General features: G+C 36.7%; 1 protein-coding gene, 3 long non-coding RNA genes and 1 other non-coding gene across 12 annotated transcripts, besides 15 other annotated features; 1 reads left to right on the top strand and 4 right to left on the bottom strand.

Annotated features, from left to right (window-relative positions):
- Nucleotides 21,598-37,424, bottom strand: LOC105374515 (uncharacterized). The gene is made up of 2 exons (XR_925451.1): nt 37,356-37,424; nt 21,598-22,027 (listed from the first exon to the last, which is right to left on the bottom strand). It is a non-coding gene; the product is annotated as an uncharacterized LOC105374515 (long non-coding RNA).
- Nucleotides 21,671-21,846: a silencer, noted in NCBI's record as "fragment chr4:20675647-20675822 (GRCh37/hg19 assembly coordinates)". NCBI's record gives its function as "represses an EF-1alpha promoter that drives an FKBP-Casp9 reporter gene in an ReSE screen in K562 erythroleukemia cells {active_cell/tissue: K562}" and the evidence as "EXISTENCE:reporter gene assay evidence [ECO:0000049][PMID:32094911]".
- Nucleotides 61,717-62,216: an enhancer, noted in NCBI's record as "H3K27ac hESC enhancer chr4:20635277-20635776 (GRCh37/hg19 assembly coordinates)". NCBI's record gives its function as "activates a minimal SCP1, AML or CMV promoter by ChIP-STARR-seq in primed H9 embryonic stem cells {active_cell/tissue: H9 hESC(primed)}" and the evidence as "EXISTENCE:reporter gene assay evidence [ECO:0000049][PMID:30033119]".
- Nucleotides 62,217-62,718: an enhancer, noted in NCBI's record as "H3K27ac hESC enhancer chr4:20634775-20635276 (GRCh37/hg19 assembly coordinates)". NCBI's record gives its function as "activates a minimal SCP1, AML or CMV promoter by ChIP-STARR-seq in primed H9 embryonic stem cells {active_cell/tissue: H9 hESC(primed)}" and the evidence as "EXISTENCE:reporter gene assay evidence [ECO:0000049][PMID:30033119]".
- Nucleotides 65,556-66,262: an enhancer, noted in NCBI's record as "OCT4-NANOG hESC enhancer chr4:20631231-20631937 (GRCh37/hg19 assembly coordinates)". NCBI's record gives its function as "activates a minimal SCP1, AML or CMV promoter by ChIP-STARR-seq in naive H9 embryonic stem cells {active_cell/tissue: H9 hESC(naive)}" and the evidence as "EXISTENCE:reporter gene assay evidence [ECO:0000049][PMID:30033119]".
- Nucleotides 66,067-66,166: an enhancer, noted in NCBI's record as "active region_21364". NCBI's record gives its function as "activates an Ori minimal core promoter by ATAC-STARR-seq in GM12878 lymphoblastoid cells {active_cell/tissue: GM12878}" and the evidence as "EXISTENCE:reporter gene assay evidence [ECO:0000049][PMID:35858748]".
- On the bottom strand, nt 75,309-443,965 carry SLIT2 (slit guidance ligand 2). Of its 8 annotated transcripts, none has more exons than XM_005248211.3 (38): nt 441,876-443,965; nt 439,127-439,198; nt 437,931-438,002; nt 426,989-427,060; nt 228,047-228,118; nt 215,083-215,154; nt 209,599-209,670; nt 206,888-207,051; nt 205,056-205,067; nt 203,971-204,109; nt 185,304-185,375; nt 184,733-184,804; nt 176,417-176,488; nt 171,967-172,110; nt 171,693-171,856; nt 170,698-170,721; nt 166,771-166,921; nt 163,812-163,886; nt 162,155-162,298; nt 156,286-156,429; nt 154,251-154,417; nt 153,244-153,376; nt 149,771-149,839; nt 147,311-147,382; nt 146,742-146,813; nt 144,972-145,043; nt 141,902-142,065; nt 128,484-128,608; nt 128,255-128,352; nt 126,866-127,005; nt 106,133-106,226; nt 100,036-100,173; nt 99,215-99,455; nt 97,475-97,605; nt 85,703-85,857; nt 78,672-78,960; nt 78,220-78,431; nt 75,309-77,102 (listed from the first exon to the last, which is right to left on the bottom strand). In XM_005248211.3, exons 1-38 carry the CDS (start codon nt 442,052-442,054, stop codon nt 76,861-76,863), a joined length of 4,602 nt encoding a protein of 1,533 aa, XP_005248268.1. In that variant the 5' UTR covers nt 442,055-443,965; the 3' UTR covers nt 75,309-76,860. The 8 variants fall into 8 exon arrangements, with proteins under 8 accessions (XP_005248268.1, XP_011512211.1, XP_006714049.1 ...); XM_011513909.3 differs by lacking the exon at nt 441,876-443,965 and adding an exon at nt 441,492-441,637; XM_006713986.3 differs by lacking the exon at nt 147,311-147,382.
- Nucleotides 78,803-79,303: an enhancer, noted in NCBI's record as "H3K4me1 hESC enhancer chr4:20618190-20618690 (GRCh37/hg19 assembly coordinates)". NCBI's record gives its function as "activates a minimal SCP1, AML or CMV promoter by ChIP-STARR-seq in naive and primed H9 embryonic stem cells {active_cell/tissue: H9 hESC(naive and primed)}" and the evidence as "EXISTENCE:reporter gene assay evidence [ECO:0000049][PMID:30033119]".
- Nucleotides 106,018-106,620: an enhancer, noted in NCBI's record as "NANOG hESC enhancer chr4:20590873-20591475 (GRCh37/hg19 assembly coordinates)". NCBI's record gives its function as "activates a minimal SCP1, AML or CMV promoter by ChIP-STARR-seq in naive H9 embryonic stem cells {active_cell/tissue: H9 hESC(naive)}" and the evidence as "EXISTENCE:reporter gene assay evidence [ECO:0000049][PMID:30033119]".
- On the bottom strand, nt 167,486-167,595 carry MIR218-1 (microRNA 218-1). Its single transcript, NR_029631.1, has one exon. It is a non-coding gene; the product is annotated as a microRNA 218-1 (primary transcript).
- Nucleotides 171,693-171,880: a silencer, noted in NCBI's record as "fragment chr4:20525613-20525800 (GRCh37/hg19 assembly coordinates)". NCBI's record gives its function as "represses an EF-1alpha promoter that drives an FKBP-Casp9 reporter gene in an ReSE screen in phorbol 12-myristate 13-acetate-treated (for megakaryocytic differentiation) K562 erythroleukemia cells {active_cell/tissue: K562(+PMA)}" and the evidence as "EXISTENCE:reporter gene assay evidence [ECO:0000049][PMID:32094911]".
- Nucleotides 255,370-255,664: a silencer, noted in NCBI's record as "tiled region #13128; HepG2 Repressive non-DNase unmatched - State 24:Quies, and K562 Repressive DNase matched - State 9:DNaseU". NCBI's record gives its function as "represses a minimal TATA promoter and a strong SV40 promoter by Sharpr-MPRA in HepG2 and K562 cells {active_cell/tissue: HepG2 | K562}" and the evidence as "EXISTENCE:reporter gene assay evidence [ECO:0000049][PMID:27701403]".
- Nucleotides 276,696-276,745: an enhancer, noted in NCBI's record as "active region_21363". NCBI's record gives its function as "activates an Ori minimal core promoter by ATAC-STARR-seq in GM12878 lymphoblastoid cells {active_cell/tissue: GM12878}" and the evidence as "EXISTENCE:reporter gene assay evidence [ECO:0000049][PMID:35858748]".
- Nucleotides 276,866-276,935: an enhancer, noted in NCBI's record as "active region_21362". NCBI's record gives its function as "activates an Ori minimal core promoter by ATAC-STARR-seq in GM12878 lymphoblastoid cells {active_cell/tissue: GM12878}" and the evidence as "EXISTENCE:reporter gene assay evidence [ECO:0000049][PMID:35858748]".
- On the bottom strand, nt 301,014-303,681 carry SLIT2-IT1 (SLIT2 intronic transcript 1). The gene is made up of 4 exons (NR_037876.2): nt 303,607-303,681; nt 302,417-302,520; nt 302,211-302,304; nt 301,014-301,341 (listed from the first exon to the last, which is right to left on the bottom strand). It is a non-coding gene; the product is annotated as an SLIT2 intronic transcript 1 (long non-coding RNA).
- Nucleotides 343,786-344,331: an enhancer, noted in NCBI's record as "NANOG hESC enhancer chr4:20353162-20353707 (GRCh37/hg19 assembly coordinates)". NCBI's record gives its function as "activates a minimal SCP1, AML or CMV promoter by ChIP-STARR-seq in naive H9 embryonic stem cells {active_cell/tissue: H9 hESC(naive)}" and the evidence as "EXISTENCE:reporter gene assay evidence [ECO:0000049][PMID:30033119]".
- Nucleotides 412,331-412,948: an enhancer, noted in NCBI's record as "NANOG hESC enhancer chr4:20284545-20285162 (GRCh37/hg19 assembly coordinates)". NCBI's record gives its function as "activates a minimal SCP1, AML or CMV promoter by ChIP-STARR-seq in naive and primed H9 embryonic stem cells {active_cell/tissue: H9 hESC(naive and primed)}" and the evidence as "EXISTENCE:reporter gene assay evidence [ECO:0000049][PMID:30033119]".
- Nucleotides 441,252-442,050: an enhancer, noted in NCBI's record as "H3K4me1 hESC enhancer chr4:20255443-20256241 (GRCh37/hg19 assembly coordinates)". NCBI's record gives its function as "activates a minimal SCP1, AML or CMV promoter by ChIP-STARR-seq in naive H9 embryonic stem cells {active_cell/tissue: H9 hESC(naive)}" and the evidence as "EXISTENCE:reporter gene assay evidence [ECO:0000049][PMID:30033119]".
- Nucleotides 442,051-442,849: an enhancer, noted in NCBI's record as "H3K27ac-H3K4me1 hESC enhancer chr4:20254644-20255442 (GRCh37/hg19 assembly coordinates)". NCBI's record gives its function as "activates a minimal SCP1, AML or CMV promoter by ChIP-STARR-seq in naive H9 embryonic stem cells {active_cell/tissue: H9 hESC(naive)}" and the evidence as "EXISTENCE:reporter gene assay evidence [ECO:0000049][PMID:30033119]".
- On the top strand, nt 482,912-489,871 carry LOC105374514 (uncharacterized). Its single transcript, XR_925450.2, has 3 exons — nt 482,912-483,083; nt 488,609-488,661; nt 489,609-489,871. It is a non-coding gene; the product is annotated as an uncharacterized LOC105374514 (long non-coding RNA).
- Nucleotides 489,872-543,816: the final 53,945 nt, after the last annotated feature.

The raw sequence follows: 543,816 nt of genomic DNA, 5'->3' as shown, positions 1-543,816 counted from the left end.
AGGAAATGTTGTTTTTACGAAATATTTTATGACATTAGTTTATAATCTATTTTAGAATATTTTATAGAATTGATGCCAACTTTATTGAAGTACAATTGATAAATAAAAATTGTAAATATTTAAGGTGTATGGCCAGGTGCGGTGGCTCACGCCTGTAATCTCAGCACTTTGGGAGGCTGAAGTGGGCGGATCACAAGGACAGGAGATCGAGACCATCCTGGCCAACATGGTGAAACCCCGTCTCTACTAAAAATACAAAAATTAGCTGGGTGTGGTGGTGCGTACCTGTAATCCCAGCTACTTGGGAGGCTGAGGCATGAGAATCACTTGAACTCAGGAGGTGGAGGTTGCAGTGAGCTGACATCGCACCGCTGCACTCCAGCCTGGTGACAGAGAGATACTCCATCTCAAAAAAAAAAAAAAAAAAAAAATCAAGGTGTACAACATGAGGTTTTGCTATACATACATTGTAAAGTGATGACTGCAATCAGGTGAATTAATATATCCACATATATATTCACTATATGGATATATTAATGGTAACTATATGAGGTTACCATTTTGTGAATATATATTAATTATATAATATATATTATTATATGTAATATATAATTAATTATTTATATATATCCACAAAATGGTAACCTCACATAGATACCATTTATTGGTAACCTCACATAGTTACCATTTTGTGTGTATAATGAGAACATTTAAGATCTACTCTTTTACCAAATTTCAAGCGTACAATGCAGCATTGTCAACTAGAGTACTATGCTGTACAATATATCTCCAGGACTTATCCCTCCAGCCTAAATGAAACTTTGTAACCTTTAACCCAGATCTCTTTATTTTCCTCATCCCCCAACTGTAGATTTTTTAAAAATTCTGAGGTGTTAAGTCAGAATAAGATACTGTTTAATGAGTATTTTATTCCACTTAGCTCAGTATAACCAATTAAATTGACAGTTAGAGGTAGATAAGAAAGACATGGCATTTCTCCTATGTCCATTAAAAAGCAAAACATCAAACATTGTTCAATCAGTTCCTTAAATGTTAAGTAATTAATTTCTGTTCTGCTGATCTCAGGCTACTGAGTCTTCTATCACTAAGTCATTTGCCAAAGGGCCAAAAAATAAAATAAAATAAAAATGAAAGCCTTGATTTGACAAGTCTCCACGGTAATGTCAAGTTATAGTGAAAAACCTGTTCAAGTTTCCTTCTCTGTAAATTGATAGTTAAGAGTACCTGGTACAGTCCTTTGCTGAGGAAAATGGTTTGGTTGTTCTGAAGATTCTCTTTCTAGAAGGCTTAAATTTCTGAACTGTAGCTTGCAGGGAGACCTCTGCATCATTGCTACTCGCAATTTTCTTCTCGGGTCAGCATTGTGATCACCACCTGGGAGTTTGTAAGAAAGGCAGAATCTCAGGTCTCACCTCAGGTCCACTGAATCCAAATTTGCATTCTACCAAGATTCACCAGAGGAGGAAATGTGCTTTACAGTTTAAGAAGTGCTGATTTAAACGTGTGAGGGAGAATTTGTGATGATAGTGAATGATTACCGTTAAATTATTATAGAAACCATAATATCAGAATGAAGGGGAATGTCATCTATTAAGGCATAACATAATAATTTGAGAGAGATTAAGTCAAAGATTGCACTGAGAGTAAGAACATATTGTGAGCATGAATTCTGTTTATGGATTGAATTGTGCCACCCCCAAGTTGATATGAAGTCCTAACCCCATGTACTTCAGAGTGTATTGTTAAGTTGGAAATAGGGTCATCATTGATGTAATTAGTTAAGCTAAGATGAGGTAATATTGGAGTAGGATGGGATCCCTATTCAATATAACTTGTGTCTTCATAAAAAGGGAAAATGTGGACACATTTAGGCACACAGTGGGGAGGCCGTGTGCAGCTAACACCATGTGAGATCGGTTGATACAGCAGAAGCCAAGGAACACCAAATATTGCCAACAAGCCACCAGACACTAAGAGAGTGACATGGAACAGATTTCTCATCCTCAAAAGGAACCAAGCCTGCCAACTCCTTCATATCAGACTTCTGGTCTCCAGAATTGTAAGACAATACATTTTTATTGTATAAGCCACCCAGTTTGTGGTACTTTATTATAGCAGTCCTAGCAAACTAATACAAGTCTTGAAAAATTTTCAGGGCCTTTTAATCCATTACATAATGTATGTTATGATTGTATTTTCTTGAAAAGTTACATTAAACCTAGAAATAATTTCTTTTGAGTAAAACATCAGTTAGTTGACAAGTATGTCAGACTTTGAACATATGATCTTGGTTTTTTTGTTGCTGTTGTTGTTTGTTTGTTTTTGAGGCAGAGTCTCGCTCTGTCACCCAGGCTGTCATGCAGTGGAACAATCTTGGCTCACTGCAAGCTCCGCCTCCTGGGTTCACGCCATTCTCCTGCTTCTGCCTCCGGAGCAGCTGGGACTACAGGCGCCTGCCACCATGCCTGACTAATTTTTTGTATCTTTAGTAGAGACGGGGTTTCACTGTGTTAGCCAGGATGGTCTCGATCTCCTGACCTCGTGATCCACCGGCCTCGGCCTCCCAAAGTGCTGGGATTACAGGTGTGAGCCTTAAGCAGACTTCCATGCAATCTGAGAGTCATACAATTGCTGAAACATGTTTATATTGAGAACATTCTGAAATTATATGTGTATAATTAATCCCATGGGGTGCTGAGATTCCCTTTTTGTTTCATTAATTCTCATATTATGGGAGTCATAAAAAAAACAACTCTCACTATGGTATTGAGTAGCTGGAAATCTGGAGCCGCTGCTTTTTTTTTTTTTTTCCTAGCATTCTTCCTACTCACATGAGGGAGCAAATCTTTGCCATCACCCAGAAATGTTGAGAAAACACCTCAAATAGTTTATACATAAAAGACACACTAAAAGTTTCATTATTCTAAACCGGGGGTGTGGACTTGTGGACTTGTCAAAGAAAATCTTTAAAATATTGTTAAAAGAGCAAAATTTATAAGAATATGAAATATAACAAAGCATTGCAGGTTTGATTCAGAGTAATATATGTAAAAATCAACATAACAACAAGAATTATTAAAAACTCTAAACTTTGCAAAAGTGAGCCTTTTGTTAAAATAGATTTAAGATAATGAAAAAAATGTTCAAAATATAACAGGCTTTCAAGTGAGAATATAAGAATTTTATTATCCAGGAAAAACACAGAATAATTTTTGCTATTTCTTCTTCAAAGCAGACTGTATATTCAAAGTGCACAGTTAAGTACCCAGTAAATGATTGTTGGATTAGCTAATTAATAGTTTCATTGGGAAAGACAATAAAAGTATTGCTGTCTTAACTATGGGATCATTTCTTGAAGCTAGTTGAGCAGAAGGCAGTTTTGGCCTTTCTGTGGAGAAAATTGAAATAATGTCCTGGGACCATGTTGTGTTCGTTTTCTGTGACTGCTTTAACAAATTATCATACTTAATGGCTTAATACAATGCAGATTTATTATTTTACAGTTCTGGAGGCCCAACTTGGGTCCATAGGGCTAAAACCAAGGTGTTGGTAGCACTGCATTTCTATCTAGGAGCTCAAAGAGGCTCGTTCAAGTTGCTGGCAGAATTCACTTTCACCTGCTTGTGATTCTGCCATTCCCCCTTCTTGTTAGCTGTAAGCTGAAGGCCTTTCTCAAATTCCAGAGGACACCATATTCCTCATTCACTTCTGAAGACTCATGTGATTAGATTAGGCCCATCTGGATAATCCAGGGTAGACTTTCCATTTCAAAGACTTCAGCATTAATTGCATTTGCAAAATCCTTTTTGCCATACAAAGTAACATATAGCTGCGGACTAGGGTGCTAACACCTTTGAGGGACTGTTTTTCTGCCTACCACACATGGACAACACAGACATTGGACTAATGATGGCTTTATCTCTTCCTGTGTTAAGTGAAGAAGTTGAAATAATGATTTCACTAAGGAAAATAGTTTTATGGTTAACATCAGAGCAAATCTTCAGTGGAGTTAGTGCCTAGGAAGGGGCATTAAGGGGCTTCTGAGAATCTGGATGTTGGTTACAAGAATGTGTCTCCATTGTAAAAATACAACAGCTGAACATACATGATTTGGGGACTTTTCTGTAGGTATACATGTTTTGTTAAAGAGTTTATTTTTAGGGGGCCAGATGCAGTGGCTCATGCCTGTGATCCTAGCACTTTGGGAGGCCGAGGCAGGCAGATCACAAGGTCAGGAGACGGAGACCATCCTGGCTAACACGGTGAAACCTTGTCTCTACTAAAAAAAAAAAATACAAAAATAAGCTGGGCATGGGGGCGCGTGCCTGTAATCCCAGCTAATCAGGAGGCTGAGGCAGGAGCATCGCTTGAACCAGGGAGTCGGAGGTTGCAGTGAGCCAAGATCGCACCACTGCACTCCAACCTGGTGACAGAGCAGGACTCAGTCTCAAAAAACAAAAGTTTATTTTTAAAAACCAAAGGAATCACTCAAAATATTATCTTCATTGATATGTGGTTTATGCACAGGGTTGGTGTTATTAAAAAATATAGTATATGGAACTTTAAACAGTTAATTTCAAAAATTTAAAGTAATCAAATTTTTCTAAAATTTAATTCTATTTCAGATTTTGATATTTGAGTAATTAGTGAGTGATCAAATAACATGATAGATAAATTTAAATAGTTTTTTTTAGAATAAGAAATTTATAAAGACAACTTGCGTTTGTTTTTAAAGAATATAATTCTTTCTAGTCAAGAAACCAACATAAACCATCTGGGCATACCAAGGTAAATTAAAGGAGAAACACAAAATCACTTCCGCCTCCCAGACATTCACCAGAGCTAGTCACATGCCCCAATCTAACTGCAAGAGGTGTCAGAAGTGGATATTCGGTGAGCTGATTGGGCCAGAATTGGGCACACAATTCATTCCCAGCAACCCAGTCAGATTTTTACTTGATTAATTTGAACCAAGAGACATAGATTTGTGTCCAGTAAGAACATTAATGAGTGTCAGTTTGTGTGAGCTCCTGTCAATAGGGCTTTGTGCCAAGTGCATGCTGTTAAGGAGGAGAAAGTGATCCTGCAGAATAAGGAAGAGCATGGAGTAGAATAAAAGAGTAGAGGAAAAACAGGAAAAATGGATGATTATGAAGTTTATGTGAGGCTAATTCTATGATAATCATCTGAGTCTTTGAAATAAACATTTTTCATTTCATCAATATGCAAATATAGCCAGTTGCCTACATATGTTCTCCTTTTCTTCCTTATTAACAGAAACCCAATTTGTTCAGGGCAGTGACTTAGCTATGAAACACAATAAAATATATACATACATATTAAAAGTAAAAATAAAAAACATACTTCCCATTGTCGTTAGTGTGACACAGGTCTGGCCACATGATCTATCACAAATGAGTGTATGCTGCAGATTTATGAAAAAGTGCTTTTTTTTTCTTATAATGCAAGTGCTATACTTTCTTGTGGCTTCATTCCTTATCCATTTTAGAATGCGCGAGTAAATGTGGACAAAAAACACAAAAGCCATATGCTAATGACGATGCAAGAGGAACCTGGGGCACTTGGACTTCATGTCGCTGTCAAACCACTTCTAAACTGCACTTCTCTTCCTGACTTCTTGTTATGTGAAAGAAATAAGTTAATTAAATTTCAGTCATTTATTTTCCAGTAACTCAATCCATAGGTTTGAACCTAACTCAATCCATAGGTTCAGTTCTAGAGAAGAGAATCTTCTATAAAGGCAAGCTTGAAATGCATACTTTTTCTTTTTTAAATTATGGTAAGAAAACACAAACACATAACATAAAATTTACCAAATGAGATCCATTTTGAAGTATACAGTCCAGTAGTGTTAAATATTTTCTCATTGTTGTGCAACGAAACTTTTTCATGTGTTGTTATTTGAAGATGGGATCTTAGGAGATAATTGAGATTAGGTTATGAGGGTGAGGCTTCCATGATGGGATTAGTGCTTTTATACAAAAAGATACTAGAGTTTGTGTGTGTGTGCTCTCTCGTTCTCTCTCTCTCTCTCTCTCTCTCTCTCTCTGCTAAGTGAGGACACAATAGGAAGGTAGCCTTCTATAAGCCAGGAAGAGACCCCCTTACCAAGATTTGGTCATGCTAGCCCCCTGATCTTAGACTTCCAGCCTCCAGAACTGTGAGAATGTGAATTTCTGGTGTGTAAGCCACCCAGTCAATGTTATTTTGGTAGGGCTCACTAAGACAGGCAATAAAGGAAATAATTTTCATGTCCATCAGAGGGAGAATAATTGGATAATTATTAAGCATTACACATCTATTAAAAAGAATAAATGAGAGATGAATGTATTGGTTTCATTGATGTCCACGATCTGTTTTAAGAGAGAAAAAAAGGGCCCGTTGCAGTGGCTCACGCCTGTAATCCCAGCACTTTGGGAGGCCGAGGCAGGTGGATTAAGAGGTCAGGAGATCGAGACCATCCTGGCTAACACAGTGAAACCCTGTCTCTACTAAAAATACAAAAAATTAGCTGGGCATGGTGGTGGGCGCCTGTAGTCCCAGCTACTCAGGAGGCTGAGGCAGGAGAATGGCGTGAACCTGGGAGGCAGAGCTTGCAGTGAGCCCAGATTGCGCCACTGCACTCCAGCCTGGGCGACAGAGCAAGACTCTGTCTCAAAAAAATAATAAATAAATAAATAAATAAATAAATAAATAAATAAATAAGAGAGAAAAAAAGGAAGTTGTAGAGTGATGCATATGGATTGGACTTCTATTTGTAAATCAAATTAAAACTAAACTAAAATAGATGTATATTTTTATATATAAACATACAAATATAGACATATCTATTTACCTAAGTATCCATGTGTCTGCCCCTATCCATCCCCACTTGTCTATCTATGAATGCATCTAACCTATCTAGTGCTACCTAGGAGTCTAGAGAAATGTTTAAAACAGCGCTTTCTTCTGAAGAGTGTAATAGACAGCAGGGGAAAGATTAATTTTATTCTTTCTATACTTCTGCATTGTTTTAATTTTTAACACAAACATGAAGTTTTGTATTCAGATAGAAGAATTTTAATTAGTTTTTTATGGTGGGGTTTTAAAGCACTTTACTATGTAGCTTAAGTTTTAAAATACTCAAGAGGTTGATCAGAGATATTTTCCATTTGAGTATTTCTTATCTTATCCTATCCCATATGGTAAAAAGGAATTCTCTTATAACTGAGTATGCCATTGTAAGTCCTAATTACAGAAAGCCTGTAACTATTTGGAAATTTATAAAGTTAATTGTATGGTTTCTCAAAGCCAGTTATTATAAAGGGAAAGATGAAGAAAACATATCATCCAAATAAATTACTTGATATGTTCTAAAACAATGTGTATTAAAAATAATATTTACCTTCCATACTTCATCTCTTAGAGTTGAAAGATATACTCAGGGGCCAAATAGCAGAGATCCCTTATTTCAAAGTTCAGACAAATGAAGCCCAGAAAGTATCCACAATTTGCCCACAATCTACAATGAATTGATAAGAAAAATTAAGACAGCAGTTGAAAAACTAATGATTAGAAAACTAATATGGAAAACTCTAAAGAAAACGTGTTTCATCTACTTGTTACATACAGTAAACCACCCTAGAACTTAGTGGCTTAAAGCAATGGCGATTTATTACTTTTCATGATCCATGGGTCAGGAATTTGGGCTGAGCTTGCTATGTGGTTTCTTTCCACACAGCGTTGGCTAGGGATTTTCACTTGGCTGCATCTAGCTGAAAGCTACTTGTCTTAGTGCCCTTCCATGCTTCACATGATGAGCTTGGGTTTCCTTACAGCATGGTGATCTAAGGGTAGTCCAGCCTCCTTCCAAGAAGGAATGTTCCAAGAGGATGAGCACCAATGTCTTAAAGCCCTTCACAAGCTCTTCTTTTGCCATGTTTGCTAATGCCACACTGGTCAGAGCAAGTCATGGGGCAAGACAGATGACTGTCAAACACAGTTTATAAAAAAGAAGGCATAAATGGGTATAATTTTATGTTAGCCTTTAAGCAACAAGGAATCATAATTTAAAGGAACAAATGTGTCTACCCTGGATTTTTTTTTTTTTTTAGCATAGGAGTTGGCAAACATTGGCACTAGGTCCAGGAGACCAAAATGTCACTGTGGTCTACCAGTTGGTATAGGGGCTTATGAAGGTCAGGTGATCAATGGAGTTTTAGCTCAGATCTATCCCACAGTGGCTCCAGTGAGTCCCTGAACCCATGCTGTGATTATTTCCCCATTTCTGGGATGCATAATTTAAATAGACATTCTCAGAAACTGGCAGAATTTTCACATTCATTCCCTGGCCTGTGAAGTGAGGGCAAAAAAAGTAGTAGAAAAGGCCAAGGGAAAACCACTAGAACAATCTTTACCTAGGAAAATAATAGGTCAAAAGCAGCATCACATGCCTAGAAGGGTATCAGTGATAAATGCCAACAACAAGCACTTAAATTATATGGAAGTGGTAACTGCCATCCCATTTCCACTCAACTCACCTATTTGACCAGTGTAGAAAATTGATAAAACTGGGAGAAGCACAGTGGATTTTCATAAAGCTAAACTAGGTGGTGACTTCAGTCACAGCTACTGTACCAGGTGTGGTTTCATTGCTTGGGAAAATTAACACATTCCCTGGTACCTGGTATGCAACTATTGATCTGGCAAATGCTTTTATGCTCAATACCCATTTGTGAAGACTAGGTGAAGCAGTTTGCTTTCATCTGACAAAGCCAGCAACACACCTTTACTGTCCCACTTCAGGGGTGTATCAGCTCTCCTGCCATACATCATAATTTAATTGATGGAGAGTCAGATAGTCTTTTCCTTCCATAACGAGTTACACTGGTTATTTGCACTGATGATATTATGATGATTGGACCTAATGAGCAAGAAGTAACAACTACTCTATATTTATTGAGAAGACATTTACATGTCAGAATGTGGAAAATAAATCTGACCAGAATTGAAGTACCTCCACCGCAGTCAAATTTCTAGGGATCCAGTGGTGTAGGGCATGTTGAGATAGGTGAAGACACATTGCATCTGTCCTCTCTTACAACCAAAAAAAGAGATACAACACCTAGTAGGCCTCTTTGGATGTTGGAGAAAACATACTTGACACTTGGGTGCGTTATCATAGCCCATTTACCGAGAGACCCTAAAAGCTACTAGTTTTGAGTGGGGCCCAGAGCAAGAGAAGGCTCTACAACAGCTCCAGACTGCTGTCCAAGCTGCTGTACCACTTGGGTCATATGATCAAGTACCTCTGATGGTGTTTGAAGTGTCAGTGGTAAAGAGAGGTGCTGTTTAGAACCTCTGACATAAAGCAATCATTTTATTCAGGTGAATGATAAAGCACATTTTGAAACTTTTCAAAAATTCTCCCAAATCTTTCATTTCACACTTTGTACATTTCACCTGGTGTGATGGTTAATTTTATGTGTCAACTTGGCTGGGCCATGGTGCCTAGATACTTGGTTAATCATTATTCTGGATGTTTTTGTGAGGCTGCTTTGGTGTGGGACTTACATTTACATCAGTAGACTTTGAGTAAAGCAGATTGCCCTCCATAAGGTGGGTAATCTTCACCCAGTCAGTTGAAGGCTGAATAGAACAAACGAATGACCTTCCCTGAAGCAAGAGAGAAATCTGCTGCTGACAGCGTTCAGACTTGAACTGCAGCATTGGCTCTGAGGCTCTGCTCTGCAAATTTTGGACATGGCACCCTCCATAAACACGAGCCAATTTCTTAAATATCTCTCTCATACACACACACACATACACACACACACACCCACACACACACACACAATTGGTTCTGTTTCTCTAGAGAATAGTACACTTGATTTCTCCGTATTTGGGGTAAATTCTAGTTGTCCAGTAGGGCAGCCTTGAATAGCAATATCAAAACTCTGTAAAAAGGTTAATCTGTGTTCCCAAACTCTAACTTTCAATGCTAGAATCTCTAAAATACTTGTTTTCTGCTAAGAGGCATTGGCTGACTTTGGTCTTTGGCCCCCACGTTGGTTTAAAGAAAGAGATTAGTGCTGGGAATAAGATAGCTCCAAACAGCACAATGAAGGTAAATTAACGAGTTGGCTCCTTCAGTGATATCTATAATTTTCTGATTAAGGTCTAAGCTAGGGTAAAACCTTCCTCATTAGCTGTCTTCCCTGGGAAGATAACCCAATACTTGTCAATTCTTGCTTTCATTTTTTGCTCCACATGAACTACCTTACCTGTCTTATTGTTGAGATGTGAGTAATGGAGTTAAAATAAACTTAATTTTAATGTGTTTATTATCTGTTCAGATTCTTATTCAAAAATTTAAAAGAATTAAGACCTTTAAAATGTGCAAATATGCTCCAATATTTATTTTTCCACTATTTTAGAAGAAAAAGATCCAAAAACTTTGGTTGAATTTTAAGTTTTTAGCCACTAGATGGCAGTGGATAACTATCTCTTATTTTGCTTTCCCGCATTCAACTCTCAGCTAATGTTTTCTATTGTCAGCTGGCAAATAGAAAAGAGGAAATATATAAAGGCTATTTACTGGAGATGTTGAACAAGATAGAGATTTTATTAATGGAGTGTTGAACACATTTTGTAATTCAACTGCTAGCAAAATTATTTTCTTTATTGTTATATATTTGTACGATTAAAAGGAGAAAATAGGATCAGCATTGAAACGTACAAAAACATGGTCAGGCTAAATGCAATCAGCATTGACTGGAAATGCTTATCTTGACCAAATGCTAAGCAGAGGAGAATGACTACAGCCTAATACATCTGCTGAGCTGCTTTGAAACGTTTTTGACCACATGTAAGAGACCCTCTGCATTTTCATGACACCCACACCCAGGAGCACTACTAGAAGGGCTTGTGGATGTCAAGAGAGGTTGTTTCTGCTGGAGTCTTTTACCTCAAACTAAAGAAAAAGGAATCCCTCGAAGAAAATGTGCTTGGAGACTCAGGATTTAAACTTTATCACTGGTTGTCTCTTTGTATTATATTTAACATTAGATTTTCCCAACCTATGTAGAACATTCAGTGTGTGGTCTATGATGGTCTTTTGGGGATGGACTGACTGCAAAGTAGAGCTATGGCTAGGAATCATGTCCATGGGTAATATTATGCAGCCATTTAAAAAATATATTTACAGAGGCAAAAGTCTGAGCTTAGAATTCTTAGGATCTTTAATACATGGAGAAAATCTGGGGAATAATAATAACGAAGCAATTCAAAGAACAGTGTAGGCATTTCTCCCTAAAAACCTAGAGAAGGAAGTATGAAAAACCACTAATGTTGACCAAAGTATTCATAGGCCTTAAAAACATTTATTTTAAGCAACAAGGGAAGAAAATATTACTGTTTAATAGAGTGCCACTTCAGAAGGAAAGGGGCAAAATACTTGGTTAACAGCACATGACTTGTACTAGCATCCGTATTCTTGGAGATAGGCTAAGGAAGGCCACCATTAACAGCCAAAGTTAGTGTCATAGCCCTAGTCACAGCAGCCTCCACCCCCTTCACCTTCTGCAGGAGCAGAAGGCAGGAATCCATGCTCGGGCTATCTAAGGAGCCAAACCTTCAAAGTGTGTTGGGAGACTAAAATCCCCCAGCCTATACCCTTATCTTATTCTTATTTATGAACAAGCATCCCTTAGCCTTCTTTATCTTCAGTGTGTTGCACTCATGTTCCCCCATCACATAACAAGGAGGAAAATAAGTGAATACATATTGGATGCTATTTTCCGGATGCCAAGTCTCTCTCCAGGTAGTAATGAGGAAGGAGTTTTATAGAACATTTAGCAATAGCACCCTGGGAGTCTGAAAGAGTTAATTTCTCTCTTTATACAATTTCTACCAAAGGATTCCTTCTGGGAGGAAATCTATTTAATTTTGTTCATAAAAGAGATAAAGCTGGGGACTAAAGTGGGGTAGGAGGAGACGTGCATCGCTAATATCTTTAAAAACAGAGAAGAATAGGATTCAAAAGACCTCAAGAAATTAAAAAAAAAAACCTTTTTAAAATAGTGATATGCACCAGATGGCACACACAGGAATCGATATTCTAAGTCCTTTAGGGACAAGGTTTAATTCTTTTAGGTCTCATGTAGCATCTGATGCAGAGCTCTGCACTTAGTGGGCACCTAGTTAATATTTATTAAAATCAGATTGAATGTCGAACAAGTACACACACACACACATACACACACACACACACATACACACACTAGCAATCAGAATTACCCAAGCTGAAAAAGTCACTAATGCTACAAGCATTATATCAAAGGTATCATTTCACTCATTCACTTAATACACATTTTGTGATAAGATAAATAATATCCCCCACACCATGAAGGAGTTCACGGTGTGGGGAATGATTCTCCTGAAGCACTTTCATGCACAGAGCAAAATGACCCAGACATTCTCCCAATCAGGGTGGGGTAGGCTTGAAGGGCCTCCTATATAAAAGAGTAGCCTCCCAGCACTGGTTATGAAGCTCTGTTTCTCAGTCTCAACCCTCCCTTTCACACTCTACTTTGTAATGCTGGTCCTGGGTCTCTGTAGACAGCATTTCCCCTATGCTGCTGACTCCCTAATAAACTCTGCCAATAGGGTGCTGGAAGCAGACTGGGAGGTAGGTGAGCTTCTGAGAACATTTTCTTCCTTTTTGTTGGCTTGCTGGTCCTGCTGGTGTCAGGCCAGCTCAGCAGGTGGTTACGGTAAACAGATGTGTTCCAAACTTTCTGCAGCAGTCTTAGCGTGTTCCTCAGAGATACCATCCCCAGTTGGTCAGCCACCCAGCTGCTCCAGGACTTTTAACTTCAGTTCCATAGCCGCAAACAATGGCAGGCAGGGCCATCTCCACCTCCTCAGTGGTCTGTATCCCAGTGCCACCAGAATCTTTACTAAGTTTCTAGGCTCTAACAACTTGATCCTGTTGCCTTTGTACCCCCAGCCCTGGGAGGGAGTGGCAGCAACTTTCTGAAGCTACTATCTCTGTATTATCTCTGCATTCTCTTTTCACTTTTGCAGCCTTTGTGTTCCTCCTATACCTTGTTAACCCATTCCCTCTGTAACATTCTACTCCTAAAATTGCTGGGTGTTTTCCTAACCAGACCCTGAGGAATACCCTCCCTCATGAGCCTTTCTCTTTTTCTCGCACTACTTCTCATCTTAGCATCTGCGAACACTAGGTACTTTAGATGCCTTCTTATTCAAGTCCCCCACACTCCATTTGAATATAAGCTCCATGAGAACATAAAATTTGTGTTTTCTTTCTTGTTGAATACCCAGACTTCAGAACAGTTTCTTCTATTAGGTATGCCTTCAATATGTATCTGTCAAAAGAACAAATGAATGAATGAATGGGTGTAGAATGAACAAATGAAATAAATGGTTTTTTTTTTTTTTTTAGATGGAGTCTTGCTGTGTCACCAGGCTGGAGTGCAGTGGCATGATCTCGGCTCACTGCAATCTCCACCTCCCGGGTGGAGCGATTCTCCTACCTCAGCCTCCCGAGTAGCTGGGACTACAGGCGCACACCACCACACTCGGCTAATTTTTGTACTTTTAGTAGAGACAGGGTTTCACCATGTTGGCCAGAATGGTCTTGATCTCTTGACCTCGTGATCCGCCCACCTCAGCCTCCCAAATTGCTGGGATTACAGGTGGGAGCCACCGCGCTCGGCTGGCTCTGGTTATTTCTACGGCTTTATGCTTCCGCTCTCCGCTGTCCTATCCCATGTCCATTCTTGGCACTCTGTTACTCTCTCTAAACTAAATTCAGCTTCTATAGGTACCTTCTAGGCTAGCTGGCACTGGATAAGACTATCGAAATTGGATACTTTAGGTTAGTGGTTCTCAACTGTTATCCCCGGCAATGTCTGGAGACCACTTTCATCGTCACGACTAGGAGGCAAATGTCCCTCTGGCATCTATTTTGCAGGGAGGCTGCAAAATGTCCATCCATGTGCAGAACAGCCCCCCATGACCAGGAATCATCCAGTCCAAAATGTCAACCATGCCGCTGTTGCTATTAAGAAACCCTGATTTCGATGTTAACTGTTTAGAAACAAGAGATTCCTCAGATGATACTTTTAGGCATCTTTTGGTCCTGTTAATTTATTTCTCTGGCTATATAAGGCCAAGTATCCTTGATGAAGAAAGATACAACTGTTTTTGTCATGGCCAAGGACCCAGATGTTTTTCAACAAAATGATATTTGAAATGCTGAGAACAGAATATCCGGAGGACTGGCTAAATATTTGGCTCTTTGGCTGGACTTTTGTAGAGTTATACAGACAGAGTCTGTGATTAAAAGTCAGAGAGCAATATGATAGCCAGAGGGCCAGGGGAGGGGTGAGGGCAGGCAGTGGGTTGTATATGATGTTGCATAAGAAATGTTTAAAAGAACAGAGTGTCTTCTTTCTATTGATCCAAATCCCCTAATAATAATTATAAGAACCAGCTGTTTTTCTCCCAAATAATCCAAAGAATAGCCATTAACTGGAGACACAGAGTTTAAAAATGACATAAATCACTTGGGTATTTACATTTTGAAGGTCATTGTGGATGAGCCAGGTGATCTCCTCCTGGACTTCAATTATCAAAATATATTTTCCTAAAAAATTGACCTGCTTGGGTAATTGCTATTCTGATGAACTCCAACCCTAAGCTTCCTCTTCTACGCCCACATTTCCTTGAACAAGTTCATTCTATCATCTTAGCTACCAAAATATCCACAAGGTATATTTTTCTTCTCAGTGTATGGCAGCAATCCCATCTAATACATCAAGTGGAATACAAAGTACTATACAACTGTTATAAATTTTTCTGGCACAATTCCCAGAGTCACTACTCAGTGTCATCTTCTTTCCAAACTATACTTACTAACTTTTTTAGTAAACACATTTGAGCTTTCACCCATATTCATCATCTTTAAATTATAACTCCTCTAATCAAATAATTAAAGATGGTCATTAAAAGAACATTTAGTTGGTTTCACATACTTGCTGCTAAAATTGCAGTTGTTTAAAGACATTAAAGATAGTGTGTCCCAGAGGATACCTGTGAAGTTTGCCAGATAACACGGAGATGTCCAGCTAAATTTAAATATCAGATAAACCACATGGTTTTAAGCAAAAGTATCTCTCATGCAATATATGGGAAAGCTTTGTACTTGAAAACTTGTGGTTTATCTGAAATTCAAGTTTAACTGAATGTCCTATATTTTTATTTGCTAAATCTGACAACCTAGTGCTCGTCTGTCAAGGTTTACATCTTTGCAAACTCTTTTAATACAGGATTTCTTTTAAATAATATTAGCAAGAATATTTTCTTTGTGATTCATGGACTGTTCTTCTCTAATGAAGAGATACTCACAAAATAATTAGAATCTCTAGGAATATTTACCTCACTGAAAATAAAGCAGTCATGAACTCTGGTTTCAAATTATCAACCCAGAATATCCTGAAAACAAGTTCCATGATCTTGACCATTTGCAAAGTGCATAGTTGCTGTTTCCTTTAGACTCTAATGCAACTAAAACTGAGTTCCCCTCTCTCCACTTAATCACAGGTCCCAGAGGAAAACCCAATGATTCCCCTTTTGGTTGATGATCAGTGGACATGGCATGTGAAGAAATAACTCCTTAGCCATGTCACATATGGTCATCGAACCAGGCTTGGCTCAGCTGATCTGATTACCTGAGTTTTCTCCTGATTAATTCTGAATGACACAGAAAAATCAATCATGAGGACAGCCAAAATAATCATCTAGTCAGATGATTCAGTTATATAAACTTGACCTTAACCTCTGCCTCTCAACCTATGTTCATTTCAAAGAGATTTTAGCAGATATGTGGGTAGGGGGAAGTAATAGTAGTAATGTTTTCCTCAAAATCTACTGTCTAACAAGTCAGTAATTTAAGCGATTCCATTAAATGTAATTAACTAGCTTTAGGAATTCTTTTGTTTTTCCTCTTTTCTTTATACTAAAGAACACACATTATAAAATCTTAATCATATAAAACATCTACTCTGAATTGAATACCAGACACTAAGTAATTCAGCCCCAACCTCACAACTGGAAACACTTAGACACATTTTTTTCCTAACACTATACTGATACCTTTGTTCGTGAAAAATATATACTATTAAAAAATACAGATGTTTTGCCTTCCTATATTTCAGGGCACTATGACAGAAGTCTCTTTTCTCCTATGTGAAAATTATGTATTTTCTCCTTAATGAAGTGCAAGTGCCTTCTTACTTTAAAATTCCAAAGACAAAATTCTTAAATATGACCTATTCACTAACTCATGACACAGTGGATACAAGCCTACTGTAATACACATTGTTTTTAGACATGAGGTTGTAGACACTAAAATGAGGGTAGAAAAGGAGGAAGCACAGTTATACAGACAGTGAGCAATAAGTGTGCCAATAACATAGTAAAGAAGCTTAAAAGTAGAAGATTTGAATAACATTAACAAATCAAAGAATTTTCCTGGGAGTACTACATGGTTTAATTTTTTTTTTTTTTTTTTTTTTTTTCTGAGATGGATTCTCACTCTGTCACCCAGGCTGGAATGCAGTAGCACGATCTCGGCTCACTGCAACCTCCACCTCCCAAGTTCAGGCAATTCTCCAGCCTCAGCCTCCCAAGTAGCTGGGACTACAGGTGCACCCCACTGCATCTGGCTAATTTTTGTATTTTTAGTAGAGACGGGGTTTCACCATGTTGGCCAGGCTGGTCTCAAACTCCTGACTTCAGGTGATCTGCCCACCTTGGCTTCCCAAAGTGCTGGGATTACAGGTGTGAGCCACCACCCTCGGCCGATGGTGTAATTTTTGAAGGACAAATATGAGTTTGTCACCTGAACCAAAAGAACAGGAACATTCCCAGCACACACTTAAAAAAGCAAACAACCTCCCTCCTCCAATCAGCACACATGTTATGACTGTATGAAACAAATGATGTATTTGGAAGCCCCAAGCATTTTTGAGGGTTTGAACACCAAGTATAAAGCAAAGAGTAGGAATGAGGCTAGGGAAGTGGGAAATACCTTACTGCTTCCTTTTGAAGTACTGCAGGATCAACTAAGAAAATCAGAGCAGGGGCTGAGCTGGCAAAGTGAGCAGATTGGCTCAATGGAGCTTAAGAAATATTAGTCGTGAACTGTTGTGCAAGTGAAGGGAGAATGAGAAGTCCCTACAGAGGGGAACTCAGAAGCCAGGGCACTGAAGAGGAATCGGTGACTTTGACAGTGAGAGGGAGTTTGCCTTGGGATATTTGGACACAAATCATTCATTCAGCCAACACACAACATTTCGTTCAGCCAAACTGCAGGCATTGCCAATGTGATAGTACTAAGCAATGGGGACTTTAAGAGGTAATGAGGCCGCTAGGGCTCCTCCCTTGTGAATGGTATTAAGTCCCCTATAGAGGAAGCTTCACACAGTTCACTCACTTGCCCTTCTGCCATGTGAACACACAGCGTTCCTCCCCTCTGGAGGAGCTGCCCTCATGAGACAATTGAACCTGCCAGTGCCTCGATCTTGGACTTCTCAGCCTCCAGAACTGTAAACAATAAATTTGTGTTCTTTATGCATTACCCAGTCATTGGTATTTAGTTATAGCAGCACAAACAAAGATACGCTGGTTGTTCAAAATGAAAGAAAATTAAAATCTTATGCTTCCTTTTCTGCTATGTTTCCTATTTCTGCTTTAACAAATTATCACAAACGTGTGGCTTAAAACAACACACATTCATTATTTTACTGTTCTGGGGGTCAGTAGCGTGAAATGTTTCTCACTGGGCTGCAATCAAGGCGTCGGCAGGGCTGCATTCCTTTCTGGAGGTTCTCAGGAAAAATCCATTTTCCTTCCTTTTGCAGCTACTAGAGGCTGCTCACTTTCCTTGGCTTGTGGCTGTCCTGTCATCATCAAAGGCAGTAATGGTCAGTAGAACCTTTCTCATATCACATCCCTCCAAAGGGAAAGTCCTGCCTCTCTCTTCCACTTTTAAGGATTCCTGTGATTACACTGGGCCCACCTGGATAATCCAGGCTCATCTTTTCACTTCAAGGACAGGTGATTAGCAAACTTAATTCCACCTGAAACCTTAATTCCCTCCTGCCAGGTAGCACATTCCACAGGTTCCAGGGATTAGAGCATAATTGAGAAGGAGGTATTATTTGGCCTACCATACTGGTTTTAGAAATGCATGTTCTAGTACCCAAGACCCTGGTAGAGTGCACCATCCACAGAAGCCACGTGAATCTTACAAGATAGCGTTGAAGAGAGGAAAATCTTTGTTCCATCCACTGGCTTGTGGCACGGGACAGAATGGGAGACTGGAACTATTCAAGTTAAAATGAAGTTAAAGCTGAGCAGTGCTACTTTGCAAATTTACTGGAATAAAGAAGCAGGCTTTTTGCTTGATCTAGCTTATATCCTGTTAGAAACAAAATAGCCAGGCAAAACTACAGGAGAAAATGTATCATTAAATAGAATAAAAGACCAGGAAAGTTTGATCTTTTCCAGGTGGGATAAACAGTTAACTCTCAGTAGACAATGTTTTCCTGTTGCTAGGCTGACTAGCGGTGGTGGCTGAGCTGTTTATCTTTAAGAAAACATACCTACCTATATCTTTTAACTTGACAACTACAATATAATCTGTCTGGGGGTTGTTCATCATTTAAGAAAGGGTGAAAAAAGTCCTCTCCCAGAAAGTGTTCAAATCCGTGAGCTGAAATGATGATAACATCATGAGAGGCATCATAATTTATCTGTAGCATGTAAATCACTGCGGCTCCCCTCTGAGGATGCTCGCTAAAATGATGAATAGCTCTGCGCGCTGTGAGAGCGACCCTGAGGAATTCACCAGCCAGACTTTGACAGGAGAGCTGCCTCCCAGTCTCTTCCGGATGGGAAGAAGCAATGACTTAACAGGTTTGAAAATTCAGTTTTTTAATCACTTGTTAAAATATTTAGTTTGACTTTATCCATAAAGGCACAGTCTGGCAAGAGTTGAACAATGACCCTAAGAAACCAATCAAGATCCAACCTGGTCTGGGTGATGCTGGCCTGCCAGACATTTTTTTTTTTTTTTTTGTTCCCCCACTGGATGTATTCAGCTGTGTCTCAACTTGCTCTTTGCCAGTAAAACTAGTCTTAGAGCCAAACATTTCCTGCATTTTCTAACACAAGAGGTCCCTCAAGTGTCTGCATACCCTTGCAGCCTCCTGCATAAAATAGAAGTGAGAATGTTAGAGAAAAGGAAATGTCATTTTATGGGTTTTATTTTAGAAAATCTAACATTTATCGTAAAAGATCAATAGATAACATTCTGTTGAAGTTTTCACTGTAGTGCCCTGTGGAGGTGTGGATGATCGAATTCTTTTTAGTTTTAGCAATTGTTATGGGCTGAATGTGTCCACCCCCTAAATTCATATGTCGAAGCCCTACCCGCCAATGGGATGGTATTGGGAGGTGGAGACTTTGGGAGGTGATTAGGTTTAGATTAGATCATGAGGGTGTGACTTGCATGATAGGATTTGTGCCCTTATAAGATAACGAAGACAGAGGTATCTCCTTCTTTCTCTCGTCTCCCTCTCTCCTTCTTCTCTCCCTCTTGTCCACTGTCCCTCTCTTCTCTCCCTCTCTCCCTCCTCTTTCTCCTCTCACTCCTCTCTCCCTCTCTCCCTATCTCTCCATATGCCCAAGCATTGAAAAAGCCATGTGAGCTGGAAGTGAGAAGGTGGTTATTTACAAACCAGGAATCTGGCCTCCACCAGGAACCAAATCTGCCAGCATTTTGATCTTGGACTTTGAGCCTCCAAAACTGTGAGCAATAAATATCTGTTGTTAATCTACCTAGTCTGTGGTATTTTTTATAGTAGCCTGAGCTGACTAAGAAAGTAATTTAAGGGTAAGAAATATTTTATTAAATTTTATATTGCCTGTAGCATCCATCATAGTACTTCAAATACAGAGAAAACTCAGTGTGATATTATTAAAAATAATGAGAGTAGAGATTATAAGAAACATGGTTGGAGTGCTTACTCTGTGTCAGGTACAATGTGAAGCACATTGTATATTTTAGTTCATTTAATTCTCACAGAAGCCACATGTGATAGGTATTATCTATCCATATTATAGCTAAGGAAGTTAAAGTGTGGAGAAGTTGACCTGTCCAAAGTCTCCCAGCTAGGAAGTGGCAGAGCTGTGATATAACTCCTGGTGCATCTAATTACAGAGTGAGACTCTTAATCTGCATGATCCTAACTGCATTAGTTTACCAAGGTTTCCATAACAAATTATTAGAAACACGGGACTTAAAACAAGATAAATTCATTTTTCACAGCTTTTGAGGCTAGAATCGAGGTGTCAGCAGGACCATGCTCCATCTGGAGGCTCTAGGGAAGAATCCTTCCTTGAGTCTTCCTAACTCTTGGGGGCTCCCAGCATCTCTTGGCACTCCTGAGCTTTGCTCAAATCTCTTCCTCCATCTTCACATGGCCTTCTGACCTGTGTCTCTTTATGTATCCTCTCTTCTTTTTTTCCCCCCCAATAATATCATTCATTGGATTTAGAGCCCACTATAGTCCATTATGACCTCATCTTAACTACTTAAGTTTGCAAAGCCTTTTTTTTCCAAATAAGGTCACTTTCTGAGATTCACTTGAATGAGTTTGGTGGAGGGCACACTATTCAGCCCACTACATGAACCATTTCACCTCATTTTCTTCCATTTTTACTGTATTTGTGTCTCCCTAAAATTTATATGTTGAAATCTTAACCCCCAGTGTGATGATAATAGGGGGTGGGGCTTTTGGAGGATGATTAGGACATGGAAGTAGAGCCCTCATGAATGAGATTAATGCTCTTATTTAAAAGGACTAGAAAATTCTCACCCCTTTTACCATGCAGATGCAGCAAGAAGGCACCATCTATGAGCCAGAGAGCAGGCCCTCATCAGACATGAAGTCTTCCTTGATCTTGGACTTCCCAGCGTCTAGAACAGTCAGAAATAAATGTCTGTTGTTTACAAGCTACCCAGTTTATGGTGTTATGTTATAGCAGCCCAAACAGACTAAGATAAGCCTCTCATCTGAGCATCCTTCTTTCCTGACAGAATTATTTCTTGCTGGGCTGGACATGGTGGCTCATGCCTGTAATCCCAGCACTTTGGGAGGCTGAGGCAGGTGGATCACTTGAGGTCAGGAGTTTGAGACCAGCTTGGCCAACAGGGAGGAACCCCATCTCCACTAAAAATACAAAAATTAGCCAAGTGTGGTGGCACACACCTGTAGTCCCAGCCAGCAGGAGAATCTCTTGAATCCAGGAGACGGAGGTTACAGTGAGCTGAGATGGCACCACTGCACTCCAGCCTGGGTGACTCCATCTCAAAAGAAAAAAAAAATTATTTCTTGCGGGACTTCCTTTGCCCATTTACTATTACCCCTGTTAAAAATGTTCCTTCTGCTGATCCACACAAACAGCAGCTTTAAACCTGACTCTATCATGAAATGTTTTATTTCTTGTCCATGTCATTTTCTTGGTACAGAATCAAAAGTTGCGTCTAAAGACTTATGTTTGTGATATTTTATGTCTGTGGAACCCTTGCATTACTGTTTAGGATTTGAAGTCTCCACCCCTGGCTTGTTTGCTACTTTGGATCTGGATCTGTTGAGCTTTACTCTTTGGTGTCCATCCTGTTCTTAGCATGGCATCCAACAGAGCCAATGGAGTTCTTGTGCAGTGACTGTTCATGGGATGGCCGCATAGAGAAATGAGTGGAGGGTACTTGTGACCCCTTGTCAATAGTATCCCATCTTCGAGTTGCCTTTATATCAATGAAAAGGAATGTGGCATGGACACTGGATTTAGCACAGCTTGTAAAAGGCACTGCAAAATTCTGCATACCCTTCCTTGGCAGGTTCTAAAACTGTAAAAGAGAAGATACTGTATTAGTCTGGATTCTCTAGAGGGAAAGAACTAATAAAATATATACATACATATATATATGATAGGATATATATATACACTAATATATATACTAATAGGATATATATATATATGTATATATATATATGAGTATATTAAGTATTAACTCACAGGATCACAAGGTCACACCATATGCCGTCTGCAAGCTGAGGAGCAAGGAGAGCCAGTCTGAGTCCCAAAACTGAAGAACTTGGAGTCCAATGTTCAAGGGCAGGAAGCATCCAGCACAGGAGAAAGATGTAGGCTGGAAGGCTAGGCCAGTCTAGTCTTTTCACGTTTTTCTGCCTGCTTTATATTATAGCCATGCTGGCAGCTGATTAGATGGTGCCCACCCAGTTTAAGGGTGGGTCTGCCTTTCCCAGCCCACTGACTCAAATGTTAATCTCCTTTGGCAACATCCTCAGAGACACACCCAGAATCAATACTTTGTACCCTTCAATCCAATCAAGTTCAGTATTAACCATCACAGATACAGACTGTCATAGTGAAATCCACAGTCCAAATGTTCCAGCTTGGGTAACAGAGGAACAAGAGCCAAGTGAGAAGGAAAGGGGTCCTAGAAGCTATGTGGTAACCTTATTCATATATTTACCTGACTAAAATCTAAAAATAGCCCTTCCTTAGCTGACACCCCACCCACAGACAACTGTTGAGAACTTGTAACACTGATCTTTAAGATTCACACAGAAGAACAGGGTCACTTTTATTAAGACAAAACACATAGCTCTCTGTAGTTTTTAGCAAAGCAGGACAAGTTTGGTGTGGCTGTTGAAGAAGCAAGGTGGGCCTTTTGCTTTGGGGATTCATAGCTCTCTTCCCGTACAAGAAGCCTGCTCTTTGTAGAAAATGCCAGACTCTACATCAACACAGCTACAGTCCACAGTTTTATCTGAGCACAAATGAAGAAGGCTGGTGTTTCCAACAGAGTGTTCACTAAATTCTAAGGGATATAAAAAGGCAAAACTGGAGGAAAAAAGAGAGAAAAGGACAAGAGAAAAGAAGAAAAGGGAAAAGTGTGAGGTGTATATAAGTCTCTAAAATTACAGTGCCCTGGAAGATGACAGAGTGGTGGGTGTTAGCATGGGCTTTGGTGTCAGCCTTGCCAGGCTGAGGGACCCACCCTGGTCATCACCTCACCCACATCTTGCCCACTTTGGACTGGGGCCCTTGGCAGCCATGTTGCCTGGCTTCCCTTCTCCCAGCTCCTTTCTGCCTACTTACTGCCTTTTTTTTTTTTCCTGCTTTCTGAGTGTTAAGTACCTAGATTGTCATTTCTTCCAACAAGATAAAAAATCCACATGCTCATTCATTTAGTAACCCGAGCCCTTTCTTTGTGTTCTTAACTCTAGGAATGTCATCTTGAGTTGACTGGCAGGACAGTGGCTCTGACTAGATAATCATGGTAATGTATGTCCTCATTCAGATATGTCTGTCTTTCTACCTTCATTGTTTCATGTAACTCTCCTGAATAAAGCTTGTTACTTGTTCCTGGGAACATAAAGCTGAAAAAGACAAATTCAAGATCTCAAAGTATTTACAGTGTAGGATGCAGAGAGTTAGTAACTATAGAGAGCGGTGCTAAGTGTTAGGGAGGAGAGACACATCAGATATTCAGATAGCAAAAAAAGACTCGTCTAAATTATTCGGGTGCTGTGGGGTTATAGACGGCTTCTAAAAGGATGTAAAATTCTCACTATGTTTCACACATAGAAAAAACAATATTATTTCAGCAGGAAATGTACTCGATTACCACTCCCCCCAAAAAAACCGCACAAACATAATTCTTTGATAACTGCATTGTTTGTGTCTTACACCCAGCAAGTTGGAAATGTAAGGGCATTTCTTAAGCACCTGCCTTCCTGGGTCATTCCTCTGGGAAATTAGACATAGCCTAAGGGTATGCATTAGCTTTTCTCAGGGCTGCCATAACAAAGGACCACAGACTGGGTGGCTTAGCAACAGAAACTTACTTTCTTTTTTTTTTTTCATTTTAAATATAATTTAATTGTAAGATTCCACAACTTAATTTTTAATAACGTCTGTGTTAACAATTGACTATAAAGTTCTGAAAAATTTAACAATTACCTTTCAGAAGTTGATGAGAGTCAGCTCTGACACATTACTACACAAAATCCTAGTATAGTGACTTAAACACAACACATTTCCTTTGTTTTGTGTGACAGGAAGTTCAGGGATGAGCATCTGAGGGCTGGTGGCTCATCAGGAACCAAGACTCTTTTCTTCTGCTCTGATGTCCCAAGCACAATATCACCACCGATCCCACAGAAATACAAACTACCATCAGAGATTACTACACACACCTCTATGCAAATAAACTAGAAAATCTAGAAGAAATGGATAAATTCCTCGACACATACACTCTCCCAAGACTAAACCAGGAAGAAGTTGAATCTCTGAATAGACCAATAACAAGAGCTGAAATTGTGGCAATAATCAATAGCTTACCAACCAAAAAGAGTCCAGGACCAGATGGATTCACAGCCGAATTCTAACAGAGGTACAAGGAGGAACTGGTACCATTCCTTCTGAAACTATTCCAATCAATAGAAAAAGAGGGAATCCTCCCTAACTCATTTTATGAGGCCAGCATCATCCTGATACCAAAGCCGGGCAGAGACACAACCAAAAAAGAGAATTTTAGACCAATATCCTTGATGAACATTGATGCAAAAATCCTCAATAAAATACTGGCAAACCGAATCCAGAAGCACATCAAAAAGCTTATCCACCATGATCAAGTGGGCTTCATCCCTGGGATGCGAGGCTGGTTCAATATACACAAATCAATAAATGTAATCCAGCATATAAACAGAACCAAAGACAAAAACCACATGATTATCTCAATAGATGCAGAAAAGGCCTTTGACAAAATTCAACAATGCTTCATGCTAAAAACTCTCAATAGATTAGGTATTGATGGGACGTATCTCAAAATAATAAGAGCTATCTATGACAAACCCACAGCCAATATCATACTGAATGGGCAAAAACTGGAAGCATTCCCTTTGAAAACTGGCACAAGACAGGGATGCCCTCTCTCACCACTCCTATTCAACATAGTGTTGGAAGTTCTGGCCAGGGCAATTAGGCAGGAGAAGGAAATAAAGGGTATTCAATTAGGAAAAGAGGAAGTCAAATTGTCCCTGTTTGCAGATGACATGATTGTATATCTAGAAAACCCCATTGTCTCAGCCCAAAATCTCCTTAAGCTGATAAGCAACTTCAGCAAAGTCTCAGGATACAAAATCAATGTACAAAAATCACAAGCATTCTTATACACCAATAACAGACAAACAGAGAGCCAAATCATGAGTGAACTCCCATTCACAATTGCTTCAAAGAGAATAAAATACCTAGGAATCCACCATACAAGGGACATGAAGGACCTCAAGGAGAACTACAAACCACTGCTCAATGAAATAAAAGAGGATACAAACAAATGGAAGAACATTCCATGCTCATGGGTAGGAAGAATCAATATCGTGAAAATGGCCATACTGCCCAAGGTAATTTATAGATTCAATGCCATCCCCATCAAGCTACCAATGACTTTCTTCACAGAATTGGAAAAAACTGCTTTCAAGTTCATATGGAACCAAAAAAGAGGCCGCGTCGCCAAGTCAATCCTAAGCCAAAAGAACAAAGCTGGAGGCATCACGCTACCTGACTTACCAAACTATACTATAAGGCTACAGTAACCAAAACAGCATGGTACTGGTACCAAAACAGAGATATAGATCAATGGAACAGAACAGAGCCCTCAGAAATAATGCCACGTATCTACAACTATCTGATCTTTGACAAACCTGAGAAAAACAAGCAATGGGGAAAGGACTCCCTATTTAATAAATGGTGCTGGGAAAACTGGCTAGCCATATGGAGAAAGCTGAAACTGGATCCCTTCCTTACACCTTATACAAAAATCAATTCAAGATGGATTGAAGACTTAAACGTTAGACCTAAAACCATAAAAACCCTAGAAGAAAACCTAGGCATTACCATTCAGGACATAGGCATGGGCAAGGACTTCATGTCTAAAACACCAAAAGCAATGGCAACAAAAGACAAAATTGACAAATGGGATCTAATTAAACTAAAGAGCTTCTGCACAGCAAAAGAAACTACCATCAGAGTGAACAGGCAACCTACAAAATGGGAGAAAATTTTCACAACCTACTCATCTGACAAAGGGCTAATATCCAGAATCTACAATGAACTCAAACAAATTTACAAGAAAAAAACAAACAACCCCATCAAAAAGTGGGGGAAGGACATGAACAGACACCTCTCAAAATAAGACATTTATGCAGCCAAAAGACCCATGAAAAAATGCTCACTATCACTGGCCATCAGAGAAATGCAAATCAAAACCACAATGAGATACCATCTCACACCAGTTAGAATGGCAATCATTAAAAAGTCAGGAAACAACAGGTGCTGGAGAGGATGTGGAGAAATAGGAACACTTTTACACTGTTGGTGGGACTGTAAACTAGTTCAACCATTGTGGAAGTCAGTGTGGTGATTCCTCAGGGATCTAGAACTAGAAATACCATTTGACCCAGCCATCCCATTACTGGGTATATACCCAAAGACTATAAATCATGCTGCTATAAAGACACATGCACACGTATGTTTATTGCGGCACTATTCACAATAGCAACGACTTGGAACCAACCCAAATGTCCAACAATGATAGACTGGATTAAGAAAATGTGACACATATACACCATGGAATACTATGCAGCCATAAAAAATGATGAGTTCATGTCCTTTGTAGGGACATGGATGAAATTGGAAATCATCATTCTCAGTAAACTATCTCAAGAACAAAAAACCAAACACCGCATATTCTCACTCATAGGTGGGAACTGAACAATGAGAACATATGGACACAGGAAGGGGAACATCACATTCTGGGGACTGTTGTGGGGTGGGGGGAGGGGTGAGGGATAGCATTGGGAGATATACCTCATGCTAGATGATGAGGTAGTGGGTGCAGCGCACCAGCATGGCACATGTATACATATGTAACTAACCTGCACATTGTGCACATGTACCCTAAAACTTAAAGTATAATACTAAAAAAAAAAAATAAATAAATTAAAAAAAGACAAAAAAGGTCCACAAGCCAACAAATGAGGGTGGCTTCTAGAGCTGGAAAAGGCAAGGAACCAGATTCTCCCCTAAGGCCTCCAGAGGGAGTCCATTCCTCCTAACAAAGCACTTCCTGTCTCCAGAACAGTAAGATAACAAATGTGCATTGTTTTTAGCCGCTGTTGTTTTGCTTTAAGTTTTGTGAAAATTCAGTACGGCAGCAATAGGAAACGAATACAGTGTCTTTTACCAAATAAACACACTTCACCCTTTTCCTGCTCCCTTGTTGCTCCATGGCATGCAGACATGGAGTGGATGGCAGCCACCTCGCAATCTGGAAGCCATTTGAAGGAGGATGAAACTTACTTTCTCAAAGTTCTGGAGGCTAGAAGTCTAAGATCAAGGTTTCAGCAGGGTCGATATCTTCTGAGGCTTCTCTCCTTGGCTTGTAGATGGTTGTCTCCTCTCTGCCTTCACAGGGTCTTCCTTCTGTACCAGTTTGTGTCCAAATTTTCTCTTCTTCTAAGGATGCCAGTTGTAATGAAGTAGGACCACTCTAGGGACCTCATCCTAACTTAATTACCTCTTTAAAGCCTTCCCTGTAATTGCAGTCACATTCTGAGGAACTTGGGATTGGTGCTTCAACCCATGAATTTTTGGTGGACACAATTAGGCCCATCACAGGATGATGGAGGTGTGTACTTCAGAGCCAGACCAACACGATTTCAAATCCAAGCTCAAGTTGTGATCTGAAGGGATCTTTATGGTCTCTGGCCTCAGTTCTGTCTATTAGGAAGTAAGATTAATGAGAATTTGCGAGGGATGTGCTACACTTAGCACTAGCTAGTGCCTGATAAATTGCAGCAACTTGATAAACGGTAACAGTTATTCCATTGCTAATGCTCAGTGTCACCAATGATAGTTGATGATGCTTCTCTGGGCAGCAGATCCTCTCTTACTATTACTTCTTCCTTCTGTGCTACGTTTTTAATCCCTGGAGCCTTTTGATAGACACGTTTGCCCAGCAGATTCCTCTGGCTCTTATCAGGACAGTTTGGAACAATGAAACATTTTCTAGCCTCCCTTTTGTCTCAGGTCCAGGCACTGATCCTGCACTGTGACAACATTTTCTTGACCCTTACTGGAAATAAGAAAAAAAAAAGATAAAGAGAAAATTGTGGTCTTCGCCTTCCAGTAATGTAATGGAGTCTTTTTCCTTGGGGTTTGGCAGAAAGAGGCACTGGTGGCAGCATGACAGGGTCATGCCCTCCTGCTCATGGTTGCTGTTCCACTTGAGGCCCCCCTAAACATAGATGAGGGCCATGGGGAGCCCACAATACAACCTGTCATCAGGAAGCCCTGGGAAACACAAATTGTGTTTTGGAATAAAACAAACAAACACCAGCATTTGAATACCCTCACGCCCAAGGTCATTTGTGTCACCCACTTGGCCTGCGGGACCCCAGGGAAACATAAAACCAGTGAGCAGCCCTTTGATCTCACACCTTCTTTGGACCATTTTAATCAATTAACCATGAAGTCCCTCCACTTCGCTTATGCAGACCTCTATATAAAATGACTTTGGTCTGGCTGACACGTTACTGCATCCGAGATCAAAGACTGTAGCAAATGCCAAATTCAGCCAGGATAATTCTGAGCCTTTTTTCCCAGCCCACTCCTCTCCCAGCTCTTAGAAGCACTTTTCTTGCAAGGTCAGAAAGGGGAGATTTTGAATGCTGATGGACAAAAAAACGAGCTTCGTGAGGATGTGAGGAGACCATCAGTACAAGAGGCGAGGTGGTGGCTAGCAGAGGAGGCTGGGATGCACTCAGCTAAAACAAAGTACATTTTAAAAGTTAATAATGCCCATAGAAGAAAAAAATGAAAAATGCTTTCTGAAGTAATTTGAAGAGTGGCCTCCTGTTTAGTTATGAGATTTAGATCTCTGGAAGCAGGCACTGAATCCCCTGGACTCAGGATTGCAGCCTAACCTAATCACCCGCTATTAGTGATATATGGCACCGTCATTCTCGGGAATAAAACTCCTTCCCATGTGTGTGTGCATTAGTGAGCAAGTGTGGGGGTGGAACTGTGCTTCCCACCATTTTACCACAAAGGGAAAGTTGAGAATGATCATTTGTGGTGACCCTACTGTGTCTTGGGCTAGTGCTAGGAATTTTATGTATTATCTAAATGTCTGTCATCACAATAACTCTGGGGAAGGCAGAATATATTATCTTCATTTCTCAGATGATGAGCCCAAATCTGAGAGCAGTTCACAGGCTTACTGGTGGTCAGACACTGACCTCCAAACCCCACCTCTTTAATAATACCTACTTGTCATCACACACTTGTGTAATCTTTCACCTGTGGGCTTCATCTTGTGAAATATTTGGTCCACCATACCCCCTGAAATAATTTATTTTCTTGATTTCAAGTACAGACATCTATAACTGTTGATCAGAGCTCTCGGTCAGCATGAGCTAACCAGTGTCAGGATACTCAGCTCATAAATTGCCAGTCAAAAGCAAAGGAAGTGCAGACTCACCACAGGAAAATAAGTTACACCTACCTGAAAGATGGAAAATATTAATAATTATAATTCTTGATTAAGCACCTTTTATGGACCACTCATGGCTGTGGGCACCTTGCTCATATTATCATTAATCTTTCCTATGGTCCTGTGACACAGACATCCCTATCCCCACTTTATATATATGATGGATAAAGAAGAAGGAGAAAGACTTAGTGTTTCTCAGCTAGTAACTGGGATTTGAATTTCTAGTTCCTTTCATACAACTTCTTAATCTTTATTAATTATCTTCTTAGAATCCCAGAGTTTGAGAATACAGACTATGAAGGCTTAAATGTAGGAGGTGCTATTACTACTTTGAAGAAAATGTGATACTCTTAAAAGGCTCTTCCAACATTTGAACATTTCTGCAGGGTAGAGAGATCTCACTGAGCTACTGTGGTGTGGCCCTTGGCTGGATGTGAATGACCAGTGGATTCCCAACCTGAGAAGCTTCGTGAAGCCAGCACCAAAGCAGTTAGTGAACCATTAAGTTGAATTCTTATTTCATATGAAAGTATCTCCTAATGCTGGTTCCAATAGGAAAACAACAACAACAACAAGAATTTAGAAGCTTTAAAAAATAAGTGACTCTATATACTGTCAAACTCAGAAAAATAAAAATTATGAAAGAGCAAAGTAAAATAAACTTTCAATTCAGTTCCAAGAAAAGTCAAGAAGCTGGAAACATATCCAGAGTCCACATGTGCAGAGCTGAGCCACAATCATTATACAAAGCAAAGTGGAAAGTTTGGGGTGAGCTTTGGAAAGGAAGAGAGCCTGGTTCTGTGGCTTGGAGATTGTGGTCCAGAGAGCTGGGTATGGAAAGAGCCCCCTACATCATGTCATTCTTAACAGCACATGTGGTAGGGACCAGGGTTAGAAGCACTGAGTGAACTAGGAAAAGCAGATGTCTGTGTGGTCAGGGGGCAACTTAGTTGGTCAAGAATTCTGAAAAATAAGAAGGTAGTTTTGGCTTATGATCCAGTAGGAAACCAGCGAAGGGAGGTGTTTCCGATATAGGAACCAAACCATGGGATGAGGATGCTCTCACTGCTCTGGTTGGGTTTGGAATCTCTCTTTTGAGGAGACAGCAGCATCTTGAACCAAAAAGAAATTCATCTTCAGCTTAAGTGCTGCACATAGGAAATGGGACAGAACCATCAATAATAGCTAATAGCTATTGAGTGTTTAATAAGTGCTGATTCTAATCACTGGATATAGTTGAAGCCATTATACCCTCATAGTAACCCTGTGACGTGAACACTGTAGATGAGGAAACTGAGACACTAAGACTGGCAAATTGACCTGCCTAAGGTCACATGATAGACATATGCTAGAGTTGAGGTTTGACAGTCAGGCCCTGGACATCAGAGGTAGTTCACTAAGCCACTGTATTTCAGTGACTTCCACTGCATATTAGAGCCCTAATGCAGTCACACAGCTGCTGTTCAATCTACATTCTTTTCAGTAGGTTAGGGAATTTTACTCCAGGGTGAGGAAGACAATTGGGTATTTCCTTATCATTGTGTTTAATTTTTGCTTAATGTGAATATACTTCTCAAAAACATAAAAATTAGGGATTGGAGCACAGTTCTGATATAATGACTATGTGATTGCCTTAAATGAATTATATTAACCAAATTTCGCTGAACTTAGATTTCTCTGGGAAGGAGCTGCCCCACAGATGAATAAACTGGAGACTCAGACACTGAGACAAAGCAGCTGATTCCTTAAGGTTAGCTCTAAAGGTGAGGTGAGTACCTACCTGGGCAGCTACTAGGCATCAAGCACCCAGATTAGGGCATTACCCACATCAATATCAAGGTCACCCACCCCCTGAGGAAAAGAGAACTGGGATGGCATCACCATTCAAACATGGGTCTATTTTATTCTCATATGGGTACCTTTTCCACGTATCATAGTATCACACAAAGGCAAAAGAAAATTTAAAAATGGAAACTTCGTAGGCTCTGGTCAGAGCACATGACCTTAGTATCCTGTTCTTCAATTCTCACTGAAAGTTCAACTGTGACAAAAAAGGAATTCAATATTCATGGATGATAAACTAAAGCAGAGGTCTCTCAAAGTTAAATTTTGTTTATTGTGGTAAAATATACATAATATAAAATTTAACATTTTAACTATTTTAAGTGTGTAATCCAGTGGCATTAAATATATTTAGATTGTTGTACAACCATCACTTCCATCCATCTCCAGAACTTTTTCATCTTCCCCAGTGAGTCTATGTATCCATTACATAACTCCCCATTTCTGCCTTCTACCAGCTCCTGGTAACCACTACTCTATTTTTTGTCTCTATGAATTTGACTCTTCTGGGTACCTCATATAAGTAGAATTATACAATACTTGATCTTTTGGGTCTGAATTATTCATGTAGCATAGTGTCTTCAAAGTTCATCTATGTTAAAGCAGGTATGAGAAATTCTTTCCTTTTTGAGGCTGATAGTATTCCATTGTATGTTGTATATACATCTCGCTTTTCTATTCATCTGTATATGGACTTGGGTTCCTTCCACCTTTTGGCTATTCCTGTTTTCTGATATAAGTTAAATAAATATTGTAGTATATTTTATTTTTATGGATATACTTATTTTTAAATTGATTTTATGTATGTTGACTAGGAAAATACATACATTTGGGAACCAAGTAAAAACACAAAAGTATGAAATAAAAATAAATATTGCTGAAAGTTGTAAATATTGTCTCCCCTTTTTTCCTGGATTATTTTGCACATATCTTGGGGTGTTTGATTCCCTTCTTGGGGGACACAGGCACCAAGGATGTGTTCATTCATTCCTGTGGATCTTTGAATGTTATTCTTTGGTCAAGTTAAATAATCAGAGAGCTGGTTATTTGGCCTTCATTTTGTTGACCCTTATAGAACTGAACTTTTTTCAAATTTTATTTTGGTTGTATGTCGCTGAAGGAAATTACAACAAGAGACAGTTCTAGAAAATTTGTTACTCATTTGAGGTTACTTTGGTTGAGAATGTGACTCACTTCCTAAACCATTGTCTCTTTTATAAAATTTCTCTCAAGTTTCAGTGTCAGGAAATTCTGGGTTTCTCTGGACACCTGATATGTTTTCATTTTCTGTATGTGAGCTATGATCACATTATCCACTTTTGGGGCCATTCCATTGCTCAGAATTTAATGTATCAGCTTCCTTACCATTTTTTCAAGACCTTAAGACAGCTGTGCATTAAATACTCTGATTTTCTCTTGTTGGTCAAACCTCATTTCATTTTACTCTTATTTATCTCATTAGACAAATCACATTAAGAGAGCTACTATTCATTGAGCTTGTACTATGTACCAGGCATATTTTGGGGGACTTTGCATGTATTACTTATTTCTAACAATTACATTCTAAGACACATACTATTTTCTAAATTTTAGTGATGAGGAAAACCAGATATGTTTGACTCCAAAGCTAGTGTTTGCTATCCGCTTATTATCATAGATGTCATTTGGTAACCCACTTCTACCACAGGTGCAGTTTAGAAACCAAGCCTTATAAATCAATGAATCAAGGAGGATAAATCTAACAATTCCCAAATTCTAGACTCTATGTGCATAAACAGTGTCTCATGGACTATAGAAACAAACAAACAAAAAAATCATTTTAAATCCCTCCTCTGACATTCCTAGACCAGCCACCAGGACAATTCCAAACAAGGCAAAGACTAGCTACCTATTTCCAAACTCATTTCCTGTATCTCCCAGGAAACAGCTAAATTTCCTTTCCCAGCTTCCCTTGCTGCAGGTGTGGCCATGTGACTGAGTTCTAGCTAATTAGATGTCCCATAAAGCCCTCCCTGGACATACTCTGTGCTTCCTCTTCTTCCTCCAGGGAGACACACATTGTCACCAAAATCTATAGAGAATGATGGAGCCACAGGGTAGAAGGAGCCCGGGTCTTGGCTTCTCACTGGCTTTGAAATCCATGTGTTACCACAAAGGGGTCCCAATCCAGACCCCAAGAGAAAGTTCTTGGATTTCACACAGGAAAGAATTCAGGGTAAGTTCACTGAGTAAAGTGAAAACAAGTTTAGTTATTGTATATCTAGAAAACCCCATTGTCTCAGCCCAAAATCTCCTTAAGCTGATAAGCAACTTCAGCAAAGTCTCAGGATACAAAATCAATGTACAAAAATCACAAGCATTCTTATACACCAATAACAGACAAACAGAGAGCCAAGTCATGAGGGAACTCCCATTCACAATTGCTTCAAAGAAAATAAAATGCTTAGGAATCCAACTTACAAGGGATGTGAAGGATCTCTTCAAGGAGAACTACAAACCACTGCTCAATGAAATAAAAGATGATACAAACAAATGGAAGAACATTCCATGCTCATGGGTAGGAAGAATCAATATCGTGAAAATGGCCATACTGCCCAAGGTAATTTACAGATTCAATGCCATCCCCATCAAGCTACCAATGACTTTCTTCACAGAATTGGAAAAAACTACTTTAAAGTTCATATGGAACAAAAAAAGAGCCCGCATCGCCAAGTCAATCCTAAGCCAAAAGAACAAAGCTGGAGGCATCACACTACCTGACTTACCAAACTATACTATAAGGCTACAGTAACCAAAACAGCATGGTACTGGTACCAAAACAGAGATATAGATCAATGGAACAGAACAGAGCCCTCAGAAATAACGCCGCATATCTACAACTATCTGATCTTTGACAAACCTGAGAAAAACAAGCAATGGGGAAAGGATTCCCTATTTAATAAATGGTGCTGGGAAAACTGGCTAGCCATATGGAGAAAGCTGAAACTGGATCCCTTCCTTACACCTTATACAAAAATCAATTCAAGATGGATTAAAGACTTAAACGTTAGACCTAAAACCATAAAAACCCTAGAAGAAAACCTAGGCATTACCATTCAGGACATAGGCATGGGCAAGGACTTCATGTCTAAAACACCAAAAGCAATGGCAACAAAAGCCAAAATTGACAAATGGGATCTAATTAAACTAAAGAGCTTCTGCACAGCAAAAGAAACTACCATCAGAGTGAACAGGCAACCTACAAAATGGGAGAAAATTTTCGCAATCTACTCATCTGACAAAGGGCTAATATCCAGAATCTACAATGAACTCAAATTTACAAGAAAAAAAACAAACAACCCCATCAAAAAGTGGGCAAAGGATATGAACAGACAATTCTCAAAAGAAGACATTTATGGAGCCAAAAGACACATGAAAAAATGGTCATCATCACTGGCCATCAGAGAAACGCAAGTCAAAACCACAATGAGATACCATCTCACACCAGTTAGAATGGCAATCATTAAAAAGTCAGGAAACAACAGGTGCTGGAGAGGATGTGGAGAAATAGGAACACTTTTACACTGTTGGTGGGACTGTAAACTAGTTCAACCATTGTGGAAGTCAGTTTGGTGATTCCTCAGGGATCTAGAACTAGAAATACCATTTGACCCAGCCATCCCATTACTGGGTATATACCCAAAGGACTATAAATCATGCTGCTATAAAGACACATGCACACGTATGTTTATCGCGGCAGTATTCACAATAGCAAAGACTTGGAACCAACTCAAATGTCCAACAATGATAGACTGGATTAAGAAAATGTGGCACATATACACCATGGATATACACATATATACATGCATATACACATATATGATATACACATGCATATACACATATATGCAGCCATAAAAAATGATGAGTCCATGTCCTTTGTAGGGACATGGATGAAATTGGAAATCATCATTCTCAGTAAACTATCGCAAGGACAAAAAACCAAACACCACATGTTCTCACTCATAGATGGGAATTGAACAATGAGAACACATGGACACAGGAAAGGGAACATCACACTCTGGGGACTGTTGTGGGGTGGGGGGAGGGGGGAGAGATAGCATTAGGAGATATACCTAATGCTAAATGACGAGTTAATGGGTACAGCACACCAGCATGGCACATGTATACATATGTAACTAACCTGCACATTGTGCGCATGTACCCTAAAACTTAAAGTATAATAATAATTAAAAAAAAAAGAAAAAAGAAGTAATAAAAAAAAAGAGAAGAAACAAAAGAATAGCTACTCCATACAGAGCAACCCTGAGGGCTGCTGGTTGGCTATTTTTATTGTTATTTCCTGATTATATGCTAAACAAGTTTTGGATTATTCATGAGTTTTTTCAGAAAGGGGTGAGGATTCCCCTCTCTTAACTGAGGGTTCCTCCCCTTTTTAGACCATATACTTCTGGGCATTGCCATGGCATTCGTCAACTGTCATGGCTCCTGGTGGGAGTGCCTTTTAGCATGCTAATGCATTATAATTGGCATATAGTTAGCAGTGAGGACAACCACAGGTCACTTTCATTGCCATCTTGGTTTTGGCAGGTTTCAGCTGGCTCCTTCACCGCATCCTGTTTTATCAGTGGGGTCCTTGTGACCTGTATCTTGTCCTGACCTCTGACCTCATCCTGTGCCTAAGAATGCCTAAACCTCCTGAAAATGCAGCCCAGCAGATTTCAGACTCCTTGTACATAGCCCCTGTTCAAGATGAAGTGGCTGACTCTGGTTCTAATGCCTTTGACACACGCTGATGAAGAACACCCTTTTTTGTTGTTGCTGTTTTACCTGAGTAGGAAACTGAGTTCTATTTTGGAAAGCCTCTGAGATGTGGAGTTTTTTTTTTTATTATTATTATGGTGGCTAATTTCCTTTTCTATAAATTAGAGATTCAGTATTTATTCCACAGGGTTATTGTGAAGATTAAGTGAGACAATGTATGTAAATATGGTGTCTGGGATCTAGTAGGTGTTCCATTAGTTATTGTAATTATTGTGATGATTTTTATGTAACTCAAGTATCCTCATGTTGTACAGCTTTCTGAGTAGCCCTCTGTCTTTCAGGAAATCTAGTCTCCTCCCAGGATTCCTGAGTATCTGTAGGGGAATCTGCATTTGAATTTTCTTATAAATTGTCCTTCCCACATTTCTTCCTGATTACCTTGGGTCACATCCTTACTTCACTTCCTAATGCTTTAGCCTTCCTTAGTTTGCCTTATCCTACACTTTATTCAGAAAGGCAGTGCTAACATAAAGCTGATACTGTGTATCACTGAAGACTTTAGAATTGGGTAAGGGAATAGATCACAACTCAGAAAACTTTCAGATGGTTGTTGGACTTCATTTCTCTGAACATTTCTTAGCCAGGTTCCATCTCACAGGTTTTCTTTGGGTCATGTCTGTCTTTAGAACTTGGTCTACAGTATTATTCAAATCAGAGTCCTCTGCCTTACAGTTTCTTCCCAAGGTCAAGGCCCTTAAAACGCTATGCCTGACCTCTGGAGAAAAAAAAAATAGAAGTATCTTAACAATCACAAATCTCTAAGCACAGAAAAATCCACCCTAACCAGAAAAACTACTATCTCTGTCTGCCCTCCCAGCCTTTTCACATGATTAAATATCACATTCTAGTTTGCGGTATTTGAATTAGGGTTTCCTCATCAAAAGGCAAGGCTACCACAAAGTGAGAGAATAGACCCCTGACTTACATGTTCATGACAGGAGGATTTACCAAAGCGATCCCTTCCGGAAAAAGGGGAAGAAAAACTTGGCTTCCAATTTTAGAGTGACAAGCAAATACCCTATAGTTCTAGAATCTTCCTTTTGTCCTTGTGTCTACCTGCCTTCTATTCTTCCAATTCTCCAGTTCTTTTTGCCTTAGAACTTTAACACAAGCTATCAGCCTAAAAAAATCTGTCATTAGGTTGCAAATATGACTCTTTGTCATTCAGTACAAATGCTGCCTTCCTAGAGAAACCATGGCAACACCATTCTTGCTAAGTAAACACAAATCTCCCCAACCTGCCCAGACTTTATGCACCCTGAACATTTTTACCAGCTTGTTTTCTATAGTACCTACCATTATCTAGAGCAGCACTGTCCAGTGGAATTTTCTGTAATTATGGAACTGCTCTTAATCTGCACCAATATGAAAGCTATAAGCCACACATGGCTAGGGAGCACTTGAAATGTGCTGGCTTTTTTATGGGTCCTGTCATTAACCCACATGAATGGAATCTTAAAAATTTTTTTTTGTTTTATTTCAATAGTTTTTGGGAACAGGTGATTTTTGCTTACTTGGATAATTTCTTTAGTGGTGCTTTCTGAGATTTTGGTGTACCCATCAACCAAGCAGTTTACACTGTACCCAGTGTATAGTCTTTCATCCCTCAATCCCTTTCCACTCTTCCCTCTGAGTCCCAAAGTGCATTGTGTCATTCTTATGCCTTTGCATCCTCATAGCTTATCTCCCACTTATACATGAGAACACACGATATTTGGTTTTCCATTCGTGAGTTACTTCACTTCGAATAATGGTCTCCGACTCCATCCAGGTTGTGGCAAATGCTATTATTTTGTTTCTTTTTATGGATGAGTAGTATTCCATGCTGTATATAAACCAAATTTTCTTTATGTGCTCCTTGGTTGATGGGCATTTTGGCTGGTTCCATATTTTTGCTATTGCGAACTGTGCCACTATAAACATATGTGTGCAAGTGTACTTTTATATAATGACTTATTTTTCTTCTGGGTACATACCCAGTAGTGAGATTGCTGGATCAAATGTTAGTTCTACTTTTAGTTCTTTAAGGAATCTCCATGTTTTCCATAGTGGTCATACTAGTTTACATTCCCATCAGCAGTGTAAAACTGTCCCCTTTTTACCATATCCACACCAACATCTATTTTTTTTTATTTTTAAATTACGGCCTTCTTGCAGGAGTAAGGTGGTATCCCATTGTGGTATTAATTTCCATTTCCCTGATAATTAGTGATGTTGAGCATTTTTTCATATGTTTGTTGGTCATTTGTATATCTTCTTTTGAGAATTTTCTATTCATGTCCTTTGCCTACATTTTGATGGGATTATTTTATTTTTCTTGCAGATTTGAATTCCTTGTAGATTCTGGATATTATTCCTTTGTTGAATGCATGGTTTGCAAATATTTTCTCCCATTCTTTGGGTTGTCTGTTTGCTGATTATTTCTGTTGCTGTGAAGAAGCTTTTTAGTTTAATTAGGTCCCATCTACTTATTTTTGTTTTTGTTTCATTTGCTTTTAGGTTCTTGGTTATGAACTCTTTGCCTAAGCCAATGCCTAGAAGAGTTCTTCCATTGGTATCTTCTAGAATTTTTAGGGCTTTAAGTCTTAGCTTTAAGTCTTTTATCCACATTGAGTTGATTTTTATATATGGTGAGAGATGAGGATCCAGTTTCATTCTTCTACATGTGGCTTGTCAATTATCCCAGCACCATTTGATGAATAAGGTGTCCTTTCCCCAATTTATGTTTTTGTTTGCTTTGTCAAAGATCTGTTGGCTGTAAGTATTTGGGTTTATTTCTGCATTCTCTATTCTGTTCGATTAGTATATATGCCTATTTTATACCAGTACCATGCTGTTTTGGTAACTATACCCTTGTAGTACAGTGGGAAGTCAGGTAATGTGATGCCTCCAGATTTGTTCTTTTTGCTTGCCTTGGCTATGTAGGCTCCTTTTTGGTTCCATGTGAATTTTAGGATTGTTTTATCTAGTTCTGTGAGGAATGATGATAGTACTCTGATTTGAATTGCATTGAATCTGTAGATTGCTTTTGGCAGTATGGTCATTTTCACAATATTGATTATACCCATCCATAAACATGAAATATATTTCCATTTGTTTGTGTCATCAATGATTTCTTTCAGCAGTGTTTTGTAGTTTTCCTTGTAGAGATCTTTCACTTCCTTGGTTAGGTATATTCCTAAGATTTTGTTTTGTTTTGTTTTTGTTTGTTTGTTTTGACAGCTATTGTAAAAGAGATTGAGCTCTTGATTTGATTCTCCGTTTGGTCACTGTTGGTGTACAGTAGTGCTACTAATTTTTTTTCCAGTGCTCTACAGGTTCAGAGGAACTTCTCTAGCACACTAATTTTTGTACATTGATTTTTGTATCCTGAAACGTTGCTGAATTCATCTATCAGATCTAGAAGCTTTTGGGGATTCATTTTTAGGGTTTTCTAGGTATACGATCATATAATCAGCAAACAGTGACAGTTTTACTTCCTCTGTACCGATTTGGATGCCCTTTATTTCTTTCACTTCTCCGATTGCTCTGTCTAGGACTTCCAGTACTATGTTGAATAGAAGTGGTGAAAGTGGGCATCCTTGTCTTGTTCCAGTTCTCAGGGAGAATGCCTTCAACTTTTCCCCTGTATTAGTCTATTTTCACACTGCTATAAAGAACTAGCTGAGACTGGGTAATTTATAAAGGAAAGAGGTTTAATTGACTCACAGTTCCTCATGGCTGGGGATGCCTCAGGAAACTTACAATCATGGCAGAAGGTGAAGGAGAAGCAAGGCACATCTTACAGAAGAGCAGGAGAGAGACAGGATGAAGGAAAAAGTGCCACTTTCAAACCATCAGATCTCCTGGGAACTTACTTGTTATCATGAGAACAGCATGGGGGAAATCACCTCCATGATCCACTCACCTCCCACTAGGTCCCTCCCTCAATACATGGGAATTACAATTCAAGATGAGATTTGGGTGGGGACACAGAGCCAAACCATATCATCCCCATTTAGTATAATGTTGGCTGTGGTTTGTCATAGATGGCTTGTATCACCTTGAGGTATGTCCCTTCTATTGCCAATTTTGCTGAGGATTTTATTTACAAAGGGATGCTGGATTTTGTCCAGTGTTTGTTTTTTCTATGTCTATTGAGATGATCATATGATATTTGTTTCTAATTCTGTTTATGTGATGTATCACATGTATTGACTTGTGAATGATAAGTCATTTCTGCATCCCTAGTGTGAAACATACTTCATCATGGTGTATTATCTTTTTAATGTGCTGTTGGATTCAGTTAGTATTTTGTTGAGGATTTTTGTATCTATATTCTTCAGGAATATTGGTCTATAGTTTTCTTTTTTTTGTTATGTCCTTTCCTGGTTTTGGTATTAGGGTGATACTGGTTTTATAGAATTATTTAGAGAAGATTTTCTCTTTTTCTGTTTTTTGGAATACTTTCAGTAGTATTGGTACCAATTCTTCTTTGAACGCCTGATAGAATTCAGCTGCGATTCCATCTGGTCCTGGACTTTTTTTATTGGCATTTTTTTTATTACTGTTTCAATCTTGCTACTTGTTATTGGTCTGTTCAGAGTTTCTATTTCTTCCTGATTTAATCTAAGAGGGTTGTAATTTCCAGGAATTTATCAATCTCCTGTAGATTTTCTAGTTTTTGCACATAAAAGGTGTTCATAATAGCCTTGAATAATCTTTTGTATTTCTGTGGTATCAGTTGTAATATCTCCTATTTTCTTTCTAAGTGAGTTTTTTCGGGTTTTCTCTCTTCTTTTCTTGGTTAATCTCATTAATGGTCTATTAATTTTGTTTATCTTTTCAAAGAATCAGCTTTTTATTTCATTTACCTTTGTATTTCCTTGTTTCAATTTCATTTAATTCTGCTCTAATCTTGAGTATTTCTTGTCTTCTGCTGGATTTGTTCTGTTTCTCTTGTTCCTTGAGGTGTGACCTTAGATTTTCTATTTGTGCCCTTTCAGACTTTTTTATGTCTTTTCTCTTAGCACTGCTTTTGCTGTATTGCAGAGGTTTTGATAAGTTGTGTAACTATTATTGTTCAGTTCAAAGAATTTTTAAATTTCCATCTTGATTTCATTGTTGACTCAAAGATCATTCAAGAGCAGATTATTCAATTTCCATGTATTTATATAGTTTGAAGGTTCCTTTTAGAGTTAATTTTTAGTTTTATTCCACTGTAGTCTGAGAGGATACTTGATATAATTTTGATTTTCTTCACTGTATTGAGACTTGTTTCATAGCCTATCATATGGTGTATCTTGGAGAATTTTTCATGTGCTGATTAAAAGAATGTATATTCTGCAGTTGTTTGATAGAATGTTCTATAAATATGTGCTAAGACTATTTGTTCTATAGTTCAAGTCCATTGTTTCTTTGTTGACTTTCTGTCTTGACAACCTATCTGGTGCTGTCAGTGGAGCACTGAAGTCCCCCTCTATTACTGTGTTGCCGTCTGTCTCATTTCTTAGGTCTAGTAGTGATGGTTTTATAAATTTGGGAGCTCCAGTGTTAGGTGCACATATATTTATGATTGTAATATTTTTCTGTAAGTCTAATCCTTTTATCATTATATAATGTCCCACCTTGTCTCTTTTTAACTGTTTTCACTTTAAAGTCTGTTTTGTCTGATATAAGAATAGCTACACCTGCTTGCTTTTGATTTCCATTTGTATGAAATATATTTTTTTCCACCCCTTTACCTTAAGTTTATGTGAGTCCTCATGTGTTAGGTGAGTCTCTTGAAGACAGCAGTTACTTGGTTGGTGGATTTTTATTCATTTTGCCATTTTGTATCTTTTAAGTGGAGCATTTAGGCCATTTACATTCAATGTTAGTATTGAGATGTGAGGTACTGTTTTATTCATTATGCTAGTTGTTGCCTTAATACCCTGCTTTTCTTATTGTGTTATTGATATGATCTTTCTCTCTGTGTTCCCACATAAATCTCATGCTGAATTCTAATCTCCACATGTTAAGGGAGGGGCCAGGTGGGAGGTGATTGAATCATGAGAGCAGACTTCCACCTTGCTGTCCTTATGATGGTGAGTGAGCTCTCATGAGATCTGGTTGTTTGAAAGTGTGTAGCATTTCCCCCTTTGCTCTCTCTCCCACTCCAGCATGGTAAGATGTGCTTGCTTCCCCTTTACCTTCTGCCATGATTATAAGTTTCCTGAGACCTCCCAGCCACGTTTTCTGTACAGCCTGTGGAACAATGAGTCGATTAAACCTCTTTCCTTTATAAATTACCCAGTCTCAGGCAGTTTTTTATAGCAGCGTGAGAATGAACAAATACAGAAATTGGTACAAGGAGTGGGCATTGCTGTACAGACACCTGAAAATTTGGAAGCAACTCTGAAACTGGGTAATGGGCAGAGGTTGTAACAGTTTTGAGAACTCAGAAGAATATAGGAAGTTGAGGAAAATGTTTTGGAACTTCATAGAGACTTGTTGAATGGTTTTGACCAAAATGCTGAGTGATACGGACAATGAATTCCAGGCTTAAGTGGTCTCAGACAGAGATAAGGAAATTATTGGGAACTGGAGCAAAGGTCACTTTTGCTATGCTTAAGCAAAGAAGACTGGTGACATTCTGCACATGCTCTAGGGATCTGTGGAACTTTGAACTTGAGAGAGATGATTTAGGGTATCTGGTAGAAGAAATTTATAAGAAGTAAAGTGTTCAAGATGTGACCCAGCTGCTTCTAAAAGCCTATGCTAGTTTGCATAAGCAAAGAGAACTTATAAAAGGGAAGCAAAAGTTGGTTGTTTAAAAGTATGTAGCACTTCCCCCTTCACTCCCTCTCCTGCTCTAACATGGTAACATACGCTTGCTTGCAAAGTAAAAGTTTGGAAAATGTACAGCCTGTTCATGTGTTCAAAAACAAAAACCCATGTTCTAAGGAGAAATTCAAGACAGCTGCATAAATTTTCATAAGTAAAGAGGAACCAAATGTTAATAGCAAAGGCAATGGGAAGAATGTCCCCAGGGCATTTCAGAGGCTTTTGTAGCAGCCCCTCCCATCACAGGCCCAGATATCTAGGAGAGAGAAATGGTTTCATGGTTTCTATTTGTTCTAGTCTATTTTTAAAACTTTCCAGTGCATTTTGTAGTTCTCTAAGTGTGTCTTTTATTTCCAGCAGTTGTAATTGTTTTTTCTTTATGATATCTCTCTCCCTGGAGAATTTTTTATTCATACCCTGTATTGTTTTTTAAATTTCTGTAAGTTGGTTTTCACCTTTCTCTAGCATCTCCTTGAGTAGTTCAATAATCCACCTTCTGAATTCTTTACCTGGCAATTAAGAGATTTCCTCATGGTTTGAATTCATTGCTGGGGAACCAGTGTAATCTTTTGGTGGTGTTTTACAACCCTGTTTTGTCGTATTATCGGAATTACTTTTCTGGTTCCTTCTCATTTGGGTAGACTATTTCAGTGGAAAGGTCTGGAACTCAAGGCCTGCTGTTCAGATTCTTTTGTCCCATGGGGTGATCCCTCGATGTGGTGCTCTCCTCCCTTCTCATAGGGATGGGGCTTTTTGAGAGCTGGATTTCAGTGATTGTTATTACTCTTCTGGATCTAGACACCCAATGGGGATACCAGGTTCTGGGCTGGTGCTGTGGAATGTCTACAAAACGTCCTGTGATGTAATTTGTCTTCAGGTCTCCCAGCCACGGATGCCAGCACCTGCTCTGGTGGAGGTGGCAGGGGAGTGAAGTAGACTCAATGAGAGTCCTTGGTTGTAGATATGTTTTCTCAAATGTTGGTTATATGTTGGACACACTCAGAACCTCTGGTTAGCTGGGATGTTGCAGGTAGTAGAATTAGTTGTTGTTTTCTCCTTCCTGGGATCAGGATTGTTCCATCCTGAGTTGCTGTAATGGCCTGAGTTGGTTGGCTGCCAATCAGGAGGTGGCACTTTCAAGAGAGCACCAGTTGCAGTAGTAGTAGGGGGATCTAAGCTTTCTCTAAGTTGCCCAGGGTAAGTATTTTGGTTTCCCAGGTGATGAGCAGGGCCATAAATCTCCCAAGACTTTCTGTCTTTTGTGTTTGGCTACCAGGTTATGTAATGAAATACCATCAGGTTGGGGCAGGGTTAGGCGGGTCTGGGCTCAGACTTACCCTGAGTGGGGCTTGCTGCAGCCGCTGTGGGGGTTTGGGGGTGGTTCTCAGGCCAACAGGGTTATGTTTCAGAGGGAATTATGGCTGTGTCTCTGTTTTATATCGTTCACCAGCAAAGTGTGGGATAGCCAGTAGTGACAGCCCTCACCCAACTCCCATGCAGTTGGTGAGATCAGTTTCACTCCCACAGCACTCCTGCCCCCTACTCAGACCTTGCCCCAGGCTAGGAGCTTCCCCATTGAGAAAGCAAGGAAGGCCTTGGGGCCTCACCCCTTTCCATCAGTCCACACTGTCAGTGGCAGCTCCTGCACTTGAATCTGCAGCAGTTCCTTTTTGATCCCCTGGGTTCTGCTCAAGAAAATTTGTGCCTTGTCAGTTGGAAGCTATAAATGAAATATTTGTTATATGTCTATTTTATACTTGTATGGGAGACTTGCATTTACCTTTCTTCAGAATTATACTGTAGCAGTAATGAGGGGTTTACAATAATGGGTGAATAAATATGTAAAATTTCTGTGAGAGAGACACCAACAGTCTAAGTTGGCACTGAGTTATAGCCTCTGTAGCCACACAGCTGGTGTTTCCATGGTACATGGGAGGGCTACAGGAAATACTGCTTGACTGGATGAACAATGGATGAGTGAGTGAGAGAGTGAGTGAAACAAGGGGATGGTATAGGTAAGACTTGAAGAATTCCACCTGATATGGTTTGGCTGTGTCTTCACCCAAATCTCATCTTGAATTGTAATTCCCATAATCCCCACGTGTCATGGAAGGGACTAGTGGGAGGTTATTGAATCATGGGGGTGGTTACCCTCATGCTGTTCTCATGATAGTGAGTGAGTTCTCACAAGATCTGATGGTTTTATAAGGGGCTTTTCCCCCTTTTGCTTGGACCCTCTTCTTCCTGCTGCCACGTGAAGAAGGACGTGTTTGTTTCCCCTTCCACCATGATTGTAAGTTTCCTGAGGCCTTCCCAGCTCTGCGAAACTGTGAGTCAATTAAACCTTTTTCTTGTGTAAATTCCCCAGCCCCAGACAGTTCTTTATATCAACCTGAGAACAAACTGATATACCTTCCATTTTGGTTTGCTGTCAGAGCCCTTTAAATCATGGAGTAGGCTCACTGGTTAAAACTGCAGCCCTCCCCAGGCACGGCATTTCATCTTCAGCTGCTATGCATTGATAGGAGATGCAAAGATGGAACTACAGTTTTGTGGCACCTTGAAAGGGTGGAAGTGGAGAGGACTATGCTCCTTCCTAGACTGCCAAAAATTGCTGAAGAGGGACACTTGCAGGGATCTCAGTCCTCTAACAGTTGGTGGTGAAGACTCCAAGACACATCATCTGAACTCACCAGGTATGTTTTATATTCCTCCGTGGAAACACATGTTACCCTTAAATCTAGACCTTTACAGCAAATGCTTACAACATACTGAAATCAACACAGTCAACAATAGAGCCTTGAAGTGAATGAATTCTAAGTATCACATTATCTAATTGAGTTAGCAGTTGAATAGGCATGAAGTGGTCATTATTACTCTTGAATTTCTGTGAATAGAAGATTCCTCTACAAGTGACGGCTCTATAAAGGGACATAGAAGAAGAAAATAGTAAGGCTTCTGTATTAATCTGTTCTTGCATTGCTATACAGAAATACCCAAGATGGGGTAATTTATTTAAAAGAGTTTAATTGGCTCACAGTTTCATAGGCTGTACAGAAGCCATAATGCTGGCACCTGCTCAGCTTCTCAGGAGGCCTTAGGAAACTTACAACCATGATGGAAGGCAAAAAGTAAGCCAGCACTTCATGTGGCTGGAATAGGAGCAAGAGAGGGGGATGGAAAGGCATTGCATACTTTTAAACAACCAGATTTCATGTTGACTCACTCACTTTCAAAAGAAGAGCACCAAGAGGATGATGCTAAACCATTCATGAAGGACTACCCCATTATTGAGTACTAATAAGTAAGCAGCAACAAGGAAGGGGTCTCAGGTGGGGGGAACAATTCTTCCAAGAGACAGCTAATCATAGAAAAGCCGCTAGCACAACTGCCTCACTTCACACATAGCCCCAGCAGCACGACCTCATTCTGCATGTAGAATGACCCTGTAAAACTTCTCTCCAGCCCCTGCCTCTTTGTAGACAGCACTTCTCTGCTTTGCTTCCTGTGGCATGCTTGCAATGTATCTTTGTACTTTCCCTCTAATAAATCTGCCTTTCTTTACCTATGACTGTCTTGGTAAATTCTTTCACTACCCCCAATGCCAGCCCCATCTAATCGCACCCATGACATTTTGGTGGCCCATCCGGGGAGTGCCTAGAAGTGCTCAGGGACTGATCAGTGAGTGATTGGGGACTGTCTTCCCTTACTCTCTCCCTTTTCTCCAACTCTAACCCCTCAGTAGACAGCATCCAAGCCCAGAGGCAATTAAAGGTCCCCAGCTGGGGCCACTGCTTGGGGACCAGAAGCTTCTAGAGGAAAGATGTCTGACCACTGTTACCCAATTGGGTGAGAGTTCAGAGTTTGCTTTCCTTTTCAGTCTTCTGTCAGACAAATTTTAGTATCCCTCTGGTAATTTAGCATCACCTGCCAGGGCCACTCCCTGGTGTAGCCTGAAGGTCAGGGAGTGAACAGGTTTGGCTGCCTTGCTGGAAGGGCAGAGGCTGTCTCCTATCCTTTCCGATCAAAAGTCCCCAATCCCTACATGTAGTATGATTGGTAGTGGAAGCTTAACCAGGGTGAACCTACACATGTTTTAGGGAAATCAGACCCCTTCTTTCTCACTCGAAGTTCTCCTGTGATGCCCACTGGACCTCCCAGTCCAGAAATCTTAAGCCAAATGATTTCAAACAGCATAAGGATGGTGAGTCTTTCCTCAACTCTTTCCCCTTGTAGCTGGATTGAGCACCAGCATAACTTGTACCTGGGCTGGCTCCCCAGCATAATTTGCACCTAGACTAACCTGGAGTAGCTCATCCAGGATTCATTCAGCATAAAGCCCTAGTGCCATCTTCCCAATAGGTAAGATGCACCTTTTGAAAGTGCATCTCAGAGTCCCTCTGCAGATGTGAGTTGAACCGTTTCCCCTCAGCAGGACACCCCAAGAGAAATTGCAGTTTGTGTCCCCAGTAGATGTTTTCTTCCTGGTCCCACCATGAGAAAAAGCTCATTCATCCCTCAGACTCACCCCTGGGCTGCATTTTAAAGCATTGGGATATATTTAACCCTCAGACTCTCAAAAAGAAACAGTGAATTTTCTTGTGTAATGCAGCATGGTCCCTGTGCAAAAAATCCCATTAGCCTCCTCAGTCTTTTATAACTGAGAGAAGAGTAAGGAGGACAGGGCTAAGGATAAAGAAAAATGCAGGGACAAGAGGCATGCTCAACTGTTGGCTGCTTTACAAACCCCCATCCCCCTCTAGATTTCTCTAAGAACACTCTTCCAGGTACCTGCCATTTGTGCAGAAGGTTAGGCCACTGGAAGGCAAACTGCCCCAATGGGATAAATGGGAAAAAGCCCTACAAAGCTTGCTCCCTCTGCCAGAAGTTTGGCCACTGAAAATGGAACTGCCCTGAGGACCAGGGCCCCTGGGACAGAGTCCCAACCCCTGATGGCCTTGAGCTGAAGGGGCTCTCTGCTCTGGCTGGCTTGCAAATCAGACATCATCATCAATAAGGCAAAGCAAAGAGCAATTCTGGAGGTGTCAAGTAAAATTATAAATTTCCCTTTTGGGTGCAAGAGCTGCCTGCTCTATACTAATCTCAGAGCAACTGTCCTTCAACTCCTGTGGGGTAATGGGGGTAAATGGCACACCCTAACTCCAAAAGAAAAAATCACACTTGTTTATATTACTTAAGGGACCTATTACCATTCTCCTATCAGCTCTAAGTAATGTCTAATTGGGGTATTTAGACAATATTAGGGACTGGTAGGAGAATGGTAATTGGAGTATATTTTCACCTGTTTGGTGCTAAATGTACTTTCCAAGATGGGTGGCTACTCAATATTTACCCAACCTCTAAATTCATCTTTCCCTCTAATAGCCCTATTTCTCCCAGGAAAGCTACCTAAATCTTTAACCAGTAGCTTTAGCCGAAACAGTCCTACCCCAGGGATTTAAAAATAGCCCACACTTAATCAGACAAGCACAAGAAGCTTGAGTAACTCAATCAACTTCACAGCCTCAGCTACAGCAGGGCTGGGATTTGAACCCTGGCTGTGTGACTTCTAACCTGCTCCACAATACCATTTATCACCAAGAAAATAATCTTCTGATTACACTTTTTCCAAATATTTTGACTCCTACTGTTAAAGAAAGTTTTATTCAATGATTTGCGAAAGCACATTTAAAAAGACTATTCAGGGCTCTTATGATAGGTATAGGGACCACTGCAATGGGGTCTTGCAGTAGGGGAGGGAGATTGTGCTCAACTCCAAATACAGCATGGACATATGGGAACGTATAGCAGGGAGCAGGGTGTAGGCCAGTGGATGGAAAATTACTAAGAAACATCAGGGGTAATTGTGATTCTGACTGAACTGACCTAACACAATTCTTGCTGAAGATAGGCCACAGTCATGGTGATCAGACATCACCTGCAGGATGGTGGAGAATGAGGAACCTAATCAAATATTGAGGATGATCAGATATATATCCAGGGCAGGGGGTTCTTGCTAAACTCACTTAGTGGAGTTCTTTGCTGAAACTGGATTTTACAAGGAAGTATACAAATATGCCTAGCAGAAGGTTCAGGAGCCTGACTAAAGTTTGACCAAGCAAAGGCTACATTTGCCAAAAATTCCAAACTATTGCAATAGGGGACAAGATTTTTGTAATAGAGTAGAGAGGCTGAACTTTACTCTGAATACAACAGGGACTATTGGAGATTTATAGCCAACATACAGCATGATGAAGTGGATGGAATATTACTTATGGGAACTTTGTTGGGTATTAAAGATGAAGGTAAGAGAAACTTGATTAAAAATCAAATGTGAAAAGGGAAGAAGAGCTTGATAGGTTATCAAGGGTGGGGGGATTTTCAATAAACTGGCTTAGAATTTTTTGCTAAAATGCACTCAGCACACCAAGGACCAGACCTAGTCAAGAAGAGTGCACCAAGGAGTCTGACTAAAGTTCAGTCAAGGAAAGAATCCTTGCCATGGCCACTGCCATAAAGTCGGCCATGGTAAGTCCTAAAGTGGCCCTGGACTCACCTTGGTTCTCTGTACCTGAGAGTGAAAGTTTTCTCCTTTTTCACATCCCTTGCTTCTGGAAGCTGAGAAGTCTGGAGTGATCACTTCCTTTGGCAGCTGTTCCATTTGTCCCTGGGCTGGTTCAAGGCCAGGAAGAAGAGGATTAGAGAAAGGGGAGTTGGAGCTGAGGATGGTTAATGGTGTCTGGAGAGAGAGCAGGATTAGCTGGGAATCTACCCACGTGGTGTACATTTTTTTTTTTCTGGAAAAAACATATCCTTAGTTCTGAATATCAGGGAATTCACAAAGTTGAGAACTGGCTTCATGCCCCAGGATATCTCCTTAATAAAAATACAGAGTCTGTGAAGTGATCCTGCAGAAACTTCCTCCAAATAAACTCTGATTTTGTTTGCATGCATATTTATATAAAGTCATCACCCAGGAGAGAAAACTGCTACCGTTGTGTAAGTCTAGAAACGTTGACTGTATGGATAATGGTAAAAATTGGTACCCTGGCCTTGTTTCGGGACCATTACTGTGACTTTAAAAATTCAAGATATATTACTTCCCCCCCAGTAAAGACAGCCTGAGCATAGACAAAAAGTCTCTGGGTGATTAATGATTAGACTCTCTGAAGAGTGGAGGCATAGAGGAGACAGACAAATGGAATTGAAATGTTGCATGTTACTTTACATTCCCTCAGATGACTCAGACACTCCCTGCACCTTTGTCATTTATTCTATCTTTTAAAAAGTCAGTTCCATTTTCAAGTATCCCAGAGTTCAGTGAGAATCTTGATTGAAGGAGGTCTTCTTTTCTTTCTTTTTTCCTAATGATGATTGCCTTGAGATTAATGCTCTAATATTTTCATGAGTCTCTGTTTCAACAGTAAAATATGGATGCTAAGAGTTATCCTGTAAGAATGCTGTAAGAGTGAATAAAATAACGTAGGTGAACTTTCTCATGCGGGGACTAACACAAAGTAGACCCTCAAAACTGTAGGCATTATTGTCATCATTCTGTGGGATGAACATTGACATTTTGGACTATTCAGAATCCAGTTTCTGTAATTCTTATAGCAAAACCTCTAATTTTCTTTGGAGTTCCATTCCTCCCCCACTCTGACTTTAAGTTGTTCAGATACCATTGAGAAGATCAGACCTTAGCAAACAGTAATAATAACAATTAATTATTTAACAGAACTTTACCAGATGCCAGACATTGTTCTAAGCACTTTTCCTGGATTATCTCATTTGTACACTACCTATAAAGAAGTGTACTGGAGAGGGTAGGAAAGGTGCTGTCACAGAGGAACCCCAAATATTATGATGTAGAGGGCACCGAAGCTTATGTCTCTCTCTTATAATGGTTCTGATGCCAGTGGTCCAGGTCAGCTGTGACAGCTGTGCTCTATGTGCTGTTCAGACACCCAGCTCCTTTTGTCTGAGTCTCTCAGCCGCTTCCAGGACATCATCCTCCACATTTGGAGCTTGATAGCTGCCATGGGTGTGTTTTAGTCGTGCAGACAGGGACAGAGGACATGGAGAAGATATGCCCAACATCTTAATTCCCAGACCTGAAAGAGGCCCGCACTCCTCCCATTGCATTCCACTGGCCAGAACTTATTCACACAGACACACCTAACACAAAGGGAGGCTGGAAAAGTGTAGTCTAGCTGAGCACAAGTTTCTTCTATGGGTGAAGTGGAGAACAGATTTCACCAGGCACTGGGAGTTACAAGTATTAGAGGAAATATAGGTAATATAGGTAAGTAATTATTCACTATTTTACAGCATGGGGAAATAGGCTTAGATAGATTAAATCACCATAAGGGAATCTGTCAGTGCCTGATCTACAGGCCTAATCCTACCAGAAAGTTCCTGTATACACCAATTTCTGGGAGTCTCTGCCTAAGAGAGATTTCCAATCATAGGGCAAGATTGGCCAGCTTGTGGGGGCTAATGAGCAAGCCCTAACCAATGAAGGGCATGAGTTAGTGGATAAATTACCAAAGACTTTTTCTCTCTCTGTGGCACAGTTCTAAGATGTGTTCCACAAAGTCACAGGTCCTTCCATGGGAATTACCCCCAAGTGCACCTAGAAATAACTTGCTCATTAATATACCATCTATTATCTTTCTAAGCTCCCTCTCACTTCTCCATTCTCTCATAGGCTTCATGGGATCACCTCCTAAATGAACTGCTTGCATCTAAATCCGTCTTAGGTTCTGTGTTTGGTCACTGAAACTAATTAAGTTACAGTTAGTAAATAGAGGAACCAGAATCTGAACTTGGCTGGCAGCATCCAGACTTGCCTCTTAATCATGGGGCACAATTTCCCTAAGTCCTCAGAGTGAGACGTGTACCTCACTTATTTTATCTGCTGATAGTGGACACAATGCCTGATACACCAAGTCAGGGAAAGGAAGGATGGATGGTTCAGCCTGGAATGTGGGCTTCCTGAGCTACAGGCATGGGGCTAATTATTTCACATGCCTTAATTTATTTAATCCTTCTCCCAACCCACAAGCTGTCAGTTTACGTAATCATATTTGTATCTCCAGAACAAAGCACAGTGCTTGGCACAGAGTACATCCTCAGCAAATGAGTGTTGAATGACTAAATTGAATAAACTAATGATTCATATGAAGCAGAGGTTACTGTTAATTTTTTTCAGATAAAGAAATTTAAGCTCAGAGAAATCAATGCCATTTCAAGAAAAAAGCTAAAAATAAAGCAAGTAGAGCCATGAAATGTGATGTCTACAGAGTGTTGGTTTTAATCTTGACACTATCCTGAGTTGCACATATAATAATACCTTAGTTTTATCATTAAACCATAGTATGAGAGAGACTGCAAGCATCTATTTTTAGAGAAAGGATTGAGGATCAGAAAGTCTAAATATTAACACAGAGAAGATCACTCAACTAATAGGAAACATACTTCAATTTGAAAACAGCTGTTTGTCTCCAACTTTTATGTGCTTTCCACTATAATACACAATCATAACTAATAACAGCAAACATATGAGTACTAATTATTATTATCCCTTGCCTCCTCCCACTCTCCCCCCGATGACCCCAAAGTCCATTGTATCATTCTTATTAAAAGCATCATACTTTTGATCCATTCTGGAAAATTCTTAACCATTATCTCTTTTAATATTTGCTCTAATTCCATCTATCTTTTTTCCTGGAAACTTTAATAGATGTACATTAGACTTTCTCATCCTTTCATCAATTTATTGTCACCTCTTCTTGTAAGAAATATTTCTCTTTGTTTATTTCATTATTATTATTTTTAATTTTTTTTAAAGATACAGGATCTTGCTATAATACCCAGGCTGGCCTCAAATTTCTGGCCTTAAGGTGTCCTCCCACTTTGACCGTCCAAAGCACTGGGATTATAGGCATGAGCCACCATACATGGCCTCTATTGCATTAATAATTTCTTCAAATCTATTTTCTGGTTCCTAAATTTTCTTTTCAGTTGTATCTATATGCTCTTTAACTCATAGATGCTTAAGTCCAACCATTATATTTTTCATATTTCTCTCATTCTTTTTTTAAACCTACTTGGTCTTGTTCCTGGCTCATATTTTAATTTTTTCTTATTTCCTTAAATATTTAAATATACTTTTTGATATTTTATATCTGATAAATTCCTGTTGATCTTACTTACGCTGGCTTATTTCCTTCAGTGTTTTATATTCTATAACTATGGATTTTTAGCCAATATTTCAATTTCTAGTATTCATCCTCCAGAGAGTATTTGCGTTTGCTTCTGCCAGGTCCCCTGAGGGCTATCAACCTTGGATCACTTTGATTTATTGAGAGGTAATGTAAATTTAAATCTCAAACCCACACAAAGGAGAACCTATGGTTACAGATTTTTCCAGCTTCCTCTTTGGTTTTGGTCCGTGGTAATTTCCTCCACTTTCTTACATACTTGACTATGACTTTAAAAGGGGAACTGTCTTATTTTTCTATTATATCCGGGTATTTTTTGACAAAAGGGATTTAAAAGATATATTTTCTAAAGAATCCTAAAACTCATATGGAACCAAAAAAGAGCCCACATAGCCAAAGCAATACTAAGCAAAAAGAACAAATCTGGAGGCATCATATTTCCTGACTTCAAGCTATACTACAATGCTATAGTTACGAAAACAGCATGGTACTGGTATAAAAATAGTCATGTAGACCAACTGAACAGAATAGAGAATCCAGAAATAAATCCAAATATTTACAGCCAACTGATCATTGACAAAACATACAAAAATGTAGATTGGGGAAATGACACCCTATTCAATAAATGGTGCTGGGAAAACTGGCAAGCTACATGTAGAAGAATGAGGGGTCCTCATCTCTCACCTAATACAAAAATCAACTCGAGATGGATCAAAGACTTAAACCTAAGACCTAAAACTATAAAAATTCGGGAAGATAACATTGCAAAAACTCTTCTAGACATTGGCCTAGGCAGAGTTCATGATCAAGAACCCAAAGTAAATGCAACAAAAACAAAAATAAATAGATGGGACCTAATTAAGCTAAAAAGCTTCTACATAGCAACAGAAATAATCAGCAGAGTAAGCAGACAACCCATAGAATGGAGGGAAATATTTGCAAACTATGCATTTGACAAAGGACCAATATCCAGAATCTACAAGGAACTCAAACAACTCAGCAAGAAAAAAATAAATAATCCCATCAAAAAGCAGGGAAAGGACATGAATAAACAATTCTCAAAAGAAGATATACAAACAGCCAACAAGCATGTGAAAAAAATTTCAACATCACTAATTATCAGGGAAATGCAAATTAAAACCACAGTGAGATGCCACCCTATTCCTGCAAGAATAGCAATAATTAAAAAGTCAAAAAATAAAAGATGTTGACATAGATATGGTGAAAAGGGAACACATTTACACTGTTGGTGGGAATGTAAAATAGTACAACAATTATGGAAAACAGTATGGAGATTCCGTGAAGAACTAAAAATAGAACTACCATTTGATCCAGCAATCCCACTATTGGGTATCTACCCAATGGAAAATAAGAGATTATATGAAAAAGACACATGCACATGCACGTTTGTAGCAGTACAAATGCAAACATATGGAACCAACTTAAGTGTCCATCAACTAATGAGTGGATAAAGAAAATGTGGTATATATACACCATGGAATACTACTCATCCATAAAAAGGAATGAAATAATGTCTTTTGCAGCAATTTGGATGGAGCTGGAGCCATTATTCTAAGTGAGGCAACTCAGGAATGGAAAACCAAATGTTATATGTTCTCATTTATAAGTGCGAGTTAAGATATGAGGATGCAAAGGCATAATAATAATAATATAATGGACTTTGGGAACAGGGCAGAGAGGAAGGTTGGGGTGGAGGTGAAGGATTAAACACTGCATATTGGGTACAATGTATACTGCTTGGGTGATGATCCACCAAGATGTCAGAAAGCACCACTAAAGAACTTATCCATGTAACCAAAAACTACCTGTTTCCCCAAAACTATTGAAATAAAAATATTTTTTTTTCTGAAATACTTCTGGAAATGATAGATATGAAGTTCATGTTTGCTGTATTAATTTTCCACTCTTTCATAAAGGCACTGGATGTATTCTGCAACTCCTTCAGACTGAATTTCTAGGCTCCAACTTGGCAGCAGTGGCCAGATGTGTGGGTAAGAACTTGAGGGAGGGTAAGGTCAATAGAAAGCCAACAGCTCTCTTATTTGTCAGTTAATTTTGCTTGGGAAATGTGGCTAACAATTCCCTAGAAGTACCACCTGGGGTGTGCCCACCTGTTTTGTGTTTGGCATCCCCAGGTGAAGAGCTTTTATGTTAGCCTTGAGTGGGTATCTGTCTTCTCCAAGTTGTCATTCCCAACCCCAGCTACCTATGACCTGCTCTTCTTCTCAGTACCACAACAGAATAATGACTTGGATTTTCTTTTTCCCATAATTTCTGCCCGACTAAATGCCACCTTCTCCAGAAATCCTCTTTTAATTCCCTTTGATCCAACTGATTATATCACTCCCTTTTCTCTGCTACTGCTAATTATGTTACTTACACCTATCACACTATGCCATTATTAATTTCCTAAGTACCTGCCTCTCTTCTCAAAGTAGCAATTACTTAATGACTTGTATCCAGTGTATTCATTTATGTTTATTTAATTCCTAGGAAGGGTCCTTGAGATTTTTTTATTAATTAATGAATTCATTAAGCATTAATTTATTCAATTAATGTTTACAGAGCACCAGCCCTTTACAAGATATCATGATATCCCAGAGCTACAGCAGTAAGAAGATGCAGTGGCAGGAAATTTCCATTGAATTGAATTATTTTCCTTCTTCTTTTTTATTTATTTATTTAAATTGTCATTCTAGCATATTTTTCTTCTTTTTTTAAAATTTTTCTAGTCTTCCATAGCTCCCTGTTGCAGTTATGGTACTTACCATTTTATGGGACATTTACTTCATTGAATGCCCAAGTCTCCACCGTGATTGTTTGTTCTTCCAGGACAGAGCACAATAGCTTATTTATTTTGGCTCTCAATTATCTAGCATAGGGGTTGGTAAACTATGGCTTCTGGGCCAAATTTAGCTTGCTGCCTATTTTTATATGGCCTATGAGCTAAGAATGGTTTTCACATCCTTAAATGCTTGAAAGAAATCAAAAGAGTAATAATTTATGATACATGACAATGAAAATTATATATGAAATATAAATTTCATGGGTATCACCAGCGGAGCCTGCAGAACAGCAAAAATTGCTGCCTTTTCCTTCCTCTGGAAGCTTTGTCCCAGGGGGTCACCTGCCAGATGCCAGTGAGAGGTCTCCTGTATGAGGTGTCTGTCGGCCCCTTATGGGAGGTTTCTCCCAGTCAGGAAAAACCGGGGTTGGGGACCCGCTTGAGGAGGCAGCCTGTCCCTTATCAGAGCTTAGGATAGGAGGCAATTAGAGTTAGATTATGTCATGTGGGTGGAGGCTTCCTGATGGGATTATTGGCCTTATAATAAAAGGAACAGATATTTCCCCACCACTCAACTTTCCCCCAATCCAAGTGTAAGTGCCAAGCAAAGACCATGAGTCATAGTCAGTTCAGACTGCTATAACAAAGTGCCATAGACTGGGTGGTTTATGAACAATGGAAATTTATTTCTATAATTTTAGAAGCTAGAAGTCTGAGATCAGGGTACCAGCATAGTATGGTTCTAGTGATGCCTCACAGGTTAAAGACTGCCAGTTTCTTACACCTCACATGGTGGAAAGGAGGCAAGTCTGTAATCCCAGCACTTTGGGAGGCCAAGGCAGGAGGATTGCTTGAGGCCAGGAGTTGCAGACCAGCCTGGGCAACACAGCAAGATTCTGCCTCCATAAAAATTAAAAATAAAATAAATAAAAGGGCACTAATCCCATTCATGAGAACTCTACCCTCATGACCTAATCACCTCCAAAACATCCCACCTTCTATTTTGGGGGTTATAATTCCAACATATAAACTTTGAGGGGGCATAAACATTTACCCCATAACACCATGTGAGGATGTAGTGAGAAGGTACCATCTGCAAGTCAGGAGAGCCCCCATCAGAAACCAAATCAGGTAGCACCTTGACCCAGAACTTTCCAGATTCCATGCCTGTGAGAATAAATTTCTATTGTTTAAGTTACCCGGTCTATTTTTTTTTTTTTAATAGTAGCCCAAAGTAACTAAGACACTGGGTAATTTTTTTCTGGGTCTTTTAAAAATGGAAAGTCCCGAGCCATAGGAGGCCTTTAGGGTATCAATGTTAAGACCTCTTGGGAAAGATGAAGCTCTGTTCTCCAGTACAGGGGTGATAATAATCTCTTTTTATGTTTGAGAGGCTGAGAGCAGAGACTGCAGGATCTTGAAGGAAGAGCACAAAAGGGAAAGAAAGGGGTTCAGGTTCTGTAAGACAGCAGGCTGGGCTCCTGGCTGAGGAATGCATGTAAGGACAGCTGTGAAGGAACTTTCTGGAAGTTTCTAGAACACTAGCCACATGGGGCTCAGGCAGCAATGATGGTCTTGTGAAAGGAAAATAAACTTTGGATCCCCAAAATCACTAAGCTAAAGGAAAAAGTCGAGCTGGGAACTGCTTAGGGCAAACCTGCCTCCCATTCTATTCAAACTCACCCCTCTGTTCACTGAGATGAATGCACATCTGATTGCCTCCCATTTGTCTCCCATCTACCTGTGATGTGGAAACCCCCTCCCGCTTCGAGTTGTCCTACCTTTCTGGACCAAACCAATGTTCATATTACATGTTAATTGATGTCTCATGTTTCCCTAAAATATAAAACCAAGCTGTGCTCTGACCACCTTGGGCACATGTCATCAGGACCTCCTGAGGCTGTGTCACAGGCCCGTATCCTCAGCCGTGGCAAAATAAAATTTCTAAAATAACTGAGACTTGTCTCAGATATTTGGGGTTCACATTTCAGCAACCATGAAGGGATTCTGAGTGCAGGTGCCCCTGACCTTTGACAAATCTATCTGGAGATTTGGTACCAGCATGAGCTAACTTTATGGCTCAAACCAATAGGACAATTTGTTGAGGTCTGGGAGTATCCCCTTCAGAGAATCCCTGATCTCCCCAAATGTAGTTGAGATCTAAAGTTGATTTTGCTGTACAACTTCCTTTTTCTTTAGAGTTTTACTTGCTTCCAACAAGCAAGACAAGATTTCCTGCTTCTATGACGATGGAAGGCAGGTAACTCCTTTCTGGAGTTTGAGCTCGCTCCCAACAGGGGAGATGAGTTTGAGTGTTTTTTCCTGCTTCTAGGATGGCAGAGAACAGTCTTCAGCCTGAGACCCATTTGAAGGTAAGTTAAGAACCAGCTGGTCTTAATTTCTCCTTACCATTAGAGCACTCAATGTAATATTGTTGGAATTTTTTGTTGTTGTTGTTTGTTCTGTTCTTTCTCTCATCTGATTTGACCAACTCGACCTGACTTGGTCAAATCTGAGTGAGAATTCCAAATTATGGGTAACAAAGCATCTCTAATTTGGATAGCTGCAAAAGAGGAAAAAACAAAGAAACAAAAAACATGTGCTTGGTTTCTGTGTTTGCTTCCTGTCTTAAAAAAAACCACAAATGTTCTTTTATTTACTTTTCTTCCACCTCGTACTTTCTTCCCCCTTTGCCATCTGTAGTACCAAAAAATCTAGAGAAAGCTTCAAATGACTTGAACCACCCCCCCTCTTTTTTTTTTTGAGACAGAGTATCACTCTGTCCCCCAGGCTGGAGTGCAGTGGCATGATCTCGGCTCACTGCAAGCTCTGCCTCCCGGGTTCATGCCACTCTCCTACCTCAGCCTCCCGAGTAGCTGGGACTACAGGCACCGGCCACCAAGCCCGGCTACTTTTCTATATTTTTAGTAGAGACGGGGTTTCACTAAAACCAGGATGGTCTCGATCTCCTGACCTCGTGATCTGCCCGTCTTGGCCTCCCAAAGTCCTGGGATTACAGGTGTGAGCCACCGCGCCCAGCTGAACCCCTTTAAAGAGTTCAGAACAAAGGTGTCACTCGCCCCTCTGCGGGTGTTCTATTTTCTTTGTTGAGTTTCAAGAGCCATAGGCAGCTCTGTTTTCCTCTATTGCATGACCTGACCCCTTTGGCTTTGGAGGTACCAGAGATGACCTTGTACTGTGACAGGATTTGACGTTGGTGTGTATAATGGCAGACAAGAGCTACAAAGCTAGGGGTGGCTGAGCACAGTTTACAGAAAGTGGTCTTGGCTGTTGTTTACTTTCTCCTAGGAAGTTGTTTTTTAAGGATCCTAATTCTAGTTCAGAGATGCATTCTAAAGGATCTTCTCTATTGTCTTTTCTCCCAAAATTAATCTTGATTCAGCTTGTCTGTGCGCATTTGCTCGAGGAACTGAACTGTTGTTTTCATAGATAAATGAGAGACTGAGCTTTCTCGGCTCCAAAGAAAAAGGGCATTTTGCTCCTCCCAGACAAAAGGCACCCCTGGGTGACTGAGGACCTGGTGGGAGTGTCTGCGGGTTTGACTCCCAATAATGTGCAGTGGCCCAACAGGAAAATCCCAAAAATTAAAAAAAAATGGCTCATTCAGTGTCAGGCCTCTGAGCCCAAGCTAAGCCATCATATCCCCTGTGACCTGCACGTACACATCCAGATGGCCGGTTCCTGCCTTAACTAATGACATTCCACCACAAAAGAAATGAAAATGGCCTGTTCCTGCCTTAACTGATGACATTATCTTGTGAAATTCCTTCTCCTGGCTCATCCTGGCTCAAAAGCTCCCCTACTGAGCACCTTGTGACCCCCACCCCTGCCTGCCAGAGAACAACCCGGCTTTGACTGTAATTTTCCTTTACCTATCCAAATCTTATAAAACGGCCCCACCCCTATCTCCCTTCGCTGACTCTCTTTTCAGACTCAGCCCGCCTGCACCCAGGTGATTAAAAGCTTTATTGCTCACACAAAGCCTGTTTGATGGTCTCTTCACATGGATGTGTATGAAATTTGGTGCCGTGACTCGGATCGGGGGACCTCCCTTCAGAGATCAATCCCCTTTCCTCCTGCTCTTTGCTCCGTGAAAAAGATCCACCTACGACCTCGGGTCCTCAGACCCACCAGCCCAAGGAACATCTCACCAATTTTAAATTGAGTAAGCGGCCTCTTCTTACTCTCTTCTCCAACCTCTCTCACTATCCCTCAGCCACTTTCTCCTTTCAATCTTGGTGCCACCCTTCAATCTCTCCCTTCTCTTAATTTCAATTCCTTTCATTTTCTGGTAGAGACAAAGGAGACACATTTTATCTGTGGACCCAAAACTCCGGCGCTAGTCACGGACTCGGGAAGGTAGCCTTCCCTTGGTGTTTAATCATTGCAGGGACGCCTCTCTGATTATTCACCCACGTTTCAGAGGTGTCTGACCATGCAGCGACGCCTGCCTTGGTCTTTCACCCTTAGCGGCAAGTCCCGCTTTTCTGGGGGAGGGGCAGGATCCCTGACCCCTTCTCTCCCTGTCTCTACCCCTTTTCTACTTTTCTGGGGGGCAAGAACCCCCTGATCCCTTATTTCCACACCGACCCCTTATCTCTGTGCCCCGATCCCTTATTTCCATGTCCTGACCCCTTATCTCTGCACCCCGATCCCTTATTTCCACATCCACTCCCAGATCCCTTATTTCTGTGCCCCGACCTCTTATCTCTGCACCCCAACCCCTTATTTCTGCATCCTGACCCCTTTCCCGCTTTTCTGGATGGTAAGAACCCCCGAACCCCTTCCCTCCATGTCTCTACTCCCCCTTTTCTTTAGACTTGCCTCCTTCACTATAGGCAACCTTCCACTTTCCATTCCTCCTTCTTCTCCCTTAGCCTGTGTTCTTAAGAACTTAAAACCTCTTCAACTCTCACCTGACCTAAAACCTAAATGCCTTATTTTCTTCTGCAATGCCAGTTGACCCCAATACAAACTCGACAGTGGTTCCAAACAGCCAGAAAATGGCACTTTCATTTTTTCCATCCTACAAGATCTAGATAACTCTTGTTGTAAAATGGGCAAATGGTCTGAGGTGCCTGATGTCCAGGCACTCTTTTACACATCAGTCCCTTCCTAGTCTCTGTTCCCAATGCAACTCATCCCAAATCTTCCTTCTTTCCCTCCCGCCTGTCCCCTCAATCCCAACCCCAAGCGTCGCTGAGTCTTTCTAATCTTCCTTTTCTACAGACCCATCTGACATCTCCCCTCCCAATTCTTCCTCAGCCTCCCCTCCTCCACCCTATAATCCTTTTATCACCTCCCCTCTTCACACCCGGTCTGGCTTACAGTTTCTTTCCTCAACTAGCTCTCCCCCACCTGCCCAGCAATTTCCTCTTAAAAAGGTGGCTGGAGCTAAAGGCATAGTCAAGGTTAATGCTTCTTTTTCTTTATTTGACCTCTCCCAGATCAGTTAGCGTTTAGGCTCTTTTTCATCAAACAGGAAAAACCCAGCCCAGTTCATGGCTCATTTGGCAGCAACCCTGAGACGCTTTACAGCCCTAGACCCTAAAAAGTCAAAAGGCCGTCTTGTTCTCAATATACATTTTATTACCCAATCCACTCCCGACTTTAAATAAAGCTCCAAAAATTAAATTCCGGCCCTCAAACCCCACAACAGGATTTAATTAACCTCGCCTTCAAGGTGTACAATAATAGAAAAAAGTTGCAATTCCTTGCCTCCACTGTGAGACAAACCCCAGCCACATCTCCAGCACACAAGAACTTCCAAACGCCTGAACCGCAGCAGCCAGGTGTTCCTCCAGAACCTCCTCCCACAGGAGCTTGCTACAAGTGCTGGAAATCTGGCTACTGGGCAAAGGAATGCCTGCAGCCCAGGATTCTTCCTAAGCCACATTCCATCTGTGTGGGACCCCCCCTGAAAATCTGACTGTTCAACTTACCTGGCAGCCACTCCAAGAGCTCCTGGGACTCTGGCCCAAGGCTCTCTGACTGACTCCTTCCCAGATCTTCTCAGCTTAACGGCTGAAGACTGACACTGCCTGATCGCCTCGGAAGCCCCCTAAACCATCACGGATGCCGAGTTTCAGGTAACTCTCACAGTGGAAGGTAAGTCCATCCCCTTCTTAATCAATACGAAAGCTATCCACTCCACATTACCTTCTTTTCAAGGGCCTGTTTCCCTTGCCTCCGTAACTGTTGTGGGTATTGATGGCCAGGCTTCTAAACCTCTTAAAACTCCCCAACTCTGGTGCCAACTTAGACAATACTCTTTTAAGCACTCCTTTTTAGTTATCCCCACCTGCCCAGTTCCTTTATTAGGCTGAGACACTTTAACTAAATTATCTGCTTCCCTGATTATTCCTGGGCTACAGCCACACCTCATTGCCGCCTTTTCCCCCATTCAAAGCCTCCTTCATATCCTCCCCTTGTATCTCCCCATCTTAACCCACAAGTATAAGACACCTCTACTCCCTCCTTAGCGACCGATCATGCACCCCTTACCATCCCATTAAAACCTAATTACGCTTACCTTGCTCAATGCCAATATCCCATCCCATAGCACACTTTAAAAGGATTAAAGTCTGTTATCACTCACCTGTTACAGTATGGCCTTTTAAAGCCTATAAACTCTCCTTACAATTCCCCCATTTTACCCGTCCTAAAACCAGACAAGACTTACAGGTTAGTTCAGGATCTGCACCTTATCAACCAAATTGTTTTGCCTATCCACCCCGTGGTGCCAAACCCATATACTCTCCTATCCTCAATACCTCCCTCTACAACCCATTCTTCTGTTCTGGATCTCAAACATTGCTTTCTTTACCATTCCTTTGCACCCTTCATCCCAGCCTCTCTTCGCTTTCACTTGGACTGACCCTGACACCCATTAGGCTCAGCAAATTACCTGGGCTGTACTGCCGCAAGGCTTCACAGACAGCCCCCATTACTTCAGTCAAGCTCAAATTTCATCCTCACCTGTTACCTTTCTCTGCATAATTCTCGTAAAAACACACGTGCTGTCCCTGCCAATTGTGTCCGACTAATCTCCCAAACCTCAATCCCTTACAAAACAACAACTCCTTTCCTTCCTAGGCATGGTTAGCGCGGTCAGAATTCTTACAAAAGAGCCGGGACCGCACCCTGTAGCGTTTCTGTCCAAACAACTTGACCTTACTGTTTCAGCCTAGCCCTCATGTCTGCGTGCAGCAGCTGCCGCTGCTTTAATACTTTTAGAGGCCCTAAAAATCACAAACTATGCTCAACTCACTCTCTACATTTCTCATAACTTCCAAAATCTATTTTCTTCCTCATACCTGACACATATACTTTCTGCTCCCCCGCTCCTTCAGCCATACTCTTTGTTGAGTCTCCCACAATTACCATTGTTCCTGGCATGGACTTCGATCTGGCCTCCCACATTATTCTGGATACCACACCTGACCCTCATGACTGTATCTCTCTGATCCACCTGACATTCACCCCATTTCCCCATATTTCCTTCTTTCCTGTTCCTCACCCTGATCACATTTAGTTTATTCATGGCAGTTCTGCCAGGCCTAATCGCCACTCACCAGCAAAGGCAGGCTATGCTAGAGTATCTTCCACATCTATCACTGAGTCTATCGCTCTGCCCCCCCTCCACTACCTCTCAGCAAGCCAAACTAGTTGCCTTAACTCAAGCCCTCACTCTTGCAAAAGGACTACACATCAATATTTATAGTGACTCTAAATATGCCTTTCATATTCTGCACCACCATGCTGTTATATAGGCTGAAAGAGGTTTCCTAACTATGCAATGGTCCTCCATTATTAATGCCTCTTTAATAAAAACTCTGCTCAAGGCCGCTTTAGTTCCAAAGGAAGCTGGAGTCATTCACTGCAAAGGCCATCAAAAGGCGTCAGATCCCATTGCTCTAGACAACGCTTATGCTGATAAGATGGCTAGACAAGCAGCTAGCTTTCCAACTTCTGTATGTCACGCCAGTTTTTCTCCTTCACATCAGTCACTCCCACCTACTCCCCTGCTGAAACTTCCACCTATCAATCTCTTCCCACACAAGGCAAATGGTTCTTAGACCAAAGAAAATATCTCCTTCCAGCCTCACAGTCCCATTCTATTCTGTCATCATTTCATAACCTCTTCCACATAGGTTACAAGCCACTAGCCCGTCTCTTAGAACCTCTCATTTCCTTTCCATCCTGGAAATCTATCTTGAAGGAGATCACTTCTCAGTGTTCCATTTGCTATTCTACTACCCCTCAGGGATTGTTCAGGCCTCCTCCCTTTCTTACACATCAAGCTCGGGGATTTGCCCCAGCCCAGGACTGGCAAATTGACTTTATTCACATGCCCCGAGTCAGAAAACTAAAATATCTCTTAGTCTGGGTAGGCACTTCCACTGGATGGGTAGAGGCCTCTCCTACAGGGTCTAAGAAGGCCACTGCAGTCATTTCTTCCCTACTGTCAGACATAATTCCTCTGTTTGGCCTTCCCACCTCTATACAGTCCGATAGCAGACCGGCCTTTATTACTCAAATCAGCCAAGCATTTTTTCAGGCTCTTGGTATTCAGTGAAACCTTTATATCCCTTACGGTCCTCAGTCTTCAGGAAAGGTAGAATGGACAAATGGTTTTTTAAAAACACACCTCAACAAGCTCGGCCACCAACTTAAAAAGGACTGGACAATACTTTTAGAACTTTCCCTTCTCAGAATTCAGGCCTGTCCTTGGAATGCTACAGGGTACAGCCCATTTGAGCTCCTGTATGGACGCTCCTTTTTATTAAGCCCCAGTCTCATTCCAGACACCAGACCAACTTGGACTGTGCCCCAAAAATCTTGTCATCCTATCTTCTGTCTAGTCGTACTCCTATTCACCATTCTCAACTACTCATACATGCCCTGCTCTTGTTTACACTGCTGGTTTACACTGTTTCTCCAAGCCATCACAGCTGATATCTCCTGGTGCTATCCTCAAACTGCCACTCTTAACTCTTGAAGTAAATAAATAATCTTTGCTGGCAGGACTATGCTGAATCTCCTTAGGCACTCTCTAATTAGATGTCCTGGGTCCTCCCAATTCTTAGATCTTTAATACCTGTTTTTCTCCTCTCTTATTCCGTTTAGTTTTTCAATTCATACAAAACCGTATCCAGGCCATCACCAATAATTCTAAATGACAAATGTTTCTTCTAACAACCCCACAATATCACCCCTTACCACAAAATCTTCCTTCAGCTTAATCTCTCCCACTCTAAGTTCCCACGCCACCCCTAATCCCACTCGAAGCAGCCCTGAGAAACATCGCCCATTATCTCTCCATATCATCCCCCAAAATTTTCGCTGCCCCAACACTTTACCACTATTTCATTTTATTTTTCTTGTTAATATAAGAAGACAGGAATGTCAGGCCTCTGAGCCCAAGCTAAGCCATCATATCCCCTGTGACCTGCATGTACACATCAAGATGGCCGGTTCCTGCCTTAACTGATGACTTTCCACCACAAAAGAAATGAAAATGGCCTGTTCCTGCCTTAACTGATGACATTGTCTTGTGAAATTCCTTCTCCTGGCTCATTCTGGCTCAAAAGCTCCCCTACTGAGCACCTTGTGACCTCCATCCCTGCCCACCAGAGAACAACCGCCCTTTGACTGTAATTTTCCTTTACTTACTCAAATCTTATAAAACAGCCCCACCCCATCTCCCTTTGCTGACTCTCTTTTCGGACTTAGCCCGCCTATACCCAGGTGATTAAAAGCTTTATTGCTCACACAAAGCCTGTTTGGTGGTCTCTTCACATGGACGTACATGAAATCCAGGAAATGCATATAAGGGCTGATCACTCAGCGTTTTAATCCCTCTCAGAGGTTATAGACCTCTGGAGAGAGAAACTGAAACATGTAAGAGAGTGGAAACAACTCAGTGGTGACATGCTGAGGAGTCCTGCCCAAAAGCAGCACATATCAATCCACCACACTTAAACCCCAGGCCACAGCTCAGTTCCTCCTTTAAAAAAAAAAAAAAAAAGTGGGAAACAACCTAAGAATAAGGAAAAAAAAAAAAAGGAGAATGACCCTCTTTCAATGACTCTGTAAGTTTTATGGCACCTCTACTTGCCAGAGTTTAATGTAAAATAGAAGCAATATGGTCTTTGTGCACATTTACATTAAGGAAAAAGAGCCCTAAGGTCGACCTGCAGACTGTGGAGTTCCTAAGTTCCCTTTTTCTCTAGTTTCTTTTCTGTCTGTTTCAAATCAGCTGTTATTTTTCTACTAAGATAAAAACCACTGTTTGGGTCCAGCAGGGTCTTTTTTTGAAAGCCAGTGAATTTATATTTATCTCATGCCTAAAGTTCTGAAGTAAAAACTATAGGATCTTTCTCTATGTGTGTGTGTGTATGTGTGTGTGTGTGTGTGTGTGTGTGTGTGTGTGTGTGTGTATGTTTAAAAGGCCTTTATAATTTCTATAATTTTATGTTTAATTGGCAATTAAATTCATTTTAATTTCCCTCCAGCACAACAGACTTTTTCTTTCTGTACCTTATGATGTAAATTTTGCTATTTGATTTTCACCTGAGTTGTTTCCTTTAATATGCAAGTTTAGGTTATTTAGCTGACAACTGCCTAGGGTAATGAAGCATGTTATCAAGAATTTGAAAGTCTAAGGAAAAACAAGAAGGTCTTTGTGAATCCATAAGATGTACTTCTATCAACATACCTAATACATCTATGTATTTATGTGTTCTGTACACAATATTTCACTACTGAAAATATATAAAAGAGCTCTAATTCATTGGCTTAAGAAAATAAAAGTGCTTGAATCAAATACCTCATCAGGGAAAAAGAAAAGACTAGTCAAATGCTTTTTCTAGTTTACATAACAAGTAAAATATTGAATAAATAAGCTAGCTTTAAATTATTGGTAAAGTAATATTAGAAATGTCTTAAGAATTGCCAGGATACATTTTTGTTTGCATTTATTGATCAAGAAATTTTATATTTATCACTGCCAAATACTATAAGGTGTTAAAATTTGGCATGTTACAAAACTATAAACCCAGTCCAAAACAGAATGATCCTTGCTTATGTAATTTTAAATAAATAAGACATTAATAATGGTTTAATGAAAATAGCTACATCTTGAATTTAGTAAGATTACCATAATTTCTAATCTTTTGGCTTTAGGCAGTCTAGTCCACAGGGAAATAAGGTTTGTTTTGGGAACGAACTGTTACAATTTTTGTTTCAAATCTAAACTATAAACTAAGTTTCTCTCTACCTGATTTCTCCAAAATTTGGAAACTATTTGTGAGAATTCTTAACTTAGGGCAATACAGTTATTAAGAATAAGAATCTGTTTTCATTTGCAACAGTACACAATCGGACAAGCTGGTTATTTCCAAGGCTTTGACTGGAATGGTGTGCTTTCCTTTAAGGAATGAAACTTGACTTATGGAACCAATAAAGCTCCTTTGGGAAAACTGGCCTCATATCTTGTCTGCACAGTCCCAGTACAGGGTTCCTGACCTGTGATAAGTAAAGAATGTAACTTTCTGACAGGCCCAGGAGCCCCCAAGTTTATCTTGGCACCTCAAGATAAGAGGAATTCACCCAACTCATAGGTATTTGATGGTACAAACCCATGGCTCAGCTCAGCTTTTAAAAAGTCCTGTCTGAGATTCCTTCTATGGAACAAAGTTCCATCAAAGCCAATTTTTAAAAGCCTATATAATAAAAATAATTATTCTTGCTACACTGTAGACAAATAATTAGGCCAAGTATAATAAAGCAAATTAGTCCTACCATGATTTGTCTTGAGTGAAAATGGGAAATTAGAGAGAGAAAAATTATGTTTCAAAAACTATAGTACACCTGTTGTCAGATTCTAGTCTTGCCTAATGTTTTTCAATTTTTATTATTTTATACAGTTGGGACCAAATTCTAATTTTTCTTGACTATAAGTCTTTAAAATCATGTTTTCAATTTTTTCCTTCTTTTTCTCTCTCAATTTTCCTAATTTGGAGTCACTGAAAAGTAACCTGTGCTTTCTTAAAGCTGTGTGAACTGAAGCTGGACAACTTAAACTTCAGAAGAAAATAACAGCAACCTATTTACATACATAATTCCCTTTCATACTTGCCTACTGATGTGTGGATTTCAGTGTAATGCGGCCTATATCAATTTTCCAGGGTGGTTCTTCTGTTTGTTGTTTTTCTCCCTTTCTCCCCATATTTTCTCTTCATAGGACATGAGACAGCCTGCTAAAAATGATCTTTCCTAGTAACTTGGGACCTACTTGTCTAGGAGTACACTATCCTAGCCATGAAAAGTCAGACAAAACCTGAGATCAGAGACTCATCTTCTTCTAAAATGTTTTCTCCAAATATTTTAAAAAAGAAAAAGGGGGGAAATATGAAAGGACAATAAATCTCGGGGCCCCCAAATCACCAAGCTACAGGGAAAAGTCTTGCTGGGAACTGTTTAAGGCAAACCTGCTTCCCATTCTATTCAAAGTCACCCCTCTGTGCATTGAGATAAATACATATCTGATTGCCTCTTTTGCAGAGGCTAATCAGAAACTCAAAAGAATGCAATCATTTGTCTCTTATCTACCTATGACCTGGAAGCCCCCCTTTCCACTTCGAGTTGTCCTGCCTTTCTGGGCTCAACCAATGTTCATATTACATATGTTGATTGATGTCTCATGTCTCCCCAAAATGTATAAAACCCAGCTGTTCTCTGACCTCCCTGGGCACACCTCCTGAGGCTGTGTCACAGGGGTGTGTCCTCAACCTTGGCAAAATAAACTTTCTAAAATAACTGAGCATGTCTCAGATATTCAGGGCTCACAGTCTCATCCAAAGAGGCTGCCACCTGGTCATCACATTTTATTTTAGAAATGTTACCATTAAGTCCCCAAATTCCCTGTGAGGTATAAGTTTGCTGCGTTCTGAATCTCAGAGGGACAGCTAATTTCTTCACTGCAGTCTCCTGCTCTCTATGTAACTCAGAGACAGGTGGATTCCAGGTGTGTTCCCTCGGACACTGATGCTGCGTACATGAGGTTTATGAGGGAGTGCTCTAAAGGTTACCATCTGTGGATGGAAGGAAAAGAAGCAGGCTTGGGCAGAAGGAAAAGTTGTGCTGTGATGCTGTGTTAAAGAAGGTTTCAGCTCATCCCACGAGGACCTGTGAACTGGGATAGCCCTTCATTAATGTCCTGAACTAGGGAGAGGGGTCAGATCTTTATATCCCTGCATCAGACTGCCCTAGGAAAGGTGTATGATATTGGGCAAGACGTTGGGCAAGATTTTACTTCAGCCAGGTAATTCCACAGTTGGCCGAGAGCTGAGGACTGTCCACTGGGAGAGGCCCCAGAAGCTGGCAGGATAAGTCCTTTGGTCCTGATGTTTTCCTGGCAGATATATCACAGTGTCCATAGAAGACTGTCTAGGGCATGCTAGTGTCTCCTGAGAAATGGGGTGGATACACACTTCTATTACATTGTAATGTAAAAGAAGTAAGACCTAACCTGGGGTGAGAAAAGGAACCTGGAAAGGTAACTCCCCCAGTGTTCTTAGGCCAAAGATGTTTTTCCCATTATGGACCCACTGGTCAGGTGCCATACTGAAACTGGTTTTCTGTGTACTGACATTCTGCTTTTAAAAGGAATAGAATTCAAGTGAAGGAGATGAGAGTACTACACAAAGCTGTAACTATTACCCTTTTAGATTTGGAAATCAGTCAATTCTTTGAGTGACTTAATTTTTTTCCTTTATTTCTACATTATTCCACATTCCTATGTGTATGTGTGTGTGTCTCTGCATGTTTGTGTATGTGTATACATCAGGGTCTAGAGGATCAGCCCTAGGTTTGACTCCGCTGCGCTGCCTGGGTCTCGTGCCTCCTGGGTGTGCTCAGTTGGGAAAGAGCAGGATGTGAATTGCTATACTGCACTTCCTCATTCTCAAACTGTCTTTTCTATTGGTACAATTGTGTGTCAATTTTCTAAAATATGGAAGCATTTACAAGAAAAGGGAAAAAAGGAAAACAAGTTTAAATGAGGAAACAGAGATATAATGATTTCTACTTCCTTTACTGAACTGTTAGACCAGCAGGTGCTTTTTTGCCAAATGATAAGTGATTTATTTCCCAATCAAACAGGGTATTGTACGTGTCATTCAGAAATGTGTTCCTGCTCATTCAGAGCTCTGAAAAAGAGTTGACAAACATCAGAGGAGAATTGTGGCTAACGCAGAAATAATAGGAAGAAAAAAATCAATGTAGAGATGTAATTGAAGGTAAGATGTAATTGAAAGTGGTAGAGGTAATTGAATGGTAATATTGTGAGCAGAGAGCAAGCAGGATCAAGCAAGTGCAAGATTAGGCAATTCAAAGATGTTCATCTTTCTCCTTTCTGAGATAACACAGGCCCCTGAGATTATGGTTAAGGGACATTATCAAACATGCTCATTCAAATAGAAATTCCTCTATAGCTTTTTTTTTTTTTATCTTTGTCTCTTTTTTCCTTACAAAGAATATCTGTGAGCTGGATTGAGTCCAAGAATGTGACTTTGCAGCTGATATAACTGGACTACGGCATGTTTGGTCCTGTCCTTGTGACTATCTTAGCAATGGAATTCAATTGCTCCAGGTCAGCCCACTCAATCAAGGCATATCTGACCAGAAAAATGACCAAAAATACTGAAGCAACCATGTACATTCCCATCCCTCCGTTTTCATTTTTTGGAAGCAAATTTCACTAAAAAGCACTATTTATTTTCCTTTACCCAGTGGGAGATATTTAAAAAATGCATTTTTATTGGGAAAGTGAGTGCTATTCATGGGCATTTTTTCAAACCAAAATAACTCCCCTTGAGAAATACTTACTCCTCCAGCATTATCTCACGGGGTTGTTGATAGAGTTTGCCTTTCAATTCCAGTGAAATCAATATTGCATTATGGCTGGAGTCAGGAGACCTGGATTGTGCGACCTTGGGCAAGTCACTTAATCTCTCTGCAACCATCTATGTGAAAAAAACAATGAAAATAATTCTAGCCACTTCAAGAAGGGAGAGTTAGATTAATCATAGCAGATTTTCTAGACAATCGTCTCTGTGGCTGTTTCTTACACTCCCTGTTTTCTTGTGTGTGCTTTTTAATTTTTGATTCTCTTTTGAATCTAAATTCAGCTGGCCACTTATTGACACAATGACAAAGCTAATTCCCAATGCCGATGGTGATGCCTCTGCTCAGCTGAATTTAATATCTCTGGACAAAGCCCTTGAAATGCTGTATCCCCTTTGTGAGGGGAAGAGGAGGAAGGCAATGGAGAACTCCATTTGGTAAAGAATTCTTGCATATACATTGCTCTCTTCACTCTGAGTGATTTTGTGACTTCTTACTCTCAGGCATCCTGTTTCCTCAACCTCACTGTATCTGGCTTCTGCTTTTTACATCCACTGATCAACAAGCTTATGTAAGGGATGACTTAGGTTGGTCTTGCTCTTCCAGCCTGGTTCTCAGGATGGTCCCCAGAGTATACCTCAAGTGCTTGCCCCACTTCTTTACAAGCTGTTACTATAGGTGATAAACCAATACTTATTGATTCATTGAATGACAACCCTGTGACCTCACCAACTTTTCCAGCTGCCATTCCCTCTTCTTCTTTTGTTATCAGACTTATTAAGAGAACAGTCTATTATTCCTTACCCACGACTAGCCAGTGACTACCTCATTGCTTTCTTTCTTTCTTCCCCTTTCTTTCTCTCTATTCTGGGACTGCTTCATTCCAGAAATGGATCATCTAAAGTGGGGTTAGTTTTCTGGTTAAGTTCATTCTGTTGTGTTTCTAATTTAGCTTGCCCGTTTTCTTAGCTTCAACTACCACCTGTATGTGGATGAATCTCATATCCACAAGGTGGCCATTCCAGCCCAGAAATTGCTTTCCAATATCCCTCCCTAGCATTTGTCAATCTAAGAGCACATACTGAAGGCCGATTTGAGACCACTATGTGAGTAATCTGGAATACCAAACTAAAGAGTTTGGATTTTATCTTACAGTGGGAGTTAGAGATATGTTTTCAAATAATCTAGAGGAATACATTGTTTTCACTCAACAGAGCAGAGGGTGGGTTGGAGGTCAGAAGGCTAGGGTTTCCCAGCCCAATGCAGTCACCATGATGTCACTAAAACTCAGATTTTAATTGACACCTAATGAACAGATATTTTCTGCTACGTTTCCAGTTGATTCATTTCCCAAGTCTCTGGTCTTGGTATGAACAGGGCAGGAAAAATGCACATGAGATTCAAAGCATGCATTGGCCAGCGGTTGTTTTTTTTCAATCCAGCTTTATCAGCCCTCAGTTCATGAATATTCACTACTATTCTTAATTTTCAGTGCTACTTCAAGTATTTCTATTTTCCATATCCTCAGAGATATTTCATTTGGAAGTTTAGAGGAGCTACATTAGGCACAGCCAAATAGCTGCTATTTTAAAATGGAAATCCCTTCTTGTTGATGTTTTGAGACCTCACTGCAAACAGATGCTCAGAAGAAAAATATGGACTATATGGTGAATTAAGAAATCCTGAAAATGGTCACTGTTGTGTTACACACAAGAAGCAATTGTATACCTCACAGCAGCCACACTAAGTTCTTTTGTTTCCTTGACCACATGAGTTATTTTCCTCCTCTGGCCTACACACAGGCTGCTCTCTCTGCGTGAACTCCCAACCCCTATCCTTACACAAGCTTCCATCTGCCTCCATCCTAGACTCTATTTGATCCTTCATGACTTGGTTTAAATGTCACTTCCTCAGAGAGGCATTCCCAAACCTCCTTACACTTATTTGATTGGATTCCTCTGCTATTCTTTCTTCTAATATCACATAACTTCCTTCAGGATGCTTATCACAATCTGGAATTATGTATCAGTGTGACCATTTGTATAATATCTATTATCCACTTCAACTTCAACCCCAACTGCATAGAGTGTAAGCTCTAAAATGGCTGAAGTGATGTCTGTTTCATGTGAAACTGTATATCAAAAGTTTAGTGTAGCTTCTTGCACATGATAGGAGATAGGAAATATAGATGTGTTGTTAACTGATTTTTGAATACATAGGAATAAAAATGAAGATAAGTATGTAAAACTTTGTATGAAGCTTCCTATCCTTGTATAGCTTCCTTTCTTGTGAATGTTATTTTTGAAATAATGGTCACTCCATGAGGTAGATGACACCATAAAGCTTGAGGTCTTTAAGGACTGAATCAATTTCAACAGTCTTTTGATCATTTCTCCAGAAAGAATTGCTGCTGACAAAGCAAATCACCCAAAAAAGAAAACTCTCAGAGCAATTTAAAAATAGGGGTTCATCTATATTGCTTAGAAATAATTTCAGAAAATCTGTAGTGAAAACAAATTCCAAAGATGACTGAGATGGTTGTTATTCAATGAACACATTTTAAATCAAACACATGTCAGACCCCTATGGCATTTCCTGATGGTGCCTCATTCATGTGAGAATTTAAATTAAAATACATTAGAGATGTTTAGCCACTTTATCATTTCATATTACAATGCACATTATTCCATGTATAGCTTTGATTCTAAAATGCATGATTTTTTTTTTGTTTTTAATGCATAGAGTTCTGTTGGATATGCTCTGGAATAGTTTCCTATTTAAAGTAATCCTATTGGCAAGACCTTCTAAGTAAGGAACCTTTTATAATATGAATAATTACCCTAAATTTATCTTGTTTGTTAGTAATTACTTGGCTATTGGATTTATTTTTAAAGGGTGCATGCACAGGAGACAGTGACATCTCAAGGCAAACAATCCCCTAAGAAACTTGCTAATTCAGCTCATATCTCAGACAGCCGTCATTTTATTTTGTGTCTTTATAAGCAGGAAGGAGAAAAAACACAGTCTGGAAGCTATGAAGGTTTCACTTTTGTTTTCCTTAAAAAATGAAATAGCAAATGTAAAGTCTCTAGTCTGGATTACTTAAAACTACATAATCAAGAAGGAAAAATTATTGGGCTGTGGAATAAGGCTCCAAGGCTTGAAAGTCCCCAAGTAGAGGTAGTAGTTACTAAGCTGTTGCCCTAATTACAGACAATGTGGTCTGGAACACCTGACTGAGGTGGATCCAGCTCCTCTGTTTATGAGCCCTGTATGCATGTATAAAGCAGAAAGTGCAATAATCTCATGGTTTTATATACATTAATGAGATATTTCATAGAAAACCCTGAGCATAGTACCTGGCATATAAGAAGCACTCAAAAAACAGTGGCTATATGGATAATACATGTCTGTAAACACAAATCTAAATCACGTCATCGTCACAGATGTTTCTTTGTTTAATGAATGATTTAAACCCCTTGGAAAAAAGAAGTAATCAATGGGAATAAATAATTTACAATAGCTATACAATTGTCTCTATAATTACAATTTAGACATTTTAAACAAGAATGAATAAATAGTTGGATGTCTGTGTCTGTGAGAGAGACCGAGTGTGTATGTGTGTGTGTGTGTGCATGGTTTTTTGTTTGTTTGTTTGTTTACAGGGAAACAAAGACAAAATCTTATCATGGTTGATGAGGATTATTCCTCCCAGACAATGTTGTTTCTCTGTCCTGGATAGTACACCTTCATGTTACCAACCCTGGCCTAAGAGTGGCTGTCTTTTATTGTTTTCTACCTGGTTCTATTGGGGAGGGAGAAACAAAGAAGAACAAAAACAAAAACATTTCATCTTAGATAGACTTCATCTTACAATTTTTTTGAAAAAAATAATTGAATATCTTTTTTCAGGCAAATAGTATGTTTTTATATCCATCTCTCTTATGTGGCCATTCCAATATCAGTCCCCAGAAATAACGATGTGTGAATCTCAAACCAATTTTTTGGCAACAAAAAGGTATAGGTTTTCTTCCTTATTCTTTCTGTATCATTTTGATTAAAAAATTCTTAAGGAGTGGCCTATTGTGCAATTTCTAAGAACACCACCAAGCTGTTAATGAAGTAAATATCTGTTTAATTTACAAACATCAGCAGTGTAACCGATATTAATCTGGAGAAAGACAAAGCACACTGAATTATACATGTACATCTAATTTTCTTTGTAAAAAAAGAAGTTTTCAGGAAGAAACATCTGCATCTTTACAGGGCACCCTGGGATTTTAATGAGGGAAGAGCACAGTTCACTATAAACCATTATCAATTCTACATTGTAATTTAGCAGCAAACATGTTAACATGGGAGCATTAAGATAATAAAGGAGTTTTATTGTTTGAGGGAAAGAAAAGTCACAGTTCTTGATATGACAGTCTTTTTATCCCCACCTCACCCCCACAAAAGGGCAAAAAAGGTCAAGGACATATTAATTTGCAAAAGGTCTACTTTCTAGTGTTGATTGCTACACACCATTTCGTTTCTGTGAGGACATGTTGCAGAGGGGCCACTTCTTTCTGTACAATGACCATCTCACATACAGATTTCTGTTTTCCTCTCTCGGACTTTGCATACTCTCTGCAGGTGTCCTGAATGAGGCCAGTAGGTCATTGACATCAGTGATCAGATGTCAAGGTCAACAAACAGACCAATACATATGTATCCCAAGATAAAACCCTATGTTAGTACTATTGCCAAAAAAAAAAAAAAAAAAATCCTGATTTTTAAGTTTGAAAAATGTACAAAAATATCAGGATAATTATAAATTAATATATATTAAAGCATCAAGGAACAGTAAAAGGATGGCCTAAAATGTTAAGTACAATGTACTTTGATACAATAAATATTTCTCATGGAAACTGAATACTGTATAGGGCTGTTTAGAACTCATAGAAACAAAAAATCATATTATTACTAATTTATTTATCAATAATCTATTGGTTCTTTATCATCTCCTTTATCATTTATATTACAAAAAAATTAATACTGGAAAATGGTAAAGACTTTTGTGTGCTGCTTCTGCTGACATGCTGACATTTAAAAGGAAGATAAAATTTATTTTAGCACTTTCATTTCCTCTCGTAAATGGAACCCAGATCCTCAGGACACTTTATATTTTGCATGAAATATTTCTCATCCATTTGTTCTATCTGTGAATTCTGGAGTTCCATTCTCTTGCCTTGCATCCTCATTCACACGCATGTGCTTGGTATGTCCTAGTGAACTTGGTTGATGTGAAGGAGGGTACACAGGTTTTATGCTCTGGGCAATTTCACAGCAGTGCACAGTAGCTCCTCTGTCCCTCGTGCATGTGCTTCTGCTTGTCTTCAGCATGTTACAAAGATGGACCCGAGTTGCAATGGTTCCCATCGCTGTTCTAATGTCTCCAGGTATATCTTTCTTCATACTTCTCCAGCATAGGGGAAGCTTTAGTTCAAGCATTTCTTTTTTTTTTTTTCCAAATGCAGAAAAAAAGTCTTTATTCTCATAATAAAAATAAGTCTGTTCTGTATTTTACAATATATTTCAAATATTTCCACTATGAAGCATTCATTAGTCCCACACGGTCAAGAAGTATACAACCTTTTCCAAAGACAGAGCTGCCGGGAGTGTGTTTAGGACACACACCTCGTACAGCCGCACTTCACCACTTTCTCAACCTCGTCCACAAAGGAGGAGCCGTCAGTGCATTCGAAAGAGTATTTCCGCCGCTTGCTCCTCAGCGGTCCACAGCACTGCCCTCCTGCACACCCACCTCTGCACTCTAATCGGGACACCTTCTTGGTTGTTTGGCAAGCAGCATAGCCCTGCTGCTTTTGGTAATAATCTCTTATCCTTTCCCCTCGACAAGAGATTTCTAGAAAAGAACAAAAAGCACAAGCATTTTAAGAACAGTCACTGTAAGTCATGCAGAGTGACTGTGAATCCACAACTTAATTCAGAAGCCTTTGCTTCCCCTTTGTAACTTGCTTTACATATTATTAGCTGGTGGCACGGCCTCCTATTCTTTGAAAAATACTTCTTTTTAGTCTCTATTTTCAGCAAAGTGAATGCTATTATGTAGAGTATAAATACAATGCTATTGCAGTGACAAGAAAATTGGATTCCTAAATATTTTCTTTCATTGCAAAAAAGGAAAAAAAGTACACATCTTCTGTTTTTACACTACTAACAGCTGGTTTTGTTTACCACAGGGAGCAGTTTCAGAGAGTATGCCATTTTATTTATTAGACCTGGAGTTTAATATTATCCAATCTGTTACTTAATACAAGTAACATTCCATTAACTTCATAAATTACCCCAGTATGAAGTATGTAGTTCAAAAAAGAGACATCTGCTAAAAGCTTCCATGGGCACGTTCCTCTTGTCTCGTCCCTTGGACACACAAAACAAAATCCGTGCCAGCTGGAGGCCAGGCGAGCTCTGATCACGCAGACAAAGGAGAAGGAGGAAGGTGAACTAAGAAGTCAGCCTGTTTCCGTTCCTCTCACCCACATGATTTGCTGTGATAAATCAGTCGATTCTAAGGCCAAAGGTCATTTTGTACTAAAACTAGAGCAGAATTAAGAGGACCATCTTCTCTGTGCCAGAAGATGAATTAATAATATATACGGATGAGAACAGCCGGTAAAGGTAAGACAGGAGTAAAGTAAATGTGCTTCTCCATCAGGTAAAAAGGAGCATTTCTTTTACAACAAATCAACTTGTGAGAAGCATCTGAAGGCTGTATACAATCTTGCGGTGGAGGTTTAAGGTCATTTCACAGCTGGTGCCTTCAAAATACTTGAAAATAAATCAATAGCAGCAACTGCAAGTAGTGAGAAGACCTAGTATTCTCTCCTGTCACTCCCCTCTCTCTGTCTCTGTTGCTCCTGTTTTTTTTTTTTTTTTCACTTTTTCTCCCTCTCTTTTCAAAGACATGGGACCCCTCTTGCTTTGCCAAGAGAATGAGGTGCCCAGTGGGGCTGGCTTACCTCGATCACAGCTGTCCCCCGTGTATCCACTGCTGCATTCACAGTAGGGCTGCCCCAGACCTGAAAGCCTGCACTTCCCATGCTTGCACTTGATCGCCTGGCATGGGTTAAACAGATCCTCCTCTTCATCACAGAGGACACCTCCATGGCCCTCCAAGCACTTACAGCTGTAGGAGAACGCATTGATGGGCAAGCAGGTGCCATGTACGCATCTACAGGGAGGAGGAACACAGGAGTGGGAATGCATTCAGAAGAGGAGGTAAGAATGAACGGAGGTGATATAAGAATGGAGGATGATTGAGAAAATATGAGGGACAGAGTGCTAATGCCTAACGAACCTCCCCTCCCCTCCCCTCCCTTCCCGTCCCCTCCCCTTCTTCTTTCCTTCCTTCCTTTGGTTTGGCTTTGAGGCTTTCAGGTGTGTGCTCAACTCCCAAGCAGCAGGAACTTACTTATTTCCAAGGCAAGGGTCATTGGTCCGTTGGTCACAGAGGGGCCCCATCCATCCTTCCTGGCACTCGCAGGTGAAGCCTGCCTGGCTGCTGGGCTGGCATGTGCCATGGGCACACACCTTCTTGTGGCATGGCTCACAGCCAGGCAAAATGCCTGTTTGCATCGGCACCTTCTGGAAGTCCTGCAGCTCACTGTTGATGTAAAGGTTCCGGATGCAGCCGTGGAAGCTGGTTCCGTTCTGCCCAGGGGCCTGGCGCAGAGATGCCACGTTACTCTTCCCTGGCATGCCTGGGGAGGAACACCAGGTCAGAGGTCAGGCTCTCTGGGGATTTCTGAGCCATTTGCTACTCAGAAATACTGATGCTTGGGACCTCACTGCCAACCTATTATGGCAGGATATTTGGGCAGGGTGGTAGGGAAGTGAAGTGGAGAAGAGATGTAGAGATGTGTGTTTTTGTTTTGTTCTGTATTGGAAGATGCTCCAGGAAATTCTAATCCACAACTAGAATAAAATACCTAGTTGATTGGTGGTTAATCTTTAAAATTTGCTTCAAAGAAAACTTTACATGTACACAAATATATAAAACCTAGAGGCAGAGCTACTGTCCTTAAAGGCAAGACTGGGGGAAGGGAATGTTCCCTCTCTGTTTGTCCTCCACCCTCCACCTCCAGGCACACACTCCTGGAAGTCTGGAGCTCCATAAAGCTCAGTTTATGGTGCTCTAATTCTACCCCTTATCTTAAAGACAAGGGGCTAGGGCTCAGAAAGCCCTGGTGACATGCTCAAGGTGACCCAGTGAGTTCAGGTTAGAGTTAGGCTGATGAGAAGAACTCCTCTATCTCTGGAGTCAGGGTTAGGTCCACCAGGTTTCAGGGGCTGACAGCTGGGGTTCACAGTGACCATTCACCCCAGCCCTCCCACATTCGAAGTTAGCAACTAATTCAGCTCACTCCTGGCAACGTCCCTAAGCTTGGTCAATGATGTCAATGCCTAAAAACTCACTCCTGATTCTTTTCAGGACAGCACCTCATTCACATCATTTTTTCTTTCTTGCTAATTAAGAGTGAAGACTTCATAGTCCAAGAAATCAGAAATAAAAATGAAATCCCTTCAAAAACAGAGTATTTGCAATCTTTGTATATATACATTCCACTAGTGACAGTTATCTGGTAACACTCATTTTGGCAAAACGGAAGAATCTTTCCATGGCCTAAGCCAGACCCTTAGTCCGTGGAAGGCATCCTGCAGAAGGCACCCATCCAGGGAAGGGGGGAGGGTGCTGGAAGCTTTCAGAGTGCTGGCTATACCACCACATCCCCACAACCCCGTAATTATGCTTTAGCTGTGCCTAAACTCTGGACTACTGGCTGGAAGTTCTAGGCTGAGGAAGACCCAGTTTCTCACTCTTCAGGGGGTCTGTTGGTTCTAAAGACCAAGAACTGTAGCACACTCTGGGTCTGAACTTATGCCACCTTCTCCTTTCCCATTCATAGGAAATGACTCATCCATTGGCATTCAAAGCAGGCATCAGTCAGACAGCTAGGTGTACGAAACCACTAGGTTATACGGTAAGGATTTCTGGTTCTGCGTGCACTTGGAGCAGTTATTTCTTCTCTCTGGGGCTTAGTATTGTCATCTATACACCATGAGCATATGGACCAGAGAAGTTGTCCTAAGTTTGTCATACATAAGAACCAACAGCAGTGCATGCTCAAAGGCAGCTTTACAGGCTCCTCTCTCCCCTCCTTCTGAGGTTCTGATCCTGTAGGAACAGGAGAGGTGCAGAAATCTAAATATCTACATGCAGCTCAGGTGATTTGGGTAGTCCATGGTTACACTCTGACAGGTATTGAATGAAGTCTCTTGGCTGTGAAGTTCTGTGAGTACAGGCCTTTAGTCTATGTCCATCTCGCTGTGGGTTGCTTTCTAGAGCAGGGTCAAAAGGATGAAACTTACCATTTCCAGGAAAGGACTGGTGACAGAAAATTCCTTGCCCTGGGGTAAGTTTTTCTAATTTAACCATATCCATCCATCATAAGGACTTTAATGACCACATATTTATGGTCCTTTTTTCAGTGGTTAAAAATGAACTTCTTCCAAAACTATTTTTAATAGCTCATTTTGATATAGGCACAACACACATATGTGCACATGTCAAGAATAAATACAGATTGGCAAAGTTCCACAGCACAGAGAAACAATTAGTAAATCTGTTCCTTTTTGTTCCAAAGCTAACAATTAGAAAAAGCCCAGCTTTGACTAGAGTAATTTGTAAATGAAAATGTTTAGACATCATACGTATATTTGAGTTTCAATAGGCTATCATAAAATCAGGAATTATTCTGAGTCAATCTTTTCACGTGCTAGGTCTTCATTGACAAACAGAAGTAGATACATGAATTTTTTTTTTTTTTTTTTGAGACGGAGTTTCACTCTTGTCGCCCAGGCTGGAGTGCCATGAACGCAGCCTTGGCTCACTGCAACCCCCGCCTCCTGGGTTCAAGCGATTCTCCTGCTTCAGCCTCCCGAGAAGCTGGGATTACAGGCATGCACCACCACGCCTGGCTTATTTTGTAATTTTAGTAGAGACCAGGTTTCTCCATATTGGTCAGGCTGGTCTCCAACTCCCGACCTCAGGTGATCCACCCGCCTCAGCCTCCCAAAGTGCTGGGATTACAGGTATGAGCCACCACGCCTGGCCAGATCCATGATTTTTTTTAAGCCTTTCCTCTATGCTATTGGCCTAGTTGGAAATCATTCAATCAATCAGCCAATCAATCAATCAACCAACAGATAACTTAGCAAACAGCTTTTAGCCTTATTTCTACAGGCCTCAAAATGGCAATAAAGAGACCAAGTATCAAGCCTAGGTCCTCTGTCCCGTGGCAGGACAAGGAGGACATTTGTTGCATATACATGGATTTCCATGCATGGGGCTTATTTTTTGATTTTCTTCCCCATTAGGTAATAAGGGTTCAGTTGGACTACAGACAGAAAAACATGAAAACTAAATTATTTTGTGTCGGCCGAGCGCAGTGGCTCATGCATGTAATCCCAGCACTTTGGGAGGCCGAGGTGGGTGGATCACATGAGGTCAGGAGTTTGAGACCAGCCTGCCAAACATGATGAAACCCCGTCTCTACTAAAAGTATAAAAAATTAGCTGGGCGTGGTAGCAGGCGCCTGTAATCCCAGCTACTTGGGAGGCTGAGGCAGGAGAATCACTTGAACTCGGGAGGTGGAGGTTGCAGTGAGCCAAAATCGTGCCATTGCGCTCCAGCCTGGGCAACAAGAGCGAAACTCCATCTCAGAAAAACAAAAAAAATTGTGTCAAGTAAAGCACATATCATGGGTAGTTGATAACCCAAGGGTAGGTTAAGCTGCCTCTCCATATACTCACCAAGGGGCTGCCTCTCCCCAGATGCTGAGGCAACACCTTCAGGCAGTCCTCCTTGGGCAGCATCCCTGGTTTTTTTTGTTTTTTGTTTTGTTTTTTAACTTTTATCTTAAGTTCAGGGGTATATGAGGGTTACACTCCCCACCAACAGTGTATTATGTGTTACCGTATAACAAACCGGGTAAACTCATGTCACGAGGGGTTTGTTGTACGGACTATTTCAGCACCCAGGAATTAAGCTTAATGTCCATTAGTGATTTTTCCTGGTCCTCTCCCTCCTCCCACCCTCCGCCCTCTGCTAGGCCCCAGTGTGTGTTGTTCCCCTCTCTGTGTCCATGTGTTCTCATCATTTGGCTCCCACTTATAGGTGAGAAACATGCAGTATGTGTTTTTCTGTTCCTGTGTTAGTTTGCTAAGGATAATGGCCTCCAGCTCCATCCATGTTCCTGCCAAGGGCATCAGCTCAATTCTTTTTTTGTGGCTGCATGGTATTTCATGGTTTATATGTACCACATTTTCTTTATCCAGTCTAGAATTGATGGGCATTTAGGTTGATTCCATGTCTTTGCCATTATGAATGGTGCTACAATGAACATATGCATGCCTGTGTCTTTATGATAGAATGATTGAGATTCCTTTGACTATATGCTCAGTCATGGGATTGCTGGGTTGAATGGTAGCTCTATTTTTAGGTCTTTAGGAATCGCCACACTGTTTTCCACAATGGCTGAATTAATTTACATTTCTGCCAACAGTATATAAGTGTTCCTTTTTCTCCACAACCTTGCCAGCAGCTGTTATTTTTTGACTTTTTAATAATAGCCATTCTCACTGGTGTGAGATGGTATCTCACTGTAGACATAATTTTTTTTTTTTTTTTTTGGAGATGGAGTCTCCCATTGTCGCCCAGGCTGGAGTGCAGTGGTGCGATCTCGGCTCACTGCAAGCTCCACCTACTGGGTTCATGCCATTCTCCTGCCTCAGTCTCCCAAGTAGCTGGGACCAAAGGTGCCCGCCACCATGCCCGGCTAATTTTTTGTAGTTTTTAGTAGAGACGGGGTTTCACCGTGTTAACCAGGATGGTCTCAATCTCCTGACCTCGTGATCCACCCGCCTTGGCCTCCCAAAGTGCTGGGATTACGGACGTGAGCCACCGCGCCCAGCTGTAGTCACTATTTTTAAAGAGAACTTAGTTACCTTGCTCTCCTTTTCTCCCTCTGCTTCTCATGCCTTTGCCATACAGCATTCAAGGCTGTGGTCTTACAGGTTCCTTGTGGTTTGAAAATCTGAGTCACCCTTGAGACTGCACTCTAAGCGGGGAGAAAGTGGGCCCATGGTGATCTCTGGCAGTGGGACTGGGATGAAAGTGGTTTCCTTGAGGCCTGGGTGGACAGAGGTGTTGTTTGAATTTTTCCAGGCCCTCTACCTTCAGAAGGATAAATACTTTTCATTTTGAAATTTAAAACTTTTTTTCCTCTTTTTTTTTTTTGGCGGGGGGCGGGGGAATGTTCTGACTTAAACAGTCTCATCCTGTATTCTTTTTTTTTTTTTTTTTCTTGAGATAGTGTCTGGCTCTGTTTCCCAGGCTGTACTGCAATGGTGCAATTATGTTTCACTGCAGCCTCAACCTCCTGGGCTCACATGATCCTCCCTCCTCAGCCTCCCAAAGTGCTGAGATTATGGGTGTGAGCCACCATGCCCAGCCCCCTGTATTTTTAAAATTGGTTTTATACTATATTCTAAAGGGGCTTCGAAAGATTTAATGAAGTGGATTCTAATGAAAACATAATAAAATCAAGTGAACGAAAAGTCCATAAATAAACAACAAAAGGCCACAGCACTTAGATTTGTTCCCTTTCTGCTTTATGTGAAGAAGTGAATGGCAATGCAGGTGGCTTTGGAGTCAGCCAGATCTGGACTTAAATGAGGTGTCTACTACATAATAGCTTTGTGTACTTGGACAAGTTATATAAAATCCTTGAGATTGCTCTTCAGGGACTACAAAACAGAGAAAATCATACCTATTTCCTAAGATCTCTGCACATTAAGGCTATAAAAGGAGCACTGTGTTGGGCACATAGCATGTGCTCAATAAATATAATTTATTTTCTCTCAAATCACAGGTATGCTTGTGACTTGGCTTCACCCATCCAAAAGCAACCCTGTAAACTGGAGTGCTGGCAAGAATGGAAGATTTGGTTTTTAATGAGACTCTCTGCTGTGATTCCCATGAAGCAATCAGATAAGTCAACTTGCTGAGTAGACTCACTATGCAATACTTTATTTATAATGCATTATAGTTACTTGAAGATGCCTCTGCATTCTTGACTTTTTAGGGAGTAGAATGGACATTTCTTCTTCAACTTTATATCCTTTATGTATCCATTTACTTAGTTCCTAGTATGTGGTAAGTACTCAATAAATATTTACAGAATTGAACCAAAGACTTCCAACTGTTTCTAAAACAATCCAACTCTGTCAAAATGTTAAGACTGTCTACTACTGAAATTATTAAAACAGAAATGTCCTAGGCTTAGAGGCACTGAAAAGAAGGCTTTGAGTGGTTGAGATAATGGTGTAGCATAGGTTATTATTTTTCAGAAAATGATGTGAAACTCATGAAAATATCTGTCATGGTGATGAAATTGTACACTAACCTGTTCAAAGCTTTTACTTATTTATCTGTAAAATAAGTTAATCAGTCAATTCAAATAAATTCAATGTAATTTAATCCAATGCTTCTCAATTCAGCATTAACTGCTTTCTGGCTCCTTTACCAGAATTTTGAAACTCTATGCCTCCAGTTTATATTTGTTCCTCCAAATAGAGGCAAGATTGGGACCTCTCTCCTTTGCGGGTCCTCTCCGATGGGCTCCTACAGAACTTTGCTTATATCTCTGTCCCTCATTTATTCACTCATCTGCCTTCTTTTCACTTAAAAATAAAGCCCAGGGTCTTCACTCTATGATTTCAAGTCCTAACCTACCTTTCCAACCCTCTCTCTTGTTCATTCACCTTAAGGTCTTAGTGGAACAGAACTATTTATTGTTATTCTAATACAATTTGTACATTTAATTTGTTCATTCATTCATTCATTCAGTCAGTCATTGGATTACAGTGATACTTATCCTATCATCCAGATGAATTAGCAACTGGTAGTGCAGAAGCTCCAGCATGGTAACATTTGACTGAGCTGATAGGGTTTGCCTCCTTAAGGGAGCTGGGGTGGGGTCATCTACTTTCCAGTTTGCATTAAGCTTGTTTTATCATTTTCTTGATTGTATGATTTAATCTCTAACCAACTTTCCTTTTCCATAGACCAGATCAAATATAAGATTAAATTATATAATGTATAAATCACCTAGCATATGTGATTGACACAAAAGAAATATTAATTAATGTCTTTCTCTACCCAGATGACACATTTGTTAGAAAGAGAGATGGGATAATAAAATGATCCCTTAACACCCACCTAGAGATCTTTCTGTTCTGTCTTTGCCATCCATCTTTCAATGATTGATCACTATTGGTCAATGACAAATCCTGATATATTAGGCATTAACAAACTTCAGAATTCGTCCATAATGAGAATCACAGGGTTTCAGGACCACCTGAATTTGGAAGACAGCTTACCTCCTACATAGAGTGGAGAGTCAAAATTCAGAGTGGACTGCTTTGACAAGTTAGTGATGATTTTGGGGTTCCCACCATCCACGGACAAAGAGAGACTCTGATCCAAGGCAAGTAGTTCCACAATGTGGAAGTTTCCATCATTGATTGTCTCCACACTACAACGGAAAAAAAAATGGCTGATTCTTCCATTTTCTTTTCATTAAAGCAAGGTAGTTAAATTACAAACTTTGATAAGTGCTCCTTGGGAAAAGAGATGGCAATCTAACACTAATGAAGATAAAGACGAGTAGTTGAATTTTTTTTCAAAAATAGGCATTTTCAAGGAGATGTGATTGATTTCAGTTTCTCAGGAACTGAATACAAAATAAGTTTGTTCTTTTATGACAAGAAGTAGAAATAACTACATTTCATCATCATCCAGCCACATTCTCTCAATATGTAACAATTTCAAAGGATAATTTATACATTTGCTTTTAACTTCCATAAAAGGTCCATTTACCAAGATACTATTACTTCAAATTGTACGAAAAGACAAGGAAACTAGGCCTGTGCCAAAAACACCCTAACACATCGACCTTAGGCAACTGCTGGCTTCTGCTCTTAAAAAAAACTGTAGATTAGGACTTACCAGAATCAAACACACACACAAATGCAAGGAGAAACAACTTGGTGGGATCTCAGTACTTTTTGAAATTTGTTAATAATATCCTCTTACTTTCTGTGCATTTTCATCAACTGATATTGCTGTGAAGAAGTTATCTATGCTCAGTGGAGACATGGGAATAACAGATTAAATAAAATGCTTAACATAGTGATATCTAGGAAATATTGCAATGACAGTGGCTGTCTGGATTCTTTTCTATAATTTTCAAGGGCCAGGTCTAACAATTATTACTGTCACCTTCTAAAAACCTTGGAAGGGCTTATAGAAATTGATGAAGTGAATAAAGACAAAAAGATGAAGAAAGGTAAATGGAAAATGAGGATTAAAAAATAAGATGAAGTTGAGTGCAATTAGTAAATATGTTTTACATGGTTTTAAAGTGTAGTTGCATATCTAACTCTGGTGTTACAGCAGGCAAAAAAGCAAACCAGACCAATGAAACAGGACCAAAGAAGAAATAGGACCAATACACGGTGCAGTGTTAAGAACGTACTTACCTTTCCCTATACAGGAAAAACATGGCATAATGGAAGTTGAGATCAAAAAGTTAATGGTGATTATTAAAGATCTAACATGCTGGGATACTGGGAAGACTGAAAAAGGCTCCAACATGGAAACATGGGAGCATGTGATAGATTATTCCTAAATGTGAATACTTAATACTCTGTATACAAGATGACTGCTTAAATTTCTAGGCACTGATATTTAAATTTGTAAAATGGCAAAGTCTAGGGAATGATAGAAAAATGCATTAACATATTTCTGCATGGTTCTCACCACTGGAGTCTAATCATCTTCCGTTGTATGCTGACAGGTAATAAAACGTTTTTTTGATTTGAGAACAAGAGAAATCACTCTGCAGAATTGTGAAAACACTTGACATTCTTTCTGTTTAGGTGGTTAGAAGAGTCCACGTGTACAGGAATCTTTGATAGCCTGTCTCAGGAAACAACTTTATAAAACTAAATGTTAGATATGTCAATCAATATTTTTGCCTTTTACACATTTAATTATCCTAACACTTAACATCAATACAATTGGCAGAGGAAAAAATAGACCAGAAAATTATTTTATAAGTATAGTTGCACACCATTAGTGGTTTTAAATATGACTCTCTTCTAAGAGGGTATGCCAAGTAGTAACATTGGCTAATGGTTAAGCATATAGACTCTGTAGTCAGATAATCCTGGATTCGAATCGTGGTCCTGCATTTATTAAGTGTTTGTTTTAGATAAGTTACTTTATTACTAATATATTTCAGTTTTCTCTTCAGTAAATGCTAATAAATATTTCTGCCTTCCATGGTTAATTTGAGGACTATGTAAAATGACTGAAAGATACCCAGCATAGCAAAAATTAATGTTAGATATTAGTATCACCATCACTATCATATCGGTCCCCCACCCAACCACGATCATCATGATACAAATAATTCAATACCATTTCTGAATCTTTTTTAGTAAAGAATTTAGCTTTATTTTAAATATTGATTGTAAGATAATGTTAAAGGCTGGCAGAAATATAACAACTTCTTTGGGGGCACATCTTGTTCAAGTTACTAAAAGTTTTAAAGTAAAACATTAAAATAAAGACAGACATGGAGAGAGTAGAAGTGAATTCCTTTTTACTTTGAGGTTATACACAGCTTTCCAAGTAGTTTTATATGGATGTCCTATCAACATCAACCTTAATAAATCTTAATAATGAGGCCCCCCATTTCTCTTTAAAATTGCAAAGAAAAGACCCATATATTACCAAGGAATGGATTCTTGGTCACATATTGGTCTTAGTCAATTCAGTCATGTCATCATCAATGATGGTGTTTGATGCAGTACAATTGTGTGGTTTAAGTTAACACACTTTACAGTTTTAAACACCCTAATGCAGTGTGTCAGATGGGAACTTGGAGGTAGGTAGTTTCATCATCAACTCACTTTGCTTATTGCTCCTTTATTCCCTCCTCTGTTCCTTTTTACTCTTTTTTGGAGTACATGTCTTAAACTCTTGCTAATTGTAAGCTAATTTAAAATATCATCCATGTATTATTTATTTCTGAAAATATGTGGTAAGTAAATACAAGAGAGATGTATTAGGAATAACATATATCAATTGTTTTTAGCAATACTCCTAGATGATATCTATAGATAATCATTACACTTCAAGCATGTTTAAGACAAGACCTCTGAAAATTCATTTCATAAAACATAGTTGGAAGTTTCAGTGGCAGTATCGTCAAGGATAATGCTGAGAGATAAATCTTGCTCAGCTTGTCCTAGCTCTCATTAGACATGTCATCTTTGGTTAGTGTGACCTTAGGTGATTTTTCTTCCTTTTAAGAGAAGTGCAAATAGGAAGAGCAAAGGATTATATATCACATACTAAGGGCCAGGTACTAAGAACTTTACAAGTATTACCTCATGTAAGCTTCACAACAAGAGGTGAGCACTGAGGACATCCAAGGTGACACATCTAGTTAGTGGCTAAACAGTTCTGAAGCCAGGTTGTCCAGCTCAAGTGTATGTGCTCTTAATTATTATGCACTACTTTTACAATCAAAAACCTGAGGAATACCTATTCCTAGACAAATGGCGTGTGTTTTCACCACTAACAAGCTTTTAATACATGATTTCTGTCCCAAATAGCCTGGGAATAAAGTTCTATAGTAAATTACCTTGTATGATAGCAAAACTTGATTCATTTACTAAAAAACACTGAATTGTTAATAAAAGTAATGATCTTACAATAAGAGTTTGAAGAATGCATATAAATTATATGGATTTAAAAACTGAGTTTGGATTTTATTTTCCCAATTATGAGTGAGATTATGAGTGAGATAGACTGACTATACTTTTCTCTCCCTAAAAGCTTTAAATGTCTAATCTGATCACACCAGAACTTCCACAAGACTTATCATTGAGATTAATTCCATTTATATCTCCCTGGAATTAAATGAAGCCTCATCTTGACCTCTTAACAGGTAAGTACAGTAAAGTTCATGATTTTAGATTCCTTTTTTTTTTTTGAGACAGAGTCTCGCTCTGTCAGCCAGGCTGGAGTACGGTGACATAATTACGGCTCACTGCAGCCTCAGCCTCCTGGACTCAAGTGATCCTGCTGCCTCAGCTTCCTAAGTAGCTAGGACCACAGCTGCATGCCACCATGCCCAGCTACTTCTTAAATTTTTCTGTAGAGATAGGGTATTGCCATGTTTCCCAGGCTGGTCTCAAGTGATCTTCCTGGCTTGGCCTCCCAAAGTGCTGAGATTACAGATGTAAACCACCATGACTGGCCAATTTGGTTTTTAAGATAGTATTTTACACATGGGACCTAAAGAGAATTTTTCAGAGTTAATAACATTCTAACTTGGTATTTCTTGCTGTCTTTTCTAGCATGAGATAAACTGGAGGATGTCCAGGAATCCTTTGTCTACACATTCGTTTAAAATTAAAGCAGTGGGCCAGGCGTGGTGGCTCACGCCTGTAATCCTAGCACTTTGGGAGGCCAAGATGGGCGGATTGCTTGAGCTCAGGAGTTTGAGACCAGCCTGGGCAATATGGTGAAACCCTGTCTCTACTAAAATACAAACAAAATCATCTGGGCGTGGTGGCGGGTGCCTGTAATCCTAGCTATGTGGGAGGCTGAGGCATGAGGATTGCTTGAACCCGGGAGGCAGAGGTTGCAGTGAGCCGAGACCGTGCCACTGCAGTCCAGCCTGGGCAACAAAGTGAAACTCTGTCTCAAAAAATAAAATAAAATAAAATAAAATAAAATAAAATAAAATAAAATAAAATATAAAATAAAATAAAAGCAGTGATCGACACATCAGTTGCTACATAGTAAGACTGCCTGAGCTAGAAAGCCATAATCCACTTTTCAGTCTATAGCAGCTGTCTCCTACATACCCACATGTAATGCATGGCATCCTTTTGGGTTCTGATAAGTATTGATAAACTCTCTTTCACCACTCCCTAGGGAACAATATATTTTATGATTCACAAAAACTACAAGCGAACCACTTAACTTTGGGCCTTTCCACTGGGAATTTGAATTGCATTTATTACTGTTACTATAAGGTTTAGTTTTACTACGCTCACCTATTTCCTGAGATTTGTTTTCTTGAGTTTATATACTGGAAGTGGATACATGAAAACAAAGCAGTTCCCCAACTGTTTGTGGTCTGCTACAGAAAAATAATTCAGAAACTTGGGGCTTAAAAGAGGGGCTTTAAAATGTCTCTGATTTTCTTTCTCTATTTTGCATACACACAACACACTAACAATGATAAACATAATGTATTTCTGTAGTTTAATAAAAGACTGTTTTTCCTTATGTGAGCTTCAACTTCTTGCCTTAAAATTTTAAAGTATCTGGGCTGGGTGCGGTGGCTCACGCCTGTAATTCCAGCACTTTGGGAGGCCAAGGTGGGTGGATCTCGATGTCAGGAGTTCGAGTCTAGCCTGGCCAAGATGGCGAAACCCCGTCTCTAGTAAAAAAACAAAAATTAGCTGGGCATGGTAGTGCATGCCTGTAATCCCAGCTACTCTGGAGGCTGAGGCAGGAGAATCGCTTGAACCCGGGAGGTGGAGGTTGCAGTGAGGCGAGATTGTGCCACTGCCCTCTAGCCTGGGCGACAGAGCAATACTCCATCTAAAAAAAAAAAAAAAATTAAAGTATCTGGTGACATATTCCACGCTTTGGAATAGGAACTGGAACCCAAACTCAACTGGTCATCTCATTTTGGTGTTTCTGGCCTGATGATACTTCACCTGTGAAGTGGGAGTGATACTAAAAGTATTCTTGCCTATCTCTTTAGTCAAAAGGAATGGGAAGCCAAATGAGATTAAAGATATCTATGTAGGCTGGGCGCAGTGGCTCACGCCTGTAATCCCAGCACTTTGGGAGGCTGAAGTGGACGGATCACAAGGTCAGGAAATGGAGACCATCCTGGCTAACATGGTGAAACCCCATCTCTATTAAAAATACAAAAAAAGCTAGGCGTAGGGGTGAGCGCCTGTAGTCCCAGCTACTCAGGAGGCTGAGGCAGGAGGATGGCATGAACCCGGGTGGCAGAGCTTGCAGTGAGCCGAGATCGCGCCACTGCACTCCAGCCTGGGCGACAGAGCAAGACTCTGTCTCCAAAAAGAAAAGATATCTAAATATACCTGTAAGAATTTTTCAAAAGAAAGCTTTAGAAAATAGTTGTTCAAGTAATATTTTAATCAGTACTTTTAAAACAGATTAACATGAATAAAATTCACTAAACTAGAAAGGCTTCTCTAAACTTGAACATACTGTACAGTGAGATGTCAGGCTATAAAATTCCCACTTGGGTATTTATTCTTCAGTATCCAGATATTTGAGCAGGAAGAGTATCCATGAATCATCAGCATTACTCAATATCGTGAGCCGACTCTGTGCCAAGCACGATGTTAGGTGCTTTACATTCATTCAATTCTCATAACCAAACATGAAAAGCAGAGCTAATTGCATTTACTGAGATAAGGAAAATAAAGCACAAAGAAATGAAGCAATCTGCCCAAGGTTATAAGCTAGTAAACAGGGGGAACTTTCCATATGGCATATCAAGAATGGCTGAATAAACATCTTGAAAACAAGAATACCATATAGATTCTGTCTACTCTCTGTCTCCCCAATGAGACTGAACTTCTCAGATACAAAGATAATCTTTGTTGAGTTTCTTTTGTATTTTTGTTGAAATGTAAGCCTGTAAATTGCACAACCCAGAGTGTATGTAGCCAACCAAATGTAACAGTAGGTGACAGAAAGTCCCCTGAATTTGAGCAGGTTGCCTAAATATGAAAAACTGTACACTAGTAAGGTGGTCCATCTGATTTTCTTATTTTTAAACAGTAGCTAGCTGTGTTTCCAAAGAAACTGCCTGGTTTGGAAAATGACATTAATTTGAATCTAAAAAAAGAAGCATATATTTTTCAATAATAACTTTTGTTAAAAAAAGTTTATGTTTTTCTAGATGAAAAGAAACTCACTTTGAAAGAGCAGATTATTAGCCTACTTGAGAATAAAAATTTAATACTCCAGCCCTGTCTGAGGACCTACTGCTTAAATTTAGGCTGCCATTCATTTTTCCATTCATTCATGGCACTATTACTGATATGGTTTGGCTCATCTTGAATTGTAGTTCCCATAATTCCCCGTGTTATGGGAGGGACCCAGTGGGAGATAATCGAATTATGGGGGCGGTTTTCCCCATACTGTTATCATGGTAGCGAATGAGTCTCACGAGATGTGATGGTTTTACTGGAGTTTTCCCCTTTCGCTTAGTTCTCAATTCTCTCTTGTCTGCCACCATGTAAGACATTCCTTTCGCCTTCTGCTATGATTGTGAGGCCTCCCTAGCCATGTGGAACTGTGAGTCAATTAAACCTCTTTTTCTTTATAAATTACCCAGTCTCAGGTATGCCTTTATCAGCAGTGTGAAAACAGGCTAATACAATTACTAAGTCCCTCTTTATGCTATTCTCTAAGTGCTGTAAATATTAGGCCCGTGCGCCATATTCCAAATCCATTCCCTTATTAGGCAGCTCATTTCATCTATGTTGCTGGTTAGAGTCCTTTAGGCAGTAGGTTGCTGGCAAATGTTTAACAACTGGTACTGTTAAAAAAAAAACAAGAACAAAAACCTGGATTTGTAGGCTTTGCTGATTTTTGTGGTGCGAATATTCCCAATATGGCTGATTTCAATGTGAGCATCAAGCATGATGTTGTAGAACTTGGATATGAGAAGACATGCAGACAATCAGCTCTCAAAGTACATATTCCTTTTACGCAAGGGGTTCTCAAAGTGTAGTCCCTGGAGTACAAGATCTCCTGGAAACTTGTTAAAAATGCAAATTTTCGGGTCTAGCTAAGAGCTTCAGAATCAGAAACTAGGGGTGGTGCCCAACGCCTGTATTTTAACATGTTTTTCAGGTGATTCCAATGCAGACTTTTGGAAACAACCATTCTACACTACTGCCTGTATGCTTGGTGCTGTTAACAGCAGGCATGTCTACAAGAAGCCATGATCTTCTATCCAGATGTAACAGATAAGATGAGAAAATATGCATACTACTTTATTTCTACGCTAAAAGAATAATTACTACATCTTGAGTTTTCTTAAACACACTTCAAGCTATGTTAACTACTGTCTTTTAACTTTTAACATAGTTGGCTGTGTTTTCAAAGAGGCTGTCTGGTTTGGAAAATGACATTAATTTGAATTTAAAGAAAGAAGCACATATTTTTCATTAACTTTTGTAAAAAATGTTTCCCCTTATCTAGATTAAAAGAAAGTCTTTTTGAAGGGCAGCAAATTACCAGTCTAGAGATAATTTCATAAAATAATTGTCTTCATACTGATTTATGTGAAACAATAGTTGACATATAAAATAAATTTTAACCAAAAATACCCTATAGAATTAATAAGTGTATTATTACTTTCCCCTCATTTTATTAGGTTTCATTTTGCTAAAATAAAATCAATTTTCTTCAATGTGGAGAATTAAGCAGGCAATTGAAATGATGCACCTGAGGTATAAAATTATTTCCAAGTGCAAGGCCCAATAATATATTAAATAATGCAAAATTTGGAAAACAATGTTTTACCAAAGTAAATTTTATATAACATAGAATTATGGCAATAAAACTGAACTTAAGTGGAAACAAATCAAAATTTGAAAATGTACTTCACCCAGACAAAATATTTATTAGCAACTAATGGGACAGCTGATTGCAACACTGTTATTGATAGATTTTACTACAGGGATGGAGAAGTACTATCTTTCATCAAAGATTTTACACTGTAGTAAAGGCCTGGCCCAGGACAGAGGTTGCCTTGCTTGGCATTTTCTGGCATTTGAAAAAAGGCCAAAAAATTAGCCGTATCAGAGCTAAGAGTTATGTAAAACTGCAAATTGAAGGTAAAGGAAAGGAGAGGATTAAGAGTAGATCCATTGCACCTGTCATGCCTTTCAATGAAAGAAGGAATGCAATGGGAACACAGGTTTGGGTGAAGCAAATGAAATAAATTCAGTTTTGGACATCCTGAATTTGTGATACCAGTAGCCATCATTGTTTATGGTTTACCTAGCATTGTTGCAAATATTTTACATTTATCATGTCGTACAATTCTTACCGTAATCTCACAAAAAGGACACTATTATTTGTTATCCCCATTTGCCAGATGAGGCCCAGGGAGCTGAAGCAATCTGTCCAAGACACACAGTTAGTTGATAACAGAGCTGGACTTGAATCAAGCCAGACTATCTCTAGAACAGCAGCTTTTTCTATTATTTCAATTTTATTTTTGAGTGGTAATGACATTGAAATGGCTCAAAAATCAAATGGATATAAAATGGTATTCATGCAGAAGTCTTGTTTCTATTTCTTTGTGTCTAGTTTTTCTTTGTGCAAATACATGAAAATGTAAGTGCTTATATTTATCTCCTTTGAACTTGTTCTTCCTTACATTTCCTTCCTGTCTTCCTTCTTTTTTCTTCATTGCTTCCTTTCTTTCTTCCTTTTTTCTTATATTATTTTCTCAATATAAAAATAATATTCTATATTTAATATGTTAATAAAATGTATTATACATATCTACATATCTGAATTCTTGGTAATTGTTGCCTCTTTTATTAAAAAATAAGGTCATAGCTTTTCTGGATTGGAAAATCAAGAAAATTTTTTTGGTCATAAGCCAAAAGGCAATAATTAAATTAAAGCTGTATTTGCTCTAGGCCTCACATTTTGTATCTCTATTAGATGATCCACCACCAGAAACATGGGCTTGCAGCTTCTAATAAAGAATATGAAATGGACGGATCACGAGGTTGGAGATCGAGTCCATCCTGGCTAACACGGTGAAACCACGTCTTTACTAAAAATACAAAAAAGATTAGCCAGGCATAGTGGTGGGTGCCCGTAGTCCCAGCTACTTGGGAGGCCGAGGCAGGAGAATGGCATGAACCCAGGAGGCGGAGCTTGCAGTGAGCCAAGATCGCACCACTGCACTCCAGCCTGGGTGACTGAGTGAGACTCTGTCTCCAAAAAAAAAAAAAAAAAAAAAAAAAATGCAACATAATAGTCCCTTTATAAATGTCACAAGATACACTCCATCCTTTGTTAGGTGAAATGGCAATGAACATAAACTCAAACAAACTCGTTATGGTAGGTCCTTGTTTGGATATAATCACTTGGGTTTCTACAAAGTATTTAGAAATATTTTGCCATATGTGATATGAATGCTAGCTTTAATAAGCCAAACCAAAAACCTTTACTATGGCTTCTGAGAGTTCTGTGCTGCACCATTACATAAAATAAATTAAAAAAAAATTAAAAAAAATGAACCACAAATTTCTGAAATCTTTTTATGGGCTGAAACACATTGAGGCAAGAAAATTTAAGGCCTCGTAATATCTAAAATCTTGGCACTAATTCATCACCATTTGGAGATAAAATAAGTATTGTATTCAACTTGGAAACCAATAATTATGTGTTTGTTTCCATGCTCCAAATATTCACAAGTGGTGGATATCAAATTCCATTCATGGCTACAAGTGGCTTGTACTTTCCCAGAACTATTATGAAGCATCAAATAAGATGTGCAGACTTTTAAAGCACATTGATACATATGAGAATATCAATAACATGCAGGCCAGTGTCTCCACTTTATGTCATAATCAATGCCTATTCTTTTGTTGCCAAGTGTGTCTGACCTACAGATATGTTTTGTTCATTATATATAGTATTAAAAATGCACACTGATATCTAAAGGAGAGAAAATTTATATTAAAAAAACCCCAGATTTCTGCCTTTTTCCTGAAAAGTCAAGAGTTTGGAAAAACCTAAGTCCATATTTTCTCCACGAAGAACTGAGTAGATGAAATCCTGTTTTGACAAATATTTACTATTGGTTCATTCCAGTCACAACCACTTCTTTTATATTGCCAACATCAAGGCTATTTATAATAAAATAATACTTATGTAAAAATTTAGATCTTTTACAGAATAAAAGGGTGAGAGCATATTATTTTCTTGCACTTGACCTCTTTAATCATTTATGTTACTTATCTGGAAAAATTGACTACTTAGGAGTTTGTGATCCCTTCTCTAAAGGGTGAATTTCTACATGTGAAAAAATTAAATAGCTAAATTGTCTGCAGGATGTTAGGGAATTGGTGTTGGGTTCCAACAGAGGGGCTCTGATAGTTAGTCTTATGCAATAAGGACTAAAAATTATACCCCACGAATACCACCCATTTCACGTCTCCAGTATATTATTAATATCATTAATCATTAGAAAACTTCCAAAATGGATGGTCAAGATTCCCTAAGACAACATTGTATGAATCCATTTGCTTATTCTGCGTAAGTTCCAAATGAGCAGGGGCTTTGTTCCTTAAAGCTCAGGACAGGTCTGGCACATAGTAAGTGCTCAATAAACCTCTGAGGTATGAATGGCAACCTGAAGTTACTCACAGTGCTGGATATCTTCATTTGATTCTCTGGAGCTCCCTTCCAACTTTCTTTACCCAGCTCTGAGCCCCAGGAAGCTCATGTGCAAGCTACATTACTAGAGTCTATAGATTCCTTCTTTCCCGGCATGCAGTGTGGCCCGTGGGGAACACAGACAGGAGATTGTTGGGAGGAAAGAGAGTGAGGTTGTGTATTTCAAAAGCTGGTTGTTTCCTTGAGAACTTACTGCAAACGTCTATTAAAGGTCGAGGCTTCTGGCAGGCAAGCCTCTCTACAAAGCCTTTACAGAGCATGAGTTTCCATAACTGCTCCCTCCTCTTGATCCTTCAGGCATATGGGTAGCAACACCTCCCTGCATCCCTTGTTTCCAGCCCCAGGTTACTATACTATCCCAGTCACCTCTTTGTGCATAGCAGTCCCCTTACAAATCCCTCCTCACACTCTCCAGTTTGAGTATGCCCTCTGTTCCTGCCAGGTTTTTCACTAATACCCTCATCCTAAAACCTGCTGGGGCCAACTTAGTCTCTCTCCTCTCCATAATAAAATGATAGAGGAGAAGCAGTTCTTCATTAAGCAATTTTTTTCACCTTTACCCGTAACTGAGAGATCTTCACCTGTAAATGGCAGAAGCTGGATGAGAGCCGGTGTCATAGCTGGCACGAACACGCCCCCGATAGAGTTCTACCGCGATATGGTCTTTGTCACCCTTATACAGGAGGATTCCGCTGTCTTCATCTGTGGCAATCTAGTAGAAAGTAACCCTGGCATTACTAGGATGTGTACGCAACCAAACGTATTTGATCAGAAAGAGACTGCTAAGTGAGGTGAACAGGTTTTACTATGGTTTATGTTTTCCTGATGGCTATGAGAAAACGATGCTGAAATTATTCCTTGAAAGGTGACTTGTTCTTAAATTGCTTTGTTGCAAATAAATCCATGAAGAAACTTAAAAAGAACAATAAGAAATCCTCAAGTAAACATGTTGGATGTGCTTAGAACTTTCTTTGCTGCAGATTTTCGCTAAACTGCTCCTTTTGCTCCCGTTATAAGCTTTATTTATAGCATCTGTGAAAAATGACTACATTGTCAAAGATGGATTTTTATATCTCATATTTAAAAACAACAAATTCTTCACAGTTATGCCATGTGTAGGGGGAAATCTTTGTTTTTATCCTGCTCTTTGGCCCATTTTGGCTTTTAAAGGATTAATTAGCTAAGTTAAGACTTAAGCCCCAACATCACTGTGTGGTTCTCATAACAATTTGGTGGGGCAAACACTGGAAGGTAGAGAATCATGCCTTCCAGGATTCTCTTCTTCCTGACTTCAAAAGGATCCCCTGTCCCTCACTAGAGTATCAGGGTAAACCAAAAAAGGGGTGGTGTCTACATGAAACTGGCTAAAGTCATTTGAATTAAAAATATATTAAATGATTTTGCTTATCAGATAAAACAAATATGTAGACATAATTTGCCCCATGTACACTATATTTATTATCTTTAATCTAGTGCAGCTTCTTCCATAGGGATCTGAATGACTTGCTTAAAGGTATACAGTGAGTTGGTGGAAAGACTTAAAATTTGAGTTTGTTAATTTCATGTCAATTCTTCAAAGTTCTGGGTGAAGAGTTAAAAGGTGCTGGTTGGCTGAGCGCAGTGGCTCACGCCTGTAATCCCAGCACTTTGGGAGGCCGAAGTGGGTAGATCACATGAGGTTAGGAGTTCGAGACCATCCTGGCCAACATGGTGAAACCCTGTCTCTATCAAAAATACAAAAAAATTAGCCAGACATAGTGGCACATGCTTGTCGTCCCAGCTACTCGGGAGGCTGAGGCAGGAGAATCGCTTGAGCCTGGGAGACAGAGGTTGTAGTGAGCTGAGATCACGCCACTGAACTCCAGCCTGGGCGACAGAGCAAGACTCTGTCTCAAAAAAAAAAAAAAACAACAAAACAAAAAAAAAGGTGCTGGTGGTTGAATCCAGGTGTTCTTTCTCGCCTGCACCCTTCCTAGCTGCAGATTTCCTAAGAAAAGCCTCCCCCATGCAGAGGCTGAACTGCAGAGCCATAAAAGCAAATGAATCAAATGTTTTTGTCTGAGCACAAAACAAAGAGACATATTTTTTTTTTTACTGTCTGCTTATCAAGTAATGAATAAAAATATTTGTTTTTCATTTTGTCTTGAAAATACAAATGTTGAAGAGAAAAATTACTAACGCTGTCCACACAAGGAGCATTTTCTGTTTTTAACTGTCTATTTAAGACATACTATCAATCATTCAGAAGCTACCACAAATGTTTATTCTCTGAAGCTGAATTTTAAGATCCGATCATCTCTCCATAGAGAGAGATCTCTTACCTGAAGTGTTATGTTCGTCTGAGGCCGAACCTTGGCTGAAGGAATCTGAAGATAAGACTCTTTGTTTATAAAATTCACACTAACCAATTTTTCACACTTTTCTCCCTGATAGCCAGGCAAACACTGACATATTGGCTCATTTATTCTGACGATACACTGAGCTCCATTCTGACAATCAAAATTATCACAGGGGCTGGTACGAGGGAGGACCATGGGTGGAGAAAACTCACAGAACAAGCCACTGAAGAATAAGGAGAAAAAAAAATTAGTTAATACGATTTTACTTAATTGCCAATCTGAATTGAGAGCTGTATAACATAACTGTATATTATATATGTGCACTTCCTTGTTTTTCCAGTTTTCAAGTATTCTTAACTATTAAACAAAATCATCACTGTGCTGTACAACAGATATTCCAAACTTACTCATCCTGTCTAAATGACATTTTGTACCCTTTGACCAACATCTCCCCAAACACCATCCCTCTGTCCTCCTCTTTGGTAACCCTCATTCTACTCTTTGCTTCTGTAAGTTCTACGTTTTTTGTCTTAAAATTTTTTTATTTTAATTTTTGTGGGTACCTAGTAAGTGTATATATTTATGGGGTAAATGAGGTATTTTGATACAGGCATGTAATGCATAATAATCACATCATGTTAAATGGGGTATCCATCCCCTCAAGTATTTATCCTTGTGTTACAAACAATCCAGTTATACTCTTTTAGTTATTTTAAAATGTACGATTACACTATTACTGACTATAGTCACCCTGTTGTGCTAGGTCTTATTGAACACTAGGTCTTATTCATTTCTGCTTTTACCTGTAACCTTCGGGGCATATGCACGTATAGCCGTTCACTGCATCTGTGCAGTGGGCTCCGTTTTTACACTTGTTGTCTTGGCAGTCGTCAAAATCGATGTCGCAGTGTTCACCTACGTACCCTGGTGTGCAGTCACATCTGTTGGAACAAGCAGGTAATGGTTTCAAACCCAACTGAGCCAAAATAAGTAAACAATGCATTTTATCTAGACACAATGGCACCATCTTTAAAATACTTATTTAGAATAGGCTCATAGAGCCCCCACATTAATGGATACCTAGAAAATCGAACTGTTCTGCAGTATGTTCCATGTTCTATCACTGTGATCTACCAGAGAAATAGTGATTTTATCTCCTTGATAGTGAACATCCACAGCCCAAATAAGAACAGGGTAATTGTAGCAGGGTCACTCCCTCCCACCCACTCTCCTCCCTCTTCCTTCCTTTCTTTTTCCCCATTTTGTTTGCTTACAGTGCCCTATATTTTCAGTTTGGCCTAATCCATTTGATCATTGAGATTATAAAAGTGCTATGTTGTAAAATTTACTGGAAATATTAAACATATTTAAAAAAAGATTAACATTTTTAATTTTACAATAGAGACTAGATACATCAGAACAAGGTATTATTTTAAGAAAAGCAAATATATTAATATTAAATACCCTAATTCACAATGAATCCAGATACTCATTATAGAAGAACGGGACTGACATAATGGGTTAGGATAGAAGAACTGATAGAAAATTCACGGGGCCAATCCCACGGACAGTTTTCAGCCTGTTCACCATGGTGGTAAAGGGTCTTGGCTGCATTGATGGTGAGGAACCAGGAGTAATAATACAGCTGACATTCACTGAGCACTTCCTCTGGCCCTGCTCTAACCATGTGGCTTCTATGGATTCACTGAATCCTCTCCACAGTCCTGTGATATTCGTGGTATTACTTTGCCCACTCTACAGGTGAGGAGACTAAGGAACAAAGAGGTGAAGTACTTTGCCCCCAAACACTCAACTTCTAAGTGCCACAGCCAGGAATCAAACTCAAGCAATCTAACAAGAAAGCTTGTATTTCTAACCACTGCACTATGCTGTTGAATAATTAATTCCACAGGCTCCCTTTAAACCTGTACTTCTCTAGTGCTGACCACTGGGATCTCTAGTTATGATACCAAGGATGCAGGATTTTATAGCTGCATGAAGAAAGGCAGTGTGGCACGTGCAGCAGTTTTCAAACTGCACTGTGGACCTATAGGGGACCATAGAATCCCTACAGGTATGGCCATCTATGAGGAGGGGTCTTCTGGAAGCCTCCCTCTACCCTCCACCTTTTCCTCAACACTCTCCTGTTGTGATTTATTAGGCTTACACATTGGCTTCCAAGAGTGTTTTTGATTTGAGTTTAAGAGAGGGTTCACTGACTTTATATATATATATACACACACATACACATACATATATACATACATATACACATAACTGCAAAGCCTGAATTCTGCAGAGCTAGGTCATAGTTTTCTCATATATACACACACATATATATATATACACACATATACATACACACATACATATGCGTGTATGTATATGTATATGTATATACACATGTACATACATATACATATATACACACATACATACATATGTATATACACACATGTACATACATATATACACACATACATATGTATGTGTGTATATATGTATATATATGCACATGTGTATATATATGTGTATATATGAGAAAAGTATAACTTAGCTCTGCAGAATTCAGGCTTTGCAGAATATGTACATATGTACATATATACACATATATACACACATACATATGTATGTGTGTGTATATGTATGTACATGTGTATATACATATACATACACACATATGTATTGTGTATGTAGCAGTGTATGTATATATGTGTATATATATGTGTGTATATATGAGAAAACTATAACTTAGCTCTGCAGAATTCAGGCTTTGCAGAATTCAGGTTTTACAGAACTGTGTTTGTACCCCGGCTTCATTCTTAATTGTATGTTATCAACTTTATTTTATTCTAGATTTACTGAGGTATAATTGAAAAATAAAATCTTTATATTTTAAAGATGTACATGGTAATGTTTTATACATACATACATTGTGAAATAATTACCACAGTCAAGCTAATTAACATATCCATCACCTCCCATAGTTACCCTTTTCCTTTTGTGGTGAAAATATTTCAGATCTGCTCTCTGAGCAAATTTCAAGTATATAATACAGTATGAACTATAGTGACCATGCTGTGATATTAGATCTCTAGAACTTATTATTCATCTTGTAACTGAAAATTTGTGCCACTGACCAACATCTTCCCATTTTCCCCACCCCAATTCCTGGTAACCACTCTTGTACTCTCTTTTTCTATAAGTTTGACTTTTTAAAATTCCACATATAGGTGAGATCATCCGGTATTTGTCTTACTATGTCTGGCCTATTTCACTTAGCATAAAGTATATATAATACTGACTAAATTACTTAATCTCTGTAAGTGTTATTTTCCTCATCTTTAACACGTATATAATTCCACCTCACAGGTTTATTTAAAGATTAAACGCATCCATCTGTAAATTAATTAGTATAGTTTTTATATATAATGCACGTTCTATAAATGGCTGGTTTTTAAAATAATTCTCTATATAGTCTTTATAATTCTATAAAAGCTTTTATGGTTTAGTCTGTATTAATTATCCACTTTTCTATTTCAAAGCTATTAGGATTTGAAGTAAGGATAATTAAAAACACCCAAGTGAATGTGGCATTACTGAATGCCTAAGGTTTTGTCTGAAAATGCTAAATCAGGATTTGAGAGTTGCTGGAGAGCGGAAGAATTAAAACAAATGGGAGTATATAGCCTCTAAGAGTAGCAAACAGACTTTCAGCTCTGCATGTATGAATTAAGAAATAAAATGAGCTCACTGCATAAGCATGCTTGCTTTGCAGCCAGTTGGTTTTAATGCTAAATCATAGCAAAGCAAAGTAAACAACAAGTCTGAAGTTAAATAGACTCTAAGTGGCCATATACATTCTCAAAGAGATGGACAAGGCCCGAGAAGAGAACTTCCATCAATGTTAATGTGAGCAGAGCTGTTGAAGTGCCAAGCATTAAAAAAAAGAAGAAATGCTTTGAAACACTCTGAATTATTTATCTGAAAAAAGAAATCAAAGTGAAAGATAAGAGAACAACACATCCACCATAGCGGCTGTCTAAGAGCTATTTTATATTCCCTTCTCTCCAAATACTATTTTTCAAGACCATTAGAGCTTGGAGTTACATTATGTCCAACATTTTTGTCTTTCTTTTGCTCCTCAGACTGAGTTTCAAAACAGAAAGAAAAATTTAAATAAGAATTCCTGAGTTTGTATTATCAATAAAACCTATCACATTCCTTCAACTCTATTATCTGACAAGGAGAGAGGAAGAAGCAAAGAATATAAAATACACTGTTTAGAAGCCCAAAGCTGGCTATGTAAGATGCAGGTTTGAAAATACTGCTTATGGCATATCATAGTCTAAAAATATCTCAAAGCAATTTGGGAGATTTATGAGGTATATAATAAAGCAATAAAAGTAAAACCAGCTCTGTTAGCTTAGTAATAAGAAAATGAAGTTGAAGTAGCATAGCATAACTTGTCTAAACAACATTTGTCAGTAGAGATTTTCTTTAGCAGCTTCACAGAATTTGATTTTTACGTCTATTTTCTTTCCACAGCTACCTTTCCCACAATGTCGGGAGTAACAGCACACACACTGACCTAACCGTTTTCTGCTAAACTACCTACATACAGCTATGAAACGAGCTTACAAACTATAATGGAAAACAGTGGGTTTCCAAATGAGTTAGTCCATAATGCAGCAAAATGCACTTTTAAGAGTGTCTAATTTATTTGATGGCGAGAGGAGATATTTAATTAAGGATTAGTCTTTTTGCAGACAAACTCACTTTCTAATAGTTTCAGTTAAGTCTTACTAATACTTTATCTTATACTTACAATACACAAAGTACTGTGACATCTGTTCAGCAGATGAGCAGTTCTGGAAAACTTTCCTTACTAGCTAATTTCTCTAAGAAATGATATTTATTATGTAAGTGATGTGTTTTCAATTTGCCAAATTAAATTGTGAGCGCATCATTGATATGAAGACTAAAAACAACTTACCTACAGTGTTTGGTTGAATAAAATATAATGTAAAGTTTTGTATAAAGTGAAAATGGAATAACACTGGGTTTTTGCCTAGGGTTGTAAACTAAAATATAATGCAAAATAGAATCAAATTTATTCTTTCCTTTTTCAAAAAGACATTGTAGGGAATTAGCAGGTGCTACAACTGTACCTACATATTCTACATTTTTGGATTTTAAACCAAATTAAAGCAAAAGCACATTGTCAAAAGAAAGCTTGAGAATAAATATTTAATTTAGATTGATATTTGAAAAGCAGTGGGGATCTGGCGATTCTGACCCCACTCTCCCACCCGACTTAAAATATCTGATGATCTGTTCGGTAAGTACAAATATCTTAGCAATCCAGCTCAAATTCCATCTTCTCTTATAAAATTCATCCCGACCTGTGTAATTGTTAATTCCCTGAATTCTATGGCAATTGAGCTTGGGTCATTTCTCTAAGAAGATGAATTAAGTGAAGGTGAATAGCTATAAAGGACTACAAAATCATAAGATGGTATTATTACCATGTGCTGTGGCCATGGCAGGCACTCAATAAATATTGCTTGAAGGAACAGATAATGCTATTTGCTAGCTGTCTGATGAAAGCACAGCTCAACCCCTGTACCCGACTGTGTAATTCCTAAGAATCCAGCCTATTTGCTACACAATACCAACTGTAATGTTAATAAACTATAAAATTTCTTATAGGTAACACATAGTAGAAAAATCACCCAACTGGTAAGTATAAATCCTAGCTCTAGCTCTGCCAATAAATAACCTTAAGATCTCTGGACAGTCAACTAACCTCTCCGGGCCATGGTTTCCTCATGTTTAAATGAAGACTAGATGATCTCTAAACTACTGCCAGCTCTAAAAAGAGAAGTTGCTGTTGAAAGACCCTTAAAATATTACAGGATGGTGGCAAAGAAATCACGTAATTTCATAGCAAACATATTTCAGGAATATTGCTGGGGAGGAAAAAGGAAGTGTTTTTTGAAGTTCTGTGTTCACTTAAGGGAGTACACTTAGCGGGATTATAATGCTTTGTCACCCCATGCAAAAAATATTTAAGTTGGAAGAGACACTATCAATAACTACAGTGATCATCACAGGCATAGCCTGGGACTCCCTGGGGCAGCCTGAGATATATGGTCACTCTATCTTTCTCACCTTGGATAGTCCAATCATTGTTTCAGACCGTAACATCTTCAATTACATTAAAGTCAAATTCTCTATTTTACCACAGACTTACCTTCAGACAATGAAGCACATAGAAGACATTACAAATGTCACCGGTTGGGCCTTCAAATAAATTTAAGTAAGCATTTTCAAAGGCTGCTCATTGCCTTAGGTGACTTCACAAAAAAAATCATGGATGAAAAGGAAACACTTTTTCATTTTTCTTTAGTGTACTAAACAAAAAGTCTGGGGCTGGGCGCGGTGGCTCACGCCTGTAATCCCAGCACTTTGGGAGGCCGAGGTGGGCGGATCATGATGTCAGGAGATCGAGACCATCCTGGCTAACACGGTGAAACCCCGTCTCTACTAAAAATACAAAAAATTAGCCAGGCGTGGTGGCGGGCGCCTGTAGTCCCAGCTACTTGGGAGGCTGAGGCAGGAGAATGGCGTGAACCTGGGAGGAGGAGGTTGTAGTGAGCCGAGATCGTGCCACTGCACTCCAGCTGGGCAACAGGGCCAGACTCCATCTCAAAAAAAAAAAAAAAAAAAAAAAAGTCCATATTGTATATCGACATTTAAAAAATGTCACTGATACTAGTGAATAGGTCCCTTTAATCCTGAGCAGAGGTGTGAAGCTAAGGATGAAGGAGGAGAAGGGCTCCTAAAATAATGGGTCCCCTACCCTGACTGTGAGCAAAAAGGTAGCTTTTGACTTACTTGAATCCCTTTGGAGTTAGGATGCACTTTGAATCGTGCTGGCAGGGGTTCAGGTCCTGGGCACAGAAGTCCAGCTTCTCCTCACACAACTCACCTGCAACAGGGCAAACAGTGTTAGCTCATAGAAAAAGGTCAACAGGCTTCCTGCCAGCAGACTGTGTCATTGTCATGGGTCTTAGAGGTTAGGGCAGCTTGTGATTTAAAACAAAACAAAGCAAAAAACCCAAAACAAAAGCCACAAGGCATGGAACCAGGTGGTCCATTATCCAATTCTGAGTCTGCTGCTAAGTAGTGTTGTGATTTTGGACAACAGGACTATTGTGATCTGTGACTAATATGAGCACCCTCAGAATATACTATGGGAATTAGGAAAAGGAAATCTGAATGCTTTTCAATGGCGTTGTTTATTTTGGATTTTTTTTCTTGATATATAGCATAGACCCAAAGGATGAATAAATTGGTAATGATTATTCACAAACTGAACCCACTCAGGTCACCAGCACCCACATCTAGAAACACACCATGTACCAGCACCCCAGAAGCCTTCCCCCCGGTCCCTGCAAAGAGGATCACTATCATGACAAGACCATAGGCTAGCTGTGACTGTTTTTGAGCTTGACATAAATGAAATCATTCCATATGTACCCTTTTATGCCTGGCTTATTCTATAGTTTTATGTTTGAAAAAAATATTCTCAAATCTTCATAGTCTCTGGTCTTAAAAGTCTATAAGAAAAACACTTGGTTTCCTTCTTGTGGATCATTGCCGCAGCTCAACAGAAAACTTCTTAGAGCCACATCCTCTGACATATAAAGAAAAAAGTAAAAGGAGACTCAATACAGAGACAGGGAACATATATTTTTTCCATGAAAGTCAGCTAACTCATGAAATAGAACTTCTATCAACAAATGAGAGCTGAAGGCATAACCACGCAGATTCTAGGTACTCTTTGTTGAATCACATGACTGATAATTTCTTTAGAAAATTTCTTCTGATAAAAATAACATGGTTATTATTTCACATACATTAGACCAAATGTAATTTTCATTTAGAAGACTTTCCCAATTGTGGCATAAAGTATTAAGGTGACTGGAAAGGTATTCATATACATAATATATATTAACTTACATAATACATTTTAAGTTATTTTTACCTTTTCTACTTTACTCCTACTTTTGAATTGTTTTATATGCAATAAATGGACAAATAAAGTGACACATCTATAGGCAGCTGTTCATTTCCAGGAAACTACTAAAACTGTCATTTGTAACAGCATCGGTTAAAATTTCAGGCTTGTGCACCTTGTAACAGCACCCCTTTGTTACAAGATGATCCTTTTAAAATAATACACTGCTAGTTGGTAGAAATCATTGCTTGACAACTAAATGTGGCATATTATTTAGACTTCAAGAGTCTTTTCCCGTGATGCAAATTAATAAATGTATTCATCTAGTTATTACATCAATCTGGTGTATGATATTAGTTTTTATCTGTCTCTTAAAAAGAACTAATTGCACAGTAAGTCTCATATATTGCTTCTATAAGTTTTCTGGGATACAAAAGATTTTTAGCAACATATGCATGATGAACTATTTTTAAACAGGTTTTATTTAAAGGCTTGTGATTTCAAATAGTATTACTCTAAGTTGGATACCTTGATGAAATGCATTCATCATATTTTATCAGCCTACTATGATGAAATCACTTTCAGTTTCTAACCAAATCTATCTGATGGAGATATAGGCTGTTTATAGTAGTATCTATCCAAGACAGTTTGTAAAAACTGATAGTAAAGAAGGACCATTTGAGATACATAATAAATGTCATTTTATGTACTTTTCACTTTATGCCTAAATAAGAAACTGTTTTAAAATTATAATAAAGGGAAATGTTTTATTCTTTATTTACTCTGATACAATCCAACCCAATTCATCCAATCTAAGTCACAGTCCATAAGGATTTACTACGTGATGTTGTGCTAGAGGCTGGAGCTACAAGGATGAATGTAATGGACTCTGCTCCTAATCAGTTCTTAATCTACCAGCAGAGAAAGTCTTGAGCTAGGGAAAGAACAGAGACAGAGAATTTCATCTCTAAAAAAATAAAACTGAGAGTTGACCCTTGTCTAAAAGGAATTACTCCACAGACTTGATAATGTAAAGGAGTGAACAAGGACAAAGTTCCAAGAAACTGTTAGCTAACCAGATTGTTAAATCTCTAATCAACAGCTTTAAGATTAAGCATGCCAACTTGAACATAAAAAACTACATCAATGTCAAGTATTCCTTACCTCTCCAAGAGTAGCAAAATAGCAATAATCATTACTGAGATTGTATATGGTACTTCTTTGTGACCATTACATAGCTATACACCTGACCTTAGTAAGATAGGTTGACAACGTCAAAAATGATTTGATTTTTGGCCAGGCATGGTGGCTCATGCCTGTAATCCCCGAACTTAGGAGGCTGAGGAGGGCGGATTGCCTGAGGTCAGGAGTTCGAGACCAGCTTGGCCAACATGGTGAAACCCTGTCTCTACTAAAAATACAAAAATTAGCTGGGTGTGGTGGCGGGGGCCTGTAATCCCAGCTACTCGGGAGGCTGAGGCAGGAGAATCGCTTGAACCCAGGAGGCGGAGGTTGCCATGAGCCGAGATTGTGCCACTGCACTCCGGTCTGGGTGACAAGAGCAGTCAAAAAAAAAAAAAGATTTGATTTTCTTTATTATCACCGAACATTATAATGCTAACAAATATTACAAAAACATTTTCTGCATCCAATTACTGCCTAACTTGCTTTAAAGACCAATCTTCCACCCGACATTCATATCACCTGGGTCTGTTTACTATTTCCTGAATTTATTTCAACTCCATGCCAGGGCTAATGGTTTCTCCTTTTGCTTTAATAACAACCTTTCACAATTCTGTTGTCACTTTTCTCATCCATTATATGTTCCCTTCTTTATGGAATCATGCCAGATCTTTTCAACTATTTCTTCTCTATCTCTAATTTTATATTGTGTTTGACTATGCCTATCTTATGACATATACATGGTATATATTTGTTTATGTACTTAATGAGCATTTATATCATGCTTACTACTGTATGCTAAACAGTTTTAAACACTGTATAAATATGCAGTCACTTAATATTCATTACAAGCATATAAGGTAAGGTTTTAGGGTTGCACTGTTATGTGTGCATTTTATATTACTGGTGTTTATCTGACTCTCTTTTCTCGACTGTAAAATCACTAAGAGTAGAATTCTTGCCACATTTGCTTTTGTGTTTTTTCCAGAGTGTGGTATGCTGACATACTCAAATAATAGTCATTAAAAGGAGGAATCATGCTTTTTAAGGCAAGAGCTCTATCTTGTTGACCTGTAATCAACTCAGATTTCATTCTAGCCTTTAGAGATTAGTGTAATTTTTTGCTTAATTACTCACTCATGATTAGTAATAACATAGCTTATGCTATTCTCTTTAAACATTACTGTGAATTTTCCCTGACTAAATATTAACATGAATGTTTTCATTGGACTGTTTCTTTAATTTTCCTTAATTATATTGGATTCTGCTATACTTGAGGGAAGGACCGCTTTCAAAAGAGTGCAACAGTGGCGAGATTCAGGAGCTCAATATAAGAAGGGAAACTTAGCAAGCTCCTTAGATGAATACTGGCCTGCATGTCTACTTCTCAACCAGTAAGAGGAAATTAGACAGCTAAAAGCTGCACTGGTTTTCCAGGAAGAATAGAGATAAAATGACTAACATTAGTCAGCTAATGTATTTTTAGTTACCAATATTGAAAAGTTCCCCCAAACCTCATAGTATTGTGAGGACATGATGCCATTTTTACTTGGTTTTTATTTTAAGTGTAGTCAGAGCTAGTACTGAGTTAGTGGAAAAATAATAAAAAATAGGGGAATTGAGTTTGCTTTTGTGATGGCTCAGGTCCTGAGATAATATTATCAATGGCTGCCTCCCTTTCAGAGATGATAAAGTGTGAGGTGACAGAAAGGAAAACTGGAAATATTCTTTATTCGACTATACAGAGTTAGTGTTGTAAATGATTACCCTATAAGCAGGTCTTAATACGTTTAAACTGACATCAAGAAAGATAAGTCAATCCATTGGAGTGGTTTGGGGCAATGTGGTTGAATATAGGTTAAATGTTGGTGTCTATGAGCCTCTCAAGAGATAGGAGCCTAGGCAAGCCTTGACTCCATGATCTGGCTTCAACCCATTCCTCTAAATCCCAGGAAATCCTATTTATTTATTTTCAGCCATGGGCCCTTAAAATTTCCCAATAGTGTGGAACACAGTCATTGCCTGGCATTTGTGATTTCACTTTTGATCAGATGAGCAAATTAATTTTCCTTATGATTCTAGTTTTCATCTCTTGTTGATAAGAGGTTGAAGCATTCTGAGTGTACGTATATATGTTGGTTGTGTATGTTTTGGCGAGAAAACAAAGAGTGGTCCATCAAGGGGTCTATGGTTACCTCTTCAGGATAAGAGAGGTTAGTAAATGATCTACTGTAACTGGTAATAAATATTGCTGGTAACCAATATCTGCGAATGCCAGAACTTTCTTAAGAAAAAGTGCTACATGTTGTAAACAGAGGAATCTTTTTGACATAGAGGTTGTTTTTTTTTGTTGTTTTTTGTTTTTTGTTTTTTTTGAGATAGAGTCTTGCTCTGTCAGTCAGGCTGGAGTGCAGTGTCGTGATCTTGGCTCACTGTAACCTCTGCCTCCCAGGCTCAAGTGATTCTCCTGCCTCAGCCTCCTGAGTAGCTGGGATTACAGGCACATGCCACCATGCCCAGCTAATTTTTGTATTTTAAGTAGAGACGGGGTTTCACCATGTTGGGCATGCTGGTCTCAAACTCCTGACCTCAACTGATCCTCCCACCTTGGCCTCCCAAAGTGCTGGGATTACAGGTATAGAGTTTTATCTGTTTCTTAGATCACCTCTTCCTGATTTTGTCTGTCGGTTATATATGGGACACAACAGGACAAGAAATGACCAAGTTCTACAGTAACACTATTACAACTTGTGAAAGAGCATGCCAAAAGTGATACCCACTCTTCTAAATGGGAATGATTTTTCAGACTCACTCTTGAAGGGGAGATAAAATGCTACTTACTGAATATCTGTGAATGTGTTTCTTCTGAAAAATTTCATGGAGTGGTAATGTGCCCATTCATTCTTGCTTGTACAACCGTCCTGGTTTATACCCGTTGTCCCAACGTAATTGTCAATAGTGTGCCTGGGCACTCACATAACTACCCTGATTTGGATGATAAATGTTATGGGTCACCTTCTAGGTGGAACAGTAAAAAGCTGGATCATCAGAGTTGATAATACTCTGGAGTGAAGAGTGAATCAGCATAAAGAGACCTCAGGAAGTAACTGTTCTTATTGGGGAAAATGACATTTGGTTAGTTGTATTATTGTCTAGGATGGCCTTCTACGGTTGTATGCAATATACGAGAGTTGACTGGTTGCAGAACTATTTTATTGTTCTCAGCCTCAGTTCTTCATCAGTAAACTGAGGCTCTGGAATTAGAGATGTGTAAGGTTAACTGTGGCTCTAAAAAAATCCCTTTTTTTCAATAAAAAGGAAAATGCTTCTGAAGATATGGATCATGCAGACAGCAAGTTACCAGAGGGAGTATCACACTTAGCTGTACAAAATAACATTACTTCATTCAGCGGTAAAAATAAAGTGCCAGCATATGTTCAGAGCCCCCTGTGGTACTGATATTGTGAGTATTATTGCACTGAGGAAGAAACCTCAATGCACTTTGATGGTTTTTATGAGAAATAATACCTGGAGTTTGGCCTTACCTTCTGCTTCATTTTAGATCTATGAACCTAACTTTTTTATTTTTATTTTATTTTTATTATTATTATTATTATTTTTGTGATGGAGTCTCATTCTGTCGCCCAGGCTGGAGTGCAGTGGCATGATCTTGGCTCACTGCAACCTCTGCCTCCTGGGTTCAAACGATTCTCCTGTCTCAGCCTCCCCAGTAGCTGGGACTACAGGTGCGCACCACCATGCCCAGCTAAATTTTGTACTTTTAGTAGAGATGAGGTGTCACCATGTTGGCCAGGATGGTCTCATCTCTTGACCCTGTGATCCACCCACCTCAGCCTCCCAAAGTCTTGGGATTACAGGCGTGAGCCACTGTGCCCGGCCTGAACCTAACTGTTTTTAATGCTCCTTCCTTGTTTAACACAAAGGGGCCCTTCCTATTGCCTTCATTTCTACTTCCTTCCTAGTATCTTGTTATCTTTGTGTTTAAATTTGTTACCATACTTACTGAAATAGTTTTAGAACTATTCTACAAAGCTCTTCCCTGATACTTACAGAATGATCTGCCTATAGCTTTTTCAAATAATTAAAACAGCAAATCAGATTTTTAACATCACCATATATTTTGAGTCCCAACTATGAATGGGGACCTCTACCAATGCTAGAAGTATAATGGTAAACAACAACAACAACAACAACAAACTATTCCTATTTCCACAGAGTTTATGTATGAGAGGAGGAGGAGAAAGATATTAATTCAGTAATTTCCCAAGTAAAGTAGTCCCCCTTTATCGGCAGTTTTGTTTTCTGTGGTTTCAGTTCCCCACTGTTAACAGCGGCCAAAACATATTAAATGGAAAATTCCAGAAATAAACAATTCGTAAGTCTTGAATTGCATGAGTTCTGAGTAGCTTGGTGAAATCTTGTTCCATTCTGCTCCATCACACCCAGCACGTAAATTATCTCTATCCAGGGTATCTGGCTGAAGAAGCCTCCTGCCCATCAGTCACTTATGAGCCATCTCAGTTATCAAATCTGTTGTCGTGGTATCACAGTCATCCTGTTCAAGGAAACCTTATTTTACTTAATAATGGCCCCAAAGTGCAAGAGTAGTGATGTTGGTAATTTGGACAAGCCCAAGAGAAACTGTCAAGTGCTTCCTTTAAGTGAAAAGGTAAAAGTTCTTAACTTAATAAGGAAAGAGAGAAAAATTGTACACTGAGGATGCTAAGATCTACCGCAAAAATGAATCTCCTATCTCTGCAAAGTTGTGAACAAGGGAAAAAGAAATTCATACTAGTTTTGCTGTCATACCTCAAACTGCAAAAGTTACAGCCACCATGCATGCTAAGGGCTTACTTGGGATGAAGAGGGATTCAGTGTGTGGGTTGAAAGACATGAACAGAAACATGTTCTGATTGATAGCAACTGGCTTCAGTACTATTTGTGGTTTCAGGCATCTACTGAGGGTCTTGGAACGTATCACCCGCAGATAACGAGGGGACTACTATATGCATAAAATTGCCTCTGTGCTGAATGCTAAGCAGGAACATTTTATGGGGCCCTAGAAAGGGACTGTTTCCTCTGAAGAAGGACAGGAGAGATTCTTCTGAAGAGGTGAGACTCAGAGGCAAGGGTGAAGTGGAGAATGAAGAGCTCTGACAGAGGCTTCTGCAGGAGGCAGCATGAAGAACAGGAGCCCTAAGAGATGGGGAGTGAGCCCGGGAAAACATGGTGCCAGAGGAGCCCCAGAGGCTGGCTGGGCCACAGGGTCGAAGGTCTTCATTCTATGAATAATAGGCTCCCACTGAAAGGTTTTGAGTCGGGGCATGGCCAGATGACATCTGCACTTTGAAAAGAGCACTCTGGCTGGGCACAGTGGCTCACGCCTGTAATCCCAGCACTTTGGGAGGCCAAGGCGAGCAGATCACCTGAGGTCAGGAGTTTGAGACAAGCCTGGCCAAGATGGTGAAACCCCGTCTCTACTAAAAATACAAAAATTAGCCAGGTGTGGTAGTGGGTGCCTATAATCCCAGCTCTTTGGAAGGCTGAGACAGGAGAATTGCTTGAACCCGGGAGGTGGAGGTTGCAGTGAGCAGAGATTGCACCACTGCACTACTCTAGCCTGGGCAATGAAGAGCGAAATTCTGGAAAGAAAGAAAGAGAGAGAAAGAGAGAACTCTGTCTCCAGTGGAGGATGGCAGATTGCATAAGTGGGGATACAAGTGCACATGAGAGGTGACCACTTGTACAGGGTAGGGGTGGGGTGGAGATATACATGGCCCAAAGCAGTGTTTAGGAAGCAAAACAGATGGGACTTTGTGATGGACTGAATAAGCATGGGGGAAAGAGAGAAAGGGAGTTGTCTAGAATGTCTATGATTTGGGTACCTATATTGGGAATTACCTTTTGGTGACATGGAGAACAGTGGAAGAAGACCAGGTTTTCTGGTGCAAACAGAGTTTAAAATACAGTGATGTGGTGTTGAGGATTCAATTGTGCCCCTCAAAACAAAATATGTGTGAGTCCTCTAGTACCCCAGGTTGTGACCTTATTTTGAGATAGAGTTTTTACTGAGGAAATCAAGTTAAAATAAAGTCATTAGGATAGGCCCTAATCCAATATGGCTTGTGTTATCAAAAAGGGAAACCTGGATACCAAGAAAGACAGGCATAGAGGGAAGATGATATGAAAAACAGGGAGAAGCCAACTAGACAGGCCTGGAAGAGACATTTCCCTCACAATCCTTGGCAGGAATCAACACCTTGATTTCAGACCTCTAGCCTCCAGAACTGTAAGACAATAAAACTCTGTTGTTTAAGCCTCCAGTTTGCAGTAATTTGTTATGGCAGCCCTAGCAAAACAATACAGGTAGTAAATTCCAAATCACTGGAAGTTTACAGCGGGGAATAAAACTTTCAACTTATGCCACTATTTCTTCCTTTTTCTTTTTCTTTTTTTCATTTTTACGTCTCTTTCCTCTCATTTTATTTCATGTAGCTGTCCTCTCCTTTGTCTCAAGTTTTCTTTTAGGACTATAAGCTTCTCCAACAGTCAGTCTGTAATAAGCGGTGCACAAAGGAGAAGGAGTGCTCCATGACAAGGCTCCCCGTGCTTCAAGAGAGTCAAGATGTAAGTGGAGCACAGTAGTGTAGATTAGCTCTACATTTGCTGCTGTGGCCAGATGTCTCTCTGCAAAGCACTGTGAGTTGTGCTTGACTTGGACCAATCATCACTTACTCCTCTGTTGGAGGGGAGCTGGTGTTAGCAGTTAGGGCTTGCAGGACAGGCTATCCACCAAATAATAACAACAATTCTCCTCTTCAAGGTCTTAAAGACAGCAAAGGCAAGAGAATCATAGACTACTGTGTCTTGAAGAAGAGAAAGTGAGTCGAATGCCTGTGCCATCAGCTTTATGGTAAGTTTGCAGATGATCTTGAACTTTAACAGCTGCAATTATTAACTACTTATGTGCATACACACACACACACACACACACACACGTATAATATATATATATACTATCATTAAGTATAAAAATAATCCTGAAAGTGTTTTATTACTTTACATTATATCAACCGGGCACAGTGGCTCATGCCTGTAATCCTAGCACTACAGGAGGCCGAGGTGCGTGGATCACCTGAGGTCAACATGGTGAAACCCTGTCTCTACTGAAAATACAAAAAATAACTGGGTATGGTGGTGCGCATCTGTAATCCCAGCTACTTGGGAGGCTGAGGCAAGAGAATCGCTTGAACCTGAGAGGCGGAGGTTGCAGTGAGCTGAGATCATGCCACTGCACTCCAGCCTAGGCCAGACACGGTCTCAAATATATATATATATATATAATATATACATAATATATAATATATACATAATATATATTATATATAATAATATATTATATATGATATATTACATATTAAATATATATATAATATATATTATTTGGAGAATATTTGAGTTGATTTACATTTCCTGTACATACTGTCAAATTTCTTAAATGTACTTTTTCTTTAAAAAATACTGCTTTAACTCATTAAGCATTGTTGAAATTTCTTAACTATAGTAATTTTTTGACAAATGAATGAATAATGAAGATAGTATATGGTCCATGAGAGTTAACAATAAATGTTTCCCGAAATGAGTAAGAATAGTTTAAAAATAAATTTACTGATTATATAATTAGTTTACATGTACTCTCTCAGAGTGAGGTTTTTTTATTTCGCCAACAAAAGCTGCTTTAGTGTAATTTTCATTACACATCTTGGGAGAAATTTTTTGTGCTAGATCTAGCAAATGATTGAAGGATGAGTATGACAAAGCTTTACCCTGGAGAAGTTCCTATATGGAAAATTTAGAGAAATAAGATCAACATCTAATTTCCTACTGTCCGTTAAGTTTCCTTAATGACTGACATATGTGTAGCATCCCGGCCTAGAAACTGGGCTGAATGAAATTTTTATTTTTAATTATTATTAAAAACTATATTATACAGTTCCGAAATACATTATTACCCCAAAGAGATTTGTTCTCTTTGCTAAATAAGCTGTGTTAATTACAGACAGGAAAGTTTTGAAGAATTGTTGGCTGGGCTATTTTTTTTTTTTTTCCCTAGACGGAGTCTTGTTCTGTCACCCAGGCTAAAGTGCAGTGGTGCAATCTCAGCTCAGTGTAACCTCCGCCTCCTGGGTTTGAGTAATCTCCTGCCTCAGCCTCCTGAGTAGCTGGGATTACAGGCACGCACCACCACGCCCAGCTGATTTTTTTTTTTGTATTTTCAGTAGAGACAAGGTTTCACCATATTGGCAAGGCTGGTCTCAAACTCCTGACCTCGTGATCCACCTGCCTCGGCCTCCCAAAGTGCCAGGATTATAGGCATGAGCTACTGTGCCCACCTTGGCTGGACTATTAATTGCTTTCTATCTACCAAGAAATCTGGGCAATGGGATGTCTCATCTAGGCTTATTTAGTCCTCAAAGCCTGCTTATCAAAAAGGTGGAAGCCTGCTTATCAAAAAAGTGGGTCATTTTGTCCCCAGATTAAGATTTCTGAAATTTTCCAACTCAAATCACTGTTAAAAATATTAATTTGTTTTACACTAAATGGATGTTGAGTATCTCTCTTTAATTTTCCCCAAAGTTAGCTTTTTAAATTCAAATTGGGCATGTCTACAACAAAATAATTTTAGATAGCAGTACATGGTGTTGCTGGCACACGTAACTCTTGCTACTGTTGCTACCTTCTGCTAATGTAACTAGATTAGCTTCTTCTCTCTTTGAAATAGATAAAAATCTGAGTCCATTCTGGATATCATAGATGTACGAAAGAGGTGGCGAGGGTACTGGAGCTGATACTGCAGCCCATTTTTATTCCTACTGTAACTTGTAACAAACTGTTTTTTATAAGAAATAATTATTAATATTGATAATAATGAAGGAGAAATTTAGGATGGCAATCTGAATAACTGGACCAGAATTCTAGTGTTAAATGTAATCAGTCAAACTCAAGAAAGATTTGAATAAATGTACTAATTTTATTCTCTTTGAATTAACTCAGCAAGGGAAGATATCAAAATAAGCAACCTAATAGATAAAAAATATGATTTAGTTTCTTAAAAGTACACTACTTGAGGGCATGGGATACCTTTATATTTATATTTTTGTATTTCTCCATTCCCATTGCATTCGCTAGTAAAGTGGCACAAACTAGTGCTGGATAAAAAAATAGGAAAGATAGCACTTATTTGATTGCTTCTTGCAGGCAAATGCTTTTTAAATGTTAATGGAGACCCAGATCACATAAAGAACAATGTAAGGAAGCAAAGAGAGAATTAAAAAACTGATAGCAGATTTGTGTTCTGAGATGTGAGCCCGAGGTGTGCCCTTGCAGGCTGGATGAGATGGGTAGACTGTTCATTTCCAGATTTCCCTACTGTATTTTTATGCCTAACAATTACCATTCCAATGGAGGATGGAGACTATGAGCTCCATTATCAAGAAATTGCACTTGTCAGCACTTAAGTGGAATGTTTGAGGAAGGTTAAGATGAATGGACCTGAATGTTTATCATTACCAAATTTTATAAATTCGATCCAATTCTGATTTTAAAAAGTATACATTTCCCATTTGTTCTTTATTTATAGAAACAGAAACATTCTCTCTACTCCTACAGACCATGCAGTGTGGCAGAGAGACTGATGATCTATAGCACAGGGTGGATATAGCTGATGAGATTATGGGAGTCATCACAGGGCAGCTTCATTAAGTTGGACCTGAAAGAAAAGTATGTATATTTTCTCCTCTTTTGCTAAACCAGGCAGGCCCTATTTGTTACATACTCAAGGTTATAATCCCAGGCACCACAACACAGTAACACAGGCAGATGCCCAGTAAGATACATTAGCCATTAACAGATGTGATCTTTGTGTGCAATAGGTGCAAAATGGGACACGTACATAATCGGAATGCTGCCATAGAGAAACCCTGTGAGATAAAAGTTTATCATAATTCAAAATAGGAAGGTTCAAGAAAATATGCTATAAATGTAGGTGTTAAGACATTTCAAAGAAGGAAAATCAGTTTTCGGTTCCTATTTTTGTTTTCTAAGTGGTATGAAATGAGTTGCTTGACTCTGTCAGGGAGATTGGTCGGTGTCCATATTCAGAAGGAGTGTTTTTCTTTACTTACAAACTAGTAAAGTAGCTATATTATATTATTAATGTTCTTGGAATGTGAGAAGTGATGGTTATGTACTGAGAAATATTTGAACTGATCTGATCTTGCAGTAAAGAATCAAAGCCAAAGAGTTTTTGCTCAGTAGATCAGGGTAATGTCTTATGGATTTTTGTATCACTTTCAATACTTAGCATGGTGTCCTGCATAATATATTTTCTCAATAAGCATCTGGTATATTTTTAAATGAAAAAAAAAAAACTTACCTCTCCAAATAAACAAACAGAAAATGAAGTGTTTTTCAGCATTTCCTTATTGGAACACTGAGGCTAAATAATATAGCCAATTCCAGCAGCTACTGAAACTTCAGAAAATATTTAACTCAGTTTTCAAAATAAATAAATTCAAATTAGATTGAATAAGACTTGCTTAGGCTAAATTGTTGTTCTGGGCTCAATGGGCACTGCCTATTAACTAAAGAGCAAACAAGATCTTTAAAACTTTTTTTTGAGATTAAAGTGCATTTAAGAAAGTTTTGAAAGGTTGGAGGATGAATACAAACCACATAGTATCATTAGGCTGCCAAAGTATTCTCTCTAGTAAAAACAGATGGCAACTTAACGTTTCCCTTATTTGAGGCTCACAAGTGTGTCCGCAACTATAACGACCTTGATATAAAGACCTTACACATCTCGAAGCAGAATTAAAAACAGAAGTCACTGTTACTAAGAGATCATGAAAATCTAAAAATATACACAAAATCTACAAATCCAACTCAGCCAAATCCAAGAGCTCTTCAGCATTGTGTATTTCTTTATGTTTCAAAGTAGTGTATGGGGGCAAAGAGAACCAAAGACCTATCCCTAAATAAAATCTTTCTATACGAAGTGAGCATACAAAGTACAATTAAAAACAATAATAATAAAGACAGACAATACTGAACAATATGGGGAGAGAAATTTCCATTCTATACATAATTTACCTTAGGTAATTTTCTTTATAAAAAATTGAATAAAGAATTCCCATAAGAATTCTTCTGCCATGAGGAATGGCATCAAATATATCTGAACCATGTCACTGTAGTGATGATGGCTGGAATTAAATGATGCAAAATTTAAACCTGTCTTACAGGGCAGCCTTCGATATTTCCAGAGTATAGACATTTACCAATTCAAAGTGTTTTCCGATACATAGTTACATGTTACTCTCAAATGTCTATGTGAATTATATGACAGATATCATTATTCCTCTTTCACAGAAGAAAAATAAAAGACTGGGAGGTGTCCCAGAGTTTATAAATATTCGTGCCAGGAAGAGAAACCCGAACTTTTCCCCTTACCTACACAAACTAACCACCTGCCTTATGGGATAAAAGGTAGCCTAGTTCTCGGGGGGAATTTATTCATTAATTGTACAGGCATTCATTCGGTGCTTTTTTCCTATCTAGATAAAATAGACGGCTTGGCTGCACTTGAATTTTGTGGGTACAGCTTTCCTTACATAAGGACAATTGTGCACAGCGAGCTGAAGAGACAGCAGGAGAGCAGAAGGAAAGCTTGTTTGGCATAAATCATGAATGAGAAATAAGCTATTGTGAGATAGAAAAGAAGCCGTGCCTGGAAGGAGGCAGCAAGGCAGAAGGGACAGGCTCCAGCAGAGGCCCCCACCTCAAAGTGCATGCTTTGGGGCCAATGAGACATGGGTTTGCATCTGGGCCTCTACTTACAAGGTGCATATCCTTGAATAAGTGGTTTATCGTTGTTTCATAGAAGTTTTTTCCCACCTTTGTGTTGTTCACATAAACTGCAGAGTTCTTTTAAATTAACAATGTATCGACTAATGATATACATTCTTTTTATTTAAGACAATTCCCCCAGGTGCTAGAAAAAAATGGAAATTCTATTTCCAATTAAGTTTTGAATTGAAAATATAGAGAATGATTTGACTGCTTTTAAAAGCAAATTCAGTCAGCAGCAAATTCTTGGAAATAAAAGGGAGCTTTTATAAACATAAGCATGAAATTTAGTCAACACATGAAACCACATGGCGATTTAAAACACTTGTACTGCCAAGATTGTTTCTAAGAGTATACACAACAATTTAAGGACATATTCCTGTGATGGAATAATTGCTATTATGTTTCTGAGATAGACTCAGACCTTAGACATCCCTGACCCAGGCCACCAATTGCTTAGTACTTGTAAAGAGAAAAGAAGCCATTTGACCCAGGAAGGTATTAGATGCATTAATCCACAGAGAATAGCACATGTTATACTGTTACATTCTAAAATATGAAACCATTTGTTTTCAACTTAACTCTGCACACTGTAAGAGTAAGTCAGCAAACACAGTAAATCATCCAAACAATGCAACAGAGGAAATGAAGCCCATAGCAAGAGAAGACAGAGAGACCTGCTATATAATAACCTTTGTTTTTTTTTTTTTTTTTTTTTGAAAGCGAGTCTCACTCTCTTGCCCAGGCTGCAGTGCACTGGCACAATCTCGGCTCACTGCAACCTCTGCCTCCTAGGTTCAAGCGATTCTCCTGCTTCAGCCTCCCAAGTGGCTGGGACTACAAGCTTGTGCCGCAACGCCCTGCTCATTTTTGTATTTTTAGTAGAGACAGGGTTTCACCATGTTGCCCAGGCTGGTCTCAAACTCCTGGGCTCAAAGGATCCACCTGCCTCGGCCTCCCAAAATGCTGGGATTGCAGGCGTAAGCCACTGTGCCCAGTCTATAACTTCCTTATTATCCTCATAATCCAACTGCAAATGCTTCAGATACAACTGGAGCTATCAAGACAAGCACACGTTGTGTTCCTTTTAGGACACTGTGCCAGCATTTGGTACTTGAAGACTTTTGGTAAGCTGAATAATTAAAAATCCAATGTAATTAGTTAAAACTCTGAGTCTTTAAGATAACATTTCATAAATATTCCATGATGATTTCCCAGACATGGCTATCACTCTAATAATTCTATGACTCAGGCCAGGTGTGGTGGCTCACACCTGTAATCCCAGCACTTGGGGAGATTGAGGCGGGTGAATCATGAGGTCAGGAGATCGAGACCATCCTGGCTAACACAGTGAAATCCCGTCTCTACTAAAAATACAAAAAATTAGCCAAGCATGGCGGCGGACACCTGTAGTCCCAGCTACTTGGGAGGCTGAGGCAGGAGAATGGCGTGAACCTGGGAGGTGGAGCTTGCAGTGAGCCGAGATTGCGCCACTGCACTCCAGCCTGGGTGACAGAGTGAGACTCCATCTCAATAAATAAATAAATAAATAAATAAATAAATAAAATAATTCTATGACTCACGTTCTTGGGCCCTGATGTATTTTGGGAGCCTGGTGGCCCATATTGACGCCAATAATTAAATATGGCATTTTTATGCTTAAACATACTACCTAGTAGTCACGGTATCCTATAACACAAATTTATAAGTCAACTTCTTGGGCTTTATAATATTTATTTCATAAAGTGTTTCAATAAATGTATACACCTTCAAATATTTTTCATGTTACATGTTACTAAAGATATTTGCTTAAAGTTATGGGAACAGTCTTACTTAAAAATTTTTCTATCTACAGCCTTATCTACAGTACTAAATAACCTATGTTTTTCATTCCAAAAATAATATGTTTGTGATATATTTAAAAAGTGAAAGAATATAGACAAGTAGAAAATTAAAAAAATTTATATTAGTCCCTTATTCTAGCCACCCCTTCTTCCCACTCAAAAAGTTTCTATTCATTGTCTTCTAACAATAGATAAATTGCATTTCAGAGGCCCATTTTATACTGTTTGTCATAGCGATGCATAGATTAAACATCTGAATGACTGATTTGGCATATTGTTTTCAGATTTTATATTTTGTCAACATTCCTTTTTACTGTGTACCCGCAGTGAAATCTATGTAACTTTACAAGAAAGAGGGAGACTAAAATGAAAATCATAATAGACTTAAAAGGCAACTAACCTTTTTCCACCTCATTCAGATTAGCAGCTGGCAGCGACAAAGACAGAAGAGACAAAAGACTTTTTACATTGCAATACAACAGCAGAGCACAGGAAGCCAATGCGCAGCGTTCACAACAGAGAAGCAGGGGTGGGCGAGCAAGCTGAAGCAAGGCTTGGATTTCTTACCTACAGCCGGGCCACACGCACAAACATGGAGAAAATGAGGCAAAAGGTAAATGCCATCACAGGGAGCTAGAGGTCTGCGTCTAAACCAGGTGATGGAACAACCAGCAGTTTTACTGTTTAAGATGGACACTGAATGGCTTGTGCATGGGCGTCAGAGATTCGGAAAACAAAGAGAAAATGGGTACACAATGGAAAATTTAAAGTGGTCTGAATATTTTCCACAAAATGTGTTCTAAGGCTTTACACACCCAATCTGCATGGAGATGTTCACTTTATGGAATTTAAGTAATCCCATTAAGTGAAAGAAGGGCTTAAAATGTGATCAACTGTGTCATACTTGTATGTGGTCCTGTAAGAATAAAAGTTAATTAAGACACACAGTCTTGATACAGCAGATCCAGGGTTCTGACTGTTGGGAAATATACAAAAGCACATTTTTGAATTAAACACCTAAGTTAACACTACAGCCTAAAAAAAGTGTCCATTTTTTAAAAAAACAGGGGTGCCACATTTATAGTTTTTATTTGCATAGGTGTTAGGTTTATGTTATTTCAGGAATTCCTTGGAAATTTAGCTCCAAGAAATGTCTTGTCTTTAGAAAGAAGATGATCATGATTTTAAAAAAATAACCAAACAAAAAATCAAAATCAACAAAATTCTCTCAAGCTACAATTAAAACCTTAAATTTAATTTTAAAATTATTTGTTTAACAATTCTGAAGTCCTACTTTCTTAATAGTATAGGGATGTTAATTTAGATTCATAGTGAATTCAACTTTTCAAAAGTTAATCTTACCTAAAATATACTAGTAATCGGCAGTCATGCATTACACAACTGGAAGCACAGATGATAACTGGAGTATATGGAGAATGGTTTTGGTGACTAGGGTGGTGAAGTTACAGCAATATTTAAATAACAGAAAAACAGTACTTGTCCTTACAATTCATGCTGTCAATCCCTGGAGCAGGAAAGAGCAGAGAATTTTCTCCTCTAACAAATCAGTAACTACTTACTGTGATATTTTGGTCACATAGGGCTTAAACAATGTTTAATAAATTCCCCATTGGTGGCTCATTTTATTTTAAATATTTCTAGTCACGTTTTGTAGTCTGTTCATCACATCATAACTTCTCTGTCAGATTGCTCTCAGATCTCTGAATTTGTTTCCATTGACATAATGTCCGTTCTGACTCTTGACATAGGTGTCAAATACAAAAACTGTCACCATAATAATTTACAAGCTTTTTTTCTGTAAGTCATTATTTGTTCTTATTAAACAGAGTTCACTTCTCATTGTATGCTTTCGGGATATAGAATAAAAAATTTTCAAAGGAAAAATCAACTTGTTACTAGGATGATTTTTAAACACTGACAACACTATTATATTCCCTGAGCATAGCAGGGCTTCTGCTCCCAGATCTCATGCTCATTAATCAGATTCCAAACTCAAATTTAAAACCATATAATCACATTATAAGAAAATTCCTCCTTAACTGCAGACTTGGATGAAGTAGGATATAAAACTCTAGAGCCTCATTCATACTTCCCCATAATTAAAGGTCACTTATGTGTCAATGATTTCAAAATCCGCAGATGGTTGTTAGAAATTTTGTAAATGAGCTCATTTCATGTGTGCACAAAAATACTACAATTAATAGATGAGTTATACATTTGCCCCATTTAGATACCTTCTCTCATGCCAAATTGTCAAACTCTTCATGGCCCACAAGACCCATTCCAAAGATAAAATGGTCATATCTTCATGTTCTGTACGCCATGCACTTTCTGTTTAGTATTTTTGTTGATTCTTTGCCCAAATTAAGGCAAACTGACATTTGCAATAGTTATAAGTAAAAAGACTAAAACAGTCCCAGTTCTTGTGGAGAGCCAAATGGCTCTTGACAGATACTCATGGCAAGTTCCCAGATGACAGCTTTTATAGATGTCACATTTTGGCTAAAAAATGGTTTGGCTAAGCTTTAGGTATTTATGATATGTTTCAAAGAAAGAGATCTGACATAGTTGGGGAAGTGAGGCTTCATAACACTTCTCCAAGGAAACTGCTCTGAACTGACACTTAGAATAGGAGAAAACATGTGTTCAAGAGGAGCAGGTGTAGGGAGGGAGCTGGGGAAATGAAGGGTGAGCAGGTGAGACAAAGACTCAAAAGAAATGGATAAGAATAAGGAATAGCAAATCTAAAGTCAAAGCAGGAGGACTCCTCCAAACCAACTCAAGAGTCCTCAACCACCTTCTAGAAATTTTATTGTCAAAAAGACACATAAGAACCTGATTGCAGTTGTGCTCCAAAGCCTAGGTTTTCATCAGGAAATATATATATATATATATATATATATATATACATATATATATATATATATTCCTGGTTCTGTGCATTGGTTAGGCAAAGCTTGCTTGAAATGCTTGGGTCCAATTTGTCTGGTGCAGTGACAGTGGCTTGGTTTAAGGAGGCCTCCAAAATTAACTGGGTTCTTAAGCCCTGTCTATAATGATCAGGAAAATGATGGAAAAGAGAATTATTCTATCCTAAGAAGGTACCAGGTAGCAGATTTTAGTGCAAACATCGGGCTTCTTGGAGAAGTCTAAATTAGCCCATCCAATGAAGTTAAATTCTTAGGCAGCTCAAAGGGCTCCAAGTCAAGTTTCTGAGGTGTGATAATATTGGTAATATTAGTGTGAAAATCAAAGCTACATAACATTTACATTCTTTCCAGATACTCTAGAAAGGTGCATGTTGAATATACTTGCTATTCTTTGTTTATGTAAAATATCAAATAATGCTAAAATTCCACCCACTAAGCAGTCGAAGGGCCATAGACAACTACTAGAAGACTTGGTAATACAGCACGTTCAAATTTCTACTGGAAACTTAATATGCTATTACTGCTTTACATGACATTGGGTGCTTTATTGGTGCCAAAAAAATAAAAATTAAAAATAAGACCCTAGAAAAGGCAGCCTTCAGAGTCACTCAAACAGATCTGGGTTGCCAAAACCGAGCCTCATTATTCTACCTAGCATTTTCCCATCAAGAAAGGTACCTAGTAAAGTTCAGTTTGGGTATTCCATAAAAGCTTCCGTTTTAATAATTTTCCAACAAATCCCTGGGAAAATTTAATTATACAGATGTATGTTCATCTTTCATGTTATGAGATGTTAACTCCAGTCACCTGCATTGTAATTTCATCCTTTGATTTTCTCGCTATGTATTAAATTATATGAAAACAGACATAGTAAATGAAATGCACCCAGAAAATGAAAACGGCAACTTTGAGTAGAGTGATCAAAATTACTTCTCCATTTTTTTTCTTACAAATAAAATGTACAACTTTCTTGTTTTTCCTTTGTCAATGTTAAGTAATTTATTAAAGGAAAAAGAGCATATCTATGAAGTTTCTAATTCGGAGCCACAAAAAATAAAAATAAAAAATCAATTCTGACAAAACAGACAAGTCATAAACTTGATGTTGACTTTAGAGCAAATTGGTTTGAATAGGGAGGAAGTTTAGCAATTAATACTCTAATGAGATGTGTCATCCAAAGAAACAAAAGTGTTAGAAAAAAGGTGATAGTCTTATAAGACTATCCAAAGTGCTCAATATCTTCCTGACTTTTATTTTGAGGGACATGGGTTACTAGAGGCAAATACTCACTAGCGAAGACACAAGTATGAAGACAAATGATCTCAAAAGCTTAATTATGTTTTGGCTATTAAATAAATGTCCTCTTTACACACAGGTACTGGGGATTGGTTTGCACAGGGAAAATGGTTTGCACAAAAATGCCATTTAATTGTGGGACTAAAAGCTTTAGCAAAATAGCTTCTTTTATTACTGGATAGCATGGCTTTATAATAGATGCGTATGTTTGAACAGAGATTCCTGGGTCTTTTATTTGGTTAGCTGAAACTATCTTTAAGTCCTTATGTTATTTACATTACATCTGATTTTCAAGACACCTACCATTTATCAAATAAAAAAAGATTTACTAAACATATATAACATAGTTCCAATGATGCTTTCAAACAGATATACTGATGGAAGGCAAAATATTTCCTATTATTTGTACCTGTATACTCAGGTGGGCAAAGGCATGTGTAGTTATTAATGCCATCGACACATGTAGAATTATTTTCACAGTCATTATCTTCACAATCATCAACGTTGACTTCACAATTTTCTCCTTCAAATCCATCAGCACAAATACACCTGAATGCCAGAGGAGAAAAGGCAAAAAACATCTTTTTGTTGCATTTTAAAGTCATGTGGTCTAAATATTGAAAAAAGCATAATTACACTCATCAACCATAGAGCTTTTAACTACCAGAAATTGATTTTTTAAAATGCTTTTAACTGACATGTTGTAAACATCAATTTAAGGTAATATCCACCAAAGCAGAAACCCTTCAAAAAATAAAATTTATGCCGGTTGCAAGAAGGCAAATGGTTCCATGGTCTTAAAAGTCAACAAACCCACTGTATTTGCAGGTCTAAAACACAAGCAGTTTTATTCCACAGCCCTAGATATCTTAATCTTGAGTTGTGCTCTAATAAAATAATTCAGGCTTCTTTGCTCATAAATGAAGAGGAACTGGTTCTGATCTTTAAAATTGCAATATCTACTAACATACTTATAATGTCCTTGATGTTTTGAAAAAAAAAATCCGAAAACAAAATTTTGTCTTCCTTGCAATTACAAAATGTGAATGTTCTCTTTGTCTTAAATACAATCCTTCCTCTGGCATAAAACTATCTTGAGTATGTATCGAATAATTTTTGAGTAAAGTCTAGATGAATAAGAGAGAACTTCATAATAGAATGCAGCAGTGAAGTCTATTTCTTCTAAAAAGTGAAATTCTAACAAGTTTTAGTAGTATATTAGCATTCTTATGTGACATTATTAGTGTCATTTAATAAAGAGCTCCAGTTCATAATTCATGAAGTACATCTGAAGTAATTGTACCATATGATTAAATAACTCCAGATTAAAATCGTTCACAGCAAGTCTGTCTACTTACATTGTGTCTTGGAAATAAATCGTTAATTTTCTGTTTCAGTGGGACCTATATCTTGTCATTACACACTGTCTGTTAAAGCAATAAGCAAAACAACAGATGAATATATGACTAGCAGTAGGGGACTAGTTGGCTATTAATTAGTATAATGGAGCCAATATTAATACTTTGTCTTGCCCTAATCTGACCTGATTAACCATAATGTGCACATGTGTATGTTTGTAAATTAGTTTTGGTTTTGTAGCATCCTGTGCTGAGAATGCTGTAGTGTCTCCATTTATTTTTTATATTGCAATATCTACGAGAGGGACCAATACATATTGCCATTTCTCTCAAATTCTTTGAAAAATACTGTCCTTTGATTTGAAAAGGAAAATGTATGTTGGCTTAGTTATCTTTGCTCCAATACTTCAGACACAGATGGTCATAGACTAATGACCTACCAGAATCCATCTTCTTCTCCTTCCTTTAAGTGGCAAGTTCCTCCATGTTTACATGGGTTACTGATGCAGGCATGAATTGGGACATCACAGTCCTGCCCCTGGAGAAGAAGGGGCAAGTATAGTCGAGTGAAGTAGTTCTTGGCACATACAGAAAGCACAGTAGAATAATAAAGGCACACCAAGAAAAGTTATGCTCTCAAACTGTGACTCTTAAAGTGCTTTTACTTACCTTGAAACCATATGGACAGGTGCATCGGTAAAAGTCAACTGGATCACTATTACATGTGCCATCATTTTTACACGGATTTGATAGGCAGGGGTTACACTTAGCTAGAATATTGACATCCACAGGACCTGAAAATTAATTCAAAAATATAAGCAACTGACGCTCTTCCAGTTTACTTTTAATTACTTGTATGCCTTAATGTAATGGTAAATTTCATATAAAATTATTATTGGTCACATATCTATATGTGTCTCTCATCCATGACAAGCCAGAAATCAGCATCCTCCGATGATGTTCAAGAATGCAACAGGAGGCCTTCTCAATTGGATGTACTGTGAGCCTCTCTGAAGTCAGTGTGGGACTCTGAGTTGGTATCTGATGTTAATGGTGCCAGTGTCACAGAGTCCCCTCATGGGCTGACTAGTTTATGTGGATGTGTTTCTTGGTCATTGTCTGTACTTTAACCTCCTCCTGCTTCATGGACATGCCTATTGTCAGTCCCAGAGAAGACTACGTGTGTGGGTGTGGTGTGGGGTGAGCAAATTTTAGAAATAAGTAGAAATTTAACACTGTAATTAAATACACAATACAATGCACCTGCCCAGGTAACATTGACTCAGTAGTACGACTTTCATATAGGAGATACAAAACAGTGCCACTTTATGCATATAGAAATAAACCAAAAGTGTAACCTTCATTATCATCTCCCTCATTTCCTTTTGATTCGGTTTATTTGTTGGTTCATTTGCACAATATGTGATGGGTGATGTTTCTGTATCTTCCTCTCCAAAAAGAAAACATCTTTGAAACGATCTTTACTTGCAAAATCATGTTTTGGGAGACATCTTTAAAAGACTTCAAGAGCTGTAAGGTCTCGATTAAATGCATATTTAGCCACAGCCATTTTCCTTTGTTCACAAATACTTATTGGACAAATGACTAACAATGTGGAAATTGTACTGTCCTCAATAAAAGTATGTTCCACCTATGATACTTTGTGCATTCTGTGTGAGAGCTCACCACAAGGCCTTTTGGCAAATGTGTCTGAAAAGGACACTGACATCTTTATACATAAAACACATACATTTCTTACTGTCAACATTAATTATATTTCACTCTGTAGTATTTCTCTGTAGTTCTTTATCTTCACTGGAACAAGCAGCAATAATTCTAATTGAACATTTTATCACAAGCAATTTCTAGCAAAGTTATGTGGATAATTACAGAGCAGCTCTGCACCCCCACCGTTACTGCTCTAACCTTCTAAGGTGCCTTCACCAAAAAGCTATATAACTTCTACTCACATAAACTACCTGCATCAAATTATTCTACAGATTACAGCCCACGCTTGCGTTGTTGATCTACTGAAAGAAACTCATGTATGTAAGAGAACATGAATAAATATGGTGGCCACAGAGATTCATTGTATCTCTTCATATCCTTTACCCTGGGAAATACTAGCACATATTCAAGTAACAGTATTGAATTAAAATCCATGAAAATGATAGTGTCCTGTAGTGTTTAGCTTTCCTATCGATTAAAAAACTCTTGAAATGTATCCACATAGAAATTGTTTTTTGTTTGTTTGTTTTTAACCATTAGGAGAAAATTAACTGTTCCTAGGATGACCGTATTAAGGGAAAGAGGTGGTGCTTACTTCTTCTAGTGATGCCTCAGTCACTAGGAGAGACTGTGCCAGTGCTAATGTCCCTTACATTTTGTCTTGGTAACTACAATAACTAAAGGAGTCTCTATATCAAATTACAGCTGGGAAACTGCTGGCATTAATTCTGAAGTAAAGTAAGCTCCATAGAAATTTAATTTCTCTCCGCCCTCCCCAATTTATTTATCAATTAAGGGCAAAAAACTTAGCTGTTCAGCACACTGCAGAAATGAATGGTGACAGTGAAAGCAGTTAGTTAAATTAGCATAATACCTAACAATAAATGGTTTTGAGTTTGCTAAAGTTATATATGAGTCAGCAAGAGGAAAGAAAATAGCTCATTGCTAGCAGATCCCTTAATAGTTTACAGGAAAGAACCTAACTCAGAACAAAGGCGTAGGATGGAACGGTGAAGAACGTATGCCAGCAAAACAGCAAGTCAGCAAATGCAACGACTATAAGCATTTATCTGGCCACATCCCACGGCCTCGAGAAAAAATGTCTTTTGGCCTGTTACTGTGCTTTCAACCTTGTAAGGCTGTGGTTTAAATAAAAGGAGTTTGGGGTTGGCAGTTTGTAAGTTCATCCTGTGGAATGTGACATGTTCCAAAAATTATGTTTGAGTAATTAGATGAGAAATTAAAGAGATTGTCTTAGGGAAGAAAATGGAATACACTTTGAAGAATTTAATCGAGTATACTGGCAGCATCATTGCCTGGCTGAAGTAGTTCATGTTCATTTTACCACGTAGTGGGGATTTATTTAATAAATGTCCACCGGACCATATCTGATTAATAATCACTATCTAATTTCTTTGCATTTTATTCCAGACCAAATTTGGTTTTCCACAGCGATAATTATGCTGAATTATTTTCATATCTGGAATTTGTTATGGGAGATTGTTGCCTCCTCATATATGTTCAGTTTAGCTAAAAAAAAAAAATCAAGATAACAAGCATTCTCATACACTCAGGACTCTTTTAACAATTTCTTAAACCTGCTGAACTGATTGTGGCATAGGGTTTGGGAATATAGCAAAATACTGAGTTCCAACTTCTTCAGGTTGGTAAAGCTCATGACTACCAACTTTACCAAAATGGTAAAGTTAGCTATCATTCTATTTGCTTCTTGTTTTTCATATCTTTTAAAACCCAGTTATTCAACAATCATTTCTTATTTCTAGCACTTGAGTTTGAGTGAAGGGTAATACAAAAGATGTTTGTAAGTCAAACAAATTCCACATAGCAGCCTCCTCTCATATCTCTAAAGGTCTAAATATGATATAATTTCTTTTCCTATTTTATGTAGCTTGTAATTCTCCTTAACCAAAAATCCTTTTCAGAATGTGATTTTTACATCTACCTGGTTTATCTAAATCCACTTGTTTCTATAGTCTAATCTCTTGAAATAATATTCTTTGCATCTGGCTCTCCTCCCATTCATCTCCCTGTCCATATTTTGCCCTTCTAAGTCCATCTTCTGTCTTCTGTTTGCATTCAACTTGTGATTCATTTTCTATCCACTACACTTTCTCAGAGCACCTCTCCTGAAATCTTCTTAATCAAGGAGAATGACAACTTTAATCTGTTTATACAATAAGGAGATAATATCAGAGCTAAAAAGAGATGCCAAATAAAGTCATAAAATGAGGGAAGAAGCACACCTCTCCACGAGCAAGCCAACACTTGGCAGAATTTTCCACACTTGATCAGTCCTAGGTGAAAAGATGTCCATAATATGTAGCAATCTTGGGCATAGGATCTGAAATCCACCAACCCAAGTTAAACCCAGATTTACTACTTAAGTGTGTGGTATTAGGATAATGGCAGCCATTCCAATAGGTTGTTTTAAGATGTCAATGAATGTCAAGGAGGGAACCTAGTGAGATCAAATACAAAATTACGGCAAGTACTGACACTCTTTCTTAGACTTCCAGAGAGTTGGAATAGGTAGGAGGAACAAAAAGTGTTTTATTTAAAAGGAGAAAAGCAGTCATTTTCTTGTTTGTCCAAATTTCAACACAGACAAAGGCAAATTAGATCTTGCTGTTTATCTATTCATCACAGTCTCCCTGAGAGCCTTCTATATATGCTAGGAGCTGCTCAAATTTGGGGAAACTACAGGGACTATTAGGAAACCCATGGGAAATAGAAGTGGGCACCGGGTACAACACTGAGAGTTAATGACTTTAAGCTGTTAGGGAAAGCAACTGTGATTTACAAATTAGGTGTGGACAAGCACCAGAAATAATAGTACACCTTTAAGAAACAGAAGAGGTTCTCTTTGTTCTTTCATTGCTGCTTGGTAAAGAACTGCAATCTTTAAGCTTTTCTCCTTTCTAAAGCTAACTGGTTCCAAGAAATGTTAACATATTATTAACAAATTAGCTTTCATGAGATGTGTGCCACGGAGGGGAAAGGAAACGTAGCTTCAGGGATAAAGATCTTTACTAACATCACTAAAATGAAGGAGAACAGTCGAGGTGAACTGGATTGATTTAAGATTTGGTTTTGATTAAGAGAGCACTATAGCATTAGCTATATGGGTGGAGGTGTGGTTAGCTTAATAATTCAAAGAGAAAATGAGAAGAAAGTTTGGTTAACAATCTGTCTCTGTCAGTTACTTTAATCTTTAATGGAAGAACTGTTGGACCTCGATTCCATTAAAGCCTGTAGGCAGACTAGCTTACTTGACTAAAATCACTAGTTACGCACCTGACACCACTATTGCTACCCAGTGAGTACTGTATCTCATTTTGATTTATTACCAAAAGCTCCAGACAAAAACTTCTAGCTATATTCTAGAATCTGCCTTCATTCTGGCATCCCTTGGAAACATGGGTCAAATAACAAAATCCTCTAGCACTGCCCTTCTATCAAGCCAGAGGTACATCAAAGGCAACTCAGGAAAACATCCTGGGGATATTTGATGTTGGGTATAATTAACTAAAAGAAGGTTTTTATTTAAAACCAATGCTTTTACGCTCCACTTGCAATTACATTATGGCATTTCTCAAGTTTTATTAATAATACCAAATGCATATTTGTTAACAACATTCCATCATTAATTTATCAAATATTTACTGAGCATCTACATTGTGCCAGGGACTAGGCCAGATTTTCAGAGACCAAAGACAAGTGAAATGCCTGAATTTCTGAAAAAACTTACAGTTTAGCAGGAGAGACATACATGTATCAATTAGAGAGTGGATGTGGGGAATGAGAATGCATGTCTTAGAATATGTGTTTCAAGTTTCTGCAAGCCATCAAGGGAGAAGAATCCACTAAGTGAATGGAAATATGAATGTGAAGTTCTTAAGAAAAGCCATGGCTAGAAATTTAAAGGCATGGATTGAAATCTACTGAGAATTTGATAGGGCTAAAGATAGAATGCTACATGTCTACATGAAAAAGTGGGTGAAAAAATAAAAGGAATGAGGAAGCCAAGAGATTGTAGAGGAAGGAGAAGTGGCCACCAATGTCGAAGATGTAAAGACAGCAAATAAAGATAAGTAAAAAGAAGCCACTAAATTGGCAAGATAGAAGATACTGGTGTTCTAGTTTCAGTGGAGGGGTGGAGATGATCTCCAGATGACAGAGGTTAAAATCCTGTAAATTTGCATTGTAAAAATCGTTAGCTAAAAACACAAAGGCTAAATTACTACACCTTTTGGATTACCAGGCTTGGCCATTCGCAACACCTACATGTGACTTTGGGCCACTAAATGAACTTCCTGAGCCAAAATTACATGGAAAGGGCAATAATTATTTTATAAAATCTTTGCATTGGAGAGAATATGGATGTAAAACATATAAGAACAGAGCATTAATTGCTAGTTCTCTTTACCTATTAAAATAAATATCTGTTAAGTTTTTCCCAGTGTTTTAAGTTTTAAAAAGTATAATAAAAGAGCCCCCCCTTTTTTAAATGGTACGTTTAGCATACTACCATATCCAAACCTGAATGTTCTCTTTAGCCAATAAGCAAATCAAAACCTCCAAAATCTAAGGTAATTTCCAAGATACAACTATGTACTAGTAATACTAAATCTGAAAATGTAAAAAAGATTTGACCAAGTTCTAAATAATGCTTCAAAACTGATCTAACTGATCAGTTTTGAATAATTATTATTCTAAATAATGCTTCAAAACTGATCTAAATAATGCTTCAAAACTGAATTTTTCATTGCTTTAGGTTGGGCTCAATTATTTAATCACCTTCATGCTTAATTCAACGACTAACGACAATATCAATAATTTTAAGACACAGAACAAAAGCTCCCACTCAAGCCTATCAAAAACTCGTCCAAAATGGAAAACATCAACTTGCTAAGAAAAACAATAATATTACAATGTTATTGCTGAGAATTGTGAAGTTTTTCACAGGAATTCCAGAATCTAGAGGATTCCTAACATATAAAATTAGAGGAAGAGATCAACCACAGCATGCTAAATGTTGATTATCATGGGTTATGCCAATGTTTCAGGTTTCTTTGATCCTTCAGCTGGCCTTTACAAATGAAGTAATGAGGTACATTCAGCATCGTATCCTGGCCTTTCTTTTGAGCTCATGGCTACCAGACCCCTCCCCTTTTGGGCCTCCTCCCCTCTTTGTGTTATACTCCATTTGATTCAAAAGAAGAATTTCCTGTTGGCCTCTTGGACCTGACAGTATCAGTTACAATTCCATAGTCATCTGGTATAGATATATTATTAGCATCTTACACATATTTCTATCACCAGACTTCCATACCATTTTTTAGAATTATCTATTTAAAAGTATCTATCAGTAGAGTATCAGGTCCATGAGGACAGAGGTTTTACTCTGAATTGTTTATTGTTGTATTCTTATCACCTAGACACAGTGCCTTGAACATTGTACGAACTTGAATAATATTTGTTTAATTAATGAATAAACATATCATTCATCTCCATGAGTCTGTTCACTCTTCAGCACATGTAAGTCATCTCCATTAGATTGTTCACTCATTAGCATATGTAATTATTTAATAAATGTCTTTCAAATAAAAAAATAATTTAGTTGCCTCCATAGCTAAAACTTCCTGAACCAAGAGAAATAAAGGGAATATTAGAAATTAACAATGTTCCACTTTCCACACTGACTTTCTCAATGACTATCTGGAGAGGACAAAAACTGTTTTATTGCAGACTGCTTAATCACTCTAACGTCATCTTATATTTAAAAGATGAGGTCAGGACATTTGGGTTATAAAGACAAGTCATGGCCATCTGCTTCCCACTCAGGGATGCTCTATCTGGGTATTAATTAAATATGATCTGATAATCAATTTCTTCCTGTTCATTTATTTCTGTTATGCATCAAAATGATGAGAGTTTACCATAAAGAAAACACTTTTGTCTTTATTAAAATAGTTAATGACTCAAAATAACAGCATGGCATCCTTTAGCAGAAAAAAACATTTAAATTGTATTTAAATATAGCTATGTAAACATGCATTCAATTAAAAATATTTGTCTTCCTGCTATATTTTGAAATTATACATTGACAAACCTTAATATTGAGAGTTTGTACTTACATAATTTTCATGAATAAAATAAAAATACATTAGACTGGCATAACTAGAGGGAAAGTTAAGTTAAAATATGTAAACCTCAATTATAAAACATTTAAAGAAACATGACTTTGCTGCTTTAAAACTCAAAAAGCATATATGCTTAATAGTATAGTACTCAGTGGATTTCCTTGAATGAATTATTTTAATTAATAGATTAAAATACTTGGCCTTCTACCAATCCATTTTTACAAGTAAATATTTCTAGTAAAGCTTTTGAGGGTAGTTCAGAATTTTCATTTTCTAAGTATGTTTCAATAATAGGGTGGCAATCTTATTTACACTGAAAATTTATTTTGAAAATACTTTTATTAAAAACTTTAAAATAAACTTAAGCAGTAAGCTTTGGAATCAGAGTCAAGGTTCAAATTCTGACTCCAGTCGGCAGCTGAGTGATTTTTAAAAATTGCTTAATAACTCTAAAATACAATATTTTCATATCTCAAATGGGGAAATGATAGTTTTCACTATAAGAATGGCGGAAAGATTAAAAGAGATAAAAATCTATGTAAAGTACTCAGCATTAGGTAAACTATTCAATAGAACTTAGCTATTATTGTTATTATTATTTGTAGTGGTAGTAGTATTGGCAACTATCCAGTCTAAACTGTCATAAACCTTGAACTAGCAGAGTCTTCATTAATAGGACAATGAAACTTCAAAATAGCTTGACAAATGCTGAGACAAATGCTGGCAAAGGGCACTGTAAGTTTCAGTGCCTATCACTCTAAAATTCAGTTACAGAAAAACTGAGTAAACTCTTAAGTCTTCTAAACGCAACTGCAACTATATTGATTGAGTCTTGAATGTCTACTCTGCTTGCCAACTGGCTTACACGCATGCTGTTTGCTATTTAAGGTATACTTTGAAATACGTGCAATCTATTGATCTTATAGTTTAGTGAATATTAAACTGAACTTCCACAGTTGAAATGATAAATTTAGGCTTTACATCATCTGACAATTAACAAGTTTTAGCTCAACTGTTTTTGGTGGCCCTGGAACAGGTCCAGAAGTTTCCTACGTGCAAGCTCTGCTCCCACAGTTATGCCCACCTGTAGCATTATCCTCACACTTGTCTGCTTGTCCACTTATGTCATTACATCTTTCACAGCCCTCCTTCTTTTACACAAATTATCCCTCTGAGTTCTTGTAGCAACTACACTATCCACTATGGTAGCCACTAGACATGCATGTATATTTCAGTTTAAAGGTAAATAAAATAAAATAACAATTATTTTTCTCAATTGCATTAGCCATATTGTAAGTGCTCTATAATCCTATGTAACTAGTGGCTACCACATTGAATAGTGCAGATTTGGAACATTTCTATTACTATAGAAAGTTGTATTGGGCAGTGCTGAAAAGTGCTAATTTTCCCTGAAACATATTTCCATTCATGCTACATTAAGTATATGAGATTCTATAGTCATTAAATGTAAAAAAAGCTCAAGTTAGTCAGATAAATACTGAGTTACACAAAGATGTACGTAGGTATGAATGTATGTACAGGCAGACCTTGGAGATATTGTGGGTTTGGTTCCAGACTACCGCAATAAAGTGAATATTGCAATAAAGACAGTCAAACAAATTTTTTGGTTTGCCAGTGCATATAAAAGTTATTTTTAACTATACTATTATATGTTAAATGTGTCTTAAAATGCAATACCTTAATTATAAAATATTTTATTGCTAAAAAATGTGAATGATCATCTGAGCCTTCAGTTAGTTGTAATCTTTCTGCTAGCCAAGGTTGTCTCCTTGGAGTTAGTGGCTGGTGAGACTGATCAGGGTAATGGTTGCTGAAGGTTGGGGTGGCTGTAGCAATTTCTTAAAATAAGACAACAATGAATTTTGCTGCCTCAATTGACTCTTCCTTTCACCAGATATTTCTCTGTAGTATGTGATGCTGTTTGATAGCCTTTTATCCACAGTAGAACATTTTTTCAAAATTGGAGTCAATCCTCTCAAACTCTGCCATTGTGTTATCAACTAAGTTTATATAATATTCTAAATCCTTTGTGGCTATTTCAACAATGTTCACAGCATCTTCACCAGGAGTGGACTTCATCTCAATAAACCACTTTGTTTGCTCATCCGTAAGAAGCATCTCCTTATTCATTGAAGTTTTATCATGAGACTGCAGCAATTCAGTCACATCTTCAGGCTCCACTTCTAATTCTAATCTCTTGCTATTTCTACCACATGTGTAGTTACCTACTCTATTGAAGTTTTCAACTCTTCAAAGTCATCTATGCAGATTGGAATCAACTTCTTCCAAACTCCTGTTAATATGGATATTTTGCTCTCCTCCCATGAATCACAAATGTTCTTAATGTCATCTAGAATGGTGAATCTTTTCCAGAAGGATTTCAATTTACTATGCCCAAATCCATCAGAAGAACCACTATGTACAGCTGCTGTAGCCTTATAAAATGTATTTCTGAAATAAGACTTGAAAATCAAAATTATTCCTTTATCCATGGGCTGCAGAATGGATATTGCATCAGCAGGCATATAAACATCATTCTCCTTGTGTATTTCCATCAGAGCTCTTGGGTGACTAGGTGCACTGTGAAGAAGCAGTAATATTATGAAACAAATCATTCTGAGCAACAAGTCTCAAGAATGGGCTTAAATTATTCAGGAAACCATGCTGTAAACAGGTGTACTCTCATCTAGGCTCTGTTGTTCCATTTATAGAGCATAAGCAGAGTAGATTTACCGTAATTATCAAGGGCTCTAGGATTTTCGGAATGGTAAATGAGCATTGGCTTCAACTTCTTAGCCCCTAACAAGACAGTCAGCCTGTCCTCTGAAACTTTGAAGCCAGGCACTGACTTCTCTTTAGCTATGAAAATCCTAGATGACATCTGCTTCCAATAAAGTCTGTTTCATCTACATTGAAAATCTGTTGTTTAACAGTGTCACCACCTTCATCAATTATCTTAGATCTTCTGGGTAACTTGCTGTAGCTTCTACATCAGTACTTGGAGCTTCACCTTGCACTTTCATGTGACAGAGAAGGCTTGTTTCCTTAAACCTCAAGAATCAACCTCTGCTAGCTTCCAACTTTTCTTCTACAGCTTCCTCACTTCTCTGAGCCTTCATAAAAATAAAGAGAGTTGGGGCCTTGCTTTAGGTTAGGGTTTTGTTTAAAGGAATTTTGTGGCTGGTTTGGTCTTCCATTTGGATCACTAACACTTTCTCCATATCAGCAATAAGGCTGTTTCATTTTCTTATCATTGGTCTGTTTGCTGGAATAACACTTTTAATTTCCTTCAAGAACTTTTGCTTTGTATTCACAACTTGGCTAACTGTTTGGCACAAGAGGCTTAGCTTTGGGTCTCTCTCGGCTTTCAACGTGGCCTTCCTTGCTACATTTTTGTTGTTGTTGTTGTTGTTAATAATTTCTAGCTTTTGATTTAATGTGAGAGATATGAGACTCTTTCTTTCACTTGAACACTTAGAGACCACTGTAGTGTTATGTCTGGCCTAATTTCAGTATTGTTGGGTCTCAGAGAATTGGGATTCCCAAGGTGAAAGAGAGAGAGAGAGACAGGGGACTTATCTTGGACTTCCAAGAGCATTTCACAAATTAGTGTAAACTGTGATGCTCTAAGAGTGGAGTACAAATATGCAACTTTTTTCAGATTTGTGTTATAATTTTTTTTCAAGAAATACCTGTAGGGAATTATAAACTTTAAGAAATACAGATAAGCATTAGCATTATTGAAAATAAAGTATGAGTATCGCTGGGCACAGAAAGGTGTAACAGAATCAGTTTGCAGTTTGTCAACTTCCCCATGAAATTTGCCTGATAATGTGCTGAGTAGAAGGTTTTATGCCAGTTTCACCTTCCTTTCCTCCCCTTTGACAATCATCTCTCTCTCACTTTACAAAATAATGATATACTTCTCAGCCCACCAGAAACTTATCACAGGACACTGTCCCAATAAAGATCTAGGATCGTAAAGGAAAGATTATTGCAAAAATTCTTGCAATCAATGCACATAATCCCAGAGAGGCACTGCAATAAAATTTCACTTTCAACTTTAAATAAAATAAAATATTGATAAATAATTATGTAGTTTCAATCAGTGATGCACTAATATTAACAGCAATAATTCAATTCAAAGAAGATGTAAAAACTTACAGCCTTTTGGTGGCAGGAAATTTTAAAATTTCAATTGTATACATAGTTTTTGGAGCAAAAAAATGACACAATTTTCTGGGGTATTGAAAATAGGAATTCAAGGAGAAAATACAGTTTAAGAAAAAAACAATGCAATATATTAAGGGGGATCTTGTTTTTTTCCTTTTATAAAATTAGCTCTGATATTTAGATTCCACCAGATACATTTAAAAAAAATCTCAGATGAGTTTTGTTTTAAAATGTCAATATTTACAATGTGGTGCAAATTACCTTTTGCAAACATTTACCACCATGAAATAGATTAGAGGCCAAATTAAAAACGTTGAGGGTATGTATAGGATTTGAAAATTACTTTTTTATTAATAAACCATGAAGTGTCCTACATCACCTTTTTTTGGTGTTTTGAAATGTTATAACAATACAATCAGCAGCTAACATATTGAATGTTTCTGTGTTTGAGGCAGTCTTTTATCTATATTATCTAATCTTAACAAAATCCTTTCAGACTGTAACCATCACCACCTTTGCTTACAATGAGGAAACCGAGGCACAGACTAGTAAAGTAATTAAACTACAGTTAACTCTTACCAAAAAGTGAAGCTGGAATTTGGCTCCAGCCAGGCTGGGCTTCAGAGCTCACACTGCAACCCACCGCACAGCATTACCTACTTAAGTACGTTTTTCCTCCATAAATATTCAAATGTTGAAAGCTTATCTTTTTAGTTAGGTTTTCAAATCATGGAAGGCAAGGCCATACCATGAAGTTCTCTATGCTCCATAACACCTAGGATTGAGTTTTGCACATAAAACATGCTTAATCAATATTTTCTGATTAGACATTTAACATTTTCAAGAATTTCTCTCCTCCATCTAATAATGATGAGTGACCTTCTTAAAATACACACAATCTGGCCAGGCGTGGTGGCTCACACCTGTAATCCCAGCACTTTGGGAGGCCAAGGGGGTGTGGATCATGAGGTCAGGAGTTCAAGACCAGCCTGGCCAACATGGTGAAACCCCGTCTCTACTAAAAATACAAAAATTAGCTGGGTATGTTGGCACATGCCTGTAATCCCAGCTACTCGGGAGGCTGAGGCAGGAGAATTGCTTGAGCCGGGACCCGGGAGGTGGAGGTTGCAGTGAGCTGAGATCGTGCCACTGCACTCCAGCCTGGGCTACAGAGGGAAACTCTGTCTCAAACAAACAAAAAAAAAACAAAACAAAAGCCCCCCCAAAACCCCACAATCTAAGAATAATAGTAAACTTTATCCCACTTTTTATAAGGAACCTAAATCCATATAGTTGACTACCATCAGTGGAAATATTTACACAATAACTTTAGTAGTCGTTATCTCCAGGTATGCTGACTAATGGTTAATTTTATTTCTTCTTGCAGAAAATAAATTGTTTCTTATTATTCATATTTTTCTATTTAGGGGCATGTATTATTCTTGTAATAAAAAGGAAAATAATATTTGTTATTCTGACAATATTTAGATTCACAAATACATCAAACAAAGGGAAAAGAAAGGGATACAAACAAGCAAGAAACAAGAACATCAACACAGGAAGGCTGCAGCACATAAGGCGAGTCAGAAGGTTTGGGCTGAACACTGGGGAGGGCCTGTTTCTCCTTACCTGGTATGAGGAAGCCACAGGGCCCTGGCAGCCCTAGGAGCAGGGCACATGTTCAGACAGGGCAAAAGCAAAACATTTGACTTGTTAGAGGCTATGAAAGGAATTTCCAGAAATTGTGAACTCTACGTTTTTTGATACACTTTCAAGAAAACTTGGTCATTACCAATGGACTATTTCTGAGATTTATTTGAAAAGCCTAATTCTTTACTTGGGCACCTCAGGTAACTGCTCTGTCTTGTCCAAGCATGGGCTGAAAAAATAATCATTTACTGGGCATTTCAACCATACCTTTGGATTGACAATTGGTTGTCTTTTTCTTTTTTACTTAATATAGTAATTCTTAAAAGAAATACAAATGATTAAAAACCATACCTTGACAGGTAAATTTTTTGGAGGGAGTTGTGAGTAAAAGTTTATCTGCCATTTCTCCAGGACCAGCACAACGAGCAATTCCAGGCTCCTTATATTCCGACTTCACCCAGTCGGATAACCACTGCATGTTACAATCACAGTAAAGAGGGTTGGCTCCAATTGCTCTGGAAAAACAACACCACAGAAGCACACACACATACACACACACACATACACACACACACACACACACAAGTATGGAAGTATTGTTATTTCCTAAGGGCAAAAGAATTCAAAGTGATGCTCAGCAGAAAATCCCCATAGATTTATTGAGGATAACAATTTAGCAAAAAAATAGAGACACTGGGGATTCCCCATTTTCCTGAATGATGTGCACTGGGATTTAGTGAGTTGTCACTGGTGTCAACACTCATGTTGCTTTAGAAGGTCTCCTAATATTTTCAGAGACGTGTTTATATTGAGTGTAAACACACCGAGTGCATTACTATTTCATTCACCAATTATTTACTGATGACTTAAGTCACAATGCAAGGTTCTGAGGACCCAAATATAAATAATGCATTATTCTTACCTCCAAAGAACCCCTGCTGCAGAGGAGATTAGCATTAGCATTGGGATATACTCACAGATGCAAAGAAGTTTCATTAGAAGTGATGTAGGAGAAGTATTTACAAGATGATGGTGAACAAACAGATTAACTTTTCTGGGAGGCTGGTGGTTAAGAAAGTCTAAGCTGTGTAGGATAGTTAGAGTTAAGTAGAAAGAAAGGTTGGGAATAATGATACAGATAAAGGACAGGTAAGTACAAAGAAAGAACATAAAATACTGAAGATGTCTAGAGCTAGCTCACCAGAGCTGAGCTGGACCTGCACTGGGTGCTGTCTGTCACTTTTCAAGATCGTTCATTTTACGGTTGTTCATTAGAAGTAGTGACAGGAAAGTAATCAAGGTAATAGCTAACATTTATTGCACTATTACTATATGCAGGAGCTGGGATAAGCCATTTATAAGAATTACTTCATTTTATCCTAAATAGTAACTTTATAAGGTCCATTTAATTAATAATTGACTTTACAGATTAAGAAACTGAGACCTGGACTCATAACCTTATAAAGGTTGGATTGAAGCCGTAGATGCATACAATGGCATTTAAAAACTGCTTACTTCTGATTTACAATTAGCTTCTAACTAGTAATCCTACTAGGTCTACCGTCAGGATAGTTATCTTATTTTTTTTAGGTAGCCCCTGAAATATATGTGTAGAATCATAATACTCGATACTGTGGAAGTTTTAATGCCCCGTTTAAGAATCAGAATGTAGTGAATGTTACCTGCATATGTATGTCAGATTCAAACCCTTCCAAATTAAAAATGAGCAAAATGATGTTTTTTAGTCATTTGATCTCATCTCTATCAACATTTAAGTCCTTGATGTGACAGGGGAGGAAGTGGGAAAAGTGAAAAAGCAGAGCTCTTTATGATCTAGGGGGTAAAAGACAAGGCACAAACAAACCTGCACGTTGTGCACATGTACACTAGAACTTAAAGTATAATAAAATATAAAATATAAAATTTCTTTATATATATAAAGAAAAAAAAAAAAAGAAATGCAAGGCAGAGCAGGGCACAGAACAAGGAAGACTCTACTTGCTCTCACTGTTGCGGGAGGAGGCTGGTAACATGAAGGGAAGTTCCGCTCAGCTCAAGCAGCACCTTTCCTGTGAAGCCTTTTCTGATGCCTGACCATAACACTAGCAGAACGGCTACCTCCTCATTCAGCCTGCATTCTCTGCCTGAGGGCACCACAGCCCTGCATCTCTGAGCTAGTAGCTTCCTTCATATTGCAGCTCATGCACGTGGCAGCCATGGAGTTTGTAAAGGAGTGACTTAGAGGTAGGTTCTTGGCTCAAACACGAAAATGTAAAGGCTCTGCCTTCCTGGACCTAGTAGTTTAGTGGAAGGAATATTAATAGGCACCAGTCTGATAGACTGATGTACAAAACATCAATTGATAACACAGACTCTATAAGGCAAATGCAGACATAATGTGATTGAACATTGGATCTTCAATTCAATTCAAAGAAGATGTAAAAGCGTAGACTTTTGGGTGGCAAATTTTAAAATTCCAATCATATGTATATTTTTGGAGTGAAAAATGATTATTCCTTTCTCAATTTTGTAAAATCGTATCTTCTTGGAGTTTGTGGGTTTTCGAGAGAAGTGCAAAACCAGGAGAGGATATGGCAGGCAATCTCTTCTAGGAAACTGGGGCACAACTGACATTGCTGTTTAGGCATAGTTAAATAGATAGTTGCCACCAAGCACCCAACTCAGCATCAGCCAAGGAGGCTTTGGATCCTAAGGCTGCTGGCTGAACTTCCTTCTAGGTTTGCCATGATCTTAACATTACACCTAGTAATAATAAAATCATGGAATTTGACCCAAATGAGTTTTTTGGACCACACTTATCACATATTTTCAAATGGTTATACTGTACTTCCAAAAACTATGGAGGTACAAACAAGTTGTGATCAGAGAAAACATAAAGGAAAAGCCATTTCACCCAATCTAAGTATTTGGCTGTGTCTTACTTCCAAACTATAGTCTCGAACCATGTTGAATTTATTTTTGTGTGGTGCCACAGTTGATGCTGAATAAGTAAATCCACTTTGAGCAAATCAGGAGAGGCTTCATAGAGAAGGTGATACTTGAGATGTGACTTAGAAAAGCAGGGTTAGGATAGATAATTAAAAGGGAGCTGATGTTCTAGAATCAGATAATAATGAGAGAAAAAGCATAGGCTAGTAAAGTTGGAGAGCCATATTTGTAGAAGAGACATGTTTAGCTAAGCAAAGATAATTCGACTACTGGAAAATAAGAGCCAGAAGGGAAAATTAAAGCCATCTTGCAGAAGGCATCATATCCAGTTTGAAAATCTTCACATTTTCTTTAAAGATGAAACCAATTACATCTTATGATGTTACAGTAAAATAACTGGCAGAGGAATGTTCCAAGTCACTCATTAGGAAGTGTTTGACCCTAAACCTATATTCATAAACTAGGTACTCACAGATGTGATAATGCAGAAAGATCATTGAAAGCACCTTCAGGCACAACAGAAATGTCATTTCCATGTAGAGAACTAAAAGAAAGAAAAAGAAAAATTAAACTTCCTATATTTCTGAACTCATAGACTCCAGAGAAATTCCGAGACTTTAGTTTATAATAAGCATTTTAAATGAGTGCAGAAAAGACGGTCTATAAAATAAACAGTTTTGGTACAACTGGATACCTGAGAAAGCAAATGGCTTCCACCTCACATTATGTGTACAAAATAAATTCCAGAATGAAGAATTAAATGTAAAAATAAAAATGTATTAAAAGAAAATAAAGAAGATCTTCCTTTTATAAATGTGGAGTGAGGAAGGCTTTCACAGGCTCAGTTATAACATCCAGAAACCATCAAGGAAAAGAGGGAGAAATTTTTGACAACATAAAATATATCCAAACAATAAAATATTCCATATAAGAAATAGAATAATATATATTTGCAACTTATATAAGATATAAGGATTAATTCTTTCATTTAAAAAAAACCCCTGCAAGCATAGAGTAAAGTAGTATATGCATAAAGATATCTACATTAATAAGGAAAATATAAAGTACCCAACAGAAAATGGGGAAATGATAGATCAAGCTCATTAGAATAAAAAGCACGAGTGCTTAGTAAACAAATAAAATATATTCAAATGCTCTACTAATTGGAAGTGCAAATTAAGACAGGAACGCAGAATAACTTTGAATCTGTCATATGGACAAAAATAAAAGAATAAATAATATTCAGTGTTTGCAAGAGTGTTTTGAAAAAGGTACTCTTAAATAGTTGGTGGAAAAATTAACTTCTAAATGGACAAAGTCTTGTCTGGGGAATAACAAGACAGTTACTTTTGGAATCCTTCCAATATACTTGACAGTACCTTCCCACACACCCTAAATTCTTGCTGAAATGCCAGCACATTTGCACCAAGAGGAATGTATAGGATGTTCATTAGAGTACTGTATAGTACTCATTAAAATTTGAAATTAAACCAAATCACAGTAAAGATGAAGATGATTGAATCAGTTCTGGTTCCTCCCACCAATACAACAGTCTCTACCAGTTAAACAGTTGAGTTATATATATGTATAAATATATATCTATTCCATTCTTATATATATATTTTTATTCATATATATGATAGACTTGAAATATTCAAAAGCATATGTTAAACAAAAATAGACAATGGCAGAACAAAAACAGATCCTATTAATATCTGTGGCTTTTAAAAGCTATATAGCCATGGGCCTACATCTATTAGAATAGAAAAAAATGCATCTGAAAAAGGACCAGAGAGCACATCAAACTGTAAATTCTGAGGCAGGAGAGTAGGATCAAGGATCATGTTTTATTTCACATATTTTAAAGGACATTTCACAGTAAAAATGTTTTCATATACTATGTAATTTCTAAAGAAATTAATTTTGAAAGTTTCTCAATTTTGAAAGTTTCTTTCAAAGTTAATTGAAACTCTATAAACCATATGTCTTAATGTTACATATAATCAAATAAATGACTATAACAACAATCAGTATTACTAAAAAGGAAGTTATATTGTCCAAAGCAAAGCTGTTGGACAATGATACTGTAAGAAATGATTTTTCTATTTCCTAATTTATAATAAATCCTAATGCATGTATCTTCAAGCACCAAGAATCAACAAAGCAGTTACATCCTTAAAAAGACAACCCCAAACTCAGATCTCTGAGAAAAGAGATATTCTGTTGAACACAAGATGCTTACAGTAATCGAAGAGACTTTAATCCATCAAAGGTGCGAGGAGGAATACATCTCAGACGGTTGTAACTAAGAATTCTGAAAGCATACATATGTCAATTTGTTTTATTCAGAAATCCAAAAATGGCCAAATACTTCCAAAAATAAAGCAGTTAAGGCTTATTAAAGCATCTTATTAACTGATAGTGTTAACACACAATATATTGTTATTTTTTGTGTGTTGTCTCCCTAACACAACATACTTATTTCCTAAATACAACCTAGAATGCTTCCCGCTGCCTACTCCTGCCCAACTTTGGTGCGTCAGCCGTCCCTTCCCTAAGGTGGATTTTCCCTATCTTAGGGATCTCCCCTAAGCCCCCCACAAACACAAATTATTCTTTGTTTTTTTTAATAGAACGCAATACTTTTCCTAATGTCTACATTGTTCACGTATCGTGGTTTTGTCTGTTTCTCCCAATAGAAACATTCCTTGAGGGTAGAGACTGTCTTGTTCAATAGCAATGTCCAGCATCTAGAGACTGCCTTTTGTCCATTGAATTAATGAATACTCAGTACCACACTTTCACACTCACAAGGTGAGGAGCTGGGTCATGTTGCTGAAGCTCTGATTAGAAAGCGTGCTTATTCTGTTGTTACTTAAGTCTCTAAAAGAGAAAAAGAAATGGAGTACACTATTAACCACAGAAATGAAAATATTAGTGATTCTTAGAAGGAGAAGGGTCTTCTTATAGTCATAGCAGTATTGTTAGCATTCAGCTGTTATCTGAAAACAATAAAACAGTGAACGACCCACTGGAGTAGATTGCAATGTTATTCATGATTATTTACACCTCACTGTTTTGAAATTAGGAGTGATTATATATATATGCATTGCTTTAGCCAATGTAGTGTACGTGCAAGGGGTTGGTTCACTTCAAAGCAGCAGCTTCAGAGCAGAGTTTATTTGCCCTTATCCCTCTGCGCCCATCTCCATAAGGCTTTTGATATTTTACAGGGAGCTTCCTTGGAGGTGACTTGCGATAGACAAAATTTTGCCGGTGGGAAATAAACCCTTATCTTCAAAAGTCCTATCAGATACACATACTTTACCCTCATTGATACATATGTTCACTGATACACAGACTCAAATTTGATCACTGAAAGAACCCCTGATTAATTACATTCAAAATGTCATCAATAAAAACGTCTGTGCTCCTGCCCCTGGCTGAGTCATGGTCACACAGTAGGTCCTCAATAAATATTTGTTTAATGAATGTTAAGTAAATGGGAGAGACGTTGAATTTTTACCAATGTTAAATGGCTACTTATATGTATAGTTTGTACTATGGGTCGTAATTTACATTTCATGAACTTGATCTTATTCTCATTATATATATAGTGTATATATACACACACTATATATGTAAAAAATATATTAAAATATATATACAATATGTAATACTAATATATATTCACCATTTATAATAACTAAATATATTCACTAATTTTTTTCTGAAGCAAAATGCAAAATATATGAATAAATGGAAGATTCAGAAAAACCGAGGATAATCTATTCCTTTATTAAAATATCAAAATGTCAGTAAAATGGACCCATGAAATTGTGAAAATGTTAAGAATCTGAGAGGAGCTTTATACTCATATTTTTAACTGCTGAAGAACTATTCCTAAATTTTAAAAATAAAAGTATCTGTATTAGCAGAAGTAACTTGCCTAGAGTTGTATCATGAGTCACTAGTAAAACCATTTTTGGATCCACAAATCCTCATTTGTCATTTCGAGCTGGCTTGAAAGTAATCACATGCTGTCCCACAAATGACCCAATTCTGCTAAAGTGACCCTTTGGAAATTGCAGCAATTTAATGGTTTATTTAACAGAACAAAATGTATGTAATCAGTTCTTGCTGCTATCAAATAAATAACTAGAAGCAGAACAAGACATCTTAGAGGATATCTTTTTCCATTGTTTAATCATTTGTCATTTAAATACTCCTATTTACTTTCTATAAAGTGTTTGATTTACCCATACTTTCAAGGAAAGTGATCAGCAGCAATTTTAACTAGCTTCAATGTACCTAGTTTACATTGGGGCATGTAATATTTTTTGCTACTTAGGTTTGTAGAATTCACTTAGAAATAAACCTTCTAATTCGTTAACCAGTAATCTGCTTCTTACGCTAGTAATATTTACTCTAAAATTAGATAGACTTAAACAAATGATACGGTACTTTCTATTAATATCTACTATCTTTTTCCTGATTTTTTGTGTTCTGAAAAGTTTTCTCAATTACCAATAAGGCTACTTTAAAAGTATAGTATTATATGTAAAAGATTATATCAATTTTTAAACATTGTGCATGTAACTAGATCAAATGTTTGTATATTTAAATATCTTCTTGTATTTACAACTTAAGGGTTGTCAAAGGTTGTTTACATTAATAAAAAAAGAGATGTTATTTTAAGCTAAAAAATCAAAATTTTGAAATTTATACTCAAAATGTTAGTATCTTTGTCAAGTTTACTTAAACACTACATGAATATATATGGATTTTCTAAAATACATTTTAATACTGGAAACCCATAACTTATTTAACAATGCTTTGTATAAGAAACAAACATAATAAACTACATTTACATTTTTGGGAAAGTCATTACCACCTACCATCTTTCGCTTAAAGTCAAGAATAAAGGCATCGTTTTCTATCTTTCCTTCCTTAGTTTGTCATAAAATAACCCATATTCATTATCAATAAAAATCTGCAGGTTTATACATTTTCATAATTCTCTGACTACTCAGACTTCGTTGTATTTGTGCTTTTTTGAATAGAGGAGGACCTCTTGCTAAGACACTCCATCGCCTGATCGATATTCAATGAAGATGTAGCCAGGGGTCCAGAACCGCAATGAGCAAGGAGGGAAGCATCTAACTGTGAATGATTTGTATTATCTGGAAGGTTCACTAAATCTTCTGTCCCTTGCCATCCCCATTTTCTGGAAATAGAGTAAGTCAAAGAAAAGTGCAATATGTTACTCACATAAGTGTTAAATGTTTGTAGTTGGAGAGTTCCTTGGGAACCAGTGTAAATTGGTTTCCATCCAGATACCTAAAAACAATGGAACAATATTATCTTCTTACAAAGTAATGGTGGCCTTGAATAAAATAAGTAAACAGTACTTCACTCTTAACTGAGGCAAGGAACCCCTTGGCAATTTTTGCTTTAAGATGTCGTGTTCCAAGCATGGATTATTATTTAAGAGAAGTAAAGAAAAAAAAAAAGCAGAGTTGTCCACGAGTCCAGTTCTTTGTGGTTTATCTAACAAGGCAAGCCCAGCATTTAGCCATCTGTGTGCAAGCAAGGAGATTCATTCAATTAACCGTACTTTTAGTCAGCCTTCAGTTTGCTTGTGTTTATGTGGACACAATACCATGAAATTCATTAACTAGTAACAAAACCTTGCTGCTGTGGCCAAGACCACTCATTGCTGCCTTAATATGTGTCAATACACTTAGTGAATAACAATGGACACATTAAAGGCATATTTGCGGATTTGAACATATTAGGTTTAAGTTTAAAAATAGTTGTAACCAGCATATATCTTCTTGGTGATGATAACATTAGGAGATTTTATAGAATATAAATTGATGAAGTGTATAAATATATATATATATATATATGTAACAGCAATAATCAAATAACCATATATAAGTAAACTTTCCCTTCTTATTAGAGTCAGAAGAATAATCAGAAAATAGGTTTTGGGCTAACTGGCAGGACAGAGAGATAATCGAATGCCTGAAGTTATATCTATTATGTCACAATAAGGAAAATAAATTTCATCTCCTTCCAAGGCTGTTTTTCCTAGAACGTAGATGGTGAAGGGTGCAAATGTCATTCAGAAACTGGGGCCATCTGGCTATACATGTGCCCACAGACACTTCTGGGACATTAAACATGTGGCCGTTCCTACCCCAATGTTGTGGTCCATTTCAAGATTCCAGGTTGAAGTTGGTATTTTTTCTGGATATAGAAATAGCTGAGAAGTTGTCTAAGATGATAATTTATTCCCAATATTTCAAAATAAAAACAATGATATAAAAGGCACCAGTTATCAGAAAATATAATTAATGTTTGATAAATAATTGGGTCTATGTTATGACTCATCATGTCTACCTAAATTTTCTGACTTGATATTTCTTCTTCGACCCCTCTCCATTTTTTTCTTTCCTCTACCTAAGTTTTTCTTGATACCACTAGAGGGAAGCATCACCCTATATAGTTCAGCACTCTCCCTTTATTCCAGAAAACACAGCAGAAGGTCAAGATTCAGAATGTGCGCTATGAATGTTTATATGTAAAATAATCTAAGGCGGAAGTTATATGGAACTGATTAAAAATAATGGATACCATTTGTTAAAACTAGTCCACCAATAATACTAATTTTTGCCAAAGTCTTTAATTATTTAATGTAATACACATATGAAATTCTTCTAATACATGCATATATGTTACTGCTAAGAAGGATTCTGCTGACTTGGTAAGGTTACAAGAATAAGCTCTCCAGGGGGTAAAACTTGAATTCAAAACAGATAAGCTAATATTTTTCTCATCTCTATGACAAACTTTCTTTGGAAAAAAAGACTACTTTTTAATAATTTGTAGTAAAATAGATTGAAAATTCAACTTTTTGAATAGTTGAAATATGCTGTAGATAGCACAGGGTATGCACCAAGCAGGATGTCCAATGGAGCTTAGTAAGAAATGTTTAAAGTTATTTAATGGGAATAGAGTAAAGTGACCAATACATAGTCCAGTTAAAATTGTAGAAGAAGGGATTTAGCATCAAAGGTGGTCTGAGTGTAAGTTCTTCATTGGTGTACTCCTAAAATTAATGCTTTGGACACAGAATATTCTTTTTTTATTTTTTATTTTAACTATCTCTGCTTTATATTTTATTTTTTTACTATACTTTAAATTCTAGGGTACATGTGCACAACATGCAGGTTTGTTACGTATGTATACATGTGCCATGCTGGTTTGCTGCACCCACTAACTTGCCATTTACATTAGGTATTTCTCCTAATGCTATCCCTCCCCCATCCCCCCACACCAAGACAGGCCCCGGTGTGTGATGTTCCCCATCCTGTGGACACAGAATATTCTATAGGCATCTAGCTTTCCCACAGAGGAGGGTTTCGGAATATCCCTATGTGATCTTCTGAAATAAAAAACATTACTATAAGAATTAAATATTTAATTACACACATATACATATAAAATAGTCCTTCCAGTTGATTAACCAATGTGATTGGTAGTGAGAGAGGACCTAAGCACTTAACAGCAGTTCAAATCTAAGAGCCGTGTTCTAAGCACATGTGCTAAGTTTGTGCCTTTTTCCTCTAAGTGTTCTATTCAGGATCAAACTTAGGGTTTAAAGAATTGCATGTGATTTGAAAATAAGATCCTTAAAAATTGAAATGACATGCCCTTGAACCTCATTACCTATGTTGCACACTGTCAAAAGTTTGTCAAACCTGCTCATTTGGAATATGTGTGTGCATCTGCACAAATAACTGATACACATCTGCATAAATTACATTTGGGTTTAAATCATTATTGATCCATAGTTCCACATAGATAAAAAATAAACAGGCAAAGTGACTCAATTGTATTCAGAACAAGCATATCCAGAATATGACAGTTTAGAGACAAAGGAATGGAATGAATGGGGCATGGAAGCATCATTATTCTGGCAGCATATTCTCTAATGAATTCCATTCTGCAACTGTAGCATGAGGCAGCCAAGGGAGCGTGGGCAGTGCAGAAGAAGGTCGAGATGTGTATATCCTGGCCATATAATTTGTGGTTAAATATCAGTTATGAAAATGTCAAGGATAATTGGTCCCATACCCTTTAGGATCTAAAGGACTTTGATTCAAGCCTCCAAAAGCAGCATCTCTTCTTAAGGGAAGAGATTATGCTAGTTTCTTCCATATACCAGATAGTTATTTATCCCATGTGGTAAAATTTTCTCCTAGGGGTCACAGAGGTAAAAAAAAAAGTTTCCTGTACAGAATATCCTAGACTGTAAGTAAATGAAATATAAAGCATTTCCCAAAGTGCATTCCATGGGCCATTAGTCTTGTAAGATGCTCCATGAGAAAAGGGGTATAGGAACAAATAAATGTGAAAGATACCTTATATTTTACCATTGTTTCTTGAAGAGTCATAGTACACTTTAGCATAGTAAAGGCACTGAGAAATCTTATAGCGCACACACACACACACACACACACACACACACACACACACACACACACACAGCAATTCCCAAGGGCCTCTAAAGTAGCTTTTGCATTACTTATTTACCATTTTACAGGATAATAATTAACTGGCCTTAGAATATGATTTGTAAAGAAGATTGTAAAGATTTTTGTCCATTCCTCTGGGTGTATGAAACATTTATCATCAAGGAAAAAGAAAAGAAAAGAAAGACAAGCTCTACTTACAACTCTGTGACATCTCTTGGAATACCTTTCGGCAAGACCTTCAAACCCTTGTTGCTACATCGGACGACTGTATCCAAGCAAGTACATTCAGTAGGACAGCGAGAAAGTGGGGAGCAACTATTGTCATCATTTCCTAAATCGCAGAGGAAATACAGGAAAACCAAGATTTGTGGTCTTGAAGGTGCTAGAAGGGATTTTATGCCTTTAAATTAACTTAACAAACACAAGAGTCTTAAGCTACATAATCATTTATTTGCGGGACATTCAGTATTTACTAATTGATACCGTAAGTTCTATATAGCACTGTTTTCAGACTGCCTAGGGAAGAATTCTGGAAAATGGCTTGCAATTTGTAAACTGTAATTACAATTACCAATACAATGGAAAATAGTTATTTGTACAAATTATATTTTTAATTACAATATGTAAATGCAAAGTGAATTACAGAGAAACGGCACGGAAACAGATATGAAGAGACATAAGGGAATATATTAACTTAAAAGTTTAGGTTCCTCATTTATAAAGCTCAAATTAGCTCTCTGTTCATTGGCAATAATAATAGAACTTGTTCTATGTACCTGATAGGGCTATATGAGAATCAAATGTGATGATATAGAAAGAGCATTAAAAAGTGACAACTAGTATTTTTGTCAGATTTACTAAAACTTCTGTAAGTTAATTTCTTTTCTCCTTTGAAAATGGTAGGTACTAAAAAACATGCCTAGGGTAATAAAGAAAAGTTAAAATGAAGCTATATAAGTAAGACCAACCACAAGTTGGAAACTAGAAAATCTAAAACATTCAGAAATGCACATCAAGTAGACTCAAATGTGGAAGGCAAGTCTAAGAAAGTAAGTGTCCTGGCACTAAAACAAAACCCAAACGACAAAGCAAAAGATACACGATCATTATTTGCTGAGCTGAACTATGCTGTAGATTTGTGCAAAGCTGCATCAGAACAGGCATGTGAATGCCTGACAATCAAAGAGTTGATAAGTATTTCTTACCGTCATCACAAGTGAAGTCCTGAATGGCCACATCCTGGATGGGTATTTCTTTCAGGAAGTATGGTTTTTGACATCTAGGATTTCCCGTGACAATTCTCTTCTTTCTCAGCCACTCTCCCAACCAAGCCAGGTAGCAGTTACAGTTAAAAGGATTGGCCAAGAGGTTTCTAAGAGCCACAGGCAAACGATGCACAGTTTAGCCTGGGGTTTCATCTTCTTCCTTCTCTAAACCCCAGCTACCCTTCTCCACGCTATTTCCGCTGGAATGATTCCTTCTTCTTTGCATTCCCTGTCCCCATTCTTACTCAGAATCACATGCAGTATATGAGATGCATTTTTTTTTTGATAAAATATTTATGCTTGGAACTTAAGCAGTAACAACACTTTTACATAAGGTAATTCTTCACATGATTTCATGCAAAAAATAAGGTAAGGTAGAATTTGGGGTTTATACAGTGGATCCTGATAGATATTTCATTTAGAAATAATTTAAACTTGTCAGAAATCTGACTTGCTGTCAAACTTCGCACTGATAATGCAGTAATTTAATATAAAGATGAAGGCTGATTACCTTATATTATTGAGTTTAACCTGACAACAGCTAATTCATTAATTTGTCATCTCAAGATTTCCATCTCTTATTTGCTCTAGAGAATAGGTTTCCCATCTAAACTGACAGCTGAGTTGATTAAATGCCAGTTATAAAAATGAATTTACTTCTACAAATTTCAATACTTCTGGCATCTCACCACTTCAGCATAAACCTATTGACAATCTCATTATTTATAAACATGCCATCTTTAATATGTGCAAATTAGCCACTCGATGTAAAATGTCACATTTTATGCAAAAAGAGGATTAAGTACTTTCCTGATGGATGGATGCTTCTCTCAAATTATTTCTTCACTGACTTGAGCTATGAACTTTTTTCTCTATCTTTATTCCCCTCCTTTTAAGTTAGATTAGTAGATTTGCATGCCACCGTTACTGAGAAATCTTATCAGTTAGATAATTAATAATTTCAAATGCTGCTTTTTAGATACTGACATATAAGAGACCTGAAATACATTGTTTGGAGGTGTGTGGCTTTTTTTACTTTTAAATTTTATTTATTTATTTATTTACTTTTCTTGAATTCTGTCTATAGGCCTACAAATACTCTTTATTTTTAAGCTGTCTACAAAAAATATTCTCTTGGATCAGCTCAACCTATTTCTTCAATATTTTGCTAATATCATAGTAGACCCCCTCTAGTAAACAGCTTTTATTTTTGATCTGGTCATCCTAATATATCTACTGTCATTTCAAATGATTCTTTTTTTTTTTTTCCTTGAGATGGAGTCTCGCTCTGTCATACAGGCTGGAGTGCAGTGATGCGATCTTGGATCACTGCCACCTCCGCCTCCCCAGTTCAAGCAATTCTCCTGCCTCACCCTCCCGAGTAGCTGGGACTACAGGCACCTGTCACCATGCCTGGTTAATTTTTTTTTGTATTTTTAGTAAACACAGGGATTCGCCATGTTGGCCAGGCTGGTCTCGAACGCCTGACCTTGATCAAGTAATCCGCCCGCCTCAACCTCCCAAAGTGCTGGAATTACAGACGTGAGCCACTGTGCCCAGCTGATCCTTTTGAGCAAGTTTGTTGGCAATAACTCTATCAATTCTCCTTTTATAATACTTATACTGAAAATACTCCAATGTGAGAACACTGGCAAAAATCTATAACATTTCTTTTATATGCAGCACTATCAAGTTATAATAATTCTAAAATTTGGAATTAAGCTACATTATTGATCATATCACTATGAAAAATAATTCACTGAACAATACTATAATTTTTTGTTAAAATTTAATCTAAGATAGTAGGTAATATTTTTTAAAAAATTTAAATAAATTTGATGTGAACAAGTTTGTCCTTTTTTAAGTCCTAAAACCCTTGATCACATTTTAATGAAATGCTTAATAATATATTAAATACATTAACAAATATAATAAATGGCTCAAGTAATACATAAGGGCTATTTTTCATACTTACAGAGTAGATAAAGAATGGAGAGTATCAAATGCCCCTGGTGCAACTGTAGTAATTTGATTATCATACAAAGAAAGCAAACGCACAGAACTGAGTCCTATGAAACTGTCATTCCCCACACAGGTTATTCGATTGCTTCTCAACATCCTGAGGGGAAAAAAAGGACATTGTTATGGAGACAAAGCATCAGGCAATCAATTTTGCCTATCTGAGGATCGAAATGATCCTTGCAAATATGTAGCATTCATTACTACTTTTTAAAAATGTTCTCTTGCTATTAGATATTGCTATGAATATATACTGGGAATATCTTGCAAGAATAAAATGCTTTGAGTTGCCAATGATTAATCTCAGTTACAAAAGGCACGGTGAGTCTAGGCATGGATTTATAATCCCATGATGAGGGAAGAATGTTTTCCTTTGATGCTACAATTATGTTTGCGTGATTGCATAATGTCCTAATTCACCTACAGCTCTCTGAGTCCTCGGAGCCCTGTGATTTGTGTATTCAGGGTAGTATTACATTTGAGGTTGAACAGAAGGGAGGCAGAAAAGAATCAATAGCCACTGCAGATGAAGAACTGAGGGCATCTCAGGGACTTACACACTGAGTCAATGTCAAACATGGTCCAGGGGCGCCAAAATGGACAGAATATCCACAAAGACTACACGAATAATTTTATTTATGAAAATTAGCTCATTGTTTTAAATTGAGAACTTAAAAAGAGGCAACGGTAACAGATCCCATATCCACAATAAAGTTTTAAAAGGTTTACCATGAAAAAATACCTTTTTTTTTTTTTTTTTAGTCATTGTCATTATAGGATTAACACTATTGTCATTTCCTTGTTACTGCTAAAGTTTTGGCTCAATTATCAATTCTTTGCTAATTATTTATTTGTCTGGCTTAAAAACTGAACAAAAAGCTCAAAGTCCCATGTGAAAATAGTTATGAGTATATGAATAGTTGCCATAAATCGTATTCAGAATTCCTGAAAAATTAAATTATTCCTTAATTTTTCTAAACATAAGTTGGCTACTAAAATATTGAAGAATGTGAAAAAGAGAGGTAAAAATAAAGAAACAAAGTGTCACTTTAAAATTCTAGGTTGCCCTATAATAAATAAGAAATATAAACGTTTGCATTCTGCGAAGTCACAGATAAGATGATGCTCTCCTTATGAAGGGATCGTTTTATGTTAGAAAACAAATGCACTACAGAAAAGCATTCCTATCAGTGCTTTCCTTTGTCATAAATGATGAAGAGCACTGGGTCTTAATCTTGCTGGAGTCACATGCCCCTGGGGGAAGTTGAAGACAAGTTTGAGCGCCAGGTCCAGTGGCTCATGCCTGTAATCCCAGGACTTTGGGAGGCCGAGGCGGGCGGATCACGAGGTCAGGAGATCAAGACCATCCTGGCTAACACAGTGAAACCTGGTCTCTACTAAAAATACAAAAAAATTAGCCTAGCGTGGTGGCGGGCACCTGTAGTCCCAGCTACTCAGGAGGCTGAGGCAGGAGACTGGCGTGAACCCGGGAGGTGGAGCTTGCAGTGAGCTGAGATAGCATCACAGCACTCCAGCCTGGGCGACAGAGCGAGACTCCGTCTCAAATAAATAAATAAATAGATAAAAATTTTAAAAAAGAGAAAAGTTTGATCTCTGTTGCTAGAAAAATCCATAAGCACACATATGCACAAATTTCACCTGCAATGTCAAGGAATTCAATGACTGGCTGAAATATGTATATGAATTAGTAAGTGGCCTATTAGGGTTAAGAAGCCTAGGGGGAATGGAAATGTGCTCTCAAAATCTTCATAGCTCCAAGACAAAAGACACCAAGAATAGGTATGTTCAGATAAAACTATTCTAGGATTAACTACCCTGAGTTTGGTTCTAAAATGCTCTATGACGCTTGTTGAAACCTAACTAGATTAAGGAGGGAGTCCGTGAATATCTGTCTCAGGTGCTAAAATGTAAGCACTTCAAAAACATCCACAGAAATACAATGAAAGGAGAAAGTGGAATTTAGATAACTTTTCACAGGGAGAGTCCTGTGAATGAAAAACAAAACAAGAAGAAATACTTTGATATAAGTTCCTTGAGGTGGTGTTTCGGGTTCAACTGTGTCCCCCTCAAATTCGTATTTTGAAGCCCTAACCCCCAAATGTGACTGTACAGTCATGCACCATAGAACAATATTTTGGTCAAGCAGAGCTATACAAAAGTTGTCCAATAAGATTGCAAGGAAGCTGAAAATTTCCTATTGCCTCGAGATGTCATGGCCATCATAATGCCATAGCCCAACACACTACTCATGTTTGTGGTGATACTGGTGTAAATAAACCTACCGTGCTGCCAGTTGTATAAAAGTATAGCAAACACTTATGTACAGCACATAATACTCCATAATGACAATAAACAACTATATTATTGGTTTATGTATTTACTATACTATTGTTATTTTAGAGTGTACTTCTACTTATTAACAAAAAGTTAACTATAAAACAGCCTCAGGCAGGTCCTTCCGGAGGTATTCCAGAAGAAGGTATTGCTATCCTAGGAGATGATAGCTCCTTGCATGTTATTGCCCCTGAAGACCTTCCACTGGGACAAGGTGTGGAGGGAGATGACAGTAATATTGATATATTGATTATCCTGACACTGGGCAGGCCTAGGCTAATGTATGTGTTTGTTTCTTAGTTTTTAACAAAACAGTTTAAAAATGCAAAAGTAAGTAAATCAAACAATTTAAAAAACAGAAAAGAATAAAGAAAAGAATAATAGAAAATAAAAAATTCTTATATAAATATAAGAGTAAAAAAATTTATACAGCTGAACAATGTGTTTAAGCTAAGTGTTATTACAAAAGAGTAAAAAAAGTTAAAACATTAAAAAGTTCATAAAGTAAAAAAGTCACAGTAAGCTAACCTTAATTTATTACTGAAGAAATACATTTAAAAAATAAATTTAGTGAAGCCTAAGTGTACAGTTGTACAGTGGTTTTTGTTTTTTTTTTTTTTTTTTTTTGCGACAGAGTTTCACTCTTGTCACCCAGGCTGGAGGGCAATGGTGCGATCTCTGCTCACTGCAACCTCCGCCTCCCGGGTTCAAGCAATTCTTCTGTCTCAGCCTCCCAAGTAGCTGGGATTACAAGTGCCTGCCACTATGCCCGGCTAATTTTTGTATTTTTTAGTAGAGATGGGGTTTCACCATATTGGCCAGGCTGGTCCTGGAACTCCTGACCTCAAGTAATCCACCCGCCTTGGCCTCCCAAAGTGCTGGAATTACAGGTGTGAGCCTCCGTGCCAGGCCGTGTACAGTGTTTATAAAGCCTATGTTAGTGTACAGTAATGTCTTATGCCCTCACGTTCACTCACCACTCACTCATTCACTCACCCAGAGAAACTTCCAGTTCTGCAAGCTCCATTCTTGTTAAGTGCCCTACACAGGTGAAGTATTTTAAATATTTTGTACCATCTTTTTTATTGCTCTTTTCTGTTTAGTATGTTTAGATACACAAATACTTTACATTGTGTTAGTAACAATTGCCTACAGTATTCAGTACAGTAACATGCTGCACAGGTTTGTAGCCCAGGAGCAATAGGCTGTGCCATATAGCCTAGGTATGTGGTAGGCCATATCATCTAGGTTTGTGTAAGTCCACTCTAGGATGTTCGCACAATGGCAACGTTGCCTAATGACACATTTATCAGAACATACGTATATTTGGAAAGAGGGACTTTAGGGAGGTGATTGAGGTTGAGTGAGATTGTGTGGATCCCATCCTGACGGACTGCCATCCTTACAAGAAGAAAATGATACCAGGCAGCTCATTCTCTCTCCCTATGAGCAGATAGAAGAAAACTCATTTGAAGAAACAGTGAGAAGGTGACTGTTTACAAGCCCAGAAGCGAGGCCTCATCAGAAACCCACCCTGTCAGCACTTCCATCTTGAACTTCTAGCCTCCAGAATGATGAGAAAATCAGTTTCTGTTGTGTAAGCAATCCAGTCTGTGGAAGCTCATTATGGCCGCCTGAAGACATGCATACAGGTGGAGTTACAGCCTACCGCCTTCCTCCCACTCCAAGGTACTTCCCTGCCAGGAGAAGGTTCCAGTATCAAGAAAGCCTTTTAACTGCTGTTTGAAAAGGGAGCCTTCTGCTTGTTATAATATTTGTATTTTACCTGAGACAACTCTGGAAAAGGTTAGATGCAGCCGCCTGTGGTCTCTTTTCTATCCTCTTCCTACACATTCCTCAGTATCTTTCTTTTCTTTTCTTTTTTATGAGACAGAATCTCACTATGTCACCCAGGCTGGAGTGTAGTGGAGCAATCTCGGCTCACTGCAATCTCCGCCTCCCGGGATCAAGCGATTCTTCTGCCTCAGCCTCCCGAGTAGCTGGGACTACAGGCATGTACCACCATGACTGGCTAATTTTTGTATTTGTAGTAGAGACCGGATGTCATCATATTGGCCAGGCTGGTCTTGAACTCCTGACCTCGTGATCTGCCCACCTTGGCCTCCCAAAGTGCTGGGATTACAGGCATGAGCCACCGCGCCCAGTCCTCAGTATCTCTTTCATCACAAGGCTGAGTGAATGTTTGCCTATCATTTTGAAAGGGCACCAAGTTAGCCCTTGGGATGGGTCAGCAGGTCCCAGACTGGTCCTGCTGGGTGGTCAGGTTTCAGGCTATTCCTGCAAAACTCAAGGAATGCACTTCTGCTCTTAGGTGCAGGGAGGGCTTTGCGGGTGGGGATTTGAATTTGGGATGCTATAAACACATCTTGCTGGCTGTGGGAATGCCCTTCTCCCTCCGTATCTGATAAAGAGCAGACAATGGACTCAGCCTTCAGCCCACTGGTCATACATGGCTCTCACAGGCTGTGCGGGGCAGGATCGTGGGTTTGAGGGAGACAGACTCCCCACTACAATCACCAAGGACTGCTTCTTGGTTACAAATATTTTCCTTTCTGCCTTCTAAAGGCTTCAGAGTTTGGTTTGTCTTTCTTCCAATTTTTAGGCTACCACTTTTGTCAAACATAATTATATACTTTTTAGATACAATGTATATGTGTGTATATGCGTGTTTGTATGCCACATGAAAAATTCAAGTAATACAAAAGTGTTGTAAGTATGTTTGATTGAAATACCTCAATCTAATCCCCATATTTCTTGGACAACAACTCTTTGGAAACATATATAATTTTTTCCCCCAAACACCCTACCCCTGAGCAAGTAGACATAACTCTTAGCATGTTTTCTTTGAAAAAACAGTGGAAGATGTATCACCAGCCTGTCTTTCTTTTACACTGAGACCTTGCAGGGGCAAAAAACAGTAGTCTCCAGATAAGCTGTTAGAATTATTCTACTGCAGAGATTCAAGGGGATTCTAAAGCTTACAGTCATTGGGCCAAGAAGAAGTATAGTATAGAGAGGTGTTTGAAGACAAAGAAATAAAATGACCATTTTGAGGCAGGACAGGGTAGTCAGATCCATATAAGCACTGGAACAAGGATGATCTATTTTGTAGAAGAGACAGAAGCCATGGGGGACGCTCCTGATCATCTGCTATGAACACATCGAAGGCAGGAATATTGGGGTAAAGGACCATTTGCATTCACAATACGTGTGTGTGTGTGTGTGTGTGTAACACACATCGAAGGCAGGAATATTGGGGTAAGGGACCATCTGAATTCACAATACATGTGTGTGTGTGTAGCGGTGTGTATGTGTGTGTAACAGAGAATGTGAAAGAGATAGAGGGAGTGGGGTGGGTAAAAGTAGGTGTTTCTCTCTCCCAGGATTATAATGAACAATGAGCTGCAATCCTTTGGTAGAAGAACTGCAATGCAAGTACAAATACTTACAAAGTTTTGAGGCTTTCCAATCCCTTGAACATCTTATGCTGCACATTTTCCAAACGATTACTCGTAAGAAGTATTTCATTTACACCAGATGCTCCTTCAAATGCTCCCTCCTCAATATCTGTGATCTTATTGTTGCTAAAGTTTCTAAATAAAAATTGTTGGAACAAAGGTTTTAAATAATTTCTAACAAGGTGGGAATTGAAACATAGTTGATAATTTTCTTCTAATGATCCAAGTTTTCCAACTTTTCACTGCCCAGCACTGCCAGGGCTCTGAAAAGATTCCACTTCCTTACACCATCAAGACAAAGGGACAATAATACTAACAGGGAATGTCTGTGGTAAAAAATGCCAGCGTGACTCATGTCATACTCTCCAAGGGTCTCCAGGAGTATAAAATTCTTGAGGTCAGGTATTGGGTTACACAAACCTTTATGCCATCTATAAAACCTAACAAGAAACTTTTCAAAAAAAGTCCCTGATTAAAATTGTCAAATGTTAATGACTAAAAGAAGGCAACTAGGTGGAGATAGATGGGCTAAAATGTGTTAGTGTTTTATATATAGCATCAGGAATGTATTTGAATATGGGTTTATTCCCAGAAGAATGTCTCATGTAATAATGTGTTGAAACAACCAAATTAACTGTCAGTACTACGTATGATACCAACTACTACAATGCTTGCCAGAAGGCAAGAGTATCTAGTTGAGGTCAACTGTTTATAGGCTTTTTCTTTCTCTTTCTCACTGATCACTCCAAGACCAGGAGTGTCTCCCAAACAAGGATCATTTTTATGCATATTTTAATTTCTCTGAGAGAATTGCACACAGTAGCTTCTTAATAAATATTTGTTGCATGGGAAATCATCTTATGGCTAAAAAGAAAGTACATTTCATAACAGTGAAAAAGGAGGGCAATTAAGATATCAGAAACCATTTGGGAGGTAGGCTAATATGGATGCCATCTGTACAAGTAGTCTGTTCGGTAACTTACAGTCTATGTGACTATGGGCCAGTTACATATATGGACACACAGCTAAAGTGAGCTGATGCTGATGTTTCTGCATGTGTGAGGGCGCTCCATTGGTCCCATGCTATTGACCTATGTCCTGTCTCCCCGTCACACCTCCCCAGGGGCATGGAGTAACCCACTGAGTGTTGCTGAAACTGCTGAGCTTATGAACTTATTTTAAAATATGAGTTGTGGACATGTAGTAACACAGATGAGCTATCAAGCCAGTTTACCAATCATTAATTTTGACTATCTTCTAATGAAAGTTTAATGAAGCAAAAAAGTCCAATAGTTGACATGAAAAAAAAAATAACAGCATGGTTTGGGGAATAGTAAAGGAAGTTACAAAACATTACTGAACCCATTTTAATGTGCTTAGATTGCTGGATTCCTGCTGTGGCCACATAACAGACCAGCTGTCTGAGTTAAAGTAAGATGCTTAGGCTCTGCTACAGAAAATGTGATTGACACTGCTGAACACACAGAAAAGTCCCTTGCAGAGATTACCCTAAATTCATGTTACAGGTCATCATCATAGGGAAATTTCCCAGGATTTTTAGTATTTTCTAATTTTCTAAGAAACTTAACTGAAATGAACACCCAAAAAATGCTACAGAAATAAAAAAAATAGCTAACAAGTGACTTACATTTTACGTAATTGAGGAAGTTTCTTAAAGATTCCTGTGGCTTCCAACACGGTAAATTCATTATTATTGAGACGCCTGAAGAAAAAAGAAGGAATAGAGAAGTTTTATTACCAATAGTTAGGAAAGGATTAAATTTGATTTCTCAAAATGAATTCTAACATTATTTAATGATACCAGGAAAATAAAAGGAAATACATAAATCACAGAAGATTTGTGGAACATACTGATATTTTTTCTCATTTTATTCAAATTTTAATCATCAAAATAAAATGTTAGGAAGCACACAGTAAAAAAAAAAAAACACAAAGATCAAAACCAGCTCTCAGTAATCTCTAGAACAAATTTTCTCTAATTTTTTCCACTATCGTCCCCACTAAAAAGGATTTCTAGACTGTTTTTTCCCTAATCGTTTGCTTCACAATTGGAACAAAAATTACAGCTTTATTAGAATGCAAACCACATGCCAGAACATTTACCCTTTAAAAGTCATACAATTCAGTTGTGGAACCATCTTTGCTATCTAATTCCAGAACATTTTCATTACCCCCAAAAGAAACCCCATACTTACTACCAGTCACTCCTGGTGGCTGTTCCCCCACAGTCCTTGGCAACCACTAGGTTACTTTTTGCTTTTACTAATTTTCCTAGTCTGGGCATTTTGCATAAACGGAATCATGTAAGATGTAGCCTTTTCTGTCTGGCTTCTTTTGCTTTGTGTAATGTCTTATTCCTGTTGTAGCATATGGCAGTGCTTCATTATTTTTTAAGACTGAATGATATTTCATTACACAGGCATGACACATTTGTTTATCCATTTATCAGTTAGGAGGCATTTGTGTTGCTTCCATTCTTTGATGGCTATAAATAATGCTGCTATGAACATGGTGTGCACGTTTCTGCCTGGATATATGTTGTCGTTTTTTGGACATATACATAGGAGGGGCATTGCTGGATCACATGGTAAATCGTGATTAACTCTTTGAGAAATAGCAAAAAAGATTTCCATAGAAGCTTTACATTCAGACCAGCAATGTATGAGGGTTTCAATTTCTTCCACTATGTTACTCTCCCTTTTTGTTTTTGTTTTTTTTTTTTAGCCATTCCAGTGGGTCTAAAATGGTATCTCATTGTGGTTTTGATTGGAATGTCCCTAATAACTAATGATATTGAGCAGTTTTTCATGTGTTTATTGGACATTTGTATATGTTCTTTGGAGAAAGGTCAATATGAATAATTTAACCATTCATTAGCTGAGTAAAATACCTTTTAATCTAAATTATAAGAGTTCTGTATATATTCTGAATTATGTGCCTTATTAGATACATGACTTGCAAATATTTTATTCTCAGTACTGATTTTATTATATAATTAAAAAAATTATAAATCTCTTACATTACACACATTTGCTGAAGTCTAAATTGGAGGCTAGTTTCCACTATAATTCCTCCATGACAAACAAACTTATTTAAAGTGCTAGGCCAGGGGCAGTGTCTCATGCCTGTAACCCTGGCACTTTGAGAGGCAGAGGCAGGAGGATTGCTTGAGCTCAGGAGTTCAAGACCAGCCTGGACAACAGGGCAAAATCCCATCTCTACAAAAAGTACAAAATTAGCTGGGTGTGGTGGTGCATGCCTGAGGTCCCAGCTTCTTGGGGAGATGGGGGTGGGGGACTGAGGTGGGAGGATCCCTTGCGCCCAGGAGGCCAAGGCTACAGGGAGCTGTGATTGTGCCACTGCACTCCTGCCTGGGTGAGATAGTGAGACTCTGTCTCAAAAAAAAAAAAAGTACTATTGTGCTGGAAGGTATCACTTGTTTGTAGTATTATAGGTAATAAGCATAAATCCCTATATGTCTATAAAAAATAAAGTTCAGGGCCTTGGTTGCATGGACTCCATGCATTTCTAAAATTCCTGGAGCTGTGAAATAGCTTCATCAACTAATAGGAGTAAAAAAAAAAAAATCACTATAACTACAAGATAGTGGGTTTCTGTCAACTCTTTGAAAGGCATTACTTTATTTTTAGTTATTCAAATTGCTAAAAATTAATTAAGTACAGGCATGAGTATAGGCACAGTGAGAGATAAACAATAACACACAATCCCTGTCATCAAGGAGCTATAATCTAGTTAAAGATGGAAGGATTATATACAAACAAACAGACAACGAACTTTGCAAAGCAGTAAATGACAAATACCAGATGGTGCTATATATAAACATGGCTAAGATGTTTAGAGAATGATGAGGTTTTGCTAGTTTTTTCCCTGAATTGTTAGAACACTAACATTAAAGGTCCTCTTCTTATAAATAAAGTCAGTAAAGGCAAACCATGCATGGGCATAGAATCTGTAAGTGCTCCAACAAACACCTTAGCACTTAGTATGTGCAAGGTCCTATGTTAAGGCTGTTAAGTGTAAATACCATCATATTCTGCCTTTTCAGCTTTTCTTGCATTGTTCAGAAAAAGCTATCCTTTCTACTTTAATACTTGATAACCACTGAATCCTTCTGCCCGTAAGTCAATGAAGTAGTAAATTAGGTAAGACAGACTCCTTGAATCTATTGATAGTTTACAGAGATTGAAAATGGAGGCTCTCAAACTACTTTATTTAGTTGCTATAAGAATTAAATACGTTAAAAACTAAGTACTTAGAAAACAAATTGGGAATAAATAATACCCAATAAATAAGCATCAAATAAATACCATTGTTATTAGTATGAAGTGCTTACTGAATTTTGAGAGATAAATTAGTTTCTGTACTTAATCGTATGGTTGGCTAGAAAGATGAATGAAGGTAGCCTCTAATATATTCTTGTACAAAATAGAGTTATGCCAATGTAATGCATATTAATTAAAATTAATGCAATTATTAATAATAAAAATGGCAAGACAAACATTCTTATGCTTTAATGCTTTCATTCCCTCCATCCCAACCAGAATTTTGTTGGGGGATGAACTTACAACTCTGCAGTGTACTGGGGAATGTGCTCCGGGATTTTGTTGAGCTTTTGATTAGAGCAATCTACTGTGGTTCCTTCACAGCGACACTTTTCAGGGCAAGCCAGATCCGCAAAGCAGTCTCCACTTAATTTTGATCGATAATCTTCTGTACCTATTGAGAATTCAAACCAAAAAAAAGATACTGAGTCTAAAGGTTAGAAAATTTATTAGTTTGTAGGAAGAAAAAAGTAAGATAACTATAGATTATGTAGCAGGGAGACAACTTGGGGTATTTTGGTCAATGGATGTCAGGAGAAAGGTTAAAAGAAAGGCTTGGAATTTTCTGGAAAAAAGAGTGACCAGATTCACATGACAGGAAAACATTAATAAAGTTGAGCTTTTCACAGCTGTACTTTCTGCTGATCCAATTCTGAGTCATTCTAGCCTACTTCACAGCTAGTCACACAATGGATATTAATTATTAAAAAGTTTATTTTTTTTCTCGGAGTCAAGAATTGAAAATATATCCAGTAATAAACATGATCCTATATCTCATTGTAAATTAGGGCTTTCAAGGCAAATAGATATACTCAGGCTTTTAAATTTTCTATGGACTTTTTACTATTCTCTCCCTCTCACATAATCTCGGAGATGCCTAAAAAGCCCTCTTTTTTCATTTTGATTTTGTAGAAAGAGACAGGAAAATCCTGATTTAAGCCTCAGCAGCTTGTCATGCTGTAGAAAGCTGCGTGACGTTCCATGGTGCTTGACGGAACCATGTTTTACTCATACCTCGCAACCACATGGTTAGATCAAGCACAACAGAAAATCTCGCTACATTATCACTACACCAACCACTAGGCCAAAGGTAAGACCAAGAGGAAAATGGAGGGAAGGAGGAGAAAAGCTACAGACGTTCTGGAAACGTAATACTGTTTACATGACATGCATTCTTCCCGCAGAATGTTTATGACCACAGTAAGAGTATTACTACCGATGATTTCCTGGAAACACAAAGAAGGGGCTATATGGAAAAGGTGCCTCCACCATTCCTCAGAACTGCAGAATGGAAACAACAGCTTTCGGGAACAACATCCAGGAAGAAGTTGAAGGTGAGCTACAAGGACAACAGAGAAGCTCAAAAGATCTGTGGTTTCTTCTTGAAAAAAAGGTGCCAAAGACCAAGACTAGAAGAAGGTACATCAGGATTGAAAAGGGAGGGTATTATGTTTCAGATCAGACACTTTTACTTACAGCCAAAATGGTGAATTCCTGCAAAAGTAAAGATCACCAAGAAGGAAAGAAAGAGTAATCCCAATTAAGATTAATATACATATTTATAAAACTAAGCTCTCTTCCTTCTTTCTTTATTATGGGAATTATTGAAAAAATAGCATGATGTGATGGGAATTGTCATGCTTTGTAAAATTTTATAAATAATATTTTGAAGCACGGTGGTCTCACAAGAAAACCAATGTAATAAAAGATGCATAGTGCAAATTAAGTTCTTGATTCCTTTAAAAGATGAACTCTCAAGGCCGGGTGTGGTGGCTCACGCCTGTAATACTAGCACTTCGGGAGGCCAAGGCGGGCGGATCACAAGGTCAGGAAGTCAAGACCATTTCACCTGACGGGTGAAAACCCATCTCCAGTAAAAATACAAAAAATTAGCTGGGCATGGTTGCGGGCGCCTGTAGTCCCAGCTACTCGGTGAGGCTGAGGCAGGAGAATGGCATGAACTCGGGAGGCGGAACTTGCAGTGAGCCGAGATCATGCCACTGCACTCCAGCCTGGGAGACAGCGAGACTCCATCTCCAAAAAAAAAAAGATGAACTCTCTGCAAGACAGATTTTCTTTTATCACTGTAATATGTAGAGTGCCATATAAAATGGTAGTAGCGAGGTACACACGTAAAAGTGAATGAAAAACTAATCATGGAGATCCTCAAGGACAATCATTACAACATTTGGATTAATCCTTATGTTGTGATGTACACTTTTTAATGAACTTTTCAACTTATAAATAATGTGTCTTAGTGGAAATGGAATCAGAATCTCATAAGAAGTTTGCGATGGTAAATATAATCGTTTCATTACATTTGGCAGTTAATGCCATGATATTTACTGAGGATCTGGTGTCTTATGATTTATGCTTCACTCCAAAATGAAATAAGAGTGCACAAAGTCTAAGTGACAGGTACACTGGATATCTTGCAATTCAAATAATCTGCATTCAACGGAACAGTAATAATGCTTATTTTATGGTGGCTTGTTAGGTGGACTCAAATTTTAATTAAAATTTTTGGAAAAAAGGGGAGGAAGCCCAAATGATCCTTTTGAGTCCTGGCTTCTACAATTATCATGTTTAAAGAATGTAAATTAAATTATCATAAATTGAAACTTAAGACATGATATTTGATATAAAAGATAATTTCCAAATCCTATTTTGGCTGCTGTCAGTAACAGGGAAAAACTATATCAGAATATATGAAAACAACCTGACTTTTGTTCTTTATTTAGTGAATTGGAAATATTAAACTTACCAATTATTAATTAAGTATATTTAAATGAAATAGTTTGAATAATTTGATACCAATTACATTACTGCCATAATTTTAGGATTTAAATCATATTAATGTTTTATTCTATAGGTAGTCTGGTGTTTAGAATATGGCTTTTTCTGGTTAAATAATAGCTATCAGATTACTTTCCACTTAATTGGGTAAAGTAATTAATATTAAACATTGTCAATGAAGGCCAATCAACTGTTCTTTTCAACATGTTACTTGTTATGCAGCCAGTATAATAATATACAATGCTATTGATCATTCAAGCTCAAAATAAGTCATATCACCAAATCTACTAAATCCATAAAATTATACAAATTGTAATTCAATAATGGCAAGCTAACAAATATCTCCTTAAAATAGAGACTAAACCCAGAGTTCTTCTTAAGAAAATATGGAAAGTTAGACTAACTCTGTACACTAACGCTGTAGAAATATCTTTTAATCTATAGCTCTTAAAATTTTTTATAGTCTAGAATATACCCAAGAGACGGTGAATGTGGCCAATCGATACTTAACATAATGGTTTAAAACAAACAAGTCAAGAGGCATTTTACACAATTGGCAGGCAAGGAAAAATAAGTAAAGAAACGTATTTTAAAGAGCTAGTTCTAGAATCATCAGTCTTGATAGTGTTACGATTGAAGTGGTAAAACATTGCGATTACTTTTCTTAGAAACATTTTATCCATCTGCCTAAATTATTCAAGGCATTTTGTGCCCATGAACTTCTGATGCTTTCACATCACACATAAATATTCTTTTTTATGGAGTTATATTGTAATTCTGGATATAGAAGAATGTAAAGTCATAAACAAATAAGAAACAACTGCATATAATTCAGCAGGGAGTTGCTGTTTTTCTATAAACAGTGAAGCAAAAGTAAAGCAATAAGTACAGTTTTTAAATATAAGAATCTATAAAAAAGTAATTTTCATGATTGAAAATGAAATTCTGTGTGTAACTGATTTCATGTAGAACTAGCTCTTTGACATCAGAAAGATCTCTGTCTTTAAAACCAGCTCAATTAGCTATATTTTAAAAACAGGTTGGAAGATCAGATATACAATGTAAGGAGAGAAAATGATTTAAGTAGAAAGCCATAGCTTCAAACATTTTAGCTACTGTGAGAAATTTTAGATAATGCGCCAAAGTAAAAGAAAGAGAAGAAAAGGTGGAGTTTAATAATATATGTTTAACATCAGAAGCTGCATGCAAAGGTCAGGATTTCAGGAAACAGCTACAAGTGATATATGCATAAGTCAATCTATCTATAGAGTATCCACTGTACTTTCAGAAGCATGCATATCAGTTTTAGAAGCTATATTTTATAAGGTGAGGAAAGGGTGTCTGTAGTTAGTCCTACTACCGAGCAAAACCTACCTGGAATGAAATACTGTTCTTTAGCTAAATAAAAAAAGAGACAAAAAATAGAAGATGCACCTGAATGTCAGCAAGCAGAGATATGAGTTATATTAGATTAAGAATGGACTAAAGTTACTGCAATTAAGTGAAAAATGTATATTCACAGCTGTGACTGAAGTACAATAATGTACAGTGAGTAGTAAATGCATCTATAATTATGGACAATAACCAGCTTGGTTCTTATATTAGCTTTTTAGTATGAAATTAACTGCCGAATGTGAAATACGCCTGGAATAGTTAGGTAGCATAGTACCAAAAAGACATAAAATATTCTATCATAAAAAAGGAAAATATTAGATCAAAGCAAACAGTAAATTTGAATGATGGCAGCCTTTCATTTAATATCAATACAATGCATTCATATTTAGCTTTTTACAAATAAATGCAATATTCCCACAATATTTTTAAAAATAGCTTTTGGAAAAAACGCATCCTCACGGTTGTATGCAAAATAAGAGAATGCAAACTGAGAAAGTGCATTCAGAGTAAGAAGCAAGGGATCTGGAGTCCCTCCTGGCGCCCCTGTACTTCTGAGCCCAAACAAATCATGTAACCAAGTCTCAATTCACTTTCTGAAGAAATGAAAACACAGTTAATTACTTGAGGCTGGTCAATTCAACAAACATGAGACTTAACATACTTTAAAGGTATTCTGAGTTAGCTATAAGGCTCTGGTTAAGTTTGAATTTTGGAAAGGTACTATGAAGTATCTAGGCATCTTTTTAACTTGGTCAATTGCCTATTTCTTCTGCTGTATATGGTGTTAAAATGTTACATATAGAAGTATTATTTGAATTGGGTCTACAGTCCTCTTTATTTTATTATTCATGGGCAGAAGAAAAAGAAATATGATTCTACAGTGTTCACTAATCAGCCGAAGGCCAGCTGCTTTTGTTAGGTCTCATGTAACCATTGTTGTTGGTCACAGGGGAAATAACACGTGAAGAAATTACCTGAACAACGGAATTTCTTGCTTTTGATCTGTCCAATTCTTTTGTTTGCCAGGCGGCGGGGGCTGGTGCAACGGGCACCACTGGTCTCAATCGGGTTGGTATGGAGATAATCCGCTAGCCACTTGAGATGGCAGTCACAAATAAAGGGGTTCTGGGCCAAATGCCTTTGGAAACACATACAGAACAGTTTTATAGATGACTTGCAATGGACTCAGCTCTTACATTCAGAGAGGAAACAATGTCATCAAAAGTGATCCAAATCACTTATACATACATAGTTTGAATGGCCCGAAGAGGTGAAAAGGTCCCCTTGGCGATGGTCTGAAGCTTGTTGTCATATAGGGAGAGAAGGTTCAAGTTGTGGAGATCCTGAAAAGCATCTACCCGAAGGCAGTTTATCTTGTTGGCATTCAATAATCTGTTTGATTAAATAGTTGTAGAATTAAAGTGTAGCATCTTATTAACTCACCTGCAAGATTTTGTGCTTTTTAAGGAAACCCAGTCAAGAAATATATTTCTTTTCACCTCAACACTAACATTTTAACTTTAATAATTTAGGAATTAGAGGCTAGAGATGTGGGGTTTTACCACATAACAAAAGTCATGTGATCAAATGAACCTAAATCTAGTGGTATTTATACATGTATTCAATACACATTATTAACCATTTCCTCTGGAAGATACAAAGGTGGGATAGTACACAAAGGTGGGTGAGACCCAGCCTCCACTGGCAAGGACACCATAAAAATGCTCTAAGACATCATTAATCCCTCAGGACACTCTGTGCAAAAGTAGTTCAGGCTATTCTCAAAACAGTAGCTAGTGTGATCCTTCTAAACATGGAATAGATCATGTCACCCCTTTCTCAGAACCATGCGACAGCTCCCAATTGGCTCTGAGCAGAAACCTAAGTCGTCACAACAGCCTGACCTGTAGCCCACTCTTCAGAACTCTGCAATCTTCCCAGTTCTCTCCTCCTGGCTGTTTGAGCTCCAATCACTGATCTCCTTGCCTTTCTTAAACACACCAGGCTCTCCTATTCTTTGTCTGAAATGTTCATCTCCCAGATGTCAAGCCTGCTCTAATACTGCCTTCTCAATCCAGCCTCCCGCACCCCTCTCCTTAATACATGCAGGCTGTCTTTGACCCCTTCCCAACCCCTAGCACTCTCAATTCCTTTTACTTTGATCTATTTCTATTTTCTAAAATATATACATTTTTTTTCTGCTACACAACTTACTATGTTACTGCTGACTGTCATCTATATGCCTGCCTCCCTACCCCCACAGTAAATCATCCATATGTCTATTTCATTTCCCTTCCTTTCCCAGACTGCCCAGCACATACTGGGAGCTCAATAAATATCAGTTGTTGAATGAATACTTTACAACCCTCTTGGAGAGTCACATGGTACATTAGTATAGGCTGTAGTCTTATATTATAAATACCTGTTTAACTTTTTAACATAATTCCCCACAAACTCCTTTTTCCCCTATGTATTATATCAATATTCTGTGGAACTGTAGTTTATGGATTATACTTTGGCAAACATCATTCTCGGTGATGTGACTGTGTGTGAGCTTAGGTTTATTCTTCAGCATGTACTCTGCTCTCTACTTTCCTCAACCATCTTCTGAACTCAACTTTCACCCAACAGAGTACTCCTCCCTCTGGGTTCCTCAAAATGTCATTCCATGCTATGCAGTCTTGTCAACTGTTTTATGCAGACCTGCTTATTTGTCCAATGACAGTTTCTCCCTCTTCAGGAAGGACAATTTTTTTAAATAATATTCTTTTTCTCCATCCCTAACAGGCACCACTGGTCTCAATAGGGTTGGTATGGAGATAATCCACTGGCCACTTGAGATGGCAGTCACAAATAAAGGGGTGCTGGGCCTAATGCCTTTGGAAACACATACAGGACAGTTTTATAGATGAGTTGCAATGGACTCAACTCTTACATTCAGAGTGGAAACAATGTCATCAACTGTGATCCAAATCACTTATACATACATAGTTTGAATGGCCCGAAGAGGTGAAAAGGTCCCTTTGGTGATGGTCTGAAGCGTGTTATTATATAAGGAGAGAAAGAATATTTTTCTCCATAGGAATGGAGAAATTTTTTTAAATTCCCGCCTTAAGAGGGAGAAACTGTAGGCAATACTTGGATACAGCATCAAGCTATATCTAGCTATATTTAGTTCAGTGCTTTGATACTTAGAACTTTTAACAAATTTGTAACAGCTCAAAAAATATGTGTAATGTGGTTTGGGTATGCCTCATTATCTAACATACTAAAAAATATTTTCTCCTTTGACAATAAAACAATCTCTATGTTAACATGGGTTATTTCCATTTTACTTGATTTTTTTTTAAAGGTGCTACATCAGCAACATGCAAAGTGATGACTTTCTCACGGTGACTCAATTGGCTGTGCTCTTTGATTCCCCATCAGGAGCTGAAGCTTCATCTTCCCTCCGGTATATGTAATACCTTCTTAAAAGCCTTCAAGAAATGGTGGGTGACAGGGGCTGATTAACCCCACACCTCTCCTCCCTGGGCCACAACTCAAGTAATGCTGACCTGTTCTTTACTTAATAATCTAATTGAGTGAAGCAGTTAGAGAGCAAACAAGGACAATGAAATTGTGTGGAGCCTGAGGAAACTGAAAGATGTTGTTTTGCATCATCTTGCATCTATGCAGTTTGTACTCACTTTAACTCAGTGTGGCCCAAGGAACAGTAAATAAATATTAAACAACAATCTGTTTTGTTTCTTTTATTTCCCTGCCTCTTCTCTCTAATCTCTGACCAACCAAAACTAAGACACTTAATTTTACCAAGTTCTCAGCTAGCTGTAAAGAGATAATCATGCCGTTCTTTCCCTCTGGCAGGCTTAAGAATGAGCCTTAGTGTAGAAATGAAACTTTATAAAGATGGCTTTAGAAGTAAGGTTTATCTATATAGATCTCCATATTTTATTAGCATGTGTGTTACATCAACTACCAATAAGTGTGGATGGAAAGAAAAAGAAGGTGACACTTCACGTATTTGTAGTAGATAGGGCAGTGATAGAGTGATTGTGAATAACTGGCATGGAGAGTAAGTCTAGGGGAATGTGGAAGAATGGCAGAGAGGTGAGTCACAAGTAGGCAATACTTGGTTACAGCATCAAGCTATATCTACAATGGGTACAGACATCTAGGCTGTGAATAGCATAATTTTATCAAATTAGTAGCAATATTTAATAACAGAAATGGAAAGCTTAGAAAAATCTGAAACCCAAATAAAGTCATTAAGTTACAAAATCAGTATTTCTCATGACTCATTGGTCTATTGTAAAATAAATTTACTGGGTTATGTAGCACTGAGAAAATAAAGAGAGAATTGGGGTGGGGATGAACAGAAAAGAGAGCACTACATATAATAAGGTTCATTATTGTTTCATTAACATTTTGTTTCATTTGTTTGGGTGTGTGTGTGCTAAGGTGTAATGTAAAATACATTTCTGCATAATGGTGAAAAAGTTTAAGACATGGATAATAGGATGTACTTAAGAACGTAAGTTTATAAATTCAGGAATATATTTATATATATACATGAAGATTGTGGGATTAGGAATAAATCGTTACCAAATAAATGCCAAGAAATAAATACACTCCAGAGGGAAAATAACATTGTATGCGTAAGGATTTTAAGGGAGATTTACTAAGAAAAAAATTACAACACAATTATCTTTGTATCTAAAGCATATAGGCCAGTGTGTGCCCCAAATGAGGTCCTCTGATGATATGAATAGAATTTGATGATTAACCACCAAGTTTTAATATTTGCATTTTTTTCCAACTTTACTTTTCATATGGGCATGCATTAAAACACATGGTGTTAAATCTCCTTTTTGCAAATATGTATGGTAAATACTTCTTTTGAGACAAATGAGTAGTATCTATTGTCTAATCAGAGTGGTCTTTGATTTACAGGTAATTATCTCTCTAAAGGTTTAGTCTGAGGACTATTGTGTGTTACAGCTCACCGCACACCATCCGTTTGAGGAAATTATTGCAGCACTGTCGCTCCTGCAGATTCTCTGGACAAAAGTTGCTGAGTATATCACCATATCTTTTTTTTTTTTTTTTTTTTTTTTTGAGACGGAGTCTCACTCTGTCGCCCGGGCTGGAGTGCAGTGGCGCGATCTCTGCTCATTGCAAGCTCCACCTCCCTGGTTCACGCCATTCTCCTGCCTCAGCCTCCTGAGTAGCTGGGACTACAGGGGCCCACCACCACCACGCCCGGCTAATTTTTTGTTTGTTAGTAGAGATGGGGTTTCACCGTGTTAGCCAGGATGGTCTGGATCTCCTGACCTCGTGATCCACCTGCCTCGGCCTCCCAAAGTGATCACCATATTTTTCTCGGTTCCAACTACTGGTTACATTAAAACAGAGATGTTTTACAAAGACAGGGATTGTAGAAGCTTTAAATGATAGAGAAGCCAGAATGCATACATTCATGATAGTGTAGATAAAATTGGTTTGGGGACTATTCCAAAAAGTTGTGTCTTCAAGTAAATAATCACGAATACTAGCTTGACTGGACTACTCTTTTCTATTTTGTTAAACTGTATCATTTTGAGTCAAATTTTTCCAAGGCCTCCATAAAAATATGAGACAACAAAATGGCTAATATATATTATTAGGCTCGAGAGATCCAAAACAATCAAATACTTACAGGAGCTGTAAGGAAAACAGTCCTTCAAATAAACTTTTGGGGAGTTCTGTGATTTTATTTCCATAGAGGACACTGAAAAAAATATTTTAAATGAAAAAAATTAGACACCAAACCTGCATAACAAATTCATCTAATACATATTTACTCAGGCATACAGGAAGCTAGTAGGCAATCAATACATCATAAAAGTTATAGCTGAGTAAACAAACTCCATTTGCAAATGTCTTTTGCCTGATTACAGATCAGATATATGCTTACTGTAGAACATTTGGAAAACAGAAAAATAAAGAACATTTTATATATGTATATATCATTTCCACTTGCATTGCCGTTTCATAGAAATGTTTCCTTTTAAGTTGTTTTTCTACTCACACGCATACACAGTTCATATGTAATGAGAGCACACTATATATGACAAAGAAGAATGCTAAGTGTAGAATCAAGTATAGAAGAGTATACAGTGACATAAAAGTCCTCAAGATACAACATTAAGTAAAAAAGAAGCATGTTAAAGTATTATGTTAGTTTTGTTTTAAAAATATATACATGGCCGGGCGCGGTGGCTCACGCCTGTAATCCCAGCACTTTGGGAGGCCGAGGCGGGCGGATCACGAGGTCAGGAGATCGAGACCATCCTGGCTAACACAGTGAAACCCCGTCTCTACTAAAAAACACAAAAAAATTAGCCGGGCGTGGTGGCGGGCGCCTGTAGTCCCAGCTGCGCGGGAGGCTGAGGCAGGAGAATGGCGTGAACCCGGGAGGCGGAGCTTGCAGTGAGCCGAGATCGCGCCACTGCACTCCAGCCTGGGCGACAGAGCGAGACTCCGTCTCAAAAAAAAAAAAAAAAAAAAAAAAAAAAAAAAAAATATATATATATATATATATATATATATATACATATAGGCTGGGCACAGTGGCTCATGCCTGTAATCCCAGCACTTTGGGAGGCCGAGGCCGGCGGATCACGAGGTCAGGAGATCGAGATCATCCTGGCTAACACAGTGAAACCCCATCTCTACTAAAAATACAAAAAATTAGCCAGGCATGGTGGTGGGCACCTGTAGTCCCAGCTACTTGGGAGGCTGAGGCAGGAGAATGGCATGAACCAGGGAGGCGGAGCTTGCAATGAGCCGAGATCGCGCCACTGCACTCCAGCTTGGGCGACAGAGCGAGACTCTGTCTCAAAAAAAAAAAAAAATATATATATATATATACACACACACATATATATGTATATATATATAAATATATGTATATGTATGTATATGTATATATATAAATATATGTATATGTATGTATATGTATATATATAAATATATGTATATGTATATATATGTATATGTATATATATGTGTGTGTATATATATATACACACACATATATGCACAAAATAAAAGGGAAACATATTTAGATGGCAGATGATTTGCCATCCAGAGGTGATTTGAACTTACATCTACATATTTTTGTGTATTTTAATATATCTCTAAAATAAGCATATATCATTTTCAAAGATCAGAGATATATTCTTTTGGGAAATAAACAAATGGCTGCCATAACATATAAAGAAAAAGCTGAAATGTGAATCTAAATAATTGATACGTTTGGCAGCAGTATATAATCTCTTTTTGAAAAGGAAGAAAATAACTATACAAGAGAGATGAATACGTGAGAGAAAAGCTGTTCCTCTTTCAAGATGTCAGAGAGAGGTAAGGTATATTATAAAATGTGAAGAAAATCCTCAAAGGAATAAATAAAGCCGGGTGCTATTATAGTGTAAAGAGATATTCCATTTGTCTCTTTAGATTCCATGATATAACTATAAAATAGAACATGAAATTTTGTTTGTAGAAAACATAGATTTCTTTAGAAAAGTACATCAATTAGAGAAGAAACCATTTTAAAAATCAAAGAACAAAAGAGAGGATTCTATATTGTCCAGAACAAGGTAGAAAGGGAATTAGAAAAGATAAGGCATGAATAAATATATATTTTGAGGTCAAGATTAAGAGAAGAGAGGGCATTAGGAAACACAAATGAGTAGATTAAGATGGCACCAGTCTGGGATATTCAATTCAATATCTTTCAATTCATTCATTCAACAATAGAGATTGTGCACTTACTATGTGCCTGTAACTTTGCCAGATTCTAAGGTTGGTGCTCAATTCAATTGAGTCTGTCATTTTTGAATGCCCATCATCTGCCCATGTCTCAGGCACTGATATGACTGAGATAAAGAAGGTATGGCTTCAAAGGGCAATCCAAAAGAGTAATTTTGAATAGTCAAAGAGTCTGATATTGTGAATCCACTGCAATTTAGAAAGGAACAAAGATGTATATAAATTGTGGAGGACCTGCATGAGTATCAAGGGGTGGACAATTTAGTAGGTTGTTCACTTGAGACTTCTGCTTTGAAGGTTGGCCCAAATAGCATGAAAGGAGAACAAGCTAGGAGATGCATCGTATTTATATTGTGTAATTATTTTTTTCAATAAATCACTGCTTTCTTTAAGACCATGTTAAAAAGTAACAGATGCTATTGTTAATGAGACAAAGTGGGTAAACGGCAAAAAAGGAGGAAATTACACTAGGATACAGGAAATCTATGTGTATAGGAATTATTGCTATATGGAGTATCAACCATAAAAATAATAAAGAAATACTCAATGTAATGGGAATGACATTTCTCCAGAAAGGTTTAGCAGGACTAGGGCTGGGTACAGTATTTTACATAGCAATGAGATCAAAATGACAGCAAGGAAAATTAGTTAAAATATACCAAAATCCAAAGACCAGGATAGAGAAGTTGGATGACAGCCCAGGAAATAGGGCCAAAATCTATAAAAATGAGGGAAAGAAATATCATCACATAAAGATATAAACTAAGAGAAGGCCAGTGAGAATTTGTCCTACACTGTTGGAGGAAAAGAAATTTTTAAAAGAAACTGAAAGAAAAAAGTGGTATCAGCTGAAAAGAAAATCAATACATGAGGGATGTGGATAATATCATCCAAATACCAAGAATGACTAATTGAGTATCTTTTCTACAGTTTCTTATACATGACTTATGTTCAGCATACCACATAGATAGTATATACATACGTACTATTATATGTGTACAATATACATATACTCTGATAGAGATTTTTTTGTTGTTGTTGTTGCTAGTCTTTTTGAACAATAGGGAAATTTTAAGGTAGCTCTTGTACCTGCTGCTATAAGGAAGGCCAAGAACGTTAAACACAATTTAGCCCTTGTGAGTTTCAGCATTAGGACAGTAAGAGGCAGCAATAGCTGGTGACCAGTGTTTGAGCTCTTGTGCTCTTATTGAAAGTTGGCAGAGGCCAGGCGCAGTGGCTCACGCCTGTAGTCCCAGCACTTTGGGAGGCCCAGGCGGCCGGATCACCAGGTCAGGAGTTCAAGACCAGCCTGGCCAACGCAGTGAAACCCTGTCTCTACTAAAAATACAAAAAATTAGCCGAGTGTGGTAGCAGGCGCCTGTAATCCCAGCTACATGAGAGGCTGAGGCAGGAGAATCAGTTGCATCTGGGAGGCGGAGGTTGCAGTGAGCCGAGATTGCGCCATTGTACTCCAGCCTCGGTGACAGTGCGAGACTCCGTCTCAAAAAAGAAAGCTGGCAGAAGACAACTCCTACTGAAGAGAAAAAAAATGTCCAAAACAGCAACCTATAAGATGACTATCATGAAAAAGGTGTTATGGGCAGATACTTTATTATTCAAAAAAATGTCAAGGAAATTATACTTATAAATTTTTTTAAATGTATACATTTGAAAATTATAACTCTTCAGTGATTTTTAGAAGAGTACAGTAAAGATAAAGCAGAGGACAAAACAGAGGTGCTACCTTTTAATTTTCATTGAAAACCTATAGTAAAATGCAAGATACTGGGCAGGAGAGTTAACAGCAGTTTAGGAAAAGGTTGCCAGAAATTTAAGTACAGTGTTAAAGTCTTCCACTGTAGACCCCTGTGGAATTTGGGAGCTAGTTAAGGAAATAAGGAAATTAGAGTAAGTGAATTAAAATAGTTTACAAAGGGCTAATGAAAAGAATGGGAAAAGAGAAAAATCATATATTGAGGACCTTTGGCATAAAGAAAGATTCTCTGGGATAATTGAGATCCAGAAACATACAAATTGCTTTCTATCAAGAGATGAATTTGCCATGGCCATACATATTATTTCTTGATGTTTACTCCGTAACAAAGCCAGCAGGGAAGTAACTTTATCCTCATTTTAGAGATGGAAGAACTAATACCCAGGGAATTTAGTAACTAGCTCAGCCTCTAACTAGTAAGTACTAGAGCCAGGATTTGAACACAGCCACCTAGTGTCCTAAAGGTCATATGCTTAGCAGTATGCTACAATGATACTACACTTAAAACGTTTTGTTACTATAGAAGGAAGTTTCCAAGTAATAAGCAGAAAACAATAAAAACTGTTTACAGACAATGCTAAAAATACTAGTATGCTGAATTCTTAAGAAATTGTTACTAAATATTATAGAAATCTTGTTGATGTCACATTGAAAGAAATTTTAAAATCCCTGAAAACGACATGAATGTTTTTTGTTTTGTTAATATATTGCATATTATACTATGTAACAATATATTAGTATAACATTATAATTTTATATAATACGTAATAAAAATAAATGATAATGTTAATAAAAAAAAGTATAGGATTTCTTAGTAGGAGAGGCCTTAAAAAACATTAGGTAAATCAAGTCCACTTATCTCTAAGAGATGAAATTTGGTGATCTAATAACTTGAAATTTTTATTTATTTATTTTTTTGAGACAGAGACTCACTTGGTTGCCCAGGCTGGAGTGCAGTGGTGCAATCTTGGCTCACTACAACATTCGTCTCCCGGGTTCAAGAGATTCTCGTGCCTCAACTCTCCGAGTAGCTGGGATTACAGGCATGCACCACCATGTCTGACTGACTAATTTTTGTATTTTCAGTAGAGACGGGGTTTCACCATGTTGGCCAGGCCAGTCTTGAACTCCTGACTTCAAGTGATCCGCCTGCCTAGGCCTCCCAAAGTGCTGGAATTACAGGCATGAGCCACCACGCCTGGCTGAAATTTTTATTTTTTAAGTAGAATGCAGTAGAGGTGCTTGGCATCATATCACCTTTAAATAGTTTTATTTATTTAGCAATTGTAGTGATTATATTAATCTGGCTATATTCTTGAGTACAGTTCTAGAAAGACATGGTATTAAAATATCAGGTGTAAGCAAAACTTGTAAGCAAAATTTTTATTTAAATAAAAAGAGGTGTTGCCTTGTACTTGCATGGTTTTTGTAGTAAACTACATACTCCCAAGTACTCTGCTCCCTTCTGGAAGATTTTAACTCCTGGTCACTATCATGATCTCCAGCACAATTCTTCTCTGCAAATCTAGCTTTCACTGGCTTTCCTCTCCCACCCTAATTATAGTGTCTCAGACCTGTAGTTACAATTGCATTCTCTTCATCATTTCAGTTTCAAGCACCCACTACTCTCCAGTAGCAGTGATATTTTTTGCTAATTCTTGAAACATCTAGCATACTCCTGCTAAACGTCCTTAGTACTTAACCGTTCCCTCTGTCTTGAATGCCTTTCCTCTATATATCTGCATTATCTACACAGTTCACTCCCATAGCTCAAATCTTCAGGTCTTTGTTGATCATCTTATTTAAGGTTTTAGCTTCCCCCCGCCAACCACAGCTATCCTTATCCCTTGTTCTGTAATTTTTATTCATAGCATTTTCATCTACAGATAGATGTAATACTATAAATATAGGTAAATTTTATGTATACTATACATTTGCCAGTTTATCACTGGTCTCCTCCATGAGGCAGGGATTTTTGTGTTCTGGTCACTCTGCATCTCTAGACCCTCTACTAGGGCCTAGTACATAATCGGGCCCAATACATTTCTTTTGAACATATTAACTGTGGTTCAATGAAGAAAAGAGCTATTGCAAATGTGTGTAGTTATATATTTTATGGAGGGGAAAATAACTTAATCTTTGGAAAGTGAACTCAAACTGTGAACGTGACCAGGAAAATGATACGTGTTATAACACGTGGGCTTTCTCTAAAATAACTCAGTTATTTGATTCTTTTCCAGTTTATCTGTTTTACAGTATTATGCAGGTATTCCACTTTTGGCAAACAGTTTGTGATCTTCCACACGTTGCTACATTTTGAACTGGAAAAACCCCAGTGACTTAACTCCCTGACTTAACTGCAGTTTACTTTATCTGCAAGTAAAGATAAAGCTTTTCTACGGCCTTCTAAAACAACTGTGTGCGTGAGTGCTCTCATCATGAGGCCTTAGATTTCAATGTAGCAAGCATGTTATTTTACATGTGTTAGCAAATAGCAAAAGGAGTGACAACACACTATTTTATTGTTTATTAGATTACATAATTTATAATCATTAATTACAGGAACCCTGTTTATCAACAAACATAATGTAATTTATTGAAAGAAGTAACAAATTATAATAAACTGTTCTATTTATAATTTACTTGTAAATATCTTTATATATTTTCTTTTAATTCTCACAACCACAGAAGTGTCAATTAACATTATTAAGGGAAGAGCTTAATATCAAACTCTGCAAGCAAGCCGATATAAATAAGAATTTCCCACTGATTTCTCTTCTTCTTGACATTTAATGGTTATCTTTGAGGACCAAAATTGTGGAGAATCAGGAACTGACATGCTGATTTGCCTTTTGTCCTTCTGTATGACAGGGAGTTTGTCAATGTTTACTCTGGATAGTATTACTGTTCAGAATGGTGCTAACAGTACTTTATGGACAATCTGACTGGGTGATCTGAGTTTTACACTGAACCTAGTTACTTTAGAACCTGACAGTACAGCCTGAGAGCAATACATGACTACACGCTATATTTTCTGCCAACAATTGTTCCTTTAATCTCGTGCTTCTTCTAGTCAAAACCCTCCAAGTCAAAAAGAAGCAAAAGTGAACCCAAGCAGATACTGCCATTTAAGTAACAGTTTTCCATTTTCCTTTTTAAAGAAAACTGTAGTGTTTTTTGTTTTTGTTTTTGTTTTTAAACAGACTAACATAGCAACTGGAACACTCATGTGCCCAGATGAGCACTCCGATCTAGTTCTCCCCTTGGAAAGAGTGCCAGCAAGTTGTTCCACAAACTCCAGGGGTTTATCTGGGTCTCGCACATGTGTATCTTGGCATTCTCATTGGCTACCCCTGACCTCTGATATCTGAAATATTTTGGCAGGAATTGACATCAATAAGAACCCTTCTCTGAGTTTCGGCTCTTAAAAAATAAAAATGTGCCGACTTCCACTTTCGAATATTTAAATCTGATCTAAAGGTTACTTGGTGGACTTCTGAAGATTTTTTTACAAGTGTGAAGTAATATTAATAACAGCTGCTATACATTTATTTTTAAACTTCTTTAATTTACATAGCTATCTTTCGAAGGTTCTCTTGACATTAAAAAGCTGTCATATTTTAAAATCTTTGTTCTTTGAGAGATTAAAAGCTTATTCTTTTAGGAAAGTATTAAGGTGATGAAAAAGAGTGGAGGTTTCCTCTCAGTGGTCATCTTCAAGTGTTCTCAGCAAGATTTTGCCTAGCATTTCAAAGGAGACTGATATTGTCTCCAGATACTAGCTACATGCTTTCCAAAATAAATATTTTCTTTTTCTTTTAGAAATAAAAAAATGGGCCGGGCACGGTGGCTCATGCCTGTAATCCCAGCACTTTGGGAGGCCGAGACGGGCGGATCACGAGGTCAGGAGATCCAGACCATCCTGGCTAACATTGTGAAATTCCATCTCTACCAAAAATAAAAAAAAAAAAAAAATTAGCTGGATGTGGTGGCAGGCGCCTGTAGTCCCAGCTACCGGGAGGCTGAGGCAGGAGAATGGCATGAACCCAGGAGGTGAAGCTTGCAGTGAGCCGAGATGGCGCCACTGCACTCCAGTCTGGGCGACAGAGCAAGACTCCGTCTCAAAAAAAAAAAAAAAAAAAGAAATAAAAAAATGGTCAAAAAGGGGATCTAACTCTTGCTCTCCTAACAGCAAAATGATCAAACTATAAAATATACACCCCTAAAAATTGGCTAATTTTAGTGATGGGTAGCAGTCCTCCATAAAAATAATGGGACCCAGAAGTGGTTAATAATAATTAACATTATTAATAATTCATTATTCATAATAAAAACCTGAGAGCATTTTTTAAACCCCAATTTAAAAAAGGTAGCCACTCTTTGTTGTGGCTTCTCTTTTCCTTCAGTGACACAGTGAATACTTACAGTGAATTCAGAGAGCGTAGTCCTTGGAAAGCATCTGGTGCAAGTTCAGAGATCTGATTATTGCTCAGGTCACTAAGATTAGAAATAGGGTTAGGTTACATTCAATCAAATGTCAGTGAGATTTACTGCGGAAAAAGCTATGTATGGCTTTTAAATGTTGGTTTTGTACTTATCAAGACATGTCCAAAACGTGCAACATTGAACATCTGAAGGATCAGAAATTTAAAAAAGAAATCATACTTTTTAAAATAACCATTGTCTACTTTCCCATATAAGATGCTATGTCTTATTTTTGACAATAGAACACCTGAACATATGTTCATATGCAAAATATATTGACCATAAACATTCACATTTGTATGAATCAATATGCTAAATTACAGACCTTTAAAAATTACATAGTTTAGATATTAAGATTAAAATATTATTACAGAGCTAGTAATCAGACAGTCACATCACTTAATATTTAAGCTGTCAAACACTTATATACTCATACTTAAGTTTCTTTGCATGGTCTCATGACCTCTATAATTTTTAAAATTACATATATTGTAGAATATTGTTCACTCACATTCGTCTAAGCTTTTTATATGGTGAGAAAGCTCCAGGAGGGATGACTTTGATTGTGTTCTGTTCCAAACGTCTGCAATGAAAAAAAATTCAACTTTTAAATGGAAATGTGAACCTTCGGACATGTTTAATTCAAGCTCAGGATTCATGTCAAGAAGTAAAGTTGATGTTCTTCATGAGTGATATATTTTTTTCCTGAAAAATAAGTACTAAATTTAATTTTTCTGTCCCTAAATGTGAAGCAAATTGGGATTAAAAACTAAGCAATTATAAACATAATTAAAATATTCAGATTTTTAAGTACTACATATCCATCAATATTTAAGTCTGGACTTTGTACAAAAGAAATAATACCTTTAAGAAACTAACTTAGGAGTACATTTTAATTAACTTAATATAAGTTAGAGAAATAGGTAGAAATACTGAATAGATCTATTACATATTTTAGATACAATCATAACTCTTCCACAAAGAAGATTACTGTTGAATATTAAATTTTATAAGCCTTTTATTTCCTCTATGGAAAGCATATGATCGGTTAAAAAATAATTTTATACTCACAAAATTAATTTTGAAGCTTCTTATGAGGCAAAATGTTAAATTATAAATCCATATATGCTACAGATATTTTCAGTAAGACAGTCTAGACTCTGTGGATTCATTTTGTGAATATTTCACATAAAAACCACTGCAGCAAAGTGCATTTGAGCACAACTGAAGTATTTTTATGGTATACTAAAATCACAGAGTTGAAAATAACTGATATCATCTATTCTATGGTCCTGCTAACAGAGAAAGACAAGATTTTACCCACCTAGTTATGAAACGCACAAATAAGTAGATTGCATGAAGTCTTTTGGTACATATTTTAGTCTATCAAAAAAATGTTGCTTCTCAGCCTCCTTTCACTCCAAACAAACATCGTTATGATCATTTCCCATCCCCTTCTCCTCTGTTCTGCTCTGTCTCCCAAAGAGCTGACTCCAGTGAACCATATATCCCAGGCTCATTTGCCAACAGGCTACTGTGAGATTTGCCAGTGACAGACACTGGGAGGGTGGTGAAAGGTTGGCGGGGAGAAGAAGCCAGGATATTTCTTCCCTTCTCTGTCTCAGGGGATGTCCACAGCAGTGGTCTCATCTCCTTCCTAATTTTACTTTCTGTTGGTGCCACCTCCTAATTTTATAAAATACCAGCTTCTTCTGTCCTTATAGCCCTGGGTTGGTAGCAGTTTTTTCCCTGTTACCTTCCTTCAACTGTTCAGTCTATTCTCTACATTAAATCCCTCTGTTTTTCAACAGAAAAATAGAGTTCACTTTCAATAGGAAAATAAAGCTCAACTGGCATGAGCTCCACTTTCCCGCCCGGATTTGAAAAAATATATGCATATATATTATATATATATGTATGTATACATATGTGTATATATTTAAATATGAATAAATATCATGACAACATACTGACCATATATGTGTCATATACATTAATTCATTTTTATTGAACGTTGGTAATACTTTAACGCATACACACACACACACATGCACACACACACGCGTAACATTTAATGGAAATAAAATCAAAACAAATTATCCCTAGGACATTAAATGAAATTGCCAAAATTTTGGTCTTTTCTGATTTCAAAGCCCTTCTCATGGTGCTACGGTTTTTCTTCAACAGTATCAGGGTTCATTCTCTGACCTCTTTATTTCACCATTCAATGGGTTTCCTCAGTTTTCGTTGCTCTTGAACTCACTGTAACATTTGATATTACTAACAATCTTTTTTCCCTTTGATGAGACACTCTATCTCCTTGGTGCTCACTGTACTTGGAAAAAGTAAAAATATGATTAAAAGAACTAAATCCATAATGCCCTACTCAGATCAGGGAGTTTTACTTTAGTGTTTTTTTGCTTGCATATTTATTTATGCATATTTATTTTATATAATTGAGGTATTACTGCATATAGAATTTTGAGCATATTTTATGTAATTGAGGTATTACTACAAATAGAATTGGGTGTATTGTCTTTACATCCAATAACATATCATACATGTATTGCTATATCATTTAACATTTTGTAAGACATTACTTTTAATGCCTTCATAATATTCCACTGTTGAAAAATACCCTATTTCCTTAATTCTTTCTTATTATTGGACATGTATATATTAGTGATACTTTTATACTAGTATTGATATTAACAATGCTTAGTTATTTTAAGACAGTGAAAGCATGGCCTCCTTTTAAATCCTTTCCTTATTTTCTTAGGTATAATAAGTTGTGCCTTTTCCTACATACCCAAGGACATCCTCTTAACTCCTCTGTTCTTATTCCACTATATTCTATTCGTTTTCACATATCCCTGCTAACTGGGTTTTTGGCTCCTAATAGGTGGATTTACTCCAGAAGACAGTAAATAAACTGTATGATGGAAATATGAATTTGTCTTCTGTATTATTTATCTAGGTCATAAGAAAGGGAGTTTTTTTTCAAAAGCTCTAAATAGAGTGAAGGACATGTAAATCATTTGCCTGTTACTTTATTGATTAGAATGTTTTGATTGACAGTTAAGAGTAATTCTTTTTGGCCTTTACTCATTCTTATAGTAAAATTTTAAGCTTAAAATGTAATCAATAAAAATACAGAGAATACGAGCTATAGATGAAATAATATTGATTCGCTGGAAGATTCTTCATGTCTTGGTCAATTAAGTATTATTTCAATGTATTAAAGATTTGCTCACAATAACGTAGTGCTATGATGAGAAAAAATTAATAGCTCTCAGTGACTAGTAGATTTCTTTTAATAGTAATGCAAAGCTAGTTCATATACTACTTTTCATAGATATTATTTCAGGTTCTTGAAAATAATCTAAAGAAACCAATAATCATTAATTCATTCATTCACCCTATAAATATTTAATGTCTACTCTGTACAAAATATTAAGCTGTATAACTGGAATTCAATGATAATCAAAAAACAGAGATGTTCATACATTTGTGAAAGTTTTATTGATAAATAATCTTATTTTGCAGTTAGATTTCAAAATGAATTTCTCCAATGTAAGTATTTTTAAATGCTATATTCAGCATAGAGACTTCTGAAATGTCAATAACCTTAACTCACAAATGTGACCAAACTAATTCTATAATTTAATATAACTGAAGATTTTCCCTGGAAAATTTAAAATTCATTTATTATTTTAAAGTCTCAAACTAGAATACTCGTAATGATCACTAATTTTTCTAATGACACTCAAATATATGTTATGATAATTTCTGTAATTAATCTACAACTAATTTCAATGATTGTCACCAAAAAAACCCAAATTATACAATAAATAAGGCCTTGTTTTTTGAAAATGCTGCATACTCAGAAAGTTATAAAACAAAGAAGAGTCATGATAAAATGGCATTATATTTTTATATGCAAAAACAATATTTCAGACACACTTGAGTCATGCTGCATGAATCATCTGTTATTGCAATGTACCAAGGACCTGATCTTCACATTGCAAACTATTGCATTTACATGTACCACAGAAAGCTGTACAATGACATGTACCATGGACTTGTTTACTTTTATTCATTTATCTATTTTCAATCTTGTTCCAAAAAAAGTATTTGAAACAGAGTTTATGTTGTTATTCACACTGACTCAGCAGCGAACTGGTTTTTATTGCACTGTCTCAGCAGTTCATTAAGGCAAAACGTAATTGCATCCTTCATTCAGAGGGACAGATTCTCAAGCAGGAAAATATTCTACCATGGACAGATGTCAAACAATAAATTTTAATATATTATAAAATGTCTGTTCTCTCTTATTTAGTGGAGAAACAATAAACTAATGTGTACTTATTGCAAACTTTTGGGTCTTTAGAATAAAGGGGTTTTCCTTTTCATTGTAAGAATTTTAGAATATATTTGATAAACTAAACCCAACACACATCTCAAATGATGTCCTTTGTCCTACAAAAAGAGGAAAACATATTTAAATCAGATTATAAAAAATAAAGAAGTGAAATAATAAAGTTTTCAGGTTGAGGTAAAAAGAAAGGGCAAATAAAATTTACATTTTCTAGCATTGCTGTCCTGTAATCTGTGCTTTAATAGCATAGAAGCTGCTGAATTTTATAGAGTGCAAATTTGAATCCATTGTTCCATAAAGAACCTAATTAAAAACATTCTGGGATTCCAAAAATAGATAGTATAATCGCTAAGATATATTTGCATGCCATGGATAAAATCCACCATAATTAAGAGATTTTCAAATGTCAGTCCTTCGGAGAAAATTCAATATCTTGAGTTTCAAAGTAAAAATAGATTTAGAAAGTGATTAGGGGAAGAAAGTACTGTAAATCACATACTACAAGAAAGACTTTTCCATGTAAAAGGAGCCAACACCTTTTTCTCCACATAACTTATGTAAATGATTGCATAACATTTTATCACTGTATGTGTTTGTGTGTTTACATATACACACACATGAAACCAAAGCAATGGCTGTTACTACTCTTTCAAATGTAGAAGGAAATTTTAGTTACATGCTCAGTATATGAGAAGATGAAGACAGTTTTCTAACTGCACTAATAAAAATAACTCAAAAGTATGTTTATCCAATAAAAAACTTCTTCCCATTCTGTCTCCACTTCTACAATTTTTTTCTCTTGCTCTCTAATTACTGCTACCTCATTATACATGTCTTCACGACTTTAAAGCTCTTAAAGAATGAACTACCAACAATATATAACACGTTCTGGTGTCTATTTCAAAAATTATAGAAAATAAAAAATGGTGAAATATCCCTCTGCTTTAAAACACAAGACCCTTAGAATATGTTAATTATGTGCAGCTATCTTTTAGCTCAATGAAGTCTAATTCTGCCACTTGTGGACTGATGGGCTCTGTAACACATAAAATAAACTAATGGTTTTGGTGAGCAGATCTTACATAAGTAGACTACACAACATGCAGTGTGTATGACTGGGCAATTAAAAAACTAGTTCTAAAGACATTTACAAGATATTAAACAGTATTAGCACTTTAAATGACATTTTCAGCTCTCTAGCGTTCAATTCGTAGACATTATTTTCAATGTTTTAAAATCGTGTTATTTTGACAAACTATATAAAATAACATCCACATGCCAAATCTTCAATAGCCCTCCTCAAGAGATATTTCTACATTTTATAGACATACATAGAATTTTTCAAGGTGTGTCACTTAGCAATTAAAAGTATGAGCTTTGCACTTATATAGACATGGACTAAATTCTGGATCTGCAGCTGATTAGCTCTCTGGACCTTACAAAAGCTATTTTCTTTCGCTGTGTCTCAGTTTCTCTTCCTGAAAAATGGGGAGAATAGAACTTACCATAAATGTTTTCTAAAAATTACATGAGATGTAGAAAAAAATATGGTATTTTATTTCTTATACAAAAATAGTGAAGTAATAAAAATATGTATATGCAATCAAAAATAGAATATATAGCACAATATATTAAATAATAAAAAGTCTACAGCATATATGGTAGACTCCCCTTACCCACAGGGGATGCATTCCAAGACCCCCTGAATGTCTGAAACCACAGATTGTACTGAACCCTATATACACTTTTTTTTCCTATATGCCTGTGATCAAGTTTAAAGAGATTAACAATAATAATAAAATACAACAATTATTACAATATACTATAATAAATGTTATGTGAATGTGGTCTCTCTCAAAATACATTAATATTTTCAGACTGAGGTTGACCATGGGTAACGGAAACCATGTAGAGCAAAACTGTGGAAGAGGGGGGACTATTGCAACGTCACCCACACACCCCCACACATACACTATAAAATTATATGTGTATATATAAATCTCACACATGATTTGATTTCTAGTGTGAAATAAATATATATGGTCCCAAATCATGTTTTTAAACAAATTAGCAGTACAGTTTTGCAGATAACTCCGTAACTGTATAATAAACACATACACACATACATCATTCACATTGAAGCTGAAACAACATAACTGGCTGCAATCTCTGTGATCAACAGGATTAAAATATAGCACTATCTGTAATTTGGGGACTGCCTCAGAAACACAAAAAGTTTTTATAATACCCAGTAAAATATGTCTTTGGATTGATTGTGTCTGTAACATACAGCCCAGATGCTGATTATACATGGCAATAAAACTGACACTTCTTCGCGTTTTCTCCATCTGCTTTTAACGTAAATGGCAAAAGCAGCTGCCACAGAATAGAGCATAGTCTTAATGGGGTAAGGGAAGGGGAGGCAGAATGACTAGCTTCTGAATCTTAAGTTGTCCACTGTAGCCAACACATTCTCCTCATAGGTAAGATTGGCCCATCATTTGAAAAGGAGGAAGACAATATTCCTTTTCTTTGATGTTAAGGATTATCTTGCCTATTACATATAATTGTAAAGTAAGTACTTTCTATTTTTGGAATGCTACTTCCAACTTTAGCAGTAAATCATGTCATTAAAATCTTTCATATATTTCTACATAAAATGATCCAACATATTTTAGCCTACAGCATTATTTGTTTTATAATTGCAGTTTCCAGAACTTTGCAAATTTAATAAATATCTTCAGCAGCTTAATGAATATTAGCCCTAGAGTGATACTTCTGGGCATACAGCTAGAAGTTTTGCCTTAGGATTGTGTCAATACTAATTGATTCTCATCAGTTTCTGTCTTGGGATTTCTTGTTCCTCAAAAGTACTCATTTTTAAATTTTATTTTACATTTTGTGATGTCATTCTAAAATACATTCCCGAGTGTAAATTCAATTGGTGTTTTTATAGGAGAGAAACGCCTCATTTTCCATTTGGTCTTTAAGCATTTAAGGCAAGACAAAAATATCTATGTGTGCACCTTTTGACTAAGTGTTAAAATTTTCATGCATATATTCACAAGGACACATATTCAAATACAAAGATACACTCAATAGATGCAACCAAATGGTGTAGACTCGGGGAAAAAAAATGGGCTTAGGCACATGGCCCACAGATTTCAGGGGGAGAGAATATGTCACTATCATTATGTTTTCATATATATATTTTTAAATCAACCCAAGAAAGAAAAACACTTAGAAGTTTTGTTGTTTTATTTCTCATTAATAACAAAAATTTTAGACACTTACTATGAATTAGACACTGAGCTAACTCTCCAGCTTGCTAATTATTTTAGTTTTAAAAAATTACAAAAATCATCTTTCGTATCACTTGTTTAACAGTATTATTCAATAAGCAGACAGTAGTTCTCATTATTCTCCACCCCTGCACTGAGTTATTCTCCACATTGTATAACATCTTTTTCCTAAAATTTAAATAATGCTGATCACTAGTAAAATATGAACTACATAATTTTTCACCTGTCATTCTAGCTGATTAATCATCAATCTATAACATAATTGCTAAAATGCAAATGACACTTTTACCAATTATGAGAATAAATAACATTGTGACTATGCCCCAGATGTCTTCAGTCTTATGTTAGAGGCTACATGAGTCTTATTTTACATTTGAGGGGGCCTGCATTTTTTTCCCATAGAAGTTTTAGGGGAATGAACTGCATGAGCACTAGAGCCACCTCTTGGAATAACTTCCCATCACTATCTGCTGCTAGGCCTGCCTTCATTATCCCCTATAGAGTCTGCTGCTAGTGCATTCTCAGTGGGCTCCTTTCTTTCAAACCACCCTCCATTCCATGTTAGTGATTTTTCTATCATGGAAATCTAATCATGCTACTACCTTGCTAGAAAATTTCCCTCATATTCTATCGCCATCGGGACAGTCTCTTCTTCAAGATTTGACTTCCACTTTATATTCTAACAACTGCAAATTTTAATTTTTCCAAAAACACACTACTCTATCATTTTCCTGGGACTCTGCACATGCAGCTTCTTATGTCTAAAAAAGCCCTCAAGTTCTCTACCTGCAAAACACATCCTAATTCCTGAAGATTATTTGATTCTCCAAGGCAGATCAAGGTAGCCCTCTCTCTTTGTTTTTTGTGCACACATATTTTACTATTTATCTCATGTTTAAAATTCTGTTTGTGTAAAGCTTCAATTCTCTGCACTGCAAACATTTTGAAGGTTGAGACTGTCCCCTTTCATCCATAATGCCTGATGCAGAGCAAGCACTCAGAAATCTTTGTTGAGTATGTAGAAGTACTTTTTTAAAACGCCACTTTTCTGCATGTGCTTCTTGTGTTGCAATAGTACTCACTAGATTCCTTGGACTTTTGAAGAGAAACCAGTTGGAGTTTCTGTCTGTCCTTACCATTTTAATCTCTGTGCTTATTTTAATATTTCTTTTTCTCCAATTTATTTATAATGTTATTATATTCAGTTTTACTTCTCAACTAATATTACAAAAGTTTGATTCTATCTTCTACATTTTTCTTTTGAGAAAGGCATTATATAGTTTTCTGCTTAAGTTATCACACGATTTAACAAAAACACATGTACAACATTTGTGTGTGTGTGAGTATATGTATGTATAACATGTATGTTACCTAAATAACTTCTTGGGAAATTAGGTACAAGAAAGAAATAAGTTGCAAAAAAAAAATATAAATGAAGAATTTTCTTATCATGAACACAAAGTCTTCATGAAAATGGTTTCTCTGCACATAGTGGATATATGAAGCCTTTTGAAGATAATTTTTCTACTATTCTTTCAATAGTATAATTCTTTCTCTTCAATTATTCTTTCAATGACAATTAAAGGCTGCTCAAGATACGCATATACAATTAGGAATTTTACCAAAATATAGATGAAAACACTCAAATGATTAATAGTGAACTCAATAATGGCCTGCGGAACTACATGCATGGTTTCATCTATAAATGTATTTTACATAATTCTTTTTACACTGTTTTGCTGTGGAGCTATCAAAGTTGCTATAAGGAGTACACTGAGTGTGGCTAATGATAACTAAGAATTAACATGAGAATCTGCCGGGTGTGGTGAGTCACACTTGTAATTCCAGCACTTTGAGAGGCCGAGGCAGGCAGATCACTGGAGCTCAGGAGTTCAAGACCAACCCAGGCAACAAGGTGAAACCCCACTTCTACCCAAAAGACAAAAAAGCCGGGTGTGGTGGCATGCACTTGTAGTCCCAGCTACATGGGAGGCTGAGGTGGGAGGATTGCTTGAGCCCTGGAGGCGGAGGTTGCAGTGAGCCGAGATCACGCCACTGCACTCCAGCCTAGGTGACAGAGTGAGATCTCAACCTCCTCCCCCCAAAAAAAATTAACATGAGAAGCTTCTTCTGTGGAAACACATTGTAGAACACTATTTTGTATGCTGAGTAATGAGGTGCTCTGTGTCTGTAGGAAGCCAAAATATTTTCTTTTTCTGGGATTACCTGATGAAATCATAATATGAAAACTTGGGAAAATATAATCCAAAAACACAAGAAAATAAAAATAATAATGAATGATGTTTACATAAAAAATTCACATACAATGACATTAAGACTACTAAACTCACATAAAAATAATCTAGAGAAGAATCATTGCATTTTGTTTTTCTAACCATATATATATTAGCACAGAATCAGAGATAAAATAATACTGACTTGTTTAATCATAGGATTGTTTATTTAATGACATTTCTAGGCAAGTTGTATTTGATAGAGGAAAAACTAGTACTTTCATAGTACATAGGAGATACATATGTAGTTTCTGCTATTGTGAGGATCTCAGAAGAAAATTTGAGAACGCAATTCTAATTGCCTGCATCGGCATGATAGCTTCTTATCTCAAACCAGGTTTTCACTTTAAAAACTAACAAAACTATTTTCTACACTACAAAAAAATTAAAAGAATTTTCCTAACCTTTAGGAGACGTATAGTTTCCTACATAGTGTTTCCATGGGAATTAAGTGAAATAAATAATTTAACATTTTTGAAAATTTTTTTTATCATAAAGAAGGTTTTTATTATGTATGATACAAGACACTTTTTAAGAGTACTATGTCATCTATATTTCTAACAGGCATAAAATATTGAGGGTGTTTTCATATTAGCTTGCCTGAAAAGCACAAAGTTATAAAAACATAAAATGTGAAGTGAAAGTAATGTTGTAGGCTAGCTAATTTGTGAGTGGATTTGAAGTAGCAATAATATCAGGAATGTGTAAAACTGCAAAATGCTAACAAATGCTCCATGTGTTAAGAAGTGCTCTAATAAAATTATGAACTAAAGTAGAATTGCTCAAATTTTAACTTTTATAACATTTTCTAAATTATGCCGATTTCCATTACATTTTATTATCCTTAAGTTGAATATGTTTATGTTTTAAAATATTTTCACAATGAAACAATAAAGTTCTGTCAAAGTGAAAACAATTGCACTTTGAAATTGCCAACCTACTTGTTATTTAACAAGGCAAACTCAGAATATTGACTATTTCTTTCATACCATGTTACATTTAAAAAATGGTATCATTTGCCTTACTTATTTTATCAATATTGTCTGAATAGTAGTCAAGTTCATCCATATGTGCTGTAAAAAAATTAGTCAAGTTTTGTACTGTATTTTTTAACATTTAGCATATTTAAAATAAACTACTTGCATAGCATGATAGATATTCTGCTGATTGAAATATTACTAAATACATGCTAATCAATCAAAAATTCATACTTTGATGAGTACTTATAATTATTTTAAATCAGCCAGTACATAATAGGCTCAAGGCAAGTTGGTCAAATCTAACTTGCATATCTTTACATATAAAAAGTCAGATGACTCTGGGCATGGCGTGATGTCCCTGTAATCCCAGCACTTTGGGAGGCTGAGGCAGGCAGATCACGAGGTCAGGAGATCCAGACCATCCTGGCTAACACAGTGAAACCCCATCTCTACTAAAAATACAAAGAACTAGCTGGGTATGCTGGGGGGCGCCTGTAGTCCCAGCTACTCAGGAGGCTGAGCAGGAGAATGGCGTGAACCCAGGAGGCGGACCTTGCAGTAAGCCAAGAAGGTGCCACTGCACTCCAGCCTGGATGACAGAGCGAGACTCTGTCTCAAAAACAAACAAACAAACAAAAAACAAAGTCAGATGACTTTGAAATATGTGGATTCAAAATTGAGTATTATTTAATAAATTAAGGATTCAATATTTTGAGTGGGACAAATGCAGAAATAGCAAGCAAAAAGTTTAAGCGTATATGGGAGGTAGTTATCTAAACAGAAATGAACAGAAAAAGACACTTTTAAAATTGTATTTGCAACATATACCTACAACAAAGAACTAATATCCAGAATCTACAAGGAACTCTAACAACTCAACAAGAAAAAATAAACAATCCCATTAAAATGTGTGCAAATGATATGAACAAGTATTTCTCAAAAGAAGACATGTAAGCAGCCAACAAACAAAAAAATGCTCAACATTACTAATCATCAGATAAATAATAGCAATTGTTAATAACAGCCATTCTGACTTGTGTAAGATGATGGTGTGGATGCAGAGAAAAGGGAATGCTTATACACTGTTGGTAGGAATGCAAGTTAGTTCAACATTCAACCTCTATGGAAGACAGTACAGAGATTTCTCAAAGAACAAAAAATAAAACTATTATTTGACCTATCAATCCTACTACTGGGTATCTACCCAAAGGAAAAGAAATCATTATATAAGACACTTTCACTCATATGTTTATCGTAGCAGTATTCACAATAGCAAAGCCATGGAACTAACCTAAGTGTCCATCAATGGTTGACTGAATAAAGAAAATGTGGAACATATGTGACACGGTAGAATATACAGCCATAAAAATGAATGAAATCATGTCCTCTCCAGCAACATGGATGGAGCTGGAGCCCCTGAAAAAGGCAGCAAAGAGTAAAGGCAGGAGGACATAGGAGCAAACACAACAAACCAAATTGTTATAACTTACATTCTTACTAAATATTCTCCATGATTTATGAAATTTCTGTATAATGGTTTGAAAAGGCAATATGCCACAGGAAATCTATAACTAGATTGAAGAGAACTAAATACTAACTTCATAGCAATCTATCACATCACATTCAAAATTGTATACCTCAAAAGGTGATCTAAGTAATTAATTCTTAAGATTTGATAGTCAGAATCAATTTGCTATTAATGATTGTGTTGCCATAGACCAGATCATGTACAGACTCACAGGAGGCATTGCAACTATTGAAGAATAAGGTTTTCAACTAGCATAGTTCAACGCAGCAAAGTGCTGGGATGACCCCAAGGCAGCAAACAGCTTTCCCTTTTACAGCTAGGTTTAGCTTACATTATATGTTCTACTTTTTCCCCTTCTATATTTTCTTCATTAGTCCACACTGCTTTGTCACATTTTATTTTTTATTTTATTTATTTATTTTTGAGACGGAGCCTCGCTCTGTTGCCCAGGCTGGAGTCCAGTGGCGCCATCTCGGCTGACTGCTGCCTCCGCCTCCCAGGTTCAAGCAATTCTCCTGCCTCAGCCTCCCAAGTAGCTGGGACTACAGGCACGCACTGCCACGCCTGGCTAATTTTTTGTATTTTTAGTAGAGACAGGGTTTCACCATTTTGGCCAGGATGGTGTTGATCTCTTGACCTCGTGATCTGCCCGCCTCGGCCTCTAAAAGTGCTGAGATTACAGGCGTGATCCAGCACGCCCGTTTTTTGTTTTGTTTTGTTTTGTTTTAGTATAAAGAATGGAGGCCTGCAAGCTCTCTAGATTGTGTGTCCAAGATCTCCTTCCCCTGCTCCCAACACTGTCTTCCCCACCCATGGTATGCTAAGTATTGGGGCAGAAATGGTGAGGGAAAGTCATGGTCTACCTTTACCCAGTCTGCAGTTTAATAGGAGAGTTTTTCATTTTCAAATAACAAGTTAAACTGTGGTAAGTGCTGTGTGGAGAAGATTCGGGGAAATAAGAGAACATTTAACGGAGAATAGGAAAGATGACATTGTAATAGTTACAGATATAAAGTAATATAAAACAGCTCTTAGTTTTGCAAACAATCCTGTATCTTAATGCCTTGTCTACGTTCTCTTCATAGGTAAGTTTCTTAAAATTTCTCTTGTCCTTTTTGTCGGAGTATTAGTCATTCTCTCTTCATGATTTTGAAAATTTTTCCTTTAATGACATTCCAACAAGACCAAGCTATGCCTACCTCTTTTATAGCTTGATCAAGTTAGGACCATGGGCTTGAGAGTCAAGCAAATGTATGATTGAAGCCATTTTAGCCACTTCACAATTGAAGGTTTTTACAAAATTTCTAAGTTTTTTGAGCCTGTTTTTTTTTTTCCCAAGTTTTTTTTAAACAACAAAGTTCTCAGTCTTTGAAAGATTTGAGTTAAATGTCTACAGGCTTCATTAGAGAGGGAATATGACTGTAGAGAAAGATGTCTAAGACATCTGTAAGATGATTAAATTAATATAGCTCCATAATAGGGTACCTATTAAATGCTGAGTTGGTCAGCCGAGAATAGAAAAAAAAAAAATCTCAGAAATATTTAAAGAGTGGAAATCCAAGTAAGTATGCAGAACAGGGAAATTTAATGAATTTTTAGCATTCTAGACCCATTTTGGCCCATGCTATTAAAAATTCTATGCATTTACTTTTTCTCTTGCTGATTTTATGCTTAAAAATTACCAGTTTGTCTACAGGGAGATAATAGGCTGTTCCTCTGGTTCTATTTATCAAATTTGGTTAATACAGCTTCATCTTTTCAGAGACAAATCTGTTCCAAATGTCTGATTAATTTTTAAATTATTCCATTTACCCAATAAATATTTATCAAGTGCCTACTATGTGCCAAGGTACTAGATTTTTTGCTGGGTCATCAGTAGTGATAAGAACAGAACTGGTTCCTGCCTTCATAGAACGTTTACTTCAGTAGAAGAGATAGATATTTAAAAATAAACACACAATAGTATATAATTACAAAATACGATAATTAGGGACAGTCAAAAGCAGATTCTAACCTGTAAACAAGAGGGGAGCTTCTGCACTGTGGTAACATGATCAGTATAATGAGGCCTGTTGGAGAAAACCACCAGCCTTTATCTGACCTGTGCTTCTGCATTAGTTTTACTATTTTATTTAATTTCATAAATATCCCCATCACCAGGTCAATGAGAAGATCAAATGTGCACAAGCCAACATTGCGATCCAACTGCAATCCAACATTGCAAGTATTTAATAAATGTCAGTCTCTTTCTATTATTCCTTCTCCAAATTATTCTAATTCTGACTTTAAAGGAATATTTTCCTTCTATTGCTTAACAAATAATTGAAGTTACCAAATAGCAGAAGTATGAATTTGTAGTTGGAAACAGAAAGCAGAAAAAATGAGTCATTATTTTCTACTTAGATTTATAGGCAGTTGATCACTCATATATGGCATACATATACTTTCTTTTCATTAGAATTATATCATGAGACAGTTGTAAGAATAAAGACATATCACACAGTGGAGAATCAAGTCAAAATTATTGAATGAAATATCTCATAACTTGCAATAAAGAAACTCAACCAACAATTTATGGTAAAATTCAGATATGAAAATATATTTGAATAAAATGGGGAGAGTTTATAATTTTCAGTTCATCATGGAATAAAAACCTGCCATCTATAAAGATATTTCCACATTTAATAATCTTAGTGATGTTCTTTGTTCTTATAAAAAATAAAAGAGTAATAAAAGAAATAAATTACTAAGCTAGTAAGTTATGCCACTATAATGAATGAAAATGGAATTATCTTGTTGAGTTGAGGATCAATATTATTTATTACCAGATGCTCTACTGATAAAGCTGATAATGTAATAATCAGGGAAGTAAAATTCACAAGCAGTTTCACACGTTTTCATCTCTCCTCATAAATTTAATTTATTGTAGCTTTACCTGATACACCACCTTCTCAATTTAGGCAAAGTCCACGGGACATATTATTTAGTATAACTTTAATGCAACTAAATCCCACCATTATACAAAATCTATAGCACATACAAAGTAGAAGAAAATCACGATCATAAGAAATAAAATAGACTACATAAGAAAATCATTTTAAATGTTTCATATTGCTATATGAATATGTTATGTCTCCATCTTACTCTTCTCCTTTTATCAACCTGTAACAGCTTTTTGTTCCCCTTCCCTATGATCTGGATTTGACCAATTCGCTCCTGTGTCCAGACTGATCTTGCTCCCACATGTATCTTATATAACTCTCACACTCTCGTTTCTCTCTAAACTCATTCTGACTTTCTAATGATGACAGGTTTCTGCATCTTAGAATTAACCCAAATTTGTCCATTACAGAGCAACAATTGTCTTTTTCAAAAAATCCTTTCTCAGCCAAACTATTCAAACTGCGGCTTATCTACTCTCTTGAATATTAATCAATACTTCTTTTCTTTACAGTCTGAAAGGTGGCTCATTGACCTACCACTCTATCAAAATGGAACCTTCTAAGAACAATATGCAGGTCAAATTCCAAGACCTTCTCTCAGACCCCAGCTTGGTTAACTGGCAGCAGTATTTGCCTCCGGAGATCATTTTTCCTAGAAGTCTCTTCCTCCCTTACTTATTAGAGCCCTCTGCTGTTTTTATTTAGGTTCTTGAGCTTCTCCTCTCTTACTCTCCTTTTCATTAGACAGTTGATGGTTTCAAATATTGACTGTTTTCTATTATGTTAATTACTCCAAAATTTTTGCCTCAAGTCCTTGTCTTGCTTGCTCCAAAATTATTATAGTCTGTATTATTTTAGTACTTTTTTTTTTTTTTTGAGACGGAGTCTAGCTCTGTCACCCAGGCTGGAGTGCAGTGGCGCTATCTCGGCTCACTACAAGCATTGTCCCCGGGTTCATGCCATTCTCCTGCCTCAGCCTCCCGAGTAGATGAGACTACAGGCATCCACGACCACGCCCGGCTAATTTTTGTTGTATTTTTTAGTAGAGACAGGGTTTCACTGTGTTAGCCAGGATGGTCTGGATCTCCTGACCTCATGATCTGCCTGCCTCGGCCTCCCAAAGTGCTGGGATTACAGGCGTGAGCCACTGCACCCAGCCCAATTTTTGTACTTATAAATGTGTCACTGGTCCTTTAGTATTTCACAAATTGAGTTCACTGTCATCTTCCTTTCCAGTTTTGGTCCCGCTTCTCACTTTCTTATACACAATGATGTAACCACAACCTCCGCATCACTCATACTTGAAACTCTGGCAGAGTCTGGTTTATTTTTCTCCATTACTCCTTTATCTCATCAAATGCCAAATCCCATGAATTCTGCTACTATGTTTGCTATCATAGCTGTTTCCATATCACCATTCCTACTGTCACTGACTAGCTCCTACTCTTCTGACATCTCCACTGGACCAAAGAAATAGCCTCCGAAGAGGCCTTCTGCCTTGCATTCTCTCCTTTTGTCAAATCACTGGCACACAGCCATCAGACCAATTATTCTAGAAAAGTCAGATTAAAACTCCTATGCTCAAATGCATTCCAAATAAAATCCAAGATCCTTATATCAACATGACCATCCATGAACTGACTCCAATGTATATTTACAACTTGTTTCCTGGTACTATCTCATGTATCAGGCAAGCTGAATTCCTATTTGATTACATCTTGTACTTTCATTCCTACTGCCTAGCTCATGATGTTGCATTAATTCTGAAAGCCTTGTCCTCATCTCTGTAGTTTCATTCACTACCCATCTTTCAAGCTCTAGCTCAGTGTTATTTCTACACAAAGACTTCTATGCTTGAGTTATCATTTCTGGAATGATTACTATATGCAAAGCACACATAGCTCTATGTGTGTTAATTATTTCACATCAAACTGACAACCGCCCTTAGTTTTAGATGGGATACAGGGTCTCAGAGGATAAGTAACTTGTCCATGGTCTCACAAATAGTAAATGATAGGTAAACCTGGGGTTCCAACTAAAACTTTCTGACTCTAGTTAACCATCGTACCTTGCCCTCAACTTCATGCCCTTTGTAAGACCTTGAACTTGATGTGTTCATCTCTTATTATGTTTTTCACTGTGTATCTCATTTAATAGTTTTCAATTTGCATGTCACATTTGCTAACCACTTGATGGATGATCTCAGGAAAATTAATGGTGCCTTTAGGTAGTAAATAGTCACTTAATAAATGTTTGTGCCTGCATAGATGACTATATAGTTCCCTTATGAGAAAATTTAGTATTTCGTTCTACTCTTTACTTTATCACATCTAATATCTTCCCATCAAGTGTCAACATCTTCAGTAATCTGTAGTTTTAAAATCAAATGGAGATGTATTCTTTAGGGCATTATATTTCACGATGCCTCAACATTATCCTGTTATTCTAATTAGGTTCAACTACAATCTCTCAAACAATGCTTACTGCCACCTCTGTTCTTTGCTGCCAATGTTTCTTTTTCAGTAATGTCATCTGTCTCTTCCCAAGTTATAACTTATTCTTCTTTCAAGGTTCAGCCAAAAAATACTAAAAGATGTCTTCTAGAGGTAAAGTAATGTTCTATCAATTAAAATTTTGATGAGAATGATATTATTATGTTTATATGTTATTCAGTGTCAAATCTTCACAGAGTCTAGAATTCCTGCAGAGGTTCATGTCTTATACTGCAAAGCTCTAAGCACATTATTAAGCACATGGTAGATACTTTAAACTAATGGCAGTGAGTCCTGTGAACTAAAATTATTCTCATATAAGGTACATTAGATAAGTTACTTTATTATCATAATTAAATAAATTGGTTAAAAATGAGCGCTTTAAAAACAACTTTTTCGCATACTATGTAGGCCTATTCTAAGAAGTTGTTCCTATTATTTCAACCAAAAATCCAAGATAATTTATTTAGTTACAATTTAGAATTGGCCTATAACATAATAATATAATGGGCTGGGTGGTTAAAAGGGGTTTTGTCAATGAATATTGAGGTAACAATTTTCCCTAGTGCTTACTTTTCAAGATGGTAAAAGCATTCCATTTTACATCTTATGTGACCTTGTTTTATCCACATGACTTATATTTGGTGAGGACATAGAAATGCATTCAGCAGCTGCATACAAAATACGTGTGCAATAGTTTGTCATAAGAATTTAACTTTTAATGGAGGTAGACACTGCTTCAAATAGGCTAAAACATGCACTATATAAAAAATCTTTACATTTGACTTTATGTTATCCTTTCTTCACTTTGCATTGAACTATCAATTCAAACAAAACAGTGAAACTGCCTTTTAAAACATGAGCTCTCGAGGAGGCAGAGCATCACCTAACTGTATTGTTTCTGTGGTTTACTAACCCCAGCTTGGTCCCTTTTTATATTCCTACTGCTCCAAACTGAGAAATGGACAACCACAGATGTACAGGCCCAAAGGGTGGAACCAGGTATAAACAATCCTGTTTGCCTTGTTTTTCCTAAAAAATGTATTCCTTTTAATTCTATCTGTGGAAGAAAAAACATCACAGCCACTTTAACATGGTATGTTTTTAAACAATCAGAGTAAGAATCAATACATTTCTGAAGAGAACATTTGTCTAAGCCAATTGATCAGATGTGCCTTCGATAAACTCAGAATTTCCCAAAGAAAATCAAAGTTTGGTTCACCGGGAAGGTGGGGAGATAAGAAAGAATTTCAGGCACATACATTTCTGTGATGGTCTCTGGAAGATTTGTGGGGATCTCAGTGAGACCTTTCCCACGACAGTCTACGATATTGTTGCTACAGGTACAGGCGGCAGGGCAGTGCAAAACACTACAAGAAGGAGCCATAAATGACTGGTGACCTAAAAAAGAAATAAACAGGAATTATATTTTTCCTCCTGAATATCATAATTGTGAAACAGACAAACTTAGCTCAAGTAACAAAGCATTTCACATAAATAAATCTCTTTAAATACATGATGATAAAATGGTCCTATATTTCTAAAATATATTTTAGGAGGCATGCATTTATATATTCAGGTCAATAAAGCAAATGAGAGGAAGTAAATGAGATTCTAAAAACTGGTCATAAGACTGCTAATTTTTAAAACTTGTGAGAAAAGCTAAATTCAGTTTTAAAATCAGAATTACATTCAAAACTATTCTAATTTCCAAAAGCCCAGCAACTTCAGACTAATTTATCTTCATTCCTAATAAGATTAAATAGAGCTTGGTCTTTATCAAATTCATGCAGCTTTATTTACTTTGTAATTTCTTTTAAAAAAGAAAACAAAACAGTAGTACTTCCATCAGAAGATAATTGTTGCTCAAATTAAATAATCATATGCCAATAAATGTGGGGAAAAATTAGATAAGCCAGAATTTGATGTCTTGATAGGTTCAAAATTATCAATTTATCTGAAATCATAATAATAATTTGTATAAAGTCATCTTATTGTTAATAAAAAATTATTCTTTTGGGGGCTTTGGGTAATTTTAAATTTTGGTATAAGTAGCTCCCTTCCTGTGTGTACTTTTATTACTCAATATTTGGAACAATTTTTAAATGAGACATTAATGGTTGAAAGGTGAGCAACAGAATATCAGCACAGTTGTATTAAATAAGCATCTGGACATGCATGGTTTCTGGAAGACAGTGGGGACTGCCCTTTCCAACCTGCCAGGAAAGGGCCCTAGTGGTGGTGACGTGCCAGGAAGAGGCTGCAAGCCAGCTGCTAATTCTATCCCTCTAAACAAGCTCTTAAACTACAAAAATATCCTCGGTCTAAAAAAGAAATGTGAACTTGCCTTCTTCCTCATCTAGAAAACAGAAAGGAAAAAGTGAAGAGAGAAAAAAGTGGTTAGTAACGAACTGTTAGTCATTTCATTATTTAATTTTTTAAAAAAGCAATCAGACATATTGAGAACATTCCATGATATTATACAAAAATTTTTCTTAGGTTATAAAACATGTGAAAAAACACAAACAAGGGTCTAAAATATAACCATTTAATAGCATCAAGTACTAGTCATGTCTCCCTACCCTGCCTTTAAAAATCTGTGAACTACTTACGATGCATTATACGTTTCTTAAAATTTTGTTTTGTTGTATTTTGAACAGATACTTCTGAAGCTGAAGCAGAACCAACCATACATATATATATATACACACACACCCACACATATATATACACATATACAAATAAGATACTATGTATGGGGGTGTGTGTGTGCATGCACGTGTGTGTGTATATATGTAATCAAACCACTTCTATTGAGATCCCTGGACTCAACTACATAAACTTTGGCAAGGATATTCTTTTTCACAGCATTTGAATCTCCAAATATAGAGATAATATTACATTTCTCATACAGTTGTTATAAGGGAGGTGAAGTGAGGTAAATATATGTGAAATACTTAGGTTGGTGCTTAAGCATATTAAAAAACTCAGTAAACGTTAGCTATTGATTGATATTAGACACAGCCTATGTCTTATTTATTTATTTATTTATTTTATTGATTTATTTATTTTTTGAGACAGAGTCTCACTCTGTTGCCCAGGCTGGAGCGCAATGGCGCGATCTCGGCTCACTGCAAGCTCCACCTCCGGGGTTCACGCCATTCTCCTGCCTCAGCCTCCCGAGTAGCTGGGACTACAGGCGCCCACCACCATGCCTGGCTAATTTTTTGTATTTTTAATAGAGACAGGGTTTCACCATGTTACCCAGGATGGTCTCAATCTCCTGACCTTGTGATCCGCCCGCCTCAGCCTCCCAAAGTGCTGGGATTACAGGCGTGAGCCACCACACCCCGGCCTATTTTTTATTTTTATTTTTTGAAATGGAGTTTCTCTCTTGTCACCCATGCTGGAGTGCACTGGTGTGATCTCAGCTCACTGCAATCTCCGCCTCCCAGATTCAAGTGATTCTCCTGCCTCAGCCTCCCAAGTAGCTAGAATTACAGGCATGCACCACCATGCCCAGCTAGTTTTTGTATTTTTAGAAAGGACGGGGTTTTGCCATGTTGGTCAGGCTGGTCTGGAACTCTTGACCTCTGGAGATCTGCCCACCTCTGCCTCCCAAAATGCTGGGATTACAGGCGTGGGCCACAGTGCCTGACCCTATGTCTTATTTTTGTTTTTAGATGTTTGTTATTAAAGCTGGTCATTTAATATTTGTTTTAAGTAAAACTGAACCATTAGTATACATGTATGCATGAAAAGTATTTTGTTACTTTGCAACTATGGCTGAATTGCTCTTTGAATTTCATAGCAGGGATCCAGGATTAGCTAATCATTTTTTTTCAATTGTTAACATAAAAGTAGCTATAAATTGTTACTTAATGGGAAAATAAAAAATCAAAAGTAGAATCATCATTTAGCGATTTTCCATATTTTCCCCTGGAGTGAAAACTGAAAAGTGTTTTATCATAATTTAGATACAAGTAACCAGTACTTGCCAACCGATATAGTGAGGTCTCAGAACATATTTTCACTGAAAAAGAGGATCTCTGTAGAGTGATTAGTGCACAATTGAACATTAGTGAACAATACTGAAACCTTTGACGCATGCAGCCCTCACATTCTGTTACATAACAGGATACAATAAACACAATAACATCACTCTTCCTTCTCCCTTACCACTGCAGACAAATTCTCGTTTTTGAACCTCGGCTACATTATGGCCTCTCAGGTGGGAGGGGCCCATACACTGAGTGTACAGACCAACCCGAGGCCTTTGGCGAAGCCAGTCGGAGAGCCAGGCCAGGTGGCAGTCACAATACAGGTTGTTTGAATGCAGTCGACTAAATGAGAAAAAAAGAAGTGTAAAGCAAGAAAACAGAAAGTCGTTATTTCATTAATATATACCTGTATTTCTTAACATAGAAGTAGATAAAGCTAAGCAGATTCCAATATAATTATTTTTCCTAAAAATTAAACTGATGTACAATCACAGAATCAAGTCTCTCTTCATTTAGTCTGAACTGAGCAATTTATAGAAGCTTGAATATGTCCATAAAATTATGTTTTAAACGAACATATTTCACTTACGTTCATTTAAAAGAGGAAAGAGAAAAAAATAAGTCCAATGCAAATTGCTCCACAGTTCCAACATCCTGAGAGCCAATGGGGGTGGGGTGGGAGAATGGGGAGACTGGGCGAGGGGCAAGTTAGTAAAAGTTGTGGCTCCCAGTTTGAAATATCAATAATTCCTGCCATTATGAGTCTCTATAGAAACCGCTTATAAAACCTTTGCAGCAGGACACTTGCATTTTTTGCTGAACAAGACAGAATAATAATTCAATATAAAACACTTTTTTCACACCCTTATTCTCATTTCCTTCTTTTGTTGTTTAATCACAGAAAAGGGATTAGCTCCTTTGGCTCCTGGAGACCTAGCCTCAAAGAGCAGGGACTGAAATTAAAAGGCACAAATGTCTGGGAGTGAAGGAATTAAGTGAGTCGCTCTATGTTGGCAGGATCCACACAAGATCATGGATTGCTTCCAAGTGGCAAATAGCACTTCTCCATTAATAAAATATCAGACAAATGTATCCACTAAATTAGGTAAATGACTTCAAACTGGCTTTTATGTTTTCTCAAACTAAAGAAAAGGACATCCAAAGCTATAAATCAAAGCACCATTCCCAGAACCATCTATGACACAGTAATACCATTTTAGTCCTTTTAAGCTGATGTGTTCAATTCTAACCCAATAACAGTAATGGATATTAAAACATGGAACTCAGTCCAGAAAGATAATTAGGCTATAAAAATGGAATTTTTAAGTAGCAATGATACTATAGAATAATGACCCAACCAAAGCAAAGGAATTTCAAGTAAAATGGCTGCTTTGCATTCTCCTTGAGCTTATAGATAAGGAACACAATGTTTTGCTTCACAACTAGAAGGCGTACCACAGAACAAAAAGCTACATTTTGGGAAAGATGGGTGACCTCTTGCTCGGTTTGCTTGGAAGTTGAAGTTCTGGCCTTTGGAAGCCACAGAGGCACATTCCATATCCTTGTACTCTAAATATTTCCGTCTAAACCAAGCACATTATAAAAATTCCAATTAGGAACTTGAAATGAGAAAAGAATGTAAAAATGGAAAAACCTGATTAGTAAGACAAACTCACGAATTTCTACAAGAAAATAAGGGACACTGTCAAAAATTCAGATGAATGTTTTTACAATTTCATTGGCTTTGTTTTTGCAAAGATTGAAAGCTTGAATCAATTTCTTTTTAAAAAAAATACCTGAAGTTACTGGGAAATTATAGTTTTGAGTGAACTAGGCTGTTAATTCTGTCAGATTAGTCTTATTCTGATAGCCCCAAGAATGCAAAATTTAGCTATGTCTGTATACTTGTAGAATTCCTTTATTTTGCTAAATAATATTCCAAGGAAATTATAATGATGTGTTATTATGTACAGAGTTGGATTTCAGTAAGAAAAAAATGACATTAAAATTGGTATTACCTAGTTCATTAAAAAGATGGTAATTCAAAATTTTTATTAAGAAAATAAAATTAATATTTTCCAGTTACAAGCTATCAGAAAATGAGGAGTATTTTGAAAATCTAATCAAAATATATTTACCCAACTTAAAAACACTTTTTTTTCAAGAAGTTTGATGCTTTGGTTTTGCTTCCAATCATGTCCTACACGTTATATGTAATATATTTTTTTAGGTCAAGGTGATTCTGAAATTCAGTTCAAATGAGATTTACCTCTGATATTCTATAACTTAAAGTCCACCCTGGGCTTTAAAGATTTTAAAGGCTACTCTGGGCTTTAAGGATTACTTTTTCTTCAAGAGAAAAGAAACAGCTGTAGTCAATACTTTATTAGACCAAAAATATCTTAATGTCCATCTGTAACCCAGAAAGATATTTTTAAATATAAATGCTGACACAATCTTAATTATAGAAGTACTAGAGGGTGATGCTATAATTTCACGTTATAAGGAATGTTGAAGAACCAGTTTAGCTTTATTAGGTCTGCTTGCAGTACAGTAATAAAATCATAAAGATTTCCCATTTATCATTTCTGACAGCCAATCAAGGAGTCTTCCATTTCTTAATGAAATGTGACCTCCACAATAGCTCAAAGTAAATGTTGTTTTTTTTTAACTCCAAAGTTTCCATAATGCATATCAGTTAAAAGAAATCTTTCCAGTTTCTAGAATAATAGCTCATTCCCACAAATATCATATCTAGTCTTTTCCAAAGTTGGGTTTTCCTTGTCTACCTTGTAAACCAGTGGTCCTGTCCTTTGCTTACTGAACATGCTATTTAAGGGGAAGCTTTAATTGATTAATATGACTTTTACATATATTGTGACTACTTACAAAGTCCTAAGTTTAGGCATATGGTTGAAACTTGCCACAGAAAGTCTAGTAATGTTGTTATTGTTGAGAGTGCTGTAGAATTAAAAAGAAAAGTTAGAATTTTTAGATACAAAATTGATTGATCATTTTATATATTAACATAGAGAAAACGTCTTGTACTATGCTTATGCAGGACAGCTACCTGGTAGAGATGACATAGAGAATGCACTACTCTATAGACAAGTTGATAAATAATTTCATAATTTAACATATTACTGTACATTTTGTTTTATTCAACATTTACTACAAATTTATGGCTTCATTCATAGCATGTTTGACTATTTACATTCTACTTTATGTACCTTGTGCATGCATGTCTATTTAGGATATTGGTTAAGAAATAAACACGGGATAGTTACAGTTGGAAAATATGCCCAATTACATTTCCGTAGAGTGGCATTATGTGTAATTAGTGTCCATGAGTCAATGAACGTATTTGAATTAATATTCTTTTACTGATTTCTCATAGCAACAATACAGAATCATTCGTGTCAGGCTTTGGAACAGAGTCCTGATAACTATTATTTACCGCAGACATCAGCCACTGCTGAAATTTGAGTGGAAACAGCTATATCTACATCTGGTACTTGCACCAGGTGGGGATGAAGTAACTTGCTGTAGCACCGTGTTAAAAGATTAATCCATTCTAATGGTTTTTAGTTGCAGTAGCATATTCACCTTTGTTTACTGCTGTGTGGCAGCAGTCATGCTTTCTTGAGGTAGCAGATCCAGGAATATGTGTGGTGAAGAGTTATTGTGAAAATAAATAACATCCTTACTTTTCCCCCAGTGCAACTTTGTTAGTTTTATTATTATTATTATTGATTATTACTACTTCTATTACTACTCATTCATTCATCAAATATTTCCCAAATGGCTATTATTTTATGGTAACATGGAGTATTATAAAAATAAATCAGGCATATACTCTGTCCTAAGATAGCATACAGTCCAGCTGGGGAGATGATTGGACAAATTACAAAAACTAATAAGGCTAACATATGAGCTTTCATCACCCTTCAGAAAAATCTGGTTGTGATAAGAAAGTGGTAGAAGTTATCCCGGGGGGTATACAAGTAAAGTGTAGACATGGAAAGCAATTCTAAGACTGGGAGAGACTAAAGGTACACATTGAGGTGTTGACTAAAGAAGGCAAGTTCCTCTGAAGGAGGTAGGAGAAAGAGCATCAGTGGTCCTGTTGGATGAAGTTGATACTGGACAAGGATTTGAATTAGGGGTTGCAAGTTCACTGCAGGGCCTGAGCAGAGAACAGAAATGAGCGAAGCAGGCCACGTGCAAAAATATACAATGATGGGCAAGAGAGATGGAAGAAAGCAGACATTTGGGGAATGTGAAGAATATGGTAAGCTAGCAATGATAGTCTCTCTTGTGGCAGATAATCTCCAGCTCCAATGGACTACTGACCTGCTGTAAGGGAGGGCTGTCAAACAATCAGATTTTCCAAGGGAAGCTAGAGATAAAAATTTTTAGATCTTTCTAATGTTTAAATAGTGGCAACTAATTAAAACATTTCAAACAGTCTGTAGACCGCTTATGTTTGAGCTACACAAAATATATTTTTGAGGCCACTCTGGGCCAGTTGGTGGCTGCGGTTATTGATGGTGCGTTCAGAGGTCAAGAGATTGACAAAAACTTTTCAGTAAAACAGGGCATGTCAGCTAGAGACCCAGATCATGCATGGACCCTCTTTACCACCTTGTTTTGCAATGTATTGAATTATATAAGAACTATTCTAAGTCATTTGAATTAAGTCACAAAAAATAAACCACTTTATGGGGGACCTACAGAGCACTGGATTTGTTGGCTCAGTTTACCTAAGAGCTTTTAGCATTTTCCTATGTGCAGGTGAAATGAGATGTCTTTTTCAAATGCCATTAAAATATATCCTGATGTTTGAATGCAAAGGTTAAACTTCTCAATGGGATTTGCTTTCAAATGATCCCTTTTCCCATCCTCAAAATTTATGCTGACTTAATATGGCTAAAATCTTTATAGTATATAGCATTCTGAAATATGACTTTGGGAATAAATTGTTTTAAGTACTACACAGAGAGCAGACATGCATTAATTTTGAACTATAGTTTCTTATATCTCCATGCAAAGGAAAACTTTCATTGAATGCCAAAAACTTCAGTTATCAATTTGAAGTCTTTTCTCAAAATGTTAGTTCACATAATGCAACTAAAGGAATACATTATCTTAGTATTTTATTCTGTACTGATGCTGGAAAGAAGTACTGATACTGATACTCAATGACTGAAAAATATGCAGAACCAACAAAATTATTTTTAAAATTAATAATAAATATAAGTGTTAAGTATGATTACTTGTGTATGTTATGGTTATGGTCAACTTCCATTCTGAAATAATGGAAATTTATATATTGTAATTATTTAGTTGTGAACATTTTCTCCCATGTGTAAGTCTATTTCTGTGCTCAACTTCAAGATTTTCTTTGTAATGAGTATTCTAATACAAAAGACATCTTGATGTATAAATATTAGCCTGTATAATCATGGAGCACCTCTCACACTTGTATGTTGATTTAGTCATCTTATTCCCTTACCACCATGCATATCGTTTGGCAGAGTTTGGTATTTAGTGGATATGAATCACTACAATTAAATTACACTAAATTATGTTCATTCTGTGAAAAAGAAAAATAAACATGTAAAAGCAGCAATTCAAGGGATATATTTCATTTCTGAGGCCAGTGTCCAAAGAAGGGAAAATACTGATCAAGATTTAGTTTCCAATGTTATTTTTGAGATGGTATCTAAATATTAAGAAAATATGCAGTTACTTCTAAGTTCTACAAATCAGAATCTGACAATAAACCAGTTCTCCGTGAACGTGCAAGTGTTAAACTGCTTCCTTGCTTTCATCCACCTTAGATTTTCACTTGACTTCTTGGACTCTGTTCACTCTTTGTACGCTCATATATATCCTAATTTGATACTTTTCATCAATGACCAAGGGCCATTACCTCATTTTCTCCCATCTAGCTTCAGTATAGTCATACATTCACAAATGGCTCAAGGAATTAAAATTTTAAAAAATCTAAAACCCTTGGAATCTGAAATTTAAGGCAATGTGTAAGTTAATGTTCCTTCATTATTTCCACATAAGACAGTACATCCTAAAGAGTCACGAATGGTAAAAATAAGCAAAACAGACAGTCATCTTTCTAGAACCCTTCTTCATGCAACCTCTCTTAAGCTCTTGACCAAACATTTGTAATAGGTAAACTTTTGTTGTATTTCACAAGTGATTTGGGCTTCATAAATTATCGTCTTTTCAGTGCTCCAATTTTGCCTTAAGTTATTTATCAACTGATTTTTCTAGGGGTTGTTTAAAGTATGAGGATTGAAAAAAAAACATTTAAAGTAATGTCTGATCAACTTTATAAAATTTTAATATAAAATATTTCAATCTTTTTAGAAGAAATTTACATTGTCTTCTATCATATGCTAATTTTTATTATTTCTTCAACAAACAAACTCTGACCAATATATACTTCTATAAGATGTATATATTAAGGTCCTCAAAAGAGTTTCCAAGATTTTGGATTTCTATTTTAATTCCATGAACCATAAAATGTCACCCTTTGGTGTGTTGCCTCATTCTTGCTAAAGTCACTTTTTAGATATTTTGATTAATCATGACGATCAAAATGTATGAGATGATTGTGTTTTCATAAACGTACTGCTTCTGAAGACAACGATATTAGTTTATAGAAAATAATCAAATGTAGTTATTGTATTTGTGGGTAAAAGATTTCAGTGCCTAGCATAGTGTTCACTCTACCTTGTAAAATATACACAGTAGGTATTCGATACATTTATGTGTATATATACATATATTGAATAAATACAGTGAAGAACTACATCTGAAAACTTAATAACAAGGTAATTTATGGGATTTAATTCATCCAAGATAGCAAACTTTGCATAAAATGATTGGTATCATTCATATTTCTAGTTAGGAACACTGGTTTAATAATACATTTTTGGCTTGATCAGCTGTTTGATTAAATTTGGTAGTCTCCTCATCTATGAATTTTAGTGACACTGACTATGGTTTTGCCATGAAACCACTACTGTGAAATCATTCTAATTATTCTGACTCTGAGATACCATCAGTGAGTTTCGTATATTAAAAATGGTTCTGGTATACAATTTAAATAGTGGTCTTAAAGCTAAAATGTATATGATAAGCACTTTGAATATTTTTCCGATAGAAACTTAGACCATTATCAATAGAAACAAAGGTGGCCTCTCCTGTTGTTAGAGAGTAGTCTATATTTTTATATTTCACATTTTATCCCAATCAATTCATTCATACAATCTTTTAAAATAATTAATAACAGTACATTACACAGCTGGAAATTCTATTTTCTTGCAATTAAAACCAAAACCATATAAAAATACTGATAAAATAAGCCATTTTAGCTGAAAGATTAATTTTTCAGAATGATATTCCATTCCTGAAACTAGATTTATAAAGTAATGAATTCCTTTTTTGTGGGGAAAAGGAAGGATTTTATGATTTCTCGATAACTTTTAATAAATTGACTAAAAACACCCTAACATTTAATTCAATTATAGATTTCTGACTAAATTTTCTCAAGGATGAAATAAAGCAGAGAAAAATATTTTAATTGGTGGAGGAATTGTAAGTGTATTAAAAAACCTACAAATGTGAATTTTGGCTGAAAAAATTCGAAAAATGTATAGGCGGCATATAATGCTTTAGTAACCACAGTTTTCATTAAAATTTGTAATTTCATTAAAATTACTAAGTCATTGGTCAATAGAGGTTACTTAGTTGCCTCTAACCAATTTTGTCAGTCATGCCTACCCAGGGAGGAAAGGAGGTTGCCAATTATAATTCAAGTCTGCGTGTTGTACATTACAAAGTCAGTGGTGAAGACTTGAAAATGGATCTAATGGGTGGCTTATTAACCTTAGGAAGCAGATTTCAAAGTATTCTTACAAAAATAATGTTAAATCAGCTGGTTAAAAAATTTATTTTTTTAATGAGAAACTGTGTTTCCATTGCCTAACAACGACAAATTATTCCAAGATATCAGCTACTAAGAGGTTTTTTTTTATGTTATTTTTCCTATAAAGTTGATTTTATCTCAATATTTAGCAATGACAAATTCTATGAATCTCATAAAAACATTTATAAGGAGAACATTTGAGTGACCTTACACAATTTTACCTAAATATACAGATATGGTACGCAAGGTTTTGCACACACACATTTAGACTCTTCTCTGTATTCACCATGAGTTATTTAAGGTATCTCTTGAGAGACTATTTTGACAACAAGGTTTTAAGCTAGCAGATAAGCTTCCACATTAGTCCTGTCCAGACACAAAGCCCCCGTTAAAAGAGCAAGAGAAATAGCAGTACTTACAGCACTTCCAGGTCCCGGAGAGCCCTGAATGCCCCATCTTCAATACAGCTGATCTGGTTGTAATCCAGTTGCCTGTTAAAAAGATTAGAAGAATATATGTAGAAGGGATGGACAGTAGCTGGGGTAGGTGATGAGAAGTTTCCTGAAGGGTCTATGATACCCTGGACACACTCACTGAAGTGCCCTCACAAACACACTCATCTGCTTACGAATGTCATAAGCCATTCTCGCCTCTATGCCGCCACTGAAATCTTTTTGTTCTGAACTGTCTGTGCAAATAGCAGCCCTTGGAAAGCTCCAGTAAATAATAACTGCACCTTATATTAAATGCCATAGGAATGCAATTTCATTAGATCAAGAAAAGCTATCCATTAAGAGCTTTCAGCGTCATCTTGCTGAAACAATTTCATTAAGGTAAAGGACTGTAAATCACTTAATGTCACATGCACCCCCTCAGTGACCTAACAGAATCCATTTATCAGAGAAGCCCAGCTGCATGTTAATTTCACTATCCTTGGCATGAGAGAGCAAGACTACTTTTAGGTTTCCTTCTTTTAAAAGCAGTTTTCCTTCAAGGACTCCAAATCGAGAAAGGGAACTGATGTCCCATATAGCTTGCTCTTATTCCCAACCAGAAATACACTTTAGAAAGCTAGTATTTGTTCTATATTAAGTGTCACTATCCTACTAATTCACATTCTTTATCATTATATGCAAATGCTCTGCATTGTAAATACAGCATACTTTTGAGTTAAGGAACTTCCAGAATTATATCGCTCTCCAGAAAATAGGTTTTTAAGTATTAAATAACAATTTTGCTTTTTAAAAAGATGCTAATTTTGGTTAAAGCCACTAAGAAACATATACTACAGGCACATCATAAAAACACTACATGTATCTATGGTAAAAAGCCTAAAAGCTGTATCAGTGAAATTCTAAATAATGCATAATTGAAGTAAATGAATCTTCTCCAATATCTTAAGCACTTATTTGTTAAAATTCATAGTACAAAAAAAGAATGCTCCAAACTTGGTTATGTCTGCTTTTCCTGCTGCTTGTTCTAGAATTAAAATTTTCTTGTTCATATTGAGCCTTCTACTTGGTTGAAATTAACAGTGAAGTACTATATTGTATCTGTACCACACTCTTTTTTTTTTTCTGAACAAGCAGTTGTTTAAATACAGTAGCTTGAATATTAGAGATGCTATTATTTCAGTTAAAAAAGTATTTTGACGTTTCACTTGAGATAGAAACAAAATGTTTCATGGAAGAGGCGAGTTTTCAGCTCTGCACGCACTGGGTGAGAGAATGTGGATGAACAGGAGTAAGATTATGATCGTAATACAAATGCATCCTGTCCTCGTTTCAAGTTCAGCATTCACTGAAAGGGCTAATTCATATTTGAGGTCTGTTCATAAAGAACCGTTTGAACATTTCTATAAAATAGCTGTTTCTCCCACAAGACTACTGAATAAAGGTGCAATGATTTAATCCAGTGACTTTCAGATGGGCCTCTTCAAGTTCCTTACTTTAGAAATTATGTATATAGACAATGTCTCATGAAATACACATCTCATTTATAAGAAGTTCTCTAGGGGACACAATCATACACAAGGCTACCTTGATGTCATGCAAATGGTACAATTTAGGACGTGCACTATTAACAAAGGTGCACCCCAAAGAAGATACAATTTTATTGCCTGTATAAGCCTTAGTTTATAAAACTAAAGTTTTCCCCAAATCATAGCTAACATCCATGCTATTATAATAGCCTAAATAATTTCTACTTATTAAGACATAATGCAGAAGTATTTTATTTTCGAAGAAGACATTTAAAGTCTCATGATGTAATATGGCTGCTGTGGTTCCAAGAAAACACTTACATTCTTGAGCACTTTTGATTTTTACAGATTAAATTCATTTAACAATTAAGTTAATAGCCTTTTTTATTTTAAAGTGCTATATATATATCTACACTACTATTCTCTAACCTCTTGAACAATTTATCAAAGCCATTTAAATTAGTACAATGGCATGAAGTGTTACCCCTGACACACTACAAAAGAGAAATTGTTTCCAGACAAATCGGCAAAATCTTTTAATGCTATCAAATTTGCCTAATGCAGTCTCCAGGTTAATCTGTAAAAGGGTGAGCTGTATGTTTGCCCATATCTTATTATCCTTAGCTGTCAATGTATAAATCAATGCTGACACAGCTTCTTCTAAATCATGCACACAATACACAAAGGGGAACCTCCAGCATGCCAGAAAGCACTCAAGCAAACCTTGTCCTACAAGGAATGGAAGGCCAACTACTTTCCTTACAGGAGCAGAAGTTGAGATGCTGCTGGAAACTTTGGTAATTTCATTGTTCTTTAATATTGCTCATGGTTATACGCTTCTTCATATTCTTAACAGAAATCTAAGCCCTTATTGGTGCTAAAACATTAAGAATGTTTGGTTTCCATAGGACTGAGGTTTTCCTTAAAAGTTCTCTGAATACTGTTATATCTGAGTCCACATATTTCCTGAACATGAAGGTATTTCATGAGGTTACTCATATGAAGGGGCAATCCAAGTTAAACAAGTGAATAATTCTTTCATTAACCTGTCAATTTTTTGATATTCAAAGGAAGGTTTACATAAAGTGTTGTGCTGGTATCACTGCTCATGAGAAAATCTCTCCCAACAGACCTTCATTTGTCTGTATATGGTTCAAGATAAACAGTGTCAAAACTATGCAACAATGTAATTTATTTCAGGGTTTCTGGACTACTTAGCTGCACTCTTTTTGTTTCACCCTGCTCACTCCCTTCTCCACTACCTTTCAAGCCCTGGGTACTTCTGGCTTCTGTAAACAGGAAAGGATCTGTTCTCTGCCATACCTTTAGTGACAGGCTGGCCTTCTTCAGATGTGATTTGCAATTGTGCTACGAAATTATTCTGAATTAAGAAAATAGCCAGAGGAGACTTTTTCACTTCTTCAAAAAAAATATTATGCTCCAACTATTCACTAAGACATAGTGTAAATTTGCAGATCATTAAAGACAGTTGGATGCTAAGGGCAGAAGTATCATAAGTGGTTTATTTCAGACCTTCAGCTGACCTAACTTAGCACATACTTTTGTGTCTTCTCCCTTATTTGCTGACTCCAATCTTCCCTTTGGCTTCTGTTCAAATTCCAAATTACCTCTCTATGTGATCCTTTGCTGTCCAAGTAAATTTGTGTTTTGAAGAACTGCTTTAATCTCACGGAAATGATGGGGTCAAGAATAACATTCATGACCTCGGCTAGGCGTGGTGGCTCATGCCTGTAATCCCAGCACCTTGGGAGGCCGAGGCAGGTGGATGACCCGAGGTCAGGGGTTTGAGACCAGCCTGGCCAACATGGTGAAACCCCATCTCTACTAAAAATACAAAAATTAGCCAGGCGTGGCGGTGGGCACCTGTAATCCCAGCTACATGGGAGGAGGCAGGATAATTGCTTGAACCCAGGAGGTGGAGGTTGCAGCGCGCCAAAATCGCAACTCATGACATTGCACTCCCACCTGGGCAACAAGAGCAAAACTCCATGTCTTAAAAAAAAAAAAAATCATGATCTCTCGGTATTAACATTCTTTTTTTTTTTTTTTATGGTAGGAGGTATATCTTCTGATGCCCTAGAATAACTCTAGATAGTTCATTTTGGTTTTTACCAGCGCTGGTAAATTTAGTCTCACATAATGCAGTGTGTCGATGGGCTCCATATATTAAGAGATACCACTGTATGCCTCACGTGCAAAAAGTTCTGAAGCTCATCTGATTCTCTTTAATACTAAAAATAATTTATCCTAGTTTCAAATTTTGATTTATTCTAGGTATGGGGGACAATATACAATGTTGCTAAATATAAGTTTTAAAAATAGGTATATTAAATGACAAAAAGGTTAAACATTTGCTTACTTGGCATCCTGAAACAGAGATGCTAGTCCATCATTTAGGTTTTCTTAAAGAATTTCCTGCTTTATTCTTTTAAAATATGGATATCACACTGAGTTTGAATTACATATACAACACTTAGGTTAATAACTATATAAAACTGCAGTAATTTCAATTAGTGTGTTCCTACCCATAGCAAATTCATGTTCTACTGCAGCATCCAAGTTATAAGTTCTTATAACTAATAGGTTTTTTTGGTAAGAATTAGAAGACACATAAAATGTGCTTAACAATATAGAACATAACAATCTTTAATAATTTCTAAGTCAATCTGGATCTCTCAATGTCTCAACAAAATTATTATAACTATGCTCCAATTTTGTATTGTTTTGTTTCATTTAAAGTGCTAGAAATAGTTTACTTTATGTTCGTATTATTATTATTGTAAGATAGAAAACTCCAAAAATTTAGTTGACTTAAGACACATCGAAATGGCTAAAATCAATATGAGGGAATAACAATTTTTCACTATTGTAAAGAAACCAAATAAAACATATAAACCACATGGGAGAAAAAGAATAAAAAAGCTGTACATATATGAGCGTGGTCTCTTCTCCTTCTTTCCATATGTGTATAAACTTCAAGTCAATACAAATGTCTATATATCAATATTTATGCCAATCATGCTTTTAAAGAGTAGCCCCAGATATAAATTATGATATAGAGTATAAGAATAAAAATTGATCCATATACATGTACATCCTTGACATAAGTTTCAGCAACTATATCCTTTACCTCTGCATAAAAGCACATCAGTATTAACTTCAAAACTGGTAAAGAAAGCAATTAAGGTATGGACCATTCTGAGGACCCCAAAGTAATTTACATTATGTGAGAATTTAATCCTTTTACAATATTTCAGGCAACAATTTGCTTTTCTCACAGGAATAAAGAATTTCAGTTTTTATAGGAGTAGCCTATGGTATAAAGTTATATGTTTGTCAATTTGGGGGGAAGAAGCAACAGATAGCAGTAGTAGAGATGGGGAGGGAACCTGCTTTAACATCAATTGAGGGAAGGACAACTACATTGACATTAAGTCCTGGGAATTGTAAGTGAACTAATCAAAAGTGGTAGAAACTGAAAATGATAATAATAATTGCTAACGTTTAATAAATTCATAGCATATGGCAGGGTCTGTAGATACGTCATCTTATTATTCCTCATGATAACTTGGGAAGGAGAAATTAGCATCATCCGGATTTTGAGACTATGAGTCTCACAGAAGTTCAATAAGTTATACATGGTATGTAGCAAATAGTCTGTGAAGTTTTCATTGGAATGTAGATGTATGTATTGCCATAACTCCCTCTCAATACATAGTGACTCAGGAAAAAGACTCAGGAACTTTTTGTTCTCCAAATGGAGGTTTCAGCTAAATCAATGATTACTATGGAAGAGACCAGCAGATGAAAAGCACTATAGAATGTCAGAAAAGACAGAGATTACTCTAGGCTGATGTAGTCATGAAAGAAAGGAAAAAAAAAAAAAAACCAAAACCTCAGATCCTCAAAAAATGGATAGAATCTAATTAGACAGAAAATAAAGTGGGTATTTCCTATGGAGGTAATGGGTCTATCAAAGAAGAGTTGTGAGCAGAGGCACTACAATGTTCACAGTGAATATCTGCAACAGAGAGGCCATTCTGGCTTGAGCAAAGAGCTTCTGTACAGATTGAAGGGAAGAAGGAGCTAGGAGCCTGGATCAAAGTCAGAATGCTAGGAGTAGTCAGAATGCCTAAAGAGACTGGATGTTACAGCATTTAATAATCATCTCTGCTCTTTCAGGAAAGAGTCTGTAATTCCTACAGATACTGTAGAACTAGGCAACATTCTGCCTAGTCCTAGAGTTTCTGTATCTAGTATACTATAGACACTATAGAACTGGCAACATTCTGCTCTATTCCCAGGGCTTTGCCATAGTGTCTATAACAAAGGTACTTTAAAACAACTTTTTAAATAAACTGAATACTTTTAAACCCTGTAGTAATAGATAATAAACAATGTTTTATGGGAAAAAATCTGGCAACCTTGTTAAAATTATCTAATGAGAATATAAACTAGAGGTCAAAATTCAATTAGCAGGCTATTTTAAGAGTTCAGAGGTGAGAAAGTGTACTGTTCAGTGTTAAAGATGCAAAAAATCAAAGGTCCATTCTGTATCATAAGAAGACACAGCAGCCATGGCATGATTATGCCAATTCATATTTTGTAAGTATGTGAATTGGATTCCCAATTGCTGAATCAGACTATCTTGTGTTTTGTGTTATTTTGTTTTGTTCTAGAAGGCATTTATGAAGAAATATTGTTAGATTACATCTTTACATGACAAAATGCATTATTGAAGAAAAACTGCTGAAAGCACTCTGAAGACAAAGAAAAATGCAAAGATGGAGAGGTTATTGGTAGCAAACTTTGTCATAGTTGTTGGGGATTATCACAATTCATTGTGCTTTCAGAGGCAGTGCAACCAAGCAAAATACAGAACCATGGACAGTTCCCATAGTACTGATGGGGACATCTGCTGAGCTACTAATTTTTTTATATATATGAATGCCTGAGACAACCCCTTTTTATTTAGTTACATAGGAAATGAAGGTAAGTTTCATTTCAGAAAGGCAATAAAAGACCTTACCTTCATTTACTATCTATCTAAGTAAAAAGCCCTCCCTACAGGTTTGTTCAGAAGGTTCTATACCACACTGAAGACCTCTGGAATTTAAGAGTAAGGATAGCAATCCCTATAAATGAGAAACCAACCTACCATTTGCAGTCTCTTCAGCTTCAGGTTTACTGAAAATACTCTAGGAAAGAGCTAGGGGCACGGACATGTACAGCTGCAATCTGATATCAATGGATTTGAAATAAAATCCAATGAACTAAACAGAAAAACTAACAGATTAAAGAAGACATTTTGCAATTATGACCTAACTTATATGACAAACCTAATGAGGTCTTGCATTTGCCTGGTAAAATTTACATACCCTCTTTTCTCTGTTTGTTACATATTGATTCTATATCAAGTGAGCAACCCTTGCTCTCTTATCATTAGGAATTATGTAGATGACAGTGAAAACTAGAAAACAGATATTTGAAATGAGAAAAAATTAAAAATATGATGAAATATGTAAGCAGCTCTGTGCCTCTGGGATAGAACTGTGAGTTTTCCTTCTATGGGTTCTAATGGAGCCATCGATACAAAACTTGAAAATGACACAGTTCCAGCAGAAAAACAAAATTTCTAACTAATGTAAATAGCTCTGTAACAACACATAGGTGAACTCTCTCTATCCTGTTTGCCAAATCGTTTTATGCTAATAAATAATGTATTCCAAATTGGGTGACTTCCTTCCTAAAATGTCATAGGAATATATATATTTATTTTCCAAATGATATTTTTGCTTACCTAAAGAGAATCATACTGAATCATCTACTGACTTAAAGCCTTGTCTAAAAAGTAATGCATGTACAAAAAAGGATAAATACAAATATTTTCCCCAACATATTTTTTAACCAAGAAGCATTTTGTTCCTGGAAAAGGATTATAAGACTCATGACAGACATAGGGTTAATGGAATTGAGATAATGCAAGCAAACTGGAAAAATATATATTTATTTATGAAGAAAGAATAGTAAAGTTTGATTGGAATAGAGGATGCACTTTGTGGATGTATTGCAAAATTAAAGCAGCAGAAAGCAGGTGTGGTTTACCTCACATAGTACATTTAAAATATGTCCTTTTTGAATTTAATTAATTTAAGTAATCATATTGAACTCACTAAAAAACCAACGGTAAAGTAAATTAGATTTTGTTTTTGTGATGTGACTAAAAACTAGTGATCTAGGTAATTTTAAAGTTTATATATTTGTACCTTTTTTCTTTAATCCTAGGATAACTATAACTAAGAATGTTTTATCATAAAAACAAAAGACTTTTGAAATATTCTGGTACTTACTAAGTACTATTAGTTCTTCAAGAATAAGCTCACAATTCTTGGCAGTAAAGTGAGATTTAATTTTAACATTTTTCTAAATTCTCAATTAATGGAAATGCCTAATAGATACTTGAAAACAAATCAGTGGCACAATGTAACATGACCCTGTTCAATATTTGTTTAGAAGACAGCAAAGGCTTTACTGCATCAGTGTTAAGGCTTTTAAATATATATATCGATATATATAGATATATCGATATATATAGATATATCTATAGATATATATCTATATATAGATATATCTATATATAGATATATATCTATATATAGATATAGATATATCTATATATAGATATATATCTATCTATATATAGATATATATCTATATATAGATATATATCTATATATAGATATAGATATATCTATATAGATATATATCTATAGATATCTATATATATAGATATATAGATATCTATATCTATATATCTACATATATATAGATATAGATATCTATATAGATATCTATATCTATATATAGATCTATATATAGATATATATATCTATATATAGATCTATATATCTATATATCTATATATATAGATATATATCTATATATAGATCTATATATAGATATATAGATCTATATATATATACACACACACACACATTTCTAAAGCAATTTTTCCTAAATATTGGTTACATTTTGGCAAAGCATCAGTTGATAATGATATGCTATCAATACTTAATTCATATTTGTTTTGGGAGTTTAAAAACACAAATGTAAATCCTACAGAAATGTACCACCAGTGACCATTATAAACAGTATAATTTAGTTGATATTTTCATATGACCTTGCTATTCTCACAGCATATCTCATTGTGTAAAATGTCAAGGGAAAAAGTAGTTTAAATTGTGGCTGGAGAAAATAAGGTAGCAAAATAAAATGTAAAAAAATTTAATCGAGTTAAGAAATGAATAGAGAGAAGCAAAAAAGTTATGGGAAGTCCTCCCTGGAGATGTTTAAGAGCAAGATAACTGTCCATCTGTTTAGAATAGTTTTAGTGTGGCTTGCCTGGAGGAAGGGGAATGAGATCTGCTAATCTGCAAAATTTCCACAGCATCAATTTCATATTGTTGGGATACCGCCTTGAGCATATTTAGCCAATCCACAAGATTAAAGCAAATGCTTTTAGTGAAAATCTTGTGAACACTGGAATTTGCTCTAAGGCCTGAATGTGCCAAATCCCATAAACCTGTTACAGTGCATCAGACTGGGCTTTTACATAGTGCTATACAAAATATGGCCTGGGCAGCTTCTTTTTTTTCTCTTTTACTCTCTGAGTAACACTGAACAGTAGCCACAATGGCATCATGCAGGGTTTTTCAACTTGTAAATGGACATACTAGCATGACACATGGGATGAAGTACTGTACCTTCTTCTTACACCAAATACTAATAATATTAATAATGCTAATATTAATGGAAATGTATTGAGCCATGACGATGACTTATGTTCACCAGTTTCACAATAATAGGAATTAAATTTACCCTCAGTTATAATATATTTTACCAGATAGCCTTCGTAAGTTTTCATGATTAAACTTCATACAAACCCCATGAGATTGGAACTTTTCTTGAACAATGTAGTTTGAACTATTTTTTAATCCTAGAAAATGCCTTTTAATGTAAAATTTTTATAATATTGCAGCTGTGATCCTAATTCATAAAATAAACCTATACATTCATTGTGATATTTTAATATTTCCCTCATTGTCTTTCACATTGTTACATGGAAGGCAATGAGAATAGTGGGAATAAATTGTTCTTTTGATCAACATCACTCATCATCCACATAGTTTCTGAAGCCCCTTTTCTTCTGTAGAAACATAAGCTTCCAAAGTTGAAATAATGTAGATGCCACAATACTCAGCTCCCCCCATATTCAGATCCCTATAATTCTTACCACTGCGGCTATTCAAGACACATACTGCTTTGCCTTTAAAAAACAGGGATGGCCAGGTGCATAATCCCAGCACTTTGTGAGGCCAACGCGGGTGGATCATCTGAGGTCAGGAGTTCAACACCAGCCTGGCCAACATGGTGAAACCCCATCTCTACTAAAAATACAAAAATTAGCCAGGTATGGTGGCGGGCACCCATAATCCCAGCTACTCAGGGGGCTGAGGTGGGAGAATTGCTTGAACCTGGGAGGCAGAGGTTGCAGTGAGCTGAGATTGTGCCACTGCACTCCAGCCTGGGTGACAGAGCGAGACTGTGTCTCAAAAAACAAAACAAAACAAAAAAAACAAACTGGGGTTGGGCACATTCCATCCCTTACATTACACACACACACACACACACACACACACACACACACACACACACACACAGACTCCACTGCACTATGGTTTTACTCTTCCAATCTAACCATTCCCTGATAACTTCAAGCGATACTTTTCTGTTTCCTCAGCACCTACAGCCTTTAATGCCTTGTTCACAAATCAAGGTCTTGTGCATATTCATTTAGCACTTTCTATTATATTTTCTTTTTCCATTTTGTAACTTCATGTCAAAATGACCCACAATAGAATAGTCATTTCTAGTCAATATTGCTAATCATTTCATGTTACACTTTCCTGTCTCCCCTTATGATGCATTTTTTAGGGTTAACTTTTAGCATTTGATTAGTCAAATACTTGCAAATGAAATACTGTATTTTCATAGCATTTTACTGTTTCGAAAGGTCTTTCATACATCTTCTTTCCCTAATAACCATACCAAACCCAAATAACTATTGTTTACTTTATAAAAGTAAAAACTGGCCAGGCACAGTGGCTCACACCTGTAATCTCAGCACTTTGGGAGGCTGAGGAGGGTGGATCACCTGAGGTCAGGAGTTCGAGACCAGCCTGACCAACATGATGAAATCCCATCTCTACTAAATACAAAAAATTGGCCAGGCATGGTGGCGAGTGCCTATAATCCCAGGTCCTCAGGAGGCTGAGGCAGAAGAATCGCTTGAACCCGGGGGGTGGAGGTTGCAGTGAGCTGAGATTGTACCACTGCACTCCAGCCTGGGTGAGAGAGCGAGACACCATCTCAAAAAAAAAAAAAAAAAAAAAAGTAAAAACTAAGGCTTAATGAAGCTGACTAATTTGCTCATATCTGCAAGTCCAAAAAATAACAAAACATTCTGAGACTCCAGTCTTAAACTCAACTAACTGCATTAATAATTTTAAAAAAACTCATCTAACTGCATAAATGATAATAAAAAATCTTTAAATTCTGAGAAAAAATTATGCCTGTGGGGGAGAAAAGATTTGAAAACTTTGCTAAATCAACATCCCATTAGATAGAACACTGACTAGCTTCTGTTATCGCTAAACTTTTGAAATCACATGTTTTAAGGATAAATATAAAATATATAAAGAAGAATTCTATCATGACTGACTGGTCCCTATTTCCATGCGTATCCTTAAATGTGGGAGGAGGGCCACTTTTTTACTTGGATTCCCTGAATATCTTAACTAAGAAGATTAAAAGCCACCTGTTTTAAGGAATTAGAGGTAATACTACTGTAAGACTGCAAATAGCATTACTAAGGGATGGTCAACTGCAGCTATTGCCGTATTTTTACAGCTAAGTGAAGGCAACTTAAGTAAATGCTACATAGGAATTCTTGCACACTGTTCTATCCAGGTAGATTTGAACACTGTGTATCATTGAGTCTACCTGAAGACTTCTTGAAGCCCTAACTAGCAAAAGTAAAAAGAAAGCAAATAAAATCATATTAAATTGAGCACCCATAAAAACCTTACAGCCATAGTTTTAATGGCTTTATACATTTATACCTTAGAAGCCTGTAGTTGTCTGTCTTTACCTGTACATTTAGAAAGTGCAAGTTCAAAAAATCATTTACATTAAGGAGAACACATAGAGGCCAAAATCTGTGGCTTTACAAACAGTTGTCTTCTTTGACAAGGGAAAACATCTGTCTTACTTTTGCTACTGAAAAAAAAAAAAAGGCATTGGATCCAACCATGGAGAATTCTGAATATAAGTTAATTCTTGAAAAAGTGCCTGCCCTGTTTATTACTAGCTAAGAAATATTAAATTCCTGACAGTTAATCTCAGCATACAGGGGCTTTTCTCCCCTACATTCCAAACTAATGTAAAAGCTAAGAAAAACATTTATGTCCTAGGATTCATAGTCTATCAAAAACCATCATTTTTAGAAGCTAATATAGTATTTTAAAATTTAGAGAGATATTGATATTATGATTGTCACTGAGATCTTAAATCTGATATGCATCCTTAGAAATAAAGGCACTTAAAAAATGCTTATAATTGAAACACCAGACTAAAGATTTATCAAAGGAAAATACAGAAATGCACTTTCATTTTTTTAAAGGATGCTATAAATACATTCTTTCATGAGGATATGAGGGAAAGTGTAAGAAATACACTCACACAAAGGGAAAGACATAATTTTGTCATTCTCATGCTTTTGGTATTTAATGCAAAGGGTGATCTTAAAACTCTGGAAAAAGCTGTAGCTCTAGGCTACAGGTGTCTCTAAGAAGAAAATATTATCTACTATTTCCAGAAAATAATAGTCCATATTCTCATAGCACTTCTAGTAATCTTGAAAATGGAACATGGCAGAACTGGCCCAACAATAAAACTAACAGTTTTGTTTCTAATAAACACCAACAGCAACTGAATACATAGTTACTGAAGTAAGCTGATAGAAAAAGTGGGGAAAAAACACAAATATCTGCGAATCAAATCACTTCATAGGTTTCAAAAGATTAATCACAAGGATTAAAGAATGAATTTAATGATGGCTTGTTTCCAGACATCTTCTAAATGAGCATCTCGTCAAACAGCTTGTGAAAACAATTGACAACTTACTGTTACAAGGTCTCCTACGCAAGCATAAATATACACAGGGTTTTCACCATTTCTTTCTGACACTTTATTTAATATAAACTTGACTTTGAAAATAGATAATGACTTAAAACACTATAAATTTAAAAATAGATACTTACAAATTTTTTATGTCAACTGCCCCACGGAAAGCTTTCCTTGGGATTGCCTGAATTTGGTTTTCACTGAGATCACTAAAAACAACAACAACAAAAAGGATCACGTTAGAAAATATTATTTAAAGATTATTTTAATCCAAATGTTTGAGAAGTTATAGGACACCAGAAAGAAAAAAGAAAACCCTAAAAGGATCATAATTAAATCCATAGCATTATATGCAGTTTCTAATATAAATATTTTATATTTCTAATATAAATTAAAAAGTTGGAATAATGGCTTCTTGAAGTATGCTTCTAGATCTTTAATTTCATGAGAAACTATAAAATATGGTACTCGTAAATTTAAGAGTCACTGTATCTGTGTAACAAAAACATTTCTTTAAAGAATAGTAAATTGTTCATAATTCAGTTTCAGGGGATTCTGAGGTTTTAGTAGTTTATATTTCTCCAACACCCCTGGCATAACTTATAAAGTATATAGGAAAGCATCCTACTTAATTTCCCAGAGTAGAGTGGGTAAAAACTGATAAAACCTGGACAGTATGATTAAGTTTTCATAGCACTTCTAGTAATCTTGAAAATGGAACATGGCAGAACCGGCCCAACAATAAAACGAACAGTTTATGCATAAAATATTAATAGCAGGTTTACATAAAACCTTCTTTAAATAATTCTATTATAATCATAAAATAGACTGTCTATATTTGCATTTTAATTTAATTGAGAAATACATTTTAATCACTGAACAAAGCACTCTGAGCTGGAAACAGCAGTTTGTAAAAATCGCTCATCTCATGAAATGGATCATTATTTTTCCTTCAGAGAATTCCAATGCCAATTCTATGAGCTCACATAGTATTATTAGCCTTAATGAGAAGAATATAAATATACGTGCAAGAAATATCAATGAAAGCAGAAAATTCTCATCTAGTTTTAAGTAATATTACCACATAGTAGAGTTGAAATAGCAAATAAAATAAATTATTAAAGCAACAATGATGGTATTAAAATTATCTTTAAAATTCTAGGATAACTGATGCTCACAAAGAAATACGAAGCTACTAACCACAGGTGCATATCAGATGAAAACAGAGCCATTTTCCAATATGAGAAGGCATATTGGACAGACTCATCCACATCCTCTCCCCCACTGCTGCTTATGATCTGAGTTTCTTGTTCATACATTTGTGGCCACGCAACAGAGAGAGAGAGAACCGGCAGATACGGAGATTTAGTGTGTGGTCTTGACCTTATTAGCACCAAGTTTTAAGCAACGAAGAATTGCATTTATATCTCAATATCCTCAATGTTTTTTTGCTAAGCAATTCGTAAAAAAAATAAATACTAGTCTATTTAAACAGTAAAGGTCTGTAGCACAACAAATTATTTCAAACAATAAATTTCCAAAATGTGCTTATGTAGGAGTTAAGGCAGCCTTCCACTTCCTTAGTGATGTAGTGTGTTACTGCTTTCAATAGTTTCAGTATATCCCTAAGAGTATTAATCCTTCATTTCCTAAAAAATTGCTTATTTCTCCAGTTTGCCATTGATTTAGACTGACTTCCTTCCTTTGCTTAATTACATCAAGTTAATAATATTTAACAATATATATTTAAAAGCCTCGATGACAGAAACAGTGTTCAGAGAAGGCTACAGAACAAAGAGAAAGCAAAGAGAGATAGAAGACACAAAAATAAGAAAGTAATAAGAAATGAGGAGGAAAACTTTGCATTCAAGAAAATTTGAATCTGTTTACAATGCCTCCTAAAAACCATTTAGTAGTGTTTCTACTATTCTGTCTTCGCCAATTCCATGTTTTCTAATCGCTTATAATTTTCCACTTCAAAGACAAAAAAAAAAAAGCCTCAAAGAGTGTGTAGATGAATAAAAACGGCAGAGGTGTTTGCTCCAGACTTTACCTGCTCCTAGGCTCTGCAGCCTTCCCCTTCCCAACAGCTGGGGCTATGTCATTCCCCACCTATAACCTCAGTTCTGCTCAGTCCCTAGGCACAGTTTTGTCTTAGAGTCATGGAAGTAGAGTGGGCTGGGCGGAAAGTCAGGGAGATGATTTTAGGTGGTTTGTAGAAAAAATTGTGAAATGCACAGTCAGAATGCCGTTCCTTTTAAATTTGATTTTAGTCCTTCAAATTACCTTGACAGAATCCTAGGGCATCAAATAGCTAAATCCTGATAATAGAAATTTTTTGTTTGCAAAAGTGTTAGAGTGTCTTGCTCAGAGCCTCCTTATTCTCTTAAGGCTAATGGTTTATGTGTGGTTGTCCCCTGAGTAGATGGCTCCACAGGCCACACTATGGGGTCTCAGCTCTGATGCCAAGGATTAATTGTGGATCCCAGACTCCTTCAGTTAAGTGGGCCATGTGTACCCACAACAGGAGGAAGAAACTAACAAATTTTTAGTACCTACTAAATGCAATAGTTGCTTTTTAAGCAGAAATTATTCCCTTACTTAAACTCTTATTTCCTTTATTCCTCATAACCACCTTGTAAAATAGATACTGTTTCTTGGTTTTAAAGGAAAGGAAACTGAGTTTCAGAGATGTTTGGTGTTCATGCTAAACAATGAGACAAATTGTTAAAATACATATGTGGAAAACATAGGTAAATATTTAGCCAAGATTTAGGGATTTCTAAAGATGATTCCAGGAGCTACTTAATCTCAGTATGTCCTTCCTATAGTCTGAAATTTAGAAGGCTTTTCCCTAACTCATCCTAGCCTCCGACTTAATTGTTATTTGCAAAATGATGCATTAGACTATGTTTGAACAATGATCTATATTTTCTATATATAGTCAACTGAAGGTTAGCAGTTATTGCAATCCAACATACTGTTATTTAATATCTACTCTATGTTGCAAGGGCTACTGAGTTGGGTAAGGCCAATTTCCTGTCTTTAAGAATTTTCAAATCGAGTAAAGAAGATGAGGCGAATATCAAACAGAAGGATGAATAAAGTGAATTAAAAAAAATACTGACAGTCAAAAAAAGCAAGAAAGCACTTGGAATAAGAAAAAAAAGATTATGTGAATGTGTCAACACATAAAAGCGGATGGGCAGGGGAGGAACGGCAAAAATCAGGGAATGGAGGTGGAAACACACTGCATTTTTTATGCCAGTAGTTTGTGGTCTGGTTTCCTAAGAGGGTACAACGTATGCAGTGGAATAACAGGAGAAGGGGTGGAAAGGACAAATCAATGGTGCGCTGAGTGAGACATTACTGACAGCAGTGTGCTGTTCTGTGAACTGTGTGGAATGAGCAAAATGAGTCAGAACTACTGAGTCAGTGGGATGGAGCTGCCGAGGGAGGAGTCTGTAATTATATCACCAGGTAATAGAGTGTAACAGTGTGTTTCAGAGGAAGAAAATGGCTTGATTGGAGTTGATTTTTTGGAAGATTAATCTGGAAATTGAGTTTCAGATTTTTTCATACCAACTGGGGAATGCATCCTTATTTCAGCAGACAATGATGTGGAGAGGAAGGTGATAGTCGGGAGGAGGACACGGGTTCTTCCTTAGATTAACTAAACTGGCAATGGAATTTAGGACAGATACATGGGGTCAAAGGTTCAAATTTAGTTTATTGAATTTGGAAGACTAGATAAAGACTTATATGACAGCAGGGGAAAAGACAATGAGAACCTAAAGCAACCATCAACCATCAATTCATTGCTTCCTTACTCTGGGACAGTGCATGAGGCATGTCCACACTATAAACAGAAAAAATAGAGAAGACTAACAGTGATATTAGGGATGCATGAAGAACCAAAACTTAGAAACAGACTGCAAGTAAAGATGGATTAGGTAAGGGACAGAGAGGTCACAGGGGTCACTCTGAAGTTAGATGAGAGGACCATTAATGAAGTTGGGAAATCAAAAGAGCAATTTGGAGTGCTAATTATGATTATGGTTTTGAAATTTTTTTTTTTTTTTTTTGAGACAAAGTCTTGCCCTGTCTCCCAGGCTGGAGTGCAGTGACGCCATCTCGGCTCACTGCAAGCTCCACCTCCTGGGTTCACGACATTCTCCTTCCTCAGCCTCCCAAGTAGCTGGGACTACAGGCACCCGCCACCAAGCCCGGCTAATTTTTTTTGTATTTTTAGTACAGATGGGGTTTTGCCTTGTTAGCCAGGATGGTCTCAATCTCCTGACCTTGTGATCCACCCGCCTCGGCCTCCCAAAATACTAGGATTACAGGCGTGAACCACCGTGCCCGGCCTTGAAAATTTTTTAAATCTAGTTGGAGAGATGTGAGATATACATATACACACACACACACACACACACACACACACATATATGGATATACGCACACACACATATATATATATATATATATATATATATATATATATATATATATCACAGTTTGAGGTCAATGAAGATAGTTTATGGTAAGTAAATTATGAGTGGTATCTGAGAAAGATAATCAAGGACACAGATCAAAGAAGGAACAGTCATTGGCGGCTTGGTTGACCCAGGCCACCTTCCAAATCAAATGAGATCTTATGTGAAACTTGTTTAAAACTGATTAAGCTTGGTAATTTTCAGCCTTCAACGCTGGGGAAAGAGGTGGGAGGTGGTGGGTGGCAGGAATTGAAGGAGGGAGGCAGCTTGTCAGAGCAATTGAGAACACTGACTTCAGGGCCAGATTATCTGAAATTAAATTCTAGTTCTACCATTTATTAGTCATGGGACCTTGGGTCACGGTGCTTACCATCATTGTGCTTGAGTTGCTTCATCTATAAAATGAAACAATAATAGTTTATATTTCATAGGATTGTTAGGTGGATTCAATGAGTTCATACTTTTAAAATGTTCAAAAACGACTTGGCACATAGTAGGGACTAGAGAGGTGATGGTTTCATACATGTTATAATTATTCTACTTGGAGACTCTTTTATGTGCTCCTGAGTATACCTGCTAAATTCCCCAAAGATCATTGTAGTCGATGTGAGACATTTCTAGGAGTGTACTGTTCTATGACCTGTGTGGAATGAGCAAAATGAGTCAGAACTACTGTGTCAGTGGGATGGAGGAGTTTGTAATTATATCACTAGGTAATAGAGTGTAAAAATGTGTTTCAGAGGAAGGAAATAGCTTGATTGGGGTTGATTTTTAGGAAGATTAATCTGGAAATTGAGTTTCAGAGCAGACAGGGAAAATGGGCAGACAGCTGTTATCAGTGTGTCAGAGAGTCAGTGGGTCACCAGTGAAGTAGGCAATGTTTTTAGAGAACACTACGTAATAAAGTTAGGAGTTAGCATCTGGTGCAAATGTAAAATCTTCAATGGAATTTAACATGGGGTCATCTCAGGGAGAACTTACAGCCATTCAAGTTTGCTGAATAAGCAAACAACAATGGAAAAACTGTTTGGAAAAGAGGAGCATGCTAACAATGCACAGGATTTTGGAGAGTTAGGATTGAAGACAAGAAAACTAGGTTAGTTTTGTTAAGAGGATACTGCAAATGCTCAGGCATGACACTACGGAATTTTCCAAAGAAATTAAAAATATTGAGCACCTTAAACTTGAAAACCTGGTTTATTCATTTTTTAAGATCATAGAGAAATGAGGGGAGCTGGAAAGGCTTCCCCATTCTGAAGCTCATCCCAAAGAAAAGATATGAAGAACGGTGAATGTAAGCATCTTCAAATAGGAAAGGTGTTAATTTCCAGTATTTGACCGATTGGAAAGATACAGGCCTCCCAGAGCCAAGTCTGAGAAGTGTCTTACTGGCCAGTCAAGAAACCATGTAGATTACCATTTTAGACCCTCCCCCTTCTACTATATCCAATTCATTCCCAAAACCACCCCAGCAGTGTCCCCAGTCAAGTCCCTTTCTCCATTCTCCACTGCCATGGTCACTGGTAGAAACCTCATCAACACTCTTCATGGATGACTGAGACTCCAAACTGATTTCCCTGCTTTGACTTATGATTCCTTCCAAGGCATCTCCCACACTGGTACCAGAATTGTATTTCCAAATTTGAGTTTATATCAAAACACATCTTCCTGAAGCCTTCTCATCTCAGTTAAGGATACACCATCCATACTGACATTCAGACCAAAAACTCTGGAGTTCTCACTGACATATCACAATCTTCTACAATCTGCGTCCAAACCACTAGCAAATCCTCTCAGCTCTGTTTTCAAAATATATCCAGAATCTGACCTACCTGCACGTCTAGTCCCCTGATCGCACCTACCATCTCATCTTGTCTGAGTTACCTAATAGTCTCCCAACCATCTCTCTGCTTCTGCCCTTGCCTTCTTAGAGCCATATCTTGTCACATTTCTCATGAAAACTACAGATATCTTGCCTCATTACAAAGGAAAGCTCAAAGTGTCATAAAGGTTTACAAATTCCCCCCAAAATCTGATCAGCACACCCTTTTTGACCTTATCTATTTTTATCCTTTCTTTCATTCTCTCTATTTCAGCCACATTGGCCTCCTTAGGGTTACCTGCAAACTCTCATTCTCTTACTTCAGGATCTTCCTTGATAACTGCTGTGCCTCTATTTCCACCTCATTCCTTCACTCATGAATTTCATGCTCTTAATTCTCCTTTTATATGATCTTCCATATCGTTCAGCTTTTGCACATTTTCTTTTTGCCTCAAGCACCTACTTCCTATCACCGTGAGATGGAGAGTTAAACATTGTTCAAGACGCAGACCAACTCCTCAGCTGAGCCTAGTGCTAAAATCTCCATAACCTATCAACTATGTGATGCTGTGCAAAGTACTAAGCCTCTCTCTCCATTTGCTTATCTGTAAGATGAACTCATATTAAATATATCTTAGAATTGTTTTACCTAGTTATAAATAAGGTTTGTATTAACAATATAAATTAGTGTTTACATTATTAGATAATAAAATTATTGCAGAATTATTTTCATTATTGGGGAGTCCCTTGTTCCCTCTTTTGAACTCTTAAGGTGACTTGTGCTGTTATTTAGTAAAATTCTGTAATTTAAGTTGACATTTTTAGGTTCCACATACAAGTGAGATCATGTGGAATTTGTCTTTCTGTACCTGGCTTATTTCACTTAACATGATGTCCTCCAGGTTCTAAAAAAGTTGATCTCATAGAAGTAGAGGTTAAAATGGTGCCTACCTGATCTCATAGAAGTAGAGGGTAAAATGGTGCCTACCAGCGGCTGGGGCAGTTAAGGTGAAGCAGGTTGGGGAGACGTTGGTCAAATAATAGCTATTTACAATTACACAGGAGGAATAAGTTCCAGAGATCTATTGTACAGCAGGATGACTATAGTTAATGACAATATATCATATTCCTGACAAACGCTAAGAGAGTGGATTAGGTTCTCAGTACAGAAATGATGACTATGTGAGGAATTGATTTGTTAATCAGCTCACTTAAACATTCCACAATGCATATATACTTCAAAACATCATGTTTGCAATGAATATCTACAAATTTATGTTAATTTTTAAAATAAATAAATTTGAAAAAATAGTTTTAATTGAATTCCTTTCCTAAATAACTTTCTCTCCTGTTAGACAATATGATAAACAAAGGCAGGGATGTTAACTCATCTTATTTCTGCAGAATTACTGGCATGTGGTACACCATCGCCAAATGTTTGCGCAAGGGAGGCAGGGAAAAAAAAAGAAAAAATATTTATGGCCAGGCGCAGTGGCTCATGCCTGTAATCTCAGCCTTTGGGAGGCTGAGGTGGGTGGATCACCTGAGGTCAGGAGTTCGAGACCAGACTGGCCAACATGGTGAAAACTCGTCTCTACTAAAAATACAAAAATTAGCCGGTCATGGTGGCAAGTACTTGCAATCTCAGCTACTTGGGAGGCTGAGGCAGGAGAATCGCTTGAAACTGGGAGGCAGAGGTTGCAGTGAGCCAAAATTGTGCCACTGCACCCCAGCCTGGGTGACAGAGCAAGATTCCCATCTCAAAAAAAAAAAAAAAAATTCCAAACATGGCAATTTGCAAGATGTAAGGCAAGGGACACTCCTGTTAAGTAGAAGTCTGTGGTTTGAGGCCTGATAAGTAACAAAATCTGGCATTATAGACATAACCAGGGAAATTAGAAAAGAAAACTGGACTTCTGAGAGGACTTTTAAACATAATGGTATCAAGGCAACACAGGAGAGGAGAATGGCAATGTTTTATAAAATGTTGGAGATAAGAGACTACAGCTCAATGAACGGATCAGAGACAGAAACACAGATTAAAGTCTTTGTATCATGGTGGGAACTGAACTACACGCTGCATACATAAATCTCCTTTCAGGTGATATACATCAATATATTTCAGATTTGCAGGTTATTATCCCCAAGAAACTTATGCTTAGTTTACTCAAGATTTTAATATTTGCAAGTGAGAAAGTCTGCTGTGGTCTTTTCTCACCCTCACTCCTATTTTCTCATTCATGTATTCAAAAGCATTTACTGATAGCATAATATCTGATGTGATCATTGCTTTATGATAATTCTGTTTCTTTCAGGGTATGTTTTTATCACCACCTTGACTGTTGCTTCTTGATTTATATGCATCTCTTCTATGTATGTCTTTCCTCTTGCAAATCTTAATAAAATTCGATATGGAATAAGTACTTTGGGCTTTCTTTGTTGGATGTATTAATGAGGTTTTTTTTAGGGATTATTGGGACTGTTCCTACACCAAAACTGTTTTTTTTTTTCTCCCACTGGAAACCCTCAGGAACTTCTAGTTCTCAGCAACAGTTTTGTTGAACACAGTAATAATAATCTCTTTCATATAATCTCTAATATGTCTTGATCCTAGCACTTCTTGCTGTTAATAAAAAGTGTCAATAACTTACTGACAATAACTGTAAAATTCCACAGATGGAAGTGTGAAAAAGTATGCAATTTACAACTGATAAAATAAGGTAATACTCAAAGCTAACATTTATTGAGCAACTACTAACTTCCAGGGAACACATTGTATTGTTTCTATAACCAAGTCGGGATGTATTCTCCTATTTTTATTTTGGAGATGAGGAACTGGGGTTTGGAGAGGTTACATTATTTACCTGTGGCCATACAGCTAGTAAGCAGCGGAGCTGGGATTTGAACTTGCTCTGTTGTTTCTCAAACCTCCTATTCTGAAGCACTGCTATCCTGCTTCTTACAGGAGGTAAGAGGTAGCTTCTATAGAGGTCTGGCTCTCTGATATTACAGTTCAATCACCCTGGAGCTGTGGTTTCAAAATGTTATTTGAAGATCACCCATAAAAAATACCTAGGGACATTGTTTTAAAAAACAGACTTCTGAGCGCCACTCCAGAAATATTAGGCAGAATCGCTAGGGAAGAGGTCCAGGAATCTATATTTTTAACAAGTCTGCCTGGTAACTGTTATGCCCATGGTCTTTGAACCCCATGTTGGTAACCCACTGGAACTCCTCTGATAAATGGTACCTTCTAGCTTTTGTTTGGTTTACAAACATGGCATTTGTTTATTTGCATCTAGTTGGAAATTGTAGATGCCAACAGAAAATAAAAACTAGGAAGCCCCATTAAAGGCAAGAAGAGTGTATACACTCTCTGGACAAAGGAGAGAGCTGGATAAGAAAGTCCACTATTTTATAACATGAAATTTACCATTTCACCCACTTTGAAGTGTACAGTTCACTGGTGTTAAGTACGTTCACACTGTTGTGTGACCATCAAAGCCGTACTTTTTGAGAGGTCACTCTAAAACCTCTTTTTTTTTTTTTTTTTTGCATAATGTGTACTGGGACAGGTCTGGAACAGGTAATTTTGAATAGAAATCCTTGGCTCCATTCCACAAAAATTAAAACTGGTGACCAAGTGATCTTAGTCAAGTTACTGAGATTCTTTGACTCATGTTTCATTTTCTCTAACTAGGAAAAAATAATACCAAGCACTGTTGTGTCATGGTTCCCATGAAGATCAAATGCTCCGATCTATTCCTTGTGAAGCTATGAAGTGCTTCATCAGAGCACAAAAAGGCACTGGCCCATCTTACTTTCTGCACTTCCATTCATTCAATTTAGCTCACTTCAAGAATTATTTATGAAGGCAGTATGTGCCGAACACACTTAGAAATGAAAAGTTAAAAATAGCATAGTCTCTGCTCTCAAGAAGTTCAGATCCAGAAAGGAAAAGTAGATAGGTAAAGTGATCATTATGCCACTGCACTGATTAAAATAAAAATCACTAAGAAAATATAGAAAGTTTTGAAATAATAAAGGGGGAAATGTACTCTGTTACTGCTTGAAGTGTTGGGGACAGCAGATGATCATCAAAAAAGACCTTGCAATAGAGTTTAAATTTATATATATAATATCTTTAGTATCTATACATTTTTTCTTGCCAAGGGTTTGCACATGCTTCTCTCTCTGCTTGGAATATTCACATGATGTCTTTTAATTGGTTAATCCTCCTACTCATCCTCTGGGGCGGGGCTTGAACATTCTTTTTTCTAGCAATTTTCTTTGAAATGTGTTAATACTGGAGTAGTCTTCCTTCCTTGCACCCTGGTAGAATATTATACTCAACTGATAGCATACTGGATTGTAATCATTAGCTGCCTTGTTGACATATCCCATAAGAGCTGAAATTTCCCTAGGAACAGTGCAAAATTCATCATTGTATCCTAATGCTATGCCTGGTTGTGGTCAATAAAACATGAAATTAAAATGCCCATCAATGATTAGAAAATTGGTATTATACTTATGGACATTACAATTCTCAAGAAAATTACCTATTTACCAGGTACTTGGTGTCTTTCTTAGGGAATATTATATGAAAATGTCATCTAATACTTTGGCAAATTAAAACAATGATGACTTGCTCTTTGGTTCCCTAAGATAGGGTAGAGATATTTTTTTTCATGATCCAAATATCTTTAATGAAATCAGGTAAGATAAAGGTGATGTCAAAGTTGTGTTAATGTAAGTTAATATAAATACCGTGAATTTTAAGTGGTAAACAGTCTTTGAAAGCCTTTATTCAGCCTAAACTATAGTCTCAGTCTCAGTCTTGGCTGATGGACTTTAAAATCCTTTTATTCTCTCAATACTGTGTCCAGGGATATATGTGAGTTTCATATTTAGTCAACATAGCATGGATACTAACCAGGAAATAATCATTTCCTGAACACCTGACTCCATGACTTTGTGTCAGGAATTGCATTACTCATTTATGAAGACACATAAAAAATGTGATCCTATTTTTCTCATCAAAATGACTGCAATATACTGAGGAAGATCAGCCATGCATATGTGAGTAAAGAGCAGACATCAACCCAGGATGACATGCATGGAATGCATGTGTAAATAAAATAATGGGATTTAACAAGAGTGAGGTGGCATGCAAATCAGGAAGTGCTTTTCAAAGAGGAGGGCATTAAGCTGGCTCTTAGGGACAGTGATGGGGATGGTCTGGTAAGAAGAAATGGACAATTATTTCTAAAAAGGAGACCACAATGGAAAGAAGAGACAAAGGTTATGGGTGACATTGCTGGGGATGAGGGCTAAGAAAATAGTGTTTGCTGCATTTAACAATTAGAAGGAAAAAAAGAGGTTGTGTTGGGATTCTAAAACACTGACTAGAGGACTAAGAAGTTTTCAGTTAATAAGAGCAAAAATTAAGAGGACCCTTCATTCACAAGACCTATTATAACAAAGGATTTAGGAATCTTTGTGCAAGAACAACTAGAGCACAACATCTAACTGTTTGAGAACAGCAAGGCTTGTTGTTTTCTGTCCCCTGAACCCAGGTTTTTCATGTCGATGTATATACTCAATTCTGACTTTGTAAAAGTGGTCTATAAATATAGCCAATCACTATGACTTCCTTCTAGAATTTACAGACTTCAACTAAAATATGATTCTTGATCATGATAAAAAATGTGTTCAACTTCAGTTGAAAAAATGCCTAGAAATAAAGACTTCATAAATAAAACTGTAAAACATCAAATCTTCACAAGAAAATGGCCGAGAGACAGAAAATATTGCAAATGACTTTATCAGCTTTATTGAGATATAATTAACATACCAAAAAGTTTACCTGTGTAAACTGTACAATTCATAGTTTTTTAGATTATTTATGCAGTTGTGCAACCATCACCATAATCTCAGGACATTTTCATTACCCCCCCAAAAAAGCTGTGTACTCATTAGCAGTTCTCCCTTTTCTAACCCCCAGGTTGTAGCATGTATCTGTACTCCATTTATTTTTATCGCTCAATAATATTCCATTGTATAAATATAACACATTTTTGTTTATTTCTTGGCTGATGAATGCAGCAGACTCTGTAAAGCAATTTTAAAATCAATATCTATCTCTGTTGGGGACTAGCATATTTACTATTCTCTTTGGTTCCTTTGCAGCTCTTTTGTATTTGGTCTAATATTTCTTAGTGTAATAAGAGTCCATTTATTAGAGCATGGCTATCAAAGAATGCCTACTACTTTGGATGTCTCAACCCTTTTTAGATACCACACTTCTCTTAGAAGTCTTGTCTGTTCTGGTTCACCTCTAGACATTAGATTATATTGTTCTTCCCTTAATTCTACCTCCATATACCCACAACAGCTCTGCAATGCATGATACATTCTTTTGATCATGCTAGAATTTGAACAGACTATAGGAACACCTTTTAATTTGTTTTGAATTTGAGAAAAAACTGTTTTCAAAATGGGTATTGATGTATTTTCCTGTCATGTCTATCACCACATATGTGTATCCATGCTAATAACAGAGCTGAATGTACATTTTCCATAATATATAATGTATATATCCTAAACATGTATGTGTTTCTATATGTTTGACAAGAAGTGGAGTGGGGAATAGAGAGAAAGACAGAGAAAAAGAGCATTTTTTTTTTAAATTGGCATGTCTTTGCTTCTTATTTGTTCTAAAGATTTTTAAAAGGTAGAATGTAATGGTGTTGAAATATTGCATCAGCTTTTAACAAAAGAGCCAATACTGCAATGCTGCTATTTTATTGCCCACGACGTATGGTTTCCAGTTGAGTATCCCATTAACCTTAGAGTGCAATGATATAATTTTAATTATATAAATTGAAACAGCAATGTATAATACCTATATCATGTAAAAATGGATTCACTTTATGTGAAAGTGTCTAAACTATGTTTCACTGTGAAGCAATAAATTTGCTTTAGATGGCAAACCTGCCTGTAAATTTAATTACTGGTAATTTTATTTTCCTTCATGGTTTAACCTCTCTTAGAGTCTGACTGAGAAATATCATAAATCTGTACTTCCATGGAGTACTTTGGAAACTACTGAGTAATGATAAATGAGTATTTGCCAGATTTTAACTTTAGAAAAGCAAAGAAATGTAAATGTGGACGGTAAATGAGTATGCCAACTTGTAAATGTCATTACAGATTAAATTCCTAATTTGATTAAAAGTATATTTACTTAATGAAACTCTTTTTGTTCCTATATCCAGGTAAATAATATATATCAGGGAAAAGAATTATTTTCATGTATTTGAAGATCCTAATAACAGTATGTGTTAGAAAAAAATGAGTTTCACATAAAAGAGAGATATTTGTATTCATTCAAGAGAAAGACTAGTTATACGTAGTACAGTCTTGCATAGAATAATCAGGTACCACACAGGTTATGCAGCATGAAACTCAGGGAAGACTGGGGAGAGGTTTGAAGCCTTGGGAGAAGTGTTCACCATCAATGCTTTCTATCCTTTAGAATTCCCTACAGGGAAGCTATTTCTAAAAAACTAAAGGGGAAGCACAGTTATGAAGGGTGGAAATTAGTACATTTCAATGTTAATTCAATGTGACTTAAGATCGTATGCCTTCCTGTGAACAAAGAGAGTACAGTGTGGGTTTAAGATCCATGCCACTCAAACCAGAGTGCCTGAATCCACATCTGGCTCTGCCACTTTCTGGCCAAGCCATTCAACCTCTCCGTACCTATACCTCTTCATGTGTAAAACGGGCATAATAAAACTGCCTACCTCATGTTCGACTAGAGCTTGTACAATGCTTGGTGAAGTGCTCAGCATAGAATAAGTGCCTGACAGATGCTAGACTTGCCAAGCCTGTGTGCAATACTGCATATTTCTGTTTGCTCCCTCTACTTTGGGGATAACTTGAGGACTGGGCCTTTGCTTTAATTATATAAGAATTTCATCCCAGTTGTGTCATTTATTAGTGTTATGACCTTGAGCCAGTTTTTCTTTCTCTTTTAAACTTCTCTAAGCTTCAATTTCCTAATCTATAAATTAAGACTAACATTTAGAACACATTTCATAGGGCTGCTGGGAAAATTATATGAGATATTAAGCACAGGGCCTTACACATATTAATAACATTCAATAAATGTTACATATTACCATTTTAATGTGGAAATACATACCAACAAATAACGTTTTGGGAGATGCATTAAAATTTAGGTAAAATTTTACACACCAATTATATCTATCAAAGTACAATTTAAGATAAAATAGAAAACGCTTTTTCACAGTTAAACATAGTATTTGTGAATTATATTGCTGTCATTATCAATAAATACTTTAAACAATCCCAGTAAGCATTAAGCTATTTTAAGATACATCTTAAATTCAGAAAATTTAAATCCATCATATACAGTTTCTGAATTACAAAGAAGGATAATAGGTTCAAAACCCATATCCGGATGTATCATAATGTTCTGAATGCAAAAAGTCATATTATAATTTTTGAAAGGCAATCTTAAGCTAATCTTTCCACAAAATGCACAAACCACCCTTGATTATGCAGCTAGCAGATATTTTGAGGGAACTGAAGTCACATTTTCATGATATCATAATTTCTGAACTGTATGTAAAAGAGAGTTGGGCACAGATATAAAAGCTGAAAGGCAACTTCTGGTTTTAAATTTGGTGGGCTACCCTGGGTGGGCCCTCATGAATAGAGGTCTTGGGGGTGAGCACCTGCAATTCCAGCATCCCTGCCACCTGCTCTGTCAGCAGAAAGGCCTCGGTTCCCACAGCAGCAGAGAGTGCTTCTCAATGCAGGCTGCCTGCTCTCCCAAGCACACCACCTTGATGGGCAGAAGGAAAATGGCTGAAGTGCAGAGAGCATTCAACACAATATGAAAAATCAAAGAAATGGCTGAAAGCTGTGTTGGAGTAAGAAAGAAAGAGAAGGGTTTCTTTCCATACCCAGGCCATATCCTAGGAAACAAAAGACAAAAGAGAAAGAAAGGGTGATGGGGAGAAAGGGGGACTAAGTGAGAGAGGAACGGAATAAGAGGAAAAAAGATAGCAGATGCAGAACATACAACAAAGAACAACTTGTGCAAAAGAAGGAATAAGAGGACGGTTTTTAAAGCAGAGAGTTTTGAAACTGTCCATTTTATTTCTCTGATATAATTAGTAGGAAGGTGCTTCTATTCTCAGACATTTTTAAATGCTTTACACCTATTATTCATTTAATATTCACAACACTAAGAAGAAGTAATCGATTCTCCAACACACAGACGAGGAAATGGAAGCTTAGAAAGATGAACACATTTGCCCCAAGCATTTAACAAGTATAGGGAGATGCCAGTAGACAGAACAAAGTCCCTGCCCTCAGGAAGCTAAACAAAATGACACAGGCTGGATTTGCTCTGGCTTAAAAAGATGCTTGGAGTTTGAATGAGAAGAAAGTACAAATCCATTGAATATGCACATTTAACACACCATCCCTATTTATCCACTTTGCACAAATGCTTCTTTATCTTGTGGAACAAAAAGTTTTGCAATTAAAACATCTCATCAATTCTACCTTGACCATGTCAGATCATATGATTTCAATGAGACAAAATTTACTTTTAACATTTTTAACGTAACGCAAATGCTTTGGTTGTTTTGCCAGCTGTCAATGGGTATTTTAACTCATCATACTTACACTGAATCTCTTTTAATAATGTATGTCATAGCACTTCACAATATAAATTGGTGGAGAACTGCATTCCAGCACCACCAACCCTTCCACTTGCTTGAAACTCGATTTAGATGCCAGAATAAACCTAGACACAGTTTTGCTGTGTAAGTCAATCTCCTAGACACCAAATCAATTCTGCCCAACTACTGTTCCAAAAAGGCACTTAAATCAATTTGTTACAAAGGTACTGCATAAAATGATATATGCAAAAATTCTACTTAGCCATTCTACACTGATAATTAGCCCCAGTAGATTCAAGGCTCATATTTGAACAGAGTTCTCTGTCTCAGTATATCTTTTTGAGAGATATTCACTGATGAAATAACTCCAACATATATGTTATGTGTGCATTAGTAGGAAATTAACCAACAACATATGAATACATTTCATTTTATAAGGGTTGGAAATTTTTTTATATCTTAAAAGAATTCAATATAGCCTTTTCTGACTTATAGCATTCCTTTTAGCTGCATTAGCTGGAACAAAGGAGACATCCTTTAAGGAATTAGTAGGAACTGACTGAAAGTTGAAGGAAAAAGAAGTCAGTCGATTAACTCCAAAGAAGTCATAACATTAACATTGGGGAGGGAAATGTAAAGTTTTTATTTATCCCCCATGGAAAATGTCACATCGGTCACATCACTAAGTGTGACTGAGTGACAGCTACTGACAGTGGAATGAACTTCAGGAAGGTGTAACGGAGATGATGCTCAGAGAGCATCAGAGCTGGAACTGGGACAACAGTGACCTCTGTCCTTGGCTAGGGCTGCTGGGTGACTTATAATATTGAAGAAAAATAAAGTCCTTAGTGGAGGTTTAAAAACAATGTGGCTGTAGACATACCCACAAACCTGCATATTATAAAGTTCTTATCCTTCTGCTTTGACTGAATTTGCATATTGTCATTTGTTGTAAGATAGATCATTCTGAGCCAGATATTAGGGTCTCCTTTTTCTTTTTACTTTGTTACTCAAGTTAACTTTTTCATCCTAAACATGGATACAGATGCTGGGACCGACTAGATCTTAACTGTAAAGTACCACAACACAACTTTCATTGTGTTACATACGAAGGGATATAACTCCAAACCAAGTGTTGGATTTACACTATGGCTTTTCCAAATACACCTAATGAATAAATACCTTATGCAATTCTTCATAGCATTTTGACTCACAGAAAAGCTGTCTAAAATTGGAAGAGGGTGGAAAGATATACTATTTGTATTACCTGCATAGTTAAAAATAGTGTACCCAGTTGGATTGAAGTTTTCCTTCATCAGAAATATTGCTAGGTAAAGTTTTTCAGTAGAGTAGATCTTTAAAAATAGGATATGGTCTTGTCCATCTGGAGTGAGTCATGTGTTCTCTGGCAGAACGTAAGGGTCCCTTCTACTTCAATGGTAATCATGGATTGACTTTTTCTGATATTAAAGTTATATACCATTGGAAATGCATGTGGAATAAAATGGAATGGAACTGCAAATATCTATAATGTGACAAAATACAAAATTCCAATATAAGAAAAACTGTTTTTAATGTCCCAATAAAAAAATGTAGCCCCAAACCATAGGGCATCCACATGGCTAAGGCAGTTGGAATAGGATTTAATACTCATTCTTGTCACAGCTTTAGAGAGGATATGCAACACTGTTCTCATTTTACTATGGAGAGACAGAAATGTGCTTGATTCTCTAATGATTGTCTGAAGATAAAAGAAGCATCATCAAAATACCATGAAGATTCAAAGTTATTCAACTATATTTTGATCAAGTTCATAACATTATCAAAGGTAATCTTCCTTTAACTAGGAAACTAAAGTTAATGACACTGAAAAAAAGAATGCAGGTTCTTAGTTACTAACTATACTCTTGCCAAGTTAGATGTTTTAAATAATGTTTTCAGTAATCTGGGAAAAAAAAAACACTGAGCTGTCAATCTTGAAATCATTGCAGTGGATTACACACTGTATTTTAATTTTCCTTGCAACTGTTATAAATCGAATAGTTTCAACAGTATTACTTTTTAATGTAAGTACTCCAGCTTTCATACCTCTTGAGTTTTCCCCATAAAGTTTCTAATTATCAGTTAGTTTTAATTCCTCAATAGTCTAGTTAATACTTATACTGTTGATGTTCTATTTTTTTAAGCAAATAAAAATAAAAAAAATGTTTTTTTGGCCGGGTGCGGTGGCTCACGCGTGTAATCCCAGCACTTTGAGAGGCCGAGGTGGGTGGATCACGAGGTCAGGAGTTTGAGACCAGCCTGACCAACATGGTGAAACCCTGTCTCTACTAAAAATACAAAAATTAGCTGGGCGTGGTGGTGTGTGCCTGTAATCCCAGCTGCTCAGGAGGCTGAGGCAGGAGAATCACTTGAACCTGGGAGGCGGAGGTTGCAGTGAGCCGAGATTGCACCACTGCACTCCAGTCTATGCGACAGAGTGAGACTCCCTCATAAAAATCAAAACGAAACAAAACAAAAACCCTGTTTTTTCTCTGTCAATTAAACAACAATGGAATAGAACAAAACCAATACATTGTCTCCAGTTTTTAAATAATCTAACTCAATTAAAACATTCAATAATTTCCCATGGGCAAAGTGTCCCCATAAGTAAAAAATGGTAAGCATAAATAGAAAAATGAAACTAAGTTTCCAAATAATCCTACCTGGATTTCTTCCAGTCCCTGAGCATATAACTATTACTCTTTTCATAGTAAAATTAATCACTTTAATTGAAAACAATTGATTTAATTGTTTTTAATTGGTAGTAGTATAATTATTTATTTAATAATATTGAAATAATAGTATAACAAAAAATTAATTTTCAAGAAAAGCAACAAACATTCACAATTCAATAGAGAAAAATGTAAGTCCCTCTAGAAATGATTGGAATATTTTTTCCTGTCACTCTTGAAGTAGAAGTAACTCTTAAAAATAATACTTTGGGGCCAGGCGCTGTGGCCCACGCCTGTAATCCCAGCCCTTTGGGAGTCTGAGGCAGGTGGATCACGAGGTCAAGAGATCGAGACCATCCTGGCTAACATGGTGAAACCCTGTCTCTACTAAAAATACAAAAATTAGCTGGGTGTGGTGGTGTGCGCCTGTAATCCCAGCTACTCGGGAGGCTGAAGCAGGAGAATCACTTGAACTTGGGAGGTGGAGGTTGCAGTGAGCGAAGATCACGCCACTGCACTCCAGCCTGGCAACAGAGCAAGACCCTGTCTCACAAAATAAAATAAATAAATAATAATAATACTTTGGGGCCAGCTGCAGTGGCTCATGCCTGTAATCCCAGCACTCTGGGAGGCTGAGGTGGGTGGATCACCTGAGGTCGGGAATTCAAGACCAACCTCTCCAACATGGCAAAACCCCATCTCTACTAAAAATACAAAAATTGGCTGGGTGTAGTTGCTCATGTTGGTAATCCCAGCCACTTGGGAGGCTGAGGCACAAGAATCACTTGAACCTGGAAGCACAGTTTGCAGTGAGCCAAGATCGCGCTGCTGCCCTCCAGCCTGGTGCACTGCACTCCGGCCTGAGTGACAGAGCGAGGCTCTGTCTCAAAAAAAAATAAACTCATAAATAATAATAATATTACCTTGGGATGCTTTAAATTACCATTGGGTCATATAAAAGTGCAGGCTTTTAAACACACAATCAGTATATTTAGTACCTTTAAACTAGGGCATTATTAGCATATCAGTATGAGTTAATATCTCGAAGGATTAGGAAATAAATATATTCCTTAAGTGTTTCAAAAACACAATGAACGACAGTTAAGTAGTTAGAAATAGACTGACACATGGACTTTTTGAGCTCCAAGTATTACCATGTAGATACAAGCTTGGTAAAATCCTAGCCTATGAAGTATCCATTTCTTTTTAACCAATCTTTTCTCTTTCTTCAGATTCAGTTTCCACATCTTTCTACTGAGGAAAATCTGTGAATACCTCTTAACACTACTTTTCATTTCCTTTTTTCTCCTCAAATATCCAATGAGTAAAGTAGCTGAAAAACTCCAATGATTCTCAATTTATTGCTAACACAAAGCAATTACTTTTGCATTCACTGACTGTTTTCATGTGGGCACTTGCGTGTGTCCGTGTGTTTAGGAGAAACAGAGAGCGGTTCTTTTAGGTTTTACTTTTTTTCTGAAACTTCAACCTAGCCAGGCCTTGACAAACGCAGACAATATGGATGCCGAGCTCTTCCACTCCATCCCCTCTCCTGCAGACAGGCTGCAGGTCTCATGACCTTCTCAAACAGTTTGCAACCGTTTTCCTTACATGAAACACAGGCTACAGCCTGCTCCTGTGATAACTTCTTACTTTTTAACTTCATCTTTTTCTCCTTGTATCAAAAAAAGACGTTAAAATTCAAAGGAGAGCAATGTTAGAATAAGTGTAACCTTGAACAGACTTTCAACAATGGCCTCTTTTGAAATAAAGCTACTCCTGCTATTATAACTCAGGGCGTCCCTCACAACTGATCACTGCAGAGCCCAGTGAGAACCTCTGCCTCCTCTAGGAAGGCAATGCATCTGTGTGATCCTTGTCCCTTGCTCACCAGCCTCAGGAATTCCTCACTGTCTGCCCTGGTCCTCGCAGATCCTGCTTCCTTCCCATCTGACAAAGAAAACTGTTAGGCTTGAAAGTTGTTGCCAAGAGATTTAGGGGTTTTCATTATTAATTGCCTGAGGAAGTCAGAATCTTATGGATAATGTGTGACTAACAAGGAAGAGGGTTGATGTTTTCCATCCAAAGGATGGTCTGCTGAAGAATCGCTCTCCCTTCTGCAAGGTACACCCTCGAGGCAAGCATTGATCAGGGCCACTCTTCTGTGACGTTTCTATCCTGCTCACAATCCACATATAGCACGGATTCCTAGATTGTGCCTTTCACTTTCTCTGCTGCCTTTGTTCAGTGAAAATATTCACAATAAATCAGATCCTAAACAAAAATATAATTTCATTTCATTCATAAACATATAATATCATTTACATTATCTCATTTGCTACAACACAGAGAAGTTGGGGTACATGGGATTTTCTGAACATCTATCTATTTTGATGAAGTTTCCTATTATCCGTCTGTACATAGAGTTAATAGTTAATAATGTGAATAGCTGGTCTTGAACTCAGGATTGCAATATTCTGTACCTAAAACTTAGTTAATTATTTGAACAGAGAGATATGCAGAGGGATGTTCTCTGACATAGCCATTTATTTTTCAGTGATGCATATTTTCTTTTATTTCTCCTTAATTTGCAATTTTGAAATTGCCAAGCCTGTGCTTTTAAACACTGCCTGACTCATTTTGATAGTAAGGGAAGAGACATCTGAAAAGTTAGTCTCAAATACTGATTTTTGGCTTTTCTTGGCTACAGACACTAGAAAATCTGGATACAATTCCAAACACTTTCTCTAAGCTTCCCCTACTATTGCTGCTTCTCTCTTTTTTCTACATCATCTGTCGTTTAAAAAGTGGTGATTTCTCAGACTTACTCCCCATTTTTATGTGGAAGTGGTGTTCAGGCCGGATGGGAACCATATAACATCACATTGAGCTGATCCCTTACCGCAAAGTAGAGATAATATGGGCTCCCATGGAAAAATAGAAGAAATCAAGCTCATGGCTGAGCTCTGTTGTTAACAATTCTCAGCTTCCCTCTTCAACAGCTTGCCTCCAGAGACAAACTGCCTTAAGTGGGCAAACCACTGAGAAAATTCCCATCTGACAACTGTCTTCGAAGAAAGGTCAAAGGAATTAACCCGTAGTTAAGGGGGCAAGGGTGTGCTTAAGTACTTTAAGCACACAGACAGTTGTTGTGCACAGAGATGGGAACAGCTGGTTTCTATCTCTGATGGAGAATGAACAAGAGGAAATGAACAGTGCTTTGGTAGGAATGATGACTTTTAGGCAAGAAGGAAGAAGCCTCAGTAACATGTATTATGCATCCACTGTGGGCCAGGGCTTTGCATACTTTGCCGCTTTTAGCCCACTTGACACGCTCAGGAACTCAAGGAAACCATAATTAAGAGAGTCGCTTCATTTGTCCAAAGTTGCAGAGGTAGTAATTGGTAAAACTTGTATTTGAGCTTAATGTTATAGAATCAAAAAGTCCTTTCCACTACCGCAATGTTTCTTATATTTTAAGAGAAAAAAGAGAGCTTAGAACCCTTGGATACTCTTGAAATCTGTGGACACTTTCTTGGAAAAATATACATGCACATACCCACAAGATTAGATACATGCTTTTATCTGGTTCCTAAAGTAGGGAGCCCTAATAGATCCTCTGTATTAAAGTGTGCTGGGGATCAAGAAATAACAGCAAAAACTGAGTCTGATTACAGCATAAAAACAATACTCTGAAGCAGAAATGACAATGTCTAACAAAGAGGAGACAGGCCTAATTCTCGTTCAGTTTTCTGACCCTCTATATATCCTTTTAAACGTCTTCTTTAATGAGCATCCCTACAGAGTTTGTATTTGTGGAAAATTCATTTGATTTTTAAAGATCACTTAAGATTCTTTTTAAATGGATCCAAATTCATAAAATAATGAATTCTTGAAAATATGATGCTCATGTAAGAAACATCTCCATTTAAGGTAACACATTAATATAAAAACAAGACTGGAAAGAATAGTCTGCAAGCACATTCAATTACTGAAGTAGAAACCAATTTATCATTTTAATAGCAGATAATTTAATAACAGGGTTGGGTGCAGACCTCTCTGAATTAATGGCCAGGAGAGGGGTGAGGGGAATGGCAGAAACTGACATGATTGTTAGCAGGACAGGACTGATCAGTGCAGCTAGGGCTCAGCTGAATCACCCCATTGCGGCTCCATTTGATGCATGAGATATTGAGAAGACACTTATTATGTATACAAATAAAAGGTCTGATATTATTATAAATACAAAGAAAGTATGGGTTAGGGTTTCTAGACAGAATGCAATTAAGTCGCAAAGTATGTAACAGAGAAAAAGGCATTGGGCAGCACATGCAGAGATCTGTAGCCCTGAAGTATTTGAGAAAGCTTCCTGGAATAGGTGGATCTGACAATTAAATGGTGTTGCAATGCAGTGGGAGGTAGAGGTGGAGAATTGTGAAACTGGCAGGCCAAGAAAACTTTAAAGAATTTTTATCTTAAAAATGGAATTTAAAAGCAAGCACTATGTTTTTAAAAGAAAGTTATAAAAATGACAGTGGCAATAGCAAGGATTTATTGCACCGATACTGCACTGGGCTATCCACTGCTGCATTACTACTAATTCTAAAATGAATACTGTGATACGGTCAAAATGTTCTCTGTTTACAGTTGATGAAGCTTCCCAAGTTACTGCTTTTGACAGGATTTTAACATAGGTTTGTGTGACCCCTAAGCCTGGAGACAAGGAATTTCACTTATTAGGAAACCTACCACAACTACAGTAAAACCCACAAGACAGTTACACCTGAATATCAATTAAGTTGAATTTTTTTTTTTTTAAGAAACAACCTTCAACAAAACAGGAGAATACAAATAAAACAAGATGACATTCTTACACATTAGGGTGTTCACTTTCAGCTGGGCCCCAATAATTCTCCTTAAATGAGCCTATTTTTATCCGTTTCCATTTGCCACAATGGCAATTGGTGGCAATGCTTCATTTTATCATTCTTTTCAAGCGTCCCAATCTATGCTTAGCCTCGAGTCTAGGAAAGTTAAGTCTGTCTTCTCAACTCAGAAAATGGAAACCCTCTAGGAAGGAGCCTTTCCTTCTTTCCACCTCTGTATTAGTATCTATAATATCCACAGTAATCTTTGTCCCAGGTACCCTCCTCTCCAAGGATAACATCCTTTGAGTGCATATTAATACATACCCCTTCCAGCATTTGTTTAACTCGTATTTCTTTTCTCCTTTCTAGTCAAATGGTATTGTACCTGCCAAACCAGTAGACTTTTCAATCCAGCATCTGTCATTTTGACTCCTTTCTCCTCCTTGAATCTCTGGCTGTGTCTCCTGGTTCTTACGCCATGCTGAGTGGTCCATTTCAATCTAACATCTTGTTCTTCTTCTCCAGGGAAATTATTACATGATGAGGCTCTTCAGAAGTTATTAAGTTATCTCATTTACTTTCAAGGCTATAGTTAAGCTCAAACATTCCAGGATAATTTCTAAAATAAATATTTCCAGCACCTAAGACCGCTTGGTACTTAGTAAGTGTTCAATCCATACAAGGTAATCATTGTTATAAAGCCATTCCTGGTCTAGTTCCAAATTACTCTTTTTTTTTTTTTTTTTTTTTTTTTTTAGATTTTCTCCTCTGCTAATAGCTGGTGACTTGATACTTCAGCTATGGTTCAATAAACTTGTGATGAATGAATGAATGACTAATAAACCCAAGTGCCCTGAGCTAAAAGTTATCTGCTTGGGCCAAAATGAATTTAAAGTTTATGAGAAAATGTATCATTTCCATGCCTTGTCCCCTAAAGCACCAATCCCTTGAACTTTTAGTCCTCAAGGTTTTGTCCCAGAGAAATATTGTAAGCCTGTGCCTGTTCCAAGAAGTTAGCTATCTCTCATGTGGAAAGAAATTAAATCCAGTCTGCTTGTGTCTGCACACAGTAAAATGTAAGTCAAAATTCCAGTAGCCTTTTTATGAGGCAAAGTAAATCCTTTGTGCCATACCCCACACTTCATCTTTTAATAAAAGACTTTCTAATCACCAAAGCTACACATATGCACACACAAATAATGGCAACAGTATATGCTGAAAATGTCACTGCATTCCCTGATATATTGCCATAAAGAACTTGGAGATTTCCCAGGCATGATATGACCTATGAGAAACAAAATTCTATTCAGTTTTAAGATTTGTATTCATGTGACTTATTCTCGTCACTTTTAAACTACTAGCAAAAGGGGGAAAAAAGCCCTTTTCTATTTCACTATGAAATAGCAAAATTTTCTCTTTCATTTATTTTACTTAGTCATCTTCCTCATCTGAAAAACTCTCAATCTAAAACACATCTAAACACTCCGTAGAAACATATTAAGTAGATGTGAAACTTTAGCCTTCCAACTGAAAGGAAAATTCCATAGAGTTTGCTGGCAATAGAGCAAGGCCTCCCAGTCTTTCGTCTTTACTCTCAAGGTAAATCTCATCACCGAACACGAAAACTCTGCTCCAGTCCACACCCTCTCCAACTCATCCTCCATGTTACTCACTGAGAGTAACATCACGACATTCCTATGCTGCTTTCAAAGTCTACAATTCGCTCCTTTCCGAGTTTCACATCATAGCTTCCTCCTTGTTCCATAACCTTCATAAAATCGGTCCCTCCCCCCCCTTTTTTTTTTTTTTTTTTTTGAGACAGAGTCTCCCTCTGTCGCCCAGGCTGGAGCGCAGTGGCGCGATCTCAGCTCACTGCAAGCTCCGCCTCCTGGGCTCACACCATTCTCCCGCCTCAGCTTCCCAAGTAGCTGGGACTACAGGCGCCCGCCACCACACCTAGCTAATTTTTTTGTGTGTATTTTTAGTAGGGACAGGGTTTCACCATGTTAGCCAGGATGGTCTCGATCTCCTGACCTCATGATCCGCCCGCCTCGGCCTTCCAAAGTGCTGGGATTACAGGCGTGAGCCACCGCGCCCGGCCAACCAGTCCCCCTTTCTAAACGCACTCTGCCTCCCTCACCTGGCAAGGAGCCTTGTACACACTCCCTTGCCTTCCTGCCCACCACCGCAATCTGTTCTCCATTGGTGGAGAAACAGAAACTCACCAAGATCTCATTTGAACCCAGTTTGCCTTTCCCCAACCTTTTTCCTCTCCTACCCCCAACTATAACATTTATATTTTTCTTTCTGTTCTCACACAGCAATCTATTCATACCTTGATTAAATGTTTTTTATTGTAGCTACCATATTCTTGTTTTATTAAAATTACTTTAAAAAAATATGTGTTGGGCTCTCTTATTAGGCTAAATTTTGCATAGGTCATGATAATTACATAGATAATGTTTTTTCCCCAGTAAAAATACTTTATAGACCTCATAGAGTGAGAATAAAATGGTTAAAGTATAAAGTTCTGGGCTGCTGTATAGTAGATGGAATGTTTGATAATCTACAAGGGAATGATCACAGTCTGACTTGTGTGCAGGTAGGACCCATGTTTACAAAGCCTTTCTGGATCTTGGAAGTGACTGTTTCCGAGCAAACCCCAAGGGCCATCACAGCCTTAACTCAGAAAGACAGAAAGGGTGCTGACTATGGGTATGTGTTTGCATACTGTGTGTATGTATGTATTTTTGCAAGTGCGGGTTGGATCTGGGATGGCTGGGTAGAGACAGAGAGAGAGAGAGAGAGAGAGAGAGAGACAGAAGTGGGGGGGGGCGAGAGAGAGAGAGAGAGATTGGATGAGGGAACACGTTCCTCAGCTTAATGCAGTCATTATTTTGCAGCAAATCCACACTGGGGGCAAGCAAGCTTATCCAGACAAACTGTTGGCTATAGTGAAACTGTGTAGTTGAACCAAATTTAAGTAGGAGATTGAAAATTTTTTGCCAGTGCCATAAAGATTTGATGTTAAGAAAACAGTATCCTGTGCCACAAGCACGAAATGTATGAGCTTAAAGAAAGGCATCAGTGAATGATATAAAATCCAGGTTGTAAAAAAAGAGAATGTCAACTAAATCAGGACCCAGCAGTTCCCTTTTGCCACACTGACCACATGTTTTCACGAGTTCCTGGTTGAGGGAGGATTTAAAGTCAGTATTAAAAGCACATTGTGTATTAGTTAAAAGTTTGCTGTTTATGAAGGAATTTTTTTTTTTTTTGGAGGCTTCGGTCATTTTCATTTAATCCCGTTGTGGCTCTGAATAAAAAGTCTTGGTAACAGAAAGATAATTCAGTGAAGTTGGGGTTATAGTTTTAATTGCAGTGAAAAATCTTGTACCCAGAATGTAAATAAAGGCCAAAATGCTTTGTAAAGGCCTGGTCATCAGTGTTTGGGTACGATGACTCCTCAATAGGTGAGTCTCTTAAAAATTATGCCCACCACACTCGCAAATGTTAAAAGAACAATTAAATGCTTTCTAGTTGGATATTTAAGAAATGGAATCTATTGACATCTTACAAATAAATCCAATACATATCAAATAATAAAGGTTACAAAAGAAACTTCTAGAATTTTAAAATTACTACAATTCCACACTGATCTGAGAAAATGGCAACTTCAAATTCAGAGGTAATTTTGTTTAAACAATGTCATTAAACAGATGAGATTATTTCAGCAAATTTGGAGCTGTCCCATTTTTATTCATTGCGTTGTTTTCTATTGCCGTGTATCTCAGTGTTGCTTTTTTTTTAGGGCCGTATATATCAGCTGAAGTTCAGAATATACTGTGCTATTTACAGACCTGCAGCAGTCAACATCTGTAGAAAGGATTCAGAAGTTGATTTAAAGTCTGCAACATAAGCATATCCAATCCTAATGGTACACAAGACCATATATCTTCTTTGAGAGACTGACACATGGTCCCCACTCTGACTGGTGATAATGCATCCCTGCCAAGCCCAGATGTAGTTTCAACTCCAGGGAAATGCAACGTAATGATGAATTGGTATAACCCAATCATGCTAACATTTGTATTTGGAAACCCTACAGTGTAGTACCAACAATTTTTTTTTTATTTCCCCTAACTATGTTTCTTCAAGTATATCAAGATGTTCTGCCAGAATGACAAGCATATGATCAAATTTAATGGTATATAAAGATACGGCAGACTGCTTTCCAAAGCAAAATTTCATAGTTGGAACTTTTAACAATTAATTGCACTTCTGGCAACCCCACTGAAATTTAAATTAAATGGTGTAACTATTTCATTAGAAGGCTTTGGCAAAATAAACCTAATAGATGGAAAACTTTATATAATTAAAAATGGCAAGTGATCTGCTTTCTGTGTGCTTTTAAGTCAATAGGTCTTAACTCTATGATGTCTTTTTCTCCTGCTATGTGGTGAGTTCCTCAAGGGCAGGAGCTGAACTCTATTTATCTATGGTTCTTAACGGAGTTCACAGCACAAAGCAGGCACTTAATACATATTACTAAATCTTTGTACGGGTTCAGATATTAGTAGATTGTGAGTTTTAGAATCCAAGTTTGAATCAAAGGCCTACCATTAATGAAGTCAATGGCTATGATAAATGGAATTGTGCTCCCCTCACACCTCCCAATTCACATCACTTGACTTGCTCTCCCCGTATCTCCTTATTTAAATGGGTCTTTGCAGAAGTAATCAAGTCAAAACAAGGTCATTAGGGTGGGCCTTAATCCGATATTATCGGTGTCCTTATAAAATGGGATAATTCGGACACAGAGCCAGATACCACAGACAGAACATCACATGAAGATGAAGGCAGAAATTGAAATTATTTTTCTATGAGCCAAGGAAGACCACAGATTGCTGGCAAACCACCAGCAGCTAAGAGAGAGGCATAGGACAGAGTCCTCCTCCAAGCCCTCAGAAGGAGACAACCCTGTGGACACCTTGATCTTGGACTTCAGACTCCAGAACTGTGAGACAATAAATTTCTTTTGTTTAAGTTACAAAGCTTATTGTGCTTTGTTATGGAACGTCTAGCAAAGTAATACAATGGCCTAGACCAAGGCATTTCACCTCTATGTGTCTTACATGTAAGATATAATTAATACCTCGGAACTGTGTTTAAAACATAGTAAATGTTCAATTAAAGCTTCCTGAAAATGACAAAGGAAATAATAACTCATCCAAGAAATATTTATTAAGTACATTTCATGTGCAACGCCCTGCTCTATTTTTTGGGGAAATAGCTGTTAAGACTTGCCCTTACAGAGCTAACATTCTAATGAGAGAAGAGAGACAACAGCAGATAAGTAAACAATATAGTATGTCAGACAATAAGAAACTATGGAGAGAAACACAGGGAAGGTGAATATAAAATAAGGGGTTGAAGGAATATAATTTTATATAGACTTGTCAGCAGTGATGACATCTGGAAAATGACACATAAACCGCATTAAGTAGGTAGCACATTGCATAGGGAAGAATATTCTAGACAGAACGAATGGCCAGTGCAAAGGCCCCAGGGTGGAAATATTCCTGACATGTTGTGATAACAGAAAGGGGGCAAGTGTTGTTGAACAGAGAGATCAGAGAGTTAACAGCAGGAAATGAAATCAGAGGGGGAATTCAGGGAGACTGTGGGAGCCAAGATCAAGGTAAGGGCTGGTGTGGGAGCCAGTAGGCTGCTTGAAGGCTGATATGGTTTGGCTCTGTGTCCCCACCCAAATCTCATCTTGTAGCTCCCATAATTCCCATGTGTTATGGGAGGGAACCAGTGGGAGATGATTGAATCATGGGAGTGGGTCTTTCCTGTACTGTTTTCATGATTGTGAATGGGTCTCACGAGATCTGATGGTTTTAAAAATGGGAATTTCGCCACACAAACTCTCTCTTTGCCTGTGGCCATTCACGTAAGATGTGACTTACTCCTCCTTGCCTTCTGCCATGATTGTGAGGCCTCCCCAGCCATGTGGAACTGTAAGTCCAATAAACCTTTCTTGTGTAAATTGCCCAGTGTTGGATATGTCTTTATCAACACCATGAAAATGGACTAATACAGAGGCAACTGCAAAGTTATGAGCAGAGTGGTAACATGGTCTAACTTATGTTTTAAACAGGATCACCCTGGATACTGTTTGGAGAATCATAAGAAGGGAGGTAAATTGGAAGTAGAAAGACCAGAAAAGAGAGTATTCCAGAAACGGGGTGAGTGCTGTAGGTAGCTTGAATCAGGCAATGGAGATGTTGAGAAATGATTCTGGATATATTGTGAATGTAGAGTATTCAGGACTAGCTTCAGAATTGGGCATGGGGTATGAGGTAAAGAGGGGAGTCAAGGATAACTCTTAGTTTTTACTTTTTTTTTTTTTTTTTTTTTTGAGACGGAGTCTCGCTCTGTCACCCAGGCTGGAGTGCAGTGGCGTGATCTCAGCTCACTGCAAGCTCTGCCTCTTGGGTTCACGCCATTCTCCTGCCTCAACCTCCCAAGTAGCTGGGACTACAGGTGCCCGCCACCATGCCCAGCTAATTTTTTTTGTATTTTTCAGTAGAGACAGGGTTTCACCATGTTAGCCAGGATAGTCTCGATCTCCTGACCTCGTGATCCGCCCGCCTCAGCATCCCAAAGTGCTGGGATTACAGGCATGAGCCACCACGCTCGGCCTGTTTTGGGTTTTTATAAGATAAGGTCTCACTCTGTCACCCAGGCTGGGATGCAGTGCTGTGATCATGGCTCACTGCAGCCTCTACCTTCCTGGCTTAGGTGATCCTCCCACCCCAGCTTCTCTGGGTGCTGGGACCCCAGAGGCACACATCGACACACAGATAATTTTTAATTTTTTTGTAGAGACAGGGTCTCCCTATGTTGCCCAGGCTGGTCTCAAACTCCTGGGCTCAAGTGATCCTCAGGCCTTGGCCTCCTAAAGTGTTAAGAATACAGGTGTGAGCCACTGCATCTGACCTGACTCCTAGTTTTTTGCCTTCAACAAGGAGAGGATGACATTCATGAGAAGGAAATTTGCAGGAGAAGCCAGCTTGGGAGATGGCACCAGAAATTCAGTTTTGCACATGTTAAGATGGAGATTCTGCCGAGCAGACATCCAAATGGAGATGCGGGGGAGGCAATGGTATATGAGTCTGGATTTTAGAGAGCAGGTCCTGACTAAAGATAAATTTGGGAGTCATTACAGAATTAAAAATCAAGAAATTATATGAGATCACTAAGTGAATGAGACAAAATGCTTACATTTATTAAGTGCTTACTGCATTCCAAGCAATTTTCTAAATGTTTTACATATGTTATCTCATTAATCCTTGTAACTAACTCTGTGGTGATTGAATAGTTTGCATTTTCCATTCCCTCTAATTTTTGGACTTTGCCTAGTTTTACAAAGGAGGCTGTTACTCATCAATTTAAGTATTATTGATCATGACCAAAAGAGTGCAACAAAATTATCTTGCCCCTAAATCAAAGGTCAGCAAAGTTTTTCTGAAAAGGGCCAGACAGTAAATATGCTAGGCTTTGCAGGCCATATTTTTGTAGCAATTTCTCCGCTTCATGGTTGTACCTTGAAAGCAGTCATCAACTACTCATGAAGAAATTACTGTTGCTGTGTTCCAATTTAACTTTATTTACAAATCCAGGAAAAAGGCTGGATTTCACTTTAGGTTACAGTTTGTAGACCTCAATCTAAATACGTGATTTGAATTAATTTGATGTTTTATGTTGATAAAATCGAAGACAAATACCCTAAAAAGTGCAACATTTTCCAGTAAGCAAGCCACTCTGGGTAATAAGTTTTGATGCTTACAGATTTCATATTACAGTGGTCTTAAAATTTAGAGCATCCTCAAATCTAGGAAATTCCGGAAAACACATGGCCTGGTGGCCCTCACCTGGGATGACTCCAGATTTTCTATACATTAGAGGCCTAGCCATGGAAATACGGTAGAAGGAAGCAGGCTAGGTACATGTACTGAAGCACTGTTTGCCTAACAAGCATATAGTTTTTACTTAGATTGTATGTTTAAAGAGGTAGTGTGACTTTGGGGGAAGTTACTGCAGATTTTGTGCAAGGAGAGTAATCTTATTATTTTGATTCTTAATCCTTTACTCTGGAAAATAATTGTTTCTGATAATCTACTTAACTGAAGTCTTACAACATCTGGACTTTTGTCTTTTGGATGTTTACCAAATTCAAGAAGATTCCAAGGTAACAAAATTGACTAAGTTCAACTGAGTGCATTATACTTTGTAAGAAGCATGGCACATAGCCTGGTACAAGGCAGGCACTCAGTAAACATCAGCTCATTCACTCACTCATTCAAAAACTATCTTGTATTCAACTCTTTAATTCACTCTATAATTCAGACCTTTATAAATCCTCACATGTACTCCTAGTCATCCCACAAATGCAAGTTAAATTTATCTGCACAATATCTACATTGGTCGACTTTTCATGACAGGATAAAGTTAACATTTAGCCTGACCTTCTAGGCATGCCACAATCCATTTTTACCTATTTGCTTACACCTATGACTTCATTTGGAATGCTCTGATCTAGCTAGAGTCAACACCCTGTTATTCTTCAAATAAAAACTTTCTAGGAAAATTTCTTAAGATTTTATTCATGTTCTTTTCATATGAAATTTCCTTCGCCTGCACTAAACGAAATTTCCTGTCCTGTACTAAATGAAGGCATGTCTGTTTTTTCCAGAGCCAATTCAATGTGGCCCTTCTCAACCACTCCAGTCCATGATGTTTAGTCCCTTCTCTAAAATCTTACAGCACTATCCTTTGAACTACACTCATTTAATTACAGTTTTTTTAACACTAATCTCAAAAGCCTTAAGCATGTATTCTCTTAGCCATACTCATTTTATTATTAAATTGTACTGTCTTATTAAACTGCAAACTCCTTGAAGTCCAAGACCATATGTTTTTAATTTTTCTCCCAGTGGAGTTAAGGATAGTGCCTTGAATGCAGGGGATCAATCAATATCTGCTGTGTGCAAGGACCACTGGTTGTCATACCAACTAGAAATTGTAGCCACCTACACTCCAGAGAGCATTTATAATCCTTTCCCTAGCAAAAGGTTGCACATACAGCACTTTCTCACAACTAATGAGTGAAAAAGTGAATGAATGATCTCAGGAATTTAGCCCAAGAAAATAAGGAGCAATGTTGCCAAACATTTTTATGAGCAAAAAAACTTTTTATTTTAATAAATGTATAAAACAAGTTAAATGTCCACTAATAGAAGATAGGATATGTAGATTGTAGTTCAGTACCATCAGTAACTAAATTAATAATTCTATAAATAATGAATAATATGGAAATATTCTCATGGTACAGTGGTAAGCAAATATGTGGAAGATAATTCTATATGCCATATGTTCTCAATTTTTGGAATTTAGATAACTTTGACATGCACCTTGCTTTCATACATTTCTTTGCATTTCAACCATCACTCCTCTTGGTCAGGCCTTATCACATTTCCCCTGGGCTACCATATTAGCTTTCTAAACAGACTTTCTAGTTCCTATTTATTTCTTCAAATCTCTATGGTTCAGCCCCCAATTAAAACATCTACCTACGTTTCCACTTATATCTTGCCAGTTTCCATCTATGATCCATTCCAACCATTTACTGAAAATACTTTCCACTGTCCCCATACCCCTCAACATTTTCTGCTCATCTACCTGTAGTCGTAAGACTCTTTTCTTGTTTTAATGGTGAAGTGCAATTTTCCTGAGACACTATAAAAGCCATCCCTTCCCCATTTTCTTCTTCTTTTTCTTTTTTTGAGACAGAGTTTCGCTCTTGTTGCCCAAGCTGGAGGTGCAGTGGTGCGATCTTGGCTCACCACAACCTCTGCCTCCCGGGTTCAAGTGATTCTCCTGCCTCAGCCTCCTGAGTAGCTGGGATTACAGGCATGCGCCACCACGCCCAGCTAATTTTGTATTTTTAGTAGAGATAGGGTTCTCCATGTTGGTCAGGCTGGTCTCAAACTCCCGACCTCACGTGATCTGCTGGCCTTGGCCTCCCAAAGTGCTGGGATTACAGGTGTGAGCCTCCACGCCCAGCCTCCTTCCCCATTTTCGTATTTCACTTCTTCCCACTCCCTGCATGCATCCCAACCTGTGCTGTGTCATACCCTTTAGGGTCGGTACCTGCCTTCCCCCGATGACGGCCATTCCCTGGAGATCAGAAACACTGTTATTCATATTAGTATTTCTCCAAATGGGACACAAAGCTTTATCCTAAAGGGAGTCTAGAACCTTTTAATTCAATTAAAATTTTAGATAAGCAAATTTTATGTCCTGAGTCTTCACTAAGTGAAGCTTTAAAAAAATCTTTCTAAAACCATCTATTAATAGAAAGATTTGGGGGGGTCAGAATTAGTCTTTTAGGGAACTTGACCCTCTAAACGTATGTATCACTCACAGTAATTAAAGATGAGTACCTATAACTTAAAATCCACCATAGTATATAGAGCATGTGTGAGTTAATTACGAAGAGGCAGATAAATTGCAAAGATGATTCTGCAAACAGAGGGAAAACCAGAGTTAAAAACTCACTGGCTGGTTGGGCACCTTTGTTCAGGGAGTAACTTGCCCACCAACAGAACATGGCCCTGAATTACTATTCCCTTTTTAAGAGGTTAGTTTCAAACTGTTTCCTAAAACTAAACCACAGTCTCAGGATACAATGGCAAAAAATAGCTTCGTATATTTACAGAAGGAAAATAACATGACGTTTTATTGTGACATGAAAAGAATATGCAATGTATCTTGTCCAACACTGTGCAGCCTACCATTCTAAATGGGAGACAGGAATATAAACACACCACACTCCGGGAATCTGAAAACATGTATCTGGGCTTCTTTATTTAAGTTAATCATTATGTCATATGTTAACAATATGTTATTATAGGGTTTAATTGCTTTTGTGTCTAACAAGTTCTCTTGTCAGTTAACCTTTCACCCACAGATAGATAATGAAAGGCCACCTCTGTTGTGTCACTCGGTAGTTCATTAGGCAGAAATGCCGACTGTTTCCTCTACCAGTCTTAAGTCAACACAGTGCCCATACCAAGCCAAAGGCATTCTAACAGCTTCTAGTGGCTTTCATCTGGCTGGTGGTTGCTGTAAGATTCAGAAGCTAACTAAATAAAGTATGTGGTATACACATACACAGAGTTTGAAGGTATTTTTTTTTTCTAGCATTCCTTTGGAAGCATACCTTAACTCACAGATAGCAACAGTACAGTTGACAGCACTAGCTTTTAGGAAGTGGAGGAGGAAGTGTGAGAATGTAATGTGGCTATGAAGGAAAAAAATATCATCTTTGTGAATTTTTAAAATTCAAATGATTCTTCTTAAGCATATTCTACCGCAGTGAAAACTGTGCAAATTAGAGCACAAACACTTAAGTACTTTAATTAAGCAAAGAACACACCCCTCACATTTATGTTTTCAAGATTTATTTTTGCAATTAAAGTAATGAATCTATTCAAGAAAATTTTAGTTTTTAAAGAGTTCTCCTAATTGTATAATTTTTTCCAGCTTGTAAAATGCCCGATAAGAGCTCTTCAGATTTTCCAAAACATTCCCCTTACATCACGTTGTGAGAAATACTTTGAAGGCAGCATTTATGCACTTGGAACAGGATACTCAGGGTCCAGGAACAACACCTATTAACTCTAAAATTAAGTAAGTCACTTTGCTTCACACCTCTGGTGGCCAAGTATTAAAAAAAAAAAAAAAAAGGCAGACAGTCTGCAGCTATGAATGAAGGCTCAGGAGTCCTTTCATAATATTCCAGTTGATCGTGGTCCTTGTTGAGAGGTCTTACCTCATTTCCCACACATTTTCTGACCTATTTTGTCTGCCTTTTCTCAGAAGTATTTTTCTTGCTTCACTGTGGACTAAGCAGTAAACTAATTATCTTGTTCAAATCCCTTCGTAACGCCCCTAATCCTATTAGTCATAAGAATGTCTGAATACTGATTGCAAACCTTATTTTCCTTTCTGTCTTTTTAAAGAGAGAGACAAAAAGAGAGAAAGGTCCAGTGGTTTTGTCCTAGGGGATGGGGAGGGGTTGTAGTGAGCAGCTCTAGCCAGTTCACCGAAGGCAAAAGGCAGTTTTGGCCAGCCAAAATCGCAGCCACCTAACATACAGAAAAATTTCTCTCCTGTATTCCTTCCTTCCTTCCTTCCTTCATTCATTCACATTTTGTGTGTCTGTCTGTCTCTCTCTCTCTCACACACACAAGCACACACACACACAGAGAGTGAGAGATTTACACACACACACACAAACACACACAGAGAAAGAGAAAGAGAGAGAGAGAGATTTAGTTATCATTTGTATCAGTTGGAATGTCTTACAATAATCAAGTTCCAAACACTCCTACTCACAGTAGAACATGCTGAACCCTGGCCCCGGCCAGGAGCTCAACTTCACTTTCCTCCTTTTATCAGGGACATTTTAACGAAGAGGGTGACGCTATTCCAAGAAGTCAAATAAGCTATATGAAGTAGAGGAAATGAACAAATGTTACAGCGGACCTCGACCAGCCCTTCCAGTCTTAACTTCTTTTCTTCAAAGAACTCTCGCAAGTCTTGTTAAAGCACTCTCTCTCTGTCTCTGTAGAAGATGCCAAGACCACTGCCTCCTGCTGTCTATTACTGAGGGAACTTTAATCACTTTTCCTTTTTTGTTCCCACTGGGGAAGGAGCCAGACTGCAGCGAAAGGCCTGCAGTCAGAGTCGATGTTAAAGAGCATGAAATTTATCTGACTTCCATAAAAGATGCGTTCAGCCCTTCCATTCCTGCTTTTGCCAGGCAGGCTGCTCTGGGGATAGCTGCTCTGTCTTTAAAAAAAATAAAAATAAAAATAAAAATAAAACACAAATATTTACTTTAAATATAGAGGCACACTGTTACCTCCTAGCATCTAATTTTCCTAGTCTACCTTGCCTTCCTACTCCATCCCCTTCCAAAAAAGTCTATGTTCTTGACATGTAAAGTCAACTTTTTTCCATTAGTAAAAGTGTCTCCTTATTGCATTATTTGTTTCTGATAGTAAAAGAAAGTATTGTTTTAGAAACGACCTTGAAGAAGATACGATATGAGTTAGAGGAAAACCCATTCATTAACATTATTTCTGGGGCCTGAGAAAAATATTACAAACATGAGGAAAGTGTAGATTCCTTAGATCGGATCTCAGGCTGCCAACGTAACACGGTTCAAATACTAAGTGCTTCTATTTTGATCTGTCGCCATCTTTAGCAACCAAACAGTCTGTTAAGACACAGAAAGTTGGGTTTCTTCTGGACAGTTACTTGGCATACAGGAAAGAGTTAGTGAGTGTCAAGCGTGTGTGTCGATGGTATACATGTAGATATGGATCTCAATGTAGAGCCTGTGGTAAAAAGGAAGTGTGTATCACTCCTGGGATACACATGGCCTGCTGCTTTAAGGAAGGCAAAGGCCTATAGAAAGTGTGATGTCATTGTTAGCAGTAAACTGTAATGAGAATACGAGGCCCCATGGGCGGGAGGATGAGCAAGTTGTATGGTATTTATACAATGTGTTATTGGATGCAGAAATGATTCTAGGTAGTTTAAGGAAATGTGTTTTATACAACAGGATACATAAATAAATAGGTAAGTAACTTGTGGTGAAGGTTAAGGGTTATTCATTCACAGTAAGCCTTGTCCCAAGTAAGAGGTGAACTATAAATTTAGTTGTGTTCTTGGCAAAGAGAAAACATGTTCTGTCTTTGATATTAAAACATACCAGCTATCCAGGAAAAACACATTTTTTTCCCTGACGCTGCAGTAGAGAGTGCATCTGCCTGAGAGGCCACATGAGAAAACAGTGCATAATGTCTTCAAAAACATTTCTACATAAATACAAGAGTAAATGTCCCAGCAGCATCTTAGAATATCCCTCAAGAAAGTCAAGGGCATAATAGCAAGTAATTATGTTAGGACCAAATTCACATAGCTAAGCATGAGCCTGCAACTCCAATGGTCTAGCTTGTAAGATATACCCTAAATCTGAAAATTATTACTGTAATATATGACAACACGGAACATGTGAAAAGCAATAAGAAAAAAAGAATTTTTAAAACATGTATACTAATCTAAAAATAGTAATTCTTACAATGTACTTCCTGGACTGCTTAGTCTGTGTTTTTTTCAGTATGATACAGCCAACATCTTATGTTCTATACAATTGTAAAAAAACTCATATAAACTTTTCCTGGTTAGCTTAATTTTAGTTTTTATTAAAAAGCACTAAATGAAAATATAATTTGTTATCCTTATTTATTTAGAACATCATAGATTGATTTTAATACTCTCCACTGATGTCCTCTGCCAGCAGATGAAATCCAAGCATGGCCTAAAGAGATCGAGTAGACCTGGTTCCTCTTCACCCTCCAGCTTCATTTCTTGCTACCCTCTTCTTCACTCACTGCTATTTCTGTTACTCAGATACAACAATATAAATTTATGGCACAGGGATTTTCCATTTCCTGATTTCTCTCTCTCAAATGCAGTTGATTCTTTGTTCCTTCTCTGCATTTGGGACTCAGCTGAAATACTCAATTCTCAAAGAGGCTGTCTCTGATCCTCCCATCTGAAATAGCTCTCCCCTTTTCCCACTCCATCCCATGACCCTCTTTTATTTACTTCCTGTTACTTCCTGTTATCTGAAATGATCTCATTTGCCTCTTAAAAATTTATTTGTGTACGTAATCATTACTTCCAGGTTCTCCATCATCAAATGTTAAGAGCCAAGAAGACAGAAAACTTGTTGCTTCATTTATGTCAATAACTGTGAAATAGAATAGGGTCTTCCATAAATATTTGCTGGAAATGTGAATGAACTAAATTTACCGTTAGAAAAGACAGTGTCTTTCCAAATATAGAATAAGGACTTAAATTATAATCCACATTTTAACATTTACAAAAATTGGGATTGCATAGGAAACTTCATTGAAACATATGAAAAAAATAATTTCTGCCTTGATTATGAATCAAGCAGAGGAACCGATAAACTCGCACCGAGAACAAGTCTTTTAATGATATTAAATTACTTTCCGTCTATTTTGAAAAGCACCTCTGTGTGCCCAGGATATGTCCACAAACTTCATGTGTTTAAGAGGCAGCCTGATCCCCATGAAGCAGCTTCAAAAGAAAGTCAAAGTCGAAACGTCCATCTGTGCCATAGAGGACGTGACAGCTCATAACAAAACCACAGCAAATGGACTTACTTCCTAAGACACAAAGCTCTGTGAGTATGGAGGAAAAGTGATGTCATTTGCTGGCCAGCAGCTCTCAGGCCACAGGCCCTCCTAATCCCCAATTGATACTGACAACTGCAGTGACCAGGGCTAAAGCGGAGTTCAAGTGGGGAGCAGGACAGATGCCACTTTAACGTGTCAGCAATTTCCCATTTAAAATTAATACTGTACAAATGCCCTTCCATTAGCAGAGTCAAATTATAGTCCTGGAAGCCCTTGTTTAATGGAAAAAACGATGCAGAATACTACAGAAGTCAGGCCAGGAACCCAGTGGAAAGTCTAGCTGTTAGATGGAAGGAGAGATCATCCAAGAGTTGTAAAATACTGTATTTTCTATTATGGCCACTTAGGGGCACTCAAAGGCCTAGAAATGGTCTTTTGAGTCCAAATTATAGAACCCAACCTTTTTAGTGTGAGAACAGCAAACAATATATAATAAGTATATCTCGGCATATCTTCCTATTGAGTATCAATTCCCCTCACACAAATACAACTACGTTTTCTTAGTTCACAATAACAAAAAACCTCAAAACACATTTTGAGGAAAAGAAAAGCAAGTAAGTGACTACCATGAGTCAAGATAGTATTTTCCCCTAGGTAGACAAGAGCGGGTATGACAGAAAAGGCACCAGGGGACTCATGTGGCATGATGGCAGGGCTCCATCTCGCCCTGAGTGGCAGGCATGCGGGCATTTCTTTTACTCTGTATATTTATGTTTGATATTCTGTGTACATGTGTGTGTGCTCTGCAAAATAGTAATTACTTCTGATCATGGTTACATTTACAATATGGACTTTAAAAACACATACTAAAATTTGAATCCAAGAGCTGTAAGTACGGAGATCAAACACATGACATTAAGAGTCAAACATGGGTTTAAATCTACTTCTTTTACTCCCTGTGAGACTTAGTCCTCAGTTTTCTCTTTGCTGTGAACAATTATGAACGTGCTGACTTTGCATTGTGGTAGTGTGGATGAGATGAGTGAGAAGTAATTAGCACAGTATGGATCACAGGGTAGGAACTCAAAATGGGTTTTCTTCTCTTCTCAGTCCTTCAGGTTTGTAATTTAGGTCAGAAGACTTAGAAATGAAGAGAGGCATGGTAAAAAGCATAGAGAACAACTGATTAAGACACATGAATTTCAATAACATTCTATATGTAGTTGGGGGAAAAAGACCTGAAGAGAAAAAGCAATAATCTATTCATAGTATCTAATCATTACTGGGAAGTTTTTAGAAGACTATTGACAGTAGTGATTATCAGCCATTGTTAGAAAGGTTTCAAAAAAAAAAAAAAAAAGAATGCAAATTCATAGCTTTCCCTGGATGGCTTCACTTCACTTGTTCAAAGACACCAGCAATGTTGGAAAAAATGAGAGCTCCTACAAGAACACTGGCCTGCAGCCGTTATTAATTAACTTTGGACACAAAATACCATACTCATAAGCACATCATATAGATAGGTTTTTAAAATGCAGCCATATGCTTTCAACTTTTAGAATCCATAATGACAAACTTTTGACCAAATATCTTTGATTCTGTGGATGTACAGACTTATTGTGTAAGAATATAATTTTTCCTATGACCTTTGAAAATGAAAAAAATGGGTTCTAACAGGCTACAGGACATGTATATGTACATTAACAGAAACACATACTCTTAATGTTTTATATAAAAATACCAACATTGATATCCTTTTCCTGAAGGAGCACCATCTAAGGAAGTAGCATGGTTTCACAGAACCTGTGATGTTATTAAAACTAAAAGCTATTGGTTCAGGCCGGATCACAACCATTTACAGGCTGTGGATTCTCAGGGAAAATCTCTGTTTTCTTTAAGCCTGTCTTTGCCTTTCAATTGAGGATTGAAGTCTGCTTATCTTGCAGATTTTCTAAGGATCAAATGAGATAAACATACTTCTTAAGCTCAGGACAGCTATACCATAAATGTTACATAGTGTTTGGTTAAAGCTTAGACTATAGAGGGCAGGTAAGATTCAGATCCTGGAGTGCCTCTACCTGGACTCTACTCCTAACTCTTAAATTTACCAGTTCTGAGACCCTGGGCAATTTACCTGCCTCTCTGTAACTGTTATTTCTCTGGGAAAAACAATGAAATCTTCCCCAGACAGTTGTTTTGGGGTTTAAATGAAAGAATATAAGCCCAGCCCATATGCACTACTTATCATTGTATTTTTTTATCATCATTATCAAATAACAGGTAATCTTTTTATTATGCATCTGTAGCTTTTCAGCCAAGTATCATTTCCTGCTCTGTAGATCCCAGCTCTCATTTCTTAAGTTACGGTTTAAGGTTCTCCTTCTTTTTCTGTCCCTCTTCAATCAATTTCCAAAACCTAAAGCTACTCTAAATATGTGTTCCTTACAATTTTAGTTATCATCAGCATGCAAATGGCCGTACCTGTCAACCTCTAGATCCTTTCTCATTAATAGCATCTTACACAGTGCATCTTTTCAGGTCATCTGTGATTGGATAACACACTGCTAAATCTAGTGAAATATGACTATTTTGCAAAACTGTTTTTCCCCTACCACCTTTTCTTATACAAAACTCCCTATTTTCTAAAGAATCTGATTCCCCAGCCTCTCCACTCATTCTTTTACTAGCTTTGAATTTGTTTTTGTATACATCATTTATAAATCTTCCCCTTCTATGCTGCCTCCTACACAGTGAAAGTTGTACTCAACTCTGTGCTCATCTGCCAGCAGTCCTGGTGATATCCTTTCCTTCCCTACTGCCTCCGCATTCCAGGTTTGGAGCTGCTTCATTCAAGCATGTGTTGGTTAAGCCAAAGTCAGCTGCCATGTGTTAGGTACCACACTACACACTGAGGATGCAATGGTGAAGAAGGAGCAACCCTGTTCTCAAGAAGCTCACAGTCTATAAGGGAGCACTGAGCAAAACACTCATTCACACATTAGTCTAATAGGAAAAAAATCACAGGTTTACAGAGAAGCTCCTAAGGTGACAGCAAATCCCAAACTGAATTGTCAGGGATAGCACAGAAGAGTCTTGAAAAACTCATGGTCATACAAAGGATTGGCATAGGAGGGAGAGGCAGGCAGAGAAAGGGACATATGAAAAAGCATGGAATCTGCAGCAGCTGGAAATAATGCTACACTTGAGTTTTCTCCATTTACTACTTTAAGTTTTCAGCAAAAGTACCACTTTCTCATGTAAAGTGTTCATATAAAATCTGTTAACTTTTTGGATATTTGAAAGACTAAAGCATTTCCTAGGGGCTTAAAGTTGAACTCACTAAAAGGAATTTCTATGTATTAAGAGTGGCTTTTCCCTTTACAAACGGATTTATGGACAGGAAGATTTGGAAAATAATATTTTTAGAAAGTAATTTCCAGCAAGTTAAAATTGTATCTAATCAATATGACATTTCTTTAAACGGGATCCTTGTTCTCTACAGTAGATATACACCACACACGTGTATAAACTTATTTTTTCTGAGACTATTTCATTCATATAAATAATAGCCATTAGAAACTTGGAAGGTATTTATAGAAAAAAAGACTTGGTGAAAGCTCAGGAGAAATGGACAATGGTTTTATTTGTTTATTTATTTATTTTTTTGATAGTGTCTCGCTCTATCTCCCAGGCTGGAATGTGGACAATGAGTTTTTTAAAAATGACATTTAAAAAACCTTAAACAAAACAGTAACAATAACTCTGCAAAAATACAACAAAATAGGACAAAGCATAAAACTTTGTGAAAAAATTAAAACTTATTGTTTAAATACAAAGTCATTAATTAAAAAAATAAGGTTTGCCTGTATCCACAAAGTCTGAAGGTCAAAAACAATCCAGAAATTGCTACAGCTAAACTAAAACTTCATGAGCACTCATAATAAACTTCAAACACTGTTTAAAACATACCAAAAGTTCAGGGAAAATAAGCAAACACCATCCTTTGGGAAAAAGACAAGGGTTTTCATGAGACAAATTATGCCTTATCAATCAACTGAAATATTTAGAAAGAATAAATATGTAAACCAAAAATATATAGACACACTTTATTTGGACTTGCAAATCTGATATTAGTAAAGTCTCATTCATTGTTACTTTAAAATTTGAGTTACCACGGTACTGAGGTGGATTGATAAATACAGAAATATCCACTAAGGGATATATAGAGATGAAAACAAAAGGTAATGAACACCTGGTAAATCTCTGAAAGCAGGGGGGCCTCTCACAGAATGTTAACAAATGCTTCTGTGACTGTTTATAAAAATATACAAATGCCCAAAAGCAGATGTGCACATTGACTTTGTTTCTTAGTGACACACTTGGCATTAAAACAATTTCAACTAGAAAATAGATTTCTATGGAATCATGCTAGATTTCTGTATTTTGATTGTCAAATCTAAGCATTTTAAAAAAATTAGACGACAAATAGAAAATGACATGTATGTTCTGTGAATAAATGGTTACTACAGTATTTGAGAAAAACCCATACATGTGAAATTTTATTGTATGAGATGTTATAACATGCCTGGTATTTTTGAAGTTTATGGAAAAACTCATGGGCTTTTTGAATCATTTGAACTTCTTGATGTATTTTCTCAAATTACTTTAAACATTTTTTCTACACTAGAATTTTATTCTGGAATTCCATAGGTATTATGATGGGTAAGTAATCTAATTCAGAAAGAAGACCTGTCAGAGAACAATAAAACTTTGTCATTTTCATGAAGTTAAGGTGCTTTGAAATTGATAAGCAGATAAAAGTGTTTTATGGTTAGTTTGTACTAACTTGATCAATTTAACATTCCTGGAAGGTGGCAGTAGTTGATGGAAAAGTGTGCCAATAAAAACATTAGTTCCACGTATGTTCTATGCCAACTCTGAGTAACATGACAATGAACAAATGGTTTCATTTACACATTTAATTTACTAATTTTATGAAGCAATCTAAAATATTCCCTTTTCTAGAAGAATCAATCTTTAAAAGTAAACCAATGAAGAGAGAGATTGCCAATAGATTCTTTAACCATATGAAATTCGTATATCAAGTTGATCACATGAGCCAAAATTACATTCCTTTAAGGAAACACATGTAATGCAAAGTGACACTTAAAACTCAAACATTTAAATGAACTCATAATCATCCATTCTTAGTGGTGTAAATACAGAGTAAGCTTAGAATTTTCCTTACTCATAAAGATAATTTTAACATATAACATTTATATTTGCATTATGTTTATGAGTTCTACCTTCAATATTTGATTCCGTCATTCGGTATACAAATGTTTACTGTCTGACCCTTAAATGCCAATCATAGTACTGAAGGTTTAAGAGAAAGGTCCCATGTGAAATTGTGAGAATCAAAGGCAGACCTCTTGTGGTCAGTGAGAATTCTACCACTTCTCCATTTGTAATCAGGAGCACTCTCTTCTTCCACCTTGAAATATAATTTAAATCCTAAACGACAAATTTGTGTAAACATGTTAAACTTTGTATTTCTCAAATTCTAATTTAGTCACACTAAAATTATAAATTATAATTTATAATTTCCTGAAATTATAAATTATAGTATACTTTTTAATAAGTTCTTTACTTTGGTAAATATTCGGGGATGTTGCAGAAAATGTAAATAATGAGTATTTCAATTATGTTCACTAAGGGTATCTATTTAAATCTTTCCATTGTCCTAAGTCTCCTTTTCTGGTTTTTAAATATGCCTCCTTTATCTCAATTAACTTGGTTTTCTAGAAATTAAACAAAATAAGATCATCCCCAATCTCAGTGTTTCCCCTATGTCTGTACGTGGATTTACTTTGGCTGTAGTCTAAAAATTTGGGTCTAGTATATGCAAACTGTGAGTCACTCCTCTGGGAGAAGGCATGAAAGAAACATGGGGGTAAACCAGAAGACACAAGCATAGTAGAGATTGGGATAGCGATGTCATAGAAAGCATTAAAAAACTTAAGGAACAAGAAATAAAGGCAAGTGAATAGGTTAAACATACATTTTCTAACCACCTCCTCCCACCCCCCACCACAATAAGCAATTTTAAATAGAGTGGCTAAAGTTAATAGTGCCACATGGGGAAAAAAATCAGAATGATATTGAGTATTCTGCACATCCACTTCACTCCGACCTCTATTTCCATTCTCATTTTCCACCCTTCTTTCCTTCATTGATGCTGGCCTCCTTTCTGCTGCTCAAAAATCCTGCCTCGTTGCTGCCTCAGATCTCCCAGATGTAAAGTCACCTTTATGGCAGTCTGGCTCCATCTCATTCAGGCCACTGTGCAAATGTCTTCTCAGAGAGACTTGCCCTGATCAGACCATCTGAAAGAGCCTCTCATGCCCCCTTCTGCCCACTGCCTCTCATTACACTAAAGCCATCTTAATTATTTCGTTATTTACCTGTTAACATTAGGATGTAAGCTTCCTGGAAGCAGTGATGGTGACCTGTATTGCATCATTTGAAATTGCCAGCTTTTTTTGGTCAATCAAAATGATCAAATAGTGGCAATTTCCTATGGCCAAAATGAATATTCTTGTGTATGAAACTGAGTAAAAATGTATGACTAATTAAAAGTTCCTCCACTAATTTTCACTTTAACATGTATTTCTTTTCCCCCAAATAGCCAAAGACAGATGAGGGACTATGCCCATGTTAACTATTCCAGCTATGTTAATTCAAGCCTGGATTAATTATGATCTCATCTTGACTTCTCTACTAAAAGTCAGACAGATTAGAAAATATTTTTGTTTTCATAGCATACTATCTATAATTCACATTGACAATGCACGCAATTTGCAATTTTTTTGTGATACAGATATATCAATATATAAATTTGAGTCATCTCATTGAGATGACAATTAAAACGTATTATGAAGTGTGAACTTGGATCGAGGAAGAACAAAAAGGAGCCAAGAAATGAACTCTGAAATCTTGGTAGTGACAGAGCACCAGGCCAACAGCAACATGTTGTGGAGGTGTTCCGTCCATGCATCCATTAGAACCATGTGGAAACAATTCCTGTAGATCCCTAATAAGCATAGGCTGACTTTTCTGACAAAAATGAACAAAAAACCAAAGCATAGATCTGAAAAGCAATCTTGCATGCACATGCACAGGTGCTGTCAAATGGAGAAAGGGAAGGAGGGAGGCAAAGAAAACATTCCGTTAAGAATTGCAAAATGCTTAGAGCCTCTTGACATCAGAGCTGGATTTCATGGGCTATGTTAGTGAATTGCAAGACTTATCAGCTTGCTCACAGGATCCCTCTCATCTCATTACATTGTAAAAATAAATCTATTTATATTTTTCTTAATCTTTTGGGGGCTGGGGAGAAGGGAATATCGATACTTCCAAAACAAGTCTCTACAAAATATGAAAGAAATGATTTACAATGCATTTTAAATGGCTTTGTAAGAAAATCTGATCCATGCTTTCAAAAAAGTTTATCGTTAAATTTAAAGCTTTCCTTCTAACTCCTTCATATGTTGCTCCTTTTAATGTCAACAGGAAATCAACAATGAAGAAGAGACATATGGTGAAGGGAGGGACAGAGGAACTCATCGTGAATCAGCTCTCTCCACTGCAGGCAAGAAATGAAAAGTTTATATTTTTAAATGTTACTACAAAATGTTCCACTGGCAAGCCTGGGAATTCTAAGTGGCATGAAAAGATCAGACTAAAGTCACTTTCAAACATACCTGGGATCTGAAAGCTGTGACTGACTTCTTGGAAAAGGCGAAAGTCTGATACATATTTTTCAATAATGACATCCCTCATCCTTCACCAAATCCTTCATCAAATTTAGGAAACTGAAGGTCATCCCCATTTTAATATCTGGGCTAAAATGCTGACACTACTAATTACCTTTTCTTTTAATTCCCTCCATTCTACCTCCAGGTACCAGTTTCAGAAAATCAAAAAATGGTGTTTTAACTTGCTAGGGATGCCATCAGAAAATACCACAGACTAGGTGGCTTTAAGAACAGAAATTTATTCTCTCATAGTTCTGGAGGCTAAGAAGTCCAAGATTAGGGTGCCAGCATGATCTGTTTCTGGCAAGGGCTTTCTTCCTGGCTTTCTTCTTGCTGTATCCTCACACAGCAGACAGAAAGAACAAGCTCTCTGGTGTCTCCTCTTATAAAGACATCGATCCCATCATGAGAGCCCCTGGCCCATTACCTCATCTAAATCAAATTGCCTCCCAAGTACCCCCCTCTAAATACCACTGCATTGGAGGTTAGGGTGTCAACATTTGAATCTCTTCCTCCCTTTCTTCCTCCCTTTTTTCTTTCTCTCCCTCCCTTTCTCTCTCCTTTTCCTTCCCTCCTTCCTTCACTTCTTTTTCTGTAAATGTCTTATTCTCTGTGTCTTAGTTTCCACATCTTTAATCTATGGCCTCTAGTTCCTAGGGTTCTACAAGGATAAAATTAGGCAATGTTTGTAAAACACTTGATACCTAATATTGGTTAAATAAATAAAATATATTATTTTCAGGTAAAGTTGAAGGACCATGAGGGCACAACTTAGTGTCTGCATAGTAACTGGCATACAAAGTGTTGCATCAATATTTGTTGAATGAATTAATAGTGAAAGACTAATCACTTGGAAAAGGAAGCATAGTGAGTGCTTCTGTAAGTACAACATGATTCTCAAAGGCTTCTTGGAACTAAACATCTGCCTGAATCCAAAAGCACCAAGTTAAAAGTGTGGGTCAGTCATGTACTCACAGTTGTAGTATGTGGACAGAGAAGACCCTAACCAAAACCTATTGCTAAAAATGTACGCATTAGAAGTGAGAAAAGTGGAGTTGTGTTCGGGTAGTTATTTAAGAAGACAGTGCAATGAACTATGAGCCTAAAGAAGGATGAGTAGGGAATGATTTGGATATTAGAGACAGTGGTTATCATTTATTGTTCAAATCTACCATTTGAAGTGCCTGGTTTGGCCCTATTTTATTTCAAGAACCCATAGAGACAGCTGCACAGAACCTGCATGAGCCATGTTAATGTTCCACATTGACTTACTTTAAATCTGTGACCTTTTCTAGGACCAAAAGAAAGGGTAGACATAGGCGCAAGGAAATCTCTGAAAGCTAGGACTCATCCTATGATATAGAAAACCGTGTGAAGGTTACAAAACACACCATCATCGATCTCTCCTGTTCTTAATATTCAACTTTAATGCAAGCTGTAATCGGAATGCAGCCACCATTTTTGAACTTCTACTCTATAACAGTCACTGTATTTATTTTTGCAACACACACACACACACACACACACACACACACACACACACACAGCTTAAAACTTACCCTTAACAGCAACACAGCCAGGTATATGCCATCTTCCCCATTTTAAAGGTGGGAAAATTGAATATCAGAGAGGTTATGTCAATTGCTTTAGGTAATACAGGCAGCAAAGAGAAAATCTGAGGTTGGAGTCCAGTGTATTCCAGATCTGAAATCACTGTTCTAGTCTCCTTTTTCCCAAGAACAACTGGAGAAGCCCATGGGAATTTTCAGTTTCTCTGAGTGGCTTGTCACATTAATCCAGGTAGAAAGAAATAGTAAGAGTAGTAAGTAAATCATTAAATAATTATACAGTTTTAGACATTTATAAGCATACATACACATATGTGTGTACATGTATGTAAGCACATTTTTATTAAAATAATTTAAATGTATAAAAATTATAAGATATGAAATCACACATATACAAAGGAATTACGGGGGTTCTTGTGACATTTATTGGCTTTCAACAGTTGACATGTCTTCTAGATACTGTAGAAGTATTTGTGTTCTAAGACACCACCGCAAGTGTTACTATACTGCACTATTTACAAATGTTTTGAAATTGAAAGTGTGTATAATACTTCCTTACAAGGTGGAGCAACATTGTGAGTCACAATGGTGCCATCTACTGGGAAACTGGTAAACTATGAAAATAGAGAAAATGGTATGCATTTAAGGGAAACAGAAAGTATCGTACTCTGATATCCTTCCTGTTCACTAAAAAATTCCAATAATTAGTTTTTTTCTGTGGGGCGGGAGATGAGAGTTCATGGGTACAGTTAATATGCTGGAAAGCAAACAGTTCACACCATAATCCTTTCACATTTGTTTTCTCTCTTTTAATTTGATATCATTTGTGTATGTGTATGTGTGTGTTATTTTTCCTACTATTTACCCGAGCCAGAAATAAGAGAAAATGACTTTTCAGTAATTAAAAACAAATTTCAATATGTGACAACTTAGAGTTGTTCTCAATCCTAATATGCAGTTACTTCTCCCAAGAAATTCCCAGGTATTAATTTAAAAAGTCTTTGATGTCTTAGTTTGCACAACATATGCTATCGGGTTTGAGTTAATAAAATCATCCTCAAGTTTTCACTGTGGGTTGTCAAAGGCTCTTATGACACCTTTTCATCAAAGTAAATTAAATATTCATTGTATCCCATAGTAGATCTATTGGCCGCCCTCAGTATAACTAGGCTTTTGGAGTGAGAATAATACAAAAACGTTTCATTACTGGTGTTTCTTTCAGCTATGTATAATGGAGAAAACTAGGACCTTACATAGATACCTTCATAAAATGACAGAAAGCAAGTCTTAATTAACCACGTGTTTTTTTCTACACATAAATTTGCTATAATACATTTTGAATCCTTGTCTCTAGTCCCATCACCACCCAGGACTTTCATAGACCATTTTATCTAACCATGTATAACTTCAGAGAATTAAAACTAACAACAGCCGAAGTGAAAAAAGCGTGATCCTGTCAGATAAGCGGTTTTAAAATTTTTATTTGTTTGGCCTCCTATGTACAGAGTCATCCATTCCCATGCCAATTCAACTGATATTGATGGTCAGACCCCACTACATACCAACATTAAGACAGAAAATGTCTCTGCCTCTTCCAGTGGTACACTCTACTATAGGAGAGACAGGACAACCCCTTAAGATCATTTCATACAGTGGAAAGTGCTGAAAATTTAACAAGGTGAAAGATAGTTATGGGCTACAGTGGAGCATAGTAGGAACACATATGCCATTTAGGATGTGAGTGATTATAAGGGCCACAAGAAGAAGTGATTTTTGTACACATCAAAGGGATAAGAAGGAGTTGGCTATGTGAAGATGAGACAAGACTGGTTAAGATTGTGGGAAGCAGGCTGTAATCCCAGCACTTTGGGAGGCTGAGGCGGGCGGATCACAAGCTCAAGAGATCGAGACCATCCTGGCCAACATAGTGAAAGCTCTTCTCTACTAAAAGTAAAAAAATTAGCTGGGCGTGGTGGTGCGCCTATAGTCCCAGCTACTCGGGAGGCTGAAGCAGGGGAATAGCTTGAACTTAGGAGGCAGAGGCTACAGTGAGCTGAGATCGCACCACTGCACTCCAGCCTGGTGACAGAGCAAGACTCTATATATATACATATATATATATACACACACACATATCTATATATGTATATGTATATATACGTATATGTACACACACATATATATACGTATATATATATATATATATATACACACACACATATATATATGATTGCGGGAAGCAGGCATATAAAGTCCTGAAGTAGAAGCTAGCTGGGCATGTCAGAAGAAGATAGTTCTCCAGTCACTGACAGAGGAAGAGAGGGGTAGGAAATACATTAGCAGAGAAAGCTGGAGCCCTATCTCCAAATCATGAGACTATGGACAAAAATAAATCAACAAACAAAGAAACACTAAGAAAGGAATAAGGGGATTAGGATGAGTCAGACAATAAATGCAATAGGCCCTGACATATAATTTTATTTAATTTCCATGATCACCATACATGCTGATCTCCTAATTCTAGAGACAAGGTAATGAAGGATGAGGTCAAGTAACTTTCTCAATACCTTACTGACTAGTAAAGAGGAAAGCTCACATTTCAAGTCAAGGCTTCAATCTCTTTCCATTTGTTCCTGTGGTCACATTTAAATGTGTCGCACTTGAGTGAAAAAAAAAAAAAAAAGATTTGATAGCAGTTTTAAAAAATTGGCATGGAGGAATTTCCTGTGGCTGGAAGAACATAGAAGGCAAGTCAGATACACTTAAGATCAGGCTTAACTTGTTTAACTGAACAGGGACATTTTTCCAATTGAGGCTAATGTGAATTGAATGAAGAACTGAATGAAAGACTTGTTCAGCAGGAATTGTAGTTTTCCTCTTTTTGTGAGAACAATTTAGCTCATTCTTAAATTTCTTAATTGTTTTCAAGCTTCTGTTCGACTTTATTAATGGGATTTATAGTCTTTTAAAAAGCACACCAGAGTAAGCACTTTTAAAACAAATAATCATCTAACATGAATTTTAACTTTGAAAGTTAAAGGGCAGGAGTTGATACGATTTTTTTTTTCATTTAAAAATACCTGAAATGGAGCATTTTTCTCAGTATCTCAGAATCATTACACAAAAGAGGGTTTTATGGATTAAATTGTGTCTCCCCAAAATTCATATGTTGAAGTTCTCACCTCCAGCGTAAATGTATTTGGTGATAGGACCTTTAAGGAGGTAACTACATTAAATGAGATAATAAGTAATGAGATAATAAGTATGTGGCCCTAATCCAATAGGAATGGTATAGAGTGCTTGCACAGAGAAAAGGCCATGTGAGGACACAGCAAGAAGACAGCCATCTGCAAGCCAAAGTCAGGAACCCGATGTCAAACCAAATCTGCTGGTGCCTTGAACTTGGATTTCCAGCCTCCAGAACTATGAGAAAATAAATGCTGTTCTTGAAGCTTCCCAGTCTGTGGTATTTTGCTATGGTAGCCCTAGTGGACGAATCCAGAAAGAATGACAATAATACATTCAAGAGTGACATTTTCAATATACAAATATCATGTTGATACATTTTCCAAAGATTTATACACATAAAATCTATAGAGTACAGGAAATAAATGCCTCAACAATGGCCAGGATATATTGTAAAATTGGTTGATTCTAATACTGTGTCATCACTAACTGAGTATCTATTATGTTCTTGGAACTGAGGATAAGAATTTAATAAATCAAAGACCCCGCTCACAAACTATTTATAATCTACCAGTCTGGAACATAATTTTATGTATCTTTGATAATATAACAAAAATTATGTTAAAAATGTTAAATCTCTTTGAGCTTCAGTTTCCTCATCTATAAAATGGGAATACAGAATCACTCTACATATGAACTACTAAGGTTCAAGCTTTCATGCTCTCTGGAAAGAGTGCACTGACCCTGCTCTCAGCCAAAACATATTGATAGCTATAATAAAGCTGTAGTAAAGCAACCTGGAACTTTGAGACAAATAGGTTTATTTACAAATTGCCTTATGGATCTTAACCCATTAATAAAGCTTCTGTAATTATTCCTATGTAAAGAATTAAATTTGGTAATATTGAAAAAATTAGTTAAGTGATCAAAATTATATCTGCTATAATTATAATAACGACACATTTTAACATTAAATATTCACTTCTCCAAGCTGTACCTCCCAGCATTCTAAATATTTATAAAGCCTTTTTTTTTTTTTTTTTTTTTTTGAGACGGAGTCTCCCTCTGTCACCCAGGCTGGAGCGCAGTGGTGCGATCTGGGCTTACTGCAAGCTCCGCCTCCTGGCTTCACACAATTCTCCTGCCTCAGCCTCCTGAGTAGCTGGGACTACAGGCGCCCGCCACCACGCCCAGCTAATTTTTTGTATTTTTAGTAGAGACGGGGTTTCACCGTGTTAGCCAGGATGGTCTCTGTCTCCTGACCTCGTGATCCGCCCGCCTCGGCCTCCCAAAGTGCTGGGATTACAGGCGCGGGCCACCGCGCACAGCCAGTATAAAGACTTTTTATTATCTGAAACAAAATATTTCCTTCTTCCACTGCACACTTATATAAATATTCAGTCAAAATTCATTAATCTTTGAGATCTGCTGAACACCATTACTGAGCAAAAATATGCATAAAGGGAATTCAGTAAGTAGAGGAGAGGAAAAAATAGAATAAAAATATTTAAATAAATACTGGCTGAAAACTTCCAAAATTTGATGAAAAATATAAATCTATACATCCAAGAAGCTCAACAAACTCCAAGTAAGATGAAATCAATGAAGTCCACACACAGACCCATCATAGACAATCTGCTGAAAGACAAAGGCAAGGAGAGGCTCTTGAAAGCAGTAAGAAAAAAGCGGACCATCATTCACAAGGGATCTTCAAGAATATTAATAGTTTACTTCTCATCCGAAACCATGGAGGTCAAAAGGCAATGAAATAACATATTTGAAATTCTTCAAGGGTGGGAGGGAAGATGTCATGCAAGGATTCTACATTCAGAAAAATACTATCCTCCAAAACATTGAGGGAGAAGCTTGGATATTTCCATATTTAACAAAACAAAAAAATTTTTAAAAAAGGTGTTGCTAGTAGATGTGCTGTAAGAGAAATACTATAAGGAGTCATTCAGGCTGAAATAAAAGGACACTAGAGGGTAATTCAAATCACATGAAAAAATAGAGAGGTAACTGTATAGGTAAATATAAAAGATAGTATAAATATATTTTCACAACTTTTTTTCATCTAATTTAAAAAACAACTGCATAAAGCAACAGTTACAAGTTGCCTTGTTAGACCTAGGATGGGTAAGGATGTAATCTGTATAACAATGACAGCATAAAGTAGCTAGGGGGACACAAGCTGTATTGGAACAGGTTTTGTATACAAATGAAATCAAGTTGGTATTTAATTAATTTAACAAACCCAATTATTATAAATGAAGAGGTTAATTGTAATCTGCAGAGCAGAAGCTAGAAAATCAAACAAAGCAAAATAAACAAATATAAAAACAAATTTCATAACAAGGGAATTAAAATTGCACCTTAGAAAATACATATTTTACATTAGAAAAGACTATGGAAGCAATAAGAGAGAAAAACACATAAAACATATGGAAAACAAATTCAAATAGCAAAACATGACAAATTCATTACAAAATGACTGACATAAATCCTAATTTGTCAGTAATTAAATGGACCAAATATTACTTTACTAAGTAAAGTACATGAATTAAATAATGAAATCAAAAGGCAGAGCTTCACAGAATGGAAAAACAAAACAAAAACATGATATACCTAGATGCCATATAAAGATACTAACTTCAAATTCAAAAACACAAATAGATTGAAAATAAAAGGATGGAAAAATACCTATTGTGTAAAGAGTACCCATAGGAAAGCTGGAGTAATAGGAAAAAATCTGTTAATAGAAAAAGAAGTATATTTCATAATTAGAAAATGATCAATATATTAGGCAGACATGAAAATCATTAACATGACACGTAAAAACAGAGCTCCAAAATAAAAAGCAAGAGTGGCCACACTTGAAATGAGAGATAAACAATTTATAAATTATAGTTGGAGACTTCAAAGCCAACTTTCAACTATGAATGGAACACCTGGACAGAAAATCAGTAACAAAATAGAAACTCAAACAACACTATAAATCAACTAAACCTAACAGACATCTATAGAATACTTTACGCAACAGCAATAAAAATACACATTAATTCCATATGCACCTGGAACATCTCCGGAACAAGTCTCAATTTAAAAGAATTGAAATAATATTGAAATATGTTATTTTAACACAATGAAATAAAATTAGAAATAAATAACAAAGGAAAATTTGGGAAATTCACAAATATGTGAAATTCAACAACATACTTAAATAAGCAGTGATTTAAGGGAAGAGAACAAAAGAAAATTATGTAATACTTTAAGGTGAATGAAAACAAAATCATAGCAGAGAAAGCAAAACACTGGATGCAGCACTTAGAAAAAAAGTAAATAAATGGAAAACATTCATTTTCATGAATCAGGATATTTACCATTATTACAATACCAATACTACTCAAACTGATTTACAGTTTCAATATAATCACTATTAAAATGTAAACTGATGCTTTTGCAGAAATTGACAATCTTAATCCTAAAGTTCACATGTAAATTCAAAAGATCCAGAATTGACAAAACAAACTTGAAAAAGAAGAAGAAAGTGATAGTACAGAAATAAGCCCTTACATTCATGATTGATTTTCCTAAAGGTCCCAAGACAATTCCATAGAAAAATAATTGTCTTTTAATAATGATTGCTAATGGGCTGAAGATTTCTTTTTGGGGTTATGGAAAATAGTCTTAAAATTAGATAGTGGTGATGATTACATAACTCTATGAAAATATAAAATCGCTAAATTGTATAAGTTAAAAGCATGATTTTTATGTTATATGAATTCCATATCAATAAAGTTTTTATTTAAAAATTTTATTTAAAAATTATGAGTAATAAGGTAACTTATCAGGCCTCAGATATCTGAAATAAAATGATGCTTGCATGACAAAATAGTATTTGCCTATCTACTCTGTTAGTTTACAGTATAAATATGAAAGATTTTATCATAGCATACAAAACAATTAATTTGGATTTTCTTTTATATTAAATCAGCAGTTCTGATATAGGTTGAGGATAAAAATAAAATATGCAGTAAATTGTTGTTGGAAAAACAATTTCTCTTATAAGATGATTAATTTACACTAAACTACACTTAATGAGTTAAGAGAATAAATCAATCATATAGCAAATATTGCATTTTATTCAGCTATACATCAAACCTACTGTATAGTAGAGGTGAGAATCAAGAGTCAGCAAATTTGTTCTTGATAAAAACATTGAAAAATCAAGAACGTGAGCATTCTTTTTTTTTTTAATTAACCAAGCTGAAAATGACCATCTTTTTGACCATCTTTCAAGAGTTAAATATAAATGCAGACATGTAAGTGTGTGTGCATCCCTGCATTTGGCCATGGCACAAACTGGGTCTGAGTCATAATAACCCTGAAAATATTGTCTTCCAAAGCCCATATCCAAAATAGTATAAAACGAAAGAATATTAATGATGGTTTCTCACAACTCTCAGTTGTATGAAAGAACATTAATGATGGTTCCTCACAACTCTCCATTTGCAGTAGGGTAGCTTCTTGCCTTCCCACACTCTCCTCTTATGCGGCTGTCCTCTCTTCCTCACTTTCCTGCGCTGGCAAGGGAGTGCACACCGAAGAGTTTTCAAACTCCTTGTGTCAAAATGACACACTAAAACCAAACATCTTAAAACATATTGGCTCAATCCACCCTGCATTTGCCTTTTTCCAGCTTTGCCTTTTCAGAGATGAGCACCTACTATGTGCCAGATGCTTTGAATTCTAATGTAGTGTAAAGATCATGGATTTTGTAGTAAGATTCACCTGGGTTATCTTGAAGCTCTATCACAGACTAATATGTAAGTGACCTAAAACAAGTCACTGGACCTTGCTGAGTTCAAGTTTCTTTGACTATAAAATGAATATAATCATACTTATTTCCTAGTAAGACACAAAGCCTGAAATGCAGCAAGATTCTAGAGTGTCAGTTTAGAGGTTTGGATGAGAGCAAGGACCCAGAAGCCAGACCCCCTGGCTTTGAAGTCCAGCTCCAATCCTTAAAAGCTGTGGGTGTTTGCCAAGTTATTAATCTCTCTAGTGCAATGTCCTCATCTATATACTGGGAAGATAAGTGGACCTCTCTTATGATAAGTTGGTTACCATTGTTAAATGAAACAATATGCTAGATGCATAGTAAGTGTTATCTACTAATATTGCTAGTTAATTAAAGGTACATAGAAGCTGAATGTGGTGCCTCGACAAGCTGTGTCTGGGCACACAAAAAATGAGGAAGCCAGTGCTTCAAAACATCAGGCTTTTTCACAAAAAGAATAAAATACCTAGGACTACAGTTAACAAGGGAAGTGAAGGACTTCTTCAAAGAGAACTACAAACCACTGCTCAAAGAAATCAGAGATGAAACAAACAAACAAATAAACATTCCATGCTCATGGATAGGAAGAATCAATATCATGAAAATGGCCATACTGCCAAAAGCAATTTATAAATTTAATGCTATTCCTATTAAACTACCATTGACATTCTTTACAGAATTAGAAAAAAATACTTTAAAATTCATATGGAACCAAAAAAAGAGCCCTATAGTCACAACAATCCTAAGCAAAATGAATAAAGCTGGAGGCATCACACTACCCAGCTTCAAATTATACAAGGCTATAGTAACCAAAACAGCATGATACTGGTATAAGAACAGACTCCAAGACCAAGGGAACAGAATACAGAACCCAGAAATAAGACTGCACACCTACAACCATCTGATCTTTAACAAACCTGAGAAAAACAAGCAGTGGGGAAAGAATTCCCTATTTAATAAATGGTACTGGGAGAGCAGGCTAGCCACATGTAGAAAATTGAAACTGGACCCCTTCCTTACACCACATACAAAAATAAACTCAAGATGGATTAAAGACTTAAATGTGAGCCAGGTGCAGTGGCTCACACCTGTAATCCCAGCACTTTGAGAGGCCGAGGTGGGCGGATCACCTAGTCAGGAGTTCGAGACCAGCCTGGCCAACATGGTGAAACCCCATCTCTACTAACAATACAAAAAAAAAAAATTAGCTGGGCATGGTGGCAGGCACCTGTAATCCCAGCTACTTGGGAGGCTGAGGCAGTAGAATCGCTTGAACCTGGGAGGCGGAGGTTGCAGTGAACCAAGATTGCGCCACTGCACTCCAGCCTGGGTGACAGAGCAAGACTCTGTCTCAAAAAAAAAAAAAAAAAAAAAAAGAAAAGAAAGAAAAGAAAAAAAACCAAGACTTAAATGTGAAACGCAAAACTATAAAAACCCTAATAGAAAATCTAGGCAATACCATTTGGGACATAGGCACAGGCAAAGATTTCATGACGAAGATGCCAAAAGCAATTGCAACAAAAGCAAAACTTGACAAATGGGATCTAATTCAACTAAAGAGCTTCTGCACAGCAAAATAAACTATCAACAGAGTGAACAGACAACCTACTCAATGGGAGAAATCTTTTGCAATCCATTTATCTGACAAAGGTCTAATACCCAGCATCTACAAATAACTTAAAAAAACTTACAAGAGTAAAACAACCCCATTAAAAAGTGGTCAAAGGACATGAATAGACACTTCTCAAAAGAAGACATACATGCGGCCAGCAAACATATGAAAAAAAATCCAACGTCACTGATCATTAGAGAAATGCAAATTAGAACCACAATGAGATATCATCTCACACCAGTAAGAATAGCTATTATTAAAAAGTTAAAAAACACAGGTGCTGGCGAGGTTGTGGAGAAAAAGGAATGGTTTTACATTGTTGATGGGAATGTAAATTAGTTCAACCATTGTGGAACACAGTGTGGTAATTCCTCAAAAACCTAGAGGCAGAAATACCATTTGACCCAGAAATCCCATGACTGGGTATATAGTCAAAGGAATATAAATCATTCTATTATAAAGATACATGCACATGTATATTCACTGAAGCCCTATTCACACTAACAAAGACATGGAATCGACCTAAATGCCCATCAATGATAAACTGGATAAAGAAAATGTGGTACATATACACCATGGAATACTATGCAGTCATAAAAGGGAATGAGATCATGTCCTTTTAGGGACATGGATGGAGCCAGAAGCCATTATCCTCAGCAAACTAACACAGGAACAGAAAACTAAATAGTGCATGTTCTCATTTATAAGTGGGAGCTGAATGAGGAGAACACATGGACACATGGTGGGGAACAACACACACAGGGGCCTGTTGTAGGGCGAGAAGTGAGAGGAAGGAGAGCATCAGGAAGACTAGCTAATGGATACTGGGCTTAATATCTAGATGATGGGATGATCTCTGCAGCAAACCACCATGGCATTTATGTAACCAACCTGCACATCCTGCACATGGTACCCCAAACTTAAAACAAAAGTTGGAAATTAAAAGGAAAAACATGGCAGCTTTCGTGAGCTGCAGTCTCTGATGGGCTTTAGCAGATCTGTGGTACTACAGAAATTACATGCAAATGCATATGAGCACAAGTGCATATGGGAGGTGGGGGTGGGAGAAGCAGCCCCAGGAGCTGTTAATTTAGAAGTAGATGGTATTCTTTCTTTCCATTTACATATTGTCTAGGACAAAGTGTCTGTATAAGAAAACTGTCACTTAAGTAATTATAGAGCAACACCATGAGCCACAGCGATGCAAACTCTGTTCTGTTCCAAGCTTTTCTTGGTTCCTCCAAGCAGCTGAGTCATTCTGTCCCCTAGGCTTCTCAGACTGCAGCTCACTCATCATTTACTCAAGGACTATTAGAGCGATAGAAGCTGGGTTTCCACAATGAGTGAGATAGAAATGGCCTTGATCCCAAAGTAACTTATAATCCAGTAGCGCTAGAAGGAGGTAAAAAAATAAACTAAAAATAAGCACATAATCACAAAAAACGAAGGTTCTTTGAGCACAGCAGAGTCAGCAAACTGAAATTTCGTCCTGCAGGGGAAAGGGGATCAGGGATGGCTTTGGGCTGAGATCTGGGCATAGTAGAGGCAAGGAACTCTCAAGCTTTCACCTAGAACAAAAAATCAAAATGTGCAAAATCCTAGGGTTCAAACAGACAAATTAATGGAAGGTCAAGGTCTGAGAAGGGGTTTGGCAAGGGCTTAGGGGCTGTGGTTTACATTCTTCTGGTGGAATAACTACATTTTTATATAAATGTTTTTATCGCAGTATTATAATCTCAGCTTCTTTCTCCTATCATCTGGTTATGAGTCCTTGGAGCTAGATGTCTGATGGTCTGGATATTACAAGCCCAGCTAATCGCTGAGATGAAAAAACTGTTTAATAAGCCTCTGTTAAACAAATGAGTAAAACCCGTTAATATTAAGCATACAACTCACTGTATTTTGTATGGAACTTTATAATTTACTTACATTTATCACTATTTTGATGCAGGTGGAGATAACAATAGTTGCTGATCACCACGGTTCTCGCATTTTTTCTCTGCTTTTCTATATGGGTTCCCCTATCACAGCATCTGCTTGAAAAGACTTGGTTATCTTGAGCACTGCCAATCAAAGTGTTTTGTTTTATTTTTGCTTTTGATCACAGAATAGGCCTTTCACAGTGCAGTAGATATTATCTTTGGTCCTTGGCTTTCCTCCACTATGCAAATTTTTCATTGGAAACTTAGGGGCTTGAACTTTCCAAAAAAATTTTTAGTTTTCCCTAGCTACTTCCACATCCAGAATTCAATCAAAAGCCTGAGACATCTCATATTTTGCTGAAATCACTTCCATTTAGCTTAACTCAAACAAAAAAGGTAGGCAAACAGAGATTTCACATTATATCCCTTGGCCTTCTGAAGATACTTTTATGTTCCTGCCAATTGAGTTTGCTGATGTTGTGCTGGCTTGTTTGGGACTAAGCTACTGAGACTCCAAAGTCAAGTTCCTCACAAATGCCTGCCAAGTAGCAACGCTGAAGGAGGGTAGTCGAAGAGATGGCAGGGCCAGGGAGGGGGAAGATATCATTTGGTAAGTCAAGGATAAATAACAAAAGGCAGGCGTTTCTAGAACATTTGTTAGTCTAGTTTTGTTCTTCATGAACTGAAAAATAATTATTTTTCCCAGATTATATTGACCGGTGTTTCTGTTTCTAGTATAGTTACTAAAAGAGCTGTTTTAAATAAGTTGCTTAGAGACTGTGTTGAATTTTAGAACAGTGTAATAAACAAACCTAAAAGTGCACAAATCATACATATACAGCTCAATGAAGCTTAACAAAATGGACTCATCTGTGTTTTTGCAGCAAGAAAACAAAACATTACTAGCAACTCCCTCCCCTATAACTCTTTTCAGTCATTTATCTCCCTAAAGGAAAAAGCAACTTTGATGTTATTACAGATTAGTTCTGCCATTTTTGAACTTTGAAGAAATAAAATTTATATAAAGGAAGCCATTTTGTGCCTGGATATTTTTTTGTTCAACATTATGCTGGAAGACTTTGTGTTGCTGTATGTAGCAATATTTGTTTATTGTTATATGATAATCCATTGTTCGAATATTCTCGTTTATTTTTTTGTATTTCATTGTTGATAGGACAGTTACATTGTTTCCATCTGGGCTTTAAACAATACCACCGTAATGAACATCCAGTACATTGTTTGATATACAAATATTGATGCTTTTGTTCACTGTATACCTAGAAGTGGCATTGCTAGACCATAGGGAATGAATAAGTTTAATTTTAGTATATACTACAAAACAGTTTTCCATACTAATTGTACTGATTTATGCCCCCAGTGGCAATGTTTGAGAGTCCTTGTAGTTGTATTGTCTTTTCTAACACTGGTGCTGTCAGTTTATTTTTTAAGAAAGTTTTAATAGTCATAGTAATAGATAAGTGATGGTATGTCACTATGGTTTTAATTATTTTCCTGATGGATAATAATGTTGAGCACTTTTTAATGTATTTATGAGCCATTTGTATATTCTCATTTTGAGTGCCTATTCAATAATTTGGTTCCTCTCTTTCGTTTTTATTGGGTTATTTGCTTTTATCTTATTGATTTGTAAGAGGTTTTAAAGATAGAGAATCTGTATGTAAATCCTTCAGTGGTTACATATATTACAAATCCCTTCTCCCACTCCTATTCAGGAAATAGTATCGTTGATAAGTTTTTAAACTTTAATAAAGTTGAGTTTCTCAATCTTTTCATTTATAATTGATGTTTCACATGTCTTATATAAAAAACAATAATGCCTAACCAAGGATTTGGAAACTATTCTATGATATCTGCAAGAAATATTATTGTTTGGTCTTTCATCTTTCAACATTCAATCTACATGTAATTAATTTTTTTGTAGGTCTGAGATAAAGAGGAAGATTCAGTTGTTTACCTGTGTAAATCTATTGACCTGGGACCATTATTGAGAAGATAATAATTTCCTTAAGGCAGGGAAAGAGACTGTAGTATCATACAAGGGCTGAATTAGCTCAAAAGTGACACACATCATATACTATTGTCCAGATCCAGTCACAGTGCCCAACTTCTTACTAATTGTAAGAAGACCAAGAACAGCCAAGGTAATGTTTGTGAATATTATTGTTGCTGTCATATTTTAAAAAGATAAAAATTACTCTTCTATCATATGAATATATGTATTCGAGTCATCTTATGTCCTAATATTGAGAAAAATTTTTAAATTAAATTAATTTAAAAATACCACATTCCTCTAAAAGAAAGAACCCAAATGGAGATTTTTTTTTGAAGAATTAGCCAAAAACAGAAATAACTGGTTGGTTTCCAAATAACATCTCTTATGGAAGCTTCATTATGGCCACCATGGACCACTGAGTCTACTAATACCACCTTCCATTTGGGTTAAATTTGATTACAATAGCCTCCATGTTTTCCTGTTGATAATCATGGATTTATAAAGGAGTGAAGAACGGCAAGCACAAAGATTATTATGTGCCAGACACTATGCTTTACACTCTCACACATCTTATTACTTAAATAACAATCATGAAAAGAAAAAAATGTTTCTGTCCTCCTATTTCTTAGTATAATATAAAACAACTCCCATAATACAAATTCTGTGTTTTCACCTTTTTTCCTAGATTTCAAAACTTTCTGAGAATTCTAAGAAATCCAATTAGACAATTATCTTACTTCAACAGTTTCACATAAATACAATCCAAAGGGAAGCAGGACATACTCAGTGGTTGAAGAAAATTTCTTTATTTTCTTAAATTCCTAATGTATGGATTTAGAGTATGTGATACATTATTTAATGCTATATATATATATAATAGGCAGTGTAGTGTATATGTTAAATCCTAATTATTATGCATCACAACTGCCAACCCAAGTAGATAGATTATAAACTTTTTGGACAAAGAAATCATGTGTTATATGTATTTTTTAAATTCAGAATATCTGGCATAGAACATGTACAAACTTAGCACAAGAAGAGTCTTTCTCCCTCACTTCAAAAATCAGAGAATTATATACAAATAAAATCTTTTACAGAGGTTCATAAAAATGTTATAAATCATACTCCAGAAAAAAATACCAGTATTTCACAATATTGTATTAATGGTAGACCCTTTAAATGCTATTTCTAGTCATCTGGACTCATACGATCTTGTGAGTAAACTCTCAATTCTTTACAAGATACTGTAATGATTTTGTGGATATTAAGTTTCTCCTATATAAATACAGATTCCAAGCTATTTAGAGCCTTTTCTACATTTGGGTATAATTTTATAACTATACAGAAATGTGCTGTTTTGTTTAAATATGTAGGACAGACAAGGATTTCTAATAATTCTAGGTTTTCTGGGCAAGATTTCCCCTTGTTCATTCATTCATGCATTCATTCGTTGGTGAACTTTTTCGAGCACACACCTTGCACCAGGTTTTGCACTGGATTATTAGGAAATACATGTAATAACTGCTAACACCCACTGAGCAGTTCCTATGTGCTAGGCACTTTTCCAAGAGCTTCCCTTATAGGAACACTCATTATCCAAAACTTAACCTTATGAAACTCGGAGAATTAAGCTGCTTGTCCAGGGTCACAAAGCAAGTGAGGGATAGAGCAGAGATGTGAATCAGGGATATCTTATTTCAGAGCAAGAGTTTATAATGACTATGCTACTCTTCCCCTACTCTCAGGCTAAGCAACAAATTGAACAGTGTTCTAGAAAATATGTGAGATTGTAATATAGGGGACGTTTAAATCATAGCCTAGAACATCTGCTTAATACACTTAAGAATTTGCTAAGACACAATAGAAACTAGTAATAGCTTCTTAAAAAATGTAAAATGTATCATCAGACTTCATTCTTCATTACATTCAGATAGTATGTTCTCTGTTGTTGACTAAGAATGCACACACTAATGAAACAATGATGCAACTGAAAAATTGTAAAGGCTTCAAAATTTAATGACAAACTGTTCAAGTCCACATTTGGACACTGCTGTAGATAAATAATTCATCTTTATTGAGGCAAAGTTGACATTTCATGTTTGTATGCGGCCCAATGAATCTATCTTCCAAACTTCCAACTTATGGGTGTTTGCTTTTGTTTTTGTTTTTTTTTTAAGTCCAGTTAACAGCCATTAACTTGTCTTCAATGTCTTCATTGAATGAATAACAATTATAAAACAGAAAACTGCTCTACCATAGCAAATTAAAATTTTATGTAAGATCTGCACCTGCAAGGGGCCCTGACTATGACAAGTCTCTGTGAATCAAATGTTTTGCTAACGGAGCTTATTCATTTGTATCAAAAACACAGTCGACTCTTGCCTAATAGAGTCATTCCTTCTTTGCTAATTAAGACAGTACCAAATAAATAAATACATAAATACATAAATAAAGTTACTTATTCAGTCATGAGCACTGAACGCTCCCAGTAGGTAGTCTTTTCTCAATTCAATTTCCCCAATGGGACTAGAAGAGGAAATGAAACAACAAATTGTACTCCTGATGAACTAAGCAGAAGCTGTTATTCTACAGGGAGCCCTGCTAGGTCAATTAGTTCATCATGCTAACAGAATAACAATCCAGCAACCAATGCCCCAGCAACGGAGGTTCAAAAAAGTGAAATTCAATGGCCTCTTGTAACACTGTCTCCAGTGAAAACTGCTGGGAATTGGTGTATGGTTTGCCAATAGTATGTTTCAATATATGATAACTGAGCAATGATTCATTGTAAGGCAAAATAAAAGCAGCATTGCCTTATTATATATCTAGATTAATATAGTTACAATCTAGATGTATTTTTCATTTGATGGCACTTGGATTTTCTGAATCAACTTAAAAAAATGTATGACATAGCAATATTTTAAATTAATATGATTTCTTTCCATTTTCAAGTTGCATCTGGATCCCAAAAGATTAAATAGAGCCAAACTTCATTTTCACAAGCTCAACTATTTTAAACATGTATTTGTTTAACCAACAAGCTTTGGATATAAATGTAATTTGATATGATTATTAAATGCACTATTATAATGAAAATAATTTAGATATATCTCGAGAAATTTGAGAATTTTATATAAATAGTATTACTTATTTTTTTAATAGCAGTATCATCTTACAGCTATACACTATTTAAAGCTTATAAAGTACTTCAACTTATATTACCTTCTTAGGTATCTCAATATTTTGTTGTTTAATACTAAAAAAGTAAAATTCTTTATTAAAAAATTCAAAATCCTTTACCACGCTTTAATTGAAAAAATATGTTACCTTATTACCCCGTTATTTTTCCACATTTAAATACTCGAGGCAAATTGTGTAGGGTAGGAAGTATGGAAAAATGTGATAAAGGAAACAAAAGCTATATTAGTTGGGTAATGCACATGTTAAAATTAACATCCCATGTTATTCCTTGTACCTAGATAAATAAATTTTCTCCCTTATCACAATAATACTATATTCCTTTTATTTCTTTAGGCTGAATAGGTAATATACTCAGTTAAATAACTGAATATAGACAACTTACAAAGTACTACAACAATAAATATAACAAACATGAAATTTTCAAGAGCTGGTTTTTTAAATAAGCGATGAATTCATCTGTTTCCATAGCTTTGTTTTTACTCCAACAAAAAAATTAAGCTAGTTGATGTAATTCAAGTTTCATGCAGATAAATCAACTTTGTTTTTTATTCTGGCTTAATAAATGACTGCCACTTAATTTTCTTAGGTGCACTGAAAACAACTGAAAAATAGTGTTGGGGGAAGAGTAAGACTTAGGAGCCTTTTGAGTCTTTGGTTCAAATTTGGGTTCCATGTCTTCCCAGCTATATGACTCTAGCATGGTACGTATTCATGCTGCCCATACTTCCAGGACCAACTTCCTGTCTTTTCCTTTTATCTGCTCAGTTACCTTTAGGATACCTGTTCTTCCACTGCTCTTAGAGGTTCAGAGTGTCCACACTTCCCACTATCCCTCTTTCCCCTAGAGCAAAGGAGGAATACGTATTCAAGGATCGCCAATCAAATGAGAAAGAATAAAACAAAATACTTTAAATAAAAATTTTAAAAAATTAAAAATAAATCTAAGGACTCTCTAAACTGCCATAAAACGCTCTCTGATAAAACAATAATTTTTATAAACTAAGATTTATTAAGTGTGATGCTGTAGGCACTGCGTAAATGCTTTCCCTGTATTAACTTGTTCAATGTTCACTACCAACCTGTGACAGTGTTATTCATTTCCCATTTTTAGATGAAGAATCGTGAGGTTAGGTAACTTAGTCAAGGTCTCACTATTTGGGATCATACACAGGCAGGAACACCATTCATAATCTCTTCATTATGTCAAGTTGTAGAATGTAGTTTAGACTTGAGGTTGAAAGGGATCTTCCCACTCTGAATCTAGGTCTTGGAACTGCTCACAGAGGTAAGTGAACCTACCCACCCAGCTGCGTGGCTAAGCATGCAGATTTGCTGGATGAAGGGGTCAGAATCAGCATGTTTTGTGTCTGAAGAGCCCTCTTCACAAGCTTTGTCTCTCACAGAGAGACATGATGCAAAATATCATTCACCAAAGGCAGAGGAGAAGCAAATGAAGCACAAAGCAGGAAGCCAGATAGTTAAAAAGGAAGAAGCCAAACTGGCTCTTGCTTTGGAGGTACAATATTTTAGCTTGCTAGCAAAACTTGTTTCAACAAATGTCCAGCTCTGATCAACATGATTAATTATAGTTCTTCCCAAGAACTGAATGGAGAGACAACGTTCTTTCAAGACAGTGTCCTTGTGGTGATTGAGACATGATGAGATGGGAAAATCATTCACCTTTTACCAACAACTTAGACTTTATTCATTTCTATCAGGCTTTCTGACTTCAATTCTATCCTTAGTCAGAAGATGATGGATGAGAATAATGATGAAAGACCAATCAACTTAGATTCAGTGGTTCATCAAAGCAGCTGTATCTCTACCATTAACCTAAACTTGTTTATATTTTCAAGCTTTTGTTACATGTGCCCTAAGTAGCTCCAACCCTAAACAGATACAAATCATCTTAGCTTCTAAGTACTATGGAAAAATCTCAGAGTTCAGTTATATCTGTATAAAATTTATGGATACCACCCTTGAGCAGGATATACTAACACATGGCAATCCACATGTTTATCTGAAATTCTCAATTCTTCTCAAACTTCTGATCTCTTTCTTAGACATCTAAGTCACCACATTCCCATGGATTCCTCTTTAGCTTCCTTTATTAGTTCCTCCTTCTTTAACTGATCATTAAATGCCCGCATTCCTTAGGGCAGTAGGTGCTCTTAAGCGCTTTTCTTTGTTATTCCATATTCTTTCCTTCTCCATAACTCAATCCAGTTCTATGTTTTCAATTTCCATCTCTATTTTATGACTCCTAGATTTATGTAGACAGTCCATAGTTTGCTCTAAGTTCTAGAGTAATCAAGAACTAATTTGAAAAAAAAAAGTCTCATGCTCAACTTATGAACTCCCCTATAGCTAAGGCTATATCTCATCCTATATTTCCTATCTCATTTGTGTAAACCAGAAACCTTGAAAACATAGTATACTCATCTCTTTTTCTACCTACCTATCACCACATTTTACCAATTACATCTTCTAGGGATTCTAAAATCTATCTTCTTTTCTTCATTTCTATGGCCATCCTTCTATGCCAGGATGCTAAAAATCCCTCTTCTATATTACTAAATTGCCTCCTCATTTCTCCACACCCACTTTTACCATTCAATTAATCTTCCCCATATCATACTCTGACCATATCAGTCAGAATAACCATCATAATAAGACTTATAGGATTTATACATATGCTCATTAAGCCAAATTCACACAATAAAGTAGAAAGTCCCCCTCCATTAAAAGATACAAATCTAATAATGTCACCTTTATGATAGTAGGAGAACAATAACAAAACCAAAATGATTTAGGGTACATAAGTTACTATCCTTAACAGGAACTCTGGGTTCTATGAGATCATTCTCTTTTCCATCTCCTGCCTCACATCACACCTGTATTTCTCTTCAGTCAGTGCATTTATCTTTAACAACATTATCCTCATCCATCATCTTCTGATGCATCTTCTGAATGCTCAGACACTCTACTGTCTACCTGGGACATTCCCTGGAACTTATCCCTCTCAGGTGGCTAAAACCTTCATACTTTGGTCTCAGTTTACTATAGCTCTTCAGTAAGGGTGGTTTTTGTGTGATAAAGTTCTAGGAGAGACACCCTCTTACATAGTGTAATATCACTGTAACTTTTTCCTTGTAGCAATTAATTGTTTGATATAACTCTTACCTACCAGACTGTGAGCTTTCTCAAGGGTACACCTGCAACCATTTTAAGTATTAAGACCATATTATAATGATTGATATGCATTAGGTACTCAAGGAACACTTGTAGACTGAGTCAATAAACAAAAATAGGGGAGAGATTAGATTCAAGTAATGCATATTCAATTATTATTCCGATCACTTTACATATATTAACGTAATTAAAATTCACAAATACCTATGAAGTAGTTACCATTATTAGCCCTATTATATAAATGCAGAAACTGAGGATCAGAGAGTTTATGGTTCGCCCAGGGACACACAGCTCCTAAATGACAAAGCCTGGATTGAAACCCTGACTGGTTCTAGACTTAAGACTGTGGTATAGGCACTTTTATTGTAATATTATCTCAATTAAAATTCTTCTGTAACTTGAACAAAATATTTTTCTTATATAAATTATAATTGTGAAAAATTATATTATGCTACTATTATTTTATAATCCAGCCATAGCATAAAAGAATAAAGTTTTACTTACCCCATTAGTGCAACATTTGATATAAATAATTTTTTAAATAATTTTTTTACCATATTTAATATTTTTTATTTTAGTAGGCTCATTTAAGCTGCTTGGCATGTTTTACAAGATTGCTTGAATACCACAAAGTACGCTTGTATCATCGTACACTTGTAGCATCCTAAAACTAACGCTTTATTGAATGTTCTGTATTTTGAATTCAATGACTGTCTTATATATAGGTTTTTCATGGGTTAAATGTCCAATTAATTTGAAGTATAACTGCATGAATTTATAATATCATTAGAATTTTGTATTGTCGAAAGGATAGACATTATTGACGGAGCTAAATACAGAGTTAAAATATATCACAAATGTTAACAAAATATAATTAAATATTCCAGAATTAATGGAAATTATAATTGATAAATGACACTATAATCCACACATAAGCAAATGAAATATACATTCAAACAGAAAAATTAAAACCTAGAATCAATATAAACATGGATGGGATGTTTATTTCTACTAGTATTGGGGAGACAAAAACAATACATGACTGAGTAAAAATCAGAGCATGTTGTCTGGCAGCTAGCGAGGAAAGTGCCAAGAAGAAACCTGCGATGATAAAAGAGAGTCCAGCTGAAAGTAGATAAAACATCCTCCAAAATTCTGGCCATAAAGTTAACTTCTAACTTCCTGATTTTCAGTGCTATTTGCAAACACGGATAACTCTGTTCTCTTTTTCAAATTCCAAATTCTGAACTCACTTGTAGCAACTGTCTCTATTTCTTGATGTCTCAGGACTCTCGAACCAGCTTCAGTCTGTGATGTTAATGCTCTGCTAAGACCACTGAAGCCAGTAAGGCCAAATCAAATGCAAAGACCCTTTTCCTCATTTTGCCTCTGCAGAGAACCAAACCAAACAAATACAACTCTGATTTTTCTTGAAACATCTCCATCTTCTGTTGTTCCTTCAGTTTTTTCTATGCCCTCTCTTGGGTCCTCTTTGTTCTCTTGCTCAACCCCACTTTTCAGGGATCTCAGCTGTCTTTGCACTAATAACTCCACCATCACTTCATCTGTTAAGAGCTTTCTTTCCTGAGAGCCACAATCTCACACTAGGTACCTCATGTACCTGACTTCATGGGTATCTCACAGATGCCTCAAACATAATATATAAAAACTGAAATCATTCTCTACTCACTCGTCTGTACTTTTTCCTGGAGACTGAAATGAGTAAATGACTGACATCCCAATGGCACTGCACACCATGGGTATCATCTTTGACTTCTCCCTCTACTTAGCATCACAGAAAGTTAGTTCTAGATCACATCTGGGATAATGTGTACAATTCCGACAACCACATGTGATTAAAAAACAAACTTGAAGCCGTGTGTGGGAGGACAGTGGGTATATGGGAGCTCTCTGCACTTACTGTTCTATTTTTCTGTAAATGTAAACTGCTCTAAAAATAGTCTCAATTTAAAAAATTAAAACAGGAATAATCAGAGGATATTATTGGCAACTGCAAGATATTTAAAACTATATTATGTATAAAACAGGTATATACACCTGAAATGCTCATCTTGACAGAGAAGATTATGACAATTTATAACTGCCTTGCAAAATTGTAGAAGAAAAGGAAGATGTGTGTGGTTTACCCCATGAAAACAACGCAGCATTCCCTGGAAGAAACTCCAGGGAAGCAGCCTTCAGTTTCTTATGCAGAACAAACTAGTAGATAATCAGCTTTGAGAAGCAGTGAACTACTAAATCATTTATACAACACAGCACTTTCAGGCTTAGGAAGTGCTTTGTAGTATCTGTTATCCTATTTAATTAGCATTAGAACTCTGTTCCTAGGTAGTAGGACAAATACTGTTATCCTCACTTTATCAAAGGGAAACAAAGACAATGAACTTTAGATTATTTGAATGATTTTGTGAAAGTTAGTTAGGTAGGTCCCTGCACAAGAGCACTTGAATAATTCTTAATACACAGGGTGTCTTACCCACTAAACTTGTGATACTCTGGGGGCTCCCACTAGCATGAAACAAGTCTTCAGAAAATATGAGTTTAACTAATAAATGAATTAATTAATCACTTCATGCATACATCAAGCCAGGATTTAATTCCAGGCCTTTTAAGTTTTAACAAAGAGTAATATATAATTAGATGACTAATATTATGGAAATATATGCGTAAATTAATCATTTAATATTCCATATTTTGATTGAATGATAATCATATATTTACCATGAGTAAAATTTATATAAATTTACAAATATAAATATAATTTATGTATTTATATATTAGGTGTGTATATTTAATATGTATATCTTTAGATGTATATATTTAAATATTTAAATATATATGAAATATGTTCTCATATATATGAGAACAAAAAAAACCACATATGCATACACAAAGGGGTAAAAAAAAAGAGATAAATAGGGGTGGTTTTGTCAGTCATACAATATACAAAATCCAGAAAAGAGAAAAAAGCACAGTTAATTCTATGAGTATCGCAATGAAGAGAACACTCAGAGGACCCTGAATTGCTCTTTCTCTAGCCCTGCCTCTCCCTGGGGTATAAGAAAAAAGATTAGGTTTTTAAAAGAACTCTTTTCACTTATCTGTACTTATTTTGCAAATTATCAACCTTTCTGGTAATAACAACACCCAGAAACAGAATTATATGACAAGTATATGAAAACAACCAAGCATAAAGCATTTCATCCAGTTTTGTAACTAGATGAGGGGTCTGTAGACAGCATGGCAATTCAGACAACAAAGTGATCAGTCTTGTGGTAGTGGAGAAAAATATCTGAACATTAATGAGCTATATGATTACCATATCTTCTTTATTTTCATTTGTGCCTTCATTTATTCTTTTAAATATATGAGAATAACTGAAAAAAAGTGCTGATGACAGTATCTTGCACATAATAAGGCCTACATGGTGTTTGTTAAATACATACACACATACATTTATATGCAGACACATAGCATTTATTAAATTCTGCTGTGTTAAAAAATCAGAGATATAAAGGTAGAACAATGCCATTATCCAATTTTGTTTTTGTTATTATATACTCTGTGCCAAAACATTTCCAAGGTATGTACCTGGATGACAGAATATAGTAATGAAATGTAGTTTGGGGGGGTACTTTTAAATATTTACTACTAATAGTATATTCTTGTGATCTACCTTTTAAAAATACTATTTTACTTATATTAATTTTACTTTGTAATGTTTAACATTAGTAAATAAAAATCATTGTCTAAGGTCTCTCAAAAATGTCAGCATCACATAATAAATTGCTTGAAAAAATGTGTGTCTTTGTTACTGTTAGTTTTCTTTTAAAATTTTCAATACTTGTGTTTTAATAAAGGTATAAGTTAGGGGTTAGCTTGTAACATTCATATTTTTAACAGCTAAAGATTGGTCTATATGAGATCAGTTGAGTGGTTTAAATTTTAAAAAATAATGATCTGTGTTAAGAGCTAGCATGTAGCTATTTATAAAGGTAATGTATTTTATTTGCATTTTGCCCAATGCTTTTTTGGTATACTATTTATTTGCACTTCAGCCAATGATGCTATGATTATTTAAACTGACCAGGAAAGATAATTAAATAATAGCTCTCCTCCATACTGTTGCTGGAACACTCTTCAAAATAGGTAAATTATATCACATCATATACCTCCTGAAGAAAATACCTCAATGGTCCCTAATCCTATTGAATAAAATCCATATCCTTTGTTCCATGCCCTCAATCAGGTTCCTGCCTATGCATTTGAACCTTCAGCAACTCTGCCCCCTGCAGGTACCTGACAAAACAGCCATCTGAAGAAGTTAAATTTCCCTAACCACATTCCTTTCCATACTCCAAATCTCTGTGTGTATTCCTCCTTATGCTGGGAGAGGGCAACAAAGCTCTGCTCGTCCTTCACATCTCGGCCCAGGATTTACCTTCTAATTCTGTCATATAGCAAAACACCCACTCACAAATGCTTAACGTTTAGAAGATATAGATAAATCATAATTATGTAATTAAAATGGCAATATGTGGATGGTCATCTATTTAAGGTAAATCTATTTCCATCTTGTTTATCTTAGAGTAAAAGAGGTTTGGGACAGGTGTATGCAAAAAATAAAAAGCAATTATTTCTACCAGAGACTCTGAGTCATCACGGCTTACTGTCCAAAAAAGGCAGCCACCACCACCAACAACAAAGCCTTGTGATTATTTTTTCATAACCAGCTGTGCACTATCGAGATAAATAAAGAAAAAGAAATTACTCTGTTCAAGATTACTGCCATCAGCTACTATAGTATTAGACCTCAGTGTTTTATTTACAGAACTCCCTATGGATAAATGATAGAATGGCATAATGAGTATACAAATGTCTTTTCAAGAATAGATTTTGAAAGCTGTTTTTATAAAAATGCCTTCTGGCAGAATTATCTAAATGCACAGTGCAGCGTGCTGACAGTCAGGAGGCACAGTAACACAGAATGGCTTTGTTGGCTTCCAATTGATTCAATCCTGAGTAGCATGAAAAAGGTAGAAGGTAAAGTACTTCAGAAAGGTTTGGATCTCTCGCTCCATGAGGTCCTGCAGTTGGAAGAATAGCAGGATACAGTGCAGAGTTGTCTCCTATTTAGAAAAAAAAAATCCCATTTGAATAGACAAGATTAGTAGGTGGCTTGGAGAGGTGTAATGCTTTGGATCACATGCATGGGGGTAAAATCTTATTATTCTGAAATGGTAGCCTAACAAAGACTCTAAACAAGGATTTTACATAAGTTCACATTTAAGGGAAACTTTTAAATAAAGTTCCATACATATTTCTAAGTAAAGACTGAGAGACACATTTTTTTAAACGACAAAATGATACCACGTAAGCTTATGCGATACCAATTTTCAAGGCTTTATTTTCCTTTCCTTAGTAGTTATATATTTTCAAACTCCTTTTTCATGTTTTTTTTTCATTGAAAACCCTTTTACCTGCCTGATTTTAATTCAAGGATCATGAATACACCATCTGAAGTAGTCAAATGATGGAGGTTCTCACACTTCCTAGTTCAGCCACCAAATATTCTTTTACTGTGTGATTGAGGCTGATGCTAATGCAACTAAGTCATCATAATTATAATAAAATACCACCATGGCCAGCTTTTATTAAGTCATGCTGTGCAAAGACAATCTGCATACAGATCCAACCACAACAGGACGTGATTGATTCAGCACTGCTGGCTATCCCAATAAAGATGCTGCCCTCAGTCTCTGTGATCACCAATACAGCCAGTGTTAATGCACGTGGCTCACAAGGCAAAACAACCCACGCAGTTCAGCTTGACAAGCCATGAATTTTCAGTGATGAGCATAAGCTTTCAAAGTCTATAAAATGACAATGGCTTCATCCTCTTATGTAGGAAGCTCTTGCAGAAAGAAAAGAATGAAAGAAGGGACAAAATGAAAGCATGCCAGCCTGAATTATAGTGTCTGGAAAGCTCATAACTTACAGGGCTTAGTCATGTATTTTCCATTCCAAGGTACACATGCACGTAATACATGCAGTGGAGTCGGGTGAACCTCAGAACAAGCCTGGTGTTTTTTCTAAATCAACCAAGAGGGTGAACATATGATAAAAATCAATTAGTCAAGGTTTTAAAGATATTAAAGATTTCTAAGATTCAAGAGCAAAAATTATTTATTAAAAAATGCTCACTAGCAACAAGTGATAATGCCAGCACTCGTCAGAAGATAACCACATTATCATATTCGGAGAATGCTTCCCACTGGCTCCAGATCCCATTCCCAAGGGTCAGGATTCTGGGGGGAATGGGAGGAGAACAGAAATGTAATTAGGCTTCTATTTGCTGCTTCATAGGCTCTCAAAATGGAAGAGATCAGAAGAAATCCAAACGGTATCAGCAAGAAAGTTCTCATATGTATCTTTAATTATCATACAGTTATGAGCCATATAAAGACGTCTCAGTCAATAATGGATCGCATATACAATGATGGTCCTATAAGATTATAATGGACCTGAAAAATTCCCGTCACCCCGTGATGTGGTAGTCATTGTGACGTCTTAGTGTAATGCGTTACTTAAGTGTCTGTGGTGATGCTGGTGTAAACAAACCTACTGTGCCACCAGTGATATAAAAATCTAGCACCTAATATTATGTACTTACAGTACGGTGTATGTATTTACTATACTATACTATTTATCATTATTTTAGCATGTACTCCTACTAATAAAAAAAGTTAACTGTAACATGGCCTCAAGCAGGTTCTTCAGGAGGTACTCTAGAAGAAGGCATTGTTATCCTAGATGACAGCTCTTTGTGTGTTATCGCTTCTGAAGACATTCCAGCTGGACAAGATATGGAGGGAGAAGACAGTGATATTGATGATCCTGTGTAGGGCTAGGCTAATATATGTGTTTGTGTTCTAGTTTTTAACAAAATTTTAAAAAGTAAGAAAAAACATTAAAAATAGAAAAGCACTTATAAAGATATAAAGAAAGAAAAACATTTTATACAGCTGTACAATGTACTTGTGTTTTAAGCTGTGTTATCTTGAGTCAAAAATTATAAATGATTAAAAAGTTTGTAAAGTAAAAGTTACAGTATGCTAGAGTTAATTTATTATTGCAGAAAAATAACTGTAAATAAATTCAGTGTAGCCTAAGTATATAATATTTATGAAGTCTACAGCAGTGTACAGTAATGTCCTAGGCCTTCACATTCACTCATCACTCACTCATTCAATGAACGATGCAATTTCCAGTCCTCCAAGCCTCATTCATGGTAAGCACCCTATACAGGTGTACCTTTTTAAAAAAATCTTTTACACCATATTTTCACTGTACCTTTTCTATATTTCGGTATGTTCAGATACATAAATACTTACCATTGTGTTAAAATTGCCTACAGTATTCCATATAGTGCCATGCTGTATGGGTTTGAAGCCTAGGAGCAATAGGCTATTCCATATAGCCTAGGTGTAGAGTGGGCTATTCCATCTAGGTTTGTGTAAGTACCCTCTATGATGTCACACAATGACAAAATCGCCTAGTGATGCATTTCTCAGAATGTATCTCCATCGTTAAGTGTCATATTACCGTATATAAAATTCTCTCATGCTAACAACTGGCATACTATCAATTTCTCCTGAAGAGCATAGGTATAGTACTCTGCACTGAACTGATGAGTGATCTCTGGTATCGTTGAGAATCCCACATTCTCCTCTTACCTAGTACTTGGTTTCTTCCTCTAGAAGATGGCACACTAGTACTATCAATGATATCCATTTTGAGGACTTTTTTTCAAAAGAAGACTACGTTGTCTTCAAAACAAAGAAAAGAACCATATAGATATCAAGCCATCTTTACTAACTCTATCTTTTTAAATAATCTCATTCAGAAACTTCTTCTGACAACATAAGTCAAGTCAGGAACCATCAGAACCTACAACTCAGAAAGATAACCAGGTCGCCAATCATTTACTCAACTATTCCACCATCCAGTATTGTATGGTTGAATCAGAAATCGTGCTAAAACATGTTTTTAACCTGGCACTTCAAAGTATTCACATTTTCAACAATATGCTTTCAGCAAATGAATTGTGTCATGAAAATTCCAGCTTAAGTCTAAATGGATCAGCCATAAAGGCAAATTATCTGTTGAACAATATAGTCAGCTTCTGTAAAGAATGTACTTTCTATGCCAAATATGATCTTTCCACAGTTGAATAAACACTTGGTGCAATGAAATTGCTGGCAGTCCTCTTGGTGGTTTCTGTTCGTGTGTATTTCCCTGACTGTTGTATCTCCATCTCATACACTTTGCCAGTCATTCAAAACAGTTATTTCATGCATCAGGAATATCAAGATGCTTTTGAGATGGGTTATGTGCATTGTGGCTGATGCACTTTTAAAAACTATCAGGTTATCACCCACCAGAGAAGCCTGGAGAAACATATACATTATTCTGCAACAAGTTCTGTAATTTACATAGGTAAAAGGATTTACCCCGACAATTCTAACCGTTTTTACAAAAAGGCTCTTTGGCCTTTAGAGTCAAATAGATATTTATGATAAAAGCAACTTGTATGCATACTTCCCTGAAGCACAGTATGTTTTCCATCTTTAAGTGGATTATTTATGGGCACCGTAAAATTAAAATTCTGGAAAAAATTATGTAAGATTATGCATTCAGATACTTTGTGTATTTTTTCCAATGAACTTGAAATTTAACTTGAAAGTAATCATGAACTTTCAAAGAATTTCATAGCATACAATTAAGTAATGAATTTCAGTAATTTACAATGAAGTAAAAAACCAAAGGTCTGTTTTATGGTATTTGGGGAAGTCTAATTGTCTTAGTATATATATATTTTTTTTTAAAAAAAAAAAATAAGATCTTTTTCTAAAATGTTGAAAATAATGACTTTGAAAAATAATGTGTTGATATTTTCTTTTACATTTAATCATACTCCTTTTAATAAATTTTAATCCTAAAATGCCAATTAAAGCAGCACTACTTCTAAATGAAGAATACAACAAAAAAGGAAACTAGTCATTCTTCAATGCAGCAGGCCGACAGTGCCATAGGAACTTTGTGATGTCTTTTTCAAATGACGTTTCAACTCAAACTACTAGTGGTTTTAGGAACTCACTCCATGCCCCAGAACCCCTCTGTCAGAAAATATCAAAGCCTATACAGCTTGCATCCTAATGTTATCTCTGTATTATTTTTCCTATCATCCACTGCAAAGCATCAGTCTTGAAAATTCTGTGATAGTACTTGCCTCACGCATGTTTGTAATTTATATTTTAAGATGCTTATTGGTGAAGCAAAATCAATAGTGTCAATTATTCAATGCACGGCAATTTTTTTTGTATATTACTTATATACAATATTTTACATTTCCATCAGACAGCTGACTTTGCATTTAATTAGAATAGTGAGGTTACATTTTAGAATAAGGTATTCTGATGCAGCAAGACTTGTCTGACCTATAAAAGTGATCCAAGTCTCTAGCAGAGAAATATATTGGAGTTACATGTACACATTCTTTCTTGATACGGACTATGATCAAAGAAGTCTGGAGACCCCTGGAGAGTTCTGAATTTTAACTTCTTATAGAGCAAAACCTCATTTATCGGACTGCACAAAGCTAGCTGAGATTCTTAGATGCAAAGAATAGAAAGCTGGATAATGTAAGCAAGGAGAGTATTTATCGGATGATTGGAAAACCAAGGTCACAAGCAGATAAGAACTAAGAGAAGATACTTGTTTTGTCAAATATCAGACATTAATACATGTCTGGCAATAGAGCCTCCATTGCTAATGATAACTGACTTTGCTGCCACTGGTACCTGGGTGTTTCTACAGCTACCACAACTACTAGAATAAACTCTCATCTGTACCTCCTCTTCACATCTGCTCCTCATTCAAAGTACCAGATAGGAGTATGTAATTGGCTGCAGATAAGTCTTATGCTCACCTCTGGTTGCTAAAGCTTCAAAAAAGTGAGTGTCTGGCCCTTTGCATTTTTGTTTTGGAAACTATAAAAGGAAAAACTAGATTATTCTGTAGCCACAAAACACTCTCAAAATCTCGGTGGTTAAAAAAAAAAACACATAACAACTTAATTTCTCACTCTCTTTAAATGTCCCATTATACATTAGCTGGGAACTCTGCCACACGTTGTGTTCACTCCAGAAGAGATAGCCACTCTATCTAGTTATCATGTCAGAAAGAACAACTCCTGGCGTAGCAGTCCTCAAAGTGGAGTCTGGGAATTCCTGGATATCTGCAAGTTCAAAACTATTTTCATAATAATATTTAGATGTTATTTGCCTGTTTCTGTTGCATTTTTATAATGATATGCTAGTTCTTCAATAATAATAATTACAATAATATATTGATGATAATAATACCCTATAATAATTACAATAACATATTAGTGATGATAATATCTCTAATGGCAATTTACAGTTATAAACTGAAAGAAATGATCTCATTTGATTATCATACGCTTGAAAAATAAATAGTAATGTCTACCCACCACAAATACCCATTAACTTTATGGATAACAAGACTAAGAACAGATATTTTAAGCATAAACTATGGTGAACTAACTATATATTTTTAAACTTTGACTTTGTTCATATCTCCTATATACATATATATATTTTGACATATATTTTTTGACATATATACATGTATGTGTGTATATATTATATATTATATATATTATATGTATATATTATATATATTATGTTTTATATATATTATATATTATATTTTATATATAATACATATTTTATATATATTATATATTATATATATTTTACATATGTTATATATATATATATTTTTTTTTTTTTTTCCCCTGAGACGGAGTCTCGCTCTGTCACCCAGGCTGGAGTGCAGGAGCATGATCTCCACTCAGTGCAACCTCTGCCTCCTGGGTTCAAACGATTCTCCTCCTTCAGCCTCCCAAGTAGTTGGGACTACAGGCACACGCCACCACGCCTGGTTAATTTTTGTATTTGTAGTAGAGATGGGGTTTTGCCATGTTGGCCAGGCTGGCCTCAAGCTCCTGACCTCAGGTGATCCACATGCCTCGGCCTCCCAAAGTGCTGGGATTACAGGCATGAGCCACCATGCCTGGCCGTATCTCCGTAATATTTTTAATGCTGCTCCTCTTCCTTATAATTCACTTCTCCCTTTAAGCTTGGTTTTTCAGTCCATAACCTAACCCTATTTTAAAATTTAGCTCAAGTCATTGAGTTTCCTTGGCTTATTTGCTCTTATTTGTGAGTTTTGCAGATTCTTTATATATTCTGGATACAAGTCTTTTATCAAATATAAGATATGCAAATATTTTATTGTAGTCTGTGGCTTAAATTTTAACAGTGTCATTCAAAGACTAGAAGATTTAAATTTTAATGAAGCCCAAGGTTTCAGTTTAGTTTTTTAGAACTGTGCTTTTGATACCATATTTAAGAAAACTTTGCATTTTTTACCAGCAAATATGATGTTCTATGTCGGGTTTTCATAGATGTCATATTATCAGTTTTTGGAAATTCCCTTCACTTCCTAGTTTCATGAAGATTTTTATGAAGGAAGGATTTGGTGTTTTGTCAAATGCTTTTTCTACATGTATAGAGATGAAACGTGTTTTTTTGTTTTTTAGTTTATTAATATGATAAATTATTATACATTGCTTGCTTTGGGGTAGAAGTGGCTTAAAACAACACCTCTTTCTTACCTTACAACCCTGTAGATCCAGGGTTGAAATCAGGGTGTCAGTAAAGCTGCATACCCTACTGGAGGCATAGGGGAGAACCCACTTCCAGGCCCATCCAGGTTGTTGGCAGAATTCAGTTATACGTGGTTCTAGGATGGAGGTCTTCATTGTCTTGCTGCTGTCGGCTGGTGGCCACCCTCTGCTCTCAGAGGCCTCTCTTTTTGTTGCCCGTGGGCCTCCATCTGGGAACCGGCACTGGCTGGCCAAGTTCCTCTCGTTTTACCACAGCTCTTTGGCCTCTTTTGCTGCTGTACCTAGTATTTTCCCATGGCACTTTCTCCATTAGCTTTCTAATTAACACACAGTGGAGTTTTCCAGAGGCTTCATGACACTGAGATATTTCAAGATTGAATGCAGAAGCTGATACGAAAATCTAGCTGTCTTCTTTTGAGTTAAAAATTAAGATTTCCAAAAATGGTAAACAATACTATTCTTTTCACTGTTTTTTTTTGAGAACATAATTATTTTTATATGAATATGTTACTGACATTGATGTGGAATGGGTTTATTTTACTCTTCTAAATAATTTAATAAATATTTTTATAATTTCAGTTTTAAGTTCCAATACAATAAATATCAATAGATATAACTAACGTAAACTACATCCTTTTAGAATCCTCAAAAATGTTTAACAGTGTAAAGGAGCCCTGAGAACAACAATAAAGGTTAAGTACTGCTCTAGTGGGTCTCACACCAGCACTCGGATAATCCAGCTGGAAAAAACCCATCACTGCTGTTCACATCTCACTGACCCACAGCAGTCACAGGCTCACCCTACCAGAAGGCGGTCAGGTAATTCCGTCCTGTAAGACAGAAAGCTGGAAATACTAAGAGAACAGCACTGATAACCACTGCTGAAGCCACACCCCGTCTCTACCACAAATCATACTGAGAGGAATCCCCCAAAGGAAATGTGCATAAGAGGCTGAGAAGTTAAAACTATAATAAAAGCCCACCACATACCCCGTGGTTCATGGGAGCATGTTTCATTATTTAGAAAATGCTACAATTCCGTTCTTCCAGTTAGAACAAAAACCATCTGCATACAAGAGAGGTCATCATGCATCACATAGCTATTTGTTCCTTGTAGGTTATAAATTACAGATTATTCTATTAAACATTTATATTTTCCCATTTCTAGAGTATGCCTTGGAATCAGTCTGTCCCAATATCTGTGCTAAGGAGAGACTGGACTGTATGACACATATAAATAGCTCTCAATAAATCAGTGGTTGAGGACTGAATAATAGAATTTCAGTATGTTCTGAAAAATCAAAAAGTGAGGCTTGCACATTGGTATTATTGCAGAATCATCATTATCCATATTTCAACAAGTCTAATTCAATTTGCAGGGCTTCATAAATGCTGCTCAACAAAGGAATATTTTCTGAGTTATTTATGTTTAAGATAGTTTAAGAAGATACAATGTGTCACTTGTGTGACACACTTGTGTCACACAAACACAACCCGTTATTAAAGAAGCATTTTTAGCATAATTAATATTTTACATCTTAGATGAAGCCATAAACATTGTATTGTAAAGTTACTGAAGAGTAATACCTGTGGGAAATTATTGTTAATTCTCACTGCTGTCAATTCTCTTGCTTCCTTTTAATTGGCTAGTTTTAATCTGCTCTTTGTGGGAAAATCAGATCATTCAGCTTAATACAATTACATGCAAAAAGAGTCAACAAGCTCTAAGTAAAGCCCAAATTATTCTCTTATGAGTCAAATGCATGAGCTTTTATACACTTATACATATATCATACACATTATGGCATTTTTGGTGGGGGGAGGTGAAAGTGTATTTTGCTTATTTTCTTCACATCCTGGACTTTGGCCGTTATAACTAGTTGAAATTAAATGTATGTAGTTTCTAGATAAGTTATATTTTACTAAATTTGGGAAGATACATCATTCAGTTATCAAAGAAGAGAATTACATAAGCAACCACAAGTAGAAAAACAGTAATAAGCAAAATTTGCAGAAGAAACATGAAATAAAGAAACTGTATGGTTTTATTTCTCCCAAGATGAAAATTGTGTTCATTTTCTTCTTTTGATATACTAAATGAACACTCATATTTCAGAAGCACAGTGTAATGACAAGAATCACAGGAATTATAATCAGAGATCCTGAATTTTAATTAAGAAGTTCCTAAGTGCTGGTATGTGCTCTTGGGTTTGCAAACAGCAACCCTTTATCACCTAAAACTTCTTAAAATCCTGAAGAGAAATGCAACTGACTTTATTTCACCGATGAAATAAACAGAGGCTCAGCAAGTGAAGGTGCAGATATGACTGCAAAACCTGTATAATTAGTTGCTTACTGTCCTCCACTGCCTTTCCTTTAACATGTGCCAAGCTCTCTGAACTTGGCCAAGCTATACAACTTTTGAGGACATCACTGATATATTCACATCTCCCTCAATCCATTCATTAATCTCCTAATGAATTCATTTAACAAATATTTACTGAGCATCTACCAAGACTAGCTCACTGTGCAAAGAGCTGAAAATACACAACTGTTAAAGAAAAGTTTATAATATCTGTTAGAGGAATTAGATGAAATAATTTACAAATAGTTTGTAGATTATAAAATGCTAGTATATTTCCTTGTTTGTTCATTCGCCATTTGATTTTCATTACAACAGTGTAGACCAGAGAGGACTGTTGGCCCCAAACAACCCCTAACCCTGGCAAAGGTGATCTAATCCAAGAACTCTTCCCAATGAGGTCCTCTATATCACAGTGACTTACTTAGTCCAGCAAATCTAGTCTCAGTGAGTTAAGACTGTAAGATACCCAAGAAGAGATCGTCAGAAAGTAGGAGCAGGAAAAGCAGACAGACCAGCAGAATGACTGTAAAGATTTTGGAAGTTCTTTTGCATTCTGAACGGCATTCCAATTTTTGATGCCATCTATCTTGCACCCATGAAAATGTTTTGTTTACTTGCTCCTATGGCCAGAATGTGTCTCAGGCCCTTGAGTCTTTCAGCTTACATATTTTAACTTACTTTCAAAACCATAAAGCATATACATATGAATTGTCACCACCGGTATAATTACTGACAAGTGCTGCTGCTTGGCCTGATTTCATTAAATAGCAAAAGATTTAAATTTTTGGCGAGTATGTGCTAATCTCCTTATGTGGCTATATTCCAGGATTATCTTTCAACGGTTCCTTTCTAAAATAATATTAAGCTCTTTTCTTGGTTTGCTTTAATCCATTTAGCAGCCCACAACTCTGAACCAATTAGTGAGAAATATTCTTAGTGACACAACTGTCAGTATAATTGTTAGGATTTGTCTGAAGATAGATTCTTATATCTTATTTTTAGTCGGTTTTCCTGCGGTATAATTTATGAGCAGTAAAATTAATGAATGTTAAGTTTACAAGTCATGTAACCACTAAAACTGTCATGATGCAGAATTCTTCTGTCACCCCAAAAAGTTCCATTGCATCTGTTTGCTCTTAATCTCTCTCCAACCCTTGACAACCAGGGATTTGTTTTTTATCAGAATAATTTTGATTTTCCTGGAATATTATATACATGAAAATGCAACCTGGGATCTTTTGCAGCTAGCTGCTTTCACATAACATAATGCTTTTGAGAGTTATCTGTATTGATAGTTGTTTTTTATTAATTGCTGAGCAGTATTCCATTGTACATACATATCACATTTGCTTACCACAGCAAAAAGCTAATGAACAATTGAGTTCTTTTCTGGTTTTTGACTATTATTTTTTGTTAAAAAAAAAAAAAGCTGCTCTGAATATTTGCATATAAGCCTTGGTGTGAATAAAAATTTCTTTTCTGTTGGAAAAACACTTAAGAATAGGAACACTGGCTGGGTGTGATGGATCATGCCAGTAATCCCAGCACTTTGGGAGGCCTAGGTGAGTGGATCACTTGAGGTCAGGAGTTTGAGACCAGCCTGGCCAACATGGTGAAACCCCATCTCTATCAAAAATACTAAAAAAATTAGCCAGGCATGGTGGCCAGCGCCTGTAATCCCAGCTACACTGGAGGCTGAGGCAGGAGAATCACTTGAATCCGGGAGATGGAGATTGCAGTGAGCCGAGATTGTGCCACTGTACTCCAGCCTGGGCAACACAGAGTGAGGCTCCAGCTTAAAAAAAAAGAATAGTAACACTGGTCATATAGGAAGTATATGTTTCATTTTATAAGACACTGCTGAAATGTCTTCCAATATAAATGAACCATTTTTGCACTCCCCTTAGTGATATGTGAGAGTTCCAGTTGTTTCACATGGTTGCTAACCCTGGGGACTGGAAGTCTTTTTAAGCTTAGCCATTCAAGTGTGTGCTTAGTGGTATATCATTGCATTTGTAACTTTCATTTTCCTAGTGAGTAATATGTTAAGCATATTTTCAGGTGTTTGTTTGTATCCCCTTTGGTGAAATACCTGTTCAAATATTTTGCCCACTGGTTTATTGAGTCATTTATCTTTTTATCATTGAGTTGAAAGAGTTCTTTACATATTCTGAACACAAATCCTTTATCAGATATGTATTTTTAAAATACTTCCTCCTAGTCTGTGGCTTTTATTTTGTTTAACCTGTGTCTTTTGGAGAGGACGAATGTTTAATGTTTCTGCTTTCTGTGTTCTATTTAAGAAATCTTTGCTATAACCAAAGTTAAGATTTTCTTCCATTATTTCTACTAGAAGTTGCAAGGTTTTAGCTACCCATATTTGCATATGGTGTGACATTAGAATCAAGGTTTATTTTCCAGATGTGGATGGCAATTATTCAACATCATTTCAAATGGTTATTATTTCCTTACTTAATTACTTTGGTAATTTCTTGAAAATTGACTAACCATGTATGTGGTTATATATGAGCTATTTCTTGACTCTCTTTTCTATTCCACTAATCTATGTCTACCTTATGCCAGAGCCACACTGTGTAGAGTACTGCAGCTTTACATTAAGTCTTAAAATCAGTTTTGTACATCCTCCAATTTTATTTTATTTTTTTCAAATTACTTTGGCTATTCAAACTTTGTATTTCATCTCCATATCAATTTTATACTTAGTTTGTCAATTTCCACAGAAAAACTTGTGGATATTTTGAGTGGAAGTGCATTGAATCAATAGATCACTTGGTACAGAACTGATACAGTATTGAGTCTTCCAACTCATAGTATGCTATATTTTTCTATTTATTTGAAACTTTTCTAACCTTTCGCAGCAATGCTGTTTTCAGTGTTCAGACTGAATATATATTCTATTACATTTATGTGTATATATTTCGTATTCTCTGATCCTATTGTCAATGGTGATTTTTAAATTTTTAATTACATTGCTAGCACACAAAAATATATTTTTTATACATTAATCTTGCATACTGCTAACTTGGTAAACCGATTTGTAGGTCTGAGTAGATTTTGGGTAATTCCTCAAGATTTTCTACAAAAACGATCATGTTAGAAGGCTCTACTGCTTCTTTTTCAAGCTGTATTAGTTATTTAAAAACTTACTAGGCAGGCTAGGACATCTGGAAAAATGCTAGATAGGAGTGCACATCCTTGTCTTGTTCCTGAACTTGGAGGAAAAGCATTTCACCATATTGGAGGATGTTAACTACATGTTTTTCAATAATGCCCTTTGTCAGTTTGCAGAAGTTCCCTTCTATTTCTAGTTTGCTCAGAACTTTGATCATGGATGGGTCCTAAATTTAGTCAAATCCTTTTTCCTTTTGAAAAAAATCTGTTAATATATTGAATTTCAATGCTTGATTTCTCAAATCTTAAAGCCAACCTTGCATTTTTGGGATAAATCCTATTTGGTCATGATGTATCACATTTTTTATTTATTGATATACTGATTTATTAAATTTTTAAAAAGGAGTTTTGTATTTATGTATAAATAAATACAGTTTTGTATTTATGCATAAATACATATGTATTTATACAAATACATATGTATTATGTATTTATGAAGGATATTGGTCTGGAGTTTTATGTTTTTGTTATGAATTTTTCTGATTTTTGTATCATAAAATACATTGAGAAGTATTCTCTCCTTTTCTATTTTCTAAAAAAATCTGTGTAGACTTGACATTATACTTTCTTTAAATGTTAGCAGAATTCACCAATGAAGACATACAGCCTTGAAGTTTGTTTGCTCATCATTTGTTAGTTTTGTTAGTTTGTTTGGTAGAAAGATTTTAAACTATGAAATTTATTTAATCAATACAGGTTATACTACATGCTATCTATTTTTGGAAAATTGAGATTTCTAACAAGAGAAAGGTATCAGGAAAAGTAAGTAACATATTTCTAAATTATCCATGGAACAGAGAAGACATGAAAAAAGGGAAATCAGAAGTTGTTCAAACTGAACATGAAAACGAAAATACATTACAGTTTGTAAAATACAGCTAAAACTGTGTTGACCAAGAAATTTACTTAATAGTCACTCCATTGTCTTATGGCTTGTGTAGTTTCTGACAAGAAATCTGCTATTCTTATATTTATTATTCTGTATGATTTGTGCATTGATTTCTCTGCCTGCTTTTAAAATATTCTCTTCATCACTGGTTTTCAGCAATTTTATTTGTTTTTTTTTATTTTTTGAGATGGAGTTTCACCTGTCACCCAAGCTGGAGCCCAGTTGCGCAACCTCAGCTCACTGCAACCTCCGAATCCCGGGTTCAAGTGATTCTCTTGCATCAGCCTCTCGAGTAGCTACGATTACAGGCGTTACCACCACTCTCAGCTAATTTTTGTATTTTTAGTAGAGACGGGGTTTCGCCATGTTGGCCAGGCTGGTCTTGAACTCCTGACTTCAGGTGATCCACCCGCCTAGGCCTCCCAAAGTGCTGGGATTACAGGAGTGGGCCATCACACCCAGCCAGCAATTTTATTTTGATGTGCTTTGGTTATGGTTTTCTTCATGTTTCTTCTGTTTCTTGTTCATTGAGTTTATTAGTTTGGGGGTTTGTAATTGTCAATACATTTGGAAAAAATTTTTACACGTATTTTATTATTTTTCTGCTTGTCCCCCTTATTTCCTGGAACCTCAACTGCATGTATGATATGCCACCATAACATCTTCCCACAGAAGATACTTTGTTCATTTTCTTTTCAGTACTTTTTTCTGCTTCATTTTTTTATTTTCTAGTGTAATGTCTTCAAGTCACTAACTTTTTCTTCTTAAGTGTTTATCTATTACTGCTCACATACAGTGTATTTTTAATTTTTATATATTTTTCATCTGTTGAGACTGACTTGCATCTTTTCTTATCTTTCATTTTTCTCCTCATCAAGCTCATGTTTTCCTCCATGTCCTACATGTGGAGTATAATTACAATACCTAATTATCATCTTTGTCTCTTATTCTTCTATTCAGTGCTATCTGAAACTTTTTCTATTGATTTTTACTTCCTCTGTTTATGGGTCTTATTTCCTGCTTCCTTGCATGTTTAGTAATTTTTTATTGCATGTAAGATACTGCAATTTGTACAATGTTGGTTTGGGGACTTTTGGTTTATCCTTTTAAATATTATAGGACTATATTCTGGGATATAGCTAAGCAATTTGGATTTGTTTATTCATTTTGAGAAATGCTTATAAGATTTGTTAAGGGAAGTCCAGAAGAGCATTTGATCTGGGACTAATTTGACCATACTACTGAGGTAATACTTTTCTGAGGACTCTACCTGCTGTCTTGCATAAAAGGGTTTTGTCCTATTGCTGGTAAGAACAAAGTCATTCTCTTCCTGCATGAACTCTTGAAGTTGCTCTACATACTCCTTTACATTGATCAATTCCCTCGTCTTACCTAGTTTCATCACAGTCAAGCATAGATCAGTAATCTACCAAACACTTGACTGAACCCCTCTGCAGTGTTCCAGAGCTGTCTCTAGGTAGTTTCTTCCTCTATGCTATTTTACCCCTCAAATTCCAGCTGCCTCGTCCTCCCTGAACTTCGAAGTCTTTCTCTTCTATTTAAAAATACTACACCTCTGTTTGGGCTCCCCTTCCCCGCACTGTTTTGAAATTCCTTCCCGATAGTAAGCTTGGGGAGTCGCGGAGCTCACCTTGTTTCCCATCTCTCATAAATTTCTCTCCTGTCCTGCTTATTATTGTTCAATCTCTGAAACTATTGTTCCATATATTTTCATTAATTTTCTAGTTAAAGCAGGAGAGTAAATCCCATTCCTGTCATTCTAATGCAGCTGGAAGTCTTTAAAATGCCAACCACTCAAAATAGTCAAAGGCAGGTCTGTGTCAGTAAAGAACACACATTCACAGTGGCTAGTTTCTATTGCTTATGGAAATTATAACTGGAGGATTAGATATTTAAATTGCTACCAAAGAAATTGAAATCAGTATCAATATTTATGTGTTGTATTAAGATGATCCATCAAGCACTCACACTTACTATCATTAATAGTTGGATAAGGCGACATATATCCTCTAATGTAACATAAAATAAAGTACATAATATCATCTGTAAAGTATTCTTCTCAAAAATGTTATAATAAATGTCGTTATTTTTAATAATCTTTATTAATTTTAGAGCAGTTTATGTTCATTACAGAGTTCTCATATACCTCCTGCCCCCACATGTGCAGAGCTTCTTATGCCATCAATATCCCCATGCAGAGTAGTATCTTTATTACAACTGATGAGTCTTATGTTGACACATATCACTATCACCCAAAGCCCACAGTTTACATTAGGAATCACTTTTAGTGTTGTGCATTCTATGTATTTAGATAAATTTACAGTAACATGCATCTACCATTATTTAGTATCATACAGAATAGTTTCACTGGCCTAAAACCCCTCTGTACTCTGTCAGAGAGTTGGAATCACACTGTATGTAGCCTTTTCAGATTAATTTCTTTCACTTACTAATATGCATTTAAGGTCCCTCCATGTCTTTCCATGGTTTCACAGTTCATTTCTCTTTAGCACTGAATAATACTCCATTGCTTAGATGTACCTCAGTTTATTTATTCATTTACATACTGAAGGGTAAATTAGTTGCTTCCAAGATTTGGCAATTATGCATAAAGCTCCTTAAATATATGTATGCAGGTGATCATGTAGTATGAGTTTTCAACTTGTTTGAGTAAATACCAATGCCCAGAGATGTTTAGCTTAGTAAGAAACTGGCTAACTGTTTTCCAAAGTGGTCGTTATCACATATTTAGATTAACCTTCCAGTTACTGAAAATACAGGTGATCAAATGGTTCATGAAATAAATGTATGGATGAATCAAATGGGGCACAATACTAGCAACTACTGAGTTTATGTGATAACTATATAGATGATACATTCTTCCAATATTTCTGTATGTCTGATCATTTTCCTAATTAAAAAAAGCTCAAAATCTTCTGAAACTCCATGAGTAATCCTTATGGCATCTACATATAAAATAAGCCCTTGTTTGTGTATCAAAAGGATAAATAGTCATTTACTAGTAAAGCACCACTATCCGAAGAAATATGTAAACTGTAATCACATTGTTAAGTTAGCAACAAGGAATGTCATATCCTGTTTACATGCAGATAGATTTCTTCACTCCTCAAATAAAGAATACATTATTTTTTTCTATTATGTGAAACTTGCAAATGTATGTTACTAAACAGTGTCACCTTTTGTAAAACTGATTTTTATAAGTCACTTTTATCATTTAGGAGATTCTGGGAAAATTGTACAGTCACTGGGACACAGCTTCCAAAATATTCTGCCTTTTTCAATCATAATTAATTTATTTGTAAATTATAAATGAATCTCTGCATCTCAGTATAATAATACATATCATAATGACATTATATCCACACACGCTGGGTGTAGGGACTTATCAAAATCTCTTCACCACATTATTAGGTCACAAGAACAACTTTCTAAAACCACCATTATGGTGATTATTGATTTCAATATAGTTTTTCCTTATTCTTCATTTTTAAAATAATGGTACAAACTATGCATATAAATTCTAGGCACAACTTTTGCTACTCGTTGTATGAATTTTTAGCATTACAGATACCACACCTATTAGATATGGGCAGGACTAAGGGGAGCAGTCTGAGAAACCAACTACCTCCTTCAAATGAAATAAACTGAGAGTTGGGGAACTGTCCTACCTACTTGGACTTGAACCCCTTCTGTAGTGAGAAATTCACTCCCTCAATGTAAGTAAACAGCTGTTACATTTTAGGTTTCCATTGTTACAAAGTTTCTCTGTGGGAGGATATAGAAGCCCAGAGGGGCTGAGTAAGTTTATGATGGGACTGCCATATGCAATCAACACCAGAATCCAGGCGGTCCAATTCGAAATGGAGTATGAGCAGCTCTTTATTTGTCTTCTATGGATCCCTACTTATAACTCTGCATGACAGGGGAGGGTAGGGCTTATGATTACTAGTTTATAATACTGATAATACCTCCCATTTTATATACTTAGAAGCATTTCCATCATTTCAAGCAAGTCCATATACTTCTACATTGTTAGAGTTTTTGTTCATTTAATTTTAATCTTAATAGATGTATTCACTTTCAGTAAGTTTCTTTCAATTGTACCTGAGAGAATATAATACATTCATATACAAACTGTAAAATTAAATTTTGATAACATTTTTCTATTTGAGAATGATTTAGACATTTATTACCAATTTTCTCAAGAATTAGCATTTTATTCAAATTTGTTAATATTGTTAATATGTTCCATTTGCTTCTTCCTATCTTTTCTATTTTATTCAGTCATTTAACACATATTTCTTGAGAAATTAGATAGGATACAGTATTGAATACTTTCTCTCTCTCTTTTTATTTTTTTTACTTTTTTTAAATTATACTTTAAGTTCTAGGGTACATGTGCACAACGTGCAGGTCTGTTACATAGGTATATATGTGCCATGTTGGTTTGCTGCACCCATTAACGAGTCGTTTACATTAGGTATTTCTCCTAAAGCTCTCCCTCTCCCAACCCCCGCTCCACGACAGGCCCTGGTGTGTGATGTTCCCCGCCCTGTGTCCAACTGTTCTCATTGTTCAATTCCCACCTATGAGTGAGAACATGCAGTGTTTGGTTTTCTGTCCTTGTGACAGTTTGCTGAGAATGATGGTTTCCAGCTTCATCCATGTCCCTGCAAAGGACACGAACTCATCCTTTTTTATGGCTGCCCAGGAATACTCCCTCTTCTTACAGAGTTTATAGTCGAGTAAAGAAGATGCATATGTAAAGATAAGGTCTCTTGCAGGGGCTAAAAGGGAAGAAAATCATTTCACCCATATTTTTAACCATCATGCAAATAGGCAGTAGAAAAATAAACTGATGCACGGACAGGGGGATTTCGGCATCATTGCACCATTAAAAGTCAAGTTGAATTTTTGGGTAACTGAAAGATACATCAAAACTTCGAATTTTGAAGTATGCTTTCTACAATGGAATTATCTCATATTAAAAAATATAGAATGGTAGTTCTCAAAGTGATTTCCAGGGTCATCTATGGGTCACTGAGACACTTTTCAACGGGTCCCTATAGGTTAGAACTATTTTTGTAACAATACTGAAATGTCATTTGCCTTTTTCATTCTCAATCTCTCATGACTGTACAGTGGAGTTCCCAGAGGTCCATGTTGTGTGATATTACAACAGTATGAATACAGTAAAAGCAGAGAGAAGAATCCAGGTGTCTTGTAAGAAGCCAGACACTAAAGAGATTTGTAAAAAAAAAAAAAAAAAAAAAAAAAAGTTAAACAATGATATTCTTCTCATTGTTTTTTGTTTTGAAAAATTTTTTATTTCTTTTATAGATATGTTATTTATGTTAACATATAATGGGTCTATTGTTTTTGAATAAATTCCTAAATCTCTAAATGTACTGCTTAAATTTATAAAATGCTAAATTTGGTATCTATAATGCACATAATGACAAGCTCGTGGTGGTTCTGTACAAGTTCTAAGAATATAAAGGGATCCTGATGCTTCAATATTTGAAGAACAGTGATATAAAATATTTTTAAAATGAAAGCACATAGTGCATTTTTATGTATGACACTGTCCCTTTTTTTTTCCTTCAGACATCTACAAAGTATAAAATTAAACTCTAAAATTAGATCCTTTGATGGGTTCATACGCAGATGTTATTGTAATGACCAGGTTGTTAAAAATATTAAAATATCAACTGATGAAATTTAAAGGGCCCTAAAGGAACACAGAAGTTAACACTTTCAACTTATGATGAGAAAATGAAGGTCAAGACTGATTAAATGGTTTGCCATAAATCAAACTGTTAGTTAATGCAAAACTAAATCCAGAGCCTAGTTCTACTAACCCTTGCTCTTCAAGTGATACGACTTAGATAAAATACTCTTTATTCATAATCAACAAAATTATCATATTAGGATATTTTTAAGTATAAACTATTTTCAGGCCTCTATTTATAAACCAGAAAAAAGAAAATAATAGATTTTAAGTGACAGGTGTACATATTCCTTGCTATAGGAAATCTCCATGTTTTACCGATTCATCAGCCATCCATTGTACCATTTCTACAATTATTTACAGTGAGATGGCAGAACTGGACGAACAAAACTCCTCAAAAAGACTGATGATACCATTCTTCCTTCAACAATTATTCAGTGGATGAATGTGCACTCTACTATTAATCCACTTACAATCTGAACATTAAAAACATAATAACCAAGATGATAATGGTCTAGATCACTAAGCTAAAATTTTTAAAAACCATACTAATTGTGACTAATTATTTAAAATCCACTTATACACATACACACGTCATGTAAAATTAATTAATGTTTCTTCATAGTTCACTGCTCCATTCTTTCCAACTAGAATTTCAATGAGCTATAAGGAAGAAAAAAAAAGCAATAATAAAAAAGGCTAAACAACAAATCTAACAACTGTAGTGATGTTGACAGGTTTCAACTCTGTGACTTATTGACATTTGTGGTTTTTAGAGTTATCAGAAAAATGATCAATGTATCGAGTGAACGTAAGCCTTTAATAAGTTTATATTGTCACAGCGAAGAAACCATGCATTAATTTCTTCAGAGTATTATTATAACAACATGTAGCAGCAAACTGAAGCTGCATTTCCTGTTTACTGCTGCAGAAGAAACAGGAAAATAAGTGACAAAGCAGTAAATAGGGACAAAGGGAAGGGAAAGGAAGGAAAGAAGGAGAAAGGGAAGAGAAGGAGAGAAGAGGAAAAAGAATACAGATTGGAAAAATTGGGAGAAGGGATAAGAAGAAAGTTGAAGGAGTAGGCTATGAGATCACAATTAGCAAAAGACTCAACTTATCAGATAGATGGTCAGCAGGAAACTATTGAGTCTCAGACAACAAAGAAAGGTCTGGACTGCTTAAAGCAGGCCATTTAAATGCCAAAGAACAGAAATGACAATCTAGATAAAAAGTCCAAACACAAAAAGCAGTAAGGGTAAAACTGAAAGCAAAAGATTAAAGAACAATTTTGCTTCATGTATTCATTAAGAAGTCCTTCTCTTCACACAAATAATAAGCAGGCTAGGAAAAAGTAACTCAATAAATTTCTATTATTAAGCCATGCACTTCATAGTACTTTGATATAGCAATCCTAGCAAACACATACAAGGACTCTCTTCATATCTGGTGTTCATTCCTCCAGACACCCTGCATGTATCATCGCATATAATTTTCCCTGTACCTTCATCAAGTAGGCATTATTCTAAAACCCACTTTCACACAAATGGGGAAAATGAGGCACAGGGAAGTGATGCTAATGACTCACAATCCAAAAGTGGCTGAGCCAAGATTCACACTTAGGCAGTTTAAATTGTATTGGTTTAGCCACTACACACACTGTCTCTCACAGATGACAGCAATTTCTAAGAGACAAAATATCACCAGGTTCTGCTACTACATCTTTCTTCTATAAGCTGCTCATTGTTCCTCTCACTGAAAATCTTCTTTCCCCCTGTGATTCCAAGCTAACTCCTGCTTCTTGTTTAGCCTTCCCTGGGATGGACTGTGCCTCTTCCATGTGCTACACCAGAGAAACACCACAGAGTATTATCATTGCTCTTGAATTGTATGTTTCTACCAGTAGATTCTAAGCTCCTGCAGGATATGCAATTGGGTTTCACTTAGTCATTTATATATTTGTGGTCCCTAGAAGTGAGTTTGGCACCTCAAAAGGACTCAATACATATTTATCAAGTGAGTAAATTAATGCTAAGGGTAGCTCTAAGAAATTTTGTAGAAACCAACTTTATTAAACACCAACACATATACATGTGCATATTAATAACACACACATACTGTGTGTAATTTATATATATTTAATATTACAGGATAGATAAAATTTTAGTAGGATTTACACCAAGAATATAATATTGGTCACCATTAAACTTATGAGTTAAACTTGTGTGTGAAAGTGGAAGCACTTTTATCTCTTTAAAATTTCCTTCAAAGCAAATAGGAGAAATTATTTTATAAATGATTTCATACATTATTGAGTTAGGTATTTCAAAAATTGAGATTCATGTTACATATAATTGTAAATTGAAATGCGGAGAAATTGATCTACTATAAGTCAAAAATACAGTTTAAACAAAGTGAAAAAGCAGTTTTCTTGAGTATGATAATAGCGGCAGAATAAGGTGATGTTTTTCTTCCAATAAGTTCTAAGCTGCCAAACTAATTTTGATTATAAATTCTGTAACAACTCTGAAATGCCATGGGAAGTGAGAGGTCAAAGTCAGATGTGTAAGTTGAAAGAAGTGACTGGAGATTAGAAATGCTGCTTCACATATAAATATAATGACATTTAGCATCTAACTCCTATGATTTCTAAATAACTGAGTAGGTAATGAGAAAATAATATGTTCGTAAATGTAAACATGCTCACAACATGATGCTCATATCTGTTGGTTTCTTTAAAGGCAACTTCTCTCCATTAGGTTTATTAAATATGACATTTATTCATTTGTAAACATACTTACAACAAAAAATGGTGTGTAAAAAGAGAGAAATTAAAGGTCTTTTCAAGCCCTAGAGACAAATATAATACCACCCAAATCAATACACTTGCTTTCAATTTTGTTATCATGATGCTTGAAGCTGTGAGTGGGCTTAAAAGTCTCCTAGTCTATGCTTTGCTTTCTCTTATCTGGTTATTTCTAGAATTCATATGCAAAATTGTAAGAACAGAGCAAAGAAACCAACAAAGATCATAAAAATGGAAAATAGGGTCCTTCCCAGCATGAAAGTCAGAATTTAGCAGGATCCATGCTATAGAACACAGTTAAAGATATAAATTATAAAGACAATTTACAAACAGGACAAAGTTAATTTTGGAAATTAGAAAATTAACAATAGATAATATAAAATCATTTCTTTTTAATAAAAAGTCAGAAAACAGGTTTTATTCAACAGTATTTTACCTTTTCTCTTTGGGTTTCTTTTCCTCACTTTAGTTTTTTGTAAAATTTAAGGAGGTAAAAAAAAAAAGTCCAATAATCACGCCTCTAGAGATCACAGGCTCACAAAGCAGACAAAACTAGTTTTGAAGCCATGTTCTGCCCTTTCTGCACCACTTAATGTCAGGTAAATTCCTCTCAAAATAATTGCTTCCTCACCTGTGAAATGGAAATAGAATCAACCCACCTCTAAGACTGGTCTGAAGAATTAAATGAAATCAAGGCTTCAAAAACAACTGGCATAATGTGTCGTACCTATAAAGAGTACTCAGTAAATGTAAGATGTTAAACTCTAAAAGTGGGTGAAGAATAAGAAAGACAAGAGAACCCTCTCATCCACTTGAAGCAACAGAATGATGAAAATAGTGCTGGATAAATGGAATCTCTCTTTTTGTTAAAAACATATTGCACAGAATAGTCCTAAAAAGCAGTTAGGCACTTTCCATCAAGTTCTTCCTAAAACATTCCTATTTCTTTGGAGCTCTTCCTTGTAATTAAAATAGGTAAATGGATAATCACCAAATTAAAAAAAAAAGTACAAGAGTACAGTATTTTTGGCTGAATCTCTCTATATTTCCATACATATGGAAAACAGGCCACTAGCATTAATTATTCATGCAGTAGGCAAAATAACTTCTTACATTCTTACACATCTCCTTTTGACCAGGTATAATGGTGGTTATCAGTGATGATCACAGTGCATTTTTCCCTCTCGGGTGGCATAACCATGCACTGTGTGAGAGGGCCAAAATGCAGTCTGCATGAGCTGCAATGGGAACTTAGGCACAGGAAGCCTGAAAAAGTGGGGGCTTCAGATAGAATCATCCTAGCAACTGTTGAAGAAAAGATGGGAGTGGAGAGCAGAGCGGCCCCAGGACACCTCCATGTGCTTTAAAGATTTAAAGAAAGATAGTCCTTCTTCAATATGGTTACAGGAACATGTTTTAATATACTGCTTCTATTGGAGAAACATGATTTACTGTTTTGTTGTAATAATACACAACACTCAAAAGTGTGTGTGAATGTGAGTGGGTGTGTGTGTGGTGGAGTGGTATCTGAGTCTCTATGAGGATGTGCATTTGTGTTAAGTCTGTGTGAGCATCAAGGCCAGTGTGTGTTAGTGTATGAGTGACTGTGTGAGAACATGTGCATGTGTGACTGTGAGAATGTGTGTTGGTGCATTAGTGTAAGTGTGCAGAGGGACCTTTATAAGGTCTGGGTAACATCTGAATGGTGCCCCTTAGATGTGGTGTTCTTGTGCACTCCCAAACCCACAAAACCATAAGTGGCTCTCCCAAGAAGTGACCCAACTAGAGATAGGAAGAAATAAGAAACTATGCCATCCCCTAATGAAGATGACCTTTATTAACAGTGGCAATCTGTTGAAAGGAAGGGGATACGATGATCAATTCAAGACATTTCTAAAAGAGAATGCACAACGATGCCTAGTGATTTGGTCACTAAGTGGAGTTGAGAATGGGCAAGCATAGGATAATAAATATCATATATCCGGCATACATTTTCTCCAAAGCTTAAAAACTACCCATGGGATTTGGGACTTCCTCTGTTTTACAGGAAAATGTATAGCTAGAAACGTTGGCTGTTGCAGATCACAAAGTTAATGGATGCTGAAATTGGTGTTTGAATCCAGATCAGTCCACTTCCAAATCAGTACTTTATAGTCACTTCCTCATAGCCATTTACCAAGGTCAAGAATTTGGGAAATGGAGAATGATTTGAGGAGAAAGATAAGGAATCAGTAAATTTCCTTTCACACCTGCCAAGTTTGAAATGTCCATGGAGATCTAAAGGGAATCCAGTATTGGAGTCTCTGTCTCACAGGCTAAGGCTTAAATTTCTGACTCAGCAAATAGTGTTGCTGGTTTCAGGCATGTACTGTGCTATTTAGATAAATGTGTGCATCATGAGTGCATAGAAGAGCATTTATTCAAAAGCACCAGATGTTTCTCCTTAAGAGCACTTCCTATACACTCTCTGTTTAACCAGAGGCATTGGCCGCCTCAGGGAGGAGTTGAATTAGTAGACCAGAAAGACAAGGAAAAAGATAATCGATTGAAATATTCAATTTTCAAAACAGAATTTTTGAGTCTACTCCAGCCAATCTTTGTGGAAAGGGAAAGGAGTTTTCTATATTTTGAAAGCTCCCTTTCACACATCAAGCAGGAAACCTGGCTACTCAGATCATCTGGTTTTAGTGGCAGATATGATGTAAGGTAGGGGGTTCTCAAACTTTATCAGATCACAAATCACCTGAAGAGCTTGCTAAAATGCAGCTTGCTGGGCCTCTCCCTCTGACAATCTTATTCAGTTGGTCTGGGGTAGAGACCAAATATTTTCACTTTTAACAAATTCTCATATGATGCAGAATTGCTGGTACAGAAAACACTTCAAGAATCATTCACGTAAGGAAAGTTCTTTCCAGATACTAAGTCTTTCGAGGAAAGAAGAAAGGGGATTTGCAAGGGAGAAAGGTAGCTTGAAAATGATACATGAGTCTCTAAGAAGATATCAAAGACCTTCAGGCAAGAGGGTGGAAACCTAAAACACAGAAACTTCAAATACCTCCAGATATGGTGAGCAATAGACAGGCTGAGATAGGGCTGGTCCCCTGCTACCTTTTTATATACAGCATGATGCCAAAGCAGTGACATAGGAGAGGGATGGGGAGGTCCCTAGACAGTGACTCTGTCTGCCCTGAGTTTCTGTGCAGGAGACCCAGTGGTTCCTGTGTGCTCTGGAAAAGATGAAACATGCCAAGAGGAAGGACAAACAAAGAGTGGACAATCCAAGGACTCAGAGAGATCAGGGGCTGGCAAACGTTTTCCGTAAGGGGCCTGAGAGTAAATATTTTAGACTTTGCAGGACATACAGTCTTTGTTGCAAGTACTCACAACTGCTGTTGTAGAACGAAAACTGACAGCCTTAGCCAACAAGCTAAATGGCTGGATTTAGCCCACAGCAGCTGGGTTTTCCTTGTATGCTGTAGTTTACCGACCCCTGCTATGGAAATCTCAAAAACCAGAGGAAAAGGAACCTCTGCCTCAACAGCATGTATGAGCATTACAACCCTGTAATGGCCAGACCTCGGTGGGCAAGAACACAAGATACCAGGCAACTATATCCCAGAGGACATCAATGAGGACAGAGACAGCACACAAACCAGAAGGAACTTCCTCTCTCATCATGAGAACATGGGAATTCAGCCCTGTTCCCTGGACCATCTTGGGAAAGAAAGAGAAAGGAATGTGGACTCACTTAGAGAAAAACATTCCTCACATGAAATATGAACTTTAAATTGACTGAGGATTTAGTCAACTGCAATTGAATTCCTCTGAAATAAAGCAATAAAAACCAGAAGTAGTGGCTGAAATAGCTTAACTTAGCAAAGTTGTTTTCTGTCTCCATCATTGAGGACAGGGTCTTGTTATTGATAAATAAAGCAGAATAGTATTTTTTGTATGTCTGAGTGTGATATGTAAATATCAACCCCAGGGTTTCAGGAGAGAAGAAATATCATTTCTGTCATCCTGTAAGTGCACAGGGTCCTGAAAAAATTAAAGTCAGGATATACAATACTTCCTCAGAGCAAACGATGTCAAAAGTAGAGGTTGCCTTAATTCCTCATATTTACTGCTTTCAGAGCACCTGTCAAACTTTATCATGAGCATTCTTTACTTTTTCAAATTCTCACCACTAGACTGAGAGTCCAAATTATAAGAATTACTTAGAATGAAATTTTTTCAGATTCCTGCACAGGTGTTCAAATTTTATGTTGAGTTTATGTAATTTTTACATGACTACAATTAAATTTGTTGCTGGGAAACCTCCTCATTAACCTCTTCACCTACTTTAGGTGTTAACAATATAGAAAGATCGTTGTGGTTTACCAAACACACATATAATTATTTTCAATTATCTTTAACAAAAAAAAGTTGTGCTTAGAAATTTCTCTTTCCAGAGGGCTACTGAGAACTTTCTCTTTTTTTTGTTTTGTTTTGTTTTCTGTTAATCTTTTTTTTTAAATTTTATTATTATTATACTTTCTTGTTACATCTGAGTCAGTCTGTTAGATGACTGTGTTAGAAATTCTCTACTTCCCATTCTTTCTCTTTTTTCTTTCTTTTTTTTCTTTTTTTTTTTTTTTGCTATTTTGTGACACTATTTCAAAAACCAGGAAAACTAATACAGAGTTGGATTATGTAAGTAATTTCAGCTTAGCTAAAGGGTTCCATTAAAAGTTTCTCAGCTTCAAGAATCATGTTTACAGAACATAAAGCATAGGCACAATTTGTCTAGCAAGACTTCTTATTGTACACAACTATTGAGTTTTCAAGAACAGAAAAAAGAGAGAAAGTGAGAATGAGAGTGGTGTTATCTGTCTTTCTTTGGAAACTAATCAATCTTCAAAAGGAAAGGAAAGGGACCTCTCTCTTCCAACGAAGGCTGACTGAAATGAGCCCCAAGCCCTATTACCCCTGTAAGAATGGACTGAATGGATCCCACCTCAGGGAGCTTTGCCGGCCAGAATCAACCTGCTTCCTGGAGAGATAATGAGGAGGTGCAGCAGTGAAAAAGAGGCAACCATCCTCAAAGCCCATTCTCTCCTCACCCCAAACACTGATGGCAAAGATAGGGGCCAAGGTCAGGGACCTGTCAGAAGCCTTCAGTGAACTGAGTTATTCCTGGCAGATGGAAGAAAGCCAGGAGAAATAAATGCTAAAATCTTTCACTTCAGAACTTTTCTGAATCAGTCAAGATGACAGCAGAGAACTAGTATGTCCAAATATAAACATTGTATTTGAAGTTATTTGCTTATGCTTAGGATATTTTCTGGGAGACTTAAAAATATATCAAATGTCTCCATAAATGGTTTAAAATAAATGAGGCTAAATATATGAATTCATTTTCTTAAGCTTCTTACATCCATACACTGAAGTTGAAAACACACTATTAGTTTTATATGCTTTAAAAAGACAAAAGGTTTCCCAAATATACTTTACTTACAAACTATGTATCCCATTTGTTAGTTTTTCTATCAGCTTAAGATGTTCTCTAAGAACAGAGAGAAGCATCTCAATTATTGTCACTAAAAAAATGAAGCACCATGTAATTAATGCCTTATCACAGAGTAAGCAAGCAATAACTATTTTCTGAAGGAGCAATGGCAGATGCATTTTTTGAATATGATTTTGTACCACATTTCCTTATTTTTGTAATTTGAATGATGCAGCCACTGTGGATTTATATAAATTTAAAACATAAAACATCTGGGTACAGTGGTTCATGCCTGTAATCTCAACCCTTTGGGAAGCTGAAGAAGGAGGATCACTTAAACCCAGGAGTTAGAGAGCAGCCTGGACAACAGAGGAAGACACTGTCTCTGTAAAAATATCAGAAAATTAGCCAGGGGTGGTGATGGTTGCCTGTAGTCCCAGCTATTTGGGAGGCTGAGGTTGGAGGATCACTTGAGCCCAGGAGGTTGAGGCTGCAGTGAGCTGCGATCATAGCACTGCACTGAAGCCTGGGTGATAGAGTGAGACCCTGTTTCAAAAATTAAAAAAAATAAACTAAACTAAAAAAACCCTAAAATATTATTGCATGATCTAAATACAGCTCATAAAACACTAAAACTGCCGTTTTCTTCTTTTGCTTATAGGTCAACTCAGTTCTTCCCCTCTCCCATTTATCCATTCACTTCCTCATCTCCCTACTGAGCTCCTATTACTTAGATAGAGATAGGCACATGCAATGAATGATGACAGGTAAAAGGAGATCTGGGATAAGTACTTATTATTTTGCATTCCCAGAATTTTCTCCCAACAACACATATGGTTTGGGTGAGATTATCAAATACACTGCCTCATCTACTTCTGGGCAACTAGAATGGACCTATTCATAGCCAATCTTACTATTCTATTCTCCTCCATGGTAGGATTGGTCAAAAAACAGAAATGTGGCCAACCAAGGCTAATCATATTCCTTCCAGAAACATTTGATATATGCATTTTGTAGAAAGGAATTCCTTGACTCTGGCATAATGAGAAGTCAGGTAAGCTAAGAGCTGTGAATGCCTATCATTTATACATTGTACGAAGTGTTGAGAACCAGTTTCAGAATGAGCAAAATAGAGGGATATAGAATAAAGAGTAGGAGAAAGAGAGGAAGAAAAAGAAGGACAAAGAGGAGTAGAGAGGAGCAATAAGAGAGGGAGGGAGGATGGATGAGATTAAGAATGACAAGAGGCACAGGAGTTAACACTGAGCATATCATTTCAGCTTCTGCTTCCAGACATGCCTGAAGCCAGCGATTCCCTGGACTTCCATGTTAAGTGAACCAACAAATTATGGGATAAACTAATTAACATAATTTTTTGACGCTTGTCACTGAAAGATTCCTAATTCATATAGCACAATTTCTGACCTCAGTGTTAAGACACAGCTACATAAAGCTAATGACAGTCATTTTGCCTTTTATTATGAAGGTTAAAAATGATATCCCATAGGAAAATAAAAACAGCAGCTCATAGGAGCTCACACAGAACTGGAGAAAGTGGACAGCCTCCACACAAGATGTAGATGAACACACATAAAGGATAAGAGAAAAGGCATTTCAAGTGGAGGGATGCGTGCGAGTGAAAAGCAGTGTGGCAGGCACAGTTCTTTCACTGGCCCAGTCCCCACTCGCATTCCTTTCTCCCTTAGCCATCTTCCAGGTAGGGGCAGCCATGACTGGGTGTTGCCCAATGAGATGTGAAACAAAGACTACTGTTGTCAGCCTCTGAGAAAGCTTGTAATTTCCTGAAAAAAAGAAAGAAGTGACGGGAGGGTGGGGGGAAGGACAGAACAATCGGGTACAGCCCGTTACTCACGCCCCATTCCACATCTCTTTTTTGCTTGCCTGGAACATGGCAGAGAGTTGAAGGTGCGGCAGCCTTCAACTGAGGCTTCAACCATCATGAGGACAAACGTTCACATAGTAAAGATGATACGGCTGAGAGGCAGAAAGATCTTGGGTCCTTAACAGCATCCCTGAGGAGTTACACTACCTCTGAACTGGCCGCCTCCCTGTGGACTTTTTCTTATATCAACACCAACAGCAGGGTTGTATGTTCTGTTATATGAACCATTCTTAACTGATACGGGAATGTTAGGAATAACAGCATGTGTGATGAAAAACTGGAACTGTCCAGCAGTTAAACACTTTTATGTTCAAATGTCTGCCCTGAATAGCTGGGACCTGCACTGAAACTTTGAAATACTTGCAGAACGAGCACACTCAAAATAACATAGAGTTTAGGCAACTGGGGGAATGAAGCAGTGAGTCGAAGCTGGAAAGAGATTGAGACTAGACTGTGGATAATCTGAAAAATCATGCTAAGGAGTATGATTTTATTTGGTACGGTGCATCTGAAATGTTTCATCTGTGAAAATAAGACATGCTACAGTCATGAGTCCATTGAGTCAATTGATAAGAGTAAAAAGAGCCTTCAAAAATCTTCTATACATTAGTATGTAAACCAAGAGGAACTTCACAGTATATTACAATTAATACTGGTTTTGTGACCTTCTAGTGCCTTTAATTTATCTCCAAAGTTTTATTTTAAAAGTTAAGAATTGGGTTTAAAATTCAAAGCCTGTAATTATAGTAATTAGATCACTGAAAACACCTGGCTTTTCACAGAAACTATCTGTTTGCAAATATATGTGAATGAGAGAAAAGATGGATCAAGTTTTTCTAAAAATAACCTTCAGAGCAGGAAAATGACTTACATGAAAAAAAATTAAGTATAATTACACCAAATGGCAGTTAAGGTATTAAGCATAAAAATTTTGGAGTTAATGAAAAGTAGGAACTAGAAAACAAACTATTAGAGTATGGTTACTGACTGACTTTTAAGTTTTACATTTTATTTGATATCTTTAGATTTTGTCATTCTTAATTATCTGTTAAAATGTTAAAATGGGCAGGTCAGCTTTCTTTTTCTCTTTGCAGTAGAGAGCTAATGGGTGAACTGTCCAGCTATCCTGAAATGCAGGCCCTTTTTCAATTACTTGAACCATTATTGAAATTAATGCTTACCCTTTCATATGTGCAGGCAGAAAGGATGCAGAAAGCTGTCTTTGTGGATGCATTATTCCATTTCCAAACACTCCACAGGGCACAAATGCTCCATCCCAGTATTTCTCTAAGTGTAAAGTCTGCTTTTCAGAATAAATCATTTGCACACAAGCTGGCAGGCATAATACTCTGATGGACAAGAGCAAAGACGAACTTTCCCTTCCTCGTTCCTTTCAAGTAGAAAAATCAATTGTAGATGGCCTTTCTGATTTGATATTTTTTGACATATATACAAGAAAATAACTTTTCCTATTGCTGACTTAAAATAGAAACTTAGAAACATTGCTTAAAAACACGTTTGCAATTTTTTAAGCAGGAGCAGTTTTTCTACACATCCCACAATTTACAGCAATCCTTTCGAAGACAGAAATACTTCCACTTATTACAAATTTTATTCTACAATGCCCCGTTCTCTTATAAATAGTTGCAGGAAAATACATGCTGCCTAGATTTTATAGATCAAATTTTACATTTAAATATTTCCCTTCTGGATCCTTATGGAAGTGAAATGATTTTTTTTATTCATAACCTTGATTCCCAAAGCTTTTAAATCTGCATAGGAAGTGTGTTTCTTCCTAGATTTCTCTTTTGGTGGGGAGGAAGGGTGTCTTCCTGGAATTAATTTTATTCACTGCAGTTTTTAAAAATATTATTGTTATAATTAACTTCCCTCAGATTTCCAGAAAATTCTGATTAGAAATACATTGCTGTGTTGTAAGAATTTACCCAAACTGAATGCCCAATGGAAAACAGGTGGTCCTACTTTTACATTACCATGGGAGAGAAGTGAAACCTAAAGACAGAAACAATATTAAGCAAACATAGATGTAAATTCTCTTCTGCTTATTCTCCTGCTCTGCAGAAATAATTATGGTAATGCAGAAACACTACTATAGTTTATATCTGTGGATTAATGGAACATATCTTTTTTGTATTTTGTTTTCAAAATGGCATTCTGGCTTAATCTTATTTTTATCTTTTGCTGTACATGTTATGTATCACACACGTGTTTCAAATTAAGAAAAGGACATAAATCACAAATATTTGTATTCTCTAATTTTAATGTCAGATTGTTTAGTCTATATTACTTGTTCATGAGATTCACTATAAATTCCCCATTTAAAACAATATATATTTTTAATTAGGTATAAGAAGCAGAATCCAGTTCTAGTATTTACTGTTATTCGGTTGCTTTGATTATCATGGTTCAATAAGCCACGAGTGCTCTTATTGTTTCAGTCTCAGAAGGTGTACTGAACCTACAGACCCAGTCCCAAAGCAGTTTTTAAACATTAAAATCCCTTTTTTAAAAAAAAAAATTTCATTCCTCTTGGAAAATAAATTTTAAAGGAAACATTTTAATATTAAGAAAAATAATACAGCCAATATTTAAGTTCTAGAACAGAAGTATTAGGCTAAAATATATTCATTTATAAAAAGTAAACAACAAAGCAAAGTCTTTGAGATTAAGATGAAGCAAAACCTTCCAGAATAACCTTCAAGAAAAATCCATGTTTGTGCGTTTGTTTTAATATAGTTTTAAATATAAAAACCTTACTTTTTAAGTGAATAAACATATTTATGCAAGCTAAAAAGAAGATACACGTTATTTTAAAAAATACAAAAAAGTAAAACAGCACAGAATATAAAAATTTATATAATTAAACACAAATATTTAATTACATAAATAATATAAAATTAATGTTTATATTAATACAAACATCCATTTAACTGAATGTATGTAACCCAGATCAAAATTGTAACAATTCATAAAGCTGCTTGGAAAATCAATCCATGAAAAACAAGCTGTCCCTTTGCTTTCCCCCACAGTCCATAGAACCAATGAAAAGTTGACGCACTGAGAGCCTGCCTCTTCCGAGGTATCCTTGTCAGGTTCCCTTGAGACCTTGCTGCTCTGCGTTCCTGTTATGGAGCTCTCTCCTCTGCCTTCACCCACCCTGTGCTCCACAACTGACTCCAAGCCCCAACCAAAAGTTACAAATTAGGCAGACAGAACCATCCTTGATAACATGGTTTAAATTTCCCAGAGAAATCAGTGTGTCCTTTGTCCTGGGCACTCTCACCTACCTCAGGAAAAAGGCCATCCAGCGCAGGAAAGGAGGACAAGATGGAGCTGGAGGGAAAGCATGGGCTAATTAGGCTGTCCCTTGGAAAGTACTTTTCACCAAGAGAACGCAGCCATATTTTGAAAATTCTTTCTTAATACAGTGTAGCAAAATGAGCAGGAAACATCCTGAATGGTGTATTTTGAATTAAGGTCGAAAATAATTTTAAACTTTTTTGAATTTAAACTTTCTGAATATGATTGTTAAAAAAAATTTAGGACATATTTACAGAAACTCATTGGGCTGTACACCCAAAAAATGTGAATGCTTTTTGTGTAAATTATACATCAATAAACCTGAGTTTTTTCTTTGGAAGAGAAAAAAGAAATAAAAAATTAAAAATAAAATATACTTAGAGATACCTAACATTTCTTATGCAAAATTGTTTTTATGTTGTAGAATCTTTAAAGGTATTAGCTACTTTAAAAATTCAATATGCCATTTTAATGTTATACATTATAACAATATGTATAAAGTAGCTAATATACATTCAATCAGGAAAGGCCAACATATTAGGTTTGTACAAAAGTAATTGTGGTTTTGCCATTACTTTTAATTGAAAGTAATGCACCTGCCTATATTTAATGCACTGCTACTTCATCACTAACATTTTATAAGTTTGGATTTAATGCTACTGCTAACATTCATGAAGTGATGTGTACAATCTAAAGAGAGATCCTGAAATCTAATATTTTAATATGTTGTCCTCCAGTTTTAGCTTTATTTTTTATTAGTAGTACATGATTTAGTTATTTAAAGCTAAAAAAATTAAGTTCATTGATGGATGGGTAGATGGGTGGACGGGTGGATGGATGGATGCGAGGCAGAGCAAGAGAAGGAGGGAAAAGCTCTAATAAAACCTAATATATGAAATGACTATACCTCAAGTGAATCTGGTTGAAGAAGATATGAGATTCTCTAAGAAATTTCTGGAGACCTTTAGGATATCGTTTGAAAACCACTCACCTAAGGAGCCTTAATAATAGTTAAAAAAGAAAAATTCTACTAAGGTTTTTAAAAAATTCTGTAAAACAAAGGATGTCCTGCAAGGTAAATGAAATATCAAATATTGAACATGCTGATTATAATTTGTTAATCAGCTCTGATTAGCGTTTGTTGAGAGATATGGCTGATATAAAATAAGAATATGGATTCATTTCTCCCCCTCAATTTGTTTGTTTGCAAAACAAGGGTGATGGCTCACATAGTGAGCTCACAGGGTAAGTCACAGGTTGACTTTAAAAATTAAATGAATTCATACATGTAATGTGGATACAGCACTGGCTGACACCTAGTAAGCTCTCAATAAATGGTATCTATTTTTTAAAAAATAATCTCTTACAACTGTTATTGCTTCTGAAAGAATAGTATGTACCATGCACAGTTTTTCATAAATTTTATTAAGAAATCTAATTCAGCCACCCCACAAATCCTGGTTTTAATTTAATCACATATATTTTTTATGTAATTTACACAATTTTCACAATTTTAACGTATACCATTTTATTTAATTTACATAATTTTTAAAAATGTTATTGTATTTTTCTACTATTGAGTCATTCTATGCTTCCTGTAAAGTATAAAATGAAATCAAAGTTATTGTTCTTAATGAATCACAGTACAAAGAAAACTAATTTACTAAGTAACCTGTTAAAAGAGAGGCTTATATCTACAAGTTGGATTCCTGAGGCTCTTCTCATATTAAAGCCCTCTTGCATTTGTCTAGGATGAAATGAGGTCATGAAACCATTTAGAAGTTCCTAGGGGAAGATCTAGCCAAAATGACAAACGACTTACCTCTCACTTTCAGAGACTTCTAAAACTCCCACTAACGTATAAGCATTCCTCTATTCAGCTTTTTACAGGGCAGAAAGAAAATTAAAAAGGGACAGATAATAGGTATTCAGTTGATATTTATTGAACTTTTTGGTTAATGGAATGACTTAATACAGAGGAAAAGAGAGAATGTTAGGAAATTTTCCTATCCCTATGTATCTTTCAGTGAAGATTAAAGTGTAGAGAGGGAGTGAGCAGAGTCCTGTCACATGACCTGATCTGGAAGAGAAAATGAGGAATCCTTCATTTTCATTTTCCTACCTAGGTACCATACCATTTCTCCACTGTGCTGCTCACTGAATACTCTTTCTTCTCAACAACCGCATCATCTTCACATCTTCTCTAAAATGCATTGTCACTCTTGGGAAGAGCCATTTCATTTCACTTCCTCATTCTATCAAGCCATCTCCCTCCCACCATGATAAATCTACTTCCTGCTTCAAGACTTTGTAGGTCTGCTAAACATGAGGGTAGCTAACTTCCAGCAAACCTCAGAGCTGCCTTTTTCCTTACTTCCCCCACATTTGTACTCATTCATTAAGCAAAAACAAAAAAGCTTAATGTCTTGTGTGGCAGCCACTGGCCTTGTAACAATTTTTAAAGTATAACAAAATGTACTGATTCAACATTTCTGAGCACCTCTTCTCTAGTCTTTATCTGCTTGGTTCAAGACCTAAGCTTTGCTTACCTTGAGTCTAAGATCCCTAGACAAAGGTAATGGCATCCTAAGTGACACTGCTAACTCTAATCTAGCTCCCTTTGCTATGTCCTCTCCATTGGCACAAATGCAATCTTTTCAACATATGAATCTGAATATTATTTGTCTCTAATTTTTAAGTGCTTAGTAGATCTCTGTATTGAACAAAGTGGCATCCGAATACCTTCTCATGCCATGCAAAGCCCTTTGTAATACTGGCTCATGGACCTAACCAGAAATCCCTCCCTACACACCAAAACACACCATTCTTTGGCCATGTGGAGTTGTTCACACATCCATCTGTGTTTTTTCACCAACTTAAGTTCCTTTCCTCCTTTCACTCCTTGGTGAACACATCCCTCCAGACCCCATTCAAAAGTCGCCTCTTTAGTATAGCTTTTCAGGCTCCCATATTATACTCTGCCTTCATAATTGCCATAGTGGACTATAAAGACGTTTTATAATTGGGATATGTGTTGGGTACCAGTTTCATGGTGGCAGAGAACCTATTTTAACTTATATTTAGAACTCTTACTGTGGGCTTGGCAAGAAACGATTCTCGAAGTTGGGATATTTTCCTGGTTTCTACTGAAATACCATTATATATATCAATCTTGTCTATTTATGTTAAGAACCCAAAATGATTGTCCGAATTTTACAGAAACTTTGTATCTAGTTGATGTTGTTGTTGTTTCACACAGTGAATATATTATTCTTCAGGACACTATTGACTTGAACAATCCAAATCCCTGGCATCTCATGTTTATCTGCCCCTAAAGTGACTGCTGTATATGCTATCAGAAATACTGTCTTTTTTTCACATTAATTAGAAAGTTAAATGTCCAATGGGAAAGTATATTCACTGAAATTAGAAATGATTAAGACAACCCTGAGTTTAATTAACTTCAAGGTGCATGAGTTTGTCAAACTTCAAAATAGGAACAATGCTACCTAAATCATAGGGTGGTTCCTCGGATTAAGTGAGATAAAATATGTAAAGCACCTTAGAGACAGATTGTCTCACAGAGTAGACACCCAAATTTTTCCTTAATATTTTTCTTGAAAATTTCTTCAAAATAACCATTTTAAGCTTATCGTGATACTCTACCTACCTCGTCAATTTAAATTTACAAAAAAGTAAGACTGCGTGCCTGATGTGAGTAAGAACAACAGACTTCTATTCATTACTGTAACTTTTGGCCCACAATTAATTAGTTTGCGTTAAAAATACAGTGGATACATGCATCGACATGCAGAAATATGTATCTGCTTTATTCTTTTGCTTTGCTCCCAATATGCTATGTAATAAAACCAGTCCGATCACTCTATGATGTCTAACATATAACTTACCTTAACTGAAAAAGGTCTATCAGCAATCGAGAAGCAGATCCAGTAATCTATCCTAAGGGACACGTAGGCTTATGAAGTACAGAAGGAAAGAGAACATGAAGGGATAGGTCTGATTTTCTGGACCAATTATGTAAGTTCTTAATGTTAAAAACAACATTAATACATACCGTCATCCAACCACAGGTCTTATAGGCCTTTAAATTAAAGTGAATGTTATAAATAACCATAAAATGCATTTATGTAACAATTAAAATCCACATATCACCTGAAGTAATTCCTTAAATAAATAAGGAAAAAGTATTAAAATAAACTTGAATGGATATGATGTTATTAATAAACTTTAAAATCTAATAACCAATGTAGTCTATGTAATCTACCAATAAAGGGCTAGCAAAGTTTGTGTCTGTAGCAATATTAATATTGTACAATTAAGATTTCTGAAAATCGGAATTTGAAAGTATATTGGGGGGAATAAAAGCTGTTAGGAGACCAAAGTCTAATAACTAATTTTAAGTAAGCCATATCTGATAATAGTATGTCTTTCAAACATCACGGATTTTGTCTTTCTTTTCACATCCTATATCACAAACCAGTAATTTCAAAGCACTTGTAACAAAAGAAAAAGACTACCTACTACCTACTACCACTTTTTACATAATCTTTCTTTTAAAACTAGTAATGATATATAGGTATTATGTAGGGGCATCTATTTAACTCATGCACAGTGATATCCCCATCTTATACTCCAGAATTAGAAACTTGAACTAACTGTGGAAAAATAGCATATCTCTAATTTGTTGTTGTTATTAAGTTATAATATGAAAAGAGAAAATAGCAGAGACAAGTAAAATCAACTGTATTGATACTATCAAACATCACATTCATTTTATATTCCTAAAGCCTCTTAGGACTAACAAACAAATTTAACCAAGGAAAAAAGTGAGTAATAATAATATTCTGTTACCTAATAGTGGTACTTGCTTTAAAATTTGTTAAAAGCATTGAAATTCCAAATCAAGGTGTCTGACTTTGAAACTTCCCCCAATTAAAGGAGTAATGGAAACATGATGTAACCTTGATGGGAATAGCACACAATTTCCAGGCTGAAAGACAGTGGTAGATGTTAACTTAAAATATTTGCCAAAAATATTACACATTACAAAATGCTGGTTTAACAAAATTTTAAATCAAATTCAATAGAGAAGAAAAATTGTATTTGTTTTAACTTGTAACAAATACATATTTTTTTCAAAGTTTTTGTTTTGTTTTGTTTTAAACTTGCACGCCCTACAGACTGAGAAGTAATTTTTCTGTTTTCTACATTTACAAGATCATTAGTTTACTAAGGAGATTTCAAAAAGAAACACCAGTGGCTGGAGTCCCTGAATCTTTAAGCCCTGGGCTGGGAGGTATGGAAAGTGGCCGGAGAGCTTTGCACTGAAGAAGGAGCGTTTCCAGGCAACCTTGCACAGTTGAGCAGCCACAGGCAACTGAAACAATGGCTAACACTGGCAGAGATCCATTAAAGGGGAGTCTGCAGAAATACACTGTGTGTGTTTATCCTTTTTCTAAGATTAACAAAAAGTCTAAATATGAGCTAGAGTAATACAGGGAGAAATACTGGAGAAATAAGCTAAGAAAAATAATGTATTCTCTATGTTCTTTTAAATGGCTTTAAATGCATTGGACACTATTTCAGGAATATTAACCTATTTGTGTGAATAAAGCATTCACTTTTTTCTTAGTTGTCAATCCACATTATGAATAGAGTGTGTTAGGCTACATTTTACTATGCATCAATATCTAACTAGGTGATCTGATCTTGTACCGCTGGTAACCTCAACTTTGCACCTGTCTTAGTTTGAAAATGGAAACACACTAAAATTAAAAGTTGATGATACTTAAATAATACCATATTCTGGGATATTTGACCTGGGTGGAGAGGAAGGAATAGAGTAGAAGGTGGTTACATACAGCCTTTCATAGAATCACCTAGCCTCAAAATTCTAGTGACCAGACTCCAAATTCTAAATACATCAAATTTAAATAAATCTTCTTATGCTGGCTTTTGTTCTAATATTGATTATGCTTCATTTAATAACTTCAAGTTACTGAATGGCATCCCAAAATAAAATGTCCACTAAAAACAAACACTGAATGATTAAAAGATCTATACATCTTCATAATCATTTATCTTGTTCCCTATTTAACAATATTATATATGGCTCTATTTGATCTATGTATTTAAATTATATTTTTTATAATGCTAGGTCCTTAAAAGTCTGTATCCTATCAGTCAAATGTATGCATCAGATTTATAAATTGAATTACATTAGATGACCTAATAATAATAGTAGTAGTAGTAAACTGCTATCTCTTTCCATAGCTATTTAAGGAAAATTTTGAGCTTGATAACAATCAGAGACATATAAACATAATCTGATAATCAGATAATCACGTCACTTTCTTGCGTACTTCTACATAGATATCAGTCTGAAAAGACCACCTGGAATATTAGAAACAAAGTAAAGTTTTGGTTTACTTAAAATTATGGATCATACAGTTTTCTTAGAGTTGACAGTAGGCTATAGTTTGGTATTAAATCAAAGGTTTCATTTCATATGTGCTTCATACAATGACCACCTGCATTTGCTAGGAAAAGTAGCATTTAAAATGTAAGCTTTCCTTAAGAAAATGTCTTTTTTAAAAAAATCTCATCTGTCCTGAATACACACCTTGAAATGGAAAACAATAAGGAGAATATTCTCTTGGAAAGAATTCTACTAATGGAAATGTGAGTAATAATTAAACATGTTTTTTTTCTCATTACATGAAATAAAACTGGACTTTCTGTCATGCTCTAGCAAAGTCAGAAAACCCTCAAAGGCACAAATTACCCCATTCAATGGCTCTGCAGTAATAGAAATCTACAGAAGCAAGATCAATTTGCAAGCCATGGCCAAAGCCTTATCTGTTTACTAGTAGAGGAGGTGTTAAGCAGTATGATTTAATATTCATTCAGCCAGAAGAAATGCATTACACATTGAAGCTATGTGCAATGTTGATAATTACACACCTGTTGCCATGGTGATTTTAGAAGCTGCAGTGGATATAATTAAAATTCCAAACCCATAAAATCACCTTACCAAAACTTGATAACTTTAATCAACACGAAAATTAGGAAAACATATTTCAAATCATTTTAAGCAATAACTTAAAAATGAGGAAAGGTAAAAAAGAAACAGAAAAAGAAAGAACAGCTAAGATGGCATTTTTTTCTTGCCCTTGCTTCTCTCTCTCTCTCTCTCTCTCTCTCTCTCTCTCTCTCTCACACACACACACACACACACGCAGACTTGCCACACGTGTCCATTTTTTTCAAAAGTTTTTTCTTCAAAATTCTCAAAGTAATTGTATTAATTCTGTTATCATATTGCAGCAGATGGTGACAATATATAATTAGATTTGGTAGGCTTTGCTCACTGAGATCAATTTCTATAGTTTCCTCTACCATTTAACCATTTAGATTGTTTGCAAACCCTACTTAATAAAGAGTAAAGACATTTATAGCATGCTGTGCTCATTCATGCAAAAATATAGTCAGTTTTTAAAAGCCATGCAAGGTACCTCCAAGACCTTTTCCAAAAACATGCCATGAAGAAAAGGTTTATATATTTTTGTTTAAAACAGTCACCAAAACTTTGGAACATTTTTAGTGCCCTTAACAATGTGCCTGGTGATTGCACAGTTGGATGAGAATTTTGTGCCCTTGGTCATCCAATCAGTTGAGGACCCAGATTAGGACTGTCAAATTGTGTCAGGACTTTGCAGTGAGTGCTCACTAGAGTGTCTTTAATCCTCCAAGGTTTTCTCAAATGTCACTGCCATCTGGAGGAGAAGGAGCTTCCCTGCTGGGCTCCACTGACCACAAATTACCTTCTAAAGAGAAAGACAACAATAGAGAGCAGTTAATAAATGTTTGATTTTTTTTTGCAGAAAGGAAAAGTTAAAAAAAAAAAGAAAAAAAACCTACCTTTCCGTCTTAATTTAGCATTAAATGCTTTAATGCAATATACAAAAATGACAAATTGATGCCTGCCTGGTAGTTAATTTGAGGGAAATTGCAAAAATTTCTTAAAAATTTTTAGCAAACTGTGAAAGGATACTTAAGTCACTGCTAACACAGCACTCTTTTTTTGCAGTTTCCTCTGGTTTTGGAATAACGGATGATTTTATCCTACGCAATGAACATGATTACTTTTAAGTTATGGGAAGTATACTTTATTATGCAGATCCCATCTCTTTCCAATGTTAAATGAGCAGTGTTACCAAAAACTTAGTAAACTGAGATTAGAATAACCTAAAGTTTATTGCAACATTTCTTCTAATCCCCACTGCAAGTTCTAAAAAGAAATCTGGTTCTAGTTTCCTCATTTAAGGATATGACTATTATAATCCTCTTTTCTAAAGAAAGTCACTTCCTTGTCTGGCACAAAAAAGAGTGGGAAATAGGAAACCAGCTGCATTTCTTCTTTTAAGGGACACTATCTGCAGCTGCATTCAGGATCTATAAGCCTCTAATGTATTTACCTGTATTCTCCAAGTGCAAGTAAAATTCCTCATAACAGAGTTGTACAATATTTTGAATACGGTGTAATAAATAATGTATGCAGCCTGTTCTACATAAAATAACCGCTTTTTGTTTTTTTTAAATAAATATTCTTCATTATTTGTACTAGCTCCTGCCTTTCTGTTTATGTAATTCATAAAGAATATTTGTGTAACATGTCTGGATACAGCAAAAAGCTTTATTATATCACAATTAAGTTTCATACTATGGTCATTATACTTGCTTTTTTAGGGATGTCTTCTGAAAGTTTCTTCTTAAAGTTCAGAACAAAATAACTGAGTTATGCATAAATTCTATAATTTTCATCATGCTTTAAAGTAAAGCTCCTTTTTTTCCTGTGAAGTTAAAACTTTAACTTTCATGATGTTCTAATGTTTTACCCTTTGCTAAGTGATAATTATCTGGCAGAAATATGTCATTCCACATCTGCTATGAATGCACACACAATCTGAATCAATACAAACCTGTTTTTCCTACTACAGCACCTCTAGCTAAAAACCAGGCTCTAATCTAGAACAAAGGCAAGATTGATATACTCTGAGAATTCATCTGATGCTTCTCCGTTATACTGCTGCATTCAAATTGCATCTCTAGATGATTATACAACAGATTTTATAAAGGTGTGTAATCTATATTATTTTTTCTGTTTTACTGCAAATTTGTTCACTAAGTCAAATTATTATTATCATTATTTTTAGATGGAGTCTCACTCAGTTTTCAGGCTGGATTGCAGTGACGCACTCTCGGCTCATGGCAACCTCTGCCTCCCAGGTTCAAGCGATTCTCCCACCTCAGCCTCCCGAGTAGCTGGGACTATAGGTGCATGCCACCATGCCCAGCTAATTTTTGTATTTTCAGTAGAGATGGGATTTCACCATGTTGAGCCAGGGTGATCTCAATCTCCTGACCTCGTGATCTGCCTGCCTCGGCCTCCCAAAGTGCTGGGATTACAGGCGTGAGCCACTACATCCGGCCTCAAATATTTCTTAAAAGATAAAACATCCAAAGTCTGCTATAAAGTTTAATATGCCTTGAGCCCTAATAAATTTGAAGGTACAAGTTAATATTTTTCCAACAGCCAAAATTTTAAGTAGCGTTTATCTAATTTGACATATTTATATGTAATAAATCTAGCCTTAGTGATTAGTAGTTGTTACGTATTAACAAACTCCTCTACTCTCTAACCTGTATTAATCTGGGTTGGAAAAAAAGTTAACTCTTGATAAACATCAGAGAACTGATGACAAAATATCAGTTAAAACATGAAGAAAAAATGCACAAACTATATCTGTTATAATAAAAAAAAAGGTGAGAAGAGGCTTTTATTCTGCACAATCAGCAGGAGTGACAGGTTCAATGGATGATGAATAGCGTTATGCATTGAGTTACAGTGATGATTTTAAGTTCAGTAAGTGACACATTAAGTACTGCTATAACACAAGAGTTCAATCAATCTTTAGAATGCTAAGAGAAAAATGACTGTACAAAAGAAAAATTGCATACATAGAGACATACAGCACTGACACTTTGCCAGCATAAACTGAGAATCTATTTAACAAGCAGCAGATATAATGTCATTCTCGCTCTGTAAGAGAAATTCAAGCATGTGCATGATTTAAAAACACCAACAGAACCCAAGAATATGACTGTCATATGCCAATCAAGAATAAATGCTGAGACAAGAACTAAGAAAAGCTATCAACACCCCCATCAGAGAGACAATCATCAAAACACAAACTGCATTGTCATTTATAGACCTCTGCTGACATTCATAATCATAAACAAACTGAGTTGCTTAAGCAGGAGACTTTTTCAGCACCCCATTAACACACTATTGTTTATGTGACACAATAGGTACTCATAGGGACAAAGCCCAGGGCCTTCCTTTCATACTGTCCCACTTCAGAGCTGCCCAGGACTGCCCATCCACTCTTCCCACCTCCATGTGACCCTGCTTCCCCACTCACTGATCTTGTGCCCGGGATGGTCAGTGTCCTCATCTTTGTAAGTGGAGGTTGTCACCTGGCAGTAATGATAATTGAGTAACCTGGGGAGCTGTCTGTGGTAGAGAGGAATCAGGGTGGGAATTCTCATATAAGTGTTGGGTTCTTCTTGCCCACTGCCCAGAAAGGCCAATTTATGAAGACAGGGAAATTGCAATAGAAAAAGAGTTACTTTCTATGTCCTAATATATTATAATGTCATATCTACACATCCATAGCCAAGCAATGTTTCTGCCATTTGTGAAACAGACTATAGGCCGGGTGTGGTGGCTCATGCCTGTAATCCCAGCACTTTGGCAGGCCGAGGCGGGTGGATCACCTGAGGTCAGGAGTTTGAGACCAGCCTGGCCAACATGGCAAAACTCCGTTTCTACTAAAAATACAAAAATTAGACAGTCGTGTTGGTGGGAGCCTGAAATCCAAGCTACTCAGGAGGCTGAAGCAGGAGAATTGCTTGAACCCAGGAGGCGGAGGTTGCAGTAAGCCGAGATTGCAGCATTGCACTTCAGCCTGGGCAACAAGGGCAAAACTCAGTCTCAAAAAAAAAAAAAGAAAAAAAGAAACAGACTATATCAAACCTCAAAAACATGTATAATGAAGTTGTGTGTTCCAGATCTACTGTGAACAATGGCCAATGCTGCACTAATACTTTTCAAATATTTTGTTTGCAGTATTAAAAGTTATTAAAAAGATAATTTAATAGAAAGAATACGCATTTTAATATTATATTACTTTTATAAGTAAAAGTTGAAATTATTTAACTCTTTATTTTTTTTGTAGAGATGGGGTCTTACTTCTTGCCCAAGCTGGTCTCAAACTCGTGGCCTCAAGTGATCCTCCTGTTTTGGCCTTCCAAAGCACTAGGATTACAGGCATGAGCTACCAAACCCAGCAATTTGAATATTTAAACAGAAAAATCTAACTAGTGTTTCCCTAGTAACTGAACAATTGTTACTAGCTTCCATATTTTTATTTCAAAAATTAAATATTTACATAATAATGATGTACTTAATATTTTCAATCCATTTGTTTTCTGGATTTTAGGAAGAGACTTACATATTATTCTGCAAAATAAGCAGTAATGATAGGGCCATCAGATGATGCGGGATCTTATGAGATGAGCCATAGTGATATAATGATAATATGACAATGATTCACTATATCTCACACATGGACTTGAGAGATTGAAACATTATTGACTCCAGTAAAATAGAATTTGCTCATGCTTTGGGAAATCTACTGGTTCCAGACTACATATAAGTTATTTTTAAAATTGGGTTGGAGGATATTTGTACTCAGCATTAAAAAAAAAAAGCAAGGAGAAAAGCGTAATCACTGAGAAAATACTATATCGACTTATTTAATAAAAAAAATCACTTCAGAATCAAAAGTATGCTCTGCTCAGTGCTTATTAATTGAGCTATCCCACAGATGGTTACGTTTTAAGGAACAAGATTTAAACTTCAGAGGGTTTGCAATCTGAACAAGAAGTACATGATGCCTACCTCTTAGTAATTTATGCCAATATATGAACTATCCAGAGCTTAGGATAAAAATCACTCTTATTGCAGTCTACTGTAAATGTGAATGCACATGTAGAATGCAAATACTAGGATGAGTTACTCCAAGTAGAATATTACTTATACAGATTCAGATCAAAAAATAAAACAGTGCATTGTAAAGTTGTGTGGTAGTGGAGCAGACATATGTTATTCTTCTCTTGAAGAGACAGAAAGATGTGTAGTGCATGCCTAGAGCACTATAGGCCATGATACCAAAGGAATCCAACCTTTGTGCTGAGATGCCTCACCAGCCCAGATCTCTTATCAGAACTGAACCCATAGGGTCAACATTTTATTCTACATCTCTACAAAGATGTCTAATAAGAAATTCAAATATAAAAGTCCTAAGATTATGGTTCTCAATCTGTGCACAAAAGCAATTTGGGGAATTCATGGGGCTTTCGTGATACTTTAACATTTTCAGGGAAACACAATGATACTGAACATTTATTGAAGTTCACATCAAAAACTAGCTTCAAGTACTTTGCAGTTTCAGGAAACGTGGAGCTCACAGTACATTTCTTTCAATAGCATCATATCTTTATAAATCTGGGCTTTAGTGGTTACCATTAGAATAAAAAAGGGAACTACTGCATGAAAATCCATGCAGAACAGGAAGTGAGGGTGACAGTATCCAATCTCAATCTAAGGGCAAGACGTTCTGTACAGCCCAATAGCTGTGCACATCCTTGTTAGGAAGTGATTGTGTTTATATAAGATGGAAACAAAAATATTAATTTTCTTCAAGTCCTTATGTATTATTTTATCAAACAGCTACTTAATAGTAAGGACGTAAATCTTACATCATTTGGAACTAACTGCCGAATAAATCAACTCTCAGGCATTTCTTTTGGACTTGAGGGTATCATGAACATTTCCTAAGAAACCAAGAAAGTATGGAAACCTCTTGTCCACACCGAATTCCTATATGTAATAGATATCCAATCACCTTTGTAGTTCAACATCTTCACTTTCTCTTTGGGAATGGCACAATTTCCATATTACCAGTCCAAGCACCTCAGATGGAGTTGACTCTACTACTGATTCTAGGAAAAGGCAAAGTGGAGTCAGGCTAATTAGAACATCATAGTCTTCTCACCACAGTGATTTGTTTAGATTCAGAAGCAGCCATATGACTTAACTGGAACAAATGCAATGAGGCTTCTCACTGGGATTTCTGTGAAAGTGCCAAGTAATTTCTTTCTGTAAAACTTGAATCTGGGAGGATGAACTCCCAGAGCTGCAGAAGGCCACTGTGTGAAATCAGAATGAAACCAACACAGGATATTTAAGACTCAAGACGTTGACAAACGAACTCTTAATGACAGAGCACTTATATTCCAGTCACCTGGGATTACAGTTGCAATACTACATGCCACTACCTTATTCTCCCCTTGTCTAGCACAGTGGCTGTCATTAGAACTTGGCAGCTCATAGCCTTGCCCAACTAGAGGCATTGGCATCATCTGGAAGCTTGCTAAAAATGTGAGTCAGGCCGGGTGCAGTGGCTCACGTCTGTAATCCCAGCGCTTTGGGAGGCCAAGGCAGGCGGATTGCCTGAGGTCAGGAGTTCCAGACCAGCCCTGGCTAGCCTGGTGAAACCCCATCTCTACTAAAAATATATTAAAAAAAAAAAATAGCCAGGCATGGTGGTGCATGCCTGTAGTCCCGGCTACTTGGGAGGCTGAGGCAGAAGAATTGCTTCAACCTGGGAAGTGGAGGTTGCAATGAGCCAAGATCATGCCACTGCACTCCAGCCTGGGCAACAGAGTGGGACTCCATCTCAAAACAAAACAAACAAACAAAAAACATGAGTCTTGGGCCTCATCTAAACCCAATGTATCAGACTCAGCATTTTAACAGGTGATTTGGTTGCTCACTAAACTCTGAAAACTTATGAATTAAAATTAAAAACTTTAGTCAAATACAAAAATAAATAAATACGTAAATACATAAATGGTCACCACTGGTACGGTGTTGGTACACACCCTTTTTAAAATTAGATTATACCAACAGCATCCAGACTTTTATTCAATGTTTAAATTGTAACAGTACTAGTGTTTTGTTTTGTTTTCCTAAAACAAAGATTTGTTCATGAAACAATGATATTGCTTAAAATCCTTCCATGGCTTTCTAGTGTGTTAGAGAATAAAGTCAAAGCTCATTATACACAGCATAAAAAGATGCTAGAGCCAAGTCCCTGGGTATCTATGAGCTTTACTTCTCTTCATTTCACCCTTTGCTTCTGTTGCATCTGCCGTATTACACAATGTGTAGTTTTGAAAGGGTATCATATCTGCTTCATCACTGCTCTCTCGCCTTCTCAGTTGCCTAACTTGGCTTAAAAGAATGAGAGTTTAGCAAAATAGTAAATAGCATGGGCTTTTAGCTAAGCCTGATGGATGTTTCCATGCATATAATTTATAAAAGGCAAAACTCTTAAGGATTCCTGACATATTTGCCACTCATATCAGAATGAACTGATGGTGTTTTATATTCTGACTTATCTTTGGTGAAATACACTGATGCCTGTCACCCAGTGCCTACTAAAAAATGCCACAGGAATAAGTAAGGTAAATAATGTAGTCTTCTCCCTCACCACCATGCAATAGACTCATGAAATCAAACTGCACTGTACCCCTAAATTTATACAAATAAAAAAAAGAATTCAGTCTTCTTAATTATGTACTTAAATATTTGGCAAAGTGAGTTACATAGCTGGAACAGTATATGGTATCATGAAAAGTCCTGGGATTCTAAGGTTGAATAGATGTGGGCTTGAGCCCTGCCTCCTTTACCTAACAGAGAAGCATCCATGGCAAACAATCCCTCAGTGCTCTATAAAATGGCAATAACATCTTGCTGACACATAAGTGCCAATCCGCTTCCTTTTCTTTACCATCTTCCATCTGGCTACTAATCTGACTCATTTTCTGATATTTTCCAAAGGATAATTGGTATCATCTGTGATGGTTAATACGGAGTGTCAACTTCATCATAATGAAGGATGCAAAGTATTGTTACTGGGTGTGTCTGTGAGGGTGTTGCCAAAGGAGATTAACATTTGAGTCAGTGGACTGGGAGAGACAGACCCATCCTCAATCCGGGTGGGTACCATCTAATCAGGGGCCAGCTTGGCTAGGATAAAAGCAGCAGAAGAACGTGGAAGGACCAGACTTGCTGATCCTTCCGGTCTTCATCTTTCTCCCGTTCTGGATGCTTCCTGCCCTCGAATATCAGACTCCAAGTTCTTCAGCTTTAAGACTCTTGTACCTACACCAGTGGATAGTCAGGGGCTCTCAGGCCTTTGGCCACAGACTGAAGGCTGCATTGTCAGCTTCCTGACTTTTGAGGTTTTGGGACTTGGACTGATCCACCACTGGCTTCCTTGCTTCTCGACTTGCAGACAGCCTATCATGGGACTTTACCTTGTGACTGTGTGAGTCACTTCTCCTTAATAAACTCCCTTTCATATATCCATATATGCTATTAGTACTGCCCCTCTAGAGAACCCTAATACATCATCCAACACTATATCTGTTACAGCGTAATTTATTAACAGTCTTTCATACCTCAATAACTTCAGATTTTAACAGTGGTTCATAACCAGGTGTTATTTTGCCCCTCAGAGGATATTTGGCAATTTCTGGAGACATTTTTTATTGTTACAATTGAGGGATGCTACTGGTATCTATACAGGACAGCTTCTCATATACAAGAATTATTTGGTCCAAAATATCAAGAGTGGCCCGGAGTGATGGCTCATGCCTGTAATCTCAACACTTTGGGAGCACGAGGCAGGCGGATAGCTTGAGCCCAGGAATTGGAGACCAGCCTGGACAAGAGAGGGAGGCTCCCATCTCTACAAAAATATTTTAAAATTTAGCAGGGCATAGTGGTGCGTGCTTGTCGTTCCAGCTACTTGGGAGGCCGAGATGGGAGAATTGCTTGAATCAGCAAGTTCGAGGCTGCAGTAGCCATGGTCATACCGCTGCACTCTAGCCTGGGTGGCAGAGAAAGACTCTGTCTCCAAAACAACAACAACAACAAAAATAAATAGTGCCTAGGTTGAGAAACTTTGGATTACAAGGGCAAATGCAGAATTAGTCTACAGATATCTTGCTTCAAGGTACTTCTTTTCAGGAAACTGGCTCCATGAAGATAGGAGAAAGGGGATCAAGAAGAGTCACATAGAAATAAGTATTTCAGGCCAGACGTGGGTGCTCACGCCTGTAATCCCAGCACTTTGGGAGGCCGAGGTGGGTGGATCATGAGGTCAGGAGATCGAGACCATTCTGGCCAACATGGTGAATCCCCATCTCTACTAAAAATACAAAAATTAGCCGGGCATGGTGGTGTGTGCCTGTAGTCCCAGCTACTCAGGAAGCTGAGGCAGGAGAATTGCTTGATCCCGGGAGGTGGAGGTTGCCGTGAGCCAAGATCACGCCACTGCACTCCAGCCTGGGTGACAAAGTGAGACTCTATCTCAAAAAAAAAGAAAAAAGAAAAAAGGAAAAAAGAAAAAGAAAAAGAAAAAAGGAAAAAAAAAAGAAATAAGTATTCCAGACCAGGAAAGAGCCAGATTTTTAAAGTACCATTAGTGAATAGCAGGGTTTCTGCAGGGAAAAGTGTGCAATAGGATGCTGGACCTGGACATTCAAGCTCCCAACCTTGGCAAAAGTTCCTGTGCTCTAATTGAGGCACAAAGCCAAAGAGCTACAGGTTTTCAAGGAGATGTGGATAAAAATATATCAGCACAGACCAAGACAGACTAAAGAGAGAAGACCTGCCATTATTTTCTGAGTACTACCCAATATCCTCTATTCTCACAGGATTTTATTTTTGGGGAGGTGTGCCATAATGATTGAGATTTAATTTCTTACCTGCCTCATAGGATGCAAACTTAAAATCAAATTTAATTTGATTTAAAACATAGATATTTGTATTATTTCACAAAAATATTAGTTTAATTCTATCCACATAACTTATGTATTTTACTATCAATAATTAATGGTGGGTATGACCAATATAATCACTCCCAAAATTAATCTCAGTATCTTTATAGAGCTTCTATTACATACATACACGTGGCAAGGTAAGCACTACAGAATTTAAAATTAAGCATGTTCTCTTCCAAAAATGCATTAGAGGAGAAAAATATCTTTCATATTTAAACAAAAGAAAAGTGCAGAAAAAATAACAGAAAGAAACTCTCATGAGAAAATGATTTTCAGAAGCTAGGGTTATCAGTAGTATCTCTTAACCCACAGAGGTTAAAGGGGATTAGTATGATTAGAAGTTCTTATATTTGACTAAGTCAAGTTCAACAGTGACCATTCACAAAGCAGTTCACTAGAATGGACAGAGCAAAAGATTCCAGGATATCAATGAGGGAGACAGAAAAAGGATACAAATCATGTGTGAAGACTTTGGAAGTAAAAGGAAAGGAAAGAGAAAATATTGACTACATATCCACTCTCCCTGCCTCAGTCAGTCACAACAGATGGCTATTCCTTTCATTTAAAGCCTTATATGCCCTGGCAACATCAAAATTTTTGCTAGCAGTGTTTCAATGCAGGCAGAAAGACAGAGAGAATGAAAGAGAGAGACCGAGAGAAATATCAAAATCTTGGAGAAGACCATGAAATCGTGTATAATACCTAAAAAAATTTCTCCAAGAATTCTTCCCAAATTGCTCTAATCAAAATGAATTCTCACTTCCCCAATCCCAGAGAAACTCATTTTCTCTTTATAGCACTTACATCATTGTCAACTTTATCAGAGGGGTATCTGTCTCATCAGGTGTCTGTCTACTCTCCTGGATTGTAAGCCACGGTAGCAAAAACACCACATTTCCCTTTGTGGTTTCAACTATATTTAAAAGGATACTTTGTGGCCGGGCGCGGTGGCTCACGCCTGTAATCCCACACTTTGGGAGTCCGAGGTGAGTGGATCACAAGGTCAGGAGATCGAGACCATCCTGGCCAACATGGTGAAACCTCATCTCTACCAAAATACAAAACATTAGCCGGGTGTGGTGGTGCACATCTGTAGTCCCAGTTACTGGAGCGGCTGAGGCAGGAGAATTGCTTGAACCCAGGAGGCGGAGGTTACAGTGAGGTGAGATCATGACACTGCACTCCAGCCTGACAACAGAGCGAGACTCCATCTCAAAAAAATAATACTAATAATAATAATAGATTACTGAATGAATGTCAATTTTTTTTTTTTTTTTTTTTAGTTTTAAGGACTCATGCCTATAATCCCAACACTTTGGGAGGCTGGAGAGGGAGGGTAGCTTGAGCCTAGGAGTTTCAGACCAGCCTGAGCAACATAGTGAGATCTTGTCTCTACAAAAAAATAAATATAAAAATTAGCTTAGCACAGTGGCACATGCCTGTAGCCCTAGCTACTCAGGAGGCTGAAATGGAAAGACTGCTTAAGCCCAGGAGGTTGAGGGTGCTGTGAGCCGTGATGCTGTCGGTGCCCTCCAGCCTGGGTGACAGAGTGAGACTTAATCTCAAGAAAAAAAAAAGTTTTATGAAGATCTAAGTGATTATCAGCAATACAGGGTTATGAAAGGATAAATTGCGTATACATACACAATGGAATACTATTTGGCCATAAAAAATGAAATCATGTCATTTGCAGCAACATGGATAAAATAAAATAAAAATGGAGATCATTACGTCAAGTGAAATAAGCCAGGGATAAAGAAAATACTACATGTTCTCATTTATATGTGGGAGCTAAAAATGTTGACCCCACGAAGTAATGGAGAGTGGAATGATAGATATCAGAGACTGGGAAGGGTGTATGAGTGGATTGGGGGATGAAGAGAGAGGCTGGTTAATGGGTACAAACATACAATTAGATAGATGGAATAAATCCTAACCTTTGATAGAAGAGTATAAGTGTTAGTAGCTAACAACAGTGTACTGTACTTTTAAAATAGCTAGAAGAGAGGAACACCCTCTCTTCAGGGTGATGGATACCCTAAACACCCTGAATTGATTATTGTACATTCTATGCATGTAACAAAATTTCAGATGTATCTCAAAATATGTACAAGTATAATGCATCAAAAATAATGGAAAAAAGAAAGAATGAAAGAAAAAAAGAAAGAAAAGAAAGAAAATGAAGGAAGAAAAGGCAGGCAAGGCAGGCAGGATTTATTAGTTTCCTGACTTACACATTTAGGCTTCTAATCATGTACCACTATCCACAGCTAGTCAACCCTGCTGTTGCTTATGCCTGTATCTCCAGCACATGGACCGACATTAGAACGTGTATTTGTGCAAAAAAAAAAAAAAAAAAAAAAAAAGTGCGATAGTCGATGAATGGCAGAATCAAATCAAATAACTATAAGATATCTATTTTAAGAGGTTAAAAAAGGAATAAATAAATCAATATTTTTATTTTAAAGTAGCATATTCAAATCTAGATTCTAAATCATAGATTAATTAGATTTATGCTAAAAGTTCTATCCTAGGTAATACTTTATTATGATATAAAAGTCAGATTTAGAAATAGCGTGAGTCAAATTCCACCTCTTCTCAAATGTAAAGCTATGTGAGATTCTGTATGGGAAAAATGATGTGGTAAAACCCTGTTAGCATATATGATGGGTTTTGATTATCCCAGATATCAACACTCAAATAAACAACACTATAATTCATTTTTCCATTTTAGTATTTATCAATATATTGTCTGGAATTATTAGAAAATTTACTTTTATTTTTATTATTTTAATGTGTCTATTAGTAAAATCATCCATGAAATCTGCATCATCAACCATACTTGGCATACAATGCTAAACAGATGTTAATTTTATTTTATCCCACAGTGGAATATAAACTTAAAGGAAATCACTAATTTCCTAGAAATGTGATTAATTAACTAGTAATAATAAATGGTACACTTTCTAAAAATTATGTCCTAATCTGCCCAGTTATACAAAGAAATCTAGCAACTGAATTCAACTCACTGAACTGAACACAAAATATGTTCAATGACTTTTTTACCCTAATATCATTATTAATAAATTCATCATAGATTTTGACTACCAGAAAAGAACAAACTCTAGGAAGTTAACCATGTAGACAAAAATGCAATTTCATGCGAAAATTATAACATCCTATTTGACAAACATTAACTGAAACAGAATCTAAATTCAGCAAATTCATGAATGATTAGAGAATTAGAAGTAAAGACACAAATCTACTTCATACCTAAAGAAGCTATAATTATTTCTAGTATTAAGTGTGAGTATGTAATACAGTTAGTTAATAGTGATTAATTCTCTAAAACTTGTATCTGTCAATAATGCGTTAAATGGCTGTTTTGTTGATCTTTTTCAACCTCACAGTTTTAGGAGGGCAGGATGTTTACCACAAAGCAGAGACCTGAATACTTCCCCTAGATACAATTACTTCTGTCAAATGATCAGACTCAGTGGTGTTCCACTAGATTAACTCGCAGATGGATTTCTCCACTCACTCCTGCTGCTCCTGGTTCGTGTGGAAATAAGGAATGACAAATGTCTTGCGGAAATTTTCTTTCACTCTATTTGAAAACAAGTCTATTTAAAATGCCCTTGAAGATGTGTTTGGTGAACACTAAAAGTTACAGTAAACAAAACAGTAAGTGGGGCTGCCTAAGCACCCTTAGTGGTTGCTTTACTGTCTGTCTAAGGAAAAATAAGGTGTTATGGTACAAACATTGACTCAGTATAATATCTCATCCAATTCTTTCTTACACAACAGAGGACACATTCTCCATGGGTACTGAAGGGGAACACAATTCCTTCAGCTCTCCTTTGCTAAAGTCTATGCGTCTGAGCAGAAGGCCAGTGACCCCTTGCTCTTTATTTCAATATACTTTCAAATACTCCTACAAAGTGCAAGGTCCTCAGCATTTGGGGTACTAGTGGCAACTTGTTTTGAAGGCCCTACACTGGCTGTCTTTTTAGTCCATCCCCAGGCATCTGTATCTCTCTGTATTTGTTCATCTTACCTTCTTAGTAAGGCTTATCTAGCTATCTATTTGAAATTGAAACCAACCATCCCTACCCTCCTCATTCCGTCTTTCTTTTTTCTTCCCATAGAACTTAACGTGTTCTAATATATTACAAAATTTATTGGCCGGGCACGGTGGCTCACGCCTGTAATCCCAGCACTCTGGGAGGCCGAGGCAGGCCGATCACGAGGTCAGGAGATCAAGACCATCCTGGCTAATAGAATGAAACCCCATCTCTACCAAAAAATACAAAAAATTAGCCGGGTCTAGTGGCGGGCACCTGTAGTCCCAGCTACTCAGGAGGCTGAGGCAGGAGAATGGCATGAACCTGGAAGGCGGAGCTCGCAGTGGACTGAGATCTCGCCGCTGCACTCCAGCCCGGGGGACAGAGCGAGACTCCATCTCAAAAAATATATATTTATTATAAAAAATATTTATTATGTTACTGTTTTTGTCTATCTCTTCTGGCCATAAATTAAACTCTATGAGGGCAGGTATCATGGATCATTTTGTTTATTAATATGTCCTAAACATCCAGAAGAGAAGTAGCACTACAAGGTTTTTAATAAATATTTAATGAATGAACAAGATACAGATACTCCCTTGGTTTAAAAGGATTATAATACATAAATGAAGAATGGTCACACATAAATTAATATGTCCAGGGATTTTTGATTTTGTTTTTGTGGTTATTATTTCTCCTTCTCTTCCCAAGGGTTAGAAGAATATTAAATAAAGAAGGTAGTACAGAAGGGAAACACTTAGATTAAGAGAAAGAAAGGGTAGTAACTCAAAGAATGAATCCTTGAGGGGATGGATACCCCATTCTCCAACATGTCCTTATTTCACATTTCATGCCTGTATCAAAACATCTCATGTTCCCCATAAAAATATACACCTACTACGTTCCCACATAAATTTAAAACAGAAAGCAAATTTAAAAATTTTAAAAAGAGAAAGAGAATAAAGGAGAAAAGAAAGTTTTGGAGAAGGCAAGATTGATGGGAAAGGTATTCAGATTATAGATGGAGGGGATTAGTAATGAACTATGAACAAATTACTATACTTAAAGGCAATTAGAATGATCCTTAGATTAATTTGACAATGTGTCAGGTACCATACTACAAAGACATACGATGATATACAATGTGGTAAAAACCAGAATGGTGTTTCTGAAACTCAATTAGATTTTTTTCTTTTTTTTTTAAATCACACTGCTTTCCCTTTCTTTCAATGACTTGGGGTCTTCAGGATAGAAATCCAAGACCATAGGAGAGTCTACAGGCCATTTCATGATCACAACATGGCCTGTCTTTAGATTAGAAACTTAGATCTTGTTAATGTCTTCAAAACAATCTATGCTTCAGCCACATCTAATCCCTTGTGCTACCTAGAAAGAGTAATGCCATTTCATACACTTCAAACTTGTGCTTGTTGCCATCCCTTCTGGGAATGTCCTTTGCCCTAGAGTCCACATGAAAATCACATAGAAATTCATTTGCTAAGAGTCTCTTTAACCATTTCCTCTGAAGATTCCTCCAAACAGCCCAAGCGTTATTAGTACCATACCCTTTTGCTCCTGAAATTCTTGTTGCTGTGCCTTTCTTGAAATTAAATTCTGAGTATCTGGAAAGCAGGGAGTGTGTTCAATTACTGTGTACACCCCGGCACTAAGATTGTTTCAGTCATACAATGGCTTTTAACAAATATATGTGACCAAGTAGACCACTGAGAAATTGTAATCCTCCACTCCCTTATCCAAAGAAAAAAACAAATTAAATCAGGTTCAGTTATATTATCATGTTAAAGAGTTGGTTATTACCTTTTCAATACTAGAAATAATTGTAATCCATACAGAATGTACAGTGTATGTGATTTTTTTCTAAATATTTAATCATTACAATGTCTTTCTTTTTTTTTTTTTTTTTTTTTTGAGAGTGTCTCACTTTATCATGCAGGCTGGAATACAGCAGTGAGATCATACCTCACCATAAGCTCAAATTCCTTGGCTCAAGCAATCCTCCTGCCTCAGCTTTCCAAGCAGCTAGGACTACAGGCACACGCCACCATGCCTACCTAATTTTTATTTATTTTTGTTGAGATGGGATCTCTCTCTGTTTCCCAGGCTGATCTCAAACTCCTCCTGGACTCAAGCGATCCTCCTGCCTGGGCCTCCCAAAGTGGTGGGATTCCTGGCATGAACCACTCTGCCCAGCCCACAGTAATGATTTATTAATTAAGGGAACAATAATAGATTGTTGGTATTTGTTCTCATAAGAAGAGATTGTGTATATAATAAAAGAACCCCTCCCTGCTGTCTCCCAGCAGTACATTCATTTTTCTCTTTTCTGAAAAATGTTCTGACAGTAGACTCATGAGCCCAATTTTCCTGAACATATGCAGTCATTATTCCCAAAATAAGCTTCACTGTTTGTGTCAAGAAACAAAGGTGAATTTGCCTTGCTGCATAGCTCCTTGCTTATTTCTGTTATTTACCTTTAGACTCCACCAGAGTAGGATATGTAAATCATGTTAACATATACCTTCCATATTTCTGACTAAATGTGATGCTGGGAATACCCTGCTTCAAAGCTAACATCAAAGCGTCATTTTCTGAATCTTTTAGGGACAGATTGTCTCACCAGCTTAATTCAATCTAATATTATGAAAATAATTGTGCCATCAAAAAAGAAGTCATTCTGACCACTAACGTACCTATGGAATAAAACTGACAATTGTAGGCTGCCTAGCACATGTCCCTGTTCAGCAACAGAGATTTTAAAATACTTTCATCCTCTGTAATTCTAACACAAGGGAAGAGAAATCCTTATAAGAAACCCTGTCAGGATGTGACAACTTGAATGAGAACAATTTAAAAATGTATGAGAGACTGAAAATGAATCATTTAAATATACCAAAAAAATCTTTACTTGTGAGTGATATCCTTGAAAAATTACCTAATAATTTATCAAAAATGAACATCCCTTTTCAAATGAGTGACATTTTTCAGGTTTCCTTCCTTTTCCTTGGATTTACAACTAATTTTTAAAGCAGCTTTCAAGCAATTGCTGTGAACTTAGGGTTTTTTCCACTGAAAAATCTGGCGTATTTAGTGGCATCATTTTTTTTTTCTTTTAAAACACAAATTGACTGGGACCTCTAAAGTGTTTTGGTTCTTCTTAACACACAAGGAGCAAAAGAAAAATCTCAAAGTTTTATCCCTTAAGAATATAGAAGCCATCTGCTACATGTTGAGATCAACCTCTGTGCTTCTTACTCAGTATGTATATGTGAGCCTGAAACTATTTAGTGGCCCAATTTTGGCTTAGTTTATGTGGAGTGTCAGTATTGCCTTTTAGTACTAAGCTAGTCTAGAGAGACAATTGAATTAAATGTCAAGTTATCTAAGTTTCAGTCCTGACTCTATAATTATCTACCTAGTTCATCCAGTGTCAATTACTTAAGCTCTTTGCTATTTGATATGGTTTGGCTGTGTCCCCATCAAATCTCATCTTAAATTCCCACATGTTGTGGGAGGTAATTGAATCATGGGGGCAGGTCTTTATGTGGTAAGGACTGACTGTGCTGGGTATCCCACTGGGAGGCACCCAGTGGGAGGTAATTGAATCACGGGGGCAGGTCCTTCCTGTGCTGTTCTTGTGATAGTGAATACATCTCATGACATCTGATGGCTTCATAAGGTGGAGTTTCCCCACACAAGCTTTCTCTTTGCCTGCTGCCATCCATGTAAGATGTCACTTGCTCCTCCTTGCCTTCCGCCATGATTGTGAGGCCTTCCCAGCCACGGGGAACTGTAAGTCCATTAAACCCTTTTTCCTGTATAAATTACCTAGTCTCGGGTATGTCTTTATCAGCAGAGTGAAAACAGACTAATACACTACTTAACCTAGCCTTTGCTAAAAAGTGATAAAAATATGTAACTACTTCCTATTGCAGTAGTTTACTAAAAGAATTCTAATAAAATACTCTGAAAACTCTTATAAGAGGAATAGGAAGCAATTGGACCCCTGAAGAAAAGTATAAAATTCTTAGCTGTATTCTCAGGAGCCAAATCCAAACAAAAATTTTATCAGGCACTAAAAATGTTTAGAAAATCATGTGGAATTCCCACATGGTGTCAACATTTTTAAAATTAAAATGTTGCAAATGCGGTTCAAATGACCATGGTAATGACTGGGGAGGAAAGTAAGTGACTGAAAAGTTCATGGGCTGCAGGCAGCCCCTCACACTTGGAACATGTGCAAACTGGTGCTCAGTTGTGTCTATGCCTTCACTGTATACTCTGTGTCTTCATATTTCAGTTTTTTTTCTTTTTTTTCTTTATTATACTTTAAGTTCTAGGGTAGATGTGCACAACGTGCAGGTTTGTTACATATGTATACATGTGCCATGTTGGTGTGCTGCACCCATTAACTCATCATCTACATTAGGTATTTCTATTAATGCTATCCCTCTCCCCTCCCCCAACTCCATGAGAGGCCCCAGTGTGTGATGTTTCCCATCCTGTGTCCAAGTGTTCTCATTGTTCAATTCCCACCTATGAGTAAGAACAAGCAGTGTTAGGTTTTCTGTTCTTGCGATAGTTTGCTCACAATGATGGTTTCCAGCTTCATCCATGTCCCTACAAAGGACATGAACTCATCCTTTTTTATGGCTACAAAGTATTCCATGGTGTATATGTGCCACATTTTCTTAATCCAGTCTATCACTGATGGACATTTGGGTTGGTTGCAAGTCTTTGTTATTGTGTGTCTTCACATATTAAAGGAAAAACTAATTTCAGCTCATTAAAATGGAAATTTGGGGAGGCTTCTCCTGGGAGAAGAGGTGGCTAGAAACGCAACACAAAGACTGTGTTACTTTGATGAAGGTGCTTGGGCTATGTGCCCACTTTGATATCCTAGAATGTCATCATGGAATGGAAAGTTACACTGTATCACCCTACACACCTGGAATATAACTTGGTAGGTTTTTGTCATGAAAATCCCTATCCTAGATACAACAAGAATAACATGTTGGTCGGCTAAACTCAGTTTTCTACCTCTCTACATCTATCAGTTGTCATTGGCAGCACATTGTTATAAAATTACCTAAAGGTATACCATCATGTTGGGCATGTATGTAGTCCCCCATAAATGGTAGTTATTATTATTAATTGTATATTATTATTAATGGTATTACCATGACTATGGCCTATGAGTCCTTAGACAGTAATATTTCTCTGATTTTTCCATCTGATGGTTATAGCCCCATTTAAATACTCAAATCTACTTTGCTTTGAGACTAGGAGTACTTGAGCAGTTTTATCACCCCTCTCCAGTACACTCAGCCACAAACAACAAATATTATTCCAACCTGAGATCTGATGACCCAGTGCTGGTTCCTTGACTCCTGAATTGTGTTTTAAGGAGAAATATTTCCATCTTGTGCTCCAACTTCAAAACAATTTTTTGGAAGGGTACACAGCTCCAATATTTCAACTCATATTTTTTAACCCGCCCTGTTACATAATATAAGCTCAATAACAACTATGGTCCTCTTTTACACATATTATCAAAAAGGTAATCATTTATATGGCATTGTAACATTTCAAACATTCATTGAATAATAAGCCATGCCATTTCATTTCTACTTTATATTGATTTAACTTCTGTGGTTAAAACTAGAGAGTACTGACACTGACTATGCACACCGGTGATTCTGTTTGGCTTCACCCTGCAGCTCCAGTCTCCATTCTGTGCCCTGATTTGTGCACCATAATCCTGACTCTGCAGATGAATCACTCAAGCTCCCTGATATGGTTTGGCTGTGTCCCCATTCAAATCTCATCTTGAATTGTAGCTCCCAAATTCCCAGGTGACTTGGGAGGGACCCCCATTCCTCAACATCAACTCTCACTGGGCTTTGGTAACACTGTGCTCTCTCTCCAGCCCTTTGGGACTACACAGAAAGAACACCATTGCATATATCTAAGATGAAAGTTCTAGTATTTAATTTATTTAACTGGTGATGACACTGCATGAGAGGATTCTGAGTTTATTTATTCGATCCCTGAAACATATTTATTAATTACTATACATATGAAAAGCCTTACTTCAGTGTGCTGGATTCTATGTCAAGACTTCACATGCATTACCTTTCTATTCTATGAGGTTTTATCATCCTAATTTTACACATGAGGAAACTGAGGCTTCTAGAATTTTAATTGATTTGCCATATTAGTAGTAATAAGTGTAACAAGGATTCAAACCCAGACAGTCTAATTCCTGGACTCCATACTATGAAAAACTGAGGTACAAAGAGTATGAAGAAGAATGCATGGACATATAAAGATAAATTCAACATGGACTTTTTTACCTCAGGGAGTTACAATGAATTCAAGGAAGGTGATATTTTGCAGACAAAACAGAAATGATTTACCTCTGAGTGTAGGATTATGTAATTTGTCTTAACTGAGTTCATACCAATTAGAAAAGGAACCACCCAGTTAAGGGCAGATATCTCTCCTAAACAATTTTAAAAATTAGTTTTATATTATACTTTATTGGCAACCTTTTAAAGTAGGTTTTGAGATACTAGGGTAAGAAGGATTTCAGTTCCAGTTAACTGTTTCCTTTGCTGTGTCATCTTCTTAGTTTGATGCAATCCCATTTGTCTAGTTTGAAATCATGAACTTTTAAAACATAGTTTTAAAAGAGACAATACAAGGCATGCATACTCAACAGGGACAATGTCATCCCGAATGAAGCAAACAGTTCTTGGGGGTGCAAAAGTCTTACATATTACCACGATTGTGGCCTCCAAAGTTCAACCCAGTGCAACATAATCTTTTCCCTCAGTATTTAATTTCTCTAGCGAGGGATAACCATATTTTCTCTCTAGAGATGGGATGATGATTTTAAAAATGATCTAAAGTAGAGACATAGGGAAAATACAATACACAAATTACTGAATTCTCTCATTCACTAATCAAGGAGAACACAGTGAGCTTAGAAAACATTGCTGAACAATTACTTCAAAGCTATAACTAATTGCATCAATTGGCACCAATCTTTGCAGTAGGTACCTATTTCTTGTTATCTATTAGGCAACAATCCAAAGCAAATGCAATTGACAAACATTTCTAACTAGTCCCTAATAAAGTTTCTTCTGAAACCATTTTTCATAATGTTTTCTCCTAAATAATTGCAACCTTTACACATGAAATAAAAGCAATACAACATCGTATCCTTGACCTGTGTTATTTTTCAAAACAAATTAATAAAGGAACTGTCTATGGCTCAAAGCTTGAACCAAATAGTGAAAAATCAGTTTCTTGGCATATTGAACTGGCTAAAGCATCTTTCTCTTTGTTCTGTGTGACAACAGGGGCCTATAGAGAAACATCTGTCAGTTAACAGATTTTAAAAACAAGCTAAATTCCTGGTTCAGAGTTATTCAGAACAAAGTAAGCAAGGATGATTTTCAGCTGCTAGAATGTGACTGGCAAAGCAAATTGCAGAGTACTACAAAGTCAATCTGTTTTCAGTGGAGGGAGAGGGAGAAACAAGGAGGTGAAACATATGCATAATCATACAATGATTTAAAAAAAGAGTGCTTAAAGAATGATTCAAGGGCATATTCTGGATTAGCAGTAAGAAATTGAATTCTATCTTGAGATTTATTTCACCCAAAGAAACTGATTGTTTAAAAATACAGTGTGTTGATGACGAGAAAGTTAGCACAGATCCAAGTTCTCAGCTCACATAATAAAACATAAAAGGTGTCTCAGTCAATTATTAGTCCATTGAATTTTTTTCCCCCAGAAGAATCTAAAAGCACGCTATAAAGCTTAACGGCTTTCATTTCAATATGTATAAGGGTATTCTCCTCCAAATATGCTACTTTTTCTTGCAAATAAAAGGACAATTTCTAAAGCACAAAAAAACTTACATCATGTGGTAACTCCAAACTGATAGTCTTAAATATACTAAAATTTTCAAGAAAATTAGGAGATAATATATGTTAAGAAATATTTCTGCAGAAAATATTATGTCCTTTCTTTTAAAAATAGAAAATAATACTTACATAAGACCTCTCTTTACACTAAGTTTTCCCTTTTCTGCCCCTAAAATATGTCTCATAAAAACTTATGCCACGTCCAGAATGGTAAGGTAAGAACCATTTTGAAGTCCTTTACTCAAGAAAAGCAATGACAAATATTATCAAAATCAACTTTTTCAGATCTCTGAAAATCACAGTCATGCAACAATCTGAGGATAATTTATTCAAATAAAATAGCTAAATATCAATAAAAACAGCAAGTTTGTTTTTGTTTTTGTTTTTTTTTGAGAAGGAGTCTCACTTTGTTGCCCAGGCTGGAATGCAGTGGCGCAACATTGGCTCACTGCAACTCAGGTTTCAAGCAATTCTCCCGCCTCAGTCTCCCAAATAGGTGGAATTATAGGTGCCTGCCATAACACCCAGCTAATTTTTCTGTATTTAGTATAGATGGGGTTTCACCACATTAGCCAGGCTGGTCTCGAACTCCTGACCTCAAGTGCTAGGATTACAGGCGTGAGCCACCGCACCTGGCCCTTTATTTCGTTTTAACTTGTCTATTACTACTCCCCTCTTTCCAGCTCCAGGGCAGGTTTGGAAATCAACTGGCTCATGATCCTGGTGTCTATGAAAAATAGTCCTCCCCAAAGAACAGGAATAAAACACGGGTATCTGCTCTCTCCACTTCACTTGCACATTTTACTAAAAGTTCTGTTCTTGCCAGGGCAATTAGGCAAAAGTGTGGGTGTGTGTGTGTATGTGTGTGTACAAACACACATATATATGACATCCAGATTGGAAAGGAAATAAGTAACACTTCCAGGTATATACACAAGAGAATTGGAAACAATTGCTTCTACACAAAAGTTCAACATGACTGCTCATAGCAGCATAATTCACGACAGCTAAAAAGAGGAAACAACCCAAATGATCATTAACTGGTGAATGGATAAACAAAGTAAGGCATATCCATGCAATGAAATATTATTCTGCAGTAAAAAGGAATAACTTACCAATATATGCTAAACCATGAAAGAACATTGAAAATATTTGCTAAGTGAAAGAAGCCATTCACAAAAGGCCACATATTGTGCAATTTCAATGACATAAAGTATCCAGAATTGGCAAATACATGGAGACAGAAAATGGTTGCCAGGAGGAGTCAGAAGAGTAAAAAGTGACTGGCAATGGGTACTGGGATTCTTTTGTTAGATAATGCAAATATTCAAAAGTGAGATGGGGTGATGGTTACACAACTCTATGAATATAATAAAACCACCGAGTTACATACTCTAAAAGGCTGAATTTTATGGCATTTGAATTATACTTCAAGAAAGCTCTTATTTAAAAAATCTAGTGGCAAAGATTGATGTAAGAAAATATTAGTGAGCAAACTCATGAAAATCCCTTAGTACAGTGACTGACATCACAGTATTAAAGAAATGTTAGCTATAATTATCTGTAATTACTATTTGAAAACAAATGTATTTAGCAAAATAGATTTTGAAAATTATAGTAACAATATGGACACAAAATTTCCTTTTCTCAGGGAGAATGCAACATTCTTATAGACTGTTGCACTAGTTTACTCCTGAAGATCAATCAATAACACTTCTTTTGTAAACGAATATCACTTCATAGCAATAATTGGAAAATGTATTGGAAATGTGTTTTTCTGATGTAAATTTCTTTTACCTCCAGATAGCATCAATATTTTCCTATGCCATCATAATTTATTTCTCTGTTTTTTCCTATGTGAATTCATAGAAATCTTTATGAAATTTACTGAAAATTCAAAAAGGCATGTCTAGTATCATAAAAGAGACTGCATAACAACAGGACATTTCCTCTAATGCTTTTGGCAAATTTGCAGAATCACTTTACAACACAGTCATGTGTCCTTCCTCAATAAAAAGCTGAGTTTTGTTAGATACGGAAATTTAGTTGTCTACGGAATATTTGTCTGTTGGTTTATTTTCTGACTTTCTTACAGGCTTACTTTGAAGAGAACTGCAATTAAAGACCCAATTTTAACATAAGCATGGGAACCAGTTTTGGCTAAGCCACTTAATGAATTTATCTATATATTAGGATGTCTCTTTCCTTAACAAGTAATGAAGTATATGATCTGCAAGATTTTTCTAACTCTGTAAGACCATGACTTGACACTTAAATTCTAAATGATTTACTTGTGGTATGAATTAATACTATCCATGTTCCCCCCATGTTGTCAATTTTCTGGAAATAGGAAAAAAAATACCATTCCCAAATCAAAGAATCCACAAAACCAACTGTGAGAAATTAGAATTGGTGTGTATATGCTAACAAACATAAATATCTATCTTCTGAGAGTATGTAATTATTATGTATTTGACACTTCATGCTTTCCAAATGCTTTAAAACTATTAATTCATTTTTCCTTGCAAACATGCTATGAATCATAAGTTATAACTCTCTAAACTTCTAAGATACCACTCAAATGAAAAATAACTAATTTTTCAAAATCCAAAACTGATGTTGTGTTATAGTGAGGAGTAATTCACAATAGTGCTAGTCTAACACCGACCACATCATTATCACCTAATACACTACTTTTATTTCATACTTTGCACAGTTACATTTAAGATTTCAGTGGTGTTTGGAGATCTTAAACCAACAATAAGTTATATGCAGGAAAGGAGTTTGGTGGGACCTTCTAATTTGAGCCATGTTGCCTCCTGGAATATTGATTTATTCTAAACTAGTTGAAAAGAAAAATCTACATACCAGTTGATAAAGAAAAAAAACCACAGAATAAATTGATCATTCAGCTAGATTTGCACAATCAACACTGCCAAATTTGTGGTAAGGGAAGTGTAAAATGAGAAAGTATGTAATACAGTGCTATGGTGTAAGGTTTACATGGGAAAACAATAAGAAAATGGAATGAAAACCTAAAGAAAAAGGAAATAAAAGAGGCAAAGAAGAAAATAAAAAATGATAAAATTAGGATAGCCAAAGAATTTGGAAAAGCCATGAAAAGAGCACGCAGGTCAAGAAAACCCTCATGAGAGCAGAAAAAGGCCTCAGAAAACTAGCCCATGGTACTTCTCAGGATGGTTGAGATACAATGAAAAACTATCATCAACTGGTGAGGCTGGTTATGATGCTAGCATATTATTCCTCAGCAAATTATTAGAACCTGTCTGATTATTTTCAGTGCCATGAAAACATCAAACATCATGGACATGTATGATCAAATCAGCTTAGACTGTTACCCAGAGGGGCATTTGCTATCAAGGATTCAAAGCCTAACTTTGAGAGATGTGAGCAAAATCCACTTTCCAATCCAAATATATGCTTAACTGGTATATTTAAATAGACTCTAGTCCTATGATTTTACTAGTATGCTAGCAGTGACTTCCAACATCATCTGTCAATCCTTACACAAATGCTACCTTCTTTGTGAAGACTTCTAGATAGTATACATACATTGATCTTCTCTTATGGAATAAACACTCTCAACAAACACCTGTGGTAAAACAATTCTCCTTATTTAATAAGAATGAGGTATTTAGAATTATAAAAATTAAAGTTATTCTAACATGATTATAAATCATATATTTTAATTATACATCTTATTTCATCTAATTATTCTAATATAATCATCTTATTATAATAATTAAGTTATAATGTTTATTTATATTTGTCTCCTTGATGGACTGTAAATTTCCTGGAGAAATAGTCCATGTCATTTCATCTACGTATTTCCTTCCCTAATATTGTTCCTATTACAATGCCTGAGGCACAGTTAATACCCTATAATATATAGTGAATGAATGAATAAACAGGTAACTATCCCCAGCCTTAACTACTTGCCTGAATGCTAAGCTATCTTCTATCTAGTGGACATTCGTTAGCTGAAGATATCTGTGACACAAATGTCCCCATATTCTGTCCTATTCTCCAGCTTCCATAACTTGATTAACATCACCATGAATTAATATCTCTGTCTCTCTGTCATTCTTCTGCCTTTCTCTTCTCTCCCCACTTTCCACGCTCCCACATGCAGACACACAGACATGTGCACATGTGTGCACACATGTACATACACACATTTATTTTGGAACATTCTCATTTTCAGTTCAAGGCCCAGCTCAAAGTCACTTATCCATTACAATAGCATCACCATCATACCACAGTTTATATTTAGATTGTCACTTCTGTTGAATTCTGAATTCTTTAATTGTGGAGTCCTTATTTGACTCCATTTTTAAATCCACAATATACAGTGGAGTGCTTAGGACATAAGTAAAATCTAATAACGTTTTAAAAATATTTTTCTTGAAGTCCCACATACCCAAACTCAATTTTCAAATATAATTTTTTTTTTCAAATTGTAAACCTCTTATTCTATTGTTTTTATTGCAGCAAAACTGGCAATTAGAGCTAGATAAAGACTACAAATTAGAAAATCTACAAACACAATATGGAGTACATTAACTAACATTTTTGAACCTTATAGCAAATTTTAGGAGTTTGGTACTTTTCCACCTTTTAAATTCAAAAACTAATTATTTGTTTAACATTAAAATATCAAAATAGATTCCACATCTTTATGGAGCGAATTTTATTCAACTTGCAATGAAAGATAAATCCTCTAAGAATTTATAGTACTGGTTCAAATTCAAGCCTTAGCAAAATATTCCTATGTGTCATTCATCAAATTACTTGTTTGAATAATTTCTTATCTACGAAAGAAGCTTTTGAACTCAGTGGTATTCAAAATTTACTTACAATTTGAATCTGCATTTTGTTTAAAAACATTCAAAGAACTGAAATGGACATTCTAACTTGACCAATAACCTTCTTCTTCTCCCAGAAACCTTGTAGGGTAGTTCTAAGAAACTCTTACGTTCCCTAAAACACACTTTGATGGCCACTGCATTCTCAGGAGTCCTGTTGACTCTCCCATTGCGTAACTTATTGATGTAGAATATGCTCTAAAAGCCAAAGGCATCATGTTCCATATAGTCATTGGCATTGTTCATAAAATTAGTATGCAGCCATTAGAGCAAAATTCAAAAGTCCAAATTTGCAAACAACATTTAGATTTCCAACATGTATGAAATAGGCAACACAGGTTCTGCTTTGACAGAAATCAGAGTCCCATAATTCAAAGGAGATGGATGATGATAATTAATGGAATGGGCAGTGGTGGCAAGTGCACATGGCTTCAAGTTTTCATACATCGTAAGTATAAAATATATCTATAATATTTATTACTTAATTTGGTTATAAAAGTTTAAAACATTTTATCACTTCACATAAGAAATAATTCTATTTTCCAGTGAAATGAAATAAAATTATGATTTTAAAGCTCTTTAGCAAGTCTTTGCCTATAAGCAATTTACCCACTAATTACAAATAATGCTTGCCAATTATTAAAAGAAGGAAGAAAAACAATTACTCTATGTCATTTCCAGTCTTGCAGGTAGTAAATAAAAGCAACAAAGCTGCATTTATTAATTTTTCTAAAATAACTTTTTTGGAATTTTTGTTTATTTATTTTTAGGATTTTCCCCATCCTAGCAATTGATATTATGTGAACAAACTCATTTACACTGTATTATGAGGTTTGATTTTATAACTGAACTAAATTAGCTTCGTGGAAAGTAAATAAGCAGTTGGAAGGGGAAAGGTATCATTCTCAATTAGCCAGACCTCTGCTGGCCCATGTTTAATGTCATAATACAACAAAATATTCTGGCAAATGTTGCTGTTAGGAACTGGCTTCATTAGAAAAGTCAGGAAAAAAGCTGTAGCTCTGCATATCCTCAGCATATACTTGATAATTAAAGCCATATGCCTCAATCTGGAAAGAATATGAATAATAGGAGGGAAAACAAAGAAACTGGCTTAGAAACCTACTGTTTGGGATGCTTTAATGTATAACTACAACAAAAATGAGTTTCACCGTTTTAAGATGAAATTTAAATTTTACAAAAATAATTATCTTGTTATTTCCTAATAAAATGTTTGCTATGACAAACATAATCAATATTCTATGCTTTCTAAGAATTAGGGAGCCAATATTATTTAATGAGCACATTAAACTCTGTGGTTTGGGGAAAATAAAAAAAGGAAAAGAAGACACATTCTAAGAAACAATTATCAAATTTTCTAACTGGAGCCAGAACTCATTCATGTACTTAAAAAAAAAAAAAAAAAAAAAAAGGTTTCAGAATGCTTTCAACATGTCAAACAAATAAGGGCAAATTAATAGAACAAAAACTGAGTAGATAATTCCAAGAAGACTCAGAATAAGAGTCACTTAGAGTTCATTAAGTAAGTCTTACTAAAAGAGGTTAGTCTTAAGCCAGGCTTTGAAAGACAAGGCAGAAGTGGAGTAGTTGAAAACCCAAGGAAAAAATGCAAGCACATGCAACAAGAACCAGAAAAAATAAAAGCACAAAGTTGGAAATGAGCAAGACGGGTAGCCATACTTTCTGGGGTATAGAAATCCATATGGGATTTGGTACAATTAAGAAAATTTAGGGCCTATGGAAGGGTTCAGAAGAATCAAATGCCCTTTGAAACATCAGTTTAATAATAAACTAAGTCAGACTGAGTCATTACACATTCTTGTGTAAAAGAGACATGGTTTTATGGGAAGAAAAACAACAACAACAATAAACAAGACACAGTAGATAGAGTCTGAGAAAAGGTATATGACAATCAAAATTTGTCTAAAACATATAGTATATAGATAGCTAATAACTTTACTTGCAGACAGAATCATCCTTAAAATAGAATTATCCTTAGAACTGTAAATGTCAGAATATGCAGTTCACTTTCTATGCTATTTATACTCCAGCATCTTCCAAAACAGATTTTTTAAGGGCACAGACAGAGTAAAATCATAAAAGAGCATTAAAATAGTAAATCGGGGTGAACAAGAATATACTAGAAACACTTAACTAAGAAAAGCCACTGCCATTTAACACAAAACCAAGCACTAAATTTTTGGCTGCCAGAGAAAGGGCTAAATAAAGTATATTTCTTTCATCACTGTATTCCACCACAAAGCAAATATTTATTGGTCACATTGCATGTATAAAATTATGGTCAACTATAAAAAAAGAAACAATAGCTCATCAAGAGTTTTTCTTTCCTAGCTTTGAACTCAGAGAGGTATTTATTGTTTTGAGATTTATATGAAAGATACCAAACAGTATGATGAAGGAATGGTGTCCTTTCTAGCAAAAACAAAATTCAAATGTTCTAGATAGGGCTGTTTCTGAAAACAAACTTTGATGAAGTTAGGGCAAAATATTTTATCATACTTATATAAAAGCAGTGCTTTAAAATAAGTACATGCGTTAGGTATGCTCTCTTTTGGTAATCTGATGTAAAAATTTGTAAGAATATAAGAATGAATGGTGTAGGTATTTTCTAAGGCACTTGTTAATGTTGCAGGTATTTTCCAGGGCATTTATTAAGCCTAGGCTTTTTCTACTTTCTATTCTTTTTTTTTTTTTTTAAGATTATTCCCACCCCCCACCCCCACCCTACCCCTGACCTTCTACAACATGTTGTGGTGAGTTTGCATTTACTACTAATCTTGCCATTGGCCACAGGTGAGTGGCTCAGAGTTGGTCACCAAACTAAAGCTGTCCCAGAGATATTTTTCTCCAAGAACATTTTTCTGAGTATTCTTACTGGGTTTAGGCTGTTCCCTTGAGCAGAAGTAAGATCAACTTGAGAGCAGTTTGAAAGCCATCTTCCACCATTGCTTGATTTTGTATATGGCGAAAGATAAGATGAGGGTAGAAAAAAGCAGAGGAAGGACAGGGTTAGAGGGGTGAGAAAGTAGGAGGGAAAAAGAGCTTAGGAGGGAGAGGAAGAAAAGAGAAAGCAAAAAGGAAAGGGAGAGAAGGAGGAAGAGGAGCTGAGGGTGAGAAAAAGCCTGCCTGACTTCCTATGGCTTTTCTTTTCCAGCTTTATTAAGATATAGTTGAAAACTAGACCAAAAAGCAAAATATAATTAACGTATTAGGTGATGCAAAAATAATTGCAGTTTTTGCCATTAAAAGTGGCACTTTTGCACCAATCTGATGCACATTTGGGGAATTTGGACATATGCATACATCTGTGTTTACCATCACCACAATCAAAGTAGTGAACATATTCACCAGCTTCAACAGTTCCTTTGTGTCCTTTGTATAAGACTGCATATGTTTATCATTTACAACATGATGTTTTGAAGTATATATATTATGGAATGGTTAAATTTAGCTAGTTAACAAAAGCACGAACTACATCACATAGTTATTCTGTGATGAGAATGCAATATCCACCGTCTTTGCATTTTTCAAGAAAATTATTTATTGTCATCAACTATAGTCATCACGCTGTACAACAGATCTCTTTCCCATGTCTTTTCAATTCCTGATTCCATTTTCAGGAATGATTTGGGACTTGCAGGTTTCTGCCCTTTGGTTACATCATTCCGTTACTTTAAGGAAGAATTTTAAAAGGATATCTCTATAATCACTTCCTCTGCTTTAACACCAATGGCAAAGAGAGCAGGGAAATGGCCTGGTCGGGGTGAGCAGCACCTCACCAATACAACATCAGCACCTCACCAATACAACATCAGCACCTCACCAATACAACATCAGCACCTCACCAATACAACATCAGCACCTCACCAATACATTGTCTCAATGCACTGGGGTTGTCAACATAGCAAGCTGGTTGTGTCATGCCCAGGCTCCAAAGACTCTATCGCAAGGATCTCAAGTGTCACATGATTCAGTCCTCAGTCTGGTTTGCTCGTGCTGTGATGACTGGCTAGCCTTACCCTTCAGCAAGCTCTGTTTCGCCACCCCTATGCTCTTGACTTGCTTTTTGATTTTACCCCGCAAGTGTTCACAATCTTATTGTTTCTTCCCCGCTTTTAAGTGTTTAGTGGTCTGCCTTGAAAAGTTTTAGTTGTCATTAATCAAAAATTGTCCAAAGTGCCTTCAGGATCATGTTATGAACTTCCAAATTTAAAATATTGTTTTAGGTATACATCAAATAATTTTGTAAGTACAAACTGAACACATTCTATATGCAATATACTGTGCAAGGCACATGGGGATAATTAAAGAGGAAAAATCAGAAACAAACTATTTTATGGTAGTTCGAGTGACATAACTTGATTTAGCTTATACAAGTTTCTGTTTTTTCCTATGCCAGCCAATCTTAGACTCTGCCCAATCTGATATGTTTTCTATCTCTAACTACAGGCTACAGATAACTGAACTGGAACATAATATATATTTATTTTCCTTAGACGGTTAAGGGAAGTAGCACTGTGGCTGGAGGCCGGTATTGTATATGTTATATTCTACTGTTTTCTTCCTCCACTTCCCTTGTGGAAAATCTCAGGGGAAAAAAAAAAGATCAGATTTAGACTGATATCCATGTGTATTTGCCTTAATGATAAAATTTCTTATAAAGTATTTTGAATATGATTCATTCAATAAATTGATTTCAATTCAATTTAAAGCTCTGCCATTAATTGTAAGTATACATGTGTGCACATATAAACATTTATTCTGATCATTGTTTCCAATCCTTTAAATGTTAATATCCTCATCCAAAGACAGAATCCACTCTTTTCTCTTCAACTACAGTTAACTGAAAAGGTTGGTTTTACTTTTGCCTGGAAAGCAAGATATCAGAGTCTTGATACGAATAAATACCCTGCATATCCAAGGTTACAATACATTTTTTAGCTGAAATTATTTACAAAAGGAACTGAAATTTTTACTATCTTTGCCTAGATAGGAGATTCCTGCTCTAACCTCCATAGTCTTTCCACTCTCACACAGACAGCAGTACTTTTAAACATGACCGGTTTTAGTTCCTTTGTCTGCAAAATGGAGATAATAAAAACACTTTTATGACAGGGTTGTGATGAGGATCTAATGACATATTTCTATGAAAGTACTTTGCAAACTCTGAAGCATTTTTAAAATGGTACTCAACTAATCCACTGATGTAGAAGACTCCTTTTACAAACAGTGTCCCTAAGAGCTGGTGGTTAGAAGGTGAAGTTGTATTGACATGGAGTAATAAAGAGCCCAGAGTGTTCAATACCATTAGTCTCTGTAGTCCTGAAATTCATCACCGAAACCTATAAAGAAGTCCTGTGCTAGACACTGCGGGGAATTAAAATGGGGCAGAGACACTGACTTTCTTTCCCTAGAGCTTATTTTGGGGCATAAGACATAAAGTATAATGATCAAAGGGAATAATGCATGACCACTCTTAAATAGTATTGCTATTGTATAAATACTATAGGATTTCACTTCAGAAGAGATTCATGGAAGTGAGGCATAAACACAGACTTGAAAAAATGGCTGGACTAAAGAAGCAAAAGAAAAAAACTCAAAATTATGAAAAACCTGATAAGCACAGAGGAGCCTGCATTCACAAAGGGCTAAATTATGAGTGAAAGGAAAATAAATTTGGGGGCCTCAAGACAACCATTTGTCTCTTATCTACCTATGACCTTGATGACCCCTCCCCACTTCGAGTTGTCCCTCTTCTACTTCAAGTTGTCCTGCGTTTCTGGACCGAATCAATGTTCATCTTACATGTGTTGACTGATGTCTCATGTCTCCCTAAAATGTCTAAAGCCAAGCTGTGCTCCAACCACCTTGGGCACATGTCATCAGAATCTCCTGAAGTTGTGTCATGGGTGCATGTAGTTAACTTTGGCAAAATACACTTCTTAAATTGACTGAAACCTGTCTGAGATTTGGAGGTTCACATATGAAATGGAGGTTCTGGTGATAGAGGAAAGCAGGAAATACAAGTCTGGAATCTGGCTGGCCTGTACTGAGTAGGATGCTGAAAGCCCAGCTATGTTTATAACTATCTTAGCTAAAGCACTGGCTTTCAACGAGTTGTTAGTGCCTCAGAATTAACTGGAGGACCCCACCCCTCCAGATTCTTATTTAGCAGATCTGGTCTGGGCCAGAGAGTCTGCATTTCTAACAATTCCCAGATGATGTTCACACTACCGGTCCCAAAGCCACACTTGAGAACCACTGTCCCTTCAGATGGATCAAGCCACTGATAAAGTTTAAACATGAGTTTAGGAATCAGATTTGAATAAAAATGATTCTGGCAGATAATTTGTAGGGAGAGAGAATGCAAAATGAAAGTGACTAATAGAAAAAATCTGGGCATGAGGCGGTAAGGTCTAACGTAAAGTGGCACTAACTAGGAACACAAAGAGGCATTTGCTCCCACGCATTTCATGCTTTATGAATTTTCCCGCATGGTTCCAATGCAGTGAACCAGTATTACACAGTACTTCTCCTGGATTCTCTCAGAAAGGCATCTCATTTCTGCAGCCTCATTGAGCTCTAGAGTCAGGAAGTGACCTTTATGTGTTTAGGTCTCTTGGCCACTGGGTCAGAAGCTAGTCACTGGGGTCCTACACACCAGCTTGAATTTTATGGCTCCTTCTTTACTCATATACTCCTATTTTTACTTAAGACTTAGAAATGGTGTAGCCCCTGAAGATTTTCCTGCTAGCAGGGGAGCCAAGCGTTAGTGAGGGCCAGCCACAGAGGAAACAAGAGAAGTGGCAAATACGAAAGATAGTGTGGTGGGAAAATCTGCAGAATTTTGGCAATTGACTATCCAATGACTGAGTGATGTGTAGCCTGGGCTTCTTTGGAGAAATTTGGGATCATTAACAGAAACAGCAAAAGCAAGAGAAGACATTGGTTTGGAGGAGAGCTGGTAAATTTAGCTTTAGTTTTTTTTGTTTTGTTTTGTTTTGTTTTTTGAGACAGAGTCTTGCTCTGTCGCCCAGGCTACAGTGCAGTGGCGCAATCTAGTCTCACTACAACCTCCGCCTCCCTTTCAAGTAGCTGGATTACAGGTGCACACCACCACATCTGGCTAATTTTTAGCAGAGACAGGATTTCACCACGTTGGCCAGGCTGGTCTTGAATTCCTGGCCTCAAGTGATCTGCTTGCCTCAACCTCCCAAAGTGCTGGGATTACAGGCATGGGCCACTGCACCTGGCCTAAATTTAGCTTTTATGTGTTTGATGGAGTTGTCTCAAAAACAGAAGGATGAACCTTTCTAGCACAGAGTTGGAGATGAAAGGCGTAAAGCTTGAGATAGAAGTTGGAGTGGGCTATGCAGATCTGTACATCCTGTACAAAAATGTAATAGTTAACACTTAACCCCTTTGTGATATTAGTGAAGGAGGAGGGGAGAGTGAAAGGAGCTTAAAACTGTCCAGGAAAATCCTTCCATTAAGTGACAAAACAGGGATGAGTAAAGGGAGTAGTGGGGATAAGGAAAGGGAAGTGGCTGAAGAGACTATCAGATTCAGTGACGAGAACATGACAAATGCATTTCTGGAACACAATCTTAGACAAGAGGCAGGGAGAACAGTGAGTATGTGATAAGCAAACAGAAGACAAGTTCAGTACAATTGTTTCCTGCATTTTACATCTAAGGAGGCTGGGGCTCAGAATAAGTTGAATAACTTAGATAACACAGTGTAAATGGGAGTCCAGAGAGTCAAACTGAAAGCTGAGTGATTCCACCATGACACCAAGGATCCTTGTTTCTGTCTGCTAAATGAATAGCTATAGTCATGCAACTGGGAACTGACGTGCGCTGTTAAGACCAAGAAGAAACTGAATGAGAATGTTGGGGCTGGGAATATAGCAGTTGGTATAAAATAGTCACAATATCCAGGACACATACATAAATATACCAACTTATAGATTCTTCTTCATGTTTATCTGTAGATTTTCCCCTAATATCAGCCTGACTTATAATAGAGATGGTAAGAATTGTGTGTGACTACACACCAGACCAGTAAACTGACTACACTGTACAGTGACTACATCCCTGGAAACCAGGAATCCAGTGTGAAAAGATCCTTTGATCACTGATGAGGATCAGGACAGCTCTAAGGACTCTCACGGGCGTCGGAGATCTGCTGGGTAGTCATGCTTTTTCTTGCTGAGAGACAAGAAACATCTTTATTAGAAAGAATGCATTCCAAACCAGGGCTATTCAAAGATACTCCCAGGAAGGTGTTTTGGTTTGGGGATGTTATGGTTTTTGTTTTTTTTTTGTTTTGTTTTTTAGTGCTGGCCCAAAGCCAGTCCAGCACTGCCTCCTCTGACTCTAAAATCAGAAGAGTCCTGAGAAAACGATAACTAAGATGGAAATATATTTGCAAACTCATTTCATTCATTCCTTTAACAGTTTTTACTGAATGCCTATTAGGTGCAATGTACTCTTCTAGAAAATGTGATCTTGACCCTTGTGGAATTCCATACTGGAATTACTTAAAAGCCACACAAATAAATATAATTCCAAACCTAGTTAAGCAAGAAACAAGTGCTATTATTGTTACACTGCCATTTTTTTCAAAGTAAAAATCAATATGATGCATCCATCATTTTCTAAATTTAATATTTTTCCTGCTTTTCATTTCAAATTTAGTTTTATAATAATTGTTAAAGGAAGAGACCTGAAAAACATGGGCGATTTTATAGTCTAATAATCACATCTTATTTCACCACCTGTCTTTAAAAGTCTTTATACTTTTAAATAACATTTGCAAGTACAATAATACTTTTGTACACTCATACAATGCACTGGGTAACAAATTTGAAAACACAGGAACTACTTAAGAGAAATATTTAGATTGTGTCTAATTTAAATAGATAGTCCACTGGGCAAGGACTGTATCTAATTCTATGTTAGGTACAGCACATTGCAAAATGTTGGCACTCAATAAATGTAAAATAATAACAACAGTCTTTTCCCCTTTAAAGTATATAATTACATCTACCCCCTACTGTGAACCAAGCTTGGTGACAGATCTTTTGTTTATTAAATCCACAGCCCTGAAGGCATACAGTACTGCAGCTTCAATAGGAGTTGCAGTAAAGTCCTCTCTACTTTAGGTAAAGCTTTAAATGTCTATAAGTCTCTAAGGAACATCTTAACTTAGTCGTCCACCATATATATTACTTAACCATACGTAAGAAGCCTTAGTTCTAAGTCCCCAGAGTGGAATCCAAACACTAAGTGGAAATGTGTTCTCAAAGTTAGTTCGGAAATAAGTCATGGAATAAAATCACTCTTAGCTAATTTACCATTTCTCTCTCCTAAAGAAACATGTCAAGTTACTGAGCAAAGCTCTGTAGGCTTTATGCAGGAAACATTCAATAGGTTCCCATGCTTGTGTTCAAAGTGAGCTATTATCCAAGTAGCCTGAACTGAGAAGGAAAAAAAAATGACTCATGTACAGCTTTATTTGAGACATTTGCACTACAATGAACTAGGCAAAGCAACAGGTCAAGTTAAAAAATATTGCAAAAAGCAACAGCAGCCGAAGCCCCTTCAAGGGGAATTTTGGACTGGAAAGCACTTTTAATTCGTTTCATCATTATTTTCTTCTAGTTTCCCGTGTTTGTGTTTGAATGCTTGCACTTGAACATTAGTTTCACAATCACCTATTCTACTTTTGGTATTGATGAAGTTCAACATATGCTCAGCAATTCACTGCTGCTAAAATAAGAAATGCAAATTCAGCTAAGTGCGCTCCAAGTCTAATGTTAAGCTAGGCCCGAGCTTCTTTGTAGTTTTTGTAGAGTATTATCATTAGCAGAGAAGGGTTAATGGCAGAGGCCGATGATTGTTTAAAAATTCACATTACCAAAGTGGATTACATTGCATCTACTGAGGGGATCAACAATGTAAGCCTACACTAAGCCATTATTGCAGAAACAAAGCTTTCATTTTAAGCCTTTGGAAACAAGCATAAAATGGACAAAAGAAAAAATTCTTCTGATGTAAGAACAAGGCAAGCACTACATGCTTTTCATCCAAACTCAGTTTTAGAATCATGATGAATGTACAAAAAATGGACCCCAAATAGCACATCATTAAATTAAAACATATCAGCATTTTGGAAAATGTTTCTTCTATAAGGCTAGAAATCCAACAGAAATCCTTTATTTAAAATTCCTTTTCCTTTGCTTGAGAATCAGTCACAACAAGAAGACGTAGATTCTTTAGGATTCTCTCAGTATTTGTTCTTTTATCCTCTAATGAGAATTTTTTTTAATGATTTTGAAAAATGCATTCTTACAGCCAGGGTCAAGCTTTGGCCTTTGTAGTAGTAACTCATTACACACAATTTTGGCATATGATAACTAAGCACGAAACCACCAGTTACTGACAGGAACAAGCCCTAGGCCTAGGCTAGAGGTACTTGACAAGGATCATTTATTCCTCATAACAAACTTAGAAGTACAGTACTTAAATCCCATTTTACAGACATAGAATCTGAGGTTCAGCCTTAGATAACTCATTTTAGAGAACCTAATAAAAGAGCAATGATTCAAACTCAGGTCTGACTGAAACTGCAGCTAATGCACCTCTGATTCTCACAGTGCCTTCTAAGGACTACAGAAGTTTCAGATAATTGAATGTATTTCAATAAACTGCCTGTGGAATTTGCTATGCTGTAGGGTCTTACTGTAATTCTTATTACTTAAAGATTGAATGCTTTGGTACCTTAAAATACATGAAATTGAAGTCTCAGTTTTGTTTTTTTTTCTTTCCTTTCATTTTAACAAATATGAGTTCAACAATGAAGCATTTTTGTCTATATAAATTAAATGTAAATATACCATGTCATCATTAATACTGCGTAACAAACAGGTATGTGGGGAAAAAGTCTCATGAATTGTAGCATGTTAATAAACTCAAGGAGATATTACTCTCCTATGTATGTCATGCATCCAGAAGCAAACCATCTGACAACTTTAACTCTTCAAAACGTGGCTGTGAACTAGTAAGTAAACCAAACGATACTTTTTTTTTTTTAATCTTTCAAACAGTCAAAATATTTCACACATTTTTTTCCCACTAATCCCATGTGTTTTACACATAGAATACTGCAGGTCCTCCTTCTGGGTTTATTCATACTTATTTTAAACATAATTCAGCCAGCTTGATTATTTGCTTTCCTTGTTCACAATAAACCAAGAACAACGAACTGAATTAGAAAATAGGAAGAATCCCTGGAGATTAAAAAAAAAAAAAAAGCTCAAGCCCTGCCAGGAATATAATAATGCTACCCAAATATACTCACAAATTAAAAATGCATAATATACCAACAACTAATGTATAGGTAAAATAATTCATAGTAGCTTTTCTGGTATCATATTTCTCACATATGAGTATATAGATACACTACAAATATATAAAACATATTTATATATAAATATAATAAAAGGCAATACTTTCACAGAGATTTCTGTGAATCAATCAGAATGCTTTCTTTTTCTACTTAGAATTCTGGACTTAAAGAATGGAAGTGTTTTTAGTAGATGACTTTATGTGAGACCTGTTAAACTAAAATAAAGACCAAATATACTGGGATCCAACAAGCAAAATACCCATGGTAGCCATTTTTATAGTGTAGCATATCTAAATTGTCTCCTATGTCTTGGCTATAATTTTTGTAAATATCTTCTGTGAAATAATTTCTGGTCTTGTCTCCTTTACTGAGGACGTATTTAAAAGTTAAGAATGGAGGGGTTTTGATTTTTGTGTAGTAGTTGATAAGTATGTAAAAAAACCTTAATCTAGGCTGAAGAATAAAAATTAAGTGCCAAAGAATTGTTGACATGTTTATAACCTGCAGAAGTGTAAACTCCTTGTAGGTAAAAGACCTTTGAATAAATCTCTTAGAATAAATATTTTTTCCTCCCACAAGACTTAGCAAGCAATAAACCTTAGAATAACGCAGTGAATGAATGCATAAAGTTCTTTATGTTTTGCCTAGCTCACATTTTTGGAATCTGGGAGGAGGCCAGAGGGAGGTGACTTTATTGTGGAGTATTACTATCCCTGCCTGGCTCACTATCACTACCAAGAAAATAAAACTGCAAAGTAAGTAGGAAAATCATGTATAGATAAAGGTACCGTGGATGTAATGGCCCTCAAAATATCATAAATATGAATTAATATGTAATAAGTACATAGAATACACAATAAATGTATCATAGATTATGTGTGTGTATGTATTAAAAGCCCATGGCTATAGAATTCTCAATATATTTCAATTAATGAGTGACTGAAATATTTACTAAACATCTACTACCTAATGTAAAGAGTTCCAGCAGAACTCTGTACTGTCTTTAGTGTAAGACATATGCCAATGCTACCCTAAATAGAACATTTTTAACAGCTTGAAATTTTAACTTTCTTATGTTTTTTCCTTTCTGATAATTTTATCAATGAGAAAATAAATAAATCAGACAGAAGAAAGTCAAGTGTTCCTTCCCTTCTCCCTTCAACAACCTCCACATTGAAGTGATAAATATTTACAATTTGATACACATTCTTCCCCTTCTTTCTCTATGTTCATAAAGTATCTTCAAATTTAAAACCAAATGGATTATAACAAGCACATCACAAGCCTACTTGCTTTTCTCACTTAAGATATCACAGATATCTATCATCTACGTCAATGGTAACAACTCTAGTTTATCTTTGAAATATCTACCTAATGCTGTGTACTTTGAGTTCATCACAATTTGTTGAACTACTCTGTTGTGGTTGAATATTCATGACGTTTTGCAGTCCTTGTTCTCACAAGCATGGATGAAAACATTATGCCTTCTGGGCAAAACTTCATATATTGGTACTTTTGTCTTGAAATGTCTCTTTATTGAGAAACTCTAAGGTTTTATTCCTAGCTTTTTGTCATTTCAAATAATAATATACACAGTATTGAAGACACACTTTTATATATTGGTACTTTGATCTCTCTAAGATAGATGACTAAAAATGCAGAACCTTGGGTATGATCACATGTTTATAATTTTTAATTATAATAATTAATTATTTTATTACAGGTAATACAGATTGCTTTCCAAAAAAGTTACAATTCATATCCCTGTGTAGAAATGTGCTTATATTCCCCACACCTTTAACAACACTAGGCATTATTAACATTTTTCCCTTCTGCTAATTTTATGCAGGAAAAAAGAGTATCCATGGTTTTATTTGCTTTTATTATTTCCCTAATTACTAGTAAGTTTGGGCAGCTTTCCATGAATTTATTGACCATCTGCAGTTCTTTGTGAATTACCTGTTAACATCATTTTTTCAATTTCCCTTATATTGTTTGTCTTTTTAAATAAAGTCATAAGACCTCTTTTCATATGAAAAACAACTAACTTTTATCCTGTCCTATTTTTTTCTTCTTCCCATTAGTTCATGGGAATATGAATATATTGTGAGCCAAGAATATAGACAGCCAATACTGCTAGAATGCTTTAAAATAAATATTAATGACATGAAAGGAAAACCCACAATATTCACTTTCTAAAATACTAAGCTCGACAAGGACAGAGGTTTTGTTTTATTAAGTCATGTATCTCAGAAACCTAGAACAGAGCCTGGCAATCAGGAACTCAGTAAATAGCTACAGATACATTTACTCAATATATCAAACCGTTGAGTAAGTGTGTGTATGTGTATATATACATAAACCTCTAAAACTGTGAAATACCTGTTTCCCAAGCGGGAAAGAAGGTTGTTCATACTTTGCTATCATTTGGTGTTTCTAATCCTTATCAGATCTTAACATTATCTCGTTTCATTAATTGTTTATATTTCACAGATAAGAAAATTAAAACTCAGAAAGTTGCCCAAGATAACACAGGCAAAAAATAGAGAGCTGGAATATGTCAGTTGTTTCTGACACCAGAAACAGGTACTTTACTCTGTGTCATCCTGTTTTATTACCATGTATTCTTAATATGGGGTTGGCAGAAAAATGCTTATTACCTAATGTACAAATTTAATTGCTCCTGGATTGAGAAACAATCTAACTATGATATACAATTTGCAGTCATAAGAGATGAAAAATATTTATCTTTGTAACCTTAAAAATAGCTATAAGAACATGACTTTAACACAGGGGTCCCCAACCCCTGGGCCTGGACCAGTGCTGATCCATGGCCTGTGAGGAGCGGGTTGCCCAGGAGGAGGTGAGCAGCAGGCAAGTGAGCATTGCCGCCTGAGCGCCACCTCGTGTTCAGATCAGCAGCCGCGTAAGATCGTCATAGGAGGACAAACCCTTTTGCCAACTGTGCTTGCGAGGGATCTAGGTTGCACACTCCTTATGAGAATCTAGCGCAGAACAGTTTCATCCCAAAACAATCCCCCACCCATTCCATAGAAAAACTGTCTTCCAAAAACCAGTCCCTGGTGCCAAAAAGGTTGGGGACCACCGCTTTAACACATACAAACAGTAAAGTGGATATACTAAAAAAGAAAAAAAGAAGGCAGAAAGTAATCAGAAAGCCACTCATGTGGTCTGGATGTTGGCTGCCTCCAAATCTCACATTGAAATGTGACCTCCAGTGTGGGAGGTGGGACCTAGTGGGAGCTGACTTGATGACAGGGGTGGGTCCCTCATGAATGGCTTGGCACCATCCCCTTGGTGATGAGTGGATTCTGGCTCTGACTTCTCATGAGAGCTGGCTGTTTAAAAACATACGGCATCTGCCTCCCTCTCTCTTCCTCCTGCTCTTACCACGTGATGTGCCTGCTCCAGCTTTGCCTTCTGTTATGACTGTAAGCTTCCTGAGGCCTCACCAAAAGCCATCAGATGTTAGTGCCATACTTCTGTTACAGCTTGCAGAACTCTGAGCCAATTAAACCTCTTTTCTTTTATAAATTACCAAGTCTCAGGTATTTCTTTATAGCAATGCAGAAACAGACTAATACAGCCACTTTTTACAGAAAGTCAACAAATGTGACAAGACTACAGTAGAATGCGATCTACCAAATTAATACGGTTTACAAGCAAAATTCTCCCTCAAGCCTAGAAACAGTTAACCCAATCATAGAACTGAAAAATATCTTTATTGTGTCAAATTCTGACATAATTATACAGCATAAAATTTATTTCAATTTCTTATAGACAAAATTCCATGAAAATCACTTTAGGATAAAATAATAAGAGCAAGAAAATCTATTTTATATTTGCCATTTAAAGAAGGACTAAAATATCAATTAAAAGCCCTACTCTAAAATATGTTTTCTTTTCTTTCTTTTTTTTTTTTTTTTTTTTTTGAGACAAAGTCTCACTCTATCGCCAGGCTGAAATGCAATGGCACAATCTCAGCTCACTGCAACCTCCATCTCCCAGGTTCAAGCCATTTCCCTGCCTCAGCCTCCCAAGTAGCTGGGACTACAGATGCGCGCCAACAAACCCGCTAATTTTTTTGTATTTTTAGTAGATATGGGGTTTCACCATGTTGGCCAGGATGGTCTCGATCTTCTGACCTCACGATCTGCCTGCCTCAGCCTCCCAAAGTGCTGGGATTACAGGCATGAGCCACTGCACCCAGCCATATGTTTTCTTTAATATATATTTTAATTTTACTTATAACTACAAAATATATAACACTTTATCAATATGAATTATTCATTAAAATGTTTTGTGAACATAAATTAAAAATGATAATCTAAAATAATCTGTTCTCAGTATTTCACTAAAGAATAAATTTACAATCACATCATGTATTTATGGTAGTTTTTGATTATAATTATCTCACACTCCTCTCCTCTTGGTTCACAATAAAATGCCTAAGTTAGTTGAGTTGGTTGAGTAACTCAAATTTTCCATACTGTAACTTAAAGCGAAATATTTAACACAGTTAGTGGAAACCTGATATCTGATCTTATAAGAAAAAGTTTCATTTTCTTTAAAATAAAACTCTTGAGAAACTGTTCTGAAAATAAAAACTTCTCAGGTTGCAGACATAAACTATCATGGTCATAAAAAACAAGACTAAATTCTTTAGCTAATCTTACTCATGAAATATTTCAAGTGCTTTTAGAAAATACCACATTGTGGCTAAACACCATTATTCCATTATGTCTGAAAATAACCAGTGGCTTACAGCAGTAAACAATTCAAATTGCATTTCTTGTATTAGAAAGCTAAAATGCTCACGGAAATAGAACTGATATTGAAAGCCCTGAGAAATTCAATATATTTTCATCTGAATACTAATTCAGATAGCTTATTGGATACACATTTATAGTGGCTTAATAGAGTATATTTCAAACAAAATTAAATTAATTTTACAAACAATAAAGGCTCAATATTCTGTATAATTTACCAAATCTTCCATAAAGAATGATCCATTCTCAATTAGAATAGTTACACACAGCTATTATCATTGACTGGACTATTTTCTATAACTCTAAAATGTTCTTATTCTTAAGAACAAACTTTTAAACCAAAGTAGTACTATTCACTTCCAGTAAGGTCACATATGTAAACATTTTTGTAGCAAAATTTTATAAAGATTTCCATAACAATCTATATTAAATAAAAATCAGAATTACCATCTACTGTGTAGCAAATCCTATAATAACTTGTTACATCGATTATGTGATTTTTCATTTATAACACTGACTTTCGAACACAAAAATGTAAAGAAATTCAACATTATTTCATCACATTTTTCAAAAGTTATTGCTAAAATATTTACCTGTGAACACAAATATTTGAGGGATAATCTTATTTTAAGAGCATGGTTTTAAAATTAGATACAAAGTTTAAAACTGTTTTCTAATTGCTCCCAACTTTTCCCACACATACGTTTTTTAAATCAAAATTATTTTGGTATAAAATATTGAGTTCAGGCCTGGCACCATGGCCCACGCCTAAAATTCCAGTGCTTTGGGAGGCCAAGGTGGGAGAATTGCATAAGGGCAAGAGTTTGAGACCAGCTTGGGCAAAATAGTAAGACATCCATTTCAACAAAAAATTAAAAAAATAATTTGCTGAGTGTGGTGACATGAACTTGTAATCCAGCTACTAGGAAGGCTGAGGCAGGAGGATCACTTGAGCCCAAGAGTTTACAGCTATAATGAGCTATGATTGCACCACTACACTCCAGCCTGGGCAAGAGAATAAGAGCCTGTCTCTGAAAATAAATTAATTAACTAATTTAAAAAATTGAGTTCAGTTCATCCATAAGGATTTATGGATTACCTATACTGTGATAAACTCTCTCAGAACACAGATAATAATAGCCACATTCCCTTCATTTAAAGATTTATGAGTGGAAACTTACTTGAAATTCAGTTACAGAATGAGACCAAATAATATGAAAGAGCTTCCAGAATAAAGACCTGCAGGGGCGTGGGTTTAGGATAGAGCACTCTGCAGCAATTGGGGCAAAGTCACTGAAAGGAAGCATACATACCTCTAGCCAGCAAGTCCATTTAGTACCAATGTAATAATCTAGAGAAGGCAAATCTGGGACGATGCTGAACAGGACAGGAGAAGAAGAGATACTTAAGAGGGAAAGTTGTCAGGGATGAAGGCTTACTGAATGTGGGGATAAGAGAAAAGTCTCAGTGTGATATCCAGGTTGGTGCCCTAGGAAACTCGGGTTATGATGGTGCTATGAACTGCAAAGAAATACAGAAGGAACGAAGTCTTGGCAGGATGAAAGAGAAGATTGCATAGAGAAAGATAATTGTTTTTTTGCTGACTAAATTTGAGTTGCTAATGTTTCATCCAGGTTTGTACAGATAGTAAAAAGAGACAGAGATATAAACTCTAGTGTTGGCAGCTCGTGGTGGAAGTTAAAAACCTGAAAATTAGCAAGAATGTCCAGAAAGCATGTGTACAATGAGAAACATTAAAAAAGAGTAAGAAAGAAATTTGAGGAAATAGTGATGTATGAGAAGGAGATGGTGGTAAATTTTGTGCAAAGTAGCTGATGAAGATAGAACCACCAGATCTGATAAGAGACTAGAGGGGCCGGACGCGGTGGCTCACGCCTGTAATCCCAGCACTTGGGGAGGCCGAGGCGGGCAGATCACGAGGTCAGGAGATCCAGATCATCCTGGCTAACATGGTGAAGCCCCGTCTCTACTAAAAAAATACAAAAAATTAGCCAGGCGTGGTGGTGGGCGCCTGTAGTCCCAGCTACTCGGGAGGCTGAGGCAGGAGAATGGCATGAACCCGGGAGGCGGAGCTTGCAGTGAGCCGAGATAACGCCACTGCACTCCAGCCTGGGTGAAAGAGCAAGACTCCATCTCAAAAAAAAAAAAAAAAAAAGAAAGAAAGACTAGAAGGTCACCAAAGATTGTTAGTAGAAGGAGCTTTAGTAGTACAGTAAAGGACACTGAGGTTATCACAGTAGATTTTTAATCAATTAATTTAAAGATCAGGTATTAGATATAGCAAATTAAGTATATCAAGATGTCTAGCTAGAGAGAGGAGAGAAATAGGATCTTACACAAGTAAAGAGGATTTTATTTGTTGCTTCTTTTTTATTTTTATTTTTTGAGGACAGAAGAATTTTAAGCATATTTGAAGACAGAGGAAAAGCTCTAATAAAAAGTTGTAAGTTAAAAAAATAAGAGAAATGAAAATAATTGGTGAAAAGGGATGCTATAAAAGAAGAAAAGAGAGTGGATAAAGAAAAAAAAAGATCTGTTAAAAGCAGAAAGAGGTTTCACTGCTTTATTCTAAAACTAAAAGTAAAAATCTGAGCCTCTAGAGGATTTTAGTGCAAAGAATGCTATAATTGGTGTTCTTATTTAAAAACTTTCAATATTCAATAAAGTTGTTTGTGAAATACATAAAAATAACTTTATTGCAATAAGAATATTACTCTTTTAATTTAAGAATATCTAGAATATAACTTTTGGCAAACGTTATTTCAACAACAGGAACAGTATCATTGTTAAATTGACCATATCTAAAACCCAAGGAAACTGGTTTACAAACAAGGAGAATCATATCATTTATAATTTTGAATTAATTATGATAATAATGATGAATCTGATGACAGAATCCTAAAATACCTTAGGAATGGCATAAAATTAAACTTATTCTCGAAACCTCCAAAATAAGACTCAATGAAGAATGACATAGTCTTTTTCATACAAGTAAGTATAAGAAAATGAAAAGCATGTGAACTTTCCATGTCCTTTTAGCATCAGAATGTCACTAAATTAGAATAAAGGTAAATATATGTTTGTTTGTATGTACATATGTACAACTAGAAACTTGACATTACTTCATATATTGATATATTTAAAATAGGATCTTTGAAACAGCATTGCTTTACCAACATTTTTATAAGTATACCCATATGTACAAAAATTAAGGGTATATATAAGCCTCTGTTTACTAAATACCTACCTTCTATTAAGTATTCCATTCCTTCTCTAATCCCACCAAGAGTCTTTGAAGTAGCTAATATCCCCATTTTACAGAGGCAGTGACTGATACTCAAAGCAACTGGATTACTTTTCAAGGTCATGTAGCTGAAAAGTGTCAAGAGCTGAGATTCAAAGCTTCATGTATTTGACTTCAAAGCTCATGCTTTCTATACCACGTTGTTTCCCCTCCTATATTTTCTGTCTGACCTTACCACTGCAGTATAAATCACTTCTCTGATATCTAATCTATATACTATAAACCTCTGTTGTCATGTGATTTAATACATCAGGTTACCTATTGGCACTTTGGAGCACTCCAGAGATTCCATAATGAGGTGATGGCATTTTCCACTCGTTTTACCATGTACACAAATTCCCAGCCAATGAGCTGATCAAGTGAGCTATGACATCCCGTTTCTGAATGGTAGACTCCTTCCTTGGCCTTTCTAGCATCTCTACCTGGTGAACTGCTAATCCCTCAAGGCCCCATCACTTCCCAAGTCCAAGCTACACCTCTCCATGAAGCGTGTCTCTTGCCAGGCACAGGTAATGGTCCCTGGCCTGGTAGCCATAGGACATTTTTAAAGCACTTATCACTAAAAATCATAATAATTAATCTCCTCCTTGCTGGCATGTGAGTCTTTCAAAGACAGTAGAGTATTTTATTCAATGTAGAATCAGCAGTTCCTAAAGCAATGTGTAGCACCAAATAGATAATAGCTGCTGTGTTGTGAAAACGACATGGGCTTTGGAGGTGGTCAGGGGACAGGCAGTGGGTCTCAAATCCCAGTTCTGCCTCACACTATCCATGTGAGCTTGGGCAAGTTACTGCCTGTGAGATTCATGTCCTTAAATGCATGGACATAATATTACCTATTTTAAACAGTTGCTAATAGGATTTTAAAAGAACAGATGCAAAGAATTAGAGTCCCTGGTATACACTTAAGCACTTACTAAATACTAGTTTCCTGTCCTTTCACCCCATTGTCTTGAATGTCTTAATGCAGCATAGGTAAGATTCAAAAAGAGTAACTGCATATATAGATTGAACAAGTATTAATCAAATGTCTAACAAGAATAAGAAACTGGCTGAACCCAGTGGCTCATGCCTATAATCCCAATACTTTAGCAGGCCAAGGAGGGACTTGAAGTCAGGAGTTTGAGACAAGCCTGGACTGCAAAGTGAGATCCTGCCTCTATGAAAAAAAATTAAGAATTTATCCGAGTGTGGTGGTGTGCTCCTGCAGTGTCAGCCACGTGGGAGGCTGAGGCAGGAGGATGGCTTGAGTCCAGGAATTCAAGGCAGCAGTGAGCTATGATGGCGCCACTGCACTCCTGCCTGGGTGACAAGGAGACCCTTAGTTTAAGGAAGGAAGGAAGGAAGGAAGGAAGGAAGGAAGGAAGGAAGGAAGGAAAAGAAATAGAGGGGGTGGAGAGAGGGAGTCAGGGAAAGAAGGAAGGAAGGAAGGAAGGAAGGAAGGAAGGAGGGAGGGAGGGAGGGAGGGAGGGAGGAAGGGAGGGAAGGGAAGGGAGGGAGGGAGGGAAAGAAATAGAGCGGGTGGAGGGATGGAGGCATGGAATGAAGGAAGGAAGGAAGGAAGGTAGGTAAAAAGGAAGGGAATGGAGGAAAGAAACTGTAGTAGATGCTGTGTATATCAGAGAAATGAATTTCTGCACTCAAGAAGTTGACAATCCTATAAGAAAAATACAAATTTTATTTATATATATTTTTTTAAGATAGAAAATTAAGTACTATAATTAAGTGCATGGATACTGCTATGGAGAATGCAAGCAAGGATTCAGCTTTCTTTGGTTGGGGAAATACCAGAAGTGGTCACCAATAATCTGGAATCTGAAATAAGTTTTGAAGAACTGATTATAACTTGGAGTCATGGATATACAAGAAAGGAAATCCTAAGTAAAAGTACAGTCCAGGCAAAGGCACAGAGGCAAGATTTCTCCATGAATAAAAACTGGTTTGTTTTGACTTGATAAAACAAAACAAAACAAAAAAAGCACACGAAAATGCAGTGGGATAAGGATCTCAAATCGCGGGAAATAAATCTATTGAAAAATTAATACTCAATGGATTACCTGGCTTGTAATTCTCAAGCTTCCTAATTTGAGTCCCTCTACCCTACATTTTAGGATTTTCAAGCCAAATTATACAAAAGAAGAAAAGAGAATTAAAATATAAATTGCTATATATTATGCATAGGGGCACATTCTACATACTGATGTTGGGAAAGGAGCATAAGCTACTTTTCTAAATGGACAGGTTTCATTTGATATTAATATTGACCACAGGTGACTATCCCTAGCTTGCAGGATCATGAAAACAGGAAACGTAATGATCAAAAGATAGTCTTGTGTATTTAAAAATAAAACTAAAACATTTCTTCAGAGATGCCAGCATCCTTCTCCACTGACCAGTCCCCTTTCTCCCCGTGTTCCATACTCAAAATGTTCTACTGCCCCCTGCTGCTTTCAGTTTCAGAATTTTTCTTAAAGGCTTTCATTATCTTTCACTAACCAATTTTACCACTTTACCTGTTTTCTCCCTTTTCTTCCAGAAGGATCAAGATTCTAGGGTTTCTTTCTTGACCAAATTGGAAGCAATGAAGATGTAAGAATTATGCATAACTTCATAGGAGTAACTTACAGCTTTGAAAATCTAACATACACTTAACGCTAACCTATGTGGGCACCATAACTTCTTTAGGATTATTATTATTATTATTATTATTATTATTATTATTATTATTATTATTATTTTGAGACAGTCTCACTCTGTCACCCAGGCCAGAGTGCAGTGGCATTATCTCGGCTCACTGCAACCTCTGCCTCCCAGGTTCAAGCAATTCTCCTGCCTCGGCCTCCCAAGTAGCTGGGATTACAGTTGAGCGCCACCATGCCCGGCTAATTTTTGTATTTTTAGTGGAGATGGGGTTTCACCATGTTGGTCAGGCTGGTCTCGAACTCCTGATCTCAAGTGATCTGCCCACCTCGGCCTCCCAAAATGCTGGGATTATAGGCATGAGCCACCATGCCCGGTCAGGATTGCTTAATTACACATTTTTACAAGGAAGTAATAACTAATCTCCAAATACATCATTTGCCTTTCATTCTAATGGTAACCCACATTTTCTTACCCAAGTATACAAGCTGTGTGTTTGAATAGGGGGTTCCCATACATGGTGTTTTATATAAATTAGCTTAAATTTAATAGAAAGAATGTCTGACTTATGTTACAGAAATTTGTTCATTAATTTCAGTTTTTTCACAGGTGACATAGACCTTAATTTTTCCCACGTGTTGTGATCTAGCCGTCTCCATTTCATCAAACATTTATTTTCTGTTCTTTTTTTGGTGTATATATGTCTGTGTGGGGTGTGTGTGTATTTACACCTCCTGTTACCATTCTGTATGTTGGGTCACAGGGGTACATGATAACCAAAAGCAAAAATAAAAAGCAGAGCCACATGGAGAGTTACCAGTTTAGCAGCAGCTAAATGGCATAGCATCATGAGCATGGCTTGCTTTCAATATTACATTCAGCAAACATTTTCGAATACCTATTTGCCAAAATGCAGTAAAAATATAGATTCATTCTTCGAAGAATTCACAGTCTAGTGTACTAGCAACAAAACTACTTATCTTGTACTTTGAGCTAAGATAAATGAAGGTATCACAATCCACCAAGTAATTAACCTGCATATATTAAAACCATTCTCCATTCATTTTGAAGTTATACTTTGCTATGTTAACAGACTACCCTAAAGTGTAGCAACTTAAAACAACAACCACCAATCACGCTCTCTTAAAATTCTGTGGTGTGAGTGGGCAGTTTTTGCGTTTTGTATGGTATGGTGGGGGTGAGGGGATGGTTGGAAGTTACAAAATGGCCTGAGCGCTGGGACTGGCTGGGAGCACAGATGGGAATGTAAGCTCTGCATCTCCATTTTCCTTCATGTGCATCTCTTTGTATCACTTCTCGGGCTTCCTAACAGCAAGGCAGCTGTTCCAAGATGGTGCACTCTAACCACAAGTATTCCAAGCAAGAAGACCATCTCTAACATGTAAGCATTTGTCAAGCCTCTGCTTGCATCTCACTTGCTAATGTCTCATTGGCCAACGCTTGTCACATGGCCAAGCTCAGATTCAAGGAAAGGCACTACACAAGGGCATGAAAATTGAGAGGTGTGTTTCACTGGAGTCAAAGTAATAGTCTATTACAACTCCTCTCCTTCCTTCACAACCATGTATCTTTGAGTTCTGCAAATACACTCTGTATTACCTATTTCCACTGCCTTATAGTCCAATTTTTAGTTCTCTCTTACCTTATTTTTTCCTTCCTTTCTTTCGTTTTCTTTTCTTTTAAAAAAGTTATCTAGTTGAGCTTTTAATTAAGAGTAGGGGGATAAGTAGCATCATTCATCCAATGAACAAATGTGTATTGAGTAGTTTACAATAATATACACTGGTAGGAACTTTTTGTGACACAAGAGATACTGCAGAAAACACCTCCTCTGCTATCATAGCTAAAACTCTGCAGGAGAAAATCACATAAGCCTCTAGGCCCTCAAACCCACCCTCAAAATGGTAATTATGTTTCTATTTTACAGATTTCAACATGTCTCAACATTGCTTAAATATTTTCCATGCTGTTCCCAGCCTAGCAGGTGTGATTCAAACTCAGTTATCACCTCATGTAGTGTGGCATAGACCAGCCTTCCAAGGTTCATCTCCTATCATTTCCCTTGAACTTACCACCTACTCACCTTTGTAGTTCTATGTCTTTATTTTTGCCATTCCATCTAGCTGGAATATTCTTCCTCAGTCCTAAGCTCCCAGTGCATATAATTTTATTTAAGAACCACATTCACGTACACTCTGCTATGAGGCACCCACATAGACAGAAAGAAGAAACCACATACATATGTCTACACAGACGGTGATCCTACCTCTGACTTAAGCCTGATGCTGTGTCACTGTTGTTTGTTTATCCATTCAGTGGAGCGTGGGCTCCTCAAGACCACCATGCTCATGGCCACACCACAAGGCATTTTCTATTAACACAGAGGTTGGTACAAAGGAGGAAAAGAAAGAAAGAGAGGAAGAGGCATCTGTCTTTCATTTCTATGAAATGTACTGTCTTTCATATATGATCTTCAAAATAAAAAAAAAAAGTAACTGTAATTCCATATTAGCTTTAAGACCTCAGAGCTTCTCTAAAATGAAATGTGTTCTAATGATAAATGGAAGCTAATAAATAAATTCCTCCTCAATGAAAACAATAAAACAAGTAAAATATAAATATAAAGAGCCACTGCACTTTGTTTCAGTCTTTGTTTCAAAGCCTTGTATCTGCAAAGTGCCTGGCTTGTAAGGGTACTGAGAGTGGCTCTCTAAATCCAGCCAGCCACAGGAAATCTTGAATTAAATTCTACTCTTTTACAAACAGAATCCAAAGAGTGAACCTGTATTAAAGTAAGTCTTGCACAGTATAAAACTAACATTTTCCATGTAACACTACTTGAACTTTGAGGTCATCACAGATATAGATAATAAAGGTTTCAAAAGTATATTATTTGAATTAATAATAAAATATGTCTTAAACTTTAAGTGTAATGTAGACAATGGGATAAGATTTAATGTAGATAATGGGATAAGATTTAATGTAGATAATGGGATAAGATTTCATCAGTGAATGGATTTTAACGAAGTCATAAAAGTGAAGACAGAAGGTAAATTTATATCATGAAAGTTCCACGTCATATACAATCAGATACAAACAACTGTGTAATTCACTAAACCACTGAGTTCAAGGTAATAGATTTGATTGGATGATAAACGTTTGCTTTAGAATTGCACCAAGGCCTTCTAGAATCAAGCCCCATTTAACATTCCAATGCATCCTCCAATCGATTACTCTCCTCTCTTGGTCACTGGATTGCACAGTCATTTCCTCTGGTGGATGTTACACCCTCTCCTTAACCTCCCTCCTTAAATATATCCCCCTTTTTCATGACACACCTCAAGTGCCATCTCCTCCCACAGTCCTCATGAACGCTTTATCTCAAAGTGAATGCTCTAGCCTCTGACATCATGCAGCCATTTCAATTTCAATACTCTGAAGGCTGGTCACTGCTTTCTAGATGTGTCCTTCCATCCCCCCCATAGACATTATGATTTATTTAACTTGTCCCTCCCCCATTGCCTGGCATGTAGCAGACACTGGATAACTGATGGAATAAATGATGACACAAGATGAAGTTTCCATCACATCTTTTAATTTGAATAGCCATTTGTTTAAATGGCTTTATTTTCATGAACACTAGAGAAAGACTGAAATCTATATCAGATATCTTAAGTTTAAGCCAATTCTTCACTTATAATAGGCAAAGAAAATAAAATATTTTAAATTGAAAGAAATACAAATTCCATGATATAAAAGAATAGATTCGAACATGAGTGAAAGCACAACTCTGAAATGTGTCATGTGTTTCTGCCCCTTTGGCAAAATGATGAAAAGCAAAAAAATTAATCTTCGTTTCTCTAGTTCTATTTTTGTCACTTATTAGATACATACTCTTTCTGTAAAATTAGGTCAATAAGATCTCTTTTTCTTAATTTCACAGATTACTATTAAGAAATGCATAGGAAAACCCAGTCCTTATAAACTACAAGGCAAGGCTTGATTATTACTGAGCCAAAAAATCGACAGTATATTTTTGCACCAAAAAATGATTGAGCCTGATGAACATTTAGCCCGATCACTGTCTAGCATAGTTAGGGAGAATTTTCCTTCGAGAAATAAAATATTCATCATTTCTAATTATAAATGGTACTGTTGTCAAGACAACTTTTCTCAGGAGAGAGAGGATTATTCTAAAATGGTTCTCTTTAACATTTTTTAATCTCAATTTTATTTACAAATGAAAATACATCCTCCTCTACTAATATCTCATTAGTCTAAAGACTTGTCAATTTAAAAGAAATGTTACTTGGGAAAGCTTTCAATAGCATTTTCTTCCTTAGCTCTTCTAGTGAATTGGAATTCATGACATGATAATTTAACTACATAGCTCTTCAATTAAAAGTAGGGAGTCTGAAACTAATACTGCATAAGTGGCAGGTACAATAGAGTTAGTATGCCCCGTTAATGCCTGGCCATTGGTGCAAAATGACATTCAGAATGGCATGAAGAACAAAAGGGTAATTGGGTATAACAAGAATCTAACGTTAGCAAACATAGGTCTATTTGGCCATTCTTACAAGCATGATTCACTGCAGCATTGCAAAAAAGAGACATTCTCATACAGAAAGTTTCAAATAGCCAGTAACATGCTTATCTCTTTAAGATAAAAATAAAGATGTATCCCAAATAGCCAGCATTTTGAATTATAAAAATGTAGTGTTATCATTGTTCATAAATTTAAAATTTAAAATTTTCTAATTTTTAAAGCTCTTCAATATCTTATTTGATTTCCCTATCAACCATATGAACAAAGCAAATAATTAGCATCTCATTGAATATATGAGAAAACAGGTAGATACACTGTTCAAGAGAGCATAGCCTTTAAAGAGTTGCTCATTCATTCATTCATTTATCCAACTTGCATGAAGTCTTTAGCATAAGGCAAAATCTGTACTATATGTTAAGGTAACACAAAGGCTAATGAGATTACTTTTTAAAATTAGAAAACGATGTATACCATATCCATTTTTTTTTCAAAATCAAACCAAAAATTCATTAAATGCTATTGCATTTTAGGCTCCTGATAGCATAATCATACTCAAACGAAGCTCTAGCAGAAACAAAGTTAAGTTTTTTAAAAAATAGGAAGAGTTCCATAAAAGCCTAGTGCTTGATTTTAGCAACAGAGATTTATTGCTCTTGAAATTTAAAATAGGTAATCTATGGTAGTTATTTAACACACAATATAATTTATCACATAATATATGTCCATTATCATGTTAGTGAATATACAGGAAATAAAAACAAAGAGGATGTCTATATTTGTGTGTGTGTGTGTGTGCATGTCTGCACGTGTCTACATGTGCGAGACAACTAAAATGCACTCATCATATATTATATCTTAGGATATATAGATACGTAGCTAACTAGGGAATTAAGGCTTACAAAGTGATAAATGCACAGAAATTATAAAATTTTATATATTCTAAACTATGAAAACAAATGAATGTTCTTGCACATATAATTCCATGTTCCTTGTCAAGATAAATGTATCACATTGAATGTTTTTGTAATCTTAGAATGTCTTTTGATAAGATATACCCTATATAATTCAAATAAATAAAACCATTCCACTTTCTTTACTGAGAACAAAACACAGAACCAAACAATTATGGGAATTCAATACCATCCTAAATGATTCATTGTGGTAGACCTTGAACTTAGTTTAGGATCTTTACTTTTTTTAAAGTAAGGTATGTGGTTTTAAAAAAGTCATATAATAGAGTCATGTGATTTTAATTATTTTATAAATTTGATTTGCTTAAAAATCTGAGAAGAGATGGTCCCATGTTTATTAATCTAACCATAAAATATTATACTAAAGAATTTTTATGAGCATTAAAATGTTCCATATATTCTACATTGATCTTTATTGTGAAAAGGTTATATTTATAAGATTAACTTTACCTTGAATGATGATATCATACATTTTAAAATAATGACCCTATTTCAGTTTCCTAGGCATTATCTCAATAGATTAATAATTTCAATATTAATGACTGAAAGGTAATTAATATAAAATACTGTATTATTTTTAGCAAAGAGTATCTGTTACGGAGCCCTATGGACAGCCAAGGCTAAAGAAAGTATTTTGGCCGTGACAAATGGACAACTGCAATAATGCCAGGAAATCTCAATAGAATATGGAATTGGCTCCCCCTGTCGGGCCTTAAAAAGTCCACATTTTTGACCATCACATCACCTCACATCACAAAACTAAAAAAAAAAAACAAAAAAAGGCAAAATGAACAATGCCAACAAAATTAAAGACCTGTAACACTGCCAATGCTGCATTTAAAAATCTGCTCAGCTATATTTTTCTCTATAGAAAAAGAAATCATGAAAATCAGCATATGGAAAAGAAAGTAGGAACTCATTTTCAATTTATTGAAATAGATAAAATATTCAAATGAGGTATATAATATCACAAATAGCATTGATTTCTTTCCTCGTTGACAAAACACATGTCCTCCTTTGAACGAACTGTACAAGAAAGTATAATAGCTATTTCTTCACTAAAAACATGGTTTGTGATAAAGTTCCAGTAACAAAATTTGTTTTGATCCTTGTTGATATATAAATATATTAGAAATAATGTTTTTTAAAAGTCTGTATATTCTTACTGATAAAGCAATACAGTGCTTTATATCTCTTTAAAAAATAGCTATGTTATAAATCACCCACTGGGTGGATTGTCTTTGGCTTGAATACAACTGGTGTGGCAAGAGCAAAGAAAATCATACAGGCCCTGCTTGCTTATATATATAAAATATTGGGGAAAACATATTGTAAAAAGTCATACAGTCTGAGATAAATGTCAAATTACATTGTCAAATTGCATTTTTGCAATATACAAAAACATATTGCAAAAATTAATGACAGATAAATGTCAAATTACAACTATGAATAATGGTAATTTTTCATTTATTAAAAATAATGCAATAAATTACAATCCCCAATTTCCAAACAAAGAGCTTACTATCAACCTCTCTGATATTGCCTCAGCTCAGCAAAGGCTCTGCCACCATCACTATGAGAGCTACTGTGAAAAACTATAAAGTTTTTATTGAAATAAGACATTGTGAAGGGGAAAACAAAGAAATAAATTAAAAGTCACAACTAAGCAACAAGACTTTCTTAAACCTCCAGCAACATATCAAGATGTTTCTGTCATATCCTCATTGTGTTTCTTGGGCTTAGTAAATCATTTTAACTGTACCATTTAGAACACTGAGGTTAATAAGCTTTATCAACAAGTCCAGAGCAATAAAGGGGCCAAAATGCCCCAACCTACAGGAATCCCTTGAAGGAGATTGTTTTTCCTTTAAAGAGCAGGTTATATAGTAAACTCTGGGTCCTGCTGTTCCCACAGGTCCACAAGAGAACTCTGGTGACTTTTGAATAAGAGGCACAAAAGAAAAGGACAAATATCAAAATTAGTGCCTTCTGGAAATTCCTATAAGACCATTTCCTTTCCATAAAATTAACAGAAAATAGGGCCGGGTGCAGTGGCTCACGTCTGTAATCCCAGCATTTTGGGAGGCCAAGGCAGGCAGATCACCTGAGGTCGGGAGTTCAAGACCAGCCTGACCAACAAGGAGAAACCCCGTCTCTACTAAAAATACAAAAATTAGCCGGGCATGGTGGCACATGCCTGTAATCCCAGCTACTCAGGAGGCTGAGGCAGGAGAATGGCTTGAATCCGGGAGGTGGAGGTTGCAGTGAGCCGAGATTACGCCATTGCACTCCAGCCCGGGCAGCAAGAGGGAAATTCTGTCTCAAAAAGGAAAAAAAAAAAAAAAACTAACAGAAGATACCGATTACTATGCTCTTTTCTGCACATATGCCTTTAGGATCCAGTACTCAAGCAAACATTGGTACTGTCTCTTAGATACATATGGATTAAATAGGCTGTGTGCACTGGCCTGGGAACTGAACCAATATTTACAACATTGTTTCTATGGGAAAACATGTTCCAAGTACTAAATAACTTGCAAACCTTTGAAATACACTGGTATTAAAACTTTTATGAGATACATTATGAAGACAGGGTATCCGTTACAGATAACTCAGAGTTAATTCATGTGTTGATCTCCTCTTTTTACCTCCTATTTGTTTTTCCTCATGGTCTAGAAAAGGAAGGAAAATGCCATGATTTACACAAATATATCATTTTTGCTCACAAAAACCCATGAGATTTTTTTTAAAATTAGCAATAAGAATACATATTGCATCTCTTAACAACTTAAATTTCACCACAGTCACCCTACCCTATTTCAGTTAGCCTATTTATTAGATTGACATTTTTGCCTGGGGAATCAAAAAATTACGATTTTCCAGATTTTGCTGGTTAGAAAACACAGATTTTACTGTACTTGGTTTCTCATTTATCTGGAATGACTTTTCATCTGCTGGCGAATAGCTCATTCAAAACATCCAAGTTCTTAGCATTCAAGTGGAAGGGGGGAAAACCCTCAGAATATTTTTCCTCTAGACTCTGAGGCAATCATTAGAACATCTTAAAAATATGAAATGGTTACAAAAAGAAGACTTGCTTCCACATTTTAAAATTCAGGAAAACAAAGTTTCACATCAGGCAAATCCATTAATTTTGAATTTATTAGTAAACATACGAACTATTTCTTAAAGAATCACAGTTGATGACAGCATTCATCCAATTTTATTAACTATTTTAAAATATTTTATTAAAGCAGGCTATTATAAAGATTTTTCAAAAAAGAAATGAGTACCAAGAAGTACAGTAAGAAATGCATACGAATTAAGGAAACTATTTGTAAGGAAGCAAGGAAAAGAAAGTCTGGGTTCAAAACGGGAAAAAATGGCACTTTGAAAATCAAGATATATTAACTGTAAAGCATGTTCAAGGACAAGCTCAAGAGCTTCCGATTGCGCATAACATAATGTGTGTGTGCATGCTGACCTGTCAGCCTTTGCATTAGCAGAGAAGAAAGGGCAATTTCACACTGGCACTAGTAAGTCATAAACAGAACATTTGAAGTTAGAAATGCTATCCTCTTTCATTCACTTTTAGATGGTTTCAATTTATTTGATGAAATCTGCACTTGCTTTTCTTTTCGGGGGATACATTCAGTTAAACGCATTAAAGAAAAGTTCCCATTTGTTCTTTTCACAGATATTCCATCACACTGAGTCAGGGTGGTGCGGCAGTGTAAAAGAAAGTGCCACATTTAGTCAACTAAGGCACAATACTGTTTACATCCATGACGCCAAGCATTTAATAAAAATTGGAAGGTGGTTACTTCCTGAGGCTTATGTAGTATCTATAGTCCAACATCACAGAATGGAATATAAGGCCACAGTGGGGTTGTTTACCTGTCAATCACTTGTCAGTCCTACAGGTTCTCTACAAATACCCCTTGTACTTGGAAACTTCTTTACCAATTGCTGTAATTAGAATTTTTAAATACAGCAATAGACACATTTTCTAAAACTACTAAATTAAATCACCAACAGACACAAAAGGAAAGGTAATGCCATGGTAACTTTTGTGTAACTGAAAAATTACATTTTTAAAACTTTTTTTTCTAGTTCAGATCATTGCTTTATTTTTTATTTCATTCTCTTTGCTTAATGCCATATTCTGCTCTCCTCATTTTTCAACATTTGAAATTACTGTAAGTATGTGGGAAAATAAAATAAGCAGTAAGTTAACTAATATGTCTCTGTTTACACAGATAGAATAGGAACTGTTTAATCAGTTTATTCTCATAAGCATAACAAAAGGAGAAATTAATTTGTCTAGCTTGTTAGTCTTTCTAGAATATCTACAGTATGTAAAAGGCTGGTAGACAACACATGATAGAAAACTTGTCTGAACATACTTCTGACTCCCAGACATTTTCTTGGATTGAATATACTTCATATATGGCACTGGCCATCATACAGATAAAGTGCAAATATCTCCTTTAGAGCACTGTGGCAAAGAACATGTTAATTTGAGCATGTGATGCTAGTAACACTTTATTTAATAATATCTGTCCTTCCATTTTTCCTTTCTTATTTTTTTTTCCTAGTACTCAAGAGAAATGAAGGCTGCAATTATAGATTCCCTTACAATTATGCCTTTTCGGCAGAGCATCAATTTTAAATTTTTTAAATAAATAAATCATTGTGCACAGCAAAAATCTTTCAATATATTTCCTTGAAATCCTGAAAATACTATGAGTTTGCTTTGTTTTATTTCACTTTATCAGGATGAATAACTTCTCAGGAAGCCCAAGTACCTTTCCAGGGGCATGACGCAGGGACTGGATTAATTGGCAATGAAGGAGTTGGTTTGGATTGACTTACTACTAAGAGAGCTGACGGTCATCTGCCCTTCACTTGAGCAGCTATCTTAGCAGTAACTTCACTGCCCAAACCTGAGTGAAGATTTCCCCCAAAAGTCATGACCAAATTAGGAGTTGTTAGCATAAGTCGACTTTGTTCAAATTAAAGTTAAATTAGCATCTTTCCACAGGAATGGAATTTGGAAATCATTTTTACCAACAAAGGTTTTCAAATTAAAATCATTGTACTCACAGTGTATCAGAAAGGGGCCCCGGAAAACTTTCAAGAGTAGGGGCCTCTTTATCATCCTTGCTTTAAGCAAAGAAATTCCAGTTAATCTATTTTATAAGTAATTATTTTGTATCAGATTCACTATTAAAATGAATTCAGTGGCAGAAAGGTTAAAATTATAAATGTTTAAGGCAAGGTTCTTTTGCAATCTTCCCAACAGTGAAGTCCTGCCAAATACCTGGCCCCAAACCCTTGACATGAGCCTTGGAAAGGAAAGTCACTTCCAATATCAAATTACTTTCATCTTTTTGAGCTAACTAGTCTTTGATACTTCTTTGAAAGGATAACACCTCAGCTGTTTAAAAATTTTTGATTAAGTAGCACCTTTGTTTTATCTCTTTCTTCTAAATAGTGCAAGTCTCTTCAACTGATTTTCGTGTGATATACCATTCAGACCTTTTAATACCCTCCTTGTTTTTCTTTGACTGCCTTTCAGGTTGCCCATGTTGCTATTATGATGTCACTTCTCAATTTAAAAGATGGCCTGTTTTATGAACCTCAGAAGACATGAATTCCAACCATGGCTATCTACCTTTCATTAACAAGGCTAGTCAATCTTCAGCTTTTTCATCCATAAATTACATCATAGCTGCTTTTACAAATTAATTTTACATGTGTAAATTAAAAGGCCATATATAACTTCTCGTAAAAGTGTCAGACAAACAAAATGTGAATTTCCTTTCCTTCCTCTTAGAGCCAAAACTAAACACAAAACACAACTAAACAAAAAACTTTCTAAGTGTAACCGGAGAATTTATGGGGGAGAAACTGATACTCTGATACTTCAACATTTACTCCAGTGATTTCAGGATATAATCTTCCGTGTATGAAACATGATACACAGTGGAGGCTGAGACCTTTGTATATTTACCTGGCTTTATATAGTGCCCAGCACAACATTTTTATTATGTGGGTGCTTTCTTTTTTTTTTTTTTGAGACAGAGTCTCACTCTGTCATCCAGGATGGAGTGCAGTGGTGTGATCTTGGCTCAGTGCAACCTCTGTCTCTTGGGTTCAAGCAATTCTTGTGCGTCAGACTCATGATGTAGCTGGGATTACAGGCACATGCCACCATGCCCAGCTAATTTTTGCAATTTTAGTAGAGACAGGGTTTCGTCATGTTGGCCAGGCTAGTCTCAAACTCCTAGCCTCAAGTGATCCACCTGCCTCAGCCTCCCAAACTGCTGGGATTACAGGCATGAGCCACCACACCCAGACAATATGTGGGTACTTTCTAAAGACAAAAAACAAACAAACAAAAATGAGAAGCATCATATACAGTTCTGTGAATTTCAGGTAGGTGTCTTTAAATATTGACAAATGCAAACACCATGAAATGGTAGAAAAAAAAAAAAGTAAAAAAGGATTGGTGTCCGTGGACCAGGTAAAGACCAGGCAGCACAGAGTCTTGGGAGGACCTTCACACAGGAAGCCCACATCCCTGAGCCACAGTGAAGGCTCTCTCTCCACGGGCCAGGCAATCTTGGGCAAGTCACATAATATATCTGACACCTGTCTCTTCACCTAAGTTTCTAAGGTAGTTTCCAGCATGGGAGGTGTATTATCCTTCTTATTCTCACAAGAAAAATAAAGGCCACATTAATACATCTATGCCTCTAGTTCTTCAAATAGTAGAAGATGGGAAATGGTTTCAGGAAGAAAGCTAAGAATTGATGCTAAACCCTGAAAAAATAGTAATGCTCTTCCTTTCTTAAGTTCACATTACTACGCGTTAAGAACTTCACTTGATAATCACTAGTACCTCAAACAAAACGCTGAGGGAACCAGCTCTCATTGCTGTTTATTTAGGCTTTGTTAAAAATTTTAGTCTAGTTTCACCCAAACCCACCATACAATATACAACAGCTATTCATTGCAAATATCTTTTTAAATGTCCTTCCTCTTTTCCTAACAGTTTCATCCTGAATTATGACTTTGGACTATGGTATTATTTTTGTAACTGATCTCTAGGCTTCCAGTCTGTTTCTTTCAATTCATAGTCATAATCTTCCCAGGGCATGATCTTAATCACATCACCCCTGCCTATCAAATAAAGTCTGAATGAAGTTCTTAGTCTGGCATCTCAGAGTCTTTAAAACAGCTTGAATGGACTTTCCTTCCTTAACCTAATACTGCAAACTTATGAACTTTTTCCCAGTCAATGAGCACACCTTTTAACCATGTCAACTAAGTCATCCTTTCCATACAGACTTTTTCCCCCCTCTTTCTATACAGACTTTTTTTTCTCCCTCTCATCCCTTTGGAAACTACAGAAATCCACTTAAAGTGAAGTCTCTATTGCCTTCGCAGATACCCCATTCAGAAAGGATTTTTGCTCTACGGTCCTGTGGGACCCACATGTTGCAAAATTACTCAGACCATGGGATGGAGTCATTATCATTGTATCAATACTCAGTCATATAATACATTATCACTGTATCATTACTCAATCATATAATAAATACGGCAGCTTCAAGTAGACCAAAAAATAAAGAAAAAAGAAAAAGCTAGGAAGCTGTCACTCTTCAAAAAACAGACAAATACATTAGCTAATCCCTAACCAAATAATCTTATTTTAACGAGTTTGATATAGAGAAATAATACATGTGTTTTAAAGTAACCATCACATCAGACAGCACATAAACAGCTGTGATTTTATCATTGCTAATAAAAAAGACTTCTAAAGCTCAAAACTAAAAAATTTCCATAAACACTGTCTACCTAGTACTATGTCAGAGTGTTTCTCCTTCTTCTCCTTCTCCGTCTCAGTGCTCCTTCTCCTTCTTCTTCTTTTGAGACAGGTCTCACTATATCACCCAGAAAGCTACTCTCAAACTCCTGTCCTCAAGCGATCCTCTCACCTCAGCCTCCCAAGTAGCTGTAACAAATCTATGAATTAATTAATATTACTTTCATTTTACAAAAGAAAATACTGAAGCTCAGAATGATTATTTTTCCTAAATAGTCACACGTTGAGTAAATGGCTGCAACGATTCTAATCAAGATGTTCAGACACAAAACGTGTCTCTTTTATTAGAAACCTACAATTCATTATTTCTATCCCAGAGGCAGAGCAGACATGAAGAGGTTGTTTTAGATCTACAATTTAGAGAAAGCCAATGAATGGGGAAAAGAGAATTCATCATAAACTACTCATCTGAAAGGAGAATTGGCTAACAAATCTTGAAATTAGTGTATCTGCTTTCCCTAAAATGGACTGCATTGGGATGGATTTGCACCAAACCTGAAGACAAATCTCAGCCATAGTCCAGCCATAGTCTATCCATTCTCCTCTTCAGCACATACGCAGGAACACCTGATACACACAGGATGCACACACATGCACACACACACACACACACACACACACACACACACAGAGGTGTGCAGGAGCTCTAGGATGTTTCTACCCTAAGATCATTTAGTCCCTTCTTCAGCCATCTCAAAATGAGATCAAAAGAAAGCTGCAAATTATTTTTGGAAACTACCATGGCACTCGGCTTAGAGATTAAATCAAAGTTCTCTATAATTGTTTTGATTACATATTACTGCATCAGCAAAATTTTTTGAACATACGCCTTCACCATTTATAAATTACTTCTATTTGTATAGATTAGTATTATTGTACCAATATACGATACATTTTTTAAAATAGAGACATTTCAAAGTTGAGAGAAAATGTGAATAGAACTTAAACAGAAAATTTTTAACATTTTTGTTCCTACATTTAGGACCATGCAATTACACATAGCATTGCTGTAAAAAAAAAAAAAAAAAAAAAAAAAAAAAAATATATATATATATATATATATATATATATATATATATATATATATGAGGTTTCTTAGGAGCAGACATACCATAATGGTCAGAGTGCATGCTGGATTTCAGGCCCCATTCTCCTCCTCCTCAGCCAAATACTCGTATGTAGTGTGCAATCTGCAATCCAGTGATAAGATCACTAAAAAGTAGATTAACTTGGACAATCCTTGAAGAATGTGCATACCACACTGAACGCACTGAATTACAACTATTTACTGAATGCTTTTCCAGGAACGACTTAGATATCTGAGGAACATCACACAAGTGCAAGACATGCATTTATTAATTCATTCATTTGGAAAAGTATCTCTGGTGTCTAATATGCCAGGCATTGTGCTGGGCAATGGGCAAACATATCGAACTAAATTCAGTCTCTACTTTTAAGTTCAGTGGAGAGCCAGATGAAAAAAAAATAGTTGGGTGCTGACCACATTAACAGGATGCTGGGCCACCCCTGGATTGGGAGGGACACCCAATCCAGCCTTGACTGAGTAAAGGCCAGTGAAGATAAATTTTAAGCTTAGCCCTAAAAGAAGGAAATGGGCATAATAATTTAAGCTAGGGACACAGAAGCTGTCCCTGCAGACTTTATGATTTTCTGATATATAGGTTATTACGAAAAATGATACAGAAAAAAATAAGATATTAATACAAATGCTAACCTTTCTTCTGTAAATCATGAGTGTAATCAGAAAAAAAAAAAAAACCATGAAAACAGGCTGACAAAACAGTATTTTTTAGCATTTATTCAACGCATATTTACCAAGCAACCACCATATGCCAGACACTGGCAAAACAATGATGAGTGAAAACCCACCCCTGTTTTCAAGCTCTAGTGAAGAAAGGGTATTCATAAGTAATCACACAAATACACACATATAGTCGTCCCTTGGTATCCATGGGACACTGGTTCCAGGACCCCGTGCTCTAGGCTAATAGGGATTCCAAACTCTAAGAATGCAAAAGTCCCTTACATGGCCTAGTATTTGAATAGAACCTAACACATCCTCTCATAGACTTTAAATTATCTCTAAACTACTTACAGTAACTAATGTAATGTAAATGCTATGCAAATTGTTGTTATACTGTATAGTTTTTGGTTTGTATTTTTTAATGGTTATTTTTCATTTCTTTTTCATTTTTTCAAATATTTTTGATCTGCTGTTGGTTGAATCCACAGATGGGGAACCCACAGACACGAAGGGCTGACTGTATTTAAAAACAGTTGAGGAAAGAATCCTGATGCTGTGGGGATTTATAAAGGGAACATGGTTTAACCTGGGGGATTAGGTAAGGCTTCCCAGAAAACTGTGTTCAAGCTGGAATATGAAGGTTCTCAACAGAGTAAAGCAGGGATATGGGAGAATGGCCAGGTGTAGGGAGGCAACTGGGAGATGAGCAGGTAGAGCAAGCAGTTCCACAGGCTAAAGAATCTGCATGTGCAAAGACCCTGTGGCGGTGTAGAGGGAGGCATATCGTAGGAACTGCATATGCCTGTGCAGCTGGAGCACAGACAGAGACAGCAGAGTGAAGAAAGCAAGATGAAGCTGTAGAGAGGCAGGGTATACAGGCCTCAGAGGCCCACTACGAATGAGGGTTTATATCTTAACTAGAATGTCACAAACTGGGAAAGCCCTCCAACCTCTGTAGGTCACAAAGGGCTCCTCCCTCCTCCCCTCTCTCCCTTTCTTCAGAAAACACTGATTGAGCATCTGCCAGTCTACCTTGTGTGATATACTATTTTGAATACTAAGGATACAACAGTGAACAAAACAAAGTCTCTGTCCTCATGAAGCTCATAGTTTAAAGGAGGCAGATAAAGAGATCTCTAAAATTGCACAAATAGCATCTGCACCATAGGGTTTCTGTGAGAACTCTATGAGATTGTATGAGCATATAATTTATAAAATGTTAAAAAGAAAACACACCTTCATGGGTTTTTTTCTTGGATGAGGTGATAAGGCACCCATGTGGATTCATAATGTAAAAATTTGGAAATAGAAAACTGGAGTCTAGATGAGACAAAATAAAATAAAGACATCCTGACCAAGAAAATAGCAATGGCAACAACAATAGTAACTACTCAAAAAGCAAGCTGGGCTTGCTGGCACTGGGTCATACACAGATTTTTTTTAATAGTCATCTCAAAACTGGAAATGTGAGTTTTATTATCCCTCTATGAGGAAATGAGTCACAAAGAAACCAAATTCTAAGAGGTTCCATTTTATTCACAAAAATTAAAAATGCTGTAACAGAAAACTGATTCAAATTCCTGTGGCAAAAATCAGATGAAATATTAAAATTTAAGTTCTTAATTGGAGAGTACGGACATTGTTGGTTACTTCCCCACATGCATCAGCACCCCCTGCCCCACCTTTCTCTGTCCTATTAGAGTCCTGACCTGATTCACTTACACAACCATGCAAAAGTCTAGAGACGTATCTCAACTAGTTTAAATCAATCAACACATGCCCTTTCTTTGGCAACTTCACCTAAGTTGGTTCAATTCAATTGAAAACAGAGACTTGAAGTCCATCTTGAGGGGAGATATCTCCTATGCTCTCTTTTGCCCTCCCTTCTTCCCTTCTCTCTCTCACTGACTATGAACCAGGAAGCACAAGGCACACTGATGGCTGTTTTGACACCAGGAGCAAAGCCTTTGGACACTGACAGTGAGGCTGGAGAAATGAAGAGGGAGAAAGTAACTAAAAGCTATGGCTTGACCTACCTCTGAACTTCTTGTTTTTGTAAAGTGATGAATTCCCTTATTATTGAAGCCAGATTTGGACAGGTGTCATTTATTTGCAGGTAATCCATTAACCATAGCCGTTCATTTTGTATACTTCAATGTTTTATGTCTTATTGTTAAATTAAAGGGAATACCTTAAAAGTGAAGGGCTTTATCCATAGGCATCCCCAATAAGCTGATTTACTAGAAAAATTATCCTGGGTATAGATCATCACCCAGCACTTCAGGAATTAAAGGGAAATTTCCTCATTGTCATGCACACGTGCAGAGCACATGCACTCAGTAATGTGTCAGTGTTTCTAATAAAAAACATCACAGTGAATATTTATTGAGAATTTACTAAGTGTAAGTGCTTCACTGACCTCACAGACTCATTCGATCTTCACAACAAGCCAATGAGGTAAGGAGCGTCCATCCACAGGTGAGGAACCCAGGCCTACACACCACACTGCTGAAGCCAAGATCGGAATCCCACCCTGTTTGCCCACAAAAACTTGGCTCTGTACCACAGCGTGCTGACTCACACACTGTTTTTTTAAATTCCCAGATAAATTACAATAATATGTTTCCATAATAAACGTGATGGCATACAATAACAGCCATGATTGTTTACCTGGAAATTCTATCGACTTACTAATTTGCACACATAAACACACTCTGTTATGTGCAACTATATAGGCTGTTTAAAAATCAGATACCATGTTACTGAAATTTTGTTTCATTTCAAAAGCAAGTTTTCTGTTTCAATAAAAGAAATTTGACTTGGAGGAAAAGAATGAGAAGTCTTTATAAAACTTAAACATCAATACATAGCTTTTTTTTTAAAGAAAATTGTTTTTAAGAAAAGACCTTATTGAATTTATTTAGCAAGTATTTATCCAGCCTCTCCTATGTGCTTATTAGCCCTATATTAAGTGCTGTGGGAAGCATAAAGATGAAAAATACTTAGAATTTGCCACCAGTAGCTTGAATTCTAGAAGGAGAGAGATAGGGATATACTCACTATATGATCATTTTTACATAAAACTATGGAGACAATGGAGAGATGCTTCTAGGCACAACTGAAGAGTGAATAGGCTCAGATTAAACCCTCCAAACAAGCCTCACAGGAGAAAAACACATTTGAGTTTATCAGGTACAGTCTTTCCATCAACAAAAAAGTTCCAACTAAGGACCAAGACCTAAGGTGATAATGAGATAAATAAATATGAACCCTGTTAGAACATTCCTTTGAGATGTATAAGACATCCTGTTAACAAAAAAGGGGATGGGAGGTGTTGTCAGGCAGTGAAGGAGCAGGAAGAAACACTCCAGGGAAGAGAGATATTCTCTGCTAGACTCTCCACTGTGAGAGGCTTCCTAATGGGGCGCATTGCTTGCCTGTGGCATTGATTTCATAAATGGGGTCACAGCTTCTTGGGTTCAATCAGGTAGGTCAGTAGAGCAGAGAAAGCGGGATCTAGTTCTTGGGCAGTGAATACACGTTTACTGGTGAAGAAGGCAGAAGAAATATCAGAGGCATGTCCATAGGCTCAAGAGTAGCTAGCTTCCTTGAGTCACTCCTGAAGTCCATGGTACAGTGAGAAAACACCAGGAAATAAGAACAATAGCTTGAGACCACTTAGACAACTTGAAGGCCAGTGTAGGAGTTTAGACAACAGCAGCTGGGTAAGTTTACAGGAAAATAATGGTTTTATTATTTACTAGCCCTAGAAAGGTGGGCTAGTAAGTGGGATAACCACTTTAGGCTTCAGTTATTTCATCTATAAAACTGAGATGGTGATACATATTTATCAGAGTACCTTTGAGTGTAATGCGTGGAAAAATGTTTTATTAAATCTAAACTGCTGTGCCTGTATACAAAATGATCTTTGGGCAAGGGACGTGATCTTAGCTATATTTATTTACTTAGAGATGAAGTCTTGCTCTGTTGCCCATGCTGGAGTGCAATGGCACGATCTCAGCTCACTGCAACCTTTGCCTCCCAGGTTCAAGCGATTCTCCCACCTCAGCCTCCCGAGTAGCTGGGACTGCAGGCACACGCTACCACGCCCATCTAATTTTTTGTATTTTTAGTAGAGACAGAGTTTCACCATGTTGGTCAGGCTGGTCTCGAACTCCTGACTTCAGGTGTTCATCCACCTCGGCCTCCCAAAGTGCTGGGATTACGGGCATGAGTCACTGCACCTGGCCTCCTAGCTGTACTTTAGGAGGATACTTCTGGCCATTAGGCAGAGGACTGTATAGATAAAGAAATACAGGAGCAGGAAGTACAGTTAGGAAGCAAATTACTGAGAGGGAAAGGAGAAGACGGATGAACCAACTGTGGAGGTAGAACTGACAGAAGTTGAAAGTGGAGCTAAGGAAGGGAAAAGGAGCCAAGAGTGACATTAAACTTCAAGTTTGGAAAATGATGGGATGAGGGTGGGGGAGAGAGGATAACAAGCTCCCTGTAAGCACCTATGCACAATTAACGATGCATAAAGTGAGGTGAGGATTTAAAAGAGATTACCATGAGGATTACACATTGTATAGTGTTTTTATTTAATTAAAAGACCCTCTTATCCCCAGAACAGTTAATATACATGGTAAAGAACACTGCACTGTATTCAAATGCTAGCCTGCCATGTGGGCATTACATCATCTCTTTGGGTGTCAGTTTTCTCATCCGTAATTTGGTCCTCCTCCATATTATTGAAAAACGAATGAAGCACTATTAATATAAATAAGGCACTTGGAAGAGCCTCTGGATCATGTTCTCATTTTATGAGAGCTACACAACTGACTCCATCCTCAGCATCACCACTTCCTCCAGTCAGAAAATAGTTCTCTTTGTAGAATGAAGACTGTATTAGGAGTAACGCAGGTTGGGCATGGTGGCTCATGCTTGTAATCCCAGCACTTTGGGAGGTTGAAGCAGGTAGATTGCTTGAGCCCAGGAGTTTGAGACCTGCCTGGGCAATATGGTGAAACACCATCTTTACAAGAAATACAAAAATTAGCTGGGCGTGGTGATGTGTGCCTGTAGTTCCAATTACTTGGGAGGTTTAGGAGGGAGGATCACTTGAATCAGGAGGCATAGGTTGCAGTGAGCTGAGATCACACCACTGCACTCCCTGCATAACAGAGCAAGACATCGTCTCAGAAAAAATAAAAATAAAAGAGTAAAGTGCAAAAGTTTCTATGTATTTGCCCTACAGCCTGCCTGCTGCAATACATATGAAGTATCAGTGTCAGTGTGCTTATCTCAGTTTTCTGATAAAGGAGGTGTTCTGATTTGGGGCAAGAAAAATAACAATGAGATCACCTGAGTAGTCTTTACAAGCTACAGGTAAATCAAGATCATAGGCAGAGCACACTTCCTGGATGCAAGCTTTGGTCTTTCCACTAAATGGCCTATCAGGTCAGGCTCAGCAAAGGGTTGTTAATCTTTGTTGCAGATGATGAACTCACCACCTTCCAATGTCATAGGCCTCATCATTGTCTCACTCCCATGATCTCGCCCTCTTATGATACAGTTCTGCATTTCCCAGCTGAGCTGTCATGATTCACAGAGGAGTGTATGGCTGGAGTTGCTAAGATAAGATAATGGCCTTTTATGTGCAGACACTGAATTCTTCTCCACCCCTTGTACAGGGAAGACAATTTAAGTGGAAAGGAATAAATTGCTGGATGTAATACAGTGACCAAACACAAAAGCCTAATAAAAATGTCAGAAGTACATGCCCTAGAATGGCAAAGAATGGTGGAAGCACACTAAATGATGTAAGCTATCCCTTAGAAACCTATGTAAAGACACAAAATGATGAGACTAAACCATCTGCCTCATTTGTTTCCTACTACATTAGCAATTTCAACTTTGTAGTAATTTTGTAGTAATATTGTTTTATTTGCAAATTAAGCAAAACAAAATCTCTCACACACATAAATGGGTAAAAACATTGGGAGAGAACTGACAAATAATATAAAAAGTGTTGTAGGACAGCCCTTTCTTCAGGATTTTGTAAACAGAATTAATATATTACAGTCAAAGCATTGGTACAAAAAGTCACCTATGCATAAGTGCTTAGATATATTGACTGAACAAGTGTACTGATGGCTATTCTTTTTAAACTCAAACACTATCAAGAAAGAACATACGCAAAGATATTAAAAAGATGATGCTTCACATGCTGTCTTTCGCTTATTTACCATGAAGGATGATTCCATGGTTCCTTTGTTCTCCCTACCCTTTTCCTTCAACCTATGAATATTTGAGCACTCAGTGCATGTGAATACTGCTCTGTGGTGAAGGGAGAGGCATATGTATGTCCAAACCCTCACAGAATGTATAACCTATGGAAGGGATTTGGTTAGTAAGCTAATAATGACAATATAAGAATTAGCAGTTTCTATAATACACTAGAGTTAACTAAAGCAGCACATTTTTAAGTCCCCAGGCTAGAGGTTTGTGGATTCATTATGTTAAAAAGTAAGTGAAAACATCTGCATATGGGAAGGTGTCCATCATTTGGTACTGCACAGCAACACAAGGAAAGGGGCCCCATTCTCCAGGCAGGGTGGTGGCATTCTCTGAATGGCAGCAAGTTGCCCACCTAGTAAACACTGGAGCTAGGATTCCAATTCTGGCAGGTTGTTGGAAGGCCCTCATTCACTCACTCAACCTGTATTTCTTGTACATCTACTGTTACTGTCTATGTTCACAACGCTTCCACATTAATTGGAATTGAAAGACAACATAAGCAAAATACACACTGCGATATATACATGGTATGGAAACCAAAGGAGAAGAATAGATCAGGGAAGGGGAATGGGAGGGTTTGGGTATTCTGCTTCTTTAAGAAGAGGGAGCCAAAACTGATTAAGAATAGATCTTTAGGCACAGTAAAAGCTGAAGATTAAATGTGTGTGCAAATATTGGGTATAATTTGAAGTAAATTATTTATATTGTTTATTTAATATCAAGCTTTGAAATAGTTTTGACTGAGTCATACTCTAATTTTATGATTCTGTTTTCATTTGTGTCTTTTCTCTCAATATTAACAATAAATAAAAATTGGTGACCCCAAAGCAACTTACTGGGGGAACTAAGAGATGAGATGGTAATTTTCAGTAATGATTAATATTAAGTGTCCTGGTGAGAAGCATCATTCAGGTGTATTTTTAAAAGTTGCCTTTGGAGATTTATAATCATTTCTTCCATTTGTTTTTTTTCCTGTGTCTAAACCCTCATATCTAAGTTATTTTGTCTTCTAATACTGGAAAGATTGGTCTTGGCAAAAATACTGAACAAATTAGTTTTGCAATGACTTCAAAGTCCACCAATCATCTCCAAATTGTACATAAAATAAAAGCTTTTGGCTCCAACACCCTCTCTATAGAGTGAGAAAGACTCCTGCAAGTTCACACCAGCTTAGATGATGCACCCCTCATTGTGTTGCTAAAGAATGCTGTGCACAGCAGGTGTTCCACAAAGGACTTCTGGTGCTTCAATTGGCTGAGGCAGGGAAGAGAGAGACAGTTAAGCTATAAAATGTTAAAGTCCTTAAAATAGTAGTTGAATGACTTTGTGTGTGTGTGTGTGTGTGTGTGCGCGCGCGCACACAGGCACACAGGCAACACACACATATAAACAAATACCTAAAGCAAATAGTGGTGCTAAGTTAATGAAATTGTTAGAAAATATTCTAAGTTCTTCTATTTCTCAAGGCTACAACAGAATGCCGAGTTCACCTTCAAAGATGGATTGAAAAGAACAGATTTATAAGCCAATGCACTATTAAAAGTCTTACACGTGACAACGCTGGCACAAAAAAAATAATATATGTCAACCCTATATGTCCTAAATGGTCTTTAATAAAATCTCAATCAGAAGTAATAAAAAGTAACTATTCATTGGAAAAGCTAAAAACTGGTTTTGCTCTCTGGATTAACAAGAACAAACAGGAATAGTTAAGAAAGAAGAGAGGCCTCTATAGTTAAATAACTTTGAAAAACAAATTTTAAAAGGTTAAACAGATTTATTTATTGTAGTATGCCTTTAAGATTAACACACAAGTGTACACTGTAGCCACCACAGGTGATATGACTTTCATTATTTCCCAACACATTTGACCACAGAACACTTTTCTCTTGAACCACTGGAGTGCACACTGGAGGTATCACTTCTTTGAAATATAATATAAAATTAGTATAGTAATAAATAAAAGGTATTACATATTCTTGAGAATTGAAGATAAGAACTATACTTTTAAAAACCTAAAACTGAATCATATTATTTTTAAAAAACAACCCAAATGAGTATCTGGTAATAGATATCACACTTATGATTGGGGGTATAATAGTTATTTGGAAATAACAAAACTTTTTATCAAAACATGTTTACCCACACTTGAATAGTGTTCTTCAACCCAGGTGGCTTAATTTAGAAGACAGAGAAATATCTGGACTGTAATGTTGTTGTTTTAAACCACTTTTCTCTTTTTAAATTAGAGACCACTTTTCTCTTTTTAAATTAGAGTATGGCTTCTAAATGGGAAAGGATTAAAGAATAACATTTGTCCATCTGAATAAAAATCAATTATATTTATAGTTCATTATTACCCCTCTGTCACATTTACTTGAAGTTCTTCATCTGATTTTGATGAAGTTTCCCATTTTACGGCAACAGAAAGGTTCTGATGAATCAGAAAAGCACAAAATATAATGTTGGTAACAACAGTTATTCCTGCATGCCATGCTTCCCTGGGAGATTGACAAGAACTAAGGAAAAATTCTTTTCCAACCTCGTTAGACGAAAACTCTTGCTCTGAAATATGATGATGGATATACCTTGTGAATTTTTAACATAATTATTGTAGCTACAAGCGTTATTCTCATTCATACAACTTTGCTTTTTCAAACACATTATTTGCTGCAGTAATTTCCCACATCAACTAAATTCCAAGGGATGGTGTGGTGGGAGGGGAGAGGAGAAAGAGTATTTCCTTTTATCAAATGTAACTATGCTGCTTTCTCATTCCCTCACGTTCCTGTGTAATAAAAGAAGAATCCAGGGTGGTCACTTGGAGTACCTGATTAACAACTTTCCTTGAAACTATTCATTAGGTGTGGAATTCATTCCCCTTCAACAGAGGGAAAGAAAACCCACACCAAGTCAGAGAGAAGCTCTCCTCTTAGAAACAGACTCCAGATTCCTTTGCCTTCAGGGTATTCAGGTTCCACACATTCTGTTCTCCTCAAAAAGTCAGGAAAATGAATTGTCCCGGGTGCACAATGCATTTCCTAGGGAGAATTACAGAAAATGATGGTCCCTGCTTCCAACCTATTACAAAAAAAATTATAACGCAAATATGAACATATAAACCTTTATTAACCAAATCCATTATATTATCTTGATTTGCCCTGTTTAATTTTTAACTTATTTCTTCATGCTACCACTAGCGATGTTTGAGAGACAGGTGATTATTAAAACTACCTCAGTTGTACACCACTTACCTCATATTGAGAGATTATCAAGTATCAAGATCACCACTTAATAAGGCATAAGCATCAAATCTCCTTTAATCATTTTTTTAACCAGCTGGGTGCAGTGGCTCACGCCTGTAATCCCAGCACTTTGGGAGGCCGAGGCGGGCGGATCACCTGAGGTGTGAAGTTTGACGCCAGCCTGACCAACATGGAGAAACCCCATCTCTACTAAAAACACAAAAATCAGCCGGGCGTGGTGGCGCATGCCTGTAATCCCAACTACTCAGGAAGTTTAGGTAGGAGAATCGCTTGAACCCAGGAGGCGGAGGTTGCAGTGAGCTGAGATCACGCCATTGCACTCCAACCTGGGCAACAAGAGAAAAACTCCGTCTCAAAAAAAAAAAAAAAACATTTTTTTAATATAAGCCTTCAAACAATTCACATTTAATAGCAAAGCCATTCAAAATGTAAGCTAATAATAGAGAGAATAATCTCAAATCACTTATCCACAACCTAATTATCTAATTCCTGATTTATTACCATGAATAACTCCACCACTGTAATTATTCCAGGGCCTGTGTAGAGTTCCCTGTAAATTTTTGAAAAACAGAGAGAACACATCTTAGATGTATTTTGATCTCCTTCCTTTCCCTCAATTATCTTCACACATTCCCTAGAGGCTTGGAGGCCTTCTGCTAAATTCTGGTAATAGGATGGTGAACACATTGGGCAAGGTCCCTCTCTTATCTGACTTACTACATACTCATATATAAACACAGAAACTGATCCTCAAAAAAAAGCCAGTATCTTTGCTCAGCAACTGCAGCTAGTGATCAGCAGAGCTAGGAATGTAACTAGTGAAAGCTTTTTGGTTTTTTTTTGTTGTTGTTCTTTTTTTTTTTTTTTTTTTGAGACAGAGTCTCGCTCTGTCACCCAGGCTGGAGTGCAGTGATGCGGTCTCGGCTCACTGCAACCTCCGCCTCCCAGGTTCACGCCATTCTCCTGCCTCAGCCTCCCAAGTAGCTGGGACTACAGGCGCCCGCCACCACGCCCAGCTAATTTTTTGTATTTTTAGTAGAGACAGGGTTTCACTGTGTTAGCCAGGATGGTCTGGATCTCCTGACCTCGTGATCCGCCCACCTCCGCCTCCCAAAGTGCTGGGATTACAGGCATGAGCCACCATGCCCAGCTGTAAAAGCCTTTTGGCTTCTGATCCAGTGCTTTTTTCACACCTCAACATATATCATCCCAAATTCAATCTATTGGTAGTGTCTTTCTCAGGCTTAATTTCCAACTATTTCATCAAAAAGATATTTATTAGCCGACCTGTACTAGGCTGGATGCTACATATGAAACAAGGACAAATATAAGACAGGAATCTTGGCAAAGTTAATACACAGGTTACGATTAAAGAATTATATGTGACAACCCATTATATGGGACAGGAAACAGTGATACAGTTTTAATGATAAAAGGAAGCAAAAAAAGTAAGTACATGCCACTTATTATATGCCAAGTACCATAGTAAGCTCAGTTCATTTAGGAAATAATTTACTCCACACATCACTTCCATAAGAAACATACTCCTAGTATCCTCATTTTACACAAGGAAAAACTGAGGCGCTTGGCAGGTAATTGAGTGATATTCCCAAGATGACACATTCAGTGACTCAAACCCAGGTGGTCTGAATCAACCATCTGTACCACATTATAATGTACCATAGAATCAATAGTCTGTACCATATTATAATGAATGATCATGTGGAGGTAACTAAAACCATTGAGAAAGCTTTAGTAGAGGAGCTGAGGCCCATATGAGGAGGAAGGAGGAAAGAAAGAAGTCCAGAAATAATGCTGGGAATTTCCAGGCAGCAATGGGAAAATCTGCTTGCTTGAGATACGGTAGATCTGCTATGATAGCATGATAACGTTGAAGAGGTAATGCAGAACTACATTATGGTGGGTCATCAAAGCCAAGTGAAAGAGTGTGATATAAATGGGAGGTTAATTTTAACTAATCACTGCCAAGTACAATACAGAGTATTTCTCGATATTTTATTTCCCAACCTCAATACATGAAATGACTTAGAGTAACTGTCAAATATATTTGTTAGCACAGATTGTATTTAGAAGTTATTCCTATTTTTTTTAAGAGGCAAGCCTGGAGAGTTTATCTAAAATAAATACTGAAATATTTCTTTTTAGTTTCTGAGCAGAGATTTCAAAAAAGGAATGTATGAAATTTTAACACTGACTTTCTCCGTATAAAAGCACAGCATTGACTTCCTTAGTATAAAAGAAATACATGTATCTATGTTAAATGGAATTTCCTATAATTTCCCTAAATACTTATTCTTCTTCTGTACGTTTCTTAAGCACTCAGTATGCCCACCTCTCGCTTCCCCCTCCACACGCCCTCCCCCCACCGCCCCCCACCACTGGCATCACCCAATTGGCTTGGAATATCAGTTGGTATGACAAACTATACCATTTAGAATACCCTGGCTATTATATTAAATAACCAGGTTTTGTTACTCCTCTCTTTCTCTTGTCTTTCACTCTTTTATACTTCTGGACAATGTTTTGTGTTTTTTTTGTTTTTGTTTTTGTTTGTTTTGTCTTGCAACTAACTCAACCAGAAGGTTGGTCCTTACGTAAAGAAGATAAAATGTTTAAAGCGATATTCCTATTTCTGGGTTTTTGTGACAAGAGGCTGGGTAGAAAAGTCGCTTTGGGAAGAAAAAGATCAAAGTGTGTTAAAAAAAATGAGGAAAGTTTGCAGAAAGGTTGAAACTTGATAGAAGTAAGTAGAGCATATAACATCATAAAAAGTGCCTACATAATTGCTCAGTAGTGTTTTGTAAGTGAGGGTATAATCCTTAGTTAAAAGCAGGGCTTTTTATTGAGAGATTTTAACAACATTCCATTTTCCATGCACTTCTTTATCATGAATAAGACAGAGAGTGGGTTTTATCCTGAGGCATTTGAATTTAAACAACAACAACAAAAAAAAAAACAGATAAGCATTTCTGTTTCAGTGTGAACATAAACAGTGTATTTAGAAAAAGACTACATCATAATGACATGTTCATTTCTGGAAAAATTAAGAAAGATTTTACTTTAACAGCATGTAAACTGGTAAATTTTTTTTAAGTTTCATATATTTGAACATAAAGCTTCATATTCAGATAAAATGGGAATAAAAAAGATGTAAACTTTAAAGATAGTTTTAGAGAGGTACCCTTAAAGTGTTACTAACTATGCAGCTACTCTTGACAGTACACATTACATCTTCCAAATGTTATCACTCTGCCTCAAGACCATTCCTTTTTGGTTAACTGTCTCATAAAAGAGCAAGAGTAAATAAAAGCATTTTATGACGTCTAATCTTTTAGTTATTTCTAATTAAGTGAATCTGAGTTTTCATATTAATGGCATTATTCTTCCCTATTGTGTTTGTGTGTGTATATATATATATATTAATTTGGATATAGCTACATCATGATGAAAATCTTTCATCATGATGTAGCTATATCCAAATTAATGATTAAAAATAATAGAATAATGACATAACTTACCAATAGAATATGCTTGCATATGAATACCTACATTGAGGCAGATTCTAAACAATGTAACTACAGTGGTAGTTTAACAGATGCAAAATGTTTAAGTCAGTGTTCTAAACATTTTAAACTTCTTAAGATAAACTAATCAGTAATTTCAAATGTTTTACCCTAGAAAATGTATAATGTAAATTCAATCATATTTATATACTGTTTACACAAAAGTAGTGTCCAATCAAAATGTATTTTAATATATTAGTCTAGAAACTTATGAGAAGAACACCAGATTTAAAATTTAATTTAAATTAATATTTTTTTAAAGGGTCAAGGTTAAACTGTTTGTCTTCCTTAAAAAGTTTATAATGTCTTTTGTGTCTTTACTTACAAAAAAATTCTCAATGAAACTTGGATATTAAAACCTCCCAGGAAACCAACAATAAAAGCTGCTAAGAATTTCACAAGTTTTTTTTCCCCTTAGGTGTTAATTAAATGATCATTTAACACTGAAATGTAAACACAACATTTTCATCTCCTGACAGCACAGCCTATTATAAATCCGGGGTAATAAAAGTCTTGGTGTTAATGCTCTGAACCAAGTTCCCACAACACTCTAAGATGCCTTGTCGTGTCTAAGGTTAAGCATCTAGACACAAAACAAAGCTTGCGCCTACTCGACTTCCAGTCCAATTTTCCCATCGCCCAGTGACCTAGGTAACACTTTGAGCAATAAAGAATAAATTTAATTTCTCCAGCATTTTGTGAGGATTAGGAACAATTGTTGGCTTGCAATGACTTTTTATCCTTGGATTCTTTTTCCTCCAGAGCATTCCTCAGGTCCCAAAAGAGAATTCTGATGGTTTAAGACATAGAACAAACAGAACTTTAAATTAGGCTTTTTTCAATCAATTGGAACTGTCGGAGGGGAAGCAATCAACCTTTCTCTGTGCTGTTCTCAGCTATTCACATACTTCGAGCTTTAATCTTTCACTAGCAGAAGAAACCTATCATGATGGGGCAAAGCTATTTTTTCCAATTCTGTTTCCAGATTTACTTATTTCTCTTTTAAGTTTTTGTTTGTTTGTTTGTTTTGTTTTTAACACTTAAATCAAGTTGCCATACTTTGCTATAAACTTTCATTTGGGGGATGTTTCAAGAGACACAGATGTTCTCTTAATAACATTTCACACCTCTATGCTGTACCCTAGGCCATAGGTGTTGTCAAGGACTGGTCTTTTTACTCTTCACTGCTTCCTTCTCTAAGATTTAGTTTCTTTTAAAACTTCCATCCAAAGGTTTCTTATATCAAAATTTATAAAATATTTTAAGGTTAACCCTCCAGAAAAAATTCAGTGATTATAATCAACTCAGTTATAGGTAACATGTAATGAGTGGATATACACCATATAGATCTATGCTACTTTGAGAAGTACTGGAATTGTGGAAAAAAGAACAAAACAAAACGACTTCTGGTTCAAACTTGTCTCATAATGTAACATTATTTAGATTTAAAGTGCTAAAAGATTTGCAATTTTTACTGGATTTTGACATAATTAGTAGTCTAAAAATACACTTAAAATCACCTATGCAATTTATATAAAGATGACAATGTTCCATAGATCAAATCATATGTACATATTACAAAGCTAACAGAGTAATCTTATATTATTTTAAAAAATAAAATTTTTATTAGTAGTGAAAGTGTTCCTTAGCAACATATGTAAATCTTCTGAACAACTTTCAGAATACTTTACCTATAGTTTAAGGAGTTTACTCAGCATTTTCTAACATTTGTATTTTTCCTTCATTTGTCATTCAGAAAAACACATCATTAAAACAGCAATCTAAATATATGCACTAACAAATAGTTCCTGAGTCACAGTCTTTTTGTTTCTATCTGTAATTTATTTTATAGATGAATTTTAAAACTATATGAATCATCAACTGGGAGAGCATGAAGAGATCTCATTAAGAATATCCTGGCCCTAATGTACCTTCTGCAGCCAAGTAAAGAGAAATAACATGGTACAAATGCACATTTTATGTCAATTTGCTGTGGTAAGATAATTAATGTGACTACACATATTTACGTGTTACTACAGTAAGGATAAATGCAAGAGGGCTGTGCAATAGTATCAGGAACTTTGCTGACTGAGGGCAAGTTGCAAGGACATCTGAGTGACTATCATTTCCATCTTGCTTGCAATGAAAGGATGACAATAATATAATTATAGTTTCTATCATACTTGAAAATTTACAATGTTCCTTTGAATATGGAATCTAAATTTTACTGTGCTATCCCCAGAAAGTAAATTGTATGATCCTTCCCATTTTACAGATAAGAAACCTCAACAATACGGTTGTCTACTGACTTCCAAAGTTAACAGAACTGCAAGTATCTGAGTAGGCATTTAAACACTATCATTTTACACAACCTCCCTTAAGATAGAAAGTAAATTGATTTCAGTGTCTTAAAACATAAAGCAAATACATTAAAATTACCTAAATATAACTAAAACCCTACCAACCCTTATTCCTAGAAATAATGTTTATGTAAATTTCAGTCCCCAAAATTGTAACCTTGAGATTGTAGTGGCAATTTCATTATTTAAAAACTTTAAAATATTACCTGATTATGTGTATACGATATATTTTTTACATGAATATGATAGACTGAAATTCACATATTTGATCACTCTCAATGAACTCTCTAGGCATTAATTCACGCAGTATAGGTCAGACGTTAGCAACAGCTGAGGCCCACAAATACCACATATTATATAGAGCCACATATTTTGTTAGTTTCCCTTCTGAGCATTGATCATAGTATTCTACAAATTCAAGTTGGCAGTCCATAAGTACTTGTTGGTGGAGTTAGAAACATTTGCACTTGTGAAAGCAGTCGTTTAAATAAGTACAGCTGAGTGAAAAAAAAAAAAACACAGAAACTTTCTTGCATTCTTGCATTTGATTTTCTTATGCTATGAGCTATGCTGTGGATTTCACACTCAGAAGGTCCACTCTGTGTGTTGGTAACAGCAGAAACCGGACAACTGTTAGCTTTCTTTAGCAACAAGTCTATTAGTAATTCCTTTGAAGTAAAAACCATCAACACTAGATCTGGCAAAATCTCAAATATGATCTTAATCTTCATTGGATTTAGGACGTTTAAATCACAGGATTACACGTTGATTTAAAAAATAAAAGTAGAAGTAGGTCCTGCTCAGGGCTTTGCACTTTTCTTTCTTTCATGACAAGTGGTAATGGCTATTTTGAGTTGTGTTCAGATGTCCATATATCAAGTCTGTTGCCTATCTATTTGAAAATAAAGTTTTGGTTAAATAGTGGTAATTTTTTTAAATGCAATACTCCTTGTATGCCTCTATTTTTTAAGTGGCAAAAACATAGTCCCTTGGGCCCAATAAGTAATTAAAAAGTTACCTTAGTAATGAAGGACTTGGTGTTTTAATCACTGAAAGTGAACACTTTTCTAAGTTTTCTCTCTCGATACAGAGTCAATCTGTTCCCCTTAGCAAAGTATCAGTATATAATTCAGATAGTGTTTCCTTACACCAAATTAGAACACAGACGCCACCTTCGACGGAACTTTCACCCTTAGCACATGAAGCTCTTTGGCAGTCTCAGCAACAGAAATCAGCGGTAGCTATCATGGCAGCGCGCTAGATGAGTAATGATGTCGGTCTGGCTGAACAACAGTAACCGTAGCAACTGTAACCTGCAATTCCTGCACAATCACAGTCGGATTTATTGTGGCAGGGGCCAAACAGGCCAAGAGTAAAATGAAGCAGGAAACGATGGCACCTGACATCTCTAGTAGTCCACACTTTAATCAGAGCTGGCAGAAATTAATTCAAGAGAAATTTGTACATGGGCTCCTCTGTTGTATCCTGCTTTCATGGTTGACTCCAAGAAACCTATGAGACTAAACTGACATCCAAGAACTAGGGAGTTCGTTTTATAAAACATTTTATTAAATTAAGGTATATTTTGCTTAGGTGAAAAATGGATCATTTTGATTGTGTTATGTCTACTGAAACACTTCAATGTTTGAGAAACCTAGGGGAATCAAACATTTAATTGACCAAGTTATCCTTTAAATTTAATTTGGTTCTCCATTATTTATAATGCCGTCCCAGAGTTACTATTTGCTCATTCAAGTTACAAACCCTGAACCCAACAGAGATTTAATTCAATACATCAAACACTTGATGAGAGCTTCTAAAGGTCAAGCCTTATACTAGACCCTGGGGACATTAAAAAAAAGTTTTCATAATACACGTCTAAGTAGCACTTATATGTATAATCATAAAAATAATTCTAAGATAATAATTGATAAGTATAATAATGGCTATATCTGCGTAGTGAGATAATAGATAATTTTTACTTCCTATTTTCTATTTTTTTCTGAATTTCCTAGATCTTTTTTACAATGAGCATGTGTTACTCTTATAACTATTAAAAAAAAATAAGTCTCCTTCTATGGCAGTGATGGAAAGGAAAATAAAGACAGCTTAATTATATATATTTGTTATGCTGAACAAATTAATTGATTACCTTAATAAAAAAAATTAAGTTTTCCTCTTAAGAAAGTCCCAATTATTATAGTTATCAAAAGCAATTTTGAGAATCTGAAATCCTATCTGAGAGATAATGAATTATGACCTGGCCAATGAAATTAAGCAGTCAAAACCTATTTGTCTCAGGTAAGTATTCACTAGGCCATAAAGAGAGTCTTTGGCCTTAAAAATACCATTCCTAATGTTAGATAATTTAGTCGCTCCAAAACTCACTGGGGAATCATGAATGGCACTTGAGAACCAGAAGTAAAAAGTTTTCATTCAAAGAAGTAGAGAAAATGAGTCCCTGGGACAGATGCAGTTCTTTTTGTTTGTTTGTTTAGTTTTGGTTTGGTTTGGCAGATAAAAGTGAAAAATGAGTTTCTAAAAAGTGCTTTGGATACTTAAGCTTACGTTAGAAGTCTCAGTAAATATAATATACTCAAAGAAATAAACCGAAAACCACAAAACAAATATTTATAACCAAATGCCTAACCGCAGTACTACCAATGAAATTCCTCTTTAATGAGTCCAGATTAGTAGTCGCAAACTCATCAAAAAGTGTGAATCACTTACTCTTAAGCCTCTTTTAAGGTTACACTTATCAGGAAGATTTGTATTAGTACTCATAAATTTCAATCAATCATAATCAACTGTTTCAAAATTCCCTGCAATCTCTTCTTCAGTTAACCAGCTCCAGATTTCTTTAAAAATAATTTCCTCTACTCTTAGGTTCATAATAAAAATGCAACCTTGATTTTGGAGGAGGAGCAAAGGGGAAGATAGAGTCTATAAGTTAAGAAAACTTCATGCTGGCTTATTTTTTTTTTTTTTAACCTCCAACCTATCGTCCCTTATTTTAGTTTCCCTGGACTTGCACTTTCCATCTGTCAACAAGTGCTTGTAATTTTATTACACTGTCCTGTAGTTTATGCAGAGTTGGTATTATTTTACAGAGTTCTGTTAATGGACTGGATAAATGGTAATGCTATTTAAACTAGTCTCCTACTCCAACAAACACAGCTGCAACTGTACTACTATTTCTGAGCAAACATCTTGACCTGAACATGTAGTGCTCTCTCAACCCGTCCAAAGAGAAATTGGAGCAGACAGCAAAGGAAAAGCATATTTGGCCGCTAGCAGCAACCAAGTGTGTCGAATCATAATTCATATACAGTATACCCTCCTTTTCTTTTATATTGCATTTAGAGTCCATGAAAAGCATGTGTGCTTCTTCCCCTGGCATCTTATTTTCAACCACTAGTCAAAGGGCGATTATTTATTCCAAAGCTCAAAGAAAAGCAACACAATGTCCAGTATATCCAACTAGCTTTAATCTAAGCAAACAATGCGAAAAATCAAACTTCAGTGTATAAACTATGTATTAAACCAGTAAACTTTTTTATTAGTGATATACCTGGGAAAACATAGTGTTAAGTATGAATAAAGTATACAATAACTAAGAAAAGAAATTGAAACATTAATTCGTATCTCGGAACAACCTATACAGAGGAAGTAAATCCTAAATTTGTTTTTTTATGAGTTCTGCATATAGTATGCCTCTACTGCATTAGACAGTAGGGGCAACTATGGCTTGCTATATATATATATATAATATATAAATATAAATTATATATAAATATTATATATAAATTAATTATATATTATATTACATATAAATATATACTATGTATAATAATTATATATTATATAAATGTCAAAACATATATTCTATAAATATATATTTATAGAATACTTATATATTGTTTTACACATATTTATAAAACGATCATATATATATCAACTATCAAATACTTTCCTTGTCCTATCATTTTTCCCCATTATTTGTCAAAAATTCCATATCCTTTGTTCTGTCACTTGTTCTTCTTGTGAAAAAAATATGTTTTTAAATGAGCATTATAAAGGATGTTGTGCATATAGGTTTGTGCACATTTTCCCATCTGCTAGAATATTTGTTTCAGGTGAGCTACTTGGCATCTGTATCATGTGAGAAAATGTGAACTTGTACCCTTGCTTTTCATAATTACACTAGCCAGTAGTGAGCTTCACAAGCACGTGTTCCTTTGTTTATTAAAGACTTCCAATGGCAGTTGTTTAATTTAATTAATTATCACCATCATAAACAAGTGGTCACATGCAGCTTATAACTTATTCTCTCGAGAGAAAAAGCACTCAACAATTCACCTAAGTCTAATTCAGATGAAGCAACAGTTCCTTAACTCAAATTAAGATTCCTGACGTGAGGATGCAAATAAAAATTCCACCTCTAGTTTTCTATGTACATCCAGTGCCTAAATCTGATGTCAAATCTCATGTAAAGGGATACACTTTGTCAATATTGAGTGCTAGGCCATCAAGTTATATAACTCCTGAAACATAAAAATATTCACATCCCTCTTGTAACTAGCTCCACCTAACAAACACTGCTTTAGCTGTTATTACTCCCCAGGACAAATCCTTTGAGCCAGAAAGACACATAAAAAAATCTGAACACATTTTCTAGCTGCCTGTTTCCCCATTTTCCAACACGCATTTAATTAATTAGGAAATGCTGTCATAGGTTTTATGGATTCTGTTTCTTTAATTCACTTAAAGATTTCAAGTCTTTTTTCATACAGCAGCTGCATACAGTTATAAAATCATAACAAAACATAAAAGAAAATCTCTTGGTCTGCTATGAGATATTGTCAAAGATGGCAAAATGTCAAGGAGAATATAATTTGCTGATGAGGGATTCTGCAATGGATTATACCACCTTAAACTGGGGGAAATTAATCCAAGTCGATTCCTTAAAAATCTCCTCAGTCACCAATAACTAAAGGTGAAAGTGAAATACTATCAAAACCAATTCTATGGCCCTTTTTAGAAACTAAGCACAAATATTTAGATATAATTATCTACTGATATGCATACCTATAATCTTTATAGCAAACCTACACCCTATTTCCTAAGTAAAAATAGTTATTAGATAATTTTTGTTAAAAATGCAATTCCAAGGTTTCTTCATTTTATTTTTAAAATTTACTTAAATTGGTCCAATTGAGCAGCAGGGAACACAAAAAAGAAGAGAAAAATGTCAGGTGATTTTAGCTATCCTTAGAGGAACAAAGTCAGGAAAGACTCTGGAGAGATCTGGTATGTCAGCTGGGGAATATCTCCCTATAGTAAGTTAAGGTTGTTAAGGTTTCAGGAGGATGTAACAAAGATCCTGGCTATTCTTGGGGGTGAAGGGTGTGAGAGGACAGTCCTCCTACTTCTGGAATTGATAACCACATTGAACTAGTAGGCTACAAAGACAAGTTCAGAAAAAGGAACTATGCTCACTTTCTCTACAAACAGTACCATATGGGACACCCACCATCCAGGTGGGGGCTAATGGAGCAATTTACTCTATACATTCCAGCAGTTTTTTTCACAACATGCATATACCTCAATAATCATTGCTATTTATTTTTCCAAAACTTTGTAGCTTATCTCCCATCTGCACAAAGTCATTTCATATGGCTGAAAATCTCATTTTAAATGCTTTCAAAATGTGTTTTCACTATTACACATTAGGTCAGTGCAAAAGCATTCCAGGGAGGAAAAAGTGATTCCCCCTAATACTCACATTATGCTCCTTTAAGGAATTACTTCCTTTAATAGTCTATGACGTATTTGATATGAAAACCTTGCCATACAGTCATTCATATTGCAGAGGCTGAAATTGTGGCTTTAAAGGAAACATTTAAGAGGAAATTTACAGCCCTCTTTAAATACCTTATAATAATATTTCGGACTAATAAACACGACTACTTGAGCCCAGAAACAATACCAAAAAAGCTGACATTAAAAATCTCAACTTTATAAGAACACACTGCCAACTTCCTCTTAAGAGGAAACAGTAGCAATTTTCTCCCTTCAGAACTTAATCAAACATTTCCATTAAAAGGTAGGTAAATCTCGCCATCATCACGTTACCAAAAAAATAATAATAATCCAATTTCCATAACACATACATAAACCGCTAAATCCTAACCAAATAAAACAACTGGAACCACTAGAAAACAAATCATAAATTTCCTAAAGAAAAAACACAAACTTTTAATCCATTAATCTATTGATGAACAGATTCCAGGAAAGCACACACAAACAGATCCAAAATACATTTAATAAAACACAAGGTACTACCCAAAGCAACAATAACTATTTGTGTCTACTTACAGCCTGTATAGCTTCGCAGTCCCAAGAAACAGCAACTCAGGAAACAGCTGAAGGTGATTTCTGTTTAAACGCCTTTTGAGAAAACAAAAACAAAGCTTATGTTACATAGAAAATACCCAACAATGAGACTGTGATTTGGTAGTGTCATGCCTCATCCTGTATTTCAGAAAAGAATGAAATGACATTCAGGAGAATTCAAGCATTGCAAATCAAAAGTTGGTTACACCTTTTGTTACATGACTCTTTACAGCAGTTTTCCATTGTGCTTACTAAGATGATGATTACTGGGGTCTAAACTTTAAACTGAAATCCTGTGCAACATCAGTCAACCAGAATACACACAATGATAAAGGATTTTTGTGATTCAGTCTTAGGCGCCTAAGGTAGGTGACTTCAATATCCAGCAGAAATACCACAGTGAATGGTGTCTAAAATAATCCATACACAGTCCCAATTGGCCTAAAAGTTCAGCCAAGGAATTGTGGGGAGATGGAAATTTCAACTTTCTTAGCTTTTCATTTAGTTGGGAGGAAAAAAAAAAAAGGTGTGAGAAATTGTCAGCATGATTTGTCCCATAGGCAAAATCAGGAGAATACCAACCCAGAGTTCAAACCTCAACCCACAGCTTCCAACCCTTAACTGAATTTAAGGCTCAGCATTATAACTAACAGTTGTGTCAAATCAGTTTCAGTAATGTTTTAAAATGTCTAAGTAAATTGGAATGTTTTAAATGTTTTAGAAAAGAGTGTGATTGCAACTGTAACTCAATTTAAGCCCTGATGCTTGGTATGCACACCTATTAAAGAAAGAGTGGGTAAATACTATCTGTGATGTAGTCATATCCCAATCCCATCTGTTTTCAGTGTACAATTTAACATTTAATTTAAAATAACTGTCTATTTCTCTGCTTTTCCCAAATCTAAATAAAACGATAAAGAGCTGATGTAACATTTTGCACTCAAATGACTTACAAGCTGCCTAGCTCGAGAGGAGTAGAGGCATATTATATAGTATAGTTTCTGGATATAGTTCCAGAAGGTAATGTCACACTGAGGAAACCAGAGGTATTTCTTAAGTTTTAAAGATAAATAGTAAAAGGGACAGGAAAAGAGGGCATATCAATCTTGACATATTGCAAGGGTCATCGGGTAGATGCAGAATTATACTTATTTAGTCTCCAGAGGGCAGAAATGGGCCCCTTGATTGTAACTCCTAAGAAATTTGATTATACAGAAGACCTTTCTAAGAATTAGCTATTAAGAAATGGAAACTCTCAACTGCTTATCTCAAAATGTATTCAAGCAGAGGCTATGAATTTTTTTTGGAAAATGATATAATTTTTTAAAATCCTGTAAGTGAGAAGCGAGACCAGGTAAACTTCAGAACTTCTTTCCATTCTAAAAAATGCCATGAAGCAATGATGGCACCATAACTTTATGTGAACTCAGAAAGAAGTTGATCATCTACAGAAACATTCTCAGGCCTTAATAAAATGCATACTAATAAAAAAAAGTATGCCAAGACAAGTAGAGGCAAATAGTAAAATTAGTGGTAAAGGAGTGAATTTACTTCCCACTTACACGCTAATTTTTTAAATGAAGCACATAACAAGGTAAAATTTAAAGTCAAATCAAAAGCTTTCATTTATTTGTTCTCTGTTAGGTATGATTCTGAAGACAGTGTACTTCCAGAGTCTAGCATTATACAATTTCAATGAAATGCAGATTGTTACTTTGTTGTATTTCCCTCTAAAAATATATTACACATATTTGCAACAGTGGTAATGAGATTTTTTTCTAGGAATGCAACCACTCTTGGAAGGACCTCCATTGTCCAAAGAGCCAATTCCAATTTCTAAAACATCAGAAATGAGCTCTCATGATGTAATCCAAACCACGAGATTTACCAGCCTCATTTGTTATTCTCTAGCCAGAGCAAGCATTCTCGGCAAGCCCCTGGGCCCTGCAGAGGCAGTTCTCTTTATGAAGTGCTTCTCCTTTTCTCCAAATGGTGCTTTCTTACATCCTCTGTGAACCTTCCCCTGATTCTCCTACAAAAAGTTAGTGCTTCTCTTGGCTGTGTCCCCACAGCATTTGATAAGCAAGAGTCCCTTACACTGTGTAATATTTATTCATGTACTGGTCTCTTTCCCACTAGACTGTGAGCTCTTCAAGCATAAAGACTAAATCTTTGTATTCCCTCCCTTCTTCCCTGGCACTTAGTAAGTTCTGAACCATATGAAAAGCCAAAGAGAGCAGCCTGCTCTCAGTCAACATTCCCTAATCTCTGGCCCTTAGTAGGTTCTTAGGAAATGCTGAATGAGAACAGATTGTTCTCTTAGTATTTTGATATATTTCAGCAAGGCCCTAGCATTTACATTTTATATTAAGCCAACATTCCTCTGGCATCCTCCCTGAGGCACCTGCCTTGGGTTTGATGCCATTCTCTGGCTGTCAAACCTGCTTTCACATGCCCCAGACAATAGTTTCCTCCTTTCCATTCCATCAACATCCTTGATGATGTGATTCTCGGCATCACCTAGAAGCTGGAAAGAATTCAATGTGTTTAAACAAATTCAGAGATATAAGTGAGTAACAGCTGCTACCAGCTTTCTTGTTAACGAGTCTACATCAGTATAGTTTCATATATTGTGAGAAAGCAGATTTTTCAGACTGGATACAAGAAGTGGTTTTTTTTTTTCTTAATTATTATCCCTTTCTTATTCCCAGTGGTTCCTAATTCACTGTGTAACTAATAGCTAACATGTGTTCTAATTCACTGTGTAAGTAATAAGCTTACTAGGTGATGGTCACTATTGAGAGGTTTATACAAGTTATCTCATTCACTCCTCACCACATCCCCATGAGTAAGTACAATTCTCACTGCTGTTCTGGAGAGAAGTGCAGAGTTCAAAGACATAAAGCTAGGGCCTGAATAAAGGTGGTATGACACTAAAACATACCCTCTGAATCACTCCTCTGGAAAAAATATAGTCTAAACATTCCTAAACAATAATTCAGAATAATATAATGCGGAAGCTTTCCTTTTCACCTGTATTCCCTGAGGCAAAACATAGATTTATTTGATCCATTTCTTAAATATCTATGAACTAAGCAATTGTAAATACAACAAAGTTTTATTTTTTAAAAAAGCTAGCTCTACGTTCAGCTCATGGTTTTAAACACCTGTTGAAAACTAGGTATTTTAAATTTCAGAAAAAAAAAACTGAAAATATATACGAAGAATTCTTCTCTGAATTGCAGTACTTTATAATTATTTCATGAAAGTTATTATGAGTGATCTTTATATGTCTAAACCCACCAGATACGTTTCTGTTTTTAGGATAAGACAAGGTGGTATTGCACAAAAAGGACAGATAACGTAAGTAATGTGGTAATATGGATACAACAAAACAGTATACGTTTCCCTTTTATTGTCTTTAAAGCAGTATCAATACACATTTGGCTCCACTTTTTCTATTCTCTCTTCCATCCATACTAAGGTTAAATGGTTATACAAACATTAACAGAAAAAGCAAAACTTTCAAAATATTAAAGAAAAATTTTAAAGGATAGCCGCCTGTGCAATCACCAGAAATTAAATCCTTAAAATAAAGAGCATTTATTTAAAATTTAAACTTATTTTAAAGACTATTAAGGTATATAACAATTACTAAACAGAGCTAGAGAAAAAGTAGCCTAGCTTCTAATTGTGACAGAAATTTGCTTAACAGCTTGAAGATGATCGTGTCAGAATAAGATCTCTAACGTAAATGAGTTGAAGTTAAATCTGATGGTTCCAGAACAGGAAACAGCATGTAGTGAATTAAAGATATCACAGAGGATTATTTATGGGAGCCAACATAAATTAGCTTTGTTAAACAGACCAGGTGAGTCAATTATCATTGTTGAGAGCACAGACACTCAATGGTATCAAAGGAATGACAGAGATATAGTGATATATAAGTCATGTGTCATCACCCCTCAATGGAATCTGCCCACAACATCCCAGAAATGCTTGATAATTCTCTAGATGGCAATTCACAGTTTCAGAAAGGTGTGTAATGTATGTCTCTGAGATACTTTCTCCCAGGGCAAAGATGAGAAAGGATTCCAGTAACTGTTTGCTCTGTGCTACCAGCTATTTTTGAGTTTGACTTTCAGAAGAGAGAATGATCTTTCTGCATTGCACAAAACACCACTGGCCTCTGAAACACTGATTCTTAACAACCTCAATTTGAAGGGCAGCCTGAACGTATTGACAAACATTGTTTTGAATTATTATCTGCCAGCTGTGTCTATGACTCTTGTCCTTTAGCAGAGGTCATAGTCTCTTACTTTTTGCGACTTTCACCTCAATTCAATTAATGTTCACAACCTTCCATCTAATTCAAAACGTAATATGAAAACAGTTTTACCAAAGCCAGTAAAATTTTGTGCTCCATATTTACATGTCATATTTACATGTAAATATAAGGTGTTTTTAGCAGCGTGCTAGGTCTGTAATAAATGTTTGATAAATGCTGCCTCAAAGCCTACCATTTCTAACCTCCTATTTCTCCTACATGAATGATCAAGCATAAAACTATTTAGCCTCCTCTTTTGCCACCTTCTCAGGTAAATTTTGACTTCTCTTATAAAAATGTTTTTATTTTAACACTTTTAAAGCACAGATTTTAAAATTTATTTTGTATTATGTAAATAAAATAAAGTTTACATCTTCAGCAGTGATATCAATGATAACTTAATCCCTTGTATTCCTTGCTAGGGATGTCAATACTTATTAGCAAAATATTGCTCCCTCTTTTATCCCCTTACTTCCCGGTATTTCTCTATAGACTCAGAGAGACTATGAGAAACACTCTGAAATAACCATTGAAGGGTTGTTAAGCTTTTCTTCACATCTCTTCAGTTGACCATATACTACGTTAGGAAGAACATTTTTTAAAAATGTAAATATGGTCGTAAAAAGTCAAATGGATCATATATACACTTTAGCAGCTAAGATAAAATAATTCCTAAACTCAGCTATTGAGAAATATGAGAGGTATGTTGAAATGCAGAATAATAGTTATTTAAGTGCTGTGTGCCCAGCATTTTGTGAAGCTATGCACATTATCTTACTTATTGCCACTATGAGATATAATGATTATCCCTGTTTTAAAGATGAGGAAATTGAAGTTTTGAAAGATGAAGCAAGGTGATCAAGATCCCTCAGTGGAATTAAAACCAAAGATTTTCTGATATCACTCTTTTCTAGCGTTTCTGATTTTAAAAGGAGAAAGGGGAGCTTGTATCTGGTTAGAAACCACAATCAACAGTACAATTGATGTGTATTTGCCTGGTATTCCATGAGACACCAAGCATCAGTAGATAAAATAAGATGTCGAAGAACAGGGATTTCTAGATAATCCACACTCTGTGCTTTTACTCTAGAACCTCAAACTGCAGCAAAGAGCCAATGCTCCAGAACTGTCCATCTGTATTCAGAGTGTATGGACATTGCAGAGAGGACACACAAATAATTTTCTGTAAATATTATCGTAAAGCAATATTGATGAGATCAAATCACAGCCCTATTATCAAGCTTTCGTTCTGAAAGCATTTTCATCAATATGCTTTCCAGTCCAGCAGATAACACTTGGTTTGAAAAAACATAATGGCAATATATATGAAGTCCATGCAGAAATGTCTCTCTTTCCATGTCAAGTTGTGAAATTCAGTCTAGAAGACACAATTCAAGCAGAAAGGTATCCAAAAGAAATGAGAGAGGGAATTAAATGTAAAATATTTGACACTGGCTGCTTCCACAAATACATTGTAACAGTGCAAACTAAACTACTCATTTCAGGGGAGGTATAAAGGACACGGCATCCAGCAAACACTGTCACAAAAGAGGACCCAAAACAGATGTGGGAAAAATAAACACCCTCACTGCTTCAGAATTTATAAAATGGTCGACAAAGAGCAAACGGGCCTTCTCACCACCATTAAACTTCAAGGCCCATAAAAACTGTTGCATGAGAAATTCTCTCAGATGGATTCAATGTTCTGCTAAACTTGTAACAGCGCACAGGGATTAAAGCTTTCTATGACCAGCGTCAGTAAACCTAATTTAAAATTGACCACATTGCTTACGAATAGGTGAACATCATTGGCATATAATGGCTATTATATCTTTTGGAACACTTATATTTTATGCTATGTGCATACTCAGCCTCTGTTAGAGTTTGATGTGTCCTTTAAAGAGACTTTCCAAGAAAATGACTGCCATGATTTTAAACTTGTGTGGAAAGATACCAGAAAACAATTCTTTTGAGATGGGCTTGAATTCTTTTCCAAGAAGATTAGCACCGTTAGACTGTCATTCTGTTAAGAAAAGGTATGTGTTATGTGTTGCCTATAAACTTGTCGGATTAGTCAGAAGAGACTAATCCTTGATAAACAGAGAATATATCCAGATCCTTGATGAACACAGGATAAATGATGCTTTCTTTCAGACCTGTTCCACAACATATTCTCTACTTGAACTCATGTGTAAAGACCTACAACAAAAACCCTACCAACATCATACTTCCTCAGCCTCACTCACACTGTCTGTCCCATGCTTAGGAGTGATATGTGTATGCAGGGAGAACTAATTCAGCATCACCTTAAAAAAAATAAATTTGTCTTTTACATACCATCTCATTAGAATGTAGTGTTTAGTCAAATGTAGGCTCCACTGTAAAGGGACTTAGACTTTTCTAATTTAAAAAGAATATGTTCTTTATATCAACTTGCTGGAAACTTTAAATGTCTAAGTTAACAGCTTGACTGTTCAAGATTCCTTACATGGCTTTATCATAATAATATTTTCAGAGCTCATTTTCAAGCATAAATGAGTATCAAATGACAAAGCTAGTGGGAAAAATGTCATTTCAAACCCAATTATACTAACACTAGGAGAAGTTAAAGCAATATTTGTCTTAAAAGCACACATTTACCAAGTATTGGTGGGAAAAGATGAACACTCCACATGCCTGCCTTTGTTATTTCCACAATTTTCTTATTTTAAGGTTACAAGATGGTTGCGGTGTTCACACAAAGCCTAATATCCAAGACTTTTCACAGTATGCTACTGATTCTTACCAACATAACCTAGGCATATATGCATTTCACTTTTCAGTCTTGGAGTAAATAATAAAACATCCTATAACAACCCTAAAAAATTTCAAAAACTTTCTCATACTTTTGCATTTGTATTATCAAGGAAATTTCAAAAGAAGATTGTTTTCACTAGTGGAACCCTGACATGATCTGGGTCCCCCTAAAAGACCATAAAATAGAAGTGAATGACTGTAGTATCTAATCCCATAAACAGTGTGTGAACAAGAGAATTTTACACAAGCCCACAGCATTGCTGGGTCCCAGTGTTATTTTTTTAACCCTCTAGGACATTATGCAGCATCCAAAAAAAACTCAAATTAATAATTTTGCATGGAGAATTTATTGCAGATATACACAGGTATCTTCCTTGAGGTATATAAAAGAAATATACTTCCTAAGTGTCCTGATTCTTACTGCAGCTTATTTGTGACTTTTTTATCCGAATTTCCATTGAATTAACTGGTCATCTAGGTAGAGTACATTTCATTTGAAAATTTTTTTGATTAAACAACAGGAGACCTGCTAATACAGTCTATATAAGGCACATACTGAAGGCTTCATTTTCATCCCAGATAAACAGGTACCACTAGCAATACAGAGCATCCTAGGAAATGTGACTCTGCACATGTTAGGTCTGAGAGTGCAGAAACAAACTGTCAAAACAGAAAATAATGTGTGCTCGTGGTATGCAGACGTGATTACAACTTCCTCCTTTTACAGTGATGCACAACCACATTCTGACAATGATGTGTTATCTCATGTTGTAAGAGAATGGAGGAGAGGGGAGGGAAGGAGCTAGTTAGAGAGGTAAGGAAGAAAGAAAAGAAAATGGAAGAAAAAAAGAAGGAGGTGAGGGAGAGGAGGAGGAAAGAAAGGAGGAGGTATTTTACTATTAACTCCTTGACAGTTTATCTGAAAATGTTGTATTTCATCCACTCTTTGAAAGGGAAAACTATCTTTTATAGCTATAATGTTTTGATTTGCAAATAATGACTTTGCCATTCCATGCTACAATTAAATTCAAATCAACAACATGACTGTTTCTTGCAGATTAAAAAGCTGAATTTTTAAAAGGTACAGATCTTTATCTTCTGTTTTCAGATTTTTCTATAGATCAAGTTAAAAGTCCATCAACATAAAATAAAAGAAAAAGAAAAATGTATAACTATGAAATATTCACAAAATGTAATTTAGAATTATTTTATCATTTTAAAATGAAAATAACTTAAAACCATAAATTACACAAGAATAAAATTAATGTTTTTATTTTATTTTGTTCTTCATACAAGGAATAAAAATTAAATCACTATTCAGTATATAAATGGGATTTACAACATAAACCTAATTTTATACTTTTTTCATAATTGAGTTCCAATTTTAAATTTCACAACTAAATTCTTAAAAACCATATAAATTTACACAATACATAATAAAAAGCTAATTTATTGATTTCTTCTTGTCTCTCACATTGTCTCTTGCAGCTTTTGAAAAAGCAAGCAATTTTTTGGTGTTAATGACACTGACTAAAATAAAGATATATACCACAGGCCATAGCAGTTTGATTATGGAACTCTCTGGGTAGTTTTGGGGTTTTTGTAGTTTTTATTTTTTAAATCAATACAATGAACAAAATTTAAAATAGTTTGTTTCACAATAACTTGAATGCATTCCTTAGCAAACCTGCCTTGCCATTTAATGTATTTTTAAAAAATAAATATTTGAAAAGTGTATCCACAATGTTCCTAAGAAATGGTTTTGAATTCCAGAGTCCAAGGAAATGAATTGGCTGTCAGATAACAATGTGCTTCCATCAGATGGATTTGGCAGTTGTAAACAAAAGGAATTTTCTCAGCTTTTCCTCACAAATATGAAATATTTGCTCTTGGCCAACAGCTGGGGTGATTTAAAGAAGTCCTGCATATATATTAGTTTTCATTCAGAATTACAAATCCTCCTCCCACTCTGAAACATCTGACTTAGTCTTAGTAGAATAGAAAATTGTTCTGAGATGAAGTGACATTCCCAGAGGAAGTAAAAGTCAAAAAATAGTACCTACTTACAACTCTAATCAAATTTCAGAGCATATAGCATCTGGTTAATAAGTTTTAGGAAAAGTTAATTTATTCAAGATGAAAGTTCAGACAACACTCTGAAGTGACTTGAAAAAGAATGAGAAAGTTTGTTTAGTTCTAGTGTCCCTGAAAATATTTAAAACAACAATATAACCAAAATAGAGACTGCATAAAAAGCCATCAAAACTCCTTCAATGGTTTGGAAGTTAACAACTAAACTCAAGATACTTTCCTGTGGTGACTAAAAGTTATTCTTGAAAACATAAAGTTTAAATGATAATTTAAATTATCTATTCATTTTACCAAACATTTGAATTATATTGATGCTTTCTTAAAGATTAAAATATCTTTGCAAGTTACTTACTAGGAATTAGCTAATCACATAGTCTATCAAGGAGATCAAAGAATAAATACTTTCAGAGTATTTTTTATATATTTAGAGATAGGCTATGAACTTATAAGCTTTGTTATGAATGCAACCAAATGTTTACCAATTTTAATTTCCCTCTAAAATTAGTTGAAAGTAGTGATTTTAAATTTATTTTGAATTCCACAATTATAGTCCTTGTATTGTAATATTTAACATAGAGAAAGACCAATAGTAAAATAAAGTAGACATTTCTGTGTTTTACTTGAGGTGATAAAAATATAGTCTATATATTTATAAATATCTTGGAAGGGGACAAACCATTTTTCTACTTATGGACAATTACAGGGAATTAACTTCTGCCCTTTTGCCCAGTGAACCTGAATATGTGTTAAGCTTAAAATGAACATTAGATTTTATTATTTTTTGAAAAAAATTATTTTTACTTAAAGTGACTATTAAGGCAGGCATGAAAACTTATTAAAATAATTGTTGTTTCTTTTACTAGAGCTTTTCTTTGCCTTCAAAATGCAAACATATCAAACCTGAATAATCAAGGCATGTAAGACATACAATTCGTACTTCAATTACAAGGTCTGTAATTTATCTTAATTATTTCAGACAGAGGTTTTGTCTTTTGCAGATATATACTGTAAACATTTTTAAAGTCCTCAAGTAATATGTAAAAAACGTATCTTAAAATCTGAAGTCTACATTTAATCTTCTTGGGAAGAAAACCAACTTTGAATGACCACAATTTGATAACACAGTTCTTACTTTCATAATGTTTAGATTATTTTTCCAGAATAAATATTTTTAAAGCTAGGGCCAAATAAAATAAAACTGAAAAGTAATTATTAACAATAACAATGTTCACCACGCTAAATATAAAAAAGTAAATCTTTATTAGTAAAATATAAAATATTTCATCAAATGTCACTGATAACACACAAAGCACCACCATGAAAATGAAAATAACAATTAGCAAAACTTCTCTCTTCCCTAATGCACCATTAACGCAAATAAAAGTACCACCTTTCTTCCTACATGAGCAAATAAAACAAATCAAATGAAGAATAAGAAATGCTTGTACATCTTTAAGTACCAAAGCAATGATTATCAAGGAAATACATGTCTCAGGAAAGTAACTGTATTTTTGAGCTTAATTACAAGTTAGAACTTTTTATTCAGGAACTCTATTTGTCATAAATTAACCTGAAAACCACTCATTCATCCTCCTTTTTCTGCAAAATTTCAAACCCTAAGACATGAAATTGAAGACATGATGCTTGAAATTTAAGTATTTTTAAAAAACACAGTTATGTTGTCATAACTTTGGAATTGAAAATACTTACAGTCTCTCTAGTTCTTTAAGATCCTGGAATGCTCCTCTTTCAATGGTGCTAATCTTATTCTCCATAAGCTGACTGAAATGCAAAATATAACATGCTTCTTAATGTTACCACTCACCATCTGAATAAATTTCAATTCAGCAACTGAAAACTTGTAAACTCTTTCCCTTTATAAAGTTAAATTGTGCTCTGATTTGAGATCCAATATCAAATTTAATAATAATATATCTGAGTGAACTCATGGAAGGGAAATAGCAGTGTCTGCATCACAAAACTTAATACAAATGCAGTTTCTCATGAGATTTACTGGTCAAAACTCTGACCCTTAAACTAATAGTATATCTGAAGAGTAATCCTTGACACTGAAGCTTTGATAGCTTTCTTTGATACACTGGTTTTCAACTTAACCAAAGAATCAAAATACAGTAATTCATCATATACATACTTCAATTCTGACATGGATACACATCAGCAACTGGAATAATTTGTAATGACCAAAATGTGTCTCTTAAAACTTAGAACACTGAATGCACAATGGTCAAAACTGTATGGCTACTGGGATGTCAATATTTACAATCCTGTGGGTGAGAACAATTTAACATTACATTGACTCGCAAGTGGTGGTTTACTCACAGCTAATTTAACCCACTAATTAAAGAAGTAATCATATTGCAACAATTTTATAGAAGCTACAAAGACACAAAATATAAAAACTCAAAATATGACTAATGTATCATTATAAACTCTGCTGAAAATTTGAATGGTTGATTTTAATGCTTGATATTAGATTTTCGCAAAAAAATAAGAATCCTTTTGTTATCAATAATAAAATACAGATCCACTTAAATATTTTAGTTAATTTCAAATCCTAAAAGTATCAAATGTTTCTTATTACTTATTCATTTTGTGAAAACAATTATTCAACATTTTTATATGCATAAAGCGCTTAGGGTATGGTATAACAAAGATCTGAGGTCATTTCTGGATTATTGGTTCTATGGCATGCTTCCAACCTTAAAATAAAAGCCCCAATTTTTATTAAATGTTGTAGTACAATGATAAACACAGAAAAAAGGAAAGCATGACCTTTTAAATGTTTTATGTTACTGTCATCAGAATAGTCATAAAAACTGAGGCCAGTAATGATTCAAAATATGCAACCTTAAAAAATTATTTAAAAATACAGAGGATGCACTTACAGAACTCTTAGATGTCTAAGACCAGCAAAATCTGTCTTCGTAATTCTTGTGATGTTATTTCCATTTAAATCCCTAAGAGAAAAACCAGAAAGTGAAAGTTCCATTTTATTTCTATGTTTACCTGCTTCAAGTAAAGTTTAGAGTAAATCAGAACTAAAAGTTAATTCAATTACTAAAGTAGTATACAAAGTATGTAGGAAGGAGAAGAGGATAACCTTTAAAAGGATATTTTTAACATGACTCAACACATTTACAAGGTTCATTCTTGCTGGCATATGACAAGAAAATGAAGTGGTTACATTATCACAAAAAAGTTTTCGTTTGTTTTGTGTATGGGAGAGTCCTTTCCATTTTTGTTTCTGTAAGGATTGTATATTAATTTCACAGGTATTCTGCTATTTTACTATAATTGTTAGGCACCCCCCCCAAAAAAAAAGTTCCCTTCAGGAGGTTAAATGCCCAATTTTCTCATGCTATTCAGGAAGAAATTTTATAAAAATTCAGAACACTGTCCTTAGGTAGCATGGTGGCGAAACTTCCTAAGGCACAGAAAAAAATTAGTGCCATCAAAACAACTGCACTTCAAAGACTTGCATTCATAGGCATTTACCTTCCAACAATTCTGTTTGTATTAAAACTTAATTCTTCATTTGCAGCTCAGGGAACCCCGCTGTGATTGTAAAGTGAAAACTACTAACAGGGGCAAGAATGGAAATAGTATTCAGGCCCTGACATTTTTGTTCAGATTTCTGCAGCACTTTTCCTTCAGGAGTCACGATCTCCTTTTCTGGCATTTCAGGTCAAGATCTAAACTTGCCCTGGTTCCAATCACTTCAAGTAAAACCAGGCTTTGCTGCGGTTTGAATGCTCTTCATAGAAGTAAGCTCTATATCACCTTTGACTCTACAACATCATGTTTGAAATCTGTATTCAAACTGTTTCAATGATAGAATTTTACAAGTCAGCACCCAGTAAACTATTTTCTGGAAACTTTTTGTTCATCCCTCATAAGGATGTATATTTTTTCAAGGACCTGAAATTCAATTGCTACGCTCCCCCCTCACCCCCACCCACCCAAGTGCATTCCCTTTTTGTTGAGTAAGACATGTTCGTGCTTAAACTTTAAACTGTTCTGAATAGCATGAAATGACAAGTGCTAAAACAGAATTCTGCGTGGCTTCTCTTCCTTTCTACTCAACCCACTTCTCCATGCTAAGCAGAGTACCATTCAGTTGTTCCTAAAATTGTTGGGCTATTCGATATAACACGAATCTCCACCCACCACCCTACACAAATGTGGATCGAATCCTGACAAGGCACCCCTAGTAGAGCCCCGATTTGGCCAGCTCGGAGAGGTGAGAAAGGAGTAAGGGTAACCTAGTGAGGCTGGGGGTAGAAGAGCCATTTGCAAAGCAAAAGGTGGCTCAACTTGGGCCTTAAAACTAAGGGCGAGAGAAATGGGTTGGATAAGAAGGGCGACTTGAAGTGCAATGGGCTGCGCGGGTGGAGACGTGCGGGTCAGAGCGCCTCCTCTCCACGGCCCGAAACCCTTACACCCCGGGGGCAAAGAGGCCGCGGGACGAATCCAGACGCGCTGGCCCCTGCCGGCCTAGCCCCGCGCCCTTCGCTTACTCCCGGCCCACACGCAACCGCGAGAGCGGAACGTGCCTAGGGCGGCCGGACTGGCGCGGGGCGGCGGCCTCGGCGTTCACAAAGAGAACGGCCTCCATGCTCCACTTCGCTGAACTCTGGAAGCGCCTCATCAGGAGCGCGTGGGCCGTCAACACCGGGTCTGCATTTACTTCTTCATTAGAGACTCGCAAAGACAGGGAGGCGGGGACGTCTGCGAGCAACGGAGCGCGAAGAGGGGAAGGCAGGGGAACTGCTGCCACGTGAAGGGGCGCAGAAACTGCCAGAAAGGTGGATGGGGACGCAGGGGTTCAGCAGGAAGGGCCGGAGGGGGCAGCCGGGCACCGCCGGGTCGCCGCAGTGGTAAGACCTGGTTGGGCTGGTTTGCGCTGGAGAACCAGTGCTAACTTCGCTTAACGGATGGGACACGGTCCTCCCTCGCAGTCGCCCGCTGAGACAAGTCCCTAGGGGCCTGACGCCGTCTTCCCCTCCCCGGAGAAGTGGGGGGCGGGGGGCTGCGCGAGGCTACTATGCGAGGTGTCGCCGTCCTGGGGCACCCTTCTCCCCGCGACCTGTGAGAAGCACCCCCAGGCACTCCATGACCCCTTCTTCCTAACCTTCGCCCCCAGGAGGGTGACAAAAAATCGGGGAAGGCAAGTTTCTCTCTTTTGAGTCTCCCTGCTATCCCCTCCGCGCCAGCCTGCGACAAGAGCGAGGACTGGGCTCTGAAACCGACCTGGATGCTGGCAATCGCAAGGTGACTCCGTTTATGGACTCTGGAGAACAAAGTGGCGTCTCACTTGCCCCGGGCATCCTCCAGTACTTGTCCCCTATCTACCCGCTCCCCAGCCCCAGAGAACTAGCCAGCAAGGAGCTGCGAGTGGCGGGACGAGAGCAGGGGAGGGAGAACTAGCGCAGCTGCCAGCGGACCCGCCCCTCCTTGGACAGAGGCCCTTCCCTGGCCAGTGCCCTCCCGGAGAGCTCAACCCCAGGATGTGCATGGGGGAGAGCTAGCGAGGGCTGCCCCAGGCACAGGACCCTGAGCTGACAGGTTCCTCCAGTGGAGGCAGGGGTGCGCGGCCCGGATGGGGAGAGGGGAAGACGAAGAGCGCATACTCACAGTCTCTCGGTGTTGCGGGGGATATTCCTGGGCACGCTGCGCAGCGCCAGCCCGTGACAGTCCACTGTGCTGCCCGAGCAAGAGCACTGCGCCGGGCACGCCTGCGGTGCCACCTTGTTCAGGATCGCCAGCACTAACCCCAGCGACAGGGACAGCATCTGCCAGCCAACGCCGCGCATCTTTCCCCGCCGCCTCCTTCCTCGCCGGCACTGGGGGCTTTCTTTAGCTTGCTGCTCCGAGGGAACCGCGCAGTGTCTGAGGCCCAGTGCCCGGCGGGGCTAGCAACCCAGAGTGCCAGGGAAAATGTGCACCAAATAATATGGAACAAGGCAGTAGAGCCCACTCAGGCACACGCCTCCCACCGCCCTCTCCACCCTCCTCTGGCAGAGCAGGAGCTCCTTGGGCAACTTTAGGTCCTGAGGATGAATCCGCCTGGCCAGGGCTGCAAGGAGACCCCAAGAGCAGCGGAGAGGAGATCACGCGTCTTCTGTCTCCCAAGGATGAACTTGGCGGTAAAAGAGCTGGGGCTTCCAACGGCTGCTAAGATGCAGGGGCCGGTTGTTGTGGGGAGGGCGGTCCTCTGATCCCACGCACGCTTCTGCAAATCCGATGCCAGTGGCGAAGGTACAAGACAGAAGAGGGGATCTCAATAGGTATTATGGCCCCGATCAAAGTGGGCTCCGGAAGCTAGAAGGCGCGGAAGCCCAGCGGGCCCGTAGCAGAGCGCGCGGGGCAACTGGGCATGGCGCGCGGGGGTGCACGGGGCGGACGCGCAGTTCTGGGGGCGCACGGCTCTGGACTCTGCTCACTCACGCGGCCTCTCCCTCGCCCTCGACTCCGCCGCAGCCTGGACCGGTCCTCGCGGTCTCCCGACAGCCAACGATGGTTTACAAACACACATGCACTTCGCTGAAGGATGTCTGGGCAATCCCGCCTCCCGCTCGGCGTCCTTGGCGACGCTCTGCACCAGGACCTGCCCCGAGGTCACGCAGAAAAGACAAAAGGGCAGTCGGGCCGCCGCAGCCGGGCAGAAATATCCACTAGTCAGCACTCCGGCGAGGAACTCCAAGAGGCCAAGTGGAGGATGAGAGCTGCTGCGAAGACTGAGTGGGGACTGACTGGGGGCGGACTTAAAAACCAGGCAGACCGGAAGGAGTGGAAAGGCAAAGGCCAAGGTTGGAGGTGTCAGCGTCCTGCTGGGGCGTACTGGAGAATGGCTCGGTGGCAGGTGGGCGGGTGGGATCCACTACTCCAGGCAGAGCCAGGCGGCAGCTGAATGGCAGTAGTGTGTGCGCGCGTGTCAACCCCGCTCGTCTCCCAGATAAGCCGCAGCTCCGCGGCAGACACCTGATGGCAAAGGTAGAAGAAACAAGAGCCGGGTTCCGGAGGGCGCAGAGCCACGGCCGGCCCCCGGCGGTCTCCCACTAGTGGTTCGTCCTTCTCAAAGTGCAGCAACTTTTCCCAGGCTTTGAATTCCGTCCCCCAAGGCCACAGTGGCGGTACCCCTGCCGGCGTGGCGACGCCGCCCGGCTCCTGGCGCTGCACCTGACGCGGCGGCCGCAGTCCCGGGTAGTCCTTCTCCTTCTAGCCCCTTCCCCTCTCCCGCTGCTTTCCTGGCCTCCCGCTCCAGGGAGCGAGGTCGGGGAGAGGGAGGGCGACGACTCAGAGCGGGGACTCGGTGGCTCTGCCGACTCCGGAGCCCCTGGCAAGTGTCTAAACAATAGGACGGACGCAGCAGCCCAAGTCTCGCTTGTCTGGAAGGAAGGTGGGTTGTTGTCGTAACTGGAGTTGTTCGCTGGGGCTGACTGGCGCTCAGCGTAGCCAAACAAAAACCCGGCCCGCGCCTCCGGAGCCGGCTGCGGGCCCCCGGCGCTCCCCTTTCTGCTCAGCACTCCCGCCGTGCCCAGAAAGCGCGGCAGCTTCGGCCTGCGCCTGGGCGCTTCGGCGCTCCCATGCCTCGCAGCTGCCTCCGCCTCCGCCGCCGCCGCCGCCGCCGCCTTCTTTTTTTTAACCACAGTCTGCGGCAGCCACCACCACCGCCGCCGCCAAGCTCCGCCGTCCGGGCGCTTCCCAAATAAATAACACCAAGTCCGAAGTTGAGCCGGCGCGGGCCTTATATAGCCGCCCGAGCCTCCGCCCCCTGACCCCGCCCCTCGAGGCCCAGGCCCGCCCCCTGGCTCCGCTCTGGGAGCCCGCACCTCGCTGGGGAGAGGGGAGAGGTGAGGCCGGGGCTGCCAGCGCTGGGCGGAGGCGGCGGCTGGCGGCGCGCGTTCCCGTGCGCCCTGGCTCGCCCCCTCGCTCCCACGCGCGGGCAAACTTGGCCCGAAGAAGGAGCCACCCGAGCCCCAGCCCCCAACTCCTTGGCCCCAGAGGTGACCTGGGCTCGGAGATAGTCGTTTGCAGTGGGAGAATGGGAAGAGGTCGGCTTTGAACGCGGCTCATAAATAAACAGCCCTGCCAGTGCCTCTCCTGCAGCTTTTGCCACGCGATCCTTAAGGGGGCTGCTCACTCTTTGCAGCGCAGCAAGAGACAGAGAGACAGAAACAGAGAAATTATGATTTAAATTTAAGAAAAATCCTACCGAAATAGATCTGCCTGCGCTTACAGACACACACGTGTATTTTGGGGAGCTGAAAAGTTCAGTTTTTGCAAGTTGGAAAACAGCATTTTCCAACCTTCTTGCTTGCCTTTCTATCTCCAAGCCACCCCCTTCCGTTTAACCCTTCCTTTGTAGACACACACTGAACCACACCGTGGTCAGTTGATGTCTTGGATATTCAATAGGCTCACAAAACTCTTAAGGGCTTGAACGTATCTGTGTGATTTTTTACTCTCTTATGAGAGAAAGGAGGGGAAAAAATAAATCCCTAGCAACGCACATTATACCAGAAGGTTTTCTTTATTTCAGGGCAGTTCTGGATATTTTTTTCCCCGCTATGTTTTGAAAGAGAATTTCCTTGTTTCATCTTGTCTCTTTAGTGTGACGTATGTCTGGCAACGGCTGCCTCTCTCGCCCCCCTTTCCCCCCCAGCAAGAGCCAATGTCACTGTAAGTTTGAAATGACATCTAAATGACTCTGCTCCTTCTCTTGGATTTAATATGCATCATATTGTTGTTCTTCCTCCCATTTCCACGTTAAGAAGCTTTCCCTGGAATTTGTGCAAGCCCCCGCCTAATACCAGCCTCATATTGTAGTAGTTATTTGTATAATTATTAGAAGCTTCCTTGAAAGCAAGACCTGTCCAACTCTTTGTATTTCCAGCATCTATGCCTGCCACATAATAGGTTTCCTCATAAGTAACCGATTTCTTTAACTCAAGAGTATGCTCAACCTAAAATCTCTGCAATATCCTCATTAACGTTTTTCCTGGTTAACATTTTCTAAGATGTCCTTTCATAATGGCTACCCCTACTTACCTCATTTTGCCTGCCTTGGAAAACGTAAGCCTTTTCGAGGACACGCCCAAAGGCAGGGTACCATCTGATAACTGAATTGGAACTCTTAGGATTACTCATTTTAATGCCACAGATTTATATTGCTCTATTCTTTTAAAACCTTCAAAAACATTTGACATTTATTAACTCATTTGTCCTTCTAGATTTTAGCTTAAAGGTCTGTTATGTAACTTCCTTGAGGAGGAGAAAAAAGAAGCCCTTGTCACATTTTCTTGTAAGGAAAATGAGATAAAGAACAAGTACCTGTCATTGAGGAAGGAGCTCCCCCAACCCTCAGTGAATTTTCCTTAGTGTGTACCAGTAAATTATGTGGTTAAATATGGTTGCTGATACATTAATTTATTTAATTTCACAACTTTAATATCTTGTCAGCAACAAGAGGTGTTTGTGTTCAACTTTGTGCACCACATAGAATTGTTGTTCCATATTTTAATTCCAAGAACATATCCTGCATTCCAAATATTTATAAATAATATTATTGATATTGTTGCATAAGTGAAATTCACAGACATAAGTTCAAGTTTCATTCTATCTCTGATCACTTTCTGTTTTGTGTAAAACCAAGGAGAAACTAACATACATAGCAACATGCCTACAGAAACATCTTTTTAAAATTTGAAGCCAATTTAAATAAGAAGCTATGTTCAGTGGATTTCATTCAGAAAAAAGAAAGACTGTAATTAATTCTTGAGAGGCATATCTTACTATTTTTTGCGTTATTAACTTTTTAGTTGATAAGGGGAATTTTATACATACATAAACAACCAGGTCTCCTGTCCTTTAACATATTACTGTATTATTCCATTAGTATTACTGCAGGATGTTTGTTGAAGGCCTTGCAGGCTTCAGAAACATTAACTTCTAGGTCTTAATTCTTTATGGATTATTTTGCTCCCATATGAATTTCTGAGTTTCTCTTTCACTGTTAAACCCAGCCTGAAGAAAGCCTTCTGTGGTGCCTCTTGTCACCACATGAGGTCTCCATAAATCCTGACCTGGATTAAGCAGAAGTGGAATCCACTATAGCCAATATCCGAGTCTCCTATTATCTTGCAAAAAAAAAAAAAAAATCCAGTTCGTACAATAATTTGGAAACAATGTAGACAATCACCTATGCAGCAAAGAAATAAAAAGCATCAGAATAATGTGTAGGTTATTAAATGTCTAATAAACTTTGCATTTTTTTGAAATAAAAAGGTTGTGAAGTTGGGTTATATGGGAAAAGGGAGGAAGAAAAGAGAATTTACGAAAAAGAGATAAAGAAGAGTAAAAATTATTGTTCTCTGTCTTTTTAAACAGAGGTAGGTAACAGTAATTGCATTGATCAAATTCATGAAACTTAATTCCTTGAATTTAACTGCCTTCATGTTACTATTTTCCATTGTTGCAATGTGTTCATTTTAATTATTTGATATTTCTTTCATTTAAATTATCTGATATTTCTCACAATATCTTTGTATTGGAAACGTAGACATGGAACCCTAATATAATGGAAATTAAGATTTAACCAAAATTTGTTTCAAGCCTACTAAATTCCAAGCTATTTGACAGAGTTACATCCACAGTGATGGTTGCTATTTCACTCCTTACAGTAGAGGATGTTGGTCTTCATGCAAGTCGCAGCTTATTAAATGGCAGAGCTAGAACCAGAACCTAAGTTCTCTGACCTCAATTCTCAATTGATTCTTCTTCACCCAACTGTTTATCTGTAGATCCACTGGAACTCGTGGGGATCAAGGAATCTATAGATCCTCAGGAATGATCACCCTCATACAGGAGATGGTCATGTCTCTGCACACACTCCTTAAGGGCATCTACAGGGAGCAGTAAAGAGCTAGAGTCCTCAGCACCAGCACTTCAAGGATACTGAAACCTGACCTGCTTCTGGACATAGCTTTGACTTTGAGATGATTCTCTAGGTGAGTGGTTCTCAGCATGTGGTCCCTGGACCAACAGCATCGTAATCGCCAGGACTGTAGTTGGAGATACAACTTCTCAGGCCCTAACTCAAACCCACAAAATCAGAAAATCTGGGAACAGAAGCCAGAAGGCTGTGTTCTCACAAGCCCTCCAAGAGATTTTGATGTTCACTAAAATTTGAGATCCATTACTCAAGAGCTGCTCTGTGTTTGTATCTGTGACACATTGGTACGGAGAATGAAGCAGCAAAGAATAATAGATAACAGCTGCTGAATTGTCTTCAGCTTCTCATTCCTGGGGGTTGACAATTGCACATTACTGATTACCTCTAGGGGGCACCAAAATATTTTGATGTACAGCTCCGCAGAGGCAATAAGACTTTAGTTTTATTTTCCAAGGAAATGGCCTTCAGAAGTGGAAAGGGCTTCCTAGTTATTACATCAGCAACCTGCCCGAATATGCCTCAACCCTTTAAAAAAATCTGTTATATTTATAGGGATTTTTTCCAGTTTAATACCACTTTTGTATGGATGCATTGATTCCTATTTCTCATGATTATTGTGAAAATTAAGATATTATTTTTCAATCTAACAGCACAGGGCCTGGCATAGAGCTAGGTGCTTATTAAATAAAGGGTATTTCATTATTACTTTTAATATCTGAAATTTTCTAAAATATTATATTTGTATTATGAGAATAGATAACATATTCCTTTAGTTATTACTATGATCCAATAACTTCTTGTATTGAGTCCTGGGAAGGGCTGGGCTGAGGGTGATACTTTACAAGAAGAACAAATCAACTTACAATAATCAAGCCCTGCTCAGACCTACAGTATCCCATGAACAAAAGAGTGGCGATAGATATAATTAGTTTTGTGCTATGTGTGTCACATAATATAAACTAATCTTTGAAGAGGTAAAGTTGGTTTCCCGCTGCCAGAATAACTGCTTGTTGATTATGCAGTGAAATTAAAGGGAGAAGTTCTAAACCTTGATCTGCTGATAAGTGGGAGTGCTTGGGTAGCTTTGGATATGCGGCTTAGCTCTCGCCTTAGTTTCCTCCTTTATACATTGTTGGGATTAGACCAGTTGAACCATAAATCCATCCTTCTGTTATTAGTAATAATATATTTATTAAGCAGTGTCTGTGTTCCAAACACTGGGCTGGTCACCTTATATATCTTAGCTTCTTTAATTTTCACAGCAATCCTCTGACTTGGATACTATTTTTATCCTTGATTTATAGTGAAGAAAATTGAGGTTTACAGGAATTCATTCAGTTCATGCAGCTAGCAAGCAGCAAAGTAGGCACTAGAATTCCAATTCAATCCCAAACTCTGTTTCACAAACATTGTAATACCCTACCTTTCAAATTCTATGATTTGAGTACACCAAGCAAAGACTTGTTCTATATAAAATGAAGACAAAGATGTATTGGGGGAGGAAAGAGTGCAGTGGTTTAAAGTGACATTTGAATATTAAATGTGTGAGATACTCCAGCAAGAACAAAAGAGAATATGCTGATAATAGAAAAATGATAGTGGGAAAAGTAAAGCAAAAGATAGTTAATACTCGATGCAGGTTAAAAATACATTAATATCAAAACACACAAACAAAAATACACGGTAAAAATTTTAATAGTTTTATGAGTTTCAAATTTTTAAATTGTCGATTTCCTTTAACCATTGAGGAGAAGGAAATACAGTTGTAAATGATTTTGAATGTCCTAATCTTTTGACTCTACGAAGTCTAATAATGTGCATCCTGGATTTTCACAGAAGAAAAGAAAAATCTTTCTGGGTTACTTGGAAGGAAAGGAAAGGAACCTCTCACACCTCCTGCAGGCTTCTTCTGCTAGATTGCAAAAGGTTGACCTTCGTCCTATAAGGTCATAGTATCAAGCTAAAATTACACAGAAAGGTACTCTAGTCTAATAGAAACTCAAAATAAATATTTTCAAATCCCAAAGCTAAATATTATATATTGTAGATAAAAATCAACTCTGATTAACAGAGGCAGTTCATAACCACTATTGGAAAAATATAGTTCAAAGTAAATGCCTCCCTGATGGCCAAAAAGCCATTTTCTCATACAAAGAGTCTCATTAGTATCTTAGTACAAGAAGTGGAAAACTTCTTCTGTCAAGAACCAGCTAGTAAGTAAGCACTTTAGGCTTCATAGGCCAATAGTCAAAAAAATCAAGACCATTATGTACATGCATAATCTATTAAAGAGAGAAAACACATTTCCACAAGTGTCTTACTGAAGTAATTAAAAACATAACAATTGTTTATAATTTTGGGGTCAGACATGTCTACTAATGAGAACTATGGAATTTGGAGGAGAAGGATAACATTTTATTTAATTAGGTTTCAAAGTAAGTGTTTCAAATGGATTGCAAAGTTTCGTATTTTATAAGCCATTTTTAGCTTTCTAACTATTCAAAAACATGCAATGGGTCCAATTTGGCCTGCTGCCTGTATTTTGTAGATCTCTGCCTTTGTCCAAAGATGTGATTATCAATGTACGAGGTCATAGTTTGCTAAGGGGTTATGTTAGTATTCAAAGGGATGCTGTAAAGATAAGAGTTCTGAGCTCCAAAGTGGCTGCTCTGTGACAAGCAGTAAAGGTCTTCCTCAGTATTATCTATCAGCTCTCCCTATTTCTTCAGCTCTGACGTGTAATTCTGCAAAAGCATTTAAAGAAAATTTAAATCCATTTCATTTTAATACAAAATAAATTAGTACAAGATATGCTGCATATCCATTTCTTGCATGTGAGCTATGCTTATCGGTTGAACCAGATGGTCCTCATGTATAAAATGGAGATAACAATAAGTAACATTTATTAAGTATTTATTGTGTGCAGGCATTATCCTGAGTGTTTTCCTTTATTTTCTCATTTAATTTTCCTTGAAAACTGTACTACTTTTGAGATGAGAAAGTTGAGGGACAGAAGGGTTGAAGTTAAGTAACCTGCTAAAGGCATCCAGCTAGGATAGGGTAGAGCTAGAATCTAAACCCAGGAAACCATGGACCAGAGCACTGGAATGCTCAGTAGTTCGTGAATCAAAGGAAATGTTTGGTAATGAAATGAAAACAGTGTATGCGAATGAATTAAACAAACTGTAAAATAAAGTATCAACATTTCTATTTGCATTATGATTATTATTTTAAATTGAAGATAGTGCATGCGAAAAATGTATACATTTAGTCAAGAATCACTGCAGTGAATATAATCTGACTTCAGCCAACTCTTTTTATCCCTTTCTTTCCATGTTAATAGGATTATTTCATTTCTCTTTCAAGATTTGATATACGCTCTCCTTAGTTACATAAAACCAAAGGAATATTTCCCACCAAAACATGGAAATTCTAAAATGTCTGAGAATTTAAGAAAAACCATTATATGAAGAAGAATCTCCAAATATACACAAAGAATTTTAACTTTTTAGTAAATACAATTACTTTGCGTCTTGTTAACAAGGGATATCTTGTTTTGTAAGAAGAATCAATTCATAAAGCTGTGTTTTCTTTATTGTAATTATAAAATAACACAACTGAAAAATGTTGCTAAGTAGATTCCCCAGCAATGCCGTGAAAAATGATGAAAAATGAAATGTGATTTATAATGACATTTGAAAAAAGTGTATAAATTACAGTAACTTTTAAAAGCTTTTTCATTCATTCCAAATTGCTTTATTTTGTGATTAAAGTAGATAATATAGCTGTAAGTCTGTTCAGGATCACAGTCATAACTATCTTTTTTTTTTTGCCTATATATAGGCACGCATTTGTACAGCTCTGTATGTGATTCACTTATATATATTGCCTTCCTTGGTGACATTGCAAGGATCTTATTAATTTTAATTTTTCTTTCCTAAACTGTCATATGTGGAAAATAAAAGATTGTGTATTATCTACCTCAAAGTAATTGCCAAGATTAAAATACGTAAATTAGTAAATGCACTTGGAAAGCTCAGTTCTGGAAGAAGATGCCATAGCTCATGTTTCCGTGCTCCATCCTTCTATGACTGAATGCCCTGGAAGTAATTCAGAACACAATGATAATAGGACTCAAATAGCTGAGAAGAAGAAATACTGAGTAGGGAGCTTATGAGTATAAAATGAGTTCCCTGAGTTTTCTTTCTATCTCACATAGTGCTAGGAGTGGGCAAACCCAGGAGAGACCTGGTGAGGAGCCCAACACCGTCTCCATATGTAAGAGACCAGCTGTTTGAGATCTATCATAAATAGCCGCTTCAGAGTTCCCATAGTCCCAGCCCAGTGTCTCCCTGCCTTCCATTCAGTGTCATAAAGAGACCTAGGCCCAGCTCTTATAGCTCTCCACTGCCCCTCCCTTACCCTCTGGCAGAAGATAACCCAGGATATTTCTTCTGACCCCGCAGGCAGCACCAATAGAAATCAAGCAGGGGCCCCAGCAGAACTGGGATAGCAATTCGAAACTAGACTGCCATTGGTCACTTAATTCCAAAACTAAACTGTCATTGGAATTAAAGCCCACAGAAGTAGGCCACAGCCTACATGCTAAACCTAAAAATGGTGAGTACAATCAAAAATAGAAGGTTTAAATAGGAGCAGAAGTCTCCTAACATAGTAACCAAAATGTCCAAGATATAATAGAAAAATCACTCGTTGTACCAAGAACCTAGAAAATTCACAACCTGAATGAGAAAAAACAATCAGGTGATGTTTAACTGATGCCAATTGGATGTTGGAAGAGGATATCAAGTCATTGTCTGATTTAAAAAAAAAAAATCTAAGATAATTTGTCTTACCAGAACTATCCTAAGAAAATGGCTAAAGGAAGTTCTCTAAGACAAAAGGAAATGATAAAATAAGGAATCTTGGAACATCAGGAGGGAAAAGAATAGATAGCGTAAATATGTGAGTAAATACAATATATTTTCCTTCTCTTGTGCTTTCTAAATTATGTTTGATGGTTGAAGCAAAAATAATAACAGCATCTTTGTGGTTCTTAATGTATGTAGAAGAGATATTGAAGACAATTTTAAACAGATGAGAGTCAAGGGGTGGAAAGGGAAGTCAAGTGTCCACATTTCACTCAGTCTGGCAGAATATCAACATTATTAGACTGTGATAAGTTACAGATATACGATGTATGCTTAGAACAACAACTAAAAGAACTTTTACAAAGAGATGCACTGAAAGACACTAGAGATAAATCAAAATGGAATTCTAAAAGATGTTCAAATAACTCTCACACGGCCAGATAAATTTAAACAGAGAATGGAAACCACAGAGAAAAGTAGAAAACAAATAATTAAATGGCAAACTTAAGCCTTAACATACACATTTTTACATTAAACGTAAGTGATCTAAGCGCAACAATTAAAAAAATAGATTGGCAGAGATTAACAGCCATGACCCAACTCTATACTGGCTATAAGAAGCTCACTGAAAATACAATATAGGTAAGTAGAAAGTAAAAGGATGAAGAATATAAACCATAAAAACATTAATTAAAAGAAGGCAGGTTGGAGGCCAAGGTGGGTGGATCACTTGAGGTCAGGAGTTCGAGACCAGCCTAGTCAACATGGTGAAACCCCATCTCTACTAAAATAAAAAGAATACAAAAGCTAGCCAGATGTGGTGGCACAGGCCTATAGTGCTAGCTACTTGAGAGGCTGAGGTAGGAGAATCGCTTGAACTCAGGAGGTGAGCTGAGATTGCACCACTGCACTCCAACCTGGGTGACAGAGTGAGATTCTGTCTCAAAAGAAAAAAAAAGAAAAAAGAAGGAAGGTAGCTACAGAAAGGAATATTACATAATGATAAAAAAAGGTCCATCCATGAAGAAAACTTGACACTTTAAAATGCATATGCAATATTATAGAGGCAGAAATAGATTAGTGTTTGAAAAAGGCTAGGGACATGCATTGAGGAGAGTAGGTGTGACTGAAAGTGGGTATCATGAGGGAGCCTTGTGGGATGATACAGATAAATGATTGTGGTGGTGGTTACATGAAACTACACATGTGATGAAATTGCACAGAGCTACACACACACGCACACACACACACACACACACCATGCAAATGAATTCATGTAACCTAGTAATATTTGAATTAACTCTGTGGATTGTACCAGTATCAGTATTCTGGTTTGGATATTGTATGCTTGTTGTGCAGGATGTTAACATCAGAGAAAGCTAAGTGATGAGTTCATGGGACCTCCCTGTACATTTCTTTGTGACTTCTTGTGAATTTAAAATTATTTTAAAATTATAAAGATAAACAACCAAGCACCTAAATTTGTACACTTTAAGGGTAAAACATAATTGAAATCACAACAAGACAAACTAAAAGGCGTTATTCCTAAACCCTGTGGAGGGCTAAAAATTGCTACACAGATACTGAGGGATGGGGAAGGAAAAGTCCTTAAGGATTAATAAGTATGGGTTTTGGGTTATGAGCTGTGAGGGAGGAGTAAGGAAGATCCAGAGAGGGGAGCTATGTATAGAGAAGAGGGAAGATTGAGATATGAAGGTGGCAGTAATTGGAGGAAGGGGATAAGACTGATGGGGAAGAATGTGAGGAGTGTATGAGGGTGTATATATGAGAGAAGAACTCTTCACAGGGCACAGGAAGGATTTCCAGAAGGGAAAAAGGATATTGGCCATTATGAGTGAGAGTATGGGAACCAGAAGCATGCTGTGAGCCCTCAAGGAGACATATGCACAAAGAAATAAACAAGAAAGCAAGCTGTGGTTCAGTCATGTGGGGGAGGAGGAATTCTATAGATGGACCAACAGCTTTCAGTGGGAATGTATCTTTACCTAGGACTCCTCACAACTGGAGGTTATTCCTATAAACATTCTCAATTAGCTGGGGGGCTTGGGCAGGTCATTTACACTAGCTGAATGTTTGGCTCTTGATCTATGAAATAATGAGGATGCTCTATATAATTGCTAATGTCGTTCAAGCTATGAGAGTCTATGATTTTATTGCCACTATATGGAACAAAGAAGCAAAATATTTTAGATGCTTTCTTTATTCGAATGTTGATAATAACAAAGAGTAAAATGCCTTTAATGATTTGGGAGTTCTCACTTCAGGCAAAGCAAAACATACGCAAATGCTTAGTTGAGGAAAGACAGTGGGAACTACTAAAAAGAAAAAGAAGAGGGAAAATCCCTAAATTCCTAGATCTTTAAAAATAAATCCTGGGCAACATGGTGAGATCCCATCTCTACCAAAAAACAAACAAACAAACAAACAAACAAAAAATTTGTTGAGCATGGTGGTGCATACCTCTAGTTCCAACTCCTCTGGAGGCTGAATTAGGAGGATTGCTTGAGCCCGGGAGGTCAAGGCTGCAATGAGCACTGACTGTACCACTGTACTCCAGACTGGGTCACACAGCAAAACTCTGTCTCAAAAAAAAAAAAATTATCTGAATCAAAACATTGGTTTCATGTTGCAAAAGAGCAATGTTTAATGATACTTTCATATATATTTTATAATTTCATCTTCATTGGAATAAGGATATAAGGCAGTAATTATTATTCCTACATTTCAGTAGAGAAAGCTGAGATTCATACAAGTTAAGGACCTACATTAAGTAACAGAAGTAGTTATAGGCAACATCAAAAAGGCTATTCAAGTCTCCTAATTTCTATAATAGTTTGAACAATTTCCAAACAGGCTTGAATACACAAAAGCAATTCCAGTCCATTACAAGATATTACTACACACCTAGTAGAACATCTAAAATTAAAAAATAGTGGCAATAAAAAGTTTGGCAAGGGTGTGTAAAAACTGGATGTATACATTGCTCATGGAAATTTAAAGTGGTATAGCCAGTACGAAAAAATAGTTTGGCATGTTCATTAAATAATAACACTAAATATACACTGACTATACATTCCAGTAATCTCATTCTTGTATATTTGTCCCAAAAAATGAGAATTTATGTCAATGCAAAAGTCTGCACACACATTTTTACAGCAGCTTTATTTGTAATAGCTCAAACTGCAAGCAGATAAAATGGCTTACAACAGGTGAAAAGTTAAACAAGTTGTGGTACATCTACACCATGGCATACTACTCAGCAATAAAAAGGAACAACATATTGATAAACACAGCAACATGGATGAATCTAAAAACACACTATGCTGAGCAAAAAAGCTGGTCTCATAAAGCTACATATTCTATGGTTCCATTTAAATAACTGTCTCAAAATGACAAAACTGCAGAGGTGGAAAACAAACTGATGCTTATCAAGTGTTGGGACGGGTAGGGGAAAAAGTGCAGATTTGACTATGTAGGGAGAGCACAAGGCAGATCTTTGTGGTAATGGAATAGTTCCATGTTTTGTTTGGCATAAAACTATAGACGCACATAGTACTAAATGTGTTGGTATCTTTTGATATTATACCATATGGGTTTTGATACTGTATTATAATTAAGTAACCATTGGGGAAAACTGGGTGAAGCACACCCAGGATCTCTTTGTACTACCTTTGAACATTTCTGTGGGTCAATAATGATTTCAAAATAAAAAAGGTAAAACCAAATAATATTAATGTCTAGAATAGGCTATAGTATAGTAGTTAAAGGCACTGACTTTGCAGTTGATTTGCCTAAGTCTGAATCCAAGTTATTGAGGCAGTGACTTAAATCGGCCTCAATTTTCGTATCTCTAATAATGGGACCATAACAGTACCTATTTTATGGGATTGTTGTGATGTTTAAATGAGTTAATATAAGTAAGTTGCTTAGAGTGGTACACGGCACCTAAAAAGCTCTCACTAAATGTTATCTATAGGTAAATTTTATATTATGGCTCTGTTGAATCTTATAAATGCTATTGTTTCTCTATTTTCTTTTAGTGCTAGGAATCACAAAGCTAAATTTTGGACATATTATTAGGTATTGTGTAAAAATTCACATTTCTGCATGCTAACCATATGACAGTCTTAACTTTATTTTTCTAATAAAGTTTCCTAATAAATTTTTGCTATTTCTTAACTCATTTTTTCTATCCGATTTCACTTTATAAATTTTCACACACATTTCTGAATTATTTGTGGAAATAAGACAGGATCTAAATAATCAAAAATAAAACATTAAGGGAGTTTAAGAGAAGAAAACTAGTAATTCAGTAAAAGTTAAACACCCCTCTTCCCTCCTGGTACAATGGAGGTGGCTTAGAAACCGGGAATTTTCAGTAGATGGTAGTGTCAAAGTCCTATTACTTCCCACCAAAATTCTTTTCTGCCTCTTGTTGGGTGAACAGATAGACTACATAGCACAGACTCCCTCAGTTAGGTGCAGCCACTCAGTTCCTGACAGTGGCTATGCCATTTACGGGCTATGCCTTAGGGTGATGGCCATGCCTGCTTCTTGCTCTTTTCCCCTTCCTACCAGGTGGAACCCATGCAGCTTTGTTCAGGCAGATAATGAAAATGCTCTAATGGATAATGAAATAATGTAAGAGAAGAACCATGGATCCTAGAAGGTCTGGGTGCAGCAAAACCATCTACATGAGCTGGAATGCCCACCTGGAACTTTATATGAGAGAAAGAAGATAATGTGTTATACTCAAGCTGCTGTGTGTTGATGTGTCTTTGTTATAGAAACTTAGCCTTTTGTGCTAACTAATGGAAGCATCCTGTAGACAGTTTGACTGCTTGGACAATCCCTCTTTGCACTATAGAAAAAGTTATTTCATATGCAATTTAAAATTAGTCACCAAAATCAAGCCTTTTGTTTCCCCCAAATTTATGTTAGAGTCTAAAATGTCTATATAGCTATGAGCAGTGACAGTATGGAGAAATGTAAGGAACCAGGCCATAAAAGTAGATGAGAACTATATTTACCACAATCCTTGTCAAAGCCTTTGAAAGGATAACAACACTTACTCATGGGTAACTGAAACTCATAAACTGCAGGATTAAATAAGTAGAGAAATAAGTGTTTGCCTATGGTGGAACAGGGAAGAAAACACACATACACACACACACACACACACACAATCTCACACACACATACAATTTGGGGCAGCAATTGTAAATTTCCCTAAATGTACTAGCATAGCATCTCAACCTTTGTTGCACACTGAAATGGTGTGAAAGTTCAAAAAGTAGTGATGTCGATATTCCATCCTGTATCAGGGTCCTCTAGAGCAAGAGAACCAATGGAAAAATATATGTAATATATAACATTTTATTAATATTACATCAATAATTATCATTAAATTATTATTGTACAGATTATAATATATATTTATATCATATCACAATTATACCATTATAAAATATAATTAATATTTATACCCTAAGATTATAATTAATATTTACTATATATAGTATCTGTATACTATATATATGTGCAGAGAAAGATTTTATGAGGGCTGACAAGTACCAAGATCTGCAGTCAGCAATCTAGAGACTCTGGAGAACTGATGGGGTGTAGTTTCAGTCCAGAAGCTAGCAGGCTACAGATCCAGGAAGAGGCGATGTTTCGGTGTGAGCCTGAAGGCAGGAGGAAACATGTTCCAGCCTAAAGTGAGGCAGAAGGAATTTCCACTTATTCAGGGAAGTCAGCCTTTTTTTTTTCTATTCAAAAATAGAATTTCAGCTGATTGGGTGAGGCCTACCCACTCAGGGATAACAATCTATTTTACTTAGTCTGTCAACTGAAATTTTAAGTTAATCTAAAAACACCTTCACAGACACACCCAGAATAATGTTTGACCAAATGTCTAGGCACCTCATGGCCCAGTCAAGTTGACACATAAAATTAACAATCATAAACTGAAGGTATATTGATCCAGGGTGTGTTCTGGGCATCAATATTGTTAAAGCTCCCTATATAATCTAATGCGAAGCCAAGTTTGAGGACCTCTATCCAAGAGAGTGTGTTCCTTGTAGAAGACTGAGGGGCTGTGGGGACTGACACTAAGTAACCATTGGGGAAAACTGGATGAAGCACACTCAGGATATCTTTGTACTACCTTTGAAAATTCCTGTGGATCAATAATGATTTCAAAATAAAAAAGGGAAAAACAAACAATGTTAACGTCTAGAAGGGGCTATAATGTGGTAGTTAAGGGCACTGAATTTCCAGTTGGTTTAAGTAGGGTTCTTTAAGTAAACAGGGTATTTCCCAGCCCTGAAATTCCTGAGCACCTTAGTATCAGCATCAGTAAATTTTGGTAATCAATATATAGAGACAAATATCTAATTTCCTCTTTCATTTTTGGAGTCCACGGAGCAAGACAGAAATAAGTCATGGGAGAAAATATACGAACCAATATGCCATTCATAACAAAAGAGTTCAATAAAACTCTATTCAAAACTTATTTTCTTTTAATATAATACATGATTTAACTTTAGAAGTACGGCAGGAACAAAACAAAAACCTTTTACCCCAGGACTAGTTAAGTTTTTTTTTTAGTATAATACATTATTTAACTGTGGAATACAGCAGGAACCAGATACGAACCCTTTACTCCAGAACCAGTTAAGTGAATAAATACTGCTTGCTTTTCCCTCTTATGGGAAAATAGAGACTGTGAAATAATTTGATTAACTAAGACCAGCAATCAATCAAATCTAAATATAAGTCAAGAGTCTGTTGTAAAAATAATCCTTAAAACATTATTTTGTGCTCAGGAATGTATACCATTGCTTTTATTTAAGAAAATGTCAATTTGAGGATTTTATGTATATGCTCATATCTGATAAGTACATCTGGTGTGTGTGGATATATACACACACATATATGTATATTTATCTATATATGTGTCATATATATTTCTGATATGTGAAAGATAGTTGATATTTTGATATTTATGCTTTTTGCCTAGTCAATATGTTTAATTTATAGTGATGTATTTTTCATGTAATTATCTGCTTTATAATTCTATGAACTTAACAGAATTATCTATAAATGATAGTTCTATAAACTTAATCTAATATTATTTAGATTTGCAAAGATATGACAGTATAGATATTTACCTTTCTTCAGTGGTTATATATAGATATTCATTATTGTTTACAGCTATAGATTAAAACCTATTAACCTTCACAACTTAGGTAAGGAATGTGAAGAAGTAATCCTGATAGTGTTTAAAAACCTTCTTTTTAAACTCTAATATAATCACATAAAAGATAGATTCATAAATTGAAACCTCCATAATTGGCAATTAAAAGCTGCAGGACAATGTTGTCTCTCTGTATTGTTAGAATTAAGTTCCAGCTGTTTTGAGAAAGCAACCAAAAGATTGAGAAAAACTGCCAAGTATCCTGGGAAGAAATTAGCTACATTAGCTTTCATTATTCCAAAATCATTGTGCCACCTGCAGTAACTGTAAATACTACAGATGGGGTAAAATATCTCAAATTTAAGAGTTCATCTGCTTTTCACAGGGCAAGGTATCACATGGTTCTGAATCTCAATCTCATCATAGGGCCAACAAATTAAGTTCAAAAATAATTTGACCTAATAGTCACAATTCAAAATGTTTCTTGTCCAGGTTAACAATTAAGTAAATGTCTCTAATATTCATTTCATTTGGAGAAACGTTTCATTTTTATTAACGAAGCTGATGTTTGGTGTCATTATAGCAATCAGAAGAGTCTACATTATAATGTAGTAATAAATAACTTTCATCTCTTTATGGCTTATAGCAACAACAGTTATTTGCCTCATCTATCTGTCCGTTGGTGGTTGGCTGAAGCTCTAACTCAAGGTTCTCTCGACCTAAGGTTGATGAAGCAGCCACTACCTTAAACATTGTTTGTTATCATGGAGTCTCACACAGCAATGAAAAACTCCATCCTGGAAGTGGCATTCCTTTCATCATAACCCACTGGCCAAATCTGATCACATGGGCCACTCCACTTCAGATGGGACAAGAGGGCTAGTTCTACCATGTGCCCAGGAGGATGAAAGCTGGAAATAGTTGGTGGACAGCATTTGGGACTATCACTTTCTACCACCCTTCAGATAATCAAATATTCAACTCCCCATATCTCCCATAGGCAAAATATACTCAGCCTCTCCCCAAAGAAGTCAGTCCAAAAGTTCTGTTTTGCTATGGCATTAAGCTCAAAGCCCAGGCTTTCCAGCTGTGATAATGGAGTACACTCCACATAAAATCTGATTATGATTTGTTTTGCTCTAGTCAAGCATGAGCTTAAAAGATTAGTTTTTCATGCTCCCCAAATATACAGCAGTAGAACAGGATCAGAATGACTGCATTCATTAAACACTTCCATATGAAGAGAATCATAGAATAGACATGGCAGACACCAATGTGATTCACAACAGTTCTGAAATCTCACCAGGTAAAGGTGGTGAGGACCCTCTACCCTGGGAGATGAGAATGGGATAGGAACGTTCCTTGAATAGGCCCTGATCTTGCTCTGTAGCAGAGGCACCTCAAATCCATTGTTTTTTTCCCATGGTCTTTGGCTCTCCCCTGTTTGTGAAGTCTGCAGTGGGCATTAAATAAAAGTGCATCATCATTACAGGCTGTGTAGCTTTTTGTGCCCCATGCTTATAAACAGAAGAGAAGGAAGGACCATTTTAAGTCTCTCAAAGTCTCAGACATTTATAATTTCTGGCTTATATTTTCTCTAGATGTAAAGTAATATTCTAGGACTTTTAATCTATTTGATTCAGTGGGAAACATATAGTGATAAATTCCTGCACTTCTTTTCTAGATATACTTTTATATTAGCTGTATCATTTTATCTCCTCACATCCTTGTCTCTTCTTCTCAACATAGTTATGGGTATTTGGAGCCTTCCAGGATTAGAAGAGACTCATATTTATCATTCTTTCACTAATTCATGTTGTGTAATCATAACAAATACACCATCATAAGGCATTCACAAATTTTTAACAATAGGCACGACCAGGCCTGCCTAGGACAAGAGAACAAATAAACATTTTTAAATTATACAGTTAACAAACTATTGAATAACTTAATATATATAAATAAGTAAACTATTAAAATTAAATTATCAAGTAAACAAACTATTAAATATGCTATATTCTTATACCTTGACTTTGACATTAATACAACAAAATTGATAAATATGTATAAAAGACTTTTCATTTGATTGAAAGTTGGAAAAATATCAAAAATAACTGCAGTAGTTACTATGGCTTATAGTTGAGTGTTTTTTTATGGGCTAGAAGTGTTTAGATTAGTTATAAAAATATATAATTCATATTTAGCCAGAAAATAAATTTTACCTTAAGTAATCATGTTGATATTACAGTCAAGATTTTTCACACAGTTAGTGTTCTAATGAGAGTAATGCCAAATTCAGTTAGCTTATAATGTCCAGATTGGTGTTTTTGTATACATTTTAACTTGAAAAAATGTTGCTCTGCAGAGGCAGTAGTAACCGGAATAGTGAACAAATTCTGTAGTTCAATGCTTAAGTTCAAAAATGAGCTGTGGATTTTTATATATCATGTTCAAATATGATCAAATCATCCCACTGATAAATTACAAGATCATAAAAATATTCAAAATGTTTTAATTTTATGTATGAATTGCTGTCATTTCTATTGTAATTTTACCATCTTTTAAAAGTGACATATAAATGTAACTCTTACTCATGCTGTTCTTTCAAATTTTAAAATGTTGTATATTTAAAAAAACAAAGAGAGAGCAGTATTTGTTCAATTTTATCAAATTTTGATTCCATCAAGATTATATTTTGATCTTAAAATGGCAAGAAATACAAGTCAATAAAAAGCCAGGCCAGGTATGGTGGTTCACACCTGTAATCTCAGCACTTTCAGAAGCCAAGGCAAGAGGATCGTTTGAGACCAGGAGTTGGAGAGGAGCCTGGACAACATAGTGAGACCCATCTTTACCAAAACAAACAAAAAAATTAATTAGCCGGGCATGGTGGTGGAGTGCACCCATAGTTCTAGCTACACTGGAGGCTGAGTGGGGACGTTCACTTGAGCCCAGGAGTTTGAGGTTACGTTGAGCTCTAATCCACTGTATTCCAGCCTTAGTGACAAAGTGAGACCCTATTCCCCAAAATTAATTCAAGGGGAGGATAGGATTTGAATAGACATTTTTCCAGAGAAGATACACTAATGGCTAGTAAGTACATGAAAAGATGCTCAACATCATTAGTTATTAGTAAAATGCAAATAGAAACTACAATAACATACCACTTCATGCACAGTAAGATGACTATAATCAAAAAGGCAGACAGTAACAAGTGTTAGGAAAGACACGCAAAAATTGGAATCCTCATATATTGCTTCTGAAAATGTAAAATGATGCCATTGCTTTGGAAAATTATTTGGCAGTTCCCCTAAATGCTAAAAGTAGAATTACAATATGACCTATTGATTCCACCCCAGGTACATATGCAAGAGAACTGAAAATATACGTTGATAATAGCATTGTTAATAATAGCCAAAAAACAGAAAATACCCAAATGTCCAGCAGCTATTGAACAGATAATAAATGTAGTGTATCCATACATTAAAATATTACTAGTCACAAATAAAATGAAGTTCTGATATATGCTAAACGTAGATGTAACTGGAAAACATTGTGTTTAGTGAAAGAAGGCAGACCTAAAAGACCACATTTCCATTTAAATGTCCAGAATAGGTAAATCCACAGAGACAGAATGTAGATTAGTGATTTTCTAGGAGTTGGGTTGAGGATGGGGGATTGATGGGCAGGGGAGAAGGGAGGAATGAGGGGTGGCTGCTAATTGGGAAGGAATTTTTTTTTTTTTTGGAGTGAAGAATTATTCTGGAATTAGGTAGTGGACATAGTTGCACAACTCTGAGTATACTAAAAATTACTGAATTGTACACTTTAAAAGATGAATTTTATGGTATATGAATTATATCTCAATGAATCTGTTACTAAAATGTATGAGAGGCCGGGTGCAGTGGCTCACGCCTGTAATCCCAGCAATTTGGGAGGCCGAGGCAGGCAGATCACCTGAGGTCAAGAGTTTGAGACCAGCCTGACCAGTATGGAGAAACCCCGTCTCTACTAAAAATACAAAAAATTAGCCGGGTGTGGTGGCGCATGCCTGTAATCCCATCTACTCGGGAGGCTAAGGCAGGAAAATCGCTTGAACCCGGGGGGATGGAGGTTGTGGTAAGACAAGATTGTACGGTTGCACTCCAGCCTGGGCAACAAGAGTGAAACTCCATCTCAAAAAAAAAAAAAAAAAAAAAAAAAAAGTATGAGAAAAATAGATTATGCAATGGTTGCACAAGTCTGTGAATATACTAAAAACCATTAAACTGATTAAACTGATCATTTTAAATGGATGAATTTTATGGTATGTAAAATTATCTCAATAAGACTATGAAAAAATGGCCAGAAGACAGTCTGTGTAGAAATCGCTATCTGTAGTCTTTTTCTCCTCTGTTGTCCTAAAAAACATATTTATTTCCTTGTTCCAATGTCACTATATTTTGTTGCAATACCGTTCCTGCTATGTGTTTCACCTGTAAGTTTCTACAAAGTTAATATTTTCAATTTGCTTTTTCAAATTGTTTGTTCCATCTTTGGGCAGATCCCAGAAAAACAAAGCAAAAACAAAAAACCCACACAAAATTGTGTGCAATCTCTAATTTTTTCTAAAGAATGTCATTGTTATTGGTAAACTTTTCCATGCCTTCTAGTGACAATCTCTATTTGCTATCAGTATACCAAGCTTTTTGGCACAGTTCTTAACTTATATACATTTTTTTTTTGAGGCGGAGTTTTGCTTTTGTTGCCCAGGCTGGAGTGCAGTAGTGCGATCTCGGCTCACCGCAACCTCCGCCTTCTGGGTTCAAGCAATTCTCCTGCCTCAGCCTCCCGAGTAGCTGGGATTACAGGCATGCATCACTACGCCCGGTTAATTTTTGTATTTTTAGTAGAGATGGGGTTTCTCCCAGTTGGTCAGGCTGGTCTTGAACTCCCGACCTCAGGTGATCCGCCCACCTCGGCCTCCCAAAGTGCTGGGATTACAGGCATGAGCCACCGCGCCCGGCCCCTTATATACATTTTTAATTATCAAACATGTTAACATTATTATCATGGCCATAAAATACCTGAAATCAATGCTGAAAATTGAAAATTGTTTTTTAGTTCTTAAGCCAGAACGTGTACTTTTCACAACAGGTATAAAACTAATAAAATATACTTTATTATTTTCTTCGGGGAGTTGAACAATACTTATAATGAATATAAGAAATATTTAGTTGTTCAATATAGCTTTTGTACTTGTTACAAACAAGTTGAAATAAATAATATTTACTTTATACTTATGCATAATTGTAAAACTATATTACTCTTTAAACTAGTAATCTTTTTATTTGTCCATGCCAGATAGTAATCATTTAAATAGCTATTTTTTCATCCATTTTACATGGTCGGTTATGCTGGCAGCAAATTTTGAAATAATCTCATTCTTTTCTGTAAATACTATTCTCTCAGTGTCATAAAAAGCATTGTTATGGTCAGTTAATGTTAACATTTAATATTATTTTCCAGATTGGCATTAATATATTGGCATTTATTTATCTTAATTGAACGTTATTTTTATTTTTTTTTTATTTTATTTTTTTGAGATGAAGTCTCGCTCTGTCACCCAGGCTGGAGTGCAGTGGTGCGATCTCAGCTCACTGCAACCTTCGCTTCCCAGGTTCAAGTGATCCTACTACCTCAGCCTCCCAAATAGCTGGGACCACAGGTGCCCGCCACCATGCCCAGCTAATTTTTTTGTATTTGTAGTAGAGATAAGGTTTCACTGTGTTAGCCAGGATGGTCTCGATCTCCTGACCTCGTGATCCTCCCGCCTTGGCCTCCCAAAGTGCTGGGATTACAGGCATGAGCCACCATGCCTGGCCCAATGTTATTTATTGAATGATATTTATTCAATCTTTTTGAGTATTAACAATTATTTGTGAATTATTTTTATATTTTATTGGAAATAATTTGTGAATTATATTTATTTTCCTTCAAAAGGGATATTTTTTGCATCTTTAACCAAAAACTTAAGTGTTTCAAGTCATGTATACATTCATTAACCAAGATTGAACTTAAAGATTAGTTGAGAAACATATATGTATTATATGTTTTATGAGAAACATAAATGTAGTAATAACACTTTTTGCTGTTGACTTAAAACCAAAATGACAATTTCTACTTTTCTCCATTTAAATACTTTCAATTTAAAATTAAATACAAAATATTCTACCATATATATTCAATGAAAAATCATAGTCAGATTGTGTTTTGCTAAAAGTACTCTTGTGGCCGGGTGCGGTGGCTCATGCCTGTAATCCCAGCACTTTCGGAGGCTGAGGCGAGTGTATCACCTGAGGTTGGGAGTTCAAGACCGGCCTGACCAACATGGAGAAACCCCGTCTCTACTAAAAATACAAAATTAGCCAGGTGTACTGTCAGAAGGATGTTAGAGCCTTTTTCTGGGATCATAATTCAAAAAATGTAGTAAGGTACATGAAGTTGCTGAGATTAATCTGACATATTTAATAGTTGCTTTGATGGAAAAAATCTTTCTTGTTCATTTGTGTTGTTTTGATTAGTAAATAGTAAATTTCCATTAAGTAAAGGATACGTACTATGTCGTTTGCATATTTTACATGGATCATGTCCAAGGGCAGTCTTCTCACTTCCACTATTTCTACTTCTATAAAATTTTAATCAGGCTGTTCCTTTGAAGATTTTCTGTTTCCTTTTTCTTCTTCTCTTATTTGCACTTTTGTGTCATCTGTTTCTATCACTATTTCAACTCTTACATGCTAAAGGACTAATAATAAAATGTAACTTATTCTTTAAAATGCATGAAATGTTCAATTACCATCCAAAAGCATACAGAAAAAAAGTAAAATGTTGAAAATCATTATTATTTTCATGTTTTCAAAAAGTTTTTTTTTCTAAAATATTCAAAATGATATATTTAACACACAGGAAGATACATTATTTTGCTATACTTATTTTATTACGTATTTTAAAATCAAAAGTTTCCGACCATATCATGTAAAGCAAAAGTGAAAGGAATTCTAGTATTCAGTGCCCATCAGTGATAATGAATTAGTATTATACTTAGCATTCAGTGATAATGGATTAGTATCATACTTGACATGTTATGTATGTATATTTGTATATCTACATATTTTTAAGTGATATGAATTTTTAAATATTGCAAAGTGTTTCTCAGCTATGAGAAACTCAGCCATGTGAATCTCTGCATGGCTTACTAAATGCTATCATCTATGTTCCTCTACCAATATCTGTAATTATATATGCATATACTTTTGTAGTATTTTTATAGTACATTATTTTCAAAGATCTTTGAATGACAGTGAAGATTGCAGCAAATTCCAAAGTTATGGTACTATTTTCTATATATAGTTGACATTAGTTTATTGTCGACTTGCATTTTTTCTCTCTCCCTTCCATCCTAAAGATAGTCAGATATTCATTTGGGTATTTCCCTGCCCAATGCAGTGTATAGGATTAGAAAAAATGACCATCATTTGCTCTAGGAACACTTTTCACCCACATAAATAATTATTTTTCAATTTCATGGCCTCACAACGATTCAGAATTAATTTCAAACACCTGCCTATAATTGTATGACAGTTTTTCTCTTTTCCACTGGAATATAAACATCTGAGATCTACTTACATGTGTAACTCCTAACAAAGCTGGCAGTCAGTCTTAGAACCTTCAGGGGCACCCTCCTTAAAATGAAGCTGACTCTTCATTTTGAATGACAAATAGGAAAGACAAAATGAAAATGAGTTGGTATTTATATTATGAAGCCCTGATTAGCCAACTCAACGAGTAGGCACATGACCCAACCTAAGCCAAACAGATGTTCTCTTCTTGGAATTTCAAATTAGATTGGAGTGATGCAAAGACAAAAAACGATTGGTGCTCATTCAGTGGGGACAGTACCTACAGAGTCAGCCTGTAATTCATAGACCCCTGGATCCACTCTGTTTCTTTTATAAGCCAGTTTCTTTAGCTCTCCCTTAGATCTTCTGAGAATGGCACAGGTGGGTGTGAGATGCACAGGTCCATTTATATGCCAATGTTTAAAAAACCAAATATGGAGGGAAAATACAGTATTCTCAAGCTGTAAAACCTTCATATAGAGAGGGCATCTTTTCTTATACTCAGGTTGTGTGGGGCTACTGTGAGACTTGAGCATATGTGGATTTTGGTAGATGCAGAGGTCCTGTAAACAATCCCCAGATTATACTGTGGGATGGCTGTATATATATGGCTTTTGTTAGAGTCTTTACAGTAATGGTTTAAATTATTGTTTAGTCGATATGTCTCATCCACCTTTTCCTCCCACCATGGGCACAGTCATTCCATTGATACTTCATTGATTTTGGGGTTGGATGTATGGCTTGCTTTAGCCATGGAATGTCAGCAATGTTATACAATATAATACAAGCAAAAGCTTGAAATGTGCTGTATGATGGGGCTTGCCCTCCTGTGCTTCTGCAATTTCCATGAAAATAACATACCGTGGCCATGCTTCTAGTCCACAGAGGTTGAAAGACACATGAAGCAGATCTGGACCCAACTTTTAGCTTTGAACCAAGCCAAGCCCAGCATAGATCAGCCAATTCTCAGCTGACTTGCAGATGTGTGAGCAAGGATCAACGATTACTGTTTTAAGCCACTAGTTTTGGGATGATTTAATGACGTTTATTATTATGGTAATATATGACTGTTATAGCTTTTGTTACTTGTGCATAACTTGGATAGCCATTTATTTCTTTTGCAGAAACAATACTCCAGTGGGATAAATGAAAGATTAAAGCTAAAAGTCTGACTGGTAGATGCAGCTCCAGGTCTTGTTTATGAGACAGGCTTATGTTCAAATCATACTTGCTGTGTGACCAAGACAGTAGCCCAGATCTGGTAAGTCAGTTATCTAGAACTATTTTATTGAGCAATAATTTCATAGAATACATCTCTCAAGAAGTCTTGTTACTGTGCTGTGAAAAAGTAATCTGGGAATAAGAGTAATGCTACTTTTAGAGCATTTTGCACTAAAAGTCCATTTAGATCCATCTTCTTAAGTAAAACATGTTATTCTAGTGTGCCTTTAAAATATTCAGCTTGGGAAAAGCAGCTAGAAGAGACTTTAAAAATATCTTTTAAAATGTGGTTGTCGAAGCATTTGGAGCAGGTAATTGAGTGCTATTTCCATTACTACATGATTAGTGGCCTGATAGTTCAGCTGTTTGCAATGTTTAGAAATTTCTCAACCTCTAAAGTATTAAAATTTCAAACCAAAGGAGTATTCTGCTCCTTACTAAAGGAATGAAGGTTAAGGATTTATCAAAGATATCTATAGGTTCGCATAGATTAAAACACTGCCAGAGAATGTAGAACTGTCCCAGAAATAATTCATACCTACATCTGATGATATTTACTCCACCAAGGTCCTCTTATCATAGGATCACCCCTTAGCACTTTTGGCAGAGAGTAGCATTTTATTGCTGTCTTCCAGAATAAGCTACTTAACAGTATTCTACTTCCATTTTCTGTTTACAAACTATAAAGGAAATGTCATGAATTTGTGTTATCCTCTTTTAGAAGGAACTAAAAAGCATGAATAAGGAAATTCAATTAATAATTATTTGTCTTTGGCTTTACAGTTTAGGCAATCAGAAAAATATATTCAGGAACAGATATGAACATGAGCTCTCAGTACCGCTGTTTTCAGTTCAGGTGTATTAAGGGCAGCAGTAGGCATACTAAGATGGTTACGAGTAGCCAGGCATAATTCAGTGTGAGCTAATAAATTATTAACTCACAATTTCTTATTTCTCTACTTACGTGTTTACTCTATTTGAAGTATAAAAGAATAAAATTATATCTGATATTCTCTCCCACAGGTTCCCAGACAAAACACATCATTGCTTAGCCTTGGAGACAGTTTCATCATGATCTTCAAACGGTTTTGTTTCCATAGTAGAATCCAAAGAGATGCTACTTTCAAATAACGCTGTCATGATTGTTCTCTAAATCAGTAGCTTCAATTTTTAAAAATGATTCTACTATTCTAAAATAGAATTTTATTCATTTCCTGTATTGCTGTAATATATTATCACAAACTTGGTGACTTAAAACAACACAATTTATCATCCTTCAGTTGTGGAGGTCAGAAACCCTGAAACCAAGTGGTTGATAGGACCTCATTCTCTCTGCAGTCTGTAGGAGAATGCATTTCCTTGACGTTTCCAGCTTCTAGAGGTCATCTGCATTTATTGCCTTGTGGTTCCATCCTCCATCTTCAAAGCCAGTAGGGTAGTATCTTCAGATGTCTCTTTCTCTGACTTTTCTTCTTCTTGGACTCCGTAACTATCCTGCTTCCTCCCTCCTTCTTTCCCTTATAAAGGTCTTTGTGGTTACACTGAACATACATGGTAGTCCAGGATAACATACTCATATCAAGATTCTTAACTATCACATTTGCAATGTCCATTTTGATACGTCAGGTAACACATTCACAGATTTTGACTATTTGGATTTAGACATCATTGGGAGGCTATTCTGTCTACTGTAAGGACCAAGACCATAGAGATCCAAAAATCTCCACTGTTTTCCAACTTTCACCAAAATAAAGATCTGAAAAGGAATTATTTTTGCAGAAAACTTGTTGCTAGCAATGCACATAAATAGCTTATTATTTGCTTGATAAGAAAATAGTTCAAGTTGTTTATATAATTTCTGTATTTTAAAAATACCCTACAAATTTCAAAATTACCAGTTTTAAACTTACAAATTGTTTTGATAATAAGTTGTAATTTTTTTGAGTAGTTTTCGTTGAGAGGTCGCATATCCCCAAGAAAAAGCTAATTACAGGGAATTTCTGGGAAGTGAAGTGTGCATCTACTTTAGTGATAAAAATGAGTGATTTATATATAAATTTCAAAGCATGCAATTCTTAATCCTTACTTACTGGAAAAGTATAATTCCAAAATATATAAATATGTATTAATTGCTGTAAAATAGGTTAAGCAATTTGCCACGAAACTGATACTCATAAAGCCAAACCAAAATAAATTTTTTCAGGAATTTTTGCAGAAGGAAACCACAAATCAGGTCACTTTATGATGCACTGATAACAATGTGCTTTTTCTGAATTTGTTAGAAATATTCCACCGTGTGTAGTTGCAGTAGATGCTCAATAACTTTGTTAAGAATTTCCTGGCAGCCAGATTTTTTTAGTATCACACCATATTATAGTCTTCCAAGAACTCTTTGAAATAATAAGCTAATTCTAATATAAGACTATAAAATACACTGACCTTGAATAACTTACTCATAGATTACTAGTAAAGAGCCTTTAGGCATATGTAAATCAAGACATTTCTGAAATGTGTGCCATTCATGCGTAACAATCTCAGAAATTATTTGTCTTTTGGAGAACAGAATCAGCTCAGTTCACCAAGAAGATACTTGTGAATTCTTGTTTTTTAAACATTTTTATTTATTTAATTGTGTATTTATTTTTTTTGAGATAGGGCCTTACTCTGTTGCCCAAGCTGGAGTGCAGTGGCACCATTAAAGCTCATTGTACGCTCGACCTCCCGGGTTCAAGTGATTTTCCCACCTCAGCCTGCCAAGTAGCTGGAACCATAGGCGTGTGCCACTACACTCAGAAAATTTTTGTAATTTTTGTAGAGACAAGGTTTTGCCATGTTGTCCAGGCTGGTCAGGAACTCCTGGGCTCAAGTGATCTGTCCTGCTCGGCCCTACAAAGTGTTGGAATTACAGGTGTGGGCCATTGCTTCTGGCCCTTCTGTTGTTTTTAAGAATTATTAGTTAATATACTACCCATTTCTCTTCCTGGAATTTACTTCCTGTCTCCATCATTTGGTTTATTTAGCCCCCATTTTGGCTAATTCCTTCTCATTCATAAGAAATCAGTTCAGATGTTGTTAGATGTCTGCTTCAATGTGATCCCAGATCACCCTGTGCAGTTAACTTTCTTAGTATTGACCACATTTTGAGTTTCTTTGGAAGCAAGGAACCTGTGCTATTCAACTTTGTAACCCTGCACTTCAGAACTTGATAGAAGTTTAGTAAATGTGTAAAGAAGGAAAAGCATCACAGAAGGATTATAATGACAATAATAGTTAACATTCATAGAATATTTGCTAGGTGCTATGTGCTCTTTAAAATATATCCCATATGTCAAGTAACTTACATTCACATCAATATAGTAAGATGGGTTCTGTTTTAAAGATGAGGAAACTGAAGTACTCCAGAGAGATTAAGTGACTTGTTCAAAGGCATATAGGAAAATATATGGAATGGGAAATATAGACAGAAGGCAAAAACAAAAATAAGTAAAGATGTTGGGGCATCCGGAAAACCTTCTCAAGAAGGATAGGAACAATCCAGCCTAGACAGTAAGATTAGAATAAATACCTAACTCTTCAATGCCCAGACATTGATGAACATCCATAAACAACAAGACCATCCAGGAAAATATGACCTTACCAAACAAACTAAATAAGGCACCAGTGGCCATTCTCAGAGTGACAGAGACATATGACCTTTTGGACAGAAAATTTTAAATAGCTGTTTTGAGGAAACTCAGTGTAATTAAAGATAACACAGAGAAGAAATTCGGAATCCTATCAGATACCTTTAACAAAGACACTAAAATATTTTGTAAATAATCATGCATAATTTCTGGAACTGAAAAATTCAACGACAAGCTGATGAATGCATCAGAGTCTCTCAACAGCAGAACTGATCAAGCAGAAGAAAGAATTAGTGAAATTGAAGACAGGCTATTTGAAAATACACAGTCAGAAGAGATAATACAAAAAAGGAATTAAAAAGTATGCAGCACACTTACAAGATTTATAAAATAGCCTCTAAAGGGCAAATGTAAGAGTTATTGGCATTAAAGAGGAGGTTGAGAGAGAAATTGGGGTAGAAAGTTTTTTTCAAAGTGATATTAACATGATTTTCCAAACCTTGAGAAATAAATCAATATTTAAGCACAAGAAAGTTATAGAACACTAGGCAGATTTAACCCAAATAAGACTACCTCAAGACATATAATAATCAGTCTCCCAAAGGTCAAAGATAAACAAAAGATCCTAAAAGCATCAAGAGAAAAGAAACAAATAACATGAAAGAGGTCCAATATGTCTGGCAGCAGACTTCTCAGTGGAAACCTTATAGGCTAGGAGGGAGTGGCATAATATATTTAAAGGGCTGAAGGAAAAATTCTTCTATCCTAGAATATTATATCCAATGAAAATATCTTTCAAACATGAAGGAAAAATAAAAGCTTTCCCGGACAAGCAAATCTGAGGGATTTTATCAATACCAGACCTGTGCTCAAAAAATGTTTAAGGGAGTCTCCAACTTGAAAGGATGGAACGTTGAGCAATAAGAAATCATCTGAAGGTACAAAACTTACTGGTAATAGTAAGTACGCATACTAATACAGAATATTATCACACTGTAATTGCAGGGGGTAAATTACTTATATCTTGAGTAGGAAGACTAAAAAATGAATGTCTCAAAAATAATAACTACAACAGCTTTTTAAGGCCTAGAGAGTATAAGACATAAATACAATAAGCTAAGAGGTAAAAAGCAGGGAGGATGAAGTTGAAGTTTAGGGTTTTCATTAGTTTTTCTCCTTACTGATTTGTTAGCTAGTTTGTTTTGCAATTAGAGTTAAGTTGTCATCAGTTTAAAATAATGGGTTATAAAATGTTATTTGCAAGCCTTACAGTAACCTCAAATTCAAAAATCTACCACAGATATGAAAAACATAAAGGGCAAGAAATTAATACATACCATCAGAGATAATCACTTTCTCAAAAAGGAAGACAGGAAGGAAGGAAGAAAGGAAAGAACATAAGACCTGAAAACACATAACAGAATGACAAGATTAAGTCCTTACTTATCAATAATAACATTGGTTATAAATGAATTAAATGCTGAAATCAAAAAACATAGAGTAACTGAATGGATTGAAAAACAAGAATCAATTATCTGCTGCCTACAAGAAACACACTTCAACTATAAAGACACATAGACTGACAATAAAGGTATGGAAAAAGATATTTCATGTAAATGGAGACCAAAAAGAGCAGGAATAGCTAGACTGATATCAGATAAAATAGAATTTAAGACAAAACTATAAAAAGAGACAAAAAGTTCATTATATAATGATAAAAGAGTCAATTCAACAGGAGCATATAGCAATTATAAATATATATGCACCCATCACTGAAGAACTCAGACACATAAAGCAAATATTATTAGATCCAAGGAGAGAGACCCCAATACAATAATAGCTGGAGATTTCAGCACCCTACATTCACTGTTGGCCAGATCAGCCATTCAGAATATCAACAAAGAAACATCAGACTTTATCTACACTATAGACCAAACGGACCTAATAGATATTTACAGAACATTTCATCCAGTGGCTACAGATTACACATTTTTCTCCTCAGCACATGGATCATTATTAAGGTTAGACCATATGTTAGGCCGTAAAACAAGTCTAAGCATTCAAAAGAGTAGAAATCATATTAAATATCTTCTCTGACCACAATGGAAAAAAAGTAGGAATCAATAACAAGAGGAACTTTGGAAACTATACAAACACATGGAAATTAAACAATCTGCTCCTGAATGACCAGTGGGTCAATGACAAAATTAAGAAGGAAATTAAAAATTCCTTGAATAAACGAAAATGGAAACACAACTTACAAAATCCTATGAGATGAAGCAAAAAGCAGTAATTTAAAAAATGTTTATAGAAATAAGCATCTAAATCAAAGTGTAGTAAAATTTTAAGTAAATAGCCTAATGATGCATCTTAAAGAACTAGAAAAGTAAGAACAAACTGAATCCAAAATTAGCAGAAGAAAAGAAATAATAAGGATCAGAGCAGAAATAAGTGAAACTGCAATATTAAAAAACAGTACAAAAGATCAACAAAAGGAATACTTTATTTTCTGGAAAGATATAATTGGCAAACCCTTAACCAGACTAACTGAAAAAAGGAGAGAAGACCCAAATAAATAAAATCAGTGATGAGAAAGGAGACATTCCAACGGAATGTCATTGATACCACAGAAATTCAAAAGATATTAAAGACTACTATAAGCAACTAAATGCCAATAAATTGGAAATCCTAGAAGAGACATACAAACTACCAAGACTGAACCAAGAAGGAATACCTGAATAAACCAATAAGCAACAACCTTAAATTTGTAATAAAAAGTCTCCCAGCAAGGAAACACCTGGGACCTGGTGGCCTCACAGCTAAATTTTACCAATCATTTAAGTAAAAAATACTAATCCTACTCAAACTATTCCAAAAATATAGAGGAGAAAGTAACACTTCCAAACTCATTCTATGAGGCCACTATTACCCTAATAGCAAAACCAAAGACACATCAGAAAAAGAAAACTACAAGCCTACATCTCCAGTGAACATGGTTGCAAAAATCCTCAACAAAATACTAGCTCACCAAATTCAACAACACATTAAAAAGATAGTTCATTATTATTAAATGGGATTTATCACAGGGATTCAAGGGTGGCTCAACATATGCAAATCAATCAATGTGATACATCATATCAACAGAATGAAGGATAGAACAATATGATCATTTCAATTGGTGCTGAAAAAATGTTTGATAAAATTCAACATCCCTTCATGAAAAAAGCCTCAAAAACCGGGTTTAGAAGGAACATACCTCAAGACAATAAAAGTAATATATGACAGACCCACAGCTGGTGTCATACTGAATGGGGAAAAACTGAAAGCCTTTCCTGTGAGATCTGGAACAAGGTGAGGATGCCCACTTTTGCCACTGCTGTTCAACATAGTACTGGAAGTCCTAGCTAGGCTAATAAGACAAGAGAAAGAGATAAAGGGCATCAAGTTGGAAAGAAGTCAGATCATCCTTCTTTGCAGATTATCTCATTTTTATATTTGAAAAAACCTAAGACTCCACCAAAAAAACTACTAGAACTGATAAATAAATTCAGTAAAGTTGCAAGATACAATAATAGCATACAAAAATCAGTAGCATTTCTGTATGTTAACAGTGAGCAATCTGAAAAAGAAATCAAGAAAGTATTTTCATTTACAATAGCTACAAATACAATAAAATACCTGGGAATAAATTTAACTAAAGAAGTAAAATGTTTCTACAATAAAAAAAATAAAACATTGCTGCAAGAAATTGAAGAGGACAGACATACATGCAAAGGAAAATATCCTATGTTCATGGATTGGAAGAATCAATATTTTTGAAATGTTCATACTCCCTGTGAGTATTAATACTGAGTATCAACTTGATTGGATTGAAGGATGCAATATTGATCCTGGGTGTGTCTGTGAGGGTGCTGCCAAAGGAGATTAACATTTGAGTCAGTGGGCTAGGAGAGGCAGATCCACCCTTAATCTGGGTGGGCACCATCTAATCAGCCACCAGTGATATAAAGCAGTCAGAAAAACGTGAAGAGGCAAGACTGTCCTAGCCTCCCAGCCTACATCTTTCTCCCATGCTTCCTGCCCCTAAACACAGACTCCAAGTTCTTCAGTTTTGGGACTTAGACTGGCTCTCCTTGCCCCTCTGCTTGCAGACAGCCTATTGTGGGACCTTGTGATCATGTAAGTTAATACTTAATAAACTCATATATATATATATATATATATGTATATATATATATAAAATAAACTCCATATATATAGAGAGAGAGTTTAGTTAGTTCTGTCCCAGTTAATTCTGTCCCTCTAAGAGAACTCTGACTAATACACTCCCTAGAGCAATCTACAGATTCAATGCAATTCCTGTCAAATACCAATGTCATTCTTCATAGAATGAAAAAAAAAAATCCAAAAATTTATATGGAACTACAAAAGACCCAGAATAGCCAAAGTTATCCCTAGCCAAAAGAACAAAACTGAAGAAATCAAATTATCTGACCTCAAGTTATACTCCAGAGCTATGGTAACCCAAATGTTATGGCACTGGCATGAAAACAGACATATATGCCAATGGAACAGAGTGGAGAACCCATAAATAAATCCATATGTCTACAGTGAATTCATTTTCAACAAAGGAGCCTAGAACATACACTGGGGAAAGGATAGTCTCTTCAATAAATTGTGCAGGAAAACTGTATATCCATATGCAGTAGAATAAAACTAGATCCCCAACTCTTGCTATGAACAAAAATCAAATCAAAGTGGATTAAAGACTTAAATCTAAGACAAAAAACTTATTAACTACTAAAATAAAACATTGGGAAATCTCTCCTGAACATTGATCTGGGCAAATATTTCTCAAGTAATACCCACCCCCACCAAAAGCATAGACAACAAATGCCAAAATGGACAAATGGGATCACATGAAGTGTAAAAGCTTCGCACAGCAAAGGGAACAACAAAGTGAAGAGACAACCCACAGAATAAGAGAAAATATTTGCAAACTATGCATCTAACAAAGGATTAATAGGCAGAATATATAAGAAGCTCAAACCACCCAACAGGAAAAATTCTACTAATCCCATTAAAAAATGGGCAAAATATCTGAACAGACATTTCTCAAAAGAAGACATACAAATGCCAGACAGGCATATGAAAAGGGGCTCAACATGACTAATCATCGGAGAAATGCAAATCAAGGCTATAGTGAGATATCATCTCATCTCAGTTAAAATGACTTATCCAAAAGACAGGCAATAATAAATGCTGGTGAGGATGTGGAGAAAAGGAGACCCTCTTAGACTGTTGGTGGAAATGTAAATTAGTGCAACCACTATGGAGAACAGTATGGAGGTTCTTCAAAAAAGTAAAAATATAACTGTCATGAGATCTAGCAACCCCACTACTGGGTATATACCCAAATGAAAATAAATCAGTATTTCAAAGAGATATCTGGACTCCCATGTTTGTTGCTGCACTATTTGTAATAAGCCAAGATTTGGAATTAACCTAAGTATACAGTAACATATGAATGAATAAGGAAAATGTGGCACATATACACAATGGTATAATATTCGGTCATTAAAAAAGAATAGAATCCTGTAATTTGCAACAATATGGATGGAACTGGAGGGCATTATGGTAAGTGAAATAAGCCAGGCACAGATAAACAAACTTCACATGTTCTCACATGCTTTTGGGAGCTAAAAATTAAAACAATTGAACTCATGAAGATAGAGAATAGAATGATGTTTGCTAGGGGTGGGAATGGGTAGTGGTGGGGAGAGAAAGTCAGGATGGTTAATGCATACAAAAATATAGTTAGAATAAATAAGATTTAGTATTTGATAGCACAACATGGTGACTATGGTCAACAGTAATTTACTGTACATTTCAAAATAACTGAAATAATCTAAATGGAATGTTAACACAAAGAAATGATAAATGCTTGAGGCAATGAATACCCTATTTACCCTGATATGATTGTTACACATTGCATGCCTGTGTCAAAATATTTCATGTACCCGAGTAGGTATATATAATACCTACTATGTACCCATAAATAGTAAAAATTTAAAAAATAAGAAAAGATGAGGGGAGTCAGAAAAAAAAGGAAAAATAATGGGAGAGTTCAGCAATAGGTTGATCCTACTGGGTTCAGGAATATCATTTTAATCACTCACTCATTTTAATAAATCAACCTCTCAATCACTCACTCAGCAAGTAGAACTTTTTCATTGCACTCTACTTGCTCAGCAAAGTCTAACCTTGATGAAATCCAGTTTTTTTTTTTTTTTTTTTTTTTTTTTGCCTACTCCACATCTGTATTTGTGGCTAGAGAAAAAATACTGTGCATGACTGACCATGGCCAGAGGGAGAAACAAGCATGTTTACTGGTGATTCATTTTAAATAATTCCTGATCACTAACCTTGAGTGACCCTACCATACACCCTTACTCTAGGTCTGTTACTCTTTTTGACGAGTAGTATTTCACACCTTCTTCTCTGGTCACACTCCCAAAATTTCTCCCCATTCCTCACTCTTACCTGGGATGACCTTTTTCAATTACACTGAAAAATAGAAAAACAATCAGTGAGAACTGCAGCACAACCCTTGACCACATCAACCTAACATCCAGCTCTAGGCATATCATATGACTTTCTTGTTTTTAATATGGTAGAACTGCTTTATTTTACATTTTTATTTTCATTGCTATATATGGGCTCCTTGAGGAACCTAATTTACATAGGTGGGAATAGTACAGGTTTCCTCATAAAAATATCACTTGGTCTTTTGATTACCTTTCAAACTCTATGCCCCTAAGTTAAATGATCCATCGTCATAAATTACTTTTAATAATATCAGAGCTCCCCATCACAATTTTGTGGCAATCCAAGAATTGGAAACCACTTGATATGCCAGAATTTTTTCTCAGTCATTAGAGTCCAATTAGACAACAATACTTTAAAATTTCCCATTGTTTGGCATCCCAAGGCAATAACACCTGAGGCAGTGCAGCCTAGAAAGCTTCATAATGTGTGAAAAATGTATCATTTGTCTGTAAATTGCATAAAGGTAGAGTGTTTTGCAAATAAAAGTGGGAAATAAGAATGCTTGAGATGCTCAGCTGAAGGGTCTCAGGTATCAGGCAGATCAATTTTAGTCATTATTACTTATATCAATGCTGAGGATATGGAAGTTGATTTTCCCTAATCCATTCAGGCCTGCATACTCTTTGGAAAGTCTTATTTATACTCCCAGGATACACAAAGTTCAGTTTGAATTCCCCAGTTTACACATTACAGTTTCTGGAGTTTCACTGTTGGACCATTTCTCTTTCCTATTATATTCACTTATCTGATCTCATGGCGTGGCTTTAAAATACACACACACACACACACACACACACAGGGACAATGTTGAAACACCAAGGTCTCTCAAATATGAACATTCAGCCCAGAGGGCTCTCTTAACTACAGATAGATGTAAGCAACTTGAAATTTCTTGTCTCCATTTGGATATCTAATAGATATCTCAAAATGAATACATATAAACCTGAAACTATGATGTTCATACCTATTCTAACTTCTACTCTCCTTTAGTCTTCTCTCTCTCGGTAGGCAGAAAGTCCATCATTTGAGTTACTCATGCTAAATATTTTTTGCTGCTTCTTGAACATACTAGGCATACTCTGAGTTTTTGCACTTGCTCCCTGAGTACAGAACCTTTTTCCCACAGAGAGCAGCATGCCCTGTTCCTTCACTTCTTTCCTTTGTTTGCTCAAACATCACCCTATTTCTTATGCTTTCTCTAACCACCTTATCTAACGTTGCATAACTCATCTCTCCTTCCCTTGCAAACTCTTCTCGCTGGCTTTATTTTTCTCTCTAGCATTTATTATTTGACATACTAAATATTTTACTTATTTGCTTATTGTATGTATCTTCCTACTATAAAAAAAAGCTGGACTTCTGGTATGTTCTGTTCATTCTATATCCCAGCACCTGAATAAATTAATCATGAAGTTGAAATCAACAAAATAACTCAAGCTCTTTGCAACAAGCTTAAAGGATGACTTGGAGGTCAAGCTGAGCATGATGGGGCTACAAAGGACAGAATGAGTAGAGAAACAGAAAGATAATTCACATTATAAGAACTACCTATCAAAAAGAAAGACTGATATATAGCAGCATAGAAAGAAATGAACATCAACATCTACCTGAGTTGCTACTAACAGAAAATGAAGATACTCATGAAATAGTGGCAGCAAGATTTGTACGACTACTTTTAAAGAAGCAACAGTGAGTCTGCAATACTGAAGGTGTAAATTCTTACACAATGACTTTAAGAATTCTCATCATTGTAAAAATAATATCTTATAGTTGATGTATCAAAGCAGAAATACTAACTGGTAGCAATGTTGACAAGTAAATGTCTCCATATTTTTCTGAAATTTCATTATCAATTCTTGTTTACTGAATATTATTCTGTAATATTCAGTATCAGCAATGATACAAAATATTGCAGAAAGTAACAGAGTACTAAAGATAGAGTATGTATTCTTCTATTCCAGAAAGGACCAGCATCAAAAGTTTATGCTGAATGTGGAAATTAGACTCTCTGATCTTCTAAGTAAGAGCTTTTGCAGATTAAGTACCTAATTGTGTTATTAACTTTCACTTTGTTCTTCATGTCAACTAAATTGGCATTTGAATATTTGGTCAGCAAGAGAACTTCGGATACTTTAGAATCAAATGTTTCCTTCGATTTGTTTAGCTTCTTGGTGCAGAGTCTGAAACACTGAACTTTTTCTTTGTGTATGTTTGGATCATTGTGACAACATTCTTTTATCTGGTTTCAGTGGTGTGTTCCTGGGCTTTAACTTAATAAAGGCTGAACTCTCCTTCTATCAGATGCAGCCATAGAATCAATGAGTGTATAAACAGCAACTCACTGCCATAAGCAGGGCAGGACTTTATAATTTTACAGAGATTTTGTGCAAAATCAGTCATGCTTTACTGTATATACAATCAATTTATACGAAACTCGTATAGAACATTCCCTACCCATTTCTGGCCCGGCTGCCTGTTATTATATATCTGAATTTGTTGTATATTGGAAGGAGCAGTGCCTCATGCTCCTTAACATGCAGGTAATTTGTAGCATATTGATCATGCTAATGCCTGTGTAAAAGGTCAACAAGTAGATTCACCTCCTAAAAACTGGTTATCACAGTGCTTTGCATGCAGGTAGCCCTCAAAACACGTTGGCTCACTTCCTGCAAATATGAGAGCTAACAATTTGTTATACTTTTATAGAAAATAAAATTTCCAATTTCTTTGGTTAAGGTCAAATTTCAGACCCTGTACAGACAGGTGCGGTTGATAACTTTAGTGTCCATTATTCATCTATGGACTAAGCCACTCCTATGTAGTAAGAGGAAGAGTGACTTCTTTTGCAGCCTGAAAAAAAAAAAAAACATTGAAGGGATTGTATAACCTCTCTCAGTGTTTCCTGCTGAACATCTACTTTTGCAAAATATGTTCTCATCTCTATTTAAAGTTAGGTATTCTGAGAATCTAACTTAGAAAAGTCTACAATTTTCTCCTTTACATGAAAATCCTTTTTGGAAAATAGCATGATAAATAAAGTTAGATATAAATAATACTTGCTTAAAATTGTGTTTACTAAGCCAAAATGGCTTTGGCAAATTATGTTTAATTTTAGTTTAGGAAAAGCTTACATAACATCTATGAAATAGGATTGACTGTTCAGTTAAGAAGTGTTTATCTTGATTATAAAAATGTTGAACAAATAGCTATCCCACCTATCATTAAACAAGTAAATCACTGTTACTATTGCCCATTCAAACAGGAAAACTAGCCATTTGCTAATTGCCTTTTGTAATTGGTGGTTCTTGTTACTTTCTGTAGGTTCCCTGGAAATCATTGTTTTCCCTTTCAAATGGTAATACTTCTAATCATTAAAATCTAAAGAAAATACATCTAGCCTTTTTGTTTGTGTATGTGTAGTAACAATATAAAACAGAAAAGACAATAACTTTTCATATGTATAGACATCCATCTTTACATTAAAATATTTTCTTTGATTAACAGTTTAGTTGGGAATCTAATAACATACCGATATATTCATTGAATTTAATTATCCTAGGATTTAAATTACTTTTTGAGATTAAGTGTCAAACTCTCATCCTGACAAGATAATAGATGAAATATTCTAAAATCTCCTCCAATTACAACATACATAACAGTACTGGAATTTAAAAGGAAGCATTTAAAGATGCATAGGTGATCTGTCAGAAGGTAAGAAAAACTTTTGGGAAGGATAAGAGGTAACAAGGAACCAAAAACAAACCTAAAATCTGTGCATTAATCCAGAGCGGTGAATGTTGAAATATTAAAGATACCTGCAGGCACACACACTAACCTGGAGCTTTAATAAAAATGACCACTGAAGAGATGGGAGATAAAGCCTGGAGCCCTTACAAGACAGGGAATCACATCCTAGAGGAGAGTAGAAAGCTAAGAGTCTAAGAGTTCTAAAACCTCAGCAACAGAGGTATTTGGGGGCAACATTTAGAGAGTGGGTGGCAGACATACTCTGCAAGGATGAAGAAACTTGTCTAACTTGACTTTGGGTAAGGAGGTGGTAGGAGTCTTTTTTGAGACTCTCCTACAAGACTCTCAACAACTTAGGGGGGGTAAATTTATTGAATTTAAAGTGCTGTTGCTTTCCTTGATGAAATAATTCACTTTCCAACTTGTACACAAAAAACTATTACATATAAAGTTTCAGCATACAACACAAAACACATGAGGAAACAAGGCACCCTGAATGAGGGTCAGCAGAAACAATAAAATGCACAATCGGATTCATGAGAACCCAAGATGACAGAATTATTTTATACATGAGAAAGCAAACTAAATATGACCGAGAAGGACTCCATACTTCTATGTTTGAGTCCTTGTGGATGAACTGCAACCTAACTTAATAGACAAGTTCGAACACCTAACTTAGGAGTATGCGCCTGTAACAATCGCTGATTCTTGGCCAATCTCAGCGAGTACTTCAACCATTCATACACTGCTGATGTTCAAACTGTGTCCAAGTAAGACAAACGCTGAGCTGAGCTGTAACCAATCCAGCTATTTCTGTGCCTTACTGCTGATTTCTATCGTCACTTTACTTTTTTTTTTTTTTTTTGTCTGTAACTTTGTTCTGACCAGAAGGCATCTGTGGAGTCTCTGAATGTGCTGTGATTCTGATTCACGAATGGTTTGTAGCTCAATTAAACTCCTTTAAATTTAATTCGTCTGAAGTTTTTCTTTTACCATAGAGAATCCAGTGAATTTGTTAAAAAGTCTTTTGATAGAGCAGAAGTAAAGACAAACATGAAAAAATTTATCAAGGAAGAACAAGGAGGCAAAGAGAATGACTACATGAAAAAGAGCATAAAGAGATTTCAAAACAAGAAGACTGATCAGATTTTCAGAAGGTGAAAATAAGCAGAATACTAAGAAAACTGTAGTTATTAATTTTACCATAAATCAAATGTTATACATACATTTACTATGGCCCAGGTAGGGTTACTATTAGGTGAGTATTATTATTATTATTATTATTATTATTATTGTTATATTGTTTGATAGATAGGGAAACTGAAGAATCAACTAAATAACTTTCCTAGAATCCTACAGTTGGTAAGTTGCTGAATCAAGATTAAAAGCTAGGGAGTCTAGCAGTGAAGTGTGTACTTTTATGTATTTATTCTATCTTTCAAAAAAATTTTAAAATATTTAATTGATTTTTAATTTTAAAATGTTTGGTTGACAAATAACAGTCAGTACTTTCTTAGACGGATAAACAAAAGGAAATCTATAACCCAATTTATCACGGCGAAACTATTAAACACCAAAGACAGATATAGAATTCTGACAGAAGAGCGGGAAGAACTAATATTGTTAAAATGTTGAGGAAAAGCAACTACTTACCAAAAGCTATATAGCCAAAAAAAAAATTTAAGAAAAATGACAGAAGAACAGAGATTTCAGACAAAACTGAATTTCAAAAGAAATGGATGCATTTTAGATAGAAGGAGAATGATTCTAAAAGGAAGGCATGATTTTTAAAAAGTTGGTAAACAAAGGAAATGGTAAACATGTTACAATGATATCTATGGTGAAGGCATTAGAACAACACAAGATGGGAAATTTTTGACTGTGCATGTGCACATTTGCGCGTGTGTGTGTGTGTGTGAGAGAGAGAGAGAGAGAGAGAGAGAGATTGGAGTTTAGATGTCCTCTAATTTCCCCAAGTTGTTTAGAAGGTGGGTATATACATTGATTTACTTTAGTCTTAAGTGAAGCATGCAATTAAAAAATGAGTAACCACTTAAAGAACAGAATGCAGTATATAATTCCAAACTACAAAAGGAGAAAAAATGGGGGGAAAAATAAAAAAATGTAAAAGAAGACAAGAGAGGAGCAAAAGGAGCACAGCAAACCTGGGACAAAGCAGAAAATAAGATGGTAAAAATACATTCATATATATCAGTGATCAGAAAAAGAAAGAAAAAAGATTACTCTTGCCAAAGGTGGAATAATTTTATTAAACTTTATTAAACTGTCAACAGAATGATTAGCTTTATTGATCTTCTTTGATATATCTTATACAATCTGCTGTTTACCGCATATACATCTTTAACCATACGAGTAAGAATAGCCATAAGAGAAATGATACAAACTAATATATTAGACTTATGTTAAATTAGATAAAACTGGTGTGCCTTAGCTAATGATAAAGGATCAAGGGCCATAAACATACAATAATTCTAAACATACATAGATTGAGTATCATAGCTTAAAAATTTACTGCAGCAAGATTTCTACATCTACAAGAAGAAACAGATAATATATCGACGTATTTGGATATTTGAGCATACTGCTTTTAGCATGGGATAGATCAAGTAAATAATCTCAAAAAAAAGTGATAGATAGGCTTGATCTAAAGCACATATATAGGATAAAATAGAGAACTTTGACTCAACACACTTATTCTTTCCCAACTCACATGAACATTTATAAATCTGACCCATGTCATAAAGCGTAGGCCATAGAGCAAGTCTTAAACATTTTCAGATAACTGGTATCATTTGGACCACATTCTCTGTCCATAATGTAATTGATTTAGGAATCACAAATATTAAACGCCTACATATTTTGAAATAAAAAACTCACTCCTAAGACAAAGGCATAAATAGGCATTTTACAGAAAGTAGGAATCATCAATAAACATATGAAAGATTCTTGACATCATTAGATGTATGAAAAGTAAATGAAGTTCTCAATGATACTTTTTAGTTCTAACAGATGGGCCTATTTTAAAAAGTCTGAAAATACCAGACTTTACTTTAGAGGGAAGTAAATGTGTTCATAGTCCCAGCAGGTGGGAGTGTACATTAGTACAAACACTTTAGAAAACAATTAGCATGATATAGTAAGGTTGAGGATATTCAAACCTTTCAAATCTGCAGTTGCATTCCTGGGTATACATCCTTCAGAATTTCTTACATCTGTCACTGGGAGACTTGAACAAGAAATTTTCCAACCACATCATTTGTAATATGAGAAAAGCTGGAAATTATCTATCTGTCCATCTAGATATACTTATTATGTATTGTAAAATACATAGTCATTTTTTATTCTATTGGGGTGGTTGACTTTTTATTGATTTGAAAGTTTTTTCTATAAATAATGTATTGAAGGTGGCCCTTGCCCAGTTTGTTCATCATTTCTTTCTTTGTTTATGTCTTTCATATAGAGGTTTTAAATATTTTATACATTGACATTTTATATTACAACATTTATCTAAACGTTTAAAGTGACTTTTGTCATTTGTACTATGTTCAGATCTTTCTCAGTCTCCAGGACTTTATTACTATTGATCTATATTTTCTTCCTATGTTTTTGCCCTGCCTCCCTCCCTGCCTGCCTGTCTCCCTCTCCCCTTTTCTTGTTTCCTTTTTTCTTTTCTTTTTTTTTAAACAAAGCTTTCTATAGAATGCATTTTGCATAAAGGGTAAAACAGATTCTATTCTCTTCTTTCTTTTTTCTAGAAAACAATACATTCCATTCTAATGTATGTTTTTCCCCTGGCACCAAACTATTTACAGCAGTTCTAAACATTTTTGATATTTAGCTATATAAGGTGTTTCGAATAACTGGAAGGAAAAGGTCCCTTAAATAATCCAGTTTTTGTCAAAATTTTTCTTCTTATTTTCATGTTATCTTTACAAATGACTTCTTGAAATGGTTTTGCAAATTAAAGATATATTCTTGAAACTTTTATTTGGGATGACTATTTGAATAGGGGAGCTATTGATATTTGTATTATATTGATCTTTGCTAGGAAATAATACACTATTCTTTTTTATTTATTTAAACTGTTTTTCATATGTTTTCAGTGAGATTTGTAGACATTTTTTCCAATGATATCTCATATTCTCATTAGATTTATCTACACTTTTTAAAATTTTGTCTGCTATTATAAATAGATAATTTTTCACCATATTTTCTAATATTAGTCTTTAAGAAATCTGTTTTTCTTATTTTTGAACTCCCAATTTATCATCACTTTGAACATTCTTACTATTTCTAATATGTTTGCTGTTGGTTTTCTAATAATTATATCATCAGCAAATTATTGAATTTATGTCCTATCTATTCTAATACTTAACTTAAAAAAAAGGCTAACAAAGTAGTGATTGAACCAGCTACTTCTTTGGTAGAAATGTTACGTTGGGGAGAAAAGGCATCCTGATATTTTTTCTTCCCACTCATGGTAACAATTACAATATTTCATCAAGTGTGTTATTGCCTCTAGGTTTAAGCTAGCCTATTATGTTTAAGAATTATTTTTCCCCTACTAGGAAATCATATTAGTTTGTTTGGGCTGCTATAGCAAAATACCTTAGACTAGGGAGTTTATAAACAATTGAAATTTATTGCTCACAATTCTGGAGATTGGGAAGTCCAAGATAAATGTGCAGGCAAAGTAGGTATATGGTGGGGGCCATCTCTGCTTTATAGACAGAGTCTCTTGTTGCATGCTCCCATGGTGAAAAGGAAAGATTGAACCCTTCAACATTTTTATAAGGGCCGTAATCTCATTCATGAAGGTGGAACTCTCATGGCTTAATACTTTTGAAAAAACTCTGTCTGTTCATACTGTCACACTGGGTATTAGGTCCCAACTAATGAATTTTAGGGGAGGGATACCAAAATTCAGACCATAGAAGAAATGATATTGAATGCTATCATCTATTAAAATGACCAAATCTTTTCTCCTTTGACTTGTTAATATGGTGATGTCTCTGTCTCTCTCTCTCTCTCTATCAATTAATCATCTATCATGCATCTATCTATTCATCCATCCATTTTCTGATATTAATCATCATTGTAATCCTGGCATAAAGCATGTTATTCATGGCATAGTATTCTTTTATATATTATTTTATATGCAATTTGCTAGGTTTTTGTTTAGAGATTTTTCATCTATCTTACCAAATAAACTTTTAAAATCATTTTCTTTTTTGTTCTACAGTTTTTCAGATTAGGTTTCATTGCTTCAATAGCTTTGTAAAAAGAATTGGTAAACTTCCTTTCCTTATTTGGGTTCTGAAACTGTTTACATATTAAACAAATAGAAATTTTAAGTTGTGAAGAAACTAGCTGTCCCAGGATATACAGTTAAAATATTTGTTTTATTTGTTTACAACTTGCTTAATTTTCTTGATGGTATAATAGATCTTTTGGTAGCCAACCAGTATCTTTTCCTTCCCTTATAGCCATCCCTTCACTACGTAGAGAATTCTGAGTTGATTATGATGTCCTCAGAGTTAAAACAATGTCCTCAGAGTTAAAAAAAAAAAAAAATTGCACTTCCCTTTTAGCCAGGGTAGCCATGTAAAATAGCTTTGATTGGTGATATGGAAGTGGATGGGTGGAGCTTCGTAGAAAACTATTATTTCCTTAATAAAAAATTAAACTCATTTGGCAGTTATTTGTAGTCCTGGGCCCTCTGCCTTTTCTGCCTAGTATATAGGCAGGGTACTCATGTTGCAGCAGCTCTACTATGAGCATGTGGATAAAAGCCATCTCCCTAAAGAGGAAAGAAACACATACCTGAGTTTCATTGCCCATCTCACGACTCCTTACAGTGTGAGAAATATAAACCCCTATTAGGTTAAGTCATGGCAGTCAGGTTTCTGATACATGCAACTGAATATAATTTCTAATCATAAGTAATTAATTTATGCAGGTTTTCTACCCTTTCTTGAGTCAATTTTAGTAGCATTTTCCAAGATGTCGTACATTTCAGATATATGAGAATATTTCAAATATAGATTTAGCTTAAATGTTTTATTATTTTATTTTACTAAAAATCTGTAGTTAACCTTGTGTTTTCATTCTCAAGTTTTTATTTTTGTGCTCTTATTTTTCTTTTTATGCTTCTCTCTTGCTGTGAACTCTTATTTTCAACGAAGGAGATTTTGAATTTATGTTATTAATTTTTTCATGCTGTTTTCTTTTCCCAGTCACTTTTTTCCCCCAATTTTCAGTTGAATACTTAGTTAACTGAATTTAATTTTTAGGAATAGAGTGTAAGAATTTAGCTTAATGTATTTTCCTGAGTTTGTGTTCACTGTCAATCCTTTCCCATTTTGTACCATTAACTTTATTTTCTAAAGATTTTAGTAAATGTAATTTTGATTACTTCTTTTATTATGTTTTGTTTTACAGTTTTCAACATTGTTGTGTTGTCTACAATTTTGTGATTCTTATATTGCCTCAAGGTAAGACAGTGTAAATAATTCAATTCCTAATTTGAAGCATGAATGTAACTTTTTTGTGGCTTATATGTTTTCTTTATCTTATGGATACTTAAAAAATCTTCTCTTTATTGAAGGTTGTTTATTTTAAGTTCTATATTTTGAATTAATCTTATTAATTATATTATTTAAATACTTTTTATCCCCTTCTTACCACTTGCCTATCAAATTAAATCTCTTAGTACTATTATTATTAATTACTCTTCAACTTTCTGATAATTTTGCTTAATATACATAAGTATTAAGTAAATCCTAGTATTCCAGAAACTGAATTTTCTGTTTTTCTGCAAGTCAATTGAATGTATAATTCTGTCATCTTGGTAGGAACTAAATTTTATCCAATTTGGAGGGTTTGTCTCCTCTTTCTACCCTGTTGCCACTAGACTCAGGATGAGATGGGGGTGGGGAATCTTAAATACATTGCATGATAAAATCATGCCCCATCCCAACCTTTTGCTGGAGGGAGAAAGGGAGGGCTTCCTAGCATCTCTTACCTGTCCATGCAGGCCTCTATTGTAATGTGACTTGGCTGTTGGCCCATGAGAGCTGTGTTAAGGTTCTCCAGAGAAACAAACAATATATGCGTGTATATATATGTAAGATTACAGATAGTGCTACACAATGATGTTTCTATCAATGTCAGTCTGCATCTGTAGAAGTGGTTCTGCAAGATTATAGTGGAACTAAAAAATTCCTATCACCTAGTGACATTGTAGATATTGTAATATTGTAGGGTAATGCATTTACTCACATGTTTGTAGTGATGCTTATATAAACTAACCTACTGTGCGGCCAGTTGTACACTACTATGGGGTGTTCAATTACATATGGGACAGAATACTTGATAATGGTAATAAATAACTGTTACTGGCTTATGTATTTACTATAAACACTTTTTATTGTTATTTTAGAATCTACTCCCTCTACTTACAAAAAGAAAAGCTAACGGGAAGAAAGCCTCAAGCAGGTCCTTTGAGAAGTATTACAGAAAAAAAAAAAAAAGCATCGTTATCACAGGAGATGGCCCCTCCATGTGTGTTACTGCCCTGGAAAACCTTACAGTGGGTCAAGACATGGAGATGGAAGGCAGTGATACTGGTGATCCTGACCCTCTGTAGGCCCAGGCTAATGTGTGTGCATAAAAGACAGTGATGCTGGTGATCCTGACCCTGTATAGGCCCCACCTTGGCCTCCCAAAGTGCTGGGATTACAGGTGTGAGCCACTGCTCCCAGGGGAGATGAAAAGTCTCCTTTCTTCTGAGTTTGAAACCCTCCATCAATTTCTTCTATGACTGCAGGGTGGGAGACTCATCCCCTCCTGACCCCTGGCCCACAATCTCCCAGTGGCCATATTCTCACTTCTCCTGTGTACCTTATAGTATCTCTACGTCGGGCAAAGGGAATTTTCCTCGTTTAAGGAGAGATAAACCTGTCTTCAAAATCTCAATATTTTACTGATGTAGGAGTCTTCTCTGGTGTCCTAGAGACATCAACTTCTGGACAACAAGCAAAGAAGAAGCCCTCTTTTCTCTGTTTTAACTGTTACATCCCTTTGTTTTGTTTACACAGGTATTGTTAGATCTTCTAAAAACAGAAACTGGAGGCCAGGGGTTTAGTTTCAGAGGGGAAATTTGCCTCTGTGTGTGTTTGTATGTATGTGAAAAAAAAAAAAGCTAAGCTGACTGAACAGACCCCCTCGTGGCTGAGGGGACCTCAGAGAAGCCTTAGAAGCTGAATTCCTGGCCATGATGGGTTGGGAGGTGGGACATGCCTCCTTATACTCCCTTGCTAACCACTATTAGGCTTTCTTTCCTAAGGGTTAAACAGAAACCAGCACTTTGGAGAGACTTGCTCCACCCTAGGTATCAACCAGTTGCCTGACACTGCCCCCTCTTTTTTGCAGATTTGACAAAACAACCAACCAAATTTCCTTCCTGATAGGAGACCACAGACCATGGGGTTGTCCTTAACTGTCTATGGAGGATGTATAGTGAGGATTTTCATGTCCTCTGCTTCACCTTTTGCTATCGGGGGCCAAAAAGTTCACCCTGGGATCATGTTGACGCTGCCATTTGTTTGTACATGTGACTCAGATGGGGCATGAAGCTTAACTGAACATACACAATTTTCTCCTTTCGTAAATAAGTATGGCTCCTCCTATAGCGTATTAAATATGTGTATTTGGTCCCCTGCTCAGCATAAATTCCCATTCCCTTTGCCCTTGCCTTGAAGTATCTGTTTCCGGCTTCTGACAGAAGGCTATGCTAGCCAGCTGTCAGAAGGACCACACTGCAGTCTGCAACCCTTTAGGAGAAATAAAGTCCTCCTTTCCAAATTTGTGAACTTCATCATTCTTAAGTTGACAGGCATGTGGGTGCATGCGCACATGCACGTGTGTGTGTTTTCTTCCTAAAAAGTTGTTGACATTTTGACACTGTGACCTAATTTTAGGCATCAGATTTTCAGTTTTACATGTCTCTATTACAGGTAAGCATGAAATTGGGCCTGTACTCCCTTCTGGAACTTTTGCTTCTTGGTTTGAGTAAGACTTTTTGAGGGAGTCTACAATTTAATTAAAAGACTATCTTGTGTTGGACATGAAACCTCAGGCTAGGAAAAAGTCCCTCTTGCTTGTCTATCCCTTTGACATGACCATGAGTATCTCCCTTCGACTCTTGGTCTGTAGTGGCTGAAGTGATTTCAAGCACTTTCCACTGTGGATGCTGAAGTCCAGATTCCTCTTAGGACCAAGGCACTTATTTCCAGCTGGCAGGTGCATTGTTGTTGCAAACTCACAATTGAGGCACACCCTTGTAATTGCCCTAGTTTAAGGGTACTCTGTCCCCCAAGTTAGTCCCCTCCCAAGGACTGTCCCTACCCAAAACTGGTCCATGATTTCTGAAGGATCATCCAAGCTTTAAAACTTCGCATGGCATAGGTTAATATTTTTGTTGCGGCTGCATTGAATTTCAACTCCTTCTTCCATCCAGTCCTACTGACCTCACTTCCCCACAGGGTACTCCCTAGTGCAGGCTAATTGCCATATCAGAATCTTCTTCCTGTAGCAGCAGACCTAAGGTACCATCTCTCTAATGCAGCACTATGCTTTCAGAATTCACATCAAGATTTTTAATTACAAATATAGTGATTTTCAAGACCTAGTGAGCCATTCCTATGGGTTTGAGTTTGCTTAACATTTTCTATTTTATCGTCACTACTCCTTGAGGTCACCGCTATTATTATTCACATTTTACAGATGAACAATTTGAGACAGAGAGGATAAATAGGTTGTCCATAGTCACATACTACATTCAGGCTAGCCTTTTGTTAGAGATGAGTCAAGAGACAAGAAGTGCAGCCTTCAGGCATTCTTCCCTCAAATTTCTCAAGAAGGCCAGAAGGCCACAGATGCTGCATCTGATTATGTTTAATCCACTGCAAAAAATAGGACCCCAAGTAGAGGGCCTCATTACTCATGCAGAAAACTCTTGATTGTAAATCTTGCTTCTCTGAAATATGGGTGGCTATGATGTGATGCCAGAATTTTTTTTTAATACTTCCTGCCTTGCTGCATCATTTTCTTGGATAGAGTAGTGTAAGTCTGTCTTTCATTCTGTCTCTATCTGAATATACTAGTCAGAATTCCTTGACATTTGTATCTGATGCTGTTTTTCTCATTTTGCTGATGATTAAAATGTCCTGCACCCTTTCTGCCTTTGGTCCTTTTGCTTGGTTTCTTGGCAAAGCAACATAGGTTTTGAAGTTGGCATTTAAAGTGTCCTATTTAAAAAATAGTGTGGCTTTGTGTATGTAACATTATTTTGTGAGCATCTTCTCACATTGCTATTTTCTGAACATGAAATTTCTATTCTAATTAATTAATATCACCCTATTGATGGACACAGGGTTGTGCCTGCTTCTTTTTTTCTATTTAATAATGATATGGTACATTTAATTTATATCTTCTAAAATTTTACTTAGGTTAGGTCCCTATACATTGGATTACTGTGTCAAAAATTATCAATCCTTTGAAACTTTTGATACATAATGCTAAATTTGTTTTCAGAGAAGCTTTTCTTTTGCCAATTTAATTTCTACCACCAATAAACAAAAATGCCTCTGCTTAAAAAAAGTGACACTTTGATCTATTACATTGTTGTATAATTAAATTTCCATTTGCTATTTGATTTTTCTTATTGGCCTTTTAGAATCACTTTAAAAATACTTACCTTTTTTTTGTCACTTTTGCATTCAATGTGTTTCCTGCTTTGCTGTTTGCCTTGGTGTGGACTTTGATTAGAATCTCTATTTCTGTTCTGTTTTATTGATGCAGTTTTACTTCTTGTGAAGAAAGATATGTTTTGGATTATTGTAACTTTAGAGGGTATTTTATATCTGGGAGATAAACTTCCCCTTCTTTCTTTCTTTTTTTTTTTTTTTTGACAGAGTTTTTCTCTTGTCATCCAGGCTGGAGTGCAATGGTGCTATCTTGGCTCACTGCAACCACTGCCTCCCAAATTCCAGTGATTCTCCTGCCTCAGCCTCCCAAGTAGCTGGGATTACAGGCACCTGCCACCATGCCCAGCTAATTTTTGTATTTTTAGTAGAGACAGGGTTTCACCATGTTGGCCAGGCTGGTCTCGAACTCCTGACCTCAGGTGATCCACCTGCCTCAGCCTCCCAAATTTACCGTTATTTCAATCAAATTATTCTCCACAGTTCTCTAGAGTTTAAACTTCCAGATAAGCTTCAAAATCATTTTGGCAAATTATAAAATAACCAAATTTGGATTTAAGTATAATCCATCATTGAGTATGTATACTGTATCATTATTAAAATAGTAAAAACGAAACAGGCATAATCCTTGTGTACATCAGTATGGGTATATTAATTAATTAATACATGAAAGAATGTTTAAAAAGAGGTACACTGAAAGTAGCATATTTCTAGGTATAGTGTAGTAGAATATATTTATACGTCAGTAAGGAGACAACCTTATTAGTGCTGGTGGCTTACATTTGTAGATGGTAGGGGATTAGATGGGAAGCATGACTACTGATTATGGATTTCTTTGAAAGACAAAAAGGAAGGTTTGGTTTGCTTTGAAGATTACAGGAAGCTGTGAGAGACTTTGAACAAGTGATTGATAATGATGAAATTAATATTTAGTAATTACAAGAACTAACATTGATTATGTTTTTGCTACATGTCAGGAACTCTTCTAAGTACTTTACAATGCATCAAACTTGTGCAAGGACTCCAGGTGGTTGTTATTACTCTTACCCTATTCTACCTAGTGAAAAAGAGACACAAAGATCAAGTAACTTTTCAAAGTTACGTAGCTTAAAAAGGCAATATGGCTGTAGAGTTTACACCCTTCACTGCTAATTTATACCTGCAATAGTGCAAAGTCTTTCTTTCCATTACTACCTAGCAAATGACAACATGACAACACAAAACAAACACATCTGTTACAAGTAGATATTTCTCAAGACCAGTTTTTTCCTCTCAAAAATTTCTGTGAAATAGAATAGGGACAACCCAGGTGATAATGCTTTCAAAGTTCGTTTGAGAAAGCATCCAAGTCATAGAAGTTTGTATTGTCATATCTGTGTTAAGAAAAAGTGAAACAACCCCATTCTGTTTCATTCTGCATGATACAGGGGAATGGCTTTCCGACACTGTACCCACTGCTCATGTTAAAGCATTTCAGGCATGTCGCTATGTATGTGCTTTTGTAGTTGGGTTGCCCTTGTTTCTTAGAAAGCAAATGTGTATTTATAAATAAAACTTTAAGAATAGGCTTTATAGAATCTTGTAAGTGGTACTTCTGAACAGTTTCACTTTGCCATGGCTGTTTCTAGAGAAACATGGCTCTATTTTTTAATATTCTGTATAATTTGTATTATTATTTTGCCATGGCTGTTTCTAGAGAAACATGGCTCTATTTTTAAATATTCTGTATAATTTGTATTATTATTATAATTAAACATACTGGCTGTTTGTCTTAGTGAAATCTCTAAAAAGGCAAATAATGTTTTGAAAATGTGTTGACTAAATAAACTTCCAGAGAAAAAATATATAGCTATGTCAAAAACATTGTAAAATTGTTAATAATTTAGCAGGGGTGGGGGACTTTCACCTTACAGCAATTGGCTTCTAAATCCATATCCCTCATAAGTGGTAGTCCTGATTTTTATTTTGAGGAGAAGTCAGAAATAAAATGTAATTGTTGAAATATTAATGATCGATAAATAATAGCTAAATTGTCATAAAATAACACAAATGAATTCTATTCAAGAGAGCCAACTATACTGTGTACTAGCCCAAAAATAAGATATAAAAATGGTATGTTCCAGAGGGATTTAAAACTTACAATAGGTGTGTCTAGTTGTGGAAGGGGATATGGGAAAGTTCTGTGAAACTCATTTAGAGAACATAATGGACCAAACCTTTGAAATTGAGGGGCCCCACAGCATTTATAAAAGGCTCTCAGCACGACTTTTCCAAGTTCCATTGGTCATGCTCTTAGAATTGCTGTCAACTTCTCTTTCAGGTCTGAGTTTTGTTTCTTCACTGCCTTGAAGATGTGCTTTTTCAGCCAGGTGTAGTAGTTCAAGCCTGTTATCCCAGCACTTTGAGAGGCCAAGACAAGAGGAACACTTGAGTCCAGGAGTTCAAGGGCACTGTTGGCAATATAGCAAGACCTCATTCCCTACATAAAATTTTAAAAATTAGTCAAGCGTTTTGGTACCCACTTGTAATCCTAGCTGCTCCAGAGGCTGGGGTGGGAGGATACTTTGAGCCCAGGAGGCTTCAGTGAGCCATGATTGCACTACTGTAGTCCAGCTCAAACAAACAAAAAAAGATACGCTTTTTCAATCTTTTCCATTATCAATCTCAACAACTTTCAAAACACCTGATTGCTACTGCAGTCATAGATATCTTTTCTCCCTCCATCATCTTTCCAAATAATAACTATTTCCAGAAAAGAACTGCTGCTGACATTTGCTCATTTGACTATTCTGCTGTCTGTCACTCATCCATTTGACAAATGCGCAGAGGCAGCTGTAGCATCAAGAAAACATGCTCAGAAGTCAGACTAGTTCTGTATTCTGGTTTTATCACTTATTTGCCATAAGAGCTTGAACAATTTATTTAACCTCTTTATTCTTCTATAGAATGGAAAAATAATTAGACCATCTTCATAGAGTTGTTTTGGAAATTAAAGGGGATAATACAATAAAAGGTGGAGAATAGTACTTGGCATAAAGTAAGACTCAAAAGATATATTAGTTATCATCCACCTATTCACATTATAATTGAGTGCCTAATATGCACCAGGCACTGTTAGTGGCACTTGGAATATAAAGGTGAGGGAAAAAAAGCCATTCTCAGACTTCACAGAATTGCATCCTAGTGATGGTGATAGACCTTAATCAAATAATCACAAAAATAAATGTAAAATAGCAGTAGTGTTAAGAGCTTCAAGAGAGAGGTAAATGGTACTATAAGAACTTAACATTCATATTTGACCTAGTCAAGTAAGTCAGAGGAGGATGCGATGGGATGTGCTGGTTAAGAATTAGTTTACATTAACAGGATCAAAAAGGAAAGAGCACTAAAAATTAGAGGCCACGTGTTGAGAAGAATCAGCAAGAGCACAGGTAAAGATGGAATGTCATTATGTCTGGTGCAAAGAGAGCAAAGTAAGGCTGGAGAGATAGATGGGAACCTCTGATGAAGGGCTTTACAGGACAATGTATGGAAGTTTTTAGCAGCATGGCCACATTATCATATTGAATGCAATGAGATATTGGATTGCAGAGTGGCATGGTTGGCTAAGAGGAGACACATTAGGCTATTTAAATAACTTAATTCAGGAGAAAGAAAATGGGAGCTGTTACGTGCGTCCAAGTAAAGAGACCACCAAGCAGGCTTTGTGTGAGCAACAGTGGCTGTGTATTACACGTCGGTGTGGATGGGCTGAGTCCAACAAAAAGAGTCAGCAAAGGGTGGTGGGATTATCATTACTTCTTATGGATTTGGGATAGGTGGTGGAGTTAGGAGCAATTTTGGGGGGCAGGGGGTGGATGTTAAAAAGTACATTCTCAAGGGCAGGGAGGATGTTACAAAGTACATTCACAAGGGTGGGGAGGATGTATCCTACAAAGTACATTCACAAGGGTGGGGAGGGTGCATCCTACAAAGTACATTCACAAGGATGGGGAGGGTGTATTGTCACAAGGGCGAGGAGGAATTTACAAAGTACATTCACAAGGATGGGGGAGTATCACAAAGAACATTATCACAACGACCGGGACCAGGGGGATTGTGGGGGGTTGTCACTATGGCTTGACCATGGTGCGGCCAGCTCAGAGGACCTTACGTTCCTGTCTTTTTATGTTAATAATGAAGAAATAAAATGAGAAAGAGTAGTGAAACCTTGGGGTGAAAATTTTGGGGGCGGTATGGAGGGGTGATGGGCTACGTTTCTCAGGGCTGCTTTGAGTGGGATTAGGGGCAGCACGGGAACCTAAAGTGGGAGAAATTAAACTGAAGTAAGATTTTGGGGTAAGGGGTGATATTGTGGGGTTGTTAAACGCAGCATTTGTCGTATAGGGTGATTAGTGATAGCTTGGATGTGGTTTCATAGGAATTGAGAGATTAATTGGAAGACACAAGGCCCAAATAAGAGAAGGAGGAAGATAGGTATTAGAGGACTAACCATTGGAAGAAGCCAGAATACCCAGTAAGAGAGTGGCCAGGTGGGTCCCGTGTAATTAGGTAATTAGTTGCCTGATTAGCAAGTTTTTGAGCTCTGTCTTTGAGTTTTTTGATGTTATCATATACCAGGCCAGATTGATTTAAGTAAAAACAGCACTCTTCATTAAGAAATATGCAGAGTCCTCCTTTTTCAGCAGTGAGTAAATCAAGGCCTCATCAGTTTTGGAGGACAACTGCAGCTAAAGAGTCAGTCTGGGCTTGGAGGACAGATAAAGTTTGTGATATGTCTGTAATGCTAGCAGAGAAGTCATTAGAGAGGCTGCAGAATGTTGTGACAGAGGTTGAGATGCCTGATATTCCAGTTCCAAGTGCAATAGTGGAGGCAGAAAGTACTAGACCCAGAAGTAAAAGGATTAGTGGGATGACCCTTTTTTTGTCATGTTGGTGTCATGAGGGGGACAGGCAGTTGTTCATTCCCATCGGCAAACTGGATTTTGGGGATGAGGAAGACTCGAGTACATGTGTCTGTCCAGTTGGCAGGTAGGCACATGTAGGTGGAAGAGCCACATGAAAAGAAGAGAACTTGTGTCAGGCAGAACTGGAAATGGAAAGTGAAAAGGTGAAAGGGTGTATGGAAAGAGGAGTCCTGCACCCAAAATCCTAGAGATCCAGCAAGGGCAGCAGCTGTTAGAGGTTGTAATGGGGATTGATGGTGCAAATATGTAGAGGGAGAGGTTTGGTTCTCATGGTGTATGAGAAAGTGCAAAGTGTCTGTGAGTAATCTTTCACCGCTATTCATGGGGCTGGGTATAAAGCAAGCAAGAGGAGGTGCTAGAAGGAGAGTCAGACAGGCGGGGGTGGGAATGGGTTGCCAAGGAAGGAGTGAGATGCAGAGTAGGTGTCTTCCTAAACAATAGTGACTGCCAATGTGTTTTAGTTTGTCAGTAATGATAGAGGGCTTATCAGTAATGTGAAGTTGGAATGCTCCCATCTGTTTGGTAATGTATGTGGCTGGGTTCTAGAGATACAGAGTAAAGGAACATTTGGATGGTGGAAGGTTACCTAAAGGGATCCCCGTAGACTGTTTTTGGGAGATACATAAAGGACCGGCAACAGGGATAGTTGTTTGTGTGGTTAGGGGTCCAAATATGGCAGGGGGTGGGGGTGGAATTGACATAAGGAGAAAGATGCCGTAAGTAGATGCAGAGAAGTGTGGTACCTTGCTCCTGTGAAATGTCTAGGGAGTTCTCACCAAATCAGTCTAGAAAATAAAGAAGTTCCTCAGGTGGGTAAAGATGAGGGCTATTAAAGGAGGTTTGGAGGTGCAGGTAGAAAGGAGAGGTAGCCCAGTTGGCCTGTAGAGTGGGGGCAGCTGTGTAAGAGCAGGAAGAAAGGGAAACACATAGCCAACAGTTCTTTGCTAGAGAAGGACTGAAGGCAGTGAGGAGAGAGTGGGTGAGATTGATAGTATGCTGGAGGTAACTAGGGAGAGGTAAAGAGAGACTGGAGAATGGGGGCAAGGATAAGAATGAGTAGAAAAGTAAAAAAAGGACTTCATCAGGATAGAAGAATTGGAGTGTACCTTGCCACTGAAGATCTTCTATCCACTCCAAGAGAGAGTTAAGGGTGACGGTTTGAGGTAAAACCAGGAGATATCAGTTATGATGGTTTGAAGGAAAAGTGTAAACCAGAAGTATAAACAAGGGCAGGGCATTTACGAGTAGTTGAGAATAGTGAATAGGAGTATGACTAGGCAGAAGATAGTAGGGATGACAAGTTTTTGGGGCAGAGTCCAAGTAGTGGGGGTGACTGCATAAAGCCCTGTTGCAAAAAGTAGAGTAAGAACGAATAGACCTAACAGAAGGAAGGGATGTATTAGGCTCATAAGGTTTATTACTGTTCTTCAGAAATGCAAGTGGGTTCAAGGGAAGTAGGGGAGGGTACTTGCGACTTCCAGGAGAAAGAGTAGATCAGGCTGGCCCTGCGATGGACACAGCTTTATTCTGGAACAGTGAACCCAATGGGGAGGGTCCTGCAGGCGGATGGCAGTTGGGGTACTATAGATGACTAAGTAGGGTGTGGTCCATTGAGGTTGTAGAGTTTGAGGGGTCAGATTCTTAGCAAGAACTGATCGTCCAGCTAGGGTGTCTTCATATGGCTGGGAATCTGGAATAGGCAAGAGAAGATTAGCAGCCTGGCGAATTTCCTGTCTAGCCTGCTGGAGGACTGGAAGATAGTTGCCTAGAAGGCTGGTGTCTGGCATGAGGTTGGGGCCCAACAGGAAGGTACGTCCATATAAAAGTTCAAATGGACTATACCCTGTAACTTCTCAAGGACAGGCTCTAATTCTAAGGAGGGAAAACAGTAAAAGTACTGTCCAGTCTTTTTTAAGTTGGAGGTTGAGCTTGGTGAGGTGTGTTTTTAAAATACCATTAGTTCTTTCTACCTTTCCCAAAGATTGAGGTTGGTAGGGAACATGAAGTTTCCACTGGTTGCCGAGGACCTGAGAGACTGCTTGAGTGACCTGACTAATGAAGGCTGGACTGTTATCTGATGGTGTAGAGGTGGGAAGGCCAAACCAAGGAATTATGTCTGACAGAAGGGAAGAAATGATCCTGGTGGCCTTCTCAGACCCTGTGGGAAAGACCTCTAACCATCCAGTGAATGCATCTACCCAGACCAAAAGATATCTTAGTTTTTTGACTCAGGGCATATGGTTAAAGTCAATCTGCCAGTCTTGTATTAGAATTGTGGTTAAAGCAATGGAGAGGACTGGATGCACTTAACAGATATCTAGAAAGTAAAATTGCCAGAATTTGGTATAAATTTTATTGGGGGAGGTAGGGTGAGCAAGAGGGAGCAGTTACAGATGACTCAGTCTCCTGGTATGTGGAACTAAGATAGAACTGATAGAAAAATGGAAGGTCATGTGCCTGATTTGAGACTTTTTGCATTGGAGGTACTCTAAAGGACACAATCTTTAAAAGTCTTATCATTAATTGATCATCTTTGTAGCTTTCATGATCAAATTAAACTTTTAAATCCAGAATTTAATTTTTTTTTTACCAATTCCAAATGTTTCTGCTCCTTTCCACTCTATAATTTTTCCCAGTTCTATTTTCCTTCACTCAAGTCAAGCTAAGCTCATCACTCCTTGAATTCCAGCTTGTCCTGTCATCTTTTCCCCACTTATTTCTTTTCTTTTTGAAATTTGGTTAAAGTTATTCTCTTTTAAGTAATCTTTCATGAGTAGTACATCTGATTACAATTAAAGTCTATTCCCATCTTCATCCCTATGACCTGGTCCAGCATTTTCATGCTTATTTACATGCTTAATTGCTCTTACTAATATATGGCTTTATAAAATCATTATTTCCTTTGTTTACATGCATATTTTCCTTCTATCTATATTGCATATTCACTCAGATCAGGGGTCATATCTTATATTTATTTTTTATTTGTTCTTTGGTTCTTTAAACAATTTGCAGAATTACTGGAATAAAAAATACTTTATTGTCTTACCAAATTTTCCAAGCTGGGTGGGAGGCAGGAAAATGGCTGACTAAAGCATGATTGGTTTATTGTCTCAAAGCCACAGAAATATTTAATCACTCTCCTATTTCTACTTTTTCCTCCTCATATCCTTTTCAATGAATGGAATTCATTCAGAAATGCCAAAGTATGGAGTCAATGTGGAATAGTAGCATCAGCATGAGTCTTGGATCCTGAAAGAAGCAGGTTTTATTTATCCTTGTGTAATCTTGGACATGCCTCTTAACCTCTCTTAATCTGAATCTTTTCATTTTAAAAGTGAACATATTGATATCTACACACTCATTCAGGCTTATTTGTTTGTTCAGCTCCCAGCTTCGTATTTCTGTATATATGCTAGTAACCCCCATAAATCCATTCACAATCCAAATATGTATCTCCAACTTAGCTTGATGTTGTTTTCTTCCTTATATCAGTATTTACAGAAAGCAAAATTCTAAACAAAGACTAGCTCACAGATTTGGAGGAATAGTGCTCAAACATGATAGCTATTTCAAAACCTTCTATAAAGGCCAAATGGACTTTCAATGTCAAAATATTCTAGAACTGGAAAGTGACAAATATATTAGAACACACACAGAGAAACCTGTTTTCACTTTGGAGTAAATATTTTTTTCTCAAGAAAATATTGCTGCACTGAATGTTAGAAAACTGCCAAAATTTAGAGGAAGTTAAGCAATATCAGTGTACAATTAAAAATGAATGAGTCATAGCTGCAGTGAAGGGGATTTCCATAATGCATTTGAGAAATTCAGAAAAACTAACATTAAATTGCCATTAAAAAGCAAAAAATACTTGTACCACTTAAAATAAGAGCTTAAAAATTCAAAGTGGTGTTGTTCACTTTTAAAAATAAGTTTTTCAACAGCAAATAAACCAATATATAAATCAGGATATTCTGTACAAAGTTTACAGAATCATCAATGTTGGAAAGTTTAGAATATTTTAAAGTAAATATATCACCGAGTTTTTAAAGTTTTACTGACAAGGCAATAAAATGATCCAAACAAGAGCTCTGTAACCCTACAAGTAGCAATTTCCTCCATATTAATGTTGTTTTCCAAATGTACTTTATAGCCTCAAGGAAAAATTTAAAGGGTGAGAATTGGATTTTAACTTGGAAAAACAGCTGAAACTTATCACTTGGGCGAAGTTTGTTGAAATCCAAGAGGTTTTAAGAGTTTGTCTTGTAGACTTTTCTCTAATATCCAGTGAAGAAGTTTTGTACTTTTGTCTGGATAGGGAAGCTGATGGAAAGTTAGTAGGTATCCCAATTCCATAGTTATCAGGAATCCTCAGCTGCCAGACTGCTCCTAAGCCACATCACTTCTGGGTATGTTCTGGGAAGGTAAATCATTGCCCTTCTAGTGTTGCCCCAGCCCCTGAAGACAAGGCCTATTGCCTTTGACTGCCAGATTCTACTCATCCTCTCTTCGTCTTTCCCTGAATCTTCCTGCTGCATTATTGCCTGAACTCCTTTCACCCTTTGGAAACTCCACCCTGGCTGCTGCTTGACACACTGTGGAGTGACTGTCAGGAAAACAGTGTTGAAGTTAGATTGTCTCAGTTTGAATCCTGATGTATTAGTCAGAGTTCTCCAGAGAAAGCAGGTGGTATAGTGTTAAGGTCTGAGAGCCGGAGAGCCAATGGTGTAGATTCCAGTAAGTCTGAAGGTCTGAGAATGAGGAGCACGAGCACCCAGGACAGAAGATTGATATCCCAGTTCATGCTGTCAGGCAGAGAGCAAATCCACCTTTCTTACATCTTTTTGCTCTCTTCAGGCTCTCAATGGATTGCAAGATGCCCAACTACATTGGGGAGGACCATCTGCTTTACTCAGTCCACCTATTCAAAGGCTAAACTCTTCTGGAAACACTCTCACAGACACACCCAGAGATAATGTTTAACCAGTTTGCTGGACATCCTGTGGCCCAGTCAAGTTGACACATAAAATTAACGATCCCACCTGGCTCCACTGCCTTCTGACGTTGGAAACTTGGGAAAGTTACTCAATCAGATTGAACCTTAATTTACTCATCTGTTAAAAATGCAGGTAATAATAAGAGGACCTAAATTACAAGGCTGTTGAGGAGTAAAAAGATATGTGATGTCCATGTTGTGAGCTCAGTCCACATTATAGGACTGATATCTCCTTAGGTGGATTATTTGAGCAGTCTTTGTTCTGTTGACCTTGCTACTTACCTCCTCACCAGAATGACTCCATATTGGATATCATTTTATCTGGGTCCCTCAACCTAATAAAATAATCGGATCTAGGATATGAATGTCATATTTTCTTTAGCATTTTCACTTTAAAACCTTTTTCGGTTTGTTTTTAACCCACATATAACTTCTCTAAGGAGCCTCCATGAGTCAAATTTAGGAGCATTTCTGCCCTGATCTGGTTATCCTTTCATAAACTATTCCTTATACTGTGTGTTTCTCACTAAATGATAACAAATACTTGTCTTTCTCCCACATAAATAGTACAGTGGCCCCTCCTTATCCATGGTTTCACTTTCCATGGTTTTGGTTACTCATGGTCAACTATGGCCTGAAAATATTAAATAAAAAATTCCGGAAACAAACAATTTATAAGTTTTAAATGCTACATCACAATGCCCGTGTCATTCATCCCGCTTCATCTCAGGACATGGGCATTTTACTATCTCACATCATCACAAGAAGAAGGGTAATACAGTACAATAAGATATTTTGAGAAAGAGAGAGACCGCATTTATATAACTATTATTACAGTATATTGTTATCATTGTTCTATTTTATTATTAGTTATTGTTGGTAATCTTTTACTGTGGCAAATTTATAGATTAAACTTTATCATTGGTATGTATGTATGGGAAAATTATACAATATGCAGGGTTTGGTACTATCTGTGGTTTCAGGTATCCACTAAGGGTCTTTAAATGTATTCCCCAAGGATAAGGGGGCACTACTGTAATTCAAAGGCATGGAGCTCATCCAGCTCTATCCTTAAAACAATCAATAATATGTGTTAACTAAGGAAATGAATATGATAATAGATGAATAGCTAAAAACATTGGCACATGTATTAGTCTGTTCTCACACTGCTAATAAATACATACCCAAGACTACATAATTTATAAAGGAAAGGTTTAACAAACTCATACTTCAGCATGACTGGAGAGCCTCACGATCATAGCGAAAGATGAAGGAAGAACAAAGTCAAGTCTTACATGGCAGTGGGCAAGAGAGAACTTGTGCAGGGAAACTCCTATTTATAAAACCACCAGATCTCATGAGACTTATTTACTACCACGAGAACAGTATGGGAGAAACTGCCCCCATAATTTAATTATCTCCACCTGGTCCTGTCCTTGACATGTGAAGATTATTATAATTCAAGGTGAGATTTGGGTGGGAACACAGCCAAACCATTTTATTCCACCCCTGCTCCCTCCCAAATCTCATGTCCTCACATTTCAAAACCAATCATGTCTTTCCAACAGTTCCCCAAAATTTTAACTCATTTCAGCGTTAACTCAAAAGTCCACAGTCCAAATCTCATCTGAGACAAGGCAAGTCCCTTCCACCTTTGGGCCTGAAAAATCAAAAGCAAGTTAGTTACTTCCTAGATACAATGGGGGTACAGGCATTGGGTAAATATACTCATTCCAAATCGGAGAAATTGGCCAAAACAAAGAGGCTTCAGGCCCTCTGCAAATCTGAAATGCAGCAGGGCAGTCAAATCTTAAAGCTCCAAAATGATATCCTTTGACTCCGTGTCTCACCTCCAGGTCATGCTGATGCAAGAGGTGGGCTCCTAAAGCCTTGGGCAGCTCTGCCTCTGTGGCTTTGCAAGGTACAGCCCTTTTCCCCATTGCTTTCATTAGCTGGTGTTAAGTGTCTTCAGCTTTTCCAGGTACATTTTACAAGCTCTCAGTGGATCTACCATTTTAGGGTTTGGAGGACGGTGGGCCTCTTTTCACAGCTCCACTAGACAGTGTGTGCCAGTGGGGACTCTGTGTGGGGGCTAAACCCACATTTCTCTTCTGCACTGCCCTAGCAGATGTTCTCTATGAGGGCCTTGCCCCTGCAGCAAAATTCTGCCTGGATATCCAGGCATTTCCATACATCCTCTGAAATCTAGGTTTCCAAACCTCAGTTCTTGACTTCTGTGTACCCACAGGCCCAACAGCATGTGTAAGCTGCCAAGGCTTGGGGCTTGCATCCTCTGAAGCCATGGCCTGAGCTTTATCTTGGCCCCTTTTAGCCATGGCTGGAGCAGCTGGGATGCAAGGCACCCAGTCTCTAGGCTGCACAGAGCAGGGGACCCCTCGGCCTGGCCCATGAAACCATTTTTTTCCTCCTAGGCCTCCAGGCCTGTGGTGGGAAGGGCTTCTGTGAGGGTCTTTGACATGCATGCCCTTTAGACATTTTCCCCATTGCCTTGGCAATTAACATTTGGCTCCTCATTACTTATGCAGATTTCTGCAGCATGCTTGAATTTCTATTCAGAAAATGGGATTTTCTTTTCTCTCTCATCATCAGGCTGCAAATTTTCTAAACTTTTATGCTCTGTCACCTCTTGAATGCTTTGCTGCTTAGAAATTTTTTCTGCCAAATACCCTAAATAATTTCTCTGAAGTTCAAAATTCCACAGATCTCTAAGGCAGGTGCAAAATGACACCAGTATCTTTGCATAGCGAGAGTGACATTTACTCCAGTGCCCAAGAAGTTTCTCATCTCCATTTGAGACCACTACAACGTGGATTTTATTGTCCATATCACTATCAGCATTTTGGTCAAAGCCATTCAACAAGTCTCTAGGAAGTTCCAAACTTTCCCACGTCTTCCTGTCTTCTGAACCCTCCAAGTCTTTAGGGAGTTGCATACTTTCCCACATTTTCCTGTCTTCTTCTGAGCCCTCCAAACTGTTCCAACCTCTGCTTATTATCCAGTTCCAAAGTAGCTTCCCCATTTTCAGGTGTCTTTATAGTAGTGACCCACTTCTGGTACCAATTTACTGTATTAGTCTGTTCTCACACTGCTAATAAAGACATACCCAAGACTAGGTAATTTGTAAAGGAAAGATGTTTAATGGACTCAGAGTTCAGCATGGCTAGGGAAGCCTCACCATCATGGTGGAAGGTGGAGGAAGAGCAAAGGTATGTCTTACATGGCAGTAGGCAAGAGAGAGCTTGTGCAGGGGAACTCCCGTTTATAAAACCATCAGACCTCAAGAGACTTATTCACTACCGTGAGAACAGTATGAGGAAAACTGCCCCCATTCCTCAATGATCTCCACCTGGCCTTGCACTCGACATGTGGGGATTATTATAATTTAAGGTGAGATTTGCATGGGGACACAGCCAAACCACATCAACATGATTTTACATTTTAGTGAAATCATATCAAAGTGTTAAACATATTAGAATTATTATGTTTATTTCTGGATCAGTTGGAGTAATATTTTTGGTCAGGGACACGGTTCTAAGAACCCAGTAAATTACAGAAAAATGTTTCTGTTTGTAGAGGAATCCATGGCTAAAAATCTTTCATAAGGTGTGGTGGTTGTTGGTAGGTTTTGTGCATTAGCGATTCTATGAAAGAACCAAAGTTAGCACATCTCTCTTACCTTCAAGAAATGGGAGAAAAGAGCCAGGCAGCTGTAGCCTATAGTATTTATTACAGAAAAATCTGATTTTAGAGACTGTGTTTAGTATCTGTGGGCTAGTGGACTTCCTAATAATGAATTCCAGAAGTGAACAGACGATACACCTTGCTGCAGATGTCATTTTATATTTTAAGACTATAAGGTTGTCTTCATTACTTGCTATCTTAATTACCATGTATCTGAAAACTAAGTAGTGTCTCACAAATGTAAATGTTTAATGACTGGATCAAGGATGAATTAATTTAGTTATTATCCCAGCTATAGAGAGATTATGTCACAGTTATGAGGAGTATACTATTTGAAGGAGAGAAGACAGAAGAAAGAGCAGCAGACGGCTGCAGAAATAATTCATACAGAGATAACCCCTCCTCTTCCTCTTCCATCCTTAATGGGAAACACTAAAGTGTTTTTTGTATATGCTTATAGATAATCAAGTAGAGAGGGAGAAGTTAAACATACAAGAATTAGAGGGATAACTGATATGGTTTGGATCTGTGCCCCACCAAAATCTCATGTTGAATTGCAATCCCCAATGTTGGGTTTGGGGCCTGGTGGGAGGTGATTTGATCATGGGGGTGGTTTTCTCACAAATGGTTTAGTGCCATCCTCTTGGTACTGTTCTTGTAAGGAGTGAGTTCTTATGGCTGTAACCACAGCCTATCCAAGTTAACACAAAATTAACCCTCATGTCCATGCAATCATCTACCCTTGATGCCCTTTCTCTTCCTTGTCTCTTGGCTACATTGTCATTTCTGATCATCTCTTGATCATCTCTCCTCAAAACTAGGTCAGATGCCCTTTCTATGTGTTCCTAGGGGACACTATATTTCCTTAACTCAGTCATGATTTAATTCATAATCATATACTTGATTTATGTTTAACTCCGTCTTCTCGTGGAGATAGGGGTCATGTTTGATTATTCATCACTGTCCTTACTGACCCAATAACAAATGAGATACTTGTTCAGAACCAATGAATTAGTAAGCACTCTTTATGAATACAAGAAACCTCCATATGTCAGCTGAACAGTATTTATAATGTATTTATAACCATCACTCTCCTATTTCAAATATTTCACCAATAAGAACACTAAATAATAGATCAGTAACATTTGTTTTGTGCTTTCAATATGACAGGCATGCTTCTAGGCACTCAATATTACCTTATTGTGTCAAAACCTCTTTTTACACCATTTCAGATTTTGCATTATTTTACACTGCTTTAGATTTTCTCAGCCTCCTTGTATCTGAGACTGCTCTGGGCCACACCTTTCACCTTAATTCTGATCCCCACCAAACCAAATTTGCTGGAGTACAACTGAATTGTACCTTGCCTCTTGCCTTGGTGTTATATCTCTCCCCCTCCAGCACCATGTTTTATTTTCTTACTGTGGCTGAAGAGACCTATATAATCATTTCAGGAACCATGAGGCTCCCCTAGTTGCTTAACCTGGAAGTGTGGGGGAGATATAATGCTGAGAAGCAAAGATCCTCAGTGGAAGAAGATAGTAGACAAAGTCTTTTCACCCCCACTGCCCCCACCACTATCCACAGATTGCCCTGAGACATAGTACTGCACAGGGCCCCTTAGGAGATTGTTCCATGAAATTGAGCAGTCAATCACCATAATACCTAGGAGTGGCAAGTTGGCAGGAGCACATCTCCTCCCATTTCCTCTCCCTCCTTCCCTGTTTTGCTTTCCTTTTCCATCACTTCTTCTTTCTTGGCATTTAACTCTTCAATACAGTCTTAGCACATAAGCTTTGGTCAAAGTCTGTTTTCTAGAGCATCTGGGCTTATACATTCATTTAATCTCACAAGAGGATAAGATCCAGTTTGTTTCTAAAATGCTCATCTTGGCTGCAGCACGCTAACAGCTAAAAGCAGGAGAAGTGGGTTACCTACTGTATTAGTCAGGGTTCTCTAGGGGGACAGAACTAATGGGATGTATATAAAGAGGAGTTTATTAAGTAGTATTAATTCACACCATCACAAAGTCCCACAATAGGCCATCTGCAAACTGAGGAGCAGGGAAGCCAGTCAGAGTCCCAGAGCTGAAGAACTTGGAGTCTGATGTTTGAGGGCAGGAAGCATCCAGCACAAGAGAAAGATGAAAGCTGGGAGGCTAACTCAGTCTAGCCTTTTCACGTTTTTCTGCCTGCTTTATATTCTAGCTGTACTGCCAGCTGACTACATGGTGCCTACCCAGATTAAGGGTGGGTTTGCCTTTCCTAGTCCACTGACTCAAATATTAACTTCTTTTGACAACACCCTCACGACACACCCAGGATCAATACTTTGCACCTACTTAGGAATTAATGCGATGGTCCCCATGAAAGATGAAGGTGGATTGGACAATAATGCCAGCTGTAGATGTGGAAATAAGTGAACAAGTTTGAGATCTGGCTTTCTCTTCCCTCCTAGTCCTTTTCATGTGCATTGCCATTGTTTACACACTTGCCCATTCAACTATGAATGCTCTGTCTATAGGAGTTGCTAGCATGCTGCAGAAAAATAGTATATTTTCTGTTGCATAAATGAGGCAGAATAATCATTCAAGACATTTAGAAAACCATACCAATAGGTTGCTCATAACATTTCATGGTCTAACACTAGGAAGGGATGTACATGTTTATGAGTATATTTTGAAAGTAAAAGGGGGTGCTATTCATTGATATGCCAGGACAACAACAGAAATAAGTCAGGACAGTCCCAGGAAAACCTGGATATATGTTGACACTGAGTATACAGCCACTGCATATGACTTACTAGCAACTTAAAAAGTACAGCTGTCCAATAAGTCTTCCCACTTACCAGGGATACCTCTATCAGAATCTTTACTTGGCAAGAGTTTATTAGTGTATTAGTTGGGGTTCTCAGGAGAAATGGAACCAATAGCAGGTACATATGAAGAGATTTATTATGAGAAATTTTCTCAATTATGGAGGATGAGAAGTCCCACAATTTGCCATTTGTCAACTGCAAACCCGGGATAGCTGGTGGTAAAATTCCCATTCATGTCCCAAAGTCTGTGAACCAGGAGAACCAATGGTGTCGATCCTATTCCAAGGGCAGGAAAAGACATATGTCCAGCTCAAGTAGACAGGCAGAAAGCAAAAAAAGTGAATTTCTTTTTCCTCTGCCTTTTGTTTTATTCAGGCTCCCACGGGATTAAATGATGGCCACCTGCATTGAGTAGGGCAATCTACAGAGTCCACTGATTCAAATGGTAATCTCATAACCAACCACCCTCACAGACACATTAAAAAATGATAATCTGAGCCTCCTTGCCTCAGTAAAACTAACACATATAATTAATCATCACATTAGCTATTTATTTTTATCACTGAATACAAAATAATATGAGATTTCTATTAAAATATTTATTATTCATTGGAAGAAAAATATGGACATAATTAGAAGAGAAACGTTTTGTTAAGCCTTCCTTGATAGACTCTGGAACTAGGGGCAAGCTTTTAAGAACTCTGGAGTTAGGCAGAGCCTGACTTTTAAATCTCTTTCTACACTTACTCTTTGCTTAACCATGTAAGCCTCCAAATTCTGTGTCATGAAAACTGCATGATACTACTCTAATACAGGTTGCGTATATCTTATCTGAAATGCTTGGAACCAGAAGTGTTCTGGATTTTTTTCAGATTAGTGAATATTTGCATATATAATGAGAGATCTTAGAGATGGAGCCCAAGTCTAAACATAAAATGCATTTATGTTTCATATACACCTTATACACATAGCCTGAAGGTGATTTTATACAACATTTTAAATAACTTTGTGCCTAAAACAAAGTTTTTATTTCATGACCCTCTGTTGGCCTGCTTGGGTTGGGGAACCTGGCCTTGTACAGAAAAGATATTATCACAGCTGAAGGAGTGTGGGAAGGACTTTTTCCCCTGTGGAAGCTGAATGAATTGTGTTATGCGTCTGCATTTTGACTATGATCCATCACATGAGGTCAAGTGTGGAATTTCCCAATTGTGGAATCGTGTCAATGCTTCAAAAGTTTGTTTATTCTGCCAATTATTTCTTTTGCTGTGCACAGCCTCTCAGTTTAATTAAGTCCCATCTATTTATCCTTGTTTATGCTGCATTTGCTTTTGGGTTCTTGGTCATCAACTCTTTGCCTAAGCCACTGTTTAGAAGAGTTTTTCCAAAGTTATCTTTTAAAATGTTTATCGCTTCTGGTCTTAAATGTAAATCTTTACTACATATTGAGTTGATTTTTGTATAAGGTGAGAAATGAGGATCCAGCTTCATTCTTCTGCATGTGGCTTGCCAATGATCCCAGCACCATTTGTTGAATTCAGTGTCTTTTACCCACTTTATTATTTATTTATTTGCTTTGCTAAAGATCTCTTGGCTGTTTTTGGCTTTATTTCTGGGTTCTCTGTTCTCTTCCATTGGTCTATGTTTTTATAGCAGTACCATGCTGTTTTGGTAACTATAGCCTTGTAGCATAGTTTGAAGTCAGGTCATGTGATGTCTCCCTATTTGTTCTTTGTGCTTAGTCTTGCATTGGCTATGCAGGCTCTTTTTTGGATTTATATGAATTTTAGGTTTGCTTGTTCCTAGTTCCGTGAAGAATTCTGATGGTATATTGATGGGAATTGCATTGAATTTACAGATTGTTTTTGGCATTATGGTCATTTTTACAATATTGATTCTACCCATCCACAATCATGGGTTGTATTTCCATTTGTTTGTATTATCTGTGATTTCTTTCAGCAAGTTTTTGTAGTTTTTTTTTTGTAGAGACCTTTTACCTCCTTGGTTAGGTATATTCCTAAGTATTTGATTTTATTTTTGCAGCTGTTATAAATGTGGTTAAGTTCTTGATTTTGATTCTCAGCTTGGTCACGTTCGTGTATAGCAGTGCTACTGATTTTTGTACACTGATTTTGTATCCTGAAACTTTATGGAATTCATTTATCAGATCTAAGAGCTTGTTGGGTGAGTCTTTAGGGTTTTCTAGGTATAAACATCATATCATTGGCAAACAATGACAGTGTGACTTCCCCTTTATAGATTTGGATGCCCTTTATTTCTTTCTCTTATCTGATTGCTCTGACTAGGACTTTCAGTACTATGTTGAATAGATGTGGTGAAAGTAGGCATCCTTGTCTCGTTCCAATTCTCAGAGGGAATACTTTCATCTTTTCCCTGTTCAGTTGGCTGTAGGTTTGTCATAGATGGCCTTTTTTAACCTTAAGGTATGTCTCTTCTATGCTGATTTTGCTGAGGGTTTTAATCATAAATGGATAAAGGATTTTGTCAAATGCTTTTTCTATGTCTATTGAAGATGATCACACCACCTTACTCGTGCAATAATGGCTATAATTAAAAGATAAAAAAATAGATGTTGTCATGTATGTGGTGAAAAGGGAACACTTCTACACTGCTGATGGGAATGTAAACTAGTGCAGCCACTATGGAAAACAGTATGGAGATTCCTTAAGGAACTAAAAGTAGAACTAGCATTTGATCTGGTAATACTAGTACTGGGTATCTACCCAGAGGAAAAGAAGTCATTATATGAAAAAGACACTTGAATACACATGTTTATAGCGGCAACAATTCAAAATTGCAAAAATATAGAACCAGCCTAAGTGCCCATCAACCAACAAGTAGATAAGGAAAATGTAGTATGCATGCATGTGTGTGTGTGTATGTGCATGTGTGTGTATATATATATATTTTATATATATATATTTATGTACATATGTATATACATACCATGGAATACTACTCAGCCATAAAAAGGAATGAAATAATGGTATTGGCAGCAACCCGGATTTGGAGACCATTATTCCAAGTGAAGTGACTCAGGAATGGAAAACCAAACATCATATGTTCTCACTTAAAAGTGGGAGTTAAGCCATGAGAACGCAAAGCCGTAAGAATGTTATAAAGGACTCTGGGGATTTGTGCAGAAGGGTGGGAGGAGGGTGAGGAATAAAAAATTACACCTTGGGTACAGTGTACACTGCTTGGGTGACGGGTGCACAAAAATCACAGAAATCACCACGAAAGAACTTATCCATGTAACCAAACACCACCTGTTCCCCAAAATCTACTGAAATCAATCAATCAATCATTCAATCAATCAAGTGTTGGATTTCTGAGTATGTTGGATTGCAGATTTTTGGATTAGGGATGCTCAACCTGTAGTTAAAACTTTTATTTGTGACAGAAAATTTATTCCTGAATTAGGAAAAAGAAACACTGAAAAGGGAGTTATTGACTTACTTATTCCTTCATTCAACAAATAATTTTTGGGTGCCTACTCTGTGATAGGCATGGTTCTGGATGCTGCAGAGCAGTATGAAAATGCATTCGAACCTTATGCCCATTAGAAGCTCAGAGCCTTGTGGAAGAGGCAGAGAAGTTACAAATAAAAATCAGCTACATGATTTAATGACAGATATTGTTGAATTCAGTGGGGAGGCTTCAGCAATTAAGGGTGTAGAGAATGACCAGAAGCACTTTTTTAGAAGAGTGTCAGGCAGGGCTTCTCTAAGTAGTTGATATTTGAGCAAAGACCTGGAGAAAATGAAGGAGGGAGTTACATGGATAGCTGAGGAAGGGACATTCCAGGCAGAGGCAATAGCAAATGCAGCGACCTGAGTGAGAATTAATTTGTCCTTTTCAAAGCAAATCAGGAGCTGCAAAGGAGTGAGAAAAGGGATGATTAGGAGAATGTACTGAGCAGTCCCGAAGTAGGAATGGCTTCAAGAAAAACTTGGCTCAGGGTGTAAATGATGTTGCTCAAACTTAATTTCTCTCCATTTCCACGTCCCACTTGCCCCACCCAGGCAGGAGCTTAACATTTTTTTTTTCTGAAAAGTAGAAAAAACATACTGTGATATGGTTAATCAACATTAACCAGATAATAATAGCTTCTAATCTCTCAAGTAGATATTACCAACTCTAATTAAAAATAAAAACTTTTCCCACAGGCCTTAAGGTCAGAAATACCATTGACATTTTTAACATGCAGTTTATTTAAGATATACTATGGGAAAAATGTCAACCACAAAATTCTATTAGGCAAAGCCTGAAATATTGAAGTATTGTTTATCAATTTAGCTCCCACCCCCGACATTCCCCAAATTGTATTAAGCCTGGTTTTTAGATAAAGTAGCATATTTTCAGTCTTATAATATTCATGTACGTGTAAGGCTTATCAACATTAAAAAAGGTTTATTTCTTACCACAAATAAGCACATATTGTAGGCAGTTGAAACGTTTTAAACCATATTTGTAATTTGAAAAGTTGGCTTTTACACAATGATTTGGCTCAAAAATTACATTTTCTTCTCTGAGTCTTAAAACAGTTGTGTGCATGCATTTACTTATTGGTCACTCCCCAAATATTGAAATTATCCAAGGGGCCTAAAATTGAGAATATATTCATCATGGCACTAAAACACAAGATTTTCAACAATTATTGAGAATCTCTGATAAATTCTTGGAAAATATGAAGCAGACAAAGGCAAAGGAGAGGTTGGTCTATTTGGAAAGTGGGTAGTTTTTCTCACCAGAGGATTGGAAAAATGAAAACTCAAGCTTGGAATCGTAAGAATTCGAGGTGATAGTTAGCTAGTTAGACAGTCTGGAAGTAAGTAGTGTATGTCAAAGTTCTTGGTACTCAAGTGACTAGCCACAGAAATTTTCCTCAAACTCCTCTTGGTATTCAACAAATATGAATGAACAACAATCATTTGCAATAGTAAGGGACTTTCCTAAAGGCTCAGCTTTATAGTCACTTTTACCTTTCTGTTTGAAAATGCATCTTAAAACTAATTCTTGGCCACTTTAAAGGCGAAGGTGGGTCAGAAATCAGCCTCCTACTTTAGTGGCTGGAAGGACCTGTTAGTGAAAGTAAAGCATCTCTTTCTATGCCTGTGGTCATCTGGATCCTCAGTCTAGCACCTTCAAAGTACAGAAATTATAAACTTTTTCTTTTTTTTGGCAGAGGATGAAAACTTAAACACAATCTCTGAAAAATAAACTACAAGTCATATTACCACACAAACATAGAACTCCCTTTTAAAGAATAGGAAGATAGAGGAAAATCACCACATATGTAACAAGACTCAGTAGTTCAAAAGAAAATATGCTGAAAAATCAGTAAAATGAATTTCTGTGAAATGGACTTACTTATTGAAACAGAAAAGCAAAACAAAAAGTCATTCTATCTTTTATTCTCAAGAAAATTTGAAAAACATTGTGTGTACCAATATAGAACAATCTGAGATTAAGAACTTTTGTTCCGGAGGAAAATCATCATTACAAAATCTTGGAAAAGAAATCTCATATAAATGAGGAAATTCATTGCAAGTGTCAATGTGAATTAATGAGGTAGGAAACAAGCTAAATAGTTTCTCCAGAAGGAAAATTAAACAAAGAGAAGAAAAATAAGTTACTGGGGGTGAAGTCCTAAAGAAGCCAGTATATTCATAATAGAAATTCTAGGGAGTAAAAGCAGAGTAAATGGAAGAAAAACAATAATCAAAGATATAATAGAAGAAAACCTTCCTGAGGAGAAAAAAAGGCTATCCAGATGGTCCTCAACTTAGGAAGTTTCAACTTACAAATTTTTGACATTGTGATGTGTTTACCCTTCATCTCTTCTATCCTCTCTATGGAGTTTAGAATATTTCCTAATAAAATGTAGAGTCTGGATTGGGTAAAAAAAAAAACAGCATTAAACAATTTGCTATATATAAAACAAAAGTACTAAATTAACAAAGCGCAACATTTAAATAAAAGAGTGGACAAGAATATATTGGATAAATTCAAATAAAAAGAAAGAAGTGGTAATGCTATTACCACTTCTATTTTATTTATTATGTTAAAGGAAAGAGTGTTTAAGGTTAAAATAATTTTGTAAGACAGAAATGATTTCTATCAAATAAATGTAAAGTCTACAATGACTATGTACTGGCTATAAATGTTTATGTGCCAAATAACCCAGCGTGTAATTATAAATTAAGTTATTAGAATTAAGATAATTTGACAAACTTCAACTTTAGTAGAAAACTTTAAAATTTCTCTCTTGGTCTTTGACAAATAAAGACAGACAAAATATAAATGGAAAGCATTTTTCTTTTGCATAATTCATATACTGGATTTAACATACTGCAGATATCACAGAACTTACAAACTATTTTAAAGTATATTGAACATTTGCAAAGAGAGACTACATTTTAGGTCCAGAATATCTTTACAATAAACCCACCAAATTAAAAATTGCATACCTGAAGTTCTTTTGCCCTAAAATGCAATAAAATTGGAGGCTAATATAAAAGCATAAACAAACAGTCTTACAAATCAAACCTTATGAAAACAAAGTAAGGTATTCTTAAATAGAATTTTTTAATCAAAGAGAATATATATATATAAATTATATATATACAATTTTTGCTTTTTTGAGATGGAGTCTCGCTCTGTTGCCCAGGCTGGAGTGCTGTGGCGTGATTTTGGCTCACTGCAACCTCTGTCTCCTGGGTTCAAGTGATTCTCCTGCCTCAGCTTTCCAAATAGCTGGGATTATAGGCATCCACCACCACACCTGGCCAATTTTTGCATTTTTTTAGTAGAGACATGTTGGCCAGGCTGGCCTCAAACTCCTTGAGGGGTGACAGCGTGCTGGCAGCCCTCGCAGCCCTCACTCACTCTCAGCACCTCCTCGGCCTCGGCGCCCTCTCTGGCCGCACTTGAGGAGCCCTTCAGCCTGCCGCTGAACCGTGCCCTTCTCTGGGCTGGCCGAGGCTGGAGCCAGCTCCATTGGCTTGAGGGGAGGTGTGGAGGGAGAGGCTCGGGCAGGAACCGGGGCTGCATGCCTGGTGCTTGCAGGCCAGTGCGAGTTCCAGGTGGGCGTGGACTCAGCAGGCCCTGCACTTGGAGCAGCCAGTGGGCCCTGGGCAGTGAGGGGCTTAGCACCCGGGCCAGCAGCTGCGGAGGGTGTGCCAGGTCCCCTAGCAGTGCTGGCTCTCGGGTGCTGCGCTGGATTTCTCACCAGGCCTTAGCTGCCTCCCCATGGGGAAGGGCTCAGGACCTTCAGCCCGCCATGCCTGAGCCTGCCTCCCTCCCCACCCCTGCCCAGCCACCCCACCATGGGCTCCTGCACGACCTGAGCCTCCCTGAAAAGCGCCGCCCCCTGCTCCATGGTGCCAGGTCCCATCGACCACCCAAGGGCTGAGAAGTGAGGGCACATGATGCGGGACTGGCAGGCAGCTCCACCTGCAGCCCTAGTACGGGATCCACTGGGTGAAGCCAGCTGGGCTCCTGAGTCTAGTGGGGACTTGGAGAACCTTTATGTCTAGCTAAGGGATTGTAAATACACCAATCAGCACTCTGTATCTAGCTCAAGGTTTGTAAATGCACCAATCAGCACCCTGTGTCTAGCTCAAGGTTTGTAAATGCACCAATCAGTGCTCTGTGGCTAGCTGATCTGGTGGGGACTTGGAGAACTTTTTATGTCTAGCTAAGGGATTGTGAATACACCAATCGGCACTCTGTATCTAGCTCAGGGTTTGTAAATACACCAATCACCACTCTCTATCTAGCTAATCTAGTGGGGATGTGGAGAACTTTTGTGTCTAGCTCAGGGATTGTAAACGCACCAATCAGCACCCTGTCAAAATGGACCAATCAGCTCTCTGTAAAACAGAACAATCAGCTCTCTGTAAAATGCACCAATCAGCAGGATGTGGGTGGGGCCAGATAAGGGAATAAAAGCAGGCTGCCCTGGCCAGCAGTGGCAATCTACTCAGGTCCCCTTCAACATTGTGGAAGCTTTGTTCTTTCACTCTTTGCAGTAAATTTTGCTATTGCTCACTTTTTGGGTCCACATTGTCTTTATGAGCTGTAACACTCATTGCAAAGGTCTGCAGCTTCACTCCTGAAGCCAGCAAGACCACAAGACCACAAACCCACTGGGAGGAACGAACAATTCCAGACGTGCCGCCTCAAGAGCTGTAACACTCACTGGGAAGGTCTGCAGCTTCACTCCTAAGCCAGCGAGACCACGAACCCACCAGAAGGAAGAAACTCCGAACACATGTGAACATCAGAAGGAACAGATTCCAGACACGCTGCCTTTAAGAACTGTAACACTCACCGCGAGGGTCCGCGGCTTCATTCTTGAAGTTAGTGAGAGCAAGAGCCCACCAATTCCGGATGCATCCTGACATCAGGTGATCTGCCCGCCCTGGCCTCCTGAAGTGTTGGGATTACAGGCATAAGCCACTACACACAGCTACAAATTTAAAAAAAAAAATGTATATATATATACACACACACACATATATATATGATTAAGTTATTTCAAAATGATAAAGATACATTACATATCTAAACTTAAGAAATGTGGTCAAAGCTGTAGTCAGAAAAAAGTAAATGGTTTTAAGTGCTTTTTATAATAAACAACAAAGAAAAATATAAGTATATGACTTAATAGCCTAGAGAAAACAATAAAAGAAAGGGATTGATAAAGTTAGAAAAAGAGATAATATTGAAAAACAATAACAAAACTTCATTTTGGGAAACAATAATAAAATACACAAATTTAAATGTAAAAAAAAGAAGTGCAATGAGAAGTGGAATATAACCACAGATCAAGAGGGCACACAGTATGTATGAGAATAAGCAGCAGAAATAGCAATGTTTGACAATTTGATTTGTAAAAACCTGCAATCCACTAAAAGAGACTTTTTAAAAATCTGTAATAAATTAGATTAGATAGGAAAGATTAGAAAAGTTTTCTAAAAGCCTACGTACTAACAAAGCCCTGTCCTCAATAATTTCATGGGTGAATTTTTTCAAGATTTCAAAGAACGAATATTTGCTATACTTTTAATGGTGTTCCAAAACAAAAAGGGGATATTTTTGATTCATTATAGAAAATCCAAACAATAATAAAACTATTATTTAACTAAGATGTTGAAAGAAACCTCTTACCATCTGCCTTATACATACAGATTTAAAAATCCAAGATAAAATAATCCATGATTTAATACAGTACTTTCCCATTATCTATGGTTTCACTTTCTGTGGTTTTAGTTACACACGGTCAGCCATGGTCAGAAAATATGATATCACTACTGCTGCACCTGGGGTTACTTGAACAAAAGCACTACAAGACCATAACAGTCAGTCTGAGAACCAAGATGACTACCATGACTAACGGCAATCCACTTGGGATGAAGTGGGAAGGTACAAGATTTTACCACACTACTCAGAAGTTTGCAATTTAAAACTTATACATGTTTATTTCTGAAATTTTATATTTATATCACAATGCCTTTGTCATTAACCTCACATCTCATCATGTAGGCATTTTATCATCTCACATCATCACAAGAAGGGCGAGTACAGTATAATAAGTTATTTCAGAGAGACAGAGACAGAGGGAAAGAGACCTCATTCACAAAATATTTGTTATTGTATATTGTTATACTTGTTCTATTTTATTAATGGTTGTTAGTATTTTACTGTGCCTAATTTATAAATTCAACTTTATCATGGATATGTATGTATGAAGTGTATGTAGAGTTTGGTACTATCTGTGGTTTTAGGCATCCATTTGGAGTCTTGGAATGTATCCCCGGTGGATAAGGAGGAGCCACTATATTACAACAATAATAGACTTTGATGAAAAGTGATGATTAATTTTATGTGTCAACTTGACTGGGCTACATGGTGCCCAGATATGTGGTTAAACATTATTTTTGTGTCTATGAAGTTGTTTCTGGATGAGATTAACATATGACTCCATAGGCTGAATAAAATAGATTGACCTTCCCAGTGTGATTAAATTCACCAATGGCCTGAAGAGAACCAAAGGATGAATAAGAAAGAATTCCTTCTGTCTGCCTTACTGTCTTTGAGATGAGACACCACTGTTTTTCTGGTTTTGGACTCAGGGTTGGACCAGAACTAACAACATTGGCTCTCTAGGGTCTGGAATTTTTAGCCTCTATAACTGCAGGAGCTCAAGGCAAAGATGTTGGAGCTGTTGTTAGATTATTTCTGGATTCCTTCATTCTGACACATAGGATTACCCTTCTCTGTTCCTTTGAAACCTAGGCATGGACAAATGACCCAAATAAATGTGAGTGGAAGTGACATGTGTTACTTAGGGGCAGAAAGTTTAAAACCAGTCTGATTTTCCCTTCCTGGTGATTGTGGCAGCTGTTAAGACAAAGTGGCTGTCAACCTGGTTTCCTGAGTGATTGCCTGAAGAGAACCCCCTTGGCATCCCAAACCAAGCCTTTCACATGAGCAAGGAAAGATTTTACTATGTTAAGTTATAGGATTTGTGGTTGTTTACTTGCCCAACATATAGGTACTAGACTATACTGGCAGGAATATTAATAATAATTCAGCATTTTGTCTGAACAGATAAAAATCAGATGAAGATTTTGTAAATACTAAAAAGGGCATTAGAATATTCAACCCTAATACCTAATAAGAACTTTTAATAAAATATACATAGAAAGATAGCTATAAAAACTAAATTTTAGATAATTTTTATGTGATTTTTTAATCTTAAATATCTGGTGCATGGATATAGTTTGAGTTTATTATCTGTTTATATATTCTTATATTTATTTCTTTTTTAGATATCAAAAATATATGGAAGTAATTATATATTTTGCTTTTCAAAAATTATTTATTTTATATCTAAGCTATTTAAATTTGCTCACTATAAAAATGGAAGTATTACATGTGTCTATAACAATACATATATCTTTCAGATTTTACATAATGACTGAAAGCTTTGTCCCACAGAGTCAAGTTCTTACACTTCTAATTAAACAAATCTTTTTAGACAATAACTTATTCATCTTTTAAAATCCCCATACTCATTAATACACTCTGACTTTTCACAAATGGACCCAGTTGCCTACATTGCCTCTAGGTGTGTTCTGTCATTCTGCAATGGTGTCATTGCAGTGTCACCTTGTCCACAATGCCTTTTCAGATTGGCCCATCTAGGAACATTCACGGATTTTATCCTTATCTGCATCATGTCATCCACTACCCTTCACCTGGTAATAAGATTATATATGTAAATATCATCTACTGTTTTAGATTGTAAACTTCTTGAGGGTAGAATTGAAGTCTTATTTAAAATTTTATCTGTCAAATCTCCTAGTGAAGTGGTTTATTTTGTCAGAGTGCAGAGCGGGGAGAAGAGTGCTGAAGTCATCAGCCCAATTTCCACATCCTGGCTCGGTCTTTGCAGAGCTGTGGCCTTTGGGAAGAATCTGTCATCCACAAAGTGGTGTTGCCATCAGGATTAAATGATTAAGTGAATGATTAAGTTAAAAAAAAAAAGAAAGATTAATTGACAAATATCTAAAGAGATTTAGATTTACGAAGGGACCAAGCACAGCTACTGCTTGGACAATGCATGGCCAAAGAATAAATTAATACATTTAGGTTTGCTTATTTAGGAGATACAGAAAGGAAAAACCCATAGCACAAAGATGAGCAGACTTCTAATTATCGTTCAAATACAAATATAAAGACCATTCCCTGACCTCACCTGATTTATTTTCTCTACTTATATAATTTATAGAAATCAGCTGTGTACTCAGTTGTCTTACTAAAATCTAACTCTCACCTGTACTTTAATTTTCTATTATTTTCTTATACCAAATTGGCTATTGTAAATTCTGAAAGTAGTCCATTTCTAATCCCTAAGATTATATGAAAAAAACTCATATAACTGAAACCATTACTTTATGTTCATTGCCACCATATGCTCTTTAATATATTTTTAAACAAACACATTTTATATAACAAATTATCAGTAATTGTTCAAACCCAAAAGCACTTGCTCTAGGACATTTCAAAAATATCAAGTTTACAATGCCTTGGAATTGCTTTAGTGCTCATGGACATATAACATATGTTTTGTAAGGAGACACCCATATGGTTCTGTGTTGTTCATCCTTGTTATGTATTGTTTGTCTGCTACCACATAATCCAAACTACAGACATTGACTTGCATGTATGGTTTACAGCACTCTTGATGTCATGACCCACAGGGGATTAAAACTGACAGCACCATAGGATTACTCTTTTCCAGTGCACTTATGATGCCAGGTAGGCCTTGGAATTGACAAATGAATATTTCAAGGAGAAACTATAAATTAAACTAAAAACGTAATAAAATAAAAAATAGACTCAATTTTCTCCTCCTTCTTTCTTTTCTAGTAGTCCTTCTCCTCCTCTTTTCCTTCCTCTTCTTTGTCTTTTAAAATGAGCTTGGGAAACTTCTCAAAATTTGGCTTCTGTTAGACTTTGCTTTCTTATGAAAGATCACATGGTAAAAATTATAGACTTTTGGTGGGAGGGGGATTTCTGAGATCTAAGCTTACTATTTTAATAGCCAGCAGAGGAGGATGACAAAGAACAATGAGTTACTATTTATAGACATAAGAACAATTTAAGATCATTCTTTAAGACTACTCTTTCGAATGAATGAAAAGCATTTTTAGTTAAAGGCAAATTATTTTACAAGGTGGAAACTATTGAATGGGAACTAACAGGTACCCAAATAATGATTTGTAATCTATCTTCTCATTAAGGAATTCAATGACTGAATTAAGAATAAGAATTATAATACTTGTTGGAACCTTACTTTGGCAAAATATTCAGTTAATTTTACATTGTCTTCATAAATCGCCTAAATGAAATATGGCTCAGTTGCCAGGTGTTCTACACAAGGATTTTAATGATGTTGCCGCCAAGCTCTCCAAACTCATCATTCTGCCACCTTAACTTCACTCTCAAGCACCACACAAGAGTTTGAAATTCTGAAGAAATGTGACCCTATTTCATGCCTCTGTGTTTTTACTAAAGGCAACACAATAGTAAAGTGATCAGGGGCTCTCTTAAGAACTTTGTTATTTTCACAGGAACTTAGGACATTATCCTGAAGATCCTGAGAAGCAACTGAGAAGTGAAGCACCATTATTGAAATGCAATTTTAGACTTATCTTTTCATCTACGAGATTTGTAGATTGGAAAGCAATATGGTCACCAGAGAAAGCAGTTAGGACACAGTTGTCCTAATTCAGGTAAGAAATAACGGAAGCCAAACTGTGGGATTTCATAAAGATTTAGGAAAACAATATAAATTAAAAATGCATTCGGGATGAATCACAGGAATTAATGTTAAATTTTGTTTGGGGCTAGGAAGGCGGAATTGTCACAGCAGTACCTAGATTTCAGGCTTTAACCATCAGAGTGGAGACTTCCTTTCTATACTAATGAATATGAAAACAGGAAAATGTTGGATGGTTCACAATTGCACCAGATTTTTTGGTAAGTATTTGTAGTCTCCAATAAATACAGGTAGGCAAGGGCTATTGGTGTCCTCCACTCAATCTTGCTCCTAGGTTATAAGAAAGCATTCTCAGACAAATGCTGTCATACACATAGGTACTCATTCACAATCAGGCTCAAAAAATCATACACACAACCTGTTTTGTAAGTGCAAGCAGTTCCACATCTCTGTTCTTTTAGGGACTCCTATAGTAACTTTTATAAAAGTTTCACTTGAGGCAAATGTACTGATATTCTAATGGCAGGATTTAGCTAACCATCTATCTAGTGGGAGGGATGTGTCCAAGAATCTTCTGATGAGCTTTTGGATTTAAGCCAAGAACACTCTTCCTAAAGGCACATACTACTGGCATCTTTTGCTTTCTAAAATTTGTTCTAGCCCATTTACATATTTTGCATATCACTAACTTCACCAAAGACTCTACCTTCTAATGTCCATTGTGCCAATTAACAAAACCTGTAGTCTTATTTGGAAAGAAACATACATAGTTGGAACACTTGAAGCAACCACTTCTGGAATGTGGCCTTTTAATTAAATGCCAGCAACTCATCCTTGGAGTCTTTTCCAGATCAGGACAGCTGACTGCCTCTAGGGTGTGGATGAAAACTAACACACGCATATGTATCACACTGACAAGGCTGAAGTGATTGAAGCAGATTGCAAACAGTATAACAGGGTAAAAATGATGTGCTCACTTTGGGACATGTTTAATTGAAGGTGGCAAGAAGGGCTAGCTCAGTTAACATTCAATTAAACAGTCTGACCTCTGGGACAAAGACATGGCTGCACATTCAATTTGAAAATCACTGGTGTGTGGTGTGTTTTACTATTTTTTGTTTTATAAAAGGGTGGAATATAGTGATATCATTTATTCATTTGCTTATTCTTTTACTCAACTTTGTTTATTATGTGTGTTTTGCCTAGGAAAAAGAGTCAAAGTCATAGACCCTTCTTTTCAGAAACTAACATTCTAGGGTGAGAGAAAAGTGTGTAAGTATGATATAAATAATACAGTTTAGGAAGGTTAATATACGGAAGCTCCTCCCCACCTCGGCAAAAAATCGCAATTGGGAATGAACTCATTTCTTAGAATTTAACCCTTGAAAAATGGTGAATAATACTGGTAAGGTTGAAAAGACAATTACACAAGCTGTATTTAAAGTATGTCTTAGGGCCCGATGTAGGGAAGCTGCATCAAGAATTAGTTAGAGCTATGCCTTGAAAGGAGGAATTTGAAGAGCCTTAGACACAACCTATGCCATAGGCCATGGAGCATATGCAGGAGCTTCACCACACAGAGAATATGTATGACACAAGGCCTTCGCTTCTTAAGAAAATGAACATTTGCAGATGAGCCACCAGATGCTATAATATAACAATAGTTGGGTGAGTGATCAAGATTTTCTCCATTTAAAAAATTCTGCCAAAAAAGTAATTGATCTATGGCTTAAGGTAATGGAATTACGTAGCATATGTTGAGTTCTCACCAGAGGGGAAAAATCGAGATGCAAGTTTTCCAGCTGAAATTGTGAAATTATAAAACCAAATGATTATATATACATATATATAAAGATTAAAATTTAAAAAAGATCACCTATACGTGAGACAGCATTTGTCTGTGTCTGTACATATATATATGTGTATATATATATGTACAGACACATATATATGGACACAGACAAATGTTATATATATATGTATAGACACACAGACAAATGTATATACGTGTGTGTATATATATACACAGACATACAAATGTTTGTATATGTGTGTGTATATGTATGCACACACATACACATACACATTTTCACTCTACATTTGTGTGTATTTATTATGTTTTTAAAAATTGTGAATGGAGGAAACCAGCCTGTTTTCAGTTCTTAAAAGCATCTTGAATGCCTTTACAAATGTTACAAAATTTCCAAAACTGTCTTGCCAATCACTGTTTTTTAAATTTTACAATTTAAATGGACCTCAAGGGAAATTTATTCCTTATGTTTCTGATTCTTTTATATTTGACCCATCCAAGTGTTTTATAAGTACCATTTGATGTCTAAAGGGCCTTAGAGGCTTCTTGTTTCAAGTATTTTTAAGACTATTTATTCAGAGTCTAGCAGCACTTTATCAGGCTCAATGCAAATGAAACTCAAAAACCTCAAATTATTTTCAAGGCTGGTAATTTAAAGACTGAGAAGCATCATAAATAGCTATTTAGCACTTTAAGGTATATTATGGCCAAAATGTAAATAAATAAAAGGCATAGTAGGTTACTGTATTTATATATTTTTAAATTTGTATTTTTTCCTTTATGAGAAAGCAACAGACAGTATAAATGATTTGTTCAACCATTTGAACAAAGACTACATTGGATCTTATGCGGTATGAGCTAAATGGTCCTGATAATTATCTAAATATTATGAGTGCAGACATTTATCCTGGTATCCAAAATTCATTGATTTTTTTTTTTTACTAGTAGTAACTCCTCCTTAAGAGGTCCATAAAGAAGACATATGTAGGAGAACCACAGCTAGCAAATGACCTATTTATGTGCTAAATTTTAGTCCCCATATCCAATGTAAGACTCTATGACCTATGCTGAATCCTGTGAATAATGCACTTTGTCTAAAGGGGTAGCTTTGCATTGCATGGGCTCTGGGTCATACTTGTTAGGTTTAAGTTTTGTCTCCACCATTGATTAATATGTGCTTTTAAGTGAGTTATGTAATTTCTGAGAGTCCTTGGATCCTTTACTTGTAAGTATGATCACAGTTCCTATTTGTTATGATGTCTATAATTCCTCTGAAAGTATTTTAGTATAATTAATACTATCTTCAGAAATAATGCACACCAGAAAGCCATATTGGAAAGTGGCTATTGGAATTGTTTCTGTTGTTGATGGCTTTATCAAAATAATATACTTTCTTCATTAGCATGACGAATGTCAGAAATGAGTTAATATTTGTGAAATTATGGCTTGATGGTTAGTGAGATAAGTGTTAGAAATGTGCTTTAAGTAGTAAACTTGATGTTTTTCAAAATATTTGGATTTACTTAAATGTTTGAAAATCTCCACCAGTGATCTCTGTCTTTGCATGAACAAGATAGAGGAATCTAGTGAGGTGTCTTTATCCTTGAAGTTAGTGTCCATATGGTTTCTACTTGGTTTGGGGAATTTTTTAAATTGATGCTGACTCTAATGTTGGTGGATCTTTGTCTTTAGAATATTGTCATCATCTGTGCTAGATAGCCCATTCCCTATTTTGGAGGTAAGAGCAGCTAGAAGGACAGACACCTGAGCTTCATAAAATGTATAGAATAGATTGTATAAGCTGTTATGTGCCTGGTAAAATAAGTTTCTTTAGCTAATGACTTTAATACATGGCAGAATTTGATCTGATATTGGCTTCCATTTAAGGTAACTAACCCATCCAAACTTTTACTGTGTATATGGCCCACCAAAAAGAACCACAGAGTTTTGAATTATCAAATTGGGTTACTCAATTCATAACACAAATTTGTGGAGTTGACATAATAAATAAGGCAGTGATCCATGTGAGCCCTCTAGACAATTACCTGCAAGGAGTCAGAGCATAGGGAATGCTTGCCATTACTAGGCTAAAATGGCCTGCAACCAAAGCAAGCCAAATGCCATCTACCTCCACAAATACATACCTGAGTTTTGGATTTTACCACCAACTGCAGAGAAAGCCCTACATTTTTCAGAAAAATAGAACCCAAGGGTGTGCCAATGCACTGGCAAAGTTGGTCCAAGCCACAAATCTCAGGCCTTTCAAGGTCAGTCACAAGTGCAGCCCATGGGCTTGCCTTCCTTTGCAATACATTTGGAAGGTAGAGCTTTCTCAAAATAGAAAAGGAGTCAGGGAGAGGTGTTAGTTCTCTAGCTCTGAGAAACTAGGAAGTTCTACAGGTCCTCACAACAAAAGCAGTGAATTTCTGAGCCTCTGGAACTTAGGCTCCATAAAGCATCTCAGAGTTTTACTAATCTACTTTTTGAATATCTTTTCAAATGAGAAGCAAAATGTAGGGGGTAAGGAAGAGGGAGAGGGGATGTCTTCCTTTTCCAAAACCAAAAAGACACTGAAAATCCTTGCATGCTGTATACTCCAAAAATTGGCTTGTCTAATTTGACACAGTAAACACACACACACACACCACACAGACACACACATACACACAAATACACATATATATTATATGAAATACATGGAAGGATAATGAGGCATAATTATTCAGTTTTGATGTTTTAATTATTTTATTTCTTTGTGTAAATATTTGTATTTTCTGAAGGGCATGTATAATTTAAAATAATGTCAATAAGACCACAAATAAAATTGGTTTTATTGCATTGTGTTCCCTTTCTTGCTTTTAAAAAATACACATTCTCCTGAGAAGACTAAATTAAGGCCAGGCCAAGGTTTTGTGCATGTTTGCCAAAATAACATTTTTTTTTTTTTTTTCTTGAGACGGAGTCTCACTCTGTCTCCCAGGCGGGAGTGCAGTGTCGCGATCTGGGCTCACTACATGCTCCACCTCCCGGGTTCACGCCATTCTCCTGCCTCAGCCTCCTCAGTAGCTGGGACTACAGACACCCACCACCACGCCCGGCCAATTTTTTTTTTTTTTTTTTGTATTTTTAGTAGAGACGGGGTTTCACCGTGTTAGCCAGGATGGTCTCGATCTCCTGACCTCCTGATCCACCTGCCTCAGCCTCCCAAAGTGCTGGGATTACAGGCGGAAGCCACCGCGCCCACCCCATTTTTTTAAAAAAAAAAATCATTAGTAGTATTGAATATGATCTGTGGTTGACTAAGAATTGGGACTTGGGATGTGGGATGAGAATACTTCAAGAAATTGAGGCATACTCTGTCGAATAAAGACACCTTCCCTGTGCTCAAAATCTGGCCTAGTACAGGAGCTGTCTAGGTCAACCGGGAGAAGTTTGACAGGGTCAGTTTCCATTCATTGTTAAAGTTTAACCCTGAGCCATTTTACTTAAATCAAGAAGCTATTTTTAGGGTCAGATCGTATATACTTTTCATAAGCAGAAGAGGTATTGCATATCGGTTCCAAGTCAAATTTTGGAAGCAGTTATTCTTCTTGAAAGTTGTTTTCTTTTCCTGTAGCATTTCATGGAAGACACTTGCTGCAGCCAACACGATGAGGCTATAATTTCATAGACTGAAAAGTTTCTTATTATGAGTAAGCTAATTGAAGTCAGGGGAATAGTAGGATTTAAGAATTTGGGGTTTATAATACAATCATGAAGTTGAAAGGAATCTTGAGAGGTCATCTACTGCTACTCTTCTATTTAGGCTAAAGGATCCCCCTGCAACCTTTCAGCAAATGGGTATGTGTCCTATTTAAAAGACATAAGCCATTTTGTTATTGTTATTATTGTGGTATCATCTGTGATCTGATTTTGGGGGTCTCCATCCATCTTCTGTCTTTTATTTTCAACAGTTCTAATTCCAGTCCTGCATAAGGTAGAAGTTTGTTATGGTTGTGTTGTTGAGTTCAAATAATAAAGATGCATCTGGGCTAGTACCACAGTGTGATGACTTTGTAATGTATCCATAGGGCTATGCTGAATTACTGTTCCCTGAATGATCTCTTTTGGTAGGTTTCATTTGGATGGGCTACAATGATGATTCTCTCCACAGCGCAGAAGGAGAACAATGCTATTTTGTAGGATACATAAATTTTTGCTGATCTGTTGACTCACTTCCTTGGTGTGAAACAGCAGCTGGGCCTGGATTTGCTTCCCCTTCCCCTTGGATCTTTCTTCAATTTCTATTATTTCAGGTATGGATGTGTATGCGTGCTCATCATTTTGAGCAAGAGCCCTGGCTTCTTCTACAAGATACCCTTTCTCAGGTCAGGAGGAACAAGAATGGGCATAAGCTGTAGTCTGATTTTGTGGAGTTCCAGCTTGTACTCATGGGGTTCCAGTCCACTGGTGATTTCTTCTTCCAGACTGCCTGTGCTGGGTTCTAGCACTGGATGTGGAAACAGTCATGTGAAGACTTCATAGCCAGCCCTTATAATTGGGTTAGTAAATTCCCTACGATAAGTCTCTTGACATGTATCTATATATCACATTAGTTCTGCTTCCCTGGTTAAGCCGTGATGGCTACATGCAAAAAACAGAAGCAGTGACTAAGAATCAGGATCATTAGAATTCAAGCTGTCCCTCATTTCTGCTTGGTCTCAAGCTAGCTTCAAGCTTTTCTTTTGCTTTAGACAGTATTTTTATGCATCTCCAGAATACGTGTTGGAAAATATGAACCTGATATTTCTGGATTCACTTAAATGTTCAACCACCTGAAGACATGAATTCTTTTACTTGGTATATGTATTTCTCTGGTGACAAACTACATTTTTAGGAAACAGACACTGTTGGACTCATTTGGATAGTATATCAGTGTTTAGGGAGGCAGGCTCTAAGGAAGGATTGGGCTATGTCTGGTCCCCACCACTAGCCCAAAGAACGATGTCAAATGCAGCAGGGCTAGGCTGGACAAAATGACTTTTGGGAATCCAATGACATTTTCATGTGGATAAAAGCTGGCCACTCTTTGCCAGTGCTGACAGTTATCAGAACACACTGATATGATTATGATAGTTGTTTCCGACTGGTGCCTGTTCTGATTAGCTGCTGGTCCCTTTGCCATATAAGTTGTTAAACATTTTCAATATCACCACTACCCACAGATTCTACTCAAAATGCTCATTTATTCATAAAATCACATCCATGGAGTTTGTCATAGGTTGCAAACACAACGATATCAGGAAAAATTAAGATGAGTAGAAAGGCAAGGTTGTAGTCTCAGGGTGCATAATTTACCAGGAGAGAAAGAAATTGCCAACTTCAATTGACGGAAGTACTAAACCCAGAGTAAGATGTGTTTGATTTATTTTTCACTTTATCATTTATTATCTTTTTGACCATGTAATTTCACGGAGCAGTAAGTCTGTGAGAAAACAGACTGCCTACACTTTAACTTCATCAATTAAAAAGTGTATGACCTTGGCCAGTTAATTTAGTATGCTAGGGTAAGTTTTCATCTTTATAAAATATAGATAGGACTGTTATGAGAATAAAACAAGATAGTATATGAAAGTACTTAGTGCAAAAGGGAAAAATGCCTTTTATTTTTAATTTCACTGGATTTTTTAAATCAAATTTAAAAAAAAATTCAAGAATGCTGAATTTTTCAAGTTTCTTTTCAGCATAATAATTTTTTAATTTGACTATTAACACGATCAATTATAAAAATAATTAATCTATTTTTAATCATTTTTGTATTTGTGTAATTAGCTCTGCTTTATTTTTAATTTTTCTCCTGGAACTAATTTACAGAAATGAATTTAACTTAAAAAAATCTATATGTAGTGAGCATGAATCTTGATGCATATACTCAATTGTGAAAGAAATATCACAGTTTTTATTATCTTTAAATTAATTTAATTCTAGCTTCAAGAACATGTGATCCAGGTTAACAGGAAATGTAAAGCATTGATCTTGACTCTCTTTCCTGTTACTAAGGTAGAATAAAGTTTCTAGGGTCTTACACAATATTAAAACACTGGCCGAAACTCCTTGTCATCAGTCATCTCTACTCCCCAGTTGCTCCAAAGCCATCTATGGTTTAGTCCTAGATCCCAAAGATGCCATTTTCCTCATAGGATTTGCAACTCTTAGACCATGCCAGAGCACACAGTGCACATCCCTGATGTTTTAGGGAATTATAAATCTCTCCTTTGTCGCTAGTTTGAGTGAATTTCTTCCTTTTTTTAAATCTAAATGAAAGTTGATCTCCATGACACAAACAATTTAGTTCCTTCAATGGAGTTTTTGCAAAAGAGGACAGAGAATCAGTTCAAAAATATTTGCAGCAATGAATTATAAATCCTAACAGCTTGGGGATGAATGAGGGGAGAGGATATACAGAATGGCAACATAATTTGATAATATAAATTATGACACTTTCCATTTCTTCTTTGATTTGTAAGAGTTTAAACAGCACAAAAATATCAGTTTTTTCTCAGAGTTTGCCAGAATTTTTTGCTAAAACCATCTGAGCACCATGTCTTTTCAGAGAACAGCTCTTTTGTGAGTATTTCCCTTCCTTACAGGGTTATTAGTAAATACAGATTTTCTACTTTTTTTAGGTCGACTTCGGGAGTTTCATGTTTTTTTTTATTCCTAGAAAAATTATTCATTTCATTGGGATTATCATGTGTAACAGAGAATTATACATATTGTACAATAATTTTTAAAATTCTTATCTGTTTGAGAGGTTGTATATTTTTCTTAATTCTAAATTTTAACTGTTTCCGTTTTAATTTGATTGGATTACTTAGAAGCTTATATATTTTGCTGTTATTTCCCAGAAGTTCAGAACATGGGTTTATTTATTAATTCTACTTAAAGTTTTCTAGTTTCAAATTTATTAATTTTTGCCTGTTTCCTCATCTTCTTTCTCTTGGTTATTTTTTTGTAGCTTGTTGAGGTAAATGTTTCATTAATTTATTTCCATTCATTCTTGCTTCATATTAAATGCACTTGTTGTGCTTACGACTCTGATTCTGGTACTGTCCACACCTTAGATTTCATGTGACTTGCTATCATCATAACTTTTTTTTTCTTTGGCCCTGACGTGGCCCTCAGGAGATCCTGAAAACATGTGCCTCATTGTAACTATTTTGTAATTATACAATAGTTTTGTTTTTATTGACCAAAAGCTTCTCTAGCTTTATTGAGTTGTGTTCTGCAAATAAATCCTCTGAAATTCCACTTTTGAAGCGTTCATATTAGTAATTTTATAATTTTAATATTGATGGCATATTCTAATGTCTAATCCCTAGCATTTACCTTATTTTAAGTAGGACAGATTCAGGGGCTGAAGCCCTGAGAATTAGAAGTGTCAGAGACAGGAAAAGATCCCTGTCTTATCTCAAGCAATCAGGCAGGATTAAGTCAATTTTCTTCACTTTTTTTTTTCTATTCAGGCCCTCAAAAGATTGAATGATGCCCACCAACATTTGGGAGTCCATCTGCGTTACTCAGTCCACTAATTTAAGTGTTAGTCTCCTTCAGAAGCATCCCCAGAGATACAACCAGAAATAATGTCTAATTAGGTACCTGGACATCCTATGACCCAGTCAAGTTGACATAGAGAATTAACCATCACAAGTCCACCCCTTGTTAACTTGGCATTCATACACATCTTCTTAAACCATATTTATTCTCCAAATAAGAACAATAACAAGTTTATATTTCTGCCTAACATAATACAGCTATCATTTGTACAATCAAAAACATATTAACCCCTTCTCCAGAAGAGGAGGTAAAGTTCTTAATTGATGTTTACTCTTTTTCTTAATATCCTGTAACTTAAATACTATGATGTAAAATTAACAATCCTTAAATACCATGACATAAAGTCAACACATCTTATGTCACATCGTAAAGAAATGAGAGATAAAATAGAATATATATACGTATCTATATATGCATTGATATATATATATCTGCGTGTGTGTGTGTGTGTGTATTTATAACAAAATAAGGAAGAAATACTCAAGATAATTACAGTTCTTATTTCTGTACCTAGTCACGGGGTTGTTGCTGTTATTTTTCGCTAACTCTCACTCCCAGTCTATATTCCCTTTACTGTCAACAAGTACCTCAGGTGGTCATGGTTCTTTACCTGCTGGAGTCAGTTAAATTTTCTTTTCTGAAGGGGACTGTGTTATTAGTACTCTTCCCTATATTTGGTTGTTATAGTTTTTCATTAACATTAATCACAGGGCATGCTAATATTAGGAGACATCCTGGTAGATTTTCCTTATTCCAGATCTACTCTTCCTTACCGCCCTAGTGGAGTAGAATTCTAATTTTCACTTGGTAGTCAGGATCAATCAACCCACCCAGCATGGTAGCTCTCTTCTTTGCCTAATGATTTAGAGACATGAGGAGCCTAAAGTAGCTAGGTGAAAGTCTTAGCTTCTAGTTTAATGTAATCAAAGTTCTATCTCTTGGTGGAAGAAGTTCTCCTTATGGAACTAAAACCTCAAAGTGAATAGCACATAGAGTTGCATGAACAGAAAACAAAATTTTGCTAGTGAGTCACTGGAAGTAATTGTGAGTGGCACTACTCTCATTCCCCCCCCCACCCCTTTATTCCTGGTTCTATGAATCCTATCCATGGTAAAAATAGGACCATATATTGGATATTGATTCAGAGCATATTCTCTGGAAAGTCTTGCCCCCGTCTTGCAAGGTATTGCTACCTAGCTGACTCTGTAACTGAGTCTTCTAAGGCCATTTCACCATTTTATCCAGCTACCTGTTTCAGGATGGTGGATATCATGGGAAGGCCAGTGAATTTCATAATCTTGGGCCCATTCTCTCACTTCTTTTGCAGTGAAGTGGGTTCTTTGATAAAAAGCAATGCTCTGTGGTATACCATGATGGTGAATAAGACATTTTATAAATCCACGAATGGGAGTTTTGGCAGAAGTACTCCATGCAAGAAAGACAAACCTGTATCCAGAGTGTCTATTCCAGTAAGTTCAGAACACTTTACCATCCTTGATGGAAGCAGTGCATTGATGGCTGTAGCCAGGTCAACCTTGATAAGTGGAAGTCTATGTTGCTGAGCCAATTCATAACCAGCATCACTGCAACCACTATGGCCACTATGTTAATTAATCCATTGATGACAGGGTTGCCTGGAAAACAAAGACAACTGGTATCCAAAGAACAGGTCATTTTATCCTGGTGATTTTTAAAGTCTTCCCCTGCTAAGATCACACTATGGTGAGCATTTACATGGGACACAAATATCTTCTGTTTTTTGTCCATTCAGAGAGGTCTATCCACATACTTCTTTCCCAAATGTATTTGTCATCAATTTTCCAATAATGTTACTTCCAGGTCTCTAGCCATCCAACCAAACCATTGGCTACAGCCCATGAATTCATATATAGTCAAACATCTGACCTTCTCTCCTTCCAACGAAACCGCAAAACCACGTGCCCAGCCTAAAGTTCTGCCCAGTAGGAGGTTTGTCTTCACCACTGTTCTTTAGAGATATCCCAGAGAGGAGCTGTATTACTGCAGCTGTCCACTTTTAGGTGGTGCTTGCACAATGTGCAGAAAAGTCTGTAAACCAGGCCTGACTCTTCTCTAACTCTGTCCACTGATCATAGAAAACTCTCTATGAGGCCATAGAAGCAGGCTGTGAGAGAAAAGATAGTGTAGAATGAGTGGGAAATTTGGACGACTTCTTCATTTAACTTGTATCTTCAGGACCTGCTTGGATCTTATCATATATATATACCACTTCTATTTAATGATGGAGTGTTGCTATGCATGTGCAGCTCTATGACTTGCTGGACCAGGTAAAAACAAATTAATGATGGACAGCTTAGGTTTTATTGTAACTTGGTGACACATGGTCCATGGTCAAGTGTTCAGTCTCTACTAAGGCCCAGTAACCAGGCCAAAAGCTGTCTCTCTAAAGGAGAGTGGTTATCTACAGAAGATGGCAAAGTCCTGCTCCAAAATCCCAAAGGTCTGTGCTGTCATTCATCCCTATGGACCTGCCAAAGGCTCCCAAGAGCATCCCTGTCTGATACTGATACTTCAAGCACTGTTGGATCTACTGGATCATATGACCCAAGTGGCAGAACAGCTTGTAGGGCAGAAGGGACCTGTTGCAGAGCCTTCTCTTATTTTATGTCCCACTCAAAACTAGTAGCTTTTTGGTTCACTCAATAAATATGCTGGAGTAATACACCCAAATGAGGAATACGTTGCCTCTGAAATACAAAGAGACCCACTAGTGTTGTGCCTTTTTCTTGCTTGTAGGAAGAACCAGGGACCAGATGCAACAATTTATCCTTCACCATAGAACATGCCCCATGTTCTTTTGTTGACTTTACCTAGAACTTTTCTGCTTGTACAGATCAAGTAAGAATTTAGTAAGCTTCCTATTCATTTCCCTTTTAGAAACACCATGATCAATTAGCCAATGTCGTAGGTCTGTTCAAGTCAGACTATTTTGCTTTCTTACTTTGACTCTGCTGTCCATTATGGTAACCACATCCACCTTGCCTTTGTTGGTTGAGTGCTGCCCTTGTCACACTGGAATCCAATTACTCCCATTGCATTTAGGTTTTCTAATTTAGTGATTGTAGATCCCATTGGGAGTTCTGTTCTATAGAGAAAGGTGATTACAGAGCTCTTCAAGGGTGCTGAGGTTCTCCTCACAGATATATTTCTCACAGTATTGGTGAAAGGTATGTCTTCTGGATCTTCCCAGTGTGGGTGAGCAGGCCTTAAATGACAAATTCACTCTTAACATTTCAGTCTCCTTGCATTTGCAAGTCTTTGAATCTATTTCTCTACATTAAACCAACACATGTCTAGCATTTACAAGTTGCTTATAGCAGGCCACTTTTCAGTCCATGTTTCAGTCAACCAGCCTAACTGTTAGAGTCCTTTCTATCTCCCACTGATGTTGGGACCAACCAGTCAGCAACATTATATTCATTAGTTTCCCAAAGTTATTTAAAAGCATCATATACAGTCATCCCACTTCTTATAAGTGGCTGATTAGGATTATGTAATGCACATATTTTTATAGGTATATTGCCAGATCACACCATGGATTACAGTGCTAGCTCTAGTAATTAAATTAAGTCATTAGCATCTTAAGTCTAATCAAATTAAAGAGCCAATTCCAGAAACCCTAAAACTAATTTAAAAACCTCATGCTTAACATTCTGTTCATCTGGACTCTTTTGGTACCAAAATATGATTTAGTTAGGATTCTCCAGAGAAACAGAACCAGAACCAGTAGGGTATTTACCATAAAGTATTGGTTTGCATGAATATGGAAGCTGAGCAGTCCTGTAGTCTGCCATCTGCAAGCTAGAAACTCAGTAAAGCTCCTGGAGTAGTTTTAAAGCCTGAGATCTAGAGAGCTGATGCTATAGACTGCAGTCTGTGTCTGAAAGCCTGAGAACCAGGTGCACCATCAGCAAGAGAAGATTGATGGGCCAGCTCAACAGTCTGGCAAAGGTAATTCACCCTTCTTCTGCCTTTTTTTTCTACTCAGATCCTCAGTGGATTGGATAATACCCGGCCACAATGGGAACAGCCATCTGCTTTATTCTGTCTGTCAATTCAAGGGCTAATCTCTTCCAGAAACACACTCTCACTCTCTCATACACACACACATACACACACACTTAGCCACCGCACCTGGCCTTATATGGAATTTTATATAATTTTTGCATAAAAGTTATCTTGTATTCCTTTATTATAAGTCATGTTGTGTAAATCAAGAAACTTTTCATGTGATTGAAGTATTCAAGAATATTTTAACTCCATTGAGAAATCACTTTTTTATTATTAGCTCATATTTGATGTACTGATTTCAAGTAAACAACATGTTCTGGTGATTGTGTTCAGTAGACTGATGATAGAAGAAGAAAGTTGGACCAAATGTACAGATAAAATATGAAAGAGTGGATAGCACAGAAAAGAAAATTAGCCGGGCGTGGTGGCGGGCTCATGTACTCCCAGCTACTCTGGGAGGCTGAGGCAGGAGAATGGCATGAACCCGGGAGGCGGAGCTTGCAGTGAGCCGAGATTGCGCCACTGCACTCCAGCCTGGGGGACAGAGCGAGACTCCGTCTCAAAAAAAAAAAAAAAAAAATTCCACATAAAATGATGGTCTTAAATTCTTTTAGGTGTATTATTAGTTATTCCTCATATTGTATCTGTGTGGGTTTCTTATTAGGTAAATATATTAGTCCATTCTTGCACTGCTATAAAGAACTACCTGAGATGGGATAATTTATGAAAAAAGAGGTTTAGACTCAACAATTCTGCTGGATGTATAGAAGGCATGGCTGAGAGGCCTCAGGAAACTTACAATCATGGAGGAAGGCGAAAGGGAAGTAAACATGTCTTCACACACCAGAGCAGGAGAAAGAGAGAGAGAGAGAGAGACACAGAGAGAGAGGTGGGAGGTGCTACACACTTTCAAACAAGAAGATCTCATGAGAACTCACTACCATGAGAACAGCAAGGGAGAAATCTGCCCCCATGATCCAATCACCTCCCACTAGGCCCCTCCTCCAACACTGAAGATCATAATTCAACATGAGATTTGGATGGGGACCCAGAGCTAAACAATATCTATGAATTTCTCTTTTCTCTAAGTTTCTGTCGGTTAAACCTTAATATTATTATCATCATTAAACCTAATTTATCCATTTATGGAGAATTCTGAATTTGTTTGAAAATATGCTCTGGATCTTAGATAAGAGAGATAAATCCAACCAAGCATTCAACATCAGCTTTTGAAAAATGCTGGTATTTATCTTTTCCATCTCCAAGTCAATGCTGAAAAAAATTTGTGACTATTATTCACCAGCCAGTTATGCATCACCCTAATAGGTATATGATATCCAAACCAGATTTTCCTCATCAATTATATGAATAATATGACATATAACCTTGTATGACAAAATAAAATATCTTACTCAAATGAAGATAATTTAAATATTATTTCTTTTCCTCAATCTTCGAAGCCAATCCACTTTCAACATAATTAAATTAGATTAGACTGACAGGAGTGTTCTTTAGTAAAGTACTATGGGATGGACCTAGAGTCTTGTTTTCTTTTGATATTGTCAAATTTTATTTAAAAAGCATTATAATCTGAATGTTTTTGGACTCCATATCCTCTTTTCAAGTTAACATAAGCAAAATATACATTTTTAACTATGTAAGTAGAAGATATTAAGTGTGTTGATGTGGTTAACTGATGAGTTACTTAAATAACCAATATGAATTATTCTTAAAATAAATCAATTCAAACTCCCAGTTTCTCTTCTTTCTCTTTATTTCCCCCTTTCTGGCCAAAAAAATTCACAGTCACATTCAATATTTGACAACTTGGAAAAAGCTGAATTAAAAAACATAATTCAGCTGAGTCTGGTGAAAACTTTGATGACAGTTTATTACAATAAACATATGACCACTGTAATAGTGGAATTTGATAAAATGACATAACCTCTATATTAACATTGCACATCTGCTTACTAAAAGCATCTTTTTATTATCTGCTCTTTTACGTGTTCACCAAATGACCAACTTTGTGTTTGGCATTTCAATCTTAAATTAGGTTGAGACATCTTAATTGAAAACTTGCCAGTCCCCTTGCCTTTACTTTGGAAATCTTTTTAAAAGTTCTTATTTATATTACATAGCTGTGAATCAGGTACAATGATAGCTGCAGCCAGTCTTGGTTTATAATGGTCTAGAAATAAAAATGATCTTTGAGCAAATATTTCAATGACAGAACTTTAAGATTATTCAAATGACCTATTTTTGTTTATGTTTTGTTGTATTATTTACTTCCTATAGACAGGTGCTGGCTGAGGCTGGGGGAAGGTGCCTATTCCTCCAATACTGATGACCAAGTGTGCAGATTCTGTAAGTGATGTCCTGAAAGAGTATAAGATCAAGAACCAAGAAAGTATTCAATCAAAGGGCTAGAACATTTTTTTCCAGTTTTTATTTCTGTTACTATGTACTTAAGGAGTGATATGGTTTGGCTGTGACCCCATCCAAATCCCATCTTGAATTGTAGCTCCCATAATTTCCACGTGTCATGGTAGGGGCTGGGTGGGAGGTAATGGAATCATGGGGATGAGTCTTTCCCATGTGGTTCCCAAGATAGTGAGTAAGTCTCAGGAGATATGATGGTTTTATAAATGGAAGTTTCCCTACACAAGTTCTCTCTTGACATCTGCTGTGATTGTGAGGCCTCCTCAGTCATGTGGAACTGTGAATCTATTAAACCTCTTTTTCTTTATAAATTACTCAGTCTTGGTATGTCTTTATCAGCAGCATGAAAACAGACTAATGCAAGATGACACTTATTATCTTCAGGGCAAGTGTCTCGCTAAGAAAATAATCCCTTGTAAATAGATGGGATGTGTATTAGTCCATTCTCACACTCTCATAAAGAAACACCTGAGACTGGGTAATTTATTTAAAAAAAGAAAAGAGGTTTAATCAGCACATGGTACTGCAGGCTATACAGGAAGCATAGCAGCTTCTGGGGAGGACACCTGAGGAAACTTTTAATCATGGTGGAAGGCGAAGGGGAAACAGGTATGTCTTAAATGGCTGGAGCAGGAGGAAGAGAGAGTGGGGTGGTATCACATACTTCTAAATAATCAGATCTCATGAGAACTCTATAAGGAGAAGAGCACCTAAGTGGGAAATCCACCTCCATGATCCATTCACCTCCCACCAGGCCCTACCTCCCACATTAGGGATTAGAATTTGACATGAGATTTAGGTGGGGACACAGATCCAAACCATATCAAGATATAAGAGAAAGAACAGTGAACCCAATTTCTTGGAGTGTTGATTAAAAAAAACCCTCCAGCTGAATCTAATATGATCCCCTATACTTGTGTTATCCCCTATATGCACTCCTCATGCCAACTCTTAATAGATGAACCATGATGCAAAGCAAAACTAAGAAAACCACAGGAAAGAATGCTTGAGGAGTATCTGAGATCAAAGTGTAGGGAGGGAAGCTTGGAAAATCCTAGTGCTTGGGCATTGGGGGAGCCTCCTGCTAAATTGGGGTTCCAATAACAATGTGCCTAGCAACCCTCCCCAGTGGGAACCCGAAGGGGAGCTGGATATGGGTGTTAACAGTATACCTTTCACAGGATGCTTCTCTTACCTGGAGGACAGCCTCATGCTTAACTGTTGGACCCATGACCAGGGGTTCGCTCATGTGGGAAACATGTTTATACTGGCAGATGCCCTTGCAGCTCTTGCCTGACCCATGTGCAGTTCATCTCAGCCTCACTATGCTCTGGGGCTGGGAACCTGATCTTGCAGCTCTCCACTAGCCCTCCACTCATGCCCCAGGATCCCGGGGAAACTTAGCCTGGAGTAGCCCCTGGTTCTTCAGATGTTTCAAATTCAATACTTCCCAATAGAAAACAAGTTCAATGATTTTTCCTTAAACATCCTGAGCAGGAACCTCACAATGAGACAGCTGAGCAGTCCTCTGTGCCCAGGTCACGTGAGGCAGGAATGAAAAGTAAGGCAGCGAGAGAGAGAGAGAGAGAAAAGTTGGGAACTATACATATATATATGAATAGGGTTTGAGGCTTGAGCCACTTTAAGTTCATAGGCAAGGGAGCCCAGGCTGTTAGGTAGAGAGATGCCTCTGAGTTCTTATTTCTGGCCAATGGCTTGAGCCATTTGGGTGTGGTATAGAACTGAAAACTGTATCAAGGGTGACTGAGCCCTGCTTCTCATATGTGAAAGTTAAACTTGTGTTTGAAATGGATACGAAAGCAACATAAACTTAAAAGAATTCACTGCATTGGGGTAACTATGAATTTCTCATAAAAAGAGCTGAAAGTGAATAGGTGGTGTTTCAATTAATTAGTCCTGTGTAGCATATTACCCCAAATCTTGGAGGCTTAAAATAAGTATTTATAAATTCTGGAAACTTGAGGGGTTAACTGCTAGATTCCTTTGCTTTGTGGGGTGTTGGCACAGGTCTGAGAACTCAGCTGGGGCCCTCAGCTGTCTACCATATGTGTTGTCCTATGTTGTAGGATATCTTCTTATGGCCTCTCTGTTACAGAATAGCTTCAATTCCTTTAAGCATAGTGGCTGGTTTCTAAGAGTTCCAAGCAGAAAAGTGCTAAGTGCAAGTGTGTATCAAGGCTCTGCTTGTATCACTTGTGCTAATGCTTCCTTGGCTTGGATTCAATGTAGGAGGGAACTGACAACACAAGAGGGTTAATACTGAGGGGTGCAGCCATTTCATGCACCAGTGGGACAGTCTACCACATGCATTGAGGCCTAAATGTTCTACTGAGTGCTACGATGCTAATATCCAGAAATTCCCATGCTGTTCTTTACTTAGGAAATGTGACTTTATTTCTTTACTTAGGAAATGTTACCCTCATCTTTTGTGGAGTGTAATTCATTTTTATTTTCTCCATTCACCTCTTGTGCCCACTCTCTGAGTACAAGAGATGACAAGAAAGTATGGGGGAAACTCTGCATATCACATCTGATTATTTTGCAGGTCTATGGTTTCTTGGTCTACAGGAGGTTTACTTAAAGTAGGACAAATAAGTGTTCTGCAGTTCTGCACAAAATAGCAAAATTTGTGCCTCAACATAAACCACATTGGGGCACATAGTTCATTGTCTTAAAAAATTCTATTGTAAAACTGACCTAGTTGGTTTTTGCAACAGGTAGCATTAGAAGGTGTTTTCTTTTTTTCTTATAAATTTCTTACCAAGGAAGAAAAATGTCCAATTGCTCTGATCCTGCATTCCAGTGCATGATTTATTTTGCTTTCTTTTTTTTTTTTGCAGCAGATCCTTTAATATCATAAAGATTCCATCTTGTAATTAAATATGTATCTAGCACTTAATATGTTCAATATACCTGGCAGACATTGCTAATCATTCCTTTGAACAAGACTGTAAAGTAAGCTACTATGGAGTTGAGAATATCATTTCTTTAGATGAAGGAGATGAGGCTTGGAGATTGCCCAAGGTCATGTAATATATTAATGATAGAGATGGAATTAAAATTCTGTTTTCGGTGTCTCCGTTGTTATTAAATCAGAGACTGAGCTGAATGTTGCTTTAAATGGAGAAGGGAACTACAAGGAAGGAGCATGTGGCTTTAACCTGAGGAAGGGCAATTTAGTAATTTAGTGGACATGATTTTTAGAATGTAAAATCTTCTTTTAAATGTCTTATGTTCAGACATTGCTATTCCTCAAAATTTCTTTTCTGATGATGTTACCAAGAGAAGATCTGATGTTAGATATAAGAAATGTAAATAGACTTATACAGTAACAAGGCTGTCTCTTGCAAGTAAGGGATGAATGATAAGAAGATGCATTTGAAATGATGGGGTGTTGAATACAAATTCACTTCACTCCAGTTTTTATTACAAATTCACCTCACTCCAGTTTTTATTAGTGACAAATACCTGTTCTCCAAACAAATTGTATAGCTCTACATCTACAGTATTATACTGAGTGTATATCAAATCATTTTTACTAATATTTATTTGACTGTATATAAACCCATTAAAATAATATCAATTTACTTCATTAATTTCTACTTGTTTGGGGCCAATGTATAAAGCACAGTAACAAAGAAAATAGAATATTACTAGCATCTGTACTGCTATTTTTGCTCCGTATTTGGTTTATTTTCATTGCTTCATTTTCGTAATATGCTCTAAATTAATTAGCTGCAAGAGAAACTTTGAATAATTCAAAGAGGCACTTTAGGAAAGTTGCATTTTTTTCCAATTGGCTACATCATAAGTTTGTTATAAAGAAAAATGGTGAGGCAGATGTTTGGTTGATTTGTTGTTCTTACATGAAAGTTTTATATGATAATTTTTAGCAGAAATGGGCTATTTTTAGTAGTTAACTTTTTCAAAGATGTCACAACAGAGATGCAAAGTAATCTGTAATAGTATTCATCATTCTGTACCTTAAAAGATAGCATGTACTACACGATCAAGAGGAAGCAAGAGTCAATGCTATACTATTCAATACAGCTTCTTGGAACTATTGTAAGTATATTGAATCCAAGAACATTTAAAAACTATCCTTGCTTTTACAATTTTTTTGGCTCAAAACATTATTTTAAAAATGCAAGTTTTCTCAATGCACTTCCATTCAGTCTTTTGTTTTTGATTTTGCTCATTAACCTATCAATTGAAAAAAAATTTCTTGTTATACCAATTTTTATCTGTTTGCTCTCATTCTCATGCCAACCCTGTCCCCATCCTCACCACACACTTATCAGAGCTGTATTCTCTGATGGTCTCTGCAATGCTCTCTGGCCTGGAATTCTGGTATTACTTGGTTCCTTAGCTCTTTGGCTTCTAGTTTCATCTGGCCAATGGAAGGCCCAGCAAGAAATGAAAAGGGGAGACAGACAGAGGATCAGATATTCAGTTTCTGTTCTCCCCATGCCCCATCTGCCTCTGTGCCCTGCTTCCACCACAGCTCCTAGTGGCTTTCCCTCTTCCATGGAATCGGCTCTCACAGACTCAGTGCTGACTGTATAATGTCCTCTCCTTCAGCCCTAGGGCTACTAAGGGGCTTCTCACTGTTGCCCATATTTGGATGCTTCCTTATCCTTTACTGGTTTTCTTATTTCTTGTCACATCTCTGTAAATAGTTAAACCCTTTTGAGTGGGCCATCTGATTTTCCTTAGGATCCTGAATAATATAATTGGTTTATATAAAAAGGAATGTCTCTCATATAAAGAGGAAAAAAGAAAGTACCCTTTCATTATATGTCTGCTTCTGAAAGCTTTTCATATTTTGTGTTATTTATTTTATTCAATTCTAATGTCCACCGTGGCCTGACAGAGAGGGAACTGAAGGAATAAATGTCCTAATGATACCCTACTTCTGTTCTCTCGTCTTTAGGTGGCACCTGCCATTGACTGTATCCCAGCAGCTGGAGCCTAAGGGAGTTAATTGGTACTGTCTAGGATTTAGACTAGGGAGGAGAAGTGTAGATCTCAGATCTGAAGGAACAGAGGAAGCATATTCAGCACAGTTCACCTGTTTATCCCTTGAAAATCCACTTGTGGTCTTTGTCCAGATTTTTTTAAATGCATGCCTCCTACATAAGGGGCACAGAAAATCATCAGCAAC

This window comes from Homo sapiens, chromosome 4, assembly GCF_000001405.40.
Source record: "Homo sapiens chromosome 4, GRCh38.p14 Primary Assembly".
Taxonomy (NCBI): Eukaryota; Metazoa; Chordata; class Mammalia; order Primates; family Hominidae; genus Homo; species Homo sapiens.
Note: the sequence above shows the minus strand (reverse complement) of the source record. Positions and strands in the feature narration are given on the sequence as shown.

Excerpts from the sequence above, each read along its gene's own strand:
- SLIT2 (XM_005248211.3), bottom strand. The coding sequence starts at position 442,054 with ATGCGCGGCGTTGGCTGGCAGATGCTGTCCCTGTCGCTGGGGTTAGTG. Across the intron at positions 228,119-426,988 it reads ACTGCGAAGCTATACAGGCT|TGATCTCAGTGAAAACCAAA; the intron begins GTAAGTAGACAC and ends TGTTGTTTTTAG. Across the intron at positions 146,814-147,310 it reads ATGACCCAGCTCCTCACCTT|AATTCTTAGTTACAACCGTC; the intron begins GTGAGTGTGAAA and ends GTATGCTTTCAG.